Source organism: Prinia subflava, chromosome 1, assembly GCF_021018805.1.
Source record: "Prinia subflava isolate CZ2003 ecotype Zambia chromosome 1, Cam_Psub_1.2, whole genome shotgun sequence".
In the NCBI taxonomy this organism is placed as follows: domain Eukaryota; kingdom Metazoa; phylum Chordata; class Aves; order Passeriformes; family Cisticolidae; genus Prinia; species Prinia subflava.
Window position 1 is genome coordinate 51,002,114 of NC_086247.1, and position 576,716 is coordinate 51,578,829.

The window sequence follows — 576,716 nt, forward strand, 5'->3', positions numbered from 1 at the left end:
TTTGTTCTCACCACACAACAAAGTACAGGACTTATGAAGCAGCTTTGCTGTCTCCGTGTCTTTGTTTTGAAAAAAATTTTTGAAAAAGCAAAAATTTTTGAAAAAGTGAATATATCCAGAATATAGTTAATCCCTTATTTGTATTATCCTCTTTCAAAATCTCAGTAAAACTCTCCCTTTTCTTATGTCTTTGCCAACATACCTTGGCAAAAAACTTGGCAACAGTCAGGTTTTGCTGTGCTAAGAACAGTGTCTGTCATGGTGGTGGGGAAGTTCTTCCTGCTTCCTTACACTCCCCTTCTCCATCTGCTGCTTAATAGGCAGCATTTATAGCTCCTGTAGTAGGGAGCTGTCTCGCGGTTGTGGGTTTGTGAGGGAGGTACTGGTCCAAGGACAAAACTCTTAGTTCTAAATTCTAGATAGAATATTAATTTTCAAGGTTTCTGAGCTGTGTTGGCAAAGGGGTATTTATGGAAGTGACAGACACCCCTTTTAATTTCTTTAAAAGGGCCAAAGCACAAGTTCCCCAGTCCACTCTTGCTTTTCTCTTTGCCTGTGATTGTTTTGTGTGTGGGCCTAACCCAGCGGAGAGGAGAGGAGAGGAGAGGAGAGGAGAGGAGAGGAGAGGAGAGGAGAGGAGAGGAGAGGAGAGGAGAGGAGAGGAGAGGAGAGGAGAGGAGAGGAGAGGAGAGGAGAGGAGAGGAGAGGAGAGGAGAGGAGAGGAGAGGAGAGGAGAGGAGAGGAGAGGAGAGGAGAGGAGAGGAGAGGAGAGGAGAGGAGAGGAATTACAAAACAGGTTTGGGATCTCATTGCCTTCATGGTGATGAAAGTCTTTGGGCTGATGGCAGGGAAGCCTGAGGCATTAAAGATCCCTCCAGGCAGGAGAATTCAGAGAACACCTGTCAGAGGAGACATACACGTAAGCCATTTTCATAGTTACTGTGAACTGGGACTGGGGAGCTTAGCATAACTTGTGTGCATTCCAATCCTGCCTTTCACTAAGATTTACTGCTGTGAAGTTCCCCACCCCCCAAATTTCCTTCTCACTTTGCAGAGGGACTGAAACAGGGCTGAGTCTGCTCCTCAGCCAAGCCTGAAGGTTTTTGTGTGTTGCTAGCAGCATGGCATGGCCAAGGGAGCCTTGCCTGTGGATTTGCACCTCCCATCACTTTTGCATGCTGTTTTTTTGGCCCCAGTGTCATCAGAAGCACAGTGTCTGCTGGGCACTCTGCCACAAATCCTCTCTCAAGAAAATACAGGTGGAAAGCAGCAAATAATTCTGCTCAGTGGAACACTCATTTAGGCAGCATGGCTATTGGAATGATCACTGAAGAGGAGGGGAGCTTTTTGTGCTGTCCCTCAGGGCAGGAAAAGCCTCAACTCATATGTGATAGTCCTGAAGGAGGTATGTTGGAATAACTGATTGAAAAAGATTTCTTTTTTTCCTGATGCCTTCTCCCTACTGAGCACTCAGGTCAACAAGTGGGAGCTCGTTCAATTGAGCAGAAGTGGCCTCTGGACTCCTGTGAGCATATTCTGCCCAAATGAACTTGTTTAGTGAGGCACTTTCCCAAGCCTGAAACTCATTCCTTTGAACTTTCATACTTTGTGGGCCAGTAATTAAAGATATTAAAAGGAGAGGTTGAGGGAGGGCACAATTCCTTCATTTTGTTCTCTTGTTTGTTTGCTTGGAGTTCAGCCACTGGAACTGTGATACCTCTAGCATTTGAAATAATTCAGAACATAAAATATCCTGTTGCTTTTGTCTCTTGGCTTTCTTAGTTGCAGACTAGATAACTCAGCAGGAGAAAAGGAAGCCATGACTTTTATCTTGGCATCTAGCTGCTTATGCTTATGTAATCAGCCTTCAGGAGACTCTATTGCATTTTAACCATTTTCACAATTGCTCGATTATCAGTCTGTCATTTCATCCAAATTTCAAGGGGACTTGACCAGTTCTGTTTCCACCATAGATTCAAAGCTGATTACATCTTTGGGATCCTCACAAACTCCATCTCTGAACCTAGTGTTTTCCTGCAGGATGGTCTTGGTTTTGTTTCTTGGAGGCCCTTTGTCTGTGGTTATCGCTTTGGCTGCCTTAATAAGTAAGAGCCATCTGGAGGCATGGTTGACCGAGTTTGCACCTGCGTCTACATCTGCACTGTCTGGCCGTGTCAGGTGGATGTTCACCTAAAAGATCTATCTCAGTGTGATAAAAAGGAAAAGAAAAGGGAGGGAGGGTGTAAAACTGTTATTCCTGCCTCCCTGCAACAGCAGGTGCACCAGATGGCTCACAGAGTAATTAGGGTGAAGAAACAGTGTCAAGACTTCATGTGGTGTGGTCTGTAAATGATCATCAAATCAAATTCTTTATCAAAGATGGAGTTCTCTCTCTCCCCACTGGCAAATCGATACGCATTTGAAACAGCGCATGTAATCTTCTTCCTTACATGTGGGCACCTGGAACGTAGACAGAGAAACCTGGTCAAGAGACCATTCTTGTTAAGCAGCCATCTGTCCTAACAGACTGTCCCTAAGCATGCCCAGCCTGTTGAGCTGTTATGCTTTGCTTTCTTTGAAGGCAATTTTTCGTTAAAAAAATATTTTTTCGCCTCCTTAAGTGCTCACCTAGAGGAAATTCTGCCATGCAGTATGTAAGGTAAACAGCAGACGACTTCCTGGTAGAGCTGTGCTTTGGCAGCAAACAAGGACCTTGCACTGGTTTAATCTGCAGATCTACTTATTTCTAAAGCTTCCTGTATTTCCCCCTTTTCCTTAGCTTTTGACTGTGTTGGCTCCCTCGGGTGCAGGGAGCATCCTGCCCGAGCCTGCTGGACAGGCCTGCCAGAGCTGTGGTTGGCGCGTCGGGTGTTTGTTAGCGCAGGATAACGCGCTACCACCGTGTCGCAGCCCAGGGTTCCCCAGCTGAGGACCACTGCATCCCTACCACACTGCAAAGGGGCTGCTTCTGCACAGCTCTGTGCTGCCCTTCTCTCCACCTAGTCCCTCTCTGCACTCCCCTGAAACACCCACTCTCACTACCAGTGTGCCCTCTCCTGTTTTCTGTGTCTTAGTTCCCCATTTCAAATCCCTCGTTGTGCCCGTGGAACTCTGGACCACCCTGGCACCCATGGGAGCAACATGGATGGAGATCACAACCCCTGGTGAGCAGTTGAATGGCAGGTCTGTGTCTTTAAATACTTTTACAAGGGTATTTCTGTTTAGATTCTGAAACAACTCTTTTTGCCACACACAGCATTTCATTAAATAACTACAGTAAAGCAATACCCCATGAAAAAGGAGAAGCCTAAAAATTAGCTTTCAGCTGGCTTCTCAGATAATCACAGAGCAGCGGGGGAGCAGCTGCACAAGGTTTAGATACTCCAGGATAAATTCTGTAGAAAAGCTTACATATAGAAAGAAGTTTTAACAATGTGCATAATGCTAGCCTAGAATTTGAGTCTAAGAGAGGCAGTGTGTTGTCCTGCTGCTATTTACTACAAACTGAATTATTTTGATTTGACTGTCACCATGTTTGGGTTTTTTTCCAAATTATATTCTGCTATGGTGGTTTTACATATTAAAATGGATAGATTTACCTTTCCAAATCTGTGATTTTTTAAAAAAATAATAATTTTAGTTTAGTTTTTCAAAAGCCTGTCTATAGTTGAAAGTTCTCTGTTAAAGGAAGTTATTACAGAGTTAAAGGGATACGAGGTCCCTGTGGCAAATGTGCCACATGCAGGAGAAGAAACCTCAGCTGGGTTGCAGCACAGGAGACTGGAGTGGGCTGCTGGGCCTTGTAATCTGGCAGTACAGTGTAAAGCATCGGATGCTGAACCCAAAAAATTTCACCAGAACTGCATTTGCAGTGTTCATGTAAATAAATCTAGAACTATAACTTTCTATTTTTTAAACGTGCTGCCAGCAGGCCAGCAGTATCTAAACTTGCTAGGCTTTTTTGGCCAGGTAGTTTGTGTCAGTTCTTACTCGTTTTACGCTGAGATCTAAACGCTAAGCAGAGGACAGTCTAATTCCTCTAAAAGATGAGTACATCTGTGGGACTGGACTGTGCCCCACAGAAATACATAGTGTTCTTGTTTTCTTTTAAGAGCTGCTCTCCACCTTCTCTGCTCCCCCTCTTCTCTCCTTTTCCTCTTCCCTCAAGCTTGGCAAGCCTCTGAGCCCAATTCTTGGGCAGATGCTGTTGCAGAAGAGGTGCATGGTAGAAACATCTCCTTGTGATTTCTCGGGAAGAAAACTCAGTTCCTCACCTGAGCTATCAGGCTCTGGGTCCCAACTACATGGAGGAGGCTCTGTTCCCTTGGATGGTTTGGCATACAGCCTGAAGTTTATTCTTTCTTGCTAACTAGCTGAAAATCAGGTACCTGGTCAGGATTTTCTGGACCAGCTGGATTTTAGTTTCTGTTCGGTGACCTAGGTGTTTTCTGTTTTGGGCAAATCTGTGCCTAATTTTTTTTAACCTATAAATCCTTTACTGCTTCTAGATCTCAGTTTAATATAGCCAGCAGTTCAACTCTTTCAATATCCATACTCTGTTCAAACCTAGATAATTGTCTGTCCCTGTAATTACAGAGTGATTTAGTGAATTAGTGGTGAGCGGTGTGTCAGTACCTTAAATGTGCATTCCTAGTTACTCATAGCCATACTCTTCTCCTCCATTCTAGTAAAAAGGAGACAAACTTCCCCATTGGTATTGCTGAAACCACCTTTTCAAATCAAACCTAAACAAATAAAGCAGCTCTTGTATATGCACCCTGACCTTAACTGTTTCCACAGCAGATAAACTATTCTGTCTGACTCTACTATACCTCTGGAGTTTTCCCCATCAAATATGTCTTCACTGAAAATAAGGGGAAAAAAAAATCTGTTTGTAAAATGCCTAGATCTTTATTTTCCTGCAAGAGACAATCTAGGACTTTTCCTCTGTTATAGTTTGCATTTTTCTTTTGTTTCTGTATATCTTCATATGTACCAGAAAATACAATTAATTTCCCTACTGCTTTTGATTATTCCTGGTTGGCAAACAATGAAGATTAATTGTTTTCTGATGTAGCACAAACAAACATGATTCTTATTCACAAGTAACCTTGGCAGTGTCAAAATGAAGATACACAGCCCTGGGAATAATTTTCTTAGCTAGCTGTACTTACAGAGCCACAGAAAAAAAAGTCATTTTTGTTGCTGTTTCCAAGATAAAAACCATGGAAGAGAACTAAGATGCAATCCAAGTCTCATATTCAAATTAATAGGTTATTAGGCTCAAATGAATTTTTAAATTTCAGGAACATGAAAACAGTGATGCAACTGTTCTTGGGGGAGGCTTACATGGCAAAGAAGAACAGGAAGCTGCCCAGCCCCATTTCAGCCTGGGCCCCAGACCAGCTGATCAGAGGGGAATCTTTACTGCTCCAGGTTCAGTGCTGTGTTTTAGAACTTGTTTTGCTTCTACCTTATGTTAGCAGCAGGGCTCTGTATAAAAATATGTGGACATATAAGCTGGGATGAAATCTACCTCACCCGTCCTGCCAAACACAAACATGCCCTTAGTGATGGATGGAAGAGGGGACAAGTAAACTTCAAGGTAGATGTCTTTTTCTCACAGATGTGTATAAACAGTCAGAGCAATTTAACTGCTTATAAAATGAAGAAAATGGATATATTTGCACTGGTAAATGTGGAATAAAAAAAGTTATCATTCTACAAATGGTATCTTTTATATGTTTCCAAAGAGAGAAAGAAAACAAATAGCAAAATTAATCTATTCATTTTGCTCTGTGGTAATGTTTGCTCAAATTAAATTATTCCATAATGACCTATTCAGTGCTTTGCATTATCTTTGAAACAAATTGTCTATTATTTTGGTACTTCTCTGGCCCTTAAAAATGTGTCTCAGTTCCTCAAAAAGTGATGTAGGAACATAATATTTTCTTCTGATACACAACTAGGAAACAGGTACTGGAATTCTAAAAATCTCAGTTCCTAATGGTTGTGGTCCTGCTGAATTTCTGTGCTCAAGTTTTGCAATGGCAGAACCTAACAGGGGACTGAGATCAAACAAGAGTGAGGACAAGACTGTGACTGAAGCTCATCTCACACTGAGCTCACTGAGATCATCGCACAGTGAACTCAAACTACCCTTCCTTAGCCGCAGGAGTTTTGCTGAAGCAAGAACTAGAAAATTGGGTCTCTGTGCACATTAACAATTTTAATGAAATCTTTTTTAGTTGTAAGTGTAAAAGTCAAATTTCCAGTGTTTAATAATTAACTTGTGGTCAATTTGGGTTCAAACAATCCTTCAATTAGCTAATTTTGCATTGTGAGGGTGCCATACCAAAATATTTTTCTTGTTCTGAGCAAAAAGCCAAGTGTGCTCAGTCTAAGTCTGTGCTGAAACCATTGTAGGGCTAAGCCCTATGTGGCAGCTATAACATTTGATTTAAGAGACCATGTAGAATATTTTGTAGCTTTTCTAATTAAAATAATAATTATGTAGTGTCTATCAGCATGGAATTCCAAATGTAGCCTCAGGGTCAAATGGATTAGAAAACTGAAACTCTGCTCCCTTCCTGGGGAAAAAAAAAAGGAGATGAAGCCATTCTATGCAGCTTCATTTACATAAATTGCAAATATTATTTACAAATAATGCCATTTACTGTGTTCTGCTCTTCATAAATGACAAAACATCTTACTCATGCACCTTAGTAGCATGAACCCCAGAACTGGTAGGTCAGTACTCATAAACAGGCAGTGATTTTATGTTTGATAGTGCAGTAAAAAGAGCTCATTTAGAGGGTGCATGATATTCTTATGAGCACAGGTATTGTTTGTAGTTCTGGTGCCCTTGAGTATGGCAGGTAAAGCTCATTTCACCTGGTTAGCTTTGGGACTGAAAAGAACACATGGATAAGATAGTTAGGATGCCTTTTTGGAAACACAGCACCAAACCTGCAGAAGGAAATTTGAAATCACAGAACTGAGCCCAATTAGCTACACATTGGAGTAAATGCTGGTGAAGTGATTTTCCTCTCCTGAAGCCGTGTGGTAGAGAATCAATCAATCAATTTATGAACACCTCGAGGGTAATAATAGTCTAGTGAATGTGAATTTGTCAAGGACAAATTGTATCACACCAATCTAATTTCTTTCTTTGACAGGATAAGTGAATAAGGGGGAAGCAGTAGATGTGATCTATCTTGGCTTCAGTAAGGCTCTTGAGTCTCCTACAGAGCATTCTCATAAGCAAATTATGGTATATGATTAAATCACTGCAGAGAAGGCTCACAGCTGGTTGAGAAAACAAAATCAAAGAGAAACTATCAATGCTTTTTTGTGAAACTGGGAGGACATTTAAAATTGTGTATTTCTGAGTCCATTTATATTCAGTCCTTTGCTGATCAATGATGTGGATGATGAAATCATGAGGATGCTTTTAAATTTGGAAGGAGTTCCAGAAAATATGAAATTATTCCAAAATCAGCTGATGGAAATTTGATAGAGGCACATGCAATTGCAATAGAAGTGCTTTGCATATATGAAACTGCAGAGAAAACACTTAGGAAGCAGTATAAGGCAGAGAAGGAGTTAGAAGTTAGGGACACAAAGATAGTGGCAACAATGTGACACTACCATGTTGAAAAAAAGGTTCTTCTTGGAAAAAATAATTTTCATTTGTGAAGAGTAAGAGGCTCTAGGTGGCTCTAGATGACCTTGCTTGAGCAGAAAGGTTGTTAAGATGACCTCCAGAGGTCCTTTGCCAGCCTCAGCCCTTCTGTATTTCAGTATCAATCTTGCTACCGAGACCAGTGATACCTCATTTAGAGAGAAGTTTCAGACTTCAGACTATGGGAAAGGTGTAAACAAGCACTCAAAGGACAAAAGGAAGATAAGATAAATGATAGAGGCTTGAAAAACTTTACATCTGAAATAGGCTGGAAGTGAAGTAGGACACCTCTGTATCATTTGTTGCACTGGGCAACAAATGTCCTCCAATTTCTTAGTGTCATTAAAGCACATAATTAAAATTTGAAAACTTGGGCTTCAACAGACTTCTGACGTAAGTTTGATTTTGTGTCATTTTGTTGTGTACTTAAAAGCTTAGTTGCTCTTTCTTTCTCTCCAGTTGAAGTTCATTATGTTTACCAAGTTTTCTTGTTTGCCTTTTTGCTGGAGTTTTTTTTGCGTACTGAAATATCCCTAGACAGAAGAAACTCTGCTGTTGATGTTGGCAACTAAGACTTACAGCAAAAATATAATTTCAGGTCTGTGTATTTAGGGCTTAGTAAATTTTGTAGCATTATACCACTTTCTTCTGCATTTCTGTTGTACTGATTGGAGCAACACAGGTGAAGAAAATGAGTAACGTTAGTCAAGAAAATACTGTGGCTTTATAGAGTAACTATTCATGAAGAAAAAGCCTTGAAACATTTCCAGAACTGGAGGCAGAGAATTTATTGTTCCTGCTGGATCCCAGAATAACTACTGCTTTGTGTCATCATTTTATAATCCTTGTCTGTCAATAAACATAACTGTAGCTAGCAATAAAAATGATTCAGGCTCAGTCAGGCAACGCTACCCTGGTAAAACAAATTTATGAGCCAGTTAATATTTTTAATCCTGTTACAGAGATGACCTCAAAACCCAGACCATTTATTTAAGCCTCTATCCCCTAAAGGAACACATGTGGATGTCAGATAAATGAAACCTGCTTTTGAATCATGTTGATCTTGGGCTGAGGTTGGGCAACAACAGGGAGAAAGTGTGGAACTGTAGACATCTATCTGCAAAAACAAACCAGCCCCATTGGTGTCTGTCTCCTGTCCAGTACAGAGTTGGTCAAACACTCTTGCAGGCTCAAATGAAGCCATCCATCTGATAACACAAAATTCAGTATGCTGTATTTTTCCCTTCCCCACATCAGTTACATGCCAGTGATTATTCCAGTTCTACCATTGATCCAAGATGACTTTTCACAACAGGGAGTCATTCTGTTTATGCCTCTTCAGAAGTGTCTGAGACGCTATTTGATCTACAGCATCCATTAGATGCACAGAATACATTTCCTTCTCTATTGTTTCATCTTATTAGGAAGATATGGCAATGACACTGTCTGCTAATTGCTATCCAACTAGTGCTTTGTGCCTTGTTAATTTTGACTAAGACTTTTCCTACATAGCACTGTGTAGATATTGCTAATAGGAGAAAGACAGGTAGTTAATTGGTGTCTTGAGTGTTACACAGACAAATGAAAAATTCACTGATAATCAGTTTTTCTTTGATGGAAGGGTCAGCTCTTGTCCCTAGTGCTACACTGTCCTTTCTCTCTGTGCTGCAAAGTACAGTATTTTATACTTGCAATGGCTACCAGAAGAATGTATGCTGCTGCCCACAATTTTAATAAATTATTATGAGGAATGGTCACTTTTTAAACCTTGGCCAGGTATTCTCCTGAAAGTGAAAGCCAGGGACAGTCCTAGGTCAGAGTGTATTTTTGCACTGATTGTCTTAGTCTCCTGGAAAGTCTGCAATGTACCAAGGCAAGACATATGGTCTTAACAACACAGTTACAGGTTATAGGCACCAAATATAAAATAAGAGTGGCTACAAAGATATGTTCTTGTTTGGAGAAGCCAGATGAGTCTGTCTGGCAATAGAAGTTCTACTTCTAGTTCTCATCTGTCATATAAGACAGGAATTTTTGATGGCTCCAGACAGTGAGCCTTTGAGTCCCAAAAGAAAATAACTGAAAGTGCAAGGAAAAGAGTTTTCTTTCACCCAAGCTACTTACAAAATCTCTTTGTTCTTGGACTTAGACCCAAATCCACATCTTCTGCACTGCCTCATCAAAAATACAGGTTGATGTTTCACTTCTTGTGTCTTGTGTATACCAGTCCTCTACTGCAACCATAGACATGCATCTCAGGCAAAACAAATGATGATCCTAATAGAATGAGAGGTAATTGTTGAGATAGGTGGACAGAAGCAGCAGTCAAATATCCTAAAACAGGATAACAGAAGCTTTCTGGTCGTGAGCAAATATATTTACATACCTGGTCTTACAAAAAAGATGGATTGAGTGTAAGTTATCTTCCTGCAAGATGGTGGTTTGCAGAGAATTGGTGTTCTGCAGCCCCAAGTAAATGCAGAACTGAGTATGCAGCATCTCTGAAGTAATGCCAAGATTTTAGATAGATGTGCTTGCATTAAGGAAAAATTTGGTAACCATGTAGAATGCTGTACATCATATTCAGTGTCTCTGTGTTCACTACAAAGATTTACTTGTGAAAAAATGTTCTGGTTTCACTGTTAATTTTGTTCAAATTTCTGTATGTGAAGAACAGCCTTCAGACAAATAATCAGTTAAGTCTAGCAGCTGAAAACAAACACTAGGAAGACTATAGCATCAATTAATTTTTTAGACATTGGAATGGCTCTCTGGATAGCAATCAGAAGTTGCTAGACAAGAAAAATCAAGCAGTAAGGTGATTGCAACAAAAAGGCCCACTAAATTCAGTGCAGTCTGATGACAGTCAAATTGTAGCTATAGCTTTCTGCAGAACTGCAAGAAGGCTACGTGTGAGCTTAATCATGTGTAATGATATGGATGAGCACAGCTCAGAGCAGCACCCTTGCACTTTTCATTCTGCCTGATGTGCCAGTGCTCCAGCACACAGAAGCTGATGAGTGCCAACTTCTCAACCACTGTCTGAACTGACAGATATTATCAATTTTAAAAGAACACCTCCATCAGAAAATATTTTACCTACATTGTCATAATAACACCTACGATTAGAGAGGGGGAAAAAGAAACCCTTAAGTTTCTGTCTCTTCTCTCCTGGTTTGGTTTTTTGTGCATTTGAAAGCAAACTGTACATTGTCTGTTTCAATGTTTGCTCTGTCTAGTCACTCTGTTATTCTTGGGACTAAGGGAGGGGCTAGGGAAGGAGAGATACAAAAGAATCACATAGCAGAAAAAAGGAATAGGATAACATGATTTTAAAATCTGGGAAAAGGTATTAACGCAGGCTTTTGTGGATGCATCTAGAGAAGCATAGGAAAAGTGTTTTAATTGACTGGATTCTGAGCTTAGAGAAAGGAAGGGCTGTGTCAATATTCTCCCTGCAGGGAAGGCAGAGAAAGCAGAGGAGGAAAGCAGGTGAGAATCCCCCTCCCTCCTGTCGCTGCCATTCTGTGCCTGTGTTGAGCTGTGCGTGTGCTCACAGCCTGGGCAAAATGCTGATGTACTCCTCTCACGAGTCTGTCTGTGAAAGAGCAAACACTCTCCCTATCAGTTCCCTTCCTCTCTGTGTCTCAGTGCAATTGTCAAGTTTAAAAATTACAGACATTGCATGTGCTTAAGGAATTGCTAACTCACCCTTCTGATTTCCTCCTTCCCTTCTTTTCACCAGGTGGGCAGTTTTCATTTTGCACATTCAGTTTCACTCCTTGGTTTTGCCTTTCAAATCTACCAGCAACGCAGGAAGAAAAAATAAAGACGTCAATAGGTATAAAGGTTATCTCATTAGTTTTGATTTATTATTTTTTTCCCTTCCCTTGCACAGAAAACTGTAGATTTAATTTGAAGAGAACCTAACTGGTAAATTGCAACTGAGCAGGAATTCAGCTGGAGAAAAAATGCAACCGTACATGAGCAGTTTTTATAAGCTTACTTAAATCCCTTATACACGAGCTCCTTCTTTTCCTCTCCTACACAATGTGTGTCACATTGGCTCCTGTAATTCTGACTACCCTAAAAGGCCACCTTGAAATTCATTTCACAAAATATCATTTCCAAAACATGTTTTCAAAACTTTATTTATTATTAGAGAGGGGAGCTGAAAATTTAACCTTTGATCTAGACTAAATAACTTTTTACCGGTTCACCCTGAACTGTCATTTCTGTTGAAGGGACTAAAAGAGGCAGAACATCTGAGAAGAAAAACCTGTTTTCTGCAAATGCTATGGTTCTGCCAGTGTCTCACAGACAAGCTGGAACTAGTCTATATCAAGCTGCTTTAAAAAATAATGTTTGTGTTATTGCAATATTTCTTTTTTGAAAAGAGGTGATTTTAATGATGGATTTATAAGTGATGGAGGCAGCCATTCCCCCAACCCCTTTGTCACAATGTGTGGGAGCTTTTACCCATTGCTATATCCAGGCAGAGATGATTCCTGATACCTGCTTAGTACTTGAACTGGCTGAATGGGTTTTCTACTCACCATGCACCCAGAGGGAAATGAACCCACAGTCTGCTAATAATACCCATTTCTTTTGCAAAGGTTTTGGCTGTTTTGAGAACTCAGATGCTAAAGCAAATATTTGTTTCCTAAAACTAAATACTCGTGCTGGTTTTCTAAGTGACTAGATAGGTAGCACAGCCCAGGGAAACCAGAACAGGAGGGAAGGAGGGACAGGGAAGAATGGCTGCTGTGTCTGAAAGTGACATTGACATATCACCTTTTTGGGATTGAGGCCTGCCCTACATCTCTGTAAAGTGCTTAGCACATTTTGGGCCCTGTGGGCTGCTGCAAGAATAATGACCATGGCTCACACATAACAGACAGCCGTAAGCTCAGGCCAGTCAATATTTAACCTGGGCTGTGAGGGAAGAGAAGGTGGCACCATCCATCGGTGTTCCCAAGCTGCGAGATAAAGCTCTCAGCCATCAGCCAGATGTTCACATTATATTCATGGCTGCTGCCTATTGTTTCATCAGCACTGGAATGGTCAACAGTGAGAATTACCTAAAACACTGTCTTTGGCTCCCGATCTTTTCTTCAGTGTTCTGTGTGGCATAAGTGTGGCAAAAGGGGAATGCATCACTTTGTACCAGGGCAACTCAAGGTGGGTTGGGCCACTGTTCATCTGACATGCACTTCAGGTAATGGGAGAAGCTATTCAGGAAAAAAATAATATTTAGGAAATATTATTTAGGAATTATTTGGGAAATATTCAGGAAAAAGAATAAATTTAACTCAAAAATAGTAATACTGGGCTTTTACAGTTATAATATAAAGCCATAGGAAAAAGATATGATGCTATACAGAATTTATGAGCAACTGGAAACAATGTGAGATGTTGCAATAATGCTAGCAATAACAATTTGTGTCTTTGCAGTGTTCAGTGCAAAAAGATCATAGAAAAATAATGTTACACAGTTTAACAATCAATGGTCTTTAGAATGTAGTACTACTGAATGAGTTTTTCCTGAGAGGATTCTATCTATGATGGTAGAGAAGAAGGGGAGAGAAATTATCTGTATTAGTTTTAGGTTTGCAAAGCAGTTTCCATTTCCCAAGGAAAATGCAACTGGAGGAAAAAAACAAGTAACTTTTATTTGCCATTTCGTAACTATTAAATACAGATGCACCATAATACAAATTCTTTTATTTCTGATTAAAAAATGTATGAGTGTTAGAGATATGTTAAGCTCCTTTGTTGTTTGGGTCAGCACAGACTAAAAAAATGAATTGCTAAACAAGCTGTAGTCAATATTGATTTTTGTACTTCCAAAATTTTTAGCCAATGATTACATATTTGTGAATATGCATTTTGAAATTCACTTCTGCTAGCAAACAGTGTTTCTACAAACAGAGTTTATTTAGTTCCTCTTTAGGGAGAAAATCCAGATCAGCAGAGCCATGTAAAGAAGGTTTGGGAGCATTTGTTGGGGCAGTTTGTATGGGAGGAGGAGTGGGAGTGTAAGGCAGTTCTGAGTACCATTTAAAAGCAAAATGTCTCTGGAGAGACTTCATTTGTGTTTTTTCTCCTGTAATGAGAAAGCTTTCTAATGAAGGAAATGTCCTTTAAATTCAATGCTAAGTGATGTTAAACTGAAGTGTGCATTATGGCACCAATCTAAAAGACTAACAGGTGTTTAATTTCTGTTGAATGATAAAGTACAAGGGGCTATTCTATATTTGAGACTATTTGTGTTTGGGGCTGCTTGATTACAGCTGGGTTCCTTAAGGAAAGAAAACTTTAACCTTGACAGAACAATAGAAACTGAAAAAGAAGTGATTGGCTGAACAACTCCATTTCCTTTCAATGGCCCGGTGCAGCAGTGCAAGACATCATCCGGTGTGACACACAGGGGCTTTAACAATAGCACATGTGGAAAACAGTTTAATTTTTTTTTAATAGTGATGAATTTCTGGAACAATGACTGTTCAAAGCTAACTTCCTTCAGCCTTCTCGCTCCCTGCTCCTCATCATTCTGATGCACTTATATAAAATCTTTATATCATACCTGAAAATTCATCATTTATAAAATAAATCAGTAATATAACGTATTAAGTGTTAATAGGAACCTGAAGAATTGAAGGGGAGGTTAGACATTTTGTTTAATTTAAAATAATTTTGTTTAATGGTACAAACTAGCTGATGAAATTAAACCTCTAGTGTGTGCCCTTTCCTGGCAATCAAGTTTTGCAGAACAAAGAGAACAGAAACATCTGAAGAACAATCTTCTCTCTCTCACCACCACTTCAGTCACTATATAAGCTCAGCTCGCTTATTTATAACACTCCAAATTTAATTGTGTATGTGGTTATAGTTTAGTGACAGAAAGTCCACCTATATTCTTCTTGTTGGCTGGGTTGTTTTTTCCCAGTAGCTTAATGTGAGTCTGCAATACTGTAGTAGAAGCTAAAGCTACTGATAATTTCCTTGGGTCATGTCCATTGCATGGTATTTTTAGGACCACAGAAGCCATGTAAGGGCTCAGTTCTGTTTTTCATGGTTATACAAACTGCTGCTGAAAACAATATTTAGTGAGGAAAGCAAGACTGTGCCCGAGGGCATGAGGAGGATATCCTACTTCCACTGGCCATTCCTGGATGACAAAGAAAACAGGATTTGACTGAAATGGCACAGCTAGGAACAACAGCAATACAAACACCTATAATAGCAGTATAATTAACATGGTATACCCAGGGTTTTGTACCATTATGAGTCAAGGGACTGGTTTCCTGCAATGACTGTACCTCTTTAAGATTGTGTAGTGAAGCTAAAAAGGTTCCTTTGCAATTTGTGACCTCTATGACTTTTCTAAACAAGGGCATGGGATGCTTCAGAGGCAGCAAGTTTGGAATTGCTGTATGTTAATTGACTCATTAGCTTTCACAAAAACAATGACCTCTACTAACATCTCCTTTGCGCTGAATTCCTCCTCTGCCCTGACCAGTTACTTTGTCTGGTGTACATCAGTCTCCTTCCTCCCTAACTTCTTCTCCAATTCCCATTTGGTGCTGAGCATGGACTAGATTTCTATACAACTCTTTAGCCTGCTCGCTCCAGGTTTTCCATGTCTTCCTGGGACACATATTTGTTCTGGGTCATCTTTTGCTTTGCTGCGTGCCTATGCAGCTTCTGTTCTATTTAGAAATATCACCAGAGTGGCAGTGGTTAATGGGAACACCCAGAAATTCTTGATGCCAGAATTATGAAAATCTCCTCTCTATGGTATTTTTTCCTTTATTCACTATACAAAGTGCTGAAGCAATACCTCTAGGAATGTTGGTTTATTTTTCCTTGCATCGTCCCCAGTTTCAGCTGATCATTGATTTCTTCTGAGCCAGGATTCAAATATATTGGACTCTGTTCCTTCTGGCTCCTGGATATTTTTTTTAAACTGCCATCTGACCAGGGCCCCCATAGCTTTCATCTGTTTTCACTCCAAATCCTTCTTCTAAAATGTAAAATGATGGTCTCTAGCCAGCATGTTGCCTTTTACTGTTCCTGTGGTCCAAACCTCAGTTAAAGATTTAACAAAAGAAAAAAAGCTCTTTTTCAAGCCAAATAAAGGAATAAAATCTAAAAGTTTTTCCAGATGAGAATGTTGGACATTTCACAGGCAGCTCATATGCTCTTTGGCAACTGAAATCTAGCACAAGCTTTGCTCACGTAACACAAAATAGGAGGTTTTTTATATAAACTATTTCTGGAGCTTCCAATTGTTGACTTTTAATACCTCTTATTTTTTAAAATCTACATGAAAAGATGAAAGAATGTGAAACTTTGCATCTGTGGAGGCAGACTTCCTGGGTTGTCATCTCCAGTTCTATGCCAGGAGTGCTGGGTGGCAGCAGCTGCTTGTACTTTGGTGAGCCTTGCTCTATGCAGCTCCCTTTTGCTTACAGGTAAGCAGTCCCTCAAGGGTACACAGCACTGTCCTGAGTTTTCCCATCCCTGTGGAAGAAGCCCCTCCTTCCAAGGACTGACAGGCCCAGTGGAATGTCTCAGTCTTACAGGTGATGTATATACCTGAAGAACTCTGTTCTTTGAACACCAACAGCAGAGCCCCCATTTCAGCAAAGCACTCTGATCAAACTCTGCTGTGCTCAGGGGAATCTGCTATTTAAAATCCAGTGGAAGTGGGGGCATTGAAAGCTGATTATACTCATGCTTACTGCACTGTGAGCTTTTGCTTGCTATTGAAATGACTTTACAAAGAGAAACTCAAATGAGGGATGGATTGGAGGAGAAGATAAACTCTTTCCCTCCCACTTTCCAAATGACAGGCCTGCTGCAATGTAGTTATATAGCATATTATGCTAAGCTTTTTCACAATACAAAGTACTATTCAAACACAATGTGTGATTACTACAATTTCCCCTCTTTGGTTCACAGATATTATATCTGTAAGCATCTCTTAATTTGGTGTTTGTGATACTCAGTGCTGGACAGGATTTTCCTATGCCATTCACGTTCCGTATGCGGAATTTCCCGTTGCTGTACAGTTCTCACCAGTGCAGCATGAGCACACATGTATGCTGGGGCAACCCAAAGCCAGACTGGGCTGCTCTCAGCCTGCTAGGGAAGATAATTCTGGATGTACTGCTGGAAGAGATGATTCAGAAGGATTCATGACACTGAAGCACTACTGTCCAAATATATGAAACTCATTTGGAATGTGTGACACTTAGAACTGATCCAGCTGGAAAGTGATTTTAAACAGAAGATGGTGAATATTTTATTTCTCAGATGTTTTTGAGAGAGAATAGATGTTCTCCTCCCAAACCAGAGACTTCTTTCCTTCCTCCTTAATTCTGAGAACATCTTACTTGGCATAGGCTTTTGTGAGCCAGTGGTGCAAAACTAAGTTTAGCTCATGAAAACAAAATCACAACAATTACTTGTTCTTTCAGACCTAGTTTCACATAGCAAAACATACACAATAGGGTTTTTTTTGTCTTGTTCCATGCATTTTACATTTAACTAGTTATAATCCATTAAAAAATATTATTTCTGTGGGGTGTTGTTTTGTATGGATTCTGGCAGCCACTTTGGGAGTCTCAGCATCAGCATCATTAATGCACTGAATCATATAAAAAATTTCTTTCACTGTTCCAAGTGCAGCTAGAGTACTGAGGTCCCAAATACAGATATTTCCTGTGAAGATTAAGGGTGACCTTTAATTAAGCTGAGGAAAAGGCTGCCAGCTGCAGCTCGAAGCCTAATATCCCAGTGGCAGGTGAGGAAAAAAGTGGATGAGCAGATAGCTTTTGAAAGTGGTGGTCAGACAGAAGGGTGAAGAGGTGAGGGATGTGGAGATGAGCTGAAGAGGGGAGGAATATAGAGGCACTAGTGTGAAATATAAGAGACAAAAGGATTAAGAGGAACAAGGAACACAGAAAAAAATTGAAATCACACTGTGAAAGGAGATCTGTTCTTATGAAGAAAACATAGAAGGTGTGGCATGCACATTTTAGCCAAGTTGAGGACCTTGTTGCTGTCTGTGCTTTTATTGTAAGGATAGATACCAAAGAGAAAAGAGAGATTCTTAAACTAAAGGACTGAACTTGCCTAAGAGGAAGAAGCTTAACCATGGATAAAATCAGGGTGCAAACTGTATTTCTATTTCTAAGAAAAAAGAGCTTTCCTAAAAATTAGGCTCTGTGGGATCTCTTAGCTAAAGCTGCCACCTTTGTTGAAAGTGGTGCTCAATAACTCCATGAAAGCAATCATGACATGAATGTTCCCAGGCCTCTATTTCTTCAATATATCAAATTTACACACACATAGGTGTAGAACTAGATGAAACATGAAATGAGCAATATGAAAGTTTACATGACCTTCAATGGTGTTATTGTGGAAACTGTGATAGTACCACCATAGCAGTAAATGCTCACTTCATTTGTGTTGGGGGAATTTGTTTCTTGGAAACAGTTATTGTCATGGTGTATTTCACCTAAGACATTTTCAATAAGAAACAAAATGTTCTATAAGCAGAATGGCTTTATTATAGCATTGCTCTTTGAAACTGAAATACCTTAGGAAAGATTGTTTCTATAGTAATGAGTTGCACAAGAAAAAATGACCTGAGAATGTTGGGGAAGGAGGAAGCAGGAGGTGGGAGTTGTTGTTGGCTTTCCTAGTCAAATTCAATGAACTACTGAGTGGTGTTGACATGGAAATTAATGGAGCGAATATTGTTCTTTAGAAGATATATTCATAGATATGAGAAACTCACTGCAAGTCTCTGGTCTCTACATGTGCCAGAGACTGATTTTTTATGTTTCAGTGCACAAATTAGAGATGCTTCCCAGGCTTTTGGAAACAATTCCAGATTTTTGGCAACTTCATCATTAGAACAGTGCAGCATGTTGGAACAAACAAAAATTAATTCAAATCATTAAGATTTCATTTGTACTGTGGTCACCTCACCTTCCTGCTCTTTATTTTTGTTCTCTTTGTTCTTGGATTCATTCTTCTACCATTACTTCTTTCATTCATAAAATATTAATTTTCATAGTCTTGGAGACTAGCGGATGCTGTCTCACTTTCCACTCCAGCTCTGCCTCCTTGTTCTTGTACAGCTTGCATAAAACTGATGCTGTTTAGGTTTTGCCTTTTTTTCTTTTGTATGTTCTCTGTATTCTTCACACATATATTTGTAACTCTGTCACCTATGGTATTAGTAGCTAGTTTTCCCAGTAGTTTTCCATGGCCTTTGCCTATGCAGAAATACAAAACAATTTCCAGAGCTCCAAGCCCCTGGAAGTACAAGGTCCCTATCCTATCTTGGTTATTCCTGGGAACCAAGGCTGAGAAAAACACTTGGAGACACATTCTCATTGACAAAGTACAGCTAGTGCTGAAGGGGAGACTCCAGACAAGGGGCTTGACCTGGAGGGAACTGCATCACCACTTGTCCTCCTAGTTGGTGGTTTTTATCAATTATGCTGATCTCCTAAAACCTATAAAAATGTAGTCACCCTTGGGGGATGTGGGCATTTTCCATAACATCTTTCCATAACTGCCCCTGGAGGCTTTCAAATAAAGATCCCCTTTTATATTATCTCCTCATTACAATTATCTTGAGTTCCATTTCCAGGTTGGGCAATAGGCAACAAAACTGGCTGCACTAAATAAGAGTCCTTAACTTAGCCAGCAGTGCAGGGGAAGAAGTAAACACTGTATAAAAAGACCTTAACAACAACAGTGATAAAAGTCTTGCACTGATTTCACATGCATTGCTGACCTTTCCCTAACTTGGACAGCATATGAAACACATGTTAAAAGTTTGTGGCAAGTAAAATAATTTTTTTTTAAAAATCAACTAAGAATTAGCAGTTTAAAAAAAAAAAAGACAGGTTAGGATAGTTATGCTAAAATAAATGATGTTTTAAAAACATTTTGTACTCATCAAGGGAGATGGTAGAATAAATATTCTTCAAAGTGTTTCATCAGTTTCTTACACTTAGTCTTCCCAGTGCTTTAAAGTTTTTCTCTTTCCTCCATAGATAAGTAGAAAAGTATGTCTTTGTGAACAGAAAATAATACATCTTAGATAGCTAGACCTTTCAAATATCATGAATAAGCACTTAAAAATGTCTCACCAGCTGAGAAGAAAGAAAAGTAACTTAGATCATAAATGGATCAGTTTCAGAAATGGTAGTGATTAATACCATAGTAAATCTTAAGAAAAACATCCATGAGAAAGATTCTGCTACCTTTATGCAGGCTTAATAATAACTTACTTTGAAAAAGAAATCCCCACTGGAATTTAGTGAAGGAAGATACTTAGCACTCAGTTTAAGTGTGTCGAAGCCCAACCCAATGGTAGCAGAACTTTTGAGATGCTATTTTTTGCTATCTTAAATATTCACTCAGTTTGGAAGAGAACAATTTAATAAGCATGAGTCATCATGGATTTGTGAAAGGTAAATCATCTCAGACAAATCATAGTATTTAATGAAATAACTGTTGGTATAGACAGAGCCAGCAGATTTAACATATTTGGATTTTCACAAACCTGTAGTTAACTTTAGACATGATGGATTATTGTGTCATGATCTTTTCAAATACAGGACAAGTAATAAAGTTAAACAAAATAAAATAGCTAAGAAACATCAGGGAAGTGGAAAGCAAATGGCTGAGATGACAAAGGCCTTTGCATTTTCACAAAAGCAGGGACCCAGAGGCATCTCTGCTGAGATCAATGCCTTTTAATACCAGTTTACATAATATTTAAAAAATGATGGCTGCTCATGGAGGTTCATTAGATTTTTGCCAATGGCTTTAGGTTGTGTTCTGATCTCATAATCAATTTATAGAGCATATGAAATTACATCTTATCTGTTTCAGGAGGATCTTGCAAGCATGGCCAAACCAGAAACACAACAGAATGAGATGAAAAGAAATTTAATGTTTAAAATATGCCTTTAAAAAGAAAGGAGGCATTTGAAGTAATACTCACATCATTCAAATGACATTTGATTTGCTAATATGATTGAGACAAAGGATTCAAGTCTGATAGAATAGCAAGTATTTCCAGGCACACATGTACACAAGAGTAGCTGCAACAGCCAAGAGGATTTGCTTTAGTCATCCATATGTGTTCTGTCACTTTTCAGTGCTGTTACCTGTGCTTGAGGGCATAAAGGCAATTCCTTTCTGAACTGTGAACCGATTGCTGGTGATAGAAAAGGCCCTTTGGAAGAAAACTAATTTACAACTTAAGTCTGAATATTTCTAAGACCTCCAGCAAGAGATTCACACTGTACATATTTTTAGCTGCAGGTGACCTGAATCACTGACTGGTGATATCTCTAATATAGAAAGGCTTGACTGCTCTACTCGGCATGCTCTGTACTGCATGAAGTAGATGGTAGGAATGCCTCTTTAGACCATTCAGTGCTGAGTAGTAGGAAAATTAAGATTCTTAAACTGATATGAAAAGTGTAGCATATATCCAACAAATAAAATTAAACTTGATTGTAGAGATTTTTGGACAGATAAAGACTTGAGACAGTCTACAAATTCTGAAGAAAGGAATGTGGAAAAACTTCTATGATAATATAGTGTTTTATGAGTGCTGATGTACTGAAATCAGGAAATTTTAGCATGCTTTGAAAGATGTGGTTATTAAATGTAGTATATTAAAAGTGTACTGATCAATAGACCATCTTGCAAATTTAATCATTGCCTTATTTTGCTTTGATTAATTTGATTAGGGAAGTAATAAAATTATCTGCATTTAAAAATCAAGTACTTGGATTTTTTTCTTTGGCATAGTCACCACTCAATCTGTTTTTAACAATGAGGGTGGTAAAACACTGGAACAGGTTGCCCAGAGAGATGGTGAATGTCCCATCCCTGGAAACATTCAAGGTCAGGTTGGATGGGGTTCTGAGCAACCTGATTTAGATGAAGATGCCCCTCTCCATGGCAGGGGAGCTGGACTATATGACTTTTAAAGGTATCTTCCAGCTCATACTAGTCAATGATTCTATGATTTTTTTTTTTTTTTTTTTGATGGGTAGAAATTTGCCTTCTCTTGCAAAGTCACTCATCTTTTAAAATGTGGTGGTAGTGTATCATACACGTAAGGCTTACAGTCTCACCTTTCATTGCATACATTTACATTAGTTTAGGTACCACTAGTATTACATGAGGAAATGTTTTGCACATATTTTTTTAAGAATTAATAATATTCTGCACAGTTCCATACAGACTTGTTCCACACAGCTCCCTGCACTGTCTGCACGCAGAGTTGGATACCAGTTAATACGGCAGGAATCTGGATGGCAAATTGGGCCTACAATCCCAAAAATATATTTAATACATACAACTCTGCTTACCAGGATAGACCAACAGGCAAAACACTGCATTTTTAAGTATGGTATTTCATTTTAACTCACAATCTATAAAAATGTGTCTATCAAACACAGTTTGTCTGATATTTCACAGCAAATGTCAATAAACATCAGCTCACAGGAATTCTCCTCAAAACCTTGCCTCCAGGAGTCCCATGGTTAGTGCAGGGTAAAAATCAGGCTTCGTGGACAAGACGACTGTATGCCTGAAGGTCGGCAAACTGCACTTGGATCAATTAATAACAGCGCCATCGACTACAAACACTCTCCCCTCTGCTGCAGATTCTGGGAACAGACTCCACGGTCAGAAGCAGGAATCTGAGCTTCAGTCCAGCCACAGGGAGAGGCAGCATTTTTCCTACAGCTTTGCTGTGGGCATTGAAGTTCCAGAGAGCAGCGTGCGCTCCAAGCCGCACAGCAAACAGCCAGGATTGCCAGACGCTGACTCCTCCCGCGATCAATGGGCAACAGTTGTGATGCCTGTTAGCTATCTGTAGGATTTATTAGTTATCTGCAGGGTTTATTAGCTATCTGTAGGGCTTGTTAGCTATCTGTATGGTTGTGGTTTTTTTTACAGACAGGACACAAACAAGCTCTGTTCACACCTCCAGGCCTGGGTCCTACTTCAAATCACACTTCATGCAATTGTGCCTGATACTATTCTGAGGCTGCCCACAATGCCTGCTGATTTTTTGTCTCTAAAGAATGAATAATTGGGAATGCCAGAACTTAAATCTATAAATGCCAGAAAGGTATAAAATGCTTTATTTATGTAAGTAGAGGAAGTAGCTATAAAAGTAAGCAATAAACGACGGAGGTAAGCAATACTGAATATGAATTTTCTACTAATTTCTGTCGGTGTTTTAAAATTGGAAAATAAGACATTCAAGAAACCTTCTACTACTACACTACCTCCTTTTGCTTTCTGCATTAATTTTTTCAAACTTACATTAGGAAACAGCTAATCATAATTTCTCACTGGTATTTTTTCTCTAAGGAAAACCTTCACTATTCGCAGCAGTTAGCATTGAATTCTTCTAGTCCTCTGGAGATTTGCACTCATTTCCCCGGTAAAACCTTTTGCTGTCAATATTGCCCCTTGGTTCTTAACAAAACTGTGCCTAGAATGTTCTTGTTTGTTTATAGTGGAGATTTGATTATCTTGTAATTTCCTAACATAGCCTTCTCTTAGGAATAAATCTAGGTTATACTGGCTCTATTTCTTATGATTTTGTGGATAATGTCTCCCCTACAGTCTAGGAAAACAAAGCAAAACACAATTCATCTTTCCCTTGCAATTTTGTGAACTGTTTTAGTGACTTTAATCTAATTTCTTACATATTTTTAATCTTTTACTTGTATGTTAATGATTTCTTTTCTGAAATTAGTATCTGCAGTATGTAAATTCTGATAAAGGAAAGACAGATACTGGACTTATTTAAATTATCTTTGAGCCCAGCCAGTGATACTTTTTTTCTTTTACTCATTATTGCTGCATAATCCTATATTTGCTATAGAATTTGTTGGTGAAAATAGATGAGGAAATTTGGAACAACCACTTCAGATAAATCCTCAAGCTATTTAGTGAAAGGTATAGTATGAGATACAAACAAATGAAAAGAAAATTAATTCATATATCTGTAGATACTAAAACATATTACTGCTTCAATTCTAATATATTCCTTGGCACATCCACTGCTTTTTCCCATATTTATATATAAAAAATGTTGGTAAGGTGGTTTTCCTTAAAAGAATAACACAACTACTCCTTTATTTTTATTTTAATAACTACATTCAGAGAAAAAAATCCACTAATCTAACTTCAGTGCTGATTGAAATGCAGCCCTGCTCCCTCTGCTTTGAACATAAAGCACACTCATTATGGTGTAACCAGTTTTCAAATAGCTTTATCTTATAATATGCTTTGAATCAAATGCACTAGTTTTTATTCAGAAAAACATTTCACTATCTGATTATAGATCTTGCTGCTTCAGGGAACAAATTAAGAGGTGTACTTCTCCTCTACAGCTCCACTGTAGAGACTAGGCAACGTCTCATGTCTTACTATTCCATGTGCAAGCCACTCAGTTGAGGGCTACATTGCCAATTCTATGTTAAAAAATAGTTTTCTGTCTAGTCCACTTAAATGATGAAAATGACGTGACCTTGTCAGTTTAATCCCTGCCCTTGTGAAAATTTGTGCTCACATTTGTACTGAGAATTAGGTACAAATCACCTGATCGAGGGTATTCCTGCATCTACAGGCAGCTGGCGGGCCCAGGTCTGTGTGTAACAGCTCACAACGAGCCAGGAGCCTTTTTGCAACCTCAAAGGGAACACAAGTTCAATTCCACAAGTTAGATCACACATTTAGATCAGTGAGCAAGGGATCAGTGGGAGCAGGGCAAGGGGAAGAAGCCTCAAGCATTTACAGGCATCTCTTGGTGATGCTGTTCTTGTTGTGCGGCCATGTGTGAGTGTGTTGTATCTGAGGTCAGTCACTGTCTCTCTGAATACTGGTACTGTCACACCTGCATCACAGCAAGACTCAAGTGGCCTAGACAGAAACAGAGATGTTGTCCTTTCCACTTCTCACCTAGATGAGGTGACAGCGTGTTCCCTACATGCTACAGAGCCTGTCTAAATCTGTCCTGGGAACCGTATCCAACTTAACCCACGATCTCTGCTCAGACCTCTGCAGAGTCCAGCTTTCAGTATCATCTGCTGGTTAAAGAGCTGACAAAGTGAGTAAACACATCAGCAGTACAAATTGTCAGGATCACTCCTGTTCATTTTCTGCTGCATAACTCCACAGGACAATGTGACTTTAAGAGAATAAGCTGCAAGTAAAGGAGCATATCTTTTATTTTTGTGTAATCAAGACTGATTTATACCAGTGTTTGAAATGATCTATTTAAAACTGCCTTCCTCATACACAGCAAAAGCTAGAAGACATTTGCTTACACAAATCCATTACACCAGAGGAATTGGATTTGTTTGATGGGTACAGAATATTTTTTGTTATTCGGCAACTTAGTGAAATAAACTAGATGAAAATGCATGTTTTTTTCTTCTCTCTTTTTCCTTTAAAGCCAAATCCTTTTAAAATTGGAATGAATTCTTGGTAACTTGGATCTTAGAGGCAGTTGTGTCTTAGTAAACTGTTGTGACCTTGAAAAAAGTTCAGTGAAACCACAAGGAGTCAGACTATTCATTCTGTTTCAGTTCTCAGAAAAACACCATCCAAATATTGCTGCACTAAATAAATTAAAGAAATAAATATTGAACAGAAGGCAAAACTTGAACTAGCCAAAAGTTAAGCATAGAGCTTATCCCATGCAAATAAGTACCAACTACTGTTTATTGAACCTGAATCAAATAAGGACTTCTTTTGTATGTCTCATGCCAAGAATAAAATAGGATTCTCTCTGCCACAGCGTCCCATAGGCAAAGTCCCACTGAAATGCTTTTGTTCACAAAAAAAGGGACAGTCTGGTTCAAACTCTGAATACATGATGAAAAGAAGCTCTCCAGAAAAACAGAAAAGAATATACAGAGAACAGACATTAAACTTCTCTTAAACAAGCACTAGAATGAAATGCTTGTAATTAAGGACGGAGACCAGTGGTTACATGTGATAAATTATTTGGCAGTAGTTATTTGCTTTAAAACATATTCCCTTAAGGGGGTATTTATTATTCCTGAAAGCTTATCTGGGAACAAGGGAAGACTTGAGTAAGAAGCTGGATGCAGCAAATGAAACAACGTGCTAAATGATTTACTACGTAAAAGTTGTGTACAATTTTAAATATGTACAGTTACATCAATTTTGCAGAGCAATTTCACTGTGCAATTATTTTTTTTTTTTTACTTTTACTTTTCAGTCATGATTAAATAACTTTTAACTTCACCATTTCCATTTCTTAAAGCAGACTGCCAATACATAGCGAGGATGAATTTTTCATAATTATGAAAAGAATTAAAAAATCAGATTTCTTTTTTGGGGTACCTGGTAATAAAACTTGGCATACTTCAGAACTGAGTCAGCAAAGACATGTGTAGCAGTCTAGTTAACTCACATTCAGCTGCCAAAATGGTCCTCCTATTGAGCAGATAGCTGGCATTCATAACTCACCAGAAGCATTTATGTTTATGTAACTACAAATAGTATTCTAGTATTTGTAGTTACATAAACATAAAAACCATATCAAAGCTTGCCTTTTTTATTGATGTTGTAAAGCATATTTGCAGAACTTGGGAATGCAAAACATCTAAACTTCTGAGTAACTTCTGAGCAGACATAGCCCTATATTTTTCTCCTCCTTTGTAACAATCCCGTAATTTTTAAGAAAATGGGTCACAGTGAGTGCTAAATCAGTCTTAATCATTCAAAGGGAAATGATTTACTTGTTATTGCTTAATAACACAGAGGCTCAAACTAACCATTTCACTGCCTTCTTGACTGACAGCAGCCTTACTTGTACTCCTTCTATGATGGCTGGAGCAGAAGCCAGCTAAGCCAGTAGCTGGCTGAAGCAGCTACAGTAATCCCAAGATTTTATAAGGAGAACAAAGAAGGATGTAACTCCATCCTCTGTACTAAAAATAGTTAGCTAAAAACCCCATATTTCTCCAGTGTTGTACTCCATTCAAGACATGGCATGGTTTTAATAGCAGAATAAAACCCAAATGGCTTTAAAATTATTGTACCATATCTGGGAATGCAGATGCTGCCTTAGTTCTCATCTGAAACACATTACTGACATCAACTTCCAAGCAAGCTCTCACAGGCTCTTAACAGCCTATGATTTCCTTCTTCATGTTTGCTTACCACAGAATGGTGGTAACACAGATCACTGAATGTGCTTGCTTCTGTGTATGTCTTCAAAATTTCATTAAGTGCTGGCCGTATATTTTGGAGGACAAGACAGCCTACATCTTGTTTCTACAAAAGGCATTTATTTCTTTACCGAATAACATATTTACCATATTCTCTCACCTTAAAATATGATTTCCTAACACATCTGAACTCACATTTTCTAGGTCCATTAAGGCTTGTTTTCTACTTGTTACAAAACAAATATAAACCCCTAGAAATCTGAATTTGAATTGGCTGAGTAATTTTTGAACATTATCTTATTGACTGAAGTAAAAAAGAATAATTTTCTAGTCTCCTTGAGGAAGAACAGTAAGTAAGTATTTAAAATACAACAGTGTAGCCATGCTGGTTTTAAAAATGAGGAAGCTAGTGGGAAGAATCAAACACCAAAACAGCTTTTACTTAAAATGCTCAATTTATGGAAGAGATACTATTTTTTGAGGAAAACGAATGAATTGTTGAAATGTCTACTTCCAGATTTTATAGAATAAAAGAAAAATCTCTAAATCCCTGTGGTAAAATTGTTTGTAAAAAAGAGAAAAAATAAAAGGATCATTTGATAGGCCAGTGGTTAGGATACCTTTTTAACCTGCAGAGAATTTGAGTGCCAGCTCTTTCGCCACAAAATGTCTAGAGATGAAATACTGATAAAAACAAGAATTGCAGATGTGAGGATTCCCTTTTTTCTGGCTCACTTTAGTTGTTTCTCTAGATGACTGTGTAAAGCTTTCTTTAAAGTCCCTTGAGAGGTTGTGTTTAAATCAAAAAATTAAACTTGGCTCTGAGGGCAAGTTAACATTCTATGTCCCCTTTGCTTGTCTTTTCTTCATGTTATTTTTTTAAAAGCAAAAGGGCAAACCAATAGGCTTAATAGCCATAATGTCCATAAAAGTTCTTTGAGTGCAAGTTTCTTAAATGCAGATTGTGCCATATTATATGTCATATGAGCATTCTCCTATTGGTTTTCCTCTCAGTAGCAGAAAAAGAAGGGCAGCTGCTAATTATTTTTCCAACAACCAAAATAACCTGTCTCTTTCTTGGTTAAACTGGATCCCCTCTACCTGCAGTGATATATTTTTTTTTTTTCCAAATATAAATAACAAGGGGTGCATGTCGAGTCAGGTGTTATGACTACACGTGTGTAAGGATACAGTAAGTATACAGAGTTGCCTCGACAAAAGAGTAGAAACCCACCAGCATTTCAGACCTCTCAGTGTTCAGGACAATAGCTGGCTTCTGTCTTTTCTCTGTGGGTTTCCCTTAGTTCCAAAGCACGACCAGCTTGCTGTGAAATGGGTAGTAACATCCACAGTGTATACTAACAGAATGTGACTATCTCACTAGCCTTAGGTGACCTTTTAAACTCCCACCTTGCACGTGTGTTCAGAAGAGGTTCAGAGGAGATGAATCTCAGGGAGTGTTAAAAATGTCAGCAGTGACCTTCTGGCACGTGGGTTCTAAGCCAAATGGACTTGAACTCATTAGGAAATTGTGGGATATTATTAGAAACCTCTTCTTAAAGAAGACAGAATCAGAGCTATAAGAAGTGAAGAGAGAGAAAAATGAGACAACATGGTAAGGGGGAAAGAAAGCTAATGAAAAAGCGAAGCTGAAATAACCTTAGATCTTACAGCCTTAAAGGAAGCTAATATAGCCTTACATAAAGCAGCCTCTTAGACAAAAAGAAGGAAATTGGCATTTCCGGTTATGTCTAAACTGCTAGTCTCATGAGAACGTGTACTGTCATGTGAGTCTCAGTCATAAATATCCACTGGGTGCTGTTCACTTTTCTAATCAAAACAAAGAAAGTTTGTATGGATAGAAAGGGCATTGTATTGCACCATGGTTTGCTGCTGAGGAACCAAGAGACCAGAGCATGTCATGACCTCACTGTTTAGCAAGTTTAGTCTTGTTATAAATTGTACACACTTGGAGAGATAAAATGTATTGCACATTCCTACATATTATTTACATGGTGGCATTAGACAGCAAGATATCCCCCCACCCCACTATAAAAAAGTAATGTACTACAATGGTACCAGAGATAATAAAAGAAAAACAAATCCAAAGACTGTTGATCTTGATTGAACTGGAAAACAGGCCTCAAAATGTAAAATCTTATTATCCTTATCATGAAGACTGGTTCAATGCTGTGAGTCATCATGACTCTAGAGCAATTCTTTTAACATTTCTGACAATGGTGTTTTCTCTCTGAAAGAGCAGAACAGGAGAAAATAAACTATTTTTAGTTTCTGATCTGAGAACATTTGGGACAAAGAGAAGGTGCATCTCACAGAGGCTCTGCTGTGGTTTGTTCCCAGAAGGGCCTCAGTTGGAGGGGTCAGTCTTCTCTTAGCGTGGCAGTGGTTCCCTGCCTGACCAGATATTCCTACAGGAATGTATGAAGCTCCTTTCAAGTGCTAGCATACCACTTCAAGAGGATAAAGACAGATCTGTTTATCTAAGGATGAAGCTGAAAGTTTCATCTGTGATCTTCAGGACTTCCCAAAACATTACCTTTTTATAAACTTAGCCATTAGGAAACCATTTGCATACCGATAGTTTAAATAAAACACCAAACTTCCAATACTAAAAATGCTAAACTCAAAAAGGCTGAAACATAACTCTTTCCCTGCTCCTAACAAAAACCAGCTGGTTCTGATCAGAGAATGATTCTTTGGTTCCCCACTTAATGACTGATTTTTAGGGAGAGAAAGGAACTACATTGCCAAAACCACACCAGAAAGCCAAGGGGCATTTGGAGCCAGAGACATGGATGCAAGGGCTGCAGCAAATAAGAAACCTTGACGGAGTGCTGCAGTCAAACAGGTACACAAAACTCTTAAGAAATACTCAAATAGTCCAAGTACTTTGGCCCTGTGGGCCCTGACAAACAAAACAGTCAAAACACATCTCCATCCTCAGGAAAAAGTGAAGGAGCCCCTCAGCTTCACAAGTGCCACTTTCCCCCTGGCAGAGGAAAGCATGTGAGATCCTGCCAGCCTGGCCCTGGGGGGTGAGTATGGCTACTTGAGTTCCTGCTCTCCAACATCGCATCCTGCCTAGTGCCTCCATAAAAACAGAGAGCTCCTGCAGTGTGCCACTCTTACTAAATACTGAAGCTGTGATACACAACGAGCTTGTTCCACCAATTGAACTGAAACAGACACTTGGCCCACTGAGCTAGAGGCTAGATGGCCATTTAAAGAAAAGTATGCATAATTAAATTCTGTCTCATTTTATGCCTTATCCTCCCTCTCCCCTTTTATCTCCAGCTACCATTAATAGGCTCCTTTTCATTCTCCCCTTCTTATCCTTTTTCCTTCTTTCCCTTTCATCCTTGTTTATGTCTTTTTCATTTTCCCCTACTTTAATTTTTTTTCCAAATCCTTTTGATCATCTGCCTCCTCAGCTCCCCAGTTCTTTACTCAGCTGTGTTCATGGGCTTTTCCATTTTATATCAGCTTCTCCCTCTCTTCTTTCTTACTATGTTCCTACTTCTTCCAATGAATTAAACACTATTCCAGCAAGCCCAGGACCTGGGATTTCAGCATTGTCTGGAACAAATGTTAGTCACTCTTCCCTAATGAGCAGATTTGGATGGAAACAAAGCATGTAGCTAGAAGGAACAGTGTGAAAATGGGGTGATAAAATCAGCAGCATGAAAATGAATTTAATTACATTATTCTTATCATTTTATCATCCAAATGCTCATTTGTTTTGACAATGATATTGGTTCAGCATGTGTGACATTTTAGCCATATAGTTAATGTAGTAACATTGTCCCTCGTTTGTTATTAAAAAGCAGTGAAAGGTTTGTCTAAATGAAATCAGATCTTCATTTGAACAGCAGGAATATAATCTTCAGAGCAAATGATCTTGCCAAGGGTGTCTGTGCAGGTCATGTACACAAGTATCTGGTTTAATTATTCCCCTATAAATATGCTTGCTTTCTGTAGCTGTACATAAACACATACACCCAGCAAGGTAGACAGGACTATGGGGTAAGTTATCCAGTTACAAATTCACCTCATTATCCGTTAAACTGGTGCAAATAGAGTAATCTGTTCACTTTCACATGCTTTCAGGCAAAGTGCCTCTGCTTTGAGACCTCTTATAGTTTCTCAAGCTCCTAGTTTGAAACTAACACTCTTGAACTAAAGATTTTTCTTTGTCTAGCAGTCTGGTATCCTTTTTTGATAACTAAAAAAAGGTGATAGTCTTCCAGTCTTCTTTACTGCAGCATCTGCACATTCCCAAGCCCTCCAGTCATGCACTGTGATAGTGAATTGCAGATCAAATTTATACCTTTCAAATTCCATGTGTCAGAAAAATCTGGAATTCAAGTTCAGAAAATAAATGCCTTTGAGTTTACTCTATAAGATCCTCTGAAACCTACAGGTGCTTTGGCACACTTCCTCCTGATCTAAACTGATCTCTTGTCTAAATCTGGGGATTTGTTATTTGGGAGTTTTGGGGATTTTTTGTTTGGTTTTTGATTGTGGGTCTATTGTTTTGTTTTTTATTTTTGGCAAATGAGACTGGTAAGTCCCCTCTCTCCTTCCTGAGCTCTCCTTACGTAACAATGTCCTATTCTCATCTGCACAGTACCACATTTACCCCTCTCTGTTCAGTGGCAATGAAAACATCACCACTCACACCAATCTATCATTCTTCCACTTAAATCTGTCCAGAACTGGGCCTTGAGGATGAAACAGAAGTCCTGTGCCAAGTAAAATTATTAGTCAGAACTAGTGGTTCATAATACTTGTATTTTTGCCCAGAGAAGCTTTAAATGTTTTATTCAAACAAATCAGCTACTGAGGATGACATAACACAGACCCAAAGAATACCCAAAGTACACAGTACAAAGTAGACCTCTTAAATTGATAAAGGTACTACTCACTCCATTTTCCCACAATTTGAAGCATTTAAAAACATTCTAACGCTCTACACATAAAAACTCTTCTTTTAATATTGGATTAGTCTTCTGCAAACCCTTTTATTTATGTATGAGTAATATTCATAATGTTAATTACTTAAAGTTTTTAAAATAGTTTGCATTTTATAGACTGTAATTCATTATAAAACAAATACTACACATATATTACACATGAAAGCGCCGATGTTTCTTTTCACTCTGAACAGAATGAAAATAAAGCCACTGATGTATTTTCTGATTTCTCCCACCTGAAGAACTCAGTGAATTCAAAAAAGATGTCATCAGTTGAGACCAGCAATCACGTAACATACACATACATAATGAGAGCTTTCTGCATTTTCCATTGTGTCTTGTAGACTGCTCTCCTCCACTAATATTTCTCAAATGAGCTGCATAGAAGGGACCATGAGGTATAAGCAGACAGTTCTCATTCCAAATGTCTTTTTTGTGTTAGCTACTGGTAAGTTCCACCTTTCTGTGTGAGTCACAATTGTTTTGTCATTTTCCGAGTCCCTTTATTCTGGATCTCTGATTCCTCTACCCCTTCATGGCATCTCACTTCATTAGTGCTTCTGTTACACGCTGGTTTTTTTCTTAACTGCACCTTTCCTTTCTTTCTTTTCTACCCTTCCTCTCCTTTTCTCCCTCTGACTTTTGTGTTTCTCCTAGAGTCTCTGCTTTGAAACTGAATCAAAGAGAAGAATTAAGAAAAAAATGGGAAAAGATGTTCTCAAACGCATCAGGAGCAGCCAAGAAATGTTTGCTTCTCAGTAAAACCTAAACTATTCAGTGACTAGGAGAGACATTTTAAATTTATCTAAGACAGACACCGCTAATACAGCTGGTGTTCTGCTATTAGTGAAGAAAGTCTTGCGGCCAAGTGAGCTGCAACAGATTAAAGAAACTGCAGCACATTTATGTCAAAATGGTATTTATAAAGGTCAAAATATAACTTATGACTGAAGATTTAAGCACTGGTTTTGGAGAAAGTAACCATAAGTGGGCAAAAATACTGCTAAGTTATGAGAGGAGGAATTATATTTAATTCTTGGTTCTTTCTTTTTTGTGATGTGCAGAGTGACAGCTTTCTCACTTAATTGTGCCAGGTACTATGAGCAATACAAATATGCAACATTGTTTACATTATCTTCTTGTACAATCACTGTTTTTAATATTAGCCGAAATATTGACATGCCATGGAAGTTTGACTATATAAGTCATCTTTACAATGTCTTTGCCTCCCAAGTCCTGTCAGATTTCACTTCTAATTCAAATTTAGTATTTTACCAGTGCACTTAGTGACTGTTAGCAGAGCCAAACACACAAAATTCAAAACTCGACATAGAAAAAGACATGAACAAAATAGGCTATTTCCTTTTGGTGTCTTAACATCTGCCTCTGTGCTATCTTGTAAGAGCATCTTCAGACACAGCCTTAAGGCCAAATGCACTGTAAAGACCACCCATGCAGAAGAACTTCACAACAATTTTCAGACTCTTATTCCCCAAACTGGTGACAGAATAATGCAAAAAGTTTCCAGATCATCCTAGCTAACAGAAAACATAACCCATAGCAGGAATACTGCCCACTCTGCATGGATCCCAGTCTCCCCAGACATCCTCCTTGGGTCCAGGTTTACACAAGCTGTCTTTTTATCATTACCCAAAGCCACCAGCTGTGTCAGTCCTACCAGGAAGATGACCTGCTCTTTGTCAAACTAGATGTCCATGGTTTGGGGAATGGCCTTAGGACAGAACCATGCCTTACAGAGTGTGTAACCAGACACTCTATTGCTCCAGATTCACCTCTGGACATTGTACAAACACTGCAGGCTGGTTATCTACTTCAAGCAGCTTCTTAGTCACCAAAATGTGGTAGCTCCTGTGAGTCACAATGGTGAACTCGCAGCACTCAGGAGCTTTGTGTGTTCTCCATATGAAGAGAACAAACAGGTCTCACTCTGGCATTTCACCATCACCTCTGCCTCATTCTGCACAGCTGCATATCAAGATCAATATGGACAATGGGGAGCAGTCACAAGGACAGGATGGTGCTTAGCATCCTGAAGCACGGCCTAAGTGCTGAGGGAGCTGCACTGCTACTACTGGCTTCACTGGGAGCAGGACTGCTGTTCAAATAGGAACAGCAGTACTGGGGAAAACATTAAAGCAGACAAATCAGGCATAGGCTGGTCCTTCTACCAGTGTGATCATGAAAATAGAACATATTTTGATTTCTCCTTTTGTTTTTTTCCCCAGTCACTCTGTTCCAGAAGCTGTGCATCCTGGGTTTAGAGGCATTTCAGAGATGTTAAGCTGTTATTTCCAGTAACAGAAGCAGTTCTTTCCCATTATAATATGGATTATTCCAAAGCATTTGGTGCTCAGAAGGAAGGAACTCTAATCTAGGAAACTTTTAGGTCATATCTGCAATGCTTCTGACCACAAAGGTTATTGTACCTAATCAAATCAGTTGTATGCTGAAGAGCTCTGTCAATCCATTATTTGCTCCTGAATCTTTGAATTTGGCAGAGGTATAACCCTAATATTACAGAAGTGTTTTAATCTAGGTGTTTTACAGATTTTTGGTGACTGATCTTTAGTAGTATTCATTTAAGATTTTTTTTTGTTTGTACTGTAAACAAAATGAGGATTTTTGATGAAAAGTCACCCTGACTTAAAATCTGTCTGATTGGTTCCTCAACATGAAAAAATTTTCCTCAGCAATGCTCACATCTGATCACTGCAGGGGAGAAGGGAGAAACAACATTTTCTTATTTGGCAGAGATGTAAGTGCTTCAAATGTGGCTTGACTTTTTTTCACATGGGTTTTGCCCCAAACCACACCTGTAATTCCTATTAGAAGTGGTGTGATGGTAAGAACCCCCAGATCTTCCACAATGCAGCTTTCCTCTGCATATAATTCCCATTAACTTTAATCTAAGTTCTGCACAATAAGCAACAGCAGGATCAGCACTAATTTTGAAAAACAAAGTAATATGTAGTGATTCACCACATCTGCAAAGCCTTCCTGAGTTTTATTTATCATGCTTTTATTTTGGCAATCACTCTTCTCATCACAATGGTTATTTAAACTTCTGAAAGGAATCCATTTCAGCATTCTTTTTTAGCACACACATTTCTATCCATCATAATTCTTAATCTAGACTTAATAAAATAATTTAACAGTATAATGTAAAATATTAAGTAATTGATTTTTAGCACAATAGTGCACGAAGCAGTAGAATCAATAGCATCCATGGCCACAACAAATTTCAAATTATCATTTCCTATGCTTTTGGAAAATCAATGGGTAGTTGATTTGCTACTAATTTTATTATGTATAAAATGCTAAAAAAATCACTGCATGTAAATAAAGTCATTCTGTGGCTGAGTACATTTCTGCTCCTATTCTCTCATGTGTTTGCTCCCCGTTTTGTCTACTCAGAGCTACACTATTTAAATAAGCTCCCATTATTTTCAGTGGAATGACTTGCTAAAGGGAAATATTTGTGTCCCTTCACTGGACATCTGCTGTTGGTATGAAAGCAATCAAGAGGAAAAAATGATGGTATGAAGCACATTTAACTTTCACGCCTCTTCATCATTCTGCACAAGCGAACACCAACAAGAATTCAATCACAAGTACATCAAACCATATTCCTCCCCTTTCTAAAAATGTAGATATTAAAAAAGGAAAACAAAAAATAAGAAAAAATTACTAAATAACAATAGATTTTACATGTGAACCTTTCAACTTTTTAGTACCTCTCCTGACACACTATCACCCTTGAAAAAAAATTAAAATACTTTCAAATACTTCCAAATATGAACTAAATTCTACAAATGACTAAGACAAACTGTGTAATTTAGAGATGTCATCATTGTAACATATAATTTATTTATAAATAACTTTTCAGCATATTAAGGTAAAAACCTGCATTCAGCACAGGTGGTGGTGTAAGAGGTTGTACTTACATCCATGCTCATATCCTGCCTCTTTGATGGATTCTGCATCACTGACTACCGGGCCTGCCTGCTTAGAATTGCCTCTGATGAGATGGTATTGCAGTGCTTTGCAGCAGTATAAATTGTTATTAAAGAAGACTTCATGGGATTTTTTTTTATTTGAAAGACAAGATATAAAGTTCACGTCCTTCCACTCGACTACGACTGTAGGAAACAAAAGAATCTTAACATCTTGTTCCAATAGGATACAATTTCATAACGTCTCATGCATCTCATATCTCATACAACAATTCCATCAAAGTAATAGCAGGAAGTTGTCTGGAGCTGCTGCAGACAACCTGAATGCTACATTGCTAAATTAGAGTTAGTAATAAAGAGGCTGAAAGAATGATAATTCCATCCATCAATGACTGCTTTTAAGACCCACAAAGAGAACCAAAGAGGCTACATATTTAACTTCTTCTGTTTCACAAACTCCTAATTAGCTGTAAATGAACTTTTGGGAAAACCTAATCTTATGCCAAGGCACAGATCCTATTATCTGATGCTAATTTAGAGCTATGGAAGAAAAATGAGAAAAACACATATGAGTGAACAATCTCAAGAGAAGTTCACAGACAGAAAGGACACTAACCTTATACTGAATGTGGCTTTTTACTTGGCTTTTGCTTCTGTGCATTTTTGGTAGAATGAACCCAAGATGTCAGAAATATGTTTTCCCAACTGGAAAAACCATCTGAAAGGCCCTTGCAGATATGATCAGTCAATATTAGCACTGATGGCATCAGACATTACTATTTCAGTTGTCTGCTTCAGTTTTTTGCATTTTATGATGACGTCTGAAACCCAAACTTTTGTCAAGCATTTCTAGGGATTACTCCTAAAGGGAACGTTCCATCTGATGGAAGCTGGCAGAGAAACTGCCTCTAGAAAATGGTTTATCTATGGACTAGAATATTTTTAGCAGAAAAAATAAAATGCTATAGTTCTGCTTGTAAAACTCAGTGTTCCTTCTATTATGTAATAAGCACTAATTTATTTTGGAACAATTACTGTGTCTTGGAAGCCTGAGAAGTTAGCTTACTTCACACTGCTCATCTAAATTTCGATTCTTCTAGTTTCACTCCTTGACATGGTTGATTATAGAAGCACTGAATAGAAAGAATAGCAACTTGAAGTTCAAATGAGTAGGGAGAGGTGGAACAGTATGGAACTTTGAAGACAATGAAATTAAGCCTAAATTTGTAATAGAAAAGGATGTTAACCCAGATGAATGACAAGATCAAAGCAACGAGTGACAAAGATGATATTACAGTCGGTATTTGTACAGACTTTGAAGACTGAATATATGAATATTTGCAAGTATTTGCATTTAATCAATTGTGTTTCTGCTTCTTTCTGCTCCTGACCAATCCTATCCAACCTCATACAAATCTGAAGGTTGTACACTCTTGGCAGGTGTTTGTTTAACAGTGTTTTGTACTTGGACTACTTTGCCCTCACCTCCTGTATGTATCTTCTGATAACAAGGACAGAGACACAGCTAAGGACATGCACATTTTGGGAGAAATTAAGAACCAGTAGTAAAAGAAAACAGTGCAGATATCTTTCTTTACAAGGTATCAGAAGCTAGAACAATTACTAAAAGCCATGTAATGCATTTGAAGATGCAAAGGTGAAAAGTGAGATGATTTTGAGTAATGGCTCTGATCCACCTCGCTCGGAACACCCTCCCATACCCTCTGCCCATTTGTGCCAGAAGCACCATTTCAGCTCACCGTGGGGCCTTCAGTTTCTGCTGGAGCTATGTTGTAGGAGCACTGGTCTCCACAGTGCTGGTCACAGACCCTGACAACCCAGGTCCCAGTGCGTGGGTTTATGCTGGGCTTGATCTTGGACCTGTTTTACCACAGTAGGCCTGGCTCCCCATCCCTTAGGGAGCAGCTGACCCTTCCTCTTCTCTGACAGAGCTCAAATTTGAGGAGGCCTGCTTCTCACATATTCTGCACAGATTGATATATTTCTAAGAACACAGTTAAAAGCCACAGTGGTTTTAAGTTTTTGTAGATGGTTAAACACAATAGTGTTCTAATAAAATGCTGACAATCAGGTGAGACATAATTTGGCTTGCAGACACACAAATACATCAAACACAATGTGGTATGAGGTGCATGTTCTTCCTTGTCTGTACCAATCACACGAGTGGTAGAAGGAGACTGTGGATCATGGCATTAAAATGTTATGAGTTTACAAACTTCTATCTGCCTGGGCTACACTCTCTCTTATCTATCTTATTATAGCCATTATGAAATAGATGTTCCTCTACAATTCAGTTAATTATTTTTGGGCTTGAGGTAGCAGTAACCATCTTTGTACAGTGTGTTCTGTTGCTCTTTGCTCCCTTCCTGACACTCAGATCCTAAAGTTCGCCCAATGTTTTACTTCAGACCTTTTTCTCACTTCTATTTCAACAATTTCTAATTAAAGATTTGTTCTCTCTAATCTTTTAAATACTTCTCAAAGATCTGGATGTGTTTTCTCTCCCAAGTTCCAACTATGGTTTAATATCAAAGCCAGTAGTGGCCATGTAGAATTTCCTCAGCTATCATAAAAACCCTTGGGTTTTAGCAGCTGGAAGCAAAGAGGACTTTGGTTTTTATGACCACCAAATTCCAGAGTGATCAAGTGAATAAGGCAAGCTGTCCTTGCGATAAAATGGATAATTCTTGTTACTTGCATAAATAATTATAATAAAGAAAAAGAAAGAAAAAAGGAGGCAGTCATATTACACATGGCAATATCTGACAGGGAGCAGTCACAGATGTGATTTGGCATCTCAGTGCCAAATGAATGATCAGAGATCAGTTCTAGTGCCAGCACACCCCAACAGCAATAAGCAGGAAAGATGATGAGCCTCTGCTGAAGATGGAACATTTTGTATGCGGCAACTTCTGCAGCTGCTTAGATTGGTTTAAATTGATCTTAGATTCCAGCCAGTCCTTCGTGGTTCCTTGGAGGAAAGACAACCTATGGAGTGGATGTGATCTTTTAAGGACACTTTGGAACCTCAACCAAAAAAAGGCACAGGGAGACTTTTTTGAATAAACACTGGAGGATTTACAGTTATCATTGAAATAGCTCTTCAGTAACAAATAAAACCATTATAGCATTTACAGATACAGATACATTAACTATGATGAAACAGAATATAATTGAGTATAATGCAATCAATAAGTCCCGGCACACAGATAAGCACACATACTTTTCTTTTTATAGCTTTTGACAAAAATCGGCAGTGAAAAGATAAAGAGCATCCGTAAAAATTTGGGTGAGAAGATAAAGCTACATAAAGATAAGTGACTATTAGCTTCTCTGTATTTAAGAAAAGCCCCAAATGGAAAAAAAGAAGAAAAAATTTGACACATTTTTCCCTGACTTAGAGAGATGATGTTATATTTTTTGAGTGGTTCTTCTGACCAAGGATTGCCTCTGGAATTTCACTGAGCAGAAAAGTAGCTTTTATAAAACCAGAAAACTGCAATCATTGCCTGTCTTTTTTTTCTAACAAAGCAAATAATAAATTCACTCACTAGCTGTACTTAACTAAGAAAATGTGCCCCTGTCCCAGGTAGAAAATTACTTTTTCATCATATTTAAACAGCAGTATCATTGAAAGATTCATGAAGCTTGTCTATTTGAGCTTTAAAACAAGATGGAGTGAGCTAGTGAAAATCACTCTTGTCTAGCTACTTTACAGTGCAAAAAATAGGTTTGAGTGTGATGTTATCTGCTACTGAACCAAAAGATCAGGTGACAGCTGTGTAGCCCACATTCTTGGCCACTTAATCAGCATTGTCACGCGTCAAAAAAAGGCAGGGTGTTTGGGCCTTCCTCCAATGTTTGAATATGAGTCTTTGCTTTTCTATTTCTGCCGTAACATGAGCAAGAGAGTGTTCTTGCTTTGTGTCATTATAGGAAGGGTGACTTCATGCTACGGATTATGCAGGGTGGCCTTGATGTCTTACAGAATTCAAGATATGTTTACTTGTTCTTGTGCCAGCAATACAGAATGAAGAGCACCCCAAATGTCACTAGCATCTTGGAGGTAACAACTGAATAGATAAACACAATCTATAGATCTAATTGTTAAGCACAGATGTATGCCTATCCAAAGGATTCTTCCTGACATAGGTCAAGCAGACCTGTTTCCACATTATTTGGATATCAGTATTTGGATATCAGACCTCCTTAACCAGTAATACAGTTCTTGTTCAGTTTGAAATTTTCAAAATCATTTGCCAGAAGTAGCTCAGAGATCTGGAATATGGGAAATGGTTCTGCATGAGAACGATTAGCGAAGAGAAGGCAGCTCTGCCACCAAGTTTCTGTAATAAAAATGTAATTATTCATAATTTATCATCAAGTTGTTTAATTCTCCCTCAGTGGGATGTATACAAATTCCACATTTAAAAATAAAACAAAATCTTTCCAATGAAGGCTGGTTATATGCATTTCCTATTGCTGTACATTAAAATCTAGAAATTAGTTACAACCATTACCAGATTTTCTCTTTATTCTACATGTCTTACTGTCTCATTCTTTGACTCCTTTTAGCAGGAAAAAATTTATTTGTCATAACTGGGAACTTCTATGTTCCTCAGCTGAAGTATGTCTATGTAGGGAACTGTAAACTGGTATCTCTTTGAGGTGATCCAGTTGAAGAACAGATGCAAGGTATCTTAAGTGTCTGTTTGTCAGTGAAAAAAAAACAGCAAAGTACTTTTTTTTTTTTTTTTTTTTTTTTTTTTTCCATGCAGATGCTTCCAATCCCCTCTCCAGCCACAGCTTAGCCTTTAATGAACTCTCTTGAATGCCTTCTCGGAACCAAACCACCAGTAAACCTGTGGGTTTCGTCTAGTCTTTTCCTGATGCTCTACTTCTTTTTGTACAGTTTCTGGACAGTTTTCATGCACGCTCCAGTACTGAACACAGTAAAACACAGCTCACAGTTCCCGATCAGCCACGCATGACCTGTGTTTTCTATTGTTCTTGTTGGTTTAGCAATTCCCTGGAGCTCACCCGTTCCTTAGATTTGCTGTAATTAAAGCAGACCGGTTGTGTCTTTGAAGGTCAAGCACTTTAGCCTCACTCCCGCTGTGACTGTGACCAAACGCTCTTATCGTGCTCTTCTGTAATCCTCTGAATTCGGCAACTTTCTAGCTCATCTTCTCTAAGCTAATGTCAGATAGCTGTGGATATAGACATGGATTTTCCCAATTCTCTGTAACAAAGACAGGGTGGAGAGCTACTGTTATATGTCTGAACACCATACTTTACCACACTGCACAGCTGATCAGAAATACAATTTCATGTGCGTCTGGACATTCTGAACCGAGAGAGGTCATCACTGGCATAAACATTGGTGTAACTGCTCATTTCTGGATTTTTAGTGGCAGATCTACTAGAAGACAAATTTTAAAGTTTATATCGTTGCAAGTTAAATTACTTATGACACTTCTTGAAAAAAAAAAAAAAGCTTTTTTTAAGCTTTATGCTACAAAGGTAACACTTTCTAGACCAGCTATAGTTTTTAATTTTTGGAAACTATAACTGCAGCTTTTAAAGAAAATAGAAATCACCTGGATTGTGTAACCATGAAAAAAAATGAAAATTTAAAAAAATTGAATTTTTATTGCAGAACACCCATAGGTTACCAAGGCTTCGGGGAATTAAGGCAGCGGTGGTGTTTTTTTTGGTTGGTTTTTTTTTTTTTTTGGGCGGGGGGGGAGAAGATTGAAGTTCTAGGCAAACAATAAACTAAGAGAATATTTGCTGTTGAAAAGAAAAAAGTCTGACGTCAGGAAAGACAACAATTAATGCTATTCTGCCCCCTCGCGTTAACTCCTGAGGCAGCTGCCGTAGCCCCACACATCCCGAAATTCACGTCCCTTCGGGAAGATCGCGTCAAGTCGCAGATACATGACTCAAGACATAGCAGCGTCCCGAAAACAGCAGGGCTGGGAGATCGCTGCAAATGATACAGCTCTGTGCCTAAGCTCGGACTTAATGTGCTGTATGGAAAAATAGTTCAGAATACGCACTAAATGTGTTGGAGCTCGCAGGGCCATGTGGGGGATGGGGACAGTTTAGAGTGCGATCGGAAGCGGCAGCGAAGCCGGCTAACTACGTGAAGAGCAGCATGGAAAACAGAGCACCTGTGCTGGAGAAAAATCGGGACCTAGAACCTGAGCTTAAGCTCTTAAAGCCAGCATTATCTAAATTCCTGCTTTTGTCAGTTTTTTTAAGTAACCCACACGGAATAAACAAGGCATTAAATTTGGCCACAGTTGCACTTGAAAGGAAAAGCTTTCATTGAAAGCGAGGGCAAACAAAAATATTTCCGCCTCGAGAGCACCACTTCAGTTTTGAAACTGTTTTGAAACCAGCAAACACATCCTTGCAGTGCCACGGACACCAGGAGCCAAAGCCCCGGTGGGCAGACGGCTGTCATGCAGCTGTATTTCAGACGTGACGCGAAGATAAATGCCAGAAGTCACACGCTGCAAACGATTAGAGATAACTGCCATTTTAATGTGATTTTATTTCCATCACTGCCCCTCTAACCCTGCTAATTCCTGACGTTATTCTCCACTGGCAGGACTAGGAGCTGCGCCCGTGTCTTGAACCGGGGCCCGGCTTGGGCGCTCTCCAGAGATCCCTTCCCGAAACGCTCCGGAGGGGCGAAGGGGGCCTCTTACCGAGGGCTAGGCAAGGACATTAAGTTTTATGAGCAGCACGCGAATGCGAAGCAATTAATGTACAAGACAGTGCTGCTCCTTGCCAGCCCGGAGAACCCATTTACATCTTCATTTCCTCTTAGTATCAGCCGCTCGCCGTGCGGGCAGGGCTCTCACGTTTGCGGTTGTCACTGAAGGCTGAGCGGTGGCCTCCAACTAGTTCTTCCGACAGACTCCAGACCGCCTGTACAAACAAACCGAGGCGCTTATGGAAAGCCGGCGCTCTCCCCCTCTCCGGCGCTTCCCCTTCCGTGTCCCGGTGCTCGGAGCAGCGCCAGGGCGGCGGGGCGGGGGCGAGACCGCTGCCCCGGGGGCGGACCGCTCGCTCCCGCGGGGCCCCGTCGCGGCGGGGCAGCGACCCGCGGCGGCCACAACTTCAGCGCCTGCAGCTGTGGCCGGGGCCGGCCCGCGGCAAAGTTACCGAGATGCCTGGCTGAGATTTTTTTTTTTTTTTTTGGTTCCTTCTTCTCTTTCCCTCGCGCTGTCCGCGAACTTTCGACGTCGTCCTGCCCGGCACGGAGCCACCACCTCCTCAGCGAACAGAGTCGCGCCCGGGGCAGCGCGGCGGGAAGGAGACGCGAGCGCTTCGCCCTGGCAGGCGGCGGCCGCCCCCGAGCTGCTGTCGGCGGCGGCGGGGCCCGGCCGCCTCGCCCTCTAGCGGGGGAGAGCGGCGGCGCCGGCGGCTGGGCGTGACTTTCCGCGCTCCCTTCAGCCCGCCCGCCCGCCTGGGGGGACCGCGAGTCAGTCAGGGAGCCGAGCTGAGCCGGGACTAGCGGCGGCGCCGGCCGAGGAGGCTCCGCGATTAAGGGTGCCCCCCCGGGCACCGGGGGAGGCGAGCGGCGCCCGCACGGCCCCCGGGGCAGCGGCGCGGCCGGAGGAAGGCAGACGGGTGTGCAGCCGCCGGCCACTTCGCACCCTCTTCCCTGCCCTTAAGTGCGGAGAGAGGGCGAGAAGGGGAGAACAGCCCGCGGAGGACCAAGCGCGGGAGTCCGGCTGCCCCCTCCTCGCCTGCCCCACTGGACCGGAGGGGAGCGAGAGGGGCGCCTCCTACTTTGGCAAACACTTTGGCACTTTGCTGGATTCGGAGCAGGAAGGGCTGGAAATATGGGGAAAGTTGGAACTTGCCTAGTTACTTTGGCCGGACTTTTGCTGGCAGCGGGAGCGCAGACGTTCACAGGTAAGGAAGGAGTCGGCTCGCCAGCCCGGGGCCGGGCAGCCTTCCCGGGGGCCAGGCGGCGGAGGGGCAGGGGGGAGCGCGGGCACTTCGGCGGCGGTGGGGTTTGGTTTGGGTTTTTGGTTTTTTCTGTGTTTTTTTTTCTCTTTTTTCCTTCTTTTATTTTTCCATCGCCATCCCCCTGACGGGTCTGACACTTCGGAACCGCTAGGTCGATGGGGTGGAAAAAGCGTCCCAAGGAGGCGGCGGTGTCGGGATGCCGCTCCGCTGGCGCCCCTGAGCCCCGATGGAAGGTCAAGAGGCTGGCGGGGTTCGGGCGGCTCCAGGGCAGGGCTGGAGGGACGGGCGGGACCCGGGCTCGCTCCGGCGTTTTTCCGCCTCTGACTTCCCGAAAGTTTCCCGCTGCCCCGGCACGGGAGGCGGAGGGGCGAGGTGAGCCGGTCCCCGGCGCTCCGCCCGCCGCCGCGGCTGGCCGTGGGGGAAGGAGGGCTTGCGGTGCTGCCCGGAGGGGCCCGCGGCTCTGCCCGTCCGCCGGTGCCTGGGCGCTGGCCCCGCCGCTCCCCGCCCTCGGCGCTGCCCGGAGGTGCGGCTGAGAGACGCCGGCAGAGCCGGAGGGAAAGCCCCGGCCCCGCGCTCGCTGCAGCCCCCAGAGCGTCACCTGAGAGGGCAGGGCACAAGGGTGCCGGCGTTCATAGCCGGGAGGAGCCCGGCGAAGTGCCCCATCAGCGCCGGCGTTCCTCTGCTTCCCGAAGCCCCAGACCTGGAGAGAGTTATTTTGGTCTCTGGTCCCCTGCTTGCACCCCTGTCCTATTTATATGTTGGAGAAACCCGTAATTTTAGACAGAAATTTGGATTGTGAAATAGTTCTGTGTGCTCCACTGCAAAGAGTAACTTAAGAAATTTTTTTTGGTTTGTTTTGTTCCTAACATGAAGTTAGTGCAACTGAAAGCACGTTAAATTGAAGACATCTGGTCCTCAACTCGTGCGAAGTGTGCTTTGATCTGGTGGGAAGCAATCCTCCTGACTCCGTGGTGCTCAGGCTGCAGAATAGTTTATATTTTGCACATTACATGTTGCTCCTGTGGAGCACTGTAGCTAAAACAAGTTTTTTATGGCTGTGAATTGGTGGTCTGATTTAAAACTTCTTAAAAAAAATTAAAATTCTGGTCTTATGTTTGGTTCCAAAGACCCCTTGTATATGTAACTGCATTTCCCCTAGCTTCTTGGGAGCATTTTTACTGTAGATGAGACAGAAGATCTCCAAGTAGAAAAACGTTTTGTTCGAAGGTGATATGTAACGATGATGGAATATTTTCCAAACTCCTGTTAGAAGGAGGGTATGCTCTGCAGCGAATTATGAAACTGGTCTCAGTTATCTTAGCTCTGCAGCTCATTAATGTTGGAAGTCTAGTGTCCAGACTTCAGTGGAAGCACTTGATTTATTAAGATAAATCTGTAACTCATTCCTAACCTGTGTGAACTGTCTTACTTTTTGTTTAAAGTTAAGCTAGGGCAACTCTTCTGGATATTGAAATGGCTTGTGCATGCAATGTGCTGGTACTGTACTGGGATCAGCACTGACGTGCCGTTCGTGTTGCTGCAGAACAATCCCACATTATGTTTGATTTGTATCCGCTGTATTCATTTACCTGGCACACGCTGTGGAGAGAACAGTGCTGTAAACCACAAACAGTTCGTCAATGGCTTGTGCATACACTTAGTCCAAGGGTGCAATTCCACTCCGTCTGAAGTACTCAGTAAAAGAGGCTGCTATTCACACATTTCAGTAAGATTGCTGAGGATGGCACGGGATGCAGAATCTGCCCAGTTTTCTCTCCATGTGTGCATCTGTATGTGTATGTCAAATATTGAAAGTAAAGATGATTTGTGAAGATGTATGTACAGATTTTTTTTCTTTTTAGTATTGATTCTTGGCACTTGGAACAAAATTGATGAAATGTCCATTTTTGTGCTTTACCATATGAAGCTTATGTGTGGATATCATTTATGCTTGGGGGGGGGGGAAATCCTGTTTTGTTTGTTAAAAACTTAATGCATTAGCTTCGTAGAAATTAAATGACAGAAAAATCCATTCTTGATTTGGCTAGTGATCTTTTGTAATAGCTGTCTCTTATTGCAGAAGGGAGTTATATGACTAACCTATGAAAAGTTTAAAAACAAACAAAGAAAAAAGAAACAAAGCCAACTCCACAGATGTTCTAAGCAAAGAATAGCACTGTGTGAATTACGTGCCTGTGGCATTTATAGTTCCATTTTTATTTTTGCCCTTTTCTAAACTGACTGATTTGTTTCACAAAGATTTGTTCTAATGTTATGTTCAGCTATTGTCTTATTTGAGTTTCCTATTTAGAAAATCATCTTACTGAAAGATCAGATCTTGGCTTTTTAAGGCCTGGGAGCTTTCAAGTAATCTTTTGAAAGCAGCTTATCAGTTAATAACAATGAGATTTTCTCCTAGTCCTTAACTAAAGATTTTAAAATTCAGGATTCATCAGTTCAAGAAGTAAATGATCTCAAGAATTTGAATTCCAGAGATATTACTGAAAGCATTGTTTTAAATGGACAGTGCTGCTTATCCTAAGTTTTTAAATGTAGCTGGACTCTTTCTGCAGTATTAGTTTTGGGTTTGGGTTTTTTTACTATTTTTTAGTTTCTTTCAGAGAAACTATAGCACACCTAATTTAGCTGATTTTGCTTATAATTTTAGAAAAATGTTATTAAGTTGGTCTTATGTGAAGACTAATATTACAGAAGTCGTTGAAAAGTCGTGTTCAGTCATAGAAAATGCCACTTGACTCCACCATGTTCCTTCGTCCACCTTCCTTGGTAGATTATTCAGGCTAGGGAAAGCAGTTCACTCCTGTGAGGGATTTAGGTCAAACACAGAGATAAGGGAAGTTAGAAGGGACATTGTAAACTTAAATATTTGATCTCACATAAAATTATGGGTCTGGATGGGATGAGTTCTGTCAAATACAAAAATGGGCAGCTGAAATTGAAAGCAAGGAAATGTGTAATAGAACTTGGAAACTGTGTTTTTACAAAGGCATTTATATTCAGGTAGATGTAAATGTGCACACAGCCTGAATTCTGAAATTGGTGTTTCTTGGTTACAACATCACTCTTATGGAGGGAGGGCTATTATTAGTCTGTTATATTATCTTTTGCTGTGAAAAGCACTGAGGTTGTGTATCAACGCTCTTTTTATGGCACTGGTTTTAAAAGTTTTAGTTTTTCTCTGAGAAGGAATGAGTCCTATTGCAGTGAGAGGGATGGACAGACTGACTAAAAATGCTTGTGGCAGGCCATTCGTAATGAATCAGGACTAGTGGCAATTTTGAAGAGAAGAAAAGGAGGAAAAGTGCTGTAAAAAACTCTAAAATTACTTTTCCCAGTGAGCAGTACAGGTTTTGCATAAAGAATAGTAATTCTTAAGCTATTTCATGGATTAAAAATACAAAACCTTGCATTCTGAATATGTGCCTTAGATTCATCTGTTTATTTTTGGGTGTAGGGACTTTAAAAAGAAGGACCACATTTTCCAGAAAGGAGATGCAGGGAAGAAGTTTGATATGCTGAAGTTGAAACTTACTGTGATTATGTTGATGTTTGGTGACTGCAGAGAAAAGAAAGAATATAGGTTAAGTCTTCATAGGTCCTATCCTAGCTGAAATGAAGTTCCTGGCAATGTCTGGAAAATAAGAAGTTTCTGGTATAATTAACTGTGTTTAAAGAGATTTCTCAGAGTATTCAGAATCTCTGAAAGTCTGTAATAGCTATTCTGATCACTTTAGCAACAAAGAACTCCAGGTGTAGGTACCTCTCACTTTAGCAAATTCTGCTTTTGTTTGCACTGTTTATTCCACCTACTTTTCTTTCTCTCCACACATCCATCAAGTCTGTATCCCTGCATCTTCTAAGGGAAGTGGCATATGCCAGTGAAGGTGCAGCTTTACTAGTGGCTGATGCAGTTTGTCAGCTCGTGTACAAAACTATTCCAGCTACAGGTCATAGCATGGACTTGGCCTCACTAAACTGTGAGAGCTGAGGGGGAAGAATCTCAAACAAAACTTCCCGCTGTTAAGAGATTTTAGCTGCTGCTATTACAGCTGTTAGGTGAATAGGTGAACGACTTGATTTCTGTTTTACATCTAAGACTATTCATATTTAAAATACTCCAGCAAATTAATGGAAGCATTTTGAAAAATCTGCTTCTAAATGTGATGTTGTTTTTTAGGTTTTTTAGGGGTTTTTTGGTTATTTTAAAAAGTTCTTGCAGTTATAACAAATAAAGTAAAATCTGTGTTACCATTTAAACTGGGATGTGGTTTAGAATGCTTCAGATAAAAATGAGTCAGAGCTTTGGAAGTGGCACTGTTCATCAAAAAAAGACCTGTGTGGTGGGTATGTTTTTTAAAAAAAAATATTTTATTTAGTTGTTTTGATTTCAAAAGATAGTAATGAAACGTCATCAGAAATTAAAAATAAATCTTGAAAAATACAATGCAAGGATGTAATAACACAGTGCAAAAATCCTGTGGTGTTCATTTGGTCTCATGATTTAGCAGTTGTCATAATTCATGAGGAAAACAAATCACAGTGTCCCATAACAATATAAGCGCAGTAATATATGAAATAATAATAGTATCTTCAGTGCTCACAGAAGTTGCTAGATTGACAGCTAGAGAACCAAATCCCCAGGCAAATCACAAAATCACATGTTAGGGTAGAGTGAGCAAGCTCCTGAACTGCACCTCGCCAATGTCATTTGAGCGTGACCTGGAGACACGTGGGGATGGTTTATTTCTCATGTGCGCTCACCCACACCCCGCCATGGTCAGCAAAAATGTCAAACAGGCGAGTGGCTGGTGGCCAGGTCAGTGTTACACATTCCTGCTGAGACCACCCCTTGAGTGGGCATCCTTGGGTTCAGCTGGGGGAAGATAATAAGTGTAGGCTTGATGGAACAAAGTCCAATGATGGTGCAGGGTCAGGATCAGTGAACTGATCCTGTATTTCACGTGTTGCAGCTTTATGCTGAAGTAAAGGCTTTTTGAGAGGGATATCTATAGTGTTTAAAGCTTGTTAGTATCACTGTCAAACACTTATTTCTATGCTATGTCACTAAATTCTGAAGATGTTTCCCCAGGAAATGGCATGCAATTACGAACCTTTCAGCTCACAATTATGACTCTTGTGTAAAGAAGTAGTAGTTTTGAAAATTTTCCCAGGAGCAAAGCTTAATGTGTGAATGCAGCTGAATTATCCGCTCGTTTTCTTTAGGAAAAATTGAGAATCTTCTCCTTATTTCCTTCAATTTTATTTGATTTTGATGATAACTTCCAGTTCTCTTATTTCTGATATGTAATATTATATGTTAAAACAGGATTTCGAGACACCAAAACCAATTTGGAGCATATGGTCATATATTTAAGAAAAAAAAAGTAGCAATAAAATTCCCAGTGTCAATCTGTTCACTCAAATATATTCACATACTTCTTTCTAAATTTTGTCATGTCTTCCAGAGTTTTGCCTGCTGTGATCTGCTGCTGATCACTAGGTGTAGCTGCATCTCTAAATCCATTTTTCTAAGCATAGAAAGAGAAAGGGCTGTAAGCTAGGCTTTGTGAGAATGTAGGTGTATTTGGAGGTGAGGAGGTGTGAAAACAGATGATGGATTTTTGTGACCTAGAGAATTTTAATGCATTGGTGGCTTGTTTGCATCAGTTTGATTACAATACAAATGAACTTTTAATTACATGCAAAAAAGCTGATTTCAGTATCAGTGTTAGTATTCTACAGAAAGACAAATGATTGTTCTAATGTGACAAAATTACATAATAAAATGCATTAAACTATGGAGAAATTGTCAGTACTATTCTAGTGTTCTAAATACAAGAATTGTTGCTGCAGAGATCTGTTAAGCCTTTCTTTAAGGATCAATCAACATGGTTAAGATATAACCTTAAATTTTGTGTATATGTCTCCTCACAACCTATTAAGAACCTTTCTGATCCATTCAGAATAATTATCTATGGAGATGATGTTGCTGTCCTTGGAATTCTGTTCTCCTTTTGCCATAAGGAGGAGTTGTGTTGGTTTTCAAGCCATGTGGCTTCCATTAATGCTATGAGGAGGTGCGGAGGGTGAGGTGCCATATATGCTTTAAAAATGAAATTTTTGTGCCCAGACTCCTGAGAGTATTAACAGTATAAATTAAGGTGCATTTATGCCTCTAAGCCATACCCATGCTCAGTATCGGCAGAGAATAGGAAAGAAGTGGCTCAGCCAGCAATGTCTGACTCAACAGTGACCCTTTGCCACAGAAGGAGGAGCAACAGGAGAAAAAATAATGACCAGAGTTAGTCAGACAAAACCATGGCAGTATTGGCAGAAGGAGTTCTGAAAACAGGTTAGACTTAGTGTATTTTTTGGGGAGGAAAGGTGGGAAAGAAGGTATAGCATTTGCTGGAAGAATGGAAGAGAGGAACATTATTAGAAAAGACGATGTAAAAAAAATACTCTCAAGTCTAAAACACAGCTGAATTACTAGTGGTAAACAGAAGTGAATTTATAATTATTCATGTTTTCTTATTTTTATTATCTTAGTTTTCAACACATTTGTTTTTAATAATGTATTCAAAGCTCAGATATGTCTTCTGATAGCTTTACATAGCAATAGTTGATTATCTTTACACATATGATTAAATGTAATGATGTTAGTTCATCGTTATTTTTTTCTGCAAAATGGTGTAAACCAAACATTTTGCTTATAATTCTTTGTTTTTCCCATCCCCACCCCACATGTGTAATCTACCCTGATTTAGAATAATAATTTTTGGTTAGAATGGGATTTTTTGAGGGATAGATTAGCTTTTCTATTGCTCTCCCTTGGTTTTTTGTCTTTTTAATCTTCTTCACTGTTAAGCTATTATAAATATCTCTTACAGCATATTTTTTGTTAATCACTAGAAATGTGTTTTTGCTCTAGAATAACTAACAGCTAATTACCTCTTTTATCACTTCAGCTCTTCATCTTCTAGGAGAATGAAATAGAGCATCACATGCCTGTTTTAGAACAGATTTTTTTTCCCACCACACATATTTTTGGGGACTTTTTGCTTGTTTGTTGTTTTGTTGTTTGACTTTTCTTGAATCCTGTCACATCTTTCATCCTGAACTATGAAATCAAATACGATTTCGACTATTTATAAATAATCTAGTGGATAGGATACTTTTGTCAGTGGACATTTGTTTTAATTCTGTAGCACATAAATGTAGGCTCATTAGGTGAAAGAACTGTTAATTGGTGCTGATAAGATTCTAACATAAGATTGAGGAGGATATTACAGGAGTTTCTGTTTACTTTCAGGTGGATAAATAGTGGATCAGCAACCTAGTACTTAAGGTTTGCTTGATGGAGTTGTTGTTACAGATAAATTGAGTGCCTATTCAAATATTTTTTCCAGGTGAATATACATTAGACTGAGCAAATAATTTCCACCCTTGCTATGTGCACTTACATACATGTGTAAATGCCTGTAATCTGTGTGCTAGTTTGTATGTCTGTCTTAAAGTTGACGAGTTACTACCCATTAGCGGACCTTTGCATTTCTCACGGTGTACTTGACGTAGAGGTAGTGGCAGGGGTCGTTTGTTTTTTTTTTTCAGGTCTATGGCCAAATAGTTCCTTATTTTGGCAGCTGATGCTTAGTCATCCTGCTATGGCTGACACAGTAGTTTGTAAACAAAAAATGGTCATCTATATGCACATATTAAAAGTATTGGTTACCAAGTCTATGTAGTTTCTGAGGGTAGACTTTCTCACAGTTTCTGAGAAAAAGGATCTCCATCTCCAGTTTATGAAAAAGTGTTACCAGGTTACTTCTCAAGGAGAGGTGAAGGTTTCCTAAAGGGATTCACATTGTCCCCTACCTGGACAGAAACTTCTGTTTGTCCCATTTCTGTTATTTTTTACCTTCATGGCTTTTTACTGTTCTAACAAACAGTTCAGCAAACAGTTGAAAACAAACGTGAGTCAATTGCCATCTCAATGAACTATATGAGGCACCATAGCAGACATAGCTGTTTTCTCTGTAGCTGCTTAATTTAGTACAGTTGCTCTTCCTTCTTATGTGATTTAGATATTTGTTTTGTTTGAAAAATTTCATTGCTGCTTCTTCCATCTTCCATCCTTCTCATCCACTGTGAGAAGTCCAATGTTTCCTAACAACTGTACAGCTGGCTCAGAGTTTGCTCAAAGGTGTGGCAGAAACTTGAAAGAAAATATTTTTGTTTCAAGGTGTTTGACACTGTTTGCACACCTGTTGGGACCATATATAGCATATTGTAGTTGCTGTGATGTTTCTGTCAGTCAGTGTAATTCAGGAACAGTAGTGTTCTGATGATTAATTTGGAAGTTAATAGTGCTTCTATAATGCAATACCTATTTTTACTTAACTGGTTTAAGATAAGTCATAAAATTTTAACCAAGGAACTGTTTTCTCTCTGTGGAACTTTCTGAGCCTGGAGACTTTTCTAGTTCTGCGTTGGATGACATTGCCTAACATGAACCACACCCCTGGAGGACAGCATGAAGAAGACATATGCGTGTGTGTGTGTGTATATATATTTATATGTATCTTTTAAATTCCTGTTTTAATAGTTGCTTAGTGATCAGAACTCCCACATAGGTGTGGGAGATCCAGATCTAACTCTGTGCTCTGGCGTTTGACTGTGACATGGATGAGGATCTTCATAGCCAGACTAGTTGGAATTTCTTCTTTTTTTCCTTTCCCCATGGTTGAGAAATCTGCTAAATTTCTATTTACAAAACATTAAAAAAAAGGAAGGTGATAGCTCAGAACCCCAAAACGTATTTAGAGAAAACCTACAGCAGCTGCTTGTCGCCACCTCTAGCTTCAGTTTTCCCTGGAAACTCAAAAACATGGTTAAATACTGTCACAGGTTTTGGAGATAGAGGCAGTTATGGACATTTCCAAGAACCATAGTTCTCAGTGGATTAGTTCTTATGTTAATAACTGGAAATAGCTATAGCCTTTTCCCTTTAATGTTACCTTTTCTGATTCCACAGAGTAGATGAAGATTATTTTACAAAGCACCACATTCAACACTTTAATATAAGCACTTTACATAACACATCACTGAAGCTTTCTCTTTTTAACTTCTGCAGAGACAGCTTGATACTGAAGTAATTCCTCAGTTATGTAAGATAAATTGTTGTCCTAGTAATAATTTTGAGGCACTGTGCAGCTGATGCCCTTTTTCCTGTGTCTGAGAGATGTCATCTTGACTCTGTCTTAGCTCAGGGGAAAACCTTTGCAAGCAACTTTCTAAATGGTATTAGGTCTGTGAGCATCACAGACGTCGTGTTGGGAAACCAACAAAACCAAAAGACAACTAAGGTTAATACCTATTTAAAACCTCAGAGGGTGAAAATGTAAAATAAAAGCCTTTATGTTGCCCGACATTAGTACCTGCTGTTTATGTCAGCAGCAAAGTACATGGATTGAAGACCACATATAAAGTTCATGAAGTGTGTTTTATTTATTTTTACTTCAAGAATTGTTGTTAGAATTGCCTCCATACATCTAGGCTAGTAAGGGATTTATGTGAATTGATGTAGCACTTTCATTTGTAGATTTGGAGAATGCTGGGGTTTGTTTTATTTATTTAAGAGTGTTTGAGACAAGCAGACACCCTTTAGAGAAAATACGCATTGAAATTGCATAGGGCCCAGGAGTCCAAGACAAGTTGAAATACACTCTTGACAAGTAAAACCCCTTACTTCTGCAGCAGCCATGCATCACCAGCAGATATGGACCAGATACGGGTTTTTAAATGAGTCTTGGAGAAGCTTCAGAGCTGGATTTTTATATATACAGTTGCTCTTCAGAAAGTTTGTCCATGAGAATCTGGTACTTCTTTTCATCCTCAATTTTGGGCACTTAAATGTTACTCTCATTAAAAACATTCCGTGGCCACAGAAAGGTGTAAACATAAAAAGCCTCAAAGTGTTCTCGAAGTTGTAGCAAAGTATATAGCATAAGGTTATCCATGTGGGGAAATTATGTGGAAATAACCCCTTAAAAATAATTTTCCTTAGCTACTTCTGTTTTCAGTCATAGATAAACATACTGTAGTGACTGTGGGTTAATTCATTGGCAGATCATTCCTGACTGTCAACTTCAGCTTTATTCACCTGTACCTTCCTCAGTCATGTAGTGGAATTGGAGTGTTGAAGAGCAGATATTAATTCTGACTTGGTGTAGGGGTGAAGCATATGTTCAGACTGAGAATTTCAGATAAAGACTGTCTGGGCTTTATCTAGCTGAATGGCCAAGGTCAACTCAAGGGGAATTAGGGAATGTAAACAGTGCATGTATTGTCTGCTGCATTTGAATTCTTTTCTCTTGATTTCTGCAGAGAAACATACAGCCTCTGGAGGTCTAAATTTTTATTTTGGAAGGTATCTGTAATGACTTGGTGATTAATGGAAATGGAAAGCAGCAGCTGTAGAGTCATTCTGGCATCAGTTAGAAACTACTTTCGAGGTTTTGGTTATATGGATTGTGTTGCAGTTTAGGCTGCAACATGGAAACTTGCATTTTTAAAGTTACTGCTTGCCTGTCATTTCTGTTGAGCCCATTGCAAAAAACGGGGCCAGTTTCTGATGTGTAGCCTGAACCCCAAGACTGTAATGAGTACTGTCCATATTTTTGAATTACATTTAATTTCAAAATTAGCATAAACTTGTGGTTTCGTGAATTGGTCCACAGTAAATCTCCTTCAGGGAAGCAGTATCTGACATGCTTGTTTACTTCAAATCAATACTCCTAGTGGGTGGATCACAGCTTTTCAAACAACATTTTGGGAACCACTCACTGGCTGTGAGGGAGAAATCTCATGTTTACAGAACTCAGTCTGTTGAAATCTTCACAAACTGCAGAGTGTCACACTAGATTTGTAGCAGTGAAAAATTAATTCTTGCTTGTATGCCAGGATTAAAAAATGTGTATTTCTAGACGTTTGGGAGGAGAACTTGAAAAAAAGGGATCTGTATGCTTGAAACTGGCTTTGAGCAAATATGTGACATTCATAAGCAGCCCCATTCCCATGATTTCAGTTCTTTGACTCTGCCCGGTGGTCTAGCAATAAAAGAAAGAATTGGCCAATTACAGTAATCTTCCAGAGCTGTGTACTGTGGAATTTTGTGCAGAGGAAGAGGGAGGGTTCTTACCTGCTCTCAGTTCTAAAATTGTGCTTTAGTACAATGTATTCCACAGCAAATATAATACATATTTAACAAAGCTGTTAACTGCCAGGCCACCTTTAAGAATACAGAATACTTACCTGCCACCTCCTGAGCTCTCTCCTCCGCCTTTTCTCTGTTCATGTCAGCTCCTCATCACTATGTTCCACAAATAGAATCGTAGAATGGCTTGCGTTGGATGAGGCCATGCAGCTCATCTAGCTCCAAAACTCTTTTCACGGGTGGAGAGACCTCCCCCTAGACAAGGCTGCTCAAACCCTGGCCAACCTGGCCTTCAGCACTGCCAGGCTGAGGCACCTGCAGCTTCTCTGAGCAACCTGTTCCAGTGCCTCACCAGCCACACAGTAAAGAATTTTTTCCTGATATACAATCTAAATCTACTCTCAGTGGGAAGCCATTTCTCCCTGTTTTACCACTACACTTCCTGATGAAGTGGCTGTCTCTGCCATCCTCGTAGGCCCCATTCAGGTACTGGAAGGCTGCTGTGAGGTCTCCATGCAGCTTCTCCTGGAATAACGTGTGCCATCCATCCTCTGGGCAGCAGTGAGCGAGCTGGGGAGAGAGCTGAGCCTGTGGGATGGCAGCTCTGATGCGGCCTTCCTGTGTTGCTGTGGGGCACTTTTGCCCTTACACTTTGAGAAGTATGTGCATGTTTTCAGAAGGCTGCAGAGCCTCTGGGTGGCTGTGGTGGAAGCTTGGGGATAAAATTCCTGACTGCCTGAGTATCATTCATAACAAGTTAGGGGGTTTGCCTTTTTTATTTCTCCCTGAGACAGATAAGACCAAAATGACACACATGACAGCAAAGCATGTGCTGATGAGTAAGTACTGTGAATGAGTGGAGTTGAATTCTTGCTTTGCAGTGAGTGTGTTCACACTGAACATTGATAGCAACAGCAGGCAGTGCTGGTGGGGAAGTAGATACAGTGGCCAGATCTAGATTTCAGACCAGATGGACGTTGTTCATAATATTATTTGGGTGTGAATGGTTTTTACTAGAGTGTGAAGTAAACTGATGAAGATTTTATTTGTTTGTTTTCAAGCTAAAAAGAATTAGTAATACTGGCCCTAATTATACAAATACAAGCTTAAAACCTCAAGATGAATACAGTCAGGTTTGGGCATACTGTCAAAGTAATTAGAGAAAGCTCCTGTTATTGCAAGTTAATCAGATGTTAACACAAGTCAGCGTGAACACACTAATATTGGCATTTTGCAGAAATGTAGTTATTTATATAGTTTTCTGGAAATTGGAACAGCACTTTTCAAACACAGCAGTTGAAATTTTAATTTCTTACGATAAGTAGAGTGGTTTTTTAGCCTACCTTTAAAAACTCATCTGGAATATTTTTCTGTGTGAGCAAAGTCCATTAAGAACCATGCTAGAGATACTGGCTCTTTTAAAAAATCTTTTGGGCACTGTTTGTGGGAGAGGATGACAAAGAATCTTTTATTACATATGTCTGCTTCCATTCTTAATAGATACAGAATAATTGTGGTTTGCAAAGATTTGGAAGAGGGTCACTTTATTCAAATACTGCAGTCAAATATTGTATATTATAATATTATTATGTCAACCATGCGTTGACTTAGGTTTATCCGTGCTGACCTGTTAATTTTGGCCCTTGTTTCTGTGTGCACTTCTAATGCATATACAGTATATTTCACACTACTGGTGCAAATTTTTACTGGTGAAAATTATGATTTAAGATGAACTCAAAAGTTGCCACTCTGTACTTACTGTGCAAATTATTATTGTGGTTCCTACTGATGAAATTTCAATATATATGAGCAGGCTGTTGGCCATGCTCACATTGTCCTGTACAACGCAATGTAGGTTCACATTAGCAGAAGCTGAAGTGGTCTATTAAAGCATTCAAGTTCTCTCTCCCGTATTGAGAGCAGCAGATTCGTTCTTAATCCTTGTATAGCTGATGTCTCTGCTGGAGTGTTAATAGATAGTCTAATTTGTGAGCTAAATTACTAATTGTATTATGAGCCTAAACCTTATTAAGCCTTTTGTGTAGAATTAGATCACAGAGCTTTGGGAAGCTGAATGCTGGTATGGTTCTGTTTCCTCTCTTTAATGACAGGAGCAAGTTTTACTGGAGTCTTCAGCACTACATAGCTCTGAGACTGCAGCTGATTTTTTTGCTGGCTTCTACAGTATCAACAGAATCATAAGGCTGAAAAGCAGGGTGACTTTTAAAAATAGCCGAAGGTTTCAAATCAGGGTCTCAGATATCCAAAAGCAGTAAGATTAGCTGAGGTGAGTCCATGATTGGGACTAGAAAAGGATTACTCTGATCTTGTGTATACACACTGGGTGCAGGTCCACCTATGTGGGAATAGTTTAGATCATTCAAAAACTGTGTAATGGCTGCAGTTGTATAATGGGACAATGGATTTAACAGAGGTATGTTCCTGTAATAGTTCAGGTAGACGAACTCTTAAGTCACGCGAGTTATTTCTGTTTCTCAAGATACTCAGTACCCACCTAGAGATGGAAAATACATGCCTTATCATGCAGCTGTGCCATAGATTCATGAGCACTCCTCACTGTTTCTGTTCAAATCTGTCTGTTTTCAGAGCTGGTTTATGCTCCCCACTCTGCTCTGGAGTCAGTCTACTAATGCAGCTCAGTTGGGGATGGAGCTAATGGCCTCCAGCAATGAATCAGTAATAAACAAACAAAGGGAGACTTAGTGGATTTTGATATCATTTGTGATACATTTTTTTGTTGATGTGGAAGGTGACTGAACTGTTGGGCTTTTGATATATCAATGTTGCACTCAGGGCATTTAATTTTCTTTAAGAGAAGATATTTTCAGCTACTCCATACATTTTCTTGTGCATACACAAGATAGAGTTGCAGTGTCATGGAGTTTTGCTCTCTGCACTTTATGCACAACAGAACCCTAAGCTATTGTGAGAAACTGGTCTGTTTTCACACCTGAAATTCTCAGAGCTCTGTATGTACTAAATGGCTTTGCTTTTTACTATTGTAAATTAATGCCATTTGACATGCATGGGTGATAAATGAATATAATACACTGTATAGCTTGCGTCACATTATGTTTTTAAAGAGCTTTTTCTGCTTCTATTCTTGCATAACCTTTAGTGTTTCTGCATTATATTTAGTAATATATTTTTTAGGGTATAGTAATAAAAATTCGTGTCTGTCGTAGGAGAGAGAAAATCAGAGGCTTCATCTTTGGGCTGTTCCATGTAAATTGGTTCTCTTGAATTATGTATTTGTGTGTTTATGAAGGTATGGTGAGTTGAGCATCCAAAAGTCATTGCCAAAAGCTAACTGTCTTCAGTTGTGCTTTGTAGAAGTCTGAATTTGTTAGGAGTTTCTGTGTACTCCCAAGTTTATTAATTTTTTGAAGTATTTTGATAGGTGAATAGTTTTTGAGGGAATTTTTGTATGTTAAAAATCTAGTATTCACTTAATCAAATACCGTCTATCTGGAGATGAAGATTCAAGGGCTCTACGTTCTAAATTTCTGCTGAAGAGGGATAATCATACTGAAACTCACAATTGACCTTGTCTACCTTTTAGTAGCAATTGCAACTCACACTGGCTTAGATTTGAAGATGAAATAGTTTTGGGATCCAGGAATAAGAGAACTACAGAGGTTTTTGCATGCTTAGTCAGAGGCATGGCTAGGAATGCAATGACTGTTCCAAATCAGGCTGCTGCTTCTGTAGAAGAGAATAATGCAGGTCATGGAGGCACACACTTCATTAGAAAGGCTGAACTAATGTTATAAACCCTAAAGGCCTAACTGATGTCCTGGGAGGGACTAAAGCTGTGTATGTATTCATAAAAGCAAGTTAATTCCTCCATCTCTAGACTCTGTGATTAAAAAGTACTTTTTATAAAGAGTATTTATAAAGAGTATTATAAAGAGCCTTTCTACTCTGATTTTGTCAAATAGTCTTGGTGACTTTTGTAGTCTGGCCCTGATGGGTTTAGTTGTGGGATATGTTTGGTTTTGGTTTTCTCCCTTAGGATAACAAGTGGTACTGAACATCAGTAGCATTCTTGTGTTGATTTTCTTCATGCTCTTTTTTTACAAAAGGCCAGGAGTTAGTTGGTAAAAACATCAAAGTTGTATATATATACATTTTTGTTTGATCTAGTATACTTCTTTTTTTTTGGTAAGGATTCTTCAGCACCTTTAATTAGTGATTTTGAGAGTGGGCTGCTATACAGCCATGGCTGGGAGCTGTACCACACCCATCCTTCCAAAGAGCTTCCAGCCCTACAGAGGCGGAGAGAAGCCATTTCACTCATAATTTCACACTTCCTATGCAGGAGACAAATGCTAGAACCAAAACCTTAATCTTAGAAATTAACTTTTAAAAAACACAAATAAAAAGAATCAGACGTTATTCATCAGTTTTGTGGGGTTCTTTTTTCTTTTTTTTTTTCCCCTGTAAATAAACTTATGTGATTGTGAGAGAGGGGCTGGGAGGATGGTTGTGAGATAACTACCTGCTTTACAGTGCTAATTATGGTATATATTACATATTAATAGGGAATTTTCTGTTGCCACAGGCAGAATCTCCCAGTGGGAGGTACAGGAGAGAGCTGTCTCAGAAGCAGGGAGCACTGGAGACGCCTGGCTCCTCTCTAGTGTGCGGTGGCAGCACAGGAATTGCTGCTGTGCACTGGAGCTGGGGGTCTGCTCTGATAAACCACGCTGCATTCTTGCCGTGGAAGAAGCTGGTGCTGTTCTAGCTCAGAGAGAGCTGAGCTCTGAGCGAGGGAATTTGTTCCAGAAGTTTTCCAGGGATTACTACCGCTGTCACTGCGTGAAATGTAGGGACAGTTTGTGCATGGACATGAAGCTTTAGAAAAGCATTGCAAACTAAGAGCTTTTCAAGGTACATTTAGTTGCAGTGCTTTTCTGCTTAGGTTGCTTATAGTCTCCTATATTGCATTTATGCCAGGGGAGTTTGAGAGCTGTGGCCTTGGTGTTTATTCCTAAAGGAGGGAACACTTGTATATTCAAAAAAAAAAAAAAAGGAAAAAAAAAGCGTAACTGTGTGGTTGTTATGTTAAATGAATTTTAAAGCTGGTGAGAAGAGGCATTCAGAGATAAGAATGCTAGGGGGGAGAAATGAAAGCACACTGAAGCTCTTTCCCCTTGAGGGCTTTAGGCAGGATTGAGAAGAAGTGGTGCATACTGTAGCCTTGTTTATAGTCTTTCACTTACTGTTAATAAAACAGGGATGTTCTAAAAGGTTTCCATAATTAAAATGCAGTCCTCGAGTATACTGCATTTTCAGAGCAGTCTAAAGCCCTGCTGCCTCTCAGACTGCTTAAATCATTATTTATAAAAAAATCTACAGTGGACTTAGTGTTTTGAAGTTGTTTTCGATCAGAATGATGTTAGAAATGTTGGGTATTGAATAAATGAAAATAGAATTTATGGGGAAGCTGATAGGCGTACAAATTGACTGGTTAGTAACTAATTACCAGTAAAGAGATTGTTTTTGCCTTCTTTCTTTTTTTACAAAATTGGCTGAACATTAATAAATTAGGTTTATTTCTGGAAAACAGCAAGTTTTAATGGTCTGGCAGAACTTAATAAGAAAAAAGCTAAAGAATTAGCATAATAAATAATTATTGCTTCCAGGGTTTTTATTGTTAAGATAATAAAATGTTAAAAAGCAAACCACTTGAGTAGAAAGTAATTGCACTGACAAGCACCACACAGCTAGCATTCACAATAAAGTAAACCTTCTCTCAATGTCAACCTGATTTGCTATCCACATAAATGCTTCCTCACATTATGGAAATGTGCTTTTTCTATCAACAGAAAAGAATAAAACTCCTGGCATCTAATTAATCTTCCCTGACATTTGATTTCATACTCAGGTTAAAACATGAGCCAGGTGGGTCTGGTTTTGCCCCCCCTCTCTGTGCATGACCACAGGCAAATCTCTCCATTAATGTCAAGCTGCATCTATGTGTCTGTGCCTCTGCCACATGTCAGTCATTAATGCATTAGCATCGCTTGGATTTGGCTCACATGCACCAATTTTCTTGTCTGGAGGGCTTGGTAAATAGGGAACTGCAAGGCTTCAGCTCTACATCACAAGCATTTCACCTTGACCCTCCCTGTAAAAGAACAGGGATTCTGCTGTATGGAAGGATTAGAAGTGATAATTTGTATCATTGGGAGTTTCTGAGTTGGTATGATCAAGGAAAAGAAAGAAGCAAAACCGATTGGGCTTTGACATTTTTATTGATTAAGGGTGCCCTTGTTAAAGATTCAGACCCCTTAAAAATGCCTAAATGTAATGCCTGCAGTAGTTTAGACTTGTTGATGGCAGGATTGTTTCTCTAAAGTGCACCAAAAAACTCAACACTAGTTAGATGCATTATGGGTATTTTATTTTCTGAAGTTCCAGTTAATGGTTTCTGCCAGAGGCAGTGTGGAGCTCTTGAAAATGCTGTGGGTTTGACCTTGTATGCTAAAACCTGGGTAACTCCGTTGTATCTTTACGTAGTTAGGTAGTATAAATATTTAGAAGGACAGTTAAGAACTTAGGTTTGAGTGGGAAAATCTGTTCTTATAAATAAAAGTGTTAATATTAAGCCATTTCATAATTAAAATAACATTAGGAAGCTGAGACATATCTTCATTTACATAGTTTATGTATTGAAGTATTTTTCTGTAATGTTTGCATGCAAAACCCCATGGTACTGGGAAATAAATATTTGCTTATGAAGTCAGAAAGTATTCAGAAGAATCAGTTTTATTTTGCTGGCTAAATGCAAAAAGTAAAAATATCACTGATGAAAAATGTCTGCTTCTAGTTTTTTATATTTTTTGAAAGTTAAATTTTAAGCTTTTGTTTCCAGTATGTATTTCCTACATAGTAAGAGTGTAAATATGAGCGAAATGATTTCTGTGTCTATCTGGATGCTGTTTGGAAGGATGGGTGTAGAGCACCTCCCAGCAATGGCTGCATAGCACCCCATTCTGTAAATTACTTGTTAAAGATGCTGAAGACTCTTTACCAAAGGGAAAAAAAAGGCAGTATACGATATGAAACAAAAATTTCATACATTACAACTTTGATGTTTATGCCAAATATGAGTAGTGTGCTACCAGAAGTTAATAGGCAAAAATTGTAAATGAGCCATATTCTCATTATGATGAGCACTGCAATGAGTAGATAGCTACTTCATACATCACCTGCTTCTGAGCAGTGACAGGTAGAATCTGGCACTAGAGCAATTAGCATTTCAACCTAAAAAGAGAGAAATTTACTCATGATTGACTTTTGGCAACAGTGGCTTTCAGTCTTTGTTGTGTTTTGACTGTCTTTTGTAATCTCGAAAGGCAGCCTCACCAGATGGAAGTAGAAGATGGAGCCAGAAGATGCCACTCTCTGCCAAATGAGGCTCGACTGTGAGGTTCTTGCTGTCAGGTTTTCCTGGATATTTCTTGACAGACTTTGCCTCCAAGAAGCAGATCTAGAAATCGAGAGGAGGAGCAGTAACACAGCTCTGGTTCACACTTACTAGTTTTCTCCACCTCAAAGAATGAGTATTGCTGGTCTAACAGCTTTTCAGAGACTGTGAAATGTAGATGTGGAGTTGGAGAAATGCCATCCCACTCAGTATCCCATGTCGGTAGAAGCAGAAGGGTTTTTCTATGAGATCAGTAGTAATGCTTTGCATTTATGTGCTGCAGTGTCTTTTCAGTTTTGGGAGGGTTTAGAGTCACAAAACAATTAAAGTAGGAAGAGTCCTCTGAGGGTTTTCCAGCCCGTCCTCTGCTCAGCACTGAGAGAGTTAATTTCAAAGCCAGGTGGTGTTACTCAGGTTGTCCAGTTGAGTTTTGAGTTAAGGATGGAGGGAGGTTCTGCAGTCCCTTTGCATTAAAGAAATGCATTCTAAAATATTATCTCTAAAATTTTTCAGTAAGTTGGAGTAGTATTTTTGTACAAGAAGAAATATTCCAGTGCATATTAAAATATGAAAGGTAAAAGTTAAAGGATTTTTCTTTTAGGTTTCTGAATGCACTGTGCTTGAAATTCATCTCTTAGGAAGCTCTTTCCATTGTGCTGACAAATACTTTTTAAGGGTGTCAGTAATGTAAACTCCTGTTGCTGTCTTGTCCTAGTTTTGTTCAATGTGAGTATGGTTGTACCAGTGACTGCTTCTGATTGTCTTATTTTTTCAAATAATAAAATGATGACCTATATCAAGGAAGAGTGTTGCTCCAGAAAACATTTTAATTTGGTTTTCAGATTCATGTAGCTTGAAGATGTAGACTTAACTACTTTAGTAGCAGAAGTTTTTATTCTATAGTACCAGCTCTTCTTGTTTAGTAACAGAGAATCCTAGAGCTGCTCTGACAAAGGTGCTTCTTTCAGTTAAGAAGTTCAGCAAAAAGAAAAGACAGGACAGTGCTAAACAAAAACCAAATCGCAGAACCAATAAAATCAGTAAAATGTATTTAAAAAAAAAGATCTCAGTGGAGAGAAATCCGTAGTTCAAGATGAGAATTACAGAGTTGTAACAGAGTTTTGTCTGAGGTGACACTGGCAGGGAAAGAGAAGTTACTCTCTAATTGTGATGCTGTGGGGAGTTTTAAAGCAGTGGAAGGAAGAATGAGTGATGCCTCTAGAGGAGTTTGTGGAAAGGAACAGCAAGCACAAACATGCTTTCCTGATGCAGAAGAACTAGAGTTTATTATACCACATCTGAAGATTTTTTCCTATACTTTTTTTTGTTTCCTAATTCATTTAACTATTCTTGGCTGCCATTTCAGTAGGGTTCCATGAATTCCAAATGCTGTAGAAACCTGAACCTTTCTCTTTGTTTGGAGAACAAATAAAAAAGGACTCAGAGAAATGGTCCTGGCTAGACATAGTTAGATCCCCTTAGATCCCAGGCATGCTGCTATTCACAGGGGTATTGGTTCTTTTCAGACATATGTAATTTAAATCTCCATTGCTGTTCTCTTTCCTTATTTATCCTTTTGGCAATAAATTCTGTTCTTGACAGAAATGTGCTAAGTAATGAGATGACACATGATGGTCATTTCAAGGGGATTAAAGTTCATGTTTTCAGAGAATTCTAGGGTTTATAATCACAGAGAAAACATCATGCCAGTAATCACTAAACAGTGATAAGGTTATGGGCTATTCTGTGTTTAAATTAATTACCATGTCAGGCTTCTAATTAGGAGTTGGTGTGTAGTAGCTGAGGTTTCACAAATTACTGAAATAAATGTCTGTCTTCTTTCTTTTCTTCTTTCTGTGTTTTGGGAATCTCCACAGTCTCTGTAGAATCAACGCCATGAAGTAAAGATTCTAGATGCAATTCTTGCACTGTTTAAAATGTTTTGAGATTTTTTTAAAGTTCTTTAAAATATTGCAGTGAGGTTCTTTTTATTCAGTTACTACTGCTTAAGGTAACAGCATGCTGATTTTATCTTCTGAGGGGATAAAATGCAGAAGACTAAGTAGCATGCTTTGCAATTAGTCACGTAGCTGCTATTATTTGTGTCTCTGTGTCCATGCATATGGACGCATAAATGCCAATTTTAAGAACTGTCAGTTCAAAGCAAGAGAAAAGGAAGGAGTTAAAAAACACCACCACTTTACACTTGCACATCAGCAGAATTATGAATAATTGAGTTGGTGTACATAAAAGATACCTGTGAACATTTCTCCAGAGCTAACATTTGACTCAGGCCAGCAGGAAAATTCAAAACAAACCTCCTAAATTCTGAGTATTTTTTTTCTATTTGCAGTCTAATTATTTGACACTCTCAGGACTCAACAAACTACTTTTATGTAACTTTTTCTTTTTTCTTGCATTAGTGTCCTGTCCTTCTTGCTCTAGTAGTAATTGTGGCTGTTTGGTGCAGTACTTGCAGGTGGGAGGAGGGCCTTTTGAACAGAAGATGCTACAATTTGAAGCTTCAAGTTCTGGCTGATTTTACGGTGGTGTTTTTTACACCACAGACTGTTCGTGTTGTAGGACTAAAATTTATCCCTGCATGAATGGTGGACTGCATTTCCATTTTGCTGTTCCTTTGGTTCCTTGTCAGTAGCTGAGGACCAGAATGCCTTCACAGAAACGTTGGTGCAGTGGTTTGTGCTTGTGATGATGGCCTTGGGTTTTTGGTGCTTGGAGGAGAAGAGAGCTTTAGGCAAGGGGGAGCTCGGCTGCTGCTGAAAGCTGCTACCAACAGAGGTGCATGAGTCTCCAGGCAGTGTCAACAACAGTTCCATGTATTTTTGGCTATAATAATATTGTTTAGAATATTTAAATTTGTCTGATATAATGCAATTGGTACATCAGAGGTATTTGAAATGTGGAGAGGAAGGAGGGGAGATATAAACAGAACTGGGAAAAAAAGGGAATAGAAAACAGAGGGTGGAAAACTGCAAAGCAGAAGAAAAAGAAAAAACAAATGTGTGAGGAGTGTGGAACATAAAGAAGTATTTATCTCATTTGTTATGTATTGGAAAGGGAAAAATGAAATTAAATGACAAGCAGCAACAAACTCAAAGTTTTTAGTTTATTCATGAAAACTAGTTATAGTATGTTGTAACTAAATAGTTTACTTGCTGTCTGAAGAGCTTTTTTTTTTGTGCACCTGATTACACTTGCATTTAGGTAGATTTGGTTCTGTAACATATGTCAGGGTGATTATTCAAGTTCTTGTACGCATATTGACCATAAGTTGGCACTGTCTTCTATCTTTCTTTGTAAAGATAGTTTGCAATTAAAAAAAAATTAAAATTACGAAACTTCTTGTTTTTTTAAAGCATTTTCCAGACTTTTCTCAGTCTGGGCAACCCACTGTGTTGTTAATTGAGCATGAAATGAAAATAGATTTGTTTACTCACTTAGTTGGTGTTATCTGATCTGTCAATAGTGGCAAAACTGCATTGAGACAAAGTTTGAGGCTAATGTGTTGCTCCTCTTTTCTTTTTGACATCCTTCAGAAGCCTTAGTGTTTGTAACTTCAAAAACTAAAGCCAACATACCACACATGGTGAGTTTAAAAAAAATACAACCATGATGCTTGATCCTTTTCCCAAGCAGGCTGATTGCACAAAGCAAATAACTGATCTTTCAAAATAGTCGAGTAGATCTACGTATGAAATAATTTGGATTGTCATGATAGAAGTCCCTCTCTCTCTATATATATGCATTATATGCTACTGAAATTCAGCTAATATATTTTTATACCTATTTAAAAAAATCCAACATGTATGTACATTATTAAAATAAACTGAGTTTTCTGGAGCTGTGAAAGGTCTGTATATATATTATATTTTTGAGTTCTTCAGGCTGATGTGGGAAAATGGTTCAGTCTTGCATACTGCCACTTCATCAGTGAAAAATATTTCTATGATGTATGTAAGTTTAGTTATTGGAACATGATTTTGGATCTTATCCAGACAATTGTACAAAAAAATTACCTATTTGGTGTTCCTTTTGTTTTTTTGCCTTGGGCAGATGTGTGATTGGACAGCTGCTCTTGCATTAGTGTTGCATATAGCATCTTATAGGTACATTTATATGGAATGAATTATTTAAAATTCTGTCTTTTGCAGAAAATGCCCTATATATTATGACTAAATTATCTTTTGACTTCAAAAATTTATTAAGTATGTAGTGGAATTCCAGTGGTTAATTGGTGTTGCTGCAGCTGCATAATATAATGCAGTTTAAGACTAGGTGGAACTATTAGATCATGATCTCCTCTGATCTTTGGGGCACAGATCAAGAATTATTGCTGAATGAAGAACAAGTAACGGTGTACCTATAAGTGTCAGGAGAGGAGTGCTCAGGAGTTACAGTGTGTGAAATCAGATGGCACTAATTCCCTTTTAATAGACACTGGCAATGTGGCTAACTATTTGAAAAACACAGTATTATCTTGCTTTTAGGAGTTGTGTATGAATAAGTTTACGTGATCTGGGTTAAGGTGTGAATGTACATTGTCCTGGCAGTTCTGTACCAGCTGTGCAGAGGGGGTTCTTGACAGGCTGTGCGTGTGAAGTAACAGCGTGAGCCACCAGTGCTGGCAAAGCAGAGCAGGCCAGCTGGGAGGTATTCCAACTGCACCAGGAAAAATATATTTGTGCAGTCTTTATGGTGCCTTACGCTGTAAATTTCTTCTCCTGTGATTTTTTTCCGTGTGTGTATCTTATGTCAGATTTTAAACAGAATTCAAGTTCTGACTTCTCTATGCTGTGTGTTTATTACACTCCATTTCACTTTTATTGTCTACTGCAGGAGATTCAAGAAAATCTTTTGAGTTGGTTGAAAAAGATTTTAAAAGATTTCCCCTTCCTTCTCGGCATCTGTTACTGGGTGGCTTGCAGTAGCTGTTCCTGATGCTGGCATCTTAAAAACTTGAAGAAACAATGATAAAAACTTAGGAGACAGTGTAGGAGATGTACACACAGAGACGAGAATTTGTTGCTGTTGGTGCGAATTATGTTGCCACAGCTGTTCAAAGTTAGATGAGCGTGCATAAATGCGACAGCTATTGTGACTGTTTAATTTTTTTCTACTTTTAAAATGTTTAATCTTTAGTGATTCTTTTCCCCTCTTTGCGGTATTATAGTCCAGTTCTCATCTTCTGAATTCAAGCACTGCTGCTTAGGGCTGTAATAGGCACCCTTGTGCTGATGTATTCTCACTTTGCACTAAAGTGTTTCAGAAGAATGCATTAGTGAGGGAAACAGAAGCAAGGCAGTGTTCTTTATTTACTTCTTCAGAACATCTCAAAGCAATCATATTAACCATACCACATTAGTTTATCTCCCTTTGAAGCTTGTGATTCAGTTGTTAATAGAGCCCAGACTTTTTGCCCCTATGCTGTTTGTAGCATAATACAGAATCATAGAATGTGCTGAGTTGGAAGGGGCCCACAAACATCATCAGGTCCAATTCATGTTATTATGACTGTGTGTGTATTTCTAATAGAGTCAGTAACACACTCCTTTTTATTTGGAGTTTTCAAACTCTGAAAATTTATGTTAATTATATCTCCCATCATTTCCTCTTAGGCAGTTGCTGCTTCATGGACATAGTCCTTGTTGTGTGTGTCAGTGCTGGTAAAGAAAACTTCTATAACTGGAATATTTATTTACCTTTCTTTCTTGTTTTCTTTTAAAGTTATGCTGGATGCAGTAGGAAAACCAGAGGCTTGCTCAGGGTGATGTGGGTGAAATACAATCCCCTTAGGGATTACTGTAGATGCTGGTTTCTAATGTAACAGCTTTTAATTATATTGATTTAGCTAATGTTTGCAACTGAACTTCTTGAGCATTTCTTAAATGTTGACAATAATCTAAGAAGAGAAGGATGATGTCTGGGTCCTTTTCCAATTTTCATATGTTTTGGTCATATTGTTATAGTTTAGTCAAAATTCTGTATGCATAAGCAAAATGTTTATGAATTAATAGTAAAATTTTGGAATAAGCAAACCTTCAATGCTATTTGTCATTGTGTTAATTGTGAGCTCTTAATTCATTCTCTTATTTAATTAATAATAAGATTATGAAAGTTAATTTGTAAAAATTCCACTTTTTAATAAATAAAAATGTTCTTATTTAAAGCCAGGGATATTTTAATTTTTAAAAAATATTATTGCAAGGGTGTACATATATATAAATACATACTAGGTAAAAAGTATAAATATGTCACATTATTTAAGGTTAAAAAAATATTTAGCATGTGTGGCAGGCTGAAAAGGCAGGTACTTATTCCCTCCACACTCATCCTTTATATCTTTCAGCAGATCCCAGAGCATATCACACAGGAAGGTAAGTTTCCTCAATTTATGGAGGAAATGTGGATCATCAGCCTTATTGATCAATGCAGCACTTGTTGTTTTTTCTTTTTTTTTTTTTTTTTAATATGTCATAACAACTATGACTACCTCAAAAGCTCTTGAATGCTGTCAGTCATGGTGGAACACAATTTTATTGTCTTCTGCAAGCATTCTGGTAAAATGTCTCTTCATGTGATTAGATATGGCCCTTCTATAGAATTTTTTGTTCTCCTTAACCAATGCAGAGATTAAATGGACTAAAGAAAGAGAAGTTCAGGTATTTGAGCTGGATAAATCTCCACGGATGTAAAAGCCGGTTTCTAATGTATCACTTTACATAAATGAATTTAAGGCAATATAAATGTGAATATTTGCATACTTCTATTTCTCTCAAAAATTAAGCACAGGCATTTACAGTAGTTTATCTTTTACACTTATGTCCTTTGATCAAGCGTATTCTGTTTAGGGGAAACTTATGCAGTGTAAACCTCCTGAAAACAAATTTTATTTGAAATTTGTCGAAATTTTAAAAATCCACTCAACTACTACACGGTATAGATCAGAATGCTTATCTGGTATGTTTAGATTGGATTGATCTGGAGAGATAGCAGAAAAAATTAGCTTAATTTTTTGTTTTAATTAAACAAGTCTGATATCAGTTATGAAGCTTTTTGTGCAAATAATCTGCCAGTCTCATTTAAACTATCATGTTTCAATATCACTGTCTTGTAATACAACTACTGTGATGTACTAATTTTCCACTAATTTTTTATTAACATAATGGCAGGAAATTCTAATAAAATCAGTTAAGCTGATATTAATTTGCTATGGCTTTGATATTCTGTGTTGGAGTATGGAATGCTGTACTGTCTTTCTGATACACAATTTACTGAGAGGTTGTTTACTGTTTTTCAAAAACTCTGTACAGACAAACCCAGCCACTTTGAAATAACTTCTGGAAAAGTTTTTTAAACTTCTAACAGCTGGTCTTAATTATACTTGGGTAATATTTAGAGATTTCTCTGCTAGACTTATAAAATGTGTTTGCAAAGTTTTATTCCTGATCTGCTGTAAAATAAAATCTCTGGTATTTTTACTCTTTGTCAGTTTCAGCCAGGAAAAAGCAGTAATAACCTCTACTTTCTCTGTGCATTTATTTTTCTGCAGGAAAGTCTTGTAAATTCTTGCTGTTAGAAGTACTTCCATTGAGCTAAAGACGGACAGAGATAGGGGTTTCCTTACACCACCCGAAGTTGGGAATACCTGCAATGCAGTTAACCTAGATAAAGCATGGTGGTGTGCAGTGAAACTGGTTATGAAACAGTTTGGACGCAACTGGTTTGCGGTTTGTTTTTCTTTCCTGAACACTGAGCACATAGCCCATGGGTCGTTGCAGCACTTTCTAAAGACAATTGTCATAAATGTTCTAAAAGCTAGAAAATATATGGCCTTTCTACTGTATGGACTTTTACTTCATTTTACGTGAGGTTTTCATAACAAATGAAAATGTCTATTTTTTTTTTTTTAAATCTGCAGCATCCTTAATGGGGAAGCAGCTTAATTATTGATAGTTTACCAGGGTGGTACACTGGCTAGATTTTATCCATGTAAATCTGCTGCTGCCTTAGCAACAGCTACAGTATATCATTTAGTGCTTAGGCTGTTTGTGGACTGTACAATATTATAATTACAGAAAGAAACATACAGATGTTGAATGTAGATGAGTTGTGTCTTGTTGAATTTTTTAGGAGGGATATACATGGTGGATATACGTGCATCTAGCTCCCAAGTTTCCTGTCCCCCAGTGCTGACTGTAGGGTAAGGGAGCAGTTGGTGATTTTTAGGGATACTGTTGTACAACACAGAAGAAAGGAGCATGGGAGCAGACAGAAACCAAGAGAGCTGTTACCATTCATTGTGAGAAGCAGGACAGTACTTCAGAATCAAGGGGACAGCGTGGGCAGTCCTGTGTGAGCAGAGCAGTAGATGCATTTGGCCCAGGAGCGTAGGAGAAGGGAAGGCAGGTGACCTTGCCCCTGATAAGTGACAGCTGAGTTAATTACCCAATACAGCCTTGGCCCTGATGAGTCACAGCTACAGCCAATACGGGTAAGTGTGATAAAAGGGAGTGGGTTGGCTGGTGAGGGACAATATCATGGAGGAGGAACCTTGCGGAACAGGGAACGAGAGGCTCATGAAGAAGGATCCTGGGGAGAGAGAATCACTGCTGTGAGGTCAGTCTGGGTCTGCAGTTAGAGCCTGTTGTTGGACCTGCAGTTGTAGTCTAGCTGTGTAAAAGCCTGCATTTAGAGTCTGCAAACTAATTGCAGTATTTCCTGCAAAATAATAGTCATAGTTTATCAGAAAATAATCAGCAGTCAGAGGTTGCAAGGGAAACCTACAGTAGGAGCTTGCTGTAGCCAGAGGCAGTGAACAGTTGGAGTCAGGATGGCTGAGCTGTAAAGAGGGTTAAACCAGGACCCTTTTCATGCTGTGAGAAACAAGAAGTATGTGTCTTGGCTCATTTCTACCCTCTAACAAGGGGGCTGCTGCCACACAGGAGAAGCCTACAAGCAGATGAGGGACGAGGTCAACAATGCAGAGAACAAATCATTGATCAGAGCAGCACTACTAGAACAATTTCTAAAAAAGCTCATCTAGATCAGATTCTGATTAGCTTTATCTCCTGTTTATAATGTAGCAGACACCTCTGTCTGGCAGTAACCATGAAGTCAAGGAGGGTGATATTAGGTGACTGATTCTTCTTATTTGTTTACAAAGACGTGTTTTGCTTTTGCACTCTGTACTTGCTTACTGTGTGTGAACTCTTCCATTACACTGTGCAGAGTTTTTAATGATGCTAAATACTTATGATATAGTATGGAACAAATGTACAAAACTTTACAAAGCCACCTGAGGAAGATGATTGAAGATTATTCACTCTCTAGCACTACCTTTCTTTTCCATCTCTATTTGAATGAAGGAGTTTGCTGTTAACATTTCTTGTACTTATTGTGCATTTACTTTACCACTTTTTCCAAAAGAATAGGATTTTGCTAACAAGCAAGCTCCTCAGCAGAGCAGCATTTCTGGGGAAAAGTAATAAGAAACCTGAAATATACTGAATGCATTGAAGAAGTCTCAAAATATTTACTGAAGTGTCAATTCACCTAAGTCCTTACTTGAGCTTCTTTATGGGGGTAAAATTATATATTATTAGTTATATTTTTTTCCCTTCAAAAGGTGGTAATTTAGTGCACTATTGAACTGAAATGTCATTGTATAGGGAAGCATGGGTTAGAACAGAGCCATGAGCTAGCAAGTAAAAAGAATGATGTTTTTAATGTCAAATTGCTTTTAGATGTTCCTGAAGAGTTGATGTAAAAGAAAAGCAGCAACTCTTAAGGTACTCCTTTCAGTCTTCTGCTCCAGCAGTGCTTTAGGACTGTGTTACAAGCACAACCAAGACATCTGTAGAGACTTGACATGGCAGAAAAGCATACAAGTAATATAAAGGCTGTACTGTGCCCATTTCCTTAAGCAGTACAGAGCAGAAAAGGGAATTTATTATTTAAATGTTTATGAAAAGAACAAGAAGTTTTAATGTGTGAATGTGCTGAAAAAAGAAAAAAGCTTAATTGAATGGTGCAGAAAGCTGCAGCTTTTAAAGCTAGTGGTGGCTTTTTCTTGCTGCTTAAATTAGGCTAGGAAGAAGGCCTTCTTTTCCTTTAAATAGTATGATTAGCCTTACAGTAACTGTCGGAGTGTCTTCAAGTCTCCTGTTTGTCATGACCTCCTTGTTTACTTGCAGGACATATTATAAAAGTTAATAAGGGGCTTTGCTCACTAAGATGTGTATGAGAAACCCACTAGAAAGGGGGATATGATAAGTGATGCATGCTATGAGAAATAATGTGGGAATTTTGTTTTTGACTTTAAGCATTGAAGTTTCAGTTTCTGATTTTTGGGTTTAGCTTTTCCAGTGATTAATTGTCCCATGTTAATTAGGTGTATGAATCACCCTCCGTCTGCTTTGTCATAAAACTCCTCTGACAGGGTACAACTGTTAATAACTGTTATGGATTATTTTGGATGTATCTGTTGTACTATGTGTAAATGATACATCTGCTGTACTGTATATTAAGTCTCAATCCATAGACATTAATGAGAGACCTGGATTTAGCCCGTGGTCTCTAATGCCTGATGAATTGTCCACAGCCTGCCTTTAAATTGTAAGTTTCTTTTGTCTGTTTAAATATATTTAAATTTAATATTAGCCCTTGTTTTGTCTCCAAACAAGAATGTAGTCCACATAAAGTCCTATGAAAGGCTGTCTGCTTTTAGGAGATAATTTTTTACCCCTAATTTAAAAAGAAATATTAACTGGCTTAATAACACGTTCTCCTCATAGAACCTAAGTGTGTGTTTATTTTCATTCAGTCATTATTCTCTGTATGTGATGGTTCACCTTTGTTGGTAAAGAAGAAGGATTAGACAGTGGCTGAGTGGGTGAGAACACTGTATACACTACCTCACAGTGCTGGTCTCATTGAAAAATTTTGAAGTATTTTGATTCCTGAATTAAATCTGACCAAAGGCTTGAAATTTTCCTTTTAATGCATTTCCAGAGTGTATCTAAGAAGCTTTCTTCAATAGTCTAGTGTTTGATTAACATGCATGTTACTAACCCAAAAGAAAGCTTATGTAAATCTGTGTATGTTCTAAAACAAGAGTAGTTGTACTCTGTAACAGTTCAATTTTGTTTCTTCTAATTGAAGAGAAAAGCAATGATTGGCAGACTGAATGGACTAACAACTATTCTGGTTTACCTGAAAATCTGAACTTCAAAAAAAATTCTCAAACTTCTTGCATTATTAAAGTTACCTCTGCAAAATCTCTAGGGTGTGTTATAGAAAATAGAGTTGTTTGCTAACCAACTCTGCAGCCCTTATTAAGCTTTTTCCATTCTGTAAAGGCAATAGCTCTGAAATACAGAAGAGATTGCATTAAATCCTTGGCTGGCAATTTTGTGTGGGATTGAGTATTGAAATGCAGCAAAGCAAATAATGAAGGCATATGTTTACCTATAATTCTTTTTACCTTGGGAGAAGGATTAAATAGGAACAGTTTGGTTGTTGTCAAATTCTTAACAGTTGCTTTCAAGCATGAAACAGTCCCCGGGCTCTCGGAGGATTTACTTAGCAGTTTGAATAGAGAGGTCTTTACTGCTAATGGAACTGAGATGGCAGGCTTAAGCAATGGGGTGCTTTATAGCCTCTTCAGCCACTTGAGAAGATGTAACATCAAATAGCTGAAATCGTCTTGGTCTCCATTGGTGTTTGGGAAGTTGCACAAAGATTGATGAATAAATAATTCAGAGTTGTATGAACGTCTTGATGCCAGAGCGTTGCAAGTATCTAAAAGCTTGATTCACAGAAGGTTTAGTACCAGGAGACATTTTGTAGTTTTTGTGTGAGCTTTGCCCCAGGGAACATTTACTGAAGTTTCAAAAAAACAAAAAGAGGGGAAAAAAGAAAAAGGAAACAAAATCTATTGGGATTGTTTGAGGTTTGCAGAGAAGTGTTTAAGATTCTGAAATACTCTTCATAAAAAGGGATATGTTGTATTTGGGAGGATGGCTTGCAATTATTGGAACTATTTTGTAGTTGAGATTTCTTATCTTGAGATGTTTGCTGTTAAATTCCTTTGATGCATGATGGTTTTTTGATTAAAAAAATCTATGATTCTGAATACACCCCTGTCCCACCTAGAAATCAGATTTTCAGTTTTGTTTTTGACCTCAGGGCGTTTTTGTTGTTTTCTTTTTTCTCCTTTTTTTGTTTGTTTAAAATTACTATATACAGTAGCTGCTTTCTTTGGAAGGAGAAGGCAGCAGAAAGACTATTAGCATGGGAAGAATATTAGGTTTACATATCCTAGGATTTCTTTTCCTTTCAGCCAAGTGAAACAACATTATTTAGAATTCCAATTTTAAAAAGTACAAAAGCTTTCCCTCCAGTACTCCCTTTTCCCTCTTAAATTTCTTATTAAACCTGCTAATGAGATATATAGTATTTAGAAGCTTTACTACAGGGATCAAAATGTAATGTGAGGAACACTTCTGGTTGAATTCACACAAACTTACGATAATTTTCTGTGCTTTAAAAAGGTTCTTGCCTATTTAATTCATCTAATTTCTTCCCATGCTAATTGCTGTGTTGGTATGGAACTCTTAAATTTCAGCTCCTCTAATTTTTCCTCTGAAAGCTACAAAGTCTGTCCTGTGACTCGTCTGTGAGAAGGTCCAATAACAATTCAATTAATTTATGGATTTGCAGATTTTAATTTTCTCTGTTGCCTACACAGGCTTTCCCATTACATTTCACACTAATTTTTTGGACCTGCATGTGGAAAGGTATCAATATGGAGGGTCTGTTTGATGGCTGAAGGATACAAATCCTGGGGTAGGGATTTTAGTGGTAAATTACTGTCTCTTAGATAATTTAAATGAATACCTATTTCTAATTAGAGTTTGTTTACGCTTTGAGGTTCTGCTCTGTTGTGTTTCATTGTGCATTTTTTTACTAGATGAAGAAATTACCTATTATCAGAAGCCTTCTTGTTTAATTTCTTTAGAAAATGAGTAAATAGCCTCTGAAACTTTCTGAAATAAATAGTTATTTGGACTTCATAGGTCTTATATAAAATGGCAGATTTTCCAGAGCTTCATTAGTGTTAGTGTTCCTTCTAATGATGCTTTGGTTTATTCTACCAAAATTGTCTGTTGTTCACTGAAGTCTGCTACGTTATCTAGCAAGAACAAAAAATGATGCTCTATTTTATTGTTGACTATTTTGATTGTATTATCAGCATTAGAAGGTTTTTGACCTTGGCTTCATGTTTTTAATCCTTTGTTATAATTTTCCTCCCCCTCATCCCTTAAAAGTTAGCATCCCAAGACTTCAGAAACTGAAGTTCATGTCTGACAAAAAGCTCAACTATTATGACTGCAGGTGATAACATCATGAAAGCCTCTATTTGCCACTAGTCTCCTCAGATAATTGGTAAATACTCTCTCACCTTATACACTGCTTTTAGTCTCCAGTGGAGCTGGAACCCCTCTGATTAGATTCCCTTGCAGTAAAAGGAACAGCCACTCTCATCTGGTCTTGCCTTGCTGTTTTCTGCAAAAATTCGTCTGTGGAATTTAATAACAAATGGAAAGTATCATGAAGTCTGCTGCCAGGATAAGAAGATACTGCTGTGCTGAGCAGAATTTGCTTCCAAGCAGGCTGAAACCAAAGCAGAATGTAGCAGTTGAAAACATTTTGTTTATTTCTAAGAATGAGCCATATAAACAAGGGACATCCCAAAGAAAAACATGTATCAAGCCTTCCTCAAAAGGCTTTCAGGTGATGTCTGAGATGTCCATCTGGACATGTGCTCTCTGTTGTAAGCATTCTGTCAGAGTGGTAGGTGAATTCATAGTTCCCATGGGAGAATGGGAAAATGATGTCCATCTCCAACTGCCTTTGAAAGCTATGTGGAGTTGTTCAGTCACTCACCTGATTCTCACTTTTTTCTTTTTTTTTGTCAGGGCTTCCTTTGGTAGACAATCCATTTAGTGACCTCTTGCTGTGGAAATAAGGGCACTTTGGTTCAAGTCAGCAGACCTCAGCCTGAGATATCGTTACATTTACTTACCTTTTAAAAAGGAACATCTCTTCAGGGACTGTGTTAGCTAAACTCTGAAATGTTCTTCGGAGCCTAAAGACTGGTCACTTCCTGTTATCCAAGAAATAGTGTACTTACAATTCTGCTCATGTGTTCAGGGCATAGCCAGCTTTTACAAGCTTCTCTTCCCATTTAAAGGAAAGTCAATGCTATTTTCCAGGTCAAGCACTCTTTCCTCAACTGTGAAGTGAGGCACAAGACTTCTGAAATCAGGAATATGAAATGGGACAGGTTTGTTCTCCTTGAATCTTTTGGGAACCCATGCAGTAAGGCATTCTGCAGCTATTTGCTAGTATTGCTGCCAAGTGTTTGGGATGAATTCCTTGTGGTTTAGAGGTTAGGTGAATCGTAAAGTCAGCCAAAAAGTAGAGTACTTGCTCAGATGGCTGATCGTCACCTATGAGCTCATAGGCAAGATACAATTCCAGCAATTTAGTTGCATGGACTTGCAGAGGGATGAACAATCAAATATTATTGGCACTGATGAAATCACTGGATTAATATGGAGAAGATGTTGGCAAAAAGATCATGTTGTAGCTGCCGTGAGAGTGCATGCATGGCAGAGGATTTATTTTCTTAAAGAAATGCGAACTTCTGAAATCGAAATCTTACAACAACAGCACTCTGTCAGCGTATTAGATTGGGCAATTTAGTGATCTGATCATTGCAAGCCCCTGATGTTCAGTATCTCCCTCTCCACAGTGCAGTTGTAAAAGAAGAAAGGGGAAATCTGAAATCCTGTGGTGAAGTTCCAGCTGTATGTACAGATGTCACTGCAGTGTGGGTTGGTGTCACACAAACACAAATCATATCACATGACAGTGCTGACAGGAACTCAGTTAATTCAAATATAATAGCTATTTTGATAAATTAGATACATGAGACACTGTTAAATAATTTACAAAAGAGTATTAATTAAAACAACTTAATTGCTCTTTATTCTGGAAATGTAAAATGCTAGTATATGCAGGTTAGTGTGCATGCTCTTGCAAGTATTGGGCTCCCTGAGACTCTCTATTTCTCTAAAATACAATAATAGAATTCCCGTATCTACCAGTATTAACTGATTTATTGAGAACTTTGTTGAGGTGGTTTTAAAGCAGAGTGAGTCAGTGTGGTGGAGCTTTTTTCATAAAAAATCTGCACTCAATGGCTCTCTCACACAGAAGTCTTCCAGGCCTTTTGCATTATGATTGTGTAACACGAAATTTTGAGCTCAGGGTCAACTCACGCTAAGGGGGAGCCCAGCTAGATGAGTTCACAGCTCTCTTTTTGTTGCTGTTGGCAGTTTATAATCTTATTAGTGCTGGATTTGAGGAATAAATGATCACCTTTGAGAGAACCGAGCCTTCCTTGTGTTGTGCTGTTGTTTCTGCTAATATTTTGCATGCATTTGTCAGTTACTTTGTTTGAAGACTGTAAGAGAAGAACCTTTCAAGGATGTCTTTCATTTGTGATTTCTTCAGAATGATGTCAGTTGGCTTTCTGGTTATCTATGCCCAGCATTTTAATATTACTTGAATAAATTCTTATCTTAAAATTTGGATCATGCTCTCACACCGCAAGCCCCAAGTAATATTATAAAATAAAAAGGTACTGTCAAAGTCATGTAATGGATAGTAACAGTGCTTAGAAACTTGGAAGTAGGTGCTGCTTTCTCATACCCATAATCAAATAGCCATTACTCCTTTGCTACAAAACTAGTGAATTTCTATACCTCTTTGCCTTTGAAACTGCTGGTGATGTGATAAAGATGTATATAACTCTGTTTTGGCAAAGCAGAAATTTGTGTGTGCATCATGGCACATACTTAGTGGTGAGTTTCTGTACAGCACAGTGGCTTATGCAATGTTGGAAGCTGCTAGAGTTCATAAAAAATTCCACAGGTTACTAATTATAGTTCTGGCAGCTAAATACTTTTAACCTTAAGGGTTGCCCATTCTTACAGCTTTTAATTTTCTGTGTTTTGTTGCTAATACTATCCACACATCTCGTTTCTGCATCCTGATTTAGGGCTTCACTGAAATTTTTAGTAGTCTTTATCCTTTGTCATGGAGATCTTGTGGATTTTTTTTTTTTCAGTAAATCAGCACAGTTGGCTGTTGTGAAAAGTTCATTTTACCAGGCAAGAACTTTCCCTGTGTTCCAGGCCTAAGTTTAATTTGATGCTGGAAAGTATAGCTGAACAAAAAAAAAAAAGGGTAAAATATTATCAACTGCCTGTTAAAAGGCCAGTTTCCTTCTTTTGTTTCTCTTTCCTTTTAAAGGAAGCTAATCTGGTTAGGGGGTTATGGAAATTTTTACGTGATGTGTGGATTATAATACCAGAAGGGGGATGGGGTGGGAGTTTGTGGATTGGTTGGTCTGTCTGCCTTCATAGTCCAGGCTGTAGCAACTTCCACACTTAAATCCTCCTTGAACCCCAGCATTTAATGTCCAGGCAGTGCATGTTTGTTTCTTTTACCCCATGGTTCTATGAAGAACCTACAATTGTTTAATTGCCTGGGCTTTGTGTGTTTGTTTTTAAACACTCTGGTCGTTGATATTTTCTGTCCTTCCTTGCTGGCATAGAGGTCCTTGTTCTCCATACTCACTCTTCCCTTCTAAGTGCAAGCTTTTCTATATGTTTGACAAAGTGATTATGTACTGGTGTCTGACTTAGTGAATGTTGCTGAGGTTGCTGTGAAATGCTCTTTATTACTTAATGTTTCTTCCTTAATTCTTCCATCATCTTTGAACTCAGTTTAGGGATGGTGCAGCTTTCTGAAAGGTTGTTAACAGTCCTATTGAATATTTTTGTTAAGACTTCCCACTTCACTTTTAGTTAGGGTTTAGTGGTTTTTTTTCCAGGTAGTTATTATATGTCTTTGAATAGACTTCAGTTACATTAATAAATGTAAATTTAAGAATTAATTTTTCTGATTTTTCTGATACGTTATTTTAAAGTCCTCTTAAAAAAATATATCAAAACTCACATTTTGGTGAAGTTGCTTTCAAGCACACGCTTCAGGTTTTTTTAAGGTAATATCCATACACTGGTGTTAATTTATGGTCGTTTGATATAATAGAACTTTGTAGCAGCTTTTCTCTCACTGGGGATTGTTTCAGGATTCAGAGAGAGTTAAATAGGTTTCTTGTTCTTGTCATTTTTTTTCTCTTTTTTGTGTCATTCCAGCTTTATCTACTGATTACAGCTTTATTTCCTGAAATTTGTTGGTATTTCAGGACTTCAGTTCTTGCATGGATATTTCCTGAATACTATGCATGCTTCAAAAATTGCTGAAGTCATCTATCTTGGAAAATCTGTACTGTGTGATCTTAGTAGAGCTGCTTGTGGCGTGTTAATCATTCTTTAACATCCTCACTTAGTTAAATAATATATATAATTCTTTTTTTTCATATTTTTTGAAAAGAATACTGCCTCTGTCTTGTGACACAAGTAACATATCTGCAGCCTTGGATGCTTTTCTTAGCATTTTGAATGTTTGGAGGCTAAAGCAAGTAATACTACGTCTTTGTTTAAAGATCAGTGTAACTTGACAGAGTTTTCTGTGTTTGAGTTTCTCAGCCCTAGTGAATGATCAAAAGCAGACAGTAATTTCACCAGGTTCATCTGGCAATGCTTGTTCCTTGATATTACAGCTGGGCAGTTTTAGCCAACTTCCTCTGGAATTTGACCAGGGAAAGGCATTGGAAGCAAATGAAGGTGCATGGGATTATACACTGTGTGATTAATACTAATATAACTGCAGTGAAGACTGGCTGGTAATCTTCCACCCGACTCTCAGAAAGTGTGCTATCTGAACACAAAGGTCAGGAAATCCCAAGCATAATCAAGAATGGATTGTTTTGGCTGTACACACTTTTTATCTAAGCCCTGAGTTAGAAACAAAAGCTTTAGCTTTGCCAGATCTGCAGCACATTGTCCCAAGTGCTGCAGTTTCTGTGACTGCTCTCTGCTTCTTGCTCTGTCAGCCCCTCATTGCAACGTTGGAACCTCCTTCTCCACATTTAACAGCTGTAAAAAACTCAGAGGAAGAGGTAATTAGTTCCTGCTAGTTGTGGGAAGATTTATGAGTGAGGAGAGGAGCAGGGTTTGAGTTGGCATGTGTCCGGGGAGCAGTTGCCGCCGTGCTCTGCTGCTTGCCCGCCTGGAACCAGCACGGCCGGGTTCCCTGGCACACGAGTGGGAGGCAGGGGGAACAGCAGCGCTGGTGAGGGAAACGGGAGGACCCTGCTTTGTGGAATTTGTGATGAGATGATATGACAATTTGTGGCAGGAAATCCTGAGCTATTTCCTAGAGCTCATATTTATTCCATTGTAAAAGAAGCCAAAATGCTGATGTTTCTTCCTTTAACTTTGATGAAACTTAAGTACACAAGTTAAAATTCACTTTTAAGAGGTGTGCAGTGGAGAGGGCTCGTGAGAAAGATATTTTGTCTCTTCATTGCTGTATTTTCTTTCAAGGCTGTTTAGTATATTTAACATTCTTCCATGTCCTCGGGACAGTTCTTAAGCTTCTGAATGTTAACATTACTGAATTAATTATTACTTTTATTTGGATTTGATGAAGATTATGTTTTGCAGCATTTAAGGTCATTTGCCTGAGGTTCCAAGTTGATGACTATTATTAGCTGGTTGGTCTGCCACTGCTTTTGTGGTCTTGGCCTAAAAACACATCGGAGATCTGCATGACAAAGCATGGATTATGTATTTCCATGGTAGTTAAAAAACCTACCCAAATGGACTGATAGAGGATAAAAGAAGAATAATTACGAAGGCTGGTTGCATTCCTGTCAAATTGCATTTCTTTCAAAGAGTGCTGTTTTTAGTGAAGTTGCTTCTCTCTTCACTCTGAATGATGAGAAAGCTGAAAACTGAGATCTGTACTTTTTTGTTATAAACAGAATTGATTTGTTATTAGACAGTAGTGGCAGAGTTTAGCTAGACTTATTTCCAGAATGCTGTTGTTCAGAAGTTAAGACAGGTGAAATAGAATACTGTGCCAGAATATCTACCTGGCTATCAGCTGAAGTATACTGTTAACCTAGTGTACGAAACAAAAATATTATTAGCAGTATTCAGGAAAGCTGCAGGCCATCCCAGTCTGATCTGTTTGTTCCTTACTAGCCGTCCTTGCCTTGAAAAATTGCGAGACAACTGGAACATTTTGCATCCTTTTGTAAAGGTCAGTATTGTGTAGTTTTGCAGAATCAACCAATTTCAGAGTTGGACATCCCCTCCTGAAAAGTCCTGCCAGATTATAATACAAAAAGAAAAGTGTTTTCCTAAGTAGCTGACTCAAAATTTATTTTGGTGCTGCCAATCCCCACACTCCTGTCCCTCTCCCCCTAACAGATAACTCAGTGAACCCATGGCAATCAGCTGCCACACAGGAAAAATCAGAGGCGATATGAGTAAAGGGATGTGTCACTCCGTGGTCTGTGTAACACCGTGATGTTTACAAGAGCCTGCAGTATAACATGGAGAGGAGGCAAGTGAAGATAAAGCATGTGAATGAGGGTCTGGCTGTGAGAGCATCACTCTCAAAGGTGACAAAGAACAAGGGAATGAGGAACAATATTGAATGTAATGACCTTGGTAAGAATGCCAGTTGTGAAAGTGTTGTTTAACGTTTGCTGCTGTCATAAATATACTTTTGCAGTTGTTACAGAAGCAAATGCACTGTCTTGCAACTGAACAAATAATTGAAGGCTGCCTACCGAAGGCAGCTACAGAAGGAAGGAAAAATCCAGCAAGGAACCAATAATTAAAGACACTAATTGGGTGCACTAAACCCATTCATTAATAAACTGATGTCACCAAAGTAAGCAGCAGATTAAAGTCCAAATAATGAAAATATTAGGACTGCAATACTAATATAAAGAACTAGATTTAGCAGAGGGAAACACTACTGTTGTCTCTGAAGATTAATTCTGTGTATATGTCCTCAAAAATTAAATTGAATTTTTAAATAATTAAATAGCTTTTACTGGCCTAAAGGAATAATAAAAAAAAAGGCTTCATCTACATATCTTGTGGTTCAGTTTTGCTGAATAATATTGGGTTGGTTGTATTCCAGACGCAAACTTTTAAAATGTAACCATTCTAGTCAGGAGTAGATATAATACCACAAGTAGTTAGTCTGAATATTAGTGGGTGATGTGCTTGCTCTGACAGAGCTGTAGTAAAATAAGAAGAAATATCATCTTTTTGGTAGTTCACAGATGGATTTCAAGTACTAAATATTTCCCTGTAGAAAAAAGTAAGTCTATCCCGGTATGATCTGAAAGAGAATTATAGCAAATAAGGGTTATCTTTTTGTCTTGGAAAAAAAACCCTTGACTGTCTGATCTTTGCAAAATGACAAATTTGCTATTTTTAGATGATCATTTCAGTTAAAATTGCTGTTACTGCTTTATTAGGTGGAAAGATTAGCCAAAATGCAGTGAAACATTAGGAGCGTTCTACTGTTTGTTGAATGAAAAAGAAGTGGGATGAGTAAAGCAGTAGAATCTGTCACCTTATTTAAGTATTGTAAGGTTTCTTAAGGCCTTTTTTATGGTTCAAATGACATTGCAAAACATCCCTTTTCTAGGTTTTTTTCCTTCTTTTTTTTTTACCCTGAAGATTTTTATAGAACTGTAAGCTTTTTTGCCATCTATCAGCTCCTGCCTACTTAGTCATTCACTGTTGTAATTGTTTATGCCACTATTCCCACAGCAAGAGGCATAGAAAATAATTACTGCTAAAATCAGTTGAAATTTAGTCTGGGAAAGAAGTCCCAGTTCATTGTAAGCATTTATTTAGGTAATTGGTAACAATTGGACATAGGCTAGATAGTGAATTCGAATATTTCTGAAGTCTCTGCAATTTTTTGAATTGCAGAAACTTACATGGGATGATGTTATCTGTTGATATCTTTGATATATCTAAAATATCTTCAACAGGTTTCTGTTCCTGGCTTTTCATATATTGAATATAAGCATCTGTTAAAAGTTCAATATGGTACACAGATGAAAATCCCATTACTTTGAGATTCTGGATGTCATAGATGTGGTAAAGAACATGATAATACAATGAAACCACTTCCGTAGCTTGTACAGCGGCGTTTCCAGTCTTTCGGCTCTGTATTCTAGAGACTGGCCAGGCCCATACTGCGCGGTTAAACCTGGGAATGGTTGTGCTTGCTGGCGTGCAGGTGATCTGCTGGAGTCACATGCTGAGAGCAGTGGTTGGTGTCTCTGAGTTGCTTAGTAACTTGTCTGCGTGGGTTGTCTCTCTCCAGTTCCACCCTGCATTTGTGGGTAATGACAGCCTCACTGGGATGTTCCAGCACCTGCTGGCTCCTACATCCACTGCAGGAACACTGCAGATAGTCATTAAAGCAGAGGCTTGGTGTGAGGTGTCTCTGCCATGGTTGACATAGCTACAGCCAAAGGGAACTGGAAACCAAAACCCGTGATGGGTATTTAGGAGTACTGAATTACCTTTCTGTCAGAAGGAAGGTGCATTTTGCTTGTGCTTAACAAAATGTATGCGTTCATCCTGATTTCTGCTGCTGGGCTAGAAAAGCTGCTGGAGTGCAGCAGTTCCTATGACATAATGTTGGTTTGAACTGCAGCATATGCTGAAGTCTACTGGCTGTTTTCTAGATACTCTTTTAATAATACAGCACCAGGAGAATAATTTCATATGATTGAAATAAAGGAGAAAGATCCCTTTTAAATTCAAACCCATTTTTCTGTGGAAATTCAATGTACTAGTTCATTGTTCTTTAGTCTACCTTCAATAATCTTCCATTTTCCAGTAGTCCATTTTCACTTCCTAACTTGCTTGTGCTTGGAAGTGACGACTAGAAGTTGTGGGACTCAGATGTTATTCACCTCTGACAAAAGACTACATAAAAGAATAATGCTGGGAGTCTTGATATTTGGAGATTGCTTCTACTGCATTAGCCACCTCTAAATATTAAATTTTTCATTAATATCATTATAAGCATACTACTGTAACTTAAGGCTTTCACAGTTCTTTATTGTATTGTAGTGTGTGTTCAAAAACGTAGAGCAGCAAGTCTTTCTACTTTGGCTCTTTTCTTAGAGAAAAAACATCTTAGTATGTTTTTAAATCTTTAGATAATGTCAGAGATTGCAATGGATAATTTTAATAGTATTTCATACTGATTTCAAAGGTGAATGGAGTTTGGTATTTGGCAAACAGTAAATATGGGAAAATAAGGTGTAAGAGCATGTGATTGATATTTTAATAGAGATGTGTAAGGTAAGAGAAATCCTAATTCCAGCACAGTTCTTTGTGTGTTGCGTTATTCACCTTCCTGTTTTTAAACTGAGAGGGAGTTAAAAAATACTTTTTATGCCTGTTGCACTTAGAACTGCATTCTTCAAAACACTGACAAGAAGCTCCATTAACTATATATCAGTAAAAAGGGGCCGATCTCTATAATATCCCTTTTTCTAGAGTTTTAACACTCAGATGCTTTTTGAGATAAGATGGAAATGTTCTCTCAGGATTTCTGTTGTTGAAATAAAGTTCTTAGGTACATAAGAATGAGTTTTATGGGCAGTAATCTACTAGTGGTGGGGAATAATTTCTACCACTACTGAGCAGGATAGCAAACCACAGTAATGGCACTGATAATGGTTATGGGATACCCAGGCATTAAATGCTGTGGTGTTTGCAGTTATTTCACTTTGAATGTGTGAAAGCAATCTTGCAGTGAGGTTAAAAATCCAGGTCATCTCTGTACCCAGGCTGTGGGAGGCTGGGGTGGTGTAGCATAGGCTGCACATGCCCTTCCTTTCTTTGGAAATGCTGCCTCTCGCTGATGCTGCATCATTGGACCTGCAGATGTTGGAAGTTCAAGAGGTTTCTGACTTTTGCAAGTCCTAAACTGTGTAGGGTGCTGGAAACTTAGAGTTATTTTAGTTGAAATCTAAGAGTGGATGTCTGTATGTTGAGGACATTGCATAAAATCATGAGGTTTAGTTGAAATGTTTATTTCATAAATTGCTGGTTATTTGTCTTAACTTTGAAGCAAGACACATAAATAGTACATCTTTTTTTTTTCTGGTCAACTCTCTTTACATTTCATCTGTGTTGCCTTGTCCGCCCAAGATCCTGTCTTTTGGGCAGGCAAAAAGAAGGGAAGTTTTCTAAACAAGTTTTCTCATTGTTGTTGAATAGTAATCTAGTTTAATGTTTTGCCTTCATCCAAGGGAGGCAGGCCAGCTTTTTTGTTCACCATGTTGTAAGGGTTTTTTCACTTGTTTCTATTTCTGTCATTTGTGATATCGCAGGTGGGCATCCAAATCAGTGTTTGGTGGATCACAGAAAATAACTCGTGTTTTTTCATTAAAAGGAAGAAAATGTATTGTATACTGCCCTGTAATCTCCATGTTTCCCATATTTCCATCACATTTTGTTTATTTTGATAACTTGGTGAGAGCTCAGTAGTCTGATCATCAGCAGTTTAGGTGTCTTGTGTATTTAGGGACTTGAGAAACAAACCACCTTCACTTCCTTCATAGGTATTCACAATGAAACCACATTGTTCAGCAAAAAAGCTGTGATTTGGGCTGAGTGAAATTGTTTTTTAATACCAACCTTAGGTTTTTATGTCTGTAAAAGCAAGGCTGATCAGTGCATTCTTGCAAATGGTCCAGCATTTTTTCCTGGGGATCAGGCATAGAGTTTTATAATGGTTAAGAGTTTCTCATTTTCCTTAGCTTCTTCCTGCTTTACACACAGTTTTACAGGAAGGCCGTGAAGAAACTTTTCTTTATCTTACTTTTGAATAGCGAAAAGTCTTAGTTTGGGACCAAGTGGTAAAGCATAGGTTTAGTGATTTTTCACAACAGGACATTCTGTGACTGGTTAATGTATTGCAGAGGAAAGCTAGGAAGCCTTATTTTAAAATTACTATTTTATTATTATTTTTAGTTCATGTGATTGCCCCCATGCCCTGAATACTCCTGTGTCAGCAATTAGCAGGAACAGTGTTTCATTAATCCATCAAATCTCTGATGCAGCACATTTTAAGGCCAAGAGATAATAGGGAATCATTTGTTTAAACCTCGGGATTAGCTTCTGATGGATCAGGCTGCAGTGTCATTAACAGCAATGGTGGTAGAACTGTAAACCAAAGCAGTTACATGGTGTGTGGTTGATACTGTTAAAATCAAGAAAAAGCTGTGTTGTCTTGTACTTCTAAGCTGATAAACATCACATAACTCACATAAATTTGAAGAACAGCTGTGTTATTTTTGATGATGTTTATAGTTTCCTGTTGTATGAAACACTTACTGTGTAGCCATAACCTATCTGATATCAAATTCTTACTGAAAGAAACTTGGTTTTCTTTTTCATAATATTCATCTAGATGCATTTTACTATTATTATTATTAATGCAAAAATCCATTCAAAATGTCTGATCCCTATAAAGCACAGTAGTTCTGTTAGACCAGAAGAGTTTTTATATTCCTTGTATGCGTTTAAAATGAGGTGTTTCATTTCTGCGCTGAAGCACGAGCCTTTAAAAATAAGAACTCTTCAAAATGCTAGCATTTGATTTAATTTGTAACTTACACAGTATATTGAACTTGCAGATAATTGTGCTCTTATATTATAGAGATAAAAGAGGATTTAAAGGTACTTTCTCTTTTTGATTGAGTAGTACTTTCAGTAGAATGCTGTAAGTGCAGTAGTGGCTGAAATGATGAACTTTGCAATCCTGTTTGGCTCCCATGTGGAGACAAGAAGGGTAGAGACATCATATAGGACTGAATGGCAGATAGCAACTTGTCTACAGTGTAATCACAGTCAGACATTAATGAATTCCAGTTCCCCTGCATTGACGATATTAGTTCCATTTTCAAGAAATACCATCTGCACAGAGTTGGGAGAGGTTGTCCACTGTGATCAGATAGTTTCTGCATACTTTTTCTAATGCTCACATTATGTCTGACTTCTTGTTGCAGGCTGGCCACTGCTTTTGCTTCCAGGTTCACTGGCCTCTTCAGTGTATTTTGCTTTTTAGGTCAGTTGACTGGCATTCAAACCTCACAGAAAATGAGGAGCTGAGGGCTTCCTCCTTATTGTACTGCCAAAACAATATAGCCTCCAGGTCAGTCATGACCTAGATATATAAATCCACTTGCCAAAATGTACTCTTGCCTTATCTTCCAATACTGGAAGGGTTGTGGGGATTTAATTGAAGGCAGTGTTATCCTGGTCCTTGGTAGGGCCAAACAGATCCCTGCTTGGATGCAGTACAGAGGTAGGTGGCAAAAAAGCAAACATACTTGCTTTCCTTTCTTATCTTGAAATATTGCACCTGATGTGAAGGCAAAACTACCCTGCAAAGCCACAGCCAAGTGGAATTTTGTTTGTATCTATTTCAGTTGTTATTTGTAATTGGAAAATAGCAACAACTACTTGATCATTTTACTATTAGACTGCATTACCTGTTGAGTTCATTGACTCATGTGGTGGTCCTCTGCACTTTTGAATAGTTAGATTTGGTATAATAGCACTGCTTCTGCAGAAAATAATATGTGGAGCTCCAGCTGTAGCATCACATGTATTGTACTTGCAGTAGTGTGACTTAAGTTCCTTCTGAAGAAAGGGGACCTTTCAGATACATAAAGGTCAGTCCACTCTGGGATTTTGTCAGTGCCATAGGTAGCCAGTGTAGGTGCCTTTTCTGGTGTATAGGTTGTGGAGTTCTGCACAGAGTTTAAAGTGATTTCAGGATCAGCTGTCTAACATGGAGGAGAGACAGATACGGATGGTTTTTCAGTGTTTACAATAGAAAGAAAAAGGAGTATTATTTGGCCATGATGATGTGAAGCACAAAGCAGACTTGGTTATAGTTCCTGCATTGCCTTTCTAACTTTGGTCGGAAATGTTTCGTACTTTAAAGCTTTCCTTTTTGTTATGTGTGGATTTTTTTTCTTTTCCATAGTAGGGTAGGACATGGGAAGAAATAGTGAGTGTAAACTGGAGTGTGTTAGACATGTGCCAGCTATGATGTCCAGTTTCATGGATTCCATATTTTTGACTAACCACCTCCTGTTACAGTCACTATATGTAAAGATGAAAGCATAGTAGTTAAGTTTTCTTCCTTCTGCAAAAAGGAGTGGTTTTAATCTTTAAACTTGCTGACTTTACCTTCTAATTCATTTTTTCTTGTTGTAAACTCCTTCTGTAATTTCTTCAGAGGATCATTACAGTCTTCTACAGGATGTGCAGTGTTTCCATATAGCACTCTAGTTGTTTAATTCTGTGAGACTTTTCAGTCTGGAAGTGATTAATTTATTGTGCTGAACTGTTTGTCTTCCATGTTACTCTTTCTGAATGTTTCTGGTCCAGTGTGTTCTTTCAGCCCTTGCTCTCTCCATCTCTCCCACCCATCTCTTTCAACTTGATGAAACACTAGATGGTTTAGTGTACACTAACTACAAAGAGGTAGAAGGCAAAGCAGTGTTCATTCTGCAGATTTCACGTGAGGGCACTAAGAGCAGACTGTCATAGCCTTCAGTAGCTCTGTGTGTATCAGTCTGTACAGTGAATTCATCTGGACTGTCATTTTGGGGACCAGGAGGGTTTAGTTTCTCACAGATGCCTACCCCAACCCAAAAGCTGTTCTCTTCCCTTCTGTGTTATGGCATTTGCAGAGCAACGCGTAAGAGCCCTGGGGATTTCTCTGACATTAAAAAATAAGGGAAAAAAATGCTACAGAGTGACCTTTTATTAACTAGAACCTTGAGCAACTTATCAGAGCTGCTGGGGTACAAGCAACACTATGGTGAATTTAAATTTAAAATTGGTGTGGGTGCATTTTCAGTTTTGTGTCTGTTAATGTGTGCCCTTGTTCACTGGCTGGGTGTAGTTTTCCTAATAGGAACCCTTAGCTACAGCTTTGGAGCGATGATCCAGGCTTGGGGACTAGTTGATTGATAATAATTTATTAAAAAAAATAGGTAAACATCCCAGCAGAATATTTTTGCAGTCAAAATCTGCATATACTGGAAAAACCATCAGGAGTGCCTTTCACTGGGTTGAATGAAAAAGCTGCATTTCCTCATTTGGCTATTTGAAAGCCTTTCCTGGCTTTGTTGATTGGCATTCTGGGGTGAGAATATCTTTTTCATTTAGAAAACCAGGGCTGTTTTGAGAGTGTCAGTCTTTCTATGATTATTGGAGTTAAAGGGAAAGACTGAGCAGTTTGTCTTTCACATGTACCTTATGGGGCTTTCTCTTCCCTTCAAATTAAATTATTTTTATACCATAGGATCATTGCAAATTCACCTGACCTGAGGCAATCTGACCTGTGGTCAATGATGATCATACTGTTAAGACAGATATGCAGTCATGGTTGGATGAGTATGAGGGTGAATTACTTTTGAATTTGGGATGTTATTTCTGCACCTGGGAATAAGCCACTAAATAAGAAGCAATCTTATTGCATGTATCCAGCAGAACTCTATCTTTAAAGCTATTTGGCTTTAAAAAAACACTGAAAAATGAAATTTGTCTCTGATGGATGGTGAATCAATAATCCCCTGCTGTAGATGAAGTGTTCCATATAGAAGCTCCATCCTAGTAGAGTAAATGGAGATTAGTCTTGCTAGGAGAGAAATCTTGTCATAAGTCACCGAGGCTGCTTCCTTCTTCTCCTGCAAGGGCCCCTGTCCTGTTTCTCTCCCTTCTTTCCCACAGAGAATATTGTGCTGATGGAGATAGAATGGCAAACCTCACTGTATTAGTACATTTGCTCTTGTTTTGTGAAAGTGAGTATCGAGACACTTTTTGGGGATTCCTTAAAAATTATTTTTTCTGTGGCATTCTCTTTCCATGGCATCTTCCCCTAAATGTGATCAGTGACCCTTACAGACCATATTTTGCCATGTGTGCTCATGCAAAAGCAGAGTCCTGGGAGGAGATAGAGGCAGTGAGAAGTAGAGGGGTTGCTGAAATGCCAAACAGTCCAGCCTGTGAACTGTCAGACTGGGGAGTTTAGAAGGTGGATTATTATATGTATTTTTTTTAACCTTCTTTTTTAGCGGGGGGTGGGGAGAAAGTGTTCAGTCCCTGTATGGGACTTTCACTCTATGAATTTGACTTGGTGAGTCCCTGGGTTCCTTCCAACTCAGAATGTTCTGTGATATATGATGGTGTTACTTACTATCATACCAAATCATTGAGTGGTGAGGATGAAGATGCATAGAGATACATACAGTGTATTTATCTTACAGGCTGTAAGTGGAAAAAGCTACAATTCAAGATATTGGGACAATTTGCATTTAAAACAAAAAAAACCCAACTAAACAAAACAAAACAAAAAAAAAGAATTTGCAGTCTCCATCTTCCTCTGCTATTTTCTGATGGGATCCAATAGGAGTAACAGTGCAGAAAGTTAAAAGCAGTGTGTAAATAGACCTTTCTTTGAATTATTTTCCATTTAAGCAGTTACTACATCTTTTAATACCTATAAATAGGTTGAAAATTCTTGCAGTAATACATATATTGACAAACTAAGCTGTATGGTTTTTTCAGGCTTGTACTGAACAACACCGTTACCGGAATCTAGAACAGATATTCATGCTGTGTGACAGTCTTCTACCAACTGTTTTATTTCCTGTTTATATATGGCTATTAGGTTGGAAGCTGTGCTCATCATGTAGGGGAGAAGGTGAAAACATGGCCTGGCTTGGCACAGGGCCCTGTCAGAATTACACAGTCAGCTTTTGAGGTCTGTATCAGCTTTAAAGCCTGCCCCTTTGCCAAGGTGTACCCCATGCCAGCAGCTACTTAAGATTCTGGATGTTGTTAAAAAAAATCTTGTTGATTCTGATGCAGGTGCCCTTAAAACAGCAAAGACTGTTCTGAGTGCAGGTCGTTTTGATTCCTTCTTAAAGCATCTGGCAAATTGGGCATGAATTGCCAGAACTGGTGTGTTTTCAGCATCCCTCTCACCCACACGGTCTGTTCATAAATTACCAGCATATGCTTGCCTGGCCTCTGGTGATTTGTTATGAGAGGAGGACACTAGTTCTACTGAGTAGTAGTAGGCTCTGTTGTAGCACAATATCTAGTTCTAAGTATGCTGCATGTAAAACCCAGAAGATTACAGCATTCATTCTTGTCATGTGGATGTAGACTTCAGGTCTCAGATGCTTTGAACTATGATCTTATTTTGCTGACATTTAATTGGATTATAGCCTGGATGTGGGGTTCTGTAAAATAAGTAGTAGATTTGGGGTGCATCTGAGTATAAAATTTACGAATTGTTGTATTATTGATTTTTTTTCTGACTGTACAAGTTATATAACATTATTTTTCAAGGTTTAAACTGGCTGTGAGTGAAAATCTTTACTGGCAAACTTAAATAAAATGCGGCTGGTTTAATTAATTAACTGTGTAGTTAATGAAGACTCTCTATAATAAATACTTTCAGTGCAAGACCCCAGTGTGGCTTAAAATTCACAAACCCAGTTGTGAATTTTAGGGTCTCTTAATAAAATACTATCAGATCTGGGCTTTGGCTTTGTGTCTGTGGATAACCAAGGGATGACATCCATAGCTTCTGTTGCTATTGTAAACGTTCTGCACTATTTAATATTAATAATGTGCCTACATTTGTAAATTATTCTTAGAAAATGTAAAAATACTCTTTAAAATCCTCACTTACAAGAAAGACTTAACAAAATAAACTCTAAATCACTATTCTTTGATGAAGTAGGATATAATCCTCTTAGTATGCTTTCATGATGTAAAAGAGAAACAGCCGTTCTGAACTTAACACTCACATAGACCTCCTCTGTTTGTAATATGCTCAGACACCCAGCATCACGTGTAAGAAAAATACTTTTAAAAAAGCAGACAAGAACTAGGATAAATTGCTTATCATTGTGCTTGTGATGCTGCTGTTTTTAGAAGTAGTTGGTCTGTGGTCTTTCAGTCAGACTTGTTGCTGATTAAGAACAAGTGAGTATGCTACCTGTTAGCTTGCCTTCTATTTGTCATCTCGTTGTTTGGTATGAAGCATGAGAGATGAAATGACATCTAGAAACTTGAACATGTTTCTCTGTCTTTTCTAATTTTTAACTATTTTGATCAACTTCTGCTATTGCAGTTCTTTCTTAATGACAGTAAAGGCAGTGCTGCTTCTCTCTTTTACATTTCCGTTAAGACTTCCTTTCAAATTCTGGTCTGTATTTTTTTTTCATGGTCAGATGGTCATTTGGGCCAGCTGTTTCTAGTCAGTCTCTTATCTCTCAGCATCAATCTGCATGAAAAATGGGACAAGTTTGTATACTTGAATACATGTCCCCTCCTGTGCTGTGAATCCCCCTGAAAATGCCTGTAATCATTGTTCTGTCATTTGGGGAGGGGGGGATGGGAAAGGTGTAGTCTTTATTTTTTTAAGGCTACAAGCCACACTGGATTTCAATTTCTGAATTTTACATTGGCAGGAGGCAGATTGCAGTGAAGACCATAAACTGACAGTTTAGGGCAAGCATGCTGTTGCCTGAGGCAGTCAGGGATGTAGCCCATTCCATCCTTCTGACTTAGGACATTCATTTCTCCTGAGGTTCCTTGTCCTTTCTGATGATAGATTGAGAAAGACAAGCAGCACATGGATAGACAAACACCTCACCCAGGCACTTGGTGCCATTTAACAGTTTCTCCCTGCATTTGACATTTTCATTTCCCTTCTTCACCTCACTCATCACTAACTGTTTGGATCTTATTTTTTGTACACAACACTAATAGAGAATGACAGAATACAAATACAAGCTCCAGTACTCATTTTATATGCTGTATATTCTACCAAAATTATATAGGAGGCTTAACAGCTGGACCATGAAAGGAACGCTTAAGATTTAATTGACGTTGACCTTATGCAGCTATCATTCAGGATAAAGTGTTGGGGATTTGGTTGGTTTTATTTGTTTTGTTTTTGTTCGAGTGATTACAGTTTTTCCTTGTTTTTTAATGAAGCATCAATACCAAAGAATGTGCAGCTGTTTAATTTATTGCTCTGTAATTATTTTCTGAGTTTACTCTGATCACAGTACCACTATCAAAAATCCTGAACCCATTAGAAATCTACAGTCAAGTAGTCTGTCCCATGTTTTGAGTATGGGTGTATTGTTGAAGTCATCATTGGAAACGGGAAGGAAAGTAGTCACTTGGAATAGGAAATATTTTTTTATCTACTCAAACCCACTGAAGGTACAAATGGCAGTGATGAGGGTGAATTAAAAGAAAATGACACTTCAGTGTTCTGCTGCTTCTCCCTGCAGGTGCTTCAATGTGTGGTGCAGAACAGTTCATGGAGCGGTGGTAATGCACTTTTTTGATGCAGTTCAGAGAAACTTAAATCAAGAGGTTTAATTTTAGAGGTTTATTTAGGCTGAGGGGGTCTATCTGCAAGCTGAAGACCAGACATACTGTAGCCTGCACAGTCATAAAGTGAATGAGTGAGCTTTTGTATTGTTTTGTATTGTTGAAAATAATGGGAAGCAAAAGAAGGTCATCCTCTGTGGACTTTTGATTGCTGAAGAACCTGGCAATGCAGGCTCATTTACTCAAGGATCACGAAGAGGTGAATCACGAGTTGGCTTTACAGGACAAAAATACGTGCCTTCTTGCCTTCTTTCATTGTATCCCTCCTGACTCTAACAGGAGTACGTCATAAGAAATAATGTGAAAAAAACTTAAGCTCCTTGGTTTTGGGGTTTTTTGGTCGTGTTTTTTGGTTGGTTGGTGTGTTGGTGTGGTGTGTGGTTTTTTGTTTTTTTTTTTTTTTTTTTCTTCCTGCAAGATACAGTTCTGTTTCCTTTGTATACAACACAAGGTTAGAAGGTTGTTGTTTTGTGGTGAAGTTATGTGCCAAAATATATCAGTCTGGCTAGACCTTCATCCTCAGGTGTGTGTATATTTATGCTGTTTAAAATCCTCTTGAACATTGAGCTGCCATGGGACAAATTGTGAAGACACAGAAAGGTTTGGGCTTTGTATAGATATTGCAGGCATGTACATCTTTCATTTATTTATAATCCGCTCTTCTGGAAAATACAAAAATTCTTATAAAGTTTGTTATTACATTGAGAAACTCATTACACTGAGTTATGAAGCTCTCCTAACCACTGTGATAGATTTGTTCTTCAACTTTATGGATAGAGACTACATGTAAAATCATATATATATGTATAAACAGGATAATGCTACTGCATGTTTAGTATTAATGCAGAAAAGCTGTTAATTGTAAAATATAAAAAGGAATATAGCAAACATTTGCAGATGCTGTGCTGAGAGTTGAAAAAGAATAGTATGCTAGATTCTATCAAGAAAAAAAGGAAAGGTTAATTTTTTATAATCATCTATAATATTACTCATAAATTTTCCAATTTCTTTGCTGCTTAGCTCCAATACATTATTTAGAACATAAAAGGTATTAATTTGAAAGACTGAGGTCTAGATAAGCCAGCTTTCCTTTTTAATAGACAATTTAAAGTACTGGGTGCCTAGCAAGAGTTTTGCAGATAATATTTCTTATTGCATTAAAATAATTACTTATTTCAGATTGTATTATTCCAGACATTTGTACTCTGAGGAGGAGTACATGATAGGATTTAGACTTCATATGTGATGATACAGCACCAGGTTCCCACGTGAAAAATCTGGATTTTTTTTTTGTAAATTATTTGCTTTAGTTCTGAGTATTTATGTAGTAAAATACTGCATGCCATTAATGTGTCAAACCTTTTTGTATTGATTGTCTTTTGGTTTAAAATATACCCTCCCTTAAGCATTTCTTCTTCACTTCCTTGCAAACATGAATTAAAAGTGTTTTCTGGTCTATGAGCAGTTTTTTCCTCTGCTTCAAGGGATGTTTATCCTTAGATGAGGGAATGAGGGCAGGATATTGTATTTGCTTTTTCTTAGATGCTTCAGTCAGACGAGCATGATTCTCTTGCACTTGTGCATTTATGTTTAACTTTGAAAATACAGAATTTACAAAATTACCCTCTTGAATGAATAATACCTGAACAAGAAAGCAAAACTAGTCTCTGTCAAAATCATAATTCTGAAATCTCAATGAGGTAGCAAAAATTGTTGTTGGTTTATACTCCCAAGAAAGTTTGAAGTATAGTATTTTTCTGTAGGCACATGAATCTCAGTACCCCATGCAAATAAAACTTCTGTGAAGCCTTCAGTTACCAAAAGCTTGCTGAATTGATTTACCCTGTAACCGCCTGCTTAAGTAGTTCCCTGTTTGGAAGACAAAGGTTATATGCAAATATTAAAGCAGCCTTCATCTTATTTTTTCTCAGTGTTAACCATGCTTCAAATCCAAGAACTTGTTGGCTTTTGCTTTGTGGCTCACTTTGGGAGCTGACTTGTCCTTCCTGAGTATGCCCAACCAATGACTGGCACTTAACTGATAATTCAGGACTCAGAGGACCTCTGTGCTTTGTGATCTCACCTTCCTTCCTTATCATTTCTAGCATGGGTAGTTGGAGACTGGACAATACTTTTGTCAGGGGGAAAATATAATATGAAATGATTATCCAGTTTACTGTAGTTTTTCATGTGAAATAGCCATGTAGGTTTTAAGATTGACAAATTTCTTGAAGGTCCACTTATTCAGTAAGAATGAAAAATTAATATTTCTGTAAGAACTTGCACACTGTTTGGGGCCATCTGTGTCTTATAAAATAGAAAATGCATGACATCAAGTGTTACTTCTCTCATTTCAGCTGCAAGTACAAGGTGATAGAGGAAGATGCTGTATGTATTGTTTGGGTTTTTTTTTTTTTATAACTACATAACAGGCATTCACTTAACTTTAAGCCAAATTTCCCTGAATTATCTTTGCATTAATGCTCTTTTTATAATGGCATTTACTGGGATATGGTTGAACATATCATTTCTCCTCTTGATGTGTCCTTTCTGCTAGAAGGGTATGAAATCAGCTAAGGTATACTGTCATGAGAATCATTACATGGAACAGCACCACTTTCTCCTTCTCATGTGTTTAAGGTAATATGCAGAGGTGTCTGGCCCACAGAAATTTGTTCTGTTGCAGGTACGTAACTTAGAGTGAGGAGGTTTTCTTCTGGTGTGCCATTGGCAATAGAAACCAAGGAAGGGTGGGTTCATCTGATCGCCTGCATAGCTGAATTAGAACTAAAGCAGAATGTTAGTTTTTGATGCTTTTCCCCCCATTCAAAATTACCTTGTTTTTCCTCTTTTATATCACAAGTAAGTGCTGTATAGCTCTGTTTCTCCCTTGACTTCCTTCAATGGGTCTCTATATTAACAATCATGAATGTTTGTTTCAACATTGCAACTAAGTTAAGCATACGCTTGGGTATGATGTAACATATATTATGGAAGGAAAATTTTGTGTAATCACTCTTGCAGCAAAATGGAAAACAATAAAGTCAAGAAAGGACATCTGGAATCGTGTTCTCTGGCCAGTGACCTTTACTTTTTCAAAAAGGAAGTTGATGTGTTTCTCAAATATATCAACAGCTTCGAAGTAGGGTAGATATTGCTCAATGCCCTTTCCAGGCAGGGCTAATGGTTACTAAGTTTTGTTACTCATGTGTAGTGCCATCTCTGTTTGTAAAAATCACTGGTTTTGCTATGTGCTCAGTAATTTTAATTGCTACAGGATTGGAAGTGGCTCTGTATGGAGGTAGACAAGATGCTTAGTGTTACTGGAAAATCTTGAAAAGAGAAGGTATGAGAGGTACAGAAGTCCAAGCTCAAAAGGTCATGTTTTTGTTGGAAAGAAGCAAAAGTATGCGGTAGCAGGAGATGGAAGATGATAAACACAAGGGAAGTTATTTTAAGAGGAGACTTCTGGGGTTTTTTTTTGTGTTATTTTGAACTGGCATTTTTTCTTCTCACATCTCTGATGCCAAATTTGTGTCCAAACCACCCTTTTTCTTCACAGAAGGAATACACATGGTAGTTCTTGGCATACAAGGCAGGTTTGAAGCACATGTCATCTTTACATACAATTGAACTGGGTTTTGGTAGTTGCTACAAAATCTAGCATCTCTTGATTCTTGTCCCACGTGGGGTTCGCTTCGTTGCTTATTCGTTGCTTTTTCCCCTAGCTCTTTTGCCTGGCATACTGACAATGTCATCTGCTTCCTTCTCTGTCTTGGGAGAGCTGAGTTGTTGAGATATAATTAGCAAAATATAGTGGGTGGAAGAGGGAGCGATGTCGGTGCTTTGGATGGTTGTCAGGAATATGTTTCTTTCCTTTTTTTTAATTTCTAAGGAACATTGTATTGTACTTTGAAGATAGGTTCAGAAGTACAAGTGAAATATGGATAAAACAACAAACTCCGATCTCTGAATTAAAAGGGTATAGTAACACAATAGACATATTTTGGAGATGCACAGTTTAAGCAGAGCATTCATAAATAAACTTGCAGGCTTTGAAATACTCAGTTTCTGTTGTTGGGTTATTATTTCCACAGCATCTTGAGAAGGAGAGAGTAAAATGTGCTATAAAAACAGTAAATCTGTTGGAAACAAAGAAAGCTATAAAAATTTTACTTTGAGGGCCAAAATTTGTTGCAAGGCACCAGTATTGTAAATGGCTAATTTATACATAAAGACTGAATTGTGTTTTGCAGAATGTCTTTTGTTCTAGTTTATCTCTTCATACAGTAGTCCTCTAATCATCAAATATAGTTTACTTATGCTGGAAGACAAAGTACTGTGTATTTACAAATCTGCACAGTGATCTTGAGAGGAAAGAATGTGTAGTCCTATTGTATTTGTGCAACTGCCTTTTTTATCTTTGGTCAAGACTAAAATGCACTGTGGCAGAAAAAAAGGGAAGGCTTTTTGCATATTCTTGGGGTTTTTTTTTTGTATGTATACAATGAACTATTTCTTGGCCAACAGGATTTTTAATAAAATGGTATGTAATTGTTTGTATGTAACGGTCCCCATATATTCCACTGTGTCAGAAAATACTATGCCAAATTATGAGTTGTGTTTTTGTTCTTGAAACAATGTTTTACTTCTAAAACTAGAGCAGGGTGCTCAGAATGGTTGGGCTTGGGCTGCATGACATAATTTGTATGCTGCTGGGAAAAAGACAATCTTGCCCTTACTAGAATTTAGTCTCAAGCGCCTTAAAAATTTAATCACTGTAAAGATCAATATATAAAGTAGTTAGTCAATATTTCGCAAAGCTTAAGGGAAGTTTGGAGTTACAAGATTTTAATGAATTATTGAATACCACTTGCAGGAGAGAGATTTAAATAAACTAAGAATACTTACGCTTTTTTGTTTTTCTTTATGGAGTGTGTCGCTCCGTTAAGAGAAGCCTGAAGTATCCTAAGGCTGAAAGACTGTTTGTGCAGAAGTCACTTACCAGGCATGGCTTGCCCCAGAATTATTTGGAATGATCGTATTATGAATGCATAGACTTTCGGGGCTACATGTAAACTGAATGCCATCTCATAAATTATTCATAATAGCCCACAGGTATAATTATCCAGAGAAGTGAAAATGAAGGAAATTACTTCCTATTAATGTTTGCTTATTCAGATAATTATTTTACTTATTTTTATTCAGATTTTAATCCTAAATTATCTCAGTCCGGCTCACACAATATATGTGTACTTCCCAAGCATTGTCTTGTGATATAAAACCATGAAAGATTCATGAATCTTACGTGTTTCTATTTCTTCGCCAAATGATGCATTTTATTTCACTCCTCTCAGTTGTTTTCAAACAACAACTTCCTGCTTTATTTCAAGTGCAGAATACAGACTTGCAATATTCCGACGGGGGCTTCAGTGCATTACAGGATTTAAGAAGGGTGCCGAGGTTGATGAAAGTGGTGCTCTCCAAGCTGCCATGTATAAAATATGAGTGTCGTATATGGAAAATAAAAGGTCTCTGCATGAAAGAACGTCAAGGAGAACAAAATTGCTTTAGGTCTTACTCTGCAAACAGGCATATATACAAATGTTTTTGCTAATGCAAGTAGTCCCGTTGAATCAGATTAATCATGTTTGGTGTTTAAGATAAGGACTCAATCCTCTAACCTCTCTAAACAAGTGCAAAATTTATTACGGCTCATTCTCTGCTCTGCAATAGCTGGATAGGCAATGTCCATGTTGCCTCTCAGCCTTTGTAAAAAGGACTACAGAAAGAGAGAAAAATTATCTGTATATATTTTTTCTTTTGAAATTAATTTTTGCCACTCTATTTTGCTATTTTATAGTTTCTGTGAATGACAGAAGCCTTGAGTTGTCATAGTTTTTTCAAGCATGACAAAGAGCTAGAACTAATTTTTAAATCAATTTCTTTGTCTGCACTTAGCTTCTTTTGATGCATTGTCTTTTATTTGTAGTTAGAGGAGATCATGGAAACTGAATTTTTTAGTTAACATAACATCAAGCACCCCAACTCAGTCAAAAGAATGAGGAGATTGAATTACTTCTTTTTATGCTGAGACAAGACAACTTATGTAATTTTAGTTGTTTTAGCTTTTCCAGTTGATAGTGGCGAGACACTTCTTGTAGGGTCACACATCTTTCTTTTCTTGGCTGCCTTCCTTAGTATGGGCTGAATTAGCCTATAGAGTTACTGTTGAATCTTTATTATAGAGAGGTTGTAAATTACTAAAATAACATCTTTTAGAGAGCTGAGAGACAATGAGTGGTTTCATTGGTATTTTTGCTGTTCACTCTACTGGGAATCCTCTTCAGATACACTGCTGCAGCTGCATTGTGTCAGTACCACTTTCCTTACTGGGCTCCTATAAAGCAGAAATAAATGGATGGTCTTTGCTTTTTCTTGAACTGTCCCTGATCCCTCCATAAGTTGAATTGAATTCCTCCTTTAATTGAAACGTATGCAATTCTGTATTTTGATGAAAAAACTTGTGTGTTAATATCTGCACCGACTAGTAAATAATACAGTAACTCTGGAAGGTCTGGAGTAACAAAGATATCAAATTAGTAGTGATATATAATTGTCTTGGAAAATAGGACAAGGGCTGTTGGCTTTAAAATGAAAGACTGTAGTATTAGGTTGGATATAAGAAAGAATTTAGAGAAGTTCTTTACTACAAGGATGATGAGGCACTAGAACGTACTGCCAAGAGAAATGGTCTAAGCCTCATTCCTGGAAGTTTTCAAGGTGAGGTTTAAAGGATCCCTGAGTAATCTGGTATAATGGAGGGTGTCTCTGCCCATGGCGGCAAGGGGGTTGGAATGAGATCATCTTTAAGGTCCCTTACAATTCAAACCATTCTATGATAATTAGGTTTGATCAGCTGCAATTTATACATGTTGGTCTATAAAAATGCGTACCTGTGAATTTTAAAATGCTGAAACTATTCACTTCGGTAATTTTAAAGTTAATCAAAAGCTTCAAATAGACAAAAAGATTGATGCTCAGAATTGGTCACCTTGCTGTAGTCTTTGTTTCTTTGTGAATTTCAATAGTCTTGGTTTAGCAGAATTGCATGTCCTTTCTTGGGGAATAGGATTTGCAGTACGAGGGCTCCAGATGCAGTGGGCATTGGCTAGGGTAGCACTGCATCATTGACACCAGCAACTCCCGCAGACTTCAACAGAAAAGAACATAAATGAGGATGAAAAAAGACCGTGTGATAGAAATCCATCTGGCTCTTACATCTTTACCTCATCAATTATGAACTCCTCGTGTTTGTGTTCAGGGACTTTAACAGCCCCTCACGATACATCTGCACCCTGTGCTGTCTTCTCTCATTCACATAGATGAGCTGGTGCCAGCTTCCATCATCAGATGAGTAAAACTGTGGATGTCAGTTTGTGTGACAGTTTATCCATCTATGTTCATTCCATAAACCTTATTGTCAGTAGATGGCTGTCATCAAACTTAGATATAAAAATGTGAATGTAAATAAATCAAACAGTCAAAGAATTTCCTGCTGACAGTGAGATTCAGAGACTTTTTGTAGAAATACCTTTGTACTCATGGATCTCTGAGCCAGTTGACACAGATCCACTAAATTTTGCAGACATGAACCTCTGGGGAGCAGGCAGTCTGTTCCAGTCTGGAATACCACTGAAGACTTCCCACAACATCTTTACATTTCACTTGAATAAACCAGACCCTAAAAAATTACCATTAACGCTATGGACAGGGTTATGCTTGCTCTGTGTGTTATCAGACCAGTACACAGAAGAAGGATGGAACCATTCTCATGCTGGAGAATGTCTGATTCTCAGCTCATCCTATCCCTGCATGGTCTTTGTCAAATGGTATGGAATTCTGCCTTCTCATCTTACTTCATGACCTTTCGCTGGTTTTTTTTTCACCATTCCTTAGTATATCACTCTATCCCCTGCACCATCTCCCTTTTCCACTCTCTGCTTCATAATTTTCACAATTTCTATATTTTGGGAAAGATTTGATCTTAGCAGAGTTTGGTTAATGATGTCTGCATTTGAATTGTGTTGAGTTTCAGCATTTGAGGGCTGTTCACATTTCTCCTGGATGTATTTGATGGAAGGAAAGAGGCAATCTGTCATACCTAGATAAATGATATATCTATTTTTGTTGCCAAATGTTGGAGTTTTTTGCTGACATCAGGATTTGTCAAATTGTCTCTTTTCATAGGTGTTTTGAAGGATTCCCAGTATATATAAGAGACTTAGTCTGCTGCTGACAATGATGGTCCTTGAACAGGGAATCCGTGACTGCTCTTCCTCTTTTGCTTAAGCTGTGAAGGGTATTAATAAACTAATTTTTCTTGAATGAATGAATAGTATCTTTCTTTGTACTTACTTTGGACTGTTTCCTGCAGTCCATTTAAAGCAAATATCTTCCATCTGTTGATTTTTCCTGGGTTTCTCAGCAGCGTTTTACAAACTCCTCTGTGAAATGTAAAGTGTGCAACTATGTTAGAACATGAAGAACAATTTACATATGCAACTTAAGAAAAAAATCAAGAACCTTGACTGGAAAACATTTCTAATTTTAGGAAAATAAAGAAAATACTTCTTCAATTCTTTCCCTCAAGTTAAAAAACCTTTTTAACTTGAGGGAAAGAAAAAACGTTGAAAGCAAAAGATATTATAAAAATACAAGGCATGAGAACAGTTTTTTACATTTTTCTAAACTTTAATGAAATGTGAAAGTTCATCCTCGGGCATTAAAATCTTATTGTACCATGGTCCAGTATCTCTCATTTGTCCACTTCTTTTGCTTTCCTCTTCACTTTAACAAGTGATCACATGCACCAGCTAAATGTCTGATAAATCTCCAGGCAAAGCTGCTTTGACTTGTGTGGAAGTGACTTTAAAAATATTTGATGGAACATTGCTTCAGTCTCTGAATACTTGTCAGCTTAGATTTATTATAGCTGCTCCCACTACAGAGATGTGCACTTTGGTCCTTAGGGATCTTTCCCTCTCTTTTGCTGTGTAGTCATAGCTATTGTGGTGTCAGAGTCGATCAATTATTCACTTTGACACTTTGGGAGTCCAGCAGAACATTGGTAGAGCAACATCACCGTAACTTCTGGGTTAGTTTTCTCTCCTATGTAGGAGTGTGTTGGGGTTTTTGAGTGAAAGCGCATTTTGATCGGTGAGGTTTTTTGTTTGCTTGTTAGTTGGCGTTTTTTAAGTGAATGAGTGGATGCTGCATTTTATTCATTCAGGGAAAAAATGTTTCAATGTCTTCTGAAGGTTTGCATAGTGCATACCTGTGAAATAAGTGTGGTGGGTATCAACAACTTTGCTTAATAGATAAGTTTTCTACATATGTGTTTTATGTAGTCATAGCCCAAATTTTTGTGTGCAGAGATGTATAGCTGTATATGGTTGATGGGGGAATAGGAATGATGAGATTACTTTGGAAGATGATTAATAAATACATCAATCTTGAAACAGTTGTCTTAGGGGATAACCTGTCCTTTATTTTCAGCACTTCCAACAAGAAGTTCAGAGCTCATATAAGATTAGAGCTGGCCTGACATATTTCTATAACTTGTAAATTAGGTATTCTTGAAGATACTTGTTGACCGTCTGAAAATACCTGTAATTTAGCACACTGATATCAGTAGGAAAAAATAATTTTAGTCAAATGAGTGAAGCACATCCTTTCAATTTTATAAGCAAAGATGGCTTAGTTACACATATACTGTTGATTATAACACTCTGAATAAATTGTTGTTTAAAAAACTCACACCAAAAAAACCCCAACAAAACCCCACTACAAAACAAACCTCACCAAACTTCTTAAAAAAAATCAATACTGCCAACATACAGAGTGGAGTCAATTGGAACTGATAATAAATCAACAACAATTTTAATTAAATTGGAAACCTTTGAGCAATCTGACCAGGAAAAAAATTTATAGCCTATGTATTACCATATTTGTGTCTCAGGTGGTTTGAGAAAAACTTCAGTAGTCAAGGTTAATCATGCACTAAGTATATTTATTGCTTTCAGTAACATAAAAAAGTATATTCTCTAATGTCTTAGGTGGAAGTATCATTTAAGATTTCAGTCAGCATCTCTTCTCTGCTCTCAGGATAAAATGCTTCCCCTCCCCCTCCCCTTCCCCTACATCTGTACAGGAAAAGTGTAGGTCAAAACTAAAGGACCTTTTAGTGTTAGTGGTCAGCTGGGCTATTTAGAGTTCTTCTAAGTGGAGCCCTATAGAGCTGGTCATTTATCACTTTAGAGGGGACTGAGTTAGCACTGTGAGGTCAGTTAAATGTTCCTTCAAGAATTGTCTTCTGAGCCTTGGGGTAAAAGTATAAATGTTGTTTGTTACTAGCCCTTGTCAGAGAAACTGCAGTTGACGAACTTGAAACTGGTAAACTGGTTATGATCCTGGCACACAGCACTAGGCCATCCTCTGCTTCATGAGGAATTAAGGTTTAGATTGACCCACTTTTCCTTTATCTAACAAATTCCAGGTTTGCTTCTGTTCAAACAGAACTAACTGAAAATTCAGTTTCCAGGAGAAACTAGGTGAGTTTGTTCCAGAGGCAATTATTTTGATTGAAATATGTTTTTGTATTTTTTCCTCAAGGTATTTACTTGATGCTTTAGCCTTTTCTCTTATTAGTAAGAGGAGGCATACACAAAAAATACGTAGTAAAATACTTTTTTCCTTGGTTTTACTGAATGAATGTATTTAGCTAATATGATAAATTAGAGGATTTCAGCCCAAAAGAGTAAGGCGAGGTGAGGTGAAGGAGAAGGAATCAGATGTTGCACACAGTCTGTAAAGCTTCAAGCAGAAAACTTCAATGAGGAATAGACATGGAGAAGTACCAGTCTTAACAGTCCTGCACAGTAAATTTTGTCATATGAATTCTCAGCTGTCTGAGGAGAGGGCAGTTGTTACTAGAACGTATCTGTCATCTCAGAGGAACTGGGTGAGAATAAGTGATCTGTAAGGTAATTGGACTATTTGAGTATTTTTATAAAACATAAATAATCTCACCTGGAAAGGTAATGGCTACCTGACAGTTTGAGGTTTTTAGTCTGAAGCTCTGTTTTTTTAAGGAACTGCAACATCCTATGTGAAGTCCACTTCCACTGTTGACTTGGAGAACTGAGCACGCTCTGGGCTGGAGCAGTTCCTTGGTTGGGGTGCCTAGCACAAGCCTAGGAAGTGCTAATGTACTCCCTGGAAATGGGTCACTGGGCTGTTTAGGGGCTAGCATGTTCTCCGTGGTGACCATTAAGATAATAGCATTGTACTTTTACCTGCTTCCTTCAGCCTACAGCTACTATTTTAGACAGGTATTGAATCAAACCCGTTGTATTGGCTCTGAGAATATGGCATGGGATTTAGTCTGTTCCCAGTCTTCATTGCTCCTGTGCTGTGTGAAATGGTTTATTGTCCTTGGGTTAAAGGTCCCCTAGGTTTTTTGCTGTATGAAATACATTTCTTTTGGGTATTTCCTACTAGCATTAAGAGCAGGCTTAGCTAATGTGCTATGTCATGTTTACATTTTACTGCTGTCTCATTTATTTCCACTAAGATTTTAATTGAACCTTCAGTGGTCACAAGATTATTTTAATCCATTGAATATTTTAGTGGACTTAATTTTCAGACTGTAAATTTGTGCTTTAAAGTTGATTTGTTTTATTCTCTTGGCCGTGTTCAGGTTGCTGTTAAGGAATAGGCTCCCAACCACTGGACAGCCTCTCCAGGGTATAGGATACTTCCTGTGTTGTTCTGTATTCATATTACTAGGCTGGAAGTTCTTAACTGGATTCTGTTATTTTCTTCCCTGTTAAAGAAATCCAACTTACAATGTTATGTTACTCAGTGTTGTTTGCCTTTTTTTTTTTTTTTTGGCTGTTGCTTTTTAGTTCTCTCAGCGCCACCTTTCAGAGTCAAGTGTCAGGCTTAGCTTCAACCACAAACAGTTTGTGACCCAGGTATGGGGCAGAGGGATGAAAGAAAGTACTTGTCTAAATTAGTTATTTATAAGCACAAGATTTTTTTAAGTTTTGAAGAGTGCAATATGGATTTGCTAGTGTCTAAAAACTTTGGGAAGTGTTTCAAGGTTCAAGTTCTTCAGAATGCATTTTTTTTTAGGATCTGGGACTATGAAATTATTTTAAAATTACTATTTCAAGTCATTAAAGGGTTTATATATGTACTATTACTAACTATGATCAATTTATTTCAGTTGTTCAGATGAAGTTAGTAGTCAGCCAAGAGAAATGATGACTAAAATTTTTCAAGTGTTCTATTTGTGAGTAGATAATCAGCATTATAAAGGCAGAATTTTCATGTGATAAGTTGGTGCTCAGGGCTGCTTTGGGTGGATATGCTTTCAAGGCAAGCTTAATTAAATATTAATTCATCTGTTCTTTGTGTAACACATGGAGTGTCCTCTAGACCCCTGTGCTGCTGTTTTCTGTAGAGAGTTTGTTTACACGTTACAATGGTTCATGGTTACATCTGTACTGTAAGTTTCAAGTGCTTCATGCCTATTTCAAAATCATGATTAGGTTAACAGCTTTGGATTTCACACCCAGGCTGTGCCAGTGTTCATACTGTATTGCTCAGAGACAAGTACTGTGTGAATGCTGCTTGGTTAATCAAAGTGACTGAGTAGCTTGTTGTTAGAATTTACTTTGAACCTCATACCTAATTTGCCCTTTTCAATTAACACCCCGCACACCCCTATGATAAATAACGGTATATGTGAGGTCTTGACTAAACAATTTCGTTAAAAAAGAAAGAGCCATTTATTTCCCATTCCATTTATTTCCCTTTCCCATCAGTTGAAGGCCTGCTCTTAGCTTTCAGCAGGCTGCCTGTTGAGGAGCAGATGCTGAAATATCACAGCCCTCTCTCCTAGATGATGGAGGGCTTTTTCCGTGTGTTCGTACTAGTTGTGACATATAGTGGTAGAATCCTTTTCATTTTTGTCCTTGCCCCATCTTCCAGGGGTTACTTCCCCTGTATTTGGCTCTGGTGAGGCCGCACCTTGAGTCCTGTGTCCAGTTTTGGGCCCCTCAGGTCAGGAATGAGATTGAGGAGCTGGGGTGAGTCCAGAGAAGGGCAGCAGAGCTGGTGAAGGGTCTGAAGGTTAAGTCCTTTGAGGAAGGGCTGAGGGAGCTGGGGTTGTTTAGCCCAGAGAAAAGGAGGCTCAGGAATGACCATACCACTCCCTGCAACTACTTGAAAGGAGTTTGTAGCCAGGTGGAGTTTGGCCTCTTCTTCCAGGCGAGAGGCCAAGAGGACATGGCCTCAAGCTGTGCCAGGGAGATTCAGGTTGGACATGAAGAGGAATTTTTTCACAGAAATGCTGATGAGATTATCAAAGTTGGTTGCCCAGGAAGGTGGTGGACACATGGTCCCTGGAGGTGTTCAAAGAAAGGCTGGGCATGGTGCTGAGTGCCGTGATCTACCTTGCAGGGTTGTGTCCAGTAGTAGGTTGAACTCAACAATCTCAGATAGTTTTTCCAAGGTAATTGATGATGTGATTCTGTAGTAATGGGTGGGTATTGCTGGGGTGTGCTAGTTTGCTACCTTTTTTGGGTTATGGGACAATATGGTGCTAATTTAGTTCCCTGTCGTGAATTGTGAGCCACAGTGATTATATGTTGTCTGTCAGCTCTTGAATACACAGTATAAAGGCTGGCCTAATATACAAGTCAGCAGAGACACAGGTGCATTTTTTGTGGCTTATATTTTAAATAAATGCTCAGAATTAGTTACCTGGAGTATTAAAGGAAAATAAGGAATGTAAAAATGATGGACTTCTTGCCATCTTCCCCTTTGGCCTGTACATGTGCAGTAGGTGAAAAGTACTCTGCCAAATAAAATGTCTTGTGGATGGTCAAAACAGCAATTTTGTGTTTGTGTATTCAGCATGTTTTAAAATGGAAGGTGAGCTGAAGAGCTCTTTGGAATATTGCTGCGTGGTCAGTGATGGACACTCAGGGAAAACAGAGAGATTCTGTGTTAACAGGATCAGTACAGAAGACCCCTGGCTATTAGATCATCTACTATTCATTCTGTCTGACCATTTGGCATATTTTACAATCTTTAATGTGTCAGTCTACTACAACTCTTTCAAGGGAAGTGCTTCTACTGCTAGCTCTTGTTTTTTTTAATCTGAAGCCAAGTTCTAAAGGACTAAACTCAATGTTTTCAAGGGTAATAGTGTCATCTGGAAAAGTAAGTTATGGGTATTCGGGTATTTCAAATTATGATTGTGTACGTTATGTAGGCTGCTAATTCTGCAGTGCTGAATCCAGTGTATGTAGAGTTACACTGGAACAAAAATGCTTTTGCTGACAGTTAATTTCTCTTGCAGAGTGCATGTATATGTCAGGGGTTTTGCGTTCATGGCTAGCCCAGCAAAGCTTTCATCTCTGGTTTTCATGGAGAGCTTGTGGGAAGAATGCTGCAGTGTGCTGTGCTGAGCTGAGCTGCAGGTTCCCAGTTTGCACCCATTTGTGTGTTTATTCTCTGTACTCTTAGGAAATTCAGGAACAAGTGAGAAATTATGTTGATTATACTGAAATAAAGATGTGCATTATCCCTGAAAATGAGTTGCAGAAGCTAGCTTATATGTTTAGTCGGCTAAGGATTCCTTGTGTGCTTACGTTCTTGCATGTTTCACCTCTCTCCAAGACCCCAATTTAAATCCAGCACTCAGGGATATCGTGCGGATTTGTACACTTGCTGGTGGATTGTGGTTCCATAAAGCAATGAAAAGATTATGCTTATCCATGTTTATTCCATCTGTAACAGATGTAATATTAATAATATATTTTTTTTACTTAAGTCTCTCAGCTGTAATCCAGTGCAAATTAACTGAAGTTAGAAACAGTCTTTATTGTAGTATTTCAGAGCACTTCAGGAAAGAGAAAACGTCTGAGTGATCATTGCTTATAGAAGTACTGAGATAGGTACTTTATTTTTTACATATAACGTGGTTTTCAGTGAAACAAAATCATGGTGCAGTGTGTTCTTTCCATGGAGTCAGACTTGCTGTTACATTGACTGATAGGTAGTTTTGGTGGCATCTTTTGTTTTTTGTTATGCAGAATTTGGGCCTTTAAGTGTGTAGTATTAGGCAGTGGTAGATGTTGTTGAGGAATGCTGTTGAAAATTCCCTGAACTGTGTAGACATTTCAGTAGCTAAATTGATAGCAGTGTTGTCTCTTGAAACTTCCTACATCATTCTCAATTTTATGGAATAGAAGACACATTGGGAAGGGAAATCAGAGTGATACTGCCATTATTCTTACCTCATGACCTGGTCATCAGGTTAAGTGTGGTTAGCATCTTACAGGTGCTTTAGTTTTTGAAGAGTTTGACAGGTGTTTGTAATTGGAAAGTGTGAGCTACTGTGCACTCAGCTAGATTAGTAGGGTAAGATGAAATTGCTTCATTTTTTAAAAGAATTGAAGTATGCCTGTATTTCTGTCATGTTAGAATTATCTGTGAGTTTCTATTTTGAAGCATGTGTCAAAGGAAATGTTGTCCACAAATGCACAAAATTTTTCCTCTGTTACTGCATTCGCTAGTTAGACAGATCTTAGACATTAGCACAGACATTCTATTATTGTTAGCATAAACCATTTAATTACTGTCCTGAATTTCCAAATAGCTCTGTGGTTAAATGTTTCACTTCATCAGCAGCTAAAGTGAGATGAAATGTAAGGGCTGGTACAACAGCAACACAGATTTGTAACCCTGCAACAGTGGAATTCTTTTCTAGATTTATTGTTTTCTTAAGAGAATGGCCTTTATAAGTAAAAATTTAGGTACAATTTTGAATATGTCTCAAAAGAATAATGGTACATGGGATATGAACAGCAAATAGCATTCCCAGTGTCTGTGTGCTGTGCTGACAATGTGGGTATGTGGCTGTCTGCTTCTTTTAATAGGATTGCGTATATGTTTAGTGAGTGCTTTAAAATAATCCTTTTTTATTATTTTACAATATGATATTTATTTTTAAATGAACAACATGTCTGTTTAACGTGCATTTTTCAAGAGTCTATAATTTATGTGAAAGCTATCATGGTGTAATAGCATTGTATGAAAAGCTCCTTTTCTTCATAAACCCTTATATTTAATCCCTCAAAGCAGCAGGCAACATGCTGGCCAGAGAATTAACTTCAGATTGAAGATAAAGAAGAGGCCAAAGTTAATGACAGCTACAGAAAGCTGAAAGATGTAATTCACGTAGGAGAGTAACAGCTTGCAAAACAGGTTGTGATATTTGCTTTATGATGAATAACCACTGCAAAAGAAAGTGTATTTCCTATGTCTACAGAAAACCACATTTTCTGATTAATAGATTCTTAAACTTAATATTCCTCTGAACATGCAGTAAGTTAGATGGGTTATGTTTTGCATGGTTCTGGGTAGCTGTTTAACTTCAGAATATAAATGGTAATGCTGTGTAATACTAAATTAATTACAATGGTCAAACTTAAAATTTCTGTATCTGTTGTGAAATATGGGAACAGAAAGGAAATATCTTCAAAGGGAAAAGTAATAAATCTTAATTGCAGTTAAAACTTGGAATAAAATATACCATATTATTAAAAATCAACAAAATTAAGATTTTTTTTACTCTGAAGGTGCTCCCACATAAACGCATAGTAAAGATTCTGAAAGGTACAGCTGTTTACCAATTATTTTCATTCATATTCTGTTGTGCTTCAGTTCTGTATGAAGTGAGTTTCTAAAAATTCATGTGATGCCTCTGATGGCAGGAGTTAGAAAAGCTAAGTCATACAGGGATTTACAAGTATCTTGAAAATAAGAATTTCTTCATATGATCATTTAATGTCATCTGCTTAGGGTAATGTAAAATACTTCATGCATCTCTTAGCAGTCAAAATGTGAAAAACCTTTTCAGGTTTATAATGGGCATTTTAAAATAGGTTTTACTGTTATGTGGATGTAACAGGCACATACTGGGTCCGACATTATTTTTGGCCAATATTATGCCTCAGCATAATTCAAAAAATTTCAAGTGTCTGAAATTAGAAGGAACTACTGGATGTCATCTCATCCAACTCCTCTGGTCAAGCAGGGATACCTACAGCAGCCCAGGGTCATGTCCAAATGGCTTTTAAATATCTTCAAGAGGGACACTGCATCCTCCCTGGGCAAGGTGTGCCAGTGCTTAGTCACCCTCACAGGAGACAAGTGTTTCCTGGTGTTCAAAATCTGAGATTATGAGACCTCTCCTCTGCCTCAGCTCAACTCTTCACTTCTGTCACAGACTTCCAGCCTGAGACGATTCAGGAGCTTTTTCAGTTTTTCTTGTCTGGATCTTTGTATTCACCTTTCATTTGTGCTGTCATTCAGTGCTGCAGGAGACTGCTTTGTTACAGAAGATCTGCACCTTTGTCCTTACTGGAAGGTGTTGTTTTCCTGGCATGGTGCTGCTGTGTTCCCATTCCTCTGGCTTGGATCATGTTCTGCACACTCACTGGGGGGGAAAATCATTGTGATGCTGCCTGCAGTAAACAGGAGTTGTTCCTTAAAACCAAGTACAAGTACATCATAGATGTTCAGCTGGCATGGATACAGCACTGCCAGGGTTCAAATAAATAAAGAATTTTATTTGGAAAACGTACTTAAAATCTGCTGGAAACATATACTAATGTAAATACATTAACAACATTCAAGCAGTGCAGCTGTCAAGATATTTTCACGTTCAGAAAGACGGTGCTAGTAATACTTTGCATCTCATTGCGTTGAGAGTACAGAAACTTGATTCACAGTACTATTTATTCCATTGAGAACAGAAACGGGATTTATATCTTCATATTTTGTATAGGGTATCTGTGTAGTTTGCTGGAAAATACATCATAAATTAAGGCTTCCTTTAAAAACAACAATTAGAAGTAATATAAAAATGACATATTTTAATCACCAAAATTGGAACATCTTGGAGAATGAAGCCAATACAGTTTTGAGAGTTATGTAGGGGAGTTTATTAAAACAAATGGAAGTGATCAATTCCAACCTTTCCTAGTCTCAGGCTGTATACTAGAGCGGGAATAAGCACTAAGTAAGAGAACACTTTAATGACAGAATCCTCTTATCTCAGATACCAAGTAATAAAAATAGTTATTATTGTCTGGGTGCAGCTAGCTTAGCGTTGGCATTAAGTACCACCTGCCTTTTTAAAGAAGGGCTGGCTGGTAAAGAAGGGCCACATGGGCCAGGAGGGAGAAGGCTGTGGCTTTGTTTTGTGCATGGTCTGCTACATGGTTCAAAAGGTGAAAGATAGTAATGATGCTTTCAAAGGATTAATGTGTCTTCTGTAAACTTCTGACACTAGCTTGTTCTTGAACCAGTTGCAAAGATTATGGCCTGTAATGGAAGATTGGTATGGTCTGTGTTTTTAGAAAAATCAGGATATTTTTATGAAGATTTATTGTGTGTTGCATGAGAGCAAATAAAACTCTGTCTCTGAATTCATAATGTTTTGATACTGTAAAAACCCCCTTGTTTGAGAAATATATCCAGGCATGACATAAACTACCTCTTTCTGAGAAATTTCAGTGGTGAGTGTTGGCTTCTCCCTAGAGGCCCGTCTTGAACTGAAACATTTAAGCTCCACGCTTATGCCTATTTGAAAGGAATCACAGATCAAAAGTTTAACAGAAACTTCTGGCTGTAGAAATTAGTATCTTATCATAGCTCTCAGTCACTTCACCTTTGGTGAACAGAATGTAGTTAATGTTTTTTCGCTCATTACTGCAGCCTTTAGATCTCAATTAAGCAAAGTAGTTTAGCACAAACGTATAGTTATGCAGGCAGTCCTGTCAAAATAATGATGCTCTTAGAGCCTAAGTAAGAACACTTTCATCTACTGTGTTAGTACTGTGTAAGGCTTTACTTGAAGAAAAGATATCAGGACGCAGTTCTTCAGCTGCAGGTGGTTCTCCTCTCAGAGAAGTCACAGAAAATACCACTATTTAAAATTCCTTTTTCCAGTCTGCATAATAAAATATTCCTAACACATAGTTTATTTTTTTCCAGAAAGAGTAGTTGTTGCAGTTTTATCTTCTCGTGGTTCATCTTTCATTACGATATAGTCAGCGTACAATATTTGACATTTTTATTTTGCGTGGTGTGAATACTTCAAAACATATGTTGATGGCCTAGGCTGTAGGAAGACAAAGTTCTGTGCCTCTGATGTGCTGCTTCGTGCTGCTGCTTCCAAGAGATTTGGCTTATCCCTTTCTATTGTGTACCTTGAAGATGAGTCATGAGCATGGACAAAGGGAAAGTTTGCCTTTGAATTTCATTTACCAACATGTCAGCTTTGTCCTAGGTCATGAAATCATTCAGCTGAGTCTTAGAAAAACCTGCACCAGTGTGCTGTTGGGCTTGCTGTCCTGTCTGTAAGGAGCTGAATCTTTTTGTAAGTTCGAAGGTACTCATGCAGAGGGTAATCCCCAGAGTCAGCTCTTTCCTGTTGACTGGTTCTAGGCTTCAAGACAGACTTTTCTAGAGGAAAACACAGGGACTTTATTAAATCTGCAGAATTAAAATATGCAGCTTTTTTCTTTTTTTTTTCTTTTATTTGTGAGCTTGATGATTCTCTGTTTATAGTCAAAAAAGCAGTGCTGTCTTAAAATCTGAAGTGGCTGTAGCACCTTCCGAATTGAACTTCCTGAAGCATTTGATATATTTCTCCTATTGTCTCCCCAAAAAATGCTGTTTGTATTCTTCTGAAATAACTCCCTTCTAAGTCTGCTAAGCTTTTCTTAGTCCTTTTCTTTCACCCTACCAGGAAAAAAAAATGACCTGCCAAGTAATTAGCACAGTCTAGGTTAAATAAAATCACCTTATCTTCAGGACATTTCATATACCTTGTTATGAATGATAGCAGTGGCATCAATTCACTTCTTCCACTTAAATGCTGTAGTTCTGGTTAGCAGGGTTCATGTGATGGGCACATTGAGATGTTCAGAATAGCAGATAATGGTCCTTTGACTCCTTTTGACCTTTCTTCTCTCATTGGATGGGGCAAGCCCCAGTTCCTTCTTCTGAGATGTTAAAATGGGTTTTTTTGTAATACATGAATTCCTTTGAAAAATATACTTCCTTATTTCTTACAAAACATAATTATTGCTTCGCTAGTAAGCTATAGGAATGAGGTTTTGTCATGGGTGGCCAGTTAAAATTGGTTTCTTGTTTAATCATTAACTGAATGTTGTAGTTAAACAAACAATTTGCAGACTTAAATGCCTCAAAATACTTGGGGAAGTCCAAACCTATTAACTGTTTTGGATGACCTTGACAACATCCAGTGTAGTGCTTTTCTAAGCGTCTCTGGGTTTTTACTGTGGGGATGGGCAGTTGTATGTGCATTCACATATTTCTGGTCAAAACATTTGCTCACGCTTATGTAAACAAAATGTTCAGTGATGGGACATTGGTATTGTAATTGTGTGTTTTTATGGATGATTTTCATCCATAGTAGTAAGAAGTGGCAGAATAAGAATATGGGCAGTCATCGTGTTATTTGGGAAACAGCCCATTTCTCATACTTCACTTAGCCTGTGGGGAAGTTCTTTCACTGCTTCATGTGCTGAAGATTTTGGTTTATGTGATGAAAATGGTGGAACTGTATATTACAGCAAATGTGAGTAGCTTCCTGACTTTCATTAAGTAGACTTCAAATTATAATTCACTTAGGTTTTTACTCATTTTAGTGACTGGCTTAATTTCAGTCCTGTTGAAGTCAGCAGTTGAAGTGAGTTTTACGTTATTCTGACTTTAAAAAAAAGGTGGTTTGTGCTAATGGTTAGATTCCAAAAGTTGCTTCTTAAAGATTGGGTTTAATGTCGGTGTGCAGTCATAGTAATTAATATGTGTAACATATCAGGTTTTAATGTGTGTAAATATCGGAAAGCTATTATCACATACAAGGTGTCAACACTATTTCATAATTTATCTGAAGTAAAATAATGTTGACAGAAATATTGGCATGACAACTTTAAAAGCTTAGGACTGTAAGGAGTGTTTGTTTTCAATTTATATTTATGAAAATCAGCTCCTGCTTTAATTCCCTTCTGTGTATCCTATACAACATTGACAGTACTAGAGACTTTGGGCATTGGCAGTAGTTGTGTACTGATTCGATTAGTTTATTGTTAGTGATGACATTTAATGTGATAATTGAAAAAGCTTGTTAGAACTGTATGAGCCTATAATGACTTCTTGAGCATTTATAGTATACCTTCTAAAATCTTCATTCTCTAAGACCACATCTGCAAAGTTCAACCTTTTGGATGCAAATTGTTCAACTGCGTTTTTCCCTAATGGCTTTAAATACTCAGTTTAGTTGATGTGATGATATGTTAGGTAAAATAAATATTGAAATAAGTACTTCTCAGGTTAGAAATTTCACTGTGCATCTTTCTTCTCATGTCTTGTTGGCAGCAGATCTATTGTGTAGAGTTGGGTTTTGATTCTTTGAAGCAAGAAAGAGGTTATATTTTGTAAGATGTTACATGATATTGATAATGGTGGTAATTTTGTCTTTTTTGTAGTCATACATATGTATATATAATACTTTAAAGTGCACTTTATTAGGCAGAAAAGTGAAGTGTTCTGTATAGCTGATGGTTTTTTTCATAGAATACTTTATTTCCATATTTATCCTGTTTATGCTAATCAAGTGATGGCTGTGTATTCATTTTAGCAGATTTTCGTTCTTCGCTTGTTGATGTGGCTGTTCTAACTCTGTAGTTTTTATGTCTGAGGATGGTCCATAGAAATACAAACAAGGAATTGTATCAGCAGTATTTCATTACCAAAGCTGAGAGATGTCAGACATAATTACTGAGACTAACATCTGGAGTGGTTTATTGAAGGAAAACCTGCCAGTATTGTTAGCACATACAAAGGAGCATTATCCATATGTATGAAGCTTTATAACTGGAGCAAGTTGGGCAAGTATTGCAAGTGAAAGGTATAAAACACAACAAAGATAATTTATGAATTGTGCCTGCTACAGTGATGTGTTTCAGTAAACTACTCAAAAGAAGCTTCATCAAGGTAGTGAGTACTGCCCATCTGTAGAAAATTTTAGCAAAATCCTTGGGATATGGATTTGAGCTTGTACTGAAGAATGAGGTTAAATGAAATGAGGGACTCTAGCAGAGAAAAGCTCCAAGGCAGCATGTGGCTGTAGAATGACAGGCTCAGTTTTGTGCCCTTTTATCACAGTCTCTCCCTACTAGCAGAATGGGTGACAGTGACCTGTGAATATCTGGTCATTTCAATGGGTGTAAAGCCTATCACTTACATTGATGAATGTAAGGTATATAGAAATTGCTGAGGTGGAAATCAAGAAATCTTGTTCTTAGTTGCTTGGAGTTTTTCTACCAACTTTCTAACATTTTCTCTGTGAGGGTTCCTGTCACAGATAGGATTTTGTGCAACTACTGTGCAGCACAAGGATTTAGTAGTGGATTAGCATATTATAAATGCAGACAAAACTATATGCATATTGCATCTATGTTTTGAGTTTTTTATTACTGTGGGTTTTTTTCTGGTTATGGTTTACTCTATTAGCACCCAGTAACATTAATATTATTCCTGTAAATCCTCTGTACCTATCCATGGTTACTTATCAATGTCTTTCCAGCAGGTGTCTTAGAATAATAGGTTGAAAGTTAATACTATTGGAGGGATAAAATTGATAATTTAAATAGTGTTCCCATGAATATGCTCTGTATTATTATTTCTTTTTTTTTTGGTAAAATTTCTATTTTATCTGGGCTACTCATACATCTCATTATTCTCATGCATATTCACTTTCTGGCCTTTTTTCTCCTTGTTGTCTGTAAGCTTAGTGATTGTCAAAGACAAAATGTTGCTGTCAAATGTTTTCTAACTGGGACTTCAAAGACTACCTGTGTTTTTGGTTTCTGGATCTTTTCAATTGTTATATAATTTTTAAATGTATTTAACATGAATTATTTAAAAATAAGTTTGCAGAAAAAACCTGGCCACAAAGTCTTTAGCTAATTCCTGTATCACTTTTGGTAGGTACTATGATGTATACTAGGAAATAGAGAAGTATTTTACTGTTAATTTTTTGGTGTGTGAACTTGCAAAATAACTTTTTTTTTTTGGAAAGTGATGATCTCAGTTGATTGTGTTTCATTGGCCTGCATAATGTATGGACAGGATTTGTTACATGTAAAATGGAATGCATTTACAGATTGCAGACCAAATATTTGAGCTTAGGTCCACGTGTTACTCTAAGAGTTACCTTGTTCACAAAGGTGGTGGTAGATGTCCCTTCCCTGGAAAAGTTGAATATTAGGTTGGGTGAGGCTCTAAGCAACCTGATCTGGTTCAAGATGTCCCTGCTCATTGTGGGAAGGTTAGACTAGATGGCCTTCAAGGATCTCTTCCCACCCAAACTGTTCCACGATTCTAAGTGGCTATTAATTGCTGGTTGCAGAGCAGATGGACTGCACTGTTTTCTTAGCTGCAGTAAATACTTGTTTACAGATTCGCCCTCAGCAAGAGTTTCAATTTATGCTTAATTACTAAGAACAAATGAGTCCCCAAGGAGATATCAAGTATTTCATTATATCTGCAAAGAGCTAAGAGTGCTGTTTGAATTACTGTAGTCATTTTTTGCTATGCCAGCTATACCCAGTATCCTGGGAACATTAGTATTGTTTAGAATCAAATCATATTTGATTTTAATTTTTTCTTCTTTTCCCCCCAATTTTTAACAGTTTTAAGAAATTAGATGATTCTCAAGGAAGCTTGAATTGTAAAACATACAGCTGCATTAGAAGAAAGTAATAGCCTATTAGTCTAATATCTTACATGTCTGAGACTTGTATTTTTTGTTTAGTAAAGTCAGTTCAACCACACCAAAAGTCAATAGAACCATAGTGAGTATGGTGCACCCAGCATCTTTTCAATAAGTCCAAATCATACTGAAGATTTCCCGCTTCGGAGGCAGTTATATTATATTCTTAATGCTGGAATTGTTAATGCTGGAATTTTCTTTGGGAGATGAGCTGAAACCCAGTGATCTGAGATGTATGAGAACTCTCCAGGTTCTTTATAAAAGATGTTTGCTCATATGATGAGTTTAATTTACTTTCAATATTAAGTGAAAAAAGAGGCCACGGTGGATTTAATCTTGGTCAACTGTAAACTTTGTGAAACGCATGCATAATGTATATGGGTAATGTAAGTAAATTAATGGTAGTCTTGTATTTATTTTAGAAGTAATAAACAGCGGAATTCATTACACTGATATGTCAATTTTTCATTTAGATCTGTTTTTGCATAGGAAGAAATACTGAAAATATGGTGCTTGACAGTCTTGTGGATAAAAATGCAGTATATAATGTGCCAGTTCAGAACTGAAACCTCTATTTAGTGAAGCTATGCCAATGCAACAGATTTATGTTGCAAACAAATCTTCTGCATCTGAAGACCAAGTTCAGCACTTGTTTCTGTACGTATTACTGGTTTGGTTTTGCTCAAAAGATGGTATGTAGAGCATTTATTTAAAAAAGCTAAAACACAACCTAAAACCAAACTTATCATGTTTCCAAACAGAATGATGATCATTATTTAAAAGAGCGTGCATCCTGCTCCCTCCATTCCAAACCCCTTTAATAACCTTCATGTAATCCTTTAATCCTGTAAGCTTTTATCTGGGGCTTTGTATATATTACCAGAGCAACTTACTTTCATTACAGCATCATCAAAGAATGGATTTCTGATGTTCTGTAGTGCACAGGGAGAATTAAGAATTTTTAAAAACCAATTCCTTTCTATTAGTGCTTTTCCTTTTGGGTGTATTTCCCCCCTGTTTGTCATAATATATCTGAAAAGCTAACCATTTACAATTTGGAAGTGTAGTGACAAAATTTTGCAATTTATTATTTTTCTGCAAAACTTCTTAGTGGGGAATAACTTCAGGTTTGTGAGGAATGTCATGTAACTCAGTTTAATAATTTATGGTCTAAGAGCTTTTTCCATAGTATATAACAAGCTGACCTTTTGCAAATTGCCAGGACAGGAGGAATAAATGACGTTGTTACACTGAAAAAGATGTATAAAGTGATGGTTGCATTTTTAGTTTTGAAGGCTGAAGGTCTGATCGTGTGCAAAGTTTATTAGTGATTGATACAAAATTAACGTTTTACTAATTTTCTTAAAAGCTTGATTGCTATGAAAAAGGTTCTATTTAAATTAACATTTATGTCACTACTCTGATCCCTATTCAGGACAGATCTGTAAGTTCCTCAATCAGTTGTAGTTATTTTAAATATAATGTATGCATTTAACTTTTATTGGTTGGATTGAAATTAGCAGGAATGTCCAGTTGTTGTTGCTAAATAAGCTGCAAATTCTTGTATTCGATTTATGCGTTAAAAATAGGATCATAGGCTTTGTGTAGGTTTTCTCAGAATAGTCTTGGTATGAGTAAAATCCAGCATTTTATTTAAAAAAGCATGAATTGTATGGAAACCTATACATTTCATAATCCTCTCTGGTAACTAAAATAACTGGGGAGATGTCTATATGCTGAAGGACTGGAAGTGCCTCTTCTTGGGTTGTTTTTGCTGTCATCCATTGAAAGCAGGAACATGGGTGCTTCTCACCTTGTGGGTGTCATGTTTGGAAAGACTGTTCTGACTTTTTCACAGCCTCTCTCAGGAATGTGTATAAAAGTTTGATATCTCTCTACACATGAGGTGTTTCTACATGATTTTGTGGGGAAAAAAGTAGCTAAACTAAGAGGAGACAGAGCTTTTCTAGGCTAAATTTGAGGCCTATTTTATGACCATGATTTGTGAACAATAACCATCAATATTTGGGGAAAAAGTAGGTATCCAGTTTTGCTATATTAAATTAACCTGTTAAGAAGGACTGAAAATTATAATCAGGTCTCTTTTGAAGACTCTGCTCAGAATTACATTTTTAAGGGAACAGTATATTTGCTGAAAGCATTTTGGTATTTGCTTACCATGTACTTTCTGTCCTTTTACTGAAAAGTTTGGGCCTAGTGTTTGTCACTGCAAGTGTTCAGTGTATAAATGGTTGCAGAGAAATGTAAAAAGTGTTGAAAGAGGCCTAGATTATTTGCAGTGGGATGAAAACAATTCTTAAGCCTCCAGTTTTTGTGAGGAAGGAAAAATGTCACATTGACTGTACATAAAAAGGAGGAAGAATTTTTATTAAACCTTTGTAGAATTCACATAATACACTTCATTGATGGAATGTTAATTTTATTTTTAATTCAAGGTTAAAATAACTGGTTAGTTGTTGATGGGGTATGTTAGTGATTGGTAACTGCAGATGGAAAAGGTACATTCTGGTTTTATTCCACCCATATCTTCTTCTTTCAAGAGCTTTATTTCAAAACTGCATAAAAAACTTGTCTAGAGCTATATTAAATGGAAGTTGGAAAGGAGTGAAATTTAATAAAAAATTCACTGTCACTCTAATAATGATTATGATTTTTTTCTCTGTCTTTATTCTATAGGTTTCACAATTTTCTCTATTTCCTTTAATTTCTTTCAGCTATTGTTTTAAGATTTGCTGAATAATTATTTTTGATTGTGTCTCTTTTGATGTCTCTTTGCATTCTTAATTTTCCTGCTATAAAGAAAGGCGCTGAGAACTTTTATTTCTATTTTTAAAGCCGGTGGTGTTTTTTAAGCAGTCTTGAAATAAACTTGCTTATTCAGATCACTGGCTCTCAGTATGCCAAAAAGACCTTCCATTTATTTATTTATGTATTTTTATACGTATTTGTTTCACTCTCTCCTATTCTTCAGAATAAATGCCTAATTCATTGACATTTAGAGACCTCAGCTACAGAAATTAAGGATATTTGCTCTCTGTGTTAGTTAGGGAAAAGGAAAAAAATAGTGTATCCTCCCAAGATAGATAACTAACTAAACCCAATAGGATTTACTATTTTTATATCAATGAGAATTCAGCACATTGACTTGCTATGTGCAGTCCAGGGACCTATTTCAGTATCTACATCTGGTAAAATGTGGAAGTTGAATAAGAAAATCTATTTTTGCATGATCTTGGATGTGTTGTACGATAAGTTGCTGTTGTCTGTTGGGTTAAATACAGTGGAGATGTGGTGGTAGGGAAAGAATGGTGGGTGATTTTTCCTTCCCTCTGTTCTTCAGTCAACCTTGACGAAAGAAAAAAGGCAGTCATGGTAAGGAAACAGTTGCAGCATATTCTGGGAAGAATTTTAATATGATTACATCGACATCCTTTGCTTATTGACTGGTAATTATTGAAGATGAATGCTGTTGGGGGGGGGGGGAACAGCCATCCTTTATATAAGCTGACAGCTTCTTGCACTGTGGGACTTAGTAAATGAATAAATACCTGAGAAAGCCCAGAAGAAGCTACAGAAATGTGAGAAATTGTTGAATATTAAAAAGAGATGAAGGAGAAAGAAAAGGAGAAAACTTGCTGCTGCCATTATTCCTTTACTGTAGGGTACTGCAAAAAGGGGCAGACAAAGCTGTTTAGTGTGTCTCGACTGCTGCCACAAATGTCCTGGAACCAGGCAGAGCAAGCAGTGAGCATGATTTGTCAATGAGCCATAATCTGTCTGATTTTCAGGGCCTGAAGTGAGAAGCGTTGGGTGCAGATCCAGTAAAAAGACTTAAAGGGCTTAGCTGTCATACCATGGTGCTTTTTGGGTGCTGCCGTGAAATGCTGGATTGTCATCGGGTCTTCCTAATACCTGCAAGTAGTCAAATCCAAGCATTTCGTGCAGCCTGTTCGGGGTCATCTGCTTTAGCTCTAAGGAAGGTAGAGTGAAGTTCTGTCATTCATTGAGTTTAGGCAATCTGGGACTGTGGGACAGCAAATAACAGAATTTCACGTTAAAATCTTCTCCAGATTGAACTACACCTAACTCAGGAGCTTTTTCACGGTTTTGTAGTGTCTGTGCTGCTATTGAAACCTCCTTTCAGCTACATGCACAGCTTCTGTCATCCAAGTAGGACCCAGCGGGGCAAGAATGAATGATTTTACTCAATTGTTTTTTGGTAATATTTATGTCTAGAAAGTTCTCCTGTTTCCTGTTTGGACATTCATATCTCTAAGGAGCAGAGGCTTGCTTAATCAGTAAAAGTTGGAATTGTGGAGGGAGGCCCATGTCAAAAAAAAGAGTGCTTGTGTCTTCCCTTGTCAGGTATGCCTTAAAGGAACAGTAGTGAAAAAGTATGCAAGAAACTGAAAATAGCGTTTTAGATTGCAATAGCATTTTCAACCTTAAGTATATAGCATCACTGAGGCTGCACTCTGTAATTACATTGTCAATTGAGAAATGCTTAACACTTTTGATACTTTAAACTATGACAGACTAATTCTGACAAATGTTATTTTAGTTCTGTGGCATTTGCAGTGGTGCACAGCTGCTTGAAATTTCTGAATGTGCACTACTTTCTGCTTGAAATTGGAGACAAAAAGGAACCTCTGAAATGAACTGTCAAGCTTCCTTTAAGGAGGATGATTCAGATCTAACCTTCCATGGTAGGTGATATCACTGGAGATGAATGAAGAATTCTGCAAGATGTAATACCATTTTACCAAGCAGGCAAACGCTTCATATTTAAGATGAAAATGCTTTTTGAAAGGTCCTGGCAGACACAAAGCAACAAGGTAGTTCCTAGGCATTAGGTCTATATCTGGATAGAAGGCATCAGAAGTACAACCCTGGGACAGCATATTTAAGGAAAGCTAGGATGAAATGAAGGTAATACAGACTGAATTTGTCCCTGAGGTTTTTTTACTCAGAAATCTTGTAAATGTCACATTTTAGTTTTTGCAAACTTAATTTAAAATAAGGTTCCTTGTGCTACAGTGTGTGTAACTGTCAGAATTCGTTTGTGAAGCTGTAAACCTGTCAGTCAGACCAGATCGCTGAGATTTGACAGCTACTGCCTCGTGTCTGTACTTTCATAAACTTTTCATAAGTCCTTTCATCAAAGATGGAGAAACTTGCTAGTGAAGTTATTAGTCTAGTTGTTTTGGTCTTTTCTTTTTTTTTCTGCCCCCTTGTTCTGTAAAGTAGATGTTCTAAGTTGAGAACTTTGAACATCTTCATTTTTGACAAAAACTTACCGTGGAAGGTACTTCATTCTTGTAGTGTGAATCATAAACAAAATGCTGTTCTTCAGTTGTCTTAAATTATACTCCACCAGCAGTTAAAGTAAATACCCTGTAAGCTTTGAAATGTGTGGCTCGTGCAATCGAATCAAATCTTTTTTGTTTTCTTGGTCTTGTTTCATTTTTTATAAATCTTAAGGGACACATTTAAACCTTGGCTAGATTGTCTTGTAGACTTGTCTTTCTCTGATGTAACTCCATAGGTTTCTTAGACTTTCTCCTGGTGCACATGAGCATATCCAAAATCAGAAGTGGTTTCCATTAATTTTGTAGTGCATCTGTCAGACATTTTGAGTTGTGGCAGTTTATGAATATATACAGTTATATATGGAGACATGTATGAAGAGAATCTGTATCAGTCATTTTCACTTTATAATCTCCTCTCAGGAACTTAGATGCTATACATCTGTGAGTAGATGAGGACCAATCCAGTTGAAGGAATAATTCCAAATAAAGGTTTTACTAGAGTGCCATGCTTCTTAGGCATGGAAACCAAAATAGCTGTAAGTCAGATGCTGTTACATGCAAAAATTATGGCAGGATAAAAACCCTTTGAAAAAGTAGATGATATGAGTTTTCTTTTTTGAAGCTTAGTGCACGGGGATGTCATTGAAATGACAAGCTGTACATCCTAGAAGACTCTGTGAGGTTGTTGTCAAAAACCAGATAATTACCTAATAGTTGCTTAACTAGCTAATGGCTGCTCAAGTGAAGTTATTATTAGAAAATATTCAATTATATTTAGCAATGTATTTTTTTTGAAAGAATTGTTTTTACACAATTTTCAATACGTAACTTTGATACCATGTTAGCTAATTGTTAGAAGAAAAAAGCCATGTCTGTCTTTTGGGAGGCTTGATTCATTATAGTCTTCCCTCTACCAAAGTTCTCTTAAAGTGATAATAACAAACATTTCTACTAGATACAGGTTGAGTTACTTTATTTAACAATAGATTCTAGAAAAGGTTCGTTACCTTACATGCATACCTTTATTGCTGCTCTTAATGTCAAGGGGCTTTTTCTGAAGCATTTTTTGTCTTCAGCTTCTTTATCTTAATACTTTAAACATTGTATGGTTCTGATGGAGATGGATTTAGACTGTTTATTGACTGGATGTTTTTCTTGAAGCAGGCGTGGTGAACACAAAGAATTCATTGAAATTCACTAATGTGCATAATTCATCTATCATAATTTAACAAATGGAAAAGACTAAGACATGCTGCCATCCATCACAATTACTTAACTACACTCCAGGGTGTGATAAATCGTATTAAACAACTTTTGGCTTAGCAGATTCAGAGAATTGTACTGAGCAAGTTGCATCTTCTCTGTCAGCTTTCTGCTACTGTTCAGTGACTTGCAGTTTTGACATGTGTTACAAAACATTTAATTAAAACTAGAGAATTTTCAAAGCTGTTTTAAAAACAAACTTGCATAGAGACAAAAATAGCAGCAACCAACCCTTCCAAGGAAGCCATACTATGATTGTTCTTTAGAAGTACAAGTAGTGCTTGTTCACTGGATTATATGGTGGGGGGGCCAGGGCTGTTAGGGAGCTTTTTTAATCAGGCAGCTGTGTCCAAAGTAAAAGGGAAGTAAATCCCAGTACAGTCCTGAGAGTCTTTAGCCCTTAGGTTCAGCAGGTCCCTCAGCTTTTTCTTCCCTTGTTAAGATGAATAAACTACTCAATTTTGCCTGTATGATAGTTTAGCTAAACTAAACTTTCTCCTCAATAATGAGAAACAAACTTAATAAAGAGGAAAATGGTTGTGTTTTGTTTTGTTTTTCCTATGTTACGGTATTCCAAAAAGGACTTCCCATGGAATATAAGTTATGGTGCACAGACTGATTTCCAAGCCTTGGCATGTGATGATTTAGAATGAGCATTTGCTTCTGAACTACATCACTGTTTGTGAGGGAGCCTATCAGAGATGGGTAGAAATTACTGAGAGGATGCAGGAGCAGCAGTGCCTGGTAGTGACTCCACAGGGTGAGATGTGCTTGCTCTTGGACACAGCCCAAGTCTGGAACTCTGTGTATTGATGTGTTGCAACACTGTTGCCAATTGCAGAACTAAGTCTTCATCCTCTGCTCAGCATAGCAAGCTCTGAAATATGACAATTTAAGGCCTGTAAGGCTTTCTTTAAACTGTTGGAATGTGGCTTCTGTCGGACCTATAACATCAACTTTGTAGAGTCTGGCTATACTCTAAATCTGCATCTGTGGCTGCTGGGTGTGAGGTCTGTGCTTTGCAGAAGAGTCTTGAAAGGGTTCCTTTCCTAATCCTGCCCTTTTCCTCTTCCCTGCATTATCTCCTTTACTCTTTAGTGCATATCCTTATGCTGAGGTGATGCATCAGTGCTCACTGAGTTGAAGGACAGGGAACTCTGTGTGTTGTTCCCTGCACCTTTGTTTCTTCTCTTTCTGTGCTCCTTGGTTAATTATTCTGGTGCTTTTTTAGGGTACATCTCTGATGCTTTCTTTTGTTATCCGTGCTTACCGTGTCCTGATCCTTTTGTATATTCCTTAAATCAGACGTGTTCTTTTCTTGCCTCTGCAAAAAGCACTTCCATATGCTTTCCTCTCCTCCTCCCATTAGTTACTGCAGATTTCGCTGGTGTTCCTCTGTATAACTCATTGAAAATCCAAAGTCATATTCCCTGCTATCATGCTAGAATGAATGTTCAGAGTGCAATCTTTTCCTTCTCCTCTAAAAGCTTCTTGTGGTTGGCCTTTGTGGATTAATTGTGTTTGTGAATTTGCTGTTGGCTGTGACTGCATCTTTGTTCCCCCTTTCCTTCCCTTAAGCCAAGCTGGGCAGCTTTGCTTACCTGCTACTCGAGGTTGCCTTAAAGCTGAACACAGGCTATCTACCATGCCCCCGAGTTAAAGGACTTCTTCCATGTGCTTATCTTCATTCAAAAAACATCTTCTAACCTGACACTGAGATTATGTGCCAGTAATTAGTCAAATGATTAGGCTGCAGAGCAGTGAAAGGCAGCCGAAGATGATACTAATTAGGGGCTTTTGGCAATGTAGTTAAAGATGAACAAAGATGATTACAGAGAGTTGGGCCTTAAAGGCGTGGATTTACAGTTTTTAGTAAAGGATTTACAGTACAGAAGCTGTTGTTGATCTGCCATCTGTGGGAACTGCCGCAGCAGTGTTAATTTGAGATGTTATCTTGAAACGCTCTTCATGCATAACTCGGCTTGATAGTGGTCCTTCTTAAAATAGTGAAGCCATCTTTGTGGCTTTATTTTTTGTCTGTTGGGCATTGACCTTCACAGTGACTACTCTTTGCTTTACCAAAAAAGATCTCAAGTTTTCTTTCTTGTCAGGTTTTGTGAATTGCACCACATTATGCTGAGGTTGTAAACACAGGGATTAGTTCCTTACAAAAAAAAATGTCAGTTTGGGTATTGCATTTATACAAGTCATAAAATGAACAGCAAGCAAGCACAGAATGAGACCCTAGTGCCTTCTCTTAACAAGGAAGGATGTGATCAGAGGGCAGCTGAGACAATGTGCAACATCCCCATTACCCCCATGTCCTGTATCTACCTGGTTCTGAAGTATGGTTGGACAAAAGGATGGACTGTGAGTAGGCCATTTCTTCAGTATGCTTTTTTTGGGGAAACAAATCATTACAAAACAAAACAACTTCCCCCCCAAAACCAAAAAAAGGTGCAGGAGGTGGAGTGTGGATGGATGCCACTAGTCCTTTGGCACCAAAGAACAGATCTACTGCTGCATATCAGCGAAGGAGGAAAATTACTATAGTATTAGTATGCCATTTACCTTAAATAAGTCTACAGCATTCATGAATTTGAAGCTAGACTAAAATACTTCCCTAAAAAAATTGGAAGGTAAATGTGCCAGAAAGAGTAAGAAAAATATGAAATACAGATTTTTGTCTCATTCTGGTTGCTTAAATTAATTCTTGGTTGCTCTCAGGCTTACCTGAGGCTACAGGGAAGGAAAAAAACCATAGGAACTGCCAAAAAACATAGGAAAATATGTCTGAATGTAATGTATGCACAAAATGTGGAACACTTGTCTTGTAAATGAGGCAATTTTCTGCAGGAAGAAGATCCATTATTTTATAGTACTTTCACAACTGTGGAGAGGCAGAGGTGCATTTTGTCAACCATGGTTTAAATTTAACATCAATAAAATAACCTTTTAAGGTATGGAAACTATTAAAAACAGTGAAACTGGCCATTTATTTTGCAACTGCTCACCTAAATTTTAAAGAACAAAAATGTAATATAAATTTTTCTCCTGAAAGTTCTCATGCGCAGAATTCCCTGTGTCCATGGACATTTGTTTAGTCCTTTATTTAGTTTGGTTTAACTCTGTTTCTTTAGCCCTAATGTTTGCAAATCAATGCCTTTCTAAATAAAATACCAGATTTCCCAGAATAGTGCTAATCAATTCACGCCACAGGTGAGTTATGTCACAATTTTTTTACCATTGTGAATAAAACAAATTGTGTGAAAATGTGTGTGTTCCTGAAAGTCTCAATCAATCTTAGTGGAGCTATTTAAAAAGAGCAGTGACTTCACTGATTGTGAGTATATTTTCTGCAATAGGTGGTTGTTTTGCATCACTACTCTGAATGTATGACTTTGTGATAATTCCATGATATGTTTTGGAGTGGTAGGTTCTATATAAAAAAATTTGGCTTTGTGATTTTATGTTTAAGTCTTGGTTGGGGGCTTTTGGGTTGTTTCTTTATTTTTAAAAGAAAGAATAGATCTGTGAAAGAATTTCCCTGCTTCACAATTTAGAACTTCTTTATAGATTAGGAATTGCCTGATATTGTCCGGACAACTACTTCTGTTGTTGGTAATTTACATACCAGCATCATAGAACCATTAAGCTATGTTGGTGTGCTTGTTTATTGTGAGGATAAGACATTTCTTTCTCACAATTTGTTGGCAGTTACTTCTGGAAGCAGGACTAATGTGGGTTTGGAAGAAGTGGAAGAAGTAGAAGAAGTAAAAGAAAATATATGCAACATATTACTAATTTGCAATAATAGATGAATTGTTTGGTATATGCTTGTTAAGACAGGAAGAAAAGTAAAATAGGTTATAAAAACTGAGAGGAAGTGGAGGAAAGAGAGATGAATGTGTATTAAAAAGTAAGTTAGGAATTGTTTAAAATTGGTAAAACAAAGCATTAAGAGTGAATAGGATGACCAAGTCTGCCAAACAGACGTTAATTTGGTGCAAAGTAACATGGCTGCCTGGGAATAAACTGTGTTACATATCTGTAATTCTTCATTAGGTGATTTCACTCAACACAAAGTTCTGAGAGATGGATCTTTTCTCAGGAGAACGTGATGTTTTGAGAGAACAAGTTTGACTTTTCAGAGATAGGTGACACTTAGTATTTGTAAAATGTTTGATTTGGTGCCATGTGACATGTTGATTTAGCAATTGGAATGGTACCGATTTATCAGCGTACATCAAATGTCTTTTAGGAAAATGGTTAATAGGTAATCAGTGTGGAGCATGTGGAGGTACTCTGAGGATTAATTTTAAATCTGATGATGTTTAACCTTTTTATTAGTGATGAGGAAGAAATATAGAGTCATTACTGATAAAAGCATGCGGATGACAACAGGGTTAGGGCCATGGTAAGTAGTGGTCAGAGGAGAGCTAGGTCATCTAGTAAGGTGGAACTCCTTGTTCTGACACAGAAAGACATGAAGACATGCCTCCAGCCTCAAGAAACATTATCAAGGAGACAGTGATTGAAAAAGACATGGAAATGCCATGCTTTATGATGTGTGATCAGAAGTATCTGAAACAGGAGAAACATTTGGCCTTATTATGTCATTGGAATACTTGATCTAGCTCATGCAACATCTCAACTCATGAACGACCACAAACTCAGAGAAGCTCAAAGGAGGAACTGTTCTGAACCATTAAGTCTTTAGAAGCACACCTTTGAAATTCCTTAAATCTAGAATCTATTCAGCAAGTCACATTTACAAGATTTGAACTGGGTTTGGAAACATGCTGTAGAGAACTGATGTTTAATAATTGAGGCAGGCCACTAGTAAAAAAAAGCCTGAATGACTAAACAAATTCAGGCTGAGAATAACATGAGTTAATATTTGGAAAAACTAGAGAGTTGAAATGGACGTTCCTTTGGTACCTGTGGTCCTAATGGGATGCATTAGGGAGGGAGAGCTGGTTGATGTCATTACAAGGCCATTCTTCATAACTTTTGAATGATCATGGCCACTGGGAGAAGCGCCAGAGAGCTAGAGGAAAACAAATGTCAAAAAGAGCAAATAAAAGGATCCAGGAAACAAAAGGCAGGTCAGCCTCACCTCAGAAGGTGAGGAGCAACTAATTTTGGAAAACATTTTCAGGCATATGAAGGACAAGAAGATCAGGAGGAGTTAGCATGAATTCACCAACAGGAAGTGACCAACGTGATGACCTTCTTGACCAACTTAATAACCAGCTGTGATAAAATGATAGGCATGAGAGATGAGACCACCAGATCTTGTTCACCTTGCCTTCAGTAGCTCCCAGAGAAGCTGATGTGGTATAGGCTGAATGAGCAGACAGTGGACAGGCAGAAAACTGTGTGAGCAGCCAGGCCTGCAGGGTGATGGTCAGTGTCACGTAGTCTTAGTTGGAGGCTGGTAACTGGTGACAGACTTGAGGGGTCCAGTTCTGTTCAGCACCTTCATTAGTGATCTGGATGAGGGGGCAGAGCACACCCTCAGCAAGTTTGCAGATGTCACAAAAGTGGAAGGGGTGGCTGATACACTAAAGAACTGTCCAGCAAAATGCAAGTCCTGCACCTGGGGGGGAATTATCCCTGACATCAGCACATGCTGGCATCTGACCAGCTGGAGAGCAGCCTTGCAAAAAAGGCCCTGTGGATCAAGGTAAATGCTGGGCTGACCATGAGCCAACAACAGGCCCTTGCAAGTAAAGGCCAGTGGTATCCTGGGCTGCAGTAGGAGTATTCCCAGCAAACCCAGGGAGTGATCCTTCCCTTCTGCTCAGCACTGGTGATGACAAAGCTGGAGCGCTGGGACCAGTTCTAGGCTCCCCAGTACAAGAGAGAAATGAATATACTGAAGAACCTCCAGTGAAGGAGGTGAAAATGATGGTGGACTGGAGTATGTCTCTGTAATAAAAGGCTCAGAGTGCTGGAACTGCAGAGCTTGGAGAAGAGAAGGCTCCAGTATCTTATCAAGGTCTATAAATATCTGAGGGGGTGGTGCAAAGAGAACAGAGCCAGGCTCTGTTCGGTGATGCCCAGTGACAGGAGCAGAGGCAATGGGTACGACCTGAAACACAGGAGGTTCCCTTTGAACATCAAGAAACTGGAAGATATGACAGAAGTCTGCCAAAGATTGCCCATGGTGGTTGTGGACTCTCCAGCCTTACAAATACTCACAAACTATTTGGTTGTTATCACTTGACACACAAGTCTTACTATCTGTTTAAATCCTTAGACCTGTTTACTACCTCAGATACAGAGACCAAGTACAACTTTTATGAAAATTTTTCTATTTTTTAAGTAGGATGCATTTAGAAAATGTGAAAATTGAAAAAATATTCCGTTTTTTGTTTCAAGATTTTTCACTTTTTTCAATTTCACCTAAGCTCAAGTGCTTTAATGGCTAATAAATAATTAAAAGTAAATCAAGATAGATGCTTGAAAATATGCATTAAAATGTATGTATATATACCATATATAAGAAGTAATAGTATTATAGTAATATTATATCAGTACTTTCAAATAATTGAGCCTAAAACCTCTGAGCTAGCCTAATCTGTCATAAATCAGTGATACTGTCCTAATCTATACTGTTTGGAGACATGAGCATACATGTAGTTATTACTATTTATTCCTATCCTGAAGCAAACTTTGGCAACTGAGAGGACATGACTTTCCCAGTGTAACATACTGGTGTCCCAGGAATATCAGATGTTTTTCACAAAGGATCAGAGATGATTGTTCCAGCATTACAGCCTGGAAAAAACTTCCCTTTCATCAGGCATGGAACATGAATTGGTGGAAAGCAAACAAGAATTCTAATCAACCTGACAGTTTTTTGAATTTGCTCATACTCAGAGGATTGCAGTGACTCACATGGAGACCTGAAATGGTTTCAGCAAGGTTGGGAAGTAGATTGAAGATCTGTGTGGCCTCAGTTTTTGTTACAGTACAGCATTTAAGTGAGTTTACTACTGACTTAATCCTCTTATAGGCAAGAATTGAAAGTAATTATTTTATCTGGGTAGTGTGGTGATAGTGCCCTATTCTGCTGTGTGGGAGGTTCAAGAGTTTGCTCCTTGGGTCATCTAAGCTTGGGCACGTCAGTGTTGCAGCAGTAATGTGTTCAGCAGTGTCAAGTAGCTGATCAGACCTTGTGAAAATACCAGAGGTTTCTCAAAGTAATTAATTCTTTTCTTTCTGAAAGAAGGTTATAGATGTGATGAATGAAGTAAAGTATAATTTACTGCAAGAGATAATGACTAAAACCAAGCTAACTATGTTTAAAAATAGAAAGTTATTTATACCTGTAGCACAGTGAAAGCCTGTTGTGCTGTCTGAATTTAGCAAGCAGACCTGGGATTCAGCCTTAGCTCTGCTAATGACTGGAGGCGTTATTGATGTAGTGAACTAATTACCCGTGTGATGCTGCTGGAGGTTTTTGACTGCTTCATCCGTGTGGCACCTCCTACAGGTTAATTCACAGAGCAGCACAGTGTAAAAACCTGCAGGTGGAGGTCCTGCTCTCCTTCATCCAGTCACAGAGTCATAATGACAGCAGTAACTAATATCAAGATGAATATTTTCCTGAATTATTGATTGAGTAGAGCTGTATCTATGATTGTAGAAGTCACAGTCACTGCATGGGAAAATACCTACATGGGGACTTTAAAAAAAAAACCAAAATGAGTAACAGCCTTTCTCACCTGAAGGAAAACCCACACATATTAAAAGAAAGGGAAAAAAAAAAAGAGTGGCAGGATTCTTGGGTTAGCAGGCAGGACACAGGCTGCAAGGGCTTCAGTGTCTGGTTTAAAATTTGATCTACATATAAAATTCTTTTATGGCATTTGTTCTCATTTGTCTCAGTGCACACATTAGAAGTCAGAACATAAACAGCTTGTTTAATTAGATGATAAACTATTTCACTCAAAATTTATAGGGAAAAATACTATTAGTAAGGTAGTTTAATAAGGAAAAGAATGAGTACCAATGTGTTCTGCCTGTTTTTTCTTTTACTCTACTCATTGATGAAGTAGAATATAAAGTTCTGATATATGGGGCAGAAGAATTATAAAATTCATCTGAACATGATTAGTATAAAGAAATGTTTAGGTGTGGGTTTTTTTGTTTTTAATTGTGACATAGCTGAAAAATCCCTTGAGACTAAGAAAGCTAGCACTGCCTTTGTTCTTTACTAAAAGCTAGAGCTATGTTGTAAATAATCTGTATTTTTCATCCTAGCTTAATATGCTGTAGTATAACAGAATGCATTAAGTGTTCTGTAACAACTGCACAACTCATCAAGCAAATGGAAAGATTAGCCCTGAAATCAAGCTTCAAACTTTTTATTTTCTCACAATCAATAGACAAGTAATGCATGTTGGATTTATAATGATATGAGATTGACTGCTTAAAATCCTTTTTAAAGTTCAAAGCTGGAAACAGATTGTGTCTGCAAGTGATCCACAGCAGAGTTTTTAAGCAGAGGCCTGTGATAAATAAGTGAAATTGCGTTTGACTGAAATGGCCCATCAGTCCCGGATGGGTTTAGCAGGAAGATTTCAGGCTCAAAAAGACAGGTTTGGAGAAGCATCAAGTGTTGGTTTCACAGCACCTGAGATTGCTTTGTGGAGTCTGCTGGGAGGCGTAAAGACAAGAGGCTCATTAAAAATGAGTAGCACCAGGGAGAATGATTGAGCTTCAAGTACACTTGTGTTTTTTAGCTTGAAGAGTTTAAAGGTGAAGATACATTTTAAAAGCTCAACTGGCAGATAAGAAGAATGCTGTCAGGTTTCTCAAAGAAATCCCTTTGTATAGAGATAAATAGCATGTTATAGTAGCTTTTTGACAAGATCAAGGTAGAGAAAAAAAGCAACCCCAAAAAATTACTGAGCTCAGAATGTCCTGATAGTAGGATGAAATAATAGTTAATCTCTCAGCTATCAACATTGGATTTTGGTAAAACAGGTTGTCTTCAGTCCTACTATCTGATAACTTCAGAGGCAGTATTTACTGCCTGCAAAAGCTGTGAAATCTGGGGAAGAAATTAGTCTTGGGGTCCCCCCTTGAGGATATTCTATCTGAAATAGCAGTTCAGGTATGGCATCTTAAAGTTTGTGGTGGGTCCACTGCCTTTAGAGATGGCTTTTACCTAACCAAGAGTTTGAACTGTTTCACACTGTTGTATTTATTTACTTCAGACAACCATGATATTGAGCTCAGAACTTAGTTTCTTACTTGCTTTTTATTCAGATATAATCTGTGCTGTTGACAGATACAGTTGCTACACAGTAGTTAATATAAAAGATCACAGTTTTTGATTAGTCTGTAAGAACATAAGGATTGTTTATCAATGTGTGTCCATTTACCTAATGCTGGAAGACGAGGAATGAACAAAGCCATGTTGACCTGGAAATAACACTTTGGTTTCGTTTGTTCAGTCAGAACAAGAGTCCTTTGGCTCAACTGGAATTGTAAATTTATATGATAAATGTGTTGAAGCAACATAATCCTTTTTTTTCATAGTCTCATAGCATGAAATGCAGCTGATTGCTGTTTGTTTGGTGAAAACTTGTGTGACTCTTGGCACAACCATAGACAAAAGAACAGTGGCTGCTCAGTGTGTTACTTATGTTTACCTTCATTCACATCCATTCATTCCTGCCTGTCCATTATAACATGGGGAAAACTTGGCAGGGAGAGTTGAATAGCGCAATTTCTAACTAAGAAGGAAGGTTTTAGTAATTTTAAGAAAGAAGTGCTGTTTTTTTAAGTTATTAGAAAGTGCCTTAGCAAAAACCAGATCCCACTGGGGTTAGGAATTCAATGGCTTTGAGTGAGTTGAATGGCTAGCAGTGCTGGTTGTGGAAAAGGTGTTTCGACTGTCTTTTATTAGGCTGTATTTCCCCAGAGCCCTAGGATGGATGTAGCATTAAAAGGTTTGTTTTCATGACAAAATGAAAATCTGATATGGTGTTTCCTGAACAGATGTTAGAGAAATGTTGTGGTGTGGTCTCATAATCAGTCTTGATGATTATATGTTTCTTAGGTTATATTGTGTTCTAAATAGAGTTTTAGGATGAGCAGACCCTGTATCATGATAAATTTTGGCTGCAAGGCATACGTTTCAATCACTTCCTCCCTTCCTCCCAGCTGGAATGGAAAAAAAGAGTAGATATCCCCACCCCATTTTTTCTTTCCTTCTGAACTGCATTTTATTTTGCTTCAGATTTTCCATTATATAATGATTTTTTTTTCTTGAATATCATCTGTGTAGTTCTGTATTCCACTTGTACAGTTTGGTGCTCCGTGGTGCTTGTGTAGTGCTTTCCAAATACCTTTCCCTGCTCTTCTTTCCCCTTCCGTGGATGAATCTTTCTGGGACAGCTCTACTGTGCTGTTTTAGTGAGTTAGAAAATGCTGGGATGCTTGGGTGAGGTCAAATGAAAAGAACTAAGCAGTTTTTAGGATGATCAGTTTAAAAAGTGGAATTAGTATGAAACTACTGAGAGTAGACAGCTGTCTTATGTTGTTGAAATTTGCTTATCTTCGATAGATCAGCACAACTGTTTACATCCCTCGTAAATACCATATTGAGAGATTAATGGTGAGTGATTCTTGAGTTTACCCTTTGTCAGGGTAGCACTTCACCTAAGAAAACAATTTAGGATTTTGCCTTTAGACCTTGGTAGCTCTGTAGGAGCAAATGAAACCACGAAAGAGTGAAATCAAATTAGGAATTTCTTACTGTGTTTAGATGTTTTCCGTTTTGTTGCATCTGCACATGTTTGGGTGTATTTTGGTGATAGATCTCTCCTCAGTAAACTGGAAAGAGAAGTGAAGATAAAATTGCAATAAAATGTAAATGACAAAAGGTTGGAGGCATTCTACATAATAATTAAATTAATAGGGGCAGCATCTGTTGCCAGTCTAAGAAATCACAAATAGATGCTGAGTGGAAGAAAGATCCCTGTGGTATGTGCTTTGCCCCTCAGCTGACAGAAGTGTGAAGTGCTTCAGATTGCTGCTTCGAAGGCACAGTTGGGAGGGGGAGTCCAGGGGCTGCACTGAAAATCACCCCTCTTCCTTTTATTCCCTAGAAAAGAGTGGAGAGATGTTGTTGTGGGTTTTATTGTAGATTTCCAAAACAGAGATGTAGTTTCAAATCCTTTAAGAGGTGCTGCATGGTGTCAAATGGAAGTATGCCTAATTGTTACTTTCCATGTATGTCAATGCACTGTGTACATCCCACCCTCTTGATCATGTCCTTACCGGTCTCCATTTGAAATAAATGGGGAATAAAATAATGTATCCCATATCTCTGTTCCCTAGCATCTGCTTTCTTTGCCAGCCAGGACGATTGAGTGCTTTTACGTGTTCAGTAGAGGTGTTCTGTGCACTCCTGGGTGGTAGCTATAAAAATAAATTAAATAAATCCTATGGTATAAACCATATTAAATAAGAATGCAGTTGCACTTTTTCTCAGTCGGCTTATTCAACTGCCAGAATATAATTTGAATTTTTAATTCTGTTTTAAGTATGTGAAGAAGATTCCTTTTGTTAGTTATTTGTAGGTCAAAGCTTTATGCTGAAGTGTTTCAGGCTGTTTATACAAGAGATTTTTTGCATTTTGAAGCACATTTTTGTCATGTATTTGTGATAAACAAGATGCAAAACATATGGGAAATCTGCCTTTTATTTATTCATTTTTGTAGTGGTTTTGACCACCGTCCAGAATTCGATCATGTTCACTCAGCTCCAATAAAAATGTAAATCACCTGTCTCCCTTTTGCACTGGTATGCCCAGTGTGATCTTTTTAATAAGGTGCATACATCTGTAGGTTAAAAAGGTGTTACAAATTGTACTTCTCATTCTTGGAAAGTCTTTCCAAAGTACTTCTTGTATGGAGCTTTTTTTTGGTAAGGCTTTTTAAAGAAAGTTATCATAACATACATTCGTAAAGTGAATTCCCTAATCTAGAATTTGATTTAAGCATTATATTAGTAATTTAAAAGGACAACAATACGTATAATACAAAACAATACAACAATAATAAAAAAAAATCCCACCAACTCTCTCCTCCTGACAGCCACTACAGTTCATCTGTACCAGTTATTTATATCAGAAATGTCTTTTAACTCATGCTGAACTGGAAGAATAGCTGTTAGTTTTAACACCCAGCCTGATATTATCCTCCCTTTAACTAAAGCATAAAATCTGATGACTTCTGCAAATATGCTTGTTTTAATAGTACTTCTCAAAATAGGGTCTTCATAATACATTTCTGTATAATCCTGTACACTCTTTATGGGATTGAACACTCAATTATTTCTCTTGGTAGATGTCCTAACTAATGACAACTGCAGCAAGGTTATAATTTGTGTGTGTAAGCGTGGATGTGCACTTGCCCGTATAATTGATGCCCTACATTAAGAGAAGCTATTACTAATATTGTGAAATCAAACACCCTGCCATTAAATAATGCCAGAAATAAGTTTGCTCATAGAATATTAATGTGCACCTATTTTCCCAGGGGCCTCATAAGTATTCGCTGATACAAAAATGACACAAATACATGGATTGTATTTGCTTACACAAGATGGATCATTTTTATTTTAAGAGCCTTTATTTACGGTTTTGCTTTGGTGAGTGGTTTCTTTTTCAATGTTTTGGTAGCTCGAAGGAGATTAAATGCACATTTTGGGAGGAAACTTGTCTTAGGGCTTTCCAGTAAAGTCCAGGAACCAAAATTTTGAATTATTCTCAGTATCTATTAGGCAAATGTAATTATGAAAAAACATTTTATTTCCCTAAGCGTGAGCAGCTTTCTGGGGGAAGTTAGAACTGACAAATATGCTTTCCATAAAATTCAACTTTTCTTCATTATTCTGTGTCACCAAAACTGAAACATTTTTGGTGACATTCAGTTTCTGTCAGGTAAGTAGAGGGAGAACAGAGAGAACAACTGTAAATGTTTTATGAACATGTGATGAGGTTTTGAAGACTCTTAAATAACAGGTTTAAATGTTTCTCGGAGATTTTTTTGTATGCTGTCATGTCATTACCTGTGATACTGCTGGAATTGTGTCCATTAATGTGGAATTCTCTAGCATTCTTGTACCACCTTCTCCACAAGTCTTAGCAGCTTTAGATAATTTTTGTCTGGTTTTCTCCCTTAGGGACAGAATTAATATCACACTTTCTTAGTTCCTAAATACATACTTTTACCTCTTGATCTTTGCTCTGGCACATGAGATTTTTCTAGACAGTTCTTCTCTTCTCTACCTTTTTCAAAACCCATTCTGAGCACAGCTACAATCAGAAAAGATCTCTAATTGTAAAGTCTGTTTCCTTTTGCTCTTTTTTCTCACCCCCATGCATATGTAGACTTGACAAAATGTAGATACTATTTTAAATGAGATCAACCTTAAGCAGCAGATGGATTTTCAGGCTCCCTGACCAGTAATATAGATTACAGAATCATTTTAGAGCTCTTTGGCTATGGTAGGAAAATACCCCAAAGTTTGGTATATTTTGAGAGAAAATAAATATTCCATTTTAGAACAGACTACCCACAGTTGAAAGATCACTTGTAAAGCCTGGATAAGAATTTTTGGTGCATGTATGTCACTGCAGATACATGACGTCTCTGTATGTGCTTTAGAGGCACACAGAGAAGGGTTTATTTTACTGGCTGTCTCTGAGCTAGCATGTCTGGAAAGCCCTTTCAATATATAATACTGTAACACCTTTGAAAGGGCAGGTAGAGCCTTTTTTTTCTGACAGTCTACACACAAAGTAGAATCCAGCAGGCCACTATGTTCAGTTTTTAAAAAGTTCTTTAAACCATCCATTTTACCTAGCTGAAGTTAGTTTACATGAACATTTATTGGCTCAACCATTTATTGATTTCAGAGAAGCAAATGGTTTTGAACTAGGCAATTGCTGTCATCACCCCATCTACAGTAAAAATTATACAGCAGAGCACACCTGTGGTACAGGCTTACAGGCAGCAGTTCAATTTTTTTTTGTTAAAAATTGTACATTTATTCACACTGTTGCTTTCTCTGTTAGTGAGTTTATAATTGAGAATGGCTTATTTTCCACTTTATGACTCCTTATCTTCCCCCAAAGGAGAAATTGTTCATTCTCTGATGGGGATGGTTTGTCAGCTTAGAGGCACAGGATCCCATTTTCCTAATGCTGTGTTTCACAGATCACTTTCTCTTGTCGTGAGAGTGTCTAGATAGCATGATTGTCGTGAGCAGTAACCCTTGAGGATAAGCTGATTCATCCACAATCTCAACAACTGTAGTTTGTCATGGTTTTTCAGTTATTTCAGTTTTCATTTGCTCTGCTCTGTTATCCGGGTGATGCGCTTGGTCCATTGCCCTTGGATGCAGGCATGTTCATGAGGATAGCAGGGAATGCAGTTGGCTGAGGAATGCTGTGTTGTTGGTTTGGGCAGAGGCTACTTTTTTGTTACAGACAGAAAGGGAAGATAAATTGCTTAATAGGAGATGAATATTTCCCTGCAATATCCAAGCCTCCTGATATGAAATGTGGTCTAGCCATCCCAGCTTTCAGATCAGATATCAACATTTTAATTTCTGTTTCAAAGTATAGCTACATTGCACTTAGAGTTAATCGACATAACCCCATTTCCAGTATGAAACCAAAAATAAGAGACAGCATAATTCAGAATACTTTTTAAATGAGATAAAGAAGAATACTAGACAAATGGGAGATTCAGTAAACTTAACTTCTGGGTTCACGTATTCTGCAACAGAATTCATGGCACTATGGCAGGTCAGAAACCACAGGGCTTTGCTGCAAAGAAAAAATTGATTTTTATCCCAAAGCAGGGACATTGTATCCTGTGGTATGCAGTTATGTTCCCTGCCAGTGCTAGCCCTGACACTCACAAGAATTACTAGTTTTAGCACTTGTACATCTGGCAGCAAATTTTTGCTGGAGAGCACTTATTGATCTGAGATCTCTGAAGTATATAAAATCATAGAAATAAGGTAGTGCCCAACGTAATTTGAACTTTTTTCTATGTTACATTTTGTCACTTAAAGGATTTCTAGTATCCTACTGTTTGCTGAGGTATTTGAGAATGCTTCATAAGAGATGTCAAGAGTCTGTAAAACATAAAATAGTTTGAATGAAACTTTATTCAAAATAGGAAAAAATATAGTGGATACTTTATCCCTTTTACTGGGTTGCTTTCATCTTAAATTATATTCCTTGTTTAAGCTCATAAATTTTTCAAGATCCAAAGTAATTTAGCCAGCTAAAATTGAAGCCTCCAAAAAGGACTACACTCAGACAATGGCGTAGTTATATTGAACTGAGTTCATAATGGTTAAATGGATAATTGCAGTTGAAAGAACCATAGGCTGTAATAGACTGTGTTGCCTCTTGTGCATTTGTCAATTCAGTTCCCCTTAGGAATACAAAAATATCTATGAAATGCAGCACAAGCCAAAGAATCTTAATGGGATATGTATCTTCTGTTTTACCTATAAATATTTCAGTCAGCATAGAGTTCATCCTTTAAAGTACAGTTTGGCCACCCAAACTCAGATGTCAGTATAACAGGCAGGGAAATTGCTTTGCTTGATTAAACTGTGTAACAGCCAATATGTATTTTGGTTATTATTATCAATTCTAGTAGCAAAAAATGAGCAGATTTCTCAAGTGAGCTGGTTGATTATAAACAGCAGCCTGTCTTGGCAGTGGCTCGTGATTCAAAACAGTGCAATGATGAGAGACATTAAAGACCTGATAGTTGCTCAGATTTTACCAGTCCTTGTTGATACCATAGGTCCATTTCATGTGCTGAAAACCATGCACAGTAAGAGAACCGTGACTAGAAAACACATGAAGCACTGCAATAGCAGCCAGGAGGGCTTCAGTACAGGCAAATGTTGGAATTTTTCAAAAGTTAATGACCCATTTCTAAAGAACTTCATCTTTTAGTATGGTCAAATGTGAGAGGCAGAACTTCCAGGATTTGGTCATAAACCACTAGGATCTTTGATGACTTAATTTACAGTAATTGTTTCTTGGCTGATTTGGCTAAGTCCATTTTTTGTTGTTAGTTTTGTTCCACTAAGATGTTCTGTGTTACAAGCTTGCCTTTACTTCCAACACCTCTATATGCCATGTATGCTATTTTCATCTGCAAAAGACTTTACAAAAAGTCATGGTTATGCAAAGCCTTTATTAGTATTCATCTTACCCTCAGTGTCTTACTGTGGAAGGAAACATGGCTTGATATCTGTTCTGTTAAATATGTAATGTATGCCGGTCTGTTCTCTGGATGGGTGACTGTACAGCTTGATTACTTGTAGTGATACTTGCTGAACTTTATTCGTTGTGGGTGGAAGGTGCTTAGGATTTGGAGGAGTTCAGAAGTTTCTTTAGAACTCTTCCTGTAGCAGACATGAAGATTTGATGCCCATTTTGATGAAGTTACACTAATAGCAATACAACAAAGGATATAAATGGCAAAGACGGAAAAGAAAGAAATCCTGAGAGTGTGATTTAGCTGTAGACTGGAAAGAGAAATGAAGAAAAACAAGCAGTGAGAAATGATCCTATGTTGAGAGACAAATGGTCCAGACAAATGAACCGTCCAGAACTGTCATTCTGTTTATCCATGTTTTTGACATCTTCCTAATTCAAGAGAATGATAGAAGCCTTTATTAACAATTTGTAATCACAAATCTTACCTTTTTCCTAGTATTGGATATTTTGCAGTGCTTGGCTGGGCTTCTGGATGTGAGGAAGAAAACACTTTATACTATTTTGTCTCCTTATCACTAGAGATATGTTTGATGGAATAAAGTGTGGGAGCTATTCCATATATTCGTTGGTCCTGGTTTGAATTGTAAACCCTGATTTATGCCAGCATCCATTTGGGTATATATTTTCTGCCCAGCTTGACTACATTGCACACTGCATAACTTGGTGTTTAAATTTGTGTCCTAATATCATTAGCAGTACTCTGGCAAGGAAACTACCTTTCTTTTTTATTTTTATTTTTTATACAAAAGCACTAGTGTGTCTGATAAGGTTGACATTCAGCTTGTATGTTTGAAACTTAGCTTGTGATGTGTTTTATGAAGTTTGTAGTAGTATTTATGCAAGTAATTCAAGTACTAGAAAAAATGTTTAAATGCCTAAATTTCTAAGCCTTCCCTCTGGAAATGTTGCAGATGTTATTTAATATACTCTATAAAAATCTCATGTATTTCTGAGTTTGACTTCAGGAGAGAGAGAGCATTTATATCTCTTGTTAACTTTGAGGCAAAATGTTGGAGTTCGGAGTTGTGAGTTTTTTTATGGGTTTTCTGTTCCCATTGGATGATCTAATTGAATATTGTGCACTTAAATTTGTACAGAAAAAAAGCAGTTTCCAGAGGTGCTCATTCCCCTCATACACTTACATGTGTTGGAGACTTCATAAAAGATACTTTAGAACAGAGATTACTACAGAGTGACCTGTATTCAAGGGCAGGGCAAACATGGTATGTCTGTAAAGACCAATGTAACATTCTCACTGTTAAGAGAAGAAAAATTAAATTTCTCAGTAACTGCATATAAAAATAATTTCTACTGAAGATTATATGCTTGCAAAATTCTTGCTGTGAATCTCAAATATACGCTTGGACTGGTTATTAGGAAGGATGGACTTCAGTTTGATATTTGTCAGGTGTAATGGAATTTTGTCTTCTACTTTTTTTAAGTGTTGTGATTTTAAGACCTGGAAAGAAATTAATTCTATCCTAGTGAAAATGGTATTTAAAATATAGTATGCTGTAATGCCATTTATAGTACTCTAGGAAAATTCAGATTTTAAAAGTAATTTTTTAAGTTATATTTTGTCTATTTCCTTTTTTAATACAGCTTGGCAAGGCTAAGCCTACTGTGCCTTTGAACAAATAGCAAAGATGATGATTAGCCCTAAAGTTTAGTTTTGTTTGAACAGCTGCAGAATTTCCTTTAATACAGACAGAAATATCTCTGACTAGAGTTATATTTATTTTCCAAAATAGGAAAGATGTCATTCTTCTCTGGAGTGAAACATCAAATAAAACAGAATTTTGTAACCCTGTGTTAGTCTCCTGTTAGATGATAACAACGTAAAAAAGTTTCCTCTGTATCGCAGAGAAAAAGCAAACAATTTCCGTTTTCTTGTGGATAATGTTAAACTCTGTTCTTCTAAATTTGGGACATTAATTTTTCCCTACCCCAGCTTTGGGGAGTGTGACCTTTTATAACCTGTTATTCTCTTGTAATTTACTTAGAAGACAGAGAGAAAAAAAGAGGAAATAATACTTTTTATTTTGGAGATTCTGAGCCTGAGCATGGATTGACATTTTGAGGTAAATGTGCTGCATTGTGCCAGAGGCACTGATCCCACAAACAGCCATGCTGGTACCATGCTGGTTTGCAGCACAGCACACCTGGCAGCACCTAGGTTTTCCCTTACTTGGAAACCATGATTCAGGAATGAAACCTGATGTTCCCACCCTTACAGTTTTTTTTTCTAAAATGTGGGTCTTTGGGCATGGAGTAATTTTTTCTCCTTGAACAATGTTAAATCATGCAGTCTTTGAATATTCTGGTTTTTACTGCTATTTATTTTGCTATTTTGTTTTTGATACCTGGTGATTGGATTATAAGAGAAAATTTGTCTGCAGTTCTAAATTTGCTCTTTTACCCTCAGGATTTTGTTTTCATAATAAAAAACTTTTACATCCTCTCAGAAAGTGAAGATTAATAAATAGATAATAATTTGTATTAAAACGTTTAAAAATGACACAGCCTGTGTTGAGTGATGTTGCAGTTGTTTGGATTGGAGATTCATAATCTGTTGTCTGCATGCCTTAATTTTTACCGTTGTGTTTCTTTAACAGGGTGCTGTACTTTTGATGAGCCTCTCAGTTCCTGTGGCTACAGTCAGTCAGATGATGATGATCTCAACTGGGATCACGTGAATGCGCCAATGAAGCCATCCTTGGGTCAAGGAATGCCATCGGGTTCGTTTCATTTTGCTTTGTTTCTCCTCAACGTTAGATTATGTGTTTGTCCAGCATTTGCTGGCAGTACTGTTCTTAAAATGCTGCTTCATCTGAGTCTAAGTGGAATACTCAGATTTTCTGAGTGATTTCTATGAGGGATACTTTGCAAATCAAAGGTTTGGTTTTGTTGTGTGAGGAGTATAAAGGTTAGAAAGAAGAAATAGCAACTTGGTGTTATTGGGGAAGGCCAAAAGAAAACAGAAGGATGACATGAAAATGAATCTGAAGTAGTACTAGAAACAGGCAGACAGGACTTAGTAAGAGAGAAAAGGAAGATAGGTATTTTAATCGAAAGGTATAATAATCAAAATCTGTTATAAAAAGATTAAGAGAGAAGAAGAGGTGAGAAAAAAAGTGAAGGTATCCCAAAACAAAGGGTCTCAATGATATTATGTTCATTGAATTTAAAAGATAGTTGTGATACTATTATTTAATGTATTTGTTGCACTGCATGGAATTGCACCTTGTTCCATAGCAACAATCTGTGCATTATGCTGAACTATAAACTCGCTCTAGTAATCTAATCATTACCTTAGTACTTCATGCACAGAAATATGTAAAATCTGTCCACTGGTTTTAAACTATTCACTAGCGTAAAATTTACCAGTTGTTCTTTCTCCTAGTTTTTAGCTAGGAATGTTAAGACTTCCCCCCCAGGTACTGATCTCCATTTCCTGGTAATGATTGCCTGCAGCCCAGCTCAGCATCTGCTTTAGCTTTTATAGACTGAGCTTCAGCTATTATCGCCTAAAAGTAGGCAAAACAAAAAGACCATGAAGTAAAATCACTGGTTGTAGCATTGTGGGACTTCCGCTTTAGTCTCATAATTTAGTATATATATATCCATAACACTTTAAAGCATTGCAGATGAGTGTCCCAGTATTTCACATCCCTTTCAACAAGGTCTTTAAAGGACCTATAATGTATTTAGGTGTTTATATAAAATCTCTTCAAAAGTTGTTCTCAAGAAAATGTTCCTCCCTAATTTTTGAATAAGGGAATTAGGAAATAGACAACATGAATCTTTAGAAGTGACAACATAAACAAAACCTGAACATATGCACTCATCAATAGTGCAGCAATAAATGTACTAATGTATGATATGTACAATCAGCCTTAGATAGCATTCACTATATAAGTGAATATATAAATATATAAATAAAAAAGGCTTTATATAAATAAAAAAGGCTTTCAGTGTTCCTCATTGTAGATTTAGTCACCCTGAGTTGTGGATGACATCTTTTCTAAGGTTCATGGCTGAAGTACCTTTTACACTTTGATTCCTCTGGCAAAGCCAGGACTCCCAACTTCAAGATGGATGTTCAGTTTATCTGAGTCCTGGCATTTGGATTATCAAGCTAGATTGAGTTCATCAACCCAGATAAAGGAGGTTCTTACAAATTCCTTTTTAAACTGGCTTTCATCCAGTGGTCTTGGCATACAGCGCTGAACATTTTCTGAACTATTTCATTAGTGCTTGATACTGTTGCTCAAGTTGGAGATAACAGACGTAGTTTATCAGCCATACTGGCTATTGGTACAGCATATGCTTTCTTATTTTCAGTCATGCCACTGGAATTCTCTTTCTATTCCAAGTTTCATTCATTACTCTCCTCACTTGGATTTGTGAAAGCAGTTGTCGGTATGTGATGTTCAGCCTTCTTGGCAGATAGAAGAGATTTAAATCTGTGTTCTCTTCTCTGACGACCACAGGCTCGAAGATTTTTTTAGTTGTGTTTTTGTTTGTTTGGGTTTTTTTGTTTGTTTGTTTTGTTTTTGTTTTGTTTTTCTCTCAGTGGCAGGAATCTAGACTAGGGACTGGCATGTCTGTAGAAGGAAAATGATATATGTGGTTTTATTACCAGATATCATACAACTTGTTTCTTATTTGTCTTCTTGCCTTTTTATCAGAAGTCTGAAATAATGTTCTGACGATCTAAGAAAAATCTATTTAGTTTGGTAACAAGTTCTATTTACAGCTTAGGGAGTTTAATTTCTGCCCATAAAGGAAGAGAAATATTCTTTTGGAGCATTGGGTCAGAAGATGAATGAGTTCGTATGAGGAGGGTTGAGGGTATTGGTGCCTTAAAAGGTCAAAAACCCCTTTGAGAGGGACAGAAATGCTCATTTTTTTGCAAATGAGAAGCACTATGTCTAATGGCACGATTTAGTCAAGTGGTACCTAATTTTTCCTCATAATTTTATCTAGACAGTTTTTTCCTGTTCTTGTTCAAATCGTCATCTTAATGATTTTAATTAGTTTTCAGTTAGCCTTAGCCAGAGGGTTATGTGATGCACTTAAAAAATGATTTCAAGTAGTTTGTCAGCAGTTTCTGAGCTACATATTTAGGAAAAAATAACTTCAGATGATAATGAATAGAACATCTTAAATTAATGGTTTGTGGGGAATTCTTGGCTTGAAAGCAAAATGCTTTATGCAACTGTGTTGTAATACTAGACTGAAACAAGAACTCTCAGTTCTGTACTCCCTTGTCAGAGGAAAAAAAAATTAATGCACATAACATTTCTAATTTCAGGCAACATGCTCCAGTGAGTAAGTTGATGTTGATATATAATATTTTGTATAATTTGATGGCAGTCGGGGGAAACACACAAGTTACGGCGTTTGATTTCTTTTAATCCATATGAGAGTGCTGAGAGCATAGCTGCACTTCAGATAAATAAATACTTGGCTTGATATGTTATTTCAGTGGGACAAAAGAATTGTCATCTAAGATTCACGCATATGTGTGCATGCTTTATTGTATACACAGTTTACATGTTTGTGAATATTTGAGATCTTGTTTTAGATGAAAATTACTAAACTGTATCAAAGGTAATAATAAAAAAACCCCAGAAGTTCTTACTTTTCCTACAGTGTACTTCAGTCTCTGTTGGATTGTTACTGTAGCACAGAGGGAGGAAGATACCACTAGTTAGTAGGGTGCTAGTGCTCTAATTGCCTTGATAAATGTAAGCATGGCCTTTAATTAGCCAGTATTAATCTGAAATTGTGTTAAGTAGACCCAAAAAGTAAGGACATGTATGAATTTCTGTATATATTTGTATGAATTACATGAATGGTGTTAATCCACTGCTCTTCTCTTCAAGTGTCCTGTTAGTCAGACAGGGTAAATGCTGTTTGGAAGAACAGCTCTTCCCATTTCTCTGCCTGTCTTCTTGTTTTTCTTTTCCAAAAATGTGTGTTTAAAATAGTGTTCACAACTGTAGTTACACAAACAGTCATTATTAATGGCGTCTTGCATTATCCTATGGAACAGTTACAGCAGTTTGGTATTAATGTGTTTATATAGTACAGATTTACAATTATAGCTAACTGTGTAAGCCCTCTAGTTGTAGTCCAATAAAAATGTCTTCAGAAGATATGTTTGCTGCCCACGCAGTAAATTACTCTATTGGCAAGGACTGGTCTGCAGGAGTGACCTCTGTGAGAAGAGGCTGAGAATGCCCCGTGTTGGACACATCTGGGCACAGCCACTGGACCCACCATTGGGCACAGCTGAGCTGCTGGTGCACCCTTGGGATAGAGTGTTTAGGAAAGGCTGAAAGCCACTGGGCAGCAGCTGTCAGAGAGAGAAGTGAGTGTATGTGAGAGAAAGCCCTGCAGACATGCACATCAGTGCAGAAGGAGGGGGACAAGGTGCTCCAGGCAGTGGAGCTGAGAGTGCCCCGCGGGCTCTGGTGCAGCCCATGGGGAGGCAGCTCTGCCCTGCAGCCCGTGGGGGTCCATGGTGGAGCAGAGATCCTCCTGCTGCCCATGCATGACCCCACTCCAAGAAAAGGTGGAGGTTTCCTGAAGAAAGCAGAGGAGTCCGCACAGAGGCGGATTTTATCACAGCACCTGTGAGGTCATTGGAGCAGTACTTTCCTGAAGGACTGTGTCCCATGGAAAGAGGTTGTTTTGGGGTTTTTTTGAGATACTTGAGTGTATTGTGTTAGTTTGGATACTGCTACAGTAAGTAGCATCACTGACAGCGATGCAATTAGAATTTTACAGATTACTCTAAGAAATAGAAATATTGTCAGGAGTCTTCTGTGTTTGTCATTTACTGGGTATCATTTCTGTTCGTGTCCATGTGTTTTTTTACAAAACACTGTGTTCAGTTGTGTAAAATCTTTCTATGGTGTTTCACAGTTCCAATTGATTTCTAAAGAACAGTAGTATCATTTATATTCGATGCAGTGGTTGGTTTGATATCTCCAAGGGGATGTCACTGCATTTGCAACAAGTCACTGGCATCAGCCTTTCATTCATTTAGAAACAGTTCAAACCCAAATATAAATCAAATCTTTATAGGCTACCATTCACTGTGTTGAAAGGACGTTCCCTTTCAATGAAGCTTTCTGTGTTTAATGCAATACTGGTCAAAGCCAGGATGAGAACTCTGTGCTACTTGAGGTGATAATATATGATTTTCATGGTTATATGTGATATTTTGAATGGCCTACTATGCTTATTTGTATTCTGAATATGTAGTGTTGCTTAATGCCTGTGCCGTGTCTGCAGAAAATGCTTATAATGCTTATATTATTGTTTAAAATGGCCTTTTGATACCTAGTAACCAGACATGCAGAGCTAGCAGATATTCTGTAAACACGGCAGTGATTCAGAGGGGTATTTAATATTATAGAATGTGAAGTAGTTGTGTGAAAAATGTACAGTGTTGTTTAATTGTGCATAGAAGAGTTGTGATCCATTTTAAAAAACAGATAAAGTCATCAGTCAGCAAGTGTGAGTTCAAGCCAACTGCAATGTTTTACCATGTAAAATTATTATTCTTTGATTTTGTACTTTATCATTAAGCACATTTTAGCACTGCATTGCATTTTTTGTGTTATTAGCAGGGATATTTTACTTCTGTTTGCATTCATATTGAAAAAATGAAATACATTTTTTAGTCAGTCCTGTTTCCCTCATATTACTTTAAATAGCTGCATTTTTAATTCATTTGAATGCTATCTATGGATAATATAAAGTACTATCTAGGTGTAGGGAGTCACTTCTTGCTCACTGTGTTAAATTTTTTCATAGAATTTTCTAGACCTGGAACAGTTGCATGTTTAGCATCTTATCGCACACCCAGGTAGTAGCTGCAGGCACTAAGGACGTGCCTTTTGGCAAGCAGCTCCAGCTTCCAGTTAAGTGTGCAAGTAACTGTGTGAGCTCTGTGCTGCCATGGCTACGCTGCCGGCACTGGAGGGGCTGGCTACTTTAAAAACACGCCTAAAGACTTACAAAGTGGTGTGCTTAACAGGTCTGTTCAACAACAAGAAAGATGCTGCCAGCTATGACTGAGGGACTTCTTTTTGTATGGATCTTGTAGTCATTTGTGTAACTTCTGACCTGACTTAGAGATTTCAGCACCTGGCACAAATTCTGGGTTTGTTACAAATATTGAGCATCTATCGTTTGTGCAAAGGAAAGTAGAAGATGAACCAGCATCAGAATCCTTCTTTCTGAATCACTGATGGACAATGTTCTTAGATTGCTTAGTAGGTGAACTAGACAAACTATTATAGTGTATTTTGCCTGCAGACCCAAGAGCTTTCAGAAAATTAGTACTAAGGATTTACTTAACCCCTTGTTGTAGATGTTCTCATATAAGACCTTAGGTTTGCTCAATTTAGAGCAAATGATTCTGAATATGAACAGTGTAGTTTATGAAATGATAATACCTAATGTAGGTAACTGACTTGCAGATTTTCATTTGTAACATGCTTTCTGTAGTGTTCATAACTATAACTCCAGGACATCAGTTTTCTTGTTTTCTTATGCATTCCATCAACCATCTCATATTTGAGTGCAAAATTGCAGAACATGCTCCAAGTCACCGAAATAAGTGGGAGACACTATATTAAAAGCACCAGTAGCTGATAAATACTTATTCAAGATGTTTGACTGAAATATGATAAATTATATTACTTTCTTAATGTTTGAGGAACTCTCCTCTTCTGTAGAAGGCAGAGAGAAACTACAGGAAAGATCTGGGAAGTAATTTCTCATTAAACCAGAGTATTTTCAAAGCAACCTGGAAGATAAAGTTGACTTCTGAGGGTAATTCTGTGTAGCACCATGTAGAGCCACAGAGTGCTAAGCAAGTCCTCTAACCTAATCCGTTTACCTTGCTGTGATTACATGTTTCCTGCTGAGGTTATATCTAACATCTGCCATCATATATGCTGAGAAGACCCTAACATAATAAGCTAGACACTGGAGCTGGGTGAGATTCTTGAAATAGATTTCTTGAGAGCTAAAACTTATGAGATAGGAAAGTTCTTTTTGGTTACACATTGGAAACCCAGTCTCCCTGCCCATTTTCCAGCTATAGTGCCAGACACTATCCTGCTGGTTAAGTGCATCAGAATCTAGTTTCAGATTTCCCTGCTAAATTTAAAATAGAAGTACTCTGAATAACTGGGATTTTGTTTTCCCTTCCTGAACTCTTCATGGTGAGTTTGTTCAAATGAGGTAGGAGTTATTCCAGCAGGAGAGAGGAAGTAAGAGAATCCCAACAGGAGAGACAAGGTGCTTCATATTGTAAAGCCAGTAAAAAAAAAACCCTTATTACAATACCCTGTAGTGAACTGGCATTTTTCAAGTGGAATATTGTCTGGAAAAGAAGAATGAAGTTACTTCTGGTGAGGGCTCTTGGTTTGAAAAAGACCACATGAAGAATGTAAATGCTCTTTCTTGGGATATGCCTGAGACATGCAAATGAACCTCAGAATACTTTAATCTGGGTAGTTTGAGACTGTGGTAATATAATCCAAGTAGCACGTGCTTTAATGTAGGGTTCTCTAGGGACTCACTCCTTGCTGAAGGCATGTTACTATACCCTGCCATGGGTGTCTTACTAAAACTCTAAAACCACTGCAGTTTCTGCTCCAGTTTTAGCAGACTTGCATTGAGTACTAATACAATTTTTGTGCTTGTTTGGCTGGCTCTTTTCTTCTGTTGAAGAATGAAAATACTTTACCAGTTCAAGCAAAGCTGTGCCCAGTAAAAAGCCTATGAATAAACAGCAAGTCTGAAGATGCTTCTCTAGGAGCTGCACTCACTGCATTGCAAGATCAGGAGAAATGAGAATAATCAGAGTATTCCTAAATAAGCTTTTTCTTGTTTAGTAATTAATCTACTGGAAGAGAAAGCCTCTTAATTTCTTGCAGTCTTCAGGGCTTTTCTTTCAGTCTCATGCTTATCCTATTAGATTTCTTCTCATCCATCCTGCCCTTTAGAAACTAATAAAGAGTGGATCAAAACCTTTCCTTGCATCTGCAGGCTTTAATGTGTGGAACGTGACTGCCTCAGTTTCAGGGCCTAAGTCAGTTGTTACTCGAGTTAGTAGTTTATCTTTTAAGACAGTTCTTCTATATGACAAAATCATAGGCGTAGTGAAATTGCCAGTGAGCTGGAGATGGACTCTATGACTCCTCTTTAGGGCAGTAAATGGTACAGATTTTCTGGGAGTATTTTTTTAAGGTTTTTTTCTTAAAAATTCAAGACAAATTTCTTGTGTCAATTAGATTTATGGGAGATTTTTTATACCATTTGACAACACTTAAATTTGTTGGCAGGCATTGAGGCTGATAGTATGTTGTTAGGAGGTCTAGTTGAGACTATAATAGAAGGGGCCAAAAGGTCACTGATTTGAGGCACAGGTCATTAAATGCTGCATGTAGCTTCAAGTGCTCCCAGATGTCTACACTCTTTTGGACTTCTGCTCCCAAGTTGAGGAGAGTCATGTTGGAGTTTATCACGTGGGAAATGTGGCAGCAGAGATAGGTTAGTGCACAAGCAGAATGGATGGATTGTTGTGGGGTTTTTTGTACGTATATCTTCTGGTATCTGAAGCAATTTGATTTCTCAGAATTTCTGACAGTCTTAATCCTTTATAGGTGTATGCAGAACTCAGTCAGGGAAGAAGCAATTACATGAGCTTCATGAACTGAATTAAAGAGCTCAGTACTTTTGTTCTCAGTGTTAAAGCAATATACTTATTTCTTTCACCAGCTGACATAATGTTTTCCCTATCTAGAAGTCACATTTCCAATCAACTGCTTTTCAGTAGCACAAAGGAAAAAAAAAATACCGTCTGGACCTCACTGAAAATGTAATGATGTACATAGTCATTTAATGAGAAAGCAGGTGCAGGTAATTATCCAAGTCATAATGTTGCAGCAGCTAATAACATCAAATATTTGTGATAATTGCAAGCAGTTGATCATAGTTCTGTTGTGCTTCTCACATGTAACAGATTTGAAAAACACTTTTCAATACACGTGTATTCATGTTAGAACATGGGAGTCACATGTACTTTCCTCACTAGTACCTCCATATCCTGTGATTTTGTATTAAGTTTAAATATGTCTGTGTTCTTATTTAAATTTTTACTATTTAATTTTTCCCCATGACTTAGAGGGGAGGAACATCCTTCTGCCAAATTTGAGTTCCTGATTCCCCCATACTCTTACAATCTTTACTTATTCTAGATGTCACAGTGAGCTCTTGTGTCATTCTGGTTTCTGCTGGAGCACACTGAGTCCCGGTGTAGTGAGGGGAGTTCTCCCAGTGCCCGATGCGTGTGCAGCTGAGCACAGTGGCACCATCCCAAACTCGGGAGTCAGGTGTTGTTCTTCCCAGCATGTCTCTCTCCTGCTCTTACAGGAGAAATAGATCAAAGACATAGTGACAATGGGATGATCCTTAATGTATTCTCTTATATGTTGGGAGCTACAAAAGAAAGGAAGGGAATGGAAATTTGCTAGAGGCAAATTTCTTTTATGCTAGGCCTGTGTGATAAGACTGCTGCTCAAAGGAGTTTAGAGATGCTTCTTTATGAAGCTTTTTTACTTTTGTATCTTAAAGGTGCAAGGAAATAATGAGAACCCAAGTTGGTCAGTAGCCCTCTTTCTGCAAGTGGGCTGTTGTAGAAATAAATCAGTAGAAGAGAAATTTACATTTGTCAGGCATTTGAGAAGGTTCTGGGACGAAAACAGAACGTGAGGAGAAGTAGGTCCCTGGTCCAGTCTTTTATGTCTAAATATTTTAGCAGTTTTCAGTTAGTAGGATTCAAAGGCCATTACTCTTTCAGTGGCAGACAGCACGTATGTAGTGATTCTCACACATTGAGAAGGGGTGGTGTCATGATTTTTTAAAAGAAGTATTCCAAGAAGAAACTGAAAGAGAGGACAGGCTTTCAGAGGAGGATTCTGGACTTGTCTGTATACCAGATAAAGAAGGGGGCTTCTGTAGAAGCTAGCAGGGGACCTGAGGAAAGGGGTGTAAAACTTGCTGCTTTTCTTGGCTTCTTTTAGTTTCCTTATGAGGTTTCCTTATTAAGCAGCTGCACATTAAATGAAATACCTTTGGAAGATCCAGGATGATAACTGATGAGGATCCTGTTCTGTGGAGATCAGTTGGATGTTGTGCACCTGGTCTTGAGCTAGCGCCTCTGGGAATTGATTAATCTAAAAAGCATCAGGCAGGACACGGGGAAGATGTTACCTGTGTTTTGGAGGCTCTCTCTTAGCAGCAATAGAAATGATTATGTGTCAGAAGCAAAGAAGTTGTCATGTTCTGAAGTAGACTTGGTCAGCAACAGCGTCAAGTTCACTTCATGAACGTACAGTGTGCTATGTGAAATTAAAGGCAGCCCATAGCTTGAAATTTTACAGTAGAATAAATTGATGTAGCATGTATAAAAAGATGTTACATCTTTCAGCAGTCACATTTAGGTGTTACGTGTGCTGTGGTGTTCTTGCCATGTTTAATTTTAGTGTGAGGCACAAATGTGAGGGCAGAAAGTTGTTTGGAGAAATTTCAATTCAGGCATTTTACTTACTTGGCTTGCAAAATGGATGCGATTTTATGAGTGCATGGCAGATTTTTTCCCTGCTTTTTAATATAGCAGTAATAACAATGATATAATCAGTAAGAATTTAATTATTATTTTAGGTACAGCAACTAAAAGCTATATTTTGCCGGCATATATTATAGTGCCTCTTGAATTTAAATTACCCATGTTTTAGTGTGTCTACATCTGGTTGTACGTTTAAGTTAAAATAAAGCATTAAAACAGGTAATTTTAACTTCTGTGTTAGTCTATAAAGAAGCAAAGTTAAATTGAAAAAAATTTCAAAAACGAATGTACACCTTCATTAAATTAAGTAAATTATTAGTTTTTCTACATGTAAAAAATAGATTTATATTAGGTGTAGTCTTCACCACTGCACAACACACCAGCAGGATATCAATATTTCTCTAAAGGTGCACATCTATGTTAATTTGTCCTGCCTCCCCTTCAGTTTCATCATTCTTATCTCCTCTTCAAGCTTGAATGTATTGGAAATGTCTCCAACGCTGAGCTGACATTCTCTGTAGTATTATGGTTCAGACTAAATGACTTTTCTACCAGTTATTCTCCTTTAGAGATATGGTGGAGGTTAGTTTTGCTAAACTGCAGTGATGTTCTGACTCAACTGCAAGTGGGTGTAAAGAAATCATCATCAAAATGTTTTATTCCTGGAATCTGAAATCTACAGTTATTGAGATACTGAAAGATATTTAGCAAAGCACATGTGAAATTATCCTGACAGAAATAAAAAGTTTTGTGGGTTTGTTTCCAATTAATGAATTTGCCTTTCAAGTTCCTGAAAAGAGCTCCTCTGAGATCTTTTATTAACCCATATTGCTATCATTCAAATGAAAATACTGCTCTGGAAAAGCTACTAATGCTTCTTTGCCACCTGTAATATGGAAATAAAAATGTGTAATGCAGTGATGCTGCTATTTATCTTTTGTATTTGTCAAATAAAGCCTATGCTATGTAATATAGCATAAAGAATATAGAAAATCCTTTGGTATAATCTCAGCTTGCCTAATTTCTTTCACTGGTGAATCTTCTTCATATTGAAAAGAAAAGCATCTAAAATCATGTAACCTGAGGCCACTATTTTGTGTGTTAATAGGTAGGCTGCTTTTATGATTGTGTGAATTTCCTTTATTTTGCCTTTTAAGAATCTTTCAGTATTGTGGTAAGGCAGAAGCCTAACAGAAGCTCTGATTTTTGTACTATGGTTATTAAGTGAGAGATCTTTGTAATAGAAGCAAACTTTAATTGCCAACCAGTTATTCAGCTTTGTTACTTTGAGATTCTGGAGTTTAGTTATTTCAAGATTCATTTCTTGTTCTATTCTGTACAGTTCCTGTGCCCTTCTCCCTTCCTGGGAGAATATATTTATTTACAAGAATTTTATTCTCTCATCCTTCTGTTTTCACCTCAGTATGTGCATGCGATTTCTGTGTTCAGAAAATCTAATTGAAAATCTCTAAATTGTGCTGAATCCTCTAGCCACACACAGACTTTACATTTTACATCAGCTGTCATGTTTGTTTATTGTGTGCCAAATTTCTGTCTTTGCCCCCTCTAACTCTGGGTGCTTTTTCTAAGCGTTGTTATTTTTCACAGATTCATTTCCCAGTAAAAGCTTTGTTGGTGTACTGCATTTAAACATATCAATGATGCAGAGTCTAGGGAAGCACAGACTGCTAAATTCCCTAAAGGATTCTGGGATATCCTTTTTTACCTAATGGTTCCCTGAGCTTTGCTTTGCTTTGCCTATTAAAATGTGCTCCTTTATGTTCTTCCTCATTTGAAGAAAATTTTGATGGAACACTTGAAGATAGGTCTAGAAAAGCACACACATTAATATTTATGGCTGTGTGTTTCGACTCCAGAAAGGCTGACTAACAATTGGATATAACCATGTTGATTTTCAATACATCTGCTGAGCCACAGGATATTCTGAGCAAGGTAGTTGCCTTTGCTTTGAAATGAACACATGAAGAGATTCGGTTTTGCTTGGCTTCTGCATGCACAGGTGCATTACTTATATTCAAGATAAATGATATTAATCTGCTTTTTTTTCCAAGCCATTCCTCAATACTTCAGTACCTAATGCAAAGCTTCATAATAGCTGCTTCTTTCCATGTCAAGATTAAATTGTGAAAAAACATGTCTTTAGAAACAGATAAGTTTTCTGGGTTTTTTTTGGTTGCTAATTAAGTGCAAATAGCAGATAGCACCAAGTTTTGCCCTCATCTGATATTCTTTGTCTGCAATTCTATAGTTTGTTATACGTGACATGTTAATTATAGCACGATAATTAAAATTTTAGTTACTGTTTTTCTTTGTTCAGTACATTTTTGTTGAGGTGTCAAAAAGTATTTTGCCTTGAATATTTTTACGGTCTTTTACAAGAGACATACCTCATCATTAGAAATGGAATTTCTAAGTAAATTTTATTTGGGTTTTTTTAATTTTTTTTTTTAAATAGTAAGATAACACTTCCTTATAGAATTTAGGAGGACAGCATGCTTAAAATTTAGACAAGATGTTAATTGTTAGTCATGAGTAAAGAAACCAATATTGTGCCCAATGGGGGCTTAAGCAGAATTCCAGTTAATCATGTCCACTACTGCCATGGACTTCACCTGAATGTTATTTTCTTACACTAGGCTAGATGTATCCAAATGCTCACAACTAAATTGTGCTGCACTGTACTTTGGGAGTATAAGTTGTTTGAAATTCTAAACAATGATGAACCTTTATGCAGAATACATGATAAAATGATTTTTCTGTGTCATTCTTCCCTCTCGTGCTCTCTAACTGCTCATTCCTCTGCCATTACATCCTTTTTCAACAGAGCACCTTGTTTGTATAGTTGTGTTACCTTAATTTGGGGGATTGTATAAACTCTTTGACATTACAGAAATGTAGTTTTACTTTGCAATTCCATGTAGTTTGTATTTTTACTTTGAGTCTCAAATGGGAATACACTTTTAATTTTATTTAAGTTCCTTTGGGAGAATGCTTTTTTGTTTGGTTGGTTTTTGTTTCTTTACAATGAAAGACACTGCATGTCTTAATATTCTGTGTTTTCAAACAACAGCACTTTTCAAACGTATGTATTACTTCTGGTCAGTGAGAGTGAAATACTAGGTTTCTTTAAAAAAAATGCAACCAAAAAGCCATAAACTCCCACACCCCCTAAACTCCAGTAAACCAAATACAGCCTTTAAAACAGTAAACAAACTACTTTCATACTAACAGTTGTATAATGGAGTAGCATATTATTTAAATACTGGTATGCTAAATATAGAACAGTTATTAAATGGTACCACACATATAGCTAAAGGGAAAAATTCAAGGCAGTAAAACTGTGTGGTCCATATGGCTACATTGTGGTGTAGCTTGCTTTGTCCCAAAGCTGGGAGTGTTAGCTTTTCTGCCTCTATAAACCTTTTTTTTTTTTTTTTTTTTTTTTTTTTTTTTTTTTTTTTTTTTTTTTTTTTTTTTTTTGTAAGTTCTGGAGGACAGGAAAAGACTAGCAGGGCTTCCATGTTATTTCTGATGACCCTGCTTTAGGATCAGTAGCCACTGTCTCCCCAAGGCTTCTTTTATTTCAGGCACAGGCAAGACTGGAATAGGCTGATGTCAGATCCAGCCTGGTATTGCCACAGTTGAGGTTCCTGCAGTTCCCCTCTGTATTTTGCAGCATTTCTCAATAGTGACGAGAGGAACTGAAATGTTGTTCAGACTTAGTGCTCGAAAGTAGATTCTTCTTGGAGTTCTAGCCTTTTTTCATTAGCTACATCATACTGTAAAGCAACACTTTGTTGTTTAAGGGTGCAGGAAACTGAAAACTGTTTTTAAGTATAGGAAATCAGCTAAGAAGGAAGACAAGGGAGAATGTATATTGAGTAAGATCATCTGGGGGCGAAGAGCAAATACAATATACGTCTGGAAAGGGTGCTTACAAAATAAGAAAATAGGAAAAGTACGTTCTTATTTTATGGACTTGTGTTAGGCACTGTCTGTCAGCAGTTAACCTTGAAGTCTAGTTCAAGACACCATCCAGTTAATAAATGTTGTCTCGTCTTGTGATGGGATGCAGAGGAGTAGGCGCTGTAAGAAGGCAAAGATCATGTTGTGGTCTGAGCAGGCAAGTCTGTAAATCCTGCTCTGTGGTCAGTAAAATTGGTAGCTGCTGGAACTGAATTTAGAAGGCAGAGGATATTTCATATTTGAAATACCCAATAAGATGTTGGAGGACTGTGTGTTAACATTCATTCAAGTCCAATGCATACTAAAACTCTCAGAGCAGCTCTTTTGGGTATTTTCCAGTAGTTTCTTTTTATACTAAAAGACTATTAAGTTTAAATGAGGCCTTTCCAGGTTATGTCAAATGAATCTACCTTTCTTCGTTTTGAAATGGAGTGGAATTGCTCCTGCTTTTAGAAGCCTTTCACGATTATGCTAAGCATTCACCTCCTATTTTCCTGTACTTTAAGATAATCCTTTGAAAGAAATGTGATAGGTGGGTCATACTGCTGTTACTTTCTGTGTTGGAAGTAGACCCTATTAGCTCCTGTCAGTTTTCCTCCTCTATCATCAGATCTGGGAGTGCCATAATTTTTTTTTCCTAAGATAGATAAAGGATCAGCATTATCAATGTAGGGATGGATTTCTGGCATAAATGTACTCACTGAAATTAATGAAATGCCTCTATCTGTTACACTGCAAACATGAAAATGGTGATGGAAATGTTTAGCTTTGCTGTAAGTGCTTTTGCAGAAGACCTGAAGCAATTGCTCTTTGTTTCAGTAAGTGCTATCTCACGTAACAGACAGGATTTGTTAAATATCAGTGTTGCTTAGGATTTCAGCGTTTGTACAACTGGAGAGGAAATAGAGACTTTATAATTATCTAGTAGCTAATATGGATTATTAGGATGGAGCTAATCCTATGGATTCGTTAGGATGGAGCCTAGTTTTTAGGTGGTAGTTTCACACATGGTTATGTTACCTTGAGCAATACCTTCATTCCTCTGTTAGGAGGCAGCAAGGGCTGGCACTGGCTGTGCCCTCACAGATGGGACACAGTTCCACAGCATCTAACAGGAATAATGCCATACTAATGGAATCCAAGGGGAAGTCCCAGAGCCGGGGCAGGAGCCAAAGGCTTCAGACAGGAACACCTCCAGCATTGCTGGGGCGGGGGCTGATGGCCCAGGACTGAGCTAAAACAAGGGTATGGGGTGGCAGGGTACAGGGTGGGACAGCAGGGCCTGGTAGTGCCTTCGGGGATCCGACACCACCTTATCACACATCTCCAGCAGTAAAAAAACAACCCAACAACAGAGAAAACATCGGTTGTGTCCTTACTTTGGTTTATTGTGCAACCTCATAGGACAAAAACAGGAAGGCACAGTATAAATGTGTGAATCACTTCGAGTAGCAGTATGGATCTGTAGGGATTAATGAGCAATTTTGGCTATGGAGGTGGGCCTTGAAATGCTTCACAGTAGCTTCTGCATGTCTGGCTAATGTGGAAGAGATTGGGGTCTCCATAATAGTTCAGACAGTTTTTTGCCCATTTAAAAAACAATTGTATTTGGCTTCAATAAAAGTTTGTACCTGAAGAAGCTGAAGTTTGTTGAAGGTTATGCATTTAACAAATATATCCTGAGAAAAGACCTTTTCTTTCTTCTGTCAGCATGATCTTTTTTTCTGTTAGTTTAGCAACACTGAAAAATAGTTTATTCTTATTTTAATTAAAACAAAGGGGAAAAAAGCCCAGAAAAAGATATTAGTAGCAAGCAGTTACCTGTGAATCAACCAAAGTATATTCCCTTTCTGAAAGTTGATGACCTCGGTATCTTTTATGCCTGCTAATGCCAAATATTGCTTATTACTTTGTAGAAAACAGTCTTTTCTCTGCTGCTCCTAGTAGTAATAATGAAATAGTAAAACATGCATAAACAGCTTCAATGGGCTTGGGTTTAACATATCTGTCAAATAAATAATAGTACGTTGTAAGCAAAGTGTTTGGACTTAATATCTACTTAAACTGGTTTTTTCTGCTTTTCAGGAAGCAAGAAAATTCATTAAGAACATAGTAACCATGACTAAAAAATTGCTATTTGTTTTACTTTTCAGAACAAAATGAACTCTGTATGTAGCGTTTGTGGATGCTGTGTCTGCATTTCTGTTTCAGTTCTGTGTGAATTGACAGTTACTGTCCTTGTTTCATGCCTGTCTTCTTGCACAGTACTGTAGAAGCTTGTAAGTATTAAAAACAGGGCAAAATTTGAGAAAAATGGCATTGATCACTGATGACTATTTGGGAGAATCATTTATCATGCAAGATAACTGCAAAAAACACATAGCATGGCCCTCATAAGCTAATTTCTCATTAGCTGGTAGTAATAAAATTTACACTCTTATTTATCCAAGAATGTCAATTTTTTTTCTAGAAACGAGTAACACCTTATAGCAACCAGGAGGCTGTGTGGTGTCCTGCATAATTTAAAGACAAGCTAATTGACCTATGCAGGTTAAGTGACTCACTTGAGATAATGAAAGAGTGGCAGAATGTGAAATAAAGATGGAAGGTACTAAAGCTAGTTTAGATTCCTAACAGGATGTCTATATTGCTTTCCACTCCAGAACACCAATGCTGACTTAAATCTGCAATCTCAAACTTCCACTGAAATACAAAAAAGCTTACTGAAGGTGGCATTGGTAGAATACAAACTTTTTATAATGGATGTTTGCACTCAGCACTGAGTGATTACAAAAAATGCACCAGACACAGTGAACGTATTCCTGCATGACAGATGTTGATGTTGCTTAGAATGTGTTATGTTTTTCACTCCAGTAAACTTCCAGGTGGAGTTTCTCTTTATATTAGTGCAAGGCTGGTAAAAGTACTTTTTATTCTTTAGGGATTTTTTTTTTGCAAAGCCTGAGCTAGTCCTCTTCAGCCTTTGCTCAGAGACAGAACATTGTGTATGAGTGATCAAGTGGGAAAGTTTCTCTCCCAATTAATTTTGCTCTGCAATAATTTATTAACAAAAATATTCTGATACTACTTGCCACCAGTACTAAGTATATTTTGAAAATACATAGAAAATTTCTAAGTATTATCAGGCAACGCAGATTTGTTTTGAAGATTGCTTTTGAAGAGATAGAGGTTTTCTTTGGCAATTGACATTTTAAAGTCTCCCATTTCCAAGGTGTTAATTTCAGAAACCAAGTCACCATTAAGATGTACATGGGCACTAGTTGTGCTTTTTTGGCATCTTTGGGGATGATTTGTATGATTTGGGAATCCTGTTTGACCTAGGATCAATTTAACCATTTTGAGAATAAAATCTGTAGCATCTTCATGTGAAAATCTGTGCAAAAGCTAAGCAGGAGGATAAGGAAAATTATGAAAATATAGAGCTCTAAGTAGATTGTTCAAAATTATTTCCACTGGATTTTCTATTAAAATGCCACCTATTCTAAAAATAGTGACTGTTTATATTGCTCTATTATTATATTAGCTGAGCTTTTGTAACACATCCAGCCCAAAAATACTACTTATTTTATAATGCTACTGAAGAATCAGTCATTGTTAAGTAATTCCAGTACTAAGTACCCATTACTTCTTATTTTCAAACAACTAAAAAGTCAATAGTTGCTGTCCTAGCTTAGATAGATGACAAATCATAAAAATTAGAATGACTTTGTTTTATGCTGCAAATTTGTAAGCAAAGACAAGCTACAGGGAAATAAGAGTTTAAATCTCCCCATGGATATAGGCTAAATATTAGAGAATTTTAGTAATTTCTGGAGATAAGGTCTCTCTTGAAGTATAAACAATGTTTCTAAGTATTTAGGCATGTGTTATGTTGTTACAGGGAATAAAATACTTTCTACTTTCTTCCTTATGCTTGATTAAAGTAATTTCCTAGTAATGATTTTCTTGGGCATTTGAAAACCCTTAAGCAACTTCTTTTTTTTTTCCTCAGAAAATCTTTAGTGTTTTCAGGTGGTTGTGGGTTTTAGTGTTTTTGTTTTTTTTTTTTCTTCTTCTTTTTCTTTTCTTTTTTAATGGACTGAACTAGTGTTTAATTCTTAAAAAGGGAAAAAGAAAATATCTTTTTAGATGCCATGGAATGAGAAGAATGCCATAGAGAATAACTGAAGTGCTTGTATTTTGGCTCAATCACTGCTTTTCCATCTACTAGAAAATAATTTGAGATTTTAAGGGTATGAAATACTATTTTTGTTGCCCAATACAGAATTAAAATCAGTACATGTAAAGGAAGCTTTCCACATAATAATTTAGGACACCTAATGGTAGATAGGTAACTGAGGGATGTAAGGATGTGAATTTCTCCTGTGGTTTTAAGACTCTTGATTGTTTGTTTAGATCAGGTATAGGCTGCTATTTGTAGAATATTACTTCTAATGAAGTTCAAAGGCTTCATCTGCCATGTAGCAATGTTCCTGGCACCTGGGACAAACCAGACATTACAAATGCTTATGTACATGATTCACCTGTATTTTTAGAAATTATGATAGCTGTATCCCCCATTAACAGAAATTAAAGAATCAGGATTCAAGGCAGAGGAAACAGCAAGGTTCAACAACTAACTTCTTTAGTCTGTTAATACATTGAATTCCCCTTCAAACTGATGCTCCTGAATAATGAAAGGAGGTTGGTTTGTTGAATATTCAGTTGGAAGTAGGGGATGCAGGGAGATGATCAGGAGGAAACAAAGGTATTGATAAAGCTGGCATCCCTGACTGAACAAAGAAGCTAGGTAGAATGTGACAGGACAAGAAAATTCAGAAATATAAAGAAAGAATTAGATAAACTGTGAGAATCTTAGATTAGTTTTTGTAGCTGTGAAATAAATGCCAGTAGTTGTTAAAAATAATAACAAAGGGAATTAGCTACAATAAATGAAACAAAAACTAAACCCAAACCAACTTATCCTCTCACAGGAATCCTAGCTTTTCATAAAAATATGTTTTTTCAGCAACTCTGATTTTCAAAGGAAATTAAGTTTTGTAGAATTTTATTCTTTCCCTAGTCCTTTGTTTCCTCCTCAGTTCTTTATTCTGAAGGATTGGATAACAGTAGTTATTATAGACTACTGTTGATGAAAATTTTACTCACAGGGTATCAAGGCAGCAATTTTTTAACCAAGTGGAAAGATTTCTAAATCAGTGAAACAGGCTTATAAATGATAATCATTTAAATTAATCTTGTTTGAAAATATTCAGCTGGGGAAAAAAGAGCATTCTAGAAAAAAGCAAAAGTTTGAGATCATCCCTGTCTACTTGTTTGAGCTAGACTTGGTAAACTGTAGGTCACTCCTGAAATATCTGTCCATTGTCAGAATATACTACAGAATTTTGTCCCTGACTTCTGACAAAATCAAGGCAGTCATAACACATTCTTCTCATCTGCTAAAGCAGGTTGAACATTAAATTATTTTATGTTAGTAATATTGCCAGACCCTACAACTCTGGGAAGTTCTGGATGAAGTTTTTATTTTAAAAAGGCAGTAAGAGCATATCTACCATTGACCCTTTTCAGTCACTGCTTTTTCACTTTCCTGGTATGACCTCTGAGAATTTTATTACTGAAATACATGAAAAGGTGATAGACTTATAAAAAGATGAGAGGAAGCAGTATATTTGTAAGACTGGACTGATTAATTCTCACTGACCTCCATTACAATAATGATACCAACCAATCCACCTACTGAAGTGATAATGAAGTAGAAGTAATTAGAGTTTAATAAAAAATCTCCCTCAAATTATTCTTGGAGGAAATTAACTTACACTCTGTTAAAGCCTAGTGAGTCTTGCCTGCTGTCTCATGACAGGCCTTATCAAAAATGATGAGCAAAGAGAAGGAATAGCCTAGATGCATTTATCTAGTAATCATTCATCGTATTTCAATGTCTGTTGAGTTACAATCTCCACAAAAAATCAAGTGTGAGTGTTATGAACTGGGTAATGTCACTGCCTAACTGTAATGGTTTTTTTTTTCCTTTTTAAAATAAGTACATTTCAAATGATAAAAAAATCCCGCTGTATCTCAAGAGGCTTATGTAAACGAGTAACAAGAGGATTCATTTTCAACAGACTTCTTTAGTTTAAAAAGTTAGTGTAAACTTGAAAGAAAATGCAAACATTGGTGCTCATCTTCCTGAGCATTACAGGTAATTCATTGTGTGCATAAACAACATTCAGTACATAACCGACTGTTGTGCTTCACATAGCAACTTCTGTGTCTCAGCAGGCCTTTCAGAATATGTGTTTAAAATATCCCCACACTTAAAGGAATATCTGTACAAGAATCTTTATTCAAATGTTTTCAGTGTGGTTTTAAACCTCAGTCTCTGAACAAATAGATTCCTAATTGTGCAACATGTGAAATAGATGCTGACATGTGCTAGCTAAGTGTGCATTCACTTTCCAGTAGACTATTCTCCACTTTCCTCCTGTGTACAGCAGATGATAAGAAGGAATAGAAGACCATGACAAATGAAATAAAGACAGAGTGAGCAGTCTCAGTGTTCAGGTTAACACACCAGACTTAGCAGACAATCTGTTTTGCCTCAGGATCTGGGCTTTTCAGTGTGTTTTCTACGAGGTGGTTTTGTTTACAGTTTATTTTCTACCTTTTCTGAAGGAGGGACTTAGGACTTTTAAGGAGGCTGGAAGAGTGGGCTTGTATTTAAAAACAAGTCAAAGTAAAGTAACTTTAAATGTATTTACAATACCATATCTGCCATCAATTTTTAATTTTTTTAAATTTTTATTTTAGTTTCTTTTCTCAATTTGATCTCCATTTTGGTTTGAATATATAGCTTGGAGTCTTTCTGCTTCTGTATACAAAGTACTGATGTACCCTGAAAATGGAGGGTATATTATTTTTATCTTGACTAAGTACTAGAGTTGGAGGTATTGCTTGTAAACATAGCTGATTAAAAAAAAAAAAAAAAAAAAAGCCTGTTTAGAAGTGAAGTTTTTAGTCTGAGTATGTTCATTTCTGCCACTGATATGATTTCCTTGGCAAATTATTCCAGGCTGGTTGCAGATAAATCTTTAACATTTGATACATTTAGTTGAAACTTCACCAGTAAAACACTTGAAAATGTTCACAGAACTAAGGTAGCCAGACTTCAAAGGATCACAGCAAAAACTCCAGGAGAATGAACTGCAAGTTTAGTTCAGTAAATCAAACCAAAATAACATCAGATTAAATAATTATAGGGAAAATGAAAAGGCAACAAGAGAGATGAGAGAAAATAAATGCTGCAATGTCTCAAGTAAAGCCAAGTTGCTTGCCTAAATATGAAATTATGTCACTAAGTTTTGCATTTCTGCTTTTGACACAAAGTTTTAGTCTGAATGAAACAGAAAGTGTTCGTTTTACTGCAAAGGATAATTGAGTCTAGCAGTTACTCACTGTAAAATTTTCATTTTCCTTTAATATTTTAGTGTAATCTATTTCATTATGAGAATGTTTTATAATAGAATTTTTGTCCCATAAAATGCTGTCAAAGTATAGCTTATTTGGTTATATGAAACAGGCTTTGAACATAGTGACAGTAAAAGGTCTGTAGTACTTCAGAAAATACATTTATAAGGGTTCATGTTTGCAGACAAGGAACAGACGTTTAATGGAATCGAGACTTTAACTACAGTCAGACACAGTAAGTATGTCAGTTTGGAAGGTGATTTTTTTCATTAAATGTTTTAAATACAGAAACATCACTTTGTGAGTGGTTCGACATGCACCCGAACTATTGCCTACACTGCTTGTTTTCATGATTACCTTGATACAAGGCTCAGCGTAAGGATGCCTGCTTGTACACAGCAACTTGCTCTTAATGTTGGGCACCAGAATTAAGGAGCTGTTGGTGTAGAACAAATTAATAATGAGTGACAGGCAGGAGCATTAAGGTGTACATGTGGTAAAACCTATCTGGCTGTGCCATGGGCAGCCTTCATCTCCCTGCTGCAGGAGTGGCGCAGCTGGGACGGGTTCCTGTGGCACTGGGCTGGTAAGAGGTTCCTGCCCCTCATACAGGAAAAAAAAACAGTTGAAATGGGAGTTTAAAAAAAGAAAAAAAAAAAAAGAAAAAAAAAAAAGAATTAGCAGAATATATATAACATCCTGGGAATGGGGAAGAATAACAGTGAATGCACCATGTATAATGTGACTGTCTTTCCCAGTCTTAGCTGTTGGCTGAGGGCCCTCTGGCATGGCTCATGTCCCATTTCCTTCTCTGCCAGCTTGAGGGTGAGGATCTGTCCCCTCTGCTCCTTGTCACCCTTTGGCAGGTGTTGTTTGCACCCACCTTGAGCTCCTGGCTGCCCACCCTGCTCTCTTGGAGAACATGGCCCTGTTAGGAGCCTCCTGTGTTCTCCCAAGAGCCAGGCACAGCTTGGCAGGGGCAGCCACCACAGGGAAAGGGTGGAGCAGTGGCTGCAAACTTCAGCCTGAGTCTTTATGGGAGACACCCCTGAAAGCGTCAGTGGGGGTTGACAGGTCTCCATGGGCACCACATGAAGCAGAATGGGCCATGAGGATGCTATGCCAAAAGGACTGCAGAAAATAGTAGGATTATGGAAAAATATTAATTTTAGTTTCCTAGTTTTTGTTTGACTAATATGCAGTTAAATCCAGGGGATTCTTACTGTCCTGTCCAAGTTTTGGCCTAGAAGCTTTTAAATGTAAAATGGAGTCAACATAGAAGTGCAGAGCATTTGTTTTCTTCTAGGGTGGTTTCTGTTTGTTCTTTATTTTGCAACCTATTCTATGTACATGTAAACACACTTTCTCCTTTTACGGTAGTGAAAACACCACCGTGTTATTTATCCCTCTTTCCCCTTTAAAATCACTCATGTGCCTGAATATTAACTTCTGGATTAAATTCTGGACCAAAAACAAGTCAAGAGTTTAAGTCAGTGTTGCCCACTTTTTTTGCTCGAGCACTGCTAGAAATCCTTAAATATTCTTGCAGACCACTAGCCACCTTTAGTAGAAAGTTTAATTTTTGAAAACTGTGTGCTTTAATACAATGACATTTCAATTAGCAGTTTTTAATAAAGCTGTGAAATGTCAGGTTCCTGCAATAGCAGGATCTCAGAGCTCCAGAAAGCAGCCTGCAGAAATATTATGCATGTACCTTCTGAATTTTTAATCCTGTTGAAGACAAATTAAGTATCTAAGTGCTTTCCTGAATGGTACTTAAGCACATCGTTAAGCCCTTGTGTTAATTAGTCTCTTATGCTTTCCCTTTTTGAAAAAAAAACACCCTGGTTCTGTTGTTCTCTTGAATGACAATCTCAGTTCCTGGGACTGTGAGTCATGGAAACTGGAAGACTTATTTCAGTGATGAATCAGGCCCAAATTAATATCTTTAATGCATCTCTAGCAGACTAGAACTTGAAAATAAGTACATTAGAAGTATCCTCCATGGGACTGCACGGGCAAAAAGCCCAACGTGAAGTTCATTTGGTAAATACGTTAACTATTATGTACACCAGTTAAATGATTTAGAGATGTTTTCTTCTGTATTTAAGGTGGAGTGGAGACTAACTAGGACACAGAAAATAGCCATAGTAGTACAGGACTTAAAACCAGTTCTGTCTGGGGCTTGAAAAAAAGTCCCTTTAAAAGAAGAAGAAGCAAAATTCCCATTTTATCAGTGTGCAAATGGCTTTGGGAAGTCTGCCGGTTGCCACGGTGAAGGAAATTATTGTGTGAATAAACACAGATAAATTGGCAACCTGCACTGTATTCATTCTTTGTGATGTAGTTTGTGACGTAATCTTTTCTAGATAAGAGCCTTTAAAGATAGACTGTACTGTAGTGGTTACCATGTCAAGAATAAAATAGCTGACAATAGGTTTTATTTTCTTCCTGCCAAGAAGGTGTTTTTTGCGAAAAAGAATTCTATTTTAGAGCTGATGTTATGTTGAATGATAAGTTTAATATATTCTTTAAGTAAGCTTTAAATATTTTTTTAATTTGTCCTATAGTGAAATTCTTTCAAATAACTTTCACCTCTGTATTTTTTATTTGCTTTAGAATTTGAAAATCAGGTAGGAAAAAACAAATCGGAATTCTTAAGATAAGTCATTCTTCTCTTTGTTATTGCAAAGTGTAACAGGATCCTAAAGAGAAGAAAACCTAAGTGAAATATGGCTTTATATACCAATTTGTAGAAAATGCTATCAGCTGTTTTTGTGGCAAAGGTATAAGTGCATTTAAAAAATAAAAAAAAAGAAATCGAGACATGGAGGTGTAGTGGGTCTTTAATTCCTGTACGAAGCCCAGCTAAAGCAATATTCCAAGCAGGCAGGTATAAATCTTAGTGTAAACTAGTGTTAAATTTCATTTTAAAAGCAGACTGAATTTGTGGGGATTGATGGTTTGTGATTTATTTAAGATGGAAGTAATAGCCCCAACTGGATATGCTATTCCATCAGTTTTAAAGCTTTCATATTGTTACAGTATAATAACAGTATATATAGTTGACTAAAGTGTATAAATTCGCCTGCAGAAAGTGCAGTAGCTGATGCGCTGCAGCTTAAAGTGTCCTGTAGTTGCCATGGGGTGCATGTGTGTGCCTTTGTGCTGGTGTAACAATGATTGCCTGTGGGACATGAGCTCAGGAGTAAAAGTCCTGAGCCATCCTGTTGCTCATCAGTGAAACACAGGCCCTGATGTGCTTAAAATTTTACTCAGCAAATCTTGTCCAAGGTCTCTGAAGTGTTTCTGTGGAAGAAAAATGATGTGAATACTAATCTGAAGTAATTTGTACTTTAACTGGGGAAGAAAGCCTACTACTTGTGGTTTGGAGTCTCAATGAGTGATTCAATTAAAAGAAACAGAGCATAGAAGTATGTTTTAGGGAAGCCAATCTGATTGTAATTATACTGATGAGCTTATTTCTGAGCAAGAATTTTTGTGGATCTAAAGAATTGAAGCAACACATGGCCCATGCTAAGGGACTTGTCAGACCAGTATTGAACAGATGAGACAAAGATGACTGCTTTGATTCAAAAGGGGATGGTAGAATAAAACCAAAACAACTCCACAGATCTACAGTAGATGACAATGCAATGTTTAACATACTCTGTTGAATAGATAAGGAAGTTTTACTGTGTGTTATCTTCATTCACACTCCTAAAACCAGGACTAAATTACTTCAGTAACAGAAAAGCCCTTGAGCCTAATATGCTTCTAAAAATTACTGGTATGTCCAGCAGGATTTTAGGCTCTCTATTATTGTGGGACTTAGTGCCATAGACAATACAGTAGTTTTTGTCTTCTGCCTTACAGAACAGTGAAAAACTGTCAGACATTTGAGTGAAATTCAGAAGATGCATGTCATTTGCATGTGGTGTGTTACTGCAGATACTAATTGTTGCAACAACTTAGTAGCACACACCTGATAGTATTATGATGACAATTTGCTTTTATTAGTGGTTAGGAAATAGTAAGCAGGCAGGTGGCAGATTGGTTTCCAGCAAACACTTTGTGAAGAAAGTACAGTGACAGTCAGCTTTTAAATGAGAAGTAACTTATTGCTTGGGTGATCTAGAATTGGAAGAGTATATATAAGTGTGATAGTTAGCCAAACATTAACCTAGCAACCTAAAGCTGAAAGAAAATTGTATCTCTGTAAAAGTTGTAAAGCTCACTGTCTTTGAGCCTTCACAAGCTTTTTATATTAACCTCTGTGTTTAACAAACCTTTCAGCCTGCCTCTGGGAAGGGAGAAGAGCAGCAGTAACACTTAACCCTGTTCTTGGAGATGGTTCTTTTCAGATAAGAGTAACATGGATCAAGCTATGATCCCCTCTCTCCCGGCCTTTCTACATTTACTTCTGCAAAGCTTTTATCTGAAAAGTAACTGGTTTACCCCAGGAGCTCCCCTGAATCATGTTAAAGCTGATTCCTGCTTATCTCATGGGTATTGTTTCTTAAATGCTGAATTGCATGGTTGAATGGTTTACAAAAATAATGACTAATGTTATTGGTGGTGCAGCAAAGAGAATGTGCTTAGAAAAGAAGGGAGTTTCTGGGTGGCAGCACTAATCGTTAGCATGTACTGGTTAGTTTTACAGATAGTTATCCTCTGTGACAGAACAACTGTCCCATGCTTTGAATGCCAAGTTATAATAAAATGCAAGTTGATAGGGTAAGCGACTCACTGGAAAACAAAGCTTGCCATTTTGTGTGCTGCTCTCACTGCATGTGCAGCTGTTAATGTGGGGACCAAAGGCAAGAGTTGAGTTGGATTGGGAAGGAGCAAGCATGGGAGAAACAGATGGATAAAGGGATAAAAGAGTCTCACCTCATGTATGTGTGTGACCTCTCTCTATGCTGGTGAGACTCTGCATGATGCTTGATTATCGCAATCTGTCCAGTGTTCTTACTAAACCCAGTTTCTACCATCTTGTCCATGGATGCACTCAGATCTTCAGAGTGTGTGCAAATGCTCATAAACTTCAAACCAAACTAAGCAGAAAGTGGGAGAAGAGATTTGAGTGCCAGGAGCTGCTGTGGGACCATGAAAGTCACAGGCTTTCAAGCTTTTGGGTGTGAGGGCCAGAGCCTGAGGAGGAGCAGCATATGGATTCCTCAAGTAGAGTCAGATTCCCCTGGGCTGGAGAGGAGGAACAGGCCAGGGTTGTCAGTGCTTTATGTGCGCTGTGTGTTCACAGGGATGCTGATAAAGGCTCTGTTTTTCTGTCTGTATTTGATCTGTCAGGCCATCTCTCTGTCCTTCTCTCTCGCTGTATGTCTGTCTGCCAGTTGGGAGCACCACCAGCTGGATGTAGGATATGGAACTGTAGCAGCCCTGTGTCTGTCAGGCAGGGAGATGAAGGCACACCCTGGTTCCTGAGAGTAGCCTAGATTGAGCTACTCAGATGCTCTGTGGGTTTTTTGCCAGTGTTTGTATAATTTCATTTTTTCCCAGAAATAGGTTTACATCTGTTCTTACATCCTTGTTAAGGAAGTTAAACAGCACCTAGTTTAACAGTGATGCAAAAAATTCTGCTAGCAGAATGTCATCCATGTTTACTAGGATCTCTTAATTAACAATTGCTTCAGTTATTCAGCTTTTAATACATATAAGATGTTCTCTTATGCTGCTCTAATCAATTTATTTACTTACTATGTTAAGCACTCTGTAGAAGTCTTAGATCTTTAGCTGCTGTAGTTTGAGCAATACTTGCAGTCTCCTTCAAGGGTTTGCCTTTTTTTTTTTTTTTTTTTTTTTTTTTAGCAAGACCCCTTTGTCTGTTACAATGTTGATTGTTACTATTTCTGTCCTTACCCTTTAATCCTTTATATACTGCATCCTGTATTTTGACTTCCCTTACTTTTGTTCAGGGTAGATCTAGCAGATGTGTCTAGCAGACCTCTTCCAATCTCAGTTCAGGTACACAGGCTAAACAATCAACCAGTGGAGCTGTGCCCTATTAGGAACAAACAAGGCAAGGAAACATCTGTGAATGTAGCCTCTGAGGCAGGGAGAGAGCTTTTGTGCTGAACAAGTTCTATTCTGTTGTGACGTTCGAAACTTCATCCCATTTCCTTGAAAATAGAAGGGACGTGCAAAAAATTCATGCACATAATGTCATTCTGTGTGTGACAATGAGTGGTTCAAAGTGTCTTTTAAAATATTTTTTTTTGTATGCATGTTATATGCTGTGATAAAGCCCATGGCTGGTAACTGTTTGCTTTTTGGTTAGGGAAAGTTTTCAGAAAGGGAGAAAAGGATTCCTTCTTTTGAGGGCATCTGGCCATGGGAGAAGCTTTTCCAGGGAACAACAGGACAGGCAGTAATAGATGTGCTAACTGGAGAGCTCACACTTGGGAAGTTTCCTTAGAGTAATGGGGAAGAAACACAAAACTAGGCCAGACATGATGAGAAAAGGGAAGATTTTTCTGTTAACCCAGAGGAGAACAAGTAGAGTTTATTGAATCCATAAGGGCTGTTGAAGATTGCTAGCGTGCCAAGCAGGTTTGGGGGTAAAGGGCCTTTCTTGCAAAGACATAGCTGGGCAGAAAAGAGATTTGTTTTCAAATGGCTGTATTTTACCTCTGTCTCTCAAAAGTATCTGGATTTTCAGACAGAAGACAGTTTTTCAAGTTTATGTTCTAATAAAACATTTCTTTCAAGTCCTTTTGGTATTTTTTGGTGTGTTCACTTTAAAGAAAAGGTGCAGACAGATCTGTCTCAAAGCTCTGGCGTGTTTGAAATCCAGTCATAGCATAAAAGTTAAAAAATGTTATAGCTGGTGAAATACATTAGGTCACCTTTAAAGAAATCCAACTGACTGAATTTGAAGAAAACTTTGCATACCATGTTGGGGAAGATTTTTATTGTGAGTGTGTTTTAGAAATCAGTTCTCAGTCTTAGCAGTTTGTAGCACAAACTTCCCACTGGCCACAGAAGCTGCAGAGCAGCTGCAAATGTGGGATGACAAAAATGAAGAAAGAGCATTGCCCTGCACCAGACTTACCTCTTTGAAACCCAAAAGGAGCACAGTTCCTTTAAAGTGAGAAACACTCCCAGGCAGAGGTAGTTGTACACTTTGGGTAATGTGGGTTTTCTGAGTGACTGGGGCTGGTAAGGAAACCTTTCCCCTGTGCTGGTACTGCTTTACTGCCTCAGGCCTGGGCTGCATCTAAGGTGGCTCTCCAGGGACAAGAGCAGCAGCACAATTCCTTGCAGATTTTGTAGTCCACACCACACCTGACCTTCCCTGTCAAACAGAGACACAATTACCTTGTAGATGCATTTCCTTTTATTCAGGCAAGTCAGGTTTCCTGTTACAAACAAATAAACAAACTAACAAAACAGAAAACTTTCCAGTTGTGTTCATGAGTGGAATTGCAGTTCAAACGTGATTCTTTTTCTCTGCCCCTTTTATACAAACCCAGCGTTAGCTTCATTCGTATCAACAGTAGTCTAGTCTTTTTCCAACCTAAATGATTCCATGACACTAGGACTTTGGAAAGATCCAGATTGCCCTCTCATTTTAATTACTTTCAATTAATTTCAGTTAAGTGTTTCAAATATATACCTACTCTCTGCTTTAGAATGCTCAACCAGAATTTGCCTGTTCCAAACCTGGGGAGATGCTGCTGGAAAGATTTGTGCTTTAAAACTGTCTTTGGGTCTGAGTCTGCCTGCCCTCAAGTCTTACCTTGCTTTGATTTCTGCTTTTTTCTAAAATGCAATGATTGCTTCAGAAGTTGAATTTGAAACAACCATCTCAGAATTTATGCACACACAGTTGTTTTCTCTAATAGCGTGAACTTTGTATGGCCCTACTACACATTGCTTGCTTTTTCGCAGAGGTAATACTAGTTATATAAGAAGTAGCCTTCAAGGTGCCACTACAGTGTTTGAAAACATAGAATAGTCATAAAGAAAACAGAAAAACAGATCACGGGAGGAGTAGTCAAAATCAATAAATATTGAAAAGGCTTGAAAAAAGAAACGGCATTCATCAGAAAGCAGGGTTTGGTGTGGGTTTTCTTTTATACTGGCTGTTGGGAAAAAGGCTGCAAAAAATACAGGATTCAGAAATACATGATTTCATGTTCAAGCTTGATAGAAGCAATTTCTAACAAAGTAATGGGAGATGTGTCTGTGCATATGAGATGAGGAAGAATTTTAAGAATTTAATTTAGTGAAAGAATTATAAGGCTTATTAGTCTTACTAATTGTTCTGCTAAAACAAAGGTGGCATTATGGGTAGAAGTGAATTGATTTTAAAAAAAATACACAGGACTTAGGGTGGATTTTTAATGGATTTTTTCCAAGAGTTTGAATAGTTGCAAATTTAGAAGATAAACAGCTTGAAAGTTGAGACTAATGATGTTTTTAGGATGGATAATAAATAATTATTGAAATTACCATGTTAAATTTAATATGAGTAAATATTGCTCAAAAGAAGACTTAAAATTCACCTGGGGACAGTAATGGTCTGCAAGTTAATGAGCAGAACTGAGGTGTTAGCTGAGGCACTGAAGGGAGGACTCTCAGCTGGTGTATTTTGGGATAGCTCATTATGCCAGTTCAGAGTTGCAAGCATCTCTGATGTGTGCACATACCTACTGGGTGATGTCTGGAGGTGGTACATTTGAGTGGAAGTTCCAGCTTCTTTAGGTAGTGCTAGTCATGCTTTGAGAATTTTCTTAAATTACAGCAGCCCTGTGATTATCAAATGTTACCTGAAAATGTATTTTCCTTTTTCTATGATACTAGTAAATGGTAAGAAAAAGTACTGAAGACAAATCCTGTTTTGTTTGCAAGCTTTGGGAGTTAAAGTGCAAGGTGGACTGTCACTAAATTCAGGTCTTCTGCTTTCTGCAATACTTCCAAGGTGGACTGTATACAGTAAATAAATACAGAAATACAGTAAATAAAACACCTTTAGTGAGTTTGCCATGTCAGAAAGCAGTACTCATTATGCTTGAGCCTCACAATTCATCTGCTCATGCACAGCAGTTCCAGTGTCTTGAATAGTTCCACACTTAGTCCTAGGCAATCAGATAGTCACAATTTCTTGTGAGTGATGGCTGTAGGATTGGCTGGTATTTAGGGAATCCTGTTTTGCTAAAAAAGTAATGTAAAATACAAAAAAAGCTTTTGTGTGTGTATTCCAATCCAAGTCTCTCTATGATTCTGTGAACTTCCCAGTCAGCAGTTATGACACCTTTCTGCATCTGAAGAGTGTTTTGTTAATAAAGTAATACACAGAATATCTGTTCTTAAAATCAGAATTTTTGCTCTCCTTCATTTAGCAAATTTTTCAAATATTGAGAGTCAAAATCAACCAATAGTAATGCCTAAATAAGTTAAATAGCAGTACTTAAAAAAATATTTATTAGGAAGACTAATAATTTGTTCTCAACCATATATAAGACTGGTGAATAATCAACAAAGTAACTTCGTTTGCTCACTAGTCCCATTTTCTTTATGCATGAAAAATGATACTGCATTCAGTGTCATTGACATTCCCAGTATAAAAAGGATCTCTTAACAGGGTGAGGTGACATGCTGGAAACTTGCAGAAATGACTGGAAAATCTCTCTTATGCCATTCCCATCATTTTTTGTAGGACAGTACGTTGCTTTGCCAGTTGTCAGATTTTCTTTTGTTAACTTTTTTTTTCAGTTCTTCTGCCACTCTTATCTTTTGACCATCTTTTTGTGTCCAGTATTTCACAGAAAGTGTGCATTTATGCTAATGAGAATTACCAGGATATTCAATTGCCCATTTACTCTGGAGCAAATCTGTATTTTCATTTTTCAAGTATTGCATCTTCTTAGAATTAATATTTACACAAACCAAATATTTGCTGAATTACTGCTGTACCATTTTTCAGTGAGGAATTGTAAACAGCAACAGGGACTTTAGGAAAGTCACTGCTTTCTTGATTTAAATTCCTTAGCTAAAATGATGAAATACAGGTGATTCAGCAAGGTTATGTACTAAAGAAGCCTGAATTTAATTAATGATGAGAACCATTAGGTTTTACTACATTGCATGTAGTGCCTAAACCTAGCCCTAAAGACTAAACCCAAGTAAACCGGTTTAAACTTTTTGGCTGAGGGAATGATCATCGTCCATGTGTGTAAACATGGAAGTACATTTAGAGAAATTAAGTGTGATAAAATGAGTCTGTTTATAGTAAGACATGTACTTGGTATTTTTTCTTAGGAATGGGTACTCAGTTGATTATAATTTTACATGTTTTCTTGTGGAATCCTTCAATTCTGACAGATAACTGTTTCCTTGTAGATAATACCATTTTACAGTTTCTGTTATTTTTTTATATGTATTTCTTATGTGCCCCAGTATATGATAAGCTCTTCCGGAGAACTGATCCACTGTCAGAAAGTATGCTGTGGGGAATTTTGTTTGTTGGATTGATAGTTTCATGTAAAAAAATCTTGCCAGTTAATTTTTAGTGAATTCATGAATGCTTTAAGTGTTGCTCTTATAACTTAGCCAATTTTATCTATTTTAGAGGTTTATATCTTAAATATAAATAAACCAATTGAATGGCAGAGCATGTACTAATTGATGGAAGCAATATTAGTTTATTTCCTGCCTGTTTTAAGAAAAAAAAGCATGTTCAGGGACTTCTGTTTATGTTACTAATGATAAGGATTTTCCCCAATATATTACAGTAACAAACAGACCGTGAATTAAATATAGAGTAGCACCTTTTAAGAAGTAAAATATTTATATTCCTTTGTGTTATAAGTTCCATTTTATCAATTCTTTGAACTTCTCTGGAAAGGAAATTGTACTTGGTAAATAATTTAAATTCAACTGCAAAACTACTATTATTGAATAGTTAAACCTATTTAACATAAAGATGCAATCTGGACAAAGGTTCTCCAACATTCCATTTCAAGAAATGAGTTGCATCTCATTGAAAGGTATTGTTACCCATCAAAGTAAGAAAATGAAAAAAAAACCAAAAAACTTGGTTTCTAGTAACTGTGTGACAAGTGTGTGCATACTTATATTGTTCTAAGAACACTTAGCTATGCATTTGTAGCAGGGGACTATAACATAGCCATTTCTGGATTTATGAAAAATGCAGGGTTTAAATTATCTCATGCATTTTATTGATATGTTTTCTTTCCAAAGTAGATATTGAATTTTATTTCCTTCTGTGATACCATAGGTTATCTGTTAATAGACTTCTTTCTTTTTCATTTGTTCAACCCAGAAATATGAACATCTCAGAAATCATATTGTATTTTTCTAATGTCAGTACAGTCTTTCAAATTCCTTAGTTTTGCAGCATGATTATTTTGAAGGTACACTTCAGTGAAACACTGAAAAAATAACAGGCACTGAAAAGCAGAGTTTACATTGACTAGCTGCTCATGTGAGCATTGTTTGAATGTAATTTTATTTGAATACTTTTACATTGCTTGCCATTTACTGTTTTAAGTTGTGACCATAATATAAAATTCAACCCCAACCTTTTATTCTTTAACCTGTAAAGCTTACTGGTTTACTTGTATTTGCATTTGTTCATTCTTTTGTCAGCTTTTGAGGACGAGACAATTGTCACACTTAGTCAACTAAATAACTTGCGATTAGCTAGAGGAAGGCTGAGAACATTTGGGCTCTGTCTGCATCACGTAAAATTCTCTTAAATTTCATTGCAACTCGTGTGGTGGATTGACCCTGGCTGGGACACTGTGTGCTCCCCTTCATCCTGGTCTCAACTTCACTCCCGAATTTTCTCTCTCCTCACTCCCAGCAGGGCAGAGGGGCAGGAAATGGGTCAGTTCATGCCATGTGGTCTCTGCCACTCCTTCCTCATAAAGAGTAGGACTGCTCCCAGTCCTCTACTCTGCTTGTGAGTTCCTTCCCACAGCATGCAGTCCTGTAGGCACAGATTGCCCAGAGTGGGTCGCACACCAGGTCACGAGTCCGCCAGTAAACCTGCTCCAGTGTGGACTTCCCACAGTGTCACAGCCTCCTTTGGCCATCTGGTTGATCTGGTGTGGGGCCCTCCACAGGCTGAGGTGAATCTCTGCTCTGTCCATGGGCTGCAGGGGCCAGCCTGGCTCACTCTGGGCTGCACCTGGGCTGCTGGGGAGTCTCTGCTCTGGTGCCTGGAGCACCTCCTCCCCCCTCCTCCTGCACTGACATTGTGTCTGCGGGGCTTTCTCTCACGTATTCTCACTCCTCTCTTCAGCTACAATCCTGAAGCTTTATTTTTTCCCACCCTTCTGTTTATGTTATCCTAACGGCTCTACTGCCATCACTGCTGGGCTTTGGCCAGCAGTGGGGCTGTGTTGGAGCTGACTGGAACTGGCTCTGTAGGACATGTGGGGAAGCTTCTCTCAACAAGCCACTCCTGGAGCTCCCCCACTGCCACAGCCTTGCCAGGCAAAGCCAGCAGAATCTGTGCATACAGAAGCACTCAGATAGCTGAGACCTGCAGATTATTCTGTACTACCATCTCTAGGTTTATTGCAGTGCAGGTTGCTTCAGTGTTTGGGGTTTTTTTGTCACTTTCCTTCCCCACCTGTATAATAAAGATTGTAATATTTACTAGCTTTGCGAAAGAATTTTGAGATTAAATACTTACCAAATACAAATTACTCTTAAGTTAATAGAAACAAAGAAAAATGGTTGAATTGTTACTATTATTTTTAAATTATGCTTTAGTTACAAATATTACCATATTAAGAAGAGAAAAATAAGGAAGAAATTGAATCAGTCACTTTGTTTTTGCAGGTTCTTTCATGTTGGTGAACACATCTGGAAGATTTTCAGGACAGAAAGCTCACCTCCTGATGCCTCATCTGAAAGAAAATGATACACATTGTATTGATTTTCACTATTATGTTTCAAGCAAGACTGGAGCTAGCCCTGGCACTTTGAATGTATATGTGAAGGTTAATGATGGTCCTATTGGTAACCCAGTCTGGAACACATCTATCACTGCCTCTTGGAGTAGAGCAGAACTGGCAATTAGTACTTTCTGGCCCAATTTTTATCAGGTATGTCTTACTTTTTACGAAATTTTGTTTTCATAATAGCTATCTGGTTCTTAATTATCATTTTACTTAAAATCAAAATATCTTTTTGTATTTCTAGTTGATCATCATCTTAATCACATTTTTGTACATGATGCTAAATGTTTGTTTTTACATACTTATGGCTGTGTTTATATGTTTACATATATTTATAGAAGTGTATGAAATGCACACATGCTCTAAATGTGGATAAACTAATTATGTTGAAAAAATCTAGAAATTCTGCCATTGATTTCAGTCAATTAACTCTTTCTCTGTAATAAATTCACTCGTTCTTTCAGTTCATTAGGGATGCTGGAATTGAATGCCAATAGATTTTATTACAGTACAGTCTTCAAGTTTGATTTAGATCAGCAATACTTGTTGCTTTAGAACCAGCAGAATCCTTTGAATCCTCAGTTCAAGTCTTGGCTCTGAATGCAATATCTGTTTGTCCAGTAGTAAACATAAATATAATAGTAGTTATCATAGGAATGGGATTTTGAGTGCATCCTGAAGATTCAGGTGGAATTTCACTTGACAGTCCCTTAGGGTGCTGCTTTTCTGTAGGAAGATTTAGACAGTTTCTTACTGTTCTCTAGTAGTTCAATGTTTTTTCTCCTTCTTCCTGTGAAAATACAGTCAATGTCTCCACAAACAAATAACTTAGTTTAGTAAGAGCAGACCAGTAGCACAGAGGTGTTACTGAGGCTCCTCCATCCTCACTTGAAGTTTGGGAAGTTTGAATTGTATTTTATTTGTATGCCTGTACTGAATCTTGTCACAATACTTACTTTTTGAAACTTTCTGAAGAAAAGCTATCCCAGAGATGGGGTCCCTTGACTGCAGACCTCCCTAGGAGGTACAGTGTTGCTCTTCCACCATGCTGTTCCAGAGTGGGACATCCTAATTCCTGCAGCAATGACTCAGTTACTAGTGTCACATGTGGCAGAGTCTTGTGTCAGTTCCTGCATTTGCTGTTTCAGGTAACCAGATATTTGTTGCCCCATCATATTCTCGTGATGAGTTTGGCAATGTCCACTGCAGGTACTCTGGTAGGCTGCGGTGGGCTCCTTTCTGTGGCTGCAGAAACTGATCTGTGAGGATGTGTAAAGTGAACTTAATCTGTCCTTTCTGAACCCTTTTTCTTCTAAGGAAAAAATGCTGAAGAACTTTCTGGAGTCTTTCCCCTATGATTATTTCACCCATAATGAAACAGAAAGTCCTACTCCAAAAGATGAGTTTAGAGGGCCAGGAACATTTTATTCTTGGAAAGTGGGATGCCTGGAAGTGGATGCAATACTTGCAGACCCATAAGAGCACACCTACTCATTTCCTCTTGCCTCTTATAGTGTGTTCCTAGGTTGGATGGCTGGTATTCACAGGGTCTGTATTTGCATTCAGTGTTCTTCCCTAGATTCCTAGGAATTTCTGCAGCTGCTTTTCAGGGCTTCCTGGAGAGGATTCAGGGTAAGCTTACAGAAATCTCAGCAAACTTCATGATGTGGATCTTTTATAATTGTCTGCAGACTCGATGAAGTAATACTCTTGTGCCTTTCTGAGAAGGGCACGCATATTAGCAGAGCTGAGGTTCACTTCAGCCATGTGGGAGAAGCTGTGTGCTACCTGACTCTCTGGAGCATAAGGCTGTATCCTGATCACAAACTCCAAGCTTGGTTTAATCATACATCTCTCAGGGTCAAAGGGCAGTGTGTATTTTGTGGACTGTCAGAGTTCAAGGAGTGTTTAGATGATGCTGTCAGTCATTTGGTGTGGTTTTAGGTAATCCTGTGAGGAGCAGGGCATTAGTATCCATAATCTTGATGTCTCTTCCAACACTCCCATGACTCTGTCATGTTACCAATTTGATGCCAGTGTTAAGAACCCCTTCCAGTGCTGCCAAAAAGCCTTTCTATCTTCACTGAAATAATGAGGACCAGTCTCTGTTGTTAGTTTCAATGGATGGTGGGACAAGAGGATAGAGCATCCCACAGACAGTTTTGTGGCTGACATTGGATATGACTCAGTGGTTTATAATGTGGAATTTACTGGATGGTTTTGTGTGCATGGTGGGTAGTTCAGGAGTACTGAAATACTGAGTAAATGTGTGACTGTGTCACTTATGCCCAAGTCTGAAGTGTCAGATGGGAATCTGTGTAGTGAATTGGTAGAGGAGCATCCAGTTTTCTGTATTCTGAAAGGAGTCTGGTTTTTATGCAGCAGAACTGCTCTGAAATCAGCAGTCAGTAGAGAAGAGGGTTGTGCTTCCAAGTCTCATTCCAGCTCTGAATCAAAAGGCTGATGTAGACAGGGGAAATTTAGTAGTAGCAGCCTTGACTCTATTAATTTTAAGGTAAATTAACATGTTTGTAAAAATACACAAAACCTCTGACAGTTTCAAATGTTATTACTAGTGTTATTAATAATAATTTGTGTCAGATTTCTGACTATATGATACGTCTAACTGGTGTCTAAGTAACATGCTTATTTGGCCATAGAAACAGAAGGATGACCTTTCCCATCTTCTTTTTCTCCTCAAGACCTGCCATCTGCACTGTTCACCATTATTTGTAGGTGAGCCCTTACATGCTTGGATGGGGTACTGCAGTTTAGCAGATTACCATGCATCAGATGTATAACAGATGCCTGAGCATCTATATTTCCCTGTGTAATAGATGTCTGTAATGGATTCCACGTGCTCTCCTTGCTTCTGGAACTGTTGACATTTTTGCATAATCTTTCTTTTGCTGTGGAGTATAGTAAGTCATTTTCTTTGCATTTGCTACATATAGTCTGAAATAATACCTGGTTGGGTACTGCAATTTAGCTGATGTACCAAAAGATCTTATGCTATGTTAATATCCATGGCAGCGCAGGGAATCACTGTTAAATACTGTAGCTTCACTGGTTTCATTGTAAATAAGCTCATTTATTCTCAAAGTGATATGGAAAATGGAAGTGCTGTCATCATTTTAAGAGCTTACAGTTAATTGTCTTTGGTTTTGGTTGCCTCCATGCTCTCAGAGATTTGTGATGCAATTTCCTCACTTGAGTGCTGACATTTGCAATTTTTCGTTGTTTCTGAACTCCTTTCCTCAGTTTTCATGCTTTTTCTTCTTCACAGAGTTTGTTGTGCGGGAAGACAGGAAGTTAGCTGCAAGCAGCTGGGTGAAGGGCAGGATGAGGAGAAGAGGGTATATGTGGATCTTGAATATGACTTCAAGTTAGGTGACAGCTCAGATGACTGCAGGAATAGTGGGGAAGGCACAGGACTCATCTGATAGGGTTGTAATACAGTCCCAAGTCTGTTTCCTGGCTGCTGTTCATTTTGAGTCCAAAACTCCAACCCTCCAACCTCCTTTGAGACAAATCCATGTGTTCTGCATAAATCCTCCAAAATGTACAAGACTTCCTCCCAGTGATTTTCTGAGTTTGTCTGACCTTACTGAACATAATTAAGAAAAGTCCCCTAAGAGGATTTTTAAGGAATGATGGAGCCCGTTTTAACTTTTCTTATTTGAAGATTGGTAGTTTCCCAATGAGTAACCTCCAAGAGAAGACATGACATTAGTAGGTGAAGGGACAAAGCAATGTCATTGTGTGATTGTTGTATTTTAAATCACATAATCTGTGTAGCCATCCATATCTGTGAATGTTTCATAATTCTATTCCCTTAGCAGAACACTGACAAGATGTCTAGATGTAAATGAAACCAAAATGTACTACAGAACTCTGAGAACAAATTATATATGATAACGTTTCAGAGTTATAATATTTATTCAATTCAATATTTTTCAAACACAGTGTGTTGTGTCTGCTTTGCTGTTGAAAAATGTAGGCAAAATAACTCCCACTAAATGGTAGCTGACTACAAATCAGATTATGTAGTATGGAGTGAATTTTAATCCAGCTTCTAAAGATATATTGGTTTAAACCATGTATTGCAAATGCGTAAAAGCAAAATGTTCAAAAGATTTAATAATTAACGGTAGTTTATTATTGTAGCACCAGTTTCCCAAGCTTGTAAATATTGTTCAGGTTGGGTTTCTTTTAGGAACGGACTCCAAATACAGTCTTTGAACTAAATAAGTAATTTCTTTTAATATAGTCTTTTATTTTTGCCAGGTAGTTATTTGCGTATTTTGCGCACGGTAGGCAAGCTGTACTACATATATATCACAAATCACAATTACAACTTGCATGTAACAACATTAATTGTTGATTACTTGCTGATTATTTAAATTGTCGAGCGTTCTGACAATTAAGGATATATTTAATTCCATAATTAATGATCTTCCAAATCCTACTGCCTAACATCTGCCATTGATTTTAGGGCATGTCTGCACTGCTGTCCAGTTAGTGACAGCAGTGTGCTTGCAGTAACGGGTTCAAGCTGCCAAACACCTTCTGGGAGTCCAAGATAATCAGCACAGCTTGTTCTTTTCTGCTGTGCCTCCCGGTCTCCAAGCTATTTGTTTCGAAGTAGCTGGTGTATTTCTGCAGGTACTAGCCTTATTTCTGTTTTATAAAATCTCTTTAGGAGTGCTCCCCTGAGGGAGCATTGCCTTCCTCTTTTTAACATTGTGCCCAGGAGAAATTGTTTGCTTTACTGAGCTATTGTCTATTTTGTGCATCTTAAGCAAGAGCATCAAGGAGTTTATTGTGCCTTTGGAGACAGCCTGCAAACAAAACAAAGCTTCACATAATTCGTAAGACCTTCACCCTCCTCCTGACTTTAGCTGAGTTAGAATGTACATGGAAAAAGCAAATTGAATGTTACATAGATTTTGCTGGTTAGTTGCAAGATTGTTTTTAGATGCTTGGGAAGCAGGCTCAATAGGTTGAGAGACTCTAAAATTGATGCTTTGATATACAAGTTAGGAAAAAGCTCCTCATCTAGTGAGGAGAGGGTGGCAGCTTGGTTTTTTTTGGTGTATGTTTTTATTGTCTTTAATGTTTTCATTTTTTTTTTTCTTATTTGGATTTTTTAGCAGGGGTAAAATCTGGTGATTTCAGGGTTACTTTCCCTAGGTTAGTTAATGATACTCAGAACAATTAGTAGTATTTAAAATAAATTTTACATTTTAGAAGTGTTGCCATTTTGGAACATCATGACATGCAAAAGCTACTACTGAGTTGAGTCTGGTGAGGGGATTGTGTTCCCTGTTTCTAACCCTTCAAGCAAGCAATTTAGCACAGCACCACTGCAAGTCACACACCGTCTCCCTATCAGTTTTTATATTTTGAATTATTTGCTTTGTGCTTTGCTGGAAGTCAGTCATGGCAGCAGTGAACTGAAACAAATCTTGATTAAATAAAACAACAAACATTGCAGATTTCAAGTCCAGAAATGGAATTGAAAGGATTAAAAATAGCTTCCAGTGGAGTAACACAACTGTCTGTGCCACAGCACCATCTTTAAATGTAAAATCCTATGAAGCTGGAGTGAAAAATGGGGTAAGAACTTAGCGGTAATTCCTGATCCTTTTTAGTAAGGACACAAAGGAGTTACTTGGTATCACTTCACAGAGATAAGATTTACCCTTCACCATTTTGACACTTTCCCCTGTAAATTAGGAGTTTAGGGAATAAGAAGCAGTAGATCAAACCTAACTTTTAAAATCCTTACTTAACCATACATTTGTTTTATAACCTGCTTTGTACATGTTTTGCTTGGAGTTTGGCTCATGCAGTGTACTTAAATCCTCATCTAGGACAGAGTATTAAGCTTCTTGTGCAGTAAAAGTCAGGCTTAGATTCTCGTGTGGTGTGTGTGTTACATTCAGCTACACACATACAGTTCCTGAACTGTGCTTTGAACTCCAAAGAAACTTTGAAATGCATATTGCATTTTGAAAAACAAACCTGTCTCAGGCATCTTAAATAGCTCTTTTTCATTGACTTATGTGCTTTGGGAAAAGCTATTTTGAGAAAGATGCACCAGGGCAAACCACATACCTAAATTTAAAACCCGCCAGCAGTCTAAAAAGGGTCCCAAGTAAGGAGGCATGCATTTTTGGTCATATACGAAAGGCTCTGTTATTTGCTCCTGTCCTTTGTTCCTACACCAGAAAAGCATTTGAGCCTTCAGTAGAGAAATACAAGACAGCAACTGGTTTAAAAACAGAAAGAGAAGAATAGGATTTAACAAGCCTTAATGTCAGGAGTTCAGTTTTCTATCTGGCTTGCTTGTTTCTTTGTGGTCTCGGATTGGCAGCAGCCAACAAAATATTGTTTCATGTGCTTGAGTGCAGGTGTGAGGGCCACGTGGTAGTCATGTAGGAGTGAGAGGTGGGGAGGGAAATGGCATGAAGCTAATTGCCAGCCAGGGAGGCCTGAACACAACTTAGGCAGCCCACATCAATAAGCTGTGATGGACCTCTGCTGGGGCCTGGGAAGGACCAGCTCAGGAACCTGCCTTCACATGGCTTTGATGAGAAAGCATTTGCTGCTGTTGTGATGAGGCAGGTAGTCATCCTAGGATGAGTCAGAAAGGGAGGAAGAATTCAACTCACCAGTCAATGCCAGTTTTGTGGAGAGAAACTGTTCCAAATGACTTGTACAGTACAGTGACAGAAAGGTGCCCCGTGCGGTAAAGCAGAGCAGGCAGAGAGAAGGCAGCGTGTGATGCAGCACGGCCTGATCGCTGGGGATGCAGGGGGGCAGGATTGCAGCCTGAGCTTAAGCAGCTTTCTTAATACTCCTTTCTCTTTCTTGTTTTTGCAAAGTGCTATTTTTAAGTCGTGTGAAGGACTGTGTTTATATTAGGTACAATCCACCTTTTGACTGAAAGTGTTGTAATTTTGCAGCAACAAAGGCAGGAATTTACAGAGTGGGGTTGTGTGGCAACAAAACCTGTTTATTTCTATTGTTCTTTGGAACAAACGAGTTATCTTGAGTTGCACATTTTCAGCAGTAAGCATTTATGTTGGTGAGCAGACCCCCTTTCTTTGTTCATATGTAACAAGGGGAAGTGGCAGGAATGAAAAGCTAATTTTGCTCTTCAGTGAAGCAGGGAGGATCAGGGACAGTGCAGTGCTAAGCCGCTTCCCTGGTTCCTGTTTGGCAAGCCTGCTGCAGGGAGAATGGTGTAAAACAGCTCTCAGGGCAGTGTTCAGCAGTTTTTCCTGAGCAAATGAATTGCGTGTTTTAACCAGTTGTTTCCGGACTGATAAGGTGGCGGAATAATAGGGAAAAAATCCAAGGGCCGCCCAGTCTGGCGTTGCTGGAGTGTTTTCTCTGTTTTGACTGGAGTCTTTTGTATTGCTTGCAGGTGTTACATCAGCCATGAGAAAAGGCGAAGTTTGGAGGTGGCAGTAAAAAGTTAATGTTTACAGGCCAAGCTACTTTTCAAATGGGAAATTATGGAGAAAATTGGATGTGAAATAGGTTTCTAGGTTTCATTTCTTGTGAATTTACTAGTAAAACTGATCCAGATTTGTGAAGAGTCTTGACATCCCTATTGTAAGGTTTTCAGTGAATAAATGGGCTACCAGAAGTGTTTGTCACGTCTCTCTCTCTCACAGTGTGTAGCACTCTTACCAGGACTTTCAGAAATCTTTAATGCATAGGATCAAATTCCTTTTTTAATTTAAAAAGGGAAAATGCTTAGTTAGCAGATAGTTGAGTCCGTAATCTTCATTCATCAATTCAAATAAAACAAAATACTGAATTAATATACAGCAATTGATAGTATTTCACAGCCTGTGAACAGAAGAGGGATCACATTACCATACCTGGAATAAACTGTCATGTACGTACAATCAAAGAATGATTTGAATTGGAAGGGACTTTAAAGATCATCTAGCTTCAAACTCCTGCTGCCACTGGGACACCTTCCATAAAACCAGGTTTCTCAAAGCTCCATCCAGCCTGTCTCTGCACACTTCCAGGGATGGGGCTCAGCTTCTCTGGGAAACCTACGCCAGTGTTTCACCACCTTCGCAGTAAAGATTTTCATACTAATATCTAATCTAAATCCATCCTCTTTCAGTTCAAAGTCATCGCCCCTTGTCACATCACTACAGGCCCTTGTGAAAAGTCCCTTTGCAACTCTCCTCTAGGTCCCTCTCAGGTACTGAAAGGCCGTAGAAGGATCTCGAGTATGCACACATGGTTATAGATACACCTGTAATGTGGTATCCCATAATGGGACAAAGTCGAATGGAGCTCTGAACTGTCTGGTCTAATGAAAGGTGTCCCTGCCCATGGCAAAGGGCTTGGAACTAGATGACCTTTAAGGTCCCTTCCAACCCAAACCATTCGATGATCCTATGACCACTGGAGCCCCCTCTTCTTCAGGCTGAATGACCCCAGATAGCTAAGCTTCTTCACAGGGGCTGTGCTCCACCCCCTGGCCGTCTTCATAGCCTTTCTCTGAACTTCCTTCCACAGGGTTCATGCCCTTCTTGGGGGCCCCAGGGGTGGATGCAGTACTCCAGGAGGGATCTCACTGAAGTGGAGTAGAGAGGGAAAATCACTTGCCTTGACCTTTTGGCCATCCCAAAGGTGTGTTTTGATCCAGCCCAGGATGCAGTTGGCTTTCTGGGCTGCAAGTGCATGTGGCTGGGTTGTTTTGACCTTCTCATCCAGCAACACCTTCAAATCCTTTTCCTCAGGTCTGCTGTCATTTCTATCTGACTAGTCTGTATATATGCGTATTTTTTCTTCTATATATGAATCAGTGTCTCTCTTTGACAATGATACATTGCTTTTGGCTTTAGTGCCTCTTTCCATTTACTAAAAATGGCATATTCCATGTCAGAAGTTAGTCATTAAAGTTGATATCAGTTTGGCTATTTCTTTTAATGGAAGTGCTATTAAACTGATAGTATTTCAATTTGTAATATCTTTCTTTGGAACATACTCTTTTTAATGTCAATAATCATAATTCAGTTGTATGTCCAACTGGCATTTTCTTGATACACTGCCTGACATTTTTGTGGAATGACACTCTTGGTATTTTGTCTAGAGATAGGCCAGGGTATTTTAGATCAGTTGTATGAGTTGTTGAGTTTTTCTCTGCTGTTGCCATTAGCAGTTCTGATCAGTTGTTTCAAGGTTGTAGTTTCTGCCTGTGAGCTGAGGAATAGGAATCTACAAGCTTTTTTGGCTGTGAATAGATTGCAATACTGAGATACTTAAAACCTCTCAGAGAGTCTGTAGCTAAGCTCCCCTGTTATGAATTATGGAAATTATTTTGTGATTGACTCAGGTATTGCATATGTTTTCTTTCCTAAACATTATTGGCCTTGCAGGAAGTCGGGTAGTTCTGTAGAACAGACACTCTTATGCAGCATTTTAAAAGACAGTTAAGTCCCTGTTACTTGGCAGTAAAATTTTTAGCAGAAAACTTGTGGCTGGTTTGGCTGGCTGCTCCATAGGTGTGCCCGAGCCAGTTCCTCAGGGTATCTTTTAGAATTTAGCATGTCTGCAAGTTGAAAACCTGAAAAAAAATACTTTACTCTGCAGTGATGGGATCATGGATCAGGTAGGACTTTCAGATGGCTTAGTGCAGCTGCTCTTATGCTGAGTGTTCCATAGGAAAAGGAGGGTTTATTTATTTATTTAAGTTATGTTTGAATAAAACTGAAGGTTAGTTTTCAATAAAACAGAATGTTAGTTGTTAATGTATTTTTCTTCTTAACAGAGAAAACTCCGTCACTAGGGAGTACAGGTAACAAATCAGTAACAGGGTCCCCAACCCTTTGTTGTTTTTAGAGGCAGGTCTTTGTGTCCACACGTAGATTCAGTTATCTCAAGGAATTACTGTATGGCAATGTATTTCCCTGGGAAATTCTTCCATCATTTCTGAGACCTGGTTGTCTGCTCTGTTCTTCACTACGGTGTTGCAACATCTCTGCCTTAACTGCAGGTTCCTGGGGCTGTGCCATGGTTCTCATACCCTGTGGTCTTTCAGATTTTCTCAGATTGGAATAGGCTTGGTAACTCTTCAGGAAATGGAGCGTTCTCTGACTTTTTTCAAGGGCATCAGCATAATTATTTTTTTCAGAGATTGTAACACAAATTAAGAACTTTCAACTTAGTCATATTTCTTAATAGAGAGAAATGCCTGTTCTTTTTTCAAAGTTGAGTGACTGACAACAGGAGCTGCATTCTTGGGTCTTGCACTGCTGTTAAAATTTAGGGTTACTTAGTGCACATCACCTCTCTATTTCCATTTAAAGGTTGTTATGATGAGGGTGATAATTATCCTTAGAAAAGTTATTCCAGATCTCTCAATGCAGGTTATTCACTGAGTCTTTTTCTTCACTTGCTCTTTTTCTTCTTTAAGAACTTCTGCTTCCCAAGATAGTTAAGACCAATTTTGTGAGGATATTTTCTTTTTTGGAGGAGAGATGTCCTTTGAAATTTTGAATGGTGTTTCTCTAGATGTTCTACTTAATGCTGGGAGCCAAATCCATACCCTGTTCAGCCTGTTGCTGTGGATCAATAATACCAACTTCAGGAGCCAGTAGAATGCCATCTGGCATTTACAAAGCCAACTGAGCAACCCTTTTCTTGCAGAAATTGTTTCTGAAAAATTTCTTTGGTGGCATTTGGACTTTGCTCATTGACATCTTGTGTTTTTGTCTTGCTGCATGATTCATGTAATGGCAACACTGGTGCTTTAGGTTGAAATTTTGCGTAGACAGAAGTCAGAACTAGAATGAAAAGTATTTTTTCCTTTTCAGCCAGGTGATGTTAAGGCTGTTTTTACAGCAATTCTATTCCAGTGGGACTGGGAGGGAGAAATGGAGGTTAGGAAGAAGAAATCTGGGAGAGAACAACAGATTGGTGTCCACAGGTAGAGCAATGAGAAAGAAGGGAGAAGGCAGAGGCCAGAAGGATATAAAGGTTTTTCTCATTGCAAGGTTTGTTTTAAAATCAGAATCGGTGTTCTGAGAGTGTTTATTCAACATCAGGAAATTGTGATATGTAATGGAGCTATATGTTATCCTCATAACATATTTGCATTCTGTATCATTCAGTAAAGGGATATGGTATGATGTGTGCATGTGTTCCAAGGTCAAGTACAGCATATATGTGAAAAATGGTTTCTAAGCTTTGTCTTGCTCAGGGTGCTTCCTGAGACCAGTTACAAAAGGCAATTAGAGTTAACTTTCCGAGCAAAAGTGAAGTCTTAAAAAAAAAAAAAAAAAATCACAACCTGGATTTTAGTATGAACTTCTTGAGCACTGGTGTGGAAATGTACCTGCTAACATTAGTGGCATATTTTCTTCTCTTCCTCTATTCTGTATAAACATTCTTGGGATGTGAAAGCTAAGGCTGCCAAACTTTGGAGAGGTTTACTTTAGGGTGTACTCAATTCAAATGACAAGAACAGTCCATTTATTTTGTGACCTATTTATAGCCATTAAACAAACCGTGGCAAATGGATCTGCTTTACTTATTCATTGCATTTGGTGGAAGATTAAAAGCATGCAAAATACATTCCTGAAAATAGGTGTGTTTGTGTCTGATACCCTAAAAATCTCTGTATACTACACAACTGTAATTTTTAAAATAAAAGTAGTTCATTCTGCGAGACAGAGAGTTGAAAATAAAATACTTGGTCTTAATACTTAAGGCATTTAACTACTACAAAGGTAACTGCTTTGGCAGAGCAAATATTGGCGAGATTGTTTATTTCTTCTGTGAGCTATATATGATCCTTCTTGTAAATCTCCAAAATTACGTAAACATGAAAAAAAAGTAGTTTAAATTCTGATTAATTTAATTAAGAGCAACATTTTGAGAATTTTATGATTGTTTTGTTTTCCAGGCGTTCTTAACGTATTGAAAGAGTTGATGTGTTTTTCCATGACAAACAGTTTCTATATTCCCTGTGTTCCAGAGATGCTAACTGAAGTTCTATTTCTGCTTCTCAGGTTGTTTTTGAAGTGGTTACTTCAGGTCACTCTGGATATGTGGCTATTGATGAAGTGAAAGTCCTAGGACATCCATGTAGTAAGTACCTGTCTTATGTTGTAAAGCCAGACCCCCTACAATAAGTGTGCCACTATGCTTCGATAAATGCTGAGCAGAAGAGAAGGAAAATGTCAGAAAACAATGTCACAGCCATAAGTACAGGCTGAGTATATATATATATATATGAAGTGTTGCTAAACATGGCGTCATTGCACCTTTTTGTCTTTAGAGACATCTCTCCTATGTGCACCTTGTGTACAGCACTTAGCATGAGTCCCAACCCAAACTTGGTCATGTGGCAACTCCTTTAGAACAAAATCACCAAATCATCATGATTCTGTGATTCCAAGATTTGTTGATGAATTTGCTGTCTGCATCAAAAATTCAGCGCAGCCACAAGCTGGGACATTAGTGACCGCAGGTGAACAACACAACAGCTGACTATATATAATTATTTTTTCCAAGGCTTAGAAGGAAGAAAACTCAGCTGGCTGAGGACTGAGGCTTTGCTAAGCAAGGTTACTTAGGGTGCTTTACAAGGTTCATGGCTCAATTTCTGCACTGTTTTACGTCTTTATGCTTCAGATGTGTTTCTTTAACTTCTTATTAAGAATATGTAATTCTTAATTATCCTGAATTGCCAAGTCAAACCTTGTAAATAAAGCTTTAATGTGTAATACAGACATAATTAAATAGACTAGTTAAATAAAACATTACTTCACATGTGTGCTGTTAGTTAAATAAGACCTGTTAAGATCATACATGGAATAGTAGGTTGTGATCTTACTGACCAAATGACTGAGTGGGGAAGAAGACACCCACTTCTGAGTGATTGTTCCTCTTACACCAGATTTTACTTGCATGCATTTGTTGCGGCTTTTAAGTAAGAGCTGTGATACCAAATCAAAAGTGCTCCATCGGTTAGTACCAAAGCACCTCATAAAAACGGTTTTAGTCTTAATGGCAAGAAGACACACACATTTCTTCAAGTACAGAGACAGTTATGCGGAATCAGCAGCTGTTATTTCTGAGTCACTTACTTCTAATAAACACAGCAGGCTCTCATGTTGTTAGAAAGTATAGGTACTTCTGCATTTTGAATTTATATTCTTGGTTCAGGTAGGATAAGTCTGAAACAGCATTTTAGCAGCTTAATAATTTTTTTTATACAGATCTTGAGAGGTTTGGTCTGTGCATTTGTACCAATCAATTCTCAAAACCTCAAACGTTGTTAATGTGGAGACTGAGTTATAGCCCATAGCATGTAGAGTTCTAACATAACGGTATTGAAATGCGAAAGCCTTAATGAAAAGTTCTTTGATGAAGTAATTAAAATGTTAGAAATTAAGACATCAAACCAGTTAAATTGTCTAAAGAAAATTGAAAAAGTGTGAAAATTGAAGTAAAACTACTCTGTCTCTAAAACTTTGTAAAGCTCATAATGATATTCTTTCTGTATATTTCCAGAAAAGTAATTCTGGAATTATTAACTCTTCAAACAAAAATTGAAGTGGGAAAAATATTGAATAGACAGTTTTCTGGGTAGTACAAACAAAGACCAAGCCAAGGACAGATTGCAGGCATGTAGAAAACAAAGGGATGGGTTGAGGTAGATGGGCAGGTTTTTGTGTGTGTTTGTTTTGTTTCAGAAAAGCTTTTTTCCTAGAGTTTTAGAAGACCAAGGAACCAAATCAAGTAGGGTAAAAGTAGATTAAAAAAAAAAAGTTGACAGTTGAGAAATGGGGAACATACGGAAGAATTTTACTGGATATTCTGACACTAATAGTTTCATCGGCAAAGAAGTGGATAATTTTGGGCTAAGCTCTGTCTGTCCTAATCGGGAAATGTTTTAAGGAAAAAAAAAAGGCTGTATGTGTAATAAATTTCTAGTAAGGATATTTATGAAAATATTTTATCCCATATTTAGATATTAATTGGAGCTATTTTATTCCATCTCCACCTTCTTATGCTGTCTTGCACTGGGTATTTAACAACTTTTTCATGAAGCTAGTTATTTATAAACTCCTTAAAAATGCATTTTCTCCCAGTAATAAGCAGTTTTAAGAAAATATCAACACTTAAATGGTTGTAATGCTCACTAGAAAACAGATTTTTAGCTTGCCAGTCTGGTGCTAGCACTAAGATTTTCATGTTGAAAAGCAATGTTGAAAGTCTGGTTTATGCATTAGTATAGACAGTGCAAGAAGTTTGCTTGGCTGCAGATTTGAGTAAGTTGGGGAATATTGTGCTTTAAAGGATAGGTTTCTGTATCAAGTATCTATATTATTCTATATTACATGTTTGACTCTTTGTAGTAAAACAAAAATACACGCTGTGTCTTTTTTACTTCAGTGGATATAATTCTTGTTTGAATATCGGTCGAATATTGGTACGGAGAATGTGTTGTGTTTTGGTTTTTTTCTGCAGCATGGTTGAAAAAGAATTGTGTTTAAAGAATACAGCTGTAGTTGGTGAGGAGTGTTATGTTAATATTGTACCTGTTCGGTGGGTTGCATTTCTAAAGAATCTCTTCTGCAGAAAGTTGGTTGGTTAAGAAACTGAAGAAAAATCTGTTCTCATGATAACATAATTTCTTACTTGTCTGGTTGGTAGTCTAAGCATCTAATAGATTTTTCTTCAAAACATTATTAGTTTCCAATATGTTTTTTTTTTAATAGATCATTATTACAAGAGGGATGCTGAGCTAAGCTATTTTACACAGCGGGAACAGTTACACAGCACACTTCTAGTCTGGTCTTTCCAAGGTGTGGAAGTAAACCAACCAACCAAATCTAATGTGTAGTCAGTGACTTGAACCTTTTAAAGCAGAACTATTTCGTTTGCTTGGTATGTTTTTTATAGCCTGTACTTTGGTCTTGCATAACTTTAACACTTGTATCTTTTCCAACAGCAAAGACTCCCCATTTCTTGCGTCTTCAGAGTGTGGAGGTCAATGCAGGACAGTTTGCTACTTTTCAATGCACTGCCAATGGTGCAACAGACTCGAGTGACAGACTCTGGTTACAGGTAATTTCTTTTTTTCCTAATGCACTGATATCTGAAAGGAGGAGAGACTCTGAAAGGAATGTAGAACATGAAAAATTATGAGCTGTCCATTTAATCAATATTAGATTTCATAGTGCCTTTGAAACTGCTGCATGGTAGGTATTCTGTTGTAGAAAACACTATTGCAAGATTTTCCTGCCTTGTTTCAGTGGAATGCCTTACTAAAAATAAAGGTACTGTTTTCCATATGTGTGGTGATCATGAATAAAGGCTAAATCCCCAAGGAGGAACAGGTGACTTTCTTATAATGCCTATGCTGGCTAACTGCAGTATTACACGTAACAATTTTCTTGGCTTGTCTCTATCTCTGTTTAGTATTTTCAGCTAAAATTCCATTCTTACAATTTAGGTGTAGAGAAGACCATGTATGTCAGTAAAATCTGACCTTCTGTATTACAGAGCCGAAGAATCTTATATTCATTGAGTCCTTTGTTTTTTGCTTAATTAGTAATGTAGCCTCTAGATGGGTGTCAAATCTTCATTTAAAGCCTGTCTCCAACTCCTTTTCTTTCAATAAAGATAGCGTTCCCTTATTCATACATGTAACCTGGTATCAAAAATACGCCTTTTTGCTTGTTCTCTTTAAAAATGGGGGTGCAAGTTTAACAGCTGTCTTGCTGCTATTGTTACAGAGAAGTTCCCTACAACAAGCAGTATCGAGTGTTTTGACTTAGCATTAGGAGCACAGTAGCCTCCAGATCCCAGTGAGTTCCATACATGAAAACCAACATGCCAGAACTGAGACATTGTCTGTGAGAAGGAAGTAAGGACAATCAAAATAAGTGAAATAATGTCTGGCAAGTTCAGTCAGATGAGGCTGCAGAAAGTGGAGAAAGAGGGATAGGTGAAATTGGCAGTGGTAACAGGTGGGACTTAAAAATGAAATTCTCTATTTGTGTTTTTAAACAATTTCAGGCTTTTACTGTAGTTATCCTTTTCCATCGTATTTGCATTTCGTAAATTATTCATTTTAAGTGTGTCAAGTTAAACAACTGAATAGTTACAAGAAATCTAACACACAAAAAAATAATTTAAATTACTTGAAAAGCAACAGCTCGTATTTATCTGTATATGAATGATGAACTGTTATGTCTGTTCAGAAAGACCCTGATCAAATACACTGAAGGCAATGAAAGTTTCCTTTGGTTTTATTTGCATGGGTATTTCCAACCTCTTGCTGATACAAGGCTGATATTTTTCTGGTGCTCCAGCCCCTTAAAGACAGTATTCACTGTTGAATTGGTAAAATTAGACTTCTGTCTTTCCTAAGCCAGCAAGATTTTTTTGAAAGAATTATTTTTCTAGTCATGAAAGGTTTAGCATGTATGGGAAAATAATGGGTTGCTATTTCATCGTTATATAATTTCTAGAACCTTTGAACTTCAGTGTAATGCGCTGTTGTAAAACTGAAGGTGGAATTCAGTATAAGGAAATGCTCATTCCATTTAGTTTTTCCAAATGTTTCAGAACAGTATCATTTCACCTTTAATTTTTTTTCAGAGAATTTAGGACACACAAGTTCTTTACCAGGCTGGAATGTAATTTCTTTCTTGTAGAAATTAAATATCCTTCTAGACTTCATGTGATACAAAACTTTTTTATTAACAGCATAGCAATTCCAAAATATCTGAGCTTAGTTCAGTTGATTCCTTGTTTATACATGATTATGAGATTTTTTTTTTTCTACACGAAGGATAAGAAAGTAGTGACAGACTTCTAGAAGAATTTTATCTTCCTACAGAGCCCCGGTTTATTTATTCTGCCTGTACAACTGTAGGTCCCCCTGGTAATCAGCCTAAGGTTGTGCAAATTCCAGGTGTGCCTTTGCATAAGAATGTTTTAGAAATCGACAGGATCTCCTGAATAGCTTGGGTTTACTTTTGCACTTGTTTGCCAGTTTCCACAGATGTCTGCTGCAACTTTACCGTAAGACTGATCAAACCGCTCCAGGTGTGGGATGCTGCAAATCGAGGCTATGAGATAACAGCTCCCCACAGGATCAGCTGATCAGGATTTTAGCACACTAGGTCATTATCGGGTAACAGATCCCAGCCCTTGCAGCTGTCCATTCATCACCTGACTCTGGTTTTGTGGTGTGATGCTGAGGAATTGTGTATATGCCTGTGTGTGACATCTCCTGACACTGCTGCAGGACTATGAGTGCAAGGCAGCTATCAGTAACAGCTGTCAGAAAACATGGTATCTTCCACACCATACCACTGGTTAAATGGACATTGAAGATCCTTGTGTTCCCTGCAGCACCAAACCCAGTACTCAGCTACAAATCATCTTAATAAAAGACATTCTTATATACACTAGAGCCAGAATAAAATAAGCACCATTGCTTGGGAACATTGATGCTAGCACTCGGGTAAGGGGGATTCAGGCTTTAGTGGTACTGCAAACAAATCATGCAGTCTCTATGACATGCCTAGTTTGTTCACCAGTAAGACTAAGCCTTTTCTGCTATCCTTTTGGTGGTTTGTTTCATTTCATCTATAAAACCTTAAGGGTAAATCACAGTAAATAAATAAATAAATACAGTTCAGTGATATTATCAGAGGCTTTTCAGCATTTCTGCCGTGTAAGTCATATCAGGAGGCCTAATCTGTTGGATTTGACAATTTCAGAATACTGTGAGATAATTTGCTCCCAAATGATTTCCAGTACCTGTCATTTTTTCAGATTCACATTGTTAGTCTGAAGTACAGGTAAATTGCAAATATGAAATCACAAACCCACTGAATTTAGTGACATTTCTGCTCTTTCCAGTAGTGGCAGGATTTCACTACTGTACTTCTGTCACTTTTATTTAGTGCCTATCTGCTTCTGTGCAGCTGAGTTCAAGTTTGGAGGTACACATTTATCTGGCAAACAAATTCTTTAGTTTTTACAGTTTGCTGAACTGTGAAGACTGTGTGTTCTTTAAAACGAATGAATAGTTGTGAGTTGGTTTGTTATTTTAGTCTCCATGTCTTTTCTAAGTAGTTGTCGGAAACAGCATAGATGTTCTTAGCCTAATAATGCCCAGTTCTAAGTGAAATCCATAATCATACTTTACTTCCTTCACTTTTTTTTTCCCTTTTCAAGTCTCTGCCACTCTTATTCCCTATGGAATATGAAGTATGTTAATTTATGGAGTATTGTAGAACTTTTTGCAATTGAAAGGGCCTTGAGGGAATCACAATTCATATGTTAGCTGCCCAAATTAGACCACTGAGGCATGAAATTTGTTTCATGATGCTGTGATCAGTATTTACTCTTCCGGGAAAGGTAAGACAGAAAGCTGTTTACCTACTGCATAGTGCAGAAAAACATTTTTCCTCATTCCACTAGACAGCCATGCTCCATAGTTCATGAACTATGATCACAAGCTTGTCAGTTAATCTGACAGAAAATTGTGGGTATTTTCAGTGATACCGCTTCAGGTTCAATTCAAATGAAAGGACTCAAGAGTACCACATGCTACCATACGAGTTTGTTTTTGTCATTGTAATGAGTGTCTGATTAATACGGTCGTTGGTTAGATTGTATGTTTATGAATTCACATCTCCTCTAGCTTATGTTCTAAATGTAAACATACCTTAAAAATAAATCAGAATGTCTACAAATAACAGATGTGTCTAATCTGCTTACATTTTCTTTTTCACATCTGTGAACGACACAGGCTATTGCCAGTATGGGATGACTCTTTCTCTCCCATTGAAGGGCTGAGCAAAAATGTCATTCCTGTGCTCCTTCCTGTGCTCCCACTGTTGGAAAGAAATGAGCAGGTGGAACATGAACCATTAATGGTCAGATGAAAGCAGCTGAGACAGTCTTCTGAAAAGCCTGTTAGTGTCCTGTAAATTGGCATAGGAAACAAAAATTTGAATCACAGGACAGAGGGGGTAGAATTCCTCTTTGGAAGTAACCTGCTTCTGGTGCAGTGTGTTGGCTGCCAAGAATTGGCTTGGTTTTCCTTAGCTTATGAGGCCTGTCTCCATCTTTCATTTTCCCATCCTCATCTGCTGCTTCTCATTATTTGCAGTGAGTTTGTTCAGTTGCCTCTGTGTGCCGCTTATTTTTAGAATGATATACAGTATGATTTACAGGAAATTGCTGTCAAATCATATCCAGATATAATGAAATTCCATTTTAATATCAAACACAATCTTTTGATATTGCAGTTGCATTTTTCAGACGTGTTCTTTGACTCAGTGTGAGTAGCCTTTCTTGAGAGAGGTTCCTCAAAGAGTGGAAAGCTATAGCTGATGAAAAAGAGAGGTTGGCACTTCACTGCAGTAATTTATTTTTCCTGGCTTTATTCTAAAATATTGTTGAACTGTAAATAGTTACTTTAAAATGTAATTGTCAAACACATAAATTTTATTGCAGAAATAGAAAACTAAAAGTAGAAATTTGTTGAAAGTGAGCAGATAACAACAGGATCTCAGGATATGTCTGACAACTGTAGTAAGCTGCATCATCAAATTTACCGGTAGCTAGAGACTAATGGATATTTTTTGATAAAAGGGGAGAGGGTGAAATCTTTCATACTTTGGTTTATGCATGCAGGATGTGTACTACTTCATTTGCAGCCAAGAAACTAAGAACAGTATCACTTTAATGGCCAATCTTTCTCATACCTTATGTAAATAGTTTATTCCTGGACTTGGCTTTTATTTTTGTCTTTCCTGAAAGATGTCTTTCACCTTATTCAGTGTATTTTTTTTTGTATCCTCAGTAATCTTTTGCTGAAGGTGTGAAGACTATGAAAGATTTTATTCATCTATGTACAAAACTATCTGTATGCATTATTTATTACTTTTTTCAAAGGAAGAGATAGAGTCCTGTGTCAGAGGGAGTTCTGGAAAGCAAATTGTTTTCCTCAGGAGTACACACATACCCAAGTGAGAGATATCAAAAATATCCTTGTAAGAACGTAGAACCAGTGAAATGACTCTTGGCAGATGATGAAAATCAAATAGATTTATAGGATATACAAAACTCTGTGTGTGTGTATGTGCTTGTTTATGTAAATTGTATGCAGTAACCCAGAAGGTGAACAAAGTTCTGGACTTCCATAAGAGTTTTCTGTTGTGTTGTAAACTCTCTGAGACTTTCCCAGAATTATCATTTTCATTGCCAAGTTGTGAAGCATTTGAAGAAAAAAATATTTTGCCCATCTTTGAGTGCTAAGGTGATGAAGCAGTAATTTGACTGTTAAATCATACACGTGTAACGACTTGGTAACACAAAAAAGGTGGAACTATCAATGTAAATTGTACAATGAGGTAGGCCTAAAGATGTTCTTTTGAACACTGAAGTGATGTTTGATGAGCAGGTGCATTTGTGTACTACAGGAGTGCACAAGGTCATTTTTTCCTCCTGCTCATCAATAGCTTAGTCTTCCAAGACTGGTCAAACCACTTTGTGCACTGCAAATTGTCTAGAGTCGATTGCCTTTAGAGGAGCTTTAATGACATCAGTTAGCTAAATATTGCACACATCCTGAAGCATGTGCATCCTGATGTATTTTTTGTAGATAACCGAAGATGATTTTACTGTTAGAAGACAATTAATGTCTGATAGCAAAGGACACTATATATTATTACTTAGGTGAAAGTTTGTTTTTGTTTTTTAATTCTGGTGATTATTTGATACTATTTCCAGGTTTTGGAATGTTAATTTCTTTGTGTCCCACTTGCCACTCATGTATATGTATTTAGTGATTTTTTGCAGTATATATTCTGTATTTTCTATTAATTGTGATTAATCAGTTTTAGTTATTCTTCAGTAATTGCACAGTATATGGCAAAAAAAGTCTACGAAGAACAGACTGTAGGAGGCTTGTGATATGTGTTGTGTTTGTGTTAGCCATTGTCTAAGGAGCTGTGATCTTTGGTGAAACTTTTTCCCTCATTATCTGCCTTATATATGAATCATCTGATGCATGTAATACACTTTTTTACATGGGCTTACTGGTTTTATTCTTGTCTGAATATAGATTTGACTAATGCTTTTCTGATGCTAAGATTCCTCTTACAGTATCTTTAATTATTAGCAATACCAGAGACTAGGAGAAATTAATTAATAGTGGACCCTTAATGATAAATTCCAGTGAATATATGGAAGAAGCAAAATGTCATTTGAAATGGGTCTATCTGTGAAGTGTTTTGACTTTGGTGAGGTTTTGGAGGTGGCAGAAACCTTTAAGTCTAGTGATTTTATTGGTAAGCTGGGTGCAGCTGAATGTGTTTGGAATGTGGTGGGAATGCACATTGAAAGTGGCTTTCTCCCTTGGACACCATGTTTTCTGTTATAGGTTAGCTTCAGCAACACTAAATGGTACAGCAAGTGCTGTGTACTCTTCTCTTTTAATATGAGCAGTGAAAGGCACAGCTGGAAAAAGTCGAATACCTGGTGGTGCAGCAGCTACTCTGATCTATAGCCTTCCATGACTTGTATGAGATGGTGCCACTGTAACATCAGAGCCAGAAATCAGCCTTCTGTTCTTTCCTGGAGAAACACTGAAGTCTGGCCAGCAGAGCTGCTCTACGGGCTAAACCTCCCAATCCAACCAGACTAGAATGGGGTGGAAGTGTTAACCAAAATAGTAGAATTCTGCTGAAAATACTTAACTGAACAGTTGTGAAGTTTTATATTATGACATTACTCAAAACCCTTAAGTCAGAAACTCTTCAGGTCAATAAACACAACAGACCATGTTGGTAGTGATATCAAAAAAGAAACTTAAGGGGGTGTAAGCAAATTTGATTATTTTATTAAAAAACCCTAAAACCCTAAGCAACTCTTGATGCACTAGGAAAAAAGTACTATAGATAGGGGTAAGTTGTGCTTTCCTCTGTAGTGGTGCTCATCACCCATCAGGTTGCAAGGAATGATAATAGGTGGTGTCCTCCAAAGGTCTTCCTTTATCACCTGTCTAGCAGAGGTGGAGTCTGCTCAGCCAAGAGTGCTTGTGACAGTGAATTATGCATTTGGTATCCAGCTAGGATACTGTTGGATACCAGATGCATAATTGGTGTGTTCCAACTGTTCCCTGCTTATGAAGGCAATGTGGGGCCTGAAAACTTTTAATACAGGCATTAAAGTTTGAAAAAGCCTTTTTATCACAAAAATATTGTTCCTCATCTGCTGTCTCTTTGGTAATCTCCAGTGTCCAAAAGAGATTTGAGAGAAGTAAATCTGAAACATTCATGAACTGTAGAAGTTTTTCTTTTAGAGGTACACTGTAAACTCTGTTAAATCCACCTGGACCTTCATTATGGACAACAGTGCAAAACCTTAAGAGTCCTGGGGAAAGCTTGGCAAAGTTTGTTTGCAAGTGACCTGAACAATTAGTGGATTTTCATCTTCCACATTTGCTGAAGTTGCACTTTATATCTATAGTGTCAGAAGTACCATGCAAGAGTGCTGTTACTATTTTTGTATTACAAGGATGATACAAAACTTGAACTCTGGACAAAGTGCTTGTGGTAACAAGTAATAATGGTTCTTGTTTCTTCTTCCTTTTCTCCTTGTTTTTGATATGTATCTCGGGTATTCAGAAGCTACCAAACATTAATGAACTGGCTGCATATATTGATTTGTAGAAAATCTGCTTATTTACAGACAATTATGGACATAGGTCAGAGGGGATACACATAAACCTTTCCCTTCCTCCATCCCCACCAATCTATTTTCATTTGATGAAGTGTCTCATAAGAAAAGTTGCTGTGGGATTACCTATATCAGTCAAACCTTTTTTGAAATTTTTGCCTGATTTTAAAAATGAAGCAACCCAAATGTTCACTTTTCAAGAAACTCACTGTTATGTGTTATTCTTCCAGTTATTCTGGAGTGTTAAATAATAAAATGGCGATTAGCAGACCTCAAATAATGAAACAGTTGACTTGTGCCACAGAGGGCTGGTTAGATTCAGCTTTCCTTTCAAAAGTGCCAGTTGTTGGCCTTTTTCTGGATCCTGAAAACTGCCTTGATATGACGCACTGTTCAGCAGCAGTAGAATCACTTAAGGACACGTAAGAATTAGGGAACTGATAAAATAAATTAAGTTTTCTGTGCTGTGCTGGACCTTTGGGAGGAAGAAACAATGACCTTTACCATGAATACTGTAGATAAAATATACAAACTTACTTCTGGGAGGAGGGTACCTTGTCCAAACTGGAGTTGAAGAGAGGCTTTTTTTTTTTTAGAAAAAGAATAAAGGCTGTTGAAGGAAGGCTGTTTTTAGGCAAGGAGAACCAAAGTAAAGTTTAAATTAAATAGAAACAGAACATGATTGGAAGGAAACAGACCACTGGGGAAGGGGAGTATTGGGGGTGGGAGCTGTTAAACTGTGATTTGATTACTGTGACTGTCTGAGTAATTAAGACTGAAACACCTCCAGCCAAACCCCTCTGTATCATCTTCCCTGTTATTTGAACCTTATACTTGTGCCTTCCTTACTGTGATTATTACTGCTATGGTTGTCTTTATTTACAAATTGCTCTGTCAATATTGAGGGGTTTGTTACAGCTTTCTTTTCTGCCTCACTTCTCACCATTCATTCCTCCCATTTGGAAGAATCTATCCAGGAGGCAGAGCTGAGCTCTTACTGATTTGTCTCCTCAAATCTATGTGTTTTCTTTCTTGGCTGCTTTTTCCTTACTTGCTTTGTAGGACTCAGTATTACTTTGGCTTTGCCTGCCATTCTCCTTGTTTTAAACTTTGGAATAGACTTCAGGCTGGCCCCAGATCTTGCATGTTGGAGTTTCTTCTTCCCTTGCTGCCTTTCTTCCAAAGATTAACACTTTTGGGGTGAAGGGAATGTGGGGCATGAGTGCACTGATTTTTAAGTCTCCTGTTATGTAGTTGCATAAAAAAGGCAGACAAAGACCTTCACATACTATCCTTTGTATGGTGTGTACTGATGAAAATTAAGCTAATGAGCTCTACTTCCTAATTTTCTCCTCATCTCTTTGCTCCTTTCCAGCCCCTCCATAAGCTTGGCATCTGCGGAATACCAAGCCCCAGAGTATTTAAATTCCTCTATGTATTCTCTTCAGTTTTTAGCAAGGTGTTCATCCTAGCTCTTGGAATTTTAAACACAAATAGAAGGATGACGAGAAGTACTAAGTGTTGCGTCCTTCAAAGAATGAAAATATGGTATTAAAGTAAGTGACTTCATAAGTAGGGCTGTGAGTGCTACAAAATGCTTAGTAGATACATGGATTATTGCCATAATTTTTATACAAATGTTAGATAGATATTTCCTGGTACCTTGTTTTCTCCAGATGTTTCTGAGGCTGTAGTTTCCTACAACTCATTTTATATTCTATTGTGTGCTATTAAAAATGAATGGAAAGAAGATTTGGAATTTTACATATTTTCCGAGCAGTGGCAAATGGTTAGAGGATAGAAACTCTTCTTAGCTGCTCTGGAATTTAACGTAAAAATAAGAAATAGATTGAACAGCAGTTTAGTTCTTGGGTTGATTTTTCTTACTTTTAAAATGTCTGTAATACTAACAGATTTTCTCCTGTCAGAATGATACAAAATAATTTCAGTATATGAGTAGAGAGTACCTGCTTTCGTTAATTTACACGGAGTTTAATGACTCCAGAAAACGTATTGTCTTTGTTTACTTTCTGTGTTTGTAACTGTGTGTTCAAATAGATGTCAGTGCTTAATATTCGATAATGTGACTACTCGATAATGTGACTATTCGGTTAAATAATGTTTTACGGTACTACCTGACAGCTCCAGCCGGTATTTAGGTTTAGTCATAATAAACAGGGATTTCTGGAGAGCTATGTGATTTGAAGAAAAGGCTCAGTTACCAAACATTAAAATATTGAAAGGAGAAACCTTTCTTGAAAGGTAAAATAATAATAGTTTGCTTGAATGCCCATTAGTCATACCTGCAGAATGCAATTCTGTCTCATAGTAGAATAATTCCAAATGGGACAATAACAATCTTTTTCCACATGGCCTTACTGCTTGAATGAAATATACTTGTTAACTTACACAGGTGGAATAAATTCAGGATAATCACAGGATGTGTGATGACTCTAATCTAGACTGACAAACAGTTATCTTGGTTATGAACAAATTGAGAAATTCAAAGGTAGCCATCTTAGTTACTGAAATTATATGAACTCTGCAAAGCAATTTTCCTGAGGTATTAATTACTATCTGATTAAGATTATATATGTATTTTAAACAAAAGTTGCTTCTGGCCATGCTGGTTTTATTTGAGATCCCACTATTATAACTAATCACAATTTAATAAATGTGCATATTTGGAAGTGGTATGATGCAAACCCTTTCTTCTCTTAAGTGTATGAAAAGCTGCCTAAACTACCTGTATGGGCAGGGGGTGACTGATGTTTCCTTTTAACTCTCTTCTCACAAAATTGTTGTTACATGCCTTGGGAGCGATTATTGCTGCTAGTACTGGATGTAACATCCCAGAAGTTCAATGCCTTTCAATTGCTGCTGCCTTTTTGTTAAAAGTATTTCTGAGAGGTTTAATGTATAGATTGTTGCTGCTAAATTGCTGTTCATTTAAAAGACTTAGAGTTAGTCCATTGCCTAGAAGAGCCAGTAAGTGTAATTTAAATAACTATCAACCTATTTCTTTTCATTCTAACTTGCCTAAAATGGAAAAATAATGTGCATTTTAAAGTGCTTTAAGCTGTCTGTATATGCATTTAATATGTTGGTACTAGGAATATGGATTTTTCACGATGTGTATATCCTGAAGTTAAATTAAGCTTTTTTTTATATCCATATATATGAAATAACTTGTTTAATAGGAAATTTATTCTTACAAGTGACATACCAGTTACATGTTTTCATTAGTTGCTTAAGTAGCATTTTTTATATATGTATTAGGTATTTTTTAAGAACTTTCTCTGAGCATTTGAAAATGCACAGCCAATGAAATCAGCTTTTTTTTATTTTTGATTCTCAATATTTATTCTGTAGCCATAGTCCTTGAGTTCTAAGGAGGTGAGATAGCTCTACCCTGGGGACGTGGCCTTTGTAGTCCAAACAGGTCTAACATTAAACGATTATGGCAGCTTCCTCTTTCCAAAGAATGAAGTATCCTGTTCACACAGTCCTCCAAGTCCCAGGGGCAGGAAAATGTAACAGCCCTAATCAGCAGTAAGGCCTCAGACTTTTGTGTGGCAAATCAGGGCTAAAGTAAAGAAAGTTAAAAGAACCATATTTATTTTTCAATTCTATTAAAAAAAAAATAAAAGCCCCACCAGAAAACAGGATACTACATATTTGGTCTAACAACCTGTTCTAGTAGGTCTTAATACCAGTACCATAGTGTTGTACTGTAAATCATGAATTTTATCCTCCTTTCTGGAATGAGATTAGTAACTTACAGACTTGTCATTTTTTTGTTTATTTTTCAATAAAATATCATGTATTTCGGAAGGTGTAGGCTTTCATGCAAAAAGTGAGAGTTTGCAAGATCCACTGGTAAATTTCAGTATCTCAAAAAACCTGAGATTAAAGTTTTAATGACTATAGCTAGTAGAAATGTACATTATAAGTGAATTCTTATTTGTGGGAGTTCAGAGTATTGCATTAGTGAATGATGAAAACTTACTTTTCTGAGTGCTACTAAAAATAGTTCTTCATAAAGAAATTGTAGCAGGATGTGCTAGTATGTTTAATAAACAAATTGTCGTTTGATATGTTATTTTTACTATTCTAAATTAAATAACTGTTGGCAGTCAGGCCTGAGAGTTTGTAATTAATCATACAGTGAGCTGAAATGGGTCTGTTACATACTGGAAAAAAGATTCCTTACCTGGGTTATTTACTCGAGTCATTGCAGTAAGTCAGGGAGAACAAAATGGGTATCACAAATAAAGAGAGGCAAGCTGCATGTGTGGGTACTGTTATATCAGAAACGATTGTGTATTCATGTATTAAATTGTAAATAGCATTTTCCAGACTAAAAATAATCTTCTGCCATTTGTCCACTGCTGAAATAAGAGTTTGGGAGAAGCTGTAGGTGTGGGATTATTTTTCTTTAATTTTTTTCTGCGCAGCTTTGGTAGCTGCCTTCTGCAGTGCCCATAGATTGAACTTTTCTTATACTTGAATTCATTACCTTCATTACTGTTTCTTTATGCTTAGGCTTAAATCAATTAAGCAGCTCTCCTACTCATTTGCTGTGATCCCAGAAGGGAGGGAAAACTTGCTCTCTCGGGCTGTATTTTTTCTTGTGGAACGTAAAGCAATTATGTTTCTTAGTCTTCATCTATTCCAGACACTATATTTTCCCTGAAAATATTTCTCCCCAAAGAGACTAAAGAAAAAAAATTGGTCTTTTTTCTTCTCCTTTGAGTTCTAGTATAAAATGTCATGCTAGTGATTCTGTGGGACTGCTTGAGTTCTAACATATAATTAGACACTCTACACTTTGCCTCCATGAGTTTGTAATGTTCAAGAGAAGTCAGTCAAGATAATCTTTGTTGATAATAATCTCCCATATATTTTACAGCTTTGTCATAGTAATAATAATAATAATGGCTTTTTATTCCAGAGCTCTTTCATGAATTTTGAAGCCACCATTAATAACCTTTTCTCACCTGTATTTTGTTAGAGGGCAAATATGCTCAAATCCTCTGTGGAGCCAAGCTGAGTTACATTTAAGACTCCTCTAGCTTTTTCATTTGAGTAAAATGATGTGCACCTCCTGAAGTCTGATTTGGTTCTCATTTTTCAGTTAAAATTATTGGTATGTGAAGGGATGGCATGTGTCACAAAGCTATGTAAGTCAATTATTTGATCAAAATAAGATTTCATGTTGTAGAACAGCAGTTAAAACATTCAAAATCAGGTGAGATTATTATATTTGAGAATGAGCAGAAGGTGAAAAAGATTATGGGACCCAAGTGAAATAGTAATTTATTTTAACTGCTACAGTGCATTGATTAGTTCCAATTTCCATTTTAAATATGCATGAAAAATATGGGAAATATGTCCTGTGGGGCTGGGTATTGGAGTGGTTGCCTTCAAGCACTGGTGGCAGTTTTTATGAACACCCAGACTGTGAAGTTCAGGATTTCTACCAGCCACTTGGAGGTCTGAGGGAACGGTGTGGTAGGAGACAGTTCTCTGTGTAGGGCCAGAGGGGACTGTGTATGTATCATATCTTGCCATGATTGCCCCCTCTTCATGAACTGCAAATTAGGGCAGAAATTACAGTGGCATTACCTAGTCCTTTCACTTCATCTCTTTCTCCATGGGAACAGCAAGAAATTGTTATTTTAAAATATTTACACAGTTCTTTGGTTGTATAGTAACTCATCGGAGTCCTGGTAAATTGTGGATGCAGGTTTCCCATGTGGAAGGGAGGGTGTACTGTGCAGGCCGTAGAGCAGAGGAGTTTGTTCACACTCTAGACTAGCTGAGCTAGTTTAGGTGCTGGAATTAATCAGTGTGTTGGCAGTATGTTTTTCCCTAGGGAATAACTTGCCCTATTTCTGGGCAGGATAAAATAGCCTGCATAAGGCTTCCTGGTGTTGCAACTAGAAAAATGGGAATAGTAGTATGGGTGGGGATAATGTGACCATGAGATTTGGGTAGATATGGGATCCTTTAAGAGTCTGAAAGCTACAGTAACGTACTTTAAAACTGGCTTATGGCTTGTGATTGATCAGCAGTTCTGATTATCAGGATTAATTAAGTTATTGTATTAGGTAAGAAATAATGTGGCTTTTAAGAAATACTCGTTCTCCCAAATCCTAGTTAACCCACTGCTTATCTTCTGTTATCTGCAGCCATTCTTGCTAGAAGGATATTACAGTGGCAAAACCAGTAAAAATAGTAGTTTGGAAATAGTAGTTTGAAATGTTTCTTTCCAAGTTTAGGTTTATGGTAACTGCCGGGCCACATCACATTCTTTATTAGCAGCTCAAACTTTGAGGAATCTTAAAGAGCTGTCAATTATCTGAAGTAATCCTCAGGTAATAATTTACAGCTGAGTAATTTTTAAGGCATGATAGCACATTCTTCTTTGGACATCTTACAAACCTTTTTTTCTCTTACATAAGCTTTACATCACACCCGTTTTATTTTGAAGAGGAAATAACTCTACATTACTGTGCATTAGAATCAGTATTTATTGTTAATCATGTTGCTTCTTTGGTATAACAGCATGATTAACTTAATTTGGTTTTGTGATTTATGAATGAGTTTTAATTTGTCACAGTAAAATGACAAATCAGTGTTATGTCTTAAATTCTGCTAGACAAACTATGAACACCAGGGCAGAAAAACAGACATCACCAGATATGTTGTTGGTTTATGGAAGCTTGATAGTTTAGGACCTCTGGGCAGCTTGAAGCTTTTCAAGTCAGAGAAACCTGCTAAACATACCTGGTGTCATTACATAGCATCAGACACTGTGTGTGCCTTCCTGGAGAGAGTGATTTTTGTGAAGTGTTGGGGTTTTCCAATTTTTCTTCATGTTTCGGTAGTGGTTGCAGCCTTCAGTTTGTTGGATTACATGTCATTGTATGAAAAGTGCATCTTTCTGGTTTGCTTGTTTGGGCTAATATTGTCAGTAGATATTGGTGGTTGGTTTGATATTTTTTCCATCCAGCATTCATAATTCAATCGTTACACATTTTCTGCAGGTTTTTGAGTGTTCGTGGTGTACGTACCCTATTTCATGGTCAGGTGGAGCATGAGTTGTGATGAGGATTTGAGAGCCAAGTCTCTCTGCCATTATCTTTGTATCAAAGGACGTGGCAAGTTGTCATCTCTGCTGCCTTCTGTCTTCTCCCCTCTGTTTTTCACTCCTTGTGCTCCTCAGCTGTTACAGGGCTCATTTTCTTCTGCCATATAATGTGTTGACAGCAAGACACTGCACCGAAATAGAAACTGCCTGGTCTCCAGTGTCATGCTGAGGAAGTGTGAGGTGGAGACAGCTTCAGGTCATTTACCTGATAAATCTGTGCCTGCTCTCTTCTACTAGAGCCACTAATAACCCCTTGGGTGGGTGCTACTATGAGAACCATCCACTGAGTCTCCCTGCAAAACACATATGCCAAGCAGCAGAGAAAGCACAGACTGACTATGCTTGGCTTCATTGTTTTAAAAGAGATAAATTTGAATATTTGTGTAAAACAAGCTAAGCAAATAAATGTTACATTGCTCTCAAATCTTTCTGTTAGTTAATCTATAAATAGTCAAAAGCAGCTGTTACAGATTAATGCTTGCCCATTCATGATGAATGGTTTAACTCACATGAGAAGGGAGAAATGTCTTACTGTCACACCTGTAAAAGTAACATAAGGACTTCTGCTTTTATCTTTCCTCTCCTCCTGGGCAACTTGAGAGACGTAAAACGGGTCGTCAGTATTTTTTTCTAATTTGACTAATAGTATTCTTTATTTCATTTTCTTTTCCTAGGGTATTTATGTACGGGATGCACCTCTGAAGGACATAAAGGTGTTCAATGCCCGGCGATTTGTAGCTCTCTTTAGTGTGGTGAATGCCACGAAGCGGGACGCTGGCAACTATCGCTGCATGATCCGGACAGAAGGAGGAGTTGGTGTATCCAACTATGCAGAGCTGATAGTCAAAGGTACTTCACCATACAAATCAGTATTTGCTTGCTCTGTGTCTGGAATCAGGGCTTGCAGTTGCTAATGCAATAGGAATGTCACCCATAGCCTGTTAAACTTGATAAGAGGTTCAGTAAATAGATTTTGCTTATGTAAATCTTAAGAGTCGATCCAGCTGTAACAAGGGAGTGAAAGAAGAAACCAGGGCTAATTAACTAAGTACTTGTTGATTGATATTTTAAATATTTCCCCAAAATGCACTGTTCAGACCTATACATCCTCACAAGGTTTTATTTAAAGTATGAACATAATAATGGCTACTTGCCTCCACTGTGGAGATTGTATTTTGAAAATACACTTACTACAAAATATGCAAGATTTACATTAAAATGAACATATAAAATACACATATTTCAGTGTATGGAGAGGTGTTTTTAATAACTTTGGTGAACACTTAGATGTAAGTAGAATGGGGAATAATCTATCACCAGTAGAAGAAGGTGAAAGAAAGCCATAATGAAGAATAAACCATTTTCCAAAAGCAAGAATAGGGTTTTAGTGAGCATGTTGTAGAGAAAATGAAGAGAGACGGGACAAGAGAAGGATGTTGGAAAGAAGCAGGGTGCGAAGATAACAAGACAAAACAAATTGTAGCATGAAAACATAGAAGAGCTATTTGAATGGACAGATGAAAAAAGAAACAAATAGAGTGGGTGAGATGAGAATATAATTACAAGGCATGGTGGAAAAAATGAGGTTATTTGGGTCCAAGCATGAAAAGAAAATATAGTAGATGGCCAAAAATAGATACGTATGAAAGTCAGCAAAGAAAGGAAGTGTGGACTATAACCGCAGTAGGAATGATTAAGCATCTTTCAGAAGTAGCACCAGTGTAAACAAAAAGGAATGAACACTGCCTGAAGGAGGCAGAGGGAGGAGTTACTCCATCAGTGATGAGAGGTACAGGAAGCCAAAGGAATTAATTTCTTCTCAATCTCTTTGATTCAGGGTGTTTTAATTTATTAGTGTTCCTTCTAAGGTGCAATAGATGAAATTATAAAGCGTATCATTAAAGCATTTGTGCTTACCCAGATTCTTTCAGAAAATTTGCACTGGGCACCGTGAGCAAGTGGATAGCCTTAGGGTGTAATCCCATTAACTACTTGTAGAGTGGCTCAGTAATTATGGTAATCCCCATTGCCCATGTTGGAGTTTTTATGAGACCACCTGCAGGTCATTCCTTCTGACCTAAAAAGGCTCATTTTAAACATTGTGTTGTAAAATGTTAGATGAACAGCAGCATTAGAGGCTAATTAATAAATGTGCTTTCTTACTGATGATATATAATTAAGAAGTGGTATTTGCTAATTTTTAGCAGGTTTTCTGCAATACCAGCTAGCAGACTTCAAAGATAACTGGTTGATTTCAGTGCAGCTATATCATTTTTAATCCATTATCATCCATAAATCATGAAGAATGTACATGTGCCCACACTGCATGTAATGTGTAGGATACTTGGGAATTGCTGATGGCTTAATAATAGTATGTGTAAAAACAGTGGTGTAATTAGTCCCCCCTCTTTGTTACAAACAATGAATTTAATTCTTTTCCCATTTATGCTGAAGAGACTAAACTGACTTACGAGGAATTTCCTTGGAATTACATTGCTAGAATGACAGGAGAGTCAAATGGAGCATTTCTAAGTTAAAGAGAATCAATTCTTCACATTTATCATGCTCTGTTTCATTCTGGTTACTGAACCTGTAGCTCAAGTTGCAAAAAGTTCTGCACTGGAATAGGGCTTTTTTCAAAACATATTTGATTTAAGTAGGGATGTTTGCACAGTAGACTGGGTTAGAACTCTGTACAACATTCATTCTACTTCACTGTAGACAAAGTTTCACTAAATAGGAACTTATTTAAGTAGATTCCAATTATGTGTGTAGAGATCTTTAACCTTTGTAGTGCTGTTGTGGCATGATGTTATGTGGCACTGTAGACCAGGTACCAGAGCTCTCGACAAGAGCAGAAGGGCTGCTAGTTTCAGGTGCTGCAAATCAAACCTGAAATCACAAAGGAATAGGAATGTAATATTGAAAATGAAAGACATATAAGAAACTTCCAGGTGTTCTCCTCTTTTGTCTTCTTTTTTTACCTGAGTGAGCATGTTATAGCAAGGTTTCAGCATTATGGGGGGGGATTGCAATTAAAGAACTGTCAGTTCTGCTGTTAAATAATTGTAAACATGGATATTGTCTAGTTAATGAGAAAAATCTTGTCAGTGAACAATTAGTCTGGCCTTAAAAAGAGGGGGAAAGGAAGAGGGTTTTTTTTAAAACTTGTTTGTGGTAGCTTATATGCCTTTTAGAGGATGGTGAAATAAAGTATTGATTGTTCTATTTAAATAATCCTGAAGGGGAGGTTTTCAATTTGCCTGAGTGTTTGTTCTGATAAGAAAGACTGAAAAGACAAGTGCTGTGTCATTGTATGTGCTCAAACTGCACAGTATCCTCATCTAAGTTTGTCAGAGAATTGGATTGAAATGTCACTTTATCTAATGGGAGACATGAAATTGGCCCTGTCAGATAACCCACTTATTGTAAAAAACATCAGCTCGTAGCTAGTAGATGACATAAAAGTAATCAAAGACTGAGCAAAAGGAAAATAGTTGGGTGGAATTCATTAAACGTATTTGGTGAAGTAAATTAGAGTTCTACATACAACCCCTAGGTTGACGTTTTCTAATAGTGGGCAGATCCAACACAGATTAGATTTAGGAGAACAGAATGAGACTGTCTAGCAGACATCAGATTATTAGAGTTCAGACTGCTTATTGAGTTCAAACAAGGTAAACCTAAGTGTCAAATTGGTTAAAAGGAGTTTTTGTTAGGTTTTTAAGCAAGGGCACAGAAAGGTAGCCATCTGTAATGCTGGCAGCTTAAATGTCTGCATTTTCCAAATGGAAAATTTAACACCGGGAACAGAACCAAACCTCTTCGGGACCTCTAGAGCAAAGAATTTGTTCTGGAGGGCAAAGTCATTTTGACAACAAGACATAGTAAGAAAATATCAGTGATTACTTATCTGTGGTATCAGTCGTTCGCATACATTAAATATACGCAGATACTTGGAATCTGTTTTTGCTCTCTCTAACCAACCTTTCATGCTGGATCCATCACTGTCTGTACTGCTTTATGTACCAACAGTGCTGGCATTAGGACTTATTTTCATTGTTGCCTAACAATTCCTATAGTGAAGTCCAGTTTCATATGCTTACTTTTTGGCAAGCTGACTGGAGACTTATATTTTTCAGTGTGGGTGTGTGCCTCAGCCTAGAGGTGTTGAGAAAATCTCCAACTAGAAGAGCTGATACCGTTCATCCATCTTAGCAAACTTGCCATAGGAAAGTGCTGAGGGCTCTGGACTTTGAAACAGTAATATTTTTTCAGGAGGGCGCAAGTTATGTCAAGAATGATGTTTTCTTTCTCTTCCTGTGAAAATCTGTTCTCAAATATAGTTAGTTAATAAACTACTAAATAAAACCCAACAAGACCCTGAGACTTCTTTGAGTTCATCTTTCAAATTCACCCAAAATTCTTGGTACAGTGTATGGAATTTAATTGCAAGCAGGGATCTGAGCTCCTCTAGGGCAGACCCGATCCAGGCACAGGGATCAAGACCTATGAGCTTACCCTTTGTTTGCTTTTAGTAGACAGTCCTTCATCTTGCTGATTGCCTTTACTTTGAGATTAAAACAGTGATGGATTTAACAATGTGGATAGTGAGGAGTGCATGAACAAGAAGCTGAATACCCAGATGAGGTTGGTTGTGCTGGTACTGAAAGGAAAGGCAAACAGGGAGGTGTTTTGAATGAGAGGGAAGGTAGGTGAAAATTGGGACTCCACAAGTACTAAAAGCTGGGGAGAAGGATATGGGGGGGCTGGTTGACTGACCCTGAGCCAGCATGTGTCCAGGTGAGCAAGAAGGCCAGTGGCTCCCTGGCCTGTATGTGGCCAGCAGGGACAGGGCAGTGATTGTCCCCCCTGTACTTGGCACGGGTGAGGCCACACCTTGATTGCTGTGTCCTGTTCTGGTCCCTTCGCTACAGGAAAGACATTGGGGTGCTGCAGTGACTCCAGAGAAGGGCAAGGAGCTGGTGAAGAGTCTGGACAGTGGGTCAGGAGCAGCTGAATGCACTGAGGGTGTTCAGTCTGGAGAAATGGAGGCGCAAAGGGGACCTCATTGCTCTCTAGCTGCCTGACAGGAGATCGTAGCTAGGTGGGGGTCAGCCTCTGATCCCAAACTACAAGGGACAGGACAAGAGCTCATAGCCTCCAGCTTTGCCTGGGTGATTTGGGTGAGACACCAGGACGAATTTCTTCATTGAAAGGGTAGTTAAGCATTGGAATGGGCTACCCAGGGAGGTGGTGGGGTCCCCTTCCCTGAAAACATTCTCTTAGTGCCATGGTTTAGTTGGCATGTTGGTCAAAGGTTATTTGGGAATTATTATTATTAAAATAATAAGAATAATGAAAATAATTACTAAAAGTATTAAAAGGAATTAGACTATCTTGGAGGTTTTTCCAACATGACTATTATTTTGTGACAAAGAGGAGAAGGTAAACATATACACAGTGATGCTTTTGCAAAAAGTGAAGAAGTAGATTTTTTTCATTTTTCAAGACAGTGTTTCTGAGCCACAGAGAAGAAATGTCTATTTTTGTCTTTAACTCACTTAAATCTTAGAGATTTACGTTATCTCAGTGGCATCTCAGTGTGATACCTTTCTCCTTCCAATTTAAATTTTAAAAGAACTGCAAAGTAAAAGATGTTAAGATGTTGTAGAAAATGTTTGGAAAATCTGTATAATTTAAGTACAAAGCAGTTTAAAGGAAGGAGTTGCAGTTTCAAGTGTGTTTTCAATTAATAAGAAGTGCATAAGAATGAATAGTTTATATTCATGTATGGCTGCATTTGTTTTTATCGTCTGTGTAAGAGATGGGTTGCTCCTTATAGTGAAGTCTTTTTCTCATATTTAATAGAAATGATCCATTTATATAGGGTGACCTGAGAGCACCTGCTTAAAGCTTTCTGTCACCTGCAGATCTCTGGCTTTGTAAGGTAGCCTGCATTTCTTTTCCCTAAGGGATTGTGCCCATTGTCATTTGTCAGAGAATTCAAGAGGAGGTCACATGTCTGTTTGAAGTCTAAAATGCATAACATTTGAAATATGGATCCACTTACCTTCTTTTTTTCAGTTCATACTCTATTTTAAAAACCTGCATTTAAAAGGGCTTCACAGTACTGAATAGCTTTGTTTACTAGCTTCAAGGTAAAGATCTGCAAGGAAGAACTCCTCTTTAAGCTAGGTCATTGTACTAAATAGCCACTGCTACAAACTTGTTTGTACTAAATAGCCACTGCTACAAGCTTGTTTGTACTAAATAGCCACTGCTACAAACTTGTTTCTGCTGTCAGTTGAAAATCCTTCCTTGCACATACAGAGCCCTGAAATATCAGTACTGTTTTATAAAGGTATTCATTTGCATGTTATTTAATTGAGACTACCTCAGTGGCTGCCAGTAAAACTGCTTTTAGTGAGGGACAGTAGCGCTGCAGTGTGGTACTTACCTAAGTGTATCAAACTCCTCAGGATCCTAAAAATATTAAATCATTCTGTCAGAAAAAAAAGAAGAGTACATTTCAGACTTCAGTCGTGATATCAGTTTATTATATTTCAATATACAGTGCTTAGAGGATATTAGAGGATCTGCTTGATTGAGTCTCATGTTTTTAACCAGTCACTTAATATGAGCATGATATTTGTAATGAAAGGTTGGTTTTAGATAGTCTTGATCTCTGGCAAGAAAGTAACTTTTGATATTAAACCATGTTAGTAGTATGAAATTGCATTCAATGCAGGCTTTGCTGAATTAATGTAACTTGAATTAACCTTTTTCATTGTGGTCCTAGAGAAATGAAAAACATGCCCTGAGGTATAAAAAGACAATAAAATACTGTCTGTTTCAAGTACTTGTAATATTTGGAATGAATTGGTGTAACCACTAACCTTAGTGACCTAACTCCTGAGTTTGCATTTTGAATGGCACTTCAACAGCCTTTAGCAGCATTTCAAACTTGAAAGTAATTAACTGTTCTTTCAGCATGGCTAAGTAAACGCCTTAGGATGCCTTATAAAAGTTCCATTTCATGTCTTGGTTCATAAAACAGCCTAATGATTTAAATTGATGCTAAATCATTTTGAGTCAAGTCAGAACATACTATCACCGTATGAAGCCATAGTTTATGTATTTAGGAAGAATAGTTTCAATAAAACTACAGTATGTTTCTAATTCAACAATGACATCAGTTTACCACATATTGCTATTGACAAAACAATGTTTTCACTGCTGATTTGAAAATCTAAACAATGATTTTTATATCCTGGAATCTGCTACCATATATTAAGCCATTTTTATGTCTATTCCAATTAGTAATGCTTAATAGATATCTTTGGAGCTGTTGTGGTTTATTGCCCTTTGTATTGTGTTTTTCATGCTAGTAATCATTTAGTTTTGTTAGGATGAAAACACACAGTGGTGACACCTGTGTTTGCTGGTTTGTAGCGTTGTATTTCAGCAATTGCTAACAGATTGCACAGATCGGAGCTTGCATACAAGTGTACCCTGCTAATTAGGAACACCATCTATCTGAGGCACAGCTAATCTTCAGTGTACTTCGTGCTCTGAGTTGCTCTTTCTGTAAATGAAAAAAGGTAGCATACTGTAGGGTAATTAAGTGTTTGTTAAAATAGCAATTCTGCTGTTCCTCAGGAAATATCGAACACTTCCCAAAGATCCTTTCTCCCTTTTTCTTCATTCTTTATGTTCTTTGCTTTAACTGTGCCTTTGAAGACTATGATAAAATGATGAAATACATAAATTCAGCTTCTTGTCTGTTTGACTACCTGTATCTCAACACGAAGGGAAATGGTTAGCAGAAGAGGATAAATCTGAATCTAAAGCTTAGGGAAGACAGATGTCCTGCCTTCATTGCATATTCTGCGTAGCCTTAAGAAGGTGGCAGTGTTTGCTGATAGATATGTTAAGAATATTGGATCAAACAGTGCCTTATTATGGTAGCTTGATTTCTTTCTACATGAATATATTTAACCAACAGGAAGGCGAATTTTTGCTGATATGATGCATGAAACAGCAGAGTATTTTAACCAGTAGGGAAAAAAGAATGTGTTATTTACCTTTAAAAAAAGATGATGTCTGCAAATTATTTCTGCAGTCTAATTTAAAATATGGTGCCCATCACACAGTAAATTAGGGTGAGTTTAAAACTTTGGTTGATTTTGAAATCTTTAGAATCCAAACTATCAGGATATCACATGCATGCTTCCTCTGTGATACAGAGTACTATTTCTGTGTAGTAGTTAGTGAAAATAACCATTACATGAAGTAGAAACAGACCTCTAGTAAAAGCTCAAGAAATCCCTCAGCTTTCATTTAGAAGCTCTTTTATTTTAATCGAAGTACAGACCTTGATAAATTACTGTACTTACTCTGCTTACATAGAAATCTGAAAATATGAAGACTGAGTAGTAAAGTACATGAAAAATAATTAATAAAAAATTAATTTTTTTTCTGTGCAGAAATTCCTCTTCTCATTATGTGTAGGGATAGGTTACAACATAAATTTTAGCTTAAAAACATTAGTTTTGAGTAGGATTAAAATACAAACTATTTTTATGAGAAAACCTGAGATATTCCTTATAAATTGGGAGTGGCCGTGGAATGTCTAGTGAATAAAATTCCATTTGCACCTGATTTGAAGTTATGTGGTATAAACTAAAAGCTTTGGGTTGTGTGGTTTAAACCAAAAGGGTTTAAAATCTCCAGGTTAAAATCTCCGAGTGCATAAACAAATGAATCTGAACATTGCAGTTTCATGAAAATAAGTAAGTCTGTAGTGGTGATTCCCTCATATCCATATTTTCATGCAGTCTTCAACTCTAATGTAGTACAAACCCCGTTTCTTATTTGAATGTTTTAGAAGCAGAAAAAATGGAAGTGTAATCATAGCTTGTTATCATACCTTACTGTTTTTCAGAGCCACCAGTTCCCATTGCTCCACCTCAGCTGTCCTCAGTTGGTGCAACTTACCTGTGGATACAGCTGAATGCCAACTCCATCAATGGGGACGGACCCATTATCCAAAGAGAAGTTGAGTATCGAACGTCAAGTGGAAGCTGGTATGACATACAACCCGTGGACTCCACCAGCTATAAGATTGGGCACCTGGATCCTGACACAGAATATGAAATCAGTGTATTACTTACAAGACCAGGTGAAGGAGGAACAGGATCTCCTGGCCCAGCTCTCAAAACAAGAACAAAATGCGCTGGTGAGTACTCCAAAGTGATAGGAAAGTTGTAAGCATCTTTCTAGGGCTGAAGACGTAAGTTAATTCACATTTTTGTGAAATTTTACTGTCTTAAACCAGCCAGTTGCAGGAATTAAGACTGAATGGTTGTAAGTATAACCTATTAGCATTTTCCAGCTACAGTGACCTTGAAAGCAAACTTCCGTGCCACTACAGACTGTAGATGAAATCAAGACTCTGCATACTTTTTTTCCAATGTCAGTCTTATCAAACTTGTAGATAAAGTGGAAAGAGATCCTGTGTAAAAGCAAAAGCATTCACTACTGAGTCTCAATTAGCTGATGGGGTTTAGCAAAGGGCTGCTTTCTTGAGTGACTGACAGCGTGTCTCTTTACTAAATGAGACAGTGCAGTTTCTGGTGCATTGTAGCAATCTCGGCTCCAGTTTTGGATGTTATAATTAATAGAGCTGACCTCTGATTGTAATAGCATACAAAGTTCACCTGTTATATAGATGCAATTGTAGAATAATTTTCAGTAAGACTGGCAGTGATATTAGTTTGGGATTTAGCTGCTCTGAAAATAACAGAGGATACTGTGACCTTGATTTTCTTTGGTCACTAGTATTTTCCCCCAGTATTTTGAATCATCTCTCCTGCTGCTGTAAAGCTGGTGGAAGATAGGCAGGAAATGGGAATAACATGTGGTATTAGCTTATTGTTCCTAGGCTTCTAAAGAATAACTTGGTCTTGCTTGCCTTTTTAACAGGAAAAATTACATACTTCTACAGAAATAATATATTTCCATTGCATTTACTTTTTGTAAAGTCACCTGGCCACCTGTAAGTGAGTAAATGTCATTTCAGTTGAATTGGTGTGATGTCAAACACAAAATGAAATGTAATTGCTGTCAGAATCCCACTGTTCTGAAGATGCAAATTTATCCAAGTACTAATTCTTTGATGTTATTTTTGGTATTTTTCTTCTTCTCGTTACTGGGAAGAAGTATTTGATGAAAAGTACCAAAAAGCAGTACAGCTAAATTATAGTAATAGTTAAGTATTTTGTATTTGTAAGATTTTTCTCTACCAGGCTAAGATAACTTCAGCTTAGTCAAAAGTGGAGAACCCTTCAGGAGGGTTTCTGGGTCACTATGCCCTTCATAGTAATATAAATGTCTGTCTAGACAAGGTAAGTATGTATTTAATACACAAGTATTTCAGTTATTTTTAAATTAGATAGTTTTTCTAATAGTTTTTTTATCTGCTTGCATGATCAGGTAATGGCAGTACTGGGTGCTGTGTAAGTGAGCCTGTCTGTCCTGTAGGGCTGTGTTGACTAATCCAACCTTGGATTACTCACAAATCCAAAATGCAGTGCCAAACAGGCTGCTGTGAAGGAAATTTAACTCCACCTCAGCCACACTTAGTAGGGAGTGATATCCTGAATTTTAGTTATATTTAAGAATATCATATGCTTTCCATTCTTCTTGGTGGTGCATACTGTTGAGTATTAAAACAGGCATTCAGTTTCATAAACCGCTGGGTACTGGAAGTTGTTTTATTACCTGGTAAGGTCTTGTAGTACATCAGAATTATTTGTGTTTTCATTAAGCTAAACAGTAACCTTCTTAAATTAAAAGCAGAAAGTTAAATGACTGAAAAATGTAAATTGAATGATGGTATTAAATCTGTCTCTACAAATTGGCTTTTTTATAGCAGAAGATCCTGCTTTGAAGGTGTAGTGGTTATTGGTTAACTGTTAGCAAGTGACATGCTAATAACTGGCCCAAGGGTTTAAAAAGAGATGCTGATAAACTAATGACAGTATAATTAAGCTGGGTAGGAGTAAAATAATGCCAGTCTCCAAAGCATACCATAGAATTAATAAAACAGGAGTCTTTAAGAGAAGAATCATTGCACCTTTTTAATTACTGTGATAATTGCATGCTGCTTGCCTGTTCCCAAGGGAAAGATAGTGAACCACTTGGAGACTTGAAGCAGTATGCTAGGCATTCAATAATCTTAATAGTTCTCCAAAGCATTTGAAATATGTTTTCATTTTAGCAAAATGAGATTTCAGGGGCTTGTAATAGACAAGTTTTATCTGTAACTTTACTAAATAAAGGCATCTATAATTAGAATGCAAAGAAAAAAAATCTTTCCAGACTTCATTGCATCATACTCACTGGAGCAGTTGCCACTCCAGAAAATGCTTTGTTTCCTTTTGATGAAATATAATATAAGTGCTCTTTCAGTGTAATTCTTGGAAAGCCAAAGAATTACATTCAGGTCTGGATTAGATTTAACCTAGAATGTGGAGTTCAGGTTTGAAGGAGTTTAATGGATTTTGGCCATGGTGAACCACATTTGAGTCAGACTTAGAAAAAAGGGTTTTTCTAATTTAAAGGTGTGAAATGGAGGCCTTCCCAGGTTGTCTGGAATTTAAATCACCTGTTCCTATGCTCAAAGGAACGGGTGATTTAATTTTATTCCTCTCCCACAACCATCTCATACAGAGTTATGAACCTAGAATGCCAGGGATGAGGCATATACAGCTTCTCTGGGCAACCTGTTCCAACTGCATCACCACCTCCTCAGTAAAGAATTTCTTCCTAATATCTGATCTAAACCTACTTCCAGTTTGGAGCTCTCTCCCTTGTCCTATCACTGTTGTTACTGCTGAGACTCAGTCTGATCCAAAACCAGTGGAACTGTCCATAGTAAAACTAAAGTAGATATGTTGAAGGATTAATAAAATACTGTTTTGTAGTTTCTTCTTATCCGTATCAGTATTTCTGTGGGTAGATTTGTTTATTTCAGGGCTTTCCAACATGCTTTGTCTTTGACATTCATTGCAGGATACAAATCTTGATCTGGTCTGTGTCTCTGCATTTTGGTGGTGAAACAGTGCCCCAGTTAAAACACACCTGAATAATGCAGAACTGCTAAATGAGCTCCTGCTTGCTTTTTTTCTTTTTTTTTTTTTTTTTTTTTTTTTTTTTTTTTTTTTTTTTTTTTTTTTTGCTATACCCTCCTTTATTAGGAGACTTTATTTCTAATTTATGTTGTTCCTTGAATCTGCTGGTGAACAGATATGTCTTAAAGACAGCTACCCAGCTACTTTAGGAAGAAAAGTTGAAATAAAATCTTCCCTCCTGCTAAGGGAGGGGATTATTAAGGCCACCTAGGGAAAGTTGTTTTCTTTTTCTCATAATTTTTTTTCACTGTGACATTTGGCATAATTTCTGAAAATTACCGTAGTTTCCTTTACTGAACCAGAAAACGATTGGAATTAAAAAAAACAAACAGAAAAACCAAAAAAACCAAGGCTGCTGTGAAAGAATCCTCTGATGAATTATCCCCAAACTGTGGAGTTTTTTTAACAATCAGATCTCTACTTCTTTGTGCTAAGACACAATTACTGCTCTGGAGTATTTGCAAAAACAATCACTGTCAATTTAACGAATAATTTTCATACAATGAAATAACAGGAATGTTTTAATTAACATAGGTGATTTTGCTGTCTCTTCTATCCCATCACCTGAGCTTGTCAGGAGGAAAGCTGTTAGTCCCAGAACAACTGAGCTCTTGAAACAGTGCTGCACGTTTGTTGTAAAATGTCTGGTACTCCTAGAAGGCTTGTTATGATCTGGAAGAACAGGGCAGAGGAACTCTTCAAATCCCCTCTCTTGAAAAAGAAAAATCTATGTTTTTCTCAGTTTGCTCATTGCTTTAGCTTCAGCTGGTTAATCCTCCAAGGTGTCAAAATGACTTCTCTAGTTCTGTGCTGCCACTGGAATCCACTGGCATTGTGAACAAAAACCTACATGTGTCAGAATGCACTGATGGAATGAGTATCCTCTTCCCTCTGATCAATTCAGACCTGCATCAGGTTGCAGAAGTGTCTCTGGGCAGGTGGCACAGGCCAGGACCTGTATGGTACCCTGCATTTAAATTCAGTGTGCTCAGGTATGCTGGACAGTACTCAGTGCCACCACTTTCCTCCTGCCCCATGGCATGGACTTCTGTGCAGGTCCTACAGGAACCACAGGCTGTATCTTCTTGTGTACAGCATTCTGAATAATAAGTCTGATTTGCAGTTGGTTTTCCTCGTTTTCCACCCTCCCTCTTTTTGTTATTAATTCTCTAGGTAGTCTCTCACTTTTTCAGTGTCCATGCCCTAGCCTTTCTTGAAGCTCAGTGGTGCTTACTGCTGATTTCCATGCCATTCCCCATTCTGTGTCCCTATTAGGAAAGATGAGTTCCTTCCTAAGAACTTCTCTAGGCTGAAATGGCAGCTTCCTTTCTCTGTCCTTCAAGACTTGAATCTTTTGACCTTTTTGTCTCAAGAAAAGAGGAAGGATCTTGCTGTCACTGGGAATTAAGTTATTCCTTCTTGTTGCTATACTGTGTGGAGCTGCCTGTGAGGAGGTTCAGGGTTTTTTCAGGCATATAACAAAGTCTTAACATTGCTTAGTTTTGTGATCATAGGAAAATGTCAACTTGAAGCCATACTGCAGGTTTTTTTCCACAGCTCTTTCTCTTAGCAATTTTCTTCAGAAGTTTTAACCAAGGTTTTTGCAGCTGTGTTGTATTACAGCTAGACCTCAGGTCAGAGACACCTGAACCCTGAGGAGTAGGGTGCAGATATTGCACCATTTTATTTTCCATGGAAAAGTTCAATGGTATTTCTGAAGTCTCCATTCCTAACCTGAAACTGTAATAAACTTTAGTAGAAAGCTGCATCGATTTATCAGAACTAGAAGTCCACAGTGAACTTATATTTTATTTATGTTTTTATTATGAAAGTAAGATCCTATTGTATTGTCTTTTTTTCTGATACAAAAACCATCTCACATAAGGTCACATTCTCCTAAAAGTAAAAGCTAGTTTGGGATTTTCTGCACTGTAGCAAGTGAATTGCAGCTTTCAGATGTGCAGGAGGTAAATGGAAAGATTTTAATAGAATTCCAAGAAAATACTGTGTAGTGAGATATATGTCTGTGTGTCTGTATCACTGGTCACTTACTTCTGATGGGGAAACAAAACCAGAAACACCTCTTCTTCAAAGGGACCCTTCAGAAAGCACAAATGATGTTCAGCATTGACTAATGTATGAAAGTTCTTCTTTGGCAGCCGCTTGTCTGGAAACAAGCACCCGAGGTGTTGCTTACTGAGGTGACTTCTCTGATGCCGTGTTACAGAACAGCCTCCCCTTGTGTTATCAGGAACCTTGGGGTGGGAAAAACTCAGATAATCCAAATTCCTCCCATATAAAAATATCTTTAAATCCAGTTCTTATCCTCCTTGTCTTACAGTCTAGAATTTCCCCTAGGAGTCCTCTAAGTTCCTGAAAAAGAAAAAAAAAAAAAGAAAAAAAAGAAAAAAAAGAGAGAGAAGAAAAACACCAAACAAGACACGACAGTCTGGACAGTGTCACCATAAACCCTGGGAAGATGATGGAACAACCCATCTTGGAAACCATTTCCAGGAATACAAGGGACAAGAACATAATCAGGTGTAGTTAGCACGGATTCACAGAGGGGAAGTTATGCGTGATGAACCTGAACTCCTGTGGTGAAATGGTTTTGTAAGTGAGTAAAGAGCACTGGAGGTACTCAAAAGTTATCTGGACATCATACAAGATGTTGTAGTTGGCCCTGGTAGAGCAAGGGTGGTGTACAGTGAGGGCTGGACCAAATGAACCAGACCATTCCTACCTCAGCTATTCTGTGAGTCCAAGTTTCTCTCAAAATCTGGGAAGAGAAGCTGTCACCACGGTGTTTGTTAAATTTTCCTGGAATCTGCTTTAATATGCAAGGATGTATCAAGAACTTTCCACTGTATTCCTGTCCTTGTCTGAAGCTGTATAAACAATGAGGTACAGTGTGATGGAAATACTTTATCACAGATAAAATTGAGTTCCACTACATCATTCTGGATGCTTCTCTAGATTTGTGGTTGCCAGTGGTAGCGAAAACAGAACATTTTCTTTTAGGAAATAAACACCATGAGAGTATCTGCCCTTTCATCCCAAACATATCTTTCCATTGCAGGGGAAATCATGGGTTGGTTCTCCATTCAGTGACTTTTCAGCTTGTGAACACAAAAACTTCTCCTAATATTGGCAACCAAGAGAACTGGCATTATATAGAAGTTACTAATACCTGCACTTTTGTGTCTCCATTTGTCCCTTAATAAATAGGTTTTGGCTAGATAGAGCATCCAGAGATCCCACTTGAGAAACAGAACATTTTCACTCCCCACTACATGAAGGGGTGGGAAAAAAAGGATGGGAAAACTGCTGCAAGTATGTAGGTCTGTTGGCTCTCTTTCTGACACATGTGCTGAAGTAAAAAAGGAATATAGACACACAGTGTTGGTAAGTACACAGCGCATGAAACCTGACTGTCAGGTTAGGGTTTTTTGAGAAGCTCTCCATTAGAATAAGGAGAAACCTTTGGGATTCTTTCCTGACAGTTACAGCTGGGTTAATATGCAGATGGAAACAGAGAGTATATAAAAATACTGTCATGTCTTTGGTTGTGTGAAAAGCAGTTACATAAATGGAGACTCATTTCTTCACTTTAATAGATTCCCATTTCAAAACATTTGCAGAGGAAGAAATTAACCTGCTCTTTGAGACAAATGAACCTTCACTAACTTAGAGCAAACCTGAGGGGCAAAATTATTAATTCCACATCTACCAGGTGGAGGGAATGTGAAGAAAACATAATGACTCTTAAGGAAAAGTAGATAATATGCAGATAATAGATTTCCCCTGTGACATATCTTCATCTCCAGTCTTTGTTGCAGTCTCTTATTAGTTACAAGGCTAAGCTCAAAAACACACACTCAAACAATTATTGTACCCAACTTCAATTCATGTAGAATTGCTTGTTATGGAGTGAGAAAAACCTAGCAAGCTGGGAGTGTACTGGTTATAAATAAAAGACTGCTATGTGGGCACCTTTAATGGAAGTAGTAAATTATAAATACTTGTAAAAAATATTGTTTTTGCAGGGTGTTTCTTAGTATCGCTCTGTTCTGAACAAATGAAATATAAGCTGTTTCATACATGCTTTGGATCTCTCTCTTCTCAGAAGTATATTATTAATACAGATTTAAATTAATGCATTGGTACTCTGTTATTAAAAGCAATTAAAAATAACAGGAAAGGGCATGCTGTGTCTTTCCAGTGAAGTTTCATGGGTGCCTTGAAATTTATCCTTACCAACTTTACGCTAAGCACTTTCTCCCCTCTTTTGAGGCCTATTTTTACATCAGCTGTTCCAATTATCAGGTGCAATTACACCATACTGTCTTCCACTCATAGGCAAACTTCATTTTTAATTATGTTAATCCTTTGGCAAAAAGTTTAGCAAATGAAACAGGGAAGTATGGCTTTGCCTCTGACTTGGTCTTATCCAAAACCAAAGCAAAATCTTTTATATATTTGGAGTAACCAAAGTATATTTACTTAAGTTTGTTTTTAAAAGAATAACTGATTGTGTGCACCAAGGAGTGTGTATGTATGACACACACATATCCCCATTTTTTTTTCTTCATATGTACATATGAATTTATGAACCCTATGGCCAAAGGGAATTTAGGCTCTATAGGGCAAGTTTCTTGCTTAAAAAAAATAGTTGTGTGAACTTATGAGCCGAGTCTAAAAACTTCTTTAGTTTTAGGAGTCAAGAAAATAAGCTGTTCCATAGACATCTATGGTACTAAATTCACCAGTTTGTGAAGGTAATCCCATTTTTCCCCTATGACAGACCTGCATGGCAGGAGGGAGCATCCAATTAAGCACAAATCTGTTGTCAAATGGAGAATTTGATGTTAGACTTACGCTTGTCTGCCCTGAGCCTCCTGAGTGGGGACACTAGTTTGGCTCTTTCATCTTCTGAAATTAAATTCTGGCAGTACTGTGTCAAATCAGTTAAATTTTAAGTAAGTTATTTGGATGAAATTTGCCAGTGGTTTTAAAGGGTGTTGAAAGATGGTAATGGATGAACAGACAGGCATGCTCCTTGATTTTATTATTTTAAGGCTCACTCTTTTGTTTGAGACTCTTAGACCATGTGCTATCTTGCCCAGCAGCTTTGGCCAGCTTTAAAAACATGTAACTTCACAATTCTATTGAAGTATCTGAAGCATGAAACACCCAGGAATAATGTAGAAATACTGAGATGTTCTGGTTTTTTAAACCTTTTACTATTTCAGGTTTTTTTTTTTCAAATTAGAAAAAAAAAGTACTTATCAAAGGTTTTTAGAAAAAATGGTATATTAATTTTACTTCACTTCAAAGGAAAATGAATAACTACACCACTCAGGTGCTTCCAGGTTTTTTCAGTGCTTGGGAGGCATTTTGGCTTTGCAAATCTGTTTGTTTTGCAAATGTAGAGGCATATGCAGAATTCAGTCAAACCTCCTAAAGGTTCCCAGAACCCAGAAAAGCTGACACTGAGTTCTGTCTTTTCTGGTATTAACTTTTTCTATAAAGTTCAATTGCAACTTTATAGCCCAGACTGTAGGCTGTGTGTCAGGTTTGAGACCTGAAATCAGGGCAGATCCTGATGAAGAGATATCCTGACTTTGGAGATAAAAAATTCTCCCTCTTCAGAGTACTCTGTTGTTGCAGTGCTATAAATAGGTAATGCTGTCCTTCAAGGATCTCTCCTGGTGAGCAAGTGTGCATCACATTTCTGTCTACTACAAAAATAAAGTTGAGACAGTTCACAGAGCACTAGACCTCAGCTTCTATAGTTGTAAAAAATCGAGCTTTTCGTAATCCATCTAATTGCTTCTGAGTATGTTGTTTAGGCAGAGAGGGGCATCCCCATGGAGCTGAGATTCTTCCAGACTCTTAAGAGACCAGAAACATTTGAGTGAGGAAAGCTGCTCTGTATTTTTTTTTTCTACTCTGTGTCTACATGGCTAAGCGAATTCTGGCCCAGGAAATAAAACATTTTACTGGAAAGCATTCAGCAAGGAAATACTAACCTAAACCTCTAAGAACAAGTAGGAAATAAAATTGGGAAAGGCTTTGCCTAGCATTACTATGAGGTACTGTCTTAAAAGACAAATAGAGGAGATTAAAATCAAATTGCCAGTAAAGTTAATGATTTATGGCTCTTGCATTTCAGTGTGTGCAACCATCTCAAATAATTTCAACAACTGTGTTTTCAGATTTATACTTTTGATATCCGCATTTAGCTGTCTTTTAATTTATACCATCATTTGAGCACCCTTGTTAGTATTTAAAATATGCTAATAACTATCTCTGCATTTAGTTCATGCTTACTCATTCCATTAAATTTGATTCACTTCCTGAAAGGAGAGAGAAGGGATTTCTTTTGGGAGAGTTCAGTTTCATTTGTTATTTCCTGATTTGGAACTTTGAAAAAACTCTCTGAAGGTAATTTGGTGCCAAAATTTTGCAGTAGAAAATCATGTTTTAGTGGACTAATATATTGTAAAATTATCATATGGAAAAATTCACGTAAAGCAAAAAGGTAAAAAATAAGTGACATGCAGAAGTGCCTTTTCATTTCTAAAAACTTGTCTTCTTTAGAAACAAAAATCAAGTTGTCTGTCAGTTGCTCTTTGTTTTGACTATTTCTGCAGATGTTTTGTTTGCAGTTAGCCTAAAAAAGAAAAAAAAATCAGTAATTTTCTTAATTACTGTTGTATAGTGTTGAATTTGAGAGGATTAACCAGTATGTAACTGGCAGATTTAGCCAGGTAAATGAAAAAAAATAACTTTTAATGACCTGAGCATAATTATGGATAACTTGGAAATAACAGCTGGCAAAAGTTGTACTATAATTAAATTTCCATTATAAAAGTTTCAGGTTTTTGTCTGACATGTGAGGCTAGATTGTGAAGAGTATTCATTTAAAAGAGGAAAAATTAGAGAGCTATAATTTATAATTCAAGGTAATCAATGAAAGCATTTCTTTTGTCAAAAAACCTTTCACTGACAAACAGCATTGCATTGTTAGTTGTTTTAAAAAGAAACTAAAAATCCTTTTGTTATTTTTCTCACTCACTGTAAAAGGAGATGAAAATTCTGGTGGTTGAATTGTGCTGTAATTCACAGTAACAGTATGCAGATCGAGCTTCTCAGACTGTTTCTCTTTATTAACCTTTACTTTGTGTAGTCTATAACTAAGACTGTTTATGAAGAAATACGATCTTTTTAAGGCCATCTTAGCAAAATTCTGTCTAGTCTTGAACAGAGTTGTTTCTCAAAGGAGAAGTGACAGCGTATTCTCATTTTCAAACTGTCCAGTTATTGATTGAGATGGATCCTTTGCTTTCCAGTACTGGAGTCTCCAAGAAAATGAATAAAAACATTATGAGGCTGTTCTGTTCATTTCTACATAATCTTTCAAAGAGAGCACCAGCAAATATTTAAAAAGTTTGGGTACCAGATTTTCACAGGCAACAGCAAAGCTGAGAATAATCGCTCTCATTTAACAATTAGATAAATCATTCTTCTTCCTTACACTCATTTGAGCTCTGTATTTACAGTAGTGTGTTTTATGTGCTTCAGTTATCCCTGTTAATTCGGCACAGGTCTAATTGTACTCTGATTACTCTTAATATACTCTCTGTTCATTCTTTAAACAAAGTGTATATACCATTCATCTCAAAATATGGTTGGACTCCTGACTGAATAAAAATTACTTTCATCTTACCTATGAGTCTGTTAAAACAATGAACTATTACAGCTCTGATAACATCACAGAACTGTTTGGCGGGAATCTCCCAAAACTAATTTATTTCATTCTGTGTTACAGTGACACAATCTGTGCTAAGCAGTTAGTGTACAATATGGTATTGAGTCCCTAAAACAAGTGACTTGAAAATAGTTTATTTTCATAATGATAATTTTCAGAGACTGTCTCCTAAAATTCAAAGTGGTTGTTTACTGCTGTATGTACTACCACTTTACTCCTAATCTTTCCACTTACAGATCGTTGCTTATGAAAGCAGTCAGTGTTAAAATCTTAAAAATCTGTCAGGAAAGTACTTTTCTGCATTTATTTTTATGCTCTGCAGTAATTGTTTCCTGGTTGTTACTGCAAGCTGCTGAGACCAGTTTGTATGTCTTCTCTCTCTTCATCCAAACAACGGGCATTAATCTTCACAGACTAATTTAAGCACTGATTGTTAAAATTATATGATTTGCAGTTAAATAACATCCTAGAGGTTTATTCTGCATTTGCAGCTTTACAGGTGCACAGTTCTGCAGTGGATCAGATACAAGGTTTTTTCTTTAAAGTGTTTTGAGCTGTCTTCTGTTATTGAGAAGTTTTAATTGGCGTGGCCCTAGATGTCTTCTGTAACAATTGTAATCTGATAGCAGTTGATTTGACAATTTAAAATGCTCAAATGGCAGGGCAAGAGTGTTCTACCATGTCAATGTCTTAAGGATGCAGGTAGAAGAAAACGCTAACCTTCAGAGAATTCTATTAATATGAGTATATCCTAGATCCACCTAAACATTTAATTAATTCTTCATAGCAGCTAGCTTATTACTTTGATTAAAAATTATTTTATCTAGCATATCTGAGCAACTGATGGGAGCAAATCTTCATGAGGTTCTTAGATTGTATATAAATGATGACTTATTTTTCAGATTTACAATACATGCATCTAGGTTTATTTTGGTAAGCACAAGCAACCAATTCCTTTTTTTTCTTTTTTTTTTTTTTTTTTTTTTTTTTTGCATTTCCCCCCCCACAAGATTATTTCTTGCCCTGAAGGGCTAGTGGAGCTATTAAACAATGATGGAAAGACACATAACAATGAATAAGCTTATTTTAAATTGATTCTCAGCAAAAGCTGAACAATGTTTGCTAAAAGTTTCCATCATGATGAAAGAGGAAGAGTAGTCATTTCAGAATAAGTTGCTAATAGTTGGCAGTGTTGCACAAACAGTTGTTAAGGGACTGATGGTAAAATGTTTCTGACAACTGTGTACACTGGTGTCTCTAGGCATACGCTTGCTTGTGCTATTTCGCATGCAAAACATTAAATATAAGGTTAGCAAATGAATTCAGATGTTACTTAGTTGCTTTAACATGCCGTGGCTGAAAGCAAATGCACTGAGTATAGTTTAAAGTAGTAGTAGTGACTATCTGATTTTTTTTCAGTATGAAATATTAATGATTATATCTTATTCAGATATTGTTTTAAAAGAAACTGACACAGTGATTTCATTTGTCTTGGCTGGTACAAAATTGTCCAGGAATTCAAATCACTATTTTCCATTGCTATAATAGAGGAACAGGGCACACGATGTAGAAAAGATAAAAAATTTGCCTGTTTTCAATTCTAAGTTTCTACGATTACAAAAATTACCAGTTTTGTGTTTGGATAGGGGGGGAAAAAAGGCTTCAGCAGTGTTGCAGTGTTGATATTAGATGTTGATATTACAAATGGAATCACTTTTTCCAGTAAAAAACAGAAGCTGAAATGTGCAGCAACTCAAGAATCCTCTAGAATGAGACAACCTGCAGGAATATGGAGAGGATGTCATGGGTCAATAAACCCTTACCTGTTTACAGCTCAAAACTTGTAAAAAACTGGCACACATTACATATGTATGCTAACTCTTCATTCAGAAAAACAAAAAGGCAGAAAGAACAGCTTTCTGGGCTGGATGGGGAAGCAGAAGGGAATGTGGAATCTGTCTCTTTTTGAGGAGGGAAGAGGGGAAAGGAGTAAGCTTATTTCAGATAGAAGCATTCTAGATGAGGTTCAGGAGACCTTGAGTCCTTTCCTTTTGTAAAAGGCTTTGTTTGGCTGAAGTTCATCAATCCAGTCCAACCCTAGGCTGCATTTTTTTCTGATTTCCAGCATTTTATTTTGCTTATATTGTTCCTCATTCTCTTTTCATTCCTGTTTTATTCATTATGTTTAACTCCAGTTTTTGGGTAGCATTTCATGTGTAAGCCATGTAACAAAATAGATTATGTAGTATAATCCTGAAAAGCACAGTTGATAAAGCAGTAATTGAAATAACACTAGATCTACTGCTGGAAAGAAAAATTCTGAGGCAAGTCTATGGTATTTATCAGTAGTAATCATGGAGACAAAGAAATGTTTGTTTTTAAGGTACTAATATGCAATCTGATTATGCTGTATAATTGTATTGCCATCATGCTGTTATTTCAGTTCATTTTATTTTGGCAAAACTAAACATCAGCCAGTAAGACTAGACTAATTTTGCTTCCCATGATCAAAGTTGAAAAGGTTTTGTCAATATTTTCGTCATAAACTTTCTGTTGATTTTGCCCCAGAATTGCTATGAGTGATCTAAGGAAATGCTGTGATTCCTTAGACAGCATAGTGCCTATGGAAACAATAAATACTACTCCCATAAATTTACTTCCTAAGATTCAACAGAAATGTGAGTTCCCAACTAAGAGTTGCCTCCAGCTTTTACATTCCTATCGGGAATGATGGTTGTGTTACTGAGTGTGAATCTTTGGTACCTTCTGTAGTCAGCGTGGAAGGACAGATGTTGTAAAAGGTTGACTGAAAGCAGGATCCAAAGTGGTTTTGCTTATCTTTTAAAGGACTCCTTTATTTATTCCTATTTTAAATTTGTCTTTTAAATTTTAATTCTGTTTCCACTGATAATAAAATGCTTCTAGGGAGACTAACCTACTGCATCTTTGTTACTACCCACAAGTCTCTTTAGGGATAAAGAATAAAGCATTTCAGGATGAAGGTAAGATCAGTTGCTCCTATAAAATACGTAAAGACCTGCCTGGGCTGTTGAACAGTGATAGTCCTAATATCTATTGATGAAGGACTAAAACCAGTTAGTTTCCTAAAATAAGATCTAGCTTAAAGCCACTCTTTTAGGACATTGGTGATTGAGTTCTGTGATATAATGTAAAACGGTGCTTCAACTTTCTGAATCTGAGCAGAATGTCTTCTTATTCTAAACAAAGAAGATAAACATCTCCTTAGTCTTCCAGCTGTAATTTTAGAGGGGCCATTGCCAAGGTTAAAGTATAACACACTGACTTGGCTCACTTTCAATAGCTTCTTTAAGGATGATACTGTTCGTTCTGTCAGTGGAGTTAGAAGTTGCCCAAACGTCTCATATGAACAAGAAAATTTCTGTATCAGATAAAAAGACCAAATTCTAAATTCAGCTGCCATGGATTTTATGCAACTGATTTGAAATACTGTAAGAGGTGCCAAGGAATTGTGCTGCTCAGGAATAAGCTGACAAAAGAATAGTGTTACCAGCAGAGTTTCATGTTCTAGAAGAAAATAAAAATAATTCTCTCATTTTGTCAGAAGGATTGGATTGTTTGCTTTCTGTTTTTAATAATTCTTAATGGAAGAGGAGAGGTTTTCTGGAGGGTCTTTTTTTGTCAAATTTCACATAATAGAATCATAGAGGTTGAAAAAGAATGTATTCTCTAATCATCAGCCTAAGACCACATAATGGCCCCTAAATCATAACCTCAAGTGCCACAGCCACATGCTTCTTGAACACTTCCAGAGATGGTGATTCTACCACCTCCATGAGCAACATATTCCATTGCCTAATCACTCTTTCAGTGAAATTCTTTTTTCTAATACCCAATCTGAACAATTTAGAGTCATTTCCTCTCATCTTTTCAATTGAGACATGGGAAAAGAGAGCAATCTCCACCTCACTACACCCTCCATGCAGATAGTTGTAGAGAGCAATAAGGTCATCCCTGAGCTTCCTTTTTCTCCACACTAAATACCTCCAGCTCCCTCAGCTGTTCCTTAAAAGCCTTGTGCTCCAGACTTTTTACCAGCCCCGTTGCCCTTCTCTGGACATGCTCCAGCAGCTCAGTACATTTCTTGTAGGGAGGGGCCTGAAACTGAGCACAGGATTCCAGGTGTGGTCTCACCAGTGCTGAGTACAGGGGAACAATCACTGCCCTGGCCCCGCTGGCCTCACTATTGCTGAGATGGTACCAAATGCTTCACAAAAATCTAGGTAGACAACACTCATAAGCATGTCGCTCTTGTCATTAAAGCAAACAGGCTGGTGAAGCAAGACCTGCCTTTTCTAAACCCTGGGTGGGCCCAATTCTCTACTTATCCTGAGGTGTGCACTGGCACTCTGGATGATCTATCTACCAAGGTCAGACTGGGAGGCTAGTGATCTGACCCTTCTTGTAGATGAGCATTTCCTAATTTCCAGTTAGCAGTGTGAAAAAGACTAAATTGTAATCCCAAAAATATATGTAGTGCATTGCTGTAAGTAATTCATTATAGGACATTGAAATTATCTATATATCCACTGTTTACTTTTCTTTCTTTTTTTTTTTCATGAACCACCACAGATTTTGCATAAAGGCTGTTTGTTCAAAATATAGATTATTCTTATCTGTGCTATCTGCTTTTTCACTTGATTTCACTTAGTTTGTTCTTGTGACAGTTTCTTTTGTTAGAGTCTTTACTTTTCTTCCTCTGCTACGTATTTTGCTTCTGGTTTACGCAACTCCTTCACCAAAAGCGTAGCATTTAGAATCACATTACACTTAAGTCCCACTTAAGTAAATATGCACACTTGAAAAAATGTGGAAAATTTTATGATATTCCATTTTACTCTGTTTGGTGTGGTAAGACTGAAAATATGAAAATGTATCTTGTTTTAGGCTGTAGGTTTGCTTTACTGTTAGTATCCTGTCCACCAGTAATGGAAATACTAGAAAGAAAACAACTAAGATATTATGATCTAATGGACAGTATCTTATTTTTCTTTTATTTTCCTCAACTTTATATAGGTTTAACAACAAAAAAAATACATATGGGATTTAAAATTTTTCAAAATGCTAGAAATTATCGAAAGAATCAAAATACAGGCTAATGATGCATTATGTAAGATAAGACATTGTAATGCTTTGTTTGTAACATGATTAAACTTCTTTTTCTTTTGCAATGCTTTCAGAAAGAGATCTGAATTGTCACAGGATAGAAGAGGTTTGGCCACAGCAATGACTGCAAAAATGCTCCCAGCCTTGGACACCTGACAGTTGAGCTAGGATTGTATAGACTGCTCTGATCCTTTCCATTTTTTCTTAGTTCTGCTTTTGGGGCTAGAAATTTCTTTGAAACTTTGGCTAAGTGTCTCTTTCTGTTGTGACCTATTGTCTTTGGCCAGCCAAGGTCTGCTGCAGTCTCCAAAGGGATTGTCAGTAAGGGAGGAGAAGCTCTTTTCTGTCCTGTGAAGGAATTATATTTGGCATAGGCACTCTTCAGGTGCTTCAAGCAGAACTGCCCTGTGAAACAGATCAGAGAAATCCCAAAGGGAATAACGTCAAAAGATTCAAAGAAATGTGAATGTCCTGCATCATCTGGTTAATCTTCCTTGTAAAATAAAGAACTGCTTTAGACCTGAATTTGATCCAAGAAACTCTTGACAGTTTCTTTGATGCTTTTTCAAACCAGGAAGAATATTTTTTAACTTAAAGTTTCAACATTGAAAGAACAGCTATTGTTGATACATATGTGCCATTTGGTTTCTCTATGATTCTGGGAATTAGTAAAGCATTTTTAAAACTTGTGGTGATGAACTTTTTTCTTTAGTTGGATAACACTTTTATCAAGCCATCATCCAATAGTAAAGTCATTTAGAATATAACCAGAGTGAATTGTGAACTCAGCATTCATTGATTTGCAGTAAATCTAGACTAAAGTAATGTCATCTTCAGTGGAGGACTGACTCCTCCAGGGATTCAGATAAACACCAAAAGAGACAGAGCCGCTCTTTCAGAAATTAGATTTAGAAAGATGAAAGCCACATTTCTGCACAGATTTCTAGAAATACATCATGTTTGGGATTATTCAGAGTTAATGATTTTTTTCCCCACAGAGGTACTGAACCTGCTCAAAAAGTGCTAACTTCAGCATGAAACCATTCCTGGATGCAAAGGATTAGCTGAGATCCAGTTAGTAATATTCCAGCTGACACAAATCTTTGTGACCCTGTGTACAAGGAGGGTCCACTGGCAGACAGCATCATTCTGGAATTCAGAGCACATTCAGAGAAGGTGTAAGCTTAGGAATTTGGACATCTGTCAGAAGACAGCACAGCCTTAGTGTCTTGGAATAGGAGAGTGTTAAATTGTTGAGGAAAGTCCCTAGAAGCGAGACGATTTAGGAAATAGTTCTTGGACTTGTTTCAACTACTATTTTTGCAGAAAAACATAAGGAGTGTTGGCTTCCCAAAGGGTTGGATTCCAGCCCCAGCACATATGCTTTCCCATAATTTTTTCTCCAGTTTCATGGTTTCTCTAGAAATGTAGAGCTGAAAATTACCAGGCGGATAACCAAAGTCCAAGCAGATTTAGCTATAGATTTTTTTCCCATTAGATAGACAGAAGCCAAGGTATTTGCTTAGAGGCCGCCTGCTTTTTCGCAGACCAGTTTCATTCAGTCTCAACACTTTGCGTTTGAAAGTCAAATTTTGAGAGAACTCGGAGATATTCAAAGAAAGCTATTTTTGGTCTTCTAAGAAGAATCATGAAATCAGTATTTTAAAAGGGGATGAAAAGAGATTTACAGTCTATATAAATCCTATTACCATGCAGATATATAGCGATTTTTTTTTTATGTCGTGAATTGAAAGATCTTTAGGAAATACAGAATTGATCCCTTATCCTTTCCTGGAAAAAGCCAGTTTATTCAGCCACTTTCTATAGAACCAGAATGTGCTATAATAAGTAAGCAGGATCCTCATCAGGTAGGAACAGCACTTGCAGATCTTAAATGTCACTGATTATACCTTAAATGTTGATTTGTGTAGAGATTGGCTGTCAAGATACAGTTACACAGAATATAGCTATTGCTTGGAAAGTGTTATTAGCAAAAGGAAAGAAAAAGGAAGAAATATGTAATGATATTTTCAACAATCTGCAAGACATAGTATTTCATGTTGAAAATCAACTTCCTTTTCCATGCATGTAAGTGGCAAATAAAATAATGGCCAGAGCAAAGCAGATGGAAAATTTTTTTCATTTTCTTTATGAACTGACTTTAGTCTCGGGGAAGCTTGGCATATGAAAATGGCAGTTTCAGCTACAAAACTCCCTGAAATATTTCATCTAAGTACATTTTAATCCCAAGACTATTTTCCACATCTTGGGCTGATATTACTGTATTGGTACTAAACTTTTCTGAAGTCGTTCATTGAGATGGAAGGAACATATGATTAAATTCAGATGTTAGTATGTTTTCCCTGATGGCTAGTCTGTGGTTTGTAGAGCTGCAAATGTTTCTCTCCTCATAAAAGAAGCAATTTCTTAACTTTAATGATACCTGTTAGTTAAGTGTGGTTCCAAAACACATAGCAGTAATGATGTAGAAACTAATTACACCACCTGACTTTCACCGTAATAACTCATGTGAAATCTATCTGTGATGTGGTTGTGGGTCTTAGTTGTCATGTACTTTTCATGCTTTTATTCTGATTTATTTTGATTTTGTTTTATTGTGCTTGATTCTTTTATCGGTATCTTGTTTTCATTTTAACCATGAGGTTAAGAAAAAAAACCAACAGAAATGGAAAAATCCATACTGTGTGGTCCTCTCCTGGCCTTTTCATGGTTTTATGGGTTAGTGCTGAGCTGATTGCTAGACTGAAGCCAAAATTCTGGATCTTGGGGCCTTGTCTTCGCCACAACAGCTTTGCTATTGCCAGAGTAATTACCGTCTCTGTTCCTGTGAGAATCTCAGGCCCTGATCTTTAGAGGGTATCAAAGCTGCCTGGTCTTGGATACAGATAGTGGTAACAAGCATCTCTTGTGTAAAATTGCAGGCAAAGGGGTCAGTTCATTAGTGCTTTCCTTTTAATGGATATTTCCCCCCTAAAATGGCTTGCAGCCTCATGTCTTAAATTTCAAAATCACTCTTGGCGACCGAGGGAAGGTTAGAGAGAGCTCCTTATTTGTCCTTTCATTGTGTTGATAAATAAGATAGCTTTAAATTTGGGTAAAGCACTGTGAAGTGAGTGAGTGTTTTTTTCCCCTCTGTACTTCATTTGTAAACCTCCATAAAAATTTTAACAGCTATGCCATTGCTGCACACAGCACTCTGGATAATGCATATAAGGCTACTGACTAGAGGTCTGTTTGGTTACCTGCTGAGGATCACAGAGAAATAATTGATGGAACCTCAGAAATTTCCACTGAGAAATGTTGATCCTGGTGATTTTTAGAAGGGTTTATGGTAAACTGTGTCATCTAGACTGAATTCAGTAGTGACACTTTGGGACTTAAAAATGTTGTAAGTCCACTGGTTTTTACTCAGTTACTCAGATACATTTTCTAGCAGATGGTTCAGACCTGTGCTAAATTCTGCATAAAAAGGAAGCAATCCTCATTTATCTCCACACTTGTAGCTTTTTAGAACAGTGCAAGACTCCTCAGATGGTTTTGTTTGACTATCTGTGAATCTCACTTCAGAACAATGGGGGTTAAAGGCATTTGCTGACTCAAGACTAATGGAAGAGAGAGAAATGTGATTTTCAAGGAGTAGAGGGGATAGATGAGATTTCTGTTAACCCAAATTAGGTTTGTGTAAGGGTTGCTAAGAGAAGAATGCCTCTGGGTGTGAGCAGAGCTAAAACTCCTCTTTGCCTTGTTACTGTGTCTGCAGGTAGAAATTGGTGCAGGTTTTGGAAGAGCCACATCACAGTCCTGTATTGCACTCTCACCATAACACCTCAGGAGACGTGTAGGAGGTGCGAGAGCTCAGATGGGGCTCCTGGCAGCTCTTACCCAGCAATGATGGAACAGAAACACCTCACGGCTTGGGGAGTGAGCTGACCCTTCTGAATGAAAGACGTTAGAAGTAAATAATCAACCAATAATCCACACTTGTGATGCTGGTAGAGGGGGTTAAAGAATTATATACTTAATGGAAAACCCAGCAGTGCCCACAGGAACATGAAACTGTAGACCAGGGCTTTTCATCAGATGGCCTTAGTTGCGAGACACTGCGATAAGATCAGATCTTTGCAGTAAAGGTGATAAAAATGTTGAGCTGTGTTTACCCTATTTACTCCAAAACACTTGAATTAGTAAATATATTGTACATAAAATATCTCAGCATAAAATATTTCTTCAGATGAGTGTTGTAAGAGTTTTCTAAATTTCACATAAACAGCACAGGCCATAACTGCTGCTTATGATTGATACTGATTGTTCACCACACAAACAAAAAATGTGCCATATGGTAAAGCTTGATAAGCAGGAAACATCCAGATCTACCCACATTGTGAAGTGTTTTCATTCTGCATGCAATTTTTGGTCCATACCATAACAGAGGTTATATTGGGTATAGAACAAGGCAATGTCATTACTGCTGGTGTGCTTTACTTATTAATAGGAATAAATAAGTTTTGTTTTAGAGACAGTAAAAAGACTAACAGTAAAAAGTTTTCAAAGCTCAAATATAATGTATATCTTGTTGTAGGTGTCAGTAAGCAATGTCAGATAACTGAATGATTTTAAGAAAGGCAGAAACAAACTATTAAAAGTTTACTCAGGGAAAAAGATAATTTACCTATGAAAAACAGGTGAGAATTTGGAAAATGTACTTCTGTGTTGCTTTTGCTTTGTAGAGTTTATCAGGTTACCAAGTTTCTGTATGAAAGAATGGATCCTGAAAATGCTTGGTGCTTGCCCAATGCCCTTAGGCATTAAACAATAACTTTTGAAGATTCAAGTGCTTGAAATACAGTCATCTACAAATTTCTATATCCAGCTGTTTCTAAAATACTTATTTTCCTTACTAATTAACAGAGGTAAAGCTTTTTTTCATGCTTGTGTGCACTGGTGTCTTACCATGTTAATTTGTTTTTTCTAGACAGATCATTTACAGTTTAAAAAAATATTTCTAATTAGAGACATTGTATTCCGTTCCATTCCGTTCCATTCCATTCCTTCAAGCCTTTCTGAAAGGATTCAGATTGTTTTATAAGCAGAACCCTCTTGAGGCTGTACACAACTTCAACAATTCAGGTAGAAAAAATTATATGTGATTATTTCTTTACCTTTCTTTATTTGTTTGGGATTTTTTTTCTCTCTCTGCCCTTCAAAAACAAATCCCATACATCTATCTCCCAGTTACTAAGAACTCAGTGCAAAGGCTAAGGAAAAACACAAGTTTCTAAAAAGGAAGTGTTATCCCTAAGCAGTAATTACATGGGTTATAAATGTAATAGCTAAATTGTAGGAAATATATTTTCTGTAATGTTATATTTAAGCTGTATTATTACCTAATATACTTGCAGCTATAAATTACAGCTATATGATAAAATTAGTAGCTATATTATATACATTGAAGGAAATAGACAATGTTATGTGACATGTAGACTAGGAAGAAATTCCAGGTGAAACCTTGCAACACTAAATACTTACTTTGCATTTACTGGCATGGTTTGGTTATTTCTTAGCTGCTGTTTTTTCAGCAACAGCAATTCTAAATATAATGACATGCCATCACAAAGTACATTGCTAGGAAGCTGAACCCCACAGTTACCCAAAAGTAGATTGACTGCAAGTTGGTTGTGCCACCAGTGCGGAGACCTGAGCTGGCTGCGGGTGAGCTGGCTGCAGGTCTGGAACCTGCATGGCTGTGTTTGGATGAGATTGTGCATTGGATGCCTCAGGATGAGCTGACATTTCCTCCTGAGCCTTCTCCACAGGCTGTCTTTTCTGTTACCATCCGTATTGGCACCTTCCATTTCAACTTTGCAGTGGCTTAATTTGTACAAATATCTAGAAGGCCTTTTTCTCTCAGTTACCACTAGTCTGAGCAATAGGTAATTCATTGTATCTTCATTTTAGTTGCTCACGGGCATGGAAACTTGACTGGTCCTCTGCTTTATGATATACCCATTAGGCTGTACTGGTTTATTTGAAGTTCTGGCCTTAGACTGGATTTTTGAGTAAAAAAGTACAAGTTGACCAAATGCTAATCAGACAAATTCTAGATCCTGTGCAGTTTTCTTGACCTGGTGCAATATTTAACCGAAGTGTCTTAAGAAATTCTGTTGGTCCAGTCTTATATATGAGGCAGATATAGCCTGAGTAAAAACTAGTTAAGATTTTAATTTTGCCACTTCTCTATTTATAGTGAAGATTTTTGTTCTTGGTAGTCACAAGTAAAACTTGCAGTCTTTTTCAGTTGCTGCTGGGTGTACTTCTTGCTTTTTCAGGCAGCTATGGTGAGAAGATCATCTAACCCACAGTAGTTTCCACAACATTAGTCTGAAGTGGTTTGATGGAGTGTTGTCTGTGGACACTCGAATATGGCCCATCTAACCCAAATTATAGTTCTGTTAAACCTGGTAGAAAGTAGTGGAACAAAATCTAGGGTTTTATGCGGTTTCATGTGAGCTGTGAAATCCTCCTCATTGCAGGCCTGCAAAGAAGGAACAAGTCTCTAGGGATATTTAAAGCTTTAAGAACTTATTGTCCTAAGGAGGAGCCATGTTCATAAATTTTCTCTTTCTAGAAATGGCTTTGGTTAAAAAAGAGCTTTAGCGAATGTTGCACCTCCTGAGCAGTAGGCTCTAAATGGTGGCAGGAAATATTGTATTTTGGGATTACAGCTTCTGCTCTGGAGGTCTGAGGAGAAGCTTTAGGGTTGCCAGACTTGGTGTTGAAGCATAAAAACCAAATGTTTACTATTCAACTGTGTGTCTGTTCAGTATTTCTTTCATTTTGTAATCAGATTTGCCTCCTGTCTGGTTGTATTTTGTTAAGAAATCAAGAAAGGTACAAAGTAAAATAAAACTCAGTTCTCTAGTCATTATGTCCTGCACACAAACTACAGTAGCTGTTTTGAGGAGCAAAGTCAGATAATGCCCAAAAACATTTTAATTTTATGGCTTCTGAAGTAATAGGAACATGCTGTGACTCTGGGGCATATTAACAAACTAAAATCCTTATTTGGATGAACCTCTTTAATACTAACTCAAGTATGATGCAAATTTTATAAGAAAATAAAGCATTTTAATTTTTAATGCTGTCAAATATCTTGGTAATGTTTGGAAAAGACAGAATTTGAGCTCTGTTCTGGAATATTTTTGCAAAATTACCTACCATCCATGCCTGGTTATGCAGATTGCAAAGTTTTTAGATGGCATATGCCCTGACAGGCCCCCTTAGAGGATCATCAAGTATTTTAGTATGGAAATGAACTGTAAAATTTAGGTGAATAGTTTTCAGACTGTTATTTCCTGATTGGAATATGTGGTGAATTAGCAGAGTAACACTAATTAAGAAGCCTTTGCCAACTTAGCAAGGTGCTAATATTGCTGCCTTGTTAACTACCAATATCAGATCATCTTCCTACATAGCATGGAAATTGCAGACTGTCAGGTGTGTGCAGTAGGAGGTCAACAGTGAAGTCCTGTGCAGTGCTAAATAGATGTTTAAAAAGTCAGTAAACAGCTGATGACTGTGGGAAAATGAATGGGTGGGGAAGAAGGTGATGGAATGTTCCGTTATTAAGCTTAAAATAAAACTTTTGAGAAAAAAAATCCCACCTCTTTTCATCTGTATATTTAGTTTTTAGAACAGATCTTACAGAATAAAGCATCGTCTTCATACAGAACCATGAATGTGTTAAGGAACAAAACATTTTTAAACCATCCTTTTACAAAATATTTAACAAAGCATGTGATTTTCTTTTTCAAGGCAGAAGGCTATCTTTTCCATGGAGTAATAGTAACAGAAGTAGTTTCTGGTTCTTTTCATAGCTTCATTCCTGTCTTTGGAAATGGGCGTTACCCTTAAGACAGGGAAGGGAAACCTTCTTTGGTTGTCCACTCTGCAATTGTGCTAACGCACCTATCTGTGGCTTTCTGTTGCACAAAAGCTTGAAAAACTTGAATTTAGACATTTGTTTTACCTCCATGAAGGTCCGTGGCTCTGAAAGCGAATGGTACTTTCAGATGCAGTTACAGAGCATGTTACCCAGGCATGTGGGGCCAACGGAGAAGCAGCTCTGAGTCCAGCAAGTTCAATTAAAGCAGCATTTCTAAGCCCCAGCAGGGGAAGCTGAGAGTAGACTTTTGTCCTGTGGCCTCTTATCATGCCAACATCACCATTCAAAAGGCATAATAAGAGATTATTGGTTCTGTTCAGGTGTTGTTGGAAGTGGCTGAAGGGATGGTGATGAAAAAATCCCAGGCATGTTTTGTTAATCATTTTAGCACTACTTTCCAAGCAGGTAAGCACATTAATAACTTGCAAAGGGTAATGTGTGTGTTCCCTAATGCATTTATTCCAGCAGTGTGGAACTCATATTGTGATTGGAAAAAAAATACTCTTTACTTATGAAGCTTAATATTGATCATATCAGGGTAAAATTGCACAGAGGAATGAGAAAGAGCTGCATAATCAGGTACTTCTAGGACTTCCACTTTTCTTAATTCACTGCCATTTTTGAAACATAAAGCTAACTTTTAGTCTTTGTCTGTTCATGTGAATTCATTTCACACCCTGAAATTTTTTCTAACTACAGACATATAATATTACACTTTGCTGAAATAAAACTAGCACTTAAAGGATTTCTTTTCCATCATGGTGTAGTTAGTTTTGTTGGTTTACATTCTTTATAAAGAATGGCAAAAAAAAAAATACAGTGATAGTGGATATGGAAAGAAGTCATAAACCAAGGAATAAACATAGCTTCTCCTGTTGCTTCATCTGAGTTGCTTCCCTGATTCTCTTGCTTTATTTTTTTCTACTCCTTTCAGTTCCACTTGGTCATGATATGTGGTCAACCACAAATATATTAGCATAAATAAAGCTAATGTTACTCAAATGACAATGTGTTAGACCGGGCATGCACTTGGTATAATAATTTCCTATTTCTTATTTTTTCCCCTTATACATTCAATATTAAAGAAGAAAAAAACAATATATTGGTTTGTAAGAGAAATAACAGTCAAACATAAAATAATTTGCTCTTACTTTTTCCTTGCTTCTTTTTTGTAATGCTTTTTTGTAATAATCTGGGCCCTATCTGTGACAAAACTTTATTTAAAAGGTACTAACTAATCATGTTTAATTTGTTTTCCTTGAAGTTGTAAGGCTCGGTTCAGGTCCCAAAACACAAGCAACTAGTGAGTATCTTTGGAGATTCCTTGTGGTGTCCCTCCGTCCCTCCTGGTCTCTGTACCAGTCCAGAAGGACAGAGAATCTCCTAAGAGCCCATCTTGTCTGAAATCTGTCAACAGACCAGATATGCTAGAACATTTCAGGGAGCAGGCAACTAAAGTGCTCAAAAAGCACTTTATTGAGTCAAATAAATGGTGTGGATGAATTTGATGTTCATGCATTTCTATTTTCAAATTTAGCTGTTTAGTTGTGTGGGTGAAATCTTGACAGGTTAGTGCAGTAGCTTTTTCATCCTCATACTGCTTCTGCAGAAGGCAAACATTTGTGTTCTGTTACTCTTAAAGTGCAGAAATATTGCATAGCAATTAGCACTCTGAGGATAATTGCCTCTTATGGGCACATTATGCCTCAGTTGTTTACTGCTAAGTGAAATGTGGAAAGTTGATATCAAATTAGGCAATAAAGAAGGTGAGAGCTTGACAGAAGGGAACCTATTCCTTGTCTCTGGGTTCTGAGTGAGGGAACTCTGTGTATGAGAAGTGTGAGTCTGCTAAGTCTGTAGATCTTGACAAAAAAACCTTCTACTGTGGAAAATATGCACCATTCCCTGTGACTGCTCGGCATTTATGTTGCATCCCAGTAATATACTGCAATAAATTCAGAGAAAAATTGTCAATTACCAATATCCACTTGCATGCTCTGGTAGCCAGCGAGAGCCTTAAAGAAAAAGACTTTGCTCCTCTCTGTCCTTCACATTTCATTTCTAAAAATGTTGTGCAGTTTCATCTACAAAACTCATTCTCATAAGCTCACTGAACTGCTGAAATTATCTCCTTTCAATAAATCTGCAATTACCATGTTATTTAGAGCATCCACTGCGGACTAAACCACAGTATGAAAGGGCATAAACTGTGTGTGTAATCACGAGTACAATGTGTACAGTTCTTTCTACACTGACCCTAATCACTGCTTTGCAAGAATGCCCTGCACAACATTCACTATGCATAATGGGCAAAATAACATGGGGTTACTCACAAATCCTGCTACTATTTTCCTTACTTCGTTCTTAACAGTAAAGAGAAAGTCAACTGATTTCTTAAAGCTTCTTCTGAAGCATTCTAAAATAGTTCCTCACCTTTTCCACCCTGCTCTCCAAAGAAACTTCTGGAGTATGAATTTCTGTGAAATGTAAAAACATGCAGTGGAGCAGTGAAAGACAAATCAGTTTCTGTGTCCTTGACTGTCGGTGAAAAGTAGGAGAAATGCACTTAGATTTTTTAAGTGTTTATACTGTGTGAAAAGGGAAGTACAGGAATGTAGCCTACATACAGGCTGTGCAGGACAGGATTTGGTGTGGAGGGTTGTCCCTTTCAGGTCTGTGCTATTTGTCCTATTCCCTTGTGTTTGTCTGACATTACAGTGTGTGCAAGAGCCCTGGGTAAATACTGAAGAGAAAATTTTTTTTTAATCAAAATGCATTAAGAATCCCATCAACCACATTAAGGACTTTTTATTCCAAAAACATTACTATGGAAGAAATATTTTTTAAACTGCATTTTGTATTAAGACTAAATATTTGAATGGACTATCCATAATGAAAGATTAGAGATTTACCAGAGATATGTAGAGATTTGGTTAATTATATAATTTGGACTCTTTAGTAATATGTGGTAATTATCATTTGTGTTAGATTAGGAACTACTGGTAGAATATTGTCTGCTTCGTTGATCATTTAGTGTTATAATGTTTTTATTTTTAATATATTAAAAGTGTTACATTTTTTTTTAATAGACTGCTCTTGGAAACTACATTAATACAGTATGTAAAGCATCTGTTCCCTTTCAAAAAATTATTTCCCCCCGCCCCTTAAATGATTCTGTCACTTGGGCTGCCTTGTCAGTTTTCTGAAAAAAATCTGTTTATACACTAGTTCATTATCCTCTCTGGGAAACCAGTGTTGCATTTTAAACCAGTCAAGTGAGCCAACTGGATTTGGCAGTGCACACGTGTGGAGAGCTTGAAAGGAATGATACAGTTGATTCCTTGTGTTTAACTCCATTATCATCCACTTGGTAGATGGCTATTCAGGGGACAAGTAGTGGGTCAAGACTTTACTAAAATCAAGAGCTAACTATTAAGTATATTACAGGTCCATGTGGTGATTTTTAATACCCAGTCTTGAATAGAAAATATTACTGTTATTCTAATGAAATATAAGTAGGGATGTACAACTTAAATAATTCAGCAAAACAACATTTTTAAAGTAGGCAGTATTGAAAAAATATTGCTTATTTTTTTATTTCCTTTTATTTTTCACACACCATTAAATGTCCTTTCCTCCAGGCTAAACCAGACATCTGCTACTTTGGCCTACTTATCAAAAGAAATGAAACTTTTATTGGCATGACATCATTACTTTTAAGCGTCTTTAGGAGAGGAAGAAAATATCAACTGGATGAAGCTAGGATGCCATTTAATATCTAGGTGAACTACCTCCTCTTGGCAAAGTGTTAATTTGTAAATGATCACTCAAGTTCAAGCTCTTCTGTGTGCATTCTCCTGCACTAGCAGACAAGCCCCAAGAGAGATTATATCACACATTTTAACATCAGAGTGGCCACCAGCTGCTGCCTTGGGAAGAAGAGAGAATAGCCAGTCAACAAGAGCAAGAAGTGAAGGGTGTTGATGTGTACAGAGGTTTTAGAATGAAGGATTTCTTGACATCAGAATTGGACTTCAAGTTTCCTGAAGCTATTGTTTTAAATTACTGGCAGATTAGAAAAGAATGTGTAGTACACAGGCTATTGTCATCACTGTGATTGCAATCAAGTGCAAGATGGTTTAGGAGGTTTTTTGTCAAGTCTTTTTAATGCCAAAATTAAAACTTGATTTCTGGAGCGCAGTACTATAGGTAGAATTCTGAAGCTACAGTCACAAAATAAGAGACTCCTGCATTCCACCTGTTAGCCTGGAGCTCTCAGTTTGCTCTGTTCATCACATACTGCTGTCTCAGAGGAGTCAGTAACATTTTCTTTCTAATGCTGATGTCAGGTATTGCCAGTGGGGAAGCTACACTTTTCTTTGTCTAGATTCCTGGAAGCTTTAGATATTTAGTCCATACATAACACTGGATTTTAAAAGGCAAGCATGGGAGGGAACAATTAGTGGCAAACTTCTGCTTGGAAAGAAAGCAGCTCTCTGTTCTCTTTGTTAATTTCTCGTGTTCTTTACTAAGAAACTTTATTTAAGGAAACAATGTCAAATTGAGTTTCCTAGAGGCATGCCCAAAGCAAACCACATTAGTAGCTGGGAGACATGTTTCAAAATAATGATGCAATAATACTATTTGAATATTTCTTAGTAAAATCTATGACAAAAATGCGAAACCAAACCCTAAATAAACCGTTTATTATGTTTTTCCATTTCTGTGTGTCCCCATGGTTTGCTTTTCATAGGGTCCTAGAATGGAAAGACTTCCAAGAGGCCTTCTCTTCCATTCCTGTCTGAAAATATGTTATAAACATGTCAACTGTATTTCTGTTCTTTGTGACATCTTTTCGACTAGCTTTCTGAAAGTTCTCAAAAAAATTGTAATTTCTTCATCTCACCCATTCCAATACTTCATGCAGTTAGAAATTTTTCTAATCCCTAAACTCAGTCTTCTGTGCTGCAGTGCAAATCTTTAATTTTCAGCTGAAGATACAAGAAAAGGTTATCCAGTACCTGAACATGGCATTCTAGTTGAGTCCTATGTGGTTCCAGCAGTGTTACCTTTTCCACATATTCTGTTAAATAAAAATTATTTTAAAAAAGGGTTTTGCAATTCATTGTTCCTGCTTCATAGCAGCATCTCACAATTCTAATTAAGGAACAGTGTCATGATGATTGGTGGTAGGGTGGGATTATTCCTCTCTTTTTTCCGTAAATTTTGGCCAAGATATTCTCAGCTTTGCTGTCGCGCACACCACTGGCGATATTTTTTAATAGCTACAGAGCCTAGACAGATGCTTTTCAGCTACATTTTGGCAGGGTACCAGATCACTACATTTTCAGTGCAGTTTTCCAATGGGATTTTTCTTTGAGTACACAATGTAACATCTTGATTTAGGCGAATCCTCCTTAGCTTCTTTGAGTTATAGAAAACTTAGTTAAAATAGTGATAGAAGCCCTAAAGTTAAAACATAGATATCCACTACTCTGCTTCCAAACTTGGGGCCTGTTGCCTTGTCAAAGAAATAAAATATTTTAATTTTCTGTGTGATGTGTTTTTAGTAAGTCTTTTTTCATCTTCTGGTAATTTGGCAGGGGTGAGGAGGAGTTCTGTTTCTTGCACGTAGTCTAGTTAGTTGTTCTAGAGGCCTTTAATTCTCCATGTGTCTTTCTTTAGGATTTTAGAAATAGCCTTGGGAAAAAAGCATACAGATTTTTTTTGCTTTTTTGAGATCTTGCATGCAAGTTTTCCAGATAGTCAGTTTTCAAGTAAACGGAGTGATCAACAGGCCAAAGTGTGAAAACATCCACCTTAGATCCAGCTACCCTTGAGCATTGCCTGTTCCTTCCTTACTACAGGCTAAGATCTTTACTCCTTACATGGGAAAATAGTAGGTCAAAGTTGATTTTTTTAGTGGATACTCAAACAAAAGGAGCATACTTAGTTGTCTCGATGTCCATACTAGATGCTTTTCTTTTTTGTTTGATACCAAAACTCTTTTCTCTTTGGTATTCTTTTTATCATAGTTTGTATGGCAGTTGCACAGTCTGCTGCACTCTACTGATTTCTACTGATTTCTGTACTTAGTGATTTGACCAACTTTGTCATGTTTCCGTCTCATCTCCAGGGGTTGAAAGTAAAGAGGATGGTTTTCTAAACTTGGATAACTCTTTAACCATCATCATCTTTGCTTCACAGAAGATAATGTCTGCTTTTCAAGATTTAGCAGCCTGTGAGAATTTCGTAGGTTATAAAGATAAAGCCTTCCAGTCTCTGTATAGAGAAACTTACAGCAGACTGGACCTTGTTGCTTACGTATCTGTATTAATCTGTGGTCTCTTGGGATTTAATATGCACAATCCCAAATGGAAGTTTTTCTGAGAAACCCTCAGCATCCTTTCTCACACATCCCTTCTGTGTTAGGCTATTGGCTCTGTGCATTATTCAAAAGTAAAATGTCACTATGACCAACTGGAGTACATTACCAGAACAGCAGAATAAACCAGAGCATAATACTTTTACAGTTTGGAAAACTTGTATTATGAACTGTAAATTGAAGGAGTAATGACCTGCCTCTCTGATTTTAGGCTTAACTTTGTCAGTCACAATGAACATTGTACATTTTTCTCTCATAAAATGGGTATCAATATCAGCAGTGTAAATGACTTGCATATAATTTGAAAAATGTCCATATATTTGTTTCCGTAGAAACCTGTGTAGTGCCTGATTTTTTTGTTGTTTGCTGTTTCTGCATGTAAATCTCATCTATTACCTCTTGATTTCCAGGGATTTTTCAGCCTATCTGTATAAAGGTGCTTCCAGTTGTTGTAGAGCTAGACATAAATGAATGGCCAAGATTTTAGCATTTTTTCTTATAGTTGTTTTGTCTCTCTCACATTTGTCCGTCATAGTATGTGGTTAATGAATGAAGAGTGTGTTGTTTTACTTAGAACATGAACGGTGTAGTCACTATATAGGATTTCCTTTCCTAGGTGTGTCATTATCAATACAGCTGAAAACAACACATTTGTTAAATAAATCCCATGGGTTTACTTTAGATTGGGATTTTCATTGTAAAAGTAGTTCTTTTGAGTAAGCAAGAGGAGGGAATAGAGGAAGAAAGGGAAGAGACACAGTATGAGGCTTCTGGGATCATACAGAATCTTAGAGTCTCTTAAGTTGGAAAAGGCCTTTAAGATCATTGAGTCCATTAACTCAGCACTGCCAAGTCTTCCACTAAACCATGTCCCCAAGTGTGTCATCTGCATGTCTTCTAAATACCTCCAGGAATTGTAAGTCCATCCCTTTCCTGGGCAGCCTTTTTCAGTGCTTGACAATGTTTTCCGTGAAGAATTTTTTTCCTAATATCCAATCTAAACCTCTCTTAGAGCAACTTGAAGCCACTTCCTCTTGTCCAATCACTTGTAACCGGGGGGAAGAGGAGAACACCCACCTGGCTCCAACCTCCTTTCAAGAAGTTGTAGAGAACGATAGGGTCCCCCTAAGCCTTCTTTTGTCCAGGCTAAAGAACCCCAGCTCCCTCAGCTGCTCCTCATAAGCCTTGTGCACCAGACCTTTCCTTAGCTCCATTGCACTTTTCTGGACACCTTCCAGAACCTCAATGTCTTTCCTGTAGTCAGGAACCCAAGACTTAACACAGCACTCAAAGTGTGGCCTCACCAGTGCCAAGTACAGGGGGACAATCACTGCTCTGGTCCTGCTGGCCACTCTACTGCAGGATGCCATTGGCCTTGGCACGTGCTGGCTCGTGTTCAGCTGCTGTCAACCAGCACTCCCAGGTCCTTTTCCACAAAAACACTTTACAACCACTCTTCCCTCAGCCTGTAGCGCTGTCTGGGATGTTGTGACCCAAATGCAGGACCAGGGTCTTTGGCTTGTTGAACACCATTCAGCTGGCCTTAGCCCATCAGTCCAGCATGTTCAGATCTCTCTGTAGAGCCTTTCTGGATGTAGCTCTCTTGACCCTCTCTTGATCCCTGGACCTGGCTATCCAGCCAGCAAACAATGCACCCATCCAAGCCACGAGCAGCTTGTTCCTCCAGGAGAATGGTGTGAGGAAGGGTGTCAGAGACTTTAGAAAAGTCCAGGCAGACAATATCACCAGCCTTTCCCTTATCCACTATAGGTGGGTCATACGTCATGCATTGTCAGAAATGTATTCCTGTATTCTTGGCATTGAGGTACTGAGACTTCATATTCTTCTGGAGAATAAGTTTCATGAAAATGACCTCACAAGTCATTAAAATTTCACCTTAGAGGTCCATGTTTGCTACTTGCAAGGTTCACACAATGTACCTTCACATGTACATTCACTAATATGTACATTCACATGCATTTCCTTGTTCAACTGTAATTACCAAAACCAGAGGTTTGGATGAAAAAGAAGTCAAATTTCTTATCCTTAATCTGGTCTCTTAAATGCATTTTGAATCAATTAAATCAGAACAGTATAATTTCTAGAAACACAAGTTACTTTTTGTTCCCTATGAAAATGCCTCATTTGTTTTTTCCATGTACAGATGGTAATGATTTATAACTAAAGGAGCAAAAAATGATTTTTTGAGGCTAGTAAGAAGAAAAGGTACCCTTGATCTCCCCAAAGTCTTGTTCATCTCAGAGGCACATTGTCTGTTGGAAAGTGTCCTTATGTGTTTTCTAATGCTCAAAAGAGCTCTTATTCATAGCTGCTTTGACAAATCACTGCATTTTAAAAAGCTGCTTCCAACCCTCTTCTTCAATGGTCATAAGGTTACAGGTCCAAGTTTCAACTTGGCTTTGTGGAATAAGGCACCTGCTGAAATGATAAAGCACAATGCTTGTTGCAGGCCCTTTTACAGGAGGGTGCTGTGAGTTATTTCCACAGTAGCTAACTAACATCATCGTGGCCCTGAAGAACAACAGGCAAAAGTGTTGAGGGGCAGAATATGAAAATGGTCACAAAAAAGGCAGTGGAGAGAAAACATGGATTCACAGAAAGAGCAGTCAAAGGCCAAGGGTGAGGAATAGAGACAAAGGAAAATAATTAGTCCAAGCTCAGTTAATGAGGAGGGAATTGAAAGGATCTCAACTTTGGAAATATGTAGGGAAAATTAGTATTTCCCAATGATGAGGAGGATAAATAGAAGACCATGAATGACAAACTGAAAAAAGCTTATATCAGGTTAAAGCACAAATGACAGAAGGTGATTCTACTATTTCAGATGCAATATGAGAAATGTGGATGTCAGAGAGGACATCATTTATCCAGGATAACTGGTTTCAGATACCCAGGGACTAAAGTTGTGTTTTCATAGTACAGCAGAGACAGAGAGAACTGGCTTCAGTAATAGGCTGAATGTACAGGGGCTTAGAGGGGGGGTTAATGTTGGGATGCTTTAGCCTCTTTCTTGCTCTGCAACTAGAAGAATTGTGCTTTTTCCTCGTGGAGTTCAGCCTGTATTATTACTTAACTGTGAGGTCTGAGGCTTATAATTCTGGGTTTCTGTCATCTGGTACTAAACAGATGCTTGTTCATCTTTTTTTTTTTCCTCTCCAATTATATAGAAGTAATTATTTATTCATTGCTTTCATTAAACTTTAATAAATACATGAGAAACTAGCTCACATTTTGCTTGAGATGTGTTAGTAACTCCTCTACATCTTCATCTGATTGAAGATAAATGATGAAATGAAGGCCACTACTGGAAATTAAGGCTATAAATTTACAGGTAGGGATTTCAGTCTAATCAATATTTTGCTGATAATGATAACAATTTAATCTTATGAAATACGAAGCCTTTAAGATGGAGAATCAATGTTTGGACATGAAAAACAGGTGTCAAGTATGACAGTGACATTGCTGTCAGTATCTGGAGGAGAGTGGATTAAGTCAGCAAGCAGAGCAGTAATTCTGTCAAATACAGTATGTGAGAAACTAATGAAAAAGTTAGAAAAAGTGGTTCTTGCTTATGAGCTTTATTCCTTCAATAATCTGTTAATCTGTTTTTGGTTTTCTCTTACATCCCTTCTCCCTCTCTTGTCTTCTAAGTTACAATTGAGAATGCAAAATGCGTTCTCTCTACTTCAGTCTCTTCTGTATTGTGTTCTGAGAGCTGAATTTGTTTAATTATGTCATAAGGAAAGCACTGCATTGTGTTTCAATATTCCTAACAGTTGCTACTTGAAAGAGAACCAGAGTTATGTGGTCACGCAAACAAATACTCCAAGATTAAAAAAATGTTGAGAGACAGAAAAGGAGAACACAAGATAGGACAAATCTAAACACGTCTTCATCAAATCCACAAGCACTAACAGGAAAAAAAAGAGTTCTAAACATGCAATTTGCAATCAAAGATAAGAACATGTGTTGTATTAAATTAAGTAAGAAACTTTCCTCTAGTGTATAAGAAAGCTCTGATTCTGCAGTCTGTTTTCCTTTACTACTTCAATTTACCTGTCTACCAGGGAGCATTTTAACAGAGAAGAAAAGGCTGAATAAAAATCTTTGCTATTAGTTACACCTCCTAAGCTTTGGAAACAGTTCAGATAACATGCTGAAGGCACACTGGCTGATGAAAGATACTGTTTATAATTATGTTAATACAGAAATAATGGCATCATTTTGGAAAAGGGTCTCCAAATTCTTCAGGTCTTTGCAGCTCTAGTGATGTGTAGAGTTCAGGTCTGGCACCAAGTGACAGTGGTCACTGTGGGTCAGCTCTCACATTGTCCTGGGAGCTGCTCACCTTTGGAGCTGTCTTTCCTTCACTTGCAGCCTCACTTCCTCTCTCCTCTTGTGACAACAGGAGCCACTCCATCACTACCAGCTCCCAGTACTGCCAGATGCATCAGCAGCTGCCACAGCTCACATCTACAAATTGTGGGGTATAGCAGCACCATGCTGTTTCTCTGTGAACAGTTAGGAGATGTCAGTCATGCTCCCAGCTTACAACCAGCATGTCTGTGCACTTGCAGTGCCTTGAAACAGGCACACTTGACCTTTAATTCTAATTATACCCTTTTAGTGACTAAACCACACAGGATATTTTAGCAGCATTCTTTTTGCAAAGGCAAAGCAAAATGTAATACATGTGCAGAGCTGCTCTCTGTGACTCCACCTGTCACCTGAGAAAAAGAACTGGCCTGGGACCAGGAGTTACAGTATCCCTGTCTTTTAAATAAACCTGAAACTATTGCCTGCTTTCCTCATCTAAACTGCAAATAAATGAGAAGCTTTTGCCAAAGATGCTGTGCCTTCATACAGACCTTCAGTGAGGCCCCTGTTGCACCTTATTTCATAATGATACTATTTCATAATAGTACCTTAGCTGAAAGTAAAGCCATGAGGCTTTTAACAGTTCTCACCTTGTATTTCTAGGTATCATTAGCAAGGCAGTGGACTGCAGAGGGAAGCTCTACAATGGACTGGAAAGAGAGAATATACCCATATTTCCATGCCTTCTAGAAAGAAATCGGTGTATTCCAGAAATTGTATTTTCCTGATAAATGCTTGCAAAGCAAAGATTGTGCATAGGGAATGGAAACTCCTTTCAATTATTGTAGCTTTATGGCATTAGCTGCAAGCGGTGATAATGTCCTTTTGATACTCTACTAAGGATCTTGGACTCCCTGGAGAACCTAGACATCCATCATGAAATCTTAGGCTTCAGCATTCATTGTTCAATGCTGTTTCATTTTCCAGTAGGGTGATCTGTAAAGTTAATGTCCCATCTTTTATCACATGTGGAAGCCATATGATTCACGTAGATTAAATCTTTTGCCCAGTGGATAAATGTGGATCTGATATTTCATCTCAGAGTGGATATTAAGAGCTGAACAAATGTGCTCCTCTTTGCCAGCTTTCTACCTTGCAGGAAAATGACCAAGGAAAGCTTCTTGTTCACAGAAATTGAATTACTCCAGGAAAATGTCATGACAGATTGTAAGACTAAATTTTTCATCAGTCTGGTAGGACAGGCTCATTGCTTGACAATCACAACAGCCTAGCTGCCATATGGATTTTTGAGGCCCGTGCTGCACGCATTCCAAATCCTTGGGTTATGGTTGGTTTCCTGACAGAGTTACCAAAATGTGCCCTTGGAGCATTTAGAAGCCAAAAATATCATTAGCAACAAATCTACTATGAATCTGTTTGCTAGAGTCAAAAACTTGTCAAAGAGGGCAAGTTAGCAAAGCTTGTGAGGACAGGAGAAAATGTTTTCCCAGGTAGAGATGTCTGCCAATTGGGTTTGCAGACTAAATCACCTGCCAACATTATTTCATCAACAAGGGGAAGGTAGAACTGTGCAGGCTTCTTGTTATTCCTAGAGATGGGCACTGTAGTAAATACTTTTGTTAGATAGGAAACACCTTCATAGTTTTATTGAAAGAATAAATCAATGATGCATAATAGCACAGCCAAATTGTATTACTCCTGAAAACATAGAAATTAATGGATCAACCAGAAACTGTATGCTCAAGCCTTTGGTCACCACATATTAAATACTTCGCATTATTTTGAATGAAAGCATTGTTCAGATATAATGCTGTTCTGTATCACAGGCTATACCTACCTAGGTTTTAAGGCATAAACCCTTCTTTCTGTACTTTTAGGATTTTACAAAACATCCAAAACATACCACAAAAATCATAGAAACTTTTCATTTTGTGTGATCTGTGTAATCATCAAGTAGTGACAGTGGATGCTGACTGTGTTTAATCACACAAGATATTAAAATAAAGATGAAAGAACCCTCATGTGGAGTGAAGAGAGAACATAAAGTGAAAATATGTGCTTAAACAAAAAAATGAATTGAAAAATGTTTGAAATGTACTGCTTTTTTTTTAGGTTTGATTGCCTCAGGTCTGCTGTGGCAGTGTAGCACAAGAACCTCCCGTTCTCCATCTTCTTACTTTACAACTAGCAGGTGAACAGTCTGCAAGCACCTTGCAGACACCCTAGGCAATATGCTTGGCTTAGCTCTGTAACATTGTAATTTGTCTTTTGTTGAAAGGATAGATTTATTTCCTTTGCTCTCACATGGCCGATTCTGCCCCCGGATGTGTACATTAGGTATCAGGCTGCCCGACCAAAAATGACAGAGTGTGTTTTACTGAGGGCAGTGTTTTACTATAATGCAAGATTGGAATGTTAGCCTGTGGTCACAAGGTGAGCCATTTGCTATCTAATGAAGTTGTTTTTGTTTTGGATGCAAGTGAAGCATGTGCTTTTTAGAAAGTAGAGCCAGTTGCAAAAGGAATAGAAACCTTAAAAATTACCAGCTCCACTTTGCCCTGTGCCTCAAGCCATGAACGTTTGATTTATACAAAGGACTTTGCTTCTTCTTCCACCTCAGATATTGCATTATACAAGTTGTATTTTCTGTTTCCACAACATTATTGAAAAAATACTTTATCTAGAAAAACAAGCTCAAAGTGAAGTGCAATGACCATTCATATCATAATGAGAGTATAGATTGTGCTATCCATATACTTCTCTGATCGGAATAATTGCTCAGTAAAGGTGGTAATTAAAGTTCTTTTTTCTTTCCTTTATGTTCTAATTTTTCATGGTTCTCCTGTATAGAAAACTTTTTTCTCCTCCAGAATGTTGCCAGCAGTTTCCATTTCTTAAACTTAAGCCTTGTTTTTGCTGCTGTTTAAGTTCTGCTCAACAGCAGGGATGCTTTCCTGTAAGTGCTGAAAGCTGCCCCTCCCTCCCCAGCATTTGGAAATGTTTCCTCCTGCCATTGCAGCTTTTCTGCCCAGTTGTGCCCGGACTGCCAGGGACTGGCTGTGATCTGCAGTCTGCAGTGACTCAGGACAGTTCTGTAGACCAGCTGTCACACAGAGCTCAGTTTTTTTCACCAGACATGCTTATTAATAAACATCTCGTATGAGATCATAACCATAAATTTGATGGGAGTCAAGAACAGGAATCCTGTATTTTGTGAAATCGTGCTTTTGCTAAAAAGAGTGTTATGCTGTTCTGACCTAAGTCCTGAGAGTGCTCCCTCTTTGCTCTTCTCCAGTTTGCATCGTCACGCAGTGTGTGATTTTTCTCTACTTTGTTTTTGTAACTTCTATAATGATCCACTGCTCTTTAAACTAAAAAGCCAGCTATTTATGAACTATCTTGTCTGTTTTCAAGACAGAAAATGATAATAAATTTTTAAATATACCTTTTTTATATTACTTAATAATTGGATTCAAGATAAAAATTAGTGTACTGACATGGCTTTACTTAGATGTTGGATATGGGGATTTTAAAGTGAAACAGCAATCATTAGTGTTACCATATGGACTGCGAGACTTAAATATATATAAAAATAGATATAAAATATAAATATATTAGAAATATTTAATATATTTATATTTATTAAATATATATATAAAAATATATTTACACAGAGGTGAGATATCTGCAGATAATTGCTAAATTTCTCTCCTGGTAAGACAAGCAGCTACATCTAAACCTAAATGTAATATTTAAAGCATACACAAGGTAGCCACAAGAGAGCTGAAATGGATACCAGCATTGTTTGTACAATTCTGCAGCGTTATTGAGAAACAATAAAATTCTTTAATTCTTGCAATTAAATAAAGGAATTTGGCATTTTTAATGATATCTGTAATACTCTCAGGCATTTTTGTGCCTGCTACGCTTTCATAATGGTATTTGTATGTACAGTGATCTTTATAATAATTACTGGGTGTTATATGGGAGCTCTCTGTTAGTCAGTGGTTTTGGTAGATTGCCTTCAGAATGTTTCAGATGCTCTTCTTCATTCTTCCTTAAAATAAATGGAGAAAGTTTAAACCAACTATTAGGAATTTTATTTCAGGATATTCCAGACAGTGCCTTAGGCAAAAATAAAATATTTTGTATATATAGAGAACAGCCGCCCTGCACGTATTTCTTTTGTCTCCACTGTATTGCTGTATTCATTTTGTTGTCCGTATGTACCTCTCTTGACTTAAGAGAGAGTTTTCCTGATTGTTATGTAGAACTATTTCTGTTTTTAAAAATTTAAGTGAGTTGCAAATTCTTTTGAATCAAATAGGTTTATTTGTTTTAATTTTAAATAGCTTTTCAGTTGCAATGAGAGCAAAATTGTTTCAACATCATGCAGTCACGTAGGTAGGTAATTGTATGACCTTGTGAACATACTGTAAAAACTAATGTGGCTATAGTTACAAACATTAGGCTTTACCTTTATCAGGAAATTCTAGCAACATCATAAACAACAGAATTGAATCTTGAGTCATTTGTTTGTGGCTTTGAAATCCGTAGATGGAATTTTTGTTACTTTTTTATGTGAATTCATGGGGAATACTTTTGTATGGACCATGATTAATGCCTGTGAAGCTGCCAGAAGCCTCCTGGGGTTTGTACTGCCAGTTGTACCTAACTTCTTCTATGTGTTTTTAATCTTGTTACTGCGAATTTATCTAAAGAAAATTTGGATAAATGATTTGGCATAAGCTTGTAAAAATGCATGCTTTAGACTTCCCTCTGCTAGAAAGCAAAATCACCATAATAATAGGTTCAGATTTTAAGCTTTCTGTTTGTGATTTTAAAGCCCTCTTACAGATATGTAAGGTGGCATTGCACAGCATGTATAAATACTACCTGGTTTTGTCTTTAACCTCCAGCATTGACATATAGTGCTTGCCTCCAGTGACAGGTGACATTCTGAGCCAAAGCCTCATTCAAATAATCAACCTTTGTCTTTATTCAGCTGCTTTTTCCAATGTCCTGAATCTGCTAAGCTAAACAGTCAACTAGTACCAAGAACAGACTTTCTGATGAGACATTTGGCCCTCTGCTTCTTATTAAGGAGTCTGGTTAACTGGAAGATTTCTCTAAATGTCTCTGCATGCTGTAGGAATAACCAAAGTTTTCCAGCATCCTTGAGGTCGCTCATTATGCAGTTTTATCTCTGTCTGCAGTGGGTCCCCATGCTTCCATAGGCAGCTGAGAATAGCTGAAGCTTCTCTTCCAATCTCCACTTCCTGCTGCATTTTGCCAAGGGCAGTGGAGAAAAATGAAGAAAACCAAAAGTGCGTTTTCCTGTTTGTGTCAGCCAGCAGTTTTTACTACACTTGTCACTCAGAGGACCAGACAGCAAGGATGGAAGTTCTTGGGATGCATCTAAAGCATAGGACATATATGTCATAATATTGGGTGTATGCACAGGGGTACATGATAGTGCTATAGTGAGCATCTCTCCCAGGGCATTCGCATGCTCAAACACAACCCTAAGTGGGAAGGATGATAGGATATCATCCTGAATATTGATAGGAGGTTAAACTTTAATGCTCTGATCTCTTGGTGTTAGTGTAAGTGTTGTATTTTGACTTTTGGTGTCAATTGGGTGTTTAATGGGAAACTTGGGAACACGTGAAACTTGGCTGTGTTAACCATTTTCACCTACCCAGGAGTATGTAATCCACACTCCTGATTAGCTAAGGCAAAACTTAAGGCCTTTGCTAACTTGCTTTTATTTATGGCCCTCAGGTACGTCTGGGAGCTTTTCAGGTCTCCTTGCTGTAGGTGGGATCCCCCATACAGGGCTCCTGTGCCCCATATAATCCTGTGGGGAATTGCTGTTCTGCAGCATGCTGGAAAGAGCAGAGGATACACGTCTTCTGAATTTGCACATCTTTCTTCAGTGCACTGGGCTACAAAAGTTTTGCTATGACAGCCACATGTCATGGCTGTGCAGTGGCTGAATTCACCCATGAATTCAGAGAGAAAACTACTCTTGGGCTTGCAGAAACGGTTATTTTAGCTCATAATTGAAATCAGATTTTCTCCAGGGAGAGTCTTGCCATATTGAACAACTGTAACATTTCCAAGATTTAACCTTTTTTGTTATTAGCAGAAGCCAGAGTTGGAAGTTTCAGATCAGTGAGTTAAATCAAGATTGCTTTTATACCATGCTAAACATTATTATAAAAATTAGCACTGAAGTGGTTCCTCGCTATTGCCTGCTGAGTTTTTTCTTCTGTCATAAGCAAGGACTGCAGTATGAGGGACCAGTCCCTCCAACCCCTGTTCACCTGTATTCTTTATGGTAGTATTAGATGTTCAGTTCACTGAAAGGGCTGAAGTGAAGTTACATACTTCTGGGCTGTCATGTGAGCACCCTCTGCTTTAACTAGTAAAAGAAGGAACTTTTTATTTTGTTGGTGATGTGCTATTTTCCCAACTAGGAACCACTCTTGTATTGGAATACTTGTATAAGGTAGTGAAATCTTCATTTAAACAAAGGGAAGAAAAAATTCTAGTCAAAATATTCTCAGACATCTAACAGTAATTTGCTTTAAGGCTTCTTGAAAGTTCTGTCCATGGAAACTCCTGTTTAATTTAATTCTTAATTAAAATCATTACTTTGTGGCATATCTAACTAATTGTTTAGCAAGAGTAAAAAATGTCTGTGTCTTAATAATTTTCCAGACTTAACGAGCTGTAGTTATCGGAAGAAAGATGTTCTTTCTTGGGCACTTCTTTTCATATGTCTTGAGTAGTCTTTTGTAATTTTAAAAAATAATATTGTTTTAATTACCATGGTTACATGCTGCTAGTGCTGATACAATTTAAACCGATTTCTTTCTGCTCCAATACTTAATGCAGTGTGAATTCATCAAAAATGAAACACAAAAGAAATTCTATAGTGCAAAATTTCTTGTCTATGTTAGGCTGCTATCTGTGGAGGCCTTGATACTGTATTCTTTATTCAGGGAACGTTCATTGTACCTGAATGCAACTGAAAACACTCAAAATACCAGGCTAATCTGTGGTGGGCTGACCTTGGCTGGCTCTGGCTGCCTGACATGTTTCTCTCTCAATGCCCCTCCTCAACAGGACAAGGGACAAAGTAAGATGGGAAGGGTCATGGGCGAAGGTAAAGAGAAATAGATTTCTTGCCAGTCACCGTCAGATGCAGAACAGACTCAACTTGGGAAGAGTGAATATGACTTTTTGTGATTTGAAATAAGACTTGAGTAGTAGAAACAAATGGAAACAATGAGATTGCCCATCCTCAGAGCTATGTCCTGCAGTCTGTTGGCTGGAGCCAGCTGAAGCCTGGCATCTCCTCACAGAGGCTGCCCTACAGCCCCTCTGCCAGCACCTGGGCAGCTGCACCCAGGACCCCATCCTAGCTCACTCATTTCATGGTTTAGGGTAGGTTCTCCCCAGTTTAGTGCCCCCACCAAGACTTTCCAAAACCAGACGGACCTTCTCCTCCCCCTTCCTTCTCCAGGGGTGGAGTTGAGAATTGGAGGCACAAAAGGTGAAAATCACAAGTTGTATGGGTTGGTAAGTGCCCTCAGCAGTGGAATAGCTGGAGATACCCTGACCTTCATGTTACTTTTCTTTCAGCTTTTAAAGTACTGAAAAAAATAACAATATTTCCTTCCAGTGTAACACCAGTGAAGCTGGTGAACAGTCTAGAGCACATGTCTTAGGAGGAGCAGCTGAAGAAACTGAGATTATTTAGCCTGGAGAAAAAGAGGCTCACTGGGGACATTATCACTCTTTACACTTAACTGAAATGAGGTTGTAGGGTGAGGTTGTCAGTCCTTTCTCTCTGGTAACAAGTAACTGGACAAGAGGGAATGGCCTTGTGTTGCTCCACAGAAGGTTTATATTGAGTATGGGGGAAAAAAAATTGCAGAAAGGATCGTCAAGTCCTGGAAAAGGCTGCCTAGGGAAGTGATGGAGTTACCATCCCCAGAGGTATTTAGAAGACATGTAAATGTGGCACTTGGGGATGATGTTTAATGGTGGGCTTGGCAGTGCTCTGATTAATGGTTGGAGTCAGTGATCTTAAAGGTCTTTTCCAGACTTAGCATTTCTATGATTCCATTTTATGATTCTATAAATATTAAAGTACTTTGCAAACAGAGGATTTAGTTATTCAGATTGGAGGTATTGAATTGGATTTCTGTGATCTTAGACTGAGAAGTACCTAAGTCAGAAATTGAGCTGAGGTTTCAAATTCTGCAGTACAGGGATCTTTCAACTAAAATTTATCACTATGGATAATACTGACCCACACAGACTTTTGATGGACTGGATCTGACAAACAAGCTTTTGTGGACTTCAAGTCTCTGTCGTTTTGTCTTTCTGTGACTTTTTTCTCCCATTTTGTCTGTGCGTTTTACCTTTGAGATCCAGTCAGGAAAACCTCATGGGAGTGTTTCCGCCTACTCTGCACTGGTGCTACATGACCTGGAGTGCTGTGTGCAGTTTTGGGCACCACAATGTAAGAAAGATACTGAGCTGTTAGAGAGTGTCCAAAGGAGGGCCACAAGGATGGAGAAGGGCCTGAAAGGGAAGCCAAAAAGGGAACACCTGGGGTCTCTTGGTCTGTTCAGGCTGGAGGAGAAGAGACTGAGGGGAGACCTCACTGCAGTTAAAAATTCCTCCTGAGGGGAAGAGGAGAGGCAGACACTGACCTCTGCTCTGTGCTGACCACTGACAGAACCCGAGGGAATGGCCTGGAGTTGTGTCAGGGGAGGTTTAGGTTGGATATCAGGAATAGGTTCTTCACTCAGAGGGTGTTTGGGCACTGGAACAGGCTCCCCAGGGAAGTGGTCAGAGCACCAAGCCTGACAGAGTCCAAGAAGCGCTTGGCCAATGCTCTCAGGTACACGGTGTGACTCTTGGGGTGTCATCTGCAGGGCCAGGAATTGGACTGGATGATCTTTGTGGGTCCCTTCCGACTGATTCTGTGATCTATAGTGTACTAGACTACAGCAAGATCAGTTAGTATTTGTAATACCTTATTAAAGGCTACTTTCTGTTTTTGTAGATTGCCTATTGGAAATGGACTTTTGAATATTACAACTGTTATTACAAGTCAATGAAATTATTTGTTCCTACAGAAACAGTTTAAAATGCAGTTGTGCTACTGGCAGGCTTAAATAAACATGAACCAGATGCTCAGTTGTCCCAAAATTTCTAGTTTGAGTTGGTTATACATTATAAGAATATTTACAGATTTTGTGTTCATATATATATATATACTGAATCCAGCAAACAATTTTTATTTGCATGTAGATTGCTGACAAAAAAATAAGCATCATCATAATTCAAGATTATAGTAGACGACCCCTATGCCATTCTGCAAATTCAAAAGCAGCAGCTCTTCTATTGTCGCCTTCTCGTTTGGTTCAATTATGAGTTACAATGAGAGCTTATATTTTCTATTATGCAAATGCAAATTTTCATACTTAAAATGTATGGTTTATATCTTTCTTGAATATTTCCTATTTTCTAAAATTAAACTGCTTTAAAATTTTCTTTTCATTTTTAAATAAGAACATCTCTGTGGCTATTCATGACCTAAAACTCTGGGAACTGCTGATTTTGAGCTGTTGAAAGTGCTTGTTGATTTTTATAGGTTTGGATTTTACGATTCTTTGCTTCCTCTCTACTCTCTTCCAAGTTTTCTTAGGAAAAGCACGCTGAAAGATTAAAACTTCTCTAACTCTGAGCACTTCACAAACTCTATGTAAGTTATTATCCTGAATTTTTCAGTTTCATAATTGTGATAAAGACAGGGCAAAGCTGGCAATGAGAAATTTCTGTGCTTGGAATAAAACCGCATGATTTATAACAGATGTCATCAATTTATAAATTCAAATTAGAGTAACTTACAAATAGTGACTGTACAGTACTTGTTCTTTATTACTTGGTGTATGACCTTTTTCAGCATAGGAATTACTTTCCATTAGTTCAGTTCAATTGGCAAAAACCCATGCTTAATGGACTTTGAATCCTAAGTCATTGATGATAGAATTAGATAGTTTTCATATTTATTTAATTGGTGTCATATGCAGTTCTGTAATTTGTCACACCATCTTACATCTGGTGCACTTTTACTGTGTTTTCTTTGAGTGGTGTGATAAAACTGTGATCCAGGGCTCCTGAGTGATCTGCAGAGTGATTTGGTTCTGTCTCAACAGAAAAGCAACTGCCTGCCGTGGACCAGTGAAACAGTAATCTAGTCCTGGTCTCTCTCCTGTGCTCATGTTCACAGGTACTTTAGCAACCTCCCACAACCTCTGCTTTCCTGAATATTTGATGGCTGCTTTGTGCTCTTCCATGTCAGTTACGGTTCTGGCGTAAATGCACAGGTTATTTAATCCATTTGACAGGACCAAGTTTAGAGGAGGGGAAGGAAGCAAAAGGACAGAGCCAATCCAAAGGGATGTGAAGTGTTTAAAGCAAGGGATGCTGGAGGCAACAGAGGGAAATGTAGTCCTGATAAATGTTTAATCTTTAGGACTCGAGAAAGGCAATAAACAAAACAGGCTCAAGATCATGTGTGGAAATAAAGCATGGTTTAAAGGAAATAAACAACACGAGCTTGACTAATATATGATGCACATTACACAAAGGCATATTCATTTTCTCATTTTCTTTTTTATCCCATGCTTGTGTTTGTTTATCTGTATTCTTTTTGTCGGCAGATCATATATTTCTATATTGAGGCAGACATCGAATTCCCAGGCATATACGTTTTTGTGGGAGTCTTAGGACTGTTAAATCTTATAAAGAATTAACTTTGAAGCCATTTACCATCCACTACACCCCTTTTTCCCAGATATTCTCCTTTCTCTTCCACTGGCAGTTTATTTCCTTTCTAAAATGTATCAGAAACCACAATAATGGGCTGGTTTAGTCTGTGTTTTATGCTTCAGTATAACAATATAAATTCCCTTCATCAGCAGGCATGTTTACTTTCTATGGGGAGTGGTATAGCAAAGATGACTGGTGGTAAATAACTTCTTGGTCTGTCACAGGAAAATTCAAAGACATCTACCAGAGAGGGAACAATATGTGGGATTTCTTAAACTATTTTCTAGATATAGCAGGAAAAAATGGTTTAATACATTCAACCAGTAAATCAAAAGTGTATCTTCTTAATGTAGGTACTTTTCAAAAACTTTAATTTGGAAAATACTGTGTATAGTTGAATGTTGCAACTGATACTGAAGCCAGATGTTTCAGTTAGTGACAGTATCAATGACAAAGATGGCATTTGAGATTGTGGGTGAAAAAATATTTTAAATGACTCAGTAGCTAGTAACTACTTGGGTTTGGATGAAGCTCCTATAAAAGTCCCCGAGGATGGACCTAACATGAGGACATGTATCCAGACTGAGTGGCAAAAACATAGGAGATTCTTTCGGGAAATGAGTCTTGTCACAAATTAAATAGATGATCTTACCAACTTTACAGTACTTTCATGTTTATGGTAGTTAGCACATAATACTGTGGTAGGAAAACAGAATATTCTGTTCCCCTTTGACGTGTATGTAAGCTTGAAGTTTCTTTTACCAGTTGTTACAGAGAATCTGATTCATTTATCAGGTTTGTGCATTTGAGAGTTATTTGTCATAACTGATCTCACTGTACATCATTTGGTTAAGGTTGATTGCACATGTCAGATTAGGAAGAATGGTAAATACTCTTTTTAGATGAGTAACATTGATTGGTGGCATTTTCTCTTCTTTGTAGATTTATATGGCCATGTTGTCCTGTCATCTAGGTTCAATCTTGGTTCTGTTTTCAATCCCCAGTTTAGCTACCACCTCTGTACATAACAGCTCTGAAGTAATGTGATTTGTCAGTGGCGATAGCCCACAGTGATAACCAGAACACGCTGCTACATCTTATTCTGACTGATCTGTGAAACAGCATTGCCCATTTATTCTTTTGTGCAACATAATAAACAGTCTCTGGGCTTCTACTTACAGGGCAGGTATTGAACAGCTGAAATGTTCACTAATTTACACAATGGTTTATCTTTTCTCTGGTTGGCTTAGGGGTAGCTCAGGCAGCTGTGCCATAAAATGTAAGGAGTGAGCATGCTAATCTGTCACACAGCAGAGCAACAGTGTATGCTTTGCCATTAATACTAGTCACAATCAGAAGGTGATTGGGGCACGTTTTTAGCATATGGAGAGAATGTTTTACCATCTTAAAATGTCCTAGATATATTCCAGCCATTTCTAGGAAAATGAGCTAGAAAAATGGATCTTCCCTCGTACTATAACTTCTAAATGTTTATAATGTTTTCCTGGGTTCCCATTTTTTGAGCAGTGAATAGAAGAATGTGTGTTACAGTAATGTAATTTTCTCTGTTTATAGTGTGGGGTCAAATTGTGTCTGTTGTTCTCATGAATGTGCCTAATTATGAGTCACCCACCTGCACCATTCCTTAATATAGCTGAAATTTATGTATTGATGCGCGAAACCAGATGGTTTTACATTCACCGAACACAGTTCTGTGTCGTGATAAATGTGTTAAGGAGGTATGTCAGGTGGCCACAAAAGCAATCCCTTCACCTTCCTTTGTGTTGCCTGCATCTTCTCAAATGTGAGCAGCATCTGATCTGCATTCTGCATAAATTGGTCTGAAAGTCTGTGCCAGCTTCTGAAGATGCCACAGGTATGGAGGTGCATATCTGCCTCAATGTGTCTGTGTCAGATCAGGAGGAGATGATGTTCTTTGTTAAAAAGGGATGGAGAAGAGATAGAAAAGGACACTAATGACTCTGTAAAGCAGTCATGTGGTAACTCAAAGGGTTAAATTTAAATGCCTGTGGTAGATTCGAGAGGGACAGTGTATGCATCACTCATTTGACTTCAATTTTCCTCAAAGATCGTTCTGATCCAGCATCTACCATAGGTAGCTTCTACCCAGAATAAGCACTTTATTTGCCATCTTACCATGGTAATTCTTCCAAGAGTTATTTGTCACCACCTTTTAATTGTTCTTGATTTACATATTCATGGCAGTTCCTGGGGTGAAGTTGGGATAAATTGTTACTGCCATATGTGTGAAGTGGAAAGTGTATGTCTGCACACTTTATTTTTAATTTCTCAGTTAGATGTGTGCTTTCTTCATGCAAAAGAAAGAATACTTTAAGAGCACATGCTTGTCTGTCTTTCAAACTCTGTAGAATTAGCTTGTCATGAAATGTAAAACTAATGTGTAGTTGTAAAAACCACTGCCAGCATTTTCCTCACTAGTGGCTGATGGCTAAGAAGATTTAGAAATGAAAGGGGTTATTATAAAGTGATTACTGAATAGCTAGGTATGTCATTTTAAACAAGCAACTAAAATCTGTGTTGCAGATTTGGAATGTAATCTTGTTTGTATCATTCATACTTAAAATCTCATTTTGATTGTGGAGGAGTAATCATGTAATGTAGGTAATTTGACAAAAATATATCAAATGATGTTTTTCTTTCATTCCTTATTTGAATGTATTAGAATTTAAATGATTTACCATTCAGAGTATACCTATAAAATGACAACATAAAGAAATGTTAGATTCAATTTACATGAGTTCAGATTTAAATTTTACTCTAAAGTGAAACATTCATATCAGCTCTCTCATGAAAGAAAATAGTGTATAGAAACCAACACTTAAAATTTTTATTACCTTTAAAAAGATGTAATAGATGACTAAAAGTGTGTTATTGATTATTAGACCAATCTATTTTGCAACTGTGAACATCAGCTTGAAGACACAGGCCTCATGGAATATGTGTAGCCATGAATTGGAGAAGAGATAAAAAGTTAAGGCAACTTCTCGTGCATGATTTTTATCATTCAGTTATGTTTCTGTGTCAAGTGCTTGTAATAATATATTATGAAAAGCTTAAATCAAATGTCTGATCTGGTTTCAAGCAACAGCTACACTTACTTTTTGTAAGCAGTAAGCTGATACCTTAGGTGCTTATTAGAATTTTGTTCCCATGAATCTTCTATAGTTGGCTAAATATTCTGGTTCTCTCCCAACAATTCCTATATCTTAGCTTGTGTCTCATCTAGAAATATCACAGGAAAAATTCTCATTGTGATGATGTGTTACTAGTATTTAGGATCCTTCCTGGAAAAAGTAGACCTCTGCTATGTCTCACATTTGAATTTGTGAAGTGAGTGAGGATTTAAGCTGGCTTATTATAAGAACTTGGCCTATTTGTTTTGTTGCTGTGAACTGTTAGTATTTTATTGTTTTCTTAGCTCCCACATTTCAGAACTAATTTCTTTTGGCCATAAAGTAGAGAGGAAAAAAAGCACATTTCAGTGCTGTGTTCTAATGGGTTAGAAATGAGGCTGAGAACTAGGATTCCTTGGCTTTTACTGATGAATTGCAACCTTCAGCAGGTAATTAAATTTCTTCTGAGTTTCAGTGTCTTTGGATATGAGAACATGCTTTTGTCATATCTCATACAGATCTGTAAGGTTTACCTACACAATAGTTAAAGTATATAATAAAATGAGTGGAAGTCTTGCATCTGGTTCCATGCCAAAGAAGAATGGTATGAGCTGTAATCTTATGGCAGCATGGCAGTTTGGGAGATGCTGGCTTTCCTCTTTCACCTGGTAGCCTGTTGGCATCTTGACCAGGAAATAGAGGCTGAGTATGAGCACATGCTCTAAATGCAAATCTTCCAGTTCTCAGGTGATGGGAAGTGGTTTAGTCCAGAGAAAGAAAACTATCTGTGGTAGCAGGTGCTCTGAGAATTTTTTTTTTGTTTGTGTTGTCCTGTTGACACCTTCTCTCTGTCCATTGTGACACAGTGGGTGCTGATCATGATAGTAAAGGTGCTGAGGGAAATGTGTGCAGGAGGCTTATTCCTGCTTCTCAGTGCTCTTAAGTCTGCAATAACGAGGGTGCAGAGGGATCCCCACAGGCTACTGCTCAAAGCTAGAATGCTGACTTTAGAGTATGTACATCCTTCTTTTCATCTCCTTTCACTGGCATTGTGACTGTCAAAGACAAATTCATGTAATTGGAAGAATATAATCAAAACTAGGAAAATCTTTTTTTAAAATAATGCAATTAAAAAGAAGCCGTTTTGCCCAGAATTGGCGCAAACATTCATAGTCTAGTTTTCAGCATATATTTTATATATATGAAAACCTGATTATTCCTTCCTCTGTGGCATTGCAGGTATCTACCATTTCAGTTTTGCTGTCTCATTGTTCTTTCTTTCATTAGCTGTGAAACTGCAGGTCTTGCATCCCAACATTTTTTAAAGTGTCAGGGAGTACATTTAGAAGACTGATAGAAGTGCTGTTTTTCTGTGGGAGGCATCTGGTTTTGCAGAAGTAGAACATATTTTTTTTGGAAATGTTATTAGTTAGTACTATGAAATATTTGTAAGAATTTTAAACACAATAATTTCTAATCTTTCCAGGAGATGCTGGGTATCTTCTGTAGCCCTTTGCGTTTACCTAAACAACATAAACTGTTGCTATCAATTTCTATGGCTGTTTCATGACATGAAGTAGAGCTATTTCACATGACACCGGTGTTTCACAAATTTGAAATTATTCTGTGCTGGGTTTTAACATTTTTGGTTGTTTCCTGAACATGCTGTGCTCTTAGATGAGTAAAATGAACCACCCTCTAATGTGCTGCTCTTAACTCAAAGAGTCTCTGGATCTTCAACAGTTTTGTGCACACCGGCAGCTTAGTCTTTGTTTTCATTTTAAAATAGTGAGACTAAGCAGTACAATCACACCACCACCATCATATTAGGATTTTGATTCTGTTCATGAGTCATTTGTCCTTTTGTTTCTTTGTTTGCCCTCTCTTTGTTTGAATACTTTCTTTTATAACCCAAATAATGGACAGTATGAAAAATCATGTGGTTAAAGTGTTTCTTTGTTTCCTCTAATCCTAACTACGAATCAGTTCTTTGTATTAACAAATCTGTCTGAAATGAAAAGGTATTAAAAAACTGTGAAATTGCACCACCCAAAATCTTGCTCATTCTTTCCTCAGCTGCATTCTACAGTTTTTGGCAAACTGGAATTCAAAAAATCCTGATCTGTTATCAGATGAGATAAATCATGTGGCATTTGGAGCAAAGAAGAGCTCTTTTTGAACTTCAATCTGTTGTTGAAGAACTCAGATGAAGAATAATTACAGTGTAAAAATCACACCATCACACTTGAATATGAACTTTTACAAAACTGTCTTGCCAAGTTTGCAAACAACCTCAAATTGTTAGTAGTCATGTGTAGATTAGATTTCAAATCAAATGAGGACATGCCAAACAAGTAAATTATTTTACTGATATTCTTGTTTGGCGTTGACTGTAGATGTGTACAAATGCAGAGATTTGTTTTCTAGAAACAAACCAAATGTTACTGTGATAGCAGCTGGCTTACAAGCCGTGTTTTATGTTCCCCTGTGGATGGTCTCCATCACTGTAATGTGCAAGTTCCTTGCAGGCGTTCATGAAGTTCCATGTGACATCATCAGATACTGCTAGAGTACTGTGGCTCCCACTTTACTCAGAGGGAATTGATGTGGAAAGATGTTAAGTGATTTGAGCATGACTGCTTAGGCAATCTGTAAAGCAGTCTTTACATTTAATTATTATTAATTAACTATTGTGTTATAAAAAGCTGTATAGTGGATAATAAATCTCAGATGATTCACTTTTCATCTTTAATTTGTATATTATCATGTTCTACCTGTCCCTTACTTTCTGTGAAAGGACAATAGTCTGGTCTGAAATTTCAGTCCTGAGACTTGTCAAATAGCTAAATTCCACTAATAGTTTGCCTAGAAAAGAAATACATTCTTAATTCCTATTGTTATGTGTCTTTTTAAATAGTATCTAACACATACCAGATGTCTGCAGCTACTGGAGTACCGTGGAGTGGCAGAAATAACAATGACATTCCTTTCTTGCTCTTATCTCAGCAGGTCTGTGCAGGCTGTGATGAAAAGACAAAACTTCCAGTCTTGAGTTTTCATCCTAAACCCAAGTTTTGATGATCAATGACAGGATGCTAAAAATACACCTAAATGTCTCTGTGATTCTGAAATTGAGTTTCTGAAAAAGCATTGTACTTGTGGTAAAAGGTGAAGAGTGAAGTTCCAGAGATATGAGCTGTGAATTGCAGCTGCAATGGAAATTGATCCTGTCTGTCAGTCTGTGCTCCATATTCTCAGGAAAGTAGAGTGGAGCAGAGAAGGAGTCAAGATCGCCGATTAAATGGGATGCTGAAGTGCCAGGGGCTAGAACCAGGCTTGCTGGTCCCTCAGGTCAGAGCTACAACTGTCAGAATTCACTGCCTGATTCCCTGCTGAACCGGGCAGAAGGAGAGCAGTAGGAAAAATGCTGCAGGCACCGGCAGGGGAATGGGTAAGCTGGGTAAGAACTACCTGGCTAAGCTTCAGGCTTGACAGACAGTGTGCTCCTTTGGGAGGAAAACCTCTTCTCTTACGAACCGGGTGGCCTCATTTTCCCCGTTTGCCTCATGATTTGTGCCAGTGAGGCATAAGAAAATAGCTGGAGTACTGAGGAGCAGCAGAGGCTTAGAAAACTGCAGTGGGTGGAGAAGTCTGGCTGTGTAACCTCTGCAGGTGGGCATTTACTGAGTAAGGAGGAGGCAGGGGCTCAGCAAATAGCACTCATGCTATGAAGTACATATGTTGTATATAATACAACATACGGTGTGCTATGTTGAACTCCTTATTCTTCTGCTCTAAAAGGTGTGATTTCAGCTGTGATCAGCACTGAGAAATGACACTTCTCTGTGTAGCTATCACTTACCTCACCTGGTGCAAGATAACAACAACAGACCATTGTTGGGGTGACAGCCTTCCACTTTGCAGGGATAGTTAGTGCAAGTCTCATGAGCACAACAACAGCATCTCTGAAGGATGCCTACCTCTTCACTTAAAGCTGGGAACTCACCATGAGAAAGTGATAAATCCTGCAGAAAATAAAATAAACTAAACTAAGTCATCATGCTGTAGTAATTAATTCAGCTTTCCTGTTTAAATCACAGTCATCAGCTGTCATTTTTTTGGTGTTGCTTAACAGCTACCTTTCCCCAAGTATTGGGTCCTTCCTGATGAAGAGCATATACCTTCCAGTGTATTGGAAGTGATGTACTGTGCTCTCAGAACCATATTACATTAAAGATAGATAGACAGATAGATAGATAGACAGATAATTAGAAAATTTTTTTCATAGTTAGGGTGGTCAGGCATTGGAGTAGGTTGCCCAGGGAGGTGTTGGGAGTGACAATCCGTAGAGGTGTTTAAGAGGTATCTGGATCTGGCACTGGGTGTTGTGGTTTAGGGGTTACAGTGACATTGCTTTGTTGACAGGTGGACTTGATGATGTTAAAAACCTCTCCCAATCTTGATGATTCTGGGATTCTATTCTATGAAATATTTCCTCTGTCGTATACAGCGGTATCTCCAGAGAAGTTTAGTTTAGTTGTTAAATTGATGAAATAGAAACTTCATTTTCTATCTTTTGTTGCACTGACTGCTCTTCTTCAGTGCTGTTTTGAGTCACATGGTTTTTTTAATACCAAAATTTCATTGTTATATTAGCCACTTTTTTCTTTTCTGGTTAAAAGTAGTGCTGTTAAAACTCATTAATGATAGGGTCCATTAGGGCCCTGTTAGTTGTGTAATCTCTGAATGAATGGTAGGAAAAATAGATATGAGCTGTGTACCTATCTGATGCTATGGGTTACAGAATCAAGTCAGGAACAAAAGCAACTAGGGTATTGGCCTTGTCTGATGAGCTTTGTCCTGTGAATATCAAGGGAAGCTGTATTGCCTCTGTCTTCTACAATCTAAACTCTTTTTTCTCTTGTCTCTTTTGTTGGAGGTGAAAATGTATCTGTCATTCTCTTAGGTTTAACTAGAGGCTAACTTGTACTTTTTATTAAGGTAATGTGACATAAGAATACCTTCCTCATGGGCAGAAATCTTGGATAGGTTTTGATCCAGGTATTTTGTACAGCCACTCAATTTCTGTTTTAATATGCTATGATTTAGGTTTATGTCTCTAATAAAATGATTTCTCAGCTCCCCTGTGAATTTTCTGATGTGCCCACTGTGGAACTAAGCAGGCTGTTCCATATTTTGCAGTCAGGAGCTTTGTTCAATTGTTTAATGTTGTATGTCAGGGTCACCTCAGTTTTGTTGGTTTTCTATTTCTATTTAGCCCATTCAGATACAATTACAGCTACTCAATACCTCTCAAGTGCCCTTTGCTATTCATCATCTCTCCTAAAACAAGAAATCCTTAGAAGCTGAAATGAAATTTAAAAAACAAAACAGGAGAACTCAATTTTCATGAAGTTTATGTCTGAACTACACAGAAGTAAATGTTTAGGAAGTTATCAAGTCCATATGCCAGTCCTTGAGGTTTGCTTCATATTAATTTTAATTCTTGTAGCAATAGAAATGTGGCAAAGCCCCCAGAATCCAGAGTTCTTAGCTGGGATGTCTGAGTGTGGAAGCAGATAAATGGCTCAACAGCAATTTATCCTTAGTGGGGACATTTTAACCTCTCAGTCAAGTCACTAGAAAGGAGACCAGGATTAGAATTTGGTTTGTTTTTCCATTTTTTCACCAATTGCCAAATATTCTGTACTGGTTATCAACATTCTTTGACAGTGAAAATTAACTAAAAAAAATGAAAAAGCAGCTGGATGATTTAAAAGGGTGGAAAAAAATACCCTGCTTTGTAGATGTTAGAACAAGCAATTTCTTAGCACCTTTTCTTCAAGGAGTTAAGATGAATAAGATCTTTGAACAAATATTTCAAGCATGCAGGGATTATGTTAAAAAGTAAAAAGATGAAATCCTGTGTAAATTGTTCAGAACATTGCTAGTGAAGACATGTTGATTAATAAACATAAAAGGAAGAAGATGCATATTAATTTGTTTACGTATAAGAGTCTTCTAACTCATTAAAAGTCTTCTAAGTGTTTAACTAGTGAAGCAGTGGATAAAACCTGACATTGTCTTTAATCTTTTTCAGGACTCAAATATGAAAAAACCCAAATTATTGCTAAATATGTATAATAGCTCTGTTAATGACAGTGTTTTGAAAATGTGTGTAGGGGATTGTCAGCTCTGTGGTTCTGCTGTAATATGGTGGAAATTTTAGTTGACTTTTCTATCTCAGTTGCTGTGACCAGTAGGATTAAAGAAAATATATCAACCACAATCTTTGGTGCTTGGGGATAGATTTTGTAATTTTGATTGATGGCTCATTTTCAACTGGGAGATCTCTAGGAAAGCACAGATGCAGGAGAATATCTTCTGCTAAACTACTGTAACAAACTGAGGTATTTTTACTATTAACAGCTAATGTTTTGTGGGAAAAACCCTATGGTCTATTTTAAAGAAATTGGAATATTAACTCAATGTCTTGGACAAATTGAGATTGAGTAATTGCATTCAGTCTAACTTAAAAACAAATGAATAAGAAATAGCTGAAGAACCATCTAGCCTTTGTGTAAACAGTCCTGCAAGAAAATCAACATATATTTGAAAGTTTACTCTGAAATTACGTTTTCTTTCTAGATACTTGTTTTGTGCAGCTTTGTGCTCTAAAATTGTTAATACAAATAACTTGTGCAAAAGAAATTGGATATGCTTACTTTTGCAAGCAACAGATGGGTAAAAAAGTGTCATTTCAGCTGTGTCATGAAATTTGAGTTGAATCATAAGAACTTTTTAGTGTTTTGTTTGCACTTCATTTTTCAGCAGACACTTCTCACTCTTTTCTCCATTCCACTCTTTTTTCCTCCGCTTTTTCAGAGACTATACTTCTATTATACTGTGGTTCTGTAAAGCAACAGATTTCTGTCTCTGCTTATCTGTCATACTTGTAGAACTGTACAACTTATTTCTCATGTCACTATTGTAATGTGAATAAGTAATCACACCAGAATTCTCCTGGTAATTTTGCAGATCCGATGCGTGGGCCACGAAGACTGGAAGTTGTGGAGATCAAATCTAGACAGATCACTATTTGCTGGGAGCCGTTTGGATATAATGTCACACGTTGCCATCGCTACAACCTCACGGTCCATTACCGCTACCAGGCTGGAGGACAGGAGCAAGTGAGAGAGGAGGTCAGCTGGGATACAGAAAGTTCACATCCCCAGCACACAATTACCAACCTATCACCATACACAAATGTCAGCATCAAATTAGTATTGATGAATCCCGAAGGACGGAAAGAAAGCCAAGAACTTGTAGTGCAAACTGATGAAGATGGTGAGTTTTTGTATTTACATGTACATGGTACCTGACCTGATAGTATAAATTTTCTGTATAAGTGCATGTTCTACTTTCACTAAAATTTGTAACATATTTTCCACCAACCTCACCAATTTTAATAGAGTAAAGTTCCATTATTAGAGTGATCTTTCACATAACCTGTAACATCTCAGGATAGTTTAATCATTTCATCATTAAACTTGTAACTTCTCCTTGAATTATGTTCTGCCTCTCTGAAGTTCCAGTACCAGTTTGAAGAAATTTCAGGTGATTGTCAGCAGTATCCTCATGGAAGCTCCTCTACTGAGTTATGTGCTCTGCTCTATGTATTTGTTCTTGATTTGCAGTTTCAGTTTCTCTGTCTTTCGCTTTCTAACTACTGGACACAGATACTAATTGAGACACTATATTCTAAATACAGGCATTGAAATATACAGATATTCCCTTCCTTTTAACAATTTTCAACTCACATGGGGTTTTCAGATCTCCTTTTAAAAAAAAACTTACTCTATTTTGGTTAATAATAAATATAATAAATAATAATGTAATTAGCTAATGTCTTTTTTGAGGCAGAGACAGCAGAATTGGGCAGTGTGTCTCTGCAATGCTCTAATAATATTGCATGAAAAGATTATACCATCCTCCCAAGTCTTCAATTACACTGTTTTGATTACACATGCAGAGACTTTACTGAAGCTCTGTTAGCTACAATACTAAAATGCGACTTCCTTGTTGAAGTGGTTGTGCACCAGGAATCAGTTTAACCTTTCCAGAATACTCTATGCTGATATATAGCCCCTTACAAATGTACCTTAGTTTTTTTGACCTTGCTTTTGATTCTTTTAAATGCATACAGTTCAAAGGAACCTTGTCAAATGACTTGGCATTGCTTTATGTAACAGATCTGCCCTCCTTCCATTTTTATCGTCTGAAATCTGAACAGGAATGGATTTGTATTTTCTTCCAGCTCAGATAGATTTCCTTAAAACATGATGGAAATATTTCTAGTAACAACTTCAACAATTGTGAGCTCCTTTTATAATAAATACTTGAAGTCTGTCATTTAGGCCTATTTAATTATTTAATACATGCTGTATTGGTTTTATGTAGTACTAATTTCTAATCAAAATATATGAGGGAATAAATTAAACAATTTAGGAATATATAGTTACTAATGCAACATATTCAGCAAAGCATAGCTAACAAAAATGTTTAATTAGAATTAATTGTGCTGTCATGCACTAAATTTAATTCGGTTCAATTGTAGTATGACAATGCTAAAGATCTTATTGTTGTCTGGGATGTTTATGTGTTTTATCTAAAATTTCTTGTTCCTGTCCCTCTGGAACTTCTTGTTATTTCAGGACATATTAAAAACCACTGTCATTGTCTGAGAGAACACCTTGAAAAAAATTACAACTTTTTAGTGTACTATACACATTCAGTGAGGTATATAAGTCGGAATGTAAAACAACAGAGTATACTGACCCAAATAATCATCATAATTTTTCGAATCACACGATCTTCTTGGTTGCAAGGGACTTCCAGAGTTCCTTTAGTCCAACCTTCTGCTCACAGATGATCGTGTGATAGCAAATCACTCAAGGCCTTGTACAGTTGCGTTTGAGTACACCTCCAAGTGACCTCTGCCAGTGCCCCCCCTGGAGGGCACAACTGCTCAGAGTTTATGACCTTCAGATAATTTGAGAGGTTACCACAGTGCTTTGCTCTACTTCTGTCTTATTTACCCTATATTTAATTCCTCTTCCTTTACATGTAAATCATTAATCTCATGATTCCACAGGAGTTTTTCCAGTTCTCTCATACCTGGAAACAAAATTCAGTGCCCAGAATTCAGGCTGCCCTAAAGGTGTCATTTTACTGATGCACACAGGACTGGTAAGCCAGTTCAGAACCTGTGTCCTTGGAGTTTCCACTTGGTAGAGCATGGAGCTCTCTGGAGGGCTATGGAGAGGTGATCAAAAAGCCTTAAACCTTGTAAACTGCCACAGCAACAGCATGGAACAGTAGGAAGAGGAAGTTCTGTAGCAGAAATGTAGAGGAAGTTCTGTACCAGACGTGCCAACAGGAAGGAGTCACCAAATGTCTTGCAGATTTTTCTATTCCTTAACCATCTGAGTATATCTCAGGAAGGATTCTGAGAAGTTATTTCAACCACTGCAACAAGCGGCTTCCACCTTCTTTCTGTGGCAAGTCAAAAATGTCATGTGTATCTTTCTGTTGGATTTTCACACGGAGTTTGTGTAAAAGTGTTAATGCCATAATGCCTATTGCCTCACAACAGTCCCGTGTGCATTTTTCAGGATTTTTTTACATTACTTTGCCAGTGTTGCTATAAAATAAAGTCACAGGTAACGCATCCATGTGCTGTTCACATGTCTTCTCTGAAGATTGTGTTGTCTTGGGGATAAGGCAATGGCTGCAGAAAAAACACAAGTGATACCTGAGAGCAGTTTGCATACCTTTCATAAGAACCTTCTGACATCCCTGACTCTTCACAGATCTTTCACCCACATTAAGAGACTTCAAAAAAAATTAATAATGTCAGATTTTTACTTTGACTGTTTCACACTTTTCTTTTGCCCATCCTATTGTAGGTGTGTTTTCTGGCCTAATGTCAATGAGCGTTGCTGTTCAACGCAATATGTGACTCATCTTTCCAAGATAACTTTTCTGATTCTGTCTTCTGAAACTCTGCCTTGTTATTTCAATGCTTGTTCATTTTCAATATTTCATATGTTTTCCACATTGGGAAGTAACACTGTTGATCAGTAGGTATCACAAGCAGATTTTACTTGCAAAAATTCCTATTTGAGATATCTCCTAGTTCCTTATAAAAAGCTGATTTGTCCTTTTTTTTTTTAATTATCAGTAGAGGTTTACAGGAAATGTGTGATGCTTGCTAATTCGTTCTTACACTGAAGGTGATGCATAATGGCACTGTCTTGTTAAATGAATCGTTCTCCTCCTGAGCTACCCTGGCCTTTGCTTCAGTCTTTGGGGAAATTATGGTGGGATGGTTTTTGTGCCTTAGCATAAAAGTACAGGTATTTAAACAGAGCATATCCCTCTGAGATTTTGCTTAAAACCACTTCTTTTCTTTTAATCTGTTAGTCCCAAGTGCTGTGCCACTTGAATCCATTCAAGGGAGTACCTTTGAAGAGAAGATTTTTCTTCAGTGGAGAGAGCCAGCGCAAACATATGGTGTGATTACTTTGTATGAGGTATCTAGAAATTTGCCACACTTTATGTCTAGTTTTGATTTTTTCAAAGTGCATAATCATAAAAAAATTTGTGTTTTTACAGTTCGTGTAAAATTAACTTCATTTTAAAAACCGTAACCATTTAAAAGTAAATATAATGTAGGAGTGAACTACGCAGGACTCATCATGTCCTTGAGTTACCAACTTTAAGAAACCTGCTATATCTAGAACCATGAAATAACATTCTATCTAGTAGTCTAGTTCAAATATTTAAAAGATTGAAAGACAAATCTTAGCAAATTTCCTTAAAAAATAAGAGGCATAAGACAGTGGTTACAGTCGACGTCACATTTAGATAGGCCTCATTATAGGAAGCCTATTGTAATAGAAACAAGCAGGCACAATTAAAAATCTAGTTTTTTTAAAATGCAAATTCAACAAAATTGTATGTTGTTAGATGTCTAAAAATCACTGCTTTTTCTCATGTGGAAGCTCTGCCTGAATACCTCTTAGAAAAATTGACAAAAGACTGCACAGATTAAGCTGTCAGACAGTAATCACTGTTAAGCTTCTTACCTGACCTTACTACAAAATTGGTATTGAAATGCTTTGTTTAAAAAAACACACCTAAATGAGATGCCGTGTAAAAGAAAAGTTAAAATGAATGGTAATCTATTGATACTGTTTTGAAAACTACTTTATTGTAGGAGGATAAAATGTTATGAAAAGGTATGAATTGATTTTTTGTAAAGCTAACAACTTTCTAGCTACCACGACAGTTGTCTGTGTTCAGAGATCAGAACGTTTTAGTTAAGTGTTAATGTTGTTATTGTTGCTAGATTTATGTACAAAGAAACACACAGTGGTGGATCACGTTTCTACTTAGGAATATGTCTGCATGTCTAATTCCATTGCTGAGGAGTACACCCACTGTATCCGGGCAGTTCATCCTTAAATGTATACACACACACACAAAACTCCACCAGCTGTATTGAGATAGGGAGATTCATGTGAGCAATGTTACCTTAATTTCTTTACTGATAAAAGTTCAGACAGTTGGTGATTTAATCTTCTGTCATCTGTTAGAATTACAAGGGCTAGTTGGGTGCTTTTTAAGGTACTTTGAGTTCAGTTTATGGATGACGATTTATAGAGGATATGCCTGTATCTACTGTAATAAGGTCGGAGTTTATCTGAATAGTATGAAAGTTTTTATTACTAATTTTCAGCACTTCATTGATGTTATATTAGATGGCTCATATAAAAATCAATTTTCATTAGGTCAGAGGTTTTAGGAAATTGCAAGTGTTTAAGGTGTGTAACATCGACACTTGGGATGTGTCCATGTACTGTATTATGTGTCCTCTTAATTAAAATGGTATTGAAAAAGTATAGCAAAAAGAATGTCAATTATCACTTTATATAATAAGGGATTTGGAATTACTCACATAAAAATGAAAATTTAAAAGCATAAAGGAGGGGTGAAGCATTTTTACTTTTCTAATTTTTTAAGGGCTTTCGTATTTTTAAATGGCTTTCTTGCTTTTAAATTCTCATTACAGTGCATAGAAATCAGTAATTAATAGAAGAAGTCTGGATCAAGTTTTACTGTGAACTTACATTAACATTTCTAATGAAAAGTATAAATACTGTTTGAATCAAGGAGGGAACTGAGGATACAATATACACTCTGCATATATTACTTAACATTTAGCTTTTATTCCCTCCAAATGAGAATCTGATCTAGGTACAATATAATAACCTGAAAAAAATTCAAATTAGCAATTGTAATAGCTAAGCTTCAGACTAAAATAGAAGCTATACAAAATTTCTGAAAAATTTTTCTTAAGCTGCCCTTATCATCTTTTAGAGATAACCTTATTCAGGGCAAACTGTAATTATAGTAAAGTCAGCTGGAACTGGGGGGCTGCACCCCCTCTTAGTCACTTCTCAGTTTTTACCTATTTGTTTTGGTTTTGTTACTGGTGCTGATCAAAACCAACATTAAGATGAATTCAAAATGTGACACTGTTAAAGCCAGCATCTTGAAGGAATTAATATAAGCCTGAACCCGTCCTTTAGAGTTGTAATCTAGCTGCCTCTAAGTCTCTGTATCTATAAAAGTAATAACTCATACGAGTTACGACTCAGTTCCTGTGCCCCTTCGTGGGATTCAGGATTTGAAGAGTATAAGAGAGTAAGATAGCTTATCATAAAATGTCTGACAGCGCATACATCAGAAGGGTTTACTGGATAAAGATGCAATCTCTGTCCATCTGCTCAAGGCAGTGTATAACTTTCTTATTCTTTTGCAGATCACCTACAAAGCAGTCAGTTCCTTTGACCCAGAAATAGATTTATCCAATCAAAGTGGACGAGTCTCAAAGCTAGGAAATGAAACGCACTATCTCTTTTTTGGACTGTATCCTGGCACTACCTACTCTTTTACCATCAGAGCCAGCACAGCTAAAGGCTTCGGACCTCCAATAACAAATCAGTTCACAACTAAAATATCAGGTACTGGATCAAAGAATATTATTTGCTTATGGTAATGAGTTGGGTAATTCTTTTGTTGTTTACTTCTTTAGAATTTAACAAGCAGCAAATTGAAAAAAGGAAGAAGACGTTCATCCCCGAAGATGTCAAAGTGACATATATTACCATATCTGAAGAACTTCCAAGTGCTTAAATATTAGCTAGTATTCTGAAATTCCTGTTCACAACTGTAACATATCACTCAAGAAACCCCTGTGAATTATGTGTTTGCAGCCTGTGCCAGCTGCAGTTGCAACATTTAGCATAGGGTTTTTTTGGACCTGAAGATGAGGGTTTCATTCAGAGCTTAGTCAGCCTTGACATGATGCTAAATTAGAACAGTAACAGTGCTGGAAAATCTCTTTAATGAGCCATGAACAATCGAGAGTAGAGCAGAGATGCTGTACATCTAGAGCTCACTTAGAAACTATAGTTAGCTGCCAGGCTGCCTGTGTTCCTAACAGGCATGGGGACTGAAGTGGATATGAAACTGTATTAGACAAGAACATCAGGACTAGTAGTTTTCAGGTAACAGCAGCATGACTCTGTCATTTCTGCAGATCCTTGACCAGTATTTCAAACCCTTCCTTGAGGCAGAGGAACACTTCATTGAGGGGATGGAATATTATTGTATTCTACAAAATGCTCATGTAATTCATGGCAAAATGTTTTGCAAAGTTAAGGTTGAAATCCGTTTATTCTTCACTTTTCTACAGTCTGCTTCAGAATTAATCTGGCAGTTCAGTAATAAACTGGCCCCTTGATAATATTTATAGAAAATTGCCTTACCTATTTGTGGTCAACTGGGCTTTCCAGAAAGCATTTGGGTATAAAATCTTCTTTTTCTTTTACTCTTATTCTGTGTACTTCTCCCCCATCTCTCATTCTCTGTCCTCACTGGAATGGAAAAAACTGAAAAATGTTTACCAGAAATAGAATGATTTCTCCTATCTTATTATAGGAAAGGACAGTTAATGCAAGGTGAAAGTTATTGCCAATGCAGCTGTTTGTAGAGAAACAAAAATGTTGATAATTTTCAAGTTAAACAGTTAACTCTGTGTGTAACATAAAACATAATTAACACTGATCAGTAAAGATGGAGTTGGTTTTCCATCTCCTTTCCCATACTGAGCAGAAATTTTCTCTGTCAAAAATCAATTTGACACAGCAGAACTTCATATGGAGTTAGAATGAGGAATGGAGACTACTGAGTATGGATGAGAATCTGGACATTTGGGAATAGTACTGGACCTTAAATTGGTCTCTAAAGTGATATGTCATCAACAAAAATTCACTAGTGGGAACAGGCATTGCGGGAGTGCTTGAGGGTGAGGCAGACCTCCAGATTTCCATGTGGCAAGGTTCTACATGCTCTTGTCTGCACCCACTCTCTCATTGCTTCCTCTTAGGTACTGTACTGACAAAAAGTGTTTATGCCTTATCCATAGAGGTATTTAAAACCAATCTCTAATGAATTTAAAATGGAAACAAAATGTGTGTTTTTTTAAATATAATTAACAGTCCCAAATGGCATTCTAGCTGTTGAGTATGGAGCCTTCTTTGCAGTGCTTTTGGCTGTGATCTCATTGTCTCACTGGCAGGCTTTGAGGCTCTTTCATGTGGCCAGTGCTCTCCATTTTGGACTTTTGAATATTTATGGATGAAAGGTTTCACTGTTTTTAGAACAGGTTAGGTGCAATTTAGGATCAATTTTTGCATTTTACTCTAATTCTGGACTGTATTTTTTTCTGAACAAAAACCTCTAAATTTCCTGTCAAGTGTTTTGACTAGTACTCTTATGTACAGGAAATAGTTGCTGTGTTTTATTTACAATTGCATGAATATTTCCTGTTTTCTCTGTTTATTAATAAGTTCTATCTTTACTTGTAGGCAGTGTGGGAGGAGGAAGAGTCCTAATGTAGATGAGGAAAAATGGAGAAGAGAAAAATAGCCAGGACTAAAGGTTATGACTAGGAGAGCCACAACTCATATCTGGAACAGGAAAATAGTTTTGGTCTTTGTAGAGACATTAAAATTAGTAGAGAGAGCAAGTAGGGACTTAGGAGTCATAAATTAGGAAAATCCAAAGACTTGCTAAGATGTGGGCAGGAGAACAAGGACAAGAAATGACAGAGTATTCAAAAAATATTCAGAATTCATACAGCTTTTTGGAGATACAGTTCCTGTTCCTTCTTGTTTTCAGGATGGTCAGGTTGAGAATGGGGCGTTATATGAACAAGTTCTGGATATTCAAAACTGCAAAGTGTGCCTGAAGCTTTAAAGCAGTGTATGATAGTATGACTTAAGTACTATTCAAATTACTTAAAATTATTAGTCTTAATGTTTGTGCCTTATATCAAGGATTGTAAATGGAATAAAACCTCTCTAGCATACAAGGAGGTTTTTGAAGAATAATTTTTTTATTTGTGAAACATTTCAAAACTGGTGAATAGCAATGCAAAGCAATGAAGATTTTCATATTTTCTCAGCAGACTGAGGTATTGTGGAGTACAGTGCAATTCTTAACACAATCCTTACTTGCATACATAGGGCGCTATGGATAAAGAGAGAGAAATTAATTTACCTTTCAAGTAGATGCAGATACTACTGGAAAAATGAAAATGATTGGAAAATACACTTGAAAATAATTTGCCAGAGGTTGATACTATCTGTATGTGGAGCATAACACACTCTATTGGTATGGTACACACGAAGTATCCAGTAAGATGAAACTAAATGAATCTTTGGAAGAATCTTTTAAGGAAAAGGTCTTCCCCGCCAAATGTGTTTTCCCTTTCAAACAGGAATCAATTTAGGGAAGTTAATTGCCCTGCATTATTGTTGTAGACAGAAGAGACCACTGAAAAGACCCTCTTTTGCTTCTCTAGCCTTTAAATCTGTTAACCGTGCATCACCATTAGCAGGTGAACAATAAGGATACGGCAGCCTGTCAAATAACCAATTAACTGAGTAGCCTTCCCTCCAATGTAATGATACAAATGTGAGTAGATGATGGCAGTGAAGAAAGCAGCAACAGTAAAAGGCAATAACTGAAGCATCGTTTGTTTTAATCACAACTGTAAATCTTTAATGAAGACACACTTTGCAAAAGTTCTGAGTGGGGCTTCAGACTAAGATCAATTCTTCTCTTGGTGGACAATAGACCCAGGACAGTTATAGCACTAGTTAAAATTCCAGGAAGAAGAAATTATGAGAGTGCATGCTGATACAGCTGTCATACTGAGAAAGCTGGGCTCCGTTTCAAAAACAATAGTCACTTCAGCATACACATTTGCAGATGCTGTTCTTAAGATAACTTTTCATTTCCACATCATGGATTCTCAATAGTTTCTGCAAACTTACTGCCACTAGTATCTGTTTCCTGTCTTGGAATTGGCAGTGAGCTAGTATTTCTTTGTTTGGGATTTGTTTTGTTTTGGGTTTTTTCTGAAGTTATTTAACAGTTGTCTCACACTTGCATTGTTACAGATAGCATCTTAGACTTGTAGTATGGTCTTTGTATTTGAAGAAGCCTTTAAAATTGCATATTCAAATAACGAAACAGCTCTTGAAAGAAGAAATACAGGAATAATGATTTTATTTGCCTCTTTTCTTATTCTAGCACCCTCTATGCCACCGTATGAACTTGAAACACCTTTGAATCAAACTGACAGCACTGTGACAGTCTTGCTGAAACCTGCACAGAGCAGAGGCGCTCCTGTCAGGTACTGGGGGAAAAATTCTTTATGAAATTAAAAACCAAATTGATTGATTTCTTGAACATCTTTTCTGGGGATTTTCTACACAGCAATCAGTGTCTAAATTCATGTCTGTATTAGCTCTAATTAAATTAAATAACTGAAGAAAATGAAAGTGCTTTGATGTTGAATGTTCGTGTATTGTTTAAAGGATTTGATCCAGATGCAAGTGGCTTGTTCTTTGAAGATAAGGAACAAAGCCATAGTTCTGTTGTGTGGGTGGCTTCTTTAAGGTAATTGCTTACTGCAGTGTTATAAGTTCAAGGGCATATCACATTTTTTATGCTGAGCTACTGTCTTTAATATTCAGTTTTCTTGTTTACTTCACAGATTTAAGGTAGTCAACACTTAGTAAGTTGGCCAATTTAAACAGTATGTACTGTAACATTCATAAAGTATTTACATTATTTGACCACAATAGCGGAAATAATAATTTTAAAAAGCAACCTTGAAAACCACTATCTTGGGAGGCTTCAGTGTCATATAGTGTCCATTAATGAATTTCCAGTTTTCAGAGGTTTATATCCCTTCCAGATATGTGGTGCTGTGTAAGTTCTTCATGATTAGAATAAAAGAGGCCTGATTTTCAGTGAGGAAGACAGAGAAATTGTTAGATTATTTTAAATGAGAGCTCAATACTCTGAATAAACAAGAACGAAAATGAGAGATTTTTTACAGCTACAGGATGTTTTTCCTTTTGACTAATTGTGTATCCTCCTTAATTCTTTCATTACTGTAGGAAGAGTTTCCATCTATACTCAGTGGCTATCATATGTTTTCATCCTCATGCTGAAGTTTTTGATAATTTCTGTTCATTTGGGAAATACAGATCTGCTATGCTCGTATATGCATGAATGAAAATAAATGTTCTTTGGGTTTCTTCAGAATATTCATGCAATCCATATAATTAGGAGTTTTTACTATTAGTTATATCTATCATATGTACATAGGTCTGTGTTTTGGAAATGCTGTTCAGTCGTTCATTCAGAAACCTTTTTAAAAAGAAAATGTAGCATATTGCAGAAGTCTGAACCACCTGAGGAAAAAAGCAGCAAATATTAGAGCACATTTAATGAAACTGATTTAGCAGGTTAGATTAGAAACAGAATTATTTGATAATTGTCTGTCTTTATCTCACAAAGCTCTAGTGTAGTCCTTCCAAATTCAAGCATCTGGATGAATATGATACAAGTTGGAGTCATTGTTTAAACATGAATGTATTAGGCTATTAATAAAGAATGGTTTCAATCTTTTTATCTACATTGTGAACTAAAGATGATTGGCTCCTATAGCAGTAGTGACATATCAGAAACTTCACTGACAATAGAAAGGAGCTCGTTAGGAGATGAAAGTGTGCCAAATAAGTGGATGAGTGGTTAGGGAAATAGGAGGAGAGATTTAAAGTGACATGAAGCTATAGAACTGACAGATGAACACACAGCAGCAAATTTACCAAGGTCCTTTGCAACAGGTCTTAAAATAAAATGAAGGCTGACTGCAAACTTAGAGTGTAAATGCTGAATGAAGCAGAGAGAAAATGAAAGTAAGAATTTCTTAATACTTCCAACACTTTATAGTACATTCCACTCCTGAACACACTGCTTGCAAAACACATTCTGCATATGGATTTTATCATCCTTATCTGTATTCATTGGATGTTAAAAGTTTAGTCATACTTCATTTATCCACACCACTAGGCAAGATGCCTTGTCTATTGATTCTGCTACAGCTACTGGCTTGGTTAATGCAGATATTTGAAACTGCACTAAACTTGCAGTGTAAATGACTGTTGTTGTTTTATTGATCAACCCATCAACCATGACACATAAAATTCTTCAATTCCTGAGATGGAAAAGGAGAGCACAAATTCTACTATTCACGTCAACACAGCTGATACCTGAGGTATTTCTGAAGTCCAGCATTTTTTCCTGTGATTAATTTTTTTTGTCTTCTTAAATAAGAAAAATCCTAAAATTTTATGCCACTTAGAATCTGCACACAAACAGCACAACATCAAAGGAGAGAAGGTGTAATGCTTATTGCTTAAATGTTGATTCAAAAAAACAGACCTTATAGAAATGTTCAGAAAGCTCTGTTTGCAATGACAAAGTGCACAATAATCACGAAGGCCAAATGGCATTCCAGGTTGTTTTAGAATTCATAAGACTGGACATGATTGAAATGTATTTTGTCAGATTTTTAATACTACAAATACTGGTTGCTTTGTCTCCAGTTTCAGGTCCAGCATGTTTTATGGCTGTTGCTGTCTTTGTTTCAAGGAGATTATTTTGGAATTATACATGTTTAAAGCTGCAATGCATTCAGTAATGATGAATGTATGCACTTCTTTAACAGCTGGCTAAGCTATTTTGACTTCTAGAATGATTGCAATTTGCAAGGCTTAAATGAAACAAAAATGTTTAATTTAAGATTATCCCTTTGTGGAAATTGTGTAATACATGTCTTATTGCAGATACTCTCTTTTGTCAGATATTTGAATTTAAGAGTCAGTAAAGTTTGGAAGAATTTGCATAAAAAGCATACAAATGCAACTATTTTTTCTGTGAGGGCTCTTTAACATCTGTTGAGGAGGGGGACTCACTCTTCCAAGGCAATACCATTTGTACATTTTACTTCTCCAGGGGAAGTTAGCCTAAACCTTAGAAGACTCTGGGGCCAAATTTTCTGCAAATGTATAAACTGGTCAGTGCCATATACTCAACCAAGGAGTGCTAATTTATTGCAAAAATCTGGCTCATACACCGGAATGAGAATTGTAATGCTTGGTTGCTACATGCATTTAGTGCTATTTGTACATTCATCTGTGTTAGAAAGAACTTTAAATTGTCACATTGCATTATAAAAGGTTCTTGTGACCTCCTCTGAAAATAGTTGTCTTGCAAGGTTTTAGCTTCAGCAGGAAAATGAAGTTTTCTTTGTTGCACCTATTTCTATTCAGTCTTGCCATGATAAAGGTCAAGTGTTTCCACTTCTTTTATCTGTTTACAAATGCAGCAAAATGTTGTCCCCATACCACCCTCGTCATGCTATTCTGTGCCACATCCTAAAAAAAATTTAATAGTAAACACCCCAAAGATTTTGGTTCAGATAACACTGGAACTACCTGATGATAGCAAGTCTCTGTGAGAAGCAGATTTGGGAAAGGAGCAAAATGGATAAGAAAGAAGGCAAGAGCATCCAGGCTCTACTCTACCTCATCATCTGGTTTTCGTACTACATTATTACAGAGTTCGGCTTAATTAGAGTCGCCCCATTAAACTCTGGGCCAGTTAATGGCCCAATCAGCCAACCTTTCTGCTCTTACAGACACCACAGACATTTGGTGCTTTTCTAACCCAGTCTGAAATGAAAGAACAGGATGCCCAAATATGTCATCTAGCAAATCCCTGTGGATGCAGTACTTGGCATTTGGGACGTCAAAGTTCTTCCTGCTCTGAGTATGTGGGATCAGTCCAGCAGCATCTGGGGCTGCAAAACCTAGATAGGATGAGAGGGAGAGAATTGCAGCAATTGCCAAGTAGTATCATTTAAAAGTGTCTTAAAGAAGACATGCAGAAGAAAGAAAATAAACTTTGAATTATGTGAGTTGAAAGCTAGGTGCTCTAGACTGAAGGCAGTCTGTGTACTCTCCATGTATGCCCTTTATCACTTGTGTGCCCAACTTCTTCCACTTGCATAAATAAGAACTCTATTGGGAAAATAAAGCAAACATCTCCTTACTTGAAGTTCTTAATTTTGAAACATACTTTTAATCTCTCTACCTTGAAGAAGTAGCATTTCAAAAGGCCATAGTAAGATAATAAGATAATAAGTATTTTGCAGTACAACTGGCAACTACTGTAGAAATTTCAAACCACATACTATCTAAAGTGATAAGCACTCTTTTCTACTGCCTCATCAGAGGGACACGTGAGATTGCCTAAATTTCACAGAAATGTATATTTCTTGTTGGCTTATCCAGACCTTTAAAGGCATCATGTAAATGCTTGGTTCCTTGTCGCAGCTGCAATGAAGGTTATCTGCACATGATCCCTGGCATAGGAACAGCGTGATTCACAGGAAATTGAAATGGTTTCATTGAAACCTTTGTCAGCCCAGGTTCAAGGAGTGTTAATTCTGTATGTGGATTACCCATTTCAACATCATTCAAAGTGTAATAATTTTTAAATGCATGACGGAGGACACTTAATTCCTACCCACTGGTAGTAGAAGGATGGAGTGAGTTAATCTTAAGGGCTCACCTTGAAATGCAAAGACTCATATGTAATGCAGCAGTTCCCCGTAGAACCACCTTGTGCTATGCATGAAGCAGAGGTCACAGTTGCCTTCCCATGCCTACCACAGGCATTACAGGGCAGGAGGATGTGTCTTAGGGCCTCATCTCTTTCTACAGCATGACTGGTGCCATGAGGATCAGCCTTCCATGTGTCTGGCCATCATCTCTGCTCTGTCACTGTGTCCACTCCCTTCCTCGTAGGCTGGCAGCAGGCATTGGCACTCTTGTGCCACTTAGGTCATGCAGCACTGTCCATCCACTTCCATATGAAGAAATGGGGTCATCTGAAGCCTGAGAGAGTTTTTTCAGGATTCTCCAATCTGACAGCCTTCCAGAAAAGCCACTGCCTACTTTTATTCTTGAAATGTACGATCTTTACAAAAAAACACTCACTTGGTCAGATCATCAAATTGAATTATTTCACTGGCAATTAAGAAATTAAGAAAAAAAACCAAAACAAAACCAGCAAGACAGACAGGCTGTTTGGAAACACATGCAGATATCGTTGTACTCAGAAAGCAGCAGGGTTTCAAACACCCTGAATACAAAAGTTTCAGGATACTTTTCATTACTGTGGAAAGTCAGTGAGACACTTGCATTGCGCTTGTGAGTGTGTTGTAGCCACAGGCCTGGACCTCAAAGTTGCCATCCTCTACTCAAAGTTCCTGATATCTCTTTCTGAGTTTCTTTGTTGCATAGTAAAAGTGCAGCATTAGTTACCATGCATGAATTATGAAGGCAGACATCATGAGTATAATTATAAATTCAGGATATATGAGCTAATGAGTTTTGAAATGGGAGAATGCTGATTCTCCTAGCACAATAAGAGATGTTAGTGTTGGGTGTGGGCAAAAACATGGCAACAGGACATGCCAATAAAGACATTGCAATATCTGCATTTTTAGCTCTGTCCTCTCACAATTCCTGCCTTGCACATTATGTAATCATGGCATGTTTTTGTAATTTCCTTCTATTCCCAGTGGCATTACATGGTAATGTAGTAATGAGAAAAAAGAAAATCCTGTGTAGACACAGCTGAGGAGAGTAGTATCAGAACTGTACATTAATCAGCAGAATTTGGAAAGCTTCCCCATAAAATGAAGAGTGGACTTCGGCCTTTCAAGAGCTCACAGATAAAACAGTCTGGATATGAGGTGTATTTATGATAAAGAAATGGGCTTATTGAAATAACGTAACTATACATGTTTAGGTAGCATAACTACCTCTACTAGGTAGCTAATATTCTGGAATGCCATGTTCCAAATGCAGCCTTTCAAATTACTGTGAGACTACAGGATCTAAAGAGCGTGAAGGGAGCTCTTTAATTTGCTTGCTACGAGCATCCTGTCTATTGCTTAAGGGTCTGTAAACATTAAGGCCTGAATTGTGTGCTGTAGGGTCAGCTCTTTCCAAATCATAGTTTTACAGCCTGTAAGGCAGCCAGTAAAGTTGTTTGAGGTACCAAAGGTTCCTGTGGTAGAGAAGGGATTGGGGTTTATTAATGTCCATAATTGTCACTTCTTTATAGCAACAAGTATAATTATTTACAGCAGAAGGGTCAATTTCTGTTTCATTGAGGGAACGGTGCAGTAATTACTTATGCTATAAAAATGCTGTAATTCTTTTTTGTTATGCAGTAGAACTTGTCCTTGGATTTTTTACTGTGACTTGAACTGGAATTTATGGTACCCATTGCCTGGACATGCATGGTGCAGCTTCACATGTCCTGTTAGCATGTTCAGAAATTTCCATGGTCCTTTTACTGTGGCTTTTCACATAGTCCCTGGGTAAAACAAGTATTGATTCTTGATTTCTTATGGTAACAATTTGTCTTACTGAGAACTCAGCACTTAATGACACCTGTCACTTAGCAATTAATAGAAATTATTCAAGATTCAAGAATAAAACAGAAAAAAGATTATTCCATATCTCTGAAGAGATTCTGTTTCATAACTGACTAATACTTTCTCACAGATTTTGATGATAAATAACAACACTTAAAATTTTGCTGGACTGTTAGGAGGCTCTACTCTTTTTCTTTACCTTCCTTCTACATGATGGCCTTAAGTAGGAGACCATATATTTGCAATATTCCTTATGATAGTCTTCTCTATATTACTTACCTCTAATTCTGATGGTGTGATAGTCCAGTTCATCTATACCAGTTCCTTGTTAAGATCCTTTGAAGCACTGGATCCTTTAAGATCCATTTAAGATCCTTTAAGATCCTTTTCCCAGTACATCCTGTACAGATGTTTGAGGTGTGGGAACAGTATGGTGAAATTCTCTGGTTGAAAACAGGATTTAACCTCACCCTCTAGTTTCTGCAAACCTGGTAGAGTTCTTAGGTTATTGTGGAAAAAGCTGGCATGAATGTCTCATCTCTCCTGACAGAGGTATGTACTTGTATCTTAAGCAGATGTAGACCTATGCAGTAAAAATCCCAAATAAAGTGTATTTTAGGTCTTTAAATGTAAGCATCTACTTCTGTCTGAGTTCAGGAAGTTCCTCAATTAGGGGCATTGATCATCCCATAGAGACAGTGTGAAAGGTACAATCCTGCCTTCATGTCAGAGTAGCCCTCTGGAGCTGTAAAGACATGTTTCTCCCACTGAGTGTGTAGGGGCCTCAGATGTCCTTCCAGGTGCTTGCCTTGAGAGAAGGAGGTGTTTAATGTAGGAACCACAGTGAAGGAACTATGAGCATCACTGGAAATTACTGCATTGCATGGTTTTTGAAGGAGTACTCAGTTTAAGCATACCCAAGATCAAATGCAGAACAACCAGAGCACTCCTTGAAAATGTTAGAAAGAGGTGCTGTTGCTCTGTGCTCACTGAAGTGTGCTAGGGATTGGTTTTCATTTTACTGTATGCTGTGGAAGGATTGAAGGGGGAGGATGTGGGCCAGCTACGTTCCCCTGGGAGGTTGTTGAACAGGATTATGTGGGGATGTACTTTGTGGAGACATTTTAAAGTAATTTTCTGACAGTGTGCATCACATGTATGTTAGTTTGTAGCCACAGTGCTGAGTGACCCGTTCTAAATTCCTGTAAAACTGTGGTTAGGAATTGTCAGGCACATGTGACCCATTGCTCTCTTTGGGAGCTTTCACCATTGACCTCAGTATTCTGTGTGTGTACTTCCCATATCCTTGTCTGTGTGAAATCACTGTAGCTTATCATCTTACCTCATTCTTCTGTTTTTGCGAAGGTTTGAATCCCATCAGTGTTTTTCCTCTCGAATTCTCGATGCCAAAGTGAGGTGTCCCAAGTGAAAAGCATGGTGTCTCCTTTGGTCTTCGTTCACCCGTTGGACTCAATGAGCGCTCCAGTCAGGCTTGCAGGTCGTACTGGGAGTCCTGTCTGCTTGGCCCACTAGTGCTGAAGCCCTGGCAGTGTTGCATATCAATATTTCTGATCTCTAGCTATGCCATATACTTTCTATTTTTTGTGATTTCTCGAGATTCACTTCCTTTTCTTTCTTAAGGTTTTTATATTAAATATGTATTTTTAAGTGGTTCATAAGAGCTCTGAAACACAGACTCTGATACAAGTTCACATGTTCACTGTGCTGTATAATCACATACTGAATTATCAACTGAGAGGTGGCCCAATGCCTGTTTTGGTTATAGATCTGATACATAAATACAACACATTTTAATCCATTTGACAGTAATCCTGCCTGCAGCATTGGACTGGAATGTTGCACAGAAAATACGGAACAGCCTTCAGGATGAGATGCAAAGTTTGCCTTCTATGAGCTAGTAAGAAGGATGCATGTTATAAGATAGAGGCTCATTTTTGGAAATGGCAGAGGAGAAGAAAGTGTGTGTGGATGGCTTACAGTATGAGTGTAAGCCATCCACACACACTGTGAATCATCAAAACACAGCATGGCTATGAAATAGGCAAACAGACTGTACTCAGCAGGTGGGGTTTCCAGCAAAGGTGACAAGCTCTGATCACCATTCTACAAGACACTGGCAGGACCTTGTGTGAGCTCCTATGCCTTGTTCTGATCTACTGAGGCTACAACAGTGCAGTGTTTTGGCATAAATGATCATGGAAAACCTGGGTTACATATGGAGAAACCAAGAGAACTCCTCTTGTTTTTTAGCCAGCCAGTTAAGGCCAAGAGGAGAAATAGTTATTTTCTAAAAATGCATCAGAGGAATAAACTTCAGAGAGGAAGGAGAGCAACTTTAGTTCAGAGAGCAGATACATAAACAGTTCAAATACAAATGCACTAGGCAGTGGTGAATTGAAACAGGCAAATACACCGTCAGGAAGGTGGTGCTAGTTAAAATCACACAGCACTATGGCACCACAAGTATGTTTTTCAGTATTCTGTACATGACAAGCCCACAAAAGACACAAACTTTTGTCAAGATTCTCACGTGGATCAGAGTTGTCTGAGTGACAAGGAGCAAAAAGTCAACGAGATTTTTCTACTAATTTAGGTTGCAACACACTAGTAATCAGTACCACTTTAATTTGCTTTTCCATAGATACCTTGACAGTGGTGCATTTCTATACTGCCATTGGCCTTAGGAATTTTTCTTTGGTATATTGTGCATTTTGAGCAAGTTTGTATGAGCCCTTTATTCACTAGCAAACACTAAATAGCTGCATTAAAAAACTTTTGTTGCTAATACTTAAATGTACAGCAAGAGGACTGTAGTTTCCAGAACAAAGTAATTTGGGGCAATTCCTAACTCAGTATAAATTTTTGATTGAACCATTCTAAACCCGTGAACCATTTGTACTAAAGCGTTTTGATCACGCATTGCAAGCAATCAAATAAATGCTTTTATTTGATACTAAGTAATGTTAAAGGAAACAGAAGGATAAAGAGGAGTGCTGCATGGAAAGAGGAAGAAAAGCTATAGATGCATTCCAAGTGAAACACTGTCATTCACCACACTTGATGCTGAAGGAGTATTCATTTTGCTGAATATTAACATGTAAACTTTCTGTTATACTGTTCATTTAAGTAGGAAAGGAAATCACTGGCATTTATAACAAGCATCATGACTCTAAAGCATTGCTAAGTAAAAGCTAATCTGCTCAACTGGATTACACTAAATGACACAAAGAAACATTAGAGTCACTTACTGGGCTCTACAACTGAAAGCAGCAGCGCTTTAGTCAGGAGAAGTGTAAAAGCCTCAGCCTAAAATAGCCTCAGAGAGTGGTAGGATAGATGTGTAAGGCATTATAAAAATGTCGAATTTAGGGAGAACATACCATAGGGAAATCAGATGAGGACAGATGAATTAACTGCATTCTCACATCTAGAGTTGAAGCTGTTTTCGAGATTAGCCTCGTAGGGGAGTAGAAGCACAAGGCCAAAATCTCGTCTGTATTTAACAGTTGTGCTAATCCTGAACTGTGCAGAATCTTTTATCTACAGCCAGATTTCCTGTGGGAAGAGCTGTACAATGTCATGCTGCCAAGGTTTCTGTGCCACCTAATCCTACCAGAGTCATTCCCAGTGCAGGGAGGAGGAAGAGTTATACCTTCACTGACAGAACAGAAGGTCAGGCTTGTATTTATCCACAGAAGTCCTGAAAATTGGGGACGATGCCACAAAAACTGACTTGTTTTCTGTGTCTGCCTACATCATTTTGCACAGCTGATTAAAGTGCCCTGCAGAGCTTTTTTGTAGCAAAGAAAGAATGAAAATGAACACAGTAATCTCCATTTCCGACTTGCTGGACCGGAACCCACTGCATTTAGGTTGTGGAAAGAGACGATAGCATTGATAGGTGAGAATTCTGTTGAGGTTATTTTTGCTGTGGTCTTGCTCTCCTACAGCAGAGCCTGCAGGAGAAAATGTGCCTGTGCCTTGGGTGCTTCAGTGATAACGCTGGCTTCTGCAGTTGCAACTGAAGCACAGGCATGTGCTGCTTTCCACCAATTTTCCCATGAAAACAAAGCATCTGGCAGGAGAAAATGGACAAATGAGACCGCATCTTAAATGACTGCAGTGGGTCTGTTTGTGCTAGTCTCTCCATGCTCTGTGTTGAATCCCCTCACTGACTAGATTAAAAACTTCATATCCACTGTGAGTGCTCTAATGAGCAGTAAACAGTTCTCAAGCTTTGAATCAAAAAACCTGTTGAAATTGGCTTGTGTATTCAGTCAGCTGCCTCAGCAAATATTTTTCTTCCTGTGCTGTACACAAACCAGCAGATTGCAGAGCATCCTTGAATAAAGGGAGAAAATAAGCATTCTCCCTCCACTTATAAAATGCTCATTTTAATACGTCTATTTTCTTAATTCCCCAGCTCAATTCAGTTGTGAATTTCCAGTGCACAGCTTTGTAGAAGATGTAGGATATATTTAGTGTTAACAATGTTATTAATCCATTAGCTGATCTCCTGCTCTAAATCTTACTTCTTAATTTCTGTGTAATATCCAGGCTCCTTGATCAATTTGCATGTGCGTATTAATTCAAATTCATAAATAAAAGCTGTGCAACTGGCTGTAGTCACTCCATGAACATTGGTGTATTTGCAGACTGTCCACACATCATGGACACTCTCCAGGGCATAGTTACAGCAGTGCAGTAGTCTATTGTTTACTAGAAAACATTGAACTAGAATACCACTTACTTGTAATCTTTATAATCAGTTTGTCTTAGTAGATTTTCTTTTTTATTTATAAACCCCTGAAGATATTTCAGCGTACACACAGATCTTATTGTTGCGATTTGAAATCCATAAGATGTATGTTTTTCTTACATTCTGCAAAATGCATTTTCTACAAATTTGGGGAGAACAGAATGAAAACCACTGCACTAGGAGGCAGCATACATATAATACACATAAATTGGGAGTTGAATACAAGAGACTGAGCAATAGTGTATCCTTATCATTTATGTGTGGATTTAGATCCGAGGCAATGTTCCGATTCCTTAAGGACATCGCATCATTTCTGAAGGTATTTTTTTCATTGCTCTTCTAATTTAACTTTGTGTTGCTCTTGATCTTCTTCATGGCTATTGAGGAAGAAACCTCGTTTGAAAGTGGCCCTGGATTTTTTTAAAGTAGCTATTACTCAGGCAGGTTCTTGCATGAAGACTGCTGCTTTTTTGTGTTACTCCATTTCTTTTAATTCCAGTACAGTATTTTATTGTATCATATGCAGCTACTCTGAAGACTGTAGAATGAAAACAACATATTATAGTATTTATTTAAAAGCAGAATCTCAGAATTATTTAGTGGAAATGACATAACATATTCATCCCATTTAGACTTAAAGAACTACAGTTGCCTCTGTTAGGTGAGAATTGGCCTTCCTGTGTTCTTGAGAATCCAAGTAAACTGGTCATTCAGACCTTGCTAAATACATTTTCTACATGATTTGTGAAGACAGGTAACAGCATGGCATCATATTCTATAATGAAAAAAATACGTAGTCTGTTTCTTCTTTGCTGTCTGCCTCACAGAGCAGTATGGAACCAGGTAAATCAGATGGTTTGGGTGCTATCAACAACTTTGCTGGACCTGAAGGTGTGTTGTAATGAATCTTTGCATTCCAGTCACAAGCACTTTTCAAGCAGCAGTGAGCTGTCTTTGAGTATCAGAAAGTTAGACATACACTTGGCAGAAGTGATACTTATGTTTCTGATAAGATGGGCTGTGTGATCTTGCAGGTTGTTGCGTATTGGTTTGCATGTGTTCAGACTTCTGGAATTTTCTTTTGTATCTTCCTCATTGATCTGTACTTTGGTACCATTGTGCATAAGCATTTTCTTTCTCTGTGACAGATTGAAAATAGAGGAACAGTCAGCTGTGACATGGCTTTCCATTTTGAATATTTCCTTTAGATCCCCTCTAACTTTGTTCTTTTTTAGACTAAATTATTTTAGACAGTTTTGCTTTCTTTAATTTCTTTTAAACTGTGACAAGACTTATTCCTTTTTCCATGTTTTCCTGTTGTTCTGTAAATTGGCCTTGGCAACCTGAAAACTGGTGAGTTAAATGGTGTAATATTAGCTTATAAAAGCACTTTGCTTGCTGTACCAAGATACTTTTATCTTGTACTTATGAAGTTATCATTTTTCTGTGTTCTTTTTAAAAAGAAATTAAGCAAAGAACATAAAGCTGATTAAGAAGCTTTGAAATGGTCTTTGGATTGTTCCAAGTATCATAAATGTAAATTCATTGAAAGTCTGTTTTCTGGCATGGTACCAAAATATATTGCCACAGTTTCACCAAAATTTGTTGAAATAGAAAACAATGTTAATAGGGAACACAGTTCATCAGATGTTGAGAATCTTATTTTATGATCTAATGGCATGTTTTAGCCTGCAGTAATAGATAAGATTTCTTAGTTCTTGTGATTTGCTACTAAGCATAAGATTTCAAGGTCATATTATTCGATTTGGACTAACTTTGGATCACAGTTGTGCTTCTTGCAACCTGGTCACATTCTGTTAATTCTTTGATAATGCATCTGACTTCACACTCGGGTAAATCAAACAGGTGAACAAAAATGTATGTGTTTAGAAGTCTTAGAATAACTTATATTCCACTGCTGGTATTTTTCAAACAAACCAAAAAAGAGGCTTTCTAAGATGATACAACTACATATGCTTACAGTTTGGTTCTGAGAAACTGGCAGTCTGATTGAAATGAAGAGTTCTAGAATAAACTGCTAATTCTTGCCACCATAAAAGGTGGTGATCACTCTGCATACTATATATGCTATCTAACCTTTCATTACAATTGCTGTGTCCTTGTGCTTGTTACAAATTTCTACTTACAAAATTGCAGTGACATCAAAGAAAAAACACTCAGATAAAGAAATCTTTAAATTAGTTAAGTAAAAAAAAAAAAAGCAGCAGCAGCAGTCTTTCATCTTGACCTAATTTACTTGAAATTCTATGCCTGATGTGAAGATTAATAACAGGTGGCCTTTTAGGGAGCACTCAGCTTGAGTGTAATGTTCTAGTTGTTCTTTTATTATCCCAAACATCTATAACTAAAGGATTTTTTCACCGTGCCCTTTGTTCACAATATGGGACTGTAATTGAGTTCATATTTCTCGCCCAACCTTTCAGCTGTAATTAATATTTTATTATATCAGATTTTATCACTAAATAGCCTAGCAGCAGGGTATTGAGCCACACACACACTCCCACACGCATACACACACAAAAGTCATAGTGACTTATTGATGCCAAGCAAGTTCCATTTAATGAATTATGGTTGAGAGAATACAAAATAAATTCATGGTACACAGCTAATATTCCAAAGCAATTTAGAACTGATCTTATCTTGATCAAGCCAAGACAAAGAGAAATTAAAGTTACAAGACTGAAATATTCAGTGTTGTGTTGTTATATCAGACATGTGGCATCTAACAAAAATTATCTGTATGAGACCAACTATGAACTGTTTTCATTGTTGTATTTTATGAGCCAGACCAGTTTAGGTCATATGCTCTCTGTACAATGACTTACACACTGTCCTCTGAGCTCTGCTAAGCACAAACACCTCTACAGCATGACAAATGTAAAAATCTGAGCATCTGAATTTGCTATTTGTCCTTTAAACTGGAATAAACAAAAATGATTTCTTTGCAGTACACTGCATACCAAGGGGATGGTGGGTGTTATGCTGAGCTATTCTGATGGAAATAAGGTGTTTTTAATACAAATCTTGAAAGATGGAAAAATTCTTATCATGTAAATATCTGTAAACAAGATTGGAGAGAAATGTTTCATAAACCTAGATAACTTTGATGATCGGTGGTTTTCATTATAAACACTTCCCACATAACTTATGACTAACTGGCATTCCTGTTCTCATCAGGATTTTACTCAGAAGTCTCCCTCCCCCTCTGCCTCTCCCTCTCTGTCTCTCCCTTTTTTCCTCTGCATCCTTCTTTCTCCCCACCTCCCTCTCACCCTCTTCCTTCTTCTCGCACTGCTTTGAATAGGTGATTACTGGAAGAAAGTACTTAAATTAAGAACAGATCACTAGCAGGATAATACATAACAAGCTCTGCAATTGCAGTGGTTTGTTCATTGTTTGTTAACAGCAGAAATAGCCTCTTGAAATCTATACCTGCAACTTTCTTTTAAAATTATTTTTAGTTGTTTGTACACAACAAAGTTCTTAGAGAATGAGTAGGCCCTTCTTCCCCAATGGAGAGCTGTGTTGCGAAGATGAAGAGGAGCTAAGCCTCCTCACATGGTCAGGAGAGGAACTGCAGTGTGTTTCTGGCTACAGAAAAGTGTAGCCTTGCTGTGGTGGGAAGGGTGGCCTAGGAGATCAAGCCCTGGGGATCGATGCAGATGAGAGCACAGTTTATTTCTGGTGGGGGTAGGGACAATCTGTTTAGCTTTCTGCAAGTCGCTAGATCATGCTTTTCCCATTCCTGTATCTCAAGTTAAAATAAATGGAAATATTGTAAAGAAAAACAGGAAAATATACCTATATATGATTGCAAACAACTTGGCAGTGGTAAGGAGTGGCGTAATAAGCAGCTGCATGTATAGCTCACTCTCTGAAAATTATTTATTCATTTTTTATTCATCTTTTCCACCAGAAGACCTCAGAATAGTGTCATTGTGGACTATTCTGTGGAATTAGTAACCTCACAGTCTCTCTGGTTTGCATTCATTTTAAAGGCAAGTTGTGAGAAGACCATAAAGTAGGAGGCATCCCTGTTTTCTACTGCCTGGTAATGAAATAAATTTCAAAGCCCTGGAGGATCTGAAGCTTTAGGTTAGTTCAGTTTAGACCAGCATCATTTAGGTTAGTGACATTGCTGCTTGGGTTTAAATTAAGAGCATAAAGCCTTGTGGAGTGAGATCAATAGTATCTGGTTCCTAGAGGGACTGAGTCATTACTCAGTAGGAATAAAACTTTTCACTGGTAAAATGAAGAAAGGGAGTACTCCTTGTCTTCTGTGTGCTATATTACACATCCAAGATCAGAATTAAACTTTCTGACTCATAAATAAGTTGAAGTTTACACCTGATTTTTTTTCCTGGTTTCCGAAGAAAACAAGTCTTAAGTATCATCCTGTTCATCTGCCTTTATGTTCCTTCCTTCCCTCACTAATATAGGACCTCTTGGAAATTTCCAGGCAATAGTTGGAGTGTTGCATAAGTAGTAAGTTTCTCACATACTTGGAATCTCTGTGAAAGACCCAGATGAGCATCTGAGGGGTTAGGCTGTGTTAGAGTATGAGTTAGTTCATTTCATGTGGTCCGTCAGCAGAGAGCTACAATTCACATACTAGCAAGCCAGTATGTAGCCAGCATGTGTCACCTCTTTTCCAGCCAGTGTTTGGGAGATACTAAAAGGAACTGAGCATATTGAAGGGTGGGAGCTGGCTAGCACAGATGACATGTGGAATGGAGATGAGATTACAGCATTCTGGATTTCTTGCAGTAAAACTTGTAGTGTCTTGGTCTAGAAGGCTTTGAAGCATCTTCTGTTTCAAATGACCTTTAAAAAAACCAAGTACCTGGTCAATGTAAATGGAATATTTTTGTCCCTTAAACATGAAAGAGCTGTCAGCAGAGATGTTTTATTGTTACCAAAACGTTAATGGTGACTATCACATAATACCTATCAAAAAGATTACAAGCTTACATTTACCAGAGTTATTTATGGAAGAAGCCAAGTATGAGTTGGTAGAGCAATTCTTAAAAATGCTCAGTAAATCAGAGTGAGTGTAAAGAGATCTTGTAAGCAGTCATTCTTGGATAACAATTCCCCCCCCCAGTCTTATGAAAGTACATAATATACTCAACTCTATTATGAAATAAAATAATTTTATAAATTATGCAAAATTTCTTTGTAAAAGGTATTTGATTTCATAATACAACTATGAAATCAAACACCTTTTACAAAAATACTGCATGTAATTTATAAAAAAGTAGCTTAGTGTAAGTTGTTAAAAATGCTTTGTTTAAAGTGTATATATGTTAGATAGACTTAATTTCTATTTTATCTTTCCTACTACTACTTTTTATTTTCGCTTTTTATTTACCAAACAGGATGATGCATGTCAAGCTGTTTTCAGTACATTATCTGTTATTTTCTTCTCTACATTCATACCTTGTCTAAACTTTTGTATTATTGAATATTTCAATCTTTTCCTAGTTTTGTTTTGTCTCTTTCTTTCTCTTTTCATATGCACCTTTTCTTGTCTGCAACATTTCTTTTTTTACTGTGGAAAAAAAAAGCCAAACAAAACAAAAAACAAAACAAACAAACAAAAAACCCCAAATGAACAAAAATCCCCAAAAACAGCCAAGGGGGAAAAAACCACCGCCACCAAAATACATTGCCAGGTGTCTGGTGTCCCTCCTAGTTTCACTTGAAGCCTGTATTTAGCAGATTTATCTCATTGATATTGTATGGGGCATATTGGGGGATCTCTGTACTCAAAGATGTCCTTTTCTTGTCCAGCATTTAATAGCTGAAAGAAATTATGAATATAGAACCAAATGCTCTCTTCTGTCATATTACTTACACCTGTTAAAAACTACTTTGAACTCCTTATGAAACAGTACTATTTTAAGTAGGCTTAATTTTATTTACATTTTATACTCACTTTGTATTGTACAGGTGTCATGGGTTGACATTTGACAAAATGCCAATGCACCTATGAGGATATATTTTACCTAATGAACTCCTGTGAGATGTGGTCAAGAACAGAGCAGAGCAGGCTTACTTCTTGAAACAGACAGACAATTTATTATATTACATAACAATGGACAATAGAAAAGGAAAGAAAAACCTAACTACCCAAAAGCAGAAGAGAAAACCTCTCAAAACACTGCTTCTCTTCCCCCCCAATTTCTATTCTATACATGCTCACTCAGTTGACTCCAGCACATTACCTTCATCTACTTGCTTAATCTCTCAACAACCCTGGGTTCTTAATCTAAATCATCATCCTTTAAAATTCAGACAATCTACATTCTATCTAGGACGAGAGGAGTCTCTCTCACACCACAGACCGCCCCCCCCACAGGAAACACAGGTCCACCATCCCGTGTTCCCACGTCACCCATGGCACTGCCTGGAAGGGTCTGCCAGGGTGACACCCTCTTTTCCATGTCTGGCACTCTCACTGCCGTCCATGGACCTGCACTGCAACAGGGCTCTTTTTAAGGATGTTTTGGCCAAGTACCAAAAACCAGCCATCCTCTCATTTTGGGACTCAGGTCCCCCCCATTTACCCCTGGGGCCGGGGGCTCCAAGAAGCAGGCCAGAACGTCTCTGGGTTTGAGCCAAAAACATCTACCCAAACACAGTCTTATTTATAGTCAGGAGGGTCCAGGGTCCGTCTATGGCTATCATTATGCAAGAAAAGTCCAGCCTCATAAGCCACTCCTCTTCATTCCGGCAATCGAAGGGGCTTCTTTTCATCTCACATTACCCTCTCGGTCCCAGGCTGTCTTCTCTCTTCTAAAACTACTAACTATGAGAATACAGCGTCCAGGGATAACTCTCTTCTGCCTTAGAAAGAGTTAAAAGCTTTTATCTCCCACCACCAAGGTCAGGCACAGGCGATCGCAGACACTGCAGTTCTCACAAGCAGCTCCAACTCGGCACCTTCTCTCTGTGGGGGGAGGAGAGAGACGGGACCGGGGGGGGGAAGGGGGGGGAACGGGATGGGACAGGGAGGGGGACGGAAGGCACCTCCAAAGTTCTCCCTCCACCCCTCCATTCTAGATGGAAGCTGGACCAGCTCCACTCCAGCTCCCTCTGTTCCTCACCCCGAGGCTCACCTTGCTCAGCCAGGCCCACCTTGCTCCCCTCCCCCACCCGGCCTAGCTAGGCCCGGACAGGGGAGAGGAGAAGACGCTCCCTCTCTGAAAGCAGAGCAGGAAAGAGGGAGTCCTGCTAGGAAATCCGGCTTTTAACTCCTCGTGTCCTCAGAGGCGTGTCCACCTCTTAGTGGCCAACAAAGGTGCTAATACTCAGATCTAAAGACTGATTGGTTTGACCACTACTTCCAAAAAAAACTCACTTCCCTTCAAACCACGACAACAGGTCTACAGTCTATTTACAAAATTTACATATTTTCTTGACATTTTTGAGTTTGAAGAAAAAACAGCCAAATACAGAAATCTATAGTGTAAGTATGGAGAGTACAAGCCATAGTGAAGTTGTAAGTGTTTCAGAAAAAGTATGTTTCTGATCACAGGGTGTTCTTGTGGCCTGCAATATTTTAGAACATTTAATTTTTTCAGCAGAAGAAACAATAATTAAAAACTTCCCCTACAAAATAACAAAGAGATGTATATTATTATCTTTTAGCAGAAAAAGAAAGGTAGAATTGTGTGGTTATTTCGAAGTATGCAGAATTGCTAGTACATTGTGTCTCATCAGATGGATCGGATCAGTATAGAGCAGTACTCAGCACTTGGGAGAGCAGGGATGGGGAAACTCTATCTAATGATTAAGGAATTTCAGGTGTAGCGATGTACATAACAGTTATGAAAACATAGTTGCATCCTGTCATCTTTGTCATCCTGTTTGTGGTAATTTTGACAGTCACTCTTGTAGGCCAGTGCAGTAATAACACTCCCAAATCCTAGCTGGGCACCACTATTTAAATAATTTCAAATAATTAACCATGAGGTGTTATAACCAGGGAGATTTTTTCATCAATATTTGTTAAGGCTTAGGGGTGCTGGGAGGGCTGAGAGAACAGTTTTGATTCCCTTGCCAGTTCACAAATCTCAGTTAACAGACCAGTCTCTCGTGTCGCAATTATTGTTGGCGTTATGTCTAACCACGTATATATGTGTTGTGCAAATGGTTCTTATAAATTTTAATATGCTGTTTCAATAGTAAACTAATACTTCTTTTGAATAAGTGTAGGTTAGCATATGTATTGAATTTATTGATTTTTTGCAAAGGATGGATGGGACAAAGTTAAAATTGCAGTCTATCAGCAGGCTATATGTTGTAAAAACCAACTACAGATTATCTATTTCTGCAATCTTTATTGTCCTGCTAAATAACGAAGTATTGCAAACTGAAATCCATGCAATATTTTTCACTCTCTCCTTCTACTAACAAAACAAAATTACATTTTGGATTGTCATTTGTGGTAACTGTATCTAAAGGCAGAAACATTTCAGAAAGGTTTTTGTGAATGGTGCTATGGTCGCCTGCAATTACAAGTCTGAAGATGTGCTGAACACTCTTTGCTCCTGACAAGGGTGCTTAGATTCTCTAAAAAAATGAATCTCTGTACTAGGAAATAAGGCCTAAACACCCAGTGTCATCAGGACTAGGTGGCACCCATTTGGCCATCTTTCATCCTTGTCTCCTTTTACTTCCAAAGTTTCCTTGTGCAATTTTTTGAGCCAAAGCTGTGATGTGTCCCTTTAAATTCTAGGGAGTCCTAGATTTTCAAAAGAGAAATGTTTTATTTCTGCATCTGGAAACAAGAACTTGAATGTATTATGAACTTATGGTGGCCATTAAATTACCATTTTCAGAGCCTATCTGTCTCTTCTGCAATTAAGATATTATGTAGCAAATGTTTTCCTTCTCAAGGGAATTGAACCTGTTGTCATATCCTCCCCTGGTGACTGTCCTTGGAGGAAAGAACAAGCGAAATATCTTCAACTTCTAGTGACATAATGCTTTCCATTTGAAAAATTGCCATGATTTCCTGTATAAAACCACAGGAATACTAAGGAGAGGTTTGCTTGGATGTCTTTTTCCCAGAAAATCTCCTTTGTAAATGCTGATTTTTAAGTCTTTGAGACCATCCATACAAAAGGGTTGGGCAGTCACAAAGCAGCTTAGGAGTTTTACATTAAAAACCAGATACTGTTCCCCAGTAGGCTTGGGTCTGTGAAGATAAAGCTTACTATGACACCTGAGAGTTTACATTTGGCACTATCTCTAGGGACTGAACCTGAGCTGTCTTATCTCCTCCTTTACAGCTGTTTAGGTATTTCTGCCTTGATTGATCTGAGAAATAGGGCTCCTTGCATGACAATGGAGATGTTGGGTAATATTAGTCTCTCTTGTGTTCATGCCAGATCTGATGCCACAAGATTTCCTGAGTTTTTTTCTCCCCATGGGCTGAAAATTTCATGCGCTGCTAATAGTATTTCCTGAGACTGAAGACAGGCCCTGCCTTGGAGAATCTAACCAGACTTATCTCTTGACCTGCAAAGCTAGTAAATAAAGCCAGGTGTGAAGGTAGAATCATTCCATTCCAGTTTGAACAAGCTGGTAGCACAAAATATTTTATTTACTTAGCAGCTTTCGTACATTTGCGAGGCAACAGCTGTTCGACAGAGTTAGAAACCTGCCAAAGATTGTGAAGCTTTTGTTTACATGGAACCTCCTAGCTCCAAGTAAAGGTGCAAACAAAAAGTTAGAAGGATTTAAGACTCCCTTCACTTGGAAAAGCTATAAGGATTTAAGATTCCCTTTGCTCACCCAAAGAAACAGGCAATATACCTCTAACACTGATACGTCAAGTGGTTAAATGGGAACCATTGCAAGGATTTTGATGATTCTGTGTTGTGTGAATATTATTTGCAGCATTGCCTAAACCACTTTTTTCCCCCCATATAAATCATATATTAATGTATGATTTTAAAAATACTCGTTGGCATTGTTGTTGCCATTGGTACAGCAACATCAGTTTAGAGATTTTGTTTGGTCTGCTTGGTTTTTTTCACTCTTAAGTTCTGTATTTTCATATTTGAACATTATGTTCCAACAAGGGATTTTTTAAAGCTTCTTCACATTTTTTTAGAAGCTATAGTGGGAATACAGTGGGCAATGTATTTTGCATAAAGTCCAGAAAATCTCTGATCTCCCAAATAAAATGTCTCTGAAGTAGAGGCGGCTACCTTAAACAGTCTTCTCCATCATTAGTAGGTATACTTATTTGTACTGCTGCTAATCAAAAACTCCCTGGTCATACCTCTACTCTGCAGTTAAACTATGTGTGCTTCCCCTTTGATAAAATATGCCAAGTGGTCACAGGGACAGTGGTCAGCAGGACAGAACTGCTATTCTGGTTCTCTGGTGTTGAATCTGTTCTGGTAATGACTGCACACAGAGCATGTTTTATTCACTGTATATTAGGTGTTGCTAGAACTCCCACTGCTGTCAGCTCCCACTGGCAAAGCTTGTGTAGCTGTGATGGTGAGACACCTGATAAATCAAGGGTTGTTTATCCCCTTTGTGTAATCCACCTATAATAAATATACAGGCTCTTGCACACTAGGAGGAGAGTTAGTGGCAATTTCTTGTAGCCTTTTTCCATTTGCCTGCTAACCATAAATTATTAATTCCTGTCCTTTAAAGAGTAATTTCCCTTTTCCATTTCAAGGTGCATTACATATGTATAATTACACATAATTTCTAGAACCGTAAAATTTGAAGTTACAAGATGAATTACAAGAATCTAGTGCAATATGAGGTCATTGAGAAATAGATATGTATCTCCAAAGTTAATACATATAAATATCATATGATCGTGTCAGAGACAACTGATGACAGAGATGAAGTTATGCTGCATATTATTTAGAAAAAACTGTCCAAAGGCTCTACTCTTTTCAAGAAGCAATGCTAGGCAATAAACTTGCCAACACATGATGAGCAAAGGTATATGAAATTTTAGATGCAAAACACGAACAAAACAACTGATACATTTTAAAAGTATTAATGGCAGTACAATGGAAGAATTTTCAATGTTACAGAAGTTTTGCTGAAGCTGTTGGATCCCTATAAACTGTAGGGGCTCTTATGGTTTGAGCAGTCAGGTTCTTCATGGACTTAGAACTGAGATAAATGGGTGGATTTTGGGTTTCTTAATTTTGCCCTCTATTGGAACGGGTAGTTTAGTAGAAGAATGTAATAAAGTGATTCTAGCATGCAGATAAATAAGGCTGTGGAAATGAGTAACTGAAATATTGGTCACTATGTAGATTAAGGGTTATTCTATTGTTTGAGTTCGTAAGCATTAGAACAAAGCAAGCATGCAAGTCAAAATACAGAAACAGATCTATAAAAAGTACCAGTTTTGTTTATTTCTAATACAGCATGAACTTAGCGAGCAGAAAACTTCAAATTAAGCTCAAGAGTGTCACCATAATAGACTGCAAGGGTAGCCCAGCAGTTTACACAGCTGATCAGGGCACTCTTAGCAGACCTTAAAACGTTTGCAGGCTTTGTATGTTTCCTAGGGGAAAAAAATCAAGGATCATAAGAAGAATTCGAAGATGTTTTAAACAGTTGAAGCAGAATGGATGGAATAAGAAAGTTTCTTGTTCTCATTTTACAACTGGATTTCTGAGGCCCATAACAGTTGATTGACTTGCGTAGAAACATGCACAGCAGTTGTATTAAGACTAGTAAAGAAATTCAGGTGGTCTTTGTCTGTATTCAGTTCTTCAGTCCATCTCCCTTCTGTGAAATTAATTCTAAAAATTTCTTTAATGCTTCATTTAGGTAAAGCATCAGGACTGTGTTAGAGAGAGAAAACAGAGCTGACAGTTTGCAAATCAAGTAATCAAATTTGTTTTCCTTTTGTTTGTAATTTGGTATTACTTTGGAATTAGGTGTAATTATAGATTTAAAAGGTTCAATAAATGCCTAGATTGTACGTGTTAAGGACTCCTGTATGAAGAATTCTGAAGTCCATGTTTACATCCAAAAGGTCCTTCTTGGAATGTTATTTTGTAACTTTGAGTGAAACTTTGATTAATTAAAATTTGATTTACAGCATTCCAGTAATGTGAAGTAATGTCCTGACTCGGGAGGTTACCAAAACCCATCATTTCATGTAGTTAAGACTAGATACATACTTAAGTTTTCTTTGAAGTTGCCATTTGTCTAAGTATTCTGAGCATCTTTTATTACCATGCTAATATGTTTTCTTTCTGCTTTCATGTCTCTTTTTCAACTCTGAAAAAAATAATTATATTTATCAGACAATAACAGACCATTCCAATTTAAGCAATCCAAACTCAATAAATATCTGAGAGACCTGCTATCTCTTAATTTCTAACAAAAAATAAAGTATTGTGTTCAGATCTGTATCTCTGCACAATCATTTAATTTTGGAGCTGGTTTGGAATTGTTACAATAAACAGCAGAGTAAAATAATACAATTTTTTCTTTTTCCATACACCTTTTTTAATCCTAAAATCCCCAATCATTTGATGCTGATTTTGAAGCATTTGAATCCTAGGTTTAAAATAACTCCCATGTGTTCCTTTCTCAATGCAGCAGCAAACTTCCGTCTGTATAAAAATAAGTTTCATATTTAATTTCCAAGGCATTGAAATTCTATAGTAGAACTGTGTCATGTGAATTATACTTAAATTGCATTTCTTGCATTCAGAAAAATCAGTCTAAATGCTGATGATAACCAATATGCTTTTGGCACCTTTCAGTGTAGTGTAGAACTTATTTTCTGGATTACAGATAGGAAGATTTTATTCCCTGCAATGTAGAGGTGTGGAAAAGGAATAATTCAACTTCTAACAAGCTGGAAATCTGACTAATACAGAAGAGAAATAATAGTCGTGGCCAGTGCTAGCTCAATTCACTGAGCTTGAACCCTTTTCGGAGCAGGCAGTCCAGCTGTTGCATATTAAAGAAAGCAATATTAATCATCAGAACTGGAGAAAGCTTTTGGATTATAATTGTAATTGGGGTAATTTTGTAAAATTCATTAGCAGGATGATCTCATTTGTACAGATGTAAAAAGTATCACTGGTAAAATTCTGTCAGGTTTCCATTGACCCAGGTGCTCATAATGTGTTAATTTACATCAGAGAAACAGCAGTATGTGGAAATTGGCCAGCAGATAGGATTTAGTTATTTTTCATTAGCACTTGGACTTTGATGAAGGGGAACAGAAAAGAGTTGTTTGACCTTTCAGTGCTTAAATTATTAAAGAGCAAATAGATTTGAGGTCTAGATGCTTGCAAATCTAATTTGTCTTGTGGAATAAGGATTAAAAGACATTTTGAGTTTGAAATTGCTCCAGTCAACTTACTTCTTTCTTTAAAGTATCTGAAAATGAGTAGATGGTAGGCATCTAAAAGGTATACAAGGAGTAGTACATGTAGTTTAACTAAATAGGGATTTACCACAGGAAAAGGAGCATTTTAATGACAGATTTGTTTCTAAAATGTCTACTGTCTTTAGCTTTAATCACTGAGTGAAAAATTTGGAGAACCCTCATTTCAGCCAGTACTGAATTATCATATCATCTCATCTAGTCTGAAGTCCCTCTTATATTAAGGCCTGCTGCAATAAAGAAGTAACTTGGTTTACTGTCTGTCATGCTTTAGTGAAATGGAGGGATTCTTAAATTTGCTGCAGTATTAGGCAAGTGTATCCAGCTTCACTACCTTGCAAGAATAAATGTTTACATCACCTTCTGCATTTTTTTCCTATACTCCATTTAAATTTGCAGATGGTATTTATTGTAGATTCTCTGCAAATTAATAGTTAGAGGAGGCAACTTCCCGTCTTCAAAGTAGCTTGGAATCCCGGTGCTAAGCAATTCTTTTGTTCTAGAAAATTAATTGTGAAAATCATGTCAAAAATTGATTTGTAAGAAAAAACAGAGATTTTTATGTAGATATTCCAGGGCTTGTGTTTTTTACAAATCAGTTCCCACAGGATCAAAGAAAGATTGCTGTGGATTGACCTTCATTTACTACTCAGCATGGAATTAATCAACTATTTCTGTTTGTTATGAAGACTTTGTTGCACAGAGCTGCAAAATGTACAGACAGAGGCCTTCAAATGAACCCTCAAGACATTTCTGTGTCCCTGGCTGTAGTAAATTTATGCATGATTAGATTTCTGCATGAAGTTCATCATTAAATTAAAACATTTAAATTTGGGTGTCCACTTCTAGATGTCTGCATGTGAGCTGAGTATTTAGTTATGGCAACCAGTGGAGTCTAAGAAGCAATTAGTTTGACCCAAGAGTAAACACCTTGTTTCTGTTCAGTTCTCTGGATTCTCTGGAGAATTGTAGAGGTGTAGACATCTTCAGGAAGGCAGATAAGTGTTAAAATTAGACTAAAGCTCCACCATGTTGAAAGTCTAAATCAGGCAGAAGAAGAGGTATTGATTGCACTCTGTGTTAACTTTCAGGGCATTTTTAGTGAGCATAGAAGTCCAGCATCTCCTACTGGAGATGGTAGATCTTAAAAATAGAGTCATTAGGGTCTGTGGCACATGATCAGTAAGTCTGGTAAAAAAAACACTAAGATGGTCAAGAAAATTGGCGTTTTCCTGCACCTTGGTGATATTTGGCTAAATGGTGGTGTCATAAAATCATAGAATGGTTTGGGTTGGAAGGGAGCTTTAAAGATCATCTAGTCCAACCCCCTGATGTGGTCAAGGGAAACCACCCCTAGACCAGGTGGCTTAAAGCACCATTCCTCCTATCATTGGACAGTTCATCTCTTTATTTCTAAACCAGATTTGCCTTCAGAAGGGAAGTAGCCCTAGCTGTGCAGGGGTGTGAGTAAGCCAATAAATAAACCCTGTTGAGTCCAGACTGAGGTGGTCCTGCAGAAGCTCAGGCCATGTGTCCCTGTACTTCGGGCAGAATCTTCTGTAAACAAAATTCTCTACCTACAGATGATGGAAGAGTAGCATGTCAGAAGACTCTGGATATTTCATCTTTAAGAAACTTCCTGTGCAGAGATTGCTGGTTTTTATGAACTGTCGACTTGAAAGATCATAAATTGTTAGTGCATGTAGATGGTACGCAAAAAATGTGGACACGTTGCCAGTTTGACATAAATTATCTAGACTGACTTGTTTACTGGGATTCAAGATTCCAGGAGACAAATACTGATTAAGAACCACTGGTCCCTAGTGAAGCAATAAACTTGTAAGCCAGTCCTCTTTGGAGACATGGACTTCCCACATCACAAATTTAAAAGCACTGACTCAGTCTTTTACAGCAACTGCAAGGGTATAATGATTACACTGTTTGCATATACTGCAGAAATTGCAATTTCTTTGTTCCTGTTTGAATGTCCATAGCACCTTTACAGTGGAGAGGGATGGACTGTTCTCTGTAGGTCACAGTACAGCAGAGACTGTAAGTAAGTGCAAACTGACTTGCCTTGCAGAATGCAGAAACTGGAAAATATGGTTAACTATAAGATGTGTAAAAGTGCTTTGCTGAGTGATAATAACTTTCATCAAAAACAGTTTTATACTTCCTCAGCAACAGTCAATAGGCCACTGAAATTTTACTTTTTGCTTTTATAAATATTTATCATGTGAACAGTTAGGCAAATACTGGTCCCTGTCTCTCTGTAATTTATGTTTTCATTTTTATCTTAGTTCTAATTTAATTTCATTTAGGTAAGATAAACAGGTTAGAGGAGGGATTCTAACTTTATGCTTGCTTTGGTGAACAAAATAATACCTAATTCCAGATTTTATCACTGATTAAGCACACTTCTTCTGTACAAGAGTTTGAACAAGAAAATGTGTTGTCCATTCACTTCTGTGAAAAACTGTGGTGTGTATGGCTAATTTTGTTTTTCCAAAACAAAATGAATTTTAAGGCGTGAATCTATTCCACAAATTTATACACCTTAATATTAAAATTATGTTTTCTTCCTGCATTCTTTGCTTTTAGCAGTTCTTTTTTTTTTCCAGTAAATACTGGTATGCTATTATGGTTCTAGGATAGTTTGACTGGCCAAGTTTTAAAGTAACCACTGTTTCTTTTGTTCTTTCCTTTCTACACTCTTAGTGTCTATCAAATCGTGGTTGAGGAAGAGCGCCCACGGAGGACCAAAAAGACAACTGAAATCCTAAAGTGCTACCCGGTGCCCATTCATTTCCAGAATGCCTCACTCTTGAATTCCCAGTACTACTTTGCTGCAGAGATTCCAGCCAATGGTTTACTAGTTGCTCAGCCTTTTACTATTGGTGATAACAAAACCTACAGTGGTTTCTGGAATACTCCTCTTCTTCCTCATAAGAGCTACAGCATCTATTTTCAAGCTGCTAGCAGAGCCAATGGGGTAGGTCTTGCAACAGGCGTGATTTTATACAGTGTTTGTGTGTAAATAAATGATTGGCATCAACTAGCAGGATGTCCAATTTAGATGCTAATGCGAAAATGAAGTAACCGTGAAATTTAACACACTGAGTTTAAAAAATAGCAGTTTTCCTAACACAATATTGCTTAATGATTAAAGGTTACAGGAAAGAGGAGGGGAAAACCACACATTTTGTCAGTAGTGAGCAGGCAAAGTAGTATGTTGCAATTCTGTCTTATTTGCTAAAAGCTGTCCAGTGACTGTGTTTGACTGGCTTTTTTGCTTCCTTTTTGGTTTTTTTTTCTTGCTTTGAACAAGAAAGTGTTGTGATTTTTTTCGTAATGTTTAAGCCAAACATGATTGTGGATTTTAGCACATCTGTCTTGGCATGTCCAGTCCTGTTACATTCGTTTGTAACATCTTGATCTCCCTTTCTCATTTGGTTGCCCTGTTCGTATTAGGAATCACTTTTTTTTTTTTTTTGTCCCTTTCTGCAAACAAAGTAAAAAGGAAAAGAAAAAGAAGTAGATGGAACTCAAATGAAAAGTATGTAAAAAGAACCTCACAGATCATGTTTCATCACACTAATTCTTCCTGGAATTGTTTTCCATTTCCTGGACAGACCTACCCAGATCTCTTCAATTCTTGATAAGCTTTGGCTGTCTGTGCTGACAGCCTGGAAATGTTTTCTGCCAGAAACCATAATGGTCCCTCATTCACAGTGCACTGGCAGTGCAGAAATGTGAAACACCATTGATTATTTTTTCTTTCTAAAATTGTTAAAATTCTAAAATTCTAACATGATGCCTCAAACTATACTTTCTGTAAGAAAAAGAAAAATCTCCCAAGGTCATTATGTCGCCAGAGTTAAAAAGCTGAACACTTGTCTGTACTCCTGCTAATATCTTTCATATTTCTACTTTTAGAGGAACCTTAAGTGAAATGTTCATATACCGTATCCAAGCAGTATTTGTCCATATTATGAATGCACTTTGGAGTTAGCTAATAAGCAGTTAAATATGGAATGAGGCACATTCTGCTCGGATATTTTATCAGTACTTTTAAGAATAGAATCATGGATGACTTTCTCTGTTTAGAAACACAAGATGTGACCTTTTTCCTCTTTATTTGACACAGGAAACTAAAATCGACTGCGTCAGGGTAGCTACAAAAGGTATGTTTGTATTATGTCATGTATTCTGTACTTCAGATTATTGACCTTCCCCTCAAATGGTGTTCAGAAACTCCCAGAAGTGTTTATATTGGTAAAACAGATCACTAAACATGTAGAATTTCCATAGAAGCATTTGCATCCTTAGCTGAGATTTAGGAAATTTGTTTGTTTGTTTGTTTTTAATCATAAATTTATTAATTACTTTCGGCTGTCTGCTTGAACACAGGGTTTTAAAAATATATTCTGTGGGTTTTTATATGATCTCAAAATAAATATTTTATATTTACATACATATATATTTGTATATATAGTAGAGTTGTAAAATTGCCGATTGCAGAGTACATACTAGCTGCTTATACATGCGTAGTGAAAAATTGCCCCTTACTTGTAAGCAATTACCTTAACTTAATTGCTGTATAAAAGAGAAGTGGAAAAATCATGTTCTTCATTCTAATTACACAGATCAGCTATATTTACTCGACTGTAAGCACGATACTACCATTTGTGAGACAAATATGTATAATTGAGACAGTACTGGCTATAGGTTCTGTCTTCAAACAGGGAAAGATAAACACGCTGCTGATCTGTTTATCTATGAGGTCTAGATCTATCTGTGATTATCTTTGTAGTCTCACCTTTTTGGTACCTTTAGCTGGTGGCAACTTCAAAGCCTGAAGAAGAAGTGGTGGAATAGTACCATTTACTTGGAGATTGTAGCAGACGAATGGAAAAGAGCATGCTGCTGTGAGTAGGAACAGGAAATACCACTTAACAGTTTGGGCACCTGGCAAGAGCATGAAACAAAAAGTGGTTCATCCCTGTACCCCTGCACCTTTCAGGTGATCATGCTTGTCTCAGTGCCTATCCCTAATGGAGTTGATTCCACCATGATTTCCTTTACATGTAGACTTCACAGTTCCATCACCACCTCTAAATATAAATGGGGTGGATGAGAAAGTAATGTTAGCATAAAGTTGCCTCTGTTGAGTGTTTAGATACTCCCTAATGTGAAAAATACATTTTTCTGCCTCTTCGAACTGATTCCTGGCTTCTTTTCTTTTCCAAACCAAAGGAAGTCGTTTTAATTTTCATTTACTAACTGACTGCTTACTAAACCATTTCAAATATCTGAAACCTTTCAAATATCTGAACTCCACCCAATTATAATAGAGATGAGAGATTAATTCCAGATGCAAGTGAAATCCTGTATTGTTTTCAAGTAGCTTCAGAGATATCAGGAGTGAACTACGTTACATCGGAAATCAGGTGATCAGAGGAATGGATTTTAAATTTTTTGAAGATTTGTATTCCTAATCACTAATGGATGTTCAACTATAAAAATTACTTGACTGACTGAAAATTTTTACTCTCTCATTTGAGAAGCAAGGCTGACTTTGTGGATTGGAGTAGCTCCCATAGCAACAAGCTACTCTGAGCTAACCCGTTTGGCAATGGAGATGTGAGAAATACAGCTTTTATTTTAAACAAATCTCCCTACATTCCTGTTTTGAAAGCATGTTACAGATTTTTTCATAATAAAATAATGTTAGCGTTTGTTGTGAGGATTTCTTTTTTTTTGAAACCAGAGATACCCTTGATAGTATTTATAGTCCCTGGTTCAAAATTTTCTTGGGGGGCTACAGTAAAGCACTGATTTCCATTATTTTAAACTGAATGCTTATACTATATTTTTAATCTGTACTAATTTAAAAAAATTAAACGGAGACCATGACATATTTTAATATGCTATTAAAAGTAGCTGTCTGCACAGATGTTTTCCCTTTGGATCTGATGGAAGTATGTAAGAGAAAAGCAGAATTCTGTGCCCTCTCTGGACCTCCCACATTTGAGTTAGAAAAAAACAGCAAAAATGCTCTATGTCTGTAGGTCAGAAATCACAATACCTGCATTGGGACAAGACAAAATTGTCCTCCCCCATTCTCCTTTCCTTCTGTTCAACACCCGCAAACAGCTGGGTACAGTAAGCAACAGCTGCTCTGACCACTTTGTCAGATTTCTTATGCATTCACCATTTTCCACTAGGCTTTGAGACTAGAGTGTTGCTACTACTCAGTAAGCTGCTTAAGCTCTCTGTGCTTGTTATGTCCATCTATTTATGTGCTGTAGTGCTCCTGACAAATAAGATTTGGAATGCTCTCCAGTACTGCATCTAATTTTCACAAACTAGTAACACTTCTGAAATACTCATAATCTGGGCAGCTCTTCAGAAGTTCAAGTTTGGTGGTTTTTAAAGCTAGAGGAAGTGCTTTAGGCCATTCCTGTATAAAACTGGTGCAATCTTCTTTTGAAGTAAGGTCTGATCCTGAAAATACAGCCTTGTGTAGGCCATTGGAATCAGTAGACACACTGTAGATTTTCCTATGTGTGTGAGAAATCATTTGCTTTCACAGAATCCCAGAATATTCTAAATTGCAAGGGATCATCGAATCCAGCTCTTAAGTGAATGGCCTGTGTGGGGGTTGAGCCCACAACCCAGGTGACCTTAGCACCATTCTCTGAGCACCCAGGCCCTAATCAAGTCAATTATGTACCTAATCTTGCACATGGAGAATAAACTGATTGACTACTTCACAACTATGCTGTCTTAAAGTAGACATGTAAGCATTTTACTGGATAAAGGCCTTTGCCATTCCTAGGATCAAGAACCTGTCCTAGGATCAAGGTCACTCAAAGCAACTTTCAGGCTGCTCCACTGAGCCAGCTGAGATTGGCCAAGCCACTTCAATGTGGTTAGCCTGTTTGAAGTCTGCCCTGAGGACCACTGTGGGGGTTCAGAATGTCACCAGCAGAGCTATATCCCTTGCTAGTTATATTCCCTTTAATTGTCTCATCTCCAGATAATAAAGTTGTTGGTGCCCTTAAGACCTTCTTAAGATCATTGAGGGTTGGTTTTATCACTGTTATGCACTGTTCATTTCATGGCCTACCATACACTTTTTAAATTTTTGTTAAAAATACATAACTGTAATATAAACATAATGTTCGTGCCCCAAATCCAGCGGAACTGTTCTGTACCTTGAGTACACTTTTCCCTCCCATTGATGTTAGCAGGAATAATGCATGTGCTTTCCTGTCAAGCATGTGCTCAACTGGGTTGATGTTAACCTTGTTGCTGTATCTGAGACCATATGTACCAGATAGCTTGTTCTCATATTGACAGGTTTTCCTGTCAGAAGAGTACAGCCTGTCTCCAGAAAAGTGCAGCAGCCTACTTCTACTGGGTCAAATGCATGTCTGGGGTCAGTAGCTAGATAATACTTTCTCATTCCATCAAGTATATTTTAAACAACCTCAATTTGTACCCTTTTAAAAATGATCTTGTTTTATGACCATTACATTTTTACCAACAAAACCTCTGTTAAATGTGTCTTTTAGAGATCATATAAAAATCCTGATTGCAGTGATTACAAGTATAAATTAGGATGAGAATGCTTGATTTTGTGGTGCTGAAATTTCTCCTGCTTCTGATGAAGTCGAAGCCTTTGCCACTGACTTTGTTAATAGAAGGATCATACAGCACATTATTATGATGTAGGGTCTCCTGATCTCAGTTTTCTGTAGAGAAGGGCTTCTGGGACTTCTGTGACTATTTGGTGTATATACAAATGGGGAGACTGCAGGGTTTCCACTCCCATTATTTTTGACAAGATAATTAAACAAACAAACAAACAAAAATCAGGAATAGCTTTTTGTACCAGTGGTAATAAAGGTTGTCATATATTGCTTGAAATATGGCTTTCATATTCCTACTCTTTCTTCAAGCTAAATGACTGTAAAATCTCAACAGACTAAGTTGAAAACATTCCAAAACTCCTCCAAGTTTATAACTATCAACTTTGTGGTGGTTTGTGATTTATATTAAGACTATATTTTCTGATATGACTTACAACACAGTCTGGCTAGAAACATCTTGATTATCTCCTAGGAATGCAGTTCTCGAGAGGGAGGCATCATTGTTCTAATTTTGCAATATTGGAAGGCTTTCATTAATTATGAGAGAGAAAAGGATATTATAATATTTTAAATCCAATAGCAACAGTACTCTAGAAGCTACTATCAACACTGCATTCCAGTGTTGCAGAGGGATATTTCAAAATATTATGCAGCAGCAGTTTTGAGTTTAATTGTCTGCAGATGGTAGATGATCTATTTTCCTCTCTCACTGCCACATTTCTAATAGCACCCAGGCTGTTCTTTGTAAATGAGTGATCTTTCATATAATTTTGTCCTTAATTTTCCAATATTTTTTCTTTGCATCATTCTCCAGCTGCATCATGTTGGATCTGACCTTTTAATTTTTTTATATTCCTTAATATATATGTATCACAGCGTGCTTAACCATTTAGAGGCAATCACAGAACTGCTGGAAAACAAAGGAAAACTAGATTTTATTAACGTGAGCAGTACTTGTCTGTAGCAGACAGTGGTTGTTACAACTCTGTCAGAAAAGTCTTGATACTTCAGGGCACAAACAGGTCAGGGTTTTCAGCTTTTTCTTGTGAACTTGAAACTCAGACCTCGGACAGTTACTCACATACCTCATTAAAAGGCAGTTAGGTGTGGCACACCTTAAGAGGTGTGCAACCTCTCAGCAGTCATGCTCTTGTATGCTGAGCATTAAGTACCTGTGTAGTGTGTGTATTTCAGAGCAGTGACCCAAGTGGGTACAAGAAAAACCAGTCTTAACTAGCTCAAAAATGCTTTGCATAAAAATTATCCCTAAAAATTGTAGGAAAAATGTACTATTATGAAATACAAAAATAAAAATGAAACTAGCTCAAATTACTTGGAGAAGTTCATATTAGAGTAATCTGAATAATCAGCTTGTTTTCACTCAGTAAGCTTAGTGCTGTGGCTAGGAGAGCCGAAGAGTCTCCAGTTTCCTCAAATGCAGTAAATAATGTGCTTTGAGTCCTTTTCCTGAATGGATGTCACGTGCGACAGCTTATTAATTTGCAGAATAACCACACTAACAACTGAAGATGAAAAGGAGCTTGTGGGTGTTTTTTTGGGTGTTATTTGTGAAGCTCAGACAATAAACGACTGACCAAGATTCTTCTTGCTGGCGTAGCTTCAGTCTGGCTTTTTTTTCCCTCATGCATGCTGACCTGGAACTCTTCCTTTGCCTTAGCTGCGATAATCGTGACTCAGCTTACAACACCATACATTCGCATCGCCCCTGCTGCAGGCGACGACCAGCTAACAGGTCAGATGTTCAAGTACAGACAAGTCATCATGCCCATTCTGTCTCCTCTTCTTTGGCTCCTTTTCCCTTACAGTGTCTTCCTTCTCTGCTCATAAACAGTTTTGTGTGTTAGAAGTTTCTTTCTGTTCATAGTCCTCAGCTACATTAAATTCAGTGGTGTGCTTGGCACCAAAATTTACACACCAGTCCCTGTATGTTCGACTCCGCTGCATGTGCTCATTGTGTGTGTGATCTGTGTTCCTTCAAGCCTGATGTTGTAAAGAGATCTCATCTTGCTGCATCCATAAATTAAATGAAAGTTTGAATATAGATATATATCTGTGTACCTGTTTATTTTTTTCTCTATTATTAGATCAAGGCACTAGAATTTCTAAAAAATTGAGGCTCAGGAGTTGCATGTGCAGTTAGGACAAAGATCTAGTATTAGTGGATTCAGGTTTCTTTCTGTGTAAGGTTAGGAAGATCAAGTTTTCTGGCAAAAATTCAAGATGAAAGATATTTAAAACAAGAAATAAAATAAATTCCTTTTAATTATGTCATACGTGAGTTCTAGGATTAAAATAAAACAACCTAGCATGTGACATATGAGAATGAGCAAGACTTAAGGATTGAAAATCTAATTGTCAAAGTAAACTCAGTACTCAAGTGGAACCGTTATTAGGCTGTATGTGGCTTGAGGGATGGCTCAGAATATGCCAGAAGACCTTTACGAACCTGGGGAAATGATTGATTTGTTCAGAAAAGAAACCCATGCCTAAAACTTCCCAGGGATTTTCAAACATTCTTATTTTCAAACAGAACCAAAGAGCATTAAAAATTGAAGAACCTGAAGTGATAAAATATCTAATGGGGAAAGTAAACCTATTCCATCAGCTTTTAGTGTATGATAAATGCCTTTTTGAGTAATACTGGCATAGTTCCTTGGGAAAGCACATTGTTACCGTGTTGATACCAGGATGTCTAAGAGATGAGTCTGGTATCTGGATACTGCTACAAGTCAATAAGAGGCAGTTAAATGATTCAGCTTAAGATACGAGGATTAGTGACATGTCTGCTATAGCTTTTAATTCTGGGATATGTGTTAATGATAACAAAGCTGAGTGATCCACAATGGCCGAGTTACCTTGTCAATCAAGACAAAATTGCTGCATGTATACTTTTATTTTGTAATAACGTATGAACTAACCAGAGTAACATACTTATATGATGCCATTAAGTAGCCTGTTCTTGTTACTGCTGCTTGGCAGAAGCTGTTTTCTGCATACATTTTTATACTTCAGCTATTGTTTTACTTGACAATTCAAATAAAGCATTGAAGAGACAAGATCTCTTTCATATCCTTGAACTTCAACAAGTTTTGATTTCTTCATCACAGGATTCAAATAAGCTTCTATATTTTTCCATATGGAGATTGAAACGTTTCTTTTCTCATGTTTTGGTTTTTTTAATTGTTTCAATGCAAAACTGGATAGCTATACGTTACACTGGAGACATGCATGTTCCACAAGAAGGAGATGGCTACAGTACTTAACAGTGAGAGAAAAGAGATATGGCTGGCATAGGGATAGCTATGTATTTACTTCATTGCTTTGTCACTGGTGGCATTGGCAGTCTGTGGTTGTCTGTCAGATCTGTGAATTTAGTTTCCTTTTTCTTGAAAAGAAAATAAAAATGTTTTACCAGAGTCTAATTTTGTAGTGAAAAAGAAAGTATCAGATTATACCTGCCAACAGCATTTATAGCTATCTGTGAAAGCCTTTGAAATACCCTCATCATCTTCCCAACCCCATCTCGTGCTTGAAAGACTCTGTGCTCAAAAGAAACATCTTCTCGTTTGCCACAACTGCACACAATAATGAGCAAAGAAACCTCACCCAGCCCACATGGCATGTCCCATGACAGCAACAGGAATTCCCGTTTTTCTAGGGAGACATCCTGTCTAGGGGTCCTTAGGGCAGGCTTTTCAACCTCAGGGCAGTGCAGCAGTAATGGGATCTGTAGTATCCACAAGAAGCACAAAGATTTCTTAAAGGAGATTTAAAGAAACTGGACCACACATGAGGAAGCTGGGAGTGATACACATTGTCCCCACAATTTTCTCCTACAAATTTCAAGAATGTGGAAAGTATTTACTTGTAAAAGGATTTCTTTATGTGAAACTATAGGGCTGTTTCTGACTGTAGTTACCACAAGCCCTACAGCTGCAACTCTTCAATGTCACTTAGCATTTTCTGTTCAGTGCTTTTTCCTCACTTCTTTGCTCAGAACCAAAGTAATTACATTTGAGATCAAGAAATTACTTTCATCTTTTAGCATTTGAGGAGAAATATAAGCATCAGTGGGAAGGTCAAGGATGGCATTTTTGGTTTCTTTACATTGGAAGTTGATGCTTCTTGCATAATGAAAATTTAAAATCTTGGCTACATTCCTGAATATCATTTACAAATTTGAAAGGTCTTCCTCTTCTCAAATATGATAATACAGCTCAGCTTTCAAGCCAATTCTACTTGCACTCATTCCCTCCATCCTCGTCATCAACTCATCTTGCCTCTTACTAGTGCAGTTTATAAACAATGCATTATTAATTTCTCTTTGTCCTTCTTTCTTCCTTTTTCCTATAAAAATAACAGGTCTTCCATTTATAGGATTACTATCTATTTGCCCTAAATACCTTGACAGCCACTCCAGGTTGCCTTTGCAGCCTGTAGCAAAGAGAATTTTTCCTTGCAGTTGCACTTAAATACCTACAGTGTAGTTGTGCTTGAGTTCTAGCAGAAGATAACCTAGTGAAAAAGCAGCTGTGTGATTTTGACTCTTAGAAGCCAAACCAGGGAAATTAGTGTTGTTAGTCAACATTATTATCAGTGATCCAACAACTAAAGAAGCCAAGGAATTCAAATTTGGGGGATAGTGTTTAGCGTTCAGTGTTACCTTACCAAAAGTAACTAACTTCAAATTCACTCAGTTGACCCAGTCCTTCAATGGACAGGGGGAATATCTAACTATCTTATGCCTGTCTGTGAGAAAAAAAGAGTATGTACACATGAAGCATAGTAGTACTCATGGTACTCTCTCCATGTTTTCATAACAAATACGATTTAATGTATAGTTGAAATCATGTAGAATGTTATCAAAAAACTTACCACATACACATCTGACTGTATGATCTTAACTTCAAAGTTGAATAACAAATCCATCTTTTTGCGAAAGACTGCAATAATTTGCAGTTTGTTTCAGTATTTTGTAAGAGACACTTCATCTAATAGTTTTAAATTGGCCGTATTTGGTATTCACTTGGCCCTCATATATTTTGTTCTCTCTGCATTCTGATAAAATAGCATGCTTGGAATCATGATTAGGGTGTTCATTCTGTCAGGCATTTTCTTAATTGTTGAAATATGTCTGAGCTACTTGTATTTAAATTAAAGTATTTCCATTTGTGATTTAGTGGAGCAGCCACTACTTCACTGGATATTATTAAGACTGATTTCCATAGAACACCCTTATTACAACTCATTGTTAATTACACATCCAGCTGCAAAACAGAGCTCTGTATTGTACATTCTTCATACAGGAAATTCTTGGTAGAAATCAAATGCAGCAAGATCTATCAGAAGTTTTGTAAAGTAACTGATACTTAAGGATAAGGATTTTTTAAAAATAGGGATAAAAGCTTAAAACTTAAATTATTTTTATCCTGCACATCTTGAAGTCTAGATGATCACCATATTTTATAAACAAGTTAAAAGCAGTCATAAAATAATCCCAGTTGGTTTCTTCCCCCTTATGAAGCTAGCACCATAATAAAACATACCCATTTCTTCAGAAATGCATTCAGTACATAGCAAGATTTATTGCTGTGTTCTGGGTCACATTCTGTTCTCAACCATTGCACTGTGGAAGTGAAAAAAATACACTGAAATCTTAGATTGATTAAATCACAACTTCATGGAATTCTTTTATGTCAAGGGATTTACTCCAGGTTTGTGCTGCAGTACTGAAAACACAGTTTGTTTATTAACACAAAAACAAAGAGCATAAATTTGAGAAGGAGCATTTTGCTATTTATCTCGATTGTTTTGCTTTACAGTATATACAGTATCCGAGGTATAACAACATCTGCTGGACAGATAGTCACATCCATTTTTTTTCTCCATCCCGAACCATGTAACATTGATTTAGATGTATTCTGACGTGCTAAAACTTGAAGTGGGCAATGTAGAACCCACTATTTCCTGGTTGAGTCTGTAACATCAAATCTATGTGCAGACAAGTCTGTCTATAGGTTCAATACACTATTTGAGAAGTTTATTCTCGTCTTGATACTTCTGGACAGCATTTACATTGGTTGGAGTTGTGGATGGTTATCCAGGGGAGAACAAGCTGCTGTGTGTTGTAGTGTCAAAGCCATATTGCAGTGCAAGGTCAAGTGACAAGGAATCAGAATGGATCTGACTCTCCAAAGGGAAATTCTAAGCCTGTTTTTATGTGATGGCCCCAACGATTGTTGTACCAATTGTTCAAGGATTCTGGTCCTCTTGCTCAGCTGGGCAGAATGCAAAACAAGGAAATGTTCCTACTTTCTGCAGCACTGGCTGGATGCATTTCAATGGGCTAGAGTGTCACTTGTGATTTATTGCCCATTTTTGTTCTTTTATGTGTTATATTTGTCATTTTTGCAGTGACAGTTTCATCTATAAAACAGTATAGTTACAAGAAAATGTTAAGAGGATACAGGAGTGCCATGGGAGCTGCTGTTTCCGTTTCTCCCTTTTATTTCCCCTAGTACATTACAGAGTCAAATGTCAGGTTTTCTGTAAGACAGTGCAGCCAAAGCATCTATGCTTTTAAGCATAAGTATATTTTCCACAGAGCAAATGAAGAAGAGCTACAGTTAAACAGTAAGATAAAGAAGACCTAAAAATAATGCTAATAACATTTCACAAATGGTGAAATAACCCATATTACAAATAGAAGCCTTTGCCATCTGTCTACAATAAAGAGCCCAACCTGATTAGAAGTCAGTTATCAGTGTGGTTATATTAGTTATATTCAGTACTCCACTTAATATTTTAAAATAATAGTTCCTTTAACATTCTCTGGAAGTGGGACCCTTCCAACTCCGCTGCATAAGTAGGAGAATAGGGAGCATGAACTGCAGACAGTCATATCAGCAGTTCTGCTCTGGCCATTGACGCCTCTGGTTGCTTAAGGGGGTGTGGGTTCTTCAGCTGTCCTGTGTGTTACAGACCTGGGACAGGAGCAGCTGGAGAAGATCCCATGAGCTAGAAGAAAGTGTCAACCTTTCCCTGCCCTTTAGGAAGGACAAGTAGCCAAATTAGGTATGTTTTCCACCGCAGAAAGTTTGTCTTTTATTCAGAGTTTAAAAGGTGATTGCCACAGAAGTAATAGTCATTGCAGGAGCTGTGCTACATCCCCCAAGTACAAAAACAATCTGGGAGTTTGAGCATTCCAGTACATACCTGACGGAAAAATAGGATTCCGAGTGTCTAGTATCTCTTTCATAAAGAGAGTCATCCAAATTTAATGTAAGCCACTAAAGATGGGTCTGTTTGGTTCATCCTAGCTTGAAAAATAATCTATTCTCTTAGTAATGTGTAATCTTCATGTCAGGATATCTGTGAGACTGTTTGAGGTTGGGCTGGGAGGACAGAGAGCTTTTCTTAATCACATTACAGAGAATAAAATAAATAAATAAAATGAGGGAATCTCTGCCATCTGTTTAGTACTGGCAGTGGTCAGTATGACACCTACTTCAAAATGTTTCTACATCAACAATGTACAGAGAAGCAAAGAAGCTAAAACAGTGCAAAAATACCAGTAGGTAATTTTTAGAGCATAGCTGTCATACAGTGTATTATTTCATTTCTGTATGAAAAAATACACCTCTGATTTTTACCTTTGAAAGAGAACATGTTTTGTATGTACCACAATGAAAAATTAAGGAGAGACAAGGGAAGACAAAAAAACTCAGCGATATAAGTAGTAGCTAAAAAAACCTGTGGATTTCAGTGTTTCCCATCTGTAGTTTTTGACTGTATTTATAAAAGGCTAAGCAGCTTGAATTTTAAGTTGAAATAAAATGTGGGACCAGTTGTGGATAAAATAATCTGTATTTCTTGAAATCTGCAAATCTGGTCTTCGTACCTCTGGAGAGTTTGACAAATGTTTAAGGCAATATTACATGGATTGCCTCTGTTTTAATGTATAGGTGAGCATTGAAATATGTTACCGTTAAACAGAGTAGTGCAGCAAAGAGGAGAGTAATACTGCCAACTTCAAGCAAAAGTTACAGAATATACCATCTTGGGCAAAATAATGTTTCAGCAATTCACTCGGTTTAGTTTCCTTGAGATAACTCAAATCTTAATAAGTATCTAAGCTACATTTGTTTGCTTGGGTAACAACTCAACACTGTGCAAGGGATAACTGTAGTCATTGACGAGTTTCTAACACCTTCTTCAGACATTATATTGAAAATGTTCTCTTCTGCAGTAATGGGAGTTTGACTTCAAGAAAGAAAGATTTTAGAGCTCTGAGAAAGGCACTCAGGTAGATCTGTGCATTTTCAAGTCATCATTTTCCAAAAATTCTGAATTTTCATTTCCTTCCCTTCATCTGATTTTCTGTCAGTGCTGAGCACTAACAAGTTCTTGTGTACATAAAAGATTCCCATGCAAATGAAAGTTGAGTCACAGTTTTCCATAAAAGTGAACAGAAGCTGGTGTCTTACATGGTTTTAAGCTGTCAAGAGGGGAAATAAGTACTATCAGGTTCTGTTGAAACTTTTGAGCTCGCATCGGAAGCACAGAGTGACACAGAGGGAAAATAATAAATTCTAATTGGTCAGAGGCAAAGTATTCTGGAAACCCTTTTGAAGCAAAATAGTTTCACTTTTCAGTATGCTGTCATTGAATTAGACTGCTTCTGGTAATGAGTAAATGTGTCAATAATTAAAAGTGAAAAGAGCTGATGATAAAAATGACTGTTCAAGGCATTCTTAATCAAAATAGGACAAGTGGAGATTTTCCTTTAACCCCTAAGGCTTCCAGGACATAAATGAAAAACAAAATGTAGATCAGTGATAACGATTCAGAGGAGACCTAGTCTGTTCTTGTCCCTGTACTAGAATACTGGTGCGTTCAACATTATTTCGGTCTGAATAGGTTCTTTTATTGGTAATACTGTAAACATTTCTGAAAGATGAACAAAAGAACTGGTACACTGTATTGGCACAAAGACAGATTTAGAATTCTGTGGAGTTATATTTCCTTTGTTGTGCTGATTCTCCTTTCCAATTTTTCTAACTGACCTTCCTGGTCCAAAACAGTGTTGACTCTAAAATGCTTTAAAAGAAAAAGAAGTTTTGATTCTTTTTTCCCACTTTCTATAAAATTATCACAAACCTATTTTTCTGTTTCTTCATGCATCATTACGTGTATAATTCCATTTATTTGTTAGTGGAAATAACTATGTTATATGTTTTTCCAAGAAAATGTGTGTGTAGTGAATAATGAGAAGTAAATTCGAAGTGTGATTGTTTTTGAAGGATTTCTGAAGAAACCTTCATAAGGATTGCAGTGTGAAGGGAGGGTGGCAGTGGAAGTGACCAGGAATGTCAGCCTCATCTGTGAGCCAGTGGCAGCACAGGCCAAAACATCCATAGATGTGCAGATCTCCCACAGGGATACCTATACTGCGTTACCTTTTGCTCCTCTCCTCCTAATGGCAAAGTAACCAAGCCTTCACTGACTTTCCAGTTGGAACTGTTCATTAGTGTTTCTCTGCTTATGTCCTTGGCTGACAGCAAGGTCAGATGATAGCTTACTCTGCTACTTCTTACCCACAGCTTCAGGTTGCTTTGTTCCCATGCCGGATGTGATCCCTTGCATTCACAGGTGGAAAACAAAACCACTGTGTTTGTCCAGGCTAAAAGCATCTAGTTCTGTAGCTGAGTTTCACTCTGAGTAGACCAGCTACAGAAACATTACTGTAACCTGATTTCACATCTTCCCTGCTTGGTAGAAGCCAGTTGAGTACTAGAAAACCATACTTCGTGTCCCCTGAAGAGGGCAGAGTCCTCTTCAGTCTTCAAATCCAAACCTTTCCTGTTTCTAGAAAGCAACTGAAATAAATTTTCAGTGGTGTCTGATATTTCTTGTCATGTCTCAGTATACTTTCAGGTGTAGATCTAATGTTGGAAGCAGAGTCAAGAAGAGATCTCCTTCAGGAATAGGTGAAAGTCAAATACCCTCGGTGGGGCTGATGATAAATTGTCCACTTCCCATATAGGGCTGAAAGTGGTGCTGACACACTTAGAAAATGTGTTAAGATCAATCCAGACTGTCTGCTTTCATTTCCTTAGAGCTCATTTGAGAGAGTTACTCTTCTACTCGGAGTACTGTTGGTTTGAGGTTGCACGGAAAACCATAAAATCAAATGTTTTGGGTCTAAAGGCTACCCTTGTTGTATGTGATGTACTTTTATGACTTCTTGTTCACAGCAGTCAGGGCTGTAAGGTGCAATTGCACTTCCAGTGGCTGCAAATGGGACCTGTTTCACAGAGCATCATCTGGGAACAAGCCCTGCATTCAGAGTACTGGGACACCTGCAGTTTCAGCCCTTGGTGGTGCTTCTTTTCTCAGACCTCCTCATTCTTACTCAATATGAGACCTACATGCATACAGCTAATTTGATGCAAATACATTCCCATGACTCCTCAGTCAACCTTGATTAGAAATGTGTCTCATCTTATTGGCCATTGTTGTGTTTGTGTAATCTGAGAGTAGTTGGTGAAGAACCCCAGTTTCATCTTTGCACAGAAGTCAAGAGGATTTGAACTTTTATTTCAGTGGCGGGGTCTGTTTTCAGATATGCTGCTATGTCATTTCCATTTGTTGGCATAGAGGTCTCTGATGTGCACCATTGTGGCTGCTTCTTTGGCCACACATAGTGAGTATTACACATATGTAACCATCCTTTTTTTTTTCATGAAATATACTAAAGTGTGTGGGAGTTCCAAAGACTTTATATTTTTTTTCTTAGTAAATTATTTATTTCCAAGAAGGAGATACACTGTGTCTGTATATTTGAGACTTGTTAATAATTTCTGGTTATGGTACAGCTGCTGAGTGTGCTTTAAACATCTCTTAATGATCTTGTTGCTATTAAAGTGTGAGGGCTTATGCTCTTCTCCAGAATGTATGTGGGCTTCCATCTCCTTGGGTTCCCACTAAAGATGAAGTTTTTTATGAATTTTAATTATTTTAATTTCTTTGCTTAAAAGAAAAAGGTAAAGAAGAGCTAGCAGAAAGGATGGTTGCTTTGTTTCAATGGAGAAAAAAGCTGTTTAGCAACATTTTCTTGTTTTAAGTCTTTTTTTAAAGAAAAAACACAGTCTCCATAAAAAATGCAGTCTAAGTAGTCTGGACTAAAATCCTGTTAAAAGTACATTGTGATGAGACCAATAGATTATGATGAGACCAAAAGTGAAACTGGGAACTTTATTTGTTTTAGGCATGTTTTGTAAAAAATGTTGTTATTCCTCACAACCAAAAATGCAGATGTTTAGCCAAAGAAATCGTTCTGCTCACATGCACCAACATGAATCATCCACTAGTGAGAGACACAGTTCATGTGATAGTCAGTTAAATGAGTCGTATTCATCAGTGAAATAGTTCTTTGAATGTCTTTTCATGCAGTTCTTTGTCACTTCTATTTACATTTTCCTAAAGAATATCACAAACAAAATTAATAATTCATTACTATTGTTACACAGCAGAGCCTTATTTTGATATTCCCTTCTTACCACAGATCTTCTAACAAGTCTGCTTTTTCCTGTATTTAAAAAAAACACCAAATAAAAAAATATACCCAATCAACATGGCTGTCCTGGAGAAATACAGAAAACTTTTTCTGGGAAAAGAGGATCTGTACACAGCAATATGTATTGTGATGATGATCATAAATTGAAAAGAAAATACTCTCCTGCTAAAATGCCAGTGCTGCTGGCCCTCTTTCCCAGACTTCAGAAAAATAGAGTGGTGAGCACATCATAGGAGGTAAAATCAGACTGTGTTGATTTCAACACTTAAATGACTCCTATGCTTAGCAAAACAGAAGGAAAACATAGTCTCCACTGTGTAGAAAAAGCAGTTTATACATGAGCATTTCCAAGAGAAACCAGGAATGGAAAGGAAAAATATTGTAAAAAGAAGTAAACAGGCCTTACTCTTGCGACATTTCCAGAACTAATATATTCAAGACATGGGCTAGAGAGAGAAAACTGAAAAAATGCTGATCAAAACCACCTTCTGGCACAAAGTGTACCCTGCCCAACAACACCTCATAACTTCTACCATATGGACAAAAACTTGCAGTTTTGAAGGAGAACGAGGAGCACTAATTGGAAAGCTAACAATGAGGGTGGCAAGGGAGAACTCTCTCTCCTAGCTGGAGTTCTACCAGGAGTAATAAAACAAAGACTTGGTTAGCAGAATACATGTTGGCTAGCAGATGAGGACTGAATGCCAGTCACTTACAGTATAAACAGAAGAGCCAGGGTGGTAATTCATTTCATCTACAGATCTGTATGTGTTTTGGGTCTTCTCCAAGACAGGCTCAAACCCTGGCATCTGGAATGAGCTTGAAACTCAAAGCGTGTCGGATTGGCCCGTCTCTCACAGCATCAGTAATGCTGCTGCTACAGATTTTGCAGCCATGGGTGAGATGAAGGGAGAAATGCTGTTTCTGGAGGAAAAGGACGTTTTGTACTTCTTCCCTGTTGCAGTGTGTTTTGCAGTTTGTGATGCAGGATTGGGTTTTCTGTTGGTCATTCGACATTTATAAGGACCTACCTCTGTGAAGCACCTGTTTTCATACCAGGAGAGACATATCAACATGCTTTCTTGTTTTGTCATACTGCCTTTTATCTCAGCCCTTTTCTTTTGGCAACTCTTCTTTTCCAACCTTTATGTTAATGAAGCAACCTTTATGTTGCTTCCTTCCTTGAAACACCCCAGCCAACATCATCAGTTAAAACATTTTTAAGTCCCTCGAATCACTCCTGAAGTTCTGTTTCTACTGTGGTACTAACTGGAAAAGCTGAGTGATACCAGCTTGTTAAAAGAGCAGGAGGGATAGAACTACTTGGGTATTGCAAATGCATCTTCTCAAGGGTTTTTGCCTCCCCCTTCCCCCTGTGGTTGCTACACCTGCCTATTTCAGCCTAGCTCAGCTAGGTGGTGCTTTCAGTGGCAAAGATTACTTAGTGGTGTGCCTACCCTGTTCTTAGCACAGTGGGACTCCCAGTCTGATTTACAGCTTCTGGCTCCTACTGTCATACAAATAATAGAGCGTAGTAATGATAGTAGCCTCTGTAATTCATGTTGTCCTTGGAGAGCATGGGCAGAGTCTTTAAGCTAAGTTCTCTGATCTTTTTAGTCTTCTCACTTTGTGGCAGGGACAATAGGATCCTAGTGATGGGTGTTCCAAGGAAGCATCATACCTCTCTGCCTCACTTCTGCCTTGTACCATTTTGCATGATTTCTGCCACCTAATCACGGTGCAACTGTCACACAGGGGTATAATGTTTCATTTTCCTGACTAACTCTGTGAAATAACTCAAAAGCAGGTGCTGAGATGTGATAGTTGAATCTCACTGCCTGAATAAAAAAAATCACAGGGTAGTTACTAACTCAGAAGTTGGTTTCAAATTTGACTGGAAAAATAGGGTGATCTGAACTAACTGTATTACTGCCTTAAAGCCTTAGCAAAAGGTAAAGGTTAGCCATTACATCAGTCACTGAACACCTGTGGATGAAATGTAGTTGGAAAGGCTTGCAAGTGTCTTACCAAGCAAATACCTTTTGAGAATGTAAAACTGCAGAAAGGAAGTACAAAAGGCAGGAACTATGGTCAGCTTTGAGTGGGAGAAATAAAGTGAAACTGGTCTAGTTCATTAATGGAAAGAATTATTTTTTGATTCAAATAGAAGAAGAAACATCTGTATTTTTAAAGAACACTTTAGACAAAACAACCTTCAGCTTCTTTTTACTAGTAATAGCTTAAATCTTACCCATTTCTTTTTAATTACAAGCAGCAGCACCTAGAGCCGGAATTATTCTATTGATTATTCTATTCTGTAAAATGGTCAGTCATTTTCAAGTACATTTTTGGGGGAAAATAAATATTGAAAAGTAAGTCCAAACTTTGTTCATTTACAAAGAGAAGGAAAAAGAGAGTTTATTCACTTTGTAGAAGTACATTTTTTTTACTGGAAAACATTTCCATTTTTTGTGAAAAATAAGATAGTGCTTGCCTCTGAGTTAAAAGAATGATTATTTTTGCTCACATAATTCATTCACCTTAGCTTTCATTTTTGTGAAAGGTAGTTCTGCTGCAGCTTGTTCTATCCATAAGCTAGCTGCAAGAGATTATTCTTTATGAAGTTTTGAGGTTGATGATAACATGATACTTGTGCCTTCTGAGTGAGAAAGGAAAGGGAAATTTTCCACCAAAAGAAGTGGCAGACCTAGAAATTCGTCAAAGGGAGAGGTTTTTTTTTACCCAGTCTTCTAACCTATTGTGTGGAAATAGAAATTTAGCTGCACAAAGTAATTTAAGAATTCAAACTTGGGCATACAATAATACAGCAACTAGAATATAGTTCAGCTCTCATTCTGAAGAGGAAGTAAGATGCCATGAACTGGCAGGGGAATGACTAAACTTCAGAGGAGATTCCAATATTAAGAAAAAGTTAACGGAATAGATCTCAGAGTAAAAACTAAGTGAAATACTATCTTTGGATATTTCATGGGTAGTACTTAAAAATATTATCACTGGAGCTTGCAAAGTATGGAACAAAATGGGATCCATGAAAAGTCACAAGTCAGGCTGGCTGAATGCCATTCTTTCTAACTGAAGGAAAACAAACGTATTTCACATTTTAAATGCTACTGTTGGGAGAGCCACAAAGAATGGGAAATCAGTCAGTAAAAGGGAAATTATAGTTCCTTAGATTAACTACAAAAGTAAATATCTAAGGGTGTGGAACCAAGCAATGTCACTGTGTTCCACTGTACTCAGCACAGGAGGCCTGGGGAAATACTTTGCTGGGTTTTGCAGCACCTTAGGGTTTATCTGTAAGTGTGTCTGTTTTTCACTTCTGGCAGGAAGCACTCTAGTCTGTTTTCATCAAGACTTTCCAAAGTCAGACCTTAATCTTTTTTAAACTGGCAGGAAACATCTCCTTGTCCTTTCATTTTCTAAGCAGCTCCCTTGAGCCATCCTGCACTCACTGCTCTTTAGTGACCTATTGTCTTTCTAGAGGGGCACCACAGTGTATATGTCAGTTTAGTCTTGATTCTTGCAGCTCCACTAGTCCAGACAATCTCAGAAAGCAGAAGTGAGGGTTTTTTTATACAAGGCTTGAAGTCAGTCATCTGTATGCAAGGGCAGAATCAAAATCTTAAAAGTAAAACAAACAAATCTAAGTAAGTTGTTAGGTCCAGTGTGGTGAGGAAAATGCAGAGGGCATATTTCAGTTGTTGGCATAAACTAAATGACCTGTTTTCATTAAATACAGATATTATACTGGAGGCACAGAATTAGTCTTGTAGCTATATGTTCTTAAAGGCTCCAGGGCGATAAAGGAAATTTAAAATTACTGGGTCAGACAAAGAGATGGAAACAAAAGTAATAAAGAAATAAAACACCAGGACTAGGTCATCATGATAAAATAATGTATCTGCAACATTGTTTCTGTAATGAAAGATTACATGTCACTCAACATTTTTAGCATCTGTCAGTACAGCAGAATAAAAGAGAAATCGAAGCACCTAATTTTTTTGGGCTTGCAATAGTACTTTTCCACATCTCTCTTGAAAACATACAAACAAAACCAAATGCACGAATGGACATTGCAGTTTATCAGGAGGCAAAATGAATTTCAGAGCTGCTGCCCTGAGTTGCCTCCCTCCCCTTAGGCACAGCTCACCCTTCTCTCCATGGTGCCAGTGCAATTGGCTGTGTGGATATGGGTTAAAAGTCAGTTAAGAAGTAGTTATGAGATGAGAGGCAAATATTATTCATCAACATCTACCTGTCAGACAAAAACATGAGAGAAGTAAAGTGACACTGCTTGTCATAGCTAATGCACTTTAGTATTTAATATTAAATGCTGTATGGTATGTTTATTAAATGTGTGGAAGAGTCAGTGTTGGGGCAGCAGCTCTTGATTACAGTACTAGATGGTACAAATGAGCAGAATTCATATAGGACTATAAAGAATTCCAGTGGGACAAAAGCAAACTGAATGAAGAGGTAGTACCAACTCAAATTTCAGTCTTGATAAATGCTAAAATACAAATTTGAATGGTGTTTAACTTATAAACGGTTCAAAGCTGAACACTGCACTGAAGAAGGTGATGCATGTTTCACTGTAAAAAATTTGCTGTAAAAAACTTTCAGTGTCCATCTGATTTTGAAATAAAACCAAACAGAATGTGAAGGGGTATAAAGAGTGGTTTAGAACACAGCAATTTTCTAAAATCCAGTTGTAGATAAACTGAGGAATTTTAAATGAATAAGCAGCATTAAATAAAATGCAGAAAGGTAATTCCAAATTTCTAATACTAACAGACTCAAAGAATGTTCGAGAAAGATGACAGTTCATTTACTAACATTTTGATCTACTAAGAGCAATATTGGAGCAGCATTTTGTCAGCAAATAAATAAGCTGCAAAATGGAAATAAAGGAGAATTGAGGCAATGCAAATACTATTTTATAATAATTAATGATAGGGGGGTTTAACAGGCTTATCATGCTTCCAGTTTAGGACAACCTCTGTTGTAAGGTTGAGTCCATCACTGTGAGAAGCTGTATCCTGTTTTTAACTCGGCATTACAATTCTTTTCATAGACAATTTGACATGATTCCTCAATCAGATGATCAGTAAATCATGCAATATTGGAGTTTGAGTGTCTTGATGTTAGGCTCTGTTCTGCTTCCTGTGTAGGCTTTCTTTGGAGATTTTGCATTAGTGGTGGATTTGCCAGCTTGTTCAGTGCTCCCAACAGGATAATGCTTTGTGTGATGGAAGGCATTTCATGAAAGTTGTGCTCCATTGTATGCAGAAAACGTGTCTGCTATGAATACGATTTTGATACTCTGTTTAGTGTAAGTGTAGCTGGTTCCACTGAACTGAAGACCATCAGCTTCTGAGGAGAGACATGGCACTGAGATAGAACGCATTTGAAAGTACTGGAAATGTTTGCCTTTACTTAATTTCACTGTTTAGCACTCATATTTCCAACACTAACACTGGAAGCCTTAAGAAAAGGAATGAAACCATAAGGCAGAAACTGTTTGTCACAGGTCATTACTGATGAGTATTCCAGTTGGCTGGGGTAGCCTGAAGGAGATAATGAAGAATAGGCTTTGGAAGGAACCAGCCTTAGAAGCTGTATCTGAAAAGATACTACTTGCTATTGACTTAACAATCTTTCTTTCTTGGGTTTTAGATTTAAAAGAGAGCTTTGGAGTCCTTCGTATGTCTTACTATTTGCATCGTAGTTGATTCACTGCTTCCTGTTGGCCAAGTTCAGCTGCTTTTTGCATGAATGATCTCTAGAGGTCTTCTAAATATCTACTGCAATTTTGAGAGCTGTGAAGAGTACGGCAATATAGAATTCTAAAAAACTATTTGTATAAGATACAGGAAAATAAAAATAGAACTGTTTATTCACACAAAGTATGAATCATCCTTTATTCATACAAAGTAAGGATTTTACCAGTTTGGAAAAGTGTGTGTGCATTTCTATTGAACTAGAAATTTCTTGTCCCAAATTCTTGTGAGACCGGGCACAGGGACAGCAAGCACATCATCTTCTCTGATATAGCACTTGTGTAAAGTACCTTGGCCAGAATTTTCCAAAGAACCTGGTTCCTGCAGTTAACTCTAGATATGTTTTGATTAATGCTTATCACCGTTTCTGGCAGGTTTTTCTGGAATTACTCTTGGCAAGGAGTTTTGAAGATGTAGGCCAAAAGGGTAACTGTGGGCACTCAGAAGTACTCTTCATCTTAGAATATCCTGGTTAAAAGTGAGAAGTAATATTGCAAATGTTTTCATTCTGTTTATCAGAAAATAGTTCTTCATATAAATTGGCCATTAATTTGCTTCCTTTCCAGAAAGGGAAAGTGAAGAAATAAGTAAAATATGGTTGGTGCTGTCAGAATTCTCTCCGAAACCTAGATAGTGATACAAGAATGTGCTCTTAAAAGATTACACTTCACTGAAGCTTTACTCTTCCTATTCCCTTCCCAAAAAAGCTAAAACAGGAAAGCGATCCATAAATCCCTGTGTCCACTTTATGGCATGGTACCTCAAATGATGAATGCTGACATGTTTTGATAAAAAAAATGGAAATCCATAAAAAAAATAAAATCAGCTTAGTGAATTGAATGTTGCTTCCTTAATGTTTTTCATCCTGAATTCATTTAGTAGGGGAAATGGATATTTCATCAGACATGGATTTGACGTTCCATCACATTATACAGTAAACAGTACAAACGATGTTATTTTTTTTTAAATGGAGAAGCTGGAGGAGCTAAGACAGTAGCTGCTGTAAGGCACTGGTTATCTCATTTAAACAGATATTAAATGTAGGTGCCAGTGGAGTGATCATCAGCTGCTTCCCACTTTGTGAATAAATTGCTTAGAAGGAGTCTTTTTTCCTACCAGATGTGACCTAGATTTAGATTTCCAAAGGCAAAAAAAAAAAGTCTATTGTGTAAAGAAACAATTGTGGATAAAATGCATGGTAAATGAGCTTATCTCACTTTTCCAGGTGTTTAAGCTAATATGTTACGGAATTACAGCTTCATTTATGAAAAATAATTGAGGAAAATGTTCCAGCAAATCAAATTTGGATAAAGGCTTAGTATAGTTATTGTGTTGTTAGCAAGTTCCTAAATGAAAGAAAGAAAAGGGAGCCAGCACAGATAATAAAAATGCAGAAATTTGTGAATCTGTGAAGGGGCTCCTGTAAATGGTCAGGGCTGGCAGTGTTGTCCCACCTGTATTGTGGTCCTGCAAAATTACTTGGAACAATATAAAGAATTATATTCCCAACAATGCATATGAAAGCAGGATTTTTTCTTAAAAGACCAGGCATTGACATCTGTTGGCCCTGGATAAGATTAATGACATTGGTAGGTTAACTGTATAAACATCAAAAAAGTAACACCTTTATTCTTTTCCTCATTCCTCTTTTTCTTTTATCGATACCGTAGGGGCTGCCACTCGAAAGCCAGACCCGGAGCCTGAGAAGCAGACAGACCACACTGTTAAAATTGCTGGAGTCATTGCAGGCATCTTGCTGTTCGTCATTATATTTTTGGGGGTCGTGCTGGTAATGAAGAAAAGGTGAGCATTTAATGGATGTTTTCTATGTCCGTATTCATATTGCATCTCCTATGGCAGTACTCAGTTCGATATTGGTAAAAGTATCCAGCCACCTCTGTACCCACAGAGAATTAATGTTTGTGCCTTTGTTTATATGTAACAACTCGAGGTTAATGATTCCAGCACTTCTTATATCAGTACTGCATGGTGGGCTCTAATAACAGGAGAGTGTCTTGTCCTGTGTGAGTCTCCACCCTATTTGACAGATCAGCTGGAAGCTAGATGTAGTTTCATTCTTGCATATATAAGAAGTCCTTAGTCAAACAGGAGCTAGAGCTAAGGTAAATTGTGCTAAGAAGGAGGCTTGTGTTGTTCTGCATAAACTTCATTCCCTGAAAACAAAGGAAAATGTTACAATGGTGCTGAATGTTTCCAAATGCTGGTTCAACACACTCATGCATTGAGATTGTTTTGCTTTGAATATAATTTGAAAACTGCTACATTATTAGAAGTGTAAGGCTTTTAAAACTGTTTGCCTTTCTCAGCACTGTAAGAGGTAAAATAGTAACAGGAAAAATATAGCTAGGGAAGTGGCACAGATAAGGAAAAAAACTCCACCCATATGATCTTAGAAGCCTAGTCTAGATTGGGAGAAATGAATTAGCAAATAGAACTAAGGTTTTAGGTTCTATAATGAGCAATGTGAGATTTGCAGCTGTTAGAGGTGGGGTTGGTAATGTGCAAGTGCTATGTAAAGGGGCTGAGTGACAAATTCTCCTTCCACTTCTGCCACAGTCTCCTTACTGTGTCCCATAACCCCTCATCTCCTTGGTATTCCCCTTGAATTATCCCCTTTTTTCCATTGAGAGTGATCCTGGCCTGATTTGGCTCATCCCAACCCTGTGTGGTTTAATTGTATGTTAACTAGTTTGTCAGGTCTGAGATAGTCCAAACCCCTGAGCTCCCTGAATCTCTTCTCGAATTTGAACAGTGGAGGTGCACAGCAAAGGAGGCAGCTGTCTTGACAGTGCCTCAGGGCAGGCAACAGAAGTAGCTGCTTTTCACTCTGTGTGAAGACAGAAGCAGGGCCATGAGTTAGAAGGGCTCTATGGAGAGAAAGATGAGCTGTGGCCAGGGCTGGAGGCTAGGTCATGACAAGAGGTATGTAAAGCACTCAAAAGCTGCCTTACAGAAGAGACTGAGACTTAAGCCCCAGGGTGAGTCTGACTGGGGCAATGGAATTGACCCAGTAACCAAGTCTGCTCAATAAAGTACGGTGTAGCAGAGTTGAGATCTGTCCTGACTTTGCAATACTTTTTTCTTCCCACTTCCAGTTTCTTGCATCATTCATACCTTCAATTTTAACAGTTGAACTCCCAAACTCCTCCCTAGGGCCAGACACAGCACTTGGCATGCAGGGAGGAAGGCTTCTTGGATTTACTGGCCAATCCTTCTTCACACAATTCCTGACCAGCATTCATCATTCTCTCTCTTTAGTTCTGAGCCTCTCCTTAAGTGTTTCTGCCAAAGGTAGAATGTATTCACCCAAGGGAGATAAGTTATTCTTAATCTTGAAGGGAGAGCATTGTAAAATGATCCAAACAGTTTCAAAGTGAATAAGGTGTCTGGGTCTCTGGCTAAATGGATGCTATGCCAGCTCCTGCTTAATTCTCTAGAGAAAACTCTTTGATAATCTAATTATTAGAGGCAGGAGGGCTCAGATCCTAAGTGTTTGCATTAATGCAGAAGGATACTTGATTTGTTCTGTCTACCACAGTGGAGTAATTATTATTCATAGTAATTCTGTTGTTAGAGAAAAAGTGCATTATGTGAGCTTCCTTGGTTTTTGGAATAAACCTGCTTGTGACAGAGATGGAACTATTGAAAATGCAAGTCCAGGAACTCTGTTGCCAAATACACACAATTTCATTGTGTAGTGCAGAAAGAATGATACCAATAACTTAAACATGTCCCAGTATGATGCTGCAGCCGTGAACAAAACAAACTGAAATGAGTTGAAGTGAATATTAAAAAGTAAGAATGGTTCATTTGTGTAACAGGATGTGACTAGGCTTTAATGAGAGTTTCGGGAGGTGGGTATATTGTGTCCCAAGCCTCTAAAGCATCTGCTGTAGCACAGAAGATCTTGAATACAATTACACTCATGACTTAAGCAGAAGATGAACCGATTATTCAATAGATTGTTACTGGTGCATTAATTCACTAGGCTGCGCAGGGCCCCTATGGTTTCACCTTGGTTCAGTTACTGTGTATACATTATGCATTTGAAGAAAATATATAAATCATGCCACAAGCTTAGTGTGACCGTAATGGTTTTGCAGTTCTGCGGTATTTTAGGTGCTACTTTGGGAAACAATCTTATCAAGCTAGTGTGCCGTTTGACTTCTGCACTTCATCATTTTATTTCATTTACTTTATCAGGAGCTTTACTGGTGTAAAGATCTGAGTGAAAAATAAAATAGCACCTTGTAATTCAGTGGCACCTTTCCCCTGAGAACCACTTTGTTCTCTGCACTATTATGTGCAGACTCTCTGGGCTACAGTGGTGGGTTTCACTGCGGTGAGTCTGCGTGCTTTGAAGCTTGTCGTGTTCGGAGTTGGCTACAGCAAAATCACATTCTGCTATCCCAAGGCATATCCCAGAGCAAATACTGTGTGTTATTCGTTCTTCCACAGAAAGGAGTCTCGTGTACTTGATCTCCAGATCGCACCAGTAGATAAAATCGACTCTGTCTCTGGGACTTCACAGTGCTTAATTAACTTAATATCAAACCATTTATTTTCATTGTCAAGAGATTTGGAAAGCAGTTTCACTTGTGTGATAACCATGAATTTGTCCAGCACATTCCTCAAATAGCCATCTCCTTTCACTCAACAGGCATTCTTTGCTTGGTTGGTGCCAGGCTCCACAGATTTTCACAGATCAGTCTCTTGAACTTTTAATTCAGTAGCCAAGTAGAGAAGTCCAGCATTCAAGGAGGTTTTCAGTGCAGCACACACGTGCTTTGGATATGGCCATTATCAAAGCAGTATGTAAAGAGGTTCAGCAAATTCTAATAGTCATTAAGCAGCATTAATTATTTTGCTATTTAATGGTCTTCTGAAGCAGTTGTATCATAAACTAGAGGGATTAGGTGGCCTAGCAATTCAGTGCATGGTTTGGAGTCATTAGTGAGGGTAGAAACATCATGGATGCTGAAGCATTTTCTCTATGAACACTCAGCTTTTGACTGAAGTAAACCAAATTTGTGAACTTCCCCTGCACATGGGGCAGGGAAGGACTGTTAGTGCTTTCTTCTTTCTCTCTCCACTTGGTTGTTCATCGTTCTTTATCCATTCTGTTCTATTTTTTCTTTATTAGCATTCCTGCATAAAGGTGTTGTGTAATGTAGTCTAGGAACCTGCAAGCTACTCCTAACAGCAGTATGGTCATATCAATGAGATGATTCTTCTCTGTGAAGTTAGAATAGTGCCAATAGGCTTTCCTCTCCTCAGGTATGCTCTGTATCTCTCACATAAGGATTAACACAAAGTTAGATGAAAACAATACATGTGTTTCCACAAAATTGATCCACAATAAAGTGGATTTTGAATCTGATCCTGAATGTTACATCTTGGGCAAGGCCCAGTCTTCTCTGTACTTGCTTAGGATTTTATAAAAATAATAATAATAAAGAATGCACCAAGTAACTTCATCTTTTGGTCAACTTAAAGTGGAGCAGTGAAAATGAGAGTACTGTTGGTACAACCTTTCAAAAAACCTATAGTAATTAAATCAAGACTTGCATAAATAAGACCTTTACTTTTTTCTCCTTTCCTTTTTTTTTTTCCTTTATATTCTATAAAAGTTAAATTTTAAAAAATTCCATAAGTTGTTACGTTAATGGTCCAACATTTGCTTAAAAGCACTTTATATGTCTTTGGGGCAGCTGTTTCCATTGAGGCTGCCATTTTGTTGCTGCAGTGGGAGTGCAGTAAGGAAGCAGTTATTAAAATTTTATTCCATTGGTTTCTGATTGAGTTGTAGAATGGAGTTTTTCTGTTCATAAAAAGGCTGTTTTGTTTTGCCTGTTTTTAGTTTCTGTTTTCGGCTGTCTCTGTGCCTGAACCTTCCATGAGTTTCTAATGTATGTAATTGTGGCATCTGTTTAAGTCAGAGACCTTGGTTCTTGGCAGTGGATAAGGAAGGGTTTTGCACTCAGTGGAGCTGGGCTGGGAATGCATTGTTCCCATTCCCTGATAGCAAATCAGGCTGTTCAGTTATACATACACCTTTGCCAACAATTTCAAACACTTAGGATAGAAACTGAAGATATTAAGGCTGAAGGAAAATTCCAGCCTCCTCTCCCTGAACCTTGTTTTCCCTGTAGGCCAACTACAAAATGATGGTGAAAGAAAACACTGAGGTAGTGACATAGTTTCAAAAGTTTCCATTCTGATGGGTCAATCGTTCTGCAGCCAGCCTGCTGTGCTGGTTTTGATAAATTTTATAGTGGGGCCTTATTCTGCAAGTGGTATTCATGAAATTAGTTTGTGTCTTCAGTCCTAAAGCAATTAAAAGTGCTTAATATTGTCACTGTATGCAGAAACAGTTTATTGACATAAGATAACCTCACTATGAGAAAGTGACTTAAGAGCCATGCTCATAAGAAAATTTGGCCTAAGTTGGCCAGAATCTTTGCATCAGTCTTTTTAACATAAAAAGGCTTTTCATACATAGACAGAAACTTCATTTTGTATTAATTATGTTGGAGGAAAAATGGAGCTTGTCCATATTTCTTACAAAAGCTAAATCCATTCAGTTATGAATGGTGTTAAACATGTGGCCTGAAATGCTTTTATAAAACTTTTGTTTCTGCAGGATTTTAACATTCTTTTTACCTGTTCCTTTCAGTGTATGGTATTCTTGTGAGTCAAAACCTTGGTGCTCTTTTTCAAGGATTTTTATATGGAACATCTCTCAACTGTAGCAATATAAAAATAGCTGAAGCTTGAGGCTTTCAATTTTTCTCATGTTACACAGATTCTTAATGTGACATTTACACACAATAAAGTTCCTGGATTTTCAGCATTTTTTTTTCATAAGGAATAATTTATCTCTATAACATATTTGGCAGAATTCTGCATCTAAGTACCAGCAGCGCTTCACTGATTAATTGTATTTATTGTTGTTTCTCAAATTATTGTACATCTTTTAGAAATATGAGAACATTTGTACTAATTATATTAAATCTCTCTTGTGGCAACATATGGCAAGAAACAGGGTTGGCAGTGTCATGAGATTCTAAATCAAAGTGAGAGAATGAGTAATTCTGAAAGGAAAGGTAGGGGGAAATATAATTATGACTGAACTAGAAAACAACTACTTGCTTATAGTGCAGGTAAGTGCTTTGATAGGGCTGAATCCCATGCTCTCTATGGAATGCAAAGAGGCTTACAACTGTGTTGCAGCTTACCCCTTACTCTATTCTTAGATATCTCTTAAAACTCAACTTTAGCAGGTATACATTTTCCAGATGTGCTATGTGATTAAATATGCAGTGTGTAGCCTCTTGTGTTTGAACAATACTGTTTGCATCAAAAAAAAAAAAACAGGAATAAAAACTGGGAAATATTTCTAACGGCATCTTCACACAAAGAAGATGAGAGAGAAAATTTGATGAAAGCCTAGTTTTCAAAGGGATGCCTGAAGCATGTAGCCAGAGGCAAGTTAACGTTAGTTATAGTCCTTTGCAAGGCCTGTTTACATGTTTCCTCTGTAGTCAAAGAGCTGTATGCATGTGCTGTAAAAATTACAAATGCCTACATGGTTCCTTTCAGTCTTTTATCTTACCAACATGTGAATGCTAGTTGACATTATGCTCAGAGATGTTTTAAGATCTCCAGCCTTCTTTTAATTGCAGTCAATATATGGAATTCATTTGGGTTGAAACTTGCCCTTTCTGGAGGGTTGCAGTTCTGCTTGTAGTGGGCTCGTAACTGAGGGAGAGAGGGAGGAAAGAATGTAAAGAAGAGCATGGCTGGAGGGCTTCTCTACTTTGTACTCACACAGAGCATGTCTAGGTGGAGTATCTGGCTGTGCAAGAGGTTATGCAAGCCTGACTGAGCCCATATTTGTCAGGATGGTGAGGCTAAGTCTCCCAAGTTGATCTTTGGAGCATCCATTTGGGCACGAATTACATGGATAGAGGATCAGTTCTTATTTTTATCTCTGCCACACGGGGAAATACCACCAATATAATTTTAGCCCATACGGATAGACTTTTTATGTGCATGACAGTAAGTATCTTTTCCTTCTGAATTTAAAAGGTTGTTTAAAAGCTGAAATATTGAAAGAGCTGTGGCCATTGATTTTCCCCCTCTGGAAACAAGTCCTTTCAAAGGCAGAACTGACTGCTTTACGTAAAGAAAGGGATAGGCTAAGATTCTTCAATGCTACGACAGGAAGAGGAGCTACTTAAAGCGTATTCTGAAATTTGTATTACTGAGCTTCTAACACCATGCTAGAATTTCTATATCCTTACTCCTAATGCAGCTGAGGTGTAATCAGAAGTGATTTAACGCTTTAGTTGGGAATGTTTTTGTGTGTAGTGTATGCAGATAGGAGCAGACATTAAATATTTAACATTACTTAGTAGGTATACCATAAAGTGGCTTGATTAACAGTTGGAGATGCATTATGTATTGTATTGCTCAAAGTGTTATGGAGATTGGATGTCACTTGTCTGTTCCAGAAACATTGCATGATATGCCCAGATATACATTCTTGCTATCTTTAATTTGTGTCACCAGTTCAGGTCTCAGTTTCATCTTGATTTTTCATACATTAATATTTGACTTTTCTTTCCTTCCATTTCATCTTTTCCACCACTGCCTAATCCTTCCACCATCATGGCAGAAGAAGCTATCACTCCTACACTTACTACCTGTAAGTAACTTCTTTGTCATCAGAGACACGCTTTCTGCCATGTTGTTCCATGCCTAAGTAGTGAATGCTAATACTGAAAGTTCCTTTATAAAAACATACTTTGTAAAAGTTTCACCAAGATAAAAACAACATGGTCAAAAATGTAATGAAATATTTAGCTTTATAAGAGTTTCTTATGTTTCATACTGTGCATTAGAGTCCTTTGAATAATGTTATGTAAAGAATTTTCTTAATTGAGATGTAGTAGGTGTAAATATCACTACCATGTCAATGAGAAATTTTCATGCTTAAATAGCTATTTTTAGAATTTATTTCTCATTTCTACTGTTGAAATTACAGCATTGGTTAGACATGTACCAGCATTTCCATTTGTTGCTGTGTACATATTACTACTTTTTAATGAATAATGATCATGCATAAACATCATAAGTTACCATTTCTGGAATGAATTTCAAAGGAGAGAGCACTAAAAAATGAGAGCAGGATGAAGCATAACTTTCAGTAAGTAACAATTCTTTTTGTTTTGATACACTGCTTAGTAATACCATTATATGCTTCTTTATTTACCCAAAGCCTCGCTTCATTCCCAATTGTCAGATGGTGATGAATGAGAAGGGTTCTTCTGTGAATTTAGAAAATCCCTTTCTGAGGCTATTCACTTTTACTTGCTTTCCAGGTACGAGGAGTACATAATAGATTAGCAAACTACTAGGGGTCTTGCTTAGTTGCAAAATGAGTTGCATTTAACCTTGTGTAATCCTGTTGGCCAGCAGCAAAAATCAGCTATCCAGTAATTATCTGATTTCTTCAAACCTCAGATTTAAAAGTCATAGGAATCTGTGAAATGTTTTTACATAGTTACAGAAGCTGGAGTGTTACATACGACAAATGTTAGTACCACTTTTTAAGTACATATGCTGGTAGCATGCTCTTGAAAGGAACACATTTTGGTAATGTTTTAATTTAAATGCAATATGAGGTTTATCATGTTCCTTTTAGTTGCTCTTCAGACTTTTTCAATACATTTTTTCAGTTTATATTTTGAAAAAGCATCAAAAATTTGTTTGTAGAATTCATGGGAAAATTATTAAATGTTTTCTGTCTCGAAAACTTAATCTTCAAGAAACCAAGCAGAACCATTCTTCAAATAAATTAAAGCAACTAAAATTTAAACCTCATAACTGAAATTCTCTAAGACTTCACAATATATGGAAACTGCTCTTGTGGATGGTAATTCCGATTTCATATTACCTTATTTGACACTTTATGTATAGCGCAGGTTTTTTTAACTGTTGTTCAAAGCAGTGTGTTAATGTGGAGGTCAGAAAAAATCAGCTCTTCCACAGATACAGTATTCCAAAATTTGTTCCTGAGATGAAAATACATATTTTCCAGGAAATACACTTTAAAAAAATAAATTCAGTTTGGGAACATTTAAATGTAGTTCTTCAAAATGCCAAAAGAACATAATACAGTAAGCCATGTAGCGTGGTCTTGCCTTAATAAGTAAATATATTTAAATTTCTGTTCTAATATGATTCATGTCTCAAGGCTAAGACAAAAACAAAATTGAAACAAGTGGAACATTAAATGAAACACTGTTTCATTATTTAGAGAAACTGGATTTAATATTTTTTCCTCTTTTTCCACAAAGGAAAATGCCTGAATTGAAACGGTTTCTTTCGGTTTTACAGACAGGTTTTGTCCCTAGTTTTGCAGTCACAAGGACTGTAAATAGTGGGTGGAATAAGGCATTTTAGGATTATTTGAAGTACTCTCCTAGTGACTTCAAGAAAAAATCTTTTTGTTAGTGCGATACAGATTCAGTAACTTTGTAGCTTGGGTTGATTAACGCTTCCAAAAGAAATTGTGGGATTTTGACCTCATAGTGGTTTTTTGCCCATCTGGCAAAAGAAGGGAAGTGAGAGCCCTGAAAAGTGCAGTCAAGACTGGCTGTCAGTAGGAGGAAATATTTTGGACCAAATTCTCCACCTGTTTACGCATCACACAATTTCACTGAAATTGGTGGAAATCTTAGATGAATGCAGGATTCATTACAGTTTTATTTTTAGCTGAGGAAGTTGGTATGGATTAGAAAATGTTCTATATTTTGAGAAACATAATTTCAAGTACTCTGCCATTGCTAATTTACCACTTCTATACTGAGTATCATATTCAAATTGACTGATTAGTCATTGTAAATGCAAGCTGTAACATCCAAGTGAGCATCTATGCACTGAAATAGTTACTATTGTCTTGTGTGTTGCTTTCCTTGTGTGCTGTGGGCTCCTTTTCCCTAGGAGACTGCAATCTCTACCACTTCTAGATCCATCCTAAATTAAAATTTAAAAAGAAAAAATTGGCAGATGCCTAGAGCTGCTGATGAATTGTCAGAGGTGGACCTACAGCTGTGCATATTTGGCAGAGAATTATTTCTATTTCATCTTGTGTTTACTAGTTAGCCAGTCAATAGATATTACAGAAAAAAAAGGGTTGAGTATTGCTATTGAGAATTCTTTTTAATGGGCCTAAGTACCTCTGCCAGTCTTCCCTCCCACTCTTGCATTCCTGACATCTGGTGCATTTTTTACCTTTCGCCTCAGTTAGGCAGCAGATTTTTTTTTTGGTCTGGACATAGTTAGTCCTCTGTAAGTTCTTTTGTTCTCAAGATTAGAGCAAATTTTGTAGTGCTCATTAACTCTGCAGCAGGTCTTTTGACTTGGCGGTCGATTCCAGGTGGGAAAAAAGAGTGGATGTGGTGTCATTAGTTACACTGGTCTCAGCATGGCAGGTGGCACTGGCACGACTGCTTGCTCCTGACACATTTTCTGACGGGCAAAACCCCTGTGCCACGGGCTGAAGAAGGAAAAGTGCATTAGTGTTTTGTTGTGTAATTATGGTTAAATGGACTAGGCAAGCCTGTTGCTGAGGTGACAACGAGCACCACTGAGCTGACCATTGGCCTTTTGTATTTGAGACTTTAATTTTTATAAAGATGCTGCCCTTGGAGAACATTAATCATTTGTCAGGCGCTTGCAACTACATTTCATGAAAGTTAAAGCATCTGAAAAACAAGTTGAGTGCTCGGACCATCAGAATTTACTCCAGACACTGTTGCCTGATAGTTTGGCCAGTTCAATTTACCCCAGATTCTTGGGCAGATAGTTAGCTGTAGCTTTTGTAAGTTCCGTTCTATAAAAGATTTCATTATATTGCTATGAGTTGGATATATACCAAATTAAAATGCAAAGTTGTGAAGGCAGCTTTTGATGCTGTTACTCAGTTTGAGCTTGATATCAAAATGATATGTTATGATTATTATTGAAATTAAGTACTTATGCAACAACAGTGCTGCACAGCAGTTAGGTGCATAATGTTATTATATTCTTGTGCCTTTTCACAAATCATTTCAGCTTGTGAAATGTGAAGTAGGGAAATAGGAGACAATTATTACCCAATATTCTTATACAATGCTAATCGTGTTAGGATCTTAATAGTGTGGAATCTGCTATTGTGTGTCCCAGCACTAACCATCTAGGTAGGTGCCCCAGAACAGAAGTGCATCACAGGTGCTTTGTCTGTAGGGAAATCTCAATCCCAAAGCCTAATACTGTATTAAAATATTTATAAAATAGACTGTCTAGGACTAGAGGCTCTATTGCCTGCTACTCAGTGTATGACAAAGGGCACAAAATTCCTCCTGCAAGAAAACTAATTCCACTCACATCAAGCTTTTTCATATAAATGTGCATGAAAACACATATCCCTCTTTTCATGAGAATTTGATAGTTCAGGGCCCAGTTGAAGTATGATTTTCTTGTGTATCTAACTTCAGCTCAGGAGCCTGGGAATCTGTTCTCAGTTTGGTTCTCTTGCTTCACTAGCAGATACTCAGTGTTGGTTTCTGTATCTCTGTATGGAGACTTAATTTCTAGCTCTTTGTCCGGTTCCATTGCCATTGACCTAGCACTTAGGGCAGGAAGCACAAGGTTAATAGATTTGCAAAATGATGCTAATAATTAAAGTAATAACAAATATCAAAATATCCGTCCAAAATATCAATAGTGTCGAAACTCTTAACAGTGATTTCTGGATAATTCCAGGGAATATGCAGTCTTCGCATTTAAAACTTCTGTAGTAATTCCAAAATAGTGAAACAGGTTACAAACAGTCATGTTTTCTTAACTGCATCTGGAACCAGAACAAGATCATATTTGCATCTTGTAGGTGAAGGAGAGTATTGAACAGAAAAACATGAACTGTTTGATCTGTTAGACCACACCATAGAATCCTGAAACCAAAAATAACTGTGGATTTCTGTAATTGTAATGATTGTAATCATGTAATCAATTGTCTTGTAATGTCTTGTAATCATTGACTTAAATGATATGACAATGTCCCAAGAGTTTTGTTGCACGTTGCAAAGTCTACTATGCCAACCTACTGAAATCTTCCAGATAACATTTGGTGTCCAAAATAAGGCAAGAAGAGTTTTCTACTAAATCACCATTTCTAAAAACAACATTTTTGTGCTGTATGCTTTATGTACAGATGTGCAATATATAGCTCTTATGCACAGATAGCAAGCAGGGTCAGAATTGGGATTTTATTTTTAATCAAAATACAAGGTACGATTTTTTAAAATCTATCTAAGGTCATTATTTCTTATACTGACTCCTTGTATCTTCTGATTCTTTTGGATCTGATTCTATTGCTTTATAGCCAAGGCTTACGTTTCCATTTCACTGTAGAAAAAATTGTAAATAATCCTTAACACATTGACCAGCAGTAAGTAATTTTTTTAAGCTCTTTCTGAAGGATGTAGGGGAGCAGCTGCTGTTTTCAGGGGCATGTCAGAGGCATTGCCTCTTTCTTATGCCCTCTGTCATTAGTACTGTTGCTGTTACTGTTTGTTTTCTTACCTTGTTACTGATCTTACCTCCACCTTTACCTTTTGTGCTTCCAGTTCTGCTCTCCTGCCTGCCACAAGGGGAAAGAGAGGGGAGCTGGGAGTGAAGGAGTGTCTCTGATTTGGAGTGGTTTCAGTGGGAACACTAAATTGGAGAATGCCATTCCTAAGCCATGACACAAATTACTGTCTGTGCTCCATTAGTGTCAAGCAATAAATTTGCAGATGATCTGAGGTTTGGAGATTTTCCTGTCCTTAGAGGGGACACTACTTGTTTGGTGAAGGTACCATCCATTTAGTGAGGGAAACAATGTAACTGTAGAAAAAATAAATGCTTATGCAGCCTAGAGACATCTTTGTTCTTTCCATGCTATTAAAAACTTTGTATTATTTTCTAAACTAATATGGGATTTGAATTGAATACTGAGGTTGCTTTTAGAAATTGTGGAATCCATATACTGTTGTAGGATAAGCCTGAAAAAAAGCTTGTCTTTATTGTATATAACACTGAGACATGATACATATACGTGGGAGAGAAAGAGATGATAGTGACTTCTGTGTGCATCTAAGAAGTTACCATTGTATTTGAGTATTTGTGTTGTCATCCCATGTGACTCTTGTTGAGGTGTTGTTACCAGGATGGCCTGTCTTCTCCTTAAACCATGTATTGAATAAATTTTCAGTTAACCTGTTGACATTGGGTTTTAGCTTTCTTAAAAATTTGATTCCCAAATCAATCATGCTTGCTGTCAACAGTAATCATTCTAGGCGCTGAGATTTTGCCATTATCAACCATCAGTGTGGAATTACATTTTCAAAGATGGTATAAGGTGAATCATTTTCATTTACTTTGTTTCAAACTTTTCCCTCAGGGAAAAACGGTGCTATTTATGTGGTTTTTATTCTGAAATTGTATTTCTGTATACACAGCTCAAAAATTACTTTAATTACTTCCATTTTAAATACACAAATAGGAAAATTAGTTTCATATTTTAGTATTAGTATTTATTTTACAAGGGAGTAATGGTGTTGGAAACTTAGTTTCTCTAAAAGCCAAACCTGCCATCACACTTTATGTGACTGTAAATGTGTTAACAGAAAGTAGAGAATTTATGCTGCATATTAAGACCAAAACTCACTTCATAATTTATGTTGGCCTGTATTTTTTCTAAGAGATTGAAGTGTTAGTTTTAAAAATGGCATTATGAAATATTGAACTGATTGACAGAATATGTCTGCAAAAGATGGGACTACAGGGAGTAAGTTGAAGGGTGCATTGTATTTCCCCTGGTCTCAAGGAGGAAAAACAGAAGAAAAATGGGTAGAAGAAATCATAACGGTGGATCTAACCCTAAGGCTTTGTAGCTCCAGTAAGCCACAGGCCTAGTCACTTCTGTAGTACAGTTAAGAACAACTGTACCAAGATGTTCATGTCTGTTGAGTGATGCCAGCACAGGGCACTGAGGTGTTTTAGTCATTAGTATTGTGGTAGCTTCTACTGAGTGATATTTCTTTTGTTGAGCTCTTCTGAAATCTGTTCTCCATCGCTGAATCCCCTGGGAGATGCTTCACCTGAAATACATTTCTTGAGCCTACCTGCAGGGGTTGTGGCCAGTTTAATGATAATGCACCTCAAGGTAGCATCTATCACTATTGAGTGTTAATTTCACAAGGAAAATGTTCTAATCTTGACTTCTTTTCTTACTTCTTTACATTTCCTTGCTTACCTAGAGTACACCTTGAGCTCCCTTGAAGAGTAGACTGACAGATCCCCAAAGGGTAGAACAGTGGCCATTTGCTTTCTCTGATGTCTAGATGACCAAAATCACCATTCATTTCTAAATTTTCTTTCTGTCATTTTTCTTGGTCATTGATTTCCTGCACTAATTACCTATTTCTGACATGAGGGGATAAGGAACCATATCTCAGGTGCTTTCTTCTTCTACTCCTGATGACTCTTGCCTTCTGTTTCAATTTGAGAGTCTGAGCAAGGATTCTGTCTGACCAGGGTCCTTCCTAATTTCAGGGCAATACTGCAATTGCAAAGTGTAGCTGGGAAGATTGCATCAGCTTTGAAACTTAACATCACAAAAGCTAATCAAGCAAGGAACCAGAGGAATGGACTGTGCTATGTGCTAGCATATCTAGCAAAGCCTGCCTGGCATTTCTTCAGCCCCAGACACCCTGCTGCAAAAGAACATATCTTTTATGAGACTTATCATAATATGTTAGAATCATGACTCCATTTCACTTACAAATGTGCAAGAAAGGATTTGTTATTACTGCTGTTATTATTATTAGACTGTAACATTTCGTGTATGCTACAGAGAGAAATCTATAGAACTGTCAAGAAAGTCTTGCATAATTCTGTCATGTCCTGTGCCAACAGTGACACAGTGATCCAAATAAAGAAAAGCAGTAGTTCGAGCAGAACAGAGTGAAATATTTGCTCCTGTGAGTACTGAGCTGGTGAACATAAAAATGCATTTATTTTTCCTTTTAGGTACTGAAGCTCAGGGCTGTTTCTGCATTTGAACTGAGATCCCTCAGTGAGATACTGAACCAAATGTCTGGGGTTGTCTTGAGTATACTCAATTCACCTGCAGAGGGAGGTAGCTTCTCTCCTTCATTGACACTTCCTGATTCCTCTGATTATGAAAACAAAAGTTGGAGCTACCAGAAGCATGTGTCTTGTCTGAACAAAAGGCAAAGGAAAATATTTGCCAACCCGTGCATTTCACGGCTGAGCAGGAATGACAGAATCAGCTGTTTCAGAGCAGTTATGCCCCTCCACACCTCCTATTTCAAAGTGATAGTGTTCTCTCCTCCTGTGTTGACATCAGTAGCCCAAAATAAAATCTTCCCGTATGGATTTTATCAACATGTTCATATTCAGTATAGTAGTGCAATTTGCAGTATTTGCTGCAGCTACCTAGTTTTTGCTTGCATTTTAGGTAGAAAGACTAGTATTTTGCCGTTTATGGTCCTATTTGGAAAATGTCAATGGAAAGGTCACTTCAGATCAATTAAGTTCCTGTCTTACAGCGTATTTTCAAAAGCAGATGAAATACTGTATGCTTTGTTTTTAATGTCTTTTTCTGGTCAGATTGTCATGTTTATGATACGTGGTAGATTACAGCTCTGTTCCTTAGCTATAACATCCAGGTGTTACTGGCAGAAGGACTTTCCTTCTTCTTACTCACATAATGGGGAGGCATGTCTGCACTTTATTATGATTAAGATTATATAAGACAATTTAAACTAACAAAAGAAAAGAAGCGTGTGTTAGTAAACCAAAGGGATTGCGTACTCTGTGCTCTAAAAAAAGTAAATAGAGAGCAGAATTCATTGGTTGTATGTTGAGTCCTAATGCATGCTCCCAGCAAGAACAGAGAGCATTTTTTTTTAATAATAGGTAAATGCAGTTTTGACATTTGATGCAATCCAAAGCACCATAAACCTATTCTGAGGCAGTAGTACTGAGCATTCATGGAAGTGTCTTGTCCAGTCCTCTGTCCAAAAAGTATTATACCTAACTTACTCCTTAGATCCTACCATTGTTGTCTTCCTTCCAACTTCCTTTTCAACACTACTGTGAGCAGCTCTTAAGCCTGCCTCCTTGCTCTCCTGGCCATTTCTTTTTCATCTATTTCTCTTCTTACTCTGCTCCTCCTTTTACTTACTCCTCCTATTCTTTATTCCCTTCTCCTTTACTGCTGCCCAGATACCACAATGTCTGTCATGGCCTGAAAAATATATCTTTAGAATTGCCTTATTTTCATTCTCTGTGCTCTGCATTTTCTCTGGGGATTTTTTGCGTTGGGGATCGTTTCTTTAGTTTCCTGGGAAAACTGTAGACTGCTTTTATTTGTTTAGTTTTTTCTTAACTAAAAACTGATTTAGGCTTTTAAAATACTCATCTCCAGGTTGCAACACAGCATGCAATATTTTATATTCAAAAATTTTAAAAAATTATCTTTAGCAATTGAAAATTATTTCACCATGAAAGCCACAATATAACACTAATTTTAAGAAATATGTATAAATACTGCGTATTTGCTTGTGTCAGAACAAGGTAATGCTTACTGTATTAAACACAGGTTTTCGTTTTATGCTCTCTTGTTCTTCATTGGATCTTAACCTTCACTTGTTTCTTTAATTTAGGGGAAAAAGCCATTAAGCATAGATACTTCCTGAAAGTGTGTGCTGCATGAAAGCTTTAATTAAATCTACAAGTAAAGCTTTAAAAGAACAAGAATCAAATTAATTGCAACAAGGCCCATGCATTTATTTCTGTGACAGGCCCTTGCACATTAGAGAAAAGGCAATCTGTGTACCCTTATCTGAATTAGCAAACTCAATATCACTTTTCATTAGCATGGTAGGTCATTGCCATGCGTCTTCAGTGTGACACTGTTTACATGTTAATGACCTCACAAATAGAGTTTGTTCCAAATGGTTTGCAGTAGCAGAAAGTTGTAAATCCATGAAGTGGAATAAACTGTCCTCGGCTTTCTGCATCATTGCTTCTTGCGAGTTCCCCTCTAGACTGAGCTTCATAATTAGGCAACAATATAATTAAAGCAAATTCAGTAAATGCAAATAGGGCAAAAGGATTTATGGCTGATTATGGTTCTTACAGCATACCTGAAATAAATTAATTTCTAAGCATCACTATTAGTTGACTTTTCAGTGACATGGAGTCTAGAAGTAGAAAGTATTGTTCACAGAAAACACTCAGAGCTTGAGTTAGTGTGAGCCTATGATGATACATTCAGATTTACATGCTGACAAACATGAAGAAAACACTGAAAGGTTCAGTAAAACATACTGCTTTAGTTGTTTGGGGTGTGATTGCTCTGTATGAAATGAGATTTTTAAGATTATAAATACATATTTTCCCCCACTGCATAATGTAATGAAACCAGCATGCTCCCTAAAATCATATCCTTAAAGAAAATATTGTGTATTATATCTGGTAATTTGACTTGACAGTGGAAAGCTTCACTGCATTAAAATCCTGGAATGATAAAGCCAACATCAAATGAGTAAAACAAACTCAGCATAACCACTTAAATTTGATTGCCTAAAATAGCTAAAACAAGGCCCATTCTGATAGCCTGCTGTGTGAATTCCTTTAAGTGCTGAGTACCCTCAGTTGCCATTGACATCAGCACCGTGCAGAATCTGGTCCTGTATTTGGATGTCTCAGCCCTGCCAGAACACAAAGCCTGTTTTTCACTGGTCACACCTACCTGGGGTTGCAAAGCTCTGTGGTTCTGCTGCAGCAACCTTGGGAGGTGCTTTGCAGACAGAGAGCGATGGCTTCTGTTGTAGTTGCTCGCCTAATATGCAAAACAAGTTTAATTACATGCTGTCCAGCTCTCTCTGCTACCTATTTTTCCACTTGCTGGTTCTGAGTGAAATACATATTTTCTACGTGCAGAGGTTGCTAGTAAGCGTACAGTGCCCCTGGAAGCATTTATGGCTAATCCTGCCCTCGGCATGCGTAATGCAGCTAAGTACTAATTAAAGGTTAAAGAATAGGAATCCATCTTCTCTGTGCCTGATAATTAGAGAGTTGTGTTCTGCATGGAATCAGGTGCAACATTCAACTGGACAGAATTGCTAGGGTGTTGCACAACCTAACTATAGGAGACTAAAATTCGAGAGACTCCAGATTTTCTCGCAGCATGACAAAGGACCAATAAATCACTGTCTTGTGTTTTGTAATAAATTAGCTGGTTTACTGTGTTTCATATAAATATGTGATGCTGCAAGGCATACATGGGTAGAATGTAGATTTGATTTCATAAGGGACATTTCTTTTCTCCTGCATACTGACTTCTGAAAATTATCCATGGCCCAGTTGTACAATTTTTCTATTAAATACAAAGAGAGATACACTTCTGGTAAGGCAATAAAGTCTCCATGAACATCACTGCCATCTCTCAGATTCAAATAATAACTAATTAAAGCAAGTTTTGATGATTCTTAAATATTGCCATGACCGCTGGCATTCATACAAGAGAAATGAACTGGAGAGTGATGGAGCTGTGGTGGCAGATAAAAAGCTTGGCTGTTTAGTGAAAGTCTGTCTTTGCCCTACAATTTCCCCCAATTTCCAGAGGTTTTGTAATTTTAATACTTCTGCAGAACCTTTCAGACCAGTATTCAGGATATAGCTTTGCAATTGTTTGAAGTTACGTTTTCAGGAATCCTGTTGTTCACTTCTTTCCAGTAGGCTTCTTCCTGACATGAAAATCTAATAGCAATTGATTTAAAAAACATCTTCCAAATAGGTCATGGGAACAGCATGGGAATCAAGAAGTCTGGTTTCTGCTGCCAGTGCTGCTGAGAGTTCTTTGGGTGCCATATTCTCCACATTAATTACATTTTGATTGCAATTAACTGCTGCAAAGCAGTGGTATCAGAGCTATCAGAGGTCTAATAGTCAGAGAGGCAAAGTACTACATGCTTCCTTTACCATCACTTGGATTTTGGAAAATTGGGTCTTTGTGTTTCTAAACAGAGAGGCAGCACTGCCAGAATATATATGCTGGAATATTAGTACCTGAAAATCAGTGATGGAGACATCACCAGCTCAGTCAGGGTTACCAGCACACACTTGCAGAAACACATGTTCTCTTAGGAGCAGCCCTTGCAAAAGCACCAGGGGAGGTGTAAAGTGTTTTCTCTGACCCTAGCTGCTTTGGCACTTCAGTGGCTGAACAGTAGGAATAAACAGCATCCAAGCTCTACTGTACAAACTCTTCAGCACTTCGATTACTCTTTTGACAAAAGAAATTATCATTGTGTAAAGCCCACATACTGCAATAGTAGGTTCCTTTTGATAAAGGTAAACTGGAAACAGTCAAACAGCATAATGCGCTAATTTAGCATCTCATGATTTTCAGAAATGTATGAATAAATTAGCTAAGCACACTAGGCCACTTACAGTCCAGTAATTTGCTGTCTGGTTAGAAGAAGTCATATAGCCATAGGGTGAAAGTAAGATGGAAAAGGTCATATGATTAAATTAGCTCAATTCAGACAGGCAGTACTTAATTTTTTTTTTTGCTATGATTATAGAAGATCAACATTAACTCAAGCAAATATGATTAAGTTAGTGACCCTCAGAAATGGAAATTAACCTCAATGATAAATGAAAGATTACTGTCCACTACGAGCACTCCAAGGTATGCTACTCTTGGTTAATCACATCTTTCAGCTATGAACCCTGCACTTAACTGCCATTCTGATTTTTTACAAAGGAATGCACATGCTTAATACAGGATGCAAATATTAAAACTTATTTTCCTTTTATTTTTGATTCACACTGTTTTTTAGTAACACAGGAAAAGCCTACTCTGGTCCTAGTGCTCATTCCATTTAATATTCTATCAGGTTTTTCACTATTTTCTTCTTCTGTTGTAAAGAGGTTCATCTGAGAAGTGCTGTTTTCCATGTAATTTAGTCTCTTGTGTTTCTATCACTACATTATTGCCTACTGGGTTAAAAATATTGACAACAAGATAAAATTTTGGTTGTATGTTTTTCCCTTTTTAATGTTTGGTTTATTTTAATTTTGTAGACTTTATTGGAAGAATGGGTTTTCTTCTGCTGTGTCCCACCAGAGTCTAGTGAAAATCTAGGCTTAATTTATAGGGTATGATTTTCACAATATATCCCTTGTATTTTTCTACTCATGGAGAATCTAGACTTTTCTACTCAAAGCAGTTTTCCTTTTCAAAGTTTTTTAGTATGGGTGAGAAATTGCAGTAGTCCAAGAAGTTGTAATCACTATGAAGACTCACTTGATGTTATTTTGGAACTTCTGAATTTCCTTTGAAGGAAATGCTTTTCTGTCTTGCATCATCTAAGAGCCAAGAAAAGTGTTTATATTGGAGTAGCTAAACAGGAACAAAACTCAACAGGAAAGCTCACTGTCCTGGTGCATGACTGGTGATGAGTTACCAAAGGTTCAGAGCTGAGTTTGCCCATCTTCATCTTCCCCATATCTCACTGCCCTACAGAGTACCTGTGATCAAGGATTTTACCATTGGACTTGATGATCTTAGAGGTCTTTCCCAGTCTTCACAATTCTGTGTTTTCTCTGTAAATATTCATATGCAGATGATGTCTGTGACAAAGGGAATCTCCATGCATCTTTTAGTCATTTGTTGTGATTTTATTAAGTTCTGTGCATTTGGTTTCTCTTTGGTGTTGAGAAATGTCCATACTGCAGGCTTTACAGTAAACTTTGGCAGAAGGAAAGACAGTGAAGGACTGTAGTTTGTTTTTTTGGGTGTTGTTGTGGTGGTGGGGTTTTTTTTTTTGGTTTTTTGTTTTGTTTGTTTGTTTGGTTGGTTTTTTTGGGGTTTTGGGGGGTTTTTTGTTTGTTTTTGGGTTTTTGGGGGTTTTTGGGGGGTTTTTTTTGCTTGTTTTGCTGTTGGATGTTTATCAGGAATTAAAACAGCTATTTTAAAAATCAGGCTAAACAGACTAGTTTGCATATTTGGGACAGCCGCATAGTTAGCAAGGAAGCAATAAGTAGTTAAATGGTTACTTAGAGGTTTTGCATTTTGAAGTTATATTATCCCCTCAATTTTGAGTAATTCTTGAGAAACTGAATTAAGATACTAACTAAACCTGTCACATGCTACTTCTTCAGTGTCAACTAACAAAATATTAATGTCACAGTTTCTCCTGCTCTCTGCAGGCGCTTGTTTTATTGAATTACATCCTACAATGCTACTATCATCTTTACAGAAAAAAGTCTTTGCTTTCCTTATCTGTCCAAGGTCAGTAAGAAGGAGAATGCTAGTTTGTGTCATGTGCATGCAAGTCAGGAATGAAATGTTAAAGAGAGGTTGAATAGACCAGAAAATGTCCTAGAAGTTCAGATGCAGTTAGTTTGCCCTTGCTTCAGCTAGTGAGAGTGATTCAACAGCTGTACTTTGTAGTCTCTTCTTTCTGGAGCATGTGATCATGCTTTGATAGCAGCCCTTAATCTATTATTAATGTAGTTGTATGTAGATCAAAACTGAAGAACCTTGGTCATGTCAGAAAGTAATGCAAGTCTATTTTTATATCATTTGAGGATGTATCTGAAGTGAAGGGAGTGAAGTGCCACAGTACTGGCATCAGGTATTTCATACCTCTGTCCCTCTATGCAAGCTGTAATCTGAAGCTCTGTAAAAGTACATGTACATGTGCTCTGCACAATAAACTTCCTCAGGTTTTTGTCCCAATACCTAGTAAATAAGTGCTTTCTTGTACTCTTTTCCATTTGTTGATTTTGAGCCGTGGCTTTTTATCAAGCTTTGAAGAAGAGACTTGGAGACTTCTTTGGATGAAGTCTTACTAACATCTAGTTGCCAACATTTTGATTATAATCCATGTATACGAGCTTTCAAAATTAAGGGGGCTGATGTAGTCATGTGTTTTTCTCTAATAACATAATTTTTATAGACTATTGTACAAGTAATGCAGTATTCGTGATGTTCATTCTCTCATCCTGAAGTGGACTTTTTATGGGTTTAAGATGATGTAACAGGCTATAAAACTTCACTGCAGAAGTGCTCATGGCCTGCTATGACCTCATCTTCAAACAAGCTTTCACCCTGCTTTTGCATTAGTCAGTATCTCTGCATGGATGATCTTTAAAAAGTGAGCAATTCAGCTGTTCACATGGCTGTCTTTTCACTCAACAAAACTTTTTGAGAAGAAAATTTGGAAGCTGGTGCTAAGGTGCCTCAGGGTGTTTCATTCTGCTTGTAACAAGTCTCAAGACATGAGGCAATTACAGCTCCACATCTTTACTGCAGGAGACGACTGAAGTAGCACACAGACACCAGACAGTAAGACATGAGACAAACGACTGTGAACTGCTAAGAGCCGATGGCCATGTCATCCCTGTCACACTCTTGATGCTTCCCTGCAAGACTAGTGCATCCTTGGCCCCTAAGTCCTTCTTGCAGGAACTCCACTGTAAGACGGATGGACACCATGTGCACTAGTTTTTTGAGTATGCTGGGTAATTTGGATCCCAAACCCTCTGGACTTTGGGATGATAATTCTCAGTTTCACTGGAGAGCAAGGATGAAGTCAGGGTATGCACCAGGCTCCTGGGACTAGTGAGCAGTCCTGGTTTCCTCAGATTAGCCATAAACTGGGATGCAGCTTCATCAAGGAACAAATGTGCCCCCAAAAGGAATAGCTAAGGAAATGTCCCAGGAGGCAAATCAGTGAAAGAAAATATCTGTGAGACAGAATAAGCATTTTCAGTAGAAGAAAAAGCATTGAAAATCCTCATCTGACAGTGCCTCAGCTGCTGACAAATGTCTCTTTACAGCCTAACATCCAAACGTATCCACTCAACCAGAAAAATAATTAGCTGGTACCACATGGACTGTAATTTTTGGTGAAACAGCAGCAAAGGTACTCTGTGTGAAGAAGAGTAACTGTGATCCTTCTCCTCTTCAGACACGATACCCACACACCTTGTCACAAAATTTGCCAGTCACCCTTCTAGTATTGCTGAAGTGGAGATGTGTACAGCAGGACCTTGAGACCTGTCACCTGTTGTGGCTTGCTGTGATAACGTAACTTACTCTTTTTCTATATATGGCATAAAAAGCTCTGAAGAAAGAGGTGGTGGAGGTACACAGAAGCTTCAGGATGGTCCAGATTTGAAGATGCAGCTCTTGGTGGTTAAGTCTGTAACATAATGCAACAAGACACTCTGTTATTAAATTCTGTCGTTGCAAATCTAAGGGAACAAGACTGTGTTATGTTTTCTTCTCCATCTATCAGCTCCACTACAAGACAGTGTCATATCTTTTATTACTAGTACTGGAAAATTCCTACAGTAGCTAATTTACTAGTGAAATACAGACATTTAAACATGTCAGCTGCATTTTTTCCTCTTATATGCTGCTTGGAGTTTATATACAGATGGCATTTTTATGCTTATATCTAATAGCTATTAAATTTTCCTATGCCTTATTTCTTTTGAATGTCTCTTTGCCAAGCCAGTCAGCTTTTCATCTCTGAAGCTAAAAATAAATGTTTATACAGAAATCAGAAGAGATTGAAATTACGGGTTGATTCACAAACAGAAAAAAGAAATTACACAGCTTTCATTAATTATTCCATGGATACTTTTGTTTGTGGGAGTGGTGCATTGAGCATCTGTTTTTTTCAATCCTGAAGAAAGTGAAGTAGCTGAAAACACGAGATTAGAGAGAAACAAGCCAAAGTTGCACATTGCATTTAGTCATAGGAAATATCACTTCTTGTATTACACTGAAAGAGGGATTGCATATCCACAGCTGGAATTTTTGCTACCCTTCATTGTAGAAGCAGCAGCTGCCATTTTTCTATTCCATAGCATTAAACCAACCCATAATTTTGCAGCAAATTCTACCAGAAATGTGCATGTGAATACTGATACTCTATACTGAACCAGGCCTTGAAATCTTTTTTCATTCTTGGCAACATGTAGAATGTTGAAGGAAATAGCATTTTCACATCAACATGGAAAAATAATGGTTAAAAACCATAATCTTGTGACATTTGCAGATGTTAAATGAGTTTACAAGGAGCAAGAAGGATGAGTAGTTCCCAAGAAAATGATACACAGCCATAAGGAAAGGAAAGAGCAATCTACTTTGGGCCTTTCAGTAGTTCTGGAGTTGAAGATAATGTTCATTTTCAGAAAATGCATTTTTCTTACCTTTACTTGGTTACATGTGGTAACAAAGTTAAAAGTGTGATAGATAAATGAGCTTCCAGAAGTAGAGTTGATGCAGCAGTATAGAAGGTTGCATTTCAGGAAGAAATTCCATGGAAGATTTTAAAAAGAATTATGTTTCACAAAGAACATTAGAAGCTAAACTAGAAGAAGAATTCTGTATCTTAGTCTGTTTTTCACATTAAAAAAAATGCTTGAGCTAAATGTGTCTCTCAGCCATCAAGTGTTCTTTTTTCATGTATGTGTGGCTTGCACATAGTGGAGTTTGTTTATTCAATACTCAACCTTCATCCAAATCTAAGAGCATTGACTCCAAGGACAGAATTCTTGACTGTCAGTACTGTACCTCTCTGAATACTGAAGGTTCTTCCCTTTTGCTCCATTCAGATAGATGCAGCACCACTTCAAGCACCTAATGATTACTCTCACATACTCAGTTATGCCAAACAGATCTAAGATAAATCAGAACTGCGGACAAACCTCACGTGCAGGCAATTCTTTGGTAGGTTAATTTTTGCAAAGAAACAGACCATCTTTCTTAAGAGACCTGGTAAATTGCAGAAAATCTAAATCCAGCCAGCACAACTTATTAAGAAAAGCAGCCTACCATGTCAATTCTGTAGTACCTGTTTGTTTTGACACAATTGTTTTTCTCTCCATAAGAGTCAGCGAGTTCATGTTCACCTGATATTTACTCATTATACAGTTGGCAGTTAATAGGCTATTTCTGAAGTCAGGTGGCTGTATCTCATCTTTCAGCTAAATGTAGTCCTCAGTCTTTGTCCTTTTTGTTTGCTGAACCCCTCACTTTGGAGACATTCACAACACTTGGTGATATGGCAAAGCTGCAGTTTTCACAGAGATTATTTTTTCTGTTGCTTGGAAAACAGTTAATTTTTAGAAGATCAGTTGTGTAAATGCTATTTTCATGTCAAATATATTCATATGTTTTATGCCAGCCAAGTCAAAACTGGATTTTTAATAATGGAGTTGAATGTCAGCAGATGTACAGAAAAAAAAAAAAAGAGAAATCCAAAACAAATTAATTTATGATGTTTCATAAACTTACGTAATTCCACTGTTAACATCTGTCCTATTAGCAAGTAAGAAAGCAAAAAGTAGAATGCCTTCTGTCTGTTCTATTATGAACTACAAGGACACAATATGGTGGAAACAATATCACCAACTGCTTTGTGAACAGGAATACCTTGACTTCTGTAATTAGCAGTGGTTGTTTGTTAGGCCTTGTTTCTTTGCTGTGATTGCAGCAGAGGATTTGTTTCTTGTCTACTCAGTCTGAAAATGGCATAGGCATTTGTTTGTAGTTAACAGAAAGATGATGTGGAATTTTTTTTGTGAGGTTTTATTCTCCCCTGTATCTGAGGTACCAGCTATGTACAGATCCATACCAAAAATTCAGGCCTCTAGAGAGGAGCAGTGAAAGTCACCATAAGCCTTTTTATAATTCTTCATTTACTTAGCTGTTTCTTTGATAAGTTTAGGCTATTATGGACATTAGAAGTATCGGTAGGTAAGCAGATACAGGCTTACAGAATAATTTAAGTTGGAAGGAACTTTGTGAGGACAGCTGGTCTGATGACAGTTATCCCCACATCACATCCTCATATGGAAATCGTTGGGTCTGTTCTAGCAGAATGTCCTGTTATATTCAGAAATGCATTTGATAGAGCAATCACAGGTGTTTGGAATCTGGCACAGTAAATCATTCTGACAAAAGGTAGGAGCAGCTGTGATATGTAAGCAGAACATCCTAAAATATTTAGAAATAAAGTAGGAAATAACCTCAGCAACTTTTTGTCCGTCAGAATGACCTTTCAAATAATTTTTTGAAGCTTATCCCTCACAAACAGTACCTTTAACCTTTACTTCCTCTCTTTTTCTTCATTGGATGATGAGGCTGTGTCATCAGTTTACAGCTGAGTTACATGGAGCTTTTTCACTAAATGAAGTGTGAAAAGTCTTATCAGTTGTGTTGCAGTTTTTCAGCAAGTCCTCTGTATGTGTTCAAGGAAACTCTTGTGAAAGTGTACTGGAAAGAACATCTTTTCATCCCCACGGTTCTGGACTGGGTGTATCCTGAGGTCTCCTCCAGAATGAACCATGCTGCCAATATGTAAGCTGATTTGAAGGAGCATGTATTATGGGGCTCCAGACTCAGATCTTTCTGTGTTCCCTTTTCATGAAACCTGGTGTCATGAAGAGTGAAAGGAATTATATTGGTGCAATTCAGTATAGTTCCAAGATATGCACAACAAGCCAGGACCCTAAAATTTTTTCCAAGTCTCCTGTTTTACCTTTAGTTGTTATCAGTTCTAGATGGAAGAGCATCATAGACTCTGTGGTCATCTAGTACTAAACTGGAGTAAGGACAAGACCAAATTTCTGTGCTCTAAATAGTGTCAGGCTCTCTGACACTGGCAAATTTGTCTCATGGCTGGTTGGAGTGCCAGAAGGTTTCTACAAACACTGAGCATGACTGTTCCCCATGTGGTGGGACCATTGCATCACAGCTGGGATGTGCACACAGAGCAAGTGTTGGAGTTCATCATGTTCACTGTCAGATGAATATTGTTAGGCAGATCTTGGGGCCTTTTGTGTCTGTGGACCTGAAAATGGTCAGGTGGGTCTGTGTTCAAAGGCAGGCTTAAGTCAGCTTTTCAGTGACCCATTCCCAAAGCAGGTATGTTGTGCACAGAGGCTCTTTGATTCAAAAAATAATAAAAAGAGTGGTAATCACTTTAGAGCAAGAAAGTTTAACTGTATCTTTGCATTGAGGTGTATTGAGAATATTATATCAAGATTATATCGAGCATGATCTAAGATCCCAGACTCATACATTCCGTTCCTTCTCAGCCTCTGATTCGATAGTTACCCATCTGTTCAATATTTCACTAATCCACAGTAAAGTTGGAAAGTAATATTATGCAGTGCCAATCTTACAGGCAATGTTAGAAATCACAGGACTCAATCATGGAATTTAGGATGTTGTTATTGTTTGTTAAATTTAGAACATAACAACCATTTAAATAGCACATGTATATATTGGTAAGCTTTCCTTCAGTGATCAAAAACAGACTATCGTCTGTATGTGGTAAATGTTAAATTCCAAATGTCTTGAATAATTCCTTGTAGATAGATTCTCTTTTTTAAGCGTTGTAATCATAGGCTTAATTTGAAACTGAAGATGGAATTTTGAGGCAGCCATTTGTGGCGACTGGAAGTGATATCATCACATTATTTCTTGTGGAGCCTGAAGGTGCTACTGGCCATTGCTCTGAAACCTTTGTTTTTATTTCAAGAAGAAAATTACACTCAGAGGTCCTCCAGGGCATACTTTACTCAGCATTGGATGTTGATATGCTCATAAATGTGTAATCTACATTGTGATCTAGTAATATGTTAATGGCGAGTTCACAAGATTAATTGGGCCACATGCTGTCTTGTGGTTCTACTAATACGGTTTTGAGTAGCATCAGCGTTTTCATGCCTTTCACTTGCAAATGACCCTTGCTTGGCAATACATTATGTAAGCATCTCACAAGATGTTTTCAGGGTCCGCCCTCCACACTGTGCTGCAGATTTCCTGCATCTTGACCTGCCTCTGCAGTTTGCCCCCAGTTGCTATAAACCTATTAAAGACCAACATTTTTTGACCTTTAAAAACTGCCCTATTTAAAATAAAATACATAACTCAAGCAACTTTTAAAATAAATCCTCTATTAAGGGATATTTTTGACCATCTCTTAATTATACATATGAGAAACCATTTTCTATCTGAATTCTCCAGACTTCATAATCCAGCATTTGATATTTTCTTCAACATTAAATTGCAGGGTCTGGAAAAAATAGCTGCTTGCTCCTACAAGTTTGTGTGAAGAGGTGGGGAAAAAAAAATTAAAAACTAAGACACCTTGTGTACATATTAACTGTATAAAATATGAACTGTGTAATTTTATTGGAGGAAAAAGGCTTCATAGGAAAAAATGCATTTTATTTGTTTTAATTTTTTTTTAATCACAAAATCCAATTCAACATTATAAATTTATCCCAAAATACTTCAAAACAGACTTGAGGTTAAAAACTAATGTACTTTAGACATAGGAGAACCTCATTAGAGTGTTGCTATTAAAGACAAAATAAAAATGCAAATGCCAGATTTACTAGTACACTCCAACCGCTTTGTGATGCTTTGGAGATTCCAACTAGCCATTAACTGGACTTAACTACCCAGTTAAGTCAATTTTATGTTAGTTTTCCACTGTGAAAGCAGAAAAATACATCCAAAATGTATTAATCCAACTGTTCTAAATGAGGTATCTTAGCAGTAAAGCCTTTATGACCAGCCTTAGCTGAGATTATCTTTGTCCACTGCAGAGGCAATGGAAATACAATTCTTTCTAATATCCCCTCATTCTGTTACTGAGGAGTAAGAAGAGAAGTTTCTCCTTGATTCCTGTGAAAAAATAGCCAGCTTAGTCATGGAAGGCCTAAATCACATCTCTGTGTGCATCCCAAATCCACTGTAGCTCTTTAATACAGGCACAAAACTCAGGAAGTACGACCGAACACCAATGCTTAGGAAGCACATGCTTGTTCCTTCACTCTGTTCACTTGCAGCTGGATTCAGTGTTTGGTTTCCTTTTTACAGTATTACTAAATCACCAAACTCCCTTCACACTCTGTCTCAGGCAGCAGAGGGTGGCTAACTCTCAATAATAAGCCAGTGGTGATTGTAAATATGCAATTCTCAGCCTAATATGCACTTAATGACGGGGGAAGATTTGTTTCTTTTAATTAATAATACAGAGATCATATTCTAGTGTGATACAGTGTGATCCACTCTAAGAATAGAGATTTTTTCTGACCTTTCAGGCAAGGCATTTGTGAGATGCAGGGGTTCGTAACATGTCCCTTGATGTGCCACATTAAATTACATCCTTAAGCAGCAAACTGAACTGAACTTGAACCTTAGGTGTGATCAGCATTGCTTAGCTCATACCTCGTTTATGTCTGCTACTGTCTTTGGCACTCACATCTGTCTAAAGATCAGACAAGTTTCCGCTGAAATCCGTCAAGGAGGATTGTACTCACTAACTTCTTGTTACAAGTCTTCTGTTTGGAATAAATCAGACAAGGCAAGTACAGGGTGAAACAGGCAGCATCTGCCCTTGCTTTGTAAAGCTACTCCACCTAACCAGGATGGGCAGCTCATTTTAACCCAAACACTCTCCATTTAGGTTCTTCTAATTTAATTTGGTTGCAAGAATTACTGATGGTGAATGAAAGCTAAGTCACAAGCATGTTATCTATGTTCTATCTTTTTATTGACTGCCTCTTTATTAGTTATGCACTAATAAGTTTTGGCTCATCTTGGGTGGATTTTTCTTGATTTATCAATAAAATAACTTGTAATAGTTTAAAAACTTCATTCAAGTGCACCAAATTTGCATGGTTACTTAATAGCCAAATACTGGTTCCTATTGAAATTCCAACAGATAGATACACAATTTATCCTGCCACAAAAAAATTTTTGTACAGAAAAGGTGCAGCTTCCATCTTGATATGGGATATCTTACTTTGTCAAGTTGTATAAATCAGTAAAAAAATGTGCACAATACCATGCATGAAAATTTTGCTCCTGCTATTCTGATTATCACAGCACATAAATTTCTAAGAATGTAGGATCTTAAAATCCTAGAAAGCTCATCAAGTCTAATAACTGTCTCTGTAATAATGTTATAAAATTGCTTTCATAAATTTATATGTACTGGAAAGCTTCCTCTGCTCTCAAGTTTGGTCCATACATTGACCACTGGTTCATATCTGACTACTTCCAGCACATACACTTTATAGGATTTTTTTTTATTCATGGCAGTATTGACCTCTAATTTATGTGGTTCTCTTTATCTCCGAGTTATTAGTTGACAAAGACATGAAATTCTTCCTAGCTATGGGTGGTCTTCATGTGTCTGTCCTGTGTCATATCTGTACACATCTGTCCCAGGTAGAACTCATTTCCTTACATGAGCTTTCTGAAAATTCTCCTCTTTCAAACAAGGTCTCTGCTCTAGATAACCCAGAACCCCTTCTTTGTATGTAATCTAGTTTGAGGGAGTTTTGGGTTTTTTTTTTTCAATCTGAAAAAGTCAAGATTAGCTATTGACAGTGCCTTGTACCATGACAATTCTGACATTAATAATTCTCTGTCTCTGGAAGTGTCTGTCCTGTTATAGCCAGAAACTGAATTTCCTTCTTTAAGGCTGCATCATGTTGATGGATTATAATAATCTGATGATAAATAATCTGCTAAGGTCTTTTATGCTTTGTTACATGTGCTCTCAGCTATTACCAGAAATTCCTGATAGTAAAAGGAAGTGTGTAACTTGCTTTTAAATTATAGGACTTGGAATAGGAAGGAATAATTACTTTCAAATTGTATCCCAAGGTTAAAAATTCTGCCTTTGATAAAACCTTTCCTGCATGTCCTGGGACAAGTCAGACTTTCTGTGTCTCTCTAGAAGGAGCAGTGTGATATGTTACATTAGAGCACCAGCACTGATTAAAATCAGTAAAAAACTCAGGCACAGGGATGATTGAAACCACAAAATCTGCACAATTAGTATTCTTCAAAAATAATTTCTTTTAGCTGTGAATTAAGGTTATTACCATGAGGTTCCATTATTACATAATTCACCAAGCAAATCATCAAAGATGTGACTATAATCATTTGAGCCATACAACATAATATCTGTTCTGCATGCATGATTTATCTTTCTTATGCTGTTTTTTCCTGTTCTCCATGCTGAAAAGAGTTCCTTGAACAAAGCCTGTGTTTATATCTTATGATCATGGTTAACATGGGGATAAATGCCTGTAGGAAGAACTACTGCCATGAATAAAGGTATGGGAATTACCATATAAATAAAATAACGAAAATAAATTTAAAAATGGAAGTTACCCTGCATGATGGAAGCAAAACTCAAAGCTGCAAGCTGGAGGAAGAAAATTATGTACCTGCTCAAATTCCAGAAGAAATATTAGATGGAATGACAAGTCCACTAGCAAAAGCTTTCAGTACAGTTACTGAGTCAGAATGGTTGTAACTGGAAAATACTGAATGTAGTCCCTGTCTTCAAGAAAAAACATGCCATGGGCAACTGTTGGCTTAGATAATCCTACTTTTATTCAAGACTTTGGACTTTTAAAATAAAATAATTTGGAAGAGAGATTAAAGGTGAATCATATGAAAGTAAGATTTCCAAGGTAGATCATGCTAAATTAATAGGATACTTTTGTGTAATAGTATAAATTATCTTCTACACAGCAGGAATGTAATTGGTCAGTCTGTCTGGTATTTAGTAAGACAACAGATGCAGTACCTTTTGGATGTGTATTACTTAAACTGGGCAGTTTTGGCAATTACTACAGAAATGAAAGCACACCAAGTGATCAAAGGAGAGATGGCAATGTTTAGTTATATTAGCAGCAAAACCCTTTTTTTGACATAGAAGCTTTTTAAGTATCGCTCTGAAGACTGATCTGCCATTATTCATTATGTCACAGAAAAACTCAGAAATGTGCTAATGAAGTTTACTGATGGGTAGCAAGCATTATAAATATCCTGGAGGACAGGGAAATGAGGATGAACTGGAGACAAAAGTAGTGGGGAGAAGATGGTGGAGTTCAATAGTAGAAAGAGGCAATCTCTTAGAGAATACTTGTAGCATGTGCAGTATGCATAGTAATTGCTATCTAGGAGACCAAGAGGTGGCATGGCATGCCGGATGGCAGTGTTGTTCTTTGATACATGGGTTCTTGCAGGTGATAATCACTGTTCCTGCAGTCCCGGGTCTTTACTCAGACATGAAGGTTTCACAGTGATGAGGAGAAGGCGTAACTGGTTCATTGAAGTTGCACTGATTTCATCTTTGTTAATTCAGCTGACATGCAGTCTTCTTCCAGATAGTCTCTCGCATTTCTCCTGGCTGTACATACAGTCTTGTGCTAATCTAAAGCTGAGTTAAAGGTAGCTATTGTGACAGCAGAAAATAATCATCGATCTCTGTGTGCTTTGCAGTATTTAGATTACTCCTTTGAACTGCTTGGAATCATTACAACACAATGCAAACAAGAATAGAATAAATCGCTGAGTGGTACAGTATATGTGCACTGAAAACATGTTGTGTGATCAAAATATCTTTGCATTAAAACAGCAGAGGTTTTTGCTAGCATTTTTGATGTGATAAATAAGCAACTAATTAAATATTGCAAATTATATGGAGCATACCCTTAATAGCTGAAAGGCAATTCTCCAATGTTTAACTCCTTGCAGACTGTTCAAAATTATGCTTTCAAGACCTATCTTCATTATATACATAGGAGTGATTTATTGTTTCTTGGCTTATGTCTATGAATTCGTTCTTAGTAAACATATTGTCATGAAAATGGCAGAAAAAAGACACAGAGCAATTCTAGTGGCTGGTATTGAAGTTGAAAGTGTCCTCCTTAGATTATTTTGCAATCATCTCCTTAGAGTAGAGGCACTCTTCCAAGATAGAAGAAAAGAGGGAAGAAAAAAAAACTTGAAAAATCTTCAAACAGTCTCTCTACTTACTTAAACTGCCATTGCTATTTTTGTAGGAACAGAACACAGTCAAATGCTATCAGTGCATTGTGGATGCTAACAGAGACAACAGTGAACTCATTTTTGTTGCTTCAGTGTCAGTTCATATTTATTGTAGATATACAGATTACAGTCTTAATTACGCATTCTTTCCTGCCCCTCAGGAGTGTGTATGTGTATAATTGTTGTCATTAGTACCCGCTTCTTCTTGTTCTTCCCCCAGGTTTATCAATAGCTCTCTACCTAAATGTGACATTTTTTGATTGGTAGTCACTCACTACACTTTGGGATATATTTTATCCCTTCTTTGTGTGTGCTGAATAGCATGGTAGGGTGAATTGAATCTTGACATTTTGAAGTGAAATAGGCTTGTTTTCTTTTCAAATCCCTGAAGTTGTTTAGTGAAATGCTGCAGTCTAGGCTTTCTTTTATTGATATATAAATAGAAAGAAGATTAGTTTTGAAAGCACAATAGCTGCTTACAGACTACAAAACGATGGAAAAAGGGGACGAGCATACCTTGATTCAGTAACAGTTTTCTGGGGTGGAGATTGTGTAGAGGAGGGGAGAAAGGAGGGAGGGGAAGATTCAGAGATGAAAGGAGATGGCTCTCAGCCTGGTATCTGCATCAGTGAAGTGTGCTGAATGGAGGGTGTGGTAAGAAAGGTCAGTCTTTGCACTTCATTTAAAACTTACCTGAATTGTATTTGCATCTGATTCAGAAGAGGGATTGGATTGGAAGTTCCATATCTATACATCATCTTCAGCCTATTATTCCATGTATGCTGATTTATTCTTTTCAACTTTCTTTCATCCTATGTTACTTTTATTCCTTTGAATTCCCTTGGTTCTTTGTGATTTGTGATGCTCAGGTCTAGTAATGGAGATAGCTACAGTATTCAAAAAGATCATATGAAAACTTCAAAAGATATCTAATTTCTGAGATTGCTTGTACCTGCACTGGTTGTAACTTCACTGCTGTTTTTATGGAGAAGTTTCTCTGCTGTTATTGACCCAAATACTGCCAAGTTAAATACTTCAGAGTTTATTGAATTTACTTGTCAATTTGGTAAACACTCTAGCCAAAAAAGCAAAATCATAGAATTGTAAAATGGCTTGCATTAGAAGGGACCTTAAAGATCATCTTATTCTAACCCTCCTGCCATGGGCAGGGACACCTTCCAATAGACCAGAGCCCCATTTAGCCTGACCTTGAACATTTCCAGGGGTGGGGCATCCACAGCTTCTCCAGGCAACCTGCTTCAGCACCCTTAGGTGACGAATTTCTTCCTAACATCTGATCTATATCTATCTTCTTTTATTTCAAAGCCGTTACCCCTTTTCCTGTTACTACATGCCCCAGCTCTCTGCACCCACCCCCTGGGTATTGGGTGGCTGCAGTGAGGTCTCCCTGGAGCCTTCACTTCTCCAATCTGAACAGCCCCAGCTCTCTCAGCCTGTCTTCATAGGACAGGTGCTCCAGCCCTCCCATCATCTTTGTGGCCTCCTCTGGATTCACTTTACAGATCCTTCTTACACTGGAGAGCCCAGAGCTGAGGACCCCGGAATGGTGCTCCATTACTGGGTTATGGGACTTCATCACTCACCCAGTGGAATGTAGCGATTATTTTCAAATGCTGAGTGTTACTGCATTTGCAGAACTGAGATAGAGCATCCATTAAAGGCTGAAATTTGGCCGGAGCTTTGTACGCCAAACCATCACACTTGTATTCATTTGTCAAGGAAATACATTTTGGTGATACCTGGAACAGGCAAAATTAATTTTTTTTCAGCACAATAGTTCTATACTGTTCAATTAGCTTTATCTACCTTGTGATTCATCCATCACAGAGACACAAACAGTGCTGTATACACAGCCTAAACACAGCATGCATGAGTAGGACTTTACTGGCTAGAGCTTTTTGCAAATTTTCCAGCTTTCAACTAGCTGCCAAGTATCTTAGAAAACTGCAGAATCCCAGGAACTTTAGAAACACCTAGAGATAAAAGAGAAATGTGTTTACACTGGAAAAGGCCTCTGATGAAAAACTTTATCTGTGTCACTCTCTACCTCAAATCTGTGGCCGATCCAATCAGCACAGCTTCAACTCACACCCTTCTTGGGATAAAGCAGTGAACTGATAGACAGTACAATTCCACCTTCATGGCAAATCAGGAAGATTTTTTGTTTATATTTGCACTGACACAAATCACCTCTGGAAGTGGTAAAATAATACTATGGCTGTGATTGTGCCATTCTTTGAGGATACAACCAGTTAAATCATAGTTTCCAAAATTTCTGTTTTGGAACAAATCAGTGCTTTTGACTTACCTATTGCAGTGATAGATACCTAAATTAGCCTTTCTGGAATGTAAAACACTTCCTTCACAGCTTTCTGTGCACTTCTCACCAAGACTTTGGGTTTGTAAATCGCATGTTCTAAAAGGAATATGAGAAATTGTGTGGAAAATTTTGTTTGATTCCTAAACACTCTTAAAAGAATTGATAGGTGGGATGAATGAATAATTAAGTATTGTAAGAGAAGTTAATGAACCTATAGCTATTGCAACACCAAATTTTCTCATAAAGGATTTGAGGTACAGACTTCCAAGATGTGTCACGCATTTACACACATAGGTCCTACTCACACAGTTACCAATGCAAGATTTTTACTCATAATCCCCAACTGTTAGTAGCAGAGCAGATTCAAAAAATTTTAATGGACTTTGGTTAAGGGAAAAACAATTTACAATTCAGCAATGTCCTAGAGCACATTTAAGTTTATGGAATGAATTAGTTCAGTGGGAAAGGTTTTAAAAAGAAGCTGTAAGCATCATCACATTAAACATATAATGGTAAAGTCAGTTAACTGTCTATTTGTGTATAATGTGAGTTGATAGTTGGAAAAGGTTGTTTAAGAGTTTGTACAGCAGAAAAATAGAAAGCCTTGTTATAATTTATTGCCCTGTACTGTTAATGCAGAAAGATATATGTACACTGATCTATATTATACATACATATGAAAATAATTCGACAGATCAGAAAAAAAAGACATTTTTAGCTGTGATCTAGACTGCCAAAAATACCTCTGTTTATTCAGTTAGCTTTCATATTTAATTGCCTACCTAGTCATCTGTGGACATAATGTTGGCATACTCTGTATAATATGATAGAGTCTCATTTTAGGTGCATAATGGATTTCAGTTTCCTAAGTGGAGCTTATATTAGATGACATTTTCCATGTTGAGAAAATTGCATTTCTTTCAGAAGAAGCTTTAAGGTAAAAGATTAGAAATCTAAGTAAGTTCTGTCAGTTTTAGCAAAATATTTGCAATGGCTCACAGTTAGAAAGTAAGCTGAATGTTTTGATGGTAGATTCCCCCAGACTAGTCTGAAAAGACATTATCAGTAAGAATTCTATAATTTCTTGAACTCCTATGTATTCTGTCGATTATACCTCAAAAGACTGGCACAGGTAGAGTCAAGAGCTTCTTGAATGACTCAGGAAATAAGACACGCTTTTGTTGTGCTGTTTAAATTAGGCAAAAAACAAAGCCCAGAAATTTGTGTTAATTAGAATCCACTAGACTGTTCTTCATAAATTTCATCACAGCATTTAGAGTGCAAATGTTGAAACAAATTTAGGCATCATTCAGAGATAGGAGTATTTCAAGCAGAACCTTCAAACTGGATGTTTTAGTCACAGTTGTCTTTGTCTCTTCTGAAGACCATTCTACAGAAGTTAAAGGTCTCTTGATTAGAGCATATCACTTAGAAGAGCATGAAAATGCCAGGGATTTAATTATTGCTGTTCTGTTGCCACAGCAATTGTTGTATATTTATTTCTCTTTTAAAAGAGAAATATTTTCTCCTTTTAAAAGGGCAAGGAGAAAAAAACAAGTGCGTGCCTGCAATGTGAGGTTTTCTCATCTTCTTATAAAGCTACAGAAAAGTCCTGACTGAGTAAGACCTGTGTTGGTTTCTCCAGCTTGTTGTAGCCTGATCAGAGCAAGAATGTTTACAGAGAGGGAGGGCCATACAAGGCCCAGGTAAAATAATTGCAGTGATTTTTGTGATGCCCAGAGAAAACCTTGCCACACAATCCCAGTGATTCTGGTGAGAAGATTGGTAGCATATTTGAAGTCTGCTAGGCTGACCCTAGGGGCCAATTCAAAAGGCAAACAAAAGCAGCTCTGAATAGTGTACAGAAAACCTTATCTCTACCTCCACCACAGATACAAACGAGATTTTACAAGACCCTGACACTTAGGGACGTCACTTCTGACACAAGTAAGAAAGCTGAGAGCATTCCCTATATGTTTATTAGCTTTTCAAATGAAGGTCAGGTTTTCCCATTTTCCCCTGTCTATGGAAAATTTGATGCCCTGAGGATGGAATGGATTTTATGTCATTCTAGACACTCTCAAGGGAAGAAGCCCCTCCATCTTCTTGCCATGGTAATGCTGAGCCAATGGAACACACTAATTACATGTGAGGGTACCAGCGTGTGCTTGTGCCTCTTTGATTTTCCTTGAAGACCATCTTGTCTTTCCGTTTACCTGCAAGAGGAAAAGTTAACAGTGTCAAGTCAAGGGTTGCTACTTAGAATTTGGAAAGAAATAAATTCTTCTGTCATGCAAGTTTCTGTCTTAATTTGCTCTTGTAAAATCCTTCCACTAACAATCCATCTAACTTGTAGCCATGGTGTTGCCATGTCATAAAAAAGTGGAAGAATTCAATTTAGAATAAAGTAGTGAAAGAATTCCGCCTAGAAGGGCCAAATGAGCATCTGAGTTGTAAACCTCTAAACATAATTTGATCAGTCTTCATCCAAAAGAGAATAATGAAATGGGAGAGAAATTTTGGAGTCAGGCACAGAATAAGGGACATGAGCTGGTATTGAAACACTGAGCATTGACCATTAAAGGAAAAACTTAAAAATAGGTACAGTAAAAGTAAACAAATCAATTAATTGTAAATGTGCCAGTAATTTCTATTCTCCATAAGTCAGCTAATACAAGCATAAAATAAACAGTTTTAAAATAAGGTTGCATTTTAAAAAGAAGGGAAAGCTCTAATATAATGCATAATTATGCTATGAAACTGATTGCCACCAGGTACTGCTTGAGCTAAGATTATAGTACGATTCAAAGGTGAACTGGACATATTTGTGGACTTGTAGAATATGCAGAGGTAAAACTGTTAAAATTCAGGTCTAAATACTGTTAAAAGAAGCTTTTTGGAAGGCATGTAAAACTTGATGTTTCAAAATCTAGAGCAACCTTTTGCTGATAGGGGATTGGAATCAGTGTTCCCCACATTTTCGCTTCATGGTATCTCTTATACTTTCCCTAAAACATCCAGAAGTTTATGGAAGCAGGATGTAAGACCAGTTGGGCTCAGGTCTAATCCAACATGGCAATTCTTACATTATGATTAATGAGGTTCCCTTTATCAACAGCTGTGGTTCTAACCTTTGTGGCTCTGCTGCTTATCTCCTGATTTATACATCTTCATAACCTGAATCTCATTTAGAATTAAATTTAAAAAAATCTAAAAAACATCTGTGCAATTAATACAGCCATTTCAAATATTTGCTCGTTCAAGTAATTTATTCACAAAATCTCAGATAGTACATCAGCAGCACTCTTATAAAACATAATACTACTATTAAGATAGTTTTTTTATATGCAGGCATTCATTATGGCATGTAGGAGAGAAATAATGGGCTTACATTGACCTCTCTGCATCTAAAACTTGCTTTGGAGACCCAGTGTTAGAAATGTGCACCTCTCTTATTTAGCACTGGGGCATGGTCAGATATATTCAGAGATTTATTTCCTGGTTTGTAATGTTAGTGCGATTCAGGACATGTTAGCTTGATGTGTTATAAAATGAGCCAGTTTATCTTTAGTTTCGCCTGTGATCAGTGGGGAAGAGTGCTTTTCCTTTGGGAGCTGAATGCAAAATAACTGAAGCAGATTGAAGTTGGCAGTGACTAATGAAGTCTTGTGAAGGAGTCAGGAGTCAGTGGGTTACTACATAGGATGGATTGAGAAGACAGTAACAGCAGCCTCTTTGTTGGGTTTGTGCTTTTTTTTTTCCCCATAATCAGTGCTTCTATGAAGAGAATCTCCTCAAAAAAAATTTAAAATTCCTGATGTATGTCTCTGAAACGCAGACATCCGCATGCACATTTGTTACAGTGGAGATAATTCTAGGCTTCCATGTTTAATGAGCCAGCATGGTTGCCTAAAGGTGTTGTACATGTTAATAATTTTAATCAGTCACACAGAATTTATGGAGCTAGAATTTCAATTGAAATTAGCACGAGTTAAAACCTCAGTCATTTATTTCTCTGAGAGCTCCCCCTACTTTGCCAGTGTGATAATGTGCCCTGTTGTCACAGAGTCTGGCACAATAAATCAGCTGTTCCACGGGCGCCACTGAGCAGCCTGGTGTGGGACTTGCACACAGAGCATAACTACTGGGAGCAGGACGCACTGCAGTTGGGTTTGCATTTGCTATACGTGTAACATCCGTGGGCACAGAGCAAAAGCTGAAGGAGCACCAGGAGGAGGAGTTACGCCAGCCTGGCCTTGAAGGTGCTGGCAAAGGGGCAGAGACAACACCAGCCCCCTGGCAGCTGACCCAGGTCAGGAGTCACTGCAGACTGCGTCTGCCTTAAGCCCGTGATGAAGTGACCTGAGTGACTGCCCAACCTCAGCTGGGTGCAGAGCAGGGTGGAGGAGGCCGGGCAGAGGGGAGGGAAGCTCACCCTCCTCAGGCAATCTCTGGAGAATTTAGCTGGGCTTGTGCTACTGCTAGCGCCGATGCAAACTTATGGCCCTCGCCACAGCTCTTGGAAATTTTTCAGCAATGCTACAGCAATTCAGAAAACTGCTGTGGTGTTAGACTGTTTTTGTTCCTGAAATACTTGTTGAAGCCTTTTGTTAAACAACAGCTTTAAGACTTTTATTTTTTTTAGGCCTTTTCTTTTTTAGGCTCACAATACTTGGGGGATTTTGAATGAAACATTGTGAGGCAAACTGATTCAAGCTCTCTGCAGTCTAACTGTCCCAGCCTGTGTGCACAGAGTGCAGCAAGATTTGTGTTTTCCACCTCATTAAACTGACAGCAGAAATTAGTTTGTGGTATTAAAGACTAAAAAGTTAAATTACAGCTACACATGTCCTTTATGCAATGGTGTGTGTGAAAGATGTTTGATTTTAATGTTTGCTATAATGGAGAATTTAAATTGCAATGTTTGTCAAATCTCTAATCTTTGTTTCAGAGTGGAATATTAATTATGCTTTTAACTACGAGAGGTAAATAAAATGAGCATCTACTGCCTGCCTAAGGGTAAATTGCAGATTACTGACAACGTGACGTGGCGTACTAAATGTCAGTTTTGTCAAACAAATTTAGAGGAACAGTTAAACTATTAGCTTCCTGTTGTTACAGGGGGTTTTTTTGCAATGAATGACTGTTCCTAGCAGCAGGGGCACTGTACCATATGGAACACTAACAGAGCTAAATCGAATAAGCAAGATGAATGAGGAGATAGCACTACAGACGCACTCGATTAGTTTATAACTGTCTATTAACTTCTGTTGGTGGTTTTGAATAAACACTAGATTAACCATTACATCCCATCTCTTTATGAAACCAGTAGAAGGACAGTGCGATGAGGGCACAAAGGGAAGAAGAAACTGAGCAGTTTCTTTCTTTTTAATTTTACCTCTTGCTTCTTAATAACTCAACTTGTAGTATTGGCAGTACCTGCAAGCAACAAATGCATTAGATCCAAGAAGCAAATCAAAATATTTCAGATGTGGTTATGCATGCAAAATAGTTCTTCAAATTACCAGGAGTTACTCTGCCTGATTTTTTTAGGGCCTGTTTTATTAGCAGGGAGGCACTAGTACAGCATGTGAACCTAAGTCATTGCAATTTATTTGGCAGTTAAAGTGTTGTGATCCATGCAGAAATAAAATGTTATGAATGTGTCTGCCAATCTGTCTGTGCCCCAAACTACTTCTAGACCTGAACTACTTGGAGCAGGTAAGAGGTGATGCGTTAATGTGCCCCTGACTGCTAGAGTCATTGGAGCCAGATTATTTCCTTCTAGTTTAAATCCTAAATAAATAAACATAATATAATATTTTACTATCCCTGGCTTCCATTTTAAGATATTGCAGAGAGATGGAAACCTCCAGAGGATACTGAACTTACTTCATATATACTGTGATATTTTTGCCTGGTATTTAATTTCAAATTGTTAGCAAATAATACCAAAAGACCATTCAAGCTATTTCATGTCACACTTTCACATTAGGTGTTCAAACACCTAATTTGTGACAATCTTACCACTGCTGAATCTGAAATCCAAAATACCAGGCAGACAGGTTGGGCAGGGGAAGTTAAGAGAGGGGCACTAGATGGAGGAGATAAAATAATAAATACAACAAGACATGATTAGCTCCCACTCTGTCAGTGAGAGTGATCAGTAACTTCCATAATCCTTATCGTCATGTGATTGCTTAAAGCTCAGTACTTTTAGATATAATCCTGAATTGAGTTTAACTTCTCTTTAAATTCTTAGCCAAGTTGAAAATCCATAAGTTTATTTTGAATCATTGTCCCATAAAGCACTGTGGAACACTCTGCCCATCTGTTGGATCATCTTAAACGATGGATTTACAGATACTTGGAGACACTTCAAATTTCATCCCATTTTTTTAGCCTTCTTTCTGTTTAGCAATTAGTGCTACTTAGTTCATTATATCAATCGAAGGGGTAGCTGGGGATGTTGGGGAGCAGGTGCTGTGTACCCAGAGGAGATCTGGGAACACAGTACTTGGAGAACAAAGGACATTAATTCACAGAAAGCTTGAATCCATTAGATGTACTGCACATAAATAGAGTTGTTTGAAAATGCAAAGCTTCCATTCCCTGGACCAACCCTTCATTTAGGTGATAACATTCATCCTGCTGAAATCCTTTCAACTGTCAGCTGAATGCAACAGTCTTCTCCATCTTCTGTGGAAATACTAACACTGCTGTCAGCCTGCTGCTAACTTCTTCCAAGATCCATATTACTGATGAGTGAAGTGGTTTTTGTCTGTCCCCTTACCATACATATTTCACACGGGGTGATGTAAGTTTTAATTAGCAAAACTCCATGAAATATTTAAAATTCCTCAGGTGAAAGAAGTGGTATTAGTAAAGTGGAAAAATAGCATGAGAGTCTTATATTGTGTAGGAACACAAACTTCATAGATCCTAGTGGAAAAAAAAAAAAAAGATTGGCAGAGACAAACTCAGACCGGGACTGCAGAGGGGCGGTAAGTTGTCCTTGTCAGATTCAAGCCACAATATTAATACTTTCCTGTCTCTAGGTTTTTTGACATGCAAAACATAATTTTCCAAGTTAAGCATACATTTCTGTCTACTTCTGACAGAGTATTTTTTTTAAGTTTTACCTACACATGGCAATAATTTGTAAACTTTATCTAATTTCTGAAATTACCTGTCATATTAGAGGAAATACTGGTTTACTGCCATTTTAAATTCTACCCATACGTATGTCCTAGTGTCTGATCTAGATGTTTATGTATCTTCTTCAGCCTGCATTTCTGAGTCTGGATTTTGGGAAAAGCTCTTGTTTATCTAGCTTCTTGCTACCATAACATCTCATCTAAGTTCAACTAGAGTCTCCTCACCTGTCATTCACCTATGCCAAAATACTACTGCAATGCCACTGCCCTCTGTTATTGTTATTTATAATGTTGGAGTGTTTTGAAGGAAGGCACTGTTTAAATAGTGAACATGTGTCCCTAATGAATTGCACAGATGTCCACTCATCTGTTTCCAAGTTGCTTATTTCCTTGCTGTTGAAGAAACTATCACAGAGTACTTTGATAGATATTTTTTATCCAGTGTTTGTAAGCTTAAAGATCACTAATGACTGTTAAAAATTACCCCCTGATGAAGGGTAATGTCATTCCATGCAGTGACTTGCATGAAACCACATTACCCTCGGTTGGAGGGTAATTTTTAATTATTGTAATGCTCTTGCAAGTACCCATGGTGCAGCACTGAGGTCATCTTTCCACTGAGAGGATTCCATTACTTAGTTCACTAAGTGACTGAGTTTAATGGATGTACAAGAGATCCTGCTTTTACATTTGGTCTCACACAAGCAGAAGTTAGACAGTGGAAGCCTGGTAACCTTTTGGAAGAGCACTCCTTTCTCCAAGGGCAGGAGTGGAATGTGCTGTTCTGAATTTCTTGTTCATGTAACTGGCTATGAGGTTGGCTTTAGGGAGTCTCATCTTTTCCCTTCAAAGACACTCCTTTTTAACAAATTGACTAGGTAGGCTAGGAAATGTCAATTTATTCAAAACATTTGTTTGCTATCTGATCTTGAGGTACTTAAAATTTGAATCACACAGTATGTTAAAGAGAAATTGCTGTGATCTAGTTTATGAATGTGGTAAACTTGCCATTGTGTATTCATATTTCTTTAGGTCTGGAAAACAGTCACAGCACTACAGATATTTTCAGGTACTTTTGTATTGTTTCAAAGCCATGTATTCTATTATGGCTTACTTACCCTGTTTCATGAGAAAATATACCAACACTTGTGCCAAAACATGAAAAGAACCCGTTCCACAATAAATGCTATACTATTTTAGAAGTGCTCCTGCTCACTTCTTTTTGTTTTTAATGCAAAGAAAGATTTGGCAAGTTCTCCAGGAGGGTAAAATATCCACACATTCCCAAATGTTACTGACTGTTAGTATTGCCTTGCAATTTAACCTCCTGCTAACCTCTCTCTCTCTCTCTCTCTCTCTAATTTCTGCTTATGGGGCTCCTACCCAGACCTGTCTCTTGACCTAACCTACAGTTTATTACAGGCACTAAGTTACTCCCTCTCAAGTACCCTCTCCCAAACCATGAAGAGCTTTAACAGAGAATTCTCTGCTATATTGTTCAATAACATCTCAGAAAGGATATTATTAACCATTACATTCTTCAGGAGTGCAGAATCATTTTGATGGAATTCTTTTAAGTTTTACTAAGGAGGTATGTTTTGTTTGTTAACAAATTATGATGCAGGGTTTTTTGGTTTTGGTTTTTTTTAATAAAAAGCGATCAGTTTGCTTTGCAGCTGTCACAGTTTGTATCCTTTCTCTGTAAATGATGAGTTGGAGAGTTAATTTTAGCACTAACACATATAACTTAGAAACTTCACCACTGTCTGTTATTGCAAAGGAATTGTTTGTTATTTTCAACAGAAAAGCCTGTTAGTTCTGTTTCTGGCCTCATGGCCACCTCCCTTCAGACAGTTCTCTGTATCTATAAATCTCAGTGTACTTACTGTATTACATCACTACTGCAAACTGATACTTCAGTATATTTGGAGTACTGGAGTGTATATTGTAAAAACAGCAGCTGTCATTACTCTCAAAATTGTAAATTCTAACCGACTCATGCTTTTAATGATATAATAGTATTTTAATTGTTTGTGGTTATTGCATTTTGAAGAACAGCACAGTGCCTAGCGGCTCATTTTTTTACGTATAGTATTTTTGTGATGGAGGATTTCAGCAGCGGAAGGGCTATGACTGTTTGCTGCTTTGACTCTGCTCAAAGGAACTTTACCATGCAAGCTCTGTTTAGAAGTTTCAGGTTTTTCTAAGGATAAAAGATGTCATTCTGTCTTTGAAAGCGTATTTTCACAGAATTTAGAATTAGATTTGAGTACAAGTACAAGGCATTCATTTTTCTTTGTGTTTCTGTGATGAAGGTGTATACTTAAAGGTAGTGCAGTTCTGTGGAAAATTTGATTCCTCAGTCTTTGGATTATCATTCTGCTTGTGGGTGGCAAAGCTCTGAGTGAAAATCCTGTATTATATGAAATCATTAATTAAAATTCTTTTCAAATGTTGAAGTTATTGTGGCTGTAAAACCGATTGTATTTTTCTGATGAAATTGTATTAGAAAGATTTAGAGAAGCTTTCCTTGACACCTTTCTTACATCTTTTAATTAAGAAAGCCTTCAGTGTTAATAGGTTCAAATCTGCCAGAATTAAAAATGAAGGTATCTAAATATTTGAAATGTTCTTACCTAAAGCCACCATGGTATGCAACTGTATCAGCTGGCCTTTCCAGCATGCTGTAAAGAGCCCCTAAAGTGGATTAATCAGCCTTCCTTGCCATACAGGCCTGACATTAAAATCTTCCTTGTGAGCCATTGAATATAGCACAAAAGGCCCCAACACACATACCTGCTAAAAGAGAGGTAGGAGCTGGACAACTTCATTAGCATTTTGTACAGGGGACAGATGACAGTTTCTCCCAGAAGTGGCATTCTGCTGTGTGGGATAAAATTGGATTGAGTGTGCAGCTGCATCTTAGGCTGACCAAACAGTATCAGCCACACAAGGTCTCAGCTGGAGCGCTTCCTCCTCTGCTTGTGTCTTTGGATTAGCAGCAGTCCATCTGCCACCACGCTCCCACTGCCAATTAAATGATACACCCATGGCTTGGGAGAGCACTTGAATGGTTTACAAGCTACACGCTGCTAAAGATCCACTCTTCCAGTGCCTTCCTTCCCACAGTGAGCACAGAGCACTGGTGCATTAGCGCACTTCCAGAAATGCTCCAGGCGTATCCTCATGCATCCCAGTAGTTATTGCACCTGCCCTAAGAGGATGGCCCAATTTCAGCAGCCCCTTAGGAGAAATGATTTTCTTTCTTACATGAGTGAATATTGCCTAATCTGAGTTTTTAGTCAGCGACTTCTGTTGAGACAGATTACTTCTTGTGGAAGCAAAGAAAGATGGACTCCTAAAAGACTGATTAAAACTCTATGCACTTGATATTTTGAACTGCTGAAGTATATTGAATATTACAGAAGTCATGAAGGAGGGAGTTGCTTGAAAAAGTGAACTACATGATAGAGTGTAAGTAGTGCAGAAAAAATTACGTGCAAGTTAGTGAATGCTCAGCACCAGCACTAGCAAATACGTTCTACAGGCTGCTGCCTGTATTAGGATACTAAGAGGCAAAAATTAAGTATTCAGGTGAGGGCTGTGGGTCAAAAGTCATTGTGAACAAGGAACTCTGTCTTTCACAGAGGGCAGTATATGCAGGAACTGAAGAAGTAAGTGACTTACACAGGAGCTAGGTCAGGATGCTTATCTGCTTACCAGAACATCTGGACTTAACACAACAGAGTTTTTCATCAGCAGAAAGCCTTTTGCTCTTTTGTATTCTATTACTGGAGATCAGCAAAGCAGGGAATGAGTTGTATTAGGTTAAGCCTGTCAAAACCCTTCCTTTTGGTTCTGCAGTAAAGCACTACATATATTTAATTGTATGTTTACATATCGGTGTGCATTTATATAAAAATACAATATATACAATACAGTTACATACATCTAAATAGAAAATATGCTAAAGATAACTGTTTTACAGGATGTTTCAGAGAACTTTAAGTAACTTATTTTGATGGCTTTTTATGCCCTTATACTAGTAAACTCAAATCATAGAATGGTGTGAGTTGGAAGGGACCTTAAATATCTCTAGTTCAAAACCCCATGGTCAGGGATACTTTCCACTAGATCAGGTTGCTCAAAGCCCCATCCAGCCTGGCTTCACAGGACCATGCCTGTCACAAGCTTGCTTCTTTTGATGTATACCCAGCAGACAATTTGCCCTCAAATGCCTTACTGGCCAGTGGGAGAGGGATCTGTTTGGAGACCTAAATACCTTAAGGGAAAAACATCTCCTGTATTTGAAATTCTCACAGTTGCTATTGCCTTCTATTAACTTGAGCCTGTGCAAGCATAGAACTAACTTGTTAGGTGCTGTAGAGATCTGGGGATCTGCTTCCTCCACTGGGACTTGCAAGACAAATTTTCTAACCTCATAGTGCAAGTAACAAGATACTTCACATAGAGGACACCTATTTCACACCCAGATCAGCTTCAGGTAGTAATGCACTGTGGGACTAGGATTTTCTCTTTGTGTAAGGAAATGCTTATGTGGCAGATAGACTTTTAAAGAAAGATGTTTGCCTGGCTGTTCTTAAAGACTTTGAGAATATCATAGCAAATCTGAAAGACAGAGGCTAATGTATCTTAATAGACATATCTGCCATACATCTCTGTAATTCCCCATATTTCTCATGCTTAGAGCACCTCAGAAAATACAGTGAAAATTTGGTGTGGGCAAAATCATCCCAAAGTAAATTTGCATTAGTTTAACACTGCCTCTTGTTTTGGTTTGTGAAAACAGAGGGATTCTGGACACCTACAGTGCACACTATGCATGTGAGTTTGAGGCTCTACTTAAACCTGACAGCTATGGGATAAGGAGGTGTTTTCTCTAATCATTAGCCAGCCTTTTCTAAAATGGTAATTAGTTTCAGGAAGAGAATTTTAAAATCTGTCATGAATGTGTTCCTGTGAAAAGCTTTCATGTTCCTGTTGTCTGGCACTACATATCACACAACTACCTCCTCCTGAGTAGGTCCTGGTGTTGTCTGTTCAGTTTTCTATTCAGATCATAGGATAGTATGATGGGGGCAAAGAGGAAAGAGAAAAGCTGTAAGACAAAGGGGAATTGCAATATCAAATGCAAAATATATTTTACAGTATGTTATAAATAGGATATTCTTCTACTTTGTTCAGTATCTTTAATACCCATCTACACACTACTATGGAGAAAATACATCTTTCATTCATCTACAAAGGTTCCTTTAAAATTTTAGCTTTTGAAACAAGATCAGGTTTGTATATTAATTTGCTTACAAGATAACCTAGGTACTCCTGTTTAAATGTAGATCTGGGGAGAAAAGGAGGCTCAGGGGAGACCTTGTCATTCTCTACAACTCCCTGCAGTGGGGTGAGGTGGGGTTTGGCCTCTTCTCTCAGGCAACCTGCAACAGGACAAGAGGAGAGCCTCAAGCTAGGCCGGGGGAGGTTCAGGAAGAATTTCTTCATTCTAAGGGTGCTGGAGCATTGGAATGAACTGCTCAGGAATGGGGTGAAGCCACCATCCCTGGGCGTGTTCAGGAAAGGACAGAGTGCGGCACTTAATGCTGCATTTTAATTGACAGGGTGGTGGTCAGTCAGAGTTTGGACTTGATGACATTGGAGGTCTTCTCCAACCTTAATGGTTCTGTGAGTCCAAGTAAAATGGCATATATGGTAACGAAAGGGAAAGTGTGGGTTCTGTGTCAATTTTCATTTAATGTTCTTCAAACAGAATTATCTCAGAGAATGAGATTTCTTTTCGTGGGGGAGAAGGTATTCTCAGGCAAAAGGAAAGGTGAGGTGTGTAAATTCTGTGTGACCATACATTTCAGAAAAGGATTTCTTCGAAGACTTCAAATATGTAATTTCAGTAAACTTGAAACCCGATCATAGCAGTCTGTAAAGTAATGTCATTTTACATTTATGTACAATTAATGTAGCAGAAATTAATACAAATAAAACATGTAAAATGGAACATTTCATTTTCATTAAAATAAGAACACATTATTAATACCATTTTAGAAAATCAAAACATAATTTGTCTTTTTTCATGGAAAATTTCAACATTCTCATTATGCAGTTCAATGTGAATATAACTAATTAATGAAAAATGAATTAAGCTCTCTAATGAAAAAGCTTTATTGATAAAAATATTTACGCAAGCTTCAGTCCTTATGTTAGAAAGGTGGTTGAATACAAATGGCAGAAAATAATGCTTAAAGAATGAAATCATTAACCGAAAGGGATTTATTTCTATCATCATATTTAATTATTTGAGTGTTTGTAATTTTGCTTGTATTATTCTGTATTGGTTCTGACTGCATCTTACATGTAGGACTATTCCAAGAAAAGGCACAGTTGAGGATTGTATTCAGATCTGTGTTCAAATGCACTAAATCCCCATATCTTCCTTTCTATTAAAAAAATCCTATTACCAGAACACTTAATGGGAATTGGAGAATAATTTGGATCAGAAGAGTACTTTAGAGATCATCTTATCTTACCTGCTGCTCAAAGCAAACTTAGAATAAATTGAGTTGCTCAGGACATTGTCCAGCAGGGTTTTGAGTATTTCCAAATAATGAGATCCCACCTTTCTGAGCACGTGCTCCACTGTTTGACTGCTCCAATGGTGACAAAAACTTCACTAAGCTATAGTAGGAATTTCCTGAATTGTAGCTCATGTCTAGTGTGTCTTGTCCTTTCACCTTGTTCCTGGAGTCTCGTTCTGTCTCCTCCATATGCTCCCATTAGGTTGTTAAAATAATACTAAAATCCCCTGTGAGATTTCTCTTCTCCAGGCTAAAGAGGCACGGCTCTCTCAGTCTCTCCTTGTCCAGGATTTGTCTACTGAGAGAAATCCAGGCTGCATTCCCTGCTCAGTCTCATAACAGTTAAAACTCCATTTCCTTTTCTATCAGAAAGGTCTTCAAGTGTTGCAGCTGGGCTGCTGGGTTCTTCCCTCTGCTCGCAAAGGATTTGCCATACTTTGGCCTCCTCCATATTCTAAGTGGCACCCCGATCCTCATCCTGCAAATATATCTAACTTTGCTCTACTCTAATCACTTAAGTAAATAAGTCTGTAGAGAAATGAACAGATCTATAAGCCTTGTAATTAATTTGTAGGAAAACAACTAGTTTTAATATTCTGTGTATTTTTCTTATATGCCCCTGTAATTCAGGAGGACCCATAGGGCAATTAAACATTGTGTTCACTATTTTCTTTGTTAATTTCAGGATCATAAGAAGCAAAACAGAAATTAAAACTCCTTTTGCAAAACTGTTAAATCTTGTAAAAAGAATGAGAGAATTTGTAGCTTTTCATATTTCCTTCCTTAGTTCAGCTGAGAAGAATGGGACATTTTATTGCCCAGATCATTACTTACAGTATTCAAGATCATGGTCAAGATGAGATAATAGTAAATTATGGGAAATACTGCTGCTCACATCTCAATACTGTTTTATTCTATTGGGGAAGCAGAAGGTGGTCAGATCTTTTTTCTTTTAATTGTGTGGGTGCATTTTTCTGAAGATCAAGGCCAGTGACTAACTTGAGCCAAAAATAGTGCAGCCAGCAGCTTTGCAGACATAGAGTTCTGCCAGAGCTTCTCAAATTCCTTTTTACTGCCATAGCCTAGAGCCTTCCCTGAAGAACCTGTCAATCACGCTAAAATGCATCGAAGTCCTCTTGGGTGGACATGCAAGAACTAAACTGTAACCACAAATTTAACTTTCTCTGAGAGCTAAGACAAGAGTCAGCCCATTTCAAATAAATGTTGTTACGGTAATCTCTGATGCACCAATGCATAGCTCCATTTTCTGCAGTCGGTCAGTCACCAATGTTCTCCACTCAGAATCAGCAAATTCCATGAGTGCAATGCCTCCTTTGACCTGAGGTGTCCTTGGGTTTGATGCCAAAACCTTCACTTGCAGAAACTTAGATAACCTGGTATGGAGTTCATACAAAGCAGAAACTGAGAAACAAGTAAGCAGTTTTTAATGATGTGACGGTAAGCAGATCTCAAAGCATGTGCTGTATACTTGAATTCAAGAAAGAACACTTGGCAGCAAAAGTAGATGAGATGTGTGTCTGACTGCAGCTGTACCTTACTTTTCCATCATCTTTTATTTCCCATTTCCCATTCACCTCCATATCCTCTTTCCCTTTTCTCAGCCACTGTTTCTCAGGTCATGCCATACTTTTCCTGTGAGCTACAAGTAATACTGGGATCTTTCCAAAAAACTTTTCTTTTTCTGCTCTGATCTCTTGTGATGCTAATAAACCGATCTACTGTAACAAAAAAGTAAAAAAGACCACAGAAGTTCTTACAAGCAGTGAGTAAAAAAGCCAAGTTAATAAAAATCAAAACTATTTTTGTTAATCTCCGTCTTCATGTAAAAAAATTGCACTCTTTTTGCACTCAATTCCTTTAACTCCGTAGTGAAAGGAGTCCTTCCCCACACCTTTACTTGTATTATTTTCTCCTTCTTTCTTTACAGTCAGTCCTGGTAGTATTGGAATGTCTTGTTGGTGTGAAAGTTCATCCAATGTCTCTGTAGCAAAAAAAAATGAAAGCTACAGTGAATGAAAGGGGTTAAATTAAATTCTGTGGTATCAAGAATATTGTCTCCAAAATTTGAGCATTTTTTAAAGTTTGTTCTTTTTCTGTATCAGAGAATGGAAGAGCATGATAAAAATTAAATGAATAATGTTAGCATTTGCTTTGAAGCAGGAAGCTGATAATTAGAAAAAAGAGAAGGCACCTAAAAGAAATTGTAATAAACCACCCCTTTGTACATCAAGTAAAAAGGCTTAAGAACCCTTGTCTGTATTAAAATATTCATGATCTCCAAATCAGTCTTCCATACTGTTCGGATGTCAATGCAAAATATATGTTGAAATTCCTGGAACAGAGAATAATTTTATAATCAAATACAGACAGAATTGCATACTAAGAGATCATAAGCTAGGAACAACACAATTCAGTATTATCCTGCCACCTCTTGCTTTTTTACAGTTCTTCTATTTTTTTCCCTGTGGTTGTTCTCTAGAAATGCTAGTCCTTGAAGTGGGGACAGCTTGTAAAGTATTTTATTAAGTGCTCTCTAGTTCTTGCTGCAAAATGTAGTGCCTTTAAAAATATTTCTCTTAACCTTATTTCCTGTCTGATAGAATATTGACAGAACACAGTTTAATGTCACTGTGAAATTGCATTTCAATATAAGACATAGAAATGTTAAATTGAATGACAGAAGTTCAGGTGAGCAGAACTTTACTATCGCTAATGCCATACTGTTTATATTTCATTTCATTATTTAATTTAAATTGCTTCATATTTGTGGCTCATTCCATTTGGGGAGATAGAAAGGGTTCTGTGCAGAGTGTTGCTGTTTTGATAAGAAATGTAAAGTAGACTAAAGTACTAATTACTTGTAGTTATAGTTATTTAATAACACCTAAAGAAATTTACCGTTTTGATTGAATTGGATTTGATATTCAGGTTCTGAAAACTTGTTTTCTATAAGGCCTTCTTAACAATAAAAAGCAACATAAAGAATATAAATGAGGCATTGGATAGTCAAGGTATTCCTAAATAAAGGAGAAGAAAAATCTACAAATAGAAAGTAGCTTTTTGAATTTTGTAGTGCAGATTAGAATAATACCCCATGTTACCAAACGTGTACCAGTTCACACACATGTAATTCTCACAATATGTGACATGTGTGTTTGTCTCTGCCTTAGAGAACCCATTGTTGAAGACAGGAAAGCAATCACAGTTACTGAGAAAAAATGTTTTGTTGTTCAAGAAAAAATAATTTCAGTGTAAGTTGAAAAAATGTATAAAAACTCAATAAACAAGGAACAAGTCTGTTATCTTTGCACTTTTTTACCCACTTCCAGTGGAGAGTCTTTATCACATTGCATCTTCATGCTGAATCAGTTCTGATTATTAAATTATTTCAGATTGAAGTAGATTCCCCAAAATTCGCTATGAGTTCTCCTTTTAGCATATCCTAGGCAGCCAAAACAGATAGGCAAAGTAACTATTTAATTTATATACTGCTACTACTACTACTAATAATAATAATAATGTTGATTAATGCAGCTGGTAATGTAAGTAGACTAAAAAATCCAAAAATGTGAGTAATTCTGAGTGTTAGAAAAGCAAGTGATGTATTCAAATCCTGTTTTCTGCATTAGCTGTTGAAGGGATTGTTAATACAATGAAAAAGTTTTGGAATTAAAATTTGGAGTACAGGTCCCCACCATGTCTGTGATAGTGGCCAGTGACAGACATTTAGATGAATACAGAAGCAGAGTGAAGGAAAGGTAAGGCATTCACTGGTTCTCCGCTCGTCTCTTAATCAGATTTTCTTTTATCAATACTAATTTTTGATACCTCATGAGTCCTAGTGGTGATGTGTTACCAAGTGTTCATCAGCTGTCCTGAATTGGAAGAGACCCACAAGGATCATCGAGTCTTACCTTCTAGCCCTGCATGGGACATCCCCAGAATCCCACCATGTACCTGAGGGCACTGACCAAACACTTCTTGAACTCTGTCGGGCTTGGTGCTGTGAGCACTTCCCTGGGGAGCCTGCTCCAGTGCCCAAACACCCTCTGGGTGAAGAACCTATTCCTGATATGGAATTCCTGACACAGCTTTAGGCCATTCCCTCGGGTCCTGTCAGTGGTCACCACAGAGCAGAGATCAGTTCTGCCCCTCCTCTTCCCCTCAGGAGGAATTTGTAACTGCAGTGAGGTGTCCTCTCATTCTCCTCCAGGCTGAACAGACCAGGTGACCTCAGCCACTCCTCATGTGGCTTCCCCTCAAGGCCTTTCACCATCTTTGTTGTCCTCCTTTGGACACTTTCTAATAGTTTAATGTATTTTTTTTAATATAGTGCCCAAAGATGCACACAGGACTCGAGGCAAGGCAGAGCAGAGCATTTTCTGGGTTTTGTGAAAATATTTACTTAAGTATTTTTTAAAAATTATATACTCCTGGCTTCTGGTTCTTTCATGGCTGCGAAATAGTAATTCTTCATTAATTCCTTCATTTTTTTCATGGTTTTTTACCGACTTTTATCATATTCTCAGTTCAACTACTTCCCTTTTAAACTAGGGACTCCTTATCTATGGAAGGATTACTGCTCTTCTGGTAGGATCTGCTCCTTTGATCTTCCTATCACCTCTCTTTATACGTTCTCTACTTTGTGAAAATCATTTTGGTATAGGCATGTGTCAGAACTGCATGCAGTGTTCAAAATGTGGAAGCTCCATAGATTTCTACAATTGCTTAATCGTGTTTTCCATTTCGTTCTCTATCCCTTACATAGTCATTTCTGACTTCTTTTTGCCTCTGTGACTATACATAGTGCTAAACTTCTTGTCTTCAAAGAATCAGTGGCTATCAGATTTTCTTCTTCTGTATTTTATGAATCCATTTAGATGCAATATTGTGTGTTATAATTAGAATTATTTTTACCGTATGCATGACTTTATATCTTTCAACACTGAATTTTGCCTTAAGTGAATATCCAATCACTCTACCTTATGAGATAAATTTTTAACTTTTTTACCCTATCTCTTATTTTTACTACAGCTTAAAAATTGTGGGTTTTTGGAAAAGATTCTGGACATTTTGTAGGTCAGTGTGTATATGGTAAACTAATATGCACTTATGTAAGATAGCCACTAGTAATGTATCTGTGTTGTGAAAAAATGATCATTTAGCCCTACCCTTGGTATCACATCTTTCTAACCACTTGCTAAAGCATTTTACTAAAAGATCATTCTTATTGTAGTTTGGATTCCTGTAGAGGTTTGATGAGCAAACTGTTAAAAAGCTTTTGCAACTACAAGTGCACTGCGCTACTGGGTTACACGAAAGCCCCCAATCCTTTCTTCATCTGAACCATTTCTGTGATTTCTCCACAAGCAGAGAAGTAAAATTTGAAACAACAAGTATGTAAGAAATAGCTATTTTGTCTTCAGTTACAGTAAGTGCACTAGATCAGCACATTAGTTAAAAGAAAAAATTCAGCCCAATTCCTTTAGCAGCACAATTAAAAATTTCATCTCACTTCGTTTATGAATCCCTTAGTGATGGTAGTGTGTTGCTGGAGCTGTGGAAAGTGGCAGCATCTTGTTTCTCCTTTCTTTGCTTGGTGAGAAAGGAGGCATGCTGATATAGAAAGGAGAGTACCACTCGACATGGAATGGGGAAGCAGGAAGTTTGTGTTCGATTCAAATTAATATGCTTTTCTCATTATTCCTAGGTTAAAATGGAAGGCACGTTTTTGGCAGGGCCTGAGTTTATTACAACCCCAGTCACCATTTTAAAAAAAAAACTATTTTTACTATTGTTGCATTCCTCTAGCTATGGCAGTGTCCCATTGTGCCCAGTGCTTTGTAAACACAAAGAGTAAAGGCAAGCTAGGTCCAAAAGAGTTTCCTAATTAAGTCAAGACAGGACAGAGAAAAGGATGCAGGAAAATAGATGGAAAATGAACCAGGCAGAAGCTGACAACAGAGTAGCAACTTAGCAGTTATTGGAGTTGGTTTCTTGGAGGGTTTGAGGGAAAAGTCACTGAGAAAGAGGATTTTGAGAAAGATACTGAGTTAGGCTTGCATAAGTTTTAAGGAGTGAGCCTTTTAACTGGGAGGGACTGTACAGGAGACTATTGGAGTGTTCCATCATGGTAGATAGAACGGGGACAGACTGTGATGAACTGTTTTGTTTATTACTTTCCTGGACTATTTTTTATTAATATTTGTAACAGAGCAGAGTAAATGATACACAAAATCCCACACAGTTTTGCAGGGGAAGTCTGTTTTTTGTCTGCTCTGCATTTTACTATATTTTAATCATTGCACCAGTTCACTTCTTGCTGCTTCTTGTGCCTTAAAATTCCAACAGTTCCTAGCTAGTCTTGAGATTCTTCTGAATATCAGGCTCCTCTTTCCTGTGACTCATATAGCACATTCTCTTTCCTCATACAGTCATGGTAACACTATTTGTGTGACAAGCTGATCTTTTTGCTTTCCCTACAAAAATAATTTCATCCTAGGTAATCATCCTGGGAGCTTCCACCTGTTTTATGTTTTCCCTTTGGTTGTAGATCTTTTTTCCTTTAAGAAGGGTGAAACATCAGATAGTAGCTGTGAAGTGTCTTTTCCATGAGTGAAAATGATCAAATATTTAAAGCTTTTTTTTTTTCCCAAAAAAAATTTACTTCAAATATATGACTATGGGTGGTGGTGGAGATGTGAGGTACCACAGTTTTAGGAGTTTCTTAAATCTTGTATAGCTAGACCCTCTTGGGGATTGAGAGATCCAAGGAATGGATGAGATGCAGAGACTGCAGCACTGCAACACTTCTCATCAAAATCTAAAAACTGCAGATGCTAGAAATGTTATATTCAGCTAAAGTTTACTTGACTGAGTCCAGTGGGTGTTTTTGTTCACAGTTCAGAAGTCTGGCTAGTATTGCTCTCTTCCTGTAAGTTGTTTCAGATTTGAACTTTTCCCACAAGATCTATTTCCAGAATTAGATTCAGATTGAGAAGTACTGTACAGTTGTTACTGTCTTAAAAAATAAATCTGCTTTAGCTTGATCATGGGACCCAAGGATTGGAAGGGGAGCCATGCATGACTACCACCTAAATGTACAGCCAAAAGAGGAATAAAAATATCCATTTTGTGTTACCACTTTGATAAGCCTGTCTTTACAAGGAACTTCCGTTAAGTTGTTCATGTATTAGGTGATAAGTCTCAGATTCTACTTTGAATAATATATTACTTATTCATTATAATTAGATATGAAGGAGGGGGAGATTGAAGGATGCAAAGATCTAAGAGTTTTGTTTTACTTATGGTACTTGAATGAAATTTAACTCTCTGTTATGAAAGAGTTCAGACCATCCTCCATTGTGCATTTATGCACTGTGGAGTAATAAAGAGCCAGTTTTATTATCAAGTCTACAGAGTAAGCAAAGGTTCGAGCAAACACAGGTGACTTCTGAGCTGTATGGCCAAAGGCATAACACTGCTCATTGCTGCAAGTGCTACAGCAGGTGTTTAGGCAGTGCACTTCATTCACTTTCATGGGGACATGCCCTTGGGAATGGAGTGGCAATCTGTCAGTTTATTGAGGCCCAGATGTGACCCTTAGTACTCTTCTGTCCAGTGAGCCAATACCATGCCTGCACTTCCTCTTGCTACTTGTACTGTTAGCAAGCCTTTAATTTCAAAGACATTTTGAGCCTTATTCATGGATTAAGATACTGCTGTGCTTGGTTCTAAATGGGTACAGAACACAGCCACAGCTCCTGCCCAAATGGCTTCTTATCGAGATGAAAGATAGGGGATGACAGATGGATAGATGGGGAATATGAGGAGACTGAGGCAGTAGTGATCAGCATAGGAAGCAGTAATACTGGTATTTTGCAATTGTGTCTGCAGGCAGTGATTTGAAGTGGAAGAGTGAGACACCAGTCGAGAGTTACTGAAAGAGCCCGTCCTGTGTAGCATGAGAGGAGACAAATGTTTGAAAATCAGGGGGAGGCTGGTGTAAAATTTTGTCTGTGGTGTGAACCATCTTTTCATACTGAGTAAGAGTTAACAAACAGAAAGGCTTTGAAAGTTAGCACAAGATGGTTATTTGGCCTCCAGAAGTAGAAGGAACCTAGGTGAGATACAAGCTCCTGAACTTCTTGATGAAGATATGTAAAAGTTCATATTTTCCACAGAGGAAAAGTAATTGAATTAACAGACAGGACAAGTCTGTGAAGCAGTTATATTCTTTCAAACCCATACCTTGAAGATACTCTGCAGAAGGAATCCAGAAAATTTAAATTAAGGCTGTAGGCAATAACTTGGAGAAAGGTTTAGTCTCAGACAGAGTCATGGGCCACAGAAACAAGCCAAGTAGTCATGGGACCACTATCATCAGGATCACAGATGACTCACAGAGGTTGAAGGAGAAATCAAGAGTTTTGAACATGTTATTTTGTGATATACCTAAACATAACTCAGGAGGAGACAGTGACACTTCAGACCAAAACAGACACCTGGAAAAAAAAATGGTATATGTATCCAAGGCAATTCTATAGTTTAATGAATCACTATTGTAGTATCAGATTTAAGATCTTGTCTCTGACAGGCCACTCCTGCTGAGATGCAACTCATGTGACTATTTCTCCTGAAATCAAGAGTGACAGAAAGTAATCTTTAGAAATGCGAGTGAATTTGGAATGTCTATAGTAGAATGTGCAGTGTGTATTCAGAGCACCAACATACACCATAGAGTGTTGTATAAACCAGATTGCTGTCTTACTCAGGGTCTCAGTGGAACCACTCCAGACTCTTCTACGTGTGTGAACATTGGTACTGATTTGTCAGTTCCAGTGAAATGTCTTCGTTGTTGTTTATATGTTTAATCAGATGTAGCCTCTGGTACTGTAGCTCACTCCATCTTCATATCCAAGTAGTCCCTTTTAATTCAGTGGTGGTCCCCAAGGATTAAGGTGCTCTTGACCATATGTCAGTGCACTGGCAACTATCCCTTGATTATCAGACTGAAAGAGATGAGAGTAAAATAAATTTAAGGTTCCAGAAATGCAGAAACAAATGTAAATGTTTCTTAATAATATGGTCAAAAACTACAGTACAAGTGTAAACAACGTGAAGACTGTCTGCTTACTGAGAGTTGTTTTTCTCTTTTTTTCCCCTCATCATTCATTTCTTAAGAAAATTGGCTAAAAAGAGGAAAGAGACATTGAGTAGTACTCGGCAGGAGATGACAGTGATGGTGAATTCAATGGATAAAAGCTACACTGAGCAAGGCACCAACTGTGATGAAGCTTTCTCTTTCATGGACACGCACAATGTAAATGGAAGATGTAAGTTTTTTTCTTTTTTCTTTTTCTTTTTTTTCTCTTTTTTTTTTTTTTTTTTTTTTTTGAAGGTGAAAGAAAGGTGCAAATGGTTTTTAAAATATTCCTCATTACTCAGTCATGGAAAATCCATGGGACTGAGAGTTTCCCACTGTGCAACACATTACAGTGTCTATTCAAATGAGCAAGACAGTCAGATATCAAGAATAGACTTCTTTAAAAATAATAAGGATAATTGAGCTTTTTTCTGTCCATCCTTTTCTTCTGCAGAAGAGCGATGACATTACTGAAACAGTAGTTCCACCTTTCTCCAATCTCGATTATGTTGAAAATCTTATATCCCTCATGCTGTCCCAAGTCCTTTAAATGCTTCCCTTGCTCACTTTTTTTTTGGTACTACAAATTTATTTTTGAATGTAATAACTTAATAATGATAATCTGGTTGCCTTATTATTTTGAGTTCTAGATGATGCTTTTTCTGTTGCTTATGCAAAGGAAGAATTCAGTGGACTTAACTGTTCTGCAGTTTCATAAGAGATTCTCTAATATCCTGGGTCTTCTTGGGTCTACCCTGAAAATAAATAAGATTATTTTCATTATAAAATTTCCTGTATTAGAATTTTAGTCAAGGTCTCACTTCTGTCAGAGGGTTGACACTGAGCAAAGACCATTAAAAACCAACAGTTTTTCATAATTATTTAAAAGAATGAGTAGGTTCAAAAAGTATTTCTGATTTATGATTCTTAAGGAAGCTCGGGGGGTTTTTTTTATGCCAGTGGTTTTTTTAACATCTTCAAAATTTGTCAAAGATTAATTTTTTTCCAAGTACTAGCAGTATGCAAGGCCCAACTCCCACTCTTTAATAATGTGCTTAAGAATTTATCTTTGATGAGCTCAATTGTACAAACACTCTGTGAGGTTTATACAGTGAGACTTTCCTCAGCAGCATTAGGCTCAGAATTTGCAATGTTAATTTGCATTTGAGTTACTTTCAAAATTGATTTGAAATAGATCTTTCAAATCAGACCTGCCTTTCTGGTGAGACTATACCCTTGCAGTTAATGAGATTCCTTATTTCCGTGAAGAGATCAAGAGGTTTTACTTCATCTTCCATCATCGTGGTACGGTTGTCCACAGGTGATACTGAATGGTCATAACTACAGATGAAGCTGCAATGAATTCCAGGGACTAAATGCTCTTAATGTAAACCACCTCAAACCTCTTTCAAATTATTGCCATAACGAGTTTTTTATACCGCTCGAGGGCTAGAACCTCTAATTACACTTTCCATAAGAAACACCGTCACCAGAAGGTGCACACTGACAGTCTTCAGGAATAATCTTTGTGTAAGGCCTTGTGCTCAAGAGATTTAGAACATATCTACTTCCTATTAAAGTTCATTACCCTACCTGCATTCTCTACCTAGCAACTTTCATTACCTGCAGCAGCCCTGACCTCAACTAATCCCTGTATCATTACCCCAAAAAAATATCACTCTGTTGTGTCATCAAGAAAATGTAATCTTCTCATTCTGGAGGCATAATCAAAGGAACATGGTTCCAGATATATTAATTTATGTGATAAATGATAACTATCAGCATTATTTAAGCCAGTTTTGAGATATCCCCATATTAACAAGGGCTAGTAACTGTTTGCCCCAGAAGATCAATTGGAAAAAAAATGGATGAAAGCCAGCAGGAGTAATCTCACTCCTCCTGCAGCAGATTCTGTCTTCCTTAACTCTGTTCTGTTTCACACATCCCTGTTAATCTATTTACAGGTATCCAGAATATGCGTACATTCAGTGATCAGACTGAATTTGAGTTGTGTAGACAAGCAACTAAGGCAGAATTTGCACCTAGCTTTGCTTAAAAGCCTCTAATGACTCTTTGGCTGAACATCCTGTAAAATGTTGTGATTAACTCCTACCTGTTAAATGTATCTGTGTTTACAATGGTAATTTGCATGATATTTGTATACCAGGGAAAAACTGAACTTAATTTGTTCCCATCAGGCTTTCCCATTGGTTTTACAAATGGTTCAGTGATTTAAATACCAATGTGAGCATTGGTCTGTATATCACTCCCTGAAAACCACCTTCCAACAGAGTAATATTCAGGGTCTATTAGAATCTCTATGCACACTACCAGCTGTCTAAACAAATCAAATAAAAAAGGAGAGGAAAAAAAAACTACAGTAGAGTATTTTCATAAGGTATTTACAGTATTATAAGGAAAACTTATTAATGATCAAAGCTTCTGTCAAAAACACCTCTTGTCATTGTGGTGTGTTGTTTCAAGCATCAGTATTCAGTCTAATCTTGTGATTTAAGAGGTGTATTTCCTGTCAGCAATCAAAATGCTTTCTCCAATGACACTTCTTTTTAGAGAACTGATCAAATTCAGTGAGCTATTTCATTCAATAGACTTGCCTGGTTTTCCCTAGGTCCTGATTCCAGTGCAAGAAGCACAGCAGGATGAACTCTTAAGTCAGGTCAATCCCATCTGCTGTGTCACTCAGCTTCAGTAGCTGCATATCATATCTCTGTCTCTAACCAGCTTTGTTTCTCTTTGCAGCTGTATCTTCACCATCTTCATTTACAATGAAAACTAACACACTGAGCACAACAGTGCCTAATTCTTACTACCCAGGTAACCAGTTTTTTTCTTGGTTTCCACCCTCTGTAGACCTTTCCAAAATAAAAGCATACATATTTATGTTATTATACTTCTTGCCATCAGCATTTAATGTATATATAAGAAACGTACTGGTTGCTAACAGTAGCTTTCTGAAAGAAAACTCAGGAACATGTATCAATCATTTACTGTTCTCTCTCTTTTTACCTTTCCTGCATTGACCTGCTTATGATGTATGACAGATCCATTTGTGCCAACTGCAATTTTAGGTGAGAACATTTCCCTTTATCAAAGTTTATTGCTGCAGTAATTTCGGAAGTTGCAGTTCCTGGGGAGCAGACAATAGTATGCAAAATGCTGGAGCTTTATGCTGAAGGGAGGGGTTGGTAGACTTGGCTACACTGAGGTGCTAAGGGAAGTTATCAGGTTTGATTACTACTGTCACAGTGCAAGTCAGGGGAGAAAAGACAGAAATTATTTTAATACGTGGATTTGCAAGAAAATGTTTATGCATGTATTTGGAGTGACACAAAAGAATTTGATTATAGCAGCAATTGAAATAGTTTTCCTCATTTTTTTCTGTTTTATCACAGAACTGAAAATGTCACTTCTTAAAAATAGCTTTTTCCTAGTTAAACTTCTCAGGATACAGAAAATCAGACAAAATACAGTTCTGACCATCTACCGGCTATCATGTCTTCTGACAAAACTGCAGAGTTTCTGACATGCTTGTCAAAAAGTGAAGTTTCAGAGAGGAGATGGTGTTTTCAACAGCAAAATGATAACATGACACTTGAGTATATAGTGCATCATTATTATATAGTGAGTTTATTGTGCATCAGGTGTCACAGGGATGAAATGAAACAGTAAAACTGTAGGTTAAAAACATACAGTTAAAACAGAAATCATTTCCACTTGTAATAGAGGAAAGTTTTCTGTTGTCCAGTGTCAAAAAGAGAGAGGTTTCTGCACAGTGATAAACAGTAAGCATGAGGTGCTATTGCATTTTCAGTGCACAACTCTAACCCCTTCATGGCTTGTATTCATTTACACCTCCTTCCTGTGCTAACTTTAAACTAAACAAAGGCAGTTTTTAATAGTAATTCAAGGCATAACAGTGCACTGTAGCTGGAAGTCAAACTCCTCAAGTGTTAAGTCTGTTTATTTACTCATTTTTCAATTTATATTTTCAAAACAAATATTTCCTTTCTCCTCTTTTTTTTTTTCCAATCACTTTAAAAAATTTAAATGCCCTTAAGTGATTCTTGTCCTTAAACTGTAAGTTAAACAGGCTTAGATAGGCACAGAATGAAGCATATAAGAAGTAAAAGTTTACGAAGGTGATCTTGAAAATTTGTTATTGTGAAAGAATATTTAGTGCAGTGCACTTCAGTGTGATAACTTTGAGAAGGAACTTTCCTGGTTTTATACATTATGTAAATCTGGAAGAAGGTAATGGTAGTGACTGTAACAATGTAATAATCTGCATGCAAATGAAATTTGCAGTGCCTTTTAACTGCCTGAGATGTTAAGATTTTTTTGTGTGCTTTAGCATTCATTCAACGCTTCATGCAGTAGATGTTCTTTCTGACCTTGTGGGTGGGCAAGGAGGAAAGTACTATTATCAGGAGAAAAACTTTGAGATATCTTATCTGTATCATTTAGTTAATGCTTTCTTTGGTTATTTTTTGTGATTCTTTTCTATGTAATAACAATGGTAAAATTATTCGTTAGTTTTTATCCCCCCAAGAAATAATCTCTAAGCAAGTAATTCAGCAATCAGGCAAACACACACTGGGAAAAACAAATTCTCTGAGTTTACTAAGTCTGTAAAATCTTCTAATTAGTTAGGTGTGTATTTTATGACCTACTACAACAAACCTGTCCTTTACATCTCAGAAAATATTTTGGTTATTTCACTGCCTAAAATAAATTTTTTGTAACTTTACATGTTAAAAATTTAGTACTGTTTTATGAATGGTGCTCCATTCAGATCAGATCTCTCTCCTAATATGTGTTTGTGACTGTCTGTACAGAAGTAGGGTTGTATCTGAGGTAAATCAAATTAACTATGCTTGAGCTGGTAGATAAATAACAAGAGCTGTTAACAAAGTATGCAGGGTTTTAATTACAAGTAAAACCTGCTCTTGCTGTCTTCCGCTGTCCAAAGAAGTTGTTTTAAACAGCAGTATCAAGCCTGTAGTAAGAACTAAATGATCTTCTCAGTGTGACCTCCTGAGGAAGGTACAAGTCTGGTGAATGGTTGAGTTCAGCTTTCAAAACCTGATAGAAAAGCCACAGCACACTTACTGTTTCCAAAATATATTATTAAGTAAATGTTGTATAGGAATGGGTAAGTGTACAGCAGGACAGCTGCAGCTCTAGGAGTATTTAAGCCAGGCAAACTTCCCTTTGCACATGGACACTGCATCTGGAGGAGCCTACTCTTTGAAAAACTGACAGCCTGAAAAGCTCATGATACAATGCTCAGAGGCAAAATAAAAATCTGTGATATACGTGGCTCCTAATGTACTATATAAACCAAAGATTAAAAACACTTCATTTAAAAAGGCTTAAATGATAACTCCTTTTGTGTTAATGCAGCTATAACAGATTAAAAAAATTGAGAGAGGAAAATCAGTCTAGAACTAGGGAGCTTGCAGGAAAGAGATTGATAAGGATTAAACTGATGCTTGCATAGTAAAAGACTCTGATAACTTTGCCTTCATCTTAGTTACTAACAGTCTGTGTTGCAAAGAACTTTGCAGTCTGCAAAAAAGAAAAAAATTCTCAAGTTTTCTAACCTGTTTCTAAAATTAAAATAAGCAACAAAAAAAATCATTATCAACTTTCTACACTTTTTTTTTGTCTTTTGTGTCTTAGCCACCTTGTAGTTTTCAGGTGCCATTTCAGCAGCAACATACTGTACCTATACTTGTATACCACGCTTCATGCCATGCATCCCAGGGTGCTTTGCAGTACAATTTTATACCACATCAGACAAAAGTTGTAAAATTTTATGACTAAAAGATGAATCCCTTTCCTCTGCATTAGACCAGATTAGCAGACTGGCAGACAAAGGAGTGAAATGGCCATACTCATATCCATACATTTTTCTCTGCTGTTTTTGGTTTAGGTGTCAATGCACAGTTCATACTGACTGTATGCTTAGTGAGCACCAGATTTCATTTGTCTTAGTGGGAACTGAGAGAGCCTCAAACCATCTTTGAAATATGATTCATTGAGCTATCTGGCTTTAACATCCATTTTCAGTGACCAGAATCTCACTTTTAACAAGGTGTGTTAGTATTTTTGGTGTGTATGTGAGAATCTGGGACCTTTTCATACAGAGTATTTGTGGAACTTTCTGCTACAATATATCTAACTTATTAATGTGGAAATATTATTTTAATGCTTCCCTTTCATATGGCTTATTTTACAAAGTAATATTTTTTTACAAATACCTTATTTTATGAATATTATAAAGATTTTTTTTCAATGTTCAGTCAGAGAGGAATAGTTTGAATAAGTCAAAGCACCATATTAACAGTTTTTGTTAAAATTAAAAAACTGTAAGATATATTATAATTTGAGTAAACAGATAAAATATTTATGATGCTTCTTGGACCTTAGAATTTAGGGTGGGTTTTTCCTCTTGTCACGTCTGAATAAATTTTTAGAATTCCATCTATACTGGAAGCAAGTCATATTGCTTCCTTAGGCAGAGTGCACTTTCACATCTATTTACCTCCAAGTACAGGTTTTGATCTCAGTTTCGTCTGTGTGAATTGACTCACAGTATGATACCTTGGTTTTAGTAAATCTCATTTCTATTGTGAAACTGAGATCAGAATCTGACTTATTTAGGGAATCATTCTGTAAAGACTAAATTAAAACCATAAAATTACCTGTAATTATTAATGTAGTACTGTTGCTTATGCCCTGTTTCCTTTTTCTCCTCCTCTTTTTTCTCCTGATATGTATCTTCTTAAAAGTGCCAATCAATGGTAAGTTGCCCATTTGCCCCATGGAAGAGATGTGGAGGGTTGGGAGAAGTATGTGTCTCATAAAAATTTAACCAGCCCACGGGGGTCTCCTGTTTGTTGGCTTGCATGTCAGTTGACATATAACATTCCATGCCTAGTGTGGTGGCTCATGATACACCGTGGTCCTAAAGCATGTTCAGCAGTCAGTCAAGACTCTTTTTCCTTACCAGATGATCCTTTGCATTTGTCCTCTTGTAGTTCGTCTCCAAGTGTCGTTTTAAGATCTACATTTCCATTGCAGTCCTAGCTTGATGAAACCATAAACCATTTTGTGCATATTTTTATTTTGCTCACTCCAAACATTTGCTCTAAATTTACAGTGTAAAATACAACACTTTAATAGTCTATGAGAAAACACAAGTCCAGTTTCATTCCATGGGACTTGTTGAAGTTTCAGAATGAAACTTCTATGCAGTTTAAAATGAAATGCCTGTTTTAAAATTTGTTTGCAATCAGCTAGCAATATTTAAAACAATGTTAGAGTTTGGACTGCTCTGCAATGCTTCCATTGTAGAACTATGGACTTTGCCTCATTCCAATCAGTCTTGCAATTTCCGTGTGTAAACTGCTCATGGATTTACTGTTCTTCTGGTGTAGCCTTCACAGACAGAACCAATGCTGGTGGTGTCAGATTTCTGCCATTCCTCTAGAAATCTTTGTAGTTTCTGTTTCTTTTAAGAAGTGAAAATGAGCCAGTACATGATGAGGTGCTCTTTTCCTAGATGAAACCCACACGATGGCCAGTGACACAAGCAGCCTGGTCCAGTCCCATACCTATAAGAAGAGAGATCCAGTGGATGTGCCCTACCAGACTGGACAGCTCCATCCAGCCATCCGTGTAGCTGACTTGCTGCAGCACATCACCCAGATGAAGTGTGCAGAAGGCTACGGGTTTAAAGAGGAGTATGAGGTAAGTGTCAGCTCTAAGGATTCTTATGGCTTCTGCAGCACTGGTCGTATGTGTCTGATGCTGAGTTTTTATGAATGTGCATACTGCTTGCATTTTACCGAGATTGTGTTCTTCTGAACTTCACACTTCGTCACGCCAGCTTCGTGTTACTAAAATTGCTTAAATATATAATTGTTTAAACTGGTATTTGTAGTGGATTTACAAAACCCATGCTTCAGGCCACTTCCAAAGTCAGTGATGACATTTTTTCCCCTGGAACATAGAAAACAATTCATTCCCAGGAGGACCTAATCACTTGTCAACTTTCATTTGTGTGGCTGACTTAAACAAGTTTGTTCCTGTGAGGTTTTTTATGCCACTGTTATTTAAAAGTGATAGAATTGAAAATTCTTGTGTTTGGAAAAGATTTGCTCATCAGCCAAAACCTTTTATACCAGCATTAAGCCTAGAGGAAAAGTACAATTAATTTATTAAAAAAAAATAAAATCAAGACCGTAAAATGGAATTTATAGTGCAACCAATGACATGGCTTTTTAACTACAGTGGATCAGATGATTCTGCTGAGAAACAATTTCCAGGAAAATCACTTAATTTTCAGCCTACTAAGCTGATGAATGGCATCCCATTACAGACAGTAGGTGTAGTCATGACTAACACCAGTAGATGCAGTACATCAAGGTGCAGTTTGTTAATAATGGGAGGGAAGGAGGACTTAAAATAGTGAAGCTGGAACTGAGAAACTCCTCTTTATATATGGAAACTGTTATAATCAGAATGCACTATAACCAGTCATATACTGGAGGGTTTTTTCTATTGAACTACTGCAGTAATGCTGGTTTTCCTCCATATGCAATGAATGACTGCCCAGTATATTCTAGCACTGCAAAGGTTGCAAATCTCTTTGTTTACATTTCTGTCAGACTGATACTGTCTTCCTTACAAAATTGAAGTACATAACAAAAGAATTTCTTCCTTAGGTATTATCAGAAGGATAAATGTCCAAATGAAAAGGAAGAAATAGTTTGACAGGGGATTTGTTTTGAATGAAGTCTCATAGATCGTTTTTGCTCTAACAAGACAGCAGGATTTTATAGTCTCACCAGGGAAAGAGTTTGATTCAGGAGAAATTCACACAGGATTCGCTCTGAAAATAAATCTGTGGAACAGAACAGAAAGTAAAGTAGCACATTGCCCATTAGGAGCAAGGACACACAGAGCACTTGCTGTCATGCATAGTTTTAAGTGCTTTGATATAAAACTTAATAATTAGGGCCACTATTCTCAATAATTTGTGCTATAGTTCACTAAGTAAAAATATTTAATTTTAAGTCCTGTTGGTGTCATGCACAAGTTTTTTGGTGTAGGATAATTGACACAAAGGATAAATGTTGAAAAATCATCTTTGGGCAATGGCAGGCTGGTACTTACTTGCTTACTGCTCAGCTCTGCATTAGGGTTTACCCACTCGGGATGCTGAGCATAGCTCACAATACTCAGGGGCTTGAAGGAACACCCTGTTTTGCAGGATTTTACCTTTTTGTTCTCCTGTGAGAACAAGTAGGATCAGGCCCTTGCTCTTGGCTGCAGAGACGGATATTGTGCCTGTCTGTAGAACCAGAGCACACACAGACGTGTCTTGAGGGCCACGCTGGTACCACCCTCTCTGCCTGCCTTCCCATGTGTTTCTCGGCTGTGGAAAGAACACGAATGCATTTCTGTAAGCTGTGGAGTTAAGTGCAGAACTTCATTTGCAGCCTAGTGGAGTGCAAATGGTCAGGATTGCACAGAAATCCTTAAACTGGGGGAAGTTTCCACATAGCTAATCTGCAGTGGATCTTTAAAATCCTTTCCATCCCCTGCCAGACCCTTAAGAAAGGAGACTTTTTAGCTTGGTTCCAGTGGTGGTAAATGTCAGACTGATAGGCTAACATTGGCCTGATTTCCCAAGCACCCCTACGCTGATGGTGGATTATTTAATCTGTTCCCCAGTACCACAGCGTAGGAGAGCTTTTACTGGTCATGAGGGAGCCTCCTTGCTCATCTTTCTGCGTTAAAGAAACAAAGTAACTAGAAAAGGGAAAGTGGTTTCCTCAGTTCATTACTTCTTCCTCCTTACACCTGTCACCTTTTGGTTTTAGACTCGGTACTTTCACAGGGATTTCACTATATCCTTTCTCAAAAGCATCCATCTGTCAAAGGGCCATAAATCCAAGTAGAGTTCATCTGCTTCAAACAGATCAATTAGGCTCCTGGAGACCAGCATGGCTTGGCATAGCTAGGGCGGAAATAGATAAATTCATTAAAGCCTTGCAATTTCAGATAAGTTTTATTTTTAACCCTGTTTTTGGATCAACTTAAATTGGTGACTACTCAGTGTAAAGTGGTTCTTTGCCAAATTGAGGTTAGTTGACAGAAGACAGTTCCAAATCGATTTCAGAGTGTCCACACAGGAGCTTGGACTGCTTTAACAAAATTGATTTTAAAACACACCTTTAATTAAACCAGTGCAACTTTGTGTAGATAAAGCCTTGAAAAATCAATTTCACATTATGTTCCATGACAGGGAGTTCTGAGTTTCCATTATCTCAAAACCAGAGGTTCCTTTGAAAAGCCAAAATTTGCAAAGGGTGTCTTGCTCAGATCAGCCTCACTTACTGTCACTAACAGGACTGTGTCAATAACAGAATCTTAAAAAAGCTTCTTCCATGTAGCTTTATCTTTAAGGCTTTCCTCCCTGTCATCTGTCTCATCTTCCCTCTCTTCCCCTTCTGTCGAGCACATCCTTTCTCGAGGTTTTCTGGCAGTTAACTGTTTCAGTCCAGAAAATATTTTGTATCACTAACCAATGCTATTTCAAATACAGTAATGTTGTATACTGTCAAGATAAGCTGCACTCAATATGTTCCTTCTGTGCCGCATGGTCTTCATTCTGATGTGTTGTACCAATTTAACTGTACTAAGGTCTAAATTATCATAGTTAATTAGATGACTATGGGCTCAAGGTGCCTGTCAAGGTCAGGAACATGAAATATGTTATCTAATGTGTGTTCAACAATTAATTTCAGTTTAGCACTTCTGAGCACCTGTTACAGATTGGTAAAAGTATTTAAAAAGAGGTTATCTGGCCATGGCCATTGTTCAGCTGTACCTTGGGTGATTGTCATCAAAGGTGATCATAAAAAAAATGAGTAATTTAAAGAGAATTTGGAGATGAGTGTTAAAAATAATTGGGGGTATGAAAGAAATTCTGTTTTAATAGCAGTATATTCATTTAAATGGAACTTCAGAAGATATGCTAGTGTAGATATGCTAAGGTAGATGTGGTAATCATCAGTAAAACCCAACTGGCTGGAAAAATTTCATTGGCCAGTGGAATATCTGAGATAAATACAAAATGGCTTTTAGAAATAAAATAGGGGGAAAAACCCTCTAAAACCATTAGAAATACAGATCCTTGTTTGGAGAGGCAGAAGGTATTGCAGAAAAGCAAGAATTTTTGCATGGAGGATGTTTGCCCCATGGTTGCCTACCTTGGGATTCTTTTTTCTCCAAATCACTCTTAGAATAATGTGTGACTTTGAAAGAAGTCTGATATAATTTCCATTTTCTGCTGTCATGCAAAGCCCTAACAGACTAGAATCCTGTCACTCATACCCAGTCTCCAGTCGCATCTTTTCTTTCTCTTTGGTTCCAGCTGGAAGACAAATTTGCTGCCACGTGACATTTTTAAGGCTTGTGCTTCTGGGGTCCTGTTCTGAAATCTTGATAATAGTAGGAAAATTGAGTATTTTTTTAATGATATGTTATTATAGCTAGTGGTAGGACCCAGCTGGCCCTATTTTTCTTGCATGTTTCTTGTGGCTCCAACTAATCTTTCCCACCTCCAACCTGTACATTTTTATCACAGCTTTTTCTCTGATTTCATTTGATATTCTGCAACACCAGCTGAGACTGCCAGTACCACAATCAGTGCAGGTTATTTTCTATCCCACAAGACACAAGTTACACAGAAAACAGAAAGACCCTGGAACATTGGGTGAGGATGGGAGCATTAATCCATAGTGTAAATACAGGAAGTACAGCATCAGTGTCTTCAAGAATCAGGAGTAGGTAACTGTTTCTTCTCTTTCTGTTTTTGTAATACAGAAGAAAACTCACTGGAGATTATAAATGTAACAGAGATAGAGATAAAAGTGAAATAGTGGGAACTTGTGAAAATGGCATGCAAAATTATTAGAAGTATTCATCCATTGTTTTTTTTCAAGTTTCATCTGTTTGGATGGAGCTCAGAAGAATCGCAGAATGCCCAGTTCCACTGTTAATCTTTAATATTGGAAAGTTGTGGTGCTTTGGTTAAGCTATGGGTTATGTAAGTGTTCTCTTGTTCTCTCTATGTTCTTATCTGTGGAAGTGTTCTCTCATCCACAAGGAGGGATAACCCCAACAATTAGGGATATAGAGGTCCTTTATATGAAGCAGGTGCTCTTCCTTTATTAACCACTTTCTTCACACTGCTGTGGGATCTGCAAAAGCCTTCCAACAATACCAGGTAACTTGTTCCTGGTTGGGATTATCCCAGACACTTGAGCACAGGAAGACTTGGCACTGTGGAGATCATATGTAGGGAGGTTGAAAGAGGCAGTAAAAATGAGCAACTTCATGTTTATCCACAAAGCATGTTTTGGTTTGTAAATACTAAGGTACTCCAGATCAATACCAAATTGTTGAAATAAAGTAATCCCAAACCTGGAATGACATTCATTCAGTGAATGAATGAATAGCCTATGTGAGTAGTGACAGCTTCCCAGTGCACGGCAATATCTGTTTAAGTCTTATAGAAGAATGGGTGACTTCCAGTTGTTGATCAGCAAGAATCAGTTGTCAACAATTTTAACTGTATGGCAGTTTGGGATTTTTTTCCATTCAGAGGAAGGACACTTAGTTTGCTGAATGTCTGTTGTTGTCAGCGAGCTTTATGCAATTCTAAACCTATCCTTTATCACCCTGAATTTCTCTTCTTAACAGATTTCACATGGATGAGAAATTCTATCACAGTGCTTATTATCATTCACGTGACACTGCCTTATGTCACAATGTGGTTAACTGCCCAGTGATCAAGATGTCCCACAACTTTCTAAATCACACTGTTTTCCTCTCCCACTCTTCCTAAATGCATTCTCCTCCAATTTCAATAAAAGTGCATGTATATGCAGAAACAGCTCTCTAATTTGTTTTGTTTAAGCAGGTTTAATTAGAATTTATTCTTATCACAGAAAATAGATTTAGGCAGGTCATGGCTTCATTATAAAGGCTTTGTGCTTTTTATCTGTTTGAATAATAAAATTGCAGAGGTGTACAGACTAGAACACTTTCAGTATCCTTAGGATTACTCTCAGTGGGATGTAGGCAGCTGTTTGCTCATGCTGTGATTCAGCTATTTTTGGTACTGATCAGTCTGTGATTTACTTGGTTATGGACCTCTTGATTTCTCCTTCTCAGCAGCCTAAACAGTCTGAAATGTGTGTGATCTTAGGCAGCAAAGACACCTAACCAGAACAAGGATACATAATTCAGCCAAATTTTTTTCTTCATGAGTCTTGTATGTAAAGTTTAGACTGTGCTTTAAAGAAAGCCTGGTAGCTTTAAAGTGCATCTTTGATGACCATTGTATCTCTCTAAGCAGTTAGAACAGGCACTGGTGGTATTGATCCACTCAGAAAAGTGTTGATCCACTCAAAAACCGTGAGATATAGATTCTTAAGCTGATCAATCGGATGGATAAGTGAGTGCAGGTTGTTCTTATGTAGAAACTCTGGCAGCTGTTTCAATCATTTGCTGTTTCTACTGAGTTTGGTAGTCCTGGTTCATGCTGAGGTAAACATACAAATGAGTACAAAATATGTCAGGAAGAAAAGATGTGCTGTAACATGTCATTTTTCTTGGTCCTGAAAATGCCCTGGGAGTCTTTTCCATGATCAGATATTTAGCAGACATTTGTTTCATATCTCGGCATAGCTGTACTGAAAATCTAATGCTAATTTAAAGCATGATGAGCACCTCTGATGTTATTCCTGATCCTTAATGAGTGCATCTACATAAGCATTTAAACTGGATAATTTTAACTATTGCATGCAGTTTTGTGGATGTGCCTCTGGCACATCATTATCCCATGGTAATAAAGTTTTGATTTGCTTTAGGAGGTTTTGGGGTTTTTTCCCATCTTGAGTCCAGCCATCACAGTAATCTTTCAAAACTGGTTTTAATCTTCCTCCCCTTTTTCCTGACCTATGCCTCCATAATTAGGATCTTTCATTCTCTGAAGACATTGCAAAATCTTTCTCATTTTATTCTGGAAAGATCTGTGGACATGGCCAATGTAAAACTGAAGCAATAAAAGAAATAGTTTCCAAGTCTCAGTGATTATTGTCAATGCAGTACTGAGCAGATCTTTGAAAATCCTGTATCCACATGTGATAAGTCCAAGTAATTAACACAGGGGTTATATAATATTAATGGAAAGAATTAACCTTTTCCATCCTACTGCTTCCTTCCTATGTTTGGATGTACACAAATGTGTAGTCTTATTAATAACAAACACACATCATTCCACCATTACAGCATGTGAAATCTGTTGGACATTATTCTCCTGCCTGTCTTGTCTTCATCCCCTTTGGCAGCCGCAGGCTGAGAGAAGTCAAACTGTACTAAGCAGACTTCTCAGTATAATTTACTCTGGTTTCCATTAGTGAAGTCATTTTTGCCAGCTGATCTTGCTACTATGCTTTTGCTAGTATCAAATTTATGCTCTCTCTGTACCTGTTAAAATCAGGGTTTAATTTCAGATTCAGCCAATCTATGTATTGTTATGGGCTGTTGAGCACGACAGTAGGAAACTAAATGAGGCCACTGAACATCATTTCAGTCATAATGTGAGTTTCCAGAGGGAAATCTGCAAGAATGGCTTTAATGCTCACAGCAGTAAGGTGATAGGTTAAACATTCTAAATGCTAGTGACAAGTATGATTTGAAAGAAAGGTAAGTTTTTGAAATGTTGCAGGCTATTTGCTGCATATTTGCACCAGCCTGACTTATTAATTATTCAAGTAAGACATTGAATATTTGATCAGAATCTGTAATCCCTTCTTTAGTTAACATATTATTTACTTTTGAAAAGTGCTGATGTACCATACTTTTCCCATTGCACCTGCAAAAATGAATTGGTCCAATTTATGTGCACAGAATAATATATTGTGTTTTAATGTTCAAGATATTATTCATTACTTCCTGCTCATATAAGCCTTCTTACCTTCTTCATATTTTATTAGTGCCCTTTAAAAAGACATAAAAAATCAGTCATGTAGTTATTCTATTTTAAATTATGCAGATGATGTTAAATGCAATTATAATCTATTAATTATATATACACTCTGTGTTTTCTATAGATTGCATTTATTCACTACTGATAATTAGGCATTTTAGTCCATTGCTGGTCTCATGACCAGAGCATTATTACTGGCTGTTTGTAAAGTGAGAGGAACACTTTTCAAATCGAATTAACATAATTTAGCAATTGGAATTTTCATTTAGCATCAGTTTATCCACAGCGTATGTAAAATATGCAATATTTTCTATAGTGCTTTTGTTTTAAATCAGGTGAAGTAGCCCTAACAAATTTTTCAGGAAATGAAAATTTGTCTTTTTATTTAGCCTGTGGCTCAGAGTATCATTTAAAAAGTTGTCTGTCTGGAATACATGACCACTTCTTCCATGTTTCCTGTAGTGCTATAGTGATTGTCCTGTCAATGAAATAGATGCTCATCATTTTCTAGCAGGAATGATTTTGTTGTTGTTGTTACAGCATACTGATTTGATGGGCCCAAAAGAGTCTGCGGGAAGTGTTAAGTCCACTGAAGACCTGCCAGGTCGTAATTGGGCAGACATGGAGGCTGGCAAGCTTCTCTCCTGCTGGTTTCTTGCCATTGCCTCTGTCTCTGTGTGATAGCTGCTCCCCTGGTTACCCACGCCAGGTCTCTGTGTGCAGGCCCCTGCCTGCACTGTTGTGGGGCTGCGCTGTTTTTGGAGCTGCCTGGCTGTGCATCTGTCTTATCATTTAACAGTGAGGTTGCCCTGGGTCCACAGCAAGTAATTTCAGAGGTGTAGGGGACATGGCCTGCTAAACAGCTGTGAGAAGATGCAGGTAACTTGGTCAGGCAAAGATCAGCAGGGTAAGGATGGGCAGAAAATCGGCCTCCAGGGCAAAGCTGATGTGAAGTGAGAGTACCCATGGAAACAAAGCAGCCCAGAAGTGAGCAGAGGGAAAAGCAGGCTGGCTTTGGGGGCTTCTGAAATACTGTCAGTGAGAGTCAGTATTTCAGAAGTGGCATGGTGGCAGCATCAACCATGTAAAATTATTTGAGTTACTGGGTTTGCAGCTAAGTTCAAGACTGATGAAAATTCATAATATTGAGAGTTCTCCACAAGACAGAAACAGCAGGTCGGAGTCACTTGACATAAATCCACACACAAAAGCTGTAAGGTTTAGGTCTACAACACAGTTTGGAAGTCAAGACAGAGAGGATCTTAAGCACATGTTTAAGTTCAGTTGGTTTTAAAGGGATTTAATGGACTGTTTTGAAGTCACTTTGCATATACCTTCTTTCCTGTTTTACATTTTACTATTTACATAAATGGAAGCCACACAAGACATCATAGACATGCTCATATAATGGTTAAGAAGCTTGAATATGTTTCCACAAAAATGGTGCAGTTTCTTCCCCTTAAGATGTTAAAAAGATTCATGACTGACAGTGCTCTGCTTTGGTCTGTGTTAAAAATAAATGGCTGTCAAAAATAATGTTGCTGTCAAAATCAGCTGAGCTCAGTTATTGCTCACCTAGCTTTAAGGTGTTCGCCTGTGCTATGATAACTGTTCTTAATATATTACAGAAAAGAAGTTCTTGTATCTACAAGAGAGATTTCTGTGTCTCCAAGAGACAGGCGATTTCTGCTCTTACACCACACACCAAAGGGAATAAAAAGAAGTGAGGACCTTCCTTGAGCACCGTGATGGGGCTGTTCAGAGGCAGACATAGCTGTGACTGCCTTAGGCTAACAGAGGGAGCCTGCTCTAAAGGGGGCATAAGATCTTCACACGAAATTGTAGATTTTTGTGTCTGTCCTATGCTTACAGGGTTCCTTTCTGAATAGAATGCCTCCTACTGCTTGCTTTGGGATGGTGGAACTTCCACACAGTGCATTATTAGTTCCTGAAGTAAGCATAGTTTCTGATTAGTCTGGGAGATGACAGCAGGAATACTTTGCCTTTGATGCTTAAATACTTGGTTGTACCACAGAGCTTTTGATATGAGATAATATTACCCTTACCAGATTGATTACATTAAATATCTACCTGAACCATCACTTTGCTTTTCTTTGCCAAAAATGATGGCCAAGCAACAGACTTCCAGTATGACATAACAAATGTTAGAAAGGTAGGTCAGATCTTTTAAAAGGATCCTTACTGGTCAGATCCAGTAAAAGCAGCTACCTCCAACCCCACATGAATAGTTAGAAAAGAGCAGAGGGGACTTAAATAGATGGGGAAGGTTTGTAGTGCAAAGCTCTTTTTAGATTTTTCATGTCCTTCCTAAGTCCTCTGAATCTAAGCATGACTGGCAAGTTGAGACACATGCTTTTAAATCTTGAGAAAGTCTGCATGCAACAGTTCTTCAGTCTTTTGTGATCCCAGTATTGCTCCTCCATGTGCTGTCAACTGTTAGTCATTGCCAGAACACTTTAGTGTATTGTTTGCTTGAAAAGTATTTCAGAGCATTGTCGCTGTATTAGGCTGTGATATCTGCTGAGCTTTTGTTCACTTAGCCTTGATTTTTTTATCTGCAGCTGTTTCTGTTTTCCACTGGTGTCTCTTGTCAAGCTGGACAAAGAAAACTAAAGCAAAACTCTGCATTTCGGGTTTGTAGTTTTGCTCATTCACTCAGTCCTACTTCAACTCCAGCTTTTATGCTCTGTGTAACACTGTTGTACACTGTTTCCCTAAGGTTGGCATTTTAAACCATGTAAAGATTATATGAGTAAGGAAATCCTTAAAAAACGCAGAGCCACTTTATCAGCTCTAGTACCAAGTCTCTACTTTCTTTCCAGGACAGTGAAATATCACTCGTTCCTGGCTGCTCTAATACCCCCTTAGGATATTCTGAGCTGTGCCAGAGATCAGTGTTACTTCTGCAATGCTAACAGCAATTATTCATTATTTCTTATAATACAGGGAATCAGGAGCACCCAACAAAGCTATTAAGCAGCAGGTTTAGAATGAACAAAAGGAAGTATTTTTCACACAGCACATAATTACATCATGGAGCTCATTGCCTCAAGATGCTGTGAAGCCAAAATTATAAATGGGTTAAAAAATGGACTAGACAAATTCATTATTAAACACCATGGCTTTGTGTAGTTTCTGGCTGAGGAAGAGATTGCTCAGGAAAGCCATTGATTGCTAGAAGCTAAAAGGGTATGCTGGGGGAAGATTCACTTTCTATTTGCTCTATGCTTCATACTTTTTTGTAAACATCTGCTGCTAGTTCTGTTGTAGAAAAACTAATCGGTTGTATGGACCTGTGGTTTGACCCAGTATGGCTGTTAACTCAGGTAAAAAGGAAAATAAATAAGTCAGTGTTCCTGTATATACACAGCAAACAGTGTGATGTGAAATGGTAATTCTTTCTCTTTTTTTCCCATACTGGTAGTCAATTTCATAGAACTAACACCATTTCAGTTTATAAAGAACACAAACTGCTGCTTCATAAGTCAGATAACATCCTCAGTGTTTTCTACTTTTCTTTTACTAGCTATTCTCCTGGTCCACTGCCTTACTGGTGGACTGCAGCACTGCTGTGGACTGGGGCTGCAGCTTGATGATGCTGTAAAGGGAAGGTGGGAAAAAAAAGAAATTCAGTTGTAAAATACTTTTGTATAAAATGCATATAGTTGCTATGCTAAAGCCTAATCCTTTGAGCCTTTATTCTGAGCAGTGCTTTATTCTGCAAAGAATCTTGTTTCCCTTAATTAGACCCTTTTAAGAGAGACTGTATTATTTACAGTACATTGAGGTAGTGGAATTAAACTCCTAGTGTAGGCAGAAAACCACTTCTTCTCATGTTTTGGACAGCAAAGGGGGCACTGTTATCTGAATTTTGAAGTTAAACAGGTTGAGCTTCCAAACCACACCAAAGTATTTGCTTTGGTTTTGCACTGGGAAACACATTTAAGCAAGTTCAGTGTCTTGCTGCTTTCCTAGTAGTTTTCTACACATTTCAGTTTTGCCACTGACTTTTTAATTGTCTCTTCTTTTATAACATCAGCTGCTTGAATTTTAAGTTTTGATGGTTACATTGTGAATCAAGTCTATAGAAGCGACAGTAGCTAGAACATACAAAAGTGTTTGAATACAAGGAAAATCACATAAATTGCTCATGCTTTTTATATGTTTAATTGTAGATCTGGTTTGAGATTGACATGTTTTTCCTCAATTTGTCAGTTTTTTGCACAGCATTTGTGTTTATTTTACTGGTATTTACTAAGCACATGTATCTCTGGCACACAAAGAAAGCTAGAAATACTGTGCTATGCTATGTGCAGGATTTAGGGTTTTTTTATGTTTAACTGTTTTGTGGATTGCTCTTCATTTCTTGTTATTGAGACCATGTGTTTCTCTTTTTTTGGTGACATTTTTTAAAAACACTTTATTCCTGCCATTAATTGATATTTGAACATTTTAACTGAGGTAGAAGGACAGTCTAGTTGGGAATCATATGTCTTTCATTTTGTTATAACTAGGAGTATGTTTTCTTTTAGCTGAAGTATAGTACAGTGGAATTGCTTTAAATATCTTGTAGGGGATCAGGTTGAATCTTCGTTAAAACAGGTCATTTCCAAGGGCCAAGAAACTAATGAAGTTACTAAGTTTTTGTCTAACTGCACACTGACACAAAGGTCTGCATGTGCTTCCTTAGTATGTATACTCAATCCCTGCCAGAGTCCCTGACTGACAAATCTGGAAGTGTAATAGTAACATGATTTTTTTGGTGTCATGAAATATTTGGATAGTGCTGCCCATATGACTGTTTCAGTCTGGAGCAGCGGTGTTTTGGAGTGCTCAAGCTTAATAGTGCAATAATACGGAAAAAACCACAAAAAACTGAAAAGACTGGTTTCCTCTCTGTTTTCATGAAGAAAAAGGAAAAAGAATACTTACAGAAAGTACTATTTTGATTGTAACTAATGCCACATTTTTAAAAGCTGAAAATCATGTGCATAAAGCAGTGAAGTACTCCATTCACCATGCAGTTTCTGCCCACGCCTGGAAAAGTTTCAGCATCTTCTAATGAAAAACAGAAAAATTATCTTGATTTATGCTGGAATTCAAGTTTGATCTGGTATCATATCAAGTGTTTGTATTTTAAGTGATATGACAAGTTTAGTTGCCAGCTGTTATGAATACAGTGAAGTTATAAAGAACGATAGCTTCCAAATTCAGGTACCTAATACAAAAAAAAAAAAAAAGAAACCATACTTTTTGGGAGTATTTTCTCAGATATACTTTTAAATATATTCTTATGGAACTAAGATTCAGGTTGACTTAGGACAAGGTAGGGAGGCAGAGTGGGACATGTAAGACCTTACCTCTCTCTACAGCTGCCTGAAATGAGGTTGGAACCAGGTGAGAGTGAGTCTCTTCTCCCAGGCAGCAAGCAACAGGACAAAAGTAAACAGCGTCAAGTTGGTGCCAGGGGATGTTTAGATTGGATATTTATTATTCCACCTAATGTCAGGATGGGAACATTTCAGTGCCAGGTCACTCTTGTCCATCTAGCTCACTCTTCATCATTTTATCTTGTTCCATTTGCAGAATTTGGCTCATAGAGATTTATTAATGAATCGAATAAAAATGGACTTTATTGGGTTGTTATTTTAAACAACTAGTAATTGGTTTAATGAGAAACAGATGCCTAGAATCATTGTATTGTCTTCTGAGGGAAATATTTATATAGAGTCTCAAGTTTTTTAAAGTTTTGTTTTATAGAGGGATTCAGAGAATAAAGGCATCTGCTGCTATTCAACAGAGCTGTTATAATGTTGGCTTGCCTCAATTAATCTAGCTTGAGTGCAGTGTTCTAATGAAAGGAAATGTAGAATGAAATATCTAGAGCTGCAATGTATATAAATCTTGAAATGTCCACAGGTAGCTGATAAATTGCTGTGTTTTGTTCAGTTTATGCAAAAAGATAAAATCAAGAAGCAGATTGCAGAAGCCAAAATTACACATCAAGTCATTAAACCTCAATCTTCATTACTGAAGAATTGTTTTGATACTCAGCAAGATCAGAATCTGAACAAAAGAGTAGCTAGGTGACATGTTGAGAATGTTTCTGCACACCAGGAAAAAGTCCACAGAATAATGTCATAGGTGTGATCTAAGTGCAGAACTATGATTGCTCATTTTTGGTTCTTAAGGCTCTGAATATAAACAATATTTTGCACTGATTTTCTCTTTGTGACTAACCCTTTATTTCTTCTTTAAGTTTCATGTCTCATAATCCATTTGTGTTAACATAGACTTGGTAACTTTTCACTTAGCTCTCTTTACTTCATAAACAACTCACCTTCGTGTCCCCAACATACTGTCCTTTAGAAAAAAAGGCTGTTTTGTCAAACAATGCCACTTTTCTTTTTTTTTCTTTTTTCCTTTTTTTCTTTTGTTTTTTTTTTCTTCTGTTTGCTGTATTACATTTGGGTTGTTAAGTTACTAAACTCTGCTGTTACTTGTACATAGCAATTGTAAAACGCCACCAAACTAGAGGAGAAGAGATATTCTTGTTGTACATCTGCCCAGTAAGTAACTCATGACACTCAAATTCCCATCTCCATCATTATTGCTGGAGATAGATTATTTTTCTGTCAGTTTCAGTACTTATTTCACTTGCAGAGTGTATTCTCTGAATGTAGCTGTGTGAGTGATGAATAAGAAGGATGAGATATTTGCACTGAGACATTCAGAGTTCCCCGTTGTATTGCACAAGGTCAGTACAAGTTCAGAAGACTTTTCAAAGCTCTTTGGGAGTTTCTCACTTGAGCATCAGGAGTATAATAGCTGATAAAGTGGAAAGAGAACTGGCCAATCCAAATGTCCATCAATAAGCTCCTGTGGATACATGCTGTAGTGGAATCGTCACATATGCATTGTATTTTTCTACTGAGAAAATATTAGTACCACCTACCTGATGTTAGGTGAATGATGCAGAACTGCTCTTCAAATAACAGCATTTAGGGTCAGCAACCCCTTTTGTCCCTCCCTCATTGTTAACTTCCACAGGGTACTTCCACTACACATTACCCATTAGCTGAGCCTGGGTCATTTGAGTAGTCTCAATTCAGTGTATTATGTATTTGAATGAACGGTCTGGTTTTAAGCCTGGCTGATCAATTTCTGCAGAGTTACCTCTCTTGGAATGAGAAAGTTCTGTATAGACCTTTCAAACATCAAAATAAGGCAATTCAGGTTGGTGAGCTGCTGCCCTTCATTAGTGTGCCTAAGCAGACACTGTTTGTTCTAACGAGTAGTCTTGGGGCTGTATTGAAGGTCTGCTGTCTGTCAGTGTACAGTGAGCAAACTGAAAATAATTAGGTTAACAATTGACAGCAACACTTGTCATCATTGTCAATCCCATTGCAACCTCTACTATTTTTATGCTGATTATCTTTATGTGCTCTTAATACTCTGTATTATTCTTTGAGTAGCTTCTCAGACAGATGGGAAATTGTCTAGGACCAACACGATTTTTTCCAAGTTTTTATCCACGTTTCCAGTAAGTATGCAGTTGTCCAAAGGGAAGATGATTGACAGGAAGCAATTACAGAGTGAGAGCCTGCAGAGGGATGTCTAGGAAAAGGAAACATAACTCTAAAACCCAGAGCCAGGACTTTTGAGTAGTGAAGTAGTGGGACCTCCCGTTGCTGTGGAAGTTCTCAGTGGCTCTGCTCTGTCCCATTACTGCTCTGCCTACAAGCAAGAGAGTGTAGCAAATGATAAGCTCAGGGACTGGAGGCCAGCCAGGAATAGACATATAGTAAATAAAATTTATAGTAAATTAAAAAAATTACAATAGTAAATAGACATGTAGCTTTTAGATGGGAGATGTTCTTCTTTAGAACAAGGAAAATGCTGGCCTAAAAGTCAAGCCCAGAGGAACGACTGATTGACTTCATATATGCTAGCAAACAGTGTATTTGCAAACAAGCAAAGCAGACATCAAGGCACCAGAGCTTCCTGTGAAGATCAAAAAATGTACTGAGCCAGCACAATGAAGTGCTATCTTTTTTTGAAAGGGCACTGCAAGTAGACCTTTATCTGTTTTAGCATACCCTACTGCTCTTACTTCCCTTGAAAAGTTCTATCTTATCCACAGGGAAAACAACAGTGTGCAAAATATTTGTGTTCCATCTGTGCATGCCAGTGTACTCTGGCTTTTATCTTGTAGTTAAATGTGATGTCAGTGTTGCCTTGTAGCAGAATTAAAATCTTATTATGTGAGCATTGTTTCTCTCTTATCTTCTATTCAAACTATATTAAGTAGAGCAGCCGAGATACACTTATAGAAACCCTTGAGGCCCACTTAGTGAGCCAAGTCTGAGGGGTGCTTTATCACTTCTGAAAGGTTAGATCAGCTGTGTGTACATTACAATGTGGATGAAGATAGGGGAGGGGTTTATTCACTTTTCAAATTCAACATTTGTTTGCTTTTGTTTCGATTTTCCACATGCCATTTTCTATTGCTTCAGGGAATTTTATTACATTAAAGGTTTTTCCAAATTATGTGTTTCTAAATCACAAACAGCTTGTCCTTACAGGGAATTTGAAGATCTTATCAGGTTTTATGTGCCTGGGTTAGCTGATAATTTAAAGTCAGGCAGTTCTTGTGAATTCTGAGCTCACAGTATTGTCTCAATTACAATGATGTAGTCAGATAAAATCAGTCAAAAATACTACTGGATTACCTAGAAATGTGTCAGAAGTCACCTTTCTTATCAGTGTATGTGTCCAGCAGTTTAATGTTGATCACCTTTCATAAGAAATAATCTTCAGTAAGCAGAACAGCCCAGGTATTAAATAGTCTCTTTTCAATATATAATATAGTTGCTCAAAGAATGTCACAGGTTTACAGTGTCAGTCAAGTCATAGAAAAGAAGCATTTTCCCATGGAAAGTATTTCCCACTTCAGAAAAGTTTCTTGGAATCCTTAAGCCTTGTTTTGTTCATTACATAGCATGTAATGAACAAGTGAAATAGCTCTCATCAATCACTGTGTAAAACACAAGTGAACAGAAAATATTAATGACTGCAATACAGAAGTCACCACTTCAGTCAAATGTAGACTTTTCTTCTGGTGACTAATTTTTTTTTTTTTTTCTTCTTCTCCTCCCCATCTTTGTCTCACTCTGTATTTTTCATTTGAATTACTTCTTTCTTCCTTTTGTTTTCTCTTTTTTGTTATATTTCAAACCAACTGCAAACTCTTCACTTTACTATAGGAAGAACAAATTTGCAGTCCTTGTCTTCTTTTTTCACAGCACATAGTATCTTTATGCTTACTTAATAATATTTCATTAGCTCTTTGAAACCATTCCCTGGGGCAAGCTTTTATTATTTGTAAAGTAAATCAAATATCAAAGGGCTAATCTTTAGGAGGAAAAATGGGCTAGACTCAGAAAAAATATTTACATCTTTTATTAGCTTATTGAATTAAAATTGAAAGTGCACAAAAAGATTCCAAATAATGTTCTAAAAGCTCTAAGGTACCTAAAACCAGTTTCTAGAAACCATGTGCCTGCTGACATTCTGAGTACATTAAAATCTAGAAGTGATGTACCTCTGAGTTCTAAGTGACATTGTGGAAGGGATGTTTTGCCTGGCAGAAAGGGACTTGACAAAGAGTTTTCTGAATAAATTGGAAATGAAAAACAAGAGGTGAAAAATCTGGTTATAATGGTACCTTGGAAACCTGCATTAGCTCAAATTCAATGTCTCTGCCCTCATACCACTTTTTAAGACACCGCTCCATTTCGGCTTCATTCAAATCTTGTCATAGTGACCAGAGTGATTATTTTCTTTCTGTCCAAGGCCTCCGAGATATTTACATGTTACCCTTCCAAAGATAGTATAAAGAAGTCAGTTTAGAATTTACCTTACCTATACATTCAGTGGACTGTATGTGACCTAGAGTCCTGCCCTTTTTGTGTAAATCATAGAACCCCAGAATGATTTAGGTTGGAACGAACATAAAAGATCATCTCATTCCTCTCCTCCTGCCATGGACAGGGCATTCTCTCCCTAGCTGCTCGGAGCCCCATCCAACCTGGCCTTGAACCCTTCAAGGGGTGGGGCATCCAAAACTTCTCTGTTCCAGTGCCTCACCATCCTTGTAGTGAAGAAGTACCTGTGTCCTGGGGGTAGGATTTCTCATTAACAAGTAAACGACTCTGCGCCATTTTTTACTCATGTGTGTACAACTAACATATGTAATTACATCCTTTGGAACAACATAGGGAGGAAACAAGGAGATAGCACAGTAAATGAATAATGATGCAGATAGTTTTGTCCACAAAAGGATGGATAGTGCCTGTGTTGTGATCAATGTCTTCCTCTGGTTTCCTATCAAAGCACAGAACTAGTTGGTATTCAGAGTAGCCTGTGTTCATTCACTTTATGTTTACACAGATTACGGTCATGAGTGTTGCTCAAGTTTGCACTCCTAATTGCATGTGTGAAGAAAAAGAAAAAGGTGGAGAGGAATGGGGAGATAAGAAAACCCCACATGCTGTACATGAAAAGTATTATTAAATCCTCCAAAAGCAGGAAATCCATTTTCATAAGAGGAAATAAGCAGTGCTTGAAACCAACTTTATTTTCTTTTACATACAAGTTAAAAATAATATATCCTGCACATTGGTTACAGTACAAGTGTGCATATTGTACCCAGAGGGTCCTTTCTATAAAAAAGGATCATGAAATCCTATCAACATACTCTATTTTTCTGCTGGAGATAAATCACAAAGATTAATGAAGTTAAGTTATTGCTGTCTAGTATGCCAGGGAATAAGTTTCTAAATTAGAATTTTAATTGTATGTTCTATTGCAGTCCTCTTACTAATTCACCACATTTCTAAAATCTTTCCTTATGCGATAGTCTTAAAGAATTTTAAAGGAATTAAAGTAATGGAGTTTTTAAAACTTAAGTAGGTAAAATGGAAATGGCTCTGAAAGCCTATCAAAACTAGGTTATCTGTCAAATCTTTAAACTGCTCTGCAGAATCTGTAAATGTTTCTATTCCTGCTGTTGAATATTACAGGTGAGTTTCAGGTATTATCTTCGGTGTTAGATAGCAAGAAAAGAAGTTACACCAACAGATCTCATGAGTAGTTTGTGTTAAAAATACACAGAAAGTAATTCTTCTTTAGTTATTACAGAATTCTGTATGACAGTCTTTTTTGCAGCCTTGTCATGATTTCAGACCAAATGAGAATTGGTTATTGGAGACTAAATGTACTCAGGTACCAAAGTATTTCAATCACCAATATGTGCAGTTTCACAGATCACAAAACTTCCATTCCACAGGAGAGGACACATCTCAGGAAAGAATTTGGATGGGTCTATGTTGTGGTTCCAGCCATGCCACATGTTCTCCTACAGTCTCTCAGATCACCTCATCCTCTGGGTCCTTTCCCCAAGCAACTCTACACACTGTCAAATACAGAACTGGGTAGGAAAAAAAGAACTACATGTTCTTGATTATCTTGTTCAAATGCTCTTAGCATCTAAAAAACAGCCTTCAGCGTGGCTGGTACTCACGACCTGTTGCTCCTGAAGGTGTGCAACACCTTCACAATTTTCACAGTGACTGACAAGTCACTTTCATTTAATTTACTTCTCTATTCTAGTGAGCTAAGGAGCTACTCTCTTGTCCTGTAGTGTTAAGTAAATTCTGTGTTTATTTCCCAATGCTATTGTCAACTGGAGCTAACTCATGATAAGTGGTGCAAGTACCTATGTAATTCATAGTACTATACTGAAACAGTTTGATCATTTTAGAATGCTTCCCTTGTGCTGCTGTAGGTTGACTAGACTGCCTAGTTGTCCAGGGAGTAGCAAAGCCTGTGACTTTAAAAATAAAGACATATTAGGAAATTCACTAACTGAAAGCACTGTCTCTGAAAAATGAGCATGCCATTGCAATCACGGAATAGCTACCAGATTTTACCTTTGTGGTTTCAGTCCTTTTTACAGGTTTACCTGTGTGGTTTTAGTCCTTGTTTTGAAATCTGAGTGTTAAGGCATGCTGCAGCTAGGCAGTGGAAGAGGTAATAGTTCCCCTTCCATTTCAACATTTAATGTAGGCAGTGAGTATGATGTTTAGTGTGTCAAAAGACCAGAAAGACTTTTGCTTTCCTACACTTCTTCTCATGTGTAATGCAGACTAACCTAAATTCACCTGAGGAAAAAAAGACTGCTTCCTACCTCTGGCTATGCAAACCCTTGAGTGGATGTTTCTGGGTTTTTTTACATCAGTTCAAGGAGGAACAACCACATAAAGGAGCATTGGGAACAATATCAGAGAGATGCTTGCTGTATGTCAGACTATTAATTCTGTATCTGCTTTAAAACTGATCTGCATCTTATATGTCACACATAGAAAACCTTATGTAAACTATCAGCTTAATTTTACCAGAACAATCTGAACACAGCAAGGGAGTTTTAGCAATAACATCAATATATTCTATTTGCAACAGTCTTTATTGAGTTTGGGTTTTTTTTTTTCCTTCTGTGTTCAGATTTAGGCTACAGTAACACACCAGTAAGTGCTTTATAGCTGCTGGAGGCAGTTTACATTGATTAGATAGATTTTCACATTGGCTCTTGCAACAGACACTTTTCAAGGGCAGGCACAGTGAAATGTTTTTTTAAATTCCATTATTTGGAAACCGGACGTAATTCTCCGTGATTGAAGCTGACAGAGAAGGAAAAGCTGATGGTGAAAATATTCTCTAGTGGCAGGCTGTCATCCACAGATGCTCTGAGTGACCAAAGCAATGAGTGAAGTACGAAGAGCTGCTTGCATACTGTGGGTTTCCATCAGTGAAATCATTTACCGCTGCTCACAAACACTTGGGGAGATCTGTTACCTACAGGTGATGGATTTTCAATGATGAAAGCTCCCCTCAAAGTGACTAGAAGATTAAAAATGTTGTTTAATAGCTTGGGCCTCCCTGCAGATTTCATTTAACATAACTTTCAGTGACCCTTTTTAATTTCTTAATAGTCTAAATACAACAAAGGGAATGTGATTATTTCAATTTTCTGTTAAAAAAAAGTTAATGTTGTTAAGTCACAAGAACATCCTCACATGCCAGATATTTAGCAGATTCTGACTACTAATAATCCAATGAATTAACAGATTCACTGCACTCACAAATCTTGCAGTGTTCATTCATTAAATGAGCCTGAAGATCTTTGTCCTCAAACATTTATGGACTTGCTTAAATGTGTATTTACTAGGATTTGTAAATACAAACAAGAGTCTAATGTGACACTAGGATTTTAACTCAGACTTTAATGGATGCATTTTTTCCCTTCTGTAATCTCCACATATAAAATGGACACAGCATTAGTGTTAAACTTGTAATTAATCTTCACTATCAGATTCAGGGCATTTTAGGCATCTAATTTAGCTGCAACTCAAAGGGCTATAGTAGAAATTTAAGTTTCTTCTCCAGACAATTGAGTTTAGACAAGGGCCTCCATTAGGATCACTGTTAGTTGTCTGGTCTGGCTTAAAGTAAACAGTCTGCTTAACTCTCTGAGTGTAACTTAATAACAAACCCAGAGGAATTTATAACTGGATAGTTAAAATTACCAGTGTTGTTGAAATACATCATAATCTGGTTATCTAGAAATAACAGTGGAAAATGAATGTTACCTGTGAAGAAACTCGGAGTCAGTAGAGAAAATCAGATATCATAAAGACTGATACATATAAAAACAAATCCACAGGTCAAACTTAAGACTGTTAGTGCAATAGCATTTCTTTATACCTACAAATAATATTCTTGCCTATTAAGTAGGCAGAGGGAGATTTATGATGTCCTTAACTTCTCATTTCTTTCCTTGTAAGAGTTTGTGTTTTGTAAATGACATTTTAAGATACTACACTGTTGTCACCTAGCAACTATGAAGTATTTTTTGGAGAAGTTGCTGCTTGGTTTTGGATTAATAATCATACTGGTTTGAAAGCAAAACCAGTGAGACTCCAAGTCAGAAATACTATGTAATAGAGAGAGAAGAAACAAACAACAAAAAGGGTAAAAATAAAATAAGATAAATGCAGTAGTACAAAGGACCACTGACAGAGTCAGAATCCAAACCTGACACCCTGTTGGTCAGGGTGTTGGAAGCAGCCCAAAATAAGTCCTCCTGGAGTGACAGATGTGGCTCCCATAGAAATGATCCTCAGGAAAGGGCCCAGTCATCCTCTGGGAATCCAGTGGAAACAGGTTCCCCTGGTGTTTGGGATTGCTGGTTTTATCCCGGTGGAAAGGCTTTGGCTCCTCCCGCTGGGTGGAGCATCTCACACTGGAATGAGGTGATGTTATCAGTCATGTGAGAGGCCTTAAATGGCCCATTCACAGGTGATGTCCCTCGGAGGAGGATGGGTGGAGGAAGAGATAAGAAGGCACTGCCTTATCTGGTGTTATCGGGTGTCCCATTAACAGAAGGCATCCGCCCTCTTCCCCCCTAGAGTTACAAGAGATAAAGAACAATATTTCCCCACCTGCTTCAACAGATGAAAATAGAATACACATTTCTTGATTACATTTTTCAACCCAAGACAATAATAAAAATAGTAATTCCACACTTTACATTTGTAGATCTTAAAACACTTAAAAAGTTGTGGTGTTTTTTTGTTTTGTGGTGGTTTTTTAGGGGGGTTTTTGTGGGTTTGTTTTTGTTTTTGTTTTTGTTTTTGTTTTTTGGGGGGTTTTGGGGGGGGGTTGGGTTTTTTGGGGATTTTTTGTTTTTTGGTGTTTTTTTGTTTTGTTTTGTTTTGTTTTCTGTGGTGTTTTTTGTTGTGGGGGGTGTTTTTGGTTTTTTTGTTTTGTTTTTTTGTTTTGGTTTTTGTTTGTTTGTTTGTTTGTTTGTTTTGGTTTTTGGGGGGGGTTTTGGGGTTTTTTTTGTATCCATAGCTGGAAGCTTGAAATCTAGGATAGAAAGTGTGTTGGCAATGATGAGAATCAAGAGAGGTACAAATTTTATTCTGAAGATCTCACCATGTTCTTTACATTCTAGCCACTTCAAACTGTACTTTTATATAGGTCCCTTCCAATATTTTTTTGCCTTATGAATTTTAAATTAGGAAAGGGAATCATCTAAGAAAAATCTGTATTTGCAATAATTATCTCCCCCTCTCATTTGAGATATTGCAGTTATTTTTTAGTCTGAGGGTCACAGTGAATTAGCACTTGGCAAATATTTAATTTTTAATGGAAACCACTACAGTATTGAGTTAGAGCATGTAAAGTATCATATTTATCCTAAGATGATCCTCCTGCTTCATCACTGACCAGTTTTCATGTTGCATATAAAGCAGTTCTCTGTAATTAATTTTTCTTCAGAAAGTGTTTTATCCTAATTATTGTAATACTTTCTACTAACAAAATGGCAGTTGAGATGCATACTGAAATGTCTGCTGTAACAACAGCTGGCTTGAAGAGCATTTCATTTTTCAAGATCATGGAGGCTGGGTAGACAGGATTCTGTGCAATTTTGAGTAGAAGAAATACTTACTTTAAATTATTTGAGAAATGTCCTATACTCATTTTCACTTCTCCAATGGCCTTGCCAAGCATTTGGTGGAGTGAAGCTGTTTGGGGGCAATATTTCTTCATAACGGTCCACAGTTTCAAGAAACTTCTAAGGATGAATTAGAATGAATAGCCACAAAAATAATGTGTGGGCTGCTGTGCAGCAGCATCCCTGGAGAGTGATGTGTCAGGAAAGAGATTTTAAAAAATTCTGTAATGAAACGTGAATTTCTCACAAGTAAGGAAAGATCTTGACAGATCATCTGTTATAAAATATCTACTCTGTTCTTTACTTGTAGGACAAATGAGATTTCTCCTTATAATACATTGTGGATTATCATTCTGTTGCAGTTTGTGTAATGGCAGCACACAGGGAATTTAGAAACTGACACTCCAGCTGTCTTTTACAATAACTGGGGTTTTTTTATGCTTTTGCACTGTAATACCTCTTCCTTCAAATTATCTTTGCTGTATTCTTCTCACTGTAGTACCAGTGTGTATCCCAAAATGAATTAAAAAGAAAAATAGATATACATAAATAATGTCTTGTTTTCCCTGTGTGATATGTTTCATTTCATTCACTAATTTATTGATAAAAACTCAAAAATAAATACCAGAAGTTCTTTTTCTGTAATACATTTTCAATAAAGAAAGTGAAGTCAGTAAGCAGTAGCGGAAAGTGTAAATCTGTTTCCTGGTCTTTGCTGTTGTTTGAGGTTTGATATAAATCTGTTCTAAAGAATAGAATTATCCATGTTGCAGATAATTTGATAGGAAATGGTTTATCTGTAAGGCTCATTAAGTTTATCCTTGTTTTCAGAAGTTCCAAACACTTGGGAGAAACAGAACTCGTACATTGCAGATGAGACCCAGACGAGTTTCCGAAAGCAGTACTTTGCCCATTGTATTTCTCCCCTGAATTCAGCACCATCTAAATCTTTCCCAGTTTGCCTTCAGAGATTTACTTTATTTGATTGGTTTAAAGCAATTTTGTAAAAGTTCATTAGCGAGACAGAGAGAAGCAAGATGTCCCTTGGAGAATATTTGGGTCTTCATGTTTCAAGGTGTAGGCTCAGAAGCTGTGTCAGCAGGACTCTTTCTCTGACAGCACATGTAATGCTTACTGAATTAAACTCAAAACCACTTGCTGGGTAGTGTCTTACGGATCAATTCTGTGCATTAGTCTCTAGGAGAAGGACTGTAAGAAAACTAGAACTTTCAATAGTCTATTTAGCTGTCTGAAATGCAGAATCACATCAAATTTTAGATCAGATGAATTATTAGTTTGTTCCGTCTTTGGAGCTTTGTTGCTGACCATTTCCATCTCTACTTCGCCTTTAACTATGTTTAATTGTTCATCACTCAGCGTTGTCTGAGTGTGTGAGCTTTGCAAGAAATTGAGACATAGATCTTTGCCTGCAGAGAGCCATTCCTTATGCAGTCTGGTTGGGCTTACTAAAAAAGTAATTTCCATCCAGCCCGAGTTGAGAGTGCTCTCGAGTGGGAGGGCCTGCTTGCTTTAGATGCCGATGGCAAATCCATAATCAGATAACGATTGACGCCTTTTTGGCAAAGAGCCCCAAAGCTGTAAATCATCTTAGGATTCACAGGGTTACACTTCTCTATCCTGGTAGCAATCAGTGTTTGACAGAGCTGTACCCAATGATGGTATGTTATGATTAAGGAGAAATTTCTTTGTATTAGTGGGGTTTAGTAATTTCAGTTTCCAAACCATTAAAAATTTTCTAAGGAAGTGTGGAGAGATGAAGAAAAAACAAATTGAAAGCACTGACAAGGGTTCTGGTTTGCTTGAGTTACTATTTATAAATATTTTAGACGTAGTCCATGTATTCCGAGGAATTTCTAGTTAAGTTGGAAACCAGCACCTAGTAAACTTGTAAAAAGAATACCCATTTTAGACACTGAATGCCTTTGTGTTCCATCGACTTCAGCAAGAGATTAAGGGTTTGCTTTGACTTTTATGCTCTTTGCTGTTGGAAATTATTGGGATTTGAAAAACAACTTGTTTTGAATTTGAAGGCAAAAGAAAGTAATAGTAGACGATTTTATCGGCATATCTGTTTCTAGCAACCCAGAATGTGTTGAGATCTTGCAAGAGATACAAACTTCCCAATGTTATCTCTTATTTAGCGTGGTACAAAAGATTTTATCTGCTGATCATTCTAGTAAAGAGATGAAAACATGAGTTAAGACTGGCCATAATCATAATAGAATTCCAGTAGTTCGCTTCACAACTAAGTATTTTTTTAACACAAGATTAATATTTCAATGCAAAATTTTAAAATGTATCTGCATCATATGACTTATGGATACAATGCATAAATTAAGAGATTGTGCAAATGCTCTTTTACACCACAGAAAGCACAGGACATATAGCACATGACAACTTGCTGCCCTTTTGGCAGCTTCTGTGTTTTATTAATGTAAAAAGAAATTTCTGGCACCTTCAACTTTCTTGTTTATGTGAGATTTATTAGATGAAGGACAGCGGTTCAGTGAATATGAGATTATATCTTTCACAAAATCACATTGATTTTATTCTCTGAAAAAATAATCATCATAGGGGTGTCATAAATTGTGCTTAAGAGAAAAGAAAAGACACAATGGTGCTCATTGAATCCATGGTTTTTTAAATGCCTGTATGTGTTTTGATACATCTACCAACAAGCAGATGAAACTTGGGGTATTATGTCAAAAATAAAACATATCAGTACAGTCTGTAATTTCTACACTCAAATACTGGAGCAGCTCCAACACTGATGGATCCTTCAGCTCCACGTGTGTGTATGAGAACTATACTGGGAATCTGGATAGCACAAGTGGAGGACTCTCAGTGTTGCAAGAACACAGATTTGGAAAGGTTTAATAGCACTTCACTTGCAAATAATTCTTCTTGCTATTACACAGATAATCTCGTGTCAAATTTCAAGTAACATCTGGGGCTATACATAAATACCATTTAAACAGGAGACTCGTATTTTTGCTCAATAAATGAATCAGTTGAATGACACTTTAACAACAATACCCACAAGTACTGTTTGCCTTCCTCTTTCATTTAGCCATAAGGTAACTGTTGCTGCGTGCTTTTCCTAACGTCACTTTCTTTCCTTTTTTTAGAGTTTCTTTGAAGGACAGTCTGCACCATGGGATTCAGCTAAGAAAGATGAGAACAGAATGAAAAATAGATATGGGAATATCATTGCATGTGAGTGTTGACAACATAATTGTGCACTTTGTTAACTTCCCTTCAGATCTGGATAAGAATGACCACCAGCCTTGTGCTCTCATCCGGCTTACATTCCTCATTCCTTTTCCCTAATTAAGAAGATAAAAATGACAGAAAATGTTACCTTTTTTTTTTTTTTTTTTTTTTTTTTTTTTGAGAAAACTGACGGATTTAATGCATTTTCTCAACTGCCCTTCTGTACACCTTCCATCCTGTGATCAGCGTTTGGCTAATGGAGAACAACACCTGTAGTCAGTACTCAGCTCTAACAGGTCCCAAACTGCTCCTGTCAGCTTAGCACAAGACTGCCCATGATCACATCAATACCTTGGTATGAGGTTCTGGATATTTTAGGAGCAGACAATACCAGTACTTAAGTGTTCCACAATAGATAGAGTCAACTGTCCTCGCTTAAACTAGACAGGACTCTAAGACTCTTAGGTTTTACTTAAAAATGCCAGGCTTAAAAAGTATTAGACATACAAGTAATCAAATAACTTGAGGAGATGATAACATGCTTTGGTGAGTGACTCCTAAATCTTACATTGTAAGAGTTCCGAAGCATTGTGACTAGAGATGTTGCACGTGAACATGGAGGCAGGAAGTTTATCAAGTTCAGTAAAATTACATTATTTACACACTGCTTTTGTTGCATTTAAAGGTAAGTTCTCAGTGTGTATGTAGGAGATGATCCTTTCCCTGTTTTTTTCACTTTAAAAATCTAAATTTAAGATGTGGAGTGTATGTGTTTTTAACAGCCAGTCAGATAGTCATGAGCAGGTATAAGCAATGAAATAAGCAGCTGCCACCTTAGTTTGTAACCATGAAAATGAAGGGTGGTCTTTAAGGAGGGATCATTTAATGATACTGCTGAGTTCAGAAATCCTATAGAACCATAGGTACATGGGACAGCAGAGAAGAATAAGCCATGCTGATTGTCTGAACATTTGGAGGACTTGTGGAAGGAGTATGTAGAGCGTATTTGCACTAACCTCAGCATTTATCCTAGCTGAGTGCTTGTTGAGGCACATATCTGCCTAGGTTTCCTCATCAGTAAACCACGTGGACTGGACAGAGAGAAGGCCAGGTCTTGCAGAGAAATGGTTCCGAAATAGAGCCCATGTGAGTGTTCCTGAATCACCACCTCAGGAGGTCCTCCCTGCAGTGCACGTGTAATGAGTCTGGAGAAAACAGCTCCCAATTTACTGACCTACAGTATGTGATGTGAATAGGGCCCAGCTGGGCTGAGACTGTCTGCAAAGAGAAAACAGCTCTGTAGCTTGCTGCAGAATGAGAACCCACAGGAAGTGCACGTGGAAGCAGAGGCAAATTAGGCAAGAGATGATCTGCCACGTGGTTTTGAGTGGACATGATGGTATTGCTATGTATTTTGGATGTACACGGTGCTATATACTGAAAAAGGAAATTAAATCTTCTAGAGAAATGTGATTATCATGATGGGCTGGCACATATGCAAAAGCAGATAAGTTAGCTAGATACAGTTTTGCTTGTATCCCTCCAAGCAATACTTAATGTGTAACAAACTTGTTATTTTGTGAGGATGTAGCAATACATTATATGAGTAACAGCTAATCATTTGAGTAAAAATATCAAAGGCAAAAATAAGAAATACAAAGCAGTTTTATGCTTATCCTTGCTTTGTGAAATGTTTTTCCCAGTGCAAGCCTATTAGAATAGATCTTCTCTCATAGTCATGTTTAGTGTGTCAGTCCCCTCTTTTAATGTCATGTTAGACATTGTCTTACACTTTGACACACTTTGGCTGAAGAAAACTAGAAAACTGCTAGTGCTTTATGTCTGAGGTAATCAAGTGATGAATAGCCAAGGGAGAACACATAAAAGATATTAGATACACAAATCAATGACAATTACAAGTGATACCAAAGGTTTTCTAAGAGGCCAAATATAACTCAGGACATTTAGATCTCAATTTACTTGAAATGTCCTCAGTATTTAGCAGAGGGAGAGAATTGGATGGAGCTTTTATCAATAACACTTCCTATTTATGTGGCTGTGGAAATGAAGACAACTCAAGTTAAAATTAAGATCTACTAGAATAATAGCCTGTATCTTAAAAGCTGAAACTGCCCACAGTTTGTCGTTCAATTTGTCTTCTGTTGTTGTTAAATACATGTATGCAAATGAAGTAGTTAACTTTTTAATTATTTTATGTGTTTTTCTCCTGGATAAATGATTGCATTTCTCAGAGTCTGAGGGTACAATTTGAATGGTCTGCTTTTGAAAATTTGTCCCAGATAATTGTATAAAGTATATGCTTTAGTTTAAAAGCATTTCAATAAATTGCCCTTTTATGCTATGTTCAAACACTTAAAAATGCGGTGACTTAGATGCCACTGACTATGGGTACATGATTATAATGAAATGTATTTTTTTTTCTGCAAAGCATATTTTTTTCTATCCATTTACCCTCTTTGTTTTAATTTTTCCCAAGATACTACATTATTGCTCGTTACATTATTGCTTGTAGTCATTATTGTTCTTGGAGGGAACTGAAACAATAGCACCAAGCATTCAGCATTGCAGGAGCTTGTCAAAACTGTAATATGCTTTATGTTACCCAAGCCATGTCTGTTTAATTGGCTACATTAGCATGCCCTACCCACTGTATGGCAGTGGCTACAAAAAGTTGAATCATGATCACAGTCCTGTCACTCACAGAAAACATGTTTTTTCTTTACTGAACAGAAAAAACTTTGTGTTTTCTCATTACAAACTAAACCAAACATGAACCTGCTAAATGAATCTTTCATCACCTAAGAAAAATTATGTTTCTGCCATAACTGTGTGGGGTTAGGCATGGATTTTGGTAAAATTTATTCGTTTTTTTTTCTCAGGAGAGATCTTGAGGGAATGGGAGGGGTTCTGTATTTATTTTTACCTAACTCAATATTGACTAAATGAAAAGAGAGTATTGATCACAGCTTTTAGAAGCGGCTAAAGATTTTAGGTGAGACATTTATAAAAGGTTTGATTTGCAGAGAATTGGGAATGCACGTCCCAAGAAAGGGTCATTGGCTAGGCATGCTAATCAGCCAGGTGCTCAAGGGGCTTGTTAGAGATCACAGTCTGCAGGCTGGCATATACATGTTGTAGGTAGCATGAGGCAAGAGAGAATAAAATGCTTATATTCATTATCTATTACCATATTCTACAAAGACAAATCTATTCTAAGGTAAATAATTTTAAAAGCTTAAGCGATCAGTGGAAAGTAAAATTTGATCTCCTGATGGAAGGGTATCAAAATAACAATGAGATGGAAAAGAGAATATTTAACAAATTGTCAAAGGCAGCTGAAGTATAAAGGAAAAAAATACGTTAAAACTATAGAAAGTTAACCTAGAGACTATTTAAGAATGAACACGTGTTGAAGAATATGGCTTGTGTACCTCTCAGTTTTAAATCTGCTTGAGATAAGCACAGCCCAGACACAATAACATTTCTTTATGTTTATGTGAGGATTTTTTTTTCAATTTAACAAGTGTTGCCATGCAGTAATGAGTTGAGTTCTCAAAGCAATAAAAAAAGGGAGTCACTCCAGTTCCACTGCAAATAAATGGGTGTTGGATAGTCCATGACCTCCAGAATTCCCAGAAACTCAGCTGGGAATGCAGTACTAAAAAGGATTCACATGAGAAGAAAAAAGGGAAAGAGATGATATGAAGATAAAGATATGAAACAACTTCTTTATTTTGCTTAATCCAAAGCAAGAGTTACTACAAGGAAAGTAACAAAAAGTAAGAAAAGATACTGCATATTATTCAGTGGTATAAATCAGTCAAATAACAGGAAATCAAATACATTTTTAAGATGTTTCTTAGAGGGAAATTTAAGCTTGTTTTGTCCAATATGGGACTCATTTCTAGGCAAGTGATCAAATAGAGGTTTCAGTTACCTAAATAGAGACATGTGATGCCATTTGAGGTGACCTGGGACATGTGTGTGAGACCAACGAATGCAGCGCAGTACATATGAGAGATGTGTTATTCCATTGTGGCAGCTGAAAGCTAGGCACTGTATCCTGGTGGCTGTGTAAAGTGCCATGAGATGTTTTGTGCTTAGACAACAGGACTCTGCCCTCTGTAATTCAAGGAATGCAAAAGTGTAGATCTTTACTAGCCTGAGTTAGAATGCCTGTAAGGCAACAATGTGGGAAATCATGAAAATATGGATGAAGATATACCATGAGTCCAAGCACGCTTGACTTCTGAGTCTGCTGACTTTAGCAGAAGTTGGATCAGGTCCCAAAACTGTAATAGCAGCAACCATGGCTGGAGCTTAGAAAGTTCCTTAGTATCTTTCTTAAGTAAGATGGATTTTTACGATTAAGGTCCTGTGAGCCAAATCTCTGTTCTGAAGAAACTGATAAATAGCTTAATTAAGCATAGAATAGCAAAGCACTTTGGTAGAGTCAGACAAGCAGGGTTATATAATGGAAAGTCACAGCTCTACATTTTTATTCTTGGAAAAGTGAATAAAGAGCCTGAAAAGGCTGACCCAATTAACATACCTGATTCAAATATTCCAGCATGTTTGAAAACCTCATTCTTGAAGACTGTTGAGTGAAATCATTCCAAGAAAATAGTAAAGATCTGTGTGGAACCTGGAGATGGAATTTTAATTCATTCTGATTTACTGTGTTTGGGGTTGTAGCACACCCCTTCTCTCTCCCAAGGGAATCCTGAGGAAATAAATGAGGCTCTGAGATCTCTGTTTCCTAAGACTTGGAGCATAAAAAGAAGAGGTAAAGAATTCACCTTGCCCAGTTTCTCTCTTGACTCGTAATTCTAAAACAACATTATTTTAAGAAGCACTTGCCCTGTTCATCCTCCACCATAATGTGGGCTGAAGTTATGCTACTTATAATGAAGTTGGAGTTTTAAGCCACTTCATGTTCTTTCATTTATTTGTTATCTTTTAGGAATTTCAATGCTTCTGAAATAGTTATTCAGAACACGGGTGGCAAGTTTGGGTGTTATAATGATTATTTACATTTACAACAAAATAATGACTGTCATGAAGGTCTGTGATCAGCTGCAAGTAATATTAGCTCAGCAGGCAGGCAGCAGAACAGTAATACACAGGTATCTAATTAGCAAAAGTACCTCATAAACAAAGCAGCAATAAAGTGGCTGCTTACCATCTCTCCATCCTTGAGATCCTACCCTCAAATTGTTTTATCTACAACTTGTGCAGCATCCTGAAAAAGCCGTTGTTTTTGGTTGCTTTTGAACTAAGAGAGCCAAGAGGAGCTTACAAAGTCTCCGAGAAGAAGGAACCCTGCCAGCCTACAGATATTCTTGTACAGGGTGGGAACTAGCCTCTAGCAGTGTTGCTATATCATAGAGAAGATGAGGCAGCTGTCATGAGATCAATTCATGCCAAGGTGTTTTGGATTGGAATTTAGAAAATAAAGTTGGAAGTGTTTTCGCAGTCCTGGATAGATATAGATAAACACAGTAGAGCAAAATTCAGTGAGAAATCCATTGTCTTACTGCTCGGGTTTTGCCATTACTTTGTTTTGCTTTCTCTCTTAGTGAAAAGATAATGAGTTTCCTTCAAAAACTCTGAGGTGGCAGTAGGTTGTGAATGACTTCAGCTCCTTCGGAGTACCAGCAGAAGCATTTCCAAATGAATAAACTTTTGACAGCTTAATGTTATTTTATTGACAAAAGCAGAAGGAGTCAAGGCAAAAATCACAATTGTAATGGGTTTCACATTATAAGATTTAAGAAATTCATATGGAAAAACAGGGGATTTGGAAAGCCTGTCAATGACTGAAATGAGAACAAATGTAGATACAGTTTTCATATCTGACAAAATAAGCATGAACTTGCAATTGCTAAGGTTTTAGTTTGACTATAAGGGAATATTTTGATTAGGCCTATGTTACTGAATATGTCTTTAATTACTTTTTTTTGCTCTCCATTGTTCCCTTTTCAGATGATCATTCTCGAGTGAGATTGCAGCCTATTGAAGGAGAAACAAGTTCCGATTACATCAATGGGAATTATATCGATGTGCGTATCCTGATGCAGTCAACAGGCTTAATGTTGTGTTCAGTCAAAGAGGGAACTCGTATTATTCTCACATTATTTGCAATTTGTAATAGATATCACAGCTAATAACAGCTGCTAACATTGTTTAGCACTGGAAAGTGCTATCTTTGGAAGCTAGGTGTGCACTAAAGGAAGAAGAAAGCCTCCGAGGTTTGTCAATCAGTAAATTAAATGAGTCATTTCCTCCAACTGCCACTAGACTGAAACCTTGCCAGGAACACTGTGTGGCTACTTTGCCTGCTGGTGCTTATATGGGCTAGCAAAATGTTATTTTCACTTTCTGTCAACAGCTTGGCATCATTCCACATTTAAAAGAAAGCTGTTTGCATATTAATGTGACAAAACTCTGTAATGCCTAATGCAGAGATTTGCAGTCTCTTGTCATCTCTGCACTTTTAAGTCGCCTTCAAAGTATATTCTGCAGCTGTTAACCAGTATTTCTAATGCAAGCAAGACATTTCATTAAATATGTAGGCTGTTTAATTATTGAAAGTGGCTTCTTTGTTCATTCTGCATCATGTTAACTTAATGTTTTACATTAGAATAAATTCTTTAAGAGACAAGGTGTTTTTGGTTGGAGGAATGAGCTCAAAAGTAGAATTGAAAATCACTAAAAAGCCAATATTATTTATCTAAAGCCAGAAGTCTATGGATAGCAAAGTTAGTAATTTTACTGTTTACATGGAGTGCTAGATGTTAGGCTAAGTAAAACGAGTGTTGCTTCATAGGAAACTGTGCCTGCTAAAGATTTCTTGTTCAGCAGTTACATCTTTGAAAAATGGTGTCAGATTTTGCAGTTCAAATTTAATTACTAGGATGAAACAGGAATGTAACAGATGCTTTTTTCTCAGAATGTGGAGAAACTAGAGCTATACAAGAAAAGTAGGTGCTTCAGTTGTAACAATAGGAAGTCTGAGGGAATAGGAAATCTGAGGGAACTTTCTGAAGATATCTCTTGTTACTGATGTTTATAAGCACATTCAAGTGTCATTAAACTAAGCTCAGATTTCTGCTTAGTCCCTTGCTGTTTGAAAGAATAGCAGAGTCACCAAGCAGTGAAGGCACATATGGAAATATATTTAGTTAGATGCCACACTGTTTTCTGAAGGGAATAATCTGTCATGAAAGGAAAGAGAGAGTTCACACTGGGGACTTAGATTTGAATTCACTTTCACATTTTCTCCAACATTCAGGATTGTTCTCATTTTAGGCTAATAGTATGCTCTTGTGTCAGATTTGGATATTACTCTAAAATATTATGAGATGTGAGAAATATTTGGATCATATAGTCTCATATAAAATGCTGATAGATATCTGCATAGAATCCTTTTTTTTTTTTTTTTTTTTTTTGCTTATGGAGTACAAAAGGATGGAAAGAATGTGGCCCTAGAAGAAATAGTGCCTGAGAACCAAAAAAAGTCTTTTCCTCATCCTCATTAGATGGCTTCATTGCAAAGCTTGGAGGACTGCAGGCAATCCTCCAAAGACAACTCTGCCATAAAACACAGCATGTTTGTTTATAGTCTTGCTAGTCAGATTTCCATTGGAAACAGTTTTTTTTCTACTACAGAAGCAGCTTTAATTTTGTTCTTGCATGCAGTTAATCTAGAGTTGTCATGCTGTCAGTATAACACTTTAATAAGGGAATGGCACCATCATAGATACAATGGTTATGATGTATTTCTTCCCATGCTTTTTTTCACTGGGAAATGGAAGTGTTTGATCCCAGGCACTAAGGATTAGGTAACACACAGCAGGAAAAAAACCCTGCTCTGTAGCTCTCTGAACACTTCTCAGTTCACAGACTTCCAAATTTTGCTTCAATGTCATGTAAAGAAATCAGTTCTGTAATTCATGCTATTCTTTCTGTAATATTCAAAGTATCTTCAGTTGTTTTGATTATTTCCCACCTTGTATCACTGTATTTCCCCTTTCACTTTCACAAAGAAATTGCAATGGCATGTGTGCTACAACCTTAAGTTCTTCCTGCTGGTGACTGACAATGCATCATAACAATTATTCAAATACTAACACTCCTACAACTGATTGATCAGCGTACTGGGACATGATCTAAACATTTGGTGACACTCCCATCACATCAGAAATTCAAATACTATAAAAATGCTATCATTATATTTTGGCAACCTGTTCCATGTTGCAAAGAATGCAACATGGAACAGGTACATGGTAGAGTGTTGGTCTTTATTGCTTGGCCACCTTGTGATTAAGTTGCTCTTGTCATCAGAGTTGTATTATGGTCTTCTTGAAAAAATAAATTCATAGCAAATGGTTTAATCAAAGAAGTTATCCTCCTTTCTACTGTTGAGAAATAAATGGGCGGAATGAACACCATGCCCTCCTGCCTTCCCCAGGCTGAATGCAAATCTGACATTTTTTAACTGTTAAAAAAGGCATAAACCCTATCTTAAAAGGGTAAAAAAAGGGATTGACTTTGCAGTCAACAGCGATAGGTGAAGGGATATCTCAGGCTCTATGAGCACCTGATGCCATTAACTGCAAGGGCTAGAGAGGATTTCTTGCTGTTCATTTTCAGCAGAGCCAACAAGGGACCAGAAGAATGTATTACTTCTGGCCCCTAATGTACAAGGCTGCAACTGAAGTACTTTGCAGAAAACACATTTGCTTTTGTTTCCCTTCTCACTTGCCCTTCCCCAGCTGAAAAGAACTCCTGTATCTAATACATTATTTGTATTGTTGTGACATTTACTGAATACTATCGTAAATGAAGTTTCACTCATAGGAACATAGCTAAGGTACAGATTGCTGATTTTTTTTTTCCTTTCAATCTATTCTAGGGTTATCATAGACCAAATCACTACATTGCTACACAAGGTAAGTTTATCACCCTTTCCTTCTGATTATGTGAGGCTAAGAGGTTTTGGTGCTTGGATTGCAGTTTATTCTCTCTAATATGCATTCTTGCCATAGTCAGTATCCAGGGTAGAGTTGGCTCAATCACTTAGGTAGAAGAGAGGAAACAGAATTATTACCAAATTTTCAGGTATTTCAAGTAAGCTGTCCTTTATCTTTATGTTAAAATGGGTTTTGATAAAAAAGCAAAATATATCCTTTTTCAATGAAGGTACTCAGCATTATGTTACTCCTGAAAAAAGAAATGAGTCATGGTAGAAATGTTTTGTACTTGTTCAGAGAAAAAATGTATGTTCTCTTAACTGTTCAATGATAACTAGGCTTCAGGTCCTTAAAATACAAAACTCTTCAGCTAGCAAGTTTTGGTAGAGGACCAAAAAACATTTAAACACTGGCAGGAGGATTCATCACAGGATTCGACAGAGACAGTTCTACAGGCCGTCATTTAAAAACTTGCTCGAGAAAAAGAGCCTATTCTTTTATCAACACGCAAATTAATTTTCAATTTGTACTTCAAGTCTTACTTCAAAGACATAATTTGTGCATTCTGATGCAGTCCTTATTTATTTTTTGGTCAAGTTCAGAGCTGGAACAAATGGGAAGAATGAGTCTTCTGTGACTACTTAGTCACAATATTGAACAATATGCCAATCTCCTGCCTATGCTTGGATAGCGTGTGTGAAAATTTGATTGCTCCTCCACTGCTTGGAGGGAATCTTTTTTTGTAATAGGTAGTCTGTGACAGAGCTTCCTGCATTTGCCCATGAATCTGAAAAAGCTGAGCTCCACCCACAGGTGTTACTTCAACCTTTTAAGGGACCCAGCTGGAGTACTGAGTACAATATGTTCAAAATAATGTTAGCATATGTTGGATTTAGAGGTCACATACTTTTTAATGGTTTTTTATCAAAGCAAATAAAATGCTGACCATGTCAATTAAGGCATCTTCCTGTGATTTAAGTTGTTTCTTAAATAACCCAGAGTCTGCAGCCTCCAGCGGGAGGTTTCATATCTCAACCTTGCTGTGCCTCGGCTCTCCACAGTCTCAAATCTGGTGTTTGATGACAGTGATGGCAGGACACAGATGCTATTTCCAGAACCACTTCACTGGTGTTAACATTACACTTTTAGACCAGAGTTTTGTACTTTCAGAATTTGTGACCTTAGAGTATGAGCCATGTAAATGTGCTTTGCCTTCCACTTCTGCTGCCCACCCACCATGTTCCTCAGTCCACGGTCTCTACAGACAAGCCAGTGTCACAGTTTCAGACAAGTAGGAAGACAGGAACCAAAATGCAGCATTTGATTTATTCCTTTTGGACTTCAAAGAAGAAGTGGTTTGTTCCGTTTAACATTTACCTAATGATGTTTTTGGCTTTCACTTTTAATCGAAACCTAAAATAAAAAGATAAACAGTTGGCCTTTAACTTGTAATTTGCAATAAGTTTTCATCAGGAAGTTCACCAGATCTCCCAGATATCTTTCTCATAGGTACCCATTTAAAGCAAGTTTGAATACTGTTTTATCACTATATTTATTATAATTTATCATCATTTTTATCACAATCATCACTTGAATAGCAAATACCAAGCTTGAAGTTTTGTACTTTCAGGTCTTAAAACCAAGTATGTAATTATGTATCAATAATATGCTGAAGATCTGTTTACCATATCCACCAGCAAGTCCCATCAGTTTCTTTGCCATGTTATTTCCTCATATGGTGTCAAGAAAGAGGAGTAAAAAGTAATGTTCTTCCAAGATCTAAAGGACATATGACTGTTGCAGCTGTCAGTTTTGGGGTGGGTCACATCAATGTCTTCTGTGTAGGTGCAGCTAAGCACACAATGGAGATGCTAACCCCTCCCTCCCACTGTGTAATGAGTAGGAAACAGATTCTCTAAAGAATGTAAAATTATTCTAAAAATAAGCATACAATTTACAACAAGCTCAAAATTATCTGGCTGTGATATTTTTTTGTGGTTTACATCTTTAACATCTTACTTTTTGAGGTCAATTGGAAAGCAGGTTCATACCTCTAGTTTGTAGGAATGAAGAACACTGATCTCAAAAGTTTGTGTGTTCTGTCTGGTTCTTTCTGTGGCATGATGAAGAATTCATGAGAAAGTTTCTTTTCCTTCCTCTATCTCAGCTTTCCCATCATCAGAATAGGGTTAAAAATACTCTTTCTGCTTTTTGTGGTTCTCTGCGACGTCCTGCTAGATGCAGTTGTTTTAAGACTAGTTAGTGTTACTCTCCAGTATCCCGTCTTCCTGGCAAAGCACACTTTCAATGCAGACTCTGTCTTTTGCAAAGGTGGTAAAGTACTGGGAATGATCTCCAGAACTCCTTTAGGGCTCTGTATTAACTGTGAAAGAAACACATTTGTTTCACTTCAGACTATGCCTCCATATGTTCCAGGGAAGTGGTCACAGCACCAAGCTTGCTCAAGGAGTGTTTGGGCAACGCTCTCAGGCACATGGCAGGATCCTTGGGCTGCTGTATGCTGAGCCGGGAATTGGACTTGATGCATCCCAGGATATTCTATGATTCTATTCTGTGTCAGCCTTCCTAACAAGCATGTCACGTGCCACAGCTTGCACTGTGCCCAGTAATGTTTGTGCTCTATTTTAGAACACACTTTCATCAGATGTGTGCGAACACATCAGTGCAGCACAACAGTTGAGCTGCATGTTTAATTCCCTTGATACCTACTTTTCATCAGTCTTTAAATAACTTTTCCCGTCCTCCCTTTTCTCCTCCACAGCAGCTTTCACAGGTGCACATGCCTATTGTTCTTTGAAGGAAAATATCATTATGTGAGTCAGTTTTAAATCTCTGAGGAGTTAGAATGATTGATATTTAATTTTCCTATGTTCTTAAGCTGCATTCAACATATCAAGTGTTAATGAGCAAATATAATTGTTTGAAGTGAAGAAGTGGCAAATTTAATCAGTTTGTAATAGACTACCAATCTGCTTTTAACAGAGCTGGGAGTTGCCTAATCACCTGTTTATTGAAGTGTTACTGTCTTCCATACTAACCAGAGTCTGACATGCAGACTGGTAGCTTTCTACCTTGGCATTCATAGCATCCTGCTGCTACCTTGAATTAGGGAAGGAAACATTTTTTAAAATAATTTCTTAATGGAGGCTTTCTCAACTAAAAATCAAAAATTATTTTACTTCAGCTTTTAAGACTAATACATTCAGAGTGTGCAATTTCAATTACTAAATTAATATCAATTTTCCTTTATGTGATAAGTATAATGTGAGTGGTAGACTGAATTTACAGATAATAAAGACTTTTGGTGATCTGCTGTAATTGGCATCAACAGATGGGATCCACACCTGAGTCACCATGATTAAAAAGAATCCCTTGTCAAAAGCCAGCAGCATATTGGGTCATGCAGAACCAGCAGGCTGGTGCAATTTAAAACTTGTTATTTTGCTTTATGTATCCGTTGTTCCCATGGATATAATTCTTCTTTTTATAGGAGAATGTCTTGTATGAGAGCTCTTGTATGATCTGTTCAATTTACTGTCAGCTAAGGGTTATTATTTTGCAGGAGTTAGGTAATCAATGTATTTTAACCTGGTCCCTCTCTGAGAGCATTAGATTGAATATCTGTACCATGCTTATTCTCACACACAGTTCTGGATGTTCTGACTATTGTATGACTTCTGATCTAGCATGTCTCACCTTGATTACTGAACAGGAAGAAAATAAATGGCTTTGTATTTATTTGTTCTGTGTCTGCTGAAGCTCCAGTAGTTTGCTGAGCTATGGTGTAGCTTCTTTTAGTGAGTCTCTATCAAGGGTTTTGGATGCTTCCTCCTCCATAGCACCAGCAGCTGTAAATGATGAGTGACAAATGAATGTTAACACAGTTCTACAGCATCACTCGTGGCCATTTCCACCAGGGCTGGTTTTCAAGCAGGTCAATCATGTGTGAAACAGCAGATAACTCACATGCAGGCTGCATGTCTTTATATATAAAGTATGTTCTGTCATGCATCTCAGACTTTTGAATACTCCCCACAGTTCAGGTTGTCTCTGCTTGCTGCAGCATGCAGAGCCGCCGGCTCTGAGATGTTTTGTGGAAATACTTCAGAGCATATCTTAATGACCATAAAAAGTTACTCTGGAAAATAAAACAATTTTAGATACAATGGCACAGTGTAGCCTTTCAAGCTCTTTTTTTTCCTCTGTATCCAGTTGTAAAGCAGATGCAAAATTGCTTCCTGTATTGCTTATTATGGAGATAGACATCAAGTCGAGTTTCAGTCAGGAGGAGGTTTTAGGTATAAGTTAGAAACTTTTCAAAATAAATATTTACAAGGAAAATGTTTACAGTCTTCACTACCAACAGCATAAACTTGCCTCTCTAATAACCCCTTTCATATTCCTTCTCTTTTCTGCAAAATACTTGTCTTTCTTCCACACACAACTCTGTGTGCTGTGTGAACATTTTAATAAGGGTTTTCAGAAACAAAAACACGTTTTCTTTCAAACTGAAACTTCTCTTTTAGGCATCTGAAGCAGAAATAGTACGTTGAATAACAATACTCTTAACTTCCCTGGCATGATTTTTTTGTTTTTATGTAGCAAAAAGTTGTCACAACTACAGCAGTGTGGAAGCTCCACACTTCTCTTTACAGAGAAAGTTTTGCTTCTGTGGTTTTAGCCTCCAGATGAATATTAACATGAGAAATTACTTCAGGGAGAATTGAATAACAGCAAGGCAAAACAGTTGTCCACAATTTTTCAGTTTCATAGATGCTGTCATTTTTTGCAGGATGTGGGATTGAAAACATCCAGGCTGTTTTCCTGATATATATACAAAGTGATTGAATTCTATGTACCTGTATCAGTCTTAAAGATTCAACTGTGTTTAATGCTGTTCTTTACTTCTAAGTCTTCAAAACGTTAAAAAGGTGGTTGGAGCCATCTGTCTTCAGTCAGAGAAATGAGCCCATTCTAAGCCCCCCTTTGCAAAGGTGAGGCTTTGTAGAACCGAGTTCACCTGTTTTGCAATAGTGGTGACAAATGACAAACGTACTTTTTGCCCCTGCTGAAACATACACAGAAGTAACAGGGCTAGCATGGTTTTCTGATACAAAGTTGACTTAGGCTTTGTTGCAGTGTTTCATTTCCCTGGATCGTTGTGTACAGACCAAGTGAAACAGGAGCAGTGCTAGAAAACTGCTGATACGTTCATTGCTAGGTGAAGGCACTTGTGTTTTTCACTTGTGTGGCTACATTTTTCGTGTAATCCCCAACTTTCATATGCCTTTGGAGATTCTCTGAAAGTACAAACAAGCTCTAGATATCATATAAAGGATTATTTCCTATTTATTTGCCAATATAAATTCTGAAATGCCATGCAGGCTGTTCTTTGACTTGCTCGTCAATGTGGCTTGTGGAACAAGTTTGAGAAAATGATGATTTTTCTGTAGTCCATTGTCAAAGCCACAGAGGAAGAAAAAGCAATTCTTCCTGTCCTCCTCACAGACTGAGCTACAGTAGATCAGAAATAAAGGACTTTAAGAGCATGTATAGATCTCTGTCTCAAGGTCAAGATCTTGGTTTGATTTCTGTGTTGTGAAAATCAGACTAGAAAAGTTACAACAGATCTTTGCATGTCAGAATAAAGAAGAGAAATGAGAATCTGCAGTAAATGATTAGAGGCAAATAAGGCAAAAGGAAATGTTTCTTGCTTGTTATCTAGAAAACAGAAGATTGTGTGAAAAGTAATATATTTGGTCTCTTTAAAAATATGTAACTTAAAATACATTCTGCAAACCGGGAAATTGTCATCTTTCTGAAACTCAAGAGCTGAGCAAACTGTCCTTGTGAACCAAACACTTTCAGAAAAAAAATTTATAAAGGTGACCATCCATTAGTGTTGCTCAGACTAATTGCCTGTATTATATTATACACTAGAATCTATTTTTTCTTCAAGGAAGATGTCTACAACATCAGCCATACAAATTCACCTGCATGTCTATATTTTAGAGGAAGGGAAATTATGAAAAGCTGATGTGTGATGAGAAGTTTTCCATCTTTGACAGAAAATCAGTCATAAATTGGGCTTGATGGGGAGGGTACTTAGCACCCTTGACAGTGTCCTGTTAGCACACCTGTTATTCAGTGAAGCCTAGTGCTAAAGCAGAAAAGAGGCAGAGGAAAGCAGTTTGTCAGAAAAATCACATAGTCAAAGCATCTTTTTTTCTGTGAAGTTTATTTACCAGATGGTCTTCAGCAGTCTGGAGGAAGAAGGCTTTTGTCTTCTCATCTGCTAGACAAAAAAAAAGGAGTGTAGCAAATTTACAAAACAGAATGTATTTCAGAAACAAACGTATCAAGAAACAAGTAAAGCTGAGGGTTTGGGGGGGTTTTGGCAGTTTCGAGTGGGTTAGCTTTTGGGGGGGGTTGGAGTTTTTTCGTTTGTTTGTGTGGTTTTTGTTGGTTGTTTTGGAGCTTTCTTTTGTCTTGTGACCATATCCAACTCTTTGAAATCCGTTGTCTTTTCTCTCTTACATATCCTTTGGTGGCAACTGAAATCTCTATATCGATATGGCCACCAATGCACATGACAGTATGAGTGATTTTGAAACACTGCCTTTGAAAACAAGAAAAAATACAGGCTTACTGGATTAATTTCTTTCCCTGTCCATCTGTATTCTTCCATGCACTTGCATATTCAGATTTAGACTGTGGAGATTCCCTCTGCTGCTTCTAAATCTCATTCTGTTGCAAGCATGTTCGTGTATTGTGTCTATACTGAGCACAAATACACTTGTCATGTTAGAATGGCATTCCTTGTTTACAGTGTGTATCAAATACTGCAGTCTCACATAATATATAATGAAAAAACAGAATTAAAACGTTAACATTGCCCTTTCCTACTTGAAGTGGTGAAAATAACCAGGTGGTCCCCAAAAATAACAACAAATAATAGTGCTGAGTTTTTGGTTAGGCAGATTTGATTTTTAATCATAATTATCTTGACATTGAAAAGAAAAATATCTAATACACATTTATTTTTAATGATTTTTGTACATATCTTGATTTGACTAATAGTTGTTTGATACTGACTATTTCTGTGAGGAAGAAATAAATGTACCAATGTTCTTTACCCTTAAAAATAAAAATACACTGTGAGTGATACATCTCACTTATGAGATACTTACGAGGACAATAAACTATGATAGAGGCTTTTTCTAGCATTTTACTTATGCGTTAATGTAGACTAAATTATCTTGTTTGTTCATCTAGGTAAAGTGTTCATGTTAATGCACTTAAACTCCCAGCACAAGTTTAAAAAATACAGCATCTGAATATCTTACTCACATGCATTAGAAACATTCCTTCACAATAAGGTCCTTGGGGAAAAATAAAAGAAACAAGTAGCCAAAATGAACTCATATTTTTGAGCTAGAGAATAGTGATGATTTTATTACAATCTGATGCTTATGATTGACTCAACATTGAAATAGAAAGTAGAAATGCAAAAGACTAATTAGGTTCTTTTGTCCATTCCCTAAGGAACCTTCTACTGAAGGAGATAAAATGATCTTAAACTTCTCATCCATCATCAAAATTGATTCTGCATTACAAGTTGATATGAAGAACCCAGTCCAACAAGTCATTTATTTAAGATTTTTGTTTTGGAAATGTTAGATGCAGCGTGTTTTTCACAAAAAAAAAAAATCATCTCTATATGTTAGTCTTTCCAAGTTCAGATGAGCTGTTTAGAATGAGTGATTAATAGGTATTCATATTTCCATGATGCAAATCACGCTTATTGAGAAGAATGTACAAATTAGAAACAAAAACCAGCTTTCTTAGCAGAAAACACTGATTCAGCAACTGAAACTTTCTGTTGGACTGCTCTCACAAAGACAGCTCAGGTTTAACCATGGTCTCAAGCCTCCTGGAATAACCCTTCAGTCAAAGCTGTGACCTCGGGCAGAGCCAATACCTGTCGTTGTTGTTCCGTCTGAATTCACACCTGTACCTCAGGCTCCCAGATGAGTTACCTCTCGTTCTTCTGACATGCTTGACTAATTAAGCAATTAAAATATTTGTAGTACATAGAGAGAAAGAAGGTCTATGTATGGGTGAGACCTACTTCTCTGTAGCCAGTACACTCCGCCAGAAAATACATCAAGGTCTCTTGAACAATTACATTATTCAAAGCTTTCGTGTTTCATAGAAAAAAAAACTGAAGCACACTCTCTGCAAGCCACTGTCTGGCAGTGCTGTCTTAAACGCTGTGAGGTAAAGATTCAAGGCTCTGGCACGATTCAGGTATCCCACATAGCCCTCACTAAAGAATTACTAACTCCCAGGAGTGCTACATGTAATTCAGAATTTGGAAGATACTGGATTTATGCAGTCTGAGAAAATGTTAATGAGAGAAACAGACCATTTAACATCTCTGCTGTGGGGTAAGCAAATTATATCAAAAAAAGTGCTTCAGTTAGACTGGATGAACAACATTAAACTAGAAGTACACTGTTTTGATGTTGGTTTTTTGTTTTGCTTTGTTTTTCGTTTTGTTTATTTTCTTAGTTTCCTGCAGTTAAGATCAGAAAAAGCAGCTTTCTTGAGTGGCATAAGGGTGCATACATGGACAGTAGTACTATGCACACTGCTTTTATTGCATTTAGCTTTGTCTCATCTCAGGCTAACTGTTTAAATCTGGACAATTTCTGTTGATGTCAGTTCCTCTGTTACCAGTCTGCAGTACCTCTGTGCGTAGTCAAGAGGTTTTGTGGAAATGTGCTATTTATTCTTTGGGAAACCATATGACATTTTCATTTTATTTTGTTCAAATAGAACAAACTGAGCTAGTATTGGAAATACAGCCGTGGAGAAATGTCAATCAATAAGTGTGTAACACTTTATTAGATGGAAACTTAGCTGGCAGCATTAGTTGTAGTGGTATAAAAATGTCTTAAATAGCACCTGTCAAGAGTGCACAAATAAAGTGTGGTCACAGCCTTTAAAATAAGTTCAGCAATTACTTGTTTCTGAAAATGGTAGAAATACTAACATGGGGCAGGAACAGGTAGGATTATTCAGGAATGGTAGAAGCTGTCTTGTTGTGGTTGCTGTGTATTGTACCAAGACTGTTGAGTTCATTCAAACCCTACCTTACTTCTGTTGCCTTTCAAGGTGTGATTGGGTTCTTATGACTGTGAGGGGCATGAAAGCTTTGGTGTATTCATTTTGGGCATTTCATATGTAATGCACTTCTGCTACAGTGGAGCTCCAGTCCTGGACTGGGATTTCTAGATAGTACCATGACGCAGACAAAATAATGCATTGAGATGGGCACTGTTCCAGCCTGGTTAGATCTGTATCAATCAATAAAGAAAAGAAAATGCCATGTGATATTCCAGAGAATAAATACCATAGTCCTCCATCTGACTAGCCACAGAATCATTTCAGAATAGGATCAGAGGAAATGCCAGCAAAAGAAATTATCACCTTTAGCCAACAGTTGATGTGTGTGTGAATATAAATACACTTAGAAAATATGCATTTTCAAACTGATTATCTAGTTTTATGAAATTAGCAATTTTAAAGGAAAAAATCTCTGGAGTAATCAGTTTTATCACTGCTCAAAGGATAATATTTTTTTAAGTATCTCTACATTAAACTGGGAATTCAAAATGGAGGGGGGTTTTTTTAGCTATCTGTGAAACACTTGGATTATTTCATAAAACAGTAGGACTCTGACTCTCTACTACTGTACATTGTAAATAGCAATGTTTTTGTTTCCTTTTTATTTTTGGAAAGAGTAGAAGAATTTACAGGTCAATTTTCCCCTTCTTCTTCCTGTTAAGAGGTCTAGTACTGACTACTTAAATATTGGAGTAGGTGGTATAGAAAGCCAGCCAAAGCACCGGTCAGTCTCGTGGGAGCTATACATAAAATTTCCACATGCTCCACAGTCACTTAGTAATCTAAGCCTTGTTGAAAGCTAATGGGACTTGAAAGCACTTTGAACATTTCATTTTGTGAAAGCCAATTTTCACATATAGCAGTGTGCAGGCAGCAGGGCTGGCTGACTGGCTAGCTCAAAGCAGGTAAGATTCAGTTTGTGCTTGAAAATCAGCCAATTACTATTCACTGTGCTGTCCCTTGGCTGGTAATGAGAGAAAGCTGTGTTTTTCCAGAGCAAAGGATACAGTAGAAACCCTCTACGTTGCCAGTAGCTGCACTGGGCAGGATTTGTCCCAATAAAGCATTTCAGCTTGCAATATAAGCAGCGTTTTCCGGAAATGTCAAGCTAACAGGATTCAGTCAGATCTGTTTCTTGTTGACAATCCATCTAGGTAAGGAAATAATGTAAAGCACATTTTAAATTAATGTCTCAGTGCTTATGAACCCATTTCAGAATATCTGAGGTGGTTTACTGTGGGAAGTCTTGCTGCATACTGTTTTTGGGGGGGTAAGTATTACAAGGCAGTATCATTGCAAAAGACCAAAAAAAGAAATGGCAGACTGGCTGCAATTCAGATGTATCTGATATGCATAGTATGTTCTGAAGCCTGTGTTAAAACTAGTGTTAGGAGAAACAATTTTATTTGCTTGTGAACTGAGTTCTAGTAGAATTTTTTGCTTACAAAATGGTATCTTTTCTCAGCTGACTATGAGGTAATTACTGTCTCTGCAAGCAGTTGGCTTCTCTCTGTGCAATCTCTGAATCTTCTGCTATGGAAGAATTGTTAAAATAAGGTCTAAGATTGGGGCAGAGGATTTTTCCATGCCTCACATGAGAGTAGCCATAGGCTCAGGCATCCTTGCTGGTCTAGGATACCTATAGGGAATCAGCCTTGTTGGTAAGCCATCCACAACTTAGTTTATTTTTATTTTTTCCAAGGCAAGAGACATTTGTAAAGGAAGATTTTATCAGGAAATCCAGCATAGCTGTATAATTACAATATAGCCCTGTTGAAGATTATGTAATAATTAATACTTGTAAGGCTAAAGTGAGAAAGTGCTTTTCAAATGTCATCACACTCAACATTGGAATTAAATACAAATTCAAATGAAATAAAGGGATAAAGCAAAAACATGGGGTTTTTCAGCTCATTACAGGGGGTTTATTTATTTCATTGAGATTCTTTAGTGCATAAAATGTGTATGACAGCTAGAAACTAGCAATTAATAAATAACATGGAAGCATTAATGGCCAAGTTTTCCCAGAACAAATGTCTGTTGCTTTTTAGTGTGCTAATTGTTACAGTGATGGGCCTGGAGGAGACTTCAGTGAAAGTGAACAGGTGGATGACAGTGGGGCACCGTTTACCTTCAATGCTGTTTTGGTTTCTGGAACAGACTTGGGAGGAACTTTGTTAAAGCTTTTAGAAGACTTCCAGATTATGTGACCTGATTCTCTTTCATCATTATTTTCTTGAGACCTAAAACCACAAAAGACTGATCTGTATGCATTTTAATAGCTAGTGATGAGCAGTGGGCCCATATGGTGTTGTGGTAGCTTGACTTCAGCTTTATCTCATTTATCAAAATTGTTCATATAATAGGAACACACATACTGTGCCTATGAAAATGCTCTTGTGCAAACCTTTGAAGTTAAGAGTATATGTTACAGTAGAAAACAAATGTCTAAACCTATTTTCAGAGAGAAAAGACTGCATAATCTTGGCCTGAGGTTTTGAAGTTTTTGTAGCAGAGTTTTGTTCTGGACTTCATGGAGGCATTAAATCCTTAAGAGCTCCTGGAAGCATGACTGAAAGTTCAACACATGCTACCATAGCTATTCAACAAGCATGGTGGAGACTGCTCCTGACAAATCAGATTATCAGCAGCTGAGCAGATCTTCAAAGTACCTTCCATTCAGAAACCAGCTCATTTGGGAAGGTGAATTCAGCAACAGCTGTACTGCTGTGTGGCCATGGAATTATAAAAAATACTGAACCAGCAGTTCATCTTGCAAGTTGGCTAAGTCAGCACAACTGGGATCTGTACCTTTTCTTTATAGTAAGCTGACTATTTTAGATAGAAAGATGAAGACAGGTTACTTTCTGAAAAAGTAGGATTCAATCTTAAGAGTCCTTAGCCTACACCTGGTCACCTAAGGAGGTGTCCAGATTTGCAGAGCTGCTGACCAGTGAAGAGCTTCCCATGAGGAAATTGGGAGACTAACAGAACTGAACAGTCATGAAAACTTGGCCACATAATGATGCACCTGCAGATTCCTGTTGGTAAAATTTTGGGCACATTGCCTCATTGAGTAGGGAAAAAAAGTGTTCTGGTTACAGGAGATGTTCCCTTGCCTGCAGTCAGTGACATTTATAGGGTAAAGTGACAATTAGCTGCAGTTCATTACATACCTTTTTCTAAAGGGGTATTTACCTTCAAATTCTAGCATGGTTAAAAGAGCAAATAACATGTTCTTATGGATTGTCAGATCTCTGGACAGGCAGTGCAAATTTGAAATTTTGCTTCCTCCTGTGAAATAAATTATCCTAACAGCTAAATCCGTCCCCAAAGGTTTATTAGGAAAACAAGAGTTCTTGAATTTTTTAATCTACTACCTTGTAGTAGATTTCTCCCAAAATTTTATTCCCCTCTGGTTTTATGCTTTTGAGTGTATTTTAGACAATTTCTGCTACATAATCAGTTTGAGGGTTTTTGACACTGTAGTTGCAAAGGGAATCATTGCTTTGGGGCTTTTGTTGTTACTTTTGTTGCCGGCAGCCATATCTCTCCATAAGAAAACACTCACTGTATCTCAAGTTCATTTTGTAGGAAACATACATCATAAAAGAACGAGGACTAAAATGCAGCTCCCTCTAAGTAAGCCTATCAGCTAAGTGTCTTTCAGTAGTCAAGCTGTAGGCAGTCACAGCAGCAAGCAGCGGGTTTTTGCTTCAATAAAAAGTGAAGGCAGTTATCATTGCTACCAGAAACTGCAGTAACCAGTAGGTGAAGGGATCATTTTATAATCACCTCCTCATGCAGTGTGGTTGCGTCTCCTCACTGCAAGGAGTATTTCTGCTCTCTTTTCAAGATGGAATTTAGCTGCTGCAGGTATAAATCTTGGATCCTGTCAGTTCCCTACCCCTTTCAGCACGTATTTATGGCTGCCACTGCCCATGCGCTGTCCCTGGGGAGCTTTTGGAGCTTTAGGGTATCTGTTCATTTTCTGCACATTTCTAGCTTTAATATCTATCATTGAACTTGGTCTCAGGTGGACCAAATGTTGGCTTGTGGATTTGACATTCTATGCTAGAAAAATATTTTAGAAGCAGTTTGTTCCTTGTCTAAGCTGCTTACTTTTCTAGAAATTGAAAAATTACCCATAGATTTAAAAGTCTTGTGTGAATAAGTGCTATGTATGCTTCAGAATTCAGGCTTTACTTATTTCTTCATTTATTACCTACATCTGAGCACTTTTTCCTACATTCTGGACCAGTTCATCACATTCAAATTGATCGCATACCCCAGTAGCAATACCAGTTACTAGAAGTGGGTCTCAAAGTAGGAAGCAGAAATAGAGGCGCTAGAAAACTCTGGTTACAAAAGCAGTTTTAAAGAGTCTAAACCATTCATAAAAGCTGTGTGATGCTCCATTTCCTAATATGATTTTGTTCCCAGAGCAGCAACTAACTACTGTTAATAGTTGTAATATATACAACCAATCGTTTCTGTTGAGTTTTTTCAATAATGCATTAAATTAGCTAGGGGTTTGGAGGGTTGATTTCTTTTTCTTATTGTCCTTTGCTTTTCATCTTCTGGTTGCAGTATGCTGCTGATCTCTTTTTTTTCACAGCAGAGATCTTTGATACCAAGTACTGTATTGAGGAGCTAATGGGGTGTGCCGCAGGCTTTCTCTCAGGTAGCACAGTGCCTTCTCTTCAGACCTTCTCCTCCTGCAAGGGGGCAACTGCTGAGAATAACCTTTCTGCCTATTGTGCACACATCTGTTAAGCGGATGCTTAGAACAATTATAGGCTCTTTCTCACCCTACCACGAGTCTCTGGAATCAAATTGTTCATTTCTACACGACAACAAATCCCACAACCCTACCTAACCTCTAAAGCTTTTCAATTCTCGCTGGAGACAAGTAATAATTTATTCATATGTCAGAAAATACTTTCTAAAATGTCAAGAAGAAAATAAAAATGGAATATAGAAGAATTGCCTTCTGAGAATTTAAAGTTTTGGGGTGTGGCTTTTATATGGTGTCCTGAACGTGAAAGAAGTTTGGAGGCTGCATGTAAGAATTGGACCCGAAAAGCAAGAAAACATGTGAGAATATGAAAGGAGAGCAGGAAATCGTGTCAAGCACGTTTAATTATGATTGTCTTATTAGGACAGTAAGATTGACAAGAGCATACTCTGCACTGCAGAATAGGACATCTCTTCTAGAAGTACACTTAGAATCATAGCTCAGCTCTTTATCTGGCCTGCAAAAAACCCATTACATTTTGTAAAGATTTATTTTTCTTATCATTTACTATAAGAACTTATTTCTTTTCTTTATGGAGAATGACAAATTCAAAATCTACATGAATAAATTAGTGGTTAGGATCTCTTCCCAGTTGTAATTTGTGATTTCTGGATTTGAAATGTAGGAATCTTAAATTACGACACAAATTATGCCTTCTATTGGGGGTGGGGGGGAAGAAATTAGGATTAAATTGTTGCAGGTTATCCCAGAGCTGTCAAAAAGAAATTACTGTTACAATGTAGGGCCCAACTGTCTTGTATCTCAAGTGAATCTGTGGGAAAGAAAACTGAATTAATACAAAAAGAAACTGCTACATTGCCCCATAGTTTCTCAAAGATTCTGGCTTCTTGCAAGGGGATCTTCTGTGTAGACGGAAGATCTTTTCTTACCTTTCCTGCAGCATTACCAAAAATATACTCAGATTAAATTTATTGAAACATCACACTGTCCTATGAAGACAGAATACAGGGGAGCCATCTAGATTTTCTCCATTAAACCAGGACTCTTGAAGCAATAGTGTTGTTATTTTTCTGTCCTTGATAAATATAGTGTTAATAATGTGTCATGAACTTGCAGCCTTTTTCCAGGACACTACTCTGTGGAAAACCACCTTTCCCTAATCCTACTTTTAGCTATGCTCCTTGAAAGATAATAGCAGTAGTAATTCAGCTGAATATTTGTTTCAGGTTTGAGAGGAAAGAAAAAGCTATACAGAGATAGTATTTTCCTACAGTGGAATACTCTCCTTATAATTGGTCAGAGAGGCTGACAAAAAACCTTTCCAGTGCTGTCATGACTTTAATTGCCAAAGAAAGCTACATAGAGTCCTAGAATATTAAAACACAAACAAGGTAAATTTTCACAATAATATATACTAATTATATTGCTGTGACATTCAAAATTGCACTTGGACCATGACTGCATTACATATCCAGGACACTTAGCTAGAAGTAAAATACTTGCTGTAAATTTCCATATGATGGAGAGCGATTAAACTCATACTGTAGTTCAGAATGAAATCTCACAAAAGTATCACCTATTCTGTGCTGTTAACTAAAAGAAGAAAAGTTCAGTTCAGTTCTGCAGCCATAACATCATTTTGAATTTTGTAATTTCAGAAATTGTAGTTTTGGATTCTGCCATTAGTTCTACTCTTAAGACCCTCTGACATTTCTTGTGTTCTAATAGTCATAGCTTCCTGTTGTTTTAAGTGTCTTTTTCTCCTGTTACATGAACAACAAAAGCAATTCAAGGAAACCTATAAGGAAATGAAAACTATAAGGAGATCTATGAAATTCATAATAAATGCATCATTTTTGAAGACAAATAAAATAAGGAGGAGAATGCATAGCTCCTTTAAATGATCTGTGCAAATTACAGGTGGAAAAATTATATTTTTGAGTTGCTGCAAATAAATACAGTTTTTTAAAAATTCAAGAGTTTTAGTCTGTTACCTTTTTCTTAAATTTGAAATCTAAGTTACGTCATAACTGTCATTTTACTTGCCTAGTGAGTTGGTTTTGGCTTGCCTATGATACATAGAGTCATAAAGTCACAAAATGGTTTGGGATGGAAGGGATCTTTAAACACCATCTGATCCAAGCCTTCTGCCATGACAATATAATAATAATATATTATTACATTTTCCACTAAATACTTGATTTCAGAGTGAAGATTTTATTTTCAATGGGAGCTCAAAGTACACAACACGGGTGCCAAACTGCCCAAATCTGTCAGTGTATCAATCTGTCAATCCGTATGGTTTGAGAATGCTTGAAGAGTGTTGGCTTCTTCACTAGAGGAACATTAGGCCAATGCATTATCCATTTGTTCTCCAATTAGCTGATTTAAGTCATTCCTCTAAATAAGCCCCTAATTGTTTACTGCAATGTGACGGTTCAGTAATGGATTCAGTATGGGTGTTAAGCTTATAGTTTATATTGTTTACTCTTATTGGCTCAGTGATTTTAAAGCACTGGTTTAAAATTGGGGTGGCACACCGAGCACTACGGGTAAGACATGTAGGCTACAGACAGTACCAGGTGCACACAAAGAGATGTGCTTTTTTTCTCAGCATTTTACATTCCTGTAGCATTTCCTGTGAGCTGCTACCCAGCTTCGGCACGATGCTGGAGGAGGAAGCCCTGTATGTTCATGAACAGAAGCACACAGGCAGGGGAAAGCACTGCAGAGGACCTGCTGCCGTGGCACATCAGGTTTCTTTGCTGCTTTCCCCACTGTTTAGCAAAGTGATACACGGCAGCAAAAAAAACATAACTTCTGTCTCACTTCAGGAACTACAATTTAGGAGCTGGGCTAATTTGATGGATAGTGTATACTAAGAAAAATATTAGAAACCAGGAAAGGCCACATAGTCCATTGAGGCTCATTTCATTCCAAATACACCTTCCCTAGGTTATCATCCAATTGCTAAAAGAAAGAGTGATGTTATCCATTTTTTATAATTTCACTTCTGGGTATTATGGAGATAAATACCTAAGAGCTGGAGAAAGTTAGTTCAGAACACTATTTCAGGAGAAAAATACTTAAATGCAGATAGGTAGGATGACAGAAAAGAAATTGACCGACCCTAAATGAAAAATATGATGATAGTGGTACGAATATATGTGTACAGTCACGGTTTCACAAAGTTCCCCAGAGACAAGCTTCCAATCATGAGACTTCCAGATAGTAACCTTTCATTTGATTTATTGTTTCAGGACCAATGCAGGAGACAATATATGACTTCTGGAGAATGGTATGGCATGAAAACACAGCCAGCATAATCATGGTTACTAATCTCGTAGAAGTGGGAAGGGTAAGTGGTTTTTGTACTTAAAAAGATGAAAGACGTCCAACATGTTTGCTTTTTGCAATTAAATAACAGACCAACAACCTTCTTACGTACTAAGTATAGCATATAAAATATGTATGACTGTCTGTGCTGAGAGGTTCATTATCAATTATTTTTAAACATGCCTTGGATGCTTGGCTTTGATAATATTAGCACAATGAAAAAGTAACTGATAAAGCTGCATTCTGTACAGCAGAGTCTGCAAAGACTGACAAAGAGGGGAAATGTCATATGTTTGTGCATATCTCAGGTATACCATTTCTCTGAAAAAAAAATCAGTACATTAGTTGCAGGACAAGATATGGAATAATCTCTTTATATTTTTTTAAGGAAGGCTGAGGGGGAGTCATTCCAAAACAGATGTCTGAGAAGAGTAGTCAAACTATGAAATTGCTTCTTGGTATATTTGTCTATATTCATCTGGTTTTTTTGGGCTTTCCTTCCTGAAAGCCCTCTGGACTAAAATAGAAAAATTTTGTTTTACACATTTGTGCACTGTTCTTTGATCAGGAGGTCATATTCAGGAGCTGGCTAGTAAAGGAAAGCTTGAGTTACCTGACTGATGCTGTGTGCTACTCTTTCTTTGCTTCTTGCTTCTCTTCTAAAGTAGGCCTCCAACTCTAGTCTTTATGGCTAATTCTGTTTTCAACAAATATTGAATGGAACCTTTTTCTTTGTTTCACACAACTGGCAATAAGTGAGTCTTCATTTACTGCTTTGTCTGTGCACTGCTGTCTTAGTTCTTATCTGGGATGTTTTTTCAAGAAAATTTGCTTGGGAATTTGGCATATAGCTTTCATTCGACATAAAAAGAAATCCCACTGCTTTTGTGGGAACTACTGCAATTATTGTAAATCAAAGTGTTAAAACAAGAAGTCAAGTGCACGCATCTTGGTTTGAGCAGCACGGTTTTAAGAGATGTTTTTAATTTCACACTGGTGGAGTATCTGATACCCCTTCTGCCCTGTGGCATTTGCATTAGGAGAGAGCACTATTTATGTGGTATGAGTTAAAGTCCTTTTGAGCAAGTCCCGTTTTACAATCTTAGTTTGTTCTTCCATATGTCCTTTGTGAACTGATAATATAAATCCTAACATTTAGATATCTGTGTGCTCAAGCCTGCTAACAGATCAGGTGCCAGTATTATTTTTAGATGTAAAAAAGATGGGGATTGTGACTGCAATTAACACCTGCTGCAGGAACACATGTACGACTAATTGCAGAGACAAAGAGGGATCGTGGACGCCACTTTAAAAATGCAGTCCCTTGAGTGAGGAAGAAGGTAGAAATAGCTGGATGGTCACGTATCAGTTCAAAACGGACGGATTTGTAAGAATAGCAAGCTCTCCAGCAAACCTCTTTGTTAAAGCTTTATACACATTCATAAGTTCCCAAGTGAACAGCTTAAAAAGGGATGTTTTCAGGGTATGAATAAACAAGCCTGAGAGCAAAAACAGCATTCTGCATGAAACCACATACTGTTTTCCTAAAGTCAGTATTTGGAGGCACCAATTAGAATGAACTGTTGGATGTCAGCAAGGGAGACACCAGTCTTGGTGCCAGTGCTGGCAGCCTCTGCTCACAGCGTTTAGGTGCACAGCACATTCCCACAGCAGCAAGGAACGGTTTGTGCCACTGTGGAGATTTCTTCAGGGCGCAAGAGTCCTAGTGGGATACAGATCTGCAGCTTTGTTGTTTCTGGCAGTGGGAGAAACGACTTTGTTCTCACTTTCTCTGGAGGCCAGCATAGGTGAGATCAGAGAGCAGAAATGGAAATGAGCTTTTAATGGAAATAAAATCGTATGAGCCACAGAACAATGCACTCACTCCTCCATTGGTGTTTTTGTGCCACTCTCAGAGCTGGAATCATCAGCAACAAGGAGGCAAATTACGAACACACCATCTGTCCCACAACCCCTAACACAAGCTCTGTGCCACCTTGAGTAGTAATGATTTTAATGGACTTTTGCTGGCATTCCTGTAGGGCAAACTTAATAACCTTCCCAAACTTGAGGTTTTCTATTTCTGTTGCTGTCACTAGTATGAGATTTAAAGGGGTTTCTTATTTTTACTTTTTTAACCGTGTTGACTTATTGTAAACCAAGGAGCAAAACTCTTTTGCATTTTCAGGAAACAGGAATTTTCAAAATTTAACATGTTTGCCACACAGTGTATGGCCTTCATGAATTAATCATTGAGGAGGCGTATATGTATTTGTTTACCAGGACTGGCTGGATAGTCATTAAATCGGTGCTAGGAACTTGCTTCTTGCCCTGGAGCATTATGCATCAGGACTGTTTTAATTGCTGCTGGAGGAATCACCATGAGGCTGTCCCTAATGCAGGCACCTGCTGCAAATGACTCAGTCCCTGCATCACCCTCCAGCAGGTCCGGGTACATCTGCCAATATCTGTCATTATCTGAGGCACACTTGTCAGAACCACACCTCCCTTTAAGCTCTTGTGTGTTCCAGCGAGGGACCCTTGTCAGTGTTTCTGGCACCTGCAGACTGCTGTGCACCTGGTATTTAAATGGCACCGAAATGTGTTTTGATTGTTTTCTCTCTTTAATGAACCCACCTAAGGGACATTTAGCTCTTTATCTAGTAGCCTGTTACCCAGTCACTCACATCTACACTGCTTGTGTGGAAATTCAGAACTAGCTTGCACTGTTACACTAATCCATCTGCCAGAAGTCTTATCACAAAATCTGCAGGGCTCCCTAAGGAGACTTTTGTACTGATAATTTAAGCTAATGATTTCTAAACATATTTAGTCAGTTTTATGAAGACCTCATTAGAATGTGACTGTTTATTAAAAATCTAAATGAGGTCTCACAGTCATTTAGAAAAAGCACTGCTGAGTTGCATGAATAGTTCTTTGATAAAGGATGATGAAGTGGCTCTTAGTTAAGGTTGGCCTAGGTTGACATAACAATTTTTACCAAAAAAAACCATAAACAAATAAGCAGCCCTTGAAGCAACCTTGAAAATAGGTCTCTGTCTTCTTCCTGCTGGGATCAATAACTTCTCACTCACAATGAAGTTCACAAAATAAAATGCAAATAATTAATGGTAATGATCCAAGAATCAGAATTTTCCAAGCCACATACTAATGGATACAAAGCATAAATGAGAATCAAGATTCATATAATGACATCAGTATGACAACAAGCTGACACAGAATGACAGTATGACAAAATAGACACAGAAGAACATCTTGCTTATTCCAAGAGACCACTCTGGAGGGCAAATTCCAAAAGATCCGGAAAAGCAATGGGAACAGGATCAAGGTGTTTATGTACCAGTCAAAGTCTCAGGTTGTTCTTGATTTGTTTCAGTGTTTGCACACATTGACACATTTCTGTCTTCCTTGAAGAGGCATGGTGGGAAGATTCAGAATATATTCAATTGTGGCATCTAGCTGTCACCTCCATCTTGCTCTTGTTGGGTTGGTACTAATACTTAGTTGGCAGAATCAAACTTGGCGTGTCACATTTGTCATTTTTCAGCAGTCGCTTTTTCTCCCACTTGCTTTAGGCAGAAGAAATTCAGTAATAACTGCTAATAAATGCTGAAATGCACTGGCAAAATTCAGTGGAGGTGGTTATAAATAAATGCACTGCAAGGACTTAAAATTGTCTATCATGCTTTTAATATAACAAAGTATTCACAAACAAAATCACTATAAATACTAATAAAAAATAAAACCTCACCCCAGGAGCATAGTAATTACAGTAATTAGAGTTTCTCAATTATTATTCGGAATTAGAAAACAGCCAGTGCTAATAGTGTTAATAAGCACACAAAAGACCCTTTTTGTGAAAGGAAGCAAGGTTGACTACAACAGAATAGATGTAACACAAAGGGGAATGAAGGTCAGCCACGAACTGGTAAATAGCCCCTATGCCTGTGCCCACACCTTTGTGCTACCCAAAGTGCCTGTGCCTACCAACTTACCCCTCCAGGAGTGGTGTACCTTCCTGAGAGTCATTTCACACTCTTCCTAGGTGACATTACCCTCCCAAGTGCCAGAAGGGCTGTATTTGCACAGGGGAAAAGGAAGACTACAGTAGTAGTTTAACTTTTCTTGGCTTGTTTTCCTGGACCTGTGCTTGACATGTTATATATATGGCACTTCTCTGCAAAAATAGGAGAAGTTCAACTTTTCATGCGTAAGAGTATTGGGTTCCACATGACAGCAAGGAGATCCATACAGTAGTATTCTGAATATCGCCTCGATGCTGGCTTGCTGTAGAAAGCGTTACTTGTTGTAAGATAAATGGTGTCAGAAGAGGGTTGTTCTTCTTAGGAAGCCTGTGTGGGCACAGCCCTAAACAGTCGTATGTTCGTGTCTTTGGGTTCTCAGGATGCGCAGCACTGGTCAGTATTCCAGAGACATTTCTTAAACAGATTCAAATATGTTTCCTTAACAAATAATACCCTAAAGTCTTTATGATGAACCAGATCTTCTTCAGATCTACTCGATAATTTGTGTTACCGACAGAGATTAGACATCCAAGAAAAACCACTAAATAAAACCCTGTCCAAAGACTTCTTACAGGAAACAGATTAAAAGTAAAAATCAAAATCCTTATGGGAAATTTCGGCAACATAAAAACTATGTGAAACTTCCAATGGACTTAGCAACTACACTTAGAATGAAAATGGAATTTATCACAAAGCTATTATGAAGTTTGTGCTTATACATTTTATAAATTTTGAGAATCTTCCATGCAGAAGATCCATCTAATAAGCAAAGGTAAACTCAAATAGTATTTGAGATTCAGATCACCCAGTCCTGTGATCTTGCAGAGGTGAAACACAGTGACTCTTCAGCATGTCTCACAAACAGCACGTTTCTATTTAGTATAAATGGAAGAACACTCTGTCTAATTGAAACTGCCTCTAAATGTAATAAGCCAAATTACCTGCACTGGAATTAATTCAGGATACTAGTGTTAATGCTCCTTAGGAGGTGTGCCAAAGAGTTTGTATGCATACTGGTGACTAAGGTTTCATTTTAACTTTTCTACTGAAAGAAAGAAACCACATTTTATAAATAAGAGAGGAAAGGTTGTTATATGAATCCATTTGCTTCCTCAAGATAATTCTAGTCCCAAATTCTGAAATACATAAATAGTATCCTTCCCCATCCACTGAATTTTTTTCCTGATCTTGTTTACCCCCCAAAAATGGGACTTGTGCTTATGGTACGTAAGCACAAGGTATTATATTCTGTTGTTACTCTTTTGCTGTAATTCCAGTATCTCATATTGAGTAGAGGACAGTTTATACTTTTACAGAATATCAATGAGAAAAACAGAAACCTAATCAAAATTTATAACTATTGTTAATCTCTCAAGTCGGTGAACCATTCTAGTCATTAAAATAGATTTCATCTTTCTAGATTTTTAGCCAGAAATAACAAGCTTACATTACTGCATTATACGTAGTAGGGGAGGACCCCTTAAGGAAAAATTAGTTTGTTGTTCTTCAGGGAAGAGAAGGAAGGACTCTTTGCAATTTTTTAAAAAAGATGTCCCCAGGTTAGCAATGTTAGCATCATGAAGCAGAACATCAAGCTAGAGACATTCAGCACTGTCCCATGTCACTCAGAGCAGACATGGGTTCAGCTCTCAGTGTTTTGTTGTATTCTCATCTCCAGTAAAAGCTATGTTTCAAAGAATGTTAATCAACACAGATTAATATCTTAATGCTTACTAATCCAATTGAGATAATTCACTTTGAGAAACGAACAAAAGAGGTTTAAGGATACACAAATGCACCGACCCCTTTGCTGGACTAACTGAAGTGCCACCAAGGTTAGGATGCAACTTTAGGTGCAGTTTGCCAAGAGGGAGGGCTTCAGGTTCTTACTTGAAATGTCAGGGCTAGCAAAATAGCTTCACAACTGCAAATCTTCTCACCTCAGCAGTCTCTTGAAAATATCTCTCAGTCTCTCTGTGAAGGGAGAAGTATCCTGGAGGCACTGACACAGTTTTACTTCACCCAGTAGAGTAACGTGTAGAGCTGTCTAAGCTAACATCAGATGATCAGCTTTTAGAGCCAGAAGGCAATCCACTAAGTAGGTGGTGCTCTGTAGCCAGCTAATGGCATGATTTTGCTCTTGGAATGGAAGCATGGTTCAGAGCACAGGCTGTGCTGCTCGATGCAGGCACATCAGGTCCTTGGAGCACAGGATCTGAGAAATAGGCCCATGATTTCACAGTTGTGTCAGGAATTAAGACAGGCTTTGAGCTAACCATCCTTCATCTTGGCATGGGACCACTCTTCTCATGTGTTCTGTGCTCAACCTTTCTTCTTCCAGGGCTGTACTGAGGTGCACAAAATTGCCTAAACATAAGCAATGAAACAGAGACATTGTATTCCTGTTGGTATTAATAATGGAGGCATTGTTAATAATTAACTTTACCTTGGGTTGCCTTACCCTAAAGCAACTCTTCTAGACCAAATCTTCTTTATGGTCAAAGGGAGGCCACAACATGGGTTTGGCCTGTCTCATTAATTTCATCTAACCCACTCTGCCAGGTTGATGGCAGGCTAACAGAATATCTGAGTCTAATGAACAAAGGGATCACACTCATTTTGTCAGGTGGAAAGCCTTCATTTATGGCTGCTGCTGGACATGTCCAGAAAGCCAGCTTTTCTGGGCAGAAACTGAGTGAAAGTACACCCACCAGGCAACTTAGGGCTGCAATATTGGGGCAACTTAGGGCAGCAGAAGGTGGAGAATTATGTCAGCTCTGAGTCGTGCCGGGAAGAAGTTAGACTGAGCTAGTAAAATTTATGGAGACATCTCTCCCCACCCTGGCAGCTGTGAACAATATAAAGACTTCTGACTGACTTCACAGAGACCCATTCATCTGTTGATGCTAAACAGTATCTCAAATACTGTATTTTTCAATAGTCTTCCACACCTCTTCTAGAAAACTGTAGAATGAGGTACAAAACTAATAATAGACCTGCTCAAAAGCAAACAGAAGAAAACGAAAAAAGGAAGACTGGGTTTTATCTCTTGTCAAAGGTTGTTTTATAACATATAAAATGTTCTTATATTGTAATACATTTTTTTTGTTTGAGAAGTATTTAAATAAAAATACTTATTTTAGCTCAAGTCAGCCAAATAAAAGTATCTGTTATCCAAGTTATATCTTAAAATATGTTAAAATTTTTACCAGTGAGCACAGTAGGCTATTTCATTTTATAGCCAAGAGGTTTCACTTCAAAATTTATGTCTGACTTATCATCATTACTTAGTTCAGGATTAATTTTAAATTAGAATGTATAATACTGCTCTTCACTAATGACAATCCATGCAGGGCATAGTCAGTTATATCACCCTATTGCTAAGAATATTTCAGAATCAAAGGAAATTGGAAACTTTGAATAATCAGTGTTATTTAAACTATTCTGTATGGACTGCAAAGTGTATTTCACAGCCAGCTCACATATTAAGTCCGTAATATTACTCCTATTCCAAAATTCTAGGTAAATGAATTACTGTCCTGACTTTCCTACGGCCTTTAGCTACATGTGTCACATTGCCAAATGGTTAAATATACACCTTCGGAAGTCACAGTTTGTGTTCATTAGCCATGCACAGGCTACATTATTTGTTATGTTTAGAACTATTAACAACAACTTTCCACCTTCATTTTTAATTCTAAGTTTCACACTTTAGACTATTTTACTGGGGGATGGAATTAGAGAGAGGAAGTACATAATTCTCTTCTCCAAATTTCTAAAATTATTAGTAAAATAAACATGTTTGAGACAATTGGACAGTGTACCTTGGGATGAATAGATTAAACCAGAGCATTTTCATTATGTCTCTGGCAATCATCCTTTTATCTCATCTTGTGATGAACATCTGTATTTTTTGGCATGCTGGTAGGATATAAATGTGGGGTATATGTGAACAAACTCTCAATTATAATTCTGCTCAGATGAGATTTCAAAATTATGTTTTCTGCTTTGAGGACGATATTTACTGTTATGGTAGCAACTGTGTGGAAAAAAAGAGATCTAGTGCATTTAATATTCAGTTTTGGAATCATGTATCAATTATTTAGTTAAACCTTCTGTTAGTAAGGCTTTTTATAAAACACGTACCAAATGTTTATAAAATGGAAAAGATTAGTCAAGTTATGTGGCTAAAGCCGTGCTAAAAAGAAAAAATGAACATATGCTACCAGCAGTGTTTCTCATATTTAATGAGTAAAACCATATTCTATTTTGTTGCAATTGTCTTTTCTTGTACAAATAAAGGCCTTGATCCAAACAGCATTTATAAATGTGATTTTGATTTACACTAGTTTATCTACTTCTGTCTTTAAGACACCTTTGCATTTATCCGGGTGGTCCTAGAGGAGATGGGAGATGGATCTTTAAGCATTTACTTGACTTATAGTTCGCCAGGTGTCCATGAAGTTCTCGGGTCCAGAGCTCAGCACGTGCAGAGCATTGCAGAACAAGAGCCAAAAGTAGGAGAAAAGCCTGAATTAAAATAAAGTTGGGTTTGGGTCTTTTTTCCTCTGTTAGAGAGTGAATCATCAGTTGGTCTGTGGCTCTGACTGAATTCTGGCATGGTTCCCATGGCTTTTACCTCCCCTATTCCACTTGGGAGAGTTTTCAGGAAATTGTGTTGTCATGGATCCTTCTGCTCAGCTCCAGTCTGCTCCGTGCCCAAAATCCCGTGTGCAGCAGAGTAAGAAATCCCTGGCGGGCCCAAGCTGCATGAGGCACAAAAGGCTATAACTTCTGTGCAACATCTCCCAATGCTTCCCTAATTATTCCACTGTATCATCTTAAATAAGGTTTAAAAAAGAGTGGAATCATATCCAGCAGTTGAGGCATAAAAACACGGGGATGGTGCTCTTCTAAATTGGTCTTTCCAAATTGTCCCTAGTTCTTAGCCATAATCCAGACAGTCTGAAGTTACCAAGTTAGAAACAGGCATGTTTTTCTTCAAGGAAGGAGCAGTTTAATTCAGCCAAGGTTGCTTTGCCCCTTCCCCCCTCCGATTGTTTATTTTGCTAAACTAGAGCTGTTTCAAGGATGGTAGGCACCCATCAGAAAGAAACAAGGCCAAAGTTAGCAACATAGAGACTGAAGAGTGCTGATGAGCAGTGCTGTGCCTGGGATCACGGCTGCAGCTGCTCCCTTCCTGCGTGCACTGGCCCTCTCCATGTGGTTCAGGTTCCACCTATGGAACAGATATGTGAGCAGGCAGGAAAAGAGAATCAGCTCCAGAGAAGGGGCTGTCCGTGTGTTGCTCCAGCCCAGAGGCAGTGTGAACTGTCGCACTCTTCGTGAAGAGTCAAAAAGTCATCTTAGCCATAGGTGGGAAAACCCTGTTCCAAAGAGCTTCTGGCAAAGACTGTAAAAGGGTCGGTTTGCTGGCCTGAGGGATTTGAACAACGTGAATTTTCTGGATTATTTTAACACAGACAAAACAAAGAGCATTCAATGTTTTTCACTTAGCTTCTATGAGAGGGTTTTTGGAATATATCTGAACAAGATAAGACCTGAATAAATATCAAGTAGATGCAACAATAGATAGCAGCAGTAACTACAAAACTGCTTGCAGTAATGCTTAATGCTTTTGAAATGCTTGTTCATTCCGTACAGTGGATAGATACATTTTAAGATGAATACACATTTGTCAGAGATCCTGTTGTTAGGGATCCTGGGAATGGCTCTCAGCTTGGTCCTTGGCTGGTGGAATCCTCCTCCTCTCTGGCACCCTGTCAGCTTTCTGGCTCTTGAGCATGGTGGGGGGAGCAGTCTTGCTACCCTTGCCCTGTTACAGGAGTGCCAAGCACTGTCCAGGGTCCCAGCTCCAAGCCTCTTGCCATGGAAGGGAGCTCTGATGTTGCCAGTCATCTTGAAACCACCCTTAATACCAGATGAAATGTGAAGACTATAAAGAATGTTTTTAGCCAATACTAATGCAGTTACTAGTCTGAAGACAAGCACAAAAAAATAAATAAGAACCTGCTTATGAAGCTATCTGAACTTCAGCTCTGCTGTAGGAGCTTTCCATGAGCTGCGTAAGCAGGAACAAGCTGATAGGATGCTTATATAATTTTGTGGCTAGGAGCCAGGGCTTCTGACCAGACTACTCTTCTCTGAAGAGGATCCTGATGTGGGGCTGTGTTTTGCCAGCCCTTCAACTCAGTTCTATTCAGATTTGAATTTTATCCTGCTAATGAGACAGAAAAAGGGCCAGAATTAATGACCCTGCCTGGACAAACTTTTTATCAGCCAATGTCACTACTGTGATGTGGCAAGATCTCCCATCCATACAGACAGGATGGTACACAATTATCAGCTACATTCTGGAAAGAAATGTTTAAGGAAATGTGTTTGCTTCTTCTTGACAGGACAGGGTTTGACTCTCCACCTAATCCTTTCTATACTGAACCTGGAATTTGTATAAATAAATCATTTGAATCCTGCATTACAGTTTTCACTGCATGCTTATACGCACGTTCATCTGTTTTACCTTTTCCTTGGGATTCAACATGGTAGTAATCCAAGTATTTTTGTGTGAAAATAGTTTTGAGAAATACTCTTATCAGTTGTGAATTTTTTTCTATCAGCTTTCTGTTGAATATTTAAAGTGCTCAAGTTTTTTACCTCACTCATTTAAGTGCATTTTTAGGTAAGCTAGATTTACATGTATTAAAATACCAATTTTAAATTTTCCCTTTGGTGGGAGAAGGAGAGAAACTGTTCCATGCAGCAGATGTATAACAGATGCCACTCCTAGCACGTACTGCACTACTGGATGATGGCCAGATGCAGTGGTGATAGCACAGCCATTACCATGATAAAGCAGAGTAAGAGAGAGATGTAAGTAATGTGTTAGCTTCCCAGCCCACCACTTTGTCCACACAAATGGGAAGGAGGAGAAAATTCTTAAGTCGAGCTAAGTGAAATTAATCCTACCCATGATGTTTGGCATTATCTAGTGAATTAGTAGTAAGCCATGTAGAGTTATAATATTTAAAGCCTGGGCATGAACCTCAGCTCTTGACTTCAAGCACTGAGTTTTACTATCTGACCTCTTTAGTTCCTTTGGAAAGTTAATCTGAGAAAACAGGTGTTTTTCTAAAAATAGAAAATCTTACAATAAATATCTTGAGTTAGAAAGAATCCACAAGGATCATCTTGGCCCTGCACAGCCCCATCCTGAAGAGTCACACTGTGTGCCTGAAAGCATGGTCCAAACACTTCTTGAATTCTGTCAGGCTTGGTGCTGTGACACCTTCCCTGGGGAGCTCTCCAGTGCCCAGCCACTCTCTGGGTGAAGAGCCTTTTCCTGATACCCAAACCAAACATCTCCTGACACAGCTTCAGGCCATTCCCTCGGTCCTGTCAGTGATCACCACAGAGAAGAGATCAGTGGCTGCCCCTCCTCTTCCCCTTGTGAGGAAGCTGTGAACTGCAATGAGGTCTCCTTTCTGTCTGCAAAACACTTTTATTTTGGGAGGTAGAAAGGTATTTTTAAGACAAATCAACAAGTAGAGGTTGGGGAAAAAACTTCTGGTGGTATTTGTCCCTCTGGGCACACTCTGCTTTGGAAAGCACAGGAAATGAACAGTTACCATAACTGAACTATGCAGGGTATAAATATCCTTTGTGCTCCTAACAAATTTGCCTTGCTTCACTAAGCACAACACAAAGCTCATGTGCAACTCTGAAAGCTGTCTTAAAAAGGGAATAGGCAATGTCCCTCAAACATTAAGCATTTCCACATGCAGAAAATGTGACTGATTTGTGCATGATTGCACTTTAAATCAGAAATCATTGCGCAGAATCCAAAATGGATTCTATATGAACCTTTTAAAATAAATGAACCTTAATTTCTTCTGTATCTTTTAAAGGTCAAATGCTGCAAATACTGGCCAGATGACACAGAGATATATAAAGACATTAAAGTTACCCTAATAGAAACAGAGCTGCTGGCTGAATATGTGATTCGAACATTTGCTGTAGAAAAGGTAAGTTTCCAAATCTGGTTTTCTTAAATACAGTGGTATCTGCCAAAGTAACTGACATACAGATTCAACAAGGCAAAGTTAAATCTTTTGACTGACATCCTGGGTTGTAGGTATTTTTGGGTAAACGACTACCGCCCTCTTATGGTAATCTGTGTTTTGCTTCTTCAAATGCAGCAACTGTTCTATGCTTTTCATCACTGTTGGCCCCTGCCTGAGTTAGAAAAAAGTGATGTTCCTTTCCTAGGAGAAATCGAAGCCTCCCTCCCAGCAATCAATTGAAAAACACATTTGTGCTGCTTTCCCATCTTTCCCCACAATCATTTTGTGTCTGTACCAGAGGCTGCATGCGACATTATTCAGAAGTCTGCGGTGGAGAATACAGCTGTCTGTTGGGCCAGGGTGTGCCTGCTTTGCAGAGGCAGAATTGTAACAAATTACTGTTCTTCGCAAGGCAATTTCCTTTTTCGCGTGGAATCTGTCCTTACATGGAGAGTTCCAATCAGTGTGTTGTATTACTGTTTGTTAGAATAGTGCCATGCATTTGTTTGGTGCTTTGTAGCTTGTAGAACTTGCAGCTCCCCAGCTGCAATCTATGGAAAACACACAAATAACAAATAAGGTACTCACTGAAAGCGAGAACGGGCAGGGTCGCTCAACAGTGAGGTGTACCACGCACTTTGTGTCAATTCAGCAGTTTGATTCAGCATCCATTAAAGGACAGAAATGTTTTAATTGTATGTATCAGGACACATTTCAGTTGCAGAACACCCAAGAAAGAGCCTCCTTGGTAAGACAAGATATTCCTAATGGGACACCGAAGTAATGCTCCATCACCATGAGTAGATTTTCAACTAATTAGCTTAGAAAGCTTCTTTTCATTTAGTTGCAGTACCCATGATTTATTGGTCCTCTCTAATCATGAAATAGTATTCATTAATGGGTTTGAAGAACATAATATTTAGCATCAAAGAATCCTGCACCCAGGCACCTGAAACGGCCAAAAAGACTGCCCCAGAGGGTCTCTGTACATATGTCCAGAGTAACAAAGGAATTAGGGGTTTTTCCTGTTTCATTCTTCAATCTACTACTTAAAAATTCATCAAAACAGCAACCTGAGGGTAATGATGATAGAATTATGTGGTTTGAATGAATTGAAATATTGTATCATGTTTACCACTATACATACTGTGTACTGAATTCACTCAAGCCTGTTGTTTCCTTGCATTTAGGTATTTTTAATAAACAGATGAGAAACGTTGGCTACACTTTGAAGTAGATGAAGCACTGGTTGATTTCTATTCTGCAAATTTTAAGCTCATGCTTTGATGTTAGCTTTTCACTTCTTAACTGGGACTGAAGAAAAGACCTAGAGGATTTTACAATTGAACATAACCAAACTGTCTTGAATAAGTGCATTAGAACAGATAGAGATAAAAGGCACTAAACATTTTATTTCTTTTTAAAAATCTCCATCTGAAAAGATTTCTTTTAGACGCTGCTTTTTAATAGTTGGTAGTTTTTCAGTAAGCCTCTAAAAGCAGTGTCACTGTAGTTTGAGTAAAGTACATTTGTTTTTAGTCTATTTTCCATATTTTTAACTTCTCCAATGGTACTGAAACATCAAATCTGTACATCTCTTTCACCATAATTCTCTCAAGTTTATATTTTTGATGTACTGAGATTGATACTTTTCACCTTCCCTAAGTCAAGGTGCATGATGAGCTCCCTATCCAAACATGCAGATAATATTGATTGAAAGGTAGAGGCTTTCAATTAACACTGGACCCTCCATTCCAAAGGATTTGCAGATTTCACTAACAGAAACTTGAGTAAATTCAACAGAAAAATTGCAGAGTTCTGTGCCTTAGGTGGCCTAACCTCCTGTGTCAGTACAGGGTGACTTCTGGGGACAGCATCTGAAATCCAGAATGATTAAAGATTTAGCACATATGAACTGCAAAGGGTGGTGTTAAGAGAACTGGCCTTATCCATTGTGGTAGAGATGAGGAGGAGAGGTCTAAGGAAGATCTAATTGCAGCCTGCAGCTCCCTCATAGATGTTCAGAAAATCAGAGGAATCAAATTCTTCAAGACCTCTAGTCCCTTCTGACTGTCCTTTCTGTTTGCTGATGAACATCTCATACCTGCTCATAAAGTACAATTTAAAAGTTGATTTGCTTGAAGGTAAATTGACCACTTACTTCAGGCTTGGTTTTTTTGAAATGGATATTGAGTAGTAGGGGGATAATGCTGAGAAAATTGAACCCAAAAGTGCAGTCTGATTTTAAAGACTGTTTCCTAGGTATGCTTTGTATTGTGTGAAAAAGCAGTTCCTTTGGAGCAGTTTCTTTACAGCACAACAGTTAACTCAGATGAATAAGTCATACATGAATAGTAACATACAGCAGCAGCATAAGTTTTTGTAGAATTTTTTAACATCCTAGGGTTTAGCAGTGTACACCATTTTCTGTTTGTTTCAGCTGTATAGTCTTTCCCAGCTGAGAATATGCTTTATGATTCATGCAGTTGTGTGCTATTTTGGGTTTAGAAACCAGCAGGAAAGCTAGATACAAAAATCATTCCTTTGTAGATATAATAAGAAAACTCATTTTAAAAGTATCCTATATGCAAAATCTTCCCTAAGTAGCTGTTAACAATGGCAGACAAAAATGCAATCAGCCTGACAGACAGCCTTTTCACAGCTAAGGCAGAAGATGTACAGGACAATCTGATCTGTGTAGCAGCCAGGCACACTGATTTGGAGGGGCAGTTTGGTTTTTGTAAATTGATTTTGAAAATCTTGGCTGTATACAGCAGGAAGGATTTGTATGGGATACTCATTTCGGTCCTCAGCTTGTATAGTCAGAGCATTGCTTTTTTCTGTGGGATCTTTGTTTCTTTGAGAGTCATGGGCAGTTGTTACAAGCAGTATAAAAGTGTTTGAGACACTACCTTCACCTAAGCAGAGCTATTTACAGAGTTGAAGGCCTTGCTTACAGTAGCAGAGATGTGTTAACTAACACTCTAAAATCCCCAGAGAGCAGGGACCAAATTGTATTCGAATGTGTTTGCTAGACTATCATAAAATGCAAATTGTTTTGTCTATTCCTGTATTTCAATGTTTTAAAATTGTTTTTTAGGATATAAGGTCATTTCTGTTTCAAGGGTGTGATCTCCTCAGTCCACACCTCTGCCTCATCTGCTCCTAATCCTCTCCCTTGCCTGCCTTTCTGTGTCAGTTTCCAGGGGAGATGAGCTATTCCTCTGAGCAGATGCGCTGTCTCCACGGACCCCCAGCCTCAGCTGTCTGAGCATCAGAGACTCCAACCTACACTTAAGTCCTCTCTAGTCCTGTAGCACTGGCATGTCCAAAATTTCTCCACCACTGAAAATCCCAGACTAATGCATAACAGTAGTAAATCAGGAAGCTTATATTACTTACTATGCAAAGAGAATAAAACCTTTTATATGCAAACCAGCTCAAGACGTGAAATAAATCTTTAAGAAGAAAAGCTGTAAACTACCAGTTATTAATTTTATTGACATTTAGTCCAGCCTAGACATGATATCTCGTAATTCTGCTGTTTGCTTATGAGCTATGTATGATGGCCTCCAGTCTGTGGATTTTTAATGAGACTAAAATACTGGCAGCTACATTTTTAGAAAGGGAAGGGGAAATACAAGCAGTAAGAAAATAAAACTTAGCATACACAATTCTAATGTCCAGACTGCTCCCCAAAGTCACATGGGGCAGTGTGACTACACAATCAGCTTCTCATTCATACCTGTGTCACCATATCCATGTCCTCATGTAGACTGTGGCAAATCACCTGAGGGGTGAGCATGTGGAGGGCTACAAACACAGTCCCTATGACTGAAGGTGCAAAAAGGTTTCCTATTATTCAGCTTTTTATTTCAGACCAATGAAAGAGGCAAACATAAGGAACATTATGCTGAAGCTGTAGTTCCCTGAAGTCAGCAGTAAAACCCCTGTGGAGGGCAGTGGGAAAAAAAAAGTCATCTGTGCTCTGTGTTCAGCCTTGCTGCTGACCTGTTCTGTGATCATGGCATGCATCCTAAGGCCACAGTTTGCAAAGCAGCAGTACTTAAATATAGAGATGAGCATTTCTCCTGTTGCTAAAAGTTTCTGACCAATCTAGTGCTTACTTACTTAATTTTGTTGGAAGGCTTTGAAACCAGTTGATACCTAACCTTTGAACTTGCTCTCCTGCTATGAGGAAGCTCTGCAGCAGTCTGTACAGACTGTCTTAGTAGGGGGTGGATGCTTTTCAGCAAGGCTCAGGCTTTTGAAGATTTCAACCCTTGTCTTTTCAACAGAGAGGTGCTCATGAGATTCGGGAAATACGTCAGTTCCACTTCACTGGCTGGCCAGACCATGGTGTCCCATACCATGCCACGGGCCTGCTGGGATTTGTACGGCAGGTCAAATCCAAGAGTCCACCAAATGCTGGGCCTCTGGTTGTTCACTGCAGGTAGGTAAAACAGAAATCTTTGTGTTGTGGTTTGTATTAAACTCAAGATCTACTTTTGCTTCTCCTTTACTGTATAATCCTCACACACAGGTTGCTGGAGTCACTGGAGCTCTACTCAAAAAATAACTGTAAACTAGAATACATGTACTATATATGTAACAAACATATATGCAATATATAAATAAGAGTAAAAAAATTGAGTCTGAACTCCTGCAAATGCCTGGCTCAATTTCAGTAATCATCCAATTGCTCATGTACCTGTGAGATGAACTCTTGCAACGTTTACATTCCCAATACACTGCTGCATGTTAACTGTGCTCTTGTTCTATTTCAGTGCTGGTGCTGGCAGAACTGGATGCTTCATTGTCATTGACATCATGCTAGATATGGCAGAACGAGAAGGCGTTGTAGACATTTACAATTGCGTGAGAGAGCTTCGATCCCGGAGAGTCAACATGGTGCAGACCGAGGTATTGGAATACTGCTTTGCAAGAAAAAATGCTCTTCTAGCCCATAAAGATGGAGCTTTGGAGTTGGCACGCTCCAGAAAGTACTTTACTCTGTCACATGAAGAAAATAATCTCCGCACAAACCTGAAGAACCCCTGGCCAGACAAGTGCATAGTTATGCTTCACTGAAGGTTCACGATGTTTCCTAAAAAATAAGGAAAATCAGGAATGTTTCCTCTCTGGGAAGGATTCATTCTGGAGTACATCTTGTTGAGGCTTAGTTTCATGGTAACACCTAGAGAACTGCCCAGAGGAATGAGGAAACCAGAAACATTCTGAGTTTTGTTACGGAGTGTTACTGCACTTCTCTAACTACTTGTAGTTAGATTAAGCCAATCTTTATATATTCATTTCTGAATAAATGGGATTCAATTTTTTAAACTGTGGTTATTGCTGTTGGTCTTCCTTCAGTGCTGGTAAACTGAAGAGACAAGTGGCAACCATATTAGTTGCTATGTTTTATTTACCAAAATACTAATGGTCTATGCAGTCCATGTCAGTAACTATCTATTTTAATTGCTTTACCAGGAACAGTATGTATTCATCCATGATGCTATCCTGGAAGCCTGTCTTTGTGGGGACACATCTATTCCAGCTTCTCAAGTTAGGTCTGCTTACTATGAAATGAATAAACTAGATCCTCAGACAAACTCAAGCCAGATCAAAGAGGAATTTAGGGTAAGTAGTGGCTTACATTGCCTAAAAGCTGTAGAGTTCAGCTTTACTAAAGACTTCTGCTGAAGTTTTTATAGCCATATGAATTTTGTAACAGGTCTAGGAGGGAAAGACTGCAAAAAAGGGAAAAATAGCGTGTCACTCATCTCTCCTGAGTTGTGCTGAATCATAAAATAATGCAGTGGGGTAGTAGTAAGATATTCTTTTTACTCGAGGGAGGTATGTCAATCCTTCCACTGTCCTTTCTCCAGAAGGCAGGCTACTGTGCAGCTGTCTTTGGGGTTATTTTTCATAATTGTATGCTTCCAGGATTTCTCTGCTTCCAAACCCTGCTGACTGTGATGTGTTTTCATTTCTCTGCATATTGATTCCCGCTGAAACTGAATGCTGAGCTGATCTATTCTTAAATATTTTGGGTTGCTTTCAGTGCTGTGTTAATTTTCCCGTTGCATTGTTTACTCTCTTTGAAAGACTTTAAATATGGTGACTCCGACGCTGCGCGTTGAAGACTGCAGCATCGCGCTTTTGCCGCGAAACCATGAAAAGAATCGCTGTATGGATGTGCTGCCTCCAGACAGATGCCTGCCTTTCCTCATCACGATAGATGGGGAAAGCAGTAACTACATCAATGCTGCACTGATGGATGTAAGTCTCCGCCACATCATTAATAATAAAAAGGCAGTAGGCAGCCCTCCAAACGGAGCCGCGCTAGAAAATGGAGTCAGCATAAGAAGACTGAAAACCTTCTAGCTTGTTTTGTCTCCGAGAAGCATGGCACAAAATCTTTAAACTCCCAAGTACATTTAGGATCACACATATGTTATGTCACAGCCAAGGTTCCGAAGCCATGCTCAGCAATTCAGGGAGTTTTGATAAATTAAATCTGTCTGGTTTTCTCCCTAGTGCTTGAATTTTTAACCATCTGGCCTAGGAAAACAAGAGTTACCTATTAAGAGGTTGAGGCAGTTAAATAGAATAATAATGTTTGCAGCAATATTTCAGTTCCCTTTGTTTATAATTTAAACGGTAATTAACAAAAAAAATAATTGTCTGTCAACACAAGATAGTACACAAACCATTACTTCAGCCTTCCCATGTATTTCTGTTTGAATGAACGGTTCCTCTTCGTGTGTGCGTGGAGGTTTTTTCCAAATGCATCTACAGCAATTCTAATCCTTGTAGTAGAGTAACAGTAAAAAGACACTTAAACTGCCTTTACAGTCTGCAGATATTTATAGCCTATTTTTGACAATTTACAGCTATAGTCATTACAGCTGTCAAACACATAAACAACAAGAAAACAGAGGTTAGTAAGGAAGGAACACATTGTAAATGGCCTTTTAAAAAGAGAAGCTAGAGTAATAACAGTTTATTGCAGTTTTTTATTTCTTTCCTTCCAAGTTCTCTAAGCCTTTTCCTAAAATAAGCCCAAGTTCAAAAAGCTCCTGTGAAAATGCAGGAAAATGTATCTTTGTGTGTATCTATGTAGAGAAACTGAGAGCAGAAGTTTAGGTGACCTGTCTAGCTTCTCACAGCAGGTCAATCACATTTCACATTAGAACAGAGCTGCCTTAATCTGCAGTTTGCAGCTGTGCCATTAGATTGTCTTCTTTCCTGGAGACTTCAGTACTGGTCTGTTCCATGAATTAAGTAATGCTCAGAAAGAGCAAGGCCTTAATACTTGTTTTGAAGCTGCTTCCCTTCTTCACTGTTGAAACAGTGGGCTACATACAGAACTGTATCTGGGCAAAAGGTGCCAAGGGAGGAGGTGATTTGGGTTGCCTTCCACCTGAAGCACCTTAGCGAGGCTTCTGCAGCATCCCTCCACTGACAGACAAGAGCAGACATTTGTCCATCTCTCTAAACACTCAATCTCCAGCAAGCAAGATTGTTTCCCCCTCTCCACTTGAATCCGCTGAAATGTTGTTGAATCACCTCATGTAAGCCTTCAGAGCTCACTTCAAGAAAAAGGGGTAGCAGGCATAGTTTTTGTTATTCAGTATCAGAATGAGTTTGAGAATAGTTTTCCCAAAAAAACTTCTGAGGCTTCTCATTGAGTGATTGATGGAGACCCCTTTGGACATCTCATCTGCATGAAACTTGCAGCAGGGCAGGACCAGTAGGATAGAAAGCAGCTGCCTAATGTAGGAGTAGCATCATTACCTGCTGTTGCCATGTGCTGAAATGAAGAACCAAAGTTTTGCGTGTCTGTATTTGCACCTAAAACAGATGTGGAATCATTTTCTGTGGTTCCTCCGTGACTGTATGAAAGAACAGTCATAGAATCATAGAATATCCTGAGCTGGAAGGAACACACAAGGATCACCGACTCCCATAATTTCTAGGGTTGGAAGAGACCTCTGGAGATCATATGATCTGAGCCCCTCCGCCAAGCAGAGTCACCCTGAGCAGGTGACACAGGAACGTATCCAGGTGGATGTTGAACGTCTCCAGAGAGGGAGACGCCACAACCTCCCTGGGCAGCTGTTCCAGTGCTCTGCCACCCTCAGCGTAAAGAAATTCTTCCTTGCCTTGAGGTTGGAACTTCTGTGTTTTAGCTTATGGCCATTGTCCTTTCACTAGGCACCACCAAAGAGTCTAGCACCATCCTCTTGGCACCTGCCAAGTCAAAGTCCACATCCTGCTCCTGCACAGGAGAGCCCTAGGAATCACACTATTGCCTGCAGTAGCTGATCTGATTGGATCTCTGTAGTGGTGCAAATGCTTCAGGTAGAGACTTCCCTGCCCTCCTTAATGAAGGCAATGCCACCCCCTCCCAACAATTGCCCCAGTATGGCCACTGTAGCTTTCAACACTCAGAAGGATATAAGTGAAAATGCTGGTTTGAAATCCACAATGGAAAAGTTCCAGCAAACAGCTCAGTCAGTGACATAGTCTGGTACTAAAAGAAACAAAGAGCACTGAAATTTATCCCCTGGGTATCCTCGCTGCTGTCAGATAGACCAGAATTTTAACAATATTTCTGAAAAATAACTAGATATTTCCTTTCACAGGCATCATTCAAATTTAGAGTTAAGTGCAAACAGCCAAGATAAATCTGTCCATTAACAGCTCAAAACAAACACGTTGCTCAGAATCTTGTAGGAGTTGCATTGGAATCAAAAACCTCTGATGATTTTACTCTGTGCCTGTGGCATGAAATACATTTTCGAAATATAACATCTGCAGAAATTATATCCTGCCCAAATACAGTTTATTAAATTTGAAGCATATAAGATCTCGGGAAAGAGCTGAAAACAATATATTAATTATACAGAAAAAAAAAAATATGCTTTCAGTCCTGAAGTTTCAGGGCTGTGACTGACATTCTGCTACATGGATTTTTCTCTCACCATTTTTCTCATTATCTTGTTACTTCTTTGCAGAGCTACAAGCAACCATCAGCTTTTATAGTTACGCAGCATCCCTTACCAAATACTGTCAAAGATTTCTGGAGACTGGTCCTAGATTATCACTGCACTTCAGTAGTTATGTTGAATGATGTGGATCCTGCACAAGTAAGTCCAGAAAAATGCTTAGTTCAAAAGAGGAGTGCTGGTGCCTCAGCATTTCAGAACAGCCTTAGGATGTAATCAGTTTTGTAAAAACAACATTAAATTCTTACACACTAAAACATTGATTTGTAGCTTGCGGATAGACACTCATAGGGTAAGAGGAATAAATCTGACCAGCAGCAGCTTGTTCACCAAAATGTTAGCGCACACACACATACACTTACATAAGTGTATGCACCTTTAATTTATTCTAAGAGAACGTTAAAACCGAAAAATTATGGCTGTAGAATTCTGACTCAAATCTGAAACATGCTATAGTAGCCAAAATCATAAACAGAAGCCAACAGCTGTTCATTAGCCTGCCTGAAATAGGTCAATGACCTTGGTCTCTTTACCAGGAATAGGTGTTCCCAGTGTGAAAATCTGTGTTGTGTGTTGCACAAAATGATGTTGTCATTAGCAAGAAGACAGGAACTAAGCTAGGAGAAAGAAGCTAAAGTTTGGAGACTAAGCATCTTTTGGAAGAGAAAAGAGGGCAACAAAACGTGTAGGGGAATGTAATTACCTTACAAAAGTGTTGCACATGCTGTACATGTTGTTCAGAAAATTGGAAAACTGAGCCTACTGGTTGGCAGTTTAATCACTAGGATTAATCACTAAGTGTCCCAGAGCCTGGCTCACAACTGCACAATTCCAAGTTCTTACAAAGATGTAATTTCCTTAGGTCCAACAAACTGCACCAGCCCTCTGCTGGAATAATGTGGTGGTAATCTGGATTCTTAATGTGTAAATATTCGTTAATTATTGGTTAAGAGTGATAGTAATTTTTTAGAGCAGACTGCAGGTCATTTAATGATCAAGAACCTTTTTAGCTTTGTTTGGTATTGCATATACTTTAAAAAATGTTTCCTCTTTTTAACATGTAGAATTCATTTTTAAAAGATACTAATTTTCCTTTTGGTCTTTCAAAGGAACATGTAGGAATTCCACACACTATTTTAAAGACTGTATTTCTGATTCTAAGCCCTGCGCTGTCTACAGGGAGGAAAAATAGAAATGAAAGACAAAACTTTTATTCATGAATCTAAGATTATTTTCTGAGTGAATAAGGAAAGACTCAAGGGAGACAGACTGTTAGGGACTGCTGAACAGAGTGTTTTTTAATTTGTTGGCTATGTTTTGAATTTACAATAGGGCATGGCTATTCCAAGCATTTATTAGCCTCACAGGATTTAAAAGCTATTGGGATATGCAGTTAATGCACCTGCCTCTGCAGTGTGTTAAACCTTTTACCTCTTAATGCAAGTAACAATCTTTTCATTAGGAATAAATCTCAAAACCCTCAGAACACACAGAAGTGGAGAGAGGGCAGAGCTTATTAAAAACACGCATTACATTCAGATTTATTAATAATTACTGTTATGATTATTATTTATGTATATATGAAGTGTTTACAGTTCTGTTTAGATATTACCATTTATGTAGATTGTTATGCTCTATTGGGAAATGGAATTCAACCCTTCACAGTGACTCTGACTTGAAGAGAGTCGCTATCATCACTTGCATGCAAAATGTGCAGACTTAAATGCATTTGGTTTCTTCAGAACTTGAAAATCTTAGCTTCCTAAAACAGCCCCAGCAAACAGTCTGCCTATTATCATTTAAGCATTTGTCAGAGATCTGTTAGAACTGTATTCCTATGTATTTGAGAGATGTGTACTAAATTGTGCACATGTTAAATTATCTCAGCACTGGCATTTGCAACAGTTGTATGCATTGTGTCTTGCTATCCTGTACACTAGTATATTTCAAAATAAAAATTTGTGTAAGATTTCAACAATATTTGGAATGCAGTTGTCCCAGCAGACCAAATCGTAAGGGGGTTAAATAAAAAGAAAATATATTTTCCTACTTAAAATTTCTGGGTTTAACTTGTTAAACTGATCTCCTGCAAATCAGACCCTGTTTTCTTTTTTAATTGGTGTAGTAAATGATTATGTTTTCCTAAAATGTAGTCATCTCCAAACAGCTTTGTTGAGGACTAAGTATTATAAGAAATGCAAAACAACATCTGGAGTAAATGTGATTTGTCAGCTCAGCTCTGGATCACCAACAGCAATGCAGCAGAATGAAGACCACAGCTGTTTTACTGAATGAAATAAAAAGTTCCAAATATGACATCAATGCTTCTGCAAGCAAACAAAATTTCATGAGTTCATATTTAATTTTGGTGAATGCTTACAAAAGCTACATGTTCAAACTGCTCTAAATATCCCTGTTTAAAAAAAATCATTAGGATTTTCATGGAAAAGAAAGGACAGGCAGATTCTAGCTTCAAAAACCTTCTTGCAAATGTTGATTCAATCTTTGAAGTCTTAACACAGATGGTAATTGGTTCCTGGATTAAGCCATTGTCATATTATTAGACACTAAAACCATGCAAGATAATGGTAATTTTAATTTGTGATCTTTAGATACCTAGAAGTAATTTTTTCTGAGAACTGAAGAAAACATAATTAATATTTTCAGGTGTCACTAATAAGATGAAATTAGGCAATTACTGAAAGTTTAAAGCAATGCTGATACTAGCCAATATCATCAGTCACGAGTGAAACACATGTGAAAGTTAAGTCCCAAGTTTTGGGAATTGACGTGCCCTTCCTAGTATAAATCACACATTCTGAGGCAGTTTGAGTTATTAGCAACTGTTCAAGGCAGTTGGAGATACCAGGCCTTTGGTTTTTAGTCTCCACTGTCTCCAAGACATGGCAATATTTGTCAGCCTCTCCCTGTCTCATCATATGTTGTAGAACTAGCACTGAGTGTCAGAAGTGTTGTACTCCAAACACCAGACACTGAAAGTACAGCAGCAAGAAACTGCATGTTAGGTACATGAAAAGGCATTATGAAAGCAGAGTGATGAAAAGGATGAAAGCAGAGTGCTCCAAACCGAACTTGGTGCATCGTGTATTTTATAAAGATACTGCGCAAGAATTCCAGTAGTACATGTATGACAAATTAAAATACAGAAAAGAATGTTGAGGCAGCACAAAATCCAAGGTGATTGACTGTGTTCTCTTTTGTCCATGGTCTCCTATAGCTCTGTCCTCAGTACTGGCCAGAAAATGGAGTCCACCGGCATGGTCCCATTCAGGTGGAGTTCGTATCAGCTGACTTAGAAGAAGACATCATCAGCCGGATATTCCGAATTTATAATGCAGCCAGAGTAAGGATCTTACTTGCAAAACAATTTTGTCTCAGTACATAAGTTGAGTCTACTCAAATCATAAAACTGAAAGCTAAACTCCCATAGAACCATTTTCATTTTTCAGCTTACTTGTTTGAAAGCAATGGCGCAATACTGCGTCACACCACAATCAGGGAGGGAGAAAAAGCCGACTGCGTATAAGTAAAAAATATTTCAATACGTGTCTCAAGCGTGTTAAATGCAAATGAAACAAATGCAGTATTCAGATTGTATGATAGCCAAAAATGCTGAAATCAGTGCTGTTTTCAGTAGTTTGGAATTAGCCATCCTGTATATTTGTATCTGTGTTACGTGCAGAAAGCTGCACACCAATACTAGGTATGTTTTTCAATAGCAATCCAAGCCTCTTAGTGAAGATCCTGTCCCACTAACCACACTTCATAACATATGTAACCACTTCAGAAGGGCAAACAGTTTGCTCTCTTATGCTCCCAGAAGTTGACAGAAGACTAAACAAGGCATGCCTTTCAGGCTGAGTGGGAAAAACATTCCATCATAGACCAGGTATCTGTTCCTATCCAGGGAGCCTTTGCAATGGACTCGTGTCAACCACCAAAAAGCCGTAGTTAGGAGTAACCAGCACTCCCTTCCGAAAAAAATCAAGAACTTCCCTGGGACCTGGTAGCTTGCTGGACAGGGAATGACACCAAAAACATGTTAGTATCCAAACAGGGAAGCAGATTGTAAAGCTTCAAATACTTCTTTAATACTGTGAAGGCTGGGCATTTGCAGTAAACGTGGCAATGTAAAAAACACAGCCTCCAGCAGTATTAATGTGACCTTCAGCAAGCACTGGGTCTGGCTGATCTGCTTTGGGAACAGGGGCCATCAGCTGAAAGAAACTGGACAGGAAATCAGTGGATTCCAGACTTTGACATAAAGCACACAAAACCAATTGGACAGCACATCTAATGCCATATCCAGTTTGGTTTATTCCCATATTGTGGTAATCTTACATCCTTTGTATTAACTCTTACTCTAGAGAATAAAATATAATGTAACATTTCTGTGTGTTGCTCATTTTAAGAGTGGCACTAAAATGCCCTCACTTTGCACAGAAGTGGCAAACTCTAGACTACAAAACCAGTTTTCATGTGCATGTTTATTATGCCCTTTTCAAAGGAATGCAGTTTTCTGCCACTATCACTAGTTGTGTGCTCCTTTTTTATTTTAAATCACCATAAAGCAACTGTTCAGTAACGTTTCACCAGAGGGGTTCTGACTGCTGCAGTAGAACACAATAAAATAAAATGTAGTTAGATATTTTTTATAAGCCAGAAACATCTGAGGGTTCCGTTTGGTTTTTTTAATGTTTCCTGCTTCAAAATATCTTGAGAGGTTTTGACCTTTCTTGTAAAAAAAGGACAGAAACATTAGACATTCTTAAAACTACTGAAGCTTATATATGAAAACAGTATATAACTGAAGTAATGTTGAAGCTCTGTCTTTCCTATCAAGTTCCTCCTATCATATTAATTAATTATTTGCTTGATCCTGCAGATGTACTATTGCTATATTTTAGCCTATTGTGTAGCAGTCTGTTTAAAAACTCTTGTTCTACTAACTCCATTGGAAATTAAAAGTCATAAATCCTCAAGGGCAGCTGAAATTACATTAGCAGTTTGTCAGCAATCATCTGCTTGAACAACTTTCTCTCACTGACGCAAATATCTGAACGACATGCCAAAAACATGCTGTTACTTTCCCTGCTTTTGTCCGGGTGTGTACAGCCGCAGGACGGCTATCGGATGGTGCAGCAGTTCCAGTTCCTGGGATGGCCCATGTACAGGGACACCCCGGTTTCCAAGCGCTCCTTCTTGAAGCTCATCCGGCAGGTGGATAAGTGGCAGGAGGAGTACAACGGCGGAGAGGGACGGACGGTTGTACATTGCTTGTAAGTACGGGGAACGGAAGAGAGAAATACGGGAGTGCTGTCACAGAATTTGTGCCAGGCTTTGAAAGATTTGTGACATGCTGGAGAGGCATCTATCTAATCTGGAACTGAATAAATAGTACAACTGCTCATTTAAAAGCTTTGAATGCGAGAGGAATTGTGTAATTTTAATGTAGATTCATGAGTTTCCCCATCTGTCCTTTGTTAGAGCCCTATGAAAAGATGATGGGTTTGAGTTAACTCTATTTTGTATAAAAATGTCCAGTGACTCTTGCAAATGGGAAAGTTGCATATTTATTCACAGTAAATCAAAAATGTGCTTTCAGAACAATGTACCTTTCATTTCTGCAGATAAGGAGCATAGAAATAAGTAGTTTTGGCGGGGTGATTCATTTTCCAGGCATAAAGCACAGAAGTAAAAGTGGTGTGATAGACCAGTTACGATGACCATGTAATTGCCTTACCTTTCTCCAATAATGGTATATATTTCTGTCCTCCTGTGACTTCGTGCTCCACTGATGCAGACTCTCATCCACTCTGCCACCATCCTTCTTTTGATACGGTTTAATACTTGTACATGCTTTTGCCCTCAGAAGCAGGGCAAAATCTTTTGAGGCTGAGTCTTCTGTGGTTGAACTTATATTTGTTTTCCTCTGAAAGTCTGTTTAAAGATGTTGCCATGATGGAGAAGGGACCTGCTAACAGGAAAACCATGTTCAGAAGTTGGGATCCTGTGTCAGAATGATGGAGGAAAATCTAAGAGTATATTAATAATTCCCACTACCACTGACCTTGAACAAGTCATTGCTCTTCAGTTTCCCCATCTGTAGTATGGGGATAATAATACTTTCATCAAAGGAGCATTGTGCAATGTGATTAATTAATGTTTTGAGATCTTCAGCTGAAAAGACCCTTTTGAAGTGCAAATTACTGTTATCTCTGAGGTGGCTGATGATATTAAATAGTTGTACAACATCACACATGCGTCACTTCCAGGCAGTAAAGAAAGAAAACGCTCTAATATAATCCTTTTAAATGACTTTATTTTAATTAAAATTCTCAAACAGACCCACAATATCAGGCACTGTTTTGGCAGCAGAGAGCATTCTTTTCATAGTGCCTGGATGTGACAGATGTGCAACGTTGTATCTTCCTTTGAAAATCAACCATTTGCAAAGCTTGTTTGAAAGACCTGCTACCTAACTAGTCTGCACTCCGGTTATTATTAAGGTTTATTATTTTCGGTGAAGCACAGCCTAAAGATTCTGATTACAATAAGTGTAGAAATAATGGGGTTTCCAGAAAGAAAGAGATTCTCTTGAAGATTAAAAATAACCAGGGATAAAGTATTATTAAATGCTGTATTTGATCATGTATACGAACATTTGTGCCTGGCTTCTTTGTTAGCAGTTCGCTTCTCTGGTAACTGTGGGTGAAGGAGGAATACATCTGCCTCTAGCAGCAGCCTTTGCCAGGCAGCCAGCCCCTCTTGCTGCTGCCAGGAGCTAAGAACATCAGCCAGGGGGACGTGGCAGCACCACCCAGTGCCACACCAAGTGCAGCCACCAGAATTCCCACAAATGAGACTTCTGGTGCTTTTGTGGTTCCTCCGAAATGCCTTTGTGTCCAAGAGGAAAGCACCAGAATCTGGAATAAAGAGCTCAAAGATTCACTTTCTCCGTGGCATTTCCAGGCTTGATGCTAATTGCAGCCATGTGTGTTTACAATGCAGAGCAGTGTTGAACTGAAACTAAAAGTACTCTATCCTTATTTTAGCATCCTCTTTGTGCTGTCTCCAGTGTTCACTGAAGGGTGGTACAAAACTCAGCCATTCAATTCCCTCCAGGCTGTCAGCCTCCTGTCTTCTGAATCATAGCTTTGAGATCTTTCAGCATGCTAATTCCAATTAAAAATCATGTTTTGCCGAGAGTTCTGCAGCCTTTGGGGCCAGGAATGTGCTGTGGTTTCTCCCTGCTGGAGCTCATGCCTTCTGGAGCCATCCCTGTTGCTGTACAAGCCTGTGACACAGAGTCCATTGTAACTGAGCCATTTTATCACTCTCACTGCAGGAATGGAGGTGGCCGCAGTGGGACGTTCTGTGCAATCAGTATTGTTTGTGAAATGCTTCGACATCAGAGGGCTGTTGACGTATTCCATGCTGTGAAGACACTGAGGAATAATAAGCCTAACATGGTGGACCTTCTGGTATGAGCTTTTTAACTGCACCATTAAATAGAAAATGTTCTTTTTCTCAGAAGAGTCAGTAAGATTTCCAGGATTTGCAGTGGGAGTTGTTCACAAAGCAAGCAAGTCATTTTCAAAGGGGATAATGAAGTCACTTCACTTGTAAGAGTATTTTTACACTGCTTTCTTCCCAAGGAGACTTTGTCTCTCTGTTCGTTTGAATTTTTTAAGTGTTTTAAACTTTCAGATGAACATCCTTATTAATTTTCTTTTCTAGCAGGCTGAACCAAGTGGAGAGCAGCCCTTGCATGGTAGAAATAATAGTTATGCAAAATCAAATGCCAGATTTTCAAATTATATATTTTATAAATAGCTTAATCGCCTAATATTTATCAAAGCCATGAATTTCAGTTTGACATCCAGAATATTGCATTTAATTATGGTTGCTCTATCTCATAGAAAGATTAAAGAAGTTCAGAAACAAGAGGCCATGTGCAATTATTTTCCTAGAGAGTGTTTTATGAGCTTTTTTCCTAAATGGAGAACTGCTGAAGTGCCAGCTGCTCTGCCAGAAGAGCTGCAGAACAGCTTAAACCAGCAGGTTCTTGCACTCCAGTGTGTAGTTTTGTACTTGGAGATGGGTGTAGCATGATGCCCTGTTCTGAAGGCTGGGCTATAAAAGACACTTTTACAACATCCTGCTGCAGAGGTGGCTGCTTAAGAGGCAGCTGCATTTGATTTAATATCACAGGCAGGAGGAAGCAGCATCTGGGCCCTTTCAGGGATGTTAACCCCATCTGAGCCAATTTTGCAAGCTCTGGTTAAACAAGTTGGGGTCATTTCAGCAACTTTTCTGTAGTGTGCCCGGGGTGAGGCAAGAGACATCTTGCTGAGCTGGTCCAGCCTCTTGCAGTTTTAGGAGAGGACCCCTCAGATGAGCTGAGTGTGACACACACACTGGAGAACAGGCAGAAAGAGCGAGGCTTTCACACCCAGGTGAAGGCAGGCAGGGAGGGATACCCAGCTCCCCACCGCAGGGACGGCTGTGCCTCCTCTGTCCTGTGGAAGAATGGCTCCCACCACATCCTCCATCACAGCTCTCTCTCCTTGCCTGCCTCTGAGGTCCCAAACCCTCCCCTAGGCCTGGCTCTGGCCAGGCACATGGAAAAAGGCCAGATGTTGCCAGCTGTGCAAAGCAAGGAGGGAGTTCACGAGCAGCACAACAGGGCCGTGAGCCAGCAGTGAGGAACTGTGAGTCTTGTATTAGTGAGAAACCATCAAATTTCCACTGTGTTGGTAGCGAGCAGCTTGGTTGGCTTCTTTTCCTCTAGTTTATATTCTCAGGAGGAGAATCATCATGCTGAGAACCATACATTTTTATTTCCTAGATATTAAGAAAAATGTCCTACTACTTCATTCAGGTAGTATAGTTTAGACAGGGATTTGGCAGGCCTGCTGTTCTCCATTCTCCTAGAGCTTAAGTCCACAGAACTCTCTGATCTCTTACTCATTTATTTTATAGAAATAAAAATAAAATTACCAGTGTAGATGTACAGTTAACGAAAATGCTCCCTATAAATTCCCATTTGTGACAGTTCTTCAAGTATAGATTTGTCAGGCAGTCGTCTCCATTTTTCAGCAGAGGATTTTTTTCATCCAAAAAGCAAAATGTATTATTTTAGATATAAAAGTACCTTTTAGTAAATTGAGGGTGGTGTTGGGAATGCCTGGAAGGCATAGAAAGGCCTTGTAGGGCCTTTAATATTAGGAAATTCCAAAGCACTTGTGAAGGAGGTCAGTGTTGTTTTCCTTATTTTAACAGACAGAGGAATAAAGGCAAGGAACAACCAGGATTTTTCCCATTACCACATAACGCACAGACTGAGCAGAGTTAGAATGACATCTCTTCAGTTGTGGTCTGACATCTCAGAGGAACAAATATTTGAATTAGCCAGGTTTCAATTTCCATGTAGATTGCTTCATAGTAAAGGGAATTGGGACACTTGAGTTCTTTTCCTGATCTTGTTACTGACTTTATCCCTTATGACCTTTCTTATATTATGTGTCCTTGACTCAGTTTCTCTGTTGGAAAAAGAAGAACAGTAATAGTCATGTACCTTGTAAAATTTTATGGTAAAATATTAAATGCTCAAAATCATGGCATTGTTTTACAAAAATAGTTTTAAAACTGCTTTATCAATACATGTCATGCACTTTCTGACTAGATAAAAGGCAGTCTTTACCATCCATACTTAGAGATTCATCTCTTAATTTCACTGCAACCTTTGGTTTTCCTCCAAGTGTGAAAATCTGAATGCCACATCCCTATAGTATGGAAATACATGAATTTTTTCAGCTATCATACGAAGACAACACATGGTATTGCAAAATATCTATTATGGGATGCCCAGAGCATTTGGTGATAAATGTTATTTGGCCTACCCACAGGTGTCCTAGAAAATAAATTTAAATATAACCTCTCTGAATCCAGATAGTCTAAAGAGACTTTTAATATCCACCATCAAGTGACTAATAAAAATGTACAAAGAACACTGGTGAGTGAACACAGTGGGAAATAAGATATGTCTGCTCTTTAAGACAGGTATTCAGTTTACTGAAAATGACAGTTATTCCGCTGGATCAGGAAATCAGCATAAAATGAGCATGGAAGAGTGGAAATGGATGAGTGGCTGATCTCTTGTTTTGATCCGTTTTGCAGTTATAGAACAATTTCCATTTATTTAGAAACATATATGCAATAAAAGCAGAAAAGGAATTTACATAATGCTCTGTTCTTTCCTTTCTTCCTTTTTTTATTCTTTTCTTTTGAAGAAGATACAAGCAGTTTATGGAAAGGACTTGCAGGACTTTAAACCCTCACATACAACTCACCCATCACTTAGGCTATATGTGCACCTAAGACTTGTTTTCTCATGATGTGACACTCTCAACAAAAGAACTTTGAAATGGTCCATGCTTGTTAATAGCTTTTTGATTTTATTAATAGTACATGGTCTTTCGCATGGTCAGCTAAAATGTGACCCCCAAATCACAAGCACAGGCCAAAAGATTTAATCCTTTAAAATATTTCCTTTGGTGAAAAGAAAATATATCTGAAAATCTTGTTACTCGTGATGCTGGGCAAGGCTGAGTGCTGTCAGCTTGTTAAATCTGTTGTTGTTCCTAAATGGCAATATGTACTTACTTATCCTTTATTAATAGAATCAAGTGCATAAGTAAGAGGTATTTCATGAACAGAAATAGTCCTAAAACTGGCAGGTGTTTCCAAATTGGATTTTCAGAAGCCAGAGCCCTTAGATTCAGGGGAACCTGCACTTATTATTTCTTTCAGCTTTTTTTTCATTTAAATATTTGTAGTGTTTTTAAGTATTGCGAGTAGCAAGAATGGAAACAGGAGAGGGGTATGTATGCACATAAAACTGGGAAGTCATCAGTGACTGCACCATTTAAAAGTTTCAGAGTGGACAAAGGTCAGTCAAAAACATCTCTCCATTCAACTGAAGATGTGAAAGAGGCCAAATCATGCCCCTTTGTCCCCGAAGATGCCGAGTGGATTTGCATCCCTCAGGAAGAGGATTTTCCTGGGCCTTGCTCTGTTTCCAAGCAGTTACAAATAAAACCAGCAGGTCTGTGTTCAAAGCACAGGGTAGGTCCCTGAAAACTTAGCCTGGGTAACAGGAGAACTATTAAGAGCCTATCTTAAGCATCACTTAAGTGATCATCACTTAATGTCAGTTGCTAAAAATTAATTGGAATTAATCCCATTAATTTAGCTCAGGCCCCATCTCACAAGGCTGTTGCACAGCCTCATGGGTTGGATCTGGGCTGCAAATAGAGGACCAACAATAAGCAAGCAACTCTTGCCCTGAAACATAGCAAGTGCCTGAGTGACATTAAAGTTGCAGTCTGGGAAGTACTAAACACTGGATTTATTTCAAGATAAACATTTCCAAGGAGGAATTTCAGTAACTCCAATGCTCATAAAGTACTACATGAGTGTATGACAGATGACAAAAGGGTTTCAAGTCAATTTGCTTACATGATGTCAATTTTTCTCATACAAGTGTATTAAAGCAGCTAAATACTCATCTAACTCATAAGTTACTATGTATTGTGTCTATTGTCTGGTTAATATAAAGATTTTTTTTATCTAAACATAAATTGGATTTGTAAAACTGCTTCCCACTGACAATAGCTGATAGTAAATAATTTTAACAGGAGAGAAATATTGACCCCTTTAATTAAGTTTCTTCAATAACTGACTTTGAGGTTTTCTTTTGATTTTTCAGGATCAATACAAATTCTGCTACGAAGTGGCGTTAGAATACTTGAATTCTGGCTGATTGTCTAAACAGCACAGACAAAGCTCCTCCTTTCACTACCACAAACAAAGCAAGTCACTTCATGATGTCTGTGTAAACGAGACGAAGACTTCTCAGTGTTATGCTTCTACTGCTTTGTATAATTGGCTCTTTTTAAGAGCCCCAGAAGATGTTTATAAAACCGCTTGCACTGCCCGACTCCCACTCTGAAGCCGCTGCTTGGCACCCCTGTGAGCCCACACCGAACCACGTGGCAGTCCTCGAACACCGTATTCATACTCAGCCATCGATGTGTGGTGAAGCAGCATAGTCCTCTGGTAAATAAGAGAGCACAATTATATTCTTATGAAGGAATTTGTACTTTTTCTGTTACATTTTGTTGCCTGTGATTCTCAGTTATTGTCACAGCTTAGTGTACATTTCTGTTCTGTGGAGAATGCTGTCTGGCATTTTGGTAATATATGATTTTAGTTATATTTGTATTCTAACACGTGCATAATAAACAAATCATATGTAGCTTATCTGAACTAACAGAAAGACATGTACCAAATCATGATAATTTTGTTGAGTTGTAATTTCTATCCACTTTGTACCATTTCAGAGAGAGAATCTTGATAGAAATGCAGTTAGAAAATGCAAAAGACAGGATGCTCAGATTAATATATCCAAAGCTTTTTCATTTGTTTATATTGTAAATATTTTTTGATTTCATCAAATTATTTATTCATTAAAATGATTTTTTTTGGTGAAGCACAGTGAGTGACAATCATTTTTATTAAGCCCTGGAAATGCTTACTGTATGATAGTGTAAACATTTGTTTACCTTGTATGGATTCTCAGCTCAATAAATAATTACATACATGATAAAATTTTGTTTAATTTAATAATATCTCTTGGCATCTGAGTGCCTCCAACTAAGCCTCTTTTCTAGGTTAAATCTAGTAAATACTGAGCTACTTCCAGGGGGTGTTTATTGTGTCATCCAGTGTTGATCCAGCCAATAGCAAGGTCATAGAATCACAGAATCACAGAATTATGTGGGTTGGAAGGGACGTTAAAGATCCTCTTGTTCCAACCCCCCCTGCCATAGGCTGGGGCACCTTTCAGTAGACCAGGTTGCTCAAAGCCCCATCCAGCCTGGCATTGAACACTTCAGGGATGGGGCATCCACAGCTTCTCTGGGCAGCCTGTTCAGTGCTTCACCCCTGTCAAAGTGGAAGAAGAATTCTTCCTAATATCTAATCTAAACCAGCACTTTCTCAGTTTTAATCCATTCCCTCTTGTCCTGTCAGTACAACCCCTTGTAAAAAGTCCATCTCCATCTTTCTTGTAGGCTCCTTTCAGGTACTGGAGGGTTACAATTAGGTCACTCTGAAGCCTTCTCTTTCCCAAGCTAAAAAAAAAAACCAAATTCTCTCAGCCTTTGCTGGGATCCCTGGAGCTGAATGCAGCTCACCAGAGCGGAGTAAGATGTGCTGTGCCAGTATAGGAAAGAGTTGAATTGTTTGCTTAAAAATGCACTTGCACAAACGCAGAACCTGAAAGGTGCCCTGCTCTGAAGAAGAGATGGTGTTGTGCTGGTAGTGCTTGGTCTTGTCACAGCAACCCTCTGCAGCCCTGGGCATTCCCTGCCGTTCCCTCTGTGCCTGCTGCTGCTGTGGGAGGGGTGATGGTGCTCTTGTTCTTGAGATGGGTGACTGGTATGTGGGGGATGAAATTCTTTCTGTTAAAAATGTTGAAGACACCAATACTAGAATGGCTGGTGGGGAAGTCACTCAAAAAATTGTGAAACTGCTCATTACTGGAGCTGTTGTCAGTACTGCCAGTGGACAGGTTTACACCATTAAAGCTCCTGAGAATGGCTGTACTGATCTTCCATGGTGTTTGGGTGGTTCCCCTTCCTACAAAGCACTGGCCAGTGTCTGAATATGCTGGGAATTGCCTTTGTTGCAGGAACAAAGCAGCAAGAAGGGGGAATGAGTCAGCAATGGCTTGCTGAGCCATCTGCTGGAACCGCAGACATTTTCTCAGCCAGAAGTTTGAAGGAGACGTTGCAGGCAGAGCAACTGCAGCGTCTGTATAAATGTACCAGTCAACCTGGTACATGTTGAGAAGCTCTAAATCTAGCAATCCAGTTTGGACAGAATGACTCACAGCTTGTCAACTCCCAGTTCAAAACCACTCTAAAAGTCAGATCTGAAGACACAAAGATAGGTTTGCTCTGCATCTGGAAAGCATCTCTTTTAAAGTGTAGCTGGCAGGTATGGGCCATTGCTATAAATTGAACAGAGGCACTGAAAAACTTGGGAAATACAACTCCAGTCCTCAGAAGAATAATGGTCCTTGGATAAACCTTGTAGCACTTCAGCCTGTTGTGGAATGTGCTCTTACCCATTTTAAAACCCTAGTGTTAGGGAACAAAAACCAAACCTCTAACATCATATTCCTCACAACCAGCTTGACAGGCCGGGTATGCCAGCCAAGCACACTTCTTTGTAATAATTATGGGACCATAAAAAGTTGTTTTCTGTGATCTATCTGTTGAAATATGCATGGTCACATCCAGTGTTTCAAAAAGCATAAGATATGTGTGCCAGAGGAGCCCTTGGACAGAAGGTGATGCTGGCAATGTGGTCCCAAACGTGGACTGCAGTAAGAATCATGGATTTCTCTCCGGAGGACAGAGATTTCCAGTGTCAGCCAGACCTTATTTCAGCTGCTGCACTTGTGCAAACATACTTTGCACAGGTAGGTCTTGATGGGGGGGCAAGGGGTCAAGGGAGATGAGGAGGAAAGAGTTCTGCAGTGTTTCTTACTGTTTTACTGATACTACTCTTTTTTTCCCTAGTTGTTCTGACATAGAGTTTATGTTGCAGAGTCTGTCTGATGTTGTTCCAAAAGGCATTCTGTGAACTTCAATGCCATAAAACTGGAGCCAGGCAAAGAAAGCACAGCAAGCAGCTTTGTGTCCTCACTCTCATACTACAGCTATCAATCCATACAAATTATAGAGAAATCCAGGCTGAGGCAAAACAGTATTTTGCCAAGAAGAAGAAACAGATGAGGACTGCATATGAAGCTGATCACATGGTTGGAGCACCTCTCTGATAAGAAAAGGCTGAGAGAGCTGGGGTTGTTCTCTGGAAAAGAGAAGGCTCCATGGAGACCTCATTGCAGCCTTTCAGTATTTGAGTGTAGTCTACAGGAAAGATGGTGACAGATTTTGTAGCAGGGTCTGTTGCAACAGGATGGAGGGTAACGGTTTTAGACAAAAAGAGGGACAATTCCGATTAGCTGGAAGGTATTTTGTCCAGTGAGGATGGAAAAACGCAGGAACAGAGGTTGCCCAGAGAGGGCATTCCTGGATTCCAGAGATGCTCATTCCTGGAAACCTTCAAGGATATGTTGGATGAAGTTCTGAGCAACTTGTATCTAGTGGAAGGTGTTCCTGCCCATGGCAGCAGGGTTGGACTAGTGTCTTCTAACCCACACCATTCATTTAGGAGTTAGGAACAGAGAAAATGTAAGGAACCAGAAAGGAGGAGAGTGAAGATATGAACACAAGAGGCTGATATTCCAGAACTCTGAAAGTAATCTGGAGGGTGGCATTTTAGAGGAGACAAAGAAAACAGCAGTGACAGCTGGTGTAAGTGTTCATAATCCAATCTCCCTTTTCAGAAGAAAGTTACATAAATGCAGACCCAGTAGAGCTGCAGAACTTTGGGAGACATCAGTCCCAGCCTGGAATGGAGGGAGGGATGTTTTCTTCAATGCCCAGTATACCCAGTATGTAGGAGGTATATAAATGAATAAAGAGATACTTTAAATGGGTTGCCATTTGTTGTATGACCCAACTCATCATCTCTCCAAGACTTGAGGTAGGTGATTTTTGCTCAGCTATTCTGAAAGAGCAGCAGTGGAGAGGTGATGGCATGCAGGTAATCTGTATCTTTATAACAATAAAGATAAGCAATGGTCCTAACAGCTTCCCTGGGCATCTTTATCAGCAAAATTAGTCTGTTCCTGGCAGGATACCTTCATGGAGTATTAACAGCTTAAGGTCTATATCTGGTAAGATGAAAAAAATTTTAAAAATAGAAAAAAACTTTTTACCCAGCTCTGCATACTGTGTTTCCAAAAGCTGTCTGTGCCACAAAGACTTGATCTGAAGGTATAATGCATCATCAAGACCATCTTCATTTTGAGTGTCTCCTTTATCTGGTTCTGGCTCATCTTTAATATCTCTGAAATGTTTTCTTTTTATTTCATTGTATTTGGGTCTGTCCCCAGATCCAACTGCTTACTGTGTGTGCCACTTCGCAGTTCTTTAATAACATGTAGAAAAGACACAAACAGACTTTAGTTCTTTGAGGTGTGGCAATGGAGATAAACTGACACTTCCAACAACAGCTATTCCAAGTGTCTTCCTTTGGGAAGGCCTGGGGAAGCTGTAGTGGCAGTAGCTAAGCTTTTAGCACTGAACCTAGGCTTTTGGCATTACTCACTCCAAAACTGAGCAGGATCATCACCTGAGTCTCCTTCCGTGGTTGTTTTGAGTCTTCTCCCCCTGCCCCCTCCCCCATATCAAGAATGACTGAAGGAAAGTAAATTTAAAGTTTCCTTAAGGTTTTACAGCCTCATTCATTTTCTGATTCAAAAGTTACTGGGTTGCTCTGCCTCCCAAAGTAACTTCTTAAAGCATTTATGCATCACCTTTCAGAGGCAGCAAGTTAAATAGGCAGATCACTGTAACGGAATGATTCGTCGTATCATTTTGGATTTATTGTTGGCTTTGCACTTATTTTATCAACTTGGAGTCTTGCACTACAAGATCTTGTGCATCACATCTCACGCCAGACACGGGGCTTTATTAAAAGAAAGATTAAATTAGGAATAGAAAAAAAATTGTACACCTTAGATCTGTTGTGTGTTGCTTGTTAGGGAACTACTACTACCAGTTTTGGGGTACACTACCAGTAAAAGCCAACAGACCATGTGAAAAATAATGCTGTTTCTAATGGAGCTGATTTGTTTAGTTGGTTTTCGTAGCTTAGACCTTGTCTATATGCTGAAATTATGAACTGATGGGTGCATTTGCATTGCCTCAGCCATTCACATGCTCTGCCTGTGGGAGCTTCCCATACACCACTGGCATGAGGGAATTTGTTCTGCACATCCCTGCTCAGCAGCCAGCATTCCCCCTCAGCATCCTAGCCCACTTTAATGGAAAAACCCTTCTAAAGCCTTGTCTGTCAACCCTTTGCAAACTGCAACAAACAGCAGCAGCAAAATGCCTTCTTCACTCCTGCTATTTCCAAGTAGATTTCTCTGTGTAAGGCTGAAAAGGCAGTTCCTGCCCTGGTTATTTCTCCAGACTCACCTGATCTGCTTCAAGTGTGAAAGCCACGTCCTGGTGCCCACACTTCCTCCAGTCTCTTTACCTGCTCTCGGGGCAAGGCTGTCACATCTCCAGGTCCAGGGGCCCTCCTGGAAGATGCAGTGCCCTCTGGTGCTCCCACTTCCCTTCCAGTCCTGTCGCCACAGCATGTGCTGCTCTTTCCCAGTAATATGACTTGAGAGAGGTGGAAGGAAGATTTGAGGCTGAAGGGAGGTGACGTCTACAAAAAGTGCCATGATTTTTTTTAATATTGCTGGATTCAATGTACAAAGGCACAGAAAAGGGGAGCTTTGGATATGAAGAGTGAGAATGATACTTGCTGTAGCTTGTCTGAGGGAATATGTCAGGGGAGATTAATATCTCACATTCACTGACAGTCTTTCCAAGCAATGGTATTTTTACTTCTGAAATTCTTGTATTGATGTGTTTTTAGTAGCAGCAGCAGATTTTTAATTGTATCTCTACAGTTGTGATATTTCTAGCAATTGAGGTTTTTTGTGATGATGTGCTCGGGGGTCACAATTAAAGCCTAAGTATCTTTCATGCTAGACATACATTAATACTGCTGCCAGGCCTGAGTAAATGCAATCAGAACTCCCAGTCCTACAAACACATTTATATCCTCTTGTGTAGTCCAACGCACACAAAAAAATCAATCTGATACTCACACACATTATGCATATATGAGTTCATTAGTCCTTGCGCACGTCCTGCCATGATGCTATATTGAGTCTGGTTGGGATGAAATTAATTTTCTTCATAGCAGCCCATATGGTGCTGTGTTTTGTACTTGTGATAAAGCAGTGTTGATAGCACACCAATATTTTGAGTATTTGATCAAAGTCTGCACAACATCAAGACCTTCTCTGGTTCTCACTCTGCCCCTACTCCAACAAGTAGTCTGGGGGTGATCAAGACTAGTCAGAGTGGGAGGGAGCACGGCTGGGACAGCTGAGCTCCACTGACCAAACGCAGGATGTCCCATACAGGACACACTCGGCAACAAAAGGGGGATGGAGGAAGGGGAAGCAATTTCTAGGAGGCTGGCTGGGCATTGGTCTGTCTGTGGGAGATGCTGAGTGAATGAATGCTTTTGCATTAATTGTTTGGGGCTTTTTTTCCCCTTTCTTCTTCCACTTTCCTTCACTTCTTCAACACTTTATCTCAACCCACTCTTTACCATGCTTTTGCTCTTGCTGTTCTCTGTAAGGACTGTGCAAGTGTCTCAACTCAACTGCTGGCTCGTGTCAGTCCACCACAGCACATAAAGCTTCATAGGACTAAGGTCTACAGAAATCACTCAAGAATATGCTTCAACAAAAAACTTTAAATAGGAGCTTACTTGTCATAGAATGAATAGGGTTGCTTAGGTGCTCAAGCACATGATGTATATCATTAAGAGCATATATTTAAAATGAACCTAAATAGATGGAGCAGATTGGCCCACTCATTCAAACAGATAAAAACATGGAAGTTAGTTCTGTGTGGCAGAAAATATGGGGCAGATGTTTGGCCCTCTCTTTCTGTACAGTATTCTGTTCATTTGAAGCATTGTCTATAACCAGCACTTACTACAACAAAAACTCCTCTGTTAGTGCTTTTGCTATGCCATGAATGAATGTTACAAGTGCAGCAGAGCCCTTCCTGAAAGCTTCCAGGCCTGCACAACTGGAGACACTGTACAAGGAGGTAGCATTTGACCCTGATGAGTTGCTCCTCCAGAAACTATTACCTCCAGATAACTCAGAAGGGAGAGCACCATGCTGGATCACATACTTCACACTTACATGCCAGATTAAAAAACGACGGCCTCTGAAGAGACACTGGTATGTATGCAATCGCTTTACTCTCTGCATTTGTAACCCTTAAAGGTTGAGCTGAATGCATAGAGAACTAACCTGCTGTTGTGTCCCCTTGAAATTCTGATTTATACAGTATATAACAATCAGCCTATAATATAAACCTTTCGGGAATGAAAAATCTTGGGAGTGAAATATAGTTACTGCCTTGCCACATGAGAAGTGGGATAACATGTTATGTTGGTCCTTGAAGATTTCATTATCTCAGTGTTCTCCAGTCTGCAGAGTTAGGTGGGAATGCCTGGGAAACTCTTGCACACCCAGGCATAAGGGGAGTGACCTTTGTTGGACAGGGACAGGAATTTAATCAGTATTACACACCACATAAACCAAAATGTAGCTTTGCTGTTACAGGGATCAGCAGAGATTCAGCCACACTGAATTGCAGCCATGGATTGCAGCCCTGTGTTTTGGAATGATTACAGTCTACATCTGAAAACCAGATTTTGAGCAAATCCATAGAGACAGCACTGTTAAAAAAACAGCTGGCTTGCAATGTTATTGCTTTATTTTATTCTGGTTGTATTTTTTTCTTGGTAGGATATGAGCAAAGTACAAGTCATCACCCAAACTAGATACTTTTCACATCCTGGTCCTTCAGGCCTGACTGTACTAACCTCTGTCAAGACCTAGCAAGAAAACAGCACATGCACAAATCTGTATCTCTTTCAGTGGCAATCAGTGAAATGCAATATCAATCAGTCTGTCTTCTGCCTTCTTTAGACAGCCTTGTATGGAGCTACAGCTCAGCCTGACAGCCAAAAGGGCCCAGCAATGAGTGCTGCTATAATTGATTTGAATAAAAGCCTTTGATTTATTAAATGAAAGCTTTTGATATATTAAACTGTACTGTCTTTCTATCAGATAATAAAGACTGCTGGTCAAATAGAGCTCCTGTCTCCTATTGGCACTCTTTTCCTTCCTCCCTTCCCATTGACAACCTTCCCTCTTGCCAAATCACTCTGATCCACATTTTGGGTATCTGACAACACTTCAGGATCAGTCTGTGGTCATCCTATGACTGGTTTGACAGGCAGCTTTGCCAAACCCATGTCCTCCAGTGAAGGCTCATTCCTGCTGGCAGCATTTCTCTCCTGTTTGCCTTCCCACCACATCTATCAGCAGTGCAGCTGGGAGCAGGGCATCATCTGATGAAGGTGGGCAAAGTTTTATTGCTTTGGGTGGTGTTTACCTTCCACGTTTTTAAACAGAGCATTCTTACCCCTCCCAAGACCTCTGCTCAGAATACTCTCTTGCAATTTGTGTACTTGTTGCATGAAATTTCCATTTAGCTGAGGCTCTTGGGAAGATTTGGACACCCTTCCATAACTGGCACTGCTAATACAACTACAAATTCATTTCTTCTGGACAATGAAGATATAATTTAGTCAAACCTTGAACATAGGACTACTAAATACTTCTTGTTAGCAAGCAAGTCAGAACAATATTGTAGTGTAATTTTCCACTATCAGCTGTGTCAAATGTACCAAGGTTATGGTGGTTTTACTTTCTAGAGGTGGCTGGGCAAGAGCAGTGTCTTCCCTTTACAACTGATAAATGGCTACATGATTTGGCACCGGATTATTCAAGCAGACAAATTAACTTCAAATATTAATACATTCAGCAGCCAGTCAGACAAATTACTTGTTCTGCAGGAGCCAGAGTGGTCATGGAGGGATTTTCTTTCTGCTTTCAGGAAACCTAACCTTCAGAGCAGTGCTTGGCCAGGCCAACAAGACCATCAATCAGCTAGCAAAGTTGGCAGCGGTTAAACACATATTTTACTTCAGTTCTCTCTGGAAAGGAGGTAGGAAAGAAAAAAAAGCTTGGCCAACTTGGCCAAAGTCTACCAGGATTGTCAGAAATCTGTATTTCAAATAAAGCACACATGCCAAGGCTCTAACTCGTCCTGGCCATCTGAGGACCCTGCTAGGAGCCTGCCTGCCCCAAAACTGTTTTTCCATGGCCATGGGGTGAGCCATCTTAAATGGATCTGTCTGCCTCCACAAACTGATGATGATGGTGTCCCTGTAAGATGGGCTACCACCACCTCCCTTCTCCTCTTGCATATTTTACACCTAAGTCCTTTCAGAAAGGACAAACTCATTTAAAGTAACATGTTATATGATAATATAACATAAACAACTGAGGAAATGGAGTTCAAATACATACATACACACATATATATATAAATTACAGCAGGAGAGTTTAAAATTTAAATGATCTCATCAATTAGTGAGAATGAAAAATCCCTAGAACACTTTAACTCTTTCCAGTCTTCAAGCACTTGCATTTATGTATTTTCTGAAGCACAATATTCTCTTAAAACTAATCCTAACAGAACTGGATGTGGACTCAGAAGCCAGTCTGTCGGTGTAGCTTATCTCTAGATAAGAAAAACTGAAAGGAAGAAAGGCATTACCACACACGACACAATACTTGCTGTGTGGAGTAATTATTGTGTTCTTTGTACTCACTTAATTGTCTGGTTGTAGGGCTTCAGAAAACATTGCTAGTACAGGAATATTTGAAGAAAGCCTTAAGGGGTGAAAACAAAAGCCAAGCTGACTGTTGCAACACAACTCAGATAAGATTACACATATAAATTCTGTGTTCATCAGGCAGAAAACACATTTATGATTTTATCATTTTGCTCAAGGTTTCCTTAAAATTTATATCTTTGTTGAGTATAAACATATTTTCTCGATAACATGTGGCACTGAACCAATCAGGAGATGCCATTTTGTGTTCTGAGCACTAAAGCAATTCTATAAATTATGCAATATATTTTGTCAATAAATGTATAGATGGGAAAGTCATTAACATCACAAATCACACCTTGTTGATGAATATCTTAGCATTTTTGTAAATATAACTCACAGGTGTGAAGTTCTAAATACACTTCTCATGGTGATGAGGTATCTCAGTGATTTGGCTTCCAGAAGACATTTAACACTACTGACCTGTGGAGATGGGTTGTTCCTACTAGACTTGGAATTAGTGGCATTGCTGCTCCAGGCCCAGCTGAAGCAAGACACAGTCTGCTACCCATAGGCTGCATTCCCACTGCTGAGAAGGGCCCAGCCATGCCAGCACATCCAAGCCATGGATATGCTTCTTACACACCCTGAGCCTCCCATATCTGTCCCTACATTGAATAAATATGGCTAAGTCCTTTGGGGAGAGATGTGTGTAACAGCTCCAGACTTGGTCTCCACACTTTAATTTAGATGTGAACAGCAATAATGTAGTCTTCATTTAAATGAAGGATTTTTATATCTCTTAACAGCAGGGATAGAGTGTAGAAGATTCTTGATCAGTATTGCATAGGCAGTGTGCACATTTAACGTAAAAGTTTATCTTCCCTCAGAGAGACCACAACAAAACAGAACCTCCGTGGATTTTCCTGATTGCAGTTTTGGAACAGCTTTGGTGTCTCTGGTAGACCTCTGAGCCTTCACAGCTATTTTGCTCTTCCCTTGACAAGCCCAGGATCTCACTGGGAGAAGGCTGTCCAGAAGAAATCCACCTTCTGCCCTCTGGCCCCAGGCTGAGCTGCTGGCCCCAGCAAAGCCAAGGGCAGAGAGGGAAAGCTGAGCCGTGCTGCACACAGTTGGTGAACTTTGCTTTCCCTTTGGGGGGTTCATGCCATTCACTGCTGTCCTTCTTGGCTCCTTCTCAACTTGTTTTCTGAGCAGCTATGTGTCTGCTGTACAGAAAGAAGGGATAGCATCCAAATTAAGCTCTCTCTCTGTGCAATGTACCACAAATCACCCTCATCTTCCAGCATCTGTTTGTGATGCTAAACATCTAGACTATGTGTGCTACTATTTTTGTGTAAAGTTCTTTAAATGCAGTTATTTTACCCAAAGCACATCCACATATATCTGTATCTATTTGGACAGAGATTTTTTCACTTATGGAAAAGGTCAAATGCTTATGAGCAGTTTAACTCATTTGTATTACTTGTTGCCTAGATAAATCTTCATAGATTTGTTCAAAAAACCAATTTGTTGTTACTTCAAATATTTCTTCAAAAGGAAATTATTTTTTCACTTTAGTGTTTTCACTCCACATTCCCTGACCTCAAAATGTTCTAGTCCATGAATAAGTCTATTTCTTGTTGAGAAGGAGAACGTATCACAATTCTCCAAACAATGAGCTTTGGGAAAAAACCCATTGAAAAATTTCACAGGAAAAGACAGTACAGTCACCCCATTTTTTCTGCAATTACCAGACCTGGGACTAGCTCACATTTTTGATTTCTCCTCCAGGGAACTTGTGCTAAGCAGCAGCATCACCATTTTGCTGTTTTATGTAAAACCCCGTCTCATCAATAGTTTTGCAAAAGATACTCACTGCATTAAATAATTTTCAAGAGATAACAATCTCCAAAGCCAGCTTCCATCAGTGAAACCCATTTACAGAAGGATGCTCTTCACTGATTCCCTCTCTCATGCGTTAAACTGCTTTGGGCCTTGAGCTGAGGCATGGGAAGAGGGAGGCCAAAAATGCCCAGCTTCATAAGGACACTTTCCCTTCCTGCACAGCAGAATGTTTGAAGTTGATGCCAGCCTACTCAGCTGGAACAGCAGCACTAATGTGAGCATCATGCTCCTGTTCGTAAAGACTTCTCAGAGTACCTGACAGCTGCAAAGCTGTTGGCTCCTCAGTGCTGCCCTGCTGAACAAAAGTGCCTGAGCCACAGAGGGCTCTGCTCTGCACCACGGGGACCCAAACAGCAGGACCTTGCCAGGCACTCAGCCTCCAGCAGCTGTGGGGGTACGTGGTGCAAAGAGCAGCACCCACACAAGTGTCCTGGGTTAATGACTTCGCTAATGATGTATCCTGCTGGAGAGCTCCTGGTGCTGGCACCCCCTGCCCACTGCCAGCCGTGCCTCCTCCTGTGCTGCAGGGCAAGGGGAAAAGATTCCCCTCTCACATGCAGCCATGCAGAAAACACTCCTGCCTCTCTGAAGGATGACTCTGAATGATAAACGGCATAAGCCAGGAATCTTGGCAAATTAAAAAGTTTAATTTATGATGCTGCATAATTCTAGCTGCTTAGCAGGTGTGACATTACTTGCTTATTTGAAAGCCAAAAGAGGTAAATTAGATGAAAATGTGTTTTGTAGGAGGTTGTTAATCAGAAAGGACTGCTGGCTCCTTCAAACCGCAGGTGTTCTCAGCCCGTGGACTGCGCCGCTGGCAAAGACCTCTCAACCCCATGGGATCACGGCTGCCCATGAGGGCTGTTTGCCTTGCTGGTTTTGGCAGCAGCTGAGAGGTCTTTAACAAGGCAGCTTTCCCTCAGAAGGGCTCAGCTCCTATTGCCTTTTCCCCCAGCACAAGAGCCGATCACTGATTCTCAGCAGGAATTGGCACGGCTCCTTGGCTTACTCAATATCCTACAAATAGCTGCTGAGCAAAGTGATTCTGGGGAAAGAGAGAGAATAACAGCAGTCTGGAGCCATTCCCACCCAGAGTCAGAGCAAAGTTCATCAGCCAGGAGGTTTCTTTTGTATCCAAAAAGAACGACATTAATCTCTGAAACAGAAGAAAATTAGTCTCTCTGTTTGGCAAAGTCACTCACGCTTGCTACTTCACTTGCTCAAAAATCTGAAATCGCCTGAGAAAACGAGTCACAGGTCTGAGACTTTCAGAATAGAAATTGCTACAACACATATACAGGAATAAAAGGTGCTTCCCCGGTCTTCAAGTGGTTTCATCTAACGACATTTGGAAGTAAATGCTAATACTAAGAGGGAGGGAGGAAGTTAAGTGCTTTTAAGCAGTTAGAAAAAAAAAATTATGTTGGCACTCAGTTTTAAAGCATCAAGGGCTCAGGGATATGTCCTAGGCTATGTCACAGACCCTTGCTGGACCTTTAGCTTGATTGTGTCACCTTCAATTCTCCAGGTTATTACTGAAGAGATACAGAAACAGGAGTAAAAATCAGTACAGCAAAGCTGTATTTGAAGCCTAGTTTCATCAGTGTGCAGACAGGACCTTCCTGTGACATGATATGAAACATTCTTGTGCATTCCCTAAAATAATCCTTTTCTGTGCTATGTGAGCCAGATTGCCAATTTTTCTTTTCAGTTCCCATCTCTATAGGTCTCTGCTGGTGTTTCAGCCTTCCAAGCAGAGCACAGCTGTCAGGCAAAGCAAGCTGTGAGGGAACCAAAACCCACAGCCCAGAGGGTCACCAGCTGGATGCAGTCAGCTGCTCAAGAGGTCTCTCCACTAAGGTCTGTGCTGAACTCACCATGCCACTCCTTCTGGGCACACGTTTTAGTCCTGCTGTGTTTCCTTCCCCTTGTCCCAGCATAATAGGTGTGATTTGGTATTTTATGAGGGGTCTGGAGCGTGTGTGTGTGGAGGTGATGTTGAGTGAATCTGAGGCTGAAGTGAAATTCATCTTTCTACTAATACCTGCTCATATTTCTAACTCAGTTGAACCTCCTAATTTATTGTCACCTCCACCTTTCCTAACAGCTCCCTAATAGGGCATGAAATACCAGTGAAATGAACACCAGATTTTGGAAAGCCCAGAGCAAATATGTCCTTCTGGTTTGTCATTGCCATTTATTTTTTGAACTTTCTTTCCCTCCCCTTAAGTCCTTGATTCAATCCATGACAGTTTCTTTGCAGCTCAGATGGCTCCTCATTTTTCACACCAGATTTTGTGACACACCATATCAAAAGCCTTACTGAAAGCTCAGAACCGCTTAATCGATTTCATTCCCATCATCCATTAATTTAGTAATTCTATCAAAAAATAATCTAGCTTGGGTGGTACGATTTGTTCTTTGTGAACGTGCACAGATTTTTTTTTTTCCCTTGGGGTTTTCCATCTCCCAGAGATGTATGGAGTTCTTTTCCACTTAGTATTTCATTACTGAACAACAGTCTGGTATTAGACTGACCAGAAGACACACTCTGACAGCCGTGGCAGGTAAGAAGAAGATGCAGAATCCTTCCAGTCATTCCACTGCAGTATAGAGAGAATCAATAAGCTAGATTTAAGACAAGTAACAAAAGTGACCAACAGCACATGGGGAATCTGGTGGTTTCAGTCCTACCATTATAAGATTCCTTATTATTGCTTTCCCTCCCAATAGCTTTGCATCTACATCCTCCAAATGTTTTTGCCATGTCCTGAAGCCCCAGGATCCATTTCATGATGCATGACAGTCTTTCCTTTTAATCCCAAAGGTAGCACTTAATGTTCCCAAACAGAAAAGGGATTTTTGTATCTTCATCAAATTATCAGCAGACAGTGGGTTTTGAGAGAAACCTTTTTAAGAGGAATTATTTCTTGTTTGCTTCCACTGAGAAATGGAATGTACTAGAACAGGATAAACTTGCAAATAAACGAGATATTCTGAAGCATCTTGCTCAATCAACGTCTTCAGGTTTATCTTCCAGGTGAGAAAAGCACTTTGAAGCCTGATGGGGCAGCTGAACAATGAACTGCTCAGAGGCTGTCATTTTCAGTTCATCAGTCAGGAACTTTTTCCGATTCCTGGTTTTTCACTTTCCAGCCAGGGCATTAAGCAGGTGGGATGTTTCATTTTCAGGCTTTAACAGGTGTTCATCTGTTGTGATTTCAGGTACTGTCCCTCAGGGCTGACCACTGGGCAACTTCACCTGCAGAGGCTGTTTGCTGAACATGGATAGTCTTCTTTTCTTCTGGGAGTCCACAGAGAAGACAGATGGAATCAATAATTTTAAAGCCCAGTTTAAAGGGGCTTGAGAGTTTTACTGGCCTTATTTCCCTTCCCCATTACTTTTTCGCTCAATGTTCTGATAGCCTAATTGCCATATGGTTTGCATTATATACTTTTGCTTTATACAAGCTGTGTTAAGTCTCTGTTAATCTGGACAATCAAGATCTTAATTGCATGATGTTGTAGGGGACAAAAAAGTCTGGAAACAAATGGCCTATAACACGTACCTTGTTCCCCTCCTTTCCATTCATTTTTTTCTGCTCCCAGTCCAGGAACTTTTTCCTAAATGTTGTTTGGTAGCAGTCAACTGCAAGAGTATTTCAGGCAGGCCCTAGCAAAGCTTGAGGAGCAGACAGAAAGGAGAGTTGAAAGAGGGAGGGAAGGGGAGAAGCAAATACATCTTTATCAACTCTCACAATAACTGAAAGAAGCAGGACAAAAGGGTAGAGACTTGACTTTAAAAGCTCTGTTAACTTTGGTTTTTCCAAAGGAAATTTTCCTCTAGTCTGATTATTACAAGATCAGAGATGGTTCATGTGTACTGCAGAGGCTGTGATTACAAAGCACATTCACAATGAAAAACCATTTTGATTTCTATCTGCTGTCCCCTTGTCATACAGAGACACTATCTCTGTCTCACACCTGCATGCAGACTATGGACCTCAGCCCAGCAGGACTCTCAGGGAAGTTAAAAGATCTCATTTAACCTCCTCAGTTTCTGCTAGGAAGCTGTGATTTCCAGTGTAAATAACAAATGGCCTATACATACTATTTCTGAAATCTGAGGAAAGTGAGACCACAGAACTGTCTGATACCTGGCCTGATATTTGCTATGACTTTCTATAAAAGATTCTTATTGGAAAAGAGATTGAGGGCCCTCTCCCTGGGAGCAAGCCACCATACACAACAGTGAGTGCACTTCTTCCTGCCAGACAGCTTCTCAAAGCCTGCCTTCTGAGGCTCCTGAACAGCCCCACTCTGCTTAATTGCACAGCCTATCACACACTGTGACAGGAGGGAATATCTGTCATTTTTGCCCCTGCTTCCTGTGCACCGCTCCAGTTAGGTTAAGCCATGCCTGAAGGGTCACAGGAGCATCCTTTTGAGCCTTGGGAGGGTTCCCACCAGGACAAAGAACATTTTCACGCTAGGCTGAACTTACTTCATTATTTCTTCTGGCCCCTCTTTCCGAGGTTGTGGCCTCAACTGGGCTTTGCACCCAAAGACACTTTTTCTCAGGAAGGTGCTGACAGCAATGCCTGGATTTTCCCTTTTTATGTCAGAGTGGCTCAGGGCTTGAAATGATTAGAGGTGATTAGTCTGACCACTAAGACATTTACCACCAGCTTGCTAACTGGATCCCATCTGATTTTTGTCAAGAAAAACAAAGCAAACCACCATTTCAATAACTTAGAATGAGGTGCTGATTTATATTTATTTCAGTAGAAAATTTAAGCCTTTACGAAGAGGATAAAGTTCCACTGAGACTGAGTGACAGATCCTAACATAAGAAGCTTTAGCATTTTATTCATTTATAAGAGTGTATTTGTATTCACTGTAACGCGTGACAATTCCAAATAACCATCTTTTTTTAAAATGTGCTTCCATTGAAATATGTTAACAGAAGCCTGTGTTAAGAAATCCAGTATTTGCAACATATTTTATGCAAATAGCTATCCTTCAAGGTTAATGTCTGTTCTCCAAAGGTGGGGAGGGAGTTCTTACAGTCTTGCTAGAATGAGGCACTGAATCTGCAACCAGTAGAAAAAAAGGAGGTTAAGTCCTGATTTCACCTTGGTCCAACTGTGACAATGCATTGACCTCAGTGCTGACAGCCTAACTCAGGTTTAACCAGATCTGCTGGCTTTAGTGAGTGTTCCCCTCGCAGCTGTACTAACATTTTTCAGCCACATGCTTCAGCTCTGCTCTGTTTCCTCCTGCTTTTCTGATAGGTGTGCTGTGGTTTATGACTGAGTAAATATAAGGGACAAGTATGAAAGGTTAAAATCTTTCATCTAGCTCTTCAGAGGCAAAGAGCTAATGTACTAACTAGCATCTCCATGGAGCAGAAGCATCTTGAGAAAAATGAAGAGAAAACAGGAGGAAACCAACATTTTGAAAAATGACCCACAACTTCAAAGAGCATTAATCTCCCTACAGATAAATGTACTGAGGTTAGAGAACACTGGGGATGTTTATAGATACAGTGGTAGAGCTTTTCAAAGCCAAAAATACCGAAGCCAAGTAATTGTCTTTCTAACATTCATATTTATTGTTATTGTTGTTATTGAGTATTTGTGTTTCAAAATTTCCTCTGCAGTACCTAAAGGGGTTTATGACAGACATTACAGGAAAGCTTAATTTAGGTATTTCAAATATAAGGATGTGAAAAAAAAAAAAATTAGAATCCAGTAGCAGAAAAACAGCTGCGTCATCTTTTTCTCTCTCTCTATGTGTGTGTGTGTGTGTGTGTCCTAGATGCTGAGTTAGATCCCCGAACTAAATGTCTACAAAACTTGATCGGAGGATGACATTTCTGTTTTGTGGCAGCCCTTCAGGTTGTGACATTTATTGTTGCTGCTGTGCTTTTTTCTCTGTACAGGGACAAAAACAACCTGTTTCCGTTGTTTGCACAAAACAGAAGCACCAGGTTCAGTCTCCAACGCCTGCGCCTGTGGCCCCTGGCGATGGCAAAGCCACCATGGGACTCAGGGCTCTGCTCTCGCTTTTCAAGCCTTCAGAAAAAGCCTTGCTGACACAGATACCTTCCTGTAAAAAAATCTGACTGGTGAAGCAGCCTGTTTCCTGTATGATAAATGAACAGCACGTACTAACCAGCTCTAATGGGCAGGATACGGGTGAATGGCTCGAAATTGGTATAAGAATAGGAACAAATGGAATGGACTGAGGGATAGGAAAAATGCCCATTTGCAGTGCATTTCTTGTCACAAGAATAGAGATGGATTTCTCTGAGCATGATGATATCCTCTCTTGCCCCAGCGGTAGCATTTTTGAAGAGGGTGCTGCCACTGCTGTTTCTGATTCAATGGGATCAAAATGAAAATGACACCAGGCTTATTTAAAATTCACATCCCAAATATTTTTTCTTTGCATATTTACACTGTTGATTGGCATTAGCATGCAGTCTGGTACCAGATGAAAGCACAGACTAAGTTCATCAAAGATAACAAGTAATTCTGAGTAATGACTAAATGGCATTCCTAGATATCTACTCTTAAAAAAGAAAATGAATAGTTCTGGTTGTAATTACCAACTCAGTTTCCATACACTAAGCTAGCATTTATGAATATCGAACTAGGCTCTAATTGACTATGTTAGCTATGTGTCAGTTTAGTTTTCTAATGCAAAAAAAAATTTAGTTGTTATCACTAGAACTGTTTGTTAAAGCTGAAAGCAGATAAATCATTAATAGGGATGTCATTTATTCATTATGGTTAAAATATATATCTCCACTTGTCACTTGGATGAATCTAGTTTCTTTTCTCATCTCAGTTTATTGACATCACAGATGAAAAGAGCTTCTTTACTGCATTCCTTTTGGAGCTTAAAGCCTTTACGATTGTTTATTGATGAACTAGTATTTTGGAAATCAAGACTGCTGAGGCTTAAGATTGTAGTGACAATTACATGGTGTTTTGTTGCAAAGCTAACAATTTGCATGGGATTGATGATAGCTTGACATTAAGCAAATAAGGTATTATTATTGTAATTTAGTTCAGAATTTTGTAGAAAACACTGCCTTGGTCTAATGCACAGATATCTACGACCCTTCATGCAAAAATTTAACCACTTCAATGCCTTCCACCTTGGCATTTGCAACTGCACAATGCAAAGGCAAAAGCCCTGTCCACACTAAGGGATGGGAGTAACTCTTTCCAGGGGACTAGTTCTGCTGCGGATTACTTCTCTGTATTAAGGAGTTCATGAGCCCAGCTCAGAGGATTAACCCTGGAAGACCTGCTGTGAGTGTATGTTTCAGCATACAAGCCTGAAAGATATCATTGCTAGATGAACAGATTTTTCATCATTTTTTAACGTATTTATTGCAGCTTGTGCTAATAGCCACATTATCACTAGAAAATAACTAAACACATTCCTTGTACTAAATACACCTTGATAGACCACTGATTTTAAAACAACATCTGAAAAGCTTGGCACAACAGAGAATCAAATATGCTCTTCCTGCCATACTCAGTACCAGGTGCAAGAATCTACTTTAGGACATTCAGACACTGCATACGCCTGTCCTTCAATTTACCAGTAGGAAAACAATTGTATTCAACACAAAAAGATATTGTGTGGAAAGCAGGCTAAAGCCTGGGAATTTTGAACCTCAAATTTTATAGCAGAAGCCTTTCACCCATCAGGAGTTTATGTTGCACAGTGGAAAACATTTGTTCTTCCTTGGGAGATGAACTTTAGGACTTGGTGCTACAAGCTCAGGGCTAATAGCTGGATGAGTGCAAGAGAAGATCAGGAAGGCAATTCCCACTCCAGTGCTACTCACCCGGGGGCAGCTTGATGCTGCTCTCCATCTTCTCAGAATGTGTGTTGTGATGGTTCTGCCAATGGTGTGTTGGCAGCCCCACCTTCAGTGTTTCAAATTCTTACTGAAAGTCAACAGCTCCGATGTTGGTTGAGGACATACAGGCGCCCTCGATTCCAATGCAGGTCCAGCTGCACAAACACCTGGGAGTTAAATTGTCCATTCAGTTTATCTCTTGACCAACAACTTTATCAACAAGAGCTTTGATATTCATCTTTCAGCTGAAACTGGGCATATGCTCTCGGCACACTCAGCTTTAATAATGAGAAAAAAGTCTCTAGTGTCCTGTCAGTTGCCCAGGAACATAAACTCCTCACATGGAGAGTGAAAATTTTTGCCTTTTCTAATGCCAATGTCACACCACTGTGTGACAGCTCAGAGACTGCCAGATCTAAGAAAATATTGCTCACTTTGATAAACCTCAGGCACCTACATAACCTAGTACTGCACTGGGGCCACTATAGATTAATGATACAGATCTCACAAGATGAAAAATGGTGGTTGATGCTTTAGTACACCAAGATTATTCACTGCTAAGTCAATAGATTTTTTTAATAAAGTATTTTTGCAAACAGGTATCTTCCCATCCCATCCTCACATTTTATCTGAAAGCAATGGCAGCATATCCATAATTTTCCTTCCTGTTGTTCCCTGTTGTGACTGCACTTGTTGAGTTCACATTGATGCAATTTCTGTCCTGTATGAGCCACTGTTCTGTGTTTTATCACTTAAGACTTTCAAGTATTATTACTTGAGTCACAGAATGTAAATTTCACAAGATAGCAGTGTAACATTTGAACATCATAGATGATTTTTTTGGTTTATTTTCATTTGTACTGAATTTACTCAAATTGCTAACTATTGAGCATGCACAGAGTATACTGCCACGCATCTATTTCCAAAGCGTTGTTATTGTTTCCATTATTAATGTTCTATAGTTTTATCCTTAAAAAAAAAAAAGTGTTTTCCTTCATTCAAATCCACAAAGATTTGTGAATTTTAACCTAGAACAAGATCAAGAGATTTCTTCTGTCTGGTATCTTTTCCCAGCTGATTCCATGGTATGCTAACTGCAATGATAATTTGTCCGGTGCATGCCAAAACATCACTTGCCAAAGAGCAATGCAGTGGATTGCATATCCCAACTGGCCAAGTCACTTCTGTCATTTTGAGTTTCAATAAGAAACTGTTAAACAGAAATAAATGAAACAATGTTGGCAATACAGTTATTATGTTCTTCATCCTTATCCTTTATGTATTAAAAATACATTGTTCTTGTAAACATACAGTGAAGGGCAAAAAAGTCCAGTGATGCCACACCCTCTGGGGCAGAAGCTGCTGACAGCAGTTAGGTGTGAAAGCCATGCTAAGCCCAGAGGTACAAGGAAATGAAAGGAGAAGCTGGCAGACTCAGCATAACCTGTCTTGCAAAGGGCTGGTGGAGAATGAAGAATTTTATTGCCATTCTCCATGTCTGCTGAAGCATTTTCAGAAGGTACATGGCTGTGACAGGTAAATGTACGAAGGATGGAAGCAGAGGCAGACGACCCAGGAGGTGCATAGAGTCTGACATACACAGGCTGACTTGGAGTTGGGTCTGGCAAGGGATGTGAAGAGCTACCAGAAAGGATTCTACAAGTTTCATCATGGAAAACATGGCCCCACTGCCATATGGATCAAGGGAATTGGTGACATGTGATGCGAAGAGGCTGAATGCCTCACTCAGTGCCTTTTTTTGCCTAAGTCTCTACAAGGAAAACTATCCTTCAAGAATCTCGGGCACTTAAGACCAGAGAAAAGGTCTGGGGTCAGGAAGACTTACCCTAGTGGAAGAGGAGCAGTTTAGGCAGCACTAGAACCAAGTGGATGTACATGACTCCAGAGGCCTGATAGGCTGCACTCAGGATGAGGGAGCTGGCTAATATTGCAAGGACAATCTTGATTTTTGAACAGTCATGGCAACTGGGAGATGTTAATGAAGACTGAAAGACAGAAAATACCACTCCTATCTTAAAAGAAGCCCAGAATATCTAGAAAAATACAGAACAGTTTCAGCTTAGTCTCTATGAAGGTTTAGGAGAAAATCTTCCTGGAAAGCATTTCCAAATAGAAGGACAAAAAGGTTATGGGGAGTAGTCAGCAAGGATTTACAAAGGGAGGAACATATTTCACCAACCTGATAGCCTTCTACACTGATATGACTGCTCTAGTGGACAAGGGGAGAGCAGGGGACACTGTTTACCCTAAATAAAGACTTCAAGTCCTATAATATCAGCATGGATAAGCTGCCAAAATATAGATCAGAAAAGTGGATGGTGATGTGGATTAGGAGGCAGTTGAATGACCAGGTCCAGAGCTTTGTGATCTGTGGCTCTAAGTCCAGCTGGAGGCAAATCCCTAGTGGCAAAAGTCATGGGGCTTAATACTGGGGCCAATACTGTTCAACACCTTAATTAATGATCTCAGTGATGGAGCAGAACCCACCCTCTGCAAGTTCACAGATGATATAAAAGAGAGGAGCGGTTGATAACACCAGATGGTTGTGCCACTGTTGAGGGACTTTGGCAGGAGAACTGGAGAGATATGAATCTCATGAAGGGAGAGTACAGAGTCCCACACACAGAGAGGAATAATTTCAGGCAGCAGCACACACTGGGGCAAGAGGCTGGTAAGCAGCTTTGCCAAGGAAGACCTGGGATTGCTGGTGGATAACAAGCTGTCCCTGAGCCAGCACTGCACCCCTGTGGCAATAAAAAGGCCAACAGTGTCCTGGGCTGCTTTAGGAGAAATGTTGCCTGCAGGTTAAGTGATTCCTATTCAGCACTGGTGGGCCACATATGGCATGACGGGTTCACTTCTGGGCTCACCAGTAGGAGACGGATTTTGACTTTCGGGAGAAAGTCCAGCTAAGGGCCAATAAGATGATAAAGGGATGGCAGCATCTCTCATATGAGGAAAGGCTCAGAGAGATGGGATTGCTCAGCCTGGAGAAGTCTCAGGGGTAACTTATCAATTTATATAAATATCTTATGAGAGTAAGGGGAAAAGACAGGGCCTGGTTCCTGTCAGTGGTGTCCAGTGACTAGAGAAGAGTCAAAGGACACATTAAACCACATGAAATTCCATCTGAACGTGATAAAACATGTTTCTACCATAAAGGTGGCCTAACACTGGATCGGGTTGCCCTGAAGGGTTGTGAATACTCCATCTGTGAAGAAATTCAAGGTCTGACTAGACATGTGTGAGCAACGGGGTTGGACCTGAAGGTCATAGAATTATAGAGTGGCTTGGGTTTGAAGGGACCTTAAGTATCATCTAGTTCCAACCCCCCTACCATGGGCAGGGGTGTCACTCATGAGATCAGATTTCTCAGGGCCCCTTGAACACTTCCTGGGATGGTACCTTCTAGCCTCACCCGTTCTGTGATTCTGCAACAACGGATAGAATCTGGTTGGTCCGTTCTGCAGATTTTAGGATCCTTTTTTATTTCATTACCACCCAGAATGGGTCATTTTCATCAGATAAAATTTTGCAAGTGGATTGTAGCTGGAGGTTACACTTCCAATGAAGAGACTGAGCAGGATAAGGGAAGGAATCAGCCATGACTTGCAGTTTAATCCAGCCGTTTCAGTGTCTAATACAGCACATCACTTGGTGTCAGTCAACAGACACAGTTTCTCCTGTGATTTCACCAGGCCAATCAAACAATAGTCACATCATAACAAATTAGGAGAACTCTGTTGGCATTGTCTATGACCTTAGTTCACCCCTGGGAAAGATAAGTTACCCAAAGGAGAGTAAACACAGAGCCCAGCTCAGCAACAAGAACTGTTTATAAGAAACAGGGACAGGGTTAGGACGGAGGAATTGCAAGACAGAACTTTCATCACAGTAATTTTGCTGGACTGCTCCACAGGGACCCATAGAGAGAGGTAAGAAATCTCAGACAGCAGACATTCCAGGATCCGTAAGTTTATAAATACTTCCCCAGAACCAAAGTCCCCCTTCAGAACACAACTAAACTTTAGGAAAGTCTTAAATCCCATTTTATGTGGCTTAGGACCATTTCTTATTAGAGCTAGGAAGACTAGATATAAATCTCTGTCCAAAACAGTAATCCTCTTATATTTCATTACTAGCACCACAAGCCTCTGTGAAGTGGTGTCTATCAGAACCATAATAACACTGAGTTGTGGCTAAGCTCTCTATCCCAAGTTCAGTCACAGCAAACCCACTAACACATTAAATCTGTGCCTGCCTTTGATTTATTAGTACTCCCTAAGCCTTTCCAGAGTCAGGTATGAGTCTGAGGCAGCAGCTACAGAAGGAAGGTAAAAGATATTCTAGCATCCCATCTCTGCTGTGCCTGACTATGGGAGCACTTAATTTTGGGACATGTTATCTTAACAAGCTGCTGAAGACAGTTCAAACTAATCTGTTATTTTGCCTTCTATGAACTGGATAATGTATAACTCCTTGGCTGAGAGCTGGTAACTGACTACAGGAGCTCTTCTGCTCCATCTATGGGAAAATTCAAACAGGTGAATTCAAGCTGATTTTTGTCCTAACACAATTCCTAAGTGCTCACATGGGCAATTACTGAGTTGCAGCTGTTGGCCATGACTAACAGATGAGGACCAGCTAAGGTCAGTTTCCAACTCTCTCATCTAGGTTCCCTGTGTTCTGATCTGCTCAGCAAGATGCTCACCCTGTTTCTTCCACTGGCTTGTGAAATTTGCACTTAAGCTCCAAGGAGAGTTTGGACTAAACTAGTCAGGTTAGACTAGTGTTGATGTCTCTTGGTTGTCTGAGGCATGAAATGTCCTGTGCTGGGACTGTCTACACATACTCAATGGTTCTCCCAAAATAGATGCTGCCTTTAAAAAAACCTGAAGTATGTTTTAGTCTTTGCTACAGGCAGGAAAACTCATTTTTTATGGTAACCTATGAGATGAAGGACAAGAAGTTTGGTGCTTCATTTTCAGCAAAGTCAGTGCATTCTTCCTGGGAGATGGCCTTTCCCAGTAGTCACTTCTGACTCTACCCGCTTCAGACTATTATTACACACAAGTTGCTGTTGATATACATTCATTTGCTATTCATTCTCCACATGCATATTTTCCCCCCTCACTTTTGCATACATAGAAATTTTTGTTTCCAGCAAGCAAGCCAGTCAAATAACAGGTCTGTACATCCTTTCTTCTTCTTCTTCCTTTTTTTTTTTTTAAATAAATGGAAGTTTGGAACATGCTTATCTTCCTTTTAATAGAATAGTAGTGTAGGAAAAGAGTACTCTGCAAATTAAGAACAAATACTTCACTTTCTTCACACAAAATTTGGTATCAATTATTTTGAAATTGTTCTTTATCTAAAAATTCCATTGAGGTCTGCTGTCGCACTCAGCAGCCATGTAACAAATACACTGTTGACTTGTCACAGGAAGCCATGGCTATTTGCTGTTGAACTTTTAAAAGAGTGCTATTACATTCTACTTGCTTCCTGTAAGCAAACAACAGCCTGCAGGAAAAAAAACAAGGATCCATGTGGCATTGCCCGTGTGGTTAAAGTGTTCCTCCTCAGCTCCAACAGCACCACACACAGGTTTGTGCTGGTGAATTTGCTTCCACTCAGAGCTCAGTAACTATTTTTAGAACAAGTGCTGGATTTCGTGACTATTTTTGTTGTTAGAGAGCCATCTTGCGGTGCACCTTATTAATAAGTAAAAAAAATAATCAACCCAGTGTATTACAGTTCAGAAATTGTTGTCTATAAAGACTCCAGTGGTTTTGCATCTTCTTGTATGCACTCTTCTCAAAGCTCCTTTTGAAATGGAAGTAAGCTAATCTCAAATTGCACTTCTGAGTCATAGCAGTATTTGTTAGGGACTGGGGAAAAGAACATATTTATCTTCCTTTAAAAAGAAAAAATAGAGGATTTGGAGTGCAAACAAATAGCTAAATTTAAAGCACAGTTTTATTCCTTCCTAACATTGAATATACTGATCAAAGCAGGAAGCAGGTGGTCTAGCTCTATTAATGAGAGACACAATTCTTTGGAGCCACAAGACTTACAAAATATCCTGGAGACCATTTAAATTCAAATAAATTTGATGTTACTGAAGTTATATAAAAAAATGATTTTTAAAAATAGCAAAAGTACATGTTGAAATGTCATCCAGGATGCTGACAGATTACAATAGTTTTCAAGTGGCATGGACATTTGACATCACATTTCAAACTCCCATTTTCAAATCTGCAGTTAACTGCAAAAAATCAACACAACTGAACTAGAGTCAACAAACGAAATCAGAAACATCTTTGAATTTTTGCAGATTCTTCCTTCCATAAGTTGCAAATCCTTGCACATTGCTACATAATAAAATAATGCAGCATGCAAATATCACTGAACTTCCAAAGAATCAGTGTTTAGAGGAAAGAAAAAAGAATCCTTTGATAAAATAGAATGCCTCTATGCATTAAAAATTCCCCCCTGCAGCTTTGAATGAGACACTAACATTTTTTTCCTGTATATATATAACTGTTCTCTTGTCCATTAATAAGCTGTAATTATCTATTGTCCTTTCATTGAAAGGAAAAAAGCACCATGTAGCCAAAGATCATTAGTGGTCCACCCTCTGCTATCAGTGAAGTCAGTGAAAATGAAAAGGTAATTATAGAGGGTCTTTAGAGTAGCATATAATGATTAACATCTTTTCTAAAATAATTCAGGTTTAACTTTAAAAAATCAAGGCCTTCAAGTTAAGCACAAAACCCCACAGTATTATGCAATTGCTTCTGCAGGACTTATTTAGTTAGTCTCCTTGCCTGATATTCGTTCCAGGTAGCCAATAGGCTTCCACTAAAAAAAGCCACAGGAAATGGACAACTTAAAAATCAGCTGGGGAGTGGAGAGGAGAAAGCCCAAGGAAAAAGGGTCAATGACAGGGTTAACCCTGAAGAACACAATAGTCTGTACTAGATTAGAATATTTCCTATTCCTAAGGGACCTACAATGATCACCTAGTCTATCTGCCTAATGAGAGAAACTGCTTCAGTACACAGATTGGAGAGTGAGCAGGTGTGAGTCTCAGGACAATGCTGAATGCTTTTAGCCCAGACTTTCTCTAAGCAAGTAATGAACTCGGAAGTGAAGCTATGAACACAGACTACGGCTGGAAAGGTATTGTCCTTTCTTTCAAATTCCCTAGGAGTCAGAAGTCAATAAACTGAGCAGGGATATATATCTACAGACCTCATGCTGACATTGCCCATCTGCATCTTTCAATCACACCTCCACATGCTTTTCATAGCATAGCTACGAAAAATTAGGAGTAGTATTCTAGCAATGCTGTTCCTATTGATAAAGTCACTTCCCTGTTTCCCTTTGCTCCTTCCTCCTAAAACATAGCCTTAATGTTTGATTTTGAGATGACCACCTACACTGAACTTTCAGCTCTTCTTTGCATCACTTATCTACCACAACAGAGTAAACAAGTTCCACTCCAATTACAACCAGTTGGATCCAATCCAATTCAGACATGCCTGAGATGGCCCCTAAAGAGTGATTCAGAATACAATGGACAGCACACCCAAAACCACATGCCAAGACCATGTAGCCCTGCTGAAGAATACTCAGTGTTGGCTAAGACTTTGCTGTGAACTGTGATGACTCCTAGTTATAGATGTGTCTCTTCTGAATCACAGTTCTTTGGACTCTGTAATTGCATTTAATTAGGTAATGAGGTCCTCTCTGTAAAGCAACTTGTATTATACTCCCTGGTCGATTTTTATGTCATCTTTAAACCATCCAGACGAAGATTCTGTATCATCATCTACACAATTGATTTTAAAAAGAGCATTGAAGAGCTTTAATGACCCCTTTGGAACCTGCTCAATATACCCAGCTCAGACAGCCTGGTATCAGCTGCATTTCAAGACCTCTTCAATCCAAATTGAATTCTATACGGTGTGCACATTGGTTGTCCCATGAGATTCATAAACTCTTTTTTTTTTTTTTTTTTTTTTGCCAGAATGTGTTTTATTGTATCAAACCCACTAGAGAATTCCAACACTACCATATCAATACGACTGTCTTGTTCCATCAGAACCACAGTTCACTATGAAATACACGACTGTTTTGAAAGTTCTACTTTGCAGGAAATAATGCTTATTGACAGTTTTATTGTTAACAAAATTAACTTTGACTTTGTGTGGTTTTTTTCTTTTTTTTTTTTTTTTTACTTTGTATGAGATTTAAGCAAATATGTAGATCCTCAAGTTTCCTTCTCTTTCTCTAAAACAATGCTGGAAATGCTCATTGGCATGTCCTCTGGTTTCCAAGTTAATTTGAAAATAAGTGTTTTTTAATATTATTTCAAGAGGAACTTTAACAGCACATGAATTATTGATAGAAATATATTTAATTTAAAAAGATGATACCATATATTCTCCTTTTTGCTTTCCTTAGGTAGAGTAAATGTTCTGCCCCATCTAGAAAATGAAGTGTTTGTTGTGGTGGTCTTGTAATTATTGTCATAAAGTAGATACCTTCCCTACAAATGAAGGCCTCAACCTTGTAACTTGGGCAACAGTGTGATCAGATACAAGAGTGCTATTTAAACACAAATTTCTGAACAGTAACATTCACTAAGCAGGTCCTTTGGTCAGGCTTGCCATGCATAGCTGAACATAACACCATTGAATAACTGATTTAGGTTTTCAGGAATTTAGAATTTAAAGCTTTGACTCCACACAGCTGGTCACTGTTCACTGGGGCAGGGTCTGCCACGGTGTCACTCCTGTACCCCAGACAAGACTGAAAGCTGTTTTCCTAGCAGATCTCTAGAGAAGGGAATGATGTAAGGCATTAGAGTGTTCCCCAAATTATTCTCATTTTGTTGAAAATGAGAAATGAAATGTGCACTACAAAGCAATGACATGGACCAGATGAGCTTGACACTTCCCACCTCCAGTACATAACATTTTTGTTTTGACTCTATTTAATGAATATTACACAGTGCTGCCAGTATGAATAGTGAATTCCAAGTCTCTGGCTCTGAAAAAGAAGAGGAAATCTGCAGCAGAGAAAACTGACTGGCCCTAAACCTGGCAGTGGCTGTGAAAAACAAGGGTTTCAGAAACATGGATGGGAATATCGTGCCTGTTCCACACAACTGGTAGCAACCTGCACTTTGCAGCCAATGGTTAACATGAAGCACTGATGGATTTTCACTGTACTGAAATTACAGGTGGAAAAAAACTAATCTCTCATTGGTTTAAATAGATTTGGGATTTACCACTGAAAAACAGAATACGGAGAGTGTTTTGATTCATAACATCATTCTGGGATGTATAACTTGCATCTTGCAAATAAAGAGAGGGAAAAGCAAACATGCTGAACATGCAGGGGGTTCATGGTTTCTAAATTCTGCTTCAGAATCTTACCCATACTCTTACAATGACATTGTTCCCATTGGCTTTCTGTCACCTAAATATATGTTCTCTTATGACAGTCTTAACATGAAAATAGATAGATAGATAGATATAGAAGTGATATTTTAATAGAGAGATATTTTATAGAAGTGATGAATCTCTTCACCTAGACTGCTAATTTTCTTTATTGCATTATTTATTCAAGCATTACTTTTTTTTACAGAATTTGAAAATAATGTGGGTACAGCTTCATTCTTAGAGTCATTTGACTGACATGAAGAGAACAATTGTACTTTCAATTTTTTATCTAAATATTTTCAAAAGTTTTGATAATGCTTAGTTCTGTTTTTCAACATTAGTTTCACATCTTTGTTATTCTTACTACTGAAAAAAGTGGTCTATTTGAGTCAAAGGAAAAATGAAATTTCATCTCTTCTTCATTAGGAAAGAGAAAGCTGTATCAAATACACATAGTAACAATAACCTGGCTTTCTGCATACTGCATATTTTATTTCAATGTTTCATTTATCATAATATGCTAATATAGACAAACTATCAATGTTCTTTGATTCTATTTCTTGTCCTATATTTGTTTCCAAACTAGTCACAGAATCACAGAATGTCCTGAGTTGGAAGAGGCCAAGGATCATCGAAATCCAGCTCCTGGCCTGCACAAGATGACCCAAGAGTCACACCGTGTGCCTGAGAGCTTTGGCCAAATGCTTCCTGGACTCTGTCAGGCTGGTGCTGTGACCACATCCCTGGGGAGCCTGTTCCAGTGCCCAGCCACCCTCTGAGTGAAGAACTTTCCTGATATCCAACCTAACCCTCCCCTGACACAACTCCAGGCCATTCCCTCAGGTCCTGCCAGTGGTCAGCACAGAGCAGAGATCAGTGTCAGCCTCTCCTCTTCCCTTCACAAGGAAGTTGTAACTGCAGTGAGGTCTCCCCCCAGTCTCTTCTCCAGGCTGAACAGATCAAGTGACCTCAGCCACTCCTCATGCGGCTTCCCCTCAAGGCCCTTCACCATCCTTTTGACCCTCCTTTGGATGCTCTCTAAGAGCTCAGTGTCTTTCCTATATCCTATATATATATATCTTATATATCCTATATAATTCCTATATATTCCTATATCAGCTCCCAAAACTGCACACAGGACTTGAGATGAGGCCACCCCAGTGCAGAGCAGAGCAGGACAATCCCCTCCCTTGTCTGGCTGGTGATGCCCCCAAGGACACGGCCGGCCCTCCCTGCTGCCAGGACACTCACTGCTGACTCACATTCAACTTGCCAAAGACCAGGAATTTGAAGTTCCTTTCCATGGCACTGCTCTTCCACCTCTCATTCCCCAGGCTGTGCATTCATCCAGGGTTGCCCTGCTCCAGCTGCAGAATCCAGCACTTGTCCTTGTTTAACTTCATACAGTTGGTGTTAAACTTCCTACAGCAGACCATCTTGTAGAACACAGAAATACAGGTTTGTTAAACATGGCAAAACCACAATTGTTTCCATGAAATTTGATGCAGCCATGAACTTCCATTTGCCTGTGGATAGCTGTGATTGCTGTTGGCATTTCATTCTTAAGCATTATTTACAACTATCCTGGACAGATCTAAAGCTAGATCTAAAGCTAGATCAAAGCTAGAGATCTGCATTTTTTTTTTTCCTATTATAATCATGCAGAAAAAACTCTTCTTCTGCTCCTGCCTGTCCCTAATCTGCAGTTGCATGTACAGAATTAGCAGGTAATGAAATATATTAGGAAGGATTAGCTGTTAACTCTAAGAAACCATCTCTTCCCATGTTGTTTATAAAACAATAGTTGTCGCATTTAAGATGATAATGAGCATCAGAGCTAAAGTGAGATTATAAACTTTTAAGTGAACCCTAATTACATTTTTCAATTTTCAGTAACTGCCTGACAGTAGCTCCCTCCTATACCAGTCAGATTAGAATATGAGAGGCCTTTTTGTGTTCTCCTTTCGTAAGAGACTGGAAAGGCTTTTTGCAGGATTTTCTTGAATACCATTTATTCACTATGTCAGTAATCGAGGGCTCACAACTAAATGGCCAAGGAAATGCTTCTCTTAATTACACATCATAAGCCCTCTACCATATTTTTAGCTTTATTCTCAGTTTTTTTGGATTACAGTGGGAAGCAAAAGGCCTCAAATAAGGTCTGATACTATGAATGATTCACATATTCCTCTAACTCACTATAAAAGAGACTGTAACATTTGCTGCAGTGAATAGGCAGCACCTAGTGGTCTTGAAATGCATAAACAGATCACTTTCTTAACTGTAATTTCTGACTTTCCCTGGGATCTAGATCTCGATCTAGAGGGAATTTATCCTTTAGTATTTCACAGACAAATACAAGAAAGAAAATCTCTTGAGGTTTTAAAAGTCACTGCTTACAATAAACACAACCCATAGAAAGATTGCATGCTCCATAAAAAAATCTACTACTCCTTACAGTAAGCAAAGTATTTTAATGTCTTCATTTGATTGTAATCCTTCCATATTTAAATCAAGGCCTTCAAGTTAAGCACAATAACTAGCAATATTGATTATCAAACCTGAGAGTTTAGTTCTCTTTACATTAATTAAAAATTTGAAAACTAGCAATAGCTCTCTGAAATCGTTAAGAAAAGTGCAGAATTAAAAGTAAGGAGAAAACCTGGTCAGAGAAGTTTATAACAACCTGAGCTCCATAGGATTGCATACCTCGTAGGTTTGTTTCACATTTTATCATATTACAGTAGTCAGAGATTATTGGATCAGTAGCTTTAATTTTAATCTAAGAATTTGTTTGTAGGTCCATTTATCTTCAGGACTTATTTTTTTGCACTATACCAAGTTTATCATTTCAGTAGAAAATATATTTTACTTGAAGCATTGCTAGAAACAGGACTGAGGTAGCTATGCTTGCACCAGGAAAACTGCTCTGTAAATTTTTTAGTGTACTTCAAAACTTTATTGGAAACTTCAACCAAAAAAAAAAAAGTGTGCACCAGTTTGATTCCATAGACGTCAATGAACACTTTTCCGTAAACCAAGGAATTCAGCAAAATATAGTCCTAAGATAGCCTTCCAGTGGGGATAGGGAGCTGCTTACCTTCACAGGACAGACCAGAGTTCCTGTGGCAGACCACAAAAACCCATAGCAATAGCTAAAGGATGCAGTTGTTCTGCATCCCCAAATTTGTTAAAAAATGAAGGCTAAGTGAATTCCTGCTTCTCCTGCTCACTTCCTTCCAGTTCTCCCATGAGTCCCTGCATATGTAGGTGTTAATCTGGTTTCCAAGAAGATGTGGAAAGCAGTTCACTCCTGCCTGAAGAAAGGCATGTATTACATGTGTAAAGCTGTTCTCTATGTGCAAGATGTGTCAAAGGAAAACCTGCTCAGAAGTGACAGTGATCAGAATGCAGCCTATTAACCCTCACTCTAATGGTGCTAGTAAGAAAGTCCCTCCCTCACATAAAATCCTTTTATTGTGTTTGTTCTAATTTATATGTACAATGAAGAGGTCAAACTCCACACTGAAATCAATGAGAAGACCTGCTAAAAATTGATAGTACAATAAAGAGTTTTCAAAGTTGTTTACAGCAGGATTTTTCCTAATTTTTATTTGCTTTCTTTTTGGATTTAGTCATACTCAGTTTGACATGTTGACACTGGATGATAAATATCCCATGCATGTAAGGAATTTCTCAAAAATGAGGCTAATATGGATGAAATAACGCTAATATTGAATTATAAGGGGGAAAATATAGTAAGGAACTAAAGCAGGCTGTGATATTACTCAAAATTGCTATTTTTCAAATCTCCTTTCAAATTTTTTAAAAACAGTTTCTTGGCCTAGGAAAAAGTTTCTTTCAGTTCACTGACATAGTAAATAAAATATTCAAGCCTAGAAAGGAAAAAACATTAAAAAGGAGGTTTCCTGCTCAGAATAAAAGCTATTCAGAGAGTACACATAAAACTCACATGTGAATCACAGTTGACCACTGAAAGGGAAAAATATTCAGAGTTGATGAAGTTTCTGAAAATAGGAGAGAAAAGGTAATTGGTTTTTTTTTTGAAAAAAATATAGAAGAGGAAAAACAGAAGTTGCAGATAGATATCTTTTCACAAGCACATGTGGTAAAAAGAGGAGCAATTAAGCTAACAAAAGCCACTGACTTAATTTATATTAGATAAGAGATTGTCTTAGGATATTAATCTGGGAGGGAGAATCTGAATTCTGCTATGCATCTTGAAAAAGCTCTATAAACTTTGAGCTCTATAGGAAAGAAAGATGTCAGCTACACCCCTCTGCTTAGAATTTAATTTCTTCCAATGTAAGTCAAGACTGCTATTTCTTGGATCATTCTTCTGAAGTGCTATAAACTTTGCTATGTACTATAGCAGAATCCTTTGAAATTCCACTTTTAGACCACTCCCGTATCGTAAACTTCCAGTTCCTGCCTTGTATTCATTTTGACTGCCATTGTCTTAAAAATCTTCCTGCCACCCTTTCCAAGACAGTATACTCCAAGAAGTTTGTAAGGACATACTCAAGGTTTTTACATGAGATAACCATCTAAAATTTTTCCAGTCAGTCTGAGAGAATACACAGCCAAAAATACCAAGGCCTCAGTTTCCCACCTGTAATGTGGACATGACGGTATCCCTTTAGATGTGGACTGAAAAGATAAATAAATTATAATAGGAACACAGCTCAGATGTGATGGCGTAAGTATCACAGAACAGCCTGTGAGAAAGATTGATTAAAGAGACATTCAAATTAACTATACTGTTGTAGTCAATTGAGTAGCAAGAGTTCCTTCCACTGGAACAGTGACCAGCCAGTCAATATTCCATCAATATCTTTTAAGCTTAGAGAGACTGGGTTTGACAGCCAGGGAAGCTGATCTATCCAACCAGCCCCGCTCTGCCCCTCCTTTCTCCAAAGCAATACTTCATATATTTTCTTTTAAATAATTCTCTTGAAATAAATTCCACCTGCATCAAATCTAGACGAGCACAAGATGTAGCAGAAGGCAAAAATAACCTTCATGAAAAGAAAGAGTTTAGGCCTGGGGCATGACAGATGACATATAGGGGATATGTACTAAAGGCTGCACAGTGGAAATCCAATGTACAGACACAAAGTGACATCTCCAAACAGCTCCCCACATTGAAGCAAGCCTGCCTTCACATTCCTAACCATAAACACATGTGTTACCTGCTCTAAGAGTATCTAGGATGCAGAGGAGGGATGGAAATTTTAGCTACAGTTTACCCTAAGAGCACAGCTGAATCATGTATTAAAACAGCCCTTTTTTCCACACATATGCTTATTAATAAAATGAGAGGTTTGGGGACCTTTATTCCCTTTTGTTTCTTTGCTTTTCAAGAGGATAGAAGCTGTTTTTCTATTTCATCCCTGCTGCTGTAGCAACCCTGTGAGTTCTGCTCCAATCTTTTTTTCTGCTGGCCAATACCAATTTAATTTGTAATGAAAACATTGCAACCCAGACTACAATACCTACTAGCACATCGATTATTTTTCAAACAATTACAAGGAAATCAAAATCCCATCTCTTTCTCTGTTTTTTGAGCTAGTTTTTGATTGGGGAGTTTTGTTCATCTTTTATTTGTGTTTACAAGTGAGTTGAAGTGCAGGCCAGGGTATCCATAAAAGTTGTACAGCTTCACCAAAACTTTTTATATAGCAAAATCAGTATATTCTTATGTATGTATGTTGGCAAGATTCTACTGATGCACATACTCTTAATATCTCATATATACAGGCTCCCATTTAGGGTAAGTGTATGAACAATACCAATATAAATCTCTTGATAAAACCAAGAGCAATTATATCACTGTGGAGGCCTAGCCAGAAAACAGACTGGGGACACAGATCTGGGTGCAACAGAGCAGCAGGGCAGAAGCCCTGCCCCTTAGTTTATTTGCCATTATATACTTGTGGCAAGGTGACTATGGATTGGAGAAGGGTATCGCCACCTCTCCTGCTACATTGGTTTAGGAGGCTGTCATTTAACCTCCCTTTCTCTTGGAGAAGGAATTCATAACATTGCTAATATTTACAAAACATGGTCCTGTGTTTACAATTCACCAGCGTGAGAAACTGCACATTTCTCCTTTAATATGAACGCTCAGCAAACCAGGAAAATTCATGGCAACACAATTACATAGTGAATGGTAACAGATACTGAAGGAAAGGTCTGGATGCCAAGAACTAGCTACCATTAAAAATACATGCACGCTTACTGAGATGACCCCAGCCAAAGAGATAAAGAGTGACAATGGCTGGCAACAGACTGGAGGCACAGAGGAATTCACTTCATGTTTGCATGAAGGGTTCTCCGCAGCTGTGGACTAATCAGGAAAAAAGCTCTTCTGCTGAACAAATGACACAAACCACTCAAGGCTATGCAATTGAAGCCTGGTATTCAGAGTTCGGTTCATTTAATGAAGGACTGAAAATACTACTGTTGCTGAATACCTGTGTGCAGGTACAGAAATAGGGTGGTCAGAATAGATTTGCTTGAATTACATTGTTTGAAAGTGAATTGGTAGCACACAAAATAACAAGTGGGACTGAGGCTACTCTAATGAATGAGGCTACAATAATGAATGTGCAGGAATAGTCTACAACATACCCAGTAGTCTGCATCCTTCAGGAGGAGCAGAGCAGTCTTGAGGATCTATCAGAGATATTTGGAAGAACATTATAATTCTAGAGGATGGACTTTAGGGATAAAAATACCCAACTCAAACCAAAAAGGTTATCTTGTTACGATGCTGTACTTGCTGGATTAATTCACTCTGTGATGAGCTGCCCCTTCAAATACCTAATTATAGCATTACATATAATCAGTAAGGAGAGTGTGGGGTGAGTGTAATGCACAAGAAGTGTTGGGATTGATAAGGTTTTTGTTGGTTTGTTTTCAAGTTTAGACCATTCTACTTCTTTGAAGAACTGCCAGTTTTTCTTGTAATGAAAATTAGTGGCAATTAAGGAAACTGTTAAATTGGTTTGAGTTCTCATTTTGTTTGTGGGAGGTCTTTAATTTGCTTATTTGGTGGGGTTTGTTTGTTTTCTATTTTTGTTTGTTTGTTGTTCTAGGAAAATTAGCCTCACTATCAAATAGCCTACCTTGGTCAAGAAAATTAGCTGTTGAAAAAGGCATTCCTGTATGGCAATGGTTTCCTAAGTGTACCCTCAATTTTACATTCCCTTGACAAATTTTCTTAGCTTACAAATGGTAGTGAGAATCTAGAAAATGGGACCGAATGTTCGCACATCTCCACCAGCTTTGGCTGTCCGTGCCTCTCCTGTTACTTTATCCTACATGTAGATTTCAGATTCTCTTAAGACCATGAATCTCTCCTATGTCTGGAAGAGAAGCTGTGGATGCCTCAGCCCTGCAAGTGCTCAAGGCCAAGTTAGATGGAAGTCTAAGCAACTTGGTCTAGTGGAAGTTGTTTGTGCCCTTAGCAGTGTGATTGGAATAAGACGATCTTGAAGGTCCCTTCCAACCCTGGCCATTCTACAATTCTGCACCCTTTGCTGCCAGCTGTGTCTGAAAAATCTGTATTCTCTGAGCTCTAGGTCCTCAGAGCTTGGAGAAATAGAGATTTCCTCAAAAATGACAATGAGTAACACTCATCCCGACCATTTTCCCCTCATATGATTTATTACACTACTTCCTCTACAGCCATATTTTCCTTTGCTTGGAATTTGAACAACTGAGCTGGCACAGGTGGCTGTTATGAAAAAGTCAGTGCCCAGGGCAAGTGGGTACCAGGTTCAGAAATCTGACAGTGAAATCCATCCCTGGATGACCCCAGATCCGTGTGTGCTACCACACACAGGGAGTCCACCCAGGGCTGAGGTCTGCTCGACCACCTGAAGGTAAATGTAGGTGAGACAAAATTAGACAATCACAAAATCAAGAATTGCATAACAGGTCACATAGAGAAGGTCCCCAGTGGGTGATCTGGTCCAACCTCCCTGCTCAAGCAGGGTCATCCTAGAGCCCAGTGCACAGGATTGTGTCCAGAGGGCTCGTGATTATCTTCGATGAGGGAGACTCCACATCCCTCTGGGCAACCTGTTCCAGTGCACGGTCCCCGCACAGGGAAAAAGTTCTTCCTCGTGTTCGGGTGGAACTTTCTGTGCATCTGCTTCCCTCATTGCCTCTTGTCCTATTTCTCGGCATCACGGAGAAGGGCCTTTTGGGACCCTTCTCTAGATATTTATCTACACCCTCTCAGTCGTCTCTTCTGGAGGCTAAACAAGCCCAACTCCCTCAGCCTTTCCTCGTAAAAGCAATGCTCCAATCCCCCAAAGAGGATGGAGACCCCCCCATCCCGGCAGAGGCAGCTCCCACGGGCAGCTCGAAGTAAGATCTGCCTGCGCAGCGCCGGAGCGCACCGCGGCTCCCGCAGGAGGCGGCCGGGGCAAGGCTGAGCCCCCTGGGCCACACTCCCCACGCCGCTGTGGGGCCGGGCCGGGCGCTCCCGCAGGAGGCGGCCGGGGCAAGGCTGAGCCCCCTGGGCCACACTCCCCACGCCGCTGTGGGGCCGGGCCGGGCGCTCCCGCAGGAGGCGGCCGGGGCAAGGCTGAGCCCCCTGGGCCACACTCCCCACGCCGCTGTGGGGCCGGGCCGGGCGCTCCCGCCCCCGGCTCTGCGGCGCGGCCCGGCCGCGGCTCCGGCGCGGCAGAGGGCGCTGCGCGGGCGGGCGCGGGCCTGGGCGCGCCGCTCCCGGCGGCGGCGGCGGCGCAGTTCCCGTTCCTGTGGCTGTTCCCGTTCCCCTCGGGCAGGGCCGAGCGGCGGCCGCGTCTCGACCTCGCTGCCCCCTCCTCCCCGTGCCTCGCAGTGGTCGCCGCCAGTGGCGGGGAGGGCGGGGAGGGAGCGCGGCGCTGCCGCATGCATCGCTGATGGAGCCGGGCTCGGGGCTGCCGCAGCGCAGGGCGGGGGGCGGCGGGCTGGACCTCGGGGCGGGCTCGGCGGCGGGGTCGCCGGCGCTCTCGGGGGGCCAGTCCCGCCGCAGGAAGCAGCCGCCGCGCCCGGCTGACTTCAAGCTGCAGGTGATCATCATCGGGTCGCGGGGGGTGGGCAAGACCAGCCTCATGGAGCGATTCACCGACGACACCTTCTGCGAGGCCTGCAAGTCCACCGTGGGTAAGAGAGCGCGCCCGTCCCGTCCCCGGGGAGGGGGCGCTGCTCCCCCCGGTGCTGGCAGGGCCCGGCCGTGGGAACGCGGGGCTCGGTGCGGCGGCCGCCCTTCCCCGGCCCTTGTCCCGCCTTTCCCCGAGTGCGGGCCCGCTCCCCGCTTGCCAAACATTCCCTCCCTGAGCTGGCCCCGCTCCGGGGCGCGCCGTGGTCCCCGTCCCCTTCCCGCCCAGGGCAGCGGGGTTGGCTCTCCCCGGGTGGGTTCCTCGGCCGTGGGAAGCTCAGGGGCTTGACTGGTGCCAGACTTCAACAGCGCTTCTTGGAAAGATCGTGCATGTCCTAGTTAGCTTTGCGAGTTCTGAGAAGCTGCTGGCTGTCCTGTTTCAGCCTTGCTAACGGCAAACAGTGTAAAGAAAAAATTAGGCATGGTTGGTAAAGCAGGTTTTTGTGCTTAACTCTGAGATGTTGCGTATAAGGAGACAGAAGTATTTCAGGAGTTGAAAAGTTGCAGTGTGTATTCTGTGTACTCTTCCAAAGTATTATTCAACTACTCTTCCAGACCGCAGTCAGATTAACTCCAGATGGCTGCTATGGCTTCGTGAAGAACCCCCATGTGATGTTAGATCCCAGGTTAATGTTTTGTTTCTTGAGAACACTGCGTGTTTGGCTCTTGATACAGCTAACTAGAGAGCAAGCTCCTAGTTCTGTAGAGTGCTGTCTTATTCATGGTTTAGTCATCTGTGCGAGTCTTGGAGGTAATTTAATGCCTGCTGTCTTTTAATACACAAGTGTGTGAAGGGAGGAAAACAAGCTAGTTAGTCTGTGGCATTATTAGAGTCCTGTCCTTGGAGTTGAACTCTTGGGTATTGCAGCAAGGTGGTTGTTAAAGTCTGTGTCACTGGAAAATATGTATGCTTAGCTTAATTGCAGCTTAGAATATGAGGGGATTTATAGCATATGATGAAAAGTGATTGTATTGCCTTTTAGAAGCTGAGTTATTACTATCCAAAATGATCTTCCTGTAACAAAATGATGCACAGTTACTCATTCTTTTGTTTTAATGTGTGTTTTACCAGTAATTTAATTCTTTCCTAGGCTAAGAATCCAGATCTGGTAGTGCAGATTGGCACTGTTATGTTGATAAAGTTTTTTGTTTGAAGTTGGCAACTTAACCTTGTAGAAGTTAGAAAGACAGTGATAGCATATCAGAGGCATAAATCATCAAGGGATGTGTTGTTATGAAGAAGTGTCGATAGCTTGTCTAGATGAACAGATTAATTGAATTTATGGTACAACTGAAGTAAAATTAATAGAGGAATAACTCTCTTGCATTTCCTTTAGGTTGACCCACATTAAGGGTTCCGTCAAGTCTGGGTTGCTCTCTGTAACTGGGGTTAGTTTCCTGCTGTGAATCTTGGGAAGTGAGGGGAGGTGGTTTAGACTCCGGTCCAGACTTCCAGGCTGGTGCCTTTTGAACAAAACTGATTTCCTAAATAACCGAGACAGTGATTTAAGCAGAGAAGCTTCCTTATTTTAGGGAAGAAACAGGAAATAAGTAGTGATATGCTGCTAGACAGAAGGTTACGTAATGTTTGTTGTACAAAATGTGCCAACATAAAGCAGCATAGGGAAATCAAATTCTGCCAAAATACATGTAGAAAGACTTGATAGTAATGGCATTCTTTCAAGGTCCTCAGACTAAACTTGAGAGCTGTTGCGATTCCCTCAGATCTTTTGACTGCTAAATGAAAGAGCTTCTCACAGTCAGCTTGTGCTCTGATTTTTTTGCAGTATAAAGAAAGAAAAAGTAACCTCTGCTATTTACATTTCATATATATCGAAAATTACCCACAGTCCAAAACAACCTGAGTTCAGTTTCTAATACACAGTTGAAATCATAAAGGTCTTCCTTTGTCACCACTTAACTGCAGTGATTTTCAAGAATTTGCGAGTGGAGAATGTGTTTTGAAACGTCAGTGAACATGCTGTGATCGATCCAGTTACGTAAACTGAATATATCTTGAGATTAAATTTGAAAAGGCCATGTAACCAACCAAAAAACTGCATGTTGTTGTATGTACCTTGCATTAGCAAAGCTGTATTTAAAATGGAATGCTAGAATACATATTTAAGTCCTTACCTTGATATTAATGGTCTCCATCTTAACTTCGCGCTTTTATACTAAAACCTGTGGATGTATAGGACAAAAAGAACAACATTTAGCACCTTTAGCTTCTGTATGAAAGCAGAGGCTACTCAGGGAACTTCCTCTGACAGTGGCAGAATTGCCATGTCGAAAGACCTTTTCTGTCTCCTGTCCCTAAGTGCTGATAATAAGTGGCATGTTACTAAAAAGTGGAGCATTTCTGCAGAAAAAGAAAGGTGTAGATTCCATTAAAAAAGATACAGTATTTAAATGCTAGTTTAAGAAGACTACATTGCCAGATTGGTAAAGAAAATTCTGTAATGAAAACACATCAACATATCTTCAGTCTCAGCTCAGAACTTCTTTGAAAGTGTTCGAAAATAGCTTGGCAGATTTCAGCACATTATTCATAACAGCACACAATGTGCTGTTGATCTAAAATTCTTTTGATGTATTTATTTTGGGCATTAAATTAGTTGCATGGAATATTGTGTCTCCTTAAATCTGCTATTTGCATAGCACTGAGAATACCCAACATGCTGAAATATTTACTGATTTTTGAAAAATGTAAAATTACTCTCTCCATGCCAGTGTTACATCCACTGTCTTTCTATAATGGAATAATAACTTGTTCAGGGGTAATATTGGGATGATATTAGCTTTGTCAACAAACGTATACCTAAACTTTTTCTTTAAAAATAAGACTTGGTCTTTATTATTTGTTGCCCACATTATTCACACAGGAGCAGAATCCAAAGCTATCACTTGAAGGTTTTCCAGACTTGGCAATTAAAAAAAGTATGGTGTGAAGAAGAGTGATCTTTCTAAAGGCAGTAGATAAATAAATACATTGCCACATTTGTAAGAAGATTCAAGCATGAGGGTGTAGAAACGGTGTTTGCCTCTGCTTCTTCCACTCCCTTACCCCACCACAACTAGTTCTTATCCTGAAAGAAGTGCATCCTAATTCAAATCTCCATAGTCATGATGTTAAATTTATATATTAATTAAATGGTGCTATCTCAACCTGTTTTTCATCAGAGTCCCTTTATTAAAATTTCAATGGCCTCTGTTCTCATCACAGTTTCTGTCCAGCTACTGCTCGTTCTCACGGTTGTACATCCTACCTAATCCAATTCCAATTGGATTCCAGTTCCTAATCCTACCAATTCTTAGTTCATGCCTAATCTCCCTGCTGTTTTTCTTCCATGACAGACCTATAGAATTCCTGTACTTAGCAGTATTTCCTGTCCATCTAATTTCTCCACAGACATTACACTTCTCTCTGGCTTTTGTCGTCTGAACCTGAGGTTCCTGCTCTCCCAAACATGAGGCTCTGCACTGACTCACCTCTTGGGATCCTGATTGTCCTGGTCCCTCAAATCAAGTTGAGCTCCTCAGCTTTTCTTTTATGTGCTGGCTCAATATGTAAAGTCTCTTGAGACCTAATCTTTCAGCTCTCTTCTGCCAGGTCTAAAATCATCCCAGGAAAGAAGCCTTGCCCTTGATACTGCCAGTGCAGTTTATGTGCCTTGTGCATTGCTGGCTGTTTTAGCAGCTGTTCATAGGAAACCAAAGTATCACTTGTAGTAAACATTAAAACTTCCTTCTGTCCTCATTTACAAGCAAAATAATAGTGAGGTTTGTAATGGGAAGGTTTGTTGTGCATCAAGATGGGAATTTAGTGACCTGTGATCTGTTCTGTGCTAATTGTAGCCCGAGGGGTCCAGATCAGTGGCGTGGAAATGCAAGACTCCTTTGACTTTACAGAAATGCTCTTTGACCTTGTTTCACCTTCATGTGAAGATGGTATGGAAGTCAGAAACTACTGAGATTTACAGAGGTTTATAGCTTTTCCTTCCAAGTGAAATTGTTCCTATTATTTATTTTTAAAATACTGTGCAAAATTCCTAGTGTCCATCAGATAAACAATAGCAATAGTAAAAACTTTAGCTTTGTCTTCTATCAGAATGCTCTTTAGTAAGGCAACTTCTCTCTTTAACTTACAGACATTTCTATATGGTATACAAGTGTATATACATATATACCTTTTTGTATGTATGTATACATTTGTTTGGGGTTTCTGTCACAATTCAAACCTGTCTTCCTTCTCTTTATCCTTAAAAAATGTGGGCCAACAACATAAATGTTCCGTTTCATTCCCATAAGGTTGCCATATAGCATAATGATTTTCACTTAAAAGTATCAGACTATTCACTTTTAAAGTATCTGTCATTTTTCAGAACAGCCCTTTAGGTTACTCCTCAGTCATTTTAGTTATCTAATCAGTATTCTCGCAGGAATTGTAAACATAATACTAATAATTTGATTTTTTTTCAGTAAATCAAATCTATGGCCTAAAAATAAATGTAATAATTTGATGTAATCTGAGATGAAGAAGAATCTCTATAAATTTTTCAGCAAATCGTCCTGAGTCAACTAAAAGAACATTCCTTGTGTGTGCCTGTGGGCTCTCTGACAAGTTTAATTCATTATAATTTTTCTTTAAAGATTTCCCCGCCCTTCAGTAAGATGGCACTGAAAGCTTACTTGGTGTGGGGAGAGGGGAGAAAGAGTAGATGTTTCTTAGTTTACCACATCAGGACAAAGTAGCATAAGATGTTCTTGCTTTAATCAAGAAACAGCTCTTAACGTGAGAAATTTCTGCAGTTATATTAAAAAAAGGAAGGAAGTTTTGATGAGGGGGTAAGTAATTCTGTGAGAATTGTCTGTTCTTACTTTTGCATATCCAGGGTGTTAATACATCTGGTTCTGTGTGTTGGCTTTTTGACTAGTGCAGAATAGTGTAAATAAACCATACCAATACCAATGGTGTGCTGCAGTTTCTTGCCAAACTATAAACAGAGAGGAGCAGCAGGCTGGAAGTTCACAGAGAAAAACAGTTTTGTCTTACACAAAACCTTAAGATAATTAGGGAGCATGTCTGAACCTCCTTGTTTGTCTTTGGATGTGCAAATTTTGACCGAAGCCAGTGTCCCCTGGAAAGCTGCCTTTTACCTTTAGGAGCAGCGTAGTCATTTGCAATGGACAACACAGAGACTCCAGCAAGTGAAAACACCTGGCCAGTCATTGTTTGCCCCAGATGTATCAACTAAGTGTATTTTACAGCATTTGGTATAGTCAGCAATGGTTTGCTATGCATAATCATTTGAATCCTTGTAAGTGAACAAAACTGTAGTTTAAAACAGGAAAAGGTAGGTAATATAAATTATTAGGGTTTAGGAGCAGGGTTTTGTGGAGGTATGGGGTTTTTAATTAACAAGTAGTTACAAGGAAGAGTAAATTTGAAGTTGAACTTTGTTTTTTTCATTTGTAAACTAGATGTTAACTTCAGCTGATAGAAATATTTGGGCACTGGGTTCTATCAACACTACAGGACTGTCAGAGTCTCTAGTCAGGACATATATGAGAATACACAAATAAAACAAGAGGCAGAGTGAAGAGGCCACTTGAATGGTGTCAGATGGGGAGTTAGGTTTGCAAGGAGAGTGGAATGCAGCTGTCAGACTCGGTCTCTGCTGTGAACAGCTGAGCGTGTCATTAGCAAAGAAAAGAAAGAAAATAGGGACATATGATTCGCAGGGACTTCTGGAAGTTGGTTAGCAACACTTTTACAACTTATTTCTGCTGATATCTCAAGGAGAGGGAAACTTGATACCCAAAACAAAATGCTTATAGGTTTTGTCTTTGAAAAATCTGGGTATTTTTGCTTATGAAATAACCTTTCTTTTTCCATTCAGTTTTCCTTTTAGGTCAGGTAGTTGTTGACCAGTAGCTCAATGTGCTTTTCTGTTTCATAATCAGAAATTTGAAAAAAAGTCTTGTTCATGAAGCCACAGAGAGACTTACTGCTTTAAATTTCCTCTTCTACCTCATTCTGTTTGCCAGCATCTCGGTACATGCTTTGAACTTAGTATCCTAAATAGTGTCAAAAGCCTGGGTTTTCTGAAAGGCCTTAGGATTTTATTGTCCACAAGAATGTAAAGAAATTATAATTTCCTCCTTTTTCACTGAATTGGGAAGTACCAAGCATTTGAAATATTTAGAAGCTGTATACTGGACATTCAAAAAAACCCCCATTTGACTACACCTTCAACATTTATTCACTGCATGAATAGAATTTACACAGAAGAAAAAAAATATTACATAGAAAAAAAAGAAAATTGGTATCTGTTTCATTCTACTCTGTAGCCCAGCTGCCAGTTGAGGTATGGGTACACTTTTATTTTAGGCACGCAGTCTCAAATATCTCCATGTTAATCGTTCTAGAATTACACGCTCAAAGCCCTGTGGACAACGTACTATACCTGCCTCTAAAATAATCCCCAAACATACTTTCATCTGAGTTAGCACTAAATGATTCCAAATTTATTCTTTGAAGTTTTTAAATTTGTAGCGTGCAGTTTGAAAGAGGCATTTCCACTTGGTGTGGTTTAAAAACTAACTGCTTGCCCTAGAATTCGATTAAAATAAGACAAAATGGTTTTGAGTATTTTTTCCTGGTAACAGTTTCTGTAACCTTTTCCTGTCCTCCCTGTGTACCATTTGTTGTTGATTGCTTCCCCCCGCTCAAGCAAGAGGATAGAAATCAGAAGGCATGTTCTTGAGCATCTTTTTACTGACGTCAGCAGTTTTGGGATAGGTGTAAGTATTTTTTGAGTCACAAACCAGGCCTATAAAGATGGTTGTTACCTCAGTTATCAAATGTAGCATAAGTAAGAAAGTTTTTTTGTATGATGCTGTCAGATGTCTAAATTCAATAACCTGTCATAGCCTTCAAATTAATATGTCTTTTTTAAGGGTTAATTGGTATATTACCTCTGAATTTTTAAACTGATTGTGTTTCTTTAAGCATGGTCTGATTATCCTTAACTGATTGAATTACTTTGATGCAAATCACTAACAGGACTCTGAAAATTGAATCCATTGGAATTGATTTTAGTTAGAGGGGTTTTTTTGTCCTCTATTTGCATCTGTTTTCCCAGCTCTTCCATTAACTTTGTTACCAGAAAATCTTGTCCACTGAAAGGTCACTCTGTGTGCATTAAGCAAAACTGTTTCCACTTTCTTTTTCTGTCCCTTATGAAAGGAAATTAAAGAGTGCAAATTTAAACATAAAATACATAGTAAGAAGTTCCTTTGCTGTTTTATTTCTAGACAAATACTTTTAGCTTTAAAGAGAAAGGCTGCACCCAGTTGTATGTGTCTCAGTTTGCACTTTAGCAGATAACCTCTAGTTCCTGTTTGGGGTGAGAAATTAATGTTCTGTAGTCAGTTCTGAGCTTGGCTTCATTTTTGTAGGATTTCAGTCTCAACTTTGAAACAGTCTCAAGTGTAGTCCATTGACAAGAGATGTCATTATGAGTGATTTGCCCTTATCTAGAACTTCATTAGTGTGCTTCTATTCGGAGCTTCCGTTCTCTTTCTCTTAAGGCTGTTTAGTTTTCAAAAGAGTGCAGACAGGTTGTTTGGCTTTGTATTTAATATATTTTTAAACCCTCCTATCCTGATAGCCCTTTGTTTTTCCCGGAGGAGGCATAGCTTCAGTTGAGCCCATGTTGTAATAGATATTCTTCTTTGCGTGAAGTGTATTTTTCATCCAAAGTTCATGCGCTACTAACAGCATGGGTGCACATTAAATAAAATGTTCCAAATCCTTAACTTAGATCACACACACCAGTTAGTGTTGCTGTCCTTAATGCCTTATTTGACATATATCTAGCCTGTGGGGAGAGGAAATACTACTTTGCAGATTTAAGTTGTAGGGCAAACTCGATCAGTATACTTTCAAATGCTTAAATAAATGCTAAATAAGAAACCCAAACCAGAGGCTGAGATCTGTATTTTTGTGCCTTTTAGTTCTTGGAGGATGTTTAACTCCTGAAAAAGGCCTTTCCAGCAAAAAGTGAGGGTCAAAATGTGACATCCAAAACACATACAATTTTAATCCATAAAATCCACAAAAAGAGAGATGGTGATTTGGATTTGCTTGTTATCTAAATGTAATAATTTTGGGAAATTATTGATTGCCTGTTGTCCATGCAAGCCTGATATATTGAGGCAAGGCTGACTTTTAATGGGAGGGGGGATTATAATAAGCCTTTTGATTCCCTTAGATCACTGTGACTGGCAAATGGCACAGTTCAGTATTGCCATAAGCACATGCACTTGTCGGATTTCCTGGCATGTGTATATTTTGTTATTCACAGACAGTAAATTAGCCAGCAGGCCTTTAAATTCAAGGTGTGGGTAGCATGCAAACCACTGATAGTTTACTGGTATTGTAGAAGCTATAGAGAGCTTTTTTAAATCTTTTTTTTAATAAGATATGTTATTCAGATTTAATGCAGTTGTCAACAGTGATTGGTGATTTTTCTGTTTTATTGAACTATATATAAAACCACACAAGAGTAATTGTATGGATAGCAAAACTTTTCATTTAGGTTTCCATTAACATATGTCAAGCTAAATAATTTCTTTCATTGACCTTTTTCTTAACTCAATACAGTATTTGAAATTGAAGTGGAAAACAAATTATTGTGTTGTTGTTTTAATTGAATTACTACTTTGTATGTAAACTCAAAGCACTGGCTTTGGCAGTCTATGGTGAAACGTGCTAATGAAACCTGACAGGCTTAGGAATTTGTTTCTTTGTGTGCAGAAGGAAAGCTGCCAGATTTTTTTCCTTCAGTATTGGCAGGCATGAAGCTTTTGGTATTGTGTTGATGTTTGCAGAGCATTACTAATTATAAAAAGTAGTTGAGCAACCTTTGCAGAGTTCTGGCACTCTGTCTGACTTAAGTGTTAAAAGATTCAAACGATTCTGTAGAAAATTCTGTCTCCTTTTCCAAAACTGTTACTTGTTTGTATTATTCCTTGCAAAATTTCACAGTAAGGAACTATTTCATGGTATGACTTTAAGATGATTAATAGGAAGATCTGCCTTTAAAGTAAGAATGCTGTTGACATACTATTTCTTTTGAAATCATATCTTTAATATGTAGGCTTTTTTCTAACTCGTTTTATGCATAATATTGTGCCTTCTAGTCACAGGAAGTCCCATGTTGAAAACATGGTTTGTTACAACAGTTGAATTTTCTCTTCATAGTTAATTATTTTCATTTTTTAAAATATTACAAAAGCTTTTTGTTTTTTGTTTTGTATGAGACAGCAGTGGTTTGTATAAACCACTTCCATAAATATAAAAATATTTTTCTTTTGAGGTTATTGAAACTTAGGTGAAATCCCTGTGGTGGTTTTAACACTCAGCTTGGGATCAGAGATGGTCTAGACTTTTTTTAACATCAAATGAATGGCAAATCATATAATATGTTGTGTATGACAGAATGGGAGATTTGGAAATTGGGATTGAGATGTCTGGGCAGTTATATTCAAACTTCCTTGAGGACAGGAGAGATTTGAGGCAAGCAATTACAGTTAATGAAGTTCTATCTTGTAGACAAAGTTGTGACTATTAAGACAATTGCATTTTATAGTTTAAATGCATTTATATAGAGAAAAGGCTTGTAACGGTAGAAACAGATGTATATTTCTTTAAAAAATACTAGAATAGAATTACAAAAAATTCTTATTTCACACACTCTGGATACTAGAACATAGCTGGATCATTTCTCTTCTGCTTTTGCACTAAGATGGTCACTTTTCAGAAGTGTACAAAAAGATTTCTTTAAGCTAGGATTAATAAATTCTTTGACATTTTAATAATTTATTTTTTATCAATTTGCATATGCATACTTGAAAATTGCCATTAAAGTTTTAAACTGTTGTACTAATTTGTACAACACAAATTAGTTCAACACATAAACTCCTGGGGTTTGAAAGAGATGCTTGTTTGTAAGTGAAGTGCAGGTGTCATACGTCCTGAATCTCTCCAAGAATTGGTGGTTAAGTGTGCTAGACACTATTGAGGACATGGAGAATGAGGAGAAATGTCATGGTGTGATGACCAATATTTTATCAATATGCAGTGTGCAACTGCAAGCTGAATGAAGGTCAGTTATCCTTCCATTTATTTAATCGGGCTGAACAATGTCCACCTGCTCTGCAAGCTAAAAATATGGACATAATGGCCAAGTTTAGTCCCTTCTGTCAAAGTTTAAATTCAGTCTCAGTTCTTAATATCAGCAGGGACACTCAGCTTTTACCAAAGGTAGTCTTTGGGAAAATGTGCTGTTTTTGTTAGAGAAAGTAAAAAGCATTTTTCCTCTTCAGTTTAATCCTTGTTCTTAGTTTACAATTGCATGTGAAGTAGCAAAAGTGTTTCCAACACATTATGCTTCTACACTTCTGTGTGAGTTTTAAGTGTATGGGTCTGAACCATGTTCTCATGTCTTTTTATTTCTCCCTTTTTGATTTAGCTCTCTTAGGAGAGATGATGTATAGAAGGAAGAACTGAAGCAAAAATCTTCATACAAATGTATCCTAAAATGAACAGGTTCACAATCTACAAATCTATGATATTCTAGGACATTTATTCCCTGATACATTTTTGTAGTTAAAGTACTAATCTTTTGTGTCTAGGTATTGTTTGACCACAGTATGTCTTATGTGTTGCTAGCCAGCATTGTTTTTTTTATAGAAGTTAAATCTTTCTTTATAACGAAATCTTCATGGTTCTATCTTTGATATTTAGCATGCATTCAAAAGGTGACTGGAGTTTTGAGATGATGAATAAAAGTACCATACAGGTATAAAATAATTTTTAAAAGTAAAATACCCTCTTTGAATATAAGAAGTCTGCTAATAAATATTTGCAGGACTTAACAATGACACTCTTGACAAACTTCTTCATAAACCAACTTTAAGTCCAGCGCTTTACTACAGCACTTTACAGATGCTAAGCATCTATCCTGGAAGCCAGACCTATACTGTTCCTGCTTCACAAACAGCAAAACTGATGTGGAGGGATTGGTTCTGCTCCACGCCTCCAGGGCATCTGTGCCAGCTGGAAGTAGAGCAGGGTTGTCCTTGACAGTCGAGGTGAATAGGAGACAAACAATCATACTGTGCCTGTTGTTTTACTGTTGTGTTGGGTTTACCTGCTGCTGGAAATTTTGCACAAAGTGGAAGGTTTATGTTGTGATGCTGCCAAATTGGATGGCTCACAGGCTGTATAGTGGTTGTCAAAGCCCCATGATGTTCCTGAGTTGACCATAGTGGTGCAAATCCTTCTGCTTGTTCACACTGTTACAAGTTGATCTTAAAAAAAAAAGTATCAAAAAATAATAATTACACCCTCATTACTTTTGCTTCTTATTCCTCCTTTTTTTGTTTACTGTATTTTATTTATAGGTGTTGATTTTAAAATCAAAACAGTAGAGCTAAGAGGAAAGAAAATTAGATTACAAATCTGGTAAGTAAAACAAATGTGCAACCAGCAGTATGTTTTAATTTTTCTGTTCTAGCATGAATTAATATGCTTGTCTAATACTACTATTAACTGTTATAAGCTGGTTTAGCTCTTACCCTATTATTTCTCCATTCCCACAAGACTTAGACAAAACCAAATAGTGCTTAGATTTTTGTGAGGGTAAAGGAGGAAAAGGAGAGATAAAGTTAGAAGTAGGGCATGAATGTAATTACTGAAATATTAATGCATCACAGAGGCCTTGAGCCCCTTTTCCTGGAAGAATGACATCACCTACACAAGAAATAGGCGTTCTACAAACAACAAAAGTTGACTGTGTTAAATAGACACTAGAGAAAGTACATTGTTTTCTTTATTTTTCTGGACTGATTAAAACTGACCTTCATTGTAATAGCAGTTATAAAGCAACTGTGAAGCATTTTCTAAACTGTTTTTCTAAAACTTGGTTTAGGCAGTGCTGTTTCTTTGACGCTGTTTTTAAATAACTTCAAAGTGAAGGGCATTCAAGGCTTAAGTAAATCATATCCACACTAAACAGCATGGAAATACAAAGCAATCCATGCAAATAAGAGTAAACCTGTACTGGTACTGATGTCCTACTACAGAAAGCTCAGTGTCTGAGTTAAACTCTTCCTTTCTGGAGTAGGCTACATGATTTCTGGTAACGGTTCTCCATATTAGTGATTAATACAATTTTTATTTTTCAGAAATTATTGAGCTAAACACTCCATTGTTTTGCAAAGTAGTACAATACATAAACATAATTATGAGAGAATAAACCAGCTATGTTCTGTACATTAATCTTACATACTACTATGTAGAAGCTTAGCTTTGGTTTATTAACAGTGTATGATGCTTAATTGGCATTGTAGTAAAACTGTTTAAGCTGCTAACAATCCATAGAAGGGGGGAGCTCTAAATATTATTTTTATTGTACTTTTGGGATATTCTGGTAGTTTTTCATTCTTAACTACATGGATGCAGTGAATTCAGTTTACTAACTCCTCTTGGCAGGTCACCATCAATTCTGTCTGTCACACCATGTGTCTGTCTTGCTTCCCTCTGAGTTAACCGCTGCTTCATCTTTGGTCTCATCCGTCACCTAACACTTGACTGTTAGTGGCATGTCTTCATTCATCTGTCCCTGTTTGGGAACCTATGACCACAAGACTGGCAGTTGAGCCAGCAATTGTTAGCCAGGGTCTGCTGGAGCTGACAGAGGTAACAAAAAATTCTGATGTGGAGATGCTAATGTATGCCTAATATGCATTCTTACTGTGAAATGTGCTCAACTTTCAACAAAAAAAAATCTCATGTTGAATAAAATAGGAGTGTAATATTTTGGAAAAGAAATTTTTAAACCATTATTTTCCACATATTGAGAATATGCTAGTAGAACACAGGAAACTTTAAAAATTTAATTTAAAAGTTAATAAGTTGCTAAGATGTGATAATTACCTCTATGGAAAGCCTCACTAAAATGGCAAGGAAAACACAATGTAAAGAGATAATATTTAAAGTATGATAAAATTCATGAACATGATATCCTGCTCCTAAGTGTCATTTTCTCTCCAACAGTGGCTGTTAAAATGTTGTTCTTAATCTTTAAAACTGCCTTGGCATACTTCCAGTATTTTTAGAAAAGCAATTAGATAAGCACGACTTTTGCTAATTAATTCTGGATTCTGTTGTGCATGTTGTTGGGCATACCTATAAACTCTAATTATCACAGAATCATTTAGGTTTAAAAAGACCCTTAAGATCAGTGAGCCCAACCATTAACCCAGTGCTGCCAAGTCCACCACTAACCCTGTCCCCAAGGGTAGTGTCTGAGTGTCTTTCTCTGTTAAGGTGACTCAGCCATTGCCCTGGGCAGCCTGTTCCAGTGCTTGACAATCCTTTTGGTGAAGAGATTTTTTCCTCAAAGCCAATCTAAATCTCCCCTAGTGGAACTCGCTGTTCCTCTTGTTCTGGCCTCTGTTACTTGGGAGAAGAGAGCACCACCTGGCTATAGCCACCTTTCAGGGAGTTGTAGAGACCTCTGAGCCTCCTCTTCTCCAGGCTAAGCAACCCCAGCTCCCTCAGCTCCTTATTGTACCTCCAGCTGTAGGATTGAAGAGGAGAGCTACTTACCAAGTCAAACAGCTGGAATTTTAGAAATGCAGACTTCAATTGCATGGCTGATCGTAGGTCAGTCTCCTTTCATACCAACACAGTGACAGACTTTAGGCTGCCTCATACTTCCTGGTAATGTTATATACATTGATTGCAGTAACTTTACTACAAAAAGACCTGTTTTTCATTCAGTGAACAGATAATTTCTGAAGTTTACAGTTATCTGTTTTCTTAAAATTACTAAAGTTACATTTCAGTGCATGGAAATTTTGCCTTTTTTTTTTTTTTTAGTGATCTGATAATTCTACTTCTAGAGTCAAACAAGAATGGTTTTTAAAAAGTTTACTTTGGTGTTTTTATGGTCACTTGACCTGTCTCTCCCCTCACCACTATCAGCAGAGTGTTTTCCAAAGCTCTACAACTTGAACTTATCAAAAGATACATTAAAATAGTAAAATGTTGAATATTTCAAGCGATTAGGTGTGCAAGATGTCCTTTTGAAAGCAGCTTTCACACCTGCTGCTGTTAGGAGAGTAGAATGCAAAAGGGCTTGTCTTCCCTGTTCCTTTTATAATAGGATCACAGAGGCATCTGCTCTTGCCTCTAGCTTCCTATCTGGTCCCTGCTTCCCCTATTTCCCTGACTTCCAATCAGGAAACAACCTTCTACTCCTTAGATTTTGCAATGATAGAGCTTCGCTAGAGGACACAGAGTACTATCCACCTTTTCTGTGCCTCCTGGAACAGTTAGTAGTGCCCCTTGGGTTGCCAGAAGTGGTAGGATACAGTAAATCAGCTTCTGCCTAGGCTGACACGGCCTCCTATGTCCTGTGAGAAGTGAAACCTGCATGCAGCTCAATACATGAGGCAGAGTAACCAGAAACACTGGATAGTGTAAGTGTCCAGGTAAACCCAAGCCTCTGAATCAGTGTTTCTCCAAAGCTGGAGAACTGGATCAAATAACAGGAACCCCTCAGTGATGCTTTGAAGCAGGAGAGGGAGGTGTCTGACTGTGCCCTGTCGCCTGAGTAACCTGGGCAGTCACTGACACAAGCGGCTGACACCGTCACTTCAGCTTCCCCTCCGAAAGGACGGCCCTGCCTGCGGGAAGCAGCGCTGCCCTGCCGCTGCGCCCAGGTCCTCGCTGGGTAGCCAGGGAGCTCTCGGATGCCTCTACAGGCTTAATGCTCAAGGGAGCCACCAACCTGGGAGCAAAACAAGCTTGATTTGCTTCTGAAGGTGTTGTGAACCAGTGCACTCTTATAAGAAATTCACATTCTGCCTGCTCTGTTTTCTAAGAGACAGTTGTCTTGGAAAGTCCCTGTTCTAGAATATATAGGAATATTGTTTCTTTGGTTCAGTACCTCTGAAATAAATTATTTATATAATGAAAGGTCTTAAATATATTGGTTTATAAGAGGAAACAAATCCATTTGACAGGTAGAATTAACCTCTAAAATTACTTTAAAGCATTTTTAAAATATTGCCTGTAGGTTCCATGGAAGCATAAAGCATTTGAAAGTGTTAAATTAGTGTTAAGTTTTCATGTAAGTTCCAAAATATCTTTGCTTCTATTGCCATTTTACAACACCACTCATAAAAAGTTAATTTAACTAGAAAGCCAGAGACAGTTTTGAGTCTGTCCATGATTGTTTCAACTGGTTTAGATAGACACAGAGAACATTTATGTAAAAGAGAAATTATCCAAAGATATTTTAATTAACTGTATTTGTATTGTGTTTTATGCAGTCTGCCATAGAACATGACAAGTCAACACTTGAAAATGGGCTTTGTGTGATTTTTTTATTTGCTTTTGTTCATTGTAATGTATGTTTGTATTTTTGGAGTGATGTCTGGTTTCTGTTTGGGAAGCAAAAAACAGTCAAGCAGTTGAATTCTCTAATTGCAGATTATAGCTGATTGAGGGGTCATACACTGTGTGTTTCTGATTACAAATTAGAAAAACCAATGCTTTTCATTTAGAAAACTTTCTTGGAAAAAGAAATCAACAGAAAAAAACTGCTTTTAGCATTAAAAAAAAAGTAATCTGATTTTTTTTCAGTTATGCTAAGTCATTGTTTAAAGTTGTAGCAAGTTCTTATTGAACTTCTGGAGTTTAATTTAATTGGAATTAAATGGAACTGACTTCTGCTATTGTGTTGTTTCCGACCAGAGCAAATAAAGAACTAGTAGCGCTTGGTATCATTCATGAAAGTCATGATGTTATGTACTCTTAGCCCAGTTAAACAGTGGTCATCTCTTCTTCCAGCTTTCCACTAGTGCTTCAATAGCTATCCTTACTAAAATACTCCAGCTACAAGAGTGTAATACATCCATGAAAACAGTATAGCAAGAGTAATTGCTCCAGCCCTGCACGTTAGATGAAAGCATTTGAAGTTGGATGTCCTTTTATTGTTAGCTCTGCATTAGGAGTTGTCATTTTTCCCTCAACACTGGAAGAATTTACTGCACATTTTCATGAAAAATATGATGGCACCTAGTAGAAGACAACAATTTCCATGTTAAAGATCAGCTGGATACTCAAACAGCAGTTTACTAGGTAGCCTGGGGTTGCATTTTAAACTTACTTATTGCAGAAATAGTTTTCCAACTTTCACCCTACAGTTTGAAGACTAATACAAAGTAAAGGTAATATTAGAGACAGAAAATTCAGCTTATTTTCTTCCACTTTTCAAAGTTTATAAGGGTTAGAATATCATGCTGACAATCAGAAACCTGCTGACTGGTTTCATTTCCACCTGCTGCAGGAGAAGAGGTGAAGTATGGGGGAGTCAGTGACTTCAAGCAAGGCAAAGAAAGTCAGCCATAATCCGCTGTAATTGGCATGACTCAGGTGACAGTCAGGGGTCATCTGGCCATTTATTATTGGTAGTGGGCAGCCAGGCTGCCCATGGGTGTTCTGAACTGGCCACAACATGTGTCCCAAACAGCCAGCAAGCCAGACTACGGGTTGTGTGACGTTTGGGTGAAGGACCTGCACAAACTGCAGCACAGGGTGCAGCAGCCTAGGAATGCTGTAAACTTCTAAAGAGCCCCTGAGGGTGTTGTGGAGTGAGGAGGAGCTGATAATACCAGGTGGACTTGGAGACAGAGCACTCGGCAGGGCTGGGGAAATGTGGGGTTGGAGATAGCTGGAGTGGGAGAGTTGTGTAATGCTGCATGGTTCTCTTCATGGCCTACTTACCCAGTGCACTGATGACTGCCTTCAGGGAGGGTAGTTGAACATTAGTGTTTGTCTCTCCTTTGTTTTTATAATTTATGTACTTACTGATCTGGTACCCTGTGATGGAGTTGCTAAAGGTCCTTAGCACTCACATGAAGGCCCAGACAGGTGACTCTGAAATACCTTCTTCTGTATTCCGCTAGGGGCACAGAAAAGAGGGAGAAGACTGGCTAGCAAAACAAACTGACAGACAAACAAAACCAAAAAGCAACTTTTCCCGTTGCTCTGAACAAAGATAGAATTGGTGTATTCTCCCACATGAGATATGCCCTGCCACCTGCCATGTAGTTATTTGTGCTCAGAATGATGGAACTAAAGGTCTCCCATCCCTAATACACTCCATCAGTATGCTGGATTAGCAGCAGGTGACAGAGGCTGCTCTGCAAGGTCATAATTCTGAGTTCTGTTCGTAAGCACTAGAGCATTGTTATCCATATGTGGAAAATCAACGGTTCATACTAACATTATTAAACTTTTAACAGATTGAACATCCAAAGGACCTTCCAAAAAATGAATCTGACTGTAACAAGGAAGTAATAGAAAAGAATGTTGAGTTACTTGCTCTGAGTAATATTATATATATAGTTTCAGCTGCCAGAACTTGTACTGCTTTACAAAAAATGCCTCATTAGTGATAAGAAAACAACCAATTAACCATCTAAAACTGGTCTGCAATACTACTGGTGCTTGACCTTATTGAAAGAAGCTACCTGTTTTCATTTTCTGTAGGGTTCCAGAGCTTTATGTGAATGTAATTCTGAAGTCCTGAGAGTGGGATTTGAATAAAAATAAAAATGGATGCAATAGGAATTTGTTGCAGTGTCATTGGCTTGCAGTGTCATTATTTTCTCACAGGCTGTGAAGCAGAGGTTCCAAATCTTTTTCTAGTGGACACTGCTTTACTTTGTAAAATCACTAGCAAATATTTGTTGCTATCAAGTACACTTGTGGCAATTTCAGGGGGAAGTTAAATACTTCACTTTGAAACTTGCTTGAAATTCCTAAAGATTTTATGCAGAGTCAGATAGGTTCTTGGTACTGCTTGTTGTGCATAGAACCTGATTAAATCTTCAGGACAATCAATGTGGCATTTTGTGAACATGACCTTTTTATTTTGGTAACAAGTGTTACAGGTCTCCATTGTTAATCTCATTCTCAAGTTCATTCTCCTCCTCCTTTTGTCTAGAATGTGACTGTTGAAGAGGATTAATTTTGAAGTTTTGACTCCCAACACACATGCACACAATTTTCCTCCTTCCACTCTTAATTTAGATCCATCTTTTGACTTGTTCTAACATTGAAATTTCAAAATTATCCATTGCCTTAGGGGCTGAACTCAAGCAGCAAATGCCTGATCACTTTGGAGCACCATATAACTTACTTTGCAATCGAGACGCCAGTCACATTTTAAGACTTAGGATATGCACCAGCTATTTTTTTAGTATAACTGCCAAAAATCTTCCCTAGACAGGCTTGATGATGTGATTAAAAGCAGTTCAAAAGTTTTCATGGTTCAGTGAAAAATAACTCTTCTGTCTCATCTACTTTGGAACAGAAGCCATAGCTAAGGATGGGTGACTTAGTGGCATTGCTGGAAATTAGTCTCCAGTGTGAATGCACCCTGTCTGAAATACCTACAGTGCTGACAATGAGCACAGAAATGTTACTTGCACACTTCAGATAAATAGATGTAAGTGTGAAAGCCAGGTATCTAGTGCAAAAGTTGTACCACTTAGTGATTGCTCACTCTTTTCATTCACTTCTCTGCCAGTAGGCTTTGCAGTAGTTTTAGAACCATGGTTGTATTGCTTTGGTTGATCCAAAAAGAGTCTGAAAGCTCAAATAATAATGATCAGTGCATTGCTCATTTTATAGTTGGGTGTGTGGATGTGTTTAATAAGCATGTATCCATTTATTTTTTCATTTTTTCAGGGCTGTTAAAAAAACCCAACCAAAAGTCCACAAAACAAACAACAACCCCAGTAACACAAAACCAGCTTTATCTCCTGGTACATTTTCATTGGATAACTTCATTTTCAGAGACATGTAGAAATGTTTGGTGGCCTTTCTCAGTGAAGTTAGTATGGGATAAATAGTTTTAATATAAAAACTTTTTATGATTGGAAGTACTGCTCTATTTTTTCCCTGAAATTCACACATATGGAAGGAAATGTACTGTCTTAAATGAATGCAGGAGTGTTATTATTAAAATGTAAATGAAGTTATTCTGTACTTTGCAAATTGGTGAAATATTTGTGCCACTGTTTGCTGCTGCTTCTCAGGGACACAGCAGGTCAGGAGAGATTCAACAGCATTACCTCAGCTTATTACAGAAGTGCCAAGGGAATTATTTTGGTGTATGATATCACCAAGAAGGAAACATTTGACGATTTACCAAAATGGATGAAAATGATTGATAAGGTATGCCTTAAGTTTTTCTTTTTACATGCTTTAATTTTAACAAGGATTTTTTTCCTCACAAGAAATATACAGCCATTGGTAAGAATTAATAAACTATCGTCAGCTAATTTTCACTGATAACTTTTAGCCAGGATTTAACACTGATGTGTTTTTGTGGAAAAATGGTTGTCCATTCCTGCTTTCTTGAACTAGAACTGTGCCAGTTAGAAATTTCAGTGAAAATCTGTAACACTGCTCATTTACCTTTGCAGTGGGAGGGGGGTTTGTTTCCTGTCTGTGAAATAAGGTCATGTTCATTCTTAGATAAACTAGAGCAGCTAGTTCTCAAGTCACGTTTTAGAATGGGAATTTAAAATTTGAAAATTTTTGAAATAATGTTTGGGAAGAACATTCACCTATAAACTGTGTCAACATGGTTCCTAATTTAGTAGTGGAATTGCCCTTTTTTGTGTTGTGTTCGCATCACAAAATCTTATGTTTCTAGGTTTAGTTAATTAGAAATGTTTTAATTGCAGTATGCTTCAGAAGATGCAGAGCTTCTATTAGTTGGAAATAAACTGGACTGTGAAGTTGATCGAGAGATTACTCGGCAGCAGGGAGAGAAGGTAAGGACAGGTGTAGAGGCAAAGCTGTTGTGGCATTGCTGCTGATGGTCCGTGGCTGCTCTTGGTCAGACTGTTGACGTAAGGCAGCATATTGAGAGTGGTGGTGGTCTCTCAAAATTCTTGTGGTGTTTATTTGTATATAATGTGCGTTTGTAAGAGTTCCTGCTGGAGCAGTGTGTCTTTGGTCTACAGAAAGAGTAAGCTACAAGTCAGCTTACACTCTTCCAGCAGAGTAGGGGGATACTCCTTTTTGGGCTCTGGAAGGGGACATAGTGAAGACTTGAAGCACAAATGGAGATCTCTACTCAGGAAATCTTTGTAAGCCTTCTTGCAGATGTTTGCTTCTCAGTACTGTTTTTGGACAGGCAACAGCTCTGCTTGATTACTTGGCTCACCTTTGTTTTCATGTTCCTTTTGTTCTCTTGCAACCCCGAAAGTGTTAAGGAACCTGGCAAGAGAATATGTTTGTTGTAGTGTGTGATACTCAGCACCATCTTGACCAGAACAATGTCAGTATGGGCATACACAAATATTTGGAAGTGAAGGCTTATTCCAGGCTTTTTGAGCCAAGGCTAATTCTTGTATCTGTGCTTGCCTTTCCTACATTTTGAATAAAAAAGTGAAGATTAGCTGTTCTGAGAAGTTCTTCCTTTTTGGCAGTCTGCAGCAATATGTGTCAACTCAATACATGAATTAAGTCTGGAAACTGCAGAGCACTTTCCCAATAAACCTATTTTAAGTAAAAATTAACTATGTGTTGCAACATTTGCATTGCTGTACCATGCAGATTCAGGATTACTAATTGAATTAGACTTCCAGCACAGATTTGGGGAAGTTGTGTGTTTGGGGCTTTTTTTAAGGTTTTATGAGGAGGATATATTTGCTCTCTGTGGCTATTTGCACATGTCTTCATGGAGTTATTTTATTTTCTCTCCCATCAGTTTGCACAGCAAATAACTGGGATGCGGTTCTGTGAAGCAAGTGCCAAGGATAATTTTAATGTGGATGAAATATTTCTAAAACTTGTTGATGACATTCTGAAAAAGGTAAAATACTCAGGTGGTAGCATTCCTCTGGTCACACAAATGGTCAGTGTTTAAAAATTACTGCACGTGCTTAGGAGGACAGAGAGCAAGTGCAGGTAAAATTGTTGGATAGTACATAGTGGGCATGATGCAGTTCACAGGCTGCTGACCACTGCATTTCACTAATATGACCCAAAAGACCCTGAAATTGAGGCTTTGGCTGTCAGAACTCTTGAAATGAGTTCTTTCTAATCAGATTACTGTTTACAGGTGATTTTTCTTTTCTTTAAGATGCCACTGGATGTTATAAGAAATGAGTTGTCCAACAGTATCCTGTCCCTGCAACCAGAGCCAGAAGTCCCACCAGAACTGCCTCCTCCAAGGCCACATGTCCGTTGCTGTTGACTTGTTACTTCCTCCAGAGTGAAAAACATGAGCAGGAGGGTAAAGAAAGTATCTGTACTACTCTGCACTACAATCATTTGGCAGTTTCTCGTTGCACTTTGTTATTTGAGTCAGAGCTACACACTAACTTGTAAATATGCAAATATGCAATCCTATCTAGGATTCAACTATAACATTTAATTATTACCCCTCTCCCTCAAAATGATGTTTCATTTATTGCCCCAGTGTTATAAATACTGTACAGTTGGTGGGGGTTTGCCACACAGATCCAGTTGAGGAGGAGGAGAAGTTAAATCTATACCTATTCTTGACATAAATGTTGTAATAGTTCTTTGTTATTATAAACAGGCAGGCAGAAGCTCTTCTGGTATGAAGATAAGTATATGGTGCTTTGCTAACTATTTTAAAGACAATTTTTTTAAAAACAGAGGACTTCATGTACAAAGCTTCCATAATCAGCATTATGTTTCCTTTTAATGTAGTAAAAAACATTTTTGGCTGTAGCATCCTCTGCTGACTGGATTATTGAAAAGCTAAGTTTAATTTTTGGCAGTCTTTTATTTATTTTGTTTAATTCTGCGCCCTTTCTTTGTGTACTGAGACATCGCACCTGGTGCAGAGCTAAGATTGCACTTTGAAAAAGCATATATAATTTTCTGCATAAACATAAATTTGGTTACAAGAATCATTAAATTTCAGTAAAAGAATGGAGATATATTAAGCTCTAAAAGAAGGTATAAAAAAGCAATGCTGCTGTCCTAGATAAATTCTTGAAAAAAAAAAAAGATGATACATTTTCCTGTGTTAAAGAATATATATGTGTATTTTTGTCTGGACATCTGTAGGGATGGGGGAAGGGAACCTAAGGTAAAATTATTTTCTTTCCTAATGGTGGAAATTATTCCCATCAAGCAAATACTGTGTTAGGATTTTGTCTGATTATGAACTTGTGAATTATATCTTTGGTATATCTTTTATTAAATGCACTGTTTAGTTTAGCTGTGGTAAATCAGTAGATACATATTTGAATAACTTGGTGTGTCCTGAATGTTGTGGTATTGAAAAACATTGTGGTCTTTCTAAACTAATGAAGTGCAAATAAAATTTTGTATTTATGAATGACAGTGGAACTGCACCTGTTATTAGAATGGCAAGTATCACGTGATGGGTAAAAGATAGACTCTGGAATATGGAACAACACTTGTGTTAATTTTGTTAAGATTTAATTTTCTGTTTGACAGTTCCTTTAGGTGTAGTTGGAAGAGCAGCAGACGTCAGTTGTTCACCTTGGTCACTGCTGTGTTGGGAGAGCAGCTGATGGCCTGGCCCAGCTGATATCTTCAAATAGCATGTGACTGCTTGTCATGCTGTCTTAGCAGGTGGTCGCCAGACTATTAGTTACACTGACAACACAAGTATGAACCAGTCCTTTTCACACTACAGCTTCTCTACTTCGCATTCTCTGGTGCTGGAACCCATTTTGTCACTTTTGCCACTCTTCTAGCCAGAACACTGGCACTGAACAGTAAAGTACACCACTGACTTTAACAGATTCTCTCTGTTTTATGGGAGAAAAAAAAGACACAAGAAACTGTTAACACAAAAAAGCGCCCTTATTTCACTGAATAAGCTCTGACATTCTGAATTCAATGCCATGCAAGCCTGTAGCACACCTGGATTTCTACTGACAAATTAAGGAAAGCATGGTTGATATTTGTGCTTATGTCTTCTGCCACCTTGTGCCTAAACAGTTTGCTTTTTTAAATAGTAAACTTACAGTTTACTATCCTATTGGTAAGATAAAATGAATTTCTAAAGCACTTCTAGGAGTTCAGATGATACTGTGGGCAATAGCAAGGAAGGGAAAATTATGGAAAGTGGGTTTTAACTTGACAACCATTTTATTTTAGCTGATTTGTTTTTATTTGTACTTAGAAACTTGTGAGGTTTTTTTCCTGCAGTTTTTGAATTTAATAAAAATTAAGAATTTTGACTTAGATAAACCTTCTTTTTGTAATTCTGTGCTGTTTGTATATAGGCAGATTGGGATCTCAGTCTCTTGTACCAAAAATTAAAAATGTTGCATTTAAGAAGTACATATTTATTTGAGTGTTTGAATGTGTGTTATTATTCATTGGAAATTGTAAAATTTTCAAGAAACCTGTTTGCTTTCCATCAGTTATACTATGAAGAGGGTTTTGTCTCCTGATTTTATCTCTACAGCTTTTATACGAATCAAAACCAGTTTATTTATGCCCTTGCTCCACCCAGCAGGCATTAGTGGTGTGATGTGGGAAGAGGGGAGGGGGGGAAAACATTATTCATGCTGCTCCCTTGTCTCATATGGAAGTTCAGCAGTCAGCCCGACCTATGTTTGCATCTAATGATGGATCATTTGAATGGTCTGCACAGCCATTGAGGATCACAGGATGGGAAAAAAAGGGAGGATGAGCACTGTGTTATCTGTGTTAGCAGATCACCTGGTTAGAGGGGGGCCATTCCCACTCTTCAGAGAGTGTGTGGAGATTGTTTCCTTCTAACACTGAGCCCAAAATGCTTTTTACCAGTAAACAGCTGCTGAGGTCCTTTAGTCCCTAGCAGGTTCTTCATGATGGACAAAATAAATGTGAGAGCCTCTTGATGAGTGAGCAGGCAAGCAGAAATCACAGGAGTGTTAGCAATTGGTTAGCATCATCTGCTGTGAAATAGTGGGAGGGGGTTCTTTCTTGAATCAGAGAAGTAATGAAATACTGGAATTATTAGATGGATTGTGGTCACTGATTTCAGTGTGGTGAGGATTTAATACAGTAAATTCTTGATATTGTGTTACATTCAGTTAGCACTGTGTCTTTTACCAAAACTAAAATTCCTATCTGCCAGGAGACTGAAACAATATTTGATAGTGTCGCTAAACTTTTTAATCTGACAGTAATGGACATTCAGCCCGTGGGATGAGATAGATCATTTCTTCACAAGTGAACAGAAAATAGGAGCACTGGAAATTGGTCTCATGTTTAACAGTAACAACACAGAAAAAACCTGAAATCACTGGCTTACCAGGACATCTTGAATTATGCACAGTTGTGCTGTGTGTGCTAGAGAAATAATGACAGTCAAATGTTCTTTTCACTAGATTTCTCTGCTCTTTCAGAGCAGAGATACATAACTAATGTCAAAATTTGGTACTTCTGTTGAAGAAAGATGAGAAGAAGGTGGGGAAAAAAGGACATTGGAAAAAGCAACATTGGAAAGTTGAAATACCCAAATTAAACCCCCTCCTCAGAAAAGGAGGCCATTTCCTCCTTTTCTGTCACTTGTTACTTGGGAGAAGTGCCTGACCCCACCTGGCTGTAGCCTTCTTTTCATGTAATTTTAGAGAACAGTAAGATCCCCGCTGAGGCTCCTTTCCCCCAGGCTAAAGAATCCCTGGTCCCTCAGCTGCTCCTCATAAACCTTGTGCTCCAGACCCTTCCCCAGCTACACTGCCCTTTCCTGGACACTCCAGCACCTCGATGTCTATTTTGTTGTGAATCCAAACACAGGATTCGAAATGACTGAAGGTGGCCCATTGAACACTACCAGCAGCTACCCCAGGACCCTTGGATCCCATCCAGCCCCATAGACTTGTGTGTGTCTTAACACACACAGGCAGGTCACTGCCTGTTTCCCTTTGGATTGTGTGGGCTTCATTCTGCTCCCCATCCTTGTCTTCCAGCTTAGGGGGCTGGGTACCAAAGAACAACTGGCTTTACTCTTAACGACTGAGGCCAAGAGGGCATTAAGTCCCTCAGCCTTTTCCTCATCCTTTTTCACCATGTTTACCCCTGCATCTTATAAAGGGTGGTAATTCTTCTCTTTAACCCTCCTTTTGTTGCTGATCTATTTATGGAAACATTTTTGTCTTCTATGGCAATAGCCAGATTAAGTTCTAGCTGGGCCCTGTTGCTTCTAATTTTCGCTCTATATGACCTCAGCACATCCATGTAGTCCTCCTCAGCTGCCTGCCCATCCTTCCTAAGGTCATAAACTTTTTTTTCCTGAGTTTCAGCCAAAGCTCTGTTCAGCCAGGCTGGTCTTCTTCCTGCCAGCTCATCTTTCAGCACAAGGGAATGGCCTGCTACTGCAGCTTGAAGATTTCCTTCTGGAAGCGTGTCCAGCCTTCTTGGAGTCCTCTACCCTTCAAGACTGTCTCCCAAAGGGCTCTGTTAACCAGAGATTAATGTAATTTCATTTAATGTGTTATTTATATGATCACACTGAAGGGGCAGGAATTTCTGGCAGTAAAGGATTTGCCTGAATTGGTTTGCCTTTTATCATTGTTTGTGCAAGTGATACCATTAAATGATCATTACTTCAAGTGCTAGATTTAAAAGCAGGATTTGAAATTTGGTGGGTCTTTTTGACTTAGGCAAGGATTTTTAGTTAATCCAGTTAGCCTTAGAAGCGAACAATTTTCTTACAGACTAGTGCCATTTATCTAAATGGGGCTGTTCTGTTGGCTGTGGGTGTGGGCATTAGCTCTGGGATCCTTTTTGTTCCATGCCATTACTTCTGCATGTCAAAATATCTCTAGTTTGAAGTTTTATAGCAGGTACATTTCTGGGGTAGGAAGGAAAGCAAGGTGCATAGGAAAAGGGGAACAGGGCACCCAAACTAGTAAAAAAACAACGTGAACAAAACCCTTTTCTAAACAAGGAATGGGAAATGCAGCCTGTTTCCAGCTGGGCCACTTTTCTGTATTGGGAGTTCATTCCCATGAGTTCATCTCTGCAGTCTGTGAAAGACTAAAAGGAACTACCCCAACCAGCATGGATTGATTGTCCCTTCTGGTGCTGGCAGTTTCTGATGCAGTGGAAACCACAGTGGTTTTGCTGAAGCAGAGACCTTTTCCTGTAATGGAAATGTCCCATTGCTCTCCTGAAGGCAGGTATAGTCATTCCTTGGGGAGAAAAGGCACAAATACTTGGACTGTGCCTTTCAAATTACTGCCGTCGTTTATGCGGATTGTCGATTGTGCTGATTGCACATCTTCCTTTTAAAGTAGTTTAAATGGGTCAGTTAGAGATGTTAGTCCTTAATGGGGTTTATTTCTTGTTGAAAGATGTAAACCCGGGTTGCTTTAGTTTTTAAGGAGCTGCATTTGCTCTGTCCTAGCTAGGTGTCAGAATGGCCGCATTAAACACTGTTCACCTTCCTTCTGGCTTCTTAGAACCCTTCAGACGGTCAGATACGAAGGTGGAATAAATATGCTGACACCAAACAGTGAAAAGCGGAGGTGTCCGAGTTCGTATCGGGCTGAAAGCTGAGTGCTGGTCAGTGCTCGGTTTTGTGGCATTTCCCGGAGTCCCAGGGCAGCGCACTGCTGGGGACTGTCCATTAGGGGTCAGCGCAGCTCCGCCGCTGGAGCCGGCTGCTCCTGCGCTGCTGGGCCAGCAATTCCCGCTCTCTGCTTCCTCCGGGTCAGCGCCTCTTCCGGCACAACCCCTGCTTTTCCAAAGCAGCCAGGCAAAGCCGTGCCTAGCTGCGGGCACTGAAAATACAGCCAAAGAAATGCACGGGTGCGTTGTTTTGGTCCAAAGAAGGAAGTACTGAAGTACTAAACACTTTATTTTCTGTGTGCAAAACTGTGGTTTCTTAAGTATCTTTTCTGACAGTAAAGCTGTTCTTAGCTAACTTCCAATTAGCTAATTGCATGATAGATACAATCTGTTTAGTTGCACTTCCTGATGATCCCCTTCGGTGACTTATTCAAAAATCAGTAAGTATCGAGATCAGCCTTCTTAATTTCCTAATGAATGAATCAACATGTAAAAACAAAACAAAACAACCCCCACATCCCCAGTGTGATTTATTACCTTGCTTTTTGCTCAGGACTCATAATAATTTTTTTATTCTTAGAATTTCCTGTGGAATCTGTTCTCTGTACTTGATTAGATGATCTGGAGTGAAACTATTTTTCCTTCCAACTCTGGGCAAAATATAGGTAAACTTGTCAAGGGTGTTTTTCCTTAAAGTTGTAAAGGTAAACTTTTTATTTTAATGCTAGGTACTTCAGAGTTCTGCTTTAATTATTTATTCCTTAAGGATACTGTAGTGTCACAGAGGATTACAGGGTCAATATTATTAAAATGAAATTTTATATCAGCCTGGCCATGTGCCAGCTCTTGCAAAAGAATCCAGCTTCATGTAGATCCTAACAGATAGCTCTGAAATACTTGGTTTTATTTTAGTTAAAAGTTTTCATTTTTATTTCCTGAAGATTATTTTGGCTCTTAGAAAAGAGGATTCCTGGTTGGTGTTGGCTGTGATCTTTGTTGTAATGAGGGAATTGAGATGTTTGTTTAGATTAAAATTGTTACCCTTTCTTCTAACCCAGAGTTCCTTATCATGTTCTCTAAAGCTGCCTTATGTTGTATTTAGGGATTATAAAATGTGTATCGCAGTGTGTTAGCACACACAATCCCACAGACACCTTCCCTAGCTGCTGTAACAGTTTGAGTCCCTAAAAGCTGGCCAGCACTGAAAGAAGAAGTCAGGTTTTTTCCTCAGGGACAGTGATGCAGATTGACAGTAGCCATGTTAATACAGGCTTTATGGAATTGTCCAAGCTTGCCTGGAAAGAGAGAAGGCAGTAGTGGAAGGCAGTAGAGGGAAGGAAGCCAAAATGTGTTACCTGCCAAATTATAAAATGACTTTATGCTCCTGGCTTCTGACTGCAGTCCTTCAGGATATTGCAGCTGCCCCTAATGAGGTTTTGGTGGCATACTGGGGAAAAGGACAAAATCCAAAGAGCTCCAATAACCACTGGAAGGAAAAGGAGTTCACAACATCCATTTACAGCCAGAAATGATCTCTGGATAGGGGCATTGCTTTCTTTGCTCCAGTACAGTTTTGATTTTTAAGAACAGAGAAATGGAAGGGGCTGCTCAAGTCTCATTAACTTAATGCCCTGTGTTCTAGACAAATATAAAATGGAGGCTTTTTCCCCACTGCAATCCTAAAATAGACAAGGATTTACAGAAAATTGAGTTTTTCCCCTGCTGGGCAGGAAGTCTTGATGGTAAACTTCTGCTGTCCCTGAGCTGATGAATCATAATAGCAAAATGGATTTTTTTCCAATTGCTTGTGGTTTTTTAGACCCATGGGGATTATTGATATCTTCAATATACTGTGGTGGTAAGTGCTACATCATAAAAATAGACTATGGGAAAAAAAGAGCTTTTTAAAATTCGAATTTATCATCTGCTAATTTGTTTCATCCCCCAGCATTCTCTTACAGGAAGAAACAGTTGAACAATTGTTTCCTTTCTAGCGTTTCTGTGGTAAAATAACTTCCCATAATTTTAAGATCTTATATCAAGTGTTTCCATCAGTCATATCCTTTGCAGTCTTGGCAAGTCCTGTTATCTTCAGTAGTTCCTGTTATTGAAGCCGTTTCATACCTTTAAACATCCTTACAGCCCCTCTCTGTACATATTTGCTTTTATCATCTCTTTTCAAGAGGCCCAGAACTGCATTCAAAAATGTTGTTTCAGCATCAGTTTACACAATACCTTTTTATCATTCAACCATCATTTTATCCAGAAGAGGACTTTTGTTCTATGGCATCTTAGTATCTCTAAGAGCCTTCAATAAGAGATGTGTAGAATGGCTTTTATAAATCCTGGTAGATTAAATCAAGCAGATCTCCCTTTTCATGCAGTCTGTGATGGCTGGATCTAACAGATATCCTTAGATCCCAAATATTTTTCTACATGACTTATGTTCTTTGATGACAGTATCTATCAACTATCCCAAAATCAATGTCACTCCAGTGTCCCTCAGAGAATTCTCCTCAGTGGAATGTGTGTGGGAGGGAAGAAAAACCAGCTGGTTTTGGTACAAGACATGTATAGTCACCACTCCAAAGAAAGCACAGGCAAGTTACGCTATTTCTGTCACCTTATGTGCAGATTAAAAGCAGTTCAAAAGCTTTGAAAATCTCCACATTGACATGTTTCAAAGTTTAAGCTTGGTTGCATTTGAGATCCAGCACCACTGGTGCTGAATACAAATCTATATCAAAGTAACTCCCTTTTGCAGGTTTTTGTGAACTCTGTGTGTCCAGACAAGCAACAAAATAGATCTTAATTGAAATCAGTTTGTTTTTATCAAAGTCTTGTTATATGCAAAAATGGGGACACGCCTTATTTGAGAAGCCGAGAATTTAATGTTCGTGTAGCTGACGTTTTAGTAGACTTAAATAAAATGCAATTAACAGTTACTAAGATTTTACTCCAGTTACTAAATTTCACAGTCTCTGTTATCCATCTAAATTAATACTTCTGACTGTATGAAAAATAGTAATTTCAAATTGTTGCAGAGAAATGCACACAAGCATAGGCACACACACTGAGTGGGGTGTGGTGTTGATGACTGGGTTTCCTCCTCTTCCTTGCCAAGAGGAATGTGATGTTGACAATTTCTTCCTCACTCTAGTTTCCACTTGGGGCTATCTTCATATTTGCTGATACTTTAATGGACCTTGTTTTTTTTCACTGGTTTAAAAGTGCATCTCATCTGCATTTTCAACATACAGTGCATTTTATATGTGTTGGATAATGCTTTCTGCTCTTTTGCTCCTAACACTAGTTTTGCCCAGCTCCAAGTTGTATTTTTAATATACCATTGATGAGTATTTGCATCCTTAGTTTGATTCCAAACCCCCTTCTATTGACCAGGGCCTGTATTTGTCTACACCACATCCAGTATTCCCACTTTGAAGACCTTGCTGTTATTCCTATATAATTGTACTAGCTTCTCTATGAGCGAGTCCTAAATACATCTTTCTGTGTAGAATAACCAGCTGCCACCATTGTCTCTATAAAAACTATTACATCATGTGATTAAAATAAGCAAAAGTACATAGAAGGGGGAGTAGCTGTCTGATCACTAGAAAAAAAAAATGTTGTTACAGCTAAGCAAACAAAACCAAGGTTACCAGTCAGGCTGAGGCAAAGAGGAGAACCAGACAACTACTGTAATAAACATCAGATTAAAGAGGCATCACTTACAACAAAAAGATTAGCAAAATAATTTACTGTTTTCTATACATAGCTGTAGATCCTCTGTAGGTGCTGTCTTGCAAGGCACCACCAAATTAAAAAAGGAGAGGGTTGTTTATGCTTATGTTGTGGATGCTATGTCAGTCTTAACAAGTCATGTGATCCAAAATGAGCAGTTCTGCTGAAATGAGTTGGTGCTGGACCTTGCTAGGGAAGGGATTACTCTGGACTTGTTGTAGTCTGGCCTTGGGCAGTGGCTGCCAATAGCAATTGGAATTTGCTACCTGTGCTCCTGAAGAACAGCTTCTGCTTGAGACTTCTTGAGTAGATATCCTCTTCATGTTCTCCAGCACAGTTTTGTGACATGAAGCAAGTGCAGCGAGAGGGAATGGTCCTGATCTGAGTGAAAATGCTGATGTAGGTATGGCTTGTAAGGGTTCAGAACCATGGTGAATCAAGCTTTTATGTGGCATTTTTAACTTAATGGAGCATTTCCCAGTAGTGAAGGAAGAAATTAAGAATTTAGGACTTGGAACCAGGAAGCTAAACAAAACATGAAAAGTGAGAGGGATATGAGGTTTCATGATAAATGCACTCAGCCAGTGAGATACTTGTGCAAGGGCCATGATGAGATATGAAATGTAGCTGGAAGAGACCAGGGTCAGCTACACATAGATCAAGCTGAAAAATGGAAAAGCACTGTCTGCAAGCCTGGATAAGCATACAGTCATGCTTCAGTGGGAGGAAAAAAATGGAAAGCAACAATGTTGAAAGACAAGCAGACTTCAAGTTGAATCTCATTCTGTTAGGCCAGTCCTTATTTGTAATGTCTTGATCTCTTTCATTACAGCTGGGGCAGGAGATACTAGGCTATATAAAATGCTAGCCAGCATCTTGAATTACAAAAGGCAGGGAGAAAAGATCTGATTCTGTGGTGAAACCATCCACTCAGAAAATGCTTTTCAATGCAAAAGTAATAACTGCATGCTTTTAGCTGTAATAGTAAACCTAAGCTAATATAATACTATGTTTATTCCTACTGAGTGGTTTCCTGTGAGTCTGGTCTTCTGCATCTCCTTAATCTCTGCACATGCTACTTCATGCATTTTCCTTTCTAATGCTCTGCTTTTCTACCTGCTGTCTGAATGCCACATGCAATTTTGGTAAGCATGCAGGATTATCTATTTAGTGGTAGCTAGGACTGCCTGGCATTTGCATGCTACCCCTTTTCAATTCAATTACTGACTGTGCACAAGGTAGTAATTACAGTTTCAGAAAGCTAAGGTTAATGAGTAAATTGAGTTTTATGTCTTCCTGGGTCATAAGATAAAAATTATGGATAAAATGTATTTGTATGGGAGAGATTTAAATAGTGGTGGTTGTGCCAGGCTGTGCTGAAAGCTCATAAGGAAAATTTAGGTGTCTGCTGAAATAGGAAATGTCATTGATAATGAAACTCAAAGGAGGATGGAAGAGAGCTATTCTGAACAGTTCAGCTTCTCTATTCCCCCTTAATGGACACAGCATGCAATTTGGCCAGTTATAAAAAGTGAACTTCAGATTTTCTGTAATAAGACAAACTTTTGCTATGCACTGCACAGCTCAAAGTAGGCATCATAAATAAGTATCAGTGTTTGAGAGACAAAAACAACAAAAAAGAGGGGTTTGTCTGATGAAGGCGTCTAAATAAAAATTAGACATTTGCCTGCAGGTGCCTGCCCATCACTGGTCAAAAAAGCAGTCCCTGCAGTACATCAGTTATCAGTTGATTAACAGGCATCAGGATCTTTTCATTGAATCAGTCATCCAGTTCTAATTAACTGCCCTCTAGAAACTGAATTCATATTGAATTAATATGGAGCTCTTTTGTATGTTTCAGTTTTTAAAAAAACTTCAGCAAGTCAGTGGTTTCAGAGAAAGTCTAACCTGTCCAAGCTCTGCCATGAGAAGAGGAGGAGGTTATGCTGCAGTAATGGCTTGCTGAAAGCTGTGTGCCTTTCAAGGTCCACATCTCCCTCTTACAGCAAAACAAGGAGTAATGAACATTAATAAGAGGTAGAACACAAGTGTGGGTAGGTGTGTGGGACTGCCAAACCTCGTGTCTCAAATGCTGCACACCAGGTAGTAACTCAGCTGGGAGTCAGATCTGTCCTGCCTCACTTGGGCCATTCAGTGCCTTATGCTTTCCTTCTTTCCTTAGGTACTCTCACTCTCCTGAGAGGAGCTTCAGCAGAGATGGGCTGTGTCCTTCAGTGCTTCAATTACTGCAACCATAGCACATCTGGGCAGCCTCATCTTTGATCTCCCTTAAAAGCTCCTCATTAGAAAGTGTCTCAGCTAAGGCTGGCACCTTGACCTCTCTCCTCAGTGCATGACCCATCATGTCCCACTCTGTCTCATTTTACCCCATACAAAGCTGTGTTAGTGAGGCCTCAGGAGCTCAGTTACCACTTAGGGCTTCAACCACTCCATGTGCCTTGCCACTGCTACTTTAGGGAAGAGAATTGCAGGAGTGTTTGTGGAGAAAACGAAGAGAAAATGGAAAATGGATGGGAGTATGTCACAGGTAGATGGGAATTAATGGGAGAGTGAAAGTGGAAGAGAAAAGGAAGAAGACTTGAGACTAGTCAAGTAAATATTAGTGAGGAAATTGTCCTCCTTAGTATTAAACCTGTATTGTCAGGCTGTCAGATTTAGTGAGGGAAGTGCCTGCCTTGTCAGTGCCAGCTGAGGCGAGCTGAGCTCCTGGTGTGTCCAGATGAGCCATCAGAGCAGCCTCCTGCCAGGCAGAAGGGAGCTGGGTGAGCAGGGTGCGCTGGCACACCAGCACCCCTCTGGCAGCCCCGGCCAGCAGGGCTCAGACCCTTGGATCAGGATCCAAGGAGCTGTCACATGGAAGTCTCATGCACGCATGGACCTACAGGACAGGACTGCCAGAAGTTTCCAGAGCACTCTTGCAGTGGGAGCGGGAGAATTAGAAGGAATGGAAAGAAGCAAGGAAGAAAGAAGCAGACAGGCTGAAATGGAAGAGAAACAAACATTGAAAATATTAAAAAGCATAGTCTAGATCTTGCCAACAAAATCATTAGCGTATGAGTGGAAGCATCTTTCAACTAGAAATGGTCTATATGTAGCTTGTTTCTGAAATATACAACGTCAGGCTACTTTTGTGGTGGACAGAAAACTTCAGCCCTCAACTTTTGTTCAAACTATGTCAACTACAGCAGCAAAACCTTTTCCTAGCATTGCAATATTTGATGTGAGATTCCAAGTGATGTGCAAGACAGTAGACACAAAAGGGAGATACATTAATGTAGGTAAGTATTTTCTGCATTTTCTGTCCTGATTTCAGCTGGGACAAAGTTAATTTTCTTCCTAGTAACTGGTACAGTGCTCTGTTTTGTATTTAGTATGAGAGTAACATTGAAAACACACTGATGTTTCCAATTGTTCCTGAGCAATTCACAGCACTTTTCAGCCTCTTGTGCCCTGACAGTGAGAAGGCTGGAGAGGCACAAGCTGGGAGGGGACAAAGCTTGGACAGCTGACCCCAACTGACCCAAGGGATATCCCATACCATATGGCACCTGTGTATGAACTGGGGGGGCACTCAGGAACTGACTGGTACCAGTTGGTGGTGAACTATCACACTGTGCAACACTTGATCTGGATATTCGAATTCCTTTATTACTATTACTATTACTATTACTATTACTATTACTATTACTATTACTATTACTATTACTATTACTGTTACTGTTACTGTTACTATTACTATTACTATTTCTATTACTATTACTATTATTATTTCTTCCTTTTCTGTCCCATTAAATTGTTTTTACCACAACCCATGAGTCTGAGTCTTCCTATCCTCTCCTCCACCCCACTGATAGGAGGGCAGTGACTGAGGGGCTGTGTGGTGCTTAGTTGCCAGCTGGGGGTAAACCACAACAATTGGATGAACCTACTTAATGCTCATTGCATTATACCCTATTCTTCCTCCCCTGTGGATACACAAGCACCTAAGCATATGTCAGGTAGTCTGAAAACATTGCTGGCATTGAGAAGAGCAGTGTCCTTGACCACTCACCTCTGGCAGAGCTGTAACTTAGGAATCCCTCAAATCCTGAATTGGAATCATGAGAACATTTTCTCCCATTTGTTTATATTTTATGGTACTGCAAAGCAAAGGTATATCCTGGTATTTATTTGCCTCCATACCCTTTGTTTTCTAATTTCCACGTAATATTGCCAATATTCCACAGTTCTGGTCAGATAAGAGTTATCTCTTATAATGACTAGTAGTTATTTTCTAGGGATTTCCAGAACTGTTATTTCCTATTATTTCCATAACCGATACGTGTATTTCTAAAGGAATAACTACATGAGTGCTCACAGCTGTGTTCAAAACATCAGCCAGAGTCTGTTCTGAGTGCCTATTACACAACCAAAATTCAGTTCCAGACAGTGATGGGGCTGCATTTTAAGAGATCATTTTAGTTCCTAGGCCTCTTAATGCTAATAAAAATTCTTGCTGTTGCAGGATTAGTCAATGGCAAAACCCATCTGGAAGATGATTTTTTTCTCCAACTGAAACTGTGGGTGGAGGTCTGGGTTTGCATCCTTACTCTCTTAACTATTCTTCATTCCTAGCCGAAGCAGAATTGGTTGGGATTGTGATCCTGAGCCTGTTTAAGTAATCATTTAATATGTATTCTGGTTTTCTCATTATAGGAACAAATTTCAGATCTGAGATTTGGGTGTCTCCATAGCTCTTTCCTAGGCTCTACATTATTATATTAGCTTGTGGCTCTAGTCCTGAAAAGAGTGTCATTTCATCCTCATATTTCAAAAGGTTAATCTCTTCTCATTAACAATAAGGGGTCACATCACGTGGCTAAAAAAAAAAAAATAGTAACATACATCTGAATTCCCTACCCATGTGAGCAGTGGAAAAATGAACAGGAGTGGGAAGGAGTCATCACATCATGTACTAACTTGTCTAAATCTGGATGCTTAAATTAGGTTCCTCCACCAAGTAGAATCAGGACGAGTCATCTCTGTCACTGTTAGGAAAGCTGAGAGAGATTAGGCTCCTAATTTATTTATCAAAATATTTGATTGTAGTTTATTATGTATTAAATACCTTATAAAACTGCTGTGATTATCTTGCCTTCTTCCCAGCCTCTCTAAACTGCTAACTTACTGATCCTGCTGAACTTTAAGAAGTACACCAGCACCACTTCTCCTGAGCTCTAGAGCAACAAGAAACAACAAACTTGAAGAAAGCCAAGACAGAAAAAATGTTCAGAAAAACATTCCAGAGATGAAGAGGAGGAGCTGCAAATGTGTGTCACAGCCACAACAGTAGCTGCTGCTCTCACCCCACATGGGCTCTGAGAACTTAATGAGAAAAATTATCCATGCACTAAATAAATACTTGGGCTGAAGGACTAAAGAAGGTCATGTTTTAAAGACCTAACTGCAGACCATTGTTCATGATGGGGCTAACAAGGTATATCTAGGAGGCAAAAGTGTGACTCCAGCAGAGCCGTAGAGGCAGGAGCTGTCATGGGAAGGGCCACCAAGCTCTTGGTCCTCACAGGTGGATGCTCAGCATCCCCTGTGGGGCCGTAAGGGCTCCACTGCTGCAACAGCTTTCCTGCCATGGGCTTCAGCAGCTTAAATGTTGCAGGAACCTTTAATCTGAGTCTAGCTAGATGAAAGCAGCTACACGTGTAACTAGCAGTGCCATAAAGGCAGCTTTGATTACAGTGTAGGTATCTTCAAAAATAGATGATCTTGGGAATCAAGGTCAGGATGTGATTATGACAATTACAGGCTTTCCTAAAAGTGCTGAGGAAAACAAAAACGCAAACTGAAAAACTTATTGATTCTTCCATTTTAACCCTGATGACCAGCTACATCAAACTGATCTGCCAGGAGCCATCACAGACAAATCCACAATAAAAGAAACACAGTGCATCAGCAGCAGACATCAGAAACCTTCCCAGAGGAGAGGTAAGGAATGTAGAGCTGCCCTTGTCGCTTCTCCTTTGGTAAATGACTACTCAAAAACCCTAATTAAGTTTCCGTCTTTAAAATGTGATTTCCATTTGGTCCCTGAGGTTTAAAAATAGTGAAAAGATTCCAGCAATTGACGACACTCTCAGTTGTACTAAATTAGAGCGTAGAGGAGGTAGGAGTTGCTAGTGGTGGTGTCACGTAGTAATGGTATCTCCCTTTCTTCTTGCCCTTGCACCAGGTTGCTGTTGTTCACCACCACGCTCCCAGGCAGCAGCCACATACCAGAGAGGCAAATCACACGCCACTGGTGCTTGGTGGTCAGAGTAAGTTTTTTATCATTTTTGAATTCGTCTAGACCTTGAATCCCTTCGTTCAAGCTTGCCCACGGGCCTGCGCCTCCAATCTTTTCTCACACATGCAGGCTCGTGAAAAGAGGAAACAATTTCACCTTTATGGGTGCTTTGGAGAACAGCTTAACTTTACTGACCACTATGGAAATTCTCTAGATTTGCACTGCTGTGAACCAAACTGGGCTCGGGGGATCCGTGTGTGTGGGTTATAGACTCGGTAATTGCCTGTGGGCAGCATTGTCCTCTGACTCAGAAATGTCTTTGCCTTGGGAAAAAATAATATACTCCCAAAAAATTATTGTTGTTCTCCATTCACAGACGTGATCTCTTTACCATTGCCCTGCATTTGTCTTCACACGAGTTATTGGATAAATGGCAAAAAAGGCTATTAGTTGTTTCCACTGAAATATGTGAGGGATAAACACATCTGTTATACTCCTGTACAGTAATTGGGCATGGTTTTGATTGAACAGTCCCTGATTCAAAAGCATCTCACCTGCTCTTAATATGAAAGCAATAAAAATATAGCTATGTGCTGTGTTTCTGGCACAGTTTCAGCTCTTCCACATTACTTAACTCGTGGGCATATATTCCAGTTAGCTTAGGCTTCAGACTTTAAAAGCTCAATGTGAGTAATGAAGGGAAAGCAATCTGATTAGCTGGTGGAGCTGACTAAAAGGCACCTTCATTACAAAGGAGCTTAAAAAAGGAATAAAACTACATGAAATGGATTAAAGGTATAATAGTAATTATAGTATCAAGCAGCATAACAAAGAAAAATATCTGCATTCAACTGATATTAATATTTAATAGATGGTGCAGGCATGTCCATGGCTTTATATTCTTCTGTTTTAATGATCTTTACCACAGCTTGAGGTCCTTTGTCTTGTCCCCTTCTACTGACATCAGCTGGAAGAGACAAAGATTATAACAAGGGTAATTTCCCCATGGTCATTGCTTGGCACTGTTTCTGCTTTGCTCAGCCATGAGCTGAAGTTTAAAGGATGAAGTGCTGTCACTCAGGCTGATTCTCCCCTCCACCCCATCTTCCAGGATTAACCACTCAGCCAGTCACCACGGAAACGCGTGGCTCCTTTGCCACCCCACAGCCTCATGTTGGGAACGGCACCATAATCTCATTAGGAGGTTGAATTTGCCATTGAAGCTTGAATTCCCATAACAGGAGGGGAGTGGACTAATGCAATTAAGCAAATTAGTGTTTTGAGCCACTGCGTGATATCTGTCCAATACCATGAGCAAAGACTAGGTAGTTTTCTTCCTCTCCTACAAAAAATCAGCAAAACCAATTCTCCAGTCCTCTCCCCATATGGTGTTCATGGAAATACTGTAGTCCCCTCTCAGCTGTAATGGTCTTTAGAAATGGGAAGAAAATTGTTCCCTTGACCAAAAACCTGAATTTTTTGCCTTTCTTTTTCCCAGTGCTCGGATCCCAGTGGTTCTGATTATTTTTATCAGTGTAATGTTTAGGCTTTTAAAGGTAAAGTAAATAAAACCACAGCATTTTGGTTTTTGCTCTTTTCTTATGGTATGTGACAGTGGTTACCAGATCGGAACAAAACTCCTGTTGATTTCAAATCTATTTTGATGTGAAGTGTTTCTTAAGTGCTATGAATAACTCTTTTAAAATACACCAGATTTTCAAGAGATAATTCCGGCACATTCAGTAATTCTCTAGAAATGCAGATTATTAAATGCCTAAAGCAGTGCTTTTCTGCCTTTTGTTGTGGGGTTTTGAGGCTAATCCAGTCCCCTCCTCCCTCCCTCACCCTGCCAAGTAAACAAAGTCGCAAAAGCGGACTGTAGCAAGAATTAGGATCCATAAATCTTTGAATAATATCCTGGCACATGAGTTTCAAAGGCAACATATTTCTCTGAGAGCCCAGGGGAGTGTGCGAGGGAGACAGGGAAAGAAGGGAGCAGTGGTACCCTCCTGAGGATGGTGCTGCCGTCTCCATCACAGCATTTCTTCCTGGGGAGGTAGAAGTTGGAATGGCATGGGCAGGATCTAGGAGCCTCTTGCGCATATCAATTACCAAGGAGGTTATGCCTCTGGCTTGCCTTGTCTTCCTCTTTGAATGAGAAAGGCAGGAATAACAAATGCATTTTAGTAGATGTTATTGTGCTACCACTCATCTCCTCACAAACAAATCCCAGTCTGCCACCAGGCACTGCAGTCAGAAGGAGTGGAAGCATGGGTTGTTACTAAATAAGGGCATTGGTTATACGCTCAACTTCATATAATACATGGTTCCTACCCTAAGCTGCTTACCAAATAGATGTATATTATGTAGGCAGTATACATAGTCCCAAAGGATAGTGTAATCTTAGCATTTTTTCCTGAAAATGCGAGGGACTTTAAGACTGAGTCAGTGCTGAGAATATCTGTCACAAGCTTGAAAATAGAGCGTAGTGTAGATAATGCTGCGGTTATTTGAAAAGAGTCACGAAGCTGAGTATTTCAGTGGCCACACACTCCCAAAATGTCAGAGCTGAGCTGGTACTGAAGAGGAGCTGATATGTGCTGGAACAGAAAATACAGGACTGAGGCTCACAAACAAAATGAGCTCTGCGCTGTGATGGCAGTAGCCATACAGTTTGGATTAAAGTATTTTGATATTTATGGCATCGGATCAGATAAGGACAAATTAAAAAAAAATGGAATTCATGTTTTTAAATATTGTTTTTTCTCCCAGTACCATTACAGAACAGGGGTTGAATTACTTTCCTATGTGAGTTCTTATGTAACACTGTAAAGTAGTCCTGTTTCCCTATTTGGTTTTTCTCTTTTATCATGTTTGGATTTAAATGTAACCCTAATCCTGAATATCCTGCTTTGAAAAGCTTAAATCTGTAATGTATTGTATGGTACTCTTTTAAAGGCTTTGCTCTTTACTGTGTGGTAGCCTTGAGTTAACAATATAGATTTAAATTCTTAACCTTATATTGTATTCTTCATTTAATACAATGTAAGATTTCAAATATGCATGTTAATTGGTACATATTCTTGAAAGTTCTTCAAGGGTGAACACCATAAATGTGTCATTTTGGGGGGAAAAATTAAAAAGAGAGAGATTGAAGTCCTATGTTGTATCTGTCATGAAAGGCTGCGACTGCTGTTCCTGTATGGATGGGTGTTACTTGCTCTTGAGGAGGTGAGGCCGGGAAACTCTGCCAAGTACCCATGACTAGATTTTCCTGGTCACCTTCTTTAATCCCATGGTGAGGTAATGAGTTCACTGAGCAGCTGTTATCTTTTCCCTCTCCTTCCCTGTTTTCTTTTGGATGGCATATTTCCTGGCACTGTGATTTTACATCACACGAAGGTTTCAACAGGTATTTTACACAAGTCACCTCTGCTACAGATCAGGCATAAAAAATACACCAAAATACAACTTTGCAGCTGCATCTCTGCCTTGACCTACTGCCAGATTTAAACATAATGGTTTCAAACTCAGCAGGCCTCTGGCATCTTTCTTACCCTGATTATATTTTATGCTTGGAAAAAAGCATGAAGCGCGGGTAGCCCCATGAAGATGGGAGGATAAGACCTTAAAAATGATGCTGCAGGCAACAAGGATTTGAGGAGAGGAGTAACGTGACCCAAAGGACAAAGCGGATTTTAATACTCTGAATGAGCAAGAGTTAGAAGAGAAGAGAAGAGAAAGCAGGAGATGGAGATAAACAAAGGCGGGGACATGCTTCAGGGAAAGCATAGTAGAGGAGGAGAATCTAAATGCTAAAAGTCAGTCTCCCTTTTTTATCCTCTTTTTGTGTTTCATACAGTCACATCAGCACAATAGGTGTTCATCTAGACCACAGGATCCATTCATAACTTTTTCATCTCTTTGGGACTCTGTTAAAATAATACATGGCTTTGCCTCCTGAGATAGTGAGCTCTTGTCTTGAATGGAAAAGGATGGTGTGCAGAGCCCAGAATTAAAGCAACTAAAGGGAGCTTTAAAGTTACAAAATGTGATAAAAATAATCAGCAACAATTGCTGATGTAATAGATATTACAAATCCTTCTTGGCCTTCAGAAAAGAACAGGGGTTTTATAAAAACAGATAAATATCTTTGGAATGTGGAGAAATCAGATTTTTAGTACAAAAGTCCAAAAGAAATAAGAAGGCAACCCTTTGTGTGGCATAGAGAGGCAAGGCAACATCCAAACGTGTTGCTGTTGACAGCAAAAAGGATGAGTCAGGTGTGTATTCTTCGTTCAGGTGATGGCTGTCATACCATAATGTTTTACATTATTGTTCACTATTTACTGCTGAAAGGAATTGCCCCAGTTTTAATATCAGCACTTTGCCTGAGTAAATCCCACATGCCTGTTTTTTGGGAAAAGTAATATTGATTCATGTAGAGCAGGTGACTAAGAGAAAAACAGAATAGCAGGGAAAAAATATAAAAATTATGAATCCTTAGTGTTCCTTTGCAGGAAAGGCTCTAGTTATGATGCAAATGATACAAAATTAATGTATTCATGAATTAAAAAGGAGAGGTGGAACAAACATGAAATCATTGTTGTTGAAATGGAATCGCACTGCCGTGTTCCTCATGAATTGCCACGTTATGCTGAAACCCCTCGGAGCAAAGCTGCTCACCCTTGCAGGGGTGAGAGGCTTCTGCACCACTGAACACAGAAAGCAGAGGGACATCTTCGTGCAGGAAAGGTCTGTGAGGTGTGGGGTGGATTTGTTAGAGGGAGGCACAGCCAGCAGGTGTTGTACACAGCCACAGTGTCTCATGGAGCCTCCACCAGTCCCTTCCTCCTCCCTACCCTCTATCCAATTGGAAAGAGTGTGTGACAAAGGGAAGAGAAGGAGGTACAAGGCATTGTCAGGTTGCACTGGGATAATTTTCAAAATATACTGTAACAGGAAGTATGTCCTAGACCAAGGAATATTTTATTAATCATTGGAAGGTAATTTTATCTGTTACCTTGCTTTTCTTTTTCTCCTCATCCATATTTTGTCTCTTTCTCCCCCAGATTTTCCATTTTGCTGTGTGATGATACGTTTACAGAATTCTGAGTGTGCAGTGTAACTTACCATCTGATGCTAGTTATCTGTAAGGTGAGCCAAAACAGGCTCAGCACAGATCTTCATAAAATGATGAAAGGTTAATCCAGTTCTCATCTCTGAGTTGTTCTCAGCACACACAGCTACAGCGCCCACTGGCTGGGGCTTCAGATAATGTTGACCAACACATTTCTTACTTTTAACCCACAGAGTAAATCCTTTTCAAAGCAAACTAAAGTTATGTTTTTAACTACTGAAATACTTCCTGATTGTCCTAATAAATGTAAAACATTAAATATGTTCCAGTGATAACCAGCTGATCATTTTGGGTCTACAAAATCTCTGAGCTTTTCTATTTACCTTCTATTATTTTCCTTCAAAATACGATCTCCACCCCCCCACCCCCCGCATTCTGTATTTACTCCTGTTGTTATTCTAAACTTCATTTTATATTTGTTACCTTAGTTTTTCTTATTGCTGACAACCTATGATGCAGAGTATGTGTTTTTGCTTACATTTTAAAAATCCTGCAGGGTTCTCTCTCATACAAAACTGGTGAAGAAAGTCTTTTCCCTGTTCTGTGCCCTACTGTCACGTTTCCCACTCTAGTGTACATTTCTTTTTCATGTCACTCAATTCAGCTAATTCTAAACGTTCAGAAACTTGTCTTTATCATATTCACATAAATGTCTTCAGCATTTCTCAAATACATACAAAAGCTATATATGCTGAATGCATTTTAGAAAGAATTATTTGCTCATCTCTAGTTCCCAGACTTGCATGGGTCTAAATTTAGTTTACCACAGAATTGTCTATTATGTAATTTCATTAAGGTTTTCCTAGAGTCTGTCACAGTCTTCAGCCACCAGAATAGTATTTTGCTAACAAAATTTGGTGAATGAAGATATTTCTTTTCTTTTCTAAACTGCTAATAAACAGGTTGAAAATGCCAATTGTATTGTGATGTTCCTTGACAAGTTGGATGATTAACAGCTTTCCACTTTTTCCAGTTACCCCTACATACTTTCCACATTGCAGCAAATTGTTAGCTCATTGCAAGATGAACTGTCAAGAACCTCCAAAGTCAGATTTTATCAAAACTCTTGAGAAATTTTTGAACTAAATGGTTTATTGTGCACTTCATAAGCTCTTGATGTTTAGAGGACTGTTAGATTTTCTATGGAAGTCTCAATGGCTTCATTTTATTATTTTTAATTAATGTCTGTGTTGCATCCAATGCTGAATCATCTTCTGCACTCACACAGAGCGGCAGCTGGTTTGCGATTTCACTTCTGTGCTGACATCCCCTTTTGGAAGGCATAGCTTCCTACTCGTTTTTTCCTCTGGGCTTAATCTAGTCTTACCCAAGCAGTCACAAGCTGTGCTGCCATAGTCAGTGGATTTAGCTCTCTCCAGGGACACCAGCAGCAGGGTGGCACGTGCAGGGCTCCAGCCCGCACTCCTGGACCATTCCCTTGGCCGCCTACGTGGAGATGAGCAAACCCCACAGCTCACCAGGCCCTCCCTGGGGATGGAGCACACGAGCCCTTGGGACAGACAGCCAAGCCCACAGCAGCACAGATGGGAGAAAGGGTGGAAAACCAACCCAGGTCCCTTCTCCTCTCAGCACAGGGCTGAAGGGCTGGGGTCAGATGTGAGCAGCACTCCTGGGACACCCGCTGCTGTGGCATTCCTCCAACAAGTGCCTGTTCTTAACAAGGGTCAGGATAAAATTAATTTAGAGGTTTGCAGCATCAGTGTAAGGAGAGCAATGTGAACTTGTAATAACTCCCAGACCAAGACACATAAACTGAGTTTTGGGTTATCTTTTCTTTATTGTAAAAAGATCTTCATGTGACTGTTGGAGTAATTATTGAGCAGGTGAGGCATTTAAGTACATTTAACATCACAAGGCTGGTCAGTGCTAGCACCATGCTGTCACCTCACAATTTTAAATAAAGGTTAGCAGAGCTGTAATTCCATTGCCCAGCAAGAAGTTGACAAAGAGATATTTCATCCCTCAGAAACTGGAGTACAGACTCTAAGCTTTCTTATGAGATAACTAGAAAACTTTTCTTCTTCCTTGTTTTTCCTGTCCTGCCAAGACACTTCAACACCATTCAGGGCTCAACTCTACAACATAAATTGCATCAAATCAATTAGTTACCAGATTATATCTTATTCTTTACAAAACACCAGCACTTCTGATACTAAATGATAGAAAGAACTGCTTTCATCTTGCCTAAAAAAAGAAAACCCCTGAAGTGTTTTAAAGATACAACATGTCAAAGTTTTGAGCCTTTTTTGAAATTCTAATAATTCTGTGCTAAGGACACCTCTTGGATGTGCTACAAGTGTCTGTTGATCTGAAAATATTTTTCAGTGAATATTAACTCCCTGATTTAGTGAATATATTTATTGTTGAACCTTCTGTTACAGGTGAAGAGAGACACCATTCTCCATTTTGTTACTGTTTAGAAACAAACTATAATACCCCACAAGACAAGAAAGTAAGCAAAGCATCTTCTTTGACTTCTGAGTAGGAGGTGCTAGCGTATTTATTTAAATTCAAAAATTATAATCAATGACTTGTATACTGAAAGAACATAGAACCCCAAACATACCCCTAATACCATTCTTGGTGAGTTACTTTGTGCTGAAATAATAGGTGTTGTATTCTTGCTCATTTCCCATAGTCAATGGTCCGTCTTCCAAACATTCCTCCAGTGAATGGAAATCAGTGTTACTTGCTTATACTTCTCTTTATGTCAGGATAATGCGTTCCTCCTTCTTCTGAGCTTTTAATTTGGGTCCTTAAACACTGTTTGCATGTTCCTCAAAAATCACTGATTCCTCAGCTCATTGTAGAGGCTTCTCAGCTGAGTGTAAACTGCAGGAGCTAGCTGTGTGCTTGCCTCAAAGGTGCTGCATAACTGAGGGCTTGTGTGTCCCATGGGAAAGCAGTGACATGCCCCAGATTTGGATGGGAGCATTGGAGAGGAAATTCCATGTGGAAACACAGGAATTGTAAAGCAGACTTTGGCAATCAGCTTTTCTGAGCCCTAACAGAACAGCAGATGCACTGAGGACAAAGGAACTCCTAAACCATCACATTCAGAGTATTTGTAAGAAGCAATTGTTTGGGATTTTCAGTGGCAGAAAAAAAAATGAGGAACAGCTGTCTCAAAAAACAGTCTTAAATGAAAAATGGCTACAGCTTTGAAGGGAACTGGCTCTAAAGCCAGAGATCCTAAAGGTTTTGGGTAAAATGGAGGTAGGTTTATAGAAATTACTGAAAAGGCATAAAACAAAAAATACAGTATATCTGCCCGTGCATCTTAAGAGAAATTGAAGTGCAAATTAATGAAAATCTGGGGGTTAGTTTCTTCTGGGAACAGCCTCCTTAGTCATGGTCAGAAAAAAAATTGTTGAAGAGGTGCTAAGGGTAGGAGGAAATAATACAGTGGGAATGAAGCACTGTGGAAAAATACTGACTCTAATTGCTAAATTTGGCACAGATATATCTAGGAAGTTAATCCTACTGAATGTTTGCTATATTGGGATATTGGTTACTTATCAGAGGTATGTGTGTGTGCAGAATTATATTTTCTGTAGCTTTCTTCAGCCAACTGTACCATTAGAAATGGATAATTTATAATATTCTAAGACTGATGTTTTGCTCCGTGTAAGGTGACACTTTCCTTGCAGGATATCCAAACTAATCACACTGCCAACCAATAGGCATCTTGTTAGTCTGGCTCCTTGGCTTTTAAAATGTCTCATAATTCTGTGAAATATTTCTGGTGTTGAGATTCTATCAAATTGTATCTTACAAACAGTGTATCCAGTAATGCATATCAATTTCAATAACCAGAAACTGTGAAAATCATCCATCTTCAGTATTTAACAAGTACATGAGCCGTCTTCCTTTTTCCTCGTTGAACACCTGATAAATTAATGCTTTCTGTGCCAGCTCCACACTGTCTATGGAAGAAGACCCAAAATGAGCTGTTCCTGTTCTGGTGCCTATGATTAGAGGCAGCTTTTGATTCTTGATTTATTTGGTTTCTCCCTGTTGCATCTCATCAAACATAAGTGATCCTTTGGAAGTCAGGGAGCTGGAAAATGAGTGGCACACGGTGGCATGCCACAGACAATAGCAGATCCCAGGTACTTGTGCCTGCAATGGGAAGCGGATGATAAATTTTTAAGTATGCATGTGGGTGTTTATTGACTTTACAGGTGGTTTGTGAGGAGAAAAAGTATGAATTTATTGACATTGGAAACCACACTTTGTGTGGTTCTAAAAGAGGCAGTAACTCTAGCAGCAGGGTATATGCTCCTTGGTACAATACCATGATGTACAACTTTGGAGGCTATTTTCCCACTGGAAATGACAGAGATGGGCCCGTGGGTAACAGACCAAATGAGTCCTCAGCATGAACGTTTGTGACTCTCAAGCAGGCACCAGACTGGAAAAACTCTGCCTTTGTGGTGCTGCCCATAGAGGACCTTATATTCTGGCTTTCTGACATTTTCTTGGATATTGAAAGAGGAACAGTGCACACTTGGGAACACCCACCTGTAACCGGGTTGTAGATTTCAGCCTGGGTAGCAGTGACTAACCCAGAGCTGGAGGAACTGGGAGAAAAGGTAGCTCCATGTTTGGGAAAAGTAAGGATGGCTTCACCTATGGGAACCACCTGCTGCTTGCAGAGGGAGACACAGGCTCCTCCCCAGCAAGGGTGAAAGAGCCATGTCTGCTTCCCAACAGGAGCCTACTCCCAGGATATTTCTCACACACACACCACAAAGGCTCAGCACCAGCAGGAATTACTAACAGGCATGGACAAGGAAAAAGCTCTGGTCATCCATGGAGTTTTATGGCCAAAATTAAGTTTATCAATGGAGTTGGTAAACCAGGAGACTGGGGGGTTGGCTGAATGCGTTTTAGGGGATCACAGTTTTGAATTAATGTGCCTAACATCTCCTCATACTCTTCTTCTGCTGCTCAAGTCCCGTACAGAAGCTAGTCATACAATTATTTCCATTCCCTGATTGAGTTATGGCAATTAGTAATATCATTAGTGTAGGACAGAAGCTCCGGTGAAGAACTGAGACCTTTAATAATCAGGTTTTGTACAAATAAAGAGCAAGAAGTGACAATCTAGATGTAACTCCTGGGACCCGGAACAAAGCTTTAAAAAAGGTCTTCGGGGCTTTGAACCCCTCAGGGAGAGAGACCAGTTGAGGGAGAGCTTGAAAAAAAAAAACAAAAACCAAAAAAACCAAGCCAACAACAAAACAATGCTTTGTCGATTTGTGAACTTGAAAATGTCACACATTTTTCTGTTGAAGCTATGCCTCACTGCTGTTGTTAATGTGTCACTGTAACACCTGCTGGCCCTGATTAGGATTCTTCTGGGATGGTATAATCACAGAGCACAATGTGGCCACAAAGAAATTACAGCTCATGATCTGCAACATACAAAGGGGGAATAATGATAGACTCAACTAGATTTATGCTGGGTTATCCATACATATGGCCTGTATGGATGCATTTATGTCTTCATTTACTATTTTGATTTAGCTCTGTAAACATCAGTGCTCCCTCATAACTCTGAGCCTGGCCATTATAAGTTGGCTGCTCTTATGGTGTCATTGAAGAAGATCTCAAATAGGGATTTGAAATAGGAGAAAATAACAGCTTAGACTTAGGCTACTGGAAGCTAGGGGGCAAATTTACATTTAGATTGAGCCTCTTCACATCTTCTCTAAGTAATTGTAAACTCTCTCGTGCCTCAGCCCAAGAAAAGAATTTAGGCAGTCCTACACTGCCAAAAACTGTCTTATGCTTTGTAAGATGTGTGATAGCTAATCTAAGTAGTCAGGCTTAGCATCTACTTTTCCATAATTATTTGTGCAAATACAGCTCAGTTATCAAATGTCAGCATTAATCAGACAAAGGATATCAGCATTGCCAAAACAAACATGTTGTAAAAGTGTTGTGTCTGATTATTTGTATTATTCAACCAACACCCAGATGTCCTATTATGTTGAGCCACACAAGCATATAAGAAACTATTCCACCAGGAGGGAGTGCATGACTAATTTGCGATAAGAGAAAACAATTGGACATTACAAACAAATAAAAAGAAAGAGAGAGGAGAATTAGGGGGGTCGTGGTAGTCTGTGGCTGCATTTTCCTATAAGAACCAATAATGAGTTTTAAGTAAAGGAAAAAACCTGCTTTGATATAAATAAAAAAGTAATATGATACCAGTAATTCTTACCAGGCATTTGCTTAGCCCAGTGGAGGTTTCTGTGGTATGTCCTTAGCTTTCTGATTAGGGTCTTATCCTCATTCACGCCATGCCTGTTTACACCGTTCTCGCAGGGGTCTCCAATAGGCATTGCATGACAGCAGAGGACAGAGGAACACAGCCAAAATCCTACAGCTGGCCTCATACCACACAAATCTGCCATCTGCACCCAGCCAGGCACATGCCCAGGGAGGGCTACAGGGGCTGCATTTCTTTGTTATTAAATGCCTTCTACTGCCAGCACAGCATAAAGGGATCCTGATGTGACCAATCATTCGTCTCCCTCATTCGTGTTCTGCTGCAGCATGTTTTCAGTGCCACAGCCTGACTTTGTTTGAGCATTAACGTGAATAAATCACTTTATTAAGGTGCCTGGTTGGACTGATGCTGCCTGGGACAGTGAACATTACTGTATGTTTCAATGAGAAGAAAGTGCACAGAACACAAAAATACAGAGTTTACAGAGGTACCTACTCTCCAGTCTCCTTTCCGCTCTGAGGTCACCCTGCCTTGTCATGGGCTTTTCATTATTCTGAGTCTCCATTTGTCAAGGGCACCTCTTCAAAGTCAGGATGAGTTTTAGTCCTCTTTGCCTGCAGGAGCTTGTGGTCGGTGATGCACAGTGATACCAAAGACATCTTAAATATAAAACATTTAGCAGTTGAAACAGTATTTAGTGGGGGAGAAGAAGATAAGGAAGACAGAAGAAAATATATATTTATTCATGTATTTGCAATGTAAAATTTATGAGGTAACCACAGGAAACTGGGCTCTGTCAGGCACTTCAGTGTCTCAGATTAATTCTCCCAGACAATTCCCAGCCTTTTGTGAATGTGCTCCTTTTTTCACATCCCTGATTCTTTTCCCCTCCAGTGCAAAGAAGCCTGGCAGTGTCCCTCAGCTATTGTTTGTAGAAAAGTGGCTTATCTTGAGCCATACTTTTCCTTTCTTTTTCCTTTTGAATTGAAGCATTCTGTTCTTGGGGCAAAGTCAAAACAGGGTACTCATAAATTATCACAGAGCAGTTCCCCTTTCATCACAGACATAAACACTTTGCAAATCTAGTGGGTGAAGCTGAAATTCCCATCTATTCTTGGAATTTATAGCCAAAACCAAGTGAGAGTGGTGACATAGTAATGCACAACAACCTTTCTGATATCTTCCATGCAGGACAACATCTATAATATTTAGTGTTTCCATAATAATTACTATTTCTCATTATGAAATACAGAATTTGCCATCTCTTTCACTCTCTTTCACATTCCCATAAAGGAGAATACCTTGATCTGCCCAGCAGAGTACTGACAAAAAATTAAAAAAATAATAATTAAAAAAACCCAACTAGTAGCACAACAGCTCCATAGGAAACACTAATAATATATGATGGCCTGATAGAAATGCTGTCATTGAAATGTAACAGTAGTTTGTACTTTATAAGCCATTTTTCTAGATCAACTGAACCACTTCATACTGCTTCTATACACTGATTTTCTCACCCAAACAAGTAAATTACTAATGTTTTACACGGAGGGAGAATAAGGGGACTTACACCTGCGAGTGGGTTTGTTGTGCTTGACTCTCCTCGAAGCGGTTTCTATAATTTTTGAGGGCTTGTCCCAAGGAGGTCCTGCCGGTGGCTCCAGCAGATGTACAGCCCGAGCGATCTTGGGCACAATAGGTACTTTGCCGTGTGACCTGGAAGGCACGTTTGGATGCGGGAACAGCAGCGAGGCCAACGGGTGGAAAATAAGGAACACTGACAGAAGTGGAATTCTCAAGAAATTAAAAATAAACCCAACACGGCATGGCATCACCGCTGGGTGCCCCGGAGCAGAGCTTTCATCGCCTGCCCACTCGGCGGAGGACCACACCGCCCTGACGAGGTCTGTTCCTCACCCGGACGGGAGGGACCTGGCCACCTCCTCCCCCTCCGCTGCCGCTCCCAGTCCCGGCTTTCTGCGGGGGCTGGAGCCGCCCTCGCCCCCGGGCCCGCCGACATCCGCCCATCGCCGCTCTCCCTGCTGGCGCTGCCCACGCCGCCTACCCGGGGCGCTGTCTCCAGTTCTTGGAGACCTGTATATACAGCTGTGATTTGAACGTTTTGTTTTGTCTTTAACCTTTGCAGACTTTACAAAGTAAGGATTACCTGTTGCATACTCATGCGGCAGCGCTATTCAGCAGGATAATCAGCGCTCGCCTCGTTTACCGGGAGGAGGGACCGGGGATGCCCGAGCGGTTCTGTCTCTTCCCCGGACAACGTGGCCTGGCCCCGGCCCCGGCCTGGCATTGGCAGAGCCAGCTGCCTGTCCCGCCTTAGCCACCCGCCCCGTGGTGCCCGGTGCCTTCAGGCTCCAGCAGACCTTGGGGCTTTTGCCTTGCGGGGTGATGCCTTGAGCCCCGATGAGCGGAGCGGGGACCTGGAGCGCCGCAGCGTGCTGCCCACCTTCCCATCCCCCAAAAATGTCCGGGACTGTCCTCCCCCGAGCGCGCTGCAGTCCCTGACGTCCAGACGTGGATGATCCGAGCCTCCCAAGGCTAAGATAGAAACTAAGCAGGCGTTTATCACTTTCGTCTGGCAGATAAGGCAGCCACCGCGGCTACTCCAAGGTCCGCTCTGTGCCCCAGCGGAAGAATCGGAAACATCCCGGCTGATGCTGCTCTGCTCTCCCCATTAAAGCTGTGCCTCTTTCCCACGCCTGAGCCTCTCCCCCCTTTCATTTACTCTCCGGGTGCTTTGCAAACGTAAGGGCCCGGAGAGTATATATAATACATATATATATATAATGCAATTCATATATCTGTGCTCCAAAAGGACTGGTCCGTGTCTTTTGTAGTTCAGCCAGAGCCAGCAACTTGCTGATATCCTCGGATACTCGGCTCTGCCTCTAGGTGAACCTGTATCTGCCTTGAGCAGGGAGATAATGCGGTGGCTGTTGTTTTGTTGCTGCCAGTCCCTGGAGAGAGCGCTTCCATGAAGTCTTAGCTCGGGGAAAAGAGAACCAAAACAACCAAAACGGGCAACGCTGTATAGCTCATGACTGGGAAATCAAAATTTCTCCCTAAATGAAGCTTTCTGATAGGAAGAGGCTGGCAGAGGCGTCCCTATAATAAAGCGTGCGAGGAAAGTAGTTTGCCGGGCGGGAGGAGAGCAGGCTGGCTGGCTGACAGAGGGGGCGGATCCTGCGCACGGGCGGGCAGCGCCGAGTCGGAGCGGCCCCGGCAGCCGCGGGGCTATTTCAGGAGCCGGGCGGAGGCGGCGGCTGGAGCCGGAGCAGTGATGGGGTTAGCGGCGCCGGTGGGCTGAGCGGGGGCCTTGTAAGCGGAGGCGAAGGCAGCCGGGAAAACAAGCCCGTGCCTCGGATTGAGGGGAAAAGGATCGGGTTTTTGGGCTGCATCACAACTTGGGCAGCATCAAGCTGAGCCAGGCAGAGAAGGGAGCGGGAGGGGAAGGGGAAGGAGGAGGAGGAGGAGGAGGAGACGGCTGCCACCGGGGGATTTGAGCTCGATTTATTGAAACAAATCAGTGCTCGGTAGAGAGCGGCGAGGAGGAGGAGAAGGTGGGGGTGGGGGGGCAGGAAGAGAGGGATCGAGAAAGAAAAGTGTGAGGGCTGTGGCTGGGAGAAACAGAAGTGATGAGAGAGCGAGCAGGGAGGCTGGAGGAGGCTGCCCGTCCTGTCGCCGCGCCCCGCGGGGACCACCGCTCCTGCCGCCGCCGGGCGCCCCCGCGGCCGCCGCTGCCGCCCCGCCGCCCCCGGCCCGCGCTATGGAGGCGCTGAACGGCCCCGGCCCGGGGCCCGGCGACGCGCTGCGGCCGCCGCCGCCTTCGCCCGGCCACCACCACCCGCACCCCGAGAAGAAGCGGCTGCACCGCGCCCCGTCGCCCGCCAGACCCTTCCTCAAGGACCTGCACGCCCGCGCCGCCGCCAAGCCTCCGCCCGCGCCCCCCAAGTCCCCCGGCCTCCCCGCCCGGGCGCCCTCGTCGCCGCACCCGGGAGTCCACCAGCCCTCCGCGGGGCTGGTGGCGGCGCCGGGCCGCCTCTCCCGCCGCCCCGCCGCCCCGGGGGCCAAGGCGGCCGCCGCCGCCGCTGCCGCCGTCGGCAGGGCGGGCGCCAAGGCCGCCCCCTGCGCCAAGCGGGCAGCCCGGGGTCCGGAGCCGGGGCCCGGCGGCCGGGGCGCGGGGCGGCAGCCCGGCGGGGAGGCGGCCCCGCCGCCCGGCAAGGGCAGGAAGGCGAAGAGGGGCGCCGCGGCGGGCAGCGGCCATGCGGCGGCGGCGCTGGCCCGAGTCGGCCACACGGACAGCAGCTCCGACCTCTCCGACTGCCCCTCCGAGCCGCTCTCCGACGAGCAGCGCCTGGCCCCGGCCGCCAGCAGCGACGCCGAGTCCGGCACCGGCTCCAGCGACCGCGAACGGGAGCCGCCCGCCGCTCATCCTTCCGCTCATCCCGCCGCTCATCCCGCCGCCGAGCCGCCCCGGCACGGCCCCGGCCCCGGGCGCGGAGCTCCGCCGGCCCTCGGCTCCCGCGGGGATGCGCTGCCTGCGGCCGCGGGCGGGGGCCGAGCCCCGAGCCGCGGGGAGCCGCCGCCGGCCGCCCCGGAGGAGCTGCAGCGGGAGGTGGAGGAGCTGCGCTCGGAGAACGAGTACCTCAAGGTGAGCATCGCCCGCGGAGCCCGGCCTCGGCGGGGAAGGGAAGGGGATGCGGGGAACGCGCTTGGAAGGGGGGGATGTAGATTCGCGCTGCCTGGAGTCACCTCCCGTAGGACCCCCCGCCCCCGCTGGACCAAATGCCAATTTTTACCCGCAGGAGAGAAATAGGGGCAGGGAGAACCAGCCGGGCACCTCGGCCCCCTCCTTCCCCGCCCCCACGGAGCAGGACCGCCGCACGGCTTAAGCACAGTTAAGGGACTTACGCGTATGATCGCGGCTCCCTGCAAAGCCCGATTTGTGGGCGCTGGATAAACGTCAGTCGCATGCAACATGTACCCTGGCAATGTTGCGTTTGGTTGACGCGGTGGTAGCTCAGCAAACCCTGACTCTTTCTAAAGCACTGCAAACACTCTACTGGTTAGCAGGACTCTGCTTTCCAGGAACTGTTTTCCTCAGTATCAGCCTTTAGGAAAAGCCAAAGGAACAGGTTCCTTCATTTAATGTAGAAAGGATGACAGCATTATGTGCTCTGCTTATTGTGATGCTTTATCACTGGAAAGTGAAGCCACTCGCTGTGAAGTACTAGTAGAGCAACAAGAGCAGCAAGAATAGAGTGTCATTGCATCCTTGTACAGGTAGAAAAGTACATCCGTATGAACCCATCCTCGGAGAAACAGGAAAGCTAAATTCAGGCGAGCTCTGAGCTGGGTTGACCTGTGGGAACCTCTGGCTGGACTTGTACTTACAATCTGATCTTTTGGCAGAGCAAAGAAGCTACATCCATAAAGATCTATAAATAAGATAAACTGAGATAATCTTGTAACCACAGCCACTGTTTGACTCTGCCCGGTGAAAACAATCTTTGTTCCCTGATATTGGGAACACCCTGTTGTCAAGCAAAATAACCATGGAAATCCATGTAAATCAAGGATTCTTGTTCGAATAAGAATGAGTTTTGTGTATAACCTTGGGAAAGAAGGGAGATAAAGATACAGGCTAG

General features: G+C 38.3%; 3 protein-coding genes across 17 annotated transcripts in view; all 3 read left to right on the forward strand.

Moving 5' to 3' along the window:
- The first annotated feature begins 43,417 nt into the window (after positions 1-43,417).
- Positions 43,418-485,602, forward strand: PTPRM (protein tyrosine phosphatase receptor type M). 11 transcript variants are annotated; one of them, XM_063396260.1, is made up of 34 exons: positions 43,418-43,885; positions 143,712-143,834; positions 178,070-178,335; positions 190,242-190,320; positions 193,193-193,308; positions 208,783-208,957; positions 217,056-217,349; positions 272,985-273,293; positions 276,432-276,541; positions 278,836-279,037; positions 282,678-282,780; positions 309,882-310,155; positions 311,311-311,347; positions 316,500-316,574; positions 333,892-334,024; positions 340,923-340,952; positions 391,571-391,722; positions 394,293-394,367; positions 394,595-394,621; positions 399,121-399,308; positions 425,377-425,464; positions 431,468-431,544; positions 434,400-434,436; positions 451,690-451,787; positions 463,737-463,853; positions 468,191-468,345; positions 468,680-468,815; positions 469,383-469,532; positions 470,001-470,174; positions 472,916-473,047; positions 476,145-476,270; positions 478,043-478,206; positions 480,276-480,411; positions 484,701-485,602. In XM_063396260.1, exons 1-34 carry the CDS (start codon positions 43,813-43,815, stop codon positions 484,752-484,754), a joined length of 4,485 nt encoding a protein of 1,494 aa, XP_063252330.1. In that variant the 5' UTR covers positions 43,418-43,812; the 3' UTR covers positions 484,755-485,602. The 11 variants fall into 11 exon arrangements, with proteins under 11 accessions (XP_063252330.1, XP_063252373.1, XP_063252338.1 ...); XM_063396268.1 differs by lacking the exon at positions 394,595-394,621 and having other exon boundaries at positions 43,419-43,885; XM_063396276.1 differs by lacking the exon at positions 340,923-340,952 and having other exon boundaries at positions 43,420-43,885.
- A 36,891-nt stretch (positions 485,603-522,493) lies between these two features.
- On the forward strand, positions 522,494-546,380 carry RAB12 (RAB12, member RAS oncogene family). The gene is made up of 6 exons (XM_063396359.1): positions 522,494-522,922; positions 534,393-534,453; positions 542,109-542,247; positions 542,763-542,852; positions 543,794-543,898; positions 544,169-546,380. Exons 1-6 carry the CDS (start codon positions 522,679-522,681, stop codon positions 544,280-544,282), a joined length of 753 nt encoding a protein of 250 aa, XP_063252429.1. The 5' UTR covers positions 522,494-522,678; the 3' UTR covers positions 544,283-546,380.
- A 28,319-nt stretch (positions 546,381-574,699) lies between these two features.
- Positions 574,700-576,716, forward strand: part of MTCL1 (microtubule crosslinking factor 1) — a 104,045-nt gene continuing 102,028 nt past the window's right edge. For all 5 annotated transcript variants that reach the window (XM_063396371.1, XM_063396378.1, XM_063396397.1 and 2 more), the window contains exon 1: positions 574,700-575,719. In XM_063396371.1, the coding sequence (XP_063252441.1) occupies positions 574,835-575,719 (885 nt within the window). In that variant the 5' untranslated portion in view covers positions 574,700-574,834. The remainder of the gene's footprint in view (positions 575,720-576,716) is intronic.

Bases quoted from the DNA above. Each gene is read 5' to 3' on its own strand.
- RAB12 (XM_063396359.1), top strand. From the start codon at position 522,679: ATGGAGCCGGGCTCGGGGCTGCCGCAGCGCAGGGCGGGGGGCGGCGGG. The intron at 522,923-534,392 runs GTAAGAGAGCGC...TTTTATTTATAG, and splicing joins GGCCTGCAAGTCCACCGTGG to GTGTTGATTTTAAAATCAAA. The intron at 543,899-544,168 runs GTAAAATACTCA...CTTTTCTTTAAG, and splicing joins TTGATGACATTCTGAAAAAG to ATGCCACTGGATGTTATAAG.
- PTPRM (XM_063396260.1), top strand. From the start codon at position 43,813: ATGGGGAAAGTTGGAACTTGCCTAGTTACTTTGGCCGGACTTTTGCTG. The intron at 193,309-208,782 runs GTAATTTCTTTT...TTCTTTTCCTAG, and splicing joins GTGACAGACTCTGGTTACAG to GGTATTTATGTACGGGATGC. The intron at 340,953-391,570 runs GTAAGTAACTTC...TCATTTCTTAAG, and splicing joins CACTCCTACACTTACTACCT to AAAATTGGCTAAAAAGAGGA.